This window comes from Urocampus carinirostris, chromosome 6 (genome assembly GCF_059441175.1).
Source record: "Urocampus carinirostris isolate Australia breed hairy pipefish chromosome 6, RoL_Ucar_1.0, whole genome shotgun sequence".
NCBI classification, from domain to species: Eukaryota; Metazoa; Chordata; class Actinopteri; order Syngnathiformes; family Syngnathidae; genus Urocampus; species Urocampus carinirostris.
In genome coordinates, this window is record NC_142354.1 from 22,555,229 (window position 1) to 23,083,074 (window position 527,846).

Genomic DNA, 527,846 nt, shown 5'->3' on the forward strand with positions numbered 1-527,846 from the left:
TGACACACAATCTCGTACAGGACCAAGGAAAATGTGCACGCACCTTTAATATTCTCCCTTTTGCTTTAGTTTATCGCCATCTAAAGGTTAGTGTTAGAAATTACAATGACATTTGATACTTTCAACTATTTCCCTCTCCTTACCTTTCCTGAAGATTCATGACTAAACACAGAATGTTATTGATTTGCACTTAATGGAATCAGCCTGTGATGAACAGTTTCGACGGGGGTCTCCAACCTGGGGCCCCATAAAAACAGTTGCCCGTGGATTTGTTCGGAATAGAGCTCACTAGTGCTGGGTCGTTGACATTTTTAGGTAAAATGATTTCATATTGGTTGACTTTTCTGTTTAGCCCTATTTTTAAAAATGAACCTGTTAATAGCATAGAAATAACACAGTAACAACATGATAACTTGCTATTTTATAAATTCCAATATATAAATTCCAATTTGTGGACAAAAGAAATCTATTCAAATATTGATACTTAATTTTAAGCAATATTAAAATCTATTCATGTACTAAACATGTGTATTTATTCATCTTGGTATTAATTTATTTTTAGAATGTATCACCATGTTTTATTTCAATAAAGGCCATGGCTGATTGGCAGCCGTCCACAAAACACTCTTTTTCTTAGATAACTGTTCATTTTGTGATATTCAGTTAACCCAAGTGATACCACATCACAGTGAATGTGTAAAAAAGTGATGAAAACTTATGGTGATGAGCTAAAGCATTTTGAAACCAGGGTACTCCAGTTAAAATCATTTAAAATTAACGAAATAGTATTTACTAAGTACTACCTATGTTTAATACATGTTCCTTTGATTAAACGTCCTTATAAATAAATATACATTTTAAAGTAAAAATGAGGTTTTATTAACTTTTGGTGTGACGTATTTTTCCTTGCCCTCATGTAGGTTTTAGATCAGGGGATAGGGTAATAATAGTCTGTGGTTTGCAATAATCTGTGGTCTGTGCAGCCCTTTTAGACTCTTTGTGATTAAGGGCGTCACAAATAAACATGACATGACTAGGATGAACAAAAAAATATGCAGTTTTTAGCTAGCTATCTAGCTACCCTTTTAGCTTCATATCTATCTATCTATCTATCTATCTATCTATCTATCTATCTATCTATCTATCTATCTATCTATCTATCTATCTATCTATCTATCTATCTATCTATCTATCTATCTATCTATCTATCTATCTATCTATCTATCTATCTATCTATCTATCTATCTATCTATCTATCTATCGATCTATCTATCGATCTATCTAGCTATCTATCTCTAATGTATATGTACACACACACTATACTGAAATAAGCATTTGGGCTGACATTGGTACAATAGTGGTTCAACTAAAACTCATAACAATAAGGAAAAACCTGACTGAAATCGTACTGCTGTGATTTCCTTCAACAATTACTAAAATTTGGGTCCTAATAACGTCAACAGGCATATTTTCCCCTAAGGACGACGCAGTGCAAATGAAGCATTTCATTCAGGATGTGTTGATTAATCACTTGTGGTTCATTAGCTTGCACCTTCATTTCCCGGCGGGACAACATCTCGCCTCGGCAAAGCCTAACGAGGAATGACACAAACAGCTTCACCTTTCTACTGTGACCCCAACCTTACGGAGAAATCATTATTTCGGAGGACAACCACTTTATTTCAATCCGATGATAAACAGCCGAAATGAAACTGCAGAATCCTTTGGTACGCGACTTCGTCTTTTAGTGGGTTTTGGGTTGAGGACAATCTGGCGTGGATGGACGTCAACATGGAGGAGGACATGGAGCTTGTGGGAATGGGACTTCGGGTCTCGGTGTCCCCCCTCCAAATAGTCATGTACATTTTCTTGGTGCTGCTGGGCATCCTGGGGAACGCCACTGTGATCGCGGTGATAGGCAAGAGCGTGTTTTTGGAACGCGGACGGGGACATAACTCGGACATCATCATCATCAACATGGCCTTGTCCAATTTGTTGGTGTCAGTCATGAGGAACACGCTGTTGGTTATCTCAGACGTTGGGCTGGAGGTATGAGATCACCTTTCTATTTATAGCAGTGATTCTCAATTATTTTTTATCATGCCTCTCTAGGAAGAAGAAAACATCTCAGTATCAGCTCCTCTCCCATGGTGTAGGTGTTATTTTACATTGAGCATTCTGGTCCCTGACTTAATATGATGATGATATGAGGGCAACAATGCATGCTGGTTTACTGCCGCAGCACTCACAAAGAATGTTGGTTCATCAGCAAGATTGGCGTGTACTGTATTTAAGTAGCATCCCAATTGATTTGGCTTCATACTGTCTGCTGCCAACATTTTTAACCACAGCAAGCACATCGTGCTTCCCCATCTTGGCTTTTGGGAGATATCCATTTTTCTCCTTTCTCTTACTTTTAGAAAATAACTTGTGGGGACGGACTAATAAATTAAAGAGAAAGAGAAAGAGAAAGAGAAAGAGAAAGAGAAAGAGAAAGAGAAAGAGAAAGAGAAAGAGAAAGAGAAAGAGAAAGAGAAAGAGAAAGAGAAAGAGAAATAGAAAGAGAAAGAGAAAGAGAAAGAGAAAGAGAAAGAGAAACAGAAAGAGAAAGAGTAAGAGTAAGAGTAAGAGTAAGAGTAAGAGTAAGAGTAAGAGTAAGAGTAAGAGTAAGAGTAAGAGTAAGAGTAAGAGTAAGAGAAAGAGAAAGAGAAAGAGAAAGAGAAAGAGTAAGAGTAAGAGTAAGAGTAAGAGTAAGAGTAAGAGTAAGAGTAAGAGTAAGAGTAAGAGTAAGAGTAAGGGAAAGGGAAAGGGAAAGGGAAAGGGAAAGGGAAAGGGAATGGGAAAGGGAAAGGGAAAGGGAAAGAGAAAGAGAAAGAGAAAGAGAAAGAGAAAGAGAAAGAGAAAGAGAAAGAGAAAGAGACAGGGTAAGGGTAAGGGTAAGGGTAAGGGTAAGGGTAAGGGTAAGGGTAAGGGAAAGGGAAAGAGAAAGATAGAGGAAGAAGAAGAGAAAGAGAGAGAATGAAAGAGAAAGATGAGAAAAAACAAGAGGGAGGGAGAGAGTGAAAAAAAAGAGATAGGGGCAGAGGGAGAGAAAAAAGAAAAAGAAAAAGAGAAAGATAGATAGAAAGTGAAACAGAAAGAGAGATAGAAAAAAGAGAGAGAAATAGGGAAAATCGGGAGCAAAAGAGAGGGATAGGGAGAGAAAGAAAAACAGGGAAAGAGACAGAGAAAGAGAGAGATAGACTGAAAGAGAAAGAGAGAAAGAAAGGGAAAGAGAAAAAGAGGAAGAAGAAGGGAAAATCAAGAGTGAAAGAGAGGGATAGAGAGAGAGGAAAATAGAGAAAGAGAAAGAGAGCGATAGAATGAATGAGAAAAAGATACAGCAAAGGAGAGGTAGTGATGGACTGAGAGAAAGAAAAGGAAAGAAAAAAAGAGAGAGACAGTGAGAAAGAGAGACAGAAAAAAGCAAAAGAAAGTGAGAGAGAAAGAGAAAGATCGGGAGAGGGAGAAAGAGAGAGCAAAATAGGAAAAGAGAAAGAGAGAGTGAGAAAGAAAGACAGCTAGAATTGCTTTGCGACACCTGGCATCGAGATCCAGTGGACATATTCAAAACTGCATCTTACTTTTCTCTTGCACTTCTTTTACCGTTGTCTTGTGGGCCAGATTAAAGGAGTTGGTGGGCCATACCTTTCATACCCCTGCCCTAAACATAACAAAAACATGTTCTCCGAGTTCAAAAGCGCCCCTCTTGACAGAGCCCCACTATTTGAGAATCACTGATATAAAGTAAGCGCAAGCATTTTGGATCGATGTAAGTGTGCGATTTTTACAGCTGTATTCGTCAAAGGAGTGGTGCCAGTTTCTGATGGGCGTGTGGGTTTGGCTCCGCTCGGTCAACGTGTGGTCGACGCTCTTCCTCAGCGCGTTCCACCTCCAGACTTTAAGGAGGGTCGCGCCCACCACCGGCACCTTACGTACCGCCCGAGGGGCACCGAGCTTCCTCCTTATAAGTCTGGCTTTCATCTGGTTTCTTAACTTTTTATATTCCATTCCAGCGTATATCTTCTCCACCAGTGGAAATGTCAACACGACAGAGGTGAGTCCTCGGGGTATTGCACGAAACCGAGATAAGGGATTAAGTCGGGATATTTTTATCATTTTTGGGTAGATTTAGCCACATGTCAGTTGCACAAAACCAAGATAAGGGATTAAGCCGAGATAATGTATGTTGATTATTTCTGGGTAGATTTAGCCAAACCAAGTTAAATGGTTGCTATTTTTTCCCTTTAATTTCTTTGTTATTGTATGTGTTTGTCTTGCTGTCGGTCACCGCTCATGAGGAATATGACCAAGGTAGATAGATAGATAGATAGATAGATAGATAGATAGATAGATAGATAGATAGATAGATAGATAGATAGATAGATAGATAGATAGATAGATAGATAGATAGATAGATAGATAGATAGATAGATAGATAGATAGATAGATAGATAGATAGATAGATAGATAGATAGATAGATAGATAGATAGATAGATAGATAGATAGATAGATAGATAGATAGATAGATAGATAGATAGATAGATAGATAGATAGATAGATAGATAGATAGATAGATAGATAGATAGATAGATAGATAGATAGATAGATATAGCCACGTGTCAGTTGCATGAAAGCGGGTGAAATTTTGCTCGGTTCAGATGCTATTGGGAAGTGACATCAACAGACATGAATCTCAAGGGGGGGCATATTGAATGCATGGGGGGCACAACTCTGCGTACCCCAAAAATGTTTGCATTTTTTTTCGCTTTGTGATTGGTCAACACGCATTTTTCCATCGATACAGTGTTGACCTTACATTTGTCAAGTATTTAAAAGGTAAAATGTTGTGGTACTTCATTTTTTTTAATTCGTAAAGATTCTAATTCATTTTTCCATTATTTATTGCATCTTTCTCACTTTGTTTTTTTGCAAGACGCTAATGCTCGTGAGCAGCACAACGCGGCCTCTGCTGGGCTGCGTGTGGAACTTTCCTTATTCCTTCAGCGGCTTGTCGTACGCTACCACCTCCATGGTGATTCACGAAACCCTTCCCATCATCTTAATGGTCTTCACCAACGTGGGTTCGCTATACACACTCTACACGCACGGGAGACCTTCGGCAAAAGATGCGCCCGTCATCAAAAGGGTCCCGGCTGAGAGACGAGCTGCCAAGGTGACTTTTTTTCATAGAATTAATTCCTAAACATTTATGAAAAACAATGTAGGATTTCTATTTCTATAAGGGGTATTTTTATTACCAGGTATTCAGAAAAAATACGGTGTAAATATATTGCCAGACTGCCAGGTGGTAATCTGGCTACCTCAGGAGGACACAGGGACCTCAGCTTGAAAACCGCTATCTTAAAATCTGCATTCTGACGTTTATTTGTATTCTCCAGGTTATTTTGGCGCTTATCATGCTCTTCATCGTGTCGTGGGGCACCAGCATCATCTCCGTCAACTACTTCAATTACAACCGCGGCTCCTCGGCCGAGTTCTTGCTGGTCATCGCTCGTTTCGCCAACATCATCTTCATCGCCTTGTCACCAATGGTTCTCGCGGTGGGGCATCGCCGACTCCGCTCTTTTATTAAATCCATCCTCTCCCACTAATAGGTGGCTGGAAAAGCACAAAGACTCTGCATTCATTGAACACTTTGACAGCCCGCCATATGCGATACAAAAATAATTGAAAACTGCTGTATTGTGGAAGCTTACTGTGATTATCATGGTCATTGGTGGCAGCACAGAACCCTAGTGGTTAACACATTTGGTGGCCGACAACAGTTGGTTTGTTCGGGTCCAAAAAATCCAGATCGACTCGACCCGGGCCCGCTGGTGTTAAAGCCCGACTCAGCCCGAGCCTGACCTATTACTTGATTTGAAGGACTGAGCATGAAACAATCTCAAATTTACATATTTTATATGTGAGGACTCGGGAGGAGGAGAGATGATTTTGTCCGACTCCACCCCCGACGCACACCTGCTACTCTGGGTACGACAATCAGGCTACCGAACGCTTGCGCAGCACTGGGCGGGAGAGGGACGAATACGTTGCGTGGATCCACAAACAAATAAAACAAAGAACGATGACGAATTTCAGGTCGGGCTCAGGCCGGGCTCGGGTTCAAGATCAGGCTCTGGAAACAGTGCATTTTTTATTCACGTTCTCCTTACCTTATTATATCTTTTTGTACTACTGGCTTTTTTTTCTCTCTTACTCAGTCACTCACTGTTGCCCTCTCATTCCAATTAATAATTGGACATACATATTCTTTATAATGCAGTCTCTGTGTTATCATAGTTTACATCAGGCGTCTCAAACTCACTTGAGTTTGGGGCCAACGTAACTAGGGTCCAGGTGAGGTTGAGCCAAATGAGGTTTTCCACAAAACAGACCTCATAAAAAAAATCCAATGTTCTTAAATAGCTTATAAAAATCCATACCAAGTAAGAGCTATAAATAAAAACACAACAAAAATGACAACTAAGCTAACTAAAACTAGACTAAAAAAAACTATAAATCAAGATACACTCCCATCCAATCAGATAGATAAAACAATATTTTCTATGGCTCTGTCAGTAATTTTCAACAGGCACAAAGATAAATTTGCGCTATGTCAAAATGCCCGCGGAAGAAGTTGGTATTATTCAGGCACCATCGGTAGCCTATTTTGGCAAAAGTGGGCTATATTTACCTCAAAGAAAAACATAAAAATTCAAGTTTCTATCATTCACTCCACTGAAAAAAATTCAAGAATATAATTGGGTTGAAATACAATATTACAGTCAGTGCAGCTGTGCAAATATCTATTTACAAAAAAACAACAATTTATTGAAATAATACGTACAATACAAAAATGAATAAAGATCATCTTAGGGGCCATAGAAAACCTTCTCGCGGGCCACATCTGGCCCCTGATCCTTGACTTTGACATGTGTATTAAACCAATAGAGCAGGGGTCAGAGTGTTAAGTCTTTGGACCATGTGGGGGAAGCAGGAACCAGAGGCAGGGGTGATCAAGAAGAGGGACACCTGCTTCTCTGGGTACGACAATCCGGCTACTGAGGAGGTACAAAGTGGCAAACAAAAAAGAATTCACAAAACAATGGAATGCCAAAACAAAACCTGACAAAGTCCACACCAGAAACAAAGACCTAAACTGAAAATTAAAAATGCAAGGAAAACAGTAACAAACATACAAGTTGGCACTAAACCACTAACAAAATGTCCAAACATGAAACCAGAAATATATTTTTAACACAAAATTTAACAAAACCGCTAAACCCGCAGAAAAAAGCTGATTCTTCAGCCCATCTCATTTCACTGTGTGCGGTTGAGGATTTAAACAAATCTACAAATTGTCAGAGCATGTGTCCCATATCAGCAAATATCCCACTTAAAATCTGTCTCCCCCCGAGTGTTGAGGCTTAATTTGACTGTCATTTTTGTCATAGAAAGTGGTTTCAAAACAAGGTGTGAGCAGAGTTCTTTTATAAAAATGTCACGAAAAACTGTAAATAATTAGCTAATTAGGTATTTACCTTCGGCGCAGAGGGTGCTAGAAGAGAGAGGAGTGGGCTATATGTGGACCGATCCGCCGATGTTGACTGCTCACCCAATAAAATTGCTCTGGGTGCTTGGCTGGCGGTTTAGGGTGTTTACAGTTTCTTTTGTGGGTTTTCATCATACAGTGTATCAACAAAATATATATTTTTAATGTGGTTCTATATACAGGATCACATCGGGACGAAAGGCCAAAATAGGGTCTGTTGGTGAAACACCGTAATTGTTTATCAAACGGTGTTTGCTTTGCACATACATAGATTGGAAAGATTAAGAAAACATTAGCAATGCTCTGGTTTTATCTCCCAGTCAGATATACTTATGAAAAAAGCCATCTTTTGTTTGTGAGCCATACGTTCCCGATCCCTGCAATAGTGGACTGTGCAGCTATTTGTGTTTCAGTTCATGTAAAATAATACTTTAAATGTTCATACGAGCATGGTTGCTTTAACCCTCCCTACCACAGATGTGTTTCCTTTCTTTCGGAACAACGACAGTTTGTTTTTCCTTCTTCCTTTGACCCTGAGCATTTTTATCCCCACCATCTTTCTTTTTGGTTCTCTGCTGTTTAAAAACTTTCGACCAACCCAGTATCATGCTCACTATCCTCCTCCTCAACTTGCTGTGACCCAGGGCGACGACCATGGGACAAAACCCCACAAACAACGAGGCAGAGAAATGCGCGACAGTAAGCAAACCTTCGGCGTGGTGGCCCCGGTCGTGGTTGTAGTACGTCACCGCGGCGACCTGCAGCACCCAACAAACGACAAACAGCGAAACCATCAACATGATAACGTGAGCCGCTTTGCGCTCGCCGGCCACGTGTTTGTCCAACTCGCCGCCAGTTCCCCCTGCAGTCACAGCCCTAATGTGCTTGGCCAGAGAATGCAACGTGGCTAAATTAGTGCACACCATTAACACCAAAGGAAGAACCTCGTTGAAAGCCAGTGAAGCCGACGCAAACGCCGCCCCCTGTCTGTTGGAGGGGAACTCCCATATGCAGCCCAACAGAGGCCGAGTGGTGCAGCTGATCACCATCAGTTCTACGGTGGCGTTGCCATGGACGTGGGTGCTGTAGACCAACGCCGGCGTGGAGAAAGCCAGGTTTGCCCCCCATACCAACCCTAGGACGATCCACACCCGCCGCCTCTCCCGCCGCAGGGCCAGGGGTCCGAAGGTCACCTGTTGTCGCCTCAAGGTGGTGCAGTGGAAGACGCTCAGTGCCAAAGTCACCCAGCAGCCTACGGCCCGCCACCACACCCACAGCAGCATGAAGATCCGACACCAACCCGGGGACAAGCTCACGTCCAAACCCAAATCTGAGACAAAGATGGGCACGGTGCGGAAAAGGGAGGTGAGAAGGTTAGCCAGCGAGAGATGCACCAATATAGTGTCCGACGGCGGAAGCCTCCGTGATGGACTCTCAGAAGCTGCCTGGACAACCTGCGGAGGAAAAATGCCTGGCATTTAGCAGAATTCAACCCATAATTATCTTTAGATATATAAAGTCAAATTCTGATTAAAAAGTGTGTACATTTGGTCTTGGCATTGGGGACCTAGCGCATTTCTTCAATACTATGACATTTTTATATGTACTTTAAAACATACACTATTTTTGGGGACACACAATGACAACTTGATATTGGTGGAGACACGTACCCTCGGTCCATGCCGAGATTTCTCTTTTCCCCACAGCGTATTTCATTGGAAGAAATGTTACTTATTTTAAAGGGGCACTTTGTATTATTTCACTAATATATGCCGCTGTATTGTGTAGTGCAACAGAAAACGACTGCCAAAGAGCACAGGGAAAAAATACAAACTATAGAGACTTAAAGCGACCGAACTGCACCAGTCGACCACTCCGTTTTTTTTAAGGTTTCGTGTACCCGTAGCAGCAAAATTTCTCCCATAAATGTAATAAATATTATCTTTTGATAGTGTTTTGCTTATTATTAATATTGATTTAACGTATTATAATTTTGATACAGGACTTTGTTACCACTAGGAATTGTTAAATATCAAACAAATGCCCTAATAATAATATTTTTATTGTTATCATATATATATATATATATATATATATATAAATGAGAGACAAAGAAAAACAAATTTGACTAGTCCTGATAAATCTATAGAAAATGTAACCATATAATTGAACATAAAAGAAGAAGCTTTGTTTTCCTCACCACAAAGATGACCAGTAAGTTCCCCAGTATGCCACAAAAAACAAGCATCCCAAACAGGATAGCCTCGACGGTGAGCACGGCCGACATGGCCTCACGTGCACGGTGACATCATTTGCTCGGCCAAGAGCGCAAATGCCTTCTAGTGTCCATAAAACGAAGCAGATGATCATCTTTATCTTTTATACGTGCACACAAAGCTCCAATCTTGCCGACTAGCCTCAAGGTTCATTTGGTTTGATGCGCAGACATTTTCCATCGATTTCCTCGCATCGGCAAACAAGTGTTGGATCTTAAAGCTCTCTTTTCTGCAAATCATCTCAATCGTAATGTAGTAACATTACACTGAATTTCAAGACCTTTACAGACTCATTTCAGGTTTTTTTCCATGACAATTCATATCCAATCTATATGAAACTGAAGCCCCAGGTTAGCCATGTTTGTGTCAGCAGTTTCCTTTTATGCGTCAACAATTTTTCCTCCTTATCCCTGGGGGCTAATTTTCTTGCTCGTATACCCCAAGGGGTCACATATCGGTTGCAAAAGCAGAATATAGACACACGAGGCCTCTGCATGAGTGTATCTTCACACTGCATGCATGTTGAGTTCTTTCTGTCTTTCTTCCTTTCTTTCTCCCTACCCATCTCCTTCTCTCTCTCTTCTCTCTCCATAGACTGGTTCTTTGTTAAAAACAGAAAGGTCAGTTTTCCAAACTTTTTAGAGCCAAGGTACAATCATTTTCATTGAAAGAATCTTGGGGCACACAGTCGTACGGAAATGTATTAGAATACATTCCTAGCACCAGTCTTGATTTGTGTTTTAGAATTTTGTCCAAATTGATTGAATAAAGTTGCTTTTATCATCTGTGGTCACTGTGGCTCGGGACGTAATACAGGTGATCAATTTTGGTGAATAAATCAGGTGTAATATGAGTTTTCCATATAATCAGTTCTTCAAGGTTTAAAATTCTTTTTTTTTTTTTTTTTTTTTTTCAAAAACCAAAAAACAAAATAATACTTTAAAATTGTGGAAATATTGTAAGATACCAACGATCAATACTTTTATTATATTGCATGCTGAAAATAAACTTAGGCAGCAATGATAATGATGATGACGGTGAAAATAGTGCTGTTGATACTGATGATGATGATGATGATGATGATGACGTAGTGATTGTGTATCCGTAGAAGATAAAAGACTGAATAGAGGGTGGGACCAAATAAGTTCTACTTTTTGTATAGCTCTAAATATAAAAAAGAAATCTAGTTTATCATGATTCATAATGATTTTTACTTATCATAACACTGAAAATGGTCTGCATTCATATAGCGCTTTTCAAGTCACTAAAGACCTCCCAACGCGCTTTACAATGTACTTCACACTCACCCATTCACACACACTCAAGTACCGATGGCCGCGTCAGCCATGCATGGCAACTCCCTGCTTATCGAGGGCATTAGGGATTCAGTGTCTTGACCAAGGAAACTTGAACATATAACCGAAGCAGCCGAGAATCGAACTTGCGACTTTGTGATCCCAAGACGTCCTTTTACCTCCTCAGCTACTGAAGAAGAATAAATTAAATTCCATCCATCCATCCATTTTCTGCACTGCTTATCTTCACTAGGATTGCGGGGTGCTTGAGCCCCTCCCAGCCATCTCCAGGCAGTGGGTAAGGGATATTATTATTATTATTATTATTATTATTATTATTATTACTGTTGTTGTTGTTATTATTTTTATCATCATCATCATTATCAATTCTTACCCCACTGTCTTGTAACATGAACCTATGTAAATGTGTATATTCTTGAGGTGTTTGTTGTATGTAATTACACAGGGAATTTAAATCAAGTCAAGTCACATTTATTTGTATAGCCCATAATCACAAAATGTTTAAAAAGAATGCACGGATTACAATTACACCATTCACTGAACTTAAACCGACATGCAGGCATGCAAAAACTCAAAAACCTCAACATGAGCAAAATAAGAAACCTTGAGAAGGGGCCACACATGTGGTAATCCCCTCCAAGATGACCATACAAAACACATATGCTTCTTCCTATTCCTTTTCGAACATGTTACGTCAACGCTGTTTTTTTTTTTTTTGACTGGTTGTTTTTTTTCTGGTGTTTGAAACAAAGTTTCATTCATTCAATTTATGTCGCATAAGGCCTTATATTTATTACAAACAGCGTATAGGACTTCTGGACTCCGAATGCACCACGTGTTCCGGATGGACCCTTTTTTGTATTTTTTTTCTTTCAACTCTTGCGTGGGCTTGTGACTCACACTCTGATGGCCACTAGAATTCTTGCACACGCACGCTTGCACCGTGCAGCGCGATTCCCCTCGCGTGCACCCGCCCACGGCAGACATCGGAGCTGCACGTCAGAAGCGACAAGGAGACAACGAGCAACGATGGCAAAACCTCCGGCGCTGTGACCCTGGAAGTAGGTGACGATCGTAACCGGTGAAATAGTCAATGATGCAGTTGATTTGTAGTTTTGGACTCTAGTGCTTCTCCTATTTCTATGGTTATGTGTTTTTGTTGCAGATGCTTCCCTACTCCACGCGGATGATGATCCAATTCTTGTCCGTCTGATCAGAAGAGATGAGCAAACAGCAGCGGCAGTCGCTGCTCGCGTTTGCGGCGTTACTGCTCTGCACAGCAGAGCACCGGACTCAAAGCAGCAGCTCGTCATCTGCATCATCAGCACCCCCATCAGAGGTGACAGGCAGCGAGGCTTCTGGGATGCAGCGCAAGGGGCTCAAACACCATGGCAACAGCAGCAGTCAGGAAAGCGAGCCATGGCAGAAACGCCCCAATGCTTCTGCCTTGGCCTCGGTCAAGTGGATCCCGCCGGGAGGGGCGTCGCCACTTTGCGCCTACCAAGTCACGGAAGGGGGCATCGGGGGGCCGCTCTGCTTCCGACAAGTTCTAGTCGGCTATGAATGCAGCGAGGACAACTGCAGGTCAGTTGTGTCTTCAGGGAGCCTTGTTGCGAATATTCTCATCAATGCCAGCGTGCTACTACAGTGGAGTCAAAGGGGCGAGGTGATCACAGGGGGGTCACCAGGCCGGACCGGAGATCCCGAGACGAGTTCTCAGAGCGGGAGCAACCCAAACAGCTATTTTGGTGGCCGGCGCCATAAACGGGGAGGTTATGAGTTGAGCTGCTGGTGGAACGGCAGCTACACGCAGTTCGAATGCCCCGGGGTCCGACTGGGGTCCGGGTGCAGGGACTTCCTGCTGAGCGAGCTTCACGAGAACATACCCTACCGCGTCTGCCTGCGCTCTCTGGGCCAGAAAACCGATGACAGAGACTGCGTGGAGTTCAACATTCCGCCGTCTGGGATGCAGGATATCGTTATCGCCATGACAACCGTCGGGGGTGCCATCTGCGTGATGTTGGTCATCATCTGTTTGTTGGTGGCATATATCACTGAAAACATCATGAGCCCGGCCACGCAGCACACACACTCCTACCGAGCTCACTCGTGCCGCTGAAGTAGCTCTCCAGCTAACTGTCATGCAGTGTGACCTTTGCTTAAGTCAAAGGGGTCTTCTCTGTAACACAGACTTGTTTAATATCTAACCACATACATGCCAATATTTTGACATTAAAAAGCAGTTGATTTAAGAGCAAAAGGAGGTACAAAGTACATAAAAGAAGTGGTCACAAAATAATGAAATGTCCAATCAAAACATGACCTGATATGATGCATTTGCAGCTTCCATCCTCTCTTCTGTTACGATGTCCGGTTTGGTTTTTGGTTTGGACTCTTTGATAGTTGTTATTAAGGCCTTGGTTTTCTTGTTTTTTTTCCTGTTGTTTTGTTACTAAATGCCATCCTTTGTTAAGCCCACCGGCCTCCATTCCGGCCTCCCTGCATTTAGGTCCACCTCAGCAAATGTGACAACTTTTGCTTGTTTAAAACTGGAAGTGGCAAACATTTACCAAAACACAAATGTAATGCGTTTGTTGGAGGGGTCTGTTCACACTCAAAGACATAATCCCTCTCCAAAATAAAGCACCCGTACATGAAAAAACTAGTCTCGAGTCAAGAGTAGCTTTTTTGTTTGAATTTGAAAAAATGTAGGTGTTTTTTAAGGGCGAAAAGCGGTAGTCTAACCTGTAAAGCGGTTTTGTTGGCAGGTATGCTGACAGTATATTCACAGCCCAGCTGAAGGGCGACATTAAACATGTTTGTACTTTTTCTAGGATAATGATAACAATTATAATAGCAATATAAGTAAGGATAACATTAATGAAAATAATGAGAGTAAATTTGCTGCGTAATCATGTGGAACATTTGGGTGTACTTGTAACATCACACAAAAATTCCATACATTAGTTTTCGGAACCGCTTATTCTCACTAGCTTGGCAGACGTGCTGGGTCCATCCTATCCATGATTTTGGAATGTGGGAAAAATCCAGAGGAGTCACAGGGAAAACATGCAACCTCCACACAGGGATGCCGTTAGCTGGAATTGTGCTGCTGAATTGTGAGGCGGACATGTAAATAGCAACACACCATGGTCGCTATCATAACGTTTAATGCAAAACGTCTCGTTAAAACAAAAAAAATTAACCAACCCAAGTGAAAAGCTTGTTTCTTTTATGTTGTTTCTGTGTCTTGTTCTTGAGATAGGAACTGGTACCGAACCATCCACGACTCGTACCGGTCTGCGGCCTGGTGGTTTGGGACCCCAGCTTTAAGTGATACCAAGCATCGTAGCAACATTTCAACCTCCACTGACAAGGACTAAAAATAACTTACCGGTACTCATGGTATTGCAGTTCAAGTTGAATTAGAATGGGTGATTCTTTTTGATACTATGTGTCGAGCTTAAAACTTGAGATCGTATTGGGATGAAGACAAGAACACACTTTGAGTCTGAGATTAGGTTTTTGATAGCCCTTCCATCTGAGACGCGTGTTTCCAAGATCTGCTCAGGAACGAATCACACACCCCCAGAGGATAGAGACTCATTTATTGAAAACACAGGCATAAAACAACACATCTGATTGGTTTAAGCGAGATCATATGAATACATAAAACCGATCTGATTGGTTTGGACAGAAATCGCATGTTTAAATGAAGAGTATAATGCTGGTCGCTAGATGGCTTGCGAGCATAATAAATGAGCAGTACGGAAAGGGAAACTTTGTAACACAAAAGGCACAAAGCGTCACTGTAAAGTCAAAAGGGGTAGAAATGGGAGACAAGCTCTTCTCCAGACTTTCCGGCACTAAAGCGAAGGCCATCTTGATGAATAGTTAGTAGGCCCCAAGAGGATACAATTGTTGCAAGAACACAAACAGCACCTGCATACAATATTTGGCTTCGTTGAGGTTCTTTTGAGGATAAAATCATACAAAGGCACATTCAAACTATAATCAAACTATAATCACACTATGTTCATCCTTCAATATGAAATAAACTGAAGCAATGCTTTAAGTCAGTATTTTCCAAACTTTCTCTGGAAAAACTACTTCAAAAGATGTTAAAAGCACTGCAACGTTCTTTCCAAAAGTCAATTCTTGAAAGTTGGAAGAAGAATTATTTACAAGACATTGTAAAGATGACTTTTCAGTGATTACTATAGTGCCACTTTAGACGAGGTAAACTCAACATTGACCACTTTTGGAATACATTTGGTCCACGTTGAATGGGTTCAACACAACATAATTCTAGACATCTATTTTGGGACTGAAACTTTGCAAACTGACCACAGATTTAGTTTAAAATTCAACGTCCGAAAGGATGAATATTATTCATAGATGAGTTTCACACCAGGACAGATATAATGAGAATTTCCAAAATGTACTCACATCACATTGATAGCAATTATAGAGGAATGATAATGTTTAACACATACACACACACACAAAAGTGCTTGGATTTACTAATGCCATTTGCAAGTCTGTTGTGACATATTGCTTACAGCAAGTTTTTTTTTTTTCGTGCTAGCAAGGCTAATAGCTTAAACAAAAAAAAACACTTAAAGTAGGGCTATTGGTGTTGAATTTTATTCCTGATATTGTCTTATATTAATATCTTCAACTGTGTTGGTTTTGTATAGCAATCTCTGTTAGCTTGCTAGTTGTTAGCTTATCATGTATATCATATATAACACTTTCTGGAGTATGTTCCGCTCTTCTTATGAACAGCTACAATACATACATGATCTTGTTTTCTCTAGGTGCAAATCCATTTTTATTGTGTATATTCAACTTTTATACAGTAGTGAAGAAACAGAAAAGAGCCAAAGAAAACGCTAGATAAATATGGACAATGGCTTCAGAGTCATTCTGTTTTAAGGATTTAGATTGAATTCCGTTTTGCAAAACCAAAGAGCATTCAACTTTACACAGACTACACGATTCATTATTCTGTACACACTATCAATTGGTCTTTCAGTGATGAATTGTTCGTCTCTTTGTGTGCTGTATTATGTAGCAATATAATAAAATGTCGTGCTTTGAGTGTATCCCATTAGCTGATGTTTAATCATGGTGAGTCACAAACAACTGTCCTAATAAGTTGTGTCCTACTTGCAAAAAAATAATAGTAATTCTGGAGTGACTTGAGTATCTATACCTTATTTCTCTCATACATTTAGTAAAGGGCAATACAACCTCTATATACTGTACCAAACAACATTTTTCAAAATATCTTTGTTTCCTGCATTCAGTCAATAAAGCATCATGACATTATTTATATAATTTTCTGCTTTTCTTTTTTAATTCGCATGAGTGAAACGGCCATTTGGTCGACTTCACACTTAAAAGGCGACACGAAAGGGGAAGACCGCATGCAGCTGATGAAATTATAAAAACACTTTCAGATATGATTCATTGGGAGTGAGTGTTTCCAATAGTTTTCCACAGCGCTCATTTTGATTAAGCGGGCAATTAATGAGCAATTTTTGTGGGGTTTGTGTGTTCTGCTATTGGTTATCTAGATTTGTTTTTACCATATTCTCTTCACTTGTTTCCATTGGATTTGTGCTTATTTCAGAAATAGGTGGGAAGCTGTGTTTCTCGTGTTACTTTTGGGTGTTAGTCCATGGTGGCCTATTATTCTAAACAATAAACAATGTACACGAATGGGGCATTGAGCATCAAGGTTCTATATTAACCTGAAATTTTCCAGTTTAAGCAACATTGGACGTAACCACTTACACACCTAAATCTACAACCTCAGAACTCAGGAGTTCATTTTCACACTCTTCATGTTTTAAGAACTTGTAGCATATTTGTTAAGTTGTGAATTTCTCAAGAGAATTCCAGGATAATCCAAGATGTGCCCCTATGTTTATTCATATAATTGTTTTTAAATACTTGCATCTTCCCCACTAAACTGTGGAAATTTGGAGGCCTGCCTCACTGAGATAAAAAGATGGATGTCACTTAATGTCTTGCTCCTTAACTCTGAAAAGACCAAAATGTACATTTTCGGTCCATCTAAATGCCGTGACTTGTTTTCAAAAACTGCTCTGAACATTGACAGATGTAATATCACCCAGAGTGACTCAGTCAAAAATTTGGGTGTCACGTTTGACCCCAATCTGTCCTTTCAAACACATGCTAAAAATAATACTAGAACAGCTTTTCTCCATCTTGGTAATGTTGCTGAAATTCACCCTATGCTGTCTCAGTCCGATGCGGGGATTATAATTCATTGTTCATTCATTGTTGTTCGGTTGTTATCTCCCGTCTTGATTACTGTAATGCACTACTCTCCGGTCTCCCAAAGTCCAAACTCAAGAGCCTGCAGCTGGTACAAAATGCTGCAGCGAGGCTTTTAACTAAGACAAGAACGTTTGATCACATTACCTCGATTCTAGCTAAGCTGCATTGGCTCCCTGTTAGCTTAAGATGTCATTTTAGGGTTCTGTTAGTATTACACAAAATCATGCATGGGCTTGCTCCCTCATATCTTTCAGATTTAATTTCACCCTATGTTCCGGTCTAGAGCCTTCGCTCTGAAAATGCTGCTCTACTAGTGATCCAAAGAGCCAAGAAGAGAATCGCAGCTTCAAGAGCGTTCTCCATCCAGGCCCCGGGGATGTGGAATGATTTGCCTCCTGAGATTCAGCTTATGAATGACATATATTTCCTGTTGACAATATCTGTGTATTATTTGTTATTACAATATCCATTGCAGCCTAGTCATCCTGGAAGGGGGATTACCTCATCTGCGGTCTCTTCTCAAGATTTCTTCATTTTCCACATGTTGAGGTTTTTGAGTTTTTCCTTGCCCTCATGTAGGTTTTAGATCAGGGGATGGTGTAATAATAGTCTGTAGTTTGCAATTATCTGTGGTCTGTGCAGCCCTTTGGGACTCCTTGTGATTAAGGGCATCACAAATAAACATGACTTGACTTGACATCCACGTAGGTCATGTTAAAGGGACCCTGTGTAACTTTAGCGCCTCCCAGTGGTAGAAAAAAAATGTCGTAATCGTATCATATAAACGTGCATTTTTCTAAATACTCTGGTGGAGGAATTAACATGAGCCTCACCTAGAGGGAGCTGACATAATTGCACTACTTTGCATGGCACTATTGTTACGATGCACTATTTTCTATTGCACTCTTATCACAAAAGGGAATTGCACTTACAACTTAGGCCAGTCTCTGATATTTCTCTCTTCAGTCTTTATTACACGTTTATCTCGTTCATCCTGCAGTGCAATGTCTAATCTGGTTGCAAACAGAGTTTACTACGTTGTTATCAATAATAATAAAAACTATTGTATTCTGTTTTATCTTGCTGCTACGGGTGCCCAAAAAACAAAAACCTTGAAAAGGGCTGGGCAAAAAAATGGGAGGAAAATAGTGTGGTTTGGTCACTTTGAGTCTCTGTTGTTTTTATTAGATAGATAGATAGATAGATACTTTATTCATCCCCGAAGGGATTCTTTGTCCACATGTTGGCTTGGAGAGGGATGGGTGCCACCAGGTTGTATTTGCCAAAGACCCACCACAGGAAATCGTGCACTTAGGACCCATGTGTTAAGGGAACCGACCGTGTGTTAAGGGAACCGACCGACCAACCAAGCTTATCAGCATTGGTTTTTGGTTGTACTACACAATACAGTGACATTTAATTGTGCAATTATACACACTGTCCCTTCAACATTCTCACCAACACTACTGCTTTGCGCGTGAATCTATTGCTTTTCGCTGATTATTTCATAATGTCTACTGCTTTTTTAAATGTAAAAAAAAAAAAAAAAAATCTTGACTTGGAACGAGTATTTCTAGTCTACAACGTCTTTGTTTTGAAGTGAGACTAAGGCTGAGTCCCATTCTTCGCACTTTCACTCGCTATGTGCCCTAGTCACTCGGTTTGCGCGTTCACGTGAAAATGGGGTGTGTCCCGATACTCTCAAGACCGAGGCAGAAGTGCCCTCAAACCATGTCGTAGCCACTTCAAGACCGAGGGGGCTCTCGACCTCACTTGGCGGCGAAGTGACTACCCAGAAGGCTTTGCGAATTCTCAATATCAACAAACATGCCCGGAAAGGAACCGCACAAATGTAAGTAGTTTTCCACAACCACGCATGTATTTGCAACAAAATGTATTGAGATATCTTAGTTAGACGTAAATGCAATAGAAAATCGTATTTTCGCGTTAAAACACGAACATTGCAAAATCGCTACTTTACGAAGTGCACTAATCTACCAAGGGAGCTGGCAAAAAAAAATCTTCACGCTACAAACTTTAAAGTAGGATAACTGGGCAGAAAATCACGGTTCAGCCCATCCCTGTTTTTATCTTAAACGAGTCGTCCTTTTACATCTACTGTACATGGCCAGTCGCTAAAGGAGCATAGTCAGAATACCGTTCTGGACATAAGCGCTTGTTTACTGCACACAATTTCGGGTGTCGTGTTTTATTTACAATATGATTCTTTCATGTGAGATCAGAATGCATTAGTTTTCATCATGCATTATGAGTAATGTCTCCGAATTTCACGTGGAAATACAGTTGAAACAAACTACTATCACATAGTCCACTGCCTTCTCTGTAAACACATATTAAGTAAACTAATTACCTTCTCAAAATGTTGTCCAAATGTGGAGACAATTCTAAAGCATATGTGATGCTGGCCAATAGAAGGCTCATACAGCCATAAGAATAACATGTCAATTTTGTGTATCTATTCACTATCAAATAATTATCCAGAACACATCCTATAATTTCCTGTCTCACATCAACTTGCTGAGCATCCTATACTCAGTTGTTTTTGTACAATACATCAGCATTAAGTAATTCTTGTTTTTTCCACCCAACCTAAAGGCCACTGTAGAACGTCCCGTGGAAGAGCTGGTCACCATCACAGCTACCACGCCATCCACACCACCGGGCACGTCGTTGGCACCTTCTAATCCGGCGCCAAAGCCCAAATCACCCAGAAAAAAAAGGAAGCACGATACACTCCTTGACTTTTTGAAAGCGGAGTCTGCCGGAGTGAGGAAAAGGCTCGAAGAAACTGTGGCCAAAACTGAGCGGTTCCCGTCCTTTTTGGGAAGCTCGTGGACAAATTTCCAGAACAGTGACATCTCTGCAATGTTTCCCTTTGTTTTATAAAAGGATAATATTGTTTTTTTTATTAAGAACTCAATGAAGTTCCAGTTTGTGTTTTCCAGCTTCATGGAAGTATTGGTATATTTTTGTTAAAATTTGTGACACATTATTTACTATTATGTATTTTGGCCCAATGTGAGTTTGTTTTTCTGAAAGTAAACTATTATTTAAGCTGGAGTGATTTGTAGTTGTTTTCTGTCCAACAGTCACATAGTTCACACACAGTATCTCACATCATTATGAAATAAACCACCAAGGTGTTACTCAAAATGAAGATGTTTATTGAATAGTAATGCAGAAAAGCACATAATGCAAATGTGGGTCTGACTTAAAGAGCCTAAATATGGCTTTTGGGCAATTTATTCCATATTAACTGTGGACAATTCTTTGTACGGTGGACCTGGGAACCCTGAAGACCCGTGACACCACACGGTAGGACAGAGCGTGGGCCAGCCAGTACACGTAGATCAGGACCTCCAGCCACGGCCCTGTTCCCTCTTTAGCAGCTCATGCAGGGCCCACATAACCTTCTTGCTCAACCTTAAGTCCTGAATGAGTTCTGACTCCACATCCAACCATAAGCACAGGATGGGAACATTCCTGTCCAACCTGTCCACGCTTATGGGACAGCCACTCTGGAACACAATAGATAACAATTTAGACATAAAAGTGGGCATAGAAAAGAAAAAGACCGCTTTAACTGTGATGTAAGCATCATGAAAAAATGTTGAAATGACCTTTTTTATATCCAATGACAACTCTTTTGAATTAAATTCCTTATGAACTAAGGTTTTTGGGTCGTACAGGGAAGTTTGGTGACGATATTATGTCAGCTTAAGGGTCAGGTGGACTGTTCTTGTGTTTGTTTACTTTTCGTCATGTCACACATTCAAAACCCCTACTATATGTCATAAAATGGCATTAAGATACTAATAAGTAGATTGCCATTTATGTCTACACAAACATAGGGTATTATGTGAACGTGCATTGTATGTTAACTCTTACTGTATTTGACCGAACGGGTCATTTTTTTTAATGAGTGTACGTACCTTGTAAAGATGAATCAGCACTACATAGCGCCAAAGCTGTCTTCAGTATAGCACATTTCTCCTCCGTTGATTGGAGACACGGAAAAGATGATGAGCTTTCAGGCAATCGGTAATAACACAGCTGTAGCGGGCATTTTTAACGTTGCACGAACTCTCCAACTGACACACTACGTTGAGACTCGAGTTGTTTACATGTGACGTAGGCCTATACGTCACTAAGGTCTACAGCCAATTAATATTACCGCCATCTCCTGGACAGGGGTGGAACCTTGCAAGTCTTGTCCAAACCTTTTCCACTTTGCACTCCACTCGATGAGGGCACTCCTCTATCGAGGGACCTCACTGGAGGGTTCTCGGGGCCGAGTGAGAGAAATGGGATTGGGCCTATGTCTGTGTGCATGAATTAACCGCTCTAACTATTGTATTTGATTTCCGTTTTTTTGTAAATGCTTGCCACATCTGGTTTTAAACAAGCACATGTTGTTGTTGTTTTTTAATGTCCTGGAGACAGTTTGTGTTTTGCGGGTAAAAAAAAGAGTGTGCAAAAAAATATATCGCTTTTTACTGTCAAAAGGTAGGCATTTATGCATTAATCCAGTGATTATCAACTGGTCTGACTTGAGGATCCACTATCTGACTCAAATTACAAACCATTAAACACACCTTCCCCCAATTTAATTTTGAAAACGAATAGTGAGGTTCATATTTTTTTTTAACAAAACAAAGATGAGGCTTTGGGTTTGAGAGTAAATGAGCGTGATTGGTTAAACGTCTCCGAAATTAGATGTTTGCGTAATATGTGTGGAGTGACACGACTGGACAGGTTTAGGAATGAGGAAGTAAGGAGAATAACTGGTGTGGTGAGAGAGCTTGCTGGGACGGTTGATGAAAGTTTTCTGAGATGGTTTGGACAAGTGGAAAGAATGGATGAAAGGCGTTTGACTAAAAGAGTTTGGAGTGCTGAAATGATGGGAAATAGAAAATAGAATGAGAGGAATGCCTTGATATGGTTGGACAGGGAAAAACAAGTTCTGGATATGAGGTCGGTTAACTTAATGGGTGCAGGAGTGTGTGCTAAGAATAGATGTAAATGGCGAGGGATAGTTAAGATTGACTGATATTGGCGCAGTTCAAACTGGCCAACCTGGGCTCCCGGGTGGCCTGTTGGTGCTGAGGTTGGATTGAACCATATGACGCGGAGGGGGTAAACCAGTGTATGCTGTCGGGCCCACTTGCTGACAAAGGGTCGTATGGCACAGCAACTCACCCCTTGTTATGCTGTGGGCCTAATGTAAGGTGTCAGGCTGGGAAGAGCGAAGTTGAATTAATTTTTGCTGAATGTGAGAGTGTTCTTAACTCTAGCCGCCTCCCACTAGGGAGATATGGCTTAGACAGACAGACAGACAGACAGACAGACAGAGAGAGAGAGAGAGAGAGAGAGAGAGAGAGAGAGAGAGAGAGAGAGAGAGAGAGAGAGAGAGAGAGAGAGAGAGAGAGAGAGAGAGAGAGAGAGAGATAGACAGACAGACAGACAGACAGACAGACAGACAGACAGACAGACAGACAGACAGCCAGACAGACAGACAGACAGACAGACAGACAGACAGACAGACCAATAGCTAACAAGTAATAATATTCCCTCTAATGCTCTGTTGGCTACATATTTAATAAAATAGAAATAAAACCTTTTTTTTCAAGATGATAAAATGTTATCCGCTGTATTTGCTTTTGCCTTGATCACCAAGTGTAATTGACCCACTATTTTTTCCTAAACATTGTCTTTCCAAAACAAAGGTCTGCGACCCACTTTTGTGTCACGGCCCACATGTTGAGAAACTCCACTTTAATCGACAATTGTTGAATCAGGAAAAATACTTTTTTTCTTTGTCAATTTAAAACTAAAAATATACTTCGAAGTCGGGTGTGAATCTTACTGTTTTTCTCAAGAAGAGTTTTTTTAAGTACAGTTAATAAACGAAAACAGCACTGTCATTCGCTGACGTCACAAAAGCTTTAATCCCGTGGCCCCGCCTTGAAATTACGTCACTAAAATAAGTTATTTTTCAGGCACGGGGTTCCGCCATTTTAACTTCCTGCTTTTAAAGGAAAGCGTTGCCTCGGACTGTAGTCATAACGCGTCGTTATCTAGCTTACCGAAAGCGGGTCGTTTTTTTGTTTTATTTTCTAAGAGGGGCACAAACAAACGAGTGGGTTTTGAAGAATTTTGTAGGTTTAGCTTCAACCGGGAGTCGAAATGCCGAGCCACCCGCTGAGAGTAGCGGTTGTGTGCTCGAGCAACCAGAACCGCAGTATGGAAGCGCACAATATCCTCAGGTAATCAAAGGCCACCGGGGGAAGAAGATGACGACGACCACGACGTGACTACAACATGAACGAAAATTTTCCTTATTTTGCGTCGTTTTTGTCAAATACGACGCCACATTTGCCGGGCCTCAGCAGTCCCAACAATGGACTTTGTGCATCGTCACGTCGGGTGTTGAGCTCACCGTTTAAACCTTATTTCTTGATTCAGTTTTGAGTTTGGCGTTAGGTGAACATCCATTCTTTAGTTTAATATTTTTCGTTTTTAAGGAAACGGACGTATTTTTGGACTTTTCCTCCCAATTTTCTATCAAATCTTTCTAACATTGCGCCCTCTAGGTGAAAGATTTCCGGAAAGATGAAACTGCAGCATTTCGATGACGTCAATGCTCACTGCTGCCCCCTTAGGTGGTTTTAGTTACAGCACTGGCGAATATTTTAAGATACATAAAGGGACAGTGTGTATTATTAGCGCCTTTTAGTGGTTAAAAAAATATCCACTCGTTCAAAGAAAAAGATGATATTGATTTGAGAATCGTAGATTGATAAATATTTATTTTGCACAACAGTAACCTAACCAACTGGGAGCTGACAATTGTAAGCCATCTGCTACGGATACCCCAAAAACCTGTCCTCTCCATTATTCCCTACCTTTTTCCATCCGTTGTTGTCTTTCCTTTTTTTCTCACTTATTTTTCTTTTTCCCTTTGTCTTTTATGTTTCTCCACTTTTCCGTTATCTTTTTTTTATTCCATAGCCTTTTACTTCTCTTCCATCATTTTTTATTTTTGTCCTTTTCATGATTTTCTGACGTGTTTTCCTTTCCGTTTCCCCCTTTATTGGTTTGTTTCCAAGCGTTTTTTTTTGCTTTATGCTACCTTTTCCTTTTTTTATGCTTGTTCTTTTTACGTTTCCATTTTTCTTTTTGAAACCCTTTATATTCTCATTTTCCATCCCTTTTTGCAGTTCCCCCCTTTTTTTTATCATTTCACCTTTTATATTTTTCCTTTTTTTTCTTAGCAAAATGCTTGTCACTGAGTGTAGTTTATAATCCATCCATTATCTCCACCGCTTATCCTCAGTAGGGTCGTGGGGGTGCTGGAGCCCATTAGCTTGTATCTTTGTCCTTTTTATCCCTTGTCCAATTATCACTACCCAATACAGTGACATCTAGTGGTCAAATATCCCTTTTTTAAGATTTCAGAATATATTTTGATTTAATGTATTAGGTCTGTGCCTTATTCTCTCTGCCCCCTTCGTATCAAATCATTAAAGTTATAACTTATGTACTCTTAAGACGTGGTACAGGCGTTCATTTGGTGTCCATTTACTAATATTTTCCCCCAAATAGTTAAAACGTCAGGTTGTAATATATTACTTTCTATAAAAAATGTATATTGAATGTTTAGCATGACTTTTTTTGAATCCTCTCTTTGTCTTTTAACCCTGGTTTTGTTCTTTTTGAGGGCCACTTTTGTACCTTTTGGGACAACTTACTCAAACACGTGAATAAAAAACAAATTTCGTTTATTCTATTGTTTGAATCAATCTAGGTAAAGTCCTAACTTTTGAGTAAAATATAAGTTAGGGGGTTTCTTTTCAAATAGACCTCAATCACAAACTCAAAAGGTCTGCACAGATTTAGTTCAATCAATGATCCTGACTAACTTGTTGTGCATTTGTTCGCTTAAGGTTATGTTAACACAAATAAGTACGCTTGGAGGATATACATTCTATCAGTGTGTGGAATTGCTTACTAATAACTAGCTTTTGGGTAATATGACTTCTTTTGAGGAAGGGTGGCCTGGCTGTCATCTCATTAAATGTTTTTTTTCTTTTTTTTCCGTCTTGTTTGTGTTCTCTGCAGTAAACGCGGATTTGAGGTGCGCTCCTTCGGGACGGGTACTCACGTAAAGCTGCCCGGTCCTGCCCCAGACAAACCAAATGTGTACGACTTCAAAACCACATATGAACAGATGTACAGCGACTTAGTGCGCAAGGACAAGGAACTGTATCCCCGTCACACGTTCACACACTTTCAATCGAAACACGGGATAAGTATTTCAGTATTTCATATGTCGTGATGTGTTTCCCCGACAACAGGAGTTTGGGACACAGCTGCATTATGGGTAAATGGAATGCCAGAAAACCATGTTGTTGTTTTTTTCTGTCACTGCACTTAGCTAGTTGTGTTGAGTAAATGAGAATTTGTTCAAAGGAAATAGGTGAAGCTTTTTTTGGGGTTGGAACGAGGAATCTGATGTATTTTGCTTCGTTGGTCTAATTTGATGTTAAAGTTACCGATTTTAAACAATTTGTATACTGTATCTACATGTTAAATCCATTTCTTTTTAGGCGTGGCAAAAAATAGATAATTTTGACATTAAATAAGACCTTTTATTCGCGTTAAAACAAATAGTATTGAGATGTCTTGCTTAAAAGGCAAATTTCGCAACAGGAATTGCAAAATTGTTAAAAAATATATGTATTGGCTAGGGATTAGTATGTGAGTGTCTTGTCGCTAACAAATCATGGTTTTATTGATACAATCCCAACAACACAAAAAAATGAGACATTGTCAATTCAAAACTTGTTTTTTTTTCTTCCTACGATTAAAAGTAGTGTTAGAGTTTTGTATTTCAAGGAGCCACATCATTATTGACATCTGCTGGACCACAGCGAACTATTTATTTGTACATAGTTGCTATTTTACTTGTAAGCACAGGATTCTTTATTGTGGTGTATGCAATTAAAGCACCAAAAGAAAGAAGCCCCGTTATGAAGGGGGGGGGGGGGGGGGTGTGCTCCACTAGGCACACACCTTTATGTATTGTTTTGCACTAAATTCATCCTCTCATTTAGGAGTCCATTTAATCGTCACTAGATTTGATCAGATGGTATTTTTAATTTGCTCACGAGCAATGGATGTTCACTGTATTTTTAAAATTGTCACATTTACAGCATGATTTTAGAATGAGCGTAACATTAAGTGTCACATTTCTTAGATCAACTCAAACCTTTGAAGTGTTTCATAAAATGATCCATTGGGATGGACCATTATTGAAGTAGCTAAAATTATGCAACCTTCAGTGAGACCTATAGTTGGGTGCTTTAGGCTCAGTGGCCATGTACTCAATAGTATTTAAATTGACACATGAAATGATGCATCCATTTTCTGCCTTAGATTTGGCATTTGTTGAAATCGAAGCCAACTTAAAATCCCTTGCCAATGCAGTGTAAATGTAGGTCATATTTTGAAATTGACTCTGAGAAATCCATACATGATGCAACGCCGTTTGTCATCAGTATGTTTCACTGCATTGTTAGCTACTTAAAATGTTGAGTTTTGGAAGCGAAACAGTTTGCTGAATTAAAAAGAACTCTAATGGGTTAAATGGATGAAAAGCCGAAAGTCTCCTAAGGGGAGGCGGGTTTTTAAACGTTGACGTCATTTTCACGACATGCATGTGTCCATCCTCAACACCAGAGGGTGCTGCTGCTCGAACGCCCGCATTGAAATACAATGTCATAAAAGTGCCAAGCAGAGCCGGTTGAGCTGAATTCCTTGACCTAAGCTACTCCTCAGATACACACAGAACGGAATCCTTCACATGCTGGACCGAAACAAGCGAATCAAAGCCAAACCTGAGCGCTTCCAGAGCTGCAAAGAAAAGTTTGACTTGGTCATCACCTGTGAGGAGCGCGTCTATGATCAAGTGCTGGAGGGTGAGTGAGGATGACCTTTATATGTGTGTGTTCTTGTTTTCCTTTACACTTTGCGCTTGCTTTTTCAAGATCTCAACTCCAGGGAGCAGGAGACCATGCAGCCGGTGCACGTGATCAACGTGGACATTCAGGACAACCACGAGGAAGCCACGCTGGGCGCCTTCCTCATCTGCGAGCTGTGTCAATGTGTGAGTGTCTGCTAGGTGGAGGCGTCACTCTGAAGAGCACTTTTGCTTTGGGATGACTCGTACTCACCACTTCTGCACCGGAGCACTTTTTACCTGTTATACTTGAAGCCCATTCCTGCCTCGCATCACACGATGCATTAAATTCAGGATTTTGTATTGTTTTGTGCTGATCATGCTCACTTTTGATCATAAGAATCAGCATTTTCTACGTCATTATAACCAAGAATATTTGGGTCAAAGCTTATGGTGGTGCAATAAACCTGTTGTCATTATTAAGCACAACTGAGCTGAGTTTTTGATAAAGAACTTCTATTGAGTCTCTTGCCAAACGGAGGATTCTGCAAATGCAACTATGTGGTATCTTTTTTTTCATTTATTACAGTTGCCAAAATGCTTGGCCTTAAAAGGAGATTGTAGCTGCAAGTGGAAGCAGGGAGCACCCAAATGTAGACCGTCCCTTTTGCATACAGTGCCCCGATAGATAACGGGTGGGGCTCTATTTCTCCGCCTCAGTCTTATTTTACTCGTTACACCAATAGAAAGGTGCATCACTCATAGTGCCTCATTTATACAGTTACAACATAGACAGCAAGGTCAACAGTCTCAATAAACCATAGGGGCACCACTTCTGTGGTGTGTCTTGGGCTTATATAGCCTGGCGGCGCCTATCCCTTCTTAGGCCGTTATTTGGGGGGAGGTAGGGTTTTGCTTCCCCAATTGGAACTGATAGTACTGGTTTTCATGATTACAGTATTTCAAAACAAAATAACATACTATTCTATCTACCCTGGTCATATCCCTCGATACTAGTTTTTAAATTTGGTAAGTAACATGGGGAAGGTGATTCTTTCACAGAAAAGTTTCAGCTGGACACCTAATTGGTTTGTTAAGCCTTTTAATTCCAATCTCAATTTGGATCTTTGGTGCCTTTCCAGGGATTCCTCCATATAGTAGCGGGAGGTCATGAATTTCGACTGAACCTGAATTGTTTAGACCGGGGGTGGGCAATCCTTCTGAGTGGCAGGCCACATTGGATTAAAAAATTTGGCCAGTGGGCCAGGAAGAAAATACCTTTTTTTATTTGTATATGCTAATTAGATCCGATCTGCTGCCTCAGTGGACATGTTTAAGTCTAAGCTTAAAACTCACTTCTACTCTATAGCATACGAATAACCTAAACTTCTTATATGCTATAACTTGTGAAGCCCTTTGAGACTATTTGTGATTAAGGGCTATACAAATAAAAATGACTTGACTTAATCGTCTTAGTTGATATCTCGCTAATACATGAGGAACTAGAATGGCTGTGCGCCATTAAAGCATCACCAGCGTTGAGACGCAAAACCATTTTTAGGTGGCGTTTACTTTGTTCTCGTAGAGTAGAATGTCTTTCTGGGAAAGTCAACAAAACCAAAAATGACACTTTCACACCCAGGGTAACCTACCTGACTGCCTGTGAAAGATGCAGGTCATATGTGAATTACCTTTTTTGAGGTGGACAGACACACAAACGTATCTACTTAGATCTCAAATGGAAACATCACCACCTTTGCTTCGTTCATGGGTGATAATTAAATGAAAGTAGTATATTTCGTCCCACTTTTTGAGCACTTAATTTTCTATTGAAAAACTCAATGTTTGTGTTTTTTTGCACGAAGTTTAAATATTTTAAATAAAATCCATAATATCAAGCTCAGAAAAATTGAGACAGTTATTTGACTATTGATTTTAAACACAGTGAACCTAAATGCTTTATAAAAATCCTATTTCTTATTGGGAGGTAAGTAAAATAAAGGGAAACTGATGAGAAACCAAGTGTTTGTATTTCAATATAATGTGTTTTATACATTGTCATTGGGTGCGCCAGATCAAAAATTCCTTACAGGCTGTTTGTGGCCCGCAGGCCATAGTTTGCCCACCCTGGGTTTAGACTGTTTTTAGTTTTAAATACCCTCCGCCCAAAACAATTTCTGTAGTTTGTCACCACAGCTGACCGAAGTCTTGAATCAAAATGAGGCTTTATTTGGAAAAACATTTCATATTTTGCCTTTTTTCTCTGAAATATTACCATTACCTACAACTCTTATGGGATTATTGTAAAGGGGGAGGGGCTTTTAATCTAAATGTCACATTTTTGGAATACATGTAGTCTTAGCCACTTTTACCAAACATTTTTAAAAATAAAATAATCTGGCAATTTATTTTCACAGGTTCTGTTCAAATATGTTAATTTTCACATTGGTGCAAATATACATTTTTAAGAAGTGAATTATAATTCAAAAGTCTTGTGTTTTATTTTAATTAGATTTATTTATTTTTTTCACAACCTTCCAATGATTTTATTTTCACTTTTTGTGCGCAAATAATGTTAAATGAATCATTTAAAAGCTCTTATCGATGAGGTTTTTTTTTTTAAATATTGCACACCTGAAAAGATTGTATAGTATTCCAGTTTATATTGACTATTATATCTCACTGTTGATTTTTGTTTTGACTATTTGCATTGTTTACATCATTGTCTCTCAGCTAAAATGTGGCTGCTGGGGTCTCCAACATGGTGTCCGCGGGTACCCAGGTGTCCCCTAAGGAATGCCGAGGTTCCCGCGGACCTAGCCAGTGCTGCGTCATTGTGATTTTCTAGTGAAATTTTTTTTTTTTTTTTGTGGTTGTTTGAGTCAACTTAACCTTACTTCCTACTTCCCTTCTTCTCTTTCTTTTGTTCTTTCTTTTTTTCTTTCTTTTCCTTTCTCGCTCTTCCTCTTTCTCCATTTTCTCTCACTTTCACTTGTCTTTCCCTCTATCATTTCTTTTGTTTTTCTTCTTTCTATATTAATAACCTGGTAATAACATTAAAAGATGAGTTATTTTAGAAATGTATATTAAACTGGATGCAACACGGCAGCTGAGTGGTTAGCCCATCTGCGGTACAGTTCTGAGGTCATGGGTTCAAATCCAGCTACCAGCGTTCCTGTGCGGAGTTTGCATTTTTTCCCTGTGCTTGCGTGGGTTTCCTCCAGGCACTTTGGTTTCCTCCCACATTCCAAAAACATGTCTGTCTCTGTGTGTCCTGCGATTGGCTGGCAAGTTCATGGTGTCCACTGCCCGCAGATAGGTGGGATGGGCTCCGGTACCCCCGCGACCCTACTGAGGATAAGTGGTGCAGATGATGAATGGATAACAAAGTGGATGCTCTTTGCTGTAATAAGTTGAAAAAAAGTAGCTCACGGCTTGTAAAGGGTTGGAGACCCCTGATGTACACTGAATGTTTTGATTCAGTACTTTTGAGTGATATACAAATACAATTTCGATCATGACCGTGATACTTGGAGCTGCTTCACATTTGATCACAGAAGCCATTGCCCCACTCAAAGCCTTTTTTACTATTTTCTTGCACAGATCCAGCACACGGACGACATGGAGAACGAAATCGACGAGCTTTTGCAGGAGTTTGAGGACAAGAGTAGCAGGGCTTTCCTCCACACCGTCTGTTTCTATTGACAGCCTGGGAAAAAAAGCGCAGGCGGGACCCTGAACAAGTGACAGTCGAAAGAAAAACCTTCCCAATTGCGTCCGGCTCCTGCAAAAGACCAAATGCAGCCGCTCCCTTTTGCCTTTTCAAATTTCAAGCCAAGGTCGGGCAGGTCTCATCAGGGAGTCCCGCAACCTCCGGATTCAACCTACTTAACATCCGTTGCGCCCCTTCCAAATCATCCTTTTGTTTTCTCCAATTCCTTTTTCAAATCGCGTCGGATTTTAATTTGAGGCCCGGAACTCTGTCGATGTGCTTTATTGAGCCGGGAATGAACTGAAGAGAAAGCTTTTGTTTCGTTTTAGATTAGTGGAAAAGTCGAGGCGGTTAAAAACCCAAGCTCGCTCCTTGATGAAAGGTCTTTCAGGGTGTACTTTTTGTTTATGTTTAAGTATGATGCTTTGTCAGCTCAGTGCCTGATTTGTACATAAAAATATACTAAAAAGAATCTAAGAACCATTTATGAGTCATTCTGTTTTTATTTTGAACTCACTGCCACTCTCAACTAAATCTTTGACTTCTAATAACCGTCAATGGCAGTCTAGCTGAAGTGGATTTTTACACCTATAGCAGTCAAGCAGTTTTCCTAGAATCTTTGAGGTCTACAGGTATAGCATTTAATGGCAACCCAACTTGAATGCATCTTTCATGATTATAGATATCAAAGGCAGCCTAGCTAAAATTCATCTTTGACGTTTGTAGCTGTCCATGGCAGCCTAACTAAAAAGGATATTTGACACCTATAGTAGTCAAAGGCAGCTTTCCTGGAAAGTTTTAGGTTATAGAGGTATAGCCTTCATTGGCATCCTAACTGGAATGCATCTTTCATTGTTAGAGATATCAAAGGCAACTTAGCTAGAATAAAGCTTTGATGTTTGTAGCTGTCCATGGTGGCCTAACTAAAAAATATATTTGACATCTATAACAGTCAAAGGCAGCTTTGCTAGAAAGTTTTAGGCCTAGAAGTATAGCCTTCATTGGCATCCTCACTGGAATGCATCTTTCATTGTTATAGATATCAAAGGCAACCTAGCTAGAATAAAGCTTTGTAGCTGTCCATGGCAGCCTAACTAAAATTGATTTTTGACACCTATAGCAGTCAAAGGGAGTTTTCCTAGAATTTTTTTAGGTCTAGAGATATAGCTTTCATTAGCTGCCTAATAAGAATGTATCTTTCATGATCATAGATATCAAAAGCAGCCTAGTTAAAATCCATTTTGGACGTTTGTAGCTGTCCATGGCGGCCTAACTAAAAAGGATATTTGACACCTATAGCAGTCAAAGGCAGCTTTCCTAGGATCTTTGAGGTCTACAAGTATAGCATTTAATGGCAGCTCAACTTGAATGCATCTTTCATGATTATAGACATCAAAGGCAGCCTAGCTAAAATAAATCTTTGACATTTGTTGCTGTCCAGCCTAGCTAAAATGGATATTTGACACCTATAGCAGTCAAAGGGAGTTTTCCTATAATGTTTTTAGGTCTAGAGATATAGCTTTCATTAGCTGCCTAATAAGAATGTATCTTTCATGATTATAGATATCAAAGGCAGCCTAGCTAAAATAAATCTTTGACATTTGTAGCTGTCCAGCCTAGCTAAAATGGATTTTTGACACCTTTAGCAGTCAAAGGCAGCTTTCCTAGATATTTTTAGGTCTAGAGATATAGCCTTCATAGGCAGCCTAACTAGAATGCATCATTAATGGTTATAGATATCAAAGGCAACCTAGCTAGAATAAAGCTTCTTCTTTTTAGCTGTCCATGGCAGCCTACCTAAAATGGATATGTGACAGCTATAGCCGCCATGGGCAGTATTCCTAAAATCTCTAAGGTCTACAGGTATAGCCTTCAATGTCAACCTAACTGGAATACATAATTCAAGATATCAAAGGCAACCTAGGTCGAATAAATCTTTGATGTTGGTAGCCATCCATGGCAACCTAGCTAAAATGGATATGAAGCCCATTGGCAGCTTTGCTACAATTTATCTTTTAGGTCTATAATTGTCAATGGTAGACTAGCTAGATAAAATCTTAACCGTCCAAGAGTCTATGGCAGCCTAGCTAAAATGGGTGCTTGACGTTTTTATCCGTCTATGGAATCAAAAGAGTTAATTATTTTGTGTCTTTTAGGGCATGGAAGTAGTTTCTTGAGGTAGCACTTTGCATGGAGGAAATTCATTGTGCTCAATCGAGCTCTGCGATAATTCTATTCAGCCATTACCACGGGGTGGGAAAACTTGTGCAATTGTTGGGTTCAAGAAGGGGTCTGAGCCCGGAGAGCCACAAAATATTTCTCATTTGCATTTATTAATAAATCTACTTCCAGATATGTGTTATATATTTTTATATATTTGCCTTTAAATAAATAATTTTTATCAAATTGGTTTTGAAAATGGTTGAGTTAAAGCAAAAATAATACATTTCTTGATTTGAAGCACTAAATCTGATATTTAGTTATGTCATTTTCAAGTGTTTCTTTCGTATTTTCGAGATACTATTTTTGTAGTACTACTGTACTTGTATATTTGGAGTATTTTGTAGTATTTCCATTCTAGCATTTTTGTAGCATTACTCTAGTATTAGTTCTGTAGTATTTTTGTATTCTCATATTACTGTAGTATTTATTTTTCAACAGTAAAGTAACATGTTAGTTACCTTTTTGAAGCAGTACATTCAATGTTTAATATGGTAGTAATTGTGTAGTATTTCTGTTGTGTTTTTAGCATTACTGTCGCTGTATTTTTGTAATATTTCTGTAGTATTTTTTATTACTGCTGTAATATTCCTGTTTTTTATGTTTTTTTTTTATTTTAAAATTAAACCAAAGTCATATTAAGCCGTTTCAAGCACTAAATTTGGTTTTTGGTTTTGTAGCAATTGTGTAGTATTTCTGCAGTCGTATTACGGTTGTATTTTTGTAAGATTCCGCTTGTATTTTTTTCTTTTACAAACTAAAATGTCCATGTTTTTTAAGCACTAAATTTGAAAATTATGTCAGTAATTTTGTACTAAACACAAAGGGACATTGGGGGAAAACTGGCACCCAAATCATTTTAAACTTACTAATTTTGATGTATTTTTATATATATATACAGACAGACAGACAGACAGACAGACAGACAGACAGACAGACAGACAGGCAGGCAGGCAGGCAGGCAGGCAGGCAGGCAGGCAGGCAGGCAGGCAGGCAGGCACACACATACATACATACATACAATGCATACATACATACATACATACATACATACATACATACATACATACAATGCGTTTGTGTGTCATAGTTTTACCATTTTCGTTTGGTTGGCCAGATTAAGAAGGCTGACTGGCCTAATGTGACCCACGAGCCGTATTTATCCCCGGTCCTACACGGTCCTGTATTTACGTGTGTCATTTGAAAAAGACCAAAATCTTTGCAGTAGTAATCCGACCATTTTATAAGGCAATGGCGCACTATGGTGCTGGTCGAGTTAGTTTTAGCGATGTCGTTCAAGAACGAAACGGCTTTATGCGCCGACTCTCTCACTCTTTTTCAGTATTGAAGTCGCTTGTAACTGGTCAATGGAGTGGCGTCATCTCTGTTGTTTGCATGGTACAAACGCTGCCCTACTTAAGTTAAATTTGTTCGTAAGTTGCTTTAGTAAATGGTAAATAGTCTGCATTTATAGCGCTTTTCAAGTCAATGAAGACCTCCCTAAGCGCTTTACAATGTGCTTCACACTTACCCATCCCTCACACACACACACACACACACACACACACACACAAATGTCAGCCATGCAAGGCGCCTATCGGCTTATTTTAGTATTTTATTTTGTATGTTTATACAAAAGTCAATTCCATTGAAGTTGGGAAAAAGTTTAAAATGTCAGTAAAATTAGAATAGAATGACTTGCAAACCTTTTCTAACCCATATTTAAATGAATACACCACAAAGACAAGATTATCCATGTTCAAACTCATAAACTTTATTTCCATGAGCAAATAATGATAAACTTAGAATTTTATAATTGCAACAAGTGCCAAAGTAGTTGGGAAAGGGGCTTCTTCACCATTGTGTTACATCACCTTTCCTTTTAATAACACTCAATAAACGTTTAGGAAGTGAGGAGACTAGTTGTTGAATCGTTGATAGTGGAATCCTTTCCCATTCTTGCTTTATGTACAGCTTCAGCTGTTCAACAGTCCGGGGTCTCCTTTGTCTTATTCTGCGCTTTATAATGCGCCACACATTTTCAATGGGAGACAGGTCAGGACTGCAGGCAGGCCAGTCAAGCACCCGCACCCTCTTACTACGAAGCCACGCTGTCGTGAGACGTGCAGTGTGTGGCTTGGCATTATCCTGCTGGAAGAAGCAAGGGCGCCCATGGTAAAGATTCTGTTTGGATGGCAACATACTTTGTTCCAAAACCTGAATGTACTTTTCTGCATTAATGGTGCCTTCACAGATGTGCAGGTTACCCATTCCTTGGCCACTCATGCACCCCCATACCATCACAGATGCTGGCTTTTGCACTTTGCGTGCATAACAGTCTGGGTGGTTCTGTTCTTCTTTGGACCGGAGGACACGACGTCCACAATTTCCAAACACAATTTGGAAAACTGACTCATCAGACCACAGAACACTTTTCCACTTTGTATCAGTCCATTTTAGATGGGCTCGGGCCCAGAGAACCCTGCGGCGTTTCTGGATGTTGTTGATGAATGGCTTACGCTTTGCAACATAAAGTTTTAACCCACACTTACGGATATAGCGTCGAACTGTATTGACTGACAGTGGTTTTCCAAAGTGTTCCTGAGCCCATGTGGTGATGTCCTTTACACATTGATGTCGGTTCTTAATGCAGTACCGCTTGAGGGCTCGGAGGTCACGGGCATTCAATAATGGTTTACGGCCATGCCGTTTACGCACAGTGATTTCTCCAGATTCCCTGAACCTTTTCACAATATTATGGACTGTAGATGATGATATCCCTAAATTCCTTGCAATTGTACTTTGAGGAATGTTGTTTTTAAACTGTTCAACAATTTGCTCACGCAGTTGTTCACAAAGAGGTGAACCTCGCCCCATCCTTGCATGTGAATGACTTAGCTTGTTCGGGTCTCCCTTTTTTATACCCAGTAACAACTCTCACCTGTTGCTAATTCATCTGTTCACCTGCAAATAGTTGGTTGATTTCCATTCATCCACTTTCTGAGTAGTTATTGACACCTGTCCCAACTATTTTGGCACGTGTTGCTGTCATCAAATTACAGAGTTGATGATTTTCTCCCAAAACAATAAAGTTTATGAGTGAAGACAATAAATATGTTGTCTTTGCTGTGCATTCATTTAAATATGGGTTGAAAAGAATTTGCAATTTACTTGGATCAATTTTTATTTGCAATTAACACACTTTCCCAACTTCATTGGAATTGAGTTTTGTAGTTTATGCAGGTGTGTTTAAGGCTTTTATAAGTAGCCTGTATTGTTTTGTACTAAAAAATGAATAGTTCATAAAATAATATGCTCTATAAAGATAAAGTTGAGTTTAACTTACTTTTGTAAGATGCGCTTCAAGAGGTCCTCCTCCGTGGTAAAATGTGGCCAAAAAGTGTTCCGACCATTTTTCCAACCTCACCAAGCTTTGTTATTCCACTTTCATTTCAAACGAAACACCTCACCTCTTCTTTACACTTTACACCAACCACATTGAATGAATGCACAAGATATTAAATAATGAAAATGTCAAAGTTTTTAGCGCGCTGGAGATACAGTATAGAATGTTTACACCCGAACTAGGAAGAGGAAGCTGGATTTCTTCTTCGGGGTGGATACTGGGTGACCTCTCAGCACCACCATTTGCCAGTAGCGGCGTAAAGAAGCACTACAGCACTGTCGTGTACATAGAGAAAGGTGGACACAATACAAAATCTAACTTATAGCAATGTCCGGATATTTTTCGACATCCCGAGAAAATTTTTTGTATTTACAATTTTACATTAATCGAATGGTCGTAAGTAGGGGGGAGCGTCTGTATAAAAAGTTTGAAAGTTTAAATCAGGTAAAAGTTCATTGTACAGTGGAACCTCGGTTCTCGACCATAATCCGTTCCAGAACCCTGTTCGAGAACCGATTTGTTCAATCACCGAAATCAATTTTCCCATTAAAAATAATGTTAATCGTTTTAATCCGTTCCAACACCCTGAATGTTTAACGTAACCATGAAGCTAACCCAGGCTTATCGTACGTTCACATAATCTTCCGTATGAAAGATTACGCTAACATGAACATGTAAAAATAAAATAATCAGGTTGCTTACAAGTCATTTAGCACCCAAGTCTCTAAAACAAGTGGCTAGCGCTTCATTGGAAAGGGGGGTCCATTCCAACACCCTGAATTTTGGGCTCAGTTCCAACACCCTGAATGTTCGACATAATCATAAAGCTAACCCAGGCTAATCGTAATCTTCCGTACAAAAGATTACGCTAACACGAACGTGTAAAAAAAAAAAAAAAAAAAAAAAAAGATAAAAAGAATTATGAATAGGATTTCTTACCTTTGTGGTGGTCAGCAGAATGCGCATGCTGTATTCCCTAGCAAGATCGGAAACTCGCAAACCTCTTTCATATTCAGCTATTACGTCTTTCTTAAAGGCAATAGTTGTACTAACAACTTTCCTTTTTTCACCTGTCCTGCTTGCACCGACCTTCTTCGGAGGCATAGTTAGGGGCTAAAACACTCCGTTCACCGATATTAATAGCGAAAGCAAAAAGAGGCAAGCGCGCACGTGATAACAGTTGGTCACGAGAAGTGGGGGCAATCTACACCCGTACGCCGCTCAGCATCGCACTCTAGCGTACGCATTGCCGGCGTTCGAACTCCGATTTTTTGACTGAACAGCGAAGCAAGAATTTCTCGAAATTTTTGGTCGAACTCCGATTTGTTCGAACCGAGAGGCGTTCGAAAACTAAGGTTCCACTGTATATTGAAACAGCAAAGGCCATTATAATAATAACAGAATACATTTTCAAATGAACTAAATCCCTGCATAATATTTCATTATTATGAATAATATTTCAATAAGAGACAATTCTCAGAGTCGGAATTCCCATCAGTAGTAAGGTTACACATCCATTTCAGTTAGAACTTTTTAATTCCATCCATCTTACTGAAGGCGCATTCGTCTTTTGTCATTTGAAAGTGCTACAAGTAACCAATAGCAAGCAACATCAGGCATGTCATCGCATTAGTGATGTTCCTGCTTCTTGAGCACGTCGCCTTCACCGTCAGCATTCGGGAAGTTATTCTAGTGTACTGTACATAATAAGTACATCGATCATTTCTTATAAAAACAAATCAGGGTAATCATTCTTGACTCCATCGTGCACTTTTCCATTATGTTGCTAAAGACAAATAGGTGAGTTTCCTTTCACAAGACACAAAGTCCAAGATCTTTCCAAATGGCGTGAAGGCAAAACAAATCTTCGATAGCTCTCTGAAACGCGATTCAAACCGGAGTTCCATCTTTTGGAGGAAAACCAGTTTCTGTCCTCCCCAGAGGTAAACTGTCCCCCATCCACTTCATTTTGCGGAGAAGGGGAGCACCGAGCTGCTGGGCTCGGGGCGCTCCGTCAGGTGGCAAATTGAAGCCCATTTTCCCCGCGGTGCTACTGGTGGAGCCCCCTGCAGGCGGGGGGGTGAGGGTCTTGGTCTGGGCTTCTTCTTCCAAACGAAGCCAATCCATTTTCTGCCGGTGCTGCTTGACGGCGTCGTCCACGCGGGCGTCGATCATCGCCTCGGTCAGAACGCCGTCTTCCGAGGAATACGCCGCCGCCTGCCGGGGTGAGCGAGCGTTACGACTGAAAGTACAGGTTTTTCCGGGTATTTTTTATCTGTCGATTTTGGACCAACCTGCCAGGCCACTCCCAACTTGGAGATCTCTCGACCGGACATGCCTTCCGCCCGTTTGGCGATCTCGGAGCATTTTTTACCGTAATCAAACTGTGCCAGTTTCATTCTCCTGCAAGAGACAGATTTAGAACCATTTTTGGAATTATTATTTTCACTAAATGCCATATGAATAAACATGCAGGATAAAACGCATGACAGAAATGCATTTTTTTCACATATGTATGCATTTTGTCATTTGTCATGTGTTTTGTTGCGTTTCATTGTGTATTTTGTCATTTATCTCGTAGTGATTTTTGCTTTTTCGTATTTTTTTTCACGGATTTAGTTGTGAAATAAATATTTTTTTGTTGTTGCGAATTTATGCGTACATTTTGTCAGGTTTTTTGGGTCACTTCTCATTTATTTTGTTTTGTGTAGTTCACCGGGAATTTTGTCGTTTATTTACTCGTGAATTTTGTCATTTATATTGTATTTTCTCATTTGTGGTGTATTTTCGCATCTCTTTGTCACTTTATTTAATTCTGGATTTCATATTTCGTTGTTAATTTTGCCGTGAATTTTGTCGTTTGTTGTGTATTCCGTTGCGTATTATGTCATTTGTGCTGTGGAATGCTCTTCCCCCTGAGATTTGACCTCAGTGGAAATGTTAAAATCTGAACTTAAAACACACTTTTATTCTATAGCTTATGAATGACCTATATTTCACGTTGACAAGATCTGTGTATTATTTGTTATTACAACATCCATTCCAGCCTGGTCATCCTGGAAAGGGGATTACCTCATGTGCGATTCCCTTCTCAAGGTTTCTTCATTTTCCTCATGTTGAGGCTTTTGAGTTTTTCCTTGCCCTCATGTAGGTTTTAGATCAGGGGATGCTGTAGTAATAGTCTGTGGTTTACAGTGATCTGTGCAGCCCTTTGAGACTCTGATTAAGGGCTATACAACTAAACATGACTTGACGTGTATTTTGTTATTTGTCATTAATTTCATAGTGAATTTCTTAGTAAATTTTGTCCTTTCTTTGGTCTGTTCTCATTTTGTTGAATATTTCGTCATGAAATAACTAAATTCATTTGTCGTGCATTTTGTCATTTCTCTGTCACTTCTCATTTATTTTGTTGCGTATTTCGTCGTAAATTTTGTTATTCATCGTGTATTTCTTTGTCTATTTCCTTGCGTGTTGTCAATTATTTGTGTATTTCGTCGTCAATTTCGCTGTTGAACTTTGTCATTTATTTTGTCGTCAATTTCCTTGTGTATTTTGTCATTTTTTGTTGTAGTGAATTTCGTAATTTATTTGGTCACTTCTCATTTATTTTCTTGTGTATTTCATTGTGAATTTTGTTACGTATTTTGTCATTTCTCATTTATTATCTCATGTATTTTGACGTGTATTTTTTCGTTTATTTTGTCAAAACAAAATGTTATTTAAATGAGGGGGGCAGTTACAACAAATATGTTATAAACCAATGGGTGAAAAGCTAAACGAGTAGTAGCGGCCTCCTCATTTGAAACACGTTTTGTCATGGCAAAATACACAACAAAATAAAAACTGAGATTAATATATTATATTATTATATTATATTATATCATAGTCTATATCAATACGTTACATTGGGTATTTATGCATTATATTCCTTTACTTTGTTATTGTTTTGTTTTCAACACGGGGATGCTGCTGGAAGTGTCAATTTCCCTACAGGGGTGAATAAAGTATATCTATCTATCTAAATAAATAAACTAAAATATTGCATTGATGTTAAATATTTCGGTATAACGTGATTTCGGACTAGTGGCCATGGGAGTACGGTGCCCGCCCAGAGACTGGAGGTCGCTGGTCCGAGCGTCTGCAGAGTCATACCAAAGACAACAATGGTACCATGTTGCCTCCCTGCTTGGGGCTCGGCATTAGGGGGTTTGGTCACCTAAGGACTCCCAATGGTTGGGTTGAGCGAGGGGGCTGGGAATCCCCTCCTTTGTATCAATCTCCCAGAAAGAGTCAAGAATGCAAGTGTGTTGTTGACTCTAGCCACCTCCCACTAGGGGGATATGGCTCCGGTATATACATACATACATACATACATACACACATACTACAATGCATGGCGTGATTTATGTATGTTTTTGTTTATGCAGAAGGCTTAAATATTAAGGTATTCGTTTCTACATTCGACAGGACTGCTCCTTCAAAGATCTCCCCTTTACTCGGGTTTCCTCATGTTAAAGCATTTGCTTCTTACCACCCCTTTTCGAACATATTATGTAACGTTATTCTGTTGTTGAGTTATTGTCTTTGTTTTGTTGTTGAGTTTTTGTTTTGGTTCTGTTTTTATTTTGATGTTCGAATAAAGTTTTCATTCATTCCAGAAATTACTCGATACTCACTGTCTCCCCCCAGTGGCAGGCTCCAGCACGTATCTGTCAAAATATAAGCGCACCAGTCTCTCTCTCTCCTCCAGGCCCGGAAGAGCAAAATTGACGATTTCGTCTATGCGGTCGTTGATGGCCCAGTCAAACTGCTCAGGCTGGTTACTGGCCAGCACCAGCATGAATCTGGATGCCAGGTAGAGAGAAAGAAACAAAAAAAAGCACAATTATAAAGGCTATAAAAAAAGAGAGACATTTTCCAGGGTTTACCTGTTGCTCTGCTCTCCGGTGCGATACAAGAATGCATTCAGAGTGGCTCGAAGGTCTTCGCTGATTTTCTCCTGTAAGTCAGCAAAAACGATTCGTTGGTTGTTTCCTCAATTGGTTTTAAGAGTACTAGAATAGACTAGAATAGATTTGAGTGGCCTTAATTTTCATTATACAATAGCACACGGGTGCAAAACATGCGGCCTGCTGGCTGGCCAAGTGTTTGAATACGGCCTGCAAAACAACACCAATACATTTTCATTTTCATTTCATTAACTTTAGTTGTTTTAATAGGTCAAATTAAATATACATTTTTAAAGTGCTGTGTATCTTCAAAGGGACACTGTGTAATTTAAAAATGTACCACAAATGCCTCAGTTTTCCTAATACAGCACTTGAACACAAAATGGTTTTACTCACATGTATTGATGTACATTAAAAGTACCGGTAATATGCTAAGAAAAATGATTATTCCGTTTTCAATATTGGACAGCAACAACAGATTGCATAGTACGTTATTTTGACTGTCATGCTATACTTTTGTTCGTTGTTTTGACTATTATGCATTGTTTACATGATGGTCACTATCAGCCTATCATGTTGCTGTTCTTTGATTTCCACACCCTTAGGAGTGGATTTGCTTTTGCAACATTAAATTAATTTAAAATAAAATTAAATGGTTCGGTTAGGGCTTTTAGAACGGGTTGGAATTTTTTATATGAGGTTTGGGCTCTGTCCTGTTCTCTTTGCAAGTTCAAAATCCATTGATATATTTTCCCACTAATTTTGAGGGTCTACTTAACTTATCAATGACATTTCAAACTCACTGTAGATCTTTTCCGTAGGAAGGCGTCAGCCTCGTCGACAAACAGCAGGAGGCTGGAAGATAACAAAAAAACATTAATCAAAATAACTAAATGAAAGAATACAAATAACTGTTACCATGGATACCAAACTCCAGTTTGGCTCTGGATACAGACATTCTGTTTTCAGGATGGTCGGATCGGTAAAAGAATGCCAACATAAAATTGTTAGCTTACCGTAGCTTTTCAGTGTTACGCTTCATCATTCAGCCTACATTAGTCGCCTAACCTACATGTTTTAATCATGGATGACAGGGGATCTTTTCTAAACATAACACATTTATTCACAAAAAATGGAGAAAAAAAAAAAGATTTTCATTTTTGGCATTGAATGGGTGAACTGCTTTAATTAAACAGTGGAGCGAATACAGTTTTACACTTGAACAGACTCACCACACATTACAAACTCAAGTGGAAGCATTTAGAAATATGCTACAACTGTGACCTTAATTGTCGCACCAGTTTAAAATAAATACAAAATAAAAAGTTTTAGCAGTGCACAGACACAAGGTTAGACTCCATTAGATCAAACTTCTAAAGCTGAGAGTACATCCTTTACTGCCTTCTGGCGGCCAAGGGAGCATTTGGTTTGTATTTATTTTAAAAATCTATTTTTGTAGAGTAGAGGTGGGTAAACTGCGGCACCAGAGCCACATATATAAATATATAATAGTACATAAAGTACTACTGACAAAAAATATTTTATGGTGCTCACTTTGCCCCAAATGTCCCACTGTGTGTCTACAACAGGAATACTACTACAGAAATACTACAAAACCAAATATCTAATTAATTGCTTTACAACAGAGGTTTCGTGTATTATATTGCATTCACTCTAAAAAAAAATACTATAGAAATACTACAAAAATACTACTACACGAATACTAAACTATAGAAATGCTACTACTTCGCGCTTCAGTTATCGCTGGTTCACTTATTCTATGGAAAAAAATAATATCTATTAAAAAAATATTTTAAAAAAAGATAAAAAATAAAATAGAATAAAAAAAAAATCAACGACCAACACGCCCTGCACCGTTGCGGGCAGCAAAGATTCAAGCCGATTGGACATTCAATTAAGACTGCGCAAGAGGGAGGAGCGGCTGGCAGAGACAGTCAAGATGCATGCAGACCGGCCGGCACCTCTTGAATCGGAATCTTTGATGCCGATTGGTCAATTCATATCTTGGCGTCTTTCATACTGTATTGTGCCCGGACACCTGCACTGCCTTTTATCTGCATCTCAAAGCGGTTGAGTCCTGCTCCTCCGTCATGCCGAAGACTTTGTTTTCTTTGCTACCCAGTGATAATGTGTTAAACATTCTACACATAAGTCTCACCGAAGTATGAATTCATATGAACTATGGAACACAAACTGCAACTTATAGTCCAGAAAATACAGTAGTCGCCCACCCCTGATCGAGAGACGGACTTCTTTTTTGGAAATCTATCACGCGCCGGATTAGGTTGAACGAAACGTGTAACACAGCATGTTTTCATTCTGGCATGTTCTGTATCTTACCCACGCCTGCTGGTGTTAGCCCAGTCGAAAACTTTATGCATGGCCGTCACTCCATCCCGCCCCATAGGCGCCACGTCACCACCGGTCATGATTGCGTAATCCATCCCAGAATGCACCGCCAGTTTCTGCTCGAAAAGCGACAAAAGCCTCAAGTTTTTTTTCCAATTTGAAAAGTTGTCAACGTCGCACGCTTACCTTTGCAAAGAGTGTTTTGCCGGTGCCGGGCGGTCCGTACATGAGGATGTTCCTGTAGAGGCCGTTATTCTGCCTGGTGTTCCTCGTTGCGATGGCGATATCTCGCACGCGCTCTTCCAAAGTGGGCTGCAAGTTACGGAAAATTAAAACAAGATGAAAGCTATGGAGGACTGACCCTGCAATATGTATAAATACAAAGAAATATATGCTGTATAAATGAATCACATAATAGCATGCTGTTTATTCATTTACAACAAAATGTTTTTCATAGGAGTGGGTGGGTCAAACTGGCTGAGATTTATGCTTATTGACTGATTAGTCATGAATGGATTGACTATAAGAGAAAAGCTCGGCCAGCTCAACCTATACCTCATTTGAATATCATCTTGATGTGAACAAATAGATACCAATAAATGACTAAATAAATGGCAAAGTTATTGATAAAATATATTTGCTCGGAAAATGATAGTGATCCCAAGAGCCAAGAAGAAACCCGCAGGTTCGAGAGCGTTCTCTATTTGGGCCCCGGTGCTGTGGAATGCTCTGCCCTCTGAGATTTGATCTGCAACCCCGGTGGAACTGTTTAAATCTAGGCTTAAAACACACTTCTATTCTGTCGCTTATAAATGATGTTGACCTCAGGAATACATCAACTAGACATTCTGTTATTACCTATATTTCATGTTGATGATGTCTGTGTATTGTCTGGACAGCCCTTTGAGACATCTTGTGATTATGGGCTATACAAATAGACACGACTTGGCAAAATAGATAATCAAAATAATACCTGAATAAAAAATTCACCAAATATGGTACACGACAAAATAAATGCCTGAATAAATGACAAAATAAATTATAAAACGCACAACAAAATAAATGACAAAATAAACACCAATAACTGACAAAATAGACGGCAAAATAATACATAAATAAATGACAAAATAAATTATAAAACGCACAACAAAATAAATACAGAAAAAAATGTAAAAGACTAACAGACAAAATAAGGGACAAATACACGATATAATACCCTTTAAAATAAACTACAAAATAAAGGACAAACCAAATACCAAAAGGAATGGAATAATACTTGACAAAACACATAAACAAATAAAATAAATGACCAATACCGAAATAAATCATAAAAAAAAGACAAAATACACAAATATAGGCGACAAAATACTCAACTGACAAAATCAACCACAAATGCATTAATGAATATTTAGTATATGTCAATCATTTGCATATTATGTGATTTATTTATGTGTTTCAATCGATTAAATGGCATATTGTTACTGCAAGTATCCAGCAGATGGCACTAATGCACCATAAACAACCATGGAGCAATCAACATTGTCAATATGAAAATAAAAAACGTTTCATTTTTTTCTGATTTTTGCAATTTTCCCTGAAAATACACATTTTGCCATTATTTGATGTGATGAACTAGGAAGATTTGGAGTATTCTTTCAGTAAGGGGGTAAACCAACGAATTATTTTTTTCCGCCGCTACAAAGCTGTTATCGTTACTGACAAGTCAAAAGCGGTGCATTACTATGGCTGCAGAATGCTAATGTGTCCCTCTTGGCACACCAGACGCCAATTTCAGCGGTGCAGTTTTTCGCTCTACTCCGGGTTGTTAACGTCACGTCTTTTCGGATCATGTCACCGTTCAAAATAAAGACTATCATATAGTTAGGTATCGATTATGAATACAGTATTTACTGATGTGCCGAAAGAAAAGGCGGGACATTTTTCGCAAAAGGCGGGACATTTTTCACGAACGAAACGTCTCTTTGAGAGGTCTCTTTGAAGTGAACAAATGAAGCCGTATGCCCTCCAATAAAAGCTGGTTCCCTCCAAGACGCCTTTTTTCACTTATGATTGGTCAATTGCCATTTTTGGGGCATTTTGTGTTGTCTACTTTAAATTTGAAAGACCTAAAGGTTGAAATTGTTTTGTATTTTATCTTTTTACGTTGTAGATTTAAAAAAAAAAAAAAAAAAAATCATTATATTTCCTGTGTTTTTCAGTGGTAATGTGTTCATATCAAAATATGTTTATTATTTTTTACTTTTTTTTAAATCTATCCTTTCTTTTTGTTATTGTATTTTTCCTTCAGTTTCTTTGTCAATTTTTGTCTTTTTTTTTATTTATTTCCCCCTCTTTTTAAGTTACATAATAATTGGTAACATAGGGATCAAAGCAAAAAAAAAAAAGAAAAACCCCAAAGAACCGTTTGGGACCCTTAAGGTTTAGTGAGCAGAGCCGAAAGAGCCGGTTCTATGAAAATAGTCGGAATTCCTACCTCTACAAGTAAACGCGGTGTTTCAAATTGGCTCCCGAACTTTTTAATTCTTTGACATACAACAACTTCTTTAAGAGTAATGGAACTAGTTACTTTCCCTAGTAACTTGTTATTTTTACTACAGAGTAATTCAGTTACTATATCAGTTACTTTTTGGAAGAAGTAGTGAGTAACTATACATAATTACGTTTTAAGAGTAACGTGCCCAACACTGATCATTGGTATGTATGATACATCCATTTCTCCATTTGACAAGATTGGTCCTCCATAGAAAACGTTGCGAAAGTCATCTTTTTGTGACCGTATGCATCTTACATTGAGCACGACTCCTTCGAGGGCATCCTGAGGCTTGCTCTTCAGCCTTTTGACCGTCTAAAAATGAAACCACAAGCTGGTCAGAGACGCGGAAAGCAATCGGGCACGTTAAATTCGAAAGCCGGCTCCACCTTGATAGGATGCTTTACGGCTTCGGCCACAGTGAAGCGCGACGTTTCTCGCACCAGGGACGGCTTCCCCAGCCGGGCCTCGATATAACGGCCCGCCACCCCGGTAGCGTTGCGGGCAGAATACACACCCACGGCCAAGAGGGTCAACCCGGCAACCTGCGAGGGACGAATCGGGCGACTTGAGCGACGCGGGGCGTTTAAGGTTCTGCCAATTGACTCACCGTGGCCGTGACTTTGTCCCAGTCGGACACGAAGGCTCGGAATCCTTCTCCGAACACAGCACCTGCAGTCCTAAAATGCACAATGTCGACATTACCTCGACTACCAGGCGCACCTAAATTGGCCAGAAACTGAAGTCTTTATTATGCCTTTATCCTGGAGTGCCACGTCTAATCTTGTTATAAGCAATGGTTACTATGGTGTTATCAATGAAAAAGACAGTTCTAAAACAGATTACAGGCATTACTTTTAAGTTATTAATTTAAGGCGAAAAGGAGACTACCTTAAATTAATATTTGGTTTCAGTAAATAACTACTCAAGAAATTCATACATCCTCCAGTCTAATATTTGACACACTGAAAAAATATTAACAAATATACAAAAGATCATTATCCTCATAATCCTTTATTACTAATATTCAAATTATTAGTACATTTAAAAAACAAACAAAACAAAAAAAAAACACTACCGGCCTGAAAATGAAAAAATAAAACCAACTGAACGCAGTTACCGTATTTTCATGACTATAAGGCGCACCTAAAAGCCTTTTTTTTTTTTTCAAAAGCTGACCATGCGCCTTATAATACAGTGCGCCTTATATATGGATCAATATTGAGTCGCAAGGTCTCGCAACTAAGGCAAACAGCCGCCGACTAGATTTTATCCCGTAGGCGAAGTTGTCCGCGGTGTATGCTGGGATATATATACCGGCGTTTCATTTCCTAAGCAATGTGTCAATCATCATTTGAATCGGTGACTATTGGCTATTGTTATTTGGAGGTAAAGGAGGCGGGTCCTTTTTAGCATTTACAGGCTCGCATAGGCTCAAGCGGGGCAAAACAAGGCCTGCAATTGGCCGAAAAAGATGAATGTGAATCACGTTAGGTTGCTCTACGGCATGGAGAAAACATTTTTTACTAGTCTGTATTTGTGAACAGGAATTATGGGGCTTAACAGACAGCTAGCAACAAGCAACGTTCACTGATGCAGATGCTTTTCGACAGATTTTTGTCGGCATTATTGTGTGTTTTGGAGTGTGAAAATATTTCACACAGTTGGAGTTACTACACTACCGGATGTAAGAGGACCATGGTTGAGTATTATTACTGAACGTGATGGCTGCAAGACGACTTTGGTGAGCCATTTTCCCGGTATCTTGTTTGACCCTGATCTTTATGTTCCTGTTACGAGTCTATTTTTATATTCAATTCAAAGTGTTTATTGTCATATGTACAGTTGAGAACCACGTTTCCCTGCACAATTCTTACTTTGCTGTCCACTCAGTTGTCAGCGAAAAAAAAAAAAAAAAAACTAAGAAATGGTTAGCATTTCTTGAATCCCAAGAGTTGAACCTTCCTATTGATATGTGGAATGATGCATTTGAGTGATTGGTGACATCGTACAGACATCGTGTCCGTACATATCTGAGACACGTATTTGCTTTTTTGTGAGCCGTCGGAATGTTAAGGGGTTAATAAGTTTGACTGAACTATCTGACTGTTTTGTTGACATTCCCACAGTAGCGCCTTATAGTCCGGTGCGTCTTATGTATGGAAAATATAGGACAGACTATTTAGGGGGGCTGCTCCTTATAGTTGTGAAAATACTGTAATTAAAACGAAAAATTAAGAGGAATTAACACTGTTCTGTTAAATGAGTAAGTTCAATGCAATTTATTGTTTATTTAGAAAGATTTTTCCCCACTTTAGTCGTAATATAAATCAGTCATCCTAGCTAATATTTGACACAGAATTTAAAACTACATCAGCTAATTTGCAACACTGAAATAGAAGAGTATGACATTTAGTTGTGATATTTATTGAATGAGATTTAGACATTGTCGCATCCCTGCAAGAGCGTGTCAAAAATGAAAGGTACGAAACCAACAACGGTTCTATGACTGCCGGAGAATCTTGTCACCCGGAATCAAACTTGGGGTGACCCTGCAATGTATACACCTTCCCAGGCCTGAAAAGCGACAAATTTGCTATGCATTTCTTGAACTGCGTAGGGAAATTCACATGCTCCTTAAAGCACTGCCTCAGGGGTTTAGTAGCGAGGGAATAGAACCGGCATCTTACTTGATAGACTCGAGCACCGTCTGCCGATGTTCAGCGGCCTTCAGGCGGATTTGCTCGCGGATGATGTCGGCGTTCTCCCGCTCCACACGAGCTCGCGCTTTGGTCTCGGCCTCGATACGCAGCATCTCGTTCTTGTGCCTCAGCTCCATCTCGTGCTCGATAGTCGCTATAGAAGGGTCAGAAACATCAGCTTTTTCTAATTAAAGGTTCGTATACCTTCTTCATAGCCAAATTCAAGTGCCTTTTAAGGACTTTCAAAGCCAATTTTTCAATTTCTCCTGTACCATTACAGTAGAAATCCGGTGTGAATTATGTATTTAGAAGAGCCACAAATATATCTGTGATTTTTCCTCTAGCATTAGCATTAATCAAGATGTATGATTCAGCTCTTGGGTAAATCGCATAGATGTGAATCTGAACAAAACGTGCATAAATATTTTGGAGACAAACCCCTCCCCATATAAGTGTTGGGTAAAAATGTAATATGCAGCTTACATTTTCAGTTGCGGGAAGTTCTTGCCATTGCAATTCACCACTGGGAAACGCTACCATAACTTTTTGCATAGCCCAAAATAAATGTTCATAATTGATACGCAACCCTTGCACTAATACACATTTCATTGTGCCCTTCTTGGGTGTAGCATACACCAATCCTCTTGGGCAAAACCCATTGTGCGTGATGACGCCTCATAGAATAATGCCATACAAACTAATGTCAGCAGCCGTTAATCAGAAGGGAAAAAATGCAATGGCAAAGCCAAGCAAACTTGTTGTAAAACATGGTAATGATTTAAAGCATTTATAAGCACTTCACCCAAAATTCAAGCACTCTTCAATCTTTTAAAATATTAACCGTGCTAATAATCCGGTTTTGGTTTTTGAAGAATACCAAAGCACACACCTTTCCTCATTGCTTCCTGTTTCTGTACAGACTCTTCCTGCTTGCGGAGGTTTTCTTCATTTAACATTTGCTGAATGGAAAAAAAACAAACTGAGGACGTTTTTCATTCTATATATGTCAAATTAAAGCAGGACAGTTCACCTGTTGCCTGAGTTGGTCTTCATAGCGCTGTCGGGCTAGCTTGTCCTGGTACTGAGCCCTCTGCAGAAGACAGGAGGAAAATGTTTGAAAAAGTTGGGGTGAGGAAATAACCCAGAAACAAAACTCACCGCTTGATGCTGCTTGGATTCCTCATTCAGCGTTTTCCTCCTCTCTTCACCCTGGATTTTTATCTGATCGCCTTTCAGCTGCTCCACAGCCGCTTCATACTCCTGAAGTGAATACCAAGAGTCAAGTCATGATCACTGATGCTTGTCTTTTTTAGGATGTACCTTAATTTTGCTCTGATGCTCCATCTGGGTGCTCTGCTCCTGCATACGAGCCAAATCTAGAGCTTCCTTGGCATGTCCTACAAATGGCAAAATACAGATTAGCGGTCGTCAGTCTTGGAATTAACAAGTTACAGAGAAGGCATTAGCGCAATTATTTTTCTCGGTAACTATTACTGTAACTTGCATGATATGTTTTACTTATTAAATGCAGATTAAATGTACTCCTGCATCCCTCACATTGTCACGTACAACCCTCAATACGGCCGGCGCCAACATAAACTGTACAAAGTACAACTAAATACATTTATGGCAGTGCCTTCTCAAGCACCAGGTATGAGAACGCGGAATTTCACCTCATAGAGATAATCTCCCTACCGTATATACTCGCAAAGCTGGATCACTATATAACTATAAAATAAAACAGGGTGGGGATTAGCTTGTATGCACATTTTTGGTTGTGTGTTATCTGTAGCGAATGTGAAGCAGTCGGTGGAGGGGGGTGCGGTTTGTATGGGACAAACAAACTTAAGGAAAATCAATGGAGCAACCTGAGCACAGAATTTACAGTCAAAGTGTGCGCAACAGAGGAGATCTTTGAGTGGTTTGAAGCCCAGAGACAGAATGGATATGGAGTGTCTCGGCTAAGTATTTGTTTACAAGCTCTCAAGCAAAGAAATGAAAAAGGTTTGTGTAAACACTTCATTCTATTTGTTTTATTATATGCTAAAAATAAATCAGTTTTAGGGGGTAGGCTTATTTGCAAGTTTATGTGGTGATTTGCAATTGTTAATTTCAAAGTAAGGCGCTACTTTTTGGAGTCAGTAACCGGAGTGGGGATTATTAGTTACTTTTTAAACAAGGAAACATTTCTTGGCCTGAAAAGGGTTGGGCGCCACCAGGCTGCACTTGCCTAAGACACAACATAATAAATGGTGCCCTTACCAACTTATTGGTTAAGGGATCCAATCAACCAACAAACAAATAACTAAATAACGATATTTTTTCGATTTCACTGGTGGTGGTAGTTGATGTTTGGGAGAGCATTTGAAGTCTTTTGAGACTCAGTTAAATAAATTGACAAGAATGTTTTACTAAAAGTAGCAGTTCGTATATCAACCTAGTGACCTTTGAACCGTGCATGAGTTTAAAAGCCGATGGGATGAACCAACATTCAACTTGGTTGCTATAACGACGCAATTAACTGGAAAGTACCAATATTAAGACCCCCAAAAGTGTAACTGCCACCCCTCCTCATTTTCTTTCTGTCATACTTACGGGACTTATCGAGATCCTTGGCCGCCTGTGCAGCCCTTTCCAACCCGGTGGGATCGAAGTTACTCCATTTGTCCTTGGGTTTATCTCCCCCGCCACTGGAGCCTCCGGCCGGTGGCGGCGGGGGTGAAGGCGGAACCGGCAAACCTGGAGGAGGCTCCGGTTGTCCCTTATTCAGGCCGAAGAGCCACGACATTTTCGGGAGTGGATAAAGTTGAATTTAGGAGGAGAGAGGAAGCTTCCGATGCTCTGTCACTGTGCTTCCTCCACGCGCGTGCGACTCTATGGTGATTTGCGCATGCGTAGCGGAGGAGACCGGTTATGCTGAGTACAGACGATGTAGATTGGCTATGATTGAGTGTTCTTTCTTTTCATTGGCGGATAAATCCACTGAGGTCAGAAATGTAACCCCGCCCAAACAGGAGACGGAAAGCACAAAGGGGAAAATTTGTAATACTGGCTGTAATGTCGGCTTATTACATCAGGTTGAGTGGTTGTGAATGTCAAACATTTGACTTTGCCGGAAGTCATTGGATCCCATGTGATCTTGTCAGTTGATTTACTTGAGCTTTGAACGCACGAACAGTTGTTCTTTTTAATCAATCAAATCAAAATGTATTTGTATAGCAAATTTGTTGGCAGTAAATTCTGTAAAGAGCATCTATCACACAGGTTGGTTGGTTAGTTGTTTGGTTGTTGGTTCCCTCAACCACTACGGTCGTAAGGGCACAATTTCCTCAGATGTGTCTTGGGCAAGTACAGCCTGGTGGCGCCCATCCCTAACCAAGGCCAACATCTTTTTCCACCTGGTCTTCAACCAACGACCGCGATTGTGCTAACAACTGCACTACGGAACTAAGAAAACAAAATCTCCTTTTCCCGCACACAACCCAGAATGCCAACTACACAGACACACAATGATTCAAATGAAACAAAATGAATAATGAGAAAAAAAAAATAATTAGACAAATACAATTATGACGAGGCACAGACTTACCAGGGAGGAAAGAGACCCAATGTCAAACTACTGTACAATCAAATACAGTAGCACTACTGATAACCATTTTTTCCATCCATTTTCTGCACTTATTATCCTCACTAGGGTTGCGGAGGGTGCCGGAACCCATCCTTGCTTCGGGCATTGGGCAGGGGACACCCTCAACTGGTTGACAACCAGTCGCAGGGCACAAAGACAAATCACTCCCTCAATCACTACTAGAGACAAGGAAAGTCTGCATTAACTGGAATTGAACCCTAGACCTCTGCACAGTGGGGCTTCACGCCAACCACCCATCCACTCAAAACTAGAGCGACTGCAGCTGATATCCAATTGTTATGTTTTAGTAATTAAAAAAGAACTCAGTGACCATGTTTATAAATAGTATTTGATCCCCCGAAAATTGGACCTGAAAAACTGAAATGCCACCTTATCTTTTCATAAGATTGACAAAAGTCGCTGTATTACATAGTGCAACCAAAAACGAACGCTAAAAAGCACAATAAAGAATACGAATTACGGAGAGTAGAAGTGTCCAAAGTGCACCATTTTTTCTCTTTTTTCTTTACCCGGCCTTTCTCAAAGTTTGGGATCTTTGGTTACCGGAGTAGCAAGATAGCAGACAATTATGTCAGCTCCTCCATAGGTTAGGCTCATGTTATATACAATAAAACCAAATTTTAAACTTAAGGGCGCAGTTTTGGCATGGACGAAGGGACCATGGAACAATATTAAGAAACAGTTGTTTTGTCCACACAAATATTATATGATCGCTTTGAAAAATGCACTATGTCTTTTTTTTATTCTTTTATTTATTTATTTTCTTTTTTGTATTTTATTTTTTTTGGTATGTTTTGGGAGGTTGCTTCCTTACGAATATTGAGTATATTGTATAATTAAGAGGATTGAACAGCATAAGTTTCTATTATCTATCTTTTCTTTGCTTTTTCTATGGTGTTGTAAAAGGATAGTGGGATGTTTGGGCGCGTTCTAAGGGATGGGCAGGGCACCTGTATGATGCGGCAGGGGTAAACCAGTGAAAGCTGTCGGGCCCTGCTCTTGAACAATAGTGACATGGCCGCTTTCTTGTGTCCCGTTTCATCTGGAGGGACGAAAGCATGACCAACTTAGGTGCCAGGGTGCCTAACTTGTTTGGGTGTTTGGGCATTTGGGTTGGCCATGGTTTAAAAAAATGTGTGTTTTTTGCTATTTTTTCCCTTTTTTTTTTGTTACTGTGTTTGTCTTGCAGTCAGTCACCCCTCTTGAGGGATATGACCAAGGTAGATAGATATTTTCTTTGCAATGGGGAGAAAAACAAAACCATGTTTGCCTGTTATGATGATTTTGTCAATCAAAAAGAAACCCCAAATGAATAAAATAATAATAATAAATGTGCTAAGTCTCCACCAATATCAAGGAATCGTTGTTTTATTCGCTAATATATTGTATTTATTTATTCAGCCAGTATAAACCATAAACATGATATATACAGGAAAACATTTGACACGCGAACCTCTCGACGCGACGGCTTCGATCGACGCCAGATTTTTTAGACCCAACTGCTGTGTTGGGAGTCATTAGGTGACCAAACCCCCCAATTCCAACCCTTACTGCAGAGCGCCAAGGAGGGAGGCAATGAGTACCAATGTTGTAAGTCTTAGGTATGACTCAGCCGAGGCTTGAACCAGTGACCTCCCAGTCAACTATTCATAGATCCATCACGTTTTTTTAACTTAATGAGAGGTGGGGCTTATTATTAGTAGTAGTACATATGCCAGTAAAATCCAATAAAATACAGAAAATTTACAGGATATCAAAATGTTTAATAATAACTCAACATTCAAAAGGACAATCGAATGAGAAATATGTACAAACAGGAGAAAATTATGACCACGGTTTTCTTAGGAAAGCTGCAAAGGAACACAATTTTTTTTTTTAAAACATATCCTGGTATGTATCCACTTTTCATCTCTAAAGAATAGAAACCAGTATCACAACGGCTACTGTTGCACAACAACCCGGGAGAAGATACCAGGAGGTTCTTTGCCATCACCAAGGGCTGCTATGAAACCTTCTTGCTGCCGGGTCCTTGCTAGCTTAGCGAGGGCGAGGAATGAGCGAGGTTCCGTGATGGCCAAGTCGCTGAGAACCCGTCGGTTGAGCTGAACGCTGCTCTGTGGATACCAAAAACAGACCTCACATCAGAAGTGTGAAAGCTAAGAAGATGCAGTCGATTCACATTTATGTGTATAGCCCTTAATCACAAGATGTCTCAAAGGACTGCACAGTCTACAATAACATCATCCCTTGATCTGAAACCAACATGCGGGCAAGGAAAAACTCAAAACCTTAGCACTAGGAAAATAAGAAACTTTGAGAAGGGGCCTCAGAAGTGGTAATCCCTCTTCCAGGTTTACCAGGGTGCAAAAGATTTTGCATTGGGTAGTAGTACACAAAACATAGTGAACATCAATATCCATCCATTCATCCACTTATCCTTAGTAAGGTCGCGGGGGTGCTGGAGCCCATCCCAGCTATCTTTGGACAGTGGGCAGGGGATACCCTGAACTGGTTGCCAGCCAGTTGCGGGGAACACAGAGAGACAACTCACTCGCTCATGCAGGGAAAAATGTGTTTTGATGATAGTTATTTTTACAGTGACAGTGGATTGATGTAATGCCTTTCTGTCAGCCGAATAATATTGAAAACTAGGGATGGCAAGTACTGATACCAGGAGCAGGACATCAGTACTTGTAATGGTTGTCAATACCAGTATACTAGTGGCCAATCAGCAACCAGAAATTAATGGAATGGTAAATTGTCAATAAACAAATGCACTCAGGAAAATTATAATTTCGGGATTTTGAGAAATCAAATACATACTCACACGCGATGAATTTAGAACTAATAAAACACTGAAATCAAGGGGTTTGCTTATAAAAGCAGATTTGGTTGTGTGTCAACTGCAGAAAACTGTAGCGGGAGGACAAACCAATGGGAAACCCATGTGGCAAACGCAAAACGTTTAAGAGCGTTCTCCATTCGGCCCCCGGTGCTGTGGAATGCTCGTACCCCTGAAATTAGATCTGCAACATCTGTGGAACTGTTTAAATCTAAGCTTAAAACACATATATTATATATTATATTCGACAGCTTATGAATGACCTATATTTCATGTTGACAATGTCTGTGTATTCTTTGTTGACCCCCTTGCAAAATCCATTGCAGTCTGGTCCTCTTGGAATGGTGATAACCTGAAATGCAGTCCCTTCCTCCAGGTTTCTTTTTTTGCTCGTTCTGAGGTTTTGAGTTTTCCCTTGCCCCCATGTCGGTTTTAGATCAGGGGATGGTGTAATGATAATTTGTAGTCTGTCACGGTATGTACAACCCTTTGAGACTTCTTGTGATAAAGGGCTTTACAAAAAAATGACTTCACATGAAAGCTATGATCAATAAACCCGTGTAATGACGAACCTTTGTCAGGTTGCACATGACCACAGGATATTTCATGCCGTGCTCCCGGGAAGCTGCAGCAATGCGTGAGATCCAAAGCTGAGCAAGGTCAAAAGAGCGAAAAGGAATTTAGCAAAAGACGACTACAACAAAAAAATAATAATGTCTAGGACAATCTCACGGTTCTTATGTTGCGTTTCTTTAGCCTCCGTCCTTTGGTAGCGTAGACGAAAGCCCTCCTGACAGCTCGTACTGCCAGACTGTAACAGCGGTTCTTCCTCCCTCTAAAATGCTTTAAACAAAAAAAAAATATTAAATGATGATCTTCTCATTTTGGAGACATCTTTGAGTCATTGATTTCTCCAAACAAGGATGACCACACTAAAGAGACTCATTGATTTAGCATATTGCTATCTTACCCGGGCATGCTTGAGAAGCTCTTGAACCTTCCAGTATCTGTCGGGTCCGCGGTTTCTAATCCAACTAGACAACGTTAGAAATACCATTTTTAGAATTCCAAGTCTTATGGACAAAATGAGGCCAGGCTGCTGTGCGTGACCTTAGTAAATCCACACGAGCCGCATTCGCATGTACAACTACGAAGATGCGCTTGATTTTCTCACCGAGATATCGTTAAAGGGACAGTGTGTATTATTCAGCGCCTCTTAGTGCTGAAATAATGACATCCGTTAGAAAAAAATAACATCGTTTGAATTTTGAGCAAAAGTACTTGAATTATCATACAAACTTGTATTTTTGAATAATACTTATGGGTCGAGAAATTTGTATTCAAATTTGCTCTATATATTTGGTAGCTTTTTTATCAGCTGGAACAGTTGTTTTTTCAGTTTAAAATAACAAACTTTAACCGAGATTTTTGTGCAGATCCATTTGGTGAGTGATGTTCCTGCAAATTATTGGAATACGTGTATTCTGACTAATTAAACCGTCAGTGGACCATTCTATATGGGTTAGACCTCCCTAGTCTTGTTGTGGTTATTGAGTGCCAAGTCAAGTAACATTTAATTGTATAGCCCTTCATCACAAGATGTCTCAAAGGACTGCACAGGCCACAATTACACCATCCCCTGATCTAAAACCGACACGTGGGCAAGGAAAAAGTCAAAAACCTTAACATGAGCAAAATAAGAATCCTTGACAAGGGGCCAATCAAGTGATAATCCCCCTTCCAGGATGACCAAGCTGCGATAGATGTTGCATTGGGTAACAATACACAAAACGTTGTGAACATCAATAAAATAAGTTATGTGTAAAATTGCCCATAAAGTCCACAAAAGAAAGGACGCAGCCTCCCATCTTAGATGGCTGGTCAATGCTAATGATGACATGCTCCAGGTCCAGGTGCTGGTCTGCTGACTCATCCCGATACGTCCTTCTCCCTCATTTTCACCACCAACCAGGCAGCCGGAATGGACAGGAAAAGAAAAGTATAAGTTCGGCATCAATTCTTTAAAGGGTGTCTTAAGTCTACATCTAAAAACTTCCACTGAGGTTGCAGATCTTATCTACGGAGGTAGAGCATTCCACAGAACCAGGGCCCAAATGGAGAACAATCTCGAGCATGCAGATTTCTTCTTGGCTCTTAGAGTCACAAGTAGACCAGTAATTTCCGAGTGGAGGCTCCGTGCAGGGCAATATCAAGCGATAAGAGGGTGCAAGTCCATGCAAACATTTCTATGTTGGTAAGAGAACCTTAAAGTCACATCTTAAGCAGACCATGAGCCAGTGCTAGTTAGCTAACATAGGAGTTATATGGTCACATTTTCTTGTATTGGTCAAAATTCTTTCCGTCACAATTTGAAACAGCTGCAAACTTTTGATGCTAGACATCGGGAGACCAGAGAGCAATACATTGCAGAAGTCAAGCCGAGAAGTAATTAACGCATGAATGAACCTCGGAATCTGATTTCCACAGTATTGGGCAATTGTTCCCAATATTACGAAGGTGGAAGAAAGCTGTTCAAATAATATTTTCTCATGTTATTGAAATGACAGATTACAATCAAATATAACACCAAGCTTTTTGACCGAATCACTTCGAGTGAGATTATACTATTAGTGAAGTTCAAGCAGTGTTTGAGAACAAGTCATGATAATGAGCTGGACCAACAATCAACATCTTATTTTTTGGTGGGGTTAAGATGCAAAAAGAATAAGCATTATCCATCTTTGTGTCTCATTCAGGTAGGTCTCTAAATTTAATGGTGCATTTGTCTCCATAATATATATAAAATTAAATACAATATTATAATGCAGATAATATCACCAATCGGAGGAATATAAATACTAAAAAGAAGGGTGCCATGTACAGAGCCCTGTGGAACACCACAGGTGACGTCAAAATGTTCACATGTCAGATTGCCGTATTGAACGCGTTGCATCCTGTCTGAGCGGTAGGACCTAAATAAACTACAAGAGTACGATTCTTGAGATACTAATCAAGTTTTCCAGACGATCAAGTAATATGAATAGAAAGCAGCAATGAGATCCACCTACAGAGACTACGGACACTCACAAAGACCAAAACACACCATTTTACTTTTCTTTTTGAGGTTTTTGGGGTACCCTTAGCAGCAAAATGGCGTACGAATATGTCAGCTCCCTTTATACGACTCTCATGTATTGTGAAATAAATTGTAATTTCTTGACCTTGGAGGATTTCAGTAGATGTACATTTATGTGATACCTCATTTATTTTTCGCTCAATATTTAAATATTTTTTTTAAGTTTTTTTTTTTACCACTACGAGGAGCTACACTTTCCCTTTATGGGAACATTTTTGTCCTGATATAAATATTCTTGTAAATATCATTTGATTTTGCAAGGGGAAAGTTTTAGGTGCAAATGGCATCGATAAATAATATCGGTATCAAGACAACTCTTGTATCAGTGTTGGTATAGGTCTGAGGTAATTATTTATTCATGTAATCAATTATCAATAATAAACTAAATGTTATACAAATGTGTAGAGAAATAAGTAAAAATAAATTCGGATGGATAAGATATTTAGACTCATTTTTTAAACCTTTTAGGGTCTTTGGAAAGAAGCGCAGGCGTTCCAAACCGGGACACGCCGTTGAACCGAGCGCTCCCACGTCTCGTAACCCCGGAGCGATGCATTGTGGGACAATGAGGAGGTAAAGGAAGGTTAGAGAACCAAAATCGACATGTCCGTAGCTACCTTAACGTCCTTGAGCCGTTGTGCTAAGTTGGCGATCCGCTCCTCAACTGGTGTAGCGGTATGTTCTTTAATAACTGCCTTCGTCATTTTTTTCTCCGACATTTTGTTTGCAGTTGTATAACTCACTTTAACAACAGAGAGGGGACACCGCCAATGTTGATTACATACTATGCTGGCTAGTGATTACTAGCTACTGGCTAACTATTATGAACATCTCATTATACTTAATTTTTTTTAAATCGTGCTGGTTTGTTTGCTTAACGATACTAAACAATCACAGCATTGTTTGATTACCGTTATGCACCGATCATTCACTAATGAGGTACAACAACATAAGCAGGGGGAAAAAACTACATTTTCTTGATTTTTTTTTTGGTTTGAACAAATTTATTGACACTAATAACAGAAAACAATCATGACAATCTCAACAGCAATTAAGCACATTCACAATATTATATTCCAATATGACGTTTTTAACAGCAAATGTACTAGCATTTATACTTGTTGGTAAATGAGATTTAGATTTTTAACGTTCCTGTATACCAGGGGTGTCAAACTCATTTTAACTTAGGGGCCCCACGATAGAACATTCTGTCGGGGGCCGGACTAGTAGATTAAAGAGAAAGAAAAATAGATAAAGAAATAAGAGAGGGAGGGAAAAGGAGAGCGGGCAGGACAAAGAAAGAGTGAGAGAGCGTGAGAAACAAAAGAGATAAAAAGAGAAGTCATGAGAGAGGGGGAAAGAAAGGGAGAGGAAGAAAGAAATCCGAAAAGAAATAGAAAGACAGGAGGAGAGAAAAGAGAAAAGAAAGCGCGAATGGTAGGAAAAGAGAAAAGGAAAAAAAGTTGGAGCAAAAGAAGTTAAAAAGACAGAGAGAGAAAGACAAAGAGCAACAAAGGAAGAGAGAGACAGAGAGAGAGAAAGAGAAATAAATACAAGTACAATGCTTTTGTAAGAGGCACCTGGCTTTGGCAACATCAAATTGACATATTTCAACCTGCAACTTGTTATTCTCTTGCGCCTCTCTGGTTGTTGTCTCGCGGGCCGGATTCAATCACTTAGCGAGCCTGATCCGGCCCGCAGGCTGCCTGTTTGACACCTGTGCTGTATACCCATCCATTATCTGCACCGCTTATCCTCAGTAGGGTCTCGGGTGTGCTGGAGCCTATCCCAGCTATCTTCGGGCAGTGGGCAGGGGACACCCTCAACTGGTCGCCTAAAATCCCAATCCAAGATGTACCCAAAGTAAATTGAATGTTGTTTTTAAACTATTTAAAGAATGTGGATCGTTTTGGTCTATTTTTGAAGGTAATAGTTTTGTTCCAAACTGTAACAATTACTGAAAGCGCTACTAAACATTGAGTAATCTGAGGCGGAACACATATAAATAAACAAACGGTTGTTATTTTCACCTGAAATTCTTTTTGCAATTAAATACCTGCAGATAAGTGTAGCATGGGTGTCTCCGCTGTAAAATAGGTGAGACAATAGCTTTTGAAGCCTTACCTGTTACCTTTGGTAACAATCTAAACAGCTAAACATTGTATTTTACACATTTTTCTTAGACTGGCGTTTCTAAAAGTGGCCAGTTAGAGATGACCAATTTACGACACTTTTACAGTTGCAAAATAGTATTTCACTTTAGCCAATTTCTTTAGATAGATAGATAGATACTTTGTTCATCCCCGAAGGGAAATTCACATTTCCAGCAGCATCCCTGAGCTGAGAACAATCGAAAATAACACGGGAGCTGCTGGAGTGGCTGCCATTCGTGACGGCGCCGGAAGAAAAGATTCAATTTGAATCATGTACAAACAAACAAACAATTGAATCATGTACAAACAAACAAACAAACAAAATATTCATAATAAAATGGGGGGAAAATAATTTCTGATACTGATATAACCAGGTAAAACTAATTTTAAGTTACCTGTCCAAATGAATGTTGTGCCATCTCACCTTTCCCACTCTCTCTCCTCTCACCTTTCCCACTCTCTCTCCTGCAGTTGACTTGCTGCTGCTCGCTCCTAGGCATTGTGAAAGAAAATGGTTGACTTCTCCTTCCAGAAGTCAAATCAATGATTGTGCACACTCGCGCGAAATAAGGGTGCGCAAGAATTAATCATAAATTGCTTTGCGCACGATTAATTTCGACTGTGATTTGAATACAAATCGAAAAATTGCATACATTTATGTTAGAAATTTCATTGGCTTATCTATGTGTCAATCGTCATTCGAATTGGTTACTACTGGCTGAAGATATTTGGACTTACTGGAGGCAGTCTCCCTTTAATCAAACAGGCTTGTACAGTCAAATGCAGGCTGTAGACCGCTGATACAAGCCTGCTATTGGCCGAGAGTAGTATAAAAAAGAAAGGTCAGAGGCTAACTACTATATTGGAAATAATTTTACGAGTCTGTCTATTTTTAAAGGGGAGTTTTGAAATGAAGCGAACGAATTACAGGAAGGAACTTTGAACGAAGCCGACGTTCTTTTAGACGGAATTTTTTTAATCTGTCGGCATTATCGTGTGTTTTGTAGTAAATATTTTACACTCTTGAATTGTCCTGGATGTAACAAAGCCATTTTTGCTTAAATTTAACGAATTTGATAGCGGCCCGGGGACGTAATTGGTGAGTTACGCCGGCTTTATAGTTTTCGGGTATCTTGTTTCAGACTGATGGGCCTTATGTTTGTGATGAGTATATTTTGAAATGGTGAGATTTTAAGCTTTAAAATGACTGAAGAATGACTTTTCTCAATTACTGGTGACATCATACAAACACATAATTTGTTTATCAAAAGCAACGTTAAGGGGTTAAGGACTATAAAAATGTTTTCCTGTTAGGTTTGGAAACGCGTGTCTCTAACATATTCCACCTGCTTTTTTTGGTTACATGATGTTTGTTTGTTTTTTCTTAATTCAATTTATGCCATGGCAGGCAGTGCGTTGTGCGCAGACAGCAGCTGCTCCAGCAGTACAGCCCCGGATTAAGAAGTTTCAGGTGTACAGATGGGACCCAGACACTCCAGGAGACAAACCTCGCATGCAGACTTTCGAAATCGATCTGAACACGTACGTAGGTGACCTAAATTCCGGCCGGCGACAGCTGCAGAGCATAAAGTACAGTAGAATATCCAAACTTGTTAATCGGCCTCTAGATCAGGGATTGCGAAGGTATGGCTCTTTTCATGTGTACAACTGGCTCGGAGATTTATCAAGAGCCGTAGTGATCTTTCTGTGGCTCCTAATTTTAGCGTATGCGATGCCGAAACAACACAGTAATCTGTATGTTTGGTCCAAAATACATATGGCAAAGTTTTAACTGCAGTTTACACAAACTGACCACGTTTTGGCTTTATGTCTCTGAGGAATCCTTTATATAGGACGTCATTAAACAATGTGTGTTCACTGATGAGACACTTTATGCTGAAAACCCATAGAACAAACAGTTGAAAACGCCAGCCAAGCACTCAGAACAATTAGACTGCACAAACGGTAGGACTGAGCGGATCGCTTCACACATAGCACAACACACGCTTTAATACATCTGTAGCCTTCTTGTTTGCAATATTTTATGACATTTTTACAAAAGAATTCTGCCCACACCTTGTTTTGAAACTTTTATTCATCTCATCTCATTAGCCGTACCGCTTATCCTCATTAGGGTCGCGGGAGGGCTGGAGCCCATCCCAGCCATCTCCGGGCAGTGGGCAGGGGACACCCTGAACTGGTTGCCAGCCAATCGCAGGGCACACAGGGACAGACAACTCATTCGCTCATTCACACCTAGGGACAATTTGGACCGGCCAATTCACCGGCAATGCATGTTTTTGGAATGTGGGAGGAAACCGGAGTGGCCGGAGGAAACCCACGCAAGCACGGGGAGAACATACAAACTCCGCACAGGAAGTCTGGAGCTGGATTTGAACCCACGACAGGTTCCCATGACATGAACTGTGCCGCACAAGCGCTAACCACTGCGCCGCCGTGCTGTATTGACAAAAATTAAATTTGACGATATTAAGTAACTGTGGGAGAGATACAATTTTTAAGTGGTATGCTTATTAATATGGGAAGCAGTCTGGCATTATTATGATTATTATATAGATTTTCTCCAATCAACAGTGAAATAAAATTTGTTTGTCCGGAGAGCAGGTTTGATTTTTTTTTGTTGAATTTTGTCTTGAAATTTTTGGTGTGGGTCTCAACAAATCAAAATGTTTTACTTTCATGGCTCTTCGAGTTGGAAGTTTCTCTACCCCTGCTCAAGATTACTGATCACTGACCTTTGTGGAAGCTAAGAATTCCTTTTTGTCACTGATAAGTGCGAAAAGGTACTAGTTTCATATGTACAGTATTTCCAAAATGGCAAAGTTATCATGTTATTATTGTGTTGTTACTATGTTATTGCTTGGTGGTAGTCAGTAGAGTGGGATCATTATAGGCCCATTAACCAAAAAGACATCAAGCCAGTAAGAAATAAAATTTCCTTGAAAATCACAATGAGCTACTTACAGAAGTAGTCCACAGGCTATTCGGGTGTTTTAAGGGCACTACCTGGTGCCCGCACGCACCATAATGGAGACCTCTGCTCTAGATTATCTCAAGTTTTCTCTTTGTCAGTTTTGTGTGACACAGAAAAAAAAAAAAAATTGCTAATTTTATTTACTCCTACTTGCAGATGTGGCCCGATGGTACTTGACGCTCTGATCAAGATCAAAAACGAAATGGATCCCACCTTAACTTTCCGTCGCTCCTGCAGAGAAGGTGTGTTCTTAATCAGTGGTCTGCAAACACTGGGCCACGGACTGGTACCGGGCCGTTGGTCGTTTGGTGTGGGACCGTACTTAAAGAAAAAAAAACATTATTTATTGCTTGTACCGTGTTTATTTATGTACACATGTTTTGTTTTTCTCATTCCAAAAAAACCCTTAAAGTTTGAGTTTGCGTTATACAGACGCTGCCCTACTTACGAACGAGATAGGTTCCGGACGATCGTTTGTTAGTTGAATTTGTCCGTAAGTTGCTTCAGTGCTATATTTTGTATGTTTAAAGTTTATATAAGTATGTTTAGGGCTTGTATAAGTAACCTGTTTTTTTTTTTACCAAAAATAAACATTTCATAAAATAATATGCTCTATAAAGTTAAGTTTAACTTACTTTTGGAAGATGAACTTCAAGTTCGGGGATTTTCTCTTTCGTGGTAAAAAGTGGCCGAAAAAAAGCGATCCAACCATTTTCTCAACCGCATCAAGCTTTCTTATTCCACTTTCATTTGAAAAGAAACGGCTATTCTCTTCTTTACACTTAACACCAACCACAGTGAATGGGTGGACAAAATATTAAATAATAAAAATGTCAAAGTTTTTAGCGCGCTGGAGATACAGTGTATAATTTTTACACACGAAATAGGAAGAGGAAGCCGGATTTCTTCTTCAGGGTGAATTCTAGGTGACCTCTCACAGCGCCACTCGCCAGTAGCGACAGAAAGAAGCACTACAGTACTGTCTTCTACTCGGGAAAGGGTGCACAGAATACAAAATTTAACTTACAGCAATGTCCGGATATTTTTCTACATTTTACGTAAATTGAATGGTCAGAATTAGGGGATCGTCTGTACCAAGGTTTTACAGTAGTGTATCTCCGTAACTTAGCAATAATTCATCATTCGCTCAATATTGCTGACCTCATCTGCTCAGCATTGGGTGCAGCGGGAATCGAACCCGGTGAGAGCGCTAAATCCTAATCACTAGGTCATTACACAGTCAGTAAACATTTTGTGATGATGAGATTAAATCTAATTCCTTTTCCTATGTCATCTAGATCCCTGGTCGCCAAGTGGTTACTTGTGGTTATTATTATTGTTACTTGTCTTATTGTGTTGTTATTGTTGTTATTACTGATGATATTGTTGGGCCGAGCCGTGAGAACATGGTCATATGTTAAACTGGTCCGTGCTGTTATAAATGACATAGAAAGAGTGCCTGATTTTTTTTTCTCTGTGAAACAAAATGAAGTGAGGTGTCACTCGTGGTTTTGTGATTTCAGGTATTTGTGGCTCATGTGCAATGAACATCAACGGCGGGAACACACTGGCCTGCCTTAACAAGATCGATACGAACCTCAGCAAAGCGGCAAAGATATACCCTCTCCCCCATATGTATGTGGTCAAGGACTTAGTGCCTGTGAGTATCTTGAGTGTATTAATACTAACTTGAGAGAAGAGTAACATGCTGCACTTAAAAGAAAAATATCTCAAGTCACGTGTATTTGCAAAGTCTGTTTCGAAGCTTGTGAAGAAACAGAAAAAAACAAAAACATTTTGTTGAATATACGACGGAGTACAATATTTTTCCCTTTTCTTGGCAGGACATGAGCAACTTCTATGCACAGTACAAGTCTATTGAGCCTTACCTGAAGAAGAAAGATGAGTCCCAGGAGGGGAAGGAGCAGTACCTGCAGACGGTGGAGGACAGGCAAAAACTGGCACGTAGCAACTCTCGTTTCCGCTTTTACATTGGCTATCTGTAATGCAAGCGTCATGATGCTAAGAGAAAAGCTCACTCCCCTTTCTTCTGGCACAGGACGGGCTCTACGAGTGCATCCTCTGTGCCTGCTGCAGCACCAGCTGCCCAAGCTACTGGTGGAACGGAGACAAATACCTCGGGCCTGCCGTGCTCATGCAGGTATATAGTGCAATATCTTAAAATTAAGCGAGTCTTTATTGTCATTGATAACAACATAGTGTACATTGTTTAGAGCAGGGGTCTCCTACCTTTTCAATCACAAATATCACCCATTTTTAAAATAACTAACCTGGTAATAATATAGTAACAGAATAGCTATAACTTGATAAATTATTGGAGGTAGGGTTAAATGGACACAATAAACCACTAAAAATTATTTTACTAGAAAATCACAATGACCTAACAATGGTGAGCTATTTTTAGAACAGGTCTGCGGGCCCCTTGGTCCTCCTTTGGGGGTATTGCGTTGGAGCCCACTCTGGGATAAACACATAATAAAGACTTAAAAAGAGAAAATTTGTGGTAAATGTAGTTCTCAAAGCAATCTTTTGACCCGTATCAAGCTTGGGCACAAATAATGATGTGGCGGGACACATTTGGCCCCAGGCCATCAGTTTGACACATGCCTTAAGGTATTTACACTTGCAACTAAGGCGGATTTTGGTGTCAAGTGCCCTCTAGTGGTGGTTTAACACGAGAAAGTACGTATTTGAAAGTGGAATAATACATTTCTGCAGTTGTAAGGAAAACATTGATAAATTGTAATGGTACAGCAATCCCTCAGTAAACAAAAAGTGAAAATCCAAGTAGCATTGCACCTTCACAAAAGCCCCCAGGGTCAAACTTACCTCAGAATAGTGTCCTTACTGACTGAGAGTATACGACTGTCACAAAATAACAACTACAGATCTACAAATAAAAATAGAGAAAACAGAAATGCAGTTGAATGAAAGCTCTGTTATTATACAAAAGTAAAATGAAATTGGTTGGCTTCTTTCAGAGTAAGAAAGCAATTTAGAGAGCAGCTGGCTGGCTTCACGCTAGCATCGGGTCTTCTCGAATTGAGCCAAGTATTCACGATGATAAAAATACAAATTTTGCGAGTATATCGGTTTACTATGAGTTGTAGCTCCAGGTCATCCTTTTCTTAGCTACAGGATCTGCCGTTGATGAGATACAGGCTCTGCAGGGGTAGCTTGTGGGGGTTGTTAGATACAGTAGCTTAGCCGTGGCAGTAGGCTGGACCTACAGCCTCGCTATTGCCTTCTTCCCTGACGCCGCCTCAGTCTCTACCCGGACCCGATAACAATCCACAAATCACCCACTGGTGATCGCCATTTCTTTGCGCTCTACTGCTTTTCCTCAGAGTCTGATTTAATTGATGAAATACTTTTCAACGTAACGTGATGCAAAAAGCTATCCAGCGGCCCTGCAGTTTTTTGGGAGGTGGAGGGGTAGACACATTGACTTGTGAGCCCACCCCATTGTTTGACCGACAGCATACACCTGCCTCTCATAGTCACACACACCGACAGTCAAGCACACCCAACACACAAAACCCTCGCTAATCTGCCCCCATGCTAGCATTTGCTGTGCGCTGTCTGTAGGATACAAAGGACAATATGTTTATTAATGACCATAAAGACATCCGTGAAGCAATCAACTGAAGCATGAAGTAGCGAAGGGTCCCCGTACCACTACTTTAAAAATCTGTCACTTTCATGCCGGCATCACCGGGGGTTGATTTTGCGTGCTAGAATATTCAGCCTCATTGATGTGTCGTCTCCCCGTCGTCCCGCAGGCCTATCGTTGGATGATCGACTCGCGGGATGACTTCACAGAAGAGCGTCTGTCTAAGCTGCAGGATCCATTCTCTCTTTACCGCTGCCACACTATCATGAATTGCACCAAGACGTGCCCAAAGGTAAAGGGGGCGGCCACGGATCGGCGTCCGGCTAAGGACTTGCGCCACACTAAACCGTTTTCCCTTTGCAGGGGCTAAACCCAGGGAAAGCAATAGCGGAGATCAAGAAGATGATGGCCACCTATAAAGAGAAGAAAGCGGCTGCTATTTGAACAGCCAGCTGTTCTCTGTACAAGATATCATTAAATTATGCCTGGTCTATTCCAAAATGTGCTTTCTGTCAAATGGACACTTTTTTTGCAGACATGCATAAGACTTGCCTGATGAACAATATGTGTGCTTTAATAAATTGCTCATGTAAAAAATAAGCTTTCTTCGTGTGCATAATTGCATTTTGTTTTATATGACTGCAGAGACAATGTGGATTTGAAGGCTTTGTTTTGGCTTTGTCACTAATAACAACCATAGTCGAGACAAGTCATGTTTACTTGTGACGCCCTTAATCACAAAGAGTCTCAAAGGGCTTCACAGACCACAGATTATTGCAAACCACATACTATTATGACACCATCCCCTGATCTAAAACCTACATGAGAGCAGGGAAAAAACTCAAAACCTCAACATGAGGAAAATGAAGAAATCTTGAGAAGGGACCGCACATGAGGTAATGCCCCTTCCAGGATGACCAAACTGAAAGAAATGAGGGAGCAACACCATCTATCATTTTGGGGGGTGCTTGGGTTAAATTTTGGGGGTGCTCAGCTTGTCAGTCACACATAATTTTTTGTAAAAAGTAATCATCTCTAGAAAAATTTAAATTTTGGGGGGTAAAATGAGCACTTTTATCGACCAAAAAAATACAGTTTGTGCTTAGTTATAAAGATGAGAATAATTTCCATTTTTTAAAAAAGGAGGTTTCTGACATCCTCCCTATAGTGAACATTGTTTACGACCAAACTCTACCTGACACTCCAGGATAAACAGATACAGTAATAAAGATTTATAAGAACGCAAAAATATTATAAGGTAGTGCTTGGAGATAGGGTAGCACGGCGACGCAGTGGTTAGCGCCAGTGCGGCACAGTTCTGAGGTCATGAGATCGAACCTCCTTCGTGAAGTTTGCATGTTCTTCTCATGCTTGCGTGGGTTTCCTCCGGGCACTCCGGTTTCCTCTCACATTCCAAAAACATGCATGTCAGGTTAATTGGCCAGTCCAAATTATCCCTAGGTGTGAATGAGCTGAGTTGTCTGTTTCTGCCCTGCGACTGGCTGGCCACCAGTTCAGGGTGTCCCCTGCCCACCGCTTGAAGATAGCTGGGATGGGCTCCAGCACCCCCGCGACCTTACTGAAGATAAGCAGTGCAGGTAATGGATGGATTGATGCTTGGAGATAGGCCTAAGTTAAAAGTGCATTGTAATGTCGGTCGGTTGATCGATCGGTTTGATTGGTTGGTTGATTAATTGATTAACATTTTTATGTTTCTTTCACTGGCCATCATATACAAGTTAACAATAAGTTGAAAATCAACAGCTTTGATAAACAATTGACATAACAGAGGGAATAAAAAGATAGGAAAAAGGCAGAGCTTATCTTAGTCCTGTCCCCCTTGACAACCGTAACACTTTTCACATTATTCTAATCATGTAATCAGGATTTTATAACAAGGCATTTTGGGTAACATATATCAACAACATATATGTTAAATCTAGCTCAGCATAATCATGTGGAATATATCGATTTCATGTTCGGCTTGACATTTTACCCTCATTTGTTTCAATATGGTATTTGTTTAATTTCCACCAGAAGAGCCAAAAGTCCACCTTGATCCGATAAAACCTGTATAGATATGGTATGTGCCTTTTGGGCAAGGTCTTTCACTACTTTCTGCTCTCCTAATAGAATAGATCATATCAATTCCACAGAATGCCCAACTAAGATATTACATTTTGGTGTCAGGCGAACTTTGAAAGTATGTGGGTCACAGCACAGATGCAACATAACAGTGATAAGACGTTGTCTGGGTTCAACTATAACATCTTGTGTGTGTTTGGTCAGGTTTAACATTGATAAAGTACACTCAGTAATATAACAGAGAGTAGAAGGCTTTTTTCCTTGTTAGGATTTACGGTTTGCAAATGTACGGCCTTTGATTCCTGGGTGGGTGAGCTGCTTTTGGAGCATCCAGATGCGGCGCCTGCAGGCCCTCATGCCTGCGTGCGTGCTCGAGAGGCCGGACGGGGAGGAGACTTGACCTGCGGGTGGGTCGGCCCAATGTGGCCCTGCAAAACTACCCCATACAAAACTACTATAAGTCCCCCCAGCACACACGGGGCGCATGAAGGCGGAGGACAGTCGCAGCTCTTTGATTGCAAGTTTTTGTAAGTCTTGTCCATTCTCATTTGCATGCATTAAAAAGATGTCAGGAATTTGACTTGTCTGATGTTAAAAAATAATGAATCAATTGATTGTTTTGTTTGATGCCCTTTGTGTTTGCATTCTTCGTTTTGCATGGATGGATGAGTGGCTCTGTTTTCATTGCTGGAGTGCATTATCACACTGAAGAGATTGGGGAGGGGGGTATTGCCGGACGAGGGGTCGATGAGGGCATGGGGGCGAGAGGAGGAGAAAGGGGGGATTTGTTAACTGTAAATAAAGAAATGAATCATTTCAAGTCAAAACCTTTTCTTGGGAATCGAGTTCATACGTGTGTATTTCTCTGTGTGTGGGGTGGGGGTTCAGGGGTGTATTAAGGGGAAACAAGGGGGGTTAATAGCTCCCAGATGTGTGCTGTAAAGCCATAAGGACTAGTGATGTGTCGTTCGTGAACGAAACGGCCTATGAGCCGACTCCTTTAAGTGATCGGGTCCCTATGGAGATGCTTTTTCTCCCCTTAAAGGCGCACGTGATTGGTAAATATCCATTTTGCAAGGATTCTGTGTTGTTGACTTTGTTGGCCTGGAGAGGGATGGGCGACACCAGGCTGTACTTACCCAAAACACACTACAGGAAATGGTGCCCCTACGACCCAAATGGTTGAGGGATCCATCCAACCAACCAACCATAAAATATAGATGTGATTTATTATTTGTTTTTGCAGATCTGTAAATATTTTAATTTAGATTTCCTGTGTTTTTAGGTGTTTCGCAACTAGCTTTTTTTTAATATATAAAAAAGTGTAAGGCTTACTGTTGTACGTAAAGGTTCATTCGTTGCTGCACTAAAAATTTGACATATTTTTGTGTAATGTTTTTCAGGGATTCCGTGTTGTATCACTTCAAAGTTGCTTAGTTTAAATGAGTTAAATGTTCACTGTAGGGTTAAAAATAATGCTATTATTACTTAGTCGTACATATAATACATTTTTAAAACTAATTATATTATATATTATGTTTCATTATAGTAGATTTGTGTATCAATCGATCGATCAATCAACAATGATTTTTATGTTACTTTTTGGACAACTCAAAGTACTGTTTAAAAGTATTTAATGTTACAATAGGAAAAATAATGAAAAAAGGGAGTTTAAGATAAAACAAGGAGTTCTATTATTGACTTTTTATTTATAACAAACTGATTACATTATGTTTAAAGCTTAGTTAAAGAAATTGAATATTTTCAAGAGAAATAAGCATTTTTTTGTCAATGATAACAATTACATAATATTTGGGGACTATATCAACTAAGGTCACTTAATGTGTGCGTTAGAAAGTAGTGGGGTGTATAAATACAAGATGGGGCACTCTATTCGGGCCCTTCCTGGTCACCCTGGAAGGGGGATTACCTTATGTGCGGTCCCTTCTCAAGATTTCCTTATTTTCTTCATGCTGAGGTTATTTTTTCGTTTTTTTATTCATTGGAAAACATTCAGGGTCATTATCTTCCCACAGAAAATATGTCATTTTCTATCATCAAGCATTTTTGAAAACATGTCAGGGAGCCACTAGGGAGCGCCAAAGAGCCAAATGGGGCTTCATAGCCGCTTGTTGCCACCCCCCTGGGTTAGAGGAACAACAACAAAATCGGAAAATCTGTTTGGGAGCCTAAAGAGCTGTTTTTTTAGAGTGAGTCGAGCTCAAGAAGCCAGTTCTCTTAAAGATGGCCGGATTTCCCATAACTAATATGCACTTTGATGCCAATGTGATGCACTTTTGGAATAGAAAACAAAAGTTGGTTATTGACGTTTGATTACTGGCACTTTTTATTAAGAATTCCGAAAAAGGGAGAAAAAGCCCAAATGTGAGGGGATGGCATACAGCAGAGTCAGGAAATTGTAGGAGGATCATGAACTTTTTTTTCCATCAAGTACAAAAACAGCATCATTAGAAGGAGGAGGAGGCAATTTGGAGGTCATTTCAATGACGTCTTTCACGTGTGCATTACTTCCATTTTTAGCCCCCCCTCCAAAAGAAGACTATTTGTTTAGAGGAAGAAAATGAAAGGGGGGAGGCGACAGAAGGGAAATGAGGGATGTGGTCGCAGACCGTAGAGAGGGGGGGGTACCGAGAGAGTGTGTGCCGGGGGTCCGCCGGCTGTTTCTTTTCCAGGAATGCAGCCCCAGACTGTCTGCTGCAGGGGAGGAAAGTGGGAAAACACAGCAATTGTTCTAAGGAAAGGGAGACTTTCCACATTCTTCCTGTCACCCACCCCTTCATTTCTTTTGTTGGGGCCCTGAGAGGGGGTGCATGGGGGTGCTGTTCGTGAGGGTTGAGAGGTTACAGAGGACAAGAAAGCGTGATTCCGCTTGTGCTGATCAATTTCATTTGGTGATTTTCTCAACAGGGAGCGTCTGACTACCTCCCACAGCCACCATGAGAGCCCTTCTCTTCATCTGCATGCCAGGTATCAGCCCCTTGTCAATGAAAAAGTCAAAACGCCTCCAGGAAGAGGCAGATAAACTAAATGGCACGCAAAGAAAGCACTAGGTCGTTAATTAAATTTAAAAAGCTCTGAGTGGTTCTCTCTTAACCAGTGTTTTCCAAACGTTTTGGAGCCAATGTTTGAAAAGAAATACCCCAAACCAAGTGAATAGTTTTTTTTTGCATTGTTGGGTACGTATATTTTTCATGATGACAGGTGAGGCAATGCCTCATTTGCCTCCTCTAACTGCTTGTCTCTGGTAAAGAGAGAATTTTGTCCATTAACACCCAGGTATCACCTGTAAATACGTAGCTTGATGCAAAATTTCCTTTTTTTAATTAATCGTCATAGAAAATTACAGTCACTTTAGGTGACGGCGATTTTAGAAAGTAAAGGAGGTGTATAAAAATAAGATGGGGCACTGTTACTAGATTTAGAATAGATAGAATACACTGTACAAGATTTCTTGAAAAATGCAATATCCATCAGACCAGACCTACTTTTAGTGTAAGTTACAATGCTATAAGAGCAATTATCGTAGTTTACGGACTATAAGGTGCATCTAAAACCCCTGAATTTGCCTGGAATTTGTTCCTGCGCCCTATAACCAAGTGCGCCTAATATACTGGAAATACGGTATGTTAAATTGAAAATGCATAATTTCAGTAAAATGCTACAACATACAGTAACTGTTTATGAAGGTATCCAGTCATTTAAGTAGTTAGACCAGGGGTCGGCAACCTACGACACATTTGCCAGCAGTGGCACGCGAGGGGTTAACCAGTGGCACGCGAGCGCACGGCAAAGTAATAATTATTTTTTTTTAAAATGCGCATTTTACCTGAAATTTAGACATTTTCATTGCGCGCTGTGTTGTTTAGCGGCTTTACGGCTGCGCCCCTCCACCCCCCCATGTGTCTCCGCGGTGCCTCGCAGAGGAAGAAAGATCCGTGTTTTAACCCTCGCACAGAAACACCGGCGCGTGATAAATAACAACTCCGCCAGCGAAAAAATCTCGTTCTTTTCAGCCAGCCTAGACAGATGACTGAGGCTTTGAGCAAAATATGACGTGCTGTTTGTGCATTAAGCCTCGAGAGCATTGTACCTTGGACGTCAAGTGTTAAACGTCATCACGAGACGAAACATGAACATGAATTCAAGGACGAGTCTGGCAAGGCCGAGACATTAAAACGCGTTGTGTCCAGGTACGGCCAACAAACACAGACCCCGAAAACATATGTCACTGCTAAAAACACCACCACTGAAGCAAGCTATCACATTGCTCACTGCATGGCAAAGCACGGAACATCATTTACTGATGGCGAATATATTAAAGGTGTGTGTGTGTGTGTTTCAAGTTTTGTTTGATTGTAGTTGATTGTTGATGAAGTCATGGATGTCTACAGGCCTTTCCACATGTTGCTCACATTCATTTTTTAGTTTGTTGATGAACAAGAATAGTGGAAGATAAAATTGGTCAGTTGTACAATTTCAATGTATCCATGCGGACTGGGGTAAAATGACAGCTCTGTTGGATATAAATAAATTCTTGTGCGAGTCATTAATCTTGGTGTGGCACACTGATTTACAAGGACATTTAAAAGTGGCACTCCACACCAAAAAGGTTGCTGACCCCTGAGTTAGACTGACCTTATGTAATCTGGTTTATGTTATATGAAACGTTTCTCTTTGATGTAGTTTTATTTAAACAATCCCTAGATTTTATGTTAGTTTTGATTTTAGAATAGTAAGTATAGTCCGGTAAACCCTATAAATGAAAATATTTCGCGAAAAATTATTAAAGTGTGCCTTTGTCATGATTACTGATTCGGGACACCTGCGGCTGCCCCGGTGGCGCCAACAGCCCTGGTCGCTGATTGGCTCCTTGCCACTTTTTAAACCCCCCGGCTCCCTGTTACCGGCGTCAGATCGTTGCGAGCTGTTGTGTTTCACTCAGTGAGTGTTCCCGTCTGACTCCGGCCCTGTTAAAACCTGTTTCCTGCCTGCTTCCCGTTTTTCGACCCATTTCTGAACCTGACTACCCCTGATTTGCCTGCCGCCTGCCTACGACCACTATTACGAACTTGACATCGCCTCTGATCTCCAGCCCTGGTCAAACGACTTGCCATTCCCGCCTGTCTTCTTCCGACACGGAAGTGTCAATCCCGCCTTGCTCGCTCCCGCTCTCCGCCAGTCCTCGGATCAAGCAATCAAGCACGCCTTACTCTCACTCTCTTTCAATAAAATCTGAGAAACGCATGCAATTGAGTCCTGTGTCCGTTCTGGTCTGTGACAGCCTTTTAATCCGCTGCATTTTATAGTACACAAAATACCGTAAGTCTTTGATCTTTCGTAGTTATTTCATCATTATTTGCATTGATTTATTTGATCCTAATGTTTTTTCAGATTTTTTATGTTTTTTTTTCTCTTTATGACTCCTCCAACAGTTGTGCTACTTGCCCAGGGTCAGTACCAGGAACAATTTCCTTTTCTAGGTGAGTTCCTAAATTTATATTGTAGTGAAACAATACATGTACTGTAGCTGACTTCAACATTGTTTTTTTTTCTTTGTAGAGGATTATGGCCCTGATTATTTTCCAGGTAACGGATATTTTCTCACAACTTTGAACTTTGAGCATAATCAAATAGGCTAGTTTGGGGATATCCTGTAAATATTGTCGAAATGTAAAGAGTTTTTTCTTTTCAGAAACTTCTGAAAATCCTGATTCTGCTGCCGGATCCTTCCAGCAGCAGGTTCAAATCGATCCTGTTGTACGTCCACAAAAACCAGGTATTCTCTGTTTAAGCTTTGAAGTTCCATCTGGAGAATGAGCTTTTTGGATTGAATGATTTTCTTAAATTTCAGAAACCGATTTGGAGACAGAGCCCACAGAGCCCGGTCCTCTTGGTAAGACAGCCGAGCCGCTGACTTCCTGGAGAGAATTTTATTTGACTTTTTTTATGGTGAATGCTGGGCCTGATTCAATTCCCAGATTGCCGGGAGGAGCAATATCCCTGCACAAGACTCTATTCCGTGCATAAACCCTGCAAGCAATGTCTTAACAGTCTTTGCTTTTACAGGTAAGTAAGCACATGGAAACGCTTATAAGCGATGATATGGGCTCGACACTCCCCTTAGAAGACACTGTGTCATGATTTATTTTGGAATTGTCAGTCAAAAGGCTCACCTAAATTCAGTCACCTTTAAGGATTTTAGTCTGGTTATAATCTAAGGGACCATGTGTAATACGTAGCACCTCCTAGTGGTCTAAACAACTTCACCCATTGAAAAAAAAACATCCATATGAATAATAAGCACAAATATATGAAGTATCATACAAACGTGCCCTTTTTGGATACTGTGTGGCATTTTTATCTTGTATTTATAGTTGAATAGTTTCAGAATTTCTGAGTGCCGTTTGTAGTTACATAAGATTAGAGGTAAGATCGGGCCTAGAAGATTCTAGCCCGACCCGACCCGCGAGCATATAATCCCGAACCTGCCCAAACCCGATTGATTAACTTGATTTGAGGGACCCGGCCTGAAGTAAACCAGAAGCTGTTACTTCAGCCGAAGTGTGTGCTTCTGTGCTTCTATCGTCGAACTGCAGTGCCGAAGTGTGTTACTCGAGTGAAAGTACTGATACTTCAGAAAAGTATTACTCAAGTAGAAGCAAAAAGCAGTCATACAAATAATTAGTTCAGTAAAAGTATGTGCACACTGTGCAGATCCTCAAAAAAAAACACAACAAAAATGACGAGAGAGAGAGAGAAGCCCGACCTGGCCCGACATTTAAGGCCGAAATTCGTGCCTGGGCCCAAGATTTTACTTCAACCTTTAGATTACCCAGGGTAGAGGTAAGATCTTGGGTCCGGGCCCAAACCAACTCGAATTGGGGCCGGGTTCTAGCTTAAAATAGCAATCATTAAGTCAGGCCGGTCTGGCTTTTCTCTTGCCATTTTTCTTTTTTTTCCCCTTTAAGGAGGATCTCCACACCATGCACATACTTTTACTCAAGTAATTATTTAGATAAAGAAATGCTGACCAAACTATCAGTTGAACTCAAAATCACTAAATCCAAAGAAATATTCAAACTCGGTGTTGGAGTAAAAGGAACGCGGCTTCCTTCTTCCACCTCTCTCACGTCCAACGTCATTTCTGCTTCTTGCCAATAGCCTACAAGCTTTACAAACTTTCTTTCTGCTTTTTGGCCAAATTTTTTACTATTTGCATCTTGTAATCTGAATAATTTAATTTTCTTTTTAGTGCATACTTGATTTGAAAGTTCATACGAAACGCACAGTTTGGTTTTGAGTAGGCACAGCTAGAGTAAAGCTTCATGTTTACTTTGGCGACTGATTAAAGCTCCGGGTTTATTTCGAGCTCATTCATCAAATCAAGTTAATCTGTCGGGTTCGGGCAGGTTCGGGTTATATACCCGCGACTCTGGTCGGATCGAGCTGAATTTATTAGGCCTGATCTTACCTCTAACCCAGAGTAAGACACGAAAGATCCACTGTAATAACAATAAATAATAACAATCAGGTTCATACTTATAAAAGAGCTACACATTTACGATTCGTTGACTGGACGATGAATTACTAAATCAATCACAAGCAAGCACACATTGGTTGATAAACACACAACTGAATTTGTTCAAATTAAAATCAATACACAAACATTTCAACAAGATGGAAATTGGAATGAGATGTTTTTTTCCAGAGTGTTTGAAAAGTGGTGGATATATTGTGGAAAGTGAAGCTGGCTCATGAAAGAAATGCGCAAAGATTGTCTATGGCGTGCTTGAAGCATTGGATCCTAGCACCAAATCGGCAGTTATGATTTTGTTTGGTTTCTACAAATCGAGAGTGAGCGACATACCGGTCGTTTGGGTCTGCTGGAGATCGCTCTCTCAGGGAGAGAGATGGAATCACTTAGGCGGGCTTTTGTCGAGAGAGCGAGGGGCGTGAGAGAAGATTCGTCCTTGGGATGTTTATTTCGTATGTGGCATGAGCGTAGCACTCGTTGGTTGCTTTGAAAACTGTTCTTCTGACTTAAGTGACACCTGGAACTGTGTCATTTGAACCTGCCACTTGGTCTTAAGGAGAGGTACTTGAAGCTTTATCAATAACTAAGTTCTCACCTGAAGAGCCTGGCATTCAAACTCAATCTTGAATTAACACACAAAGAATAATAACCGTTTTTGGATGACAAGCCAACGCTTTGGCGATTTTAATCTTTATTATAAATGTATCTCGGTACAGATTGTCGATTTCCTGGAAGTGAAACTTTGTTGTTCGAATGTACACTTGTGGACGACTGTCCATCAGGGGCGGAGGGTTGCTGTCATGCACATTCAACCTGTTACCTAGTGTTCCTTTTTTGATGTTTACTATGTTTGTGTACTGGGACCCAATGCTAAATTGACTCCACCCCGGTCATTCTGGAAGGGGGATTACCACTTGTGAGATCCCTTCCCATGGTTTCTTTTTTCCTCACGCTGAGGTTTTGAGTTTTTCCTTGCCCGCATATTGGTTTAAGATCAGGCCATGGTGTCATTGTAATCCTGTGCAGTCCTTTGAGACATTTTTGTAATTAAGGGCTATACAAATAAATGTGACTTGACTTGACTTGATTTGAGAGACAGGTGTGGTTCTGTCCATCATGGTGGCGTAGTGAGACAGGCGTAAATCTTTCTATCAGGAGGCCCAGATCAGATTTAGATTTAATTTATTGGTCCTCTTGGGGAAAACAACAGGCATTACATTAAAAAAAAACGTAGGAAAATGAAGGAAGACTGATTGGTCAGCGGGCCAGTTGTTTAAAAGGTTGATGGCAGAGGGGATCAGGCTTTTCCCGAGGCGGGCTGTCCTAGACTGGCTTCATCCCCAAGGCTGTTCAGCACCTGTATGGCTGGAATGGGGTCGGTGGTGTTGTATTCGTAGCAAGGTTATCACCCTACAACTCACAGGTCAAGAAATCTGTATTTTTTTTACTGTCTCATCTCGAGGGAGCTGACATGACTGTACCCCATCTTGCTAATATGGGTAGCCTAAGAAACAAAAACCTTGCGTAGGGCTAGCTGAAAAAAATAAGAAAAATGTTGCAATTTGTTCACTTTGCGTCTCTGTAGTTTGTAGTATCCGTTTTCGGTTGCACTATACATGACAGCTACATCTATCGGTCAAATATTACACAGCGTCCCTTTAAATCCAAAGAAACCGAAACTACTTAGTCATGTAATCATGAGACTATTGATCCCCTTTGACTTTTCTTTGTTGTTTTGCAGCCTGAGGCGCGTTTACGTTGTCAACAGGGAAATTTGCATGAGGACCGTTTGTGCACACGAGGAGCTCCTCAGAGGTCAGTTCATTCACTACATTACAAACCTGAAATTTGTGTACTTATTTGGAAGTTGCTCGTCTTTAGCTGACCTGTGCCGGGACCAGTTCTCGCGCTGCGGCGTGGCGGCCGTCGGCGGCCATTGCGGGTCGGTGGGGGCGAGCTGCGGGAAGAGCTGTGGTGGAGGCTGCTAATGGATTCCCTAAAATCCACCTCCTCCCCGTGCCTTTGAGGAACCATCCACAATTCTTCACTTTCTCCTCCCCTACGCAGTGTTTCCCAACTTGTACTAAACAACTTTCACAGCAAAAGACCAAACTAAAATCACATAGCAGGTAAATACTACGGATACTCGCAGATTCAAGCATTTACAGTGTTTTTAGACGTATAAATTTTAAAAAAGAAGGATTTTGGCACCATTTTGTGGTAGGTAAAAGCAGTTAGAGTAGCGTCTTGAGAACTTTCATTTGCACAATGATTATGCTTGTATCGCGATGCACTCTTTGATCAAAACATGGGTCATACAATTAAAAGCACTCGAATGGGTCTTGAACACATTTAAACACACTCTAAAATGTTTAATACGAGAGAGCCAGAGGAGATCAAATGTAAAAACAATCCATGTTTGAAGGAACAGCGTGCATTATTTAGCACCACCTAGTGGTAAAGAAAACGGAATTCTTTTTTTTTTTTTTTTTCAAATTTAAATACCAAAAAAGAAAATACATGACCTATTATATAAATGTGCATTGTTTAAAAAAATCTTCACGTCTAGATATTTGAATCGGCATATCATTGTCCGCCATCTTGCTGCTACACGTACCAAAAAGAAGAAAAACCAGCAGAAGGGTGTGGGTCACTTTGTTTCTCCGTAGTTTGTATACTTCTTTGCACTTTGCTGCTAAGGGTATCCGAAATGAAAATATATCTCGCGAAAGGCTGTAAAATAAATTTGAAGAAAAATGGTGCAAATTTTTTAGTTTAAGTTTCCATAATTTGTACTCCTATGCTTTTGAGCACTCATTTTTGGTTTAGATCATTTTTTCTCACAGTTCCATTTGACTTAGTACACTTATTTTACAAATAAAATATTCTGCTATGAAATTACATAATTTTTTTTAACATGTGCGTAAATATTATAACGTAAAAATTCAGATTTCTCATTCCATAACCTGCCAACATGGGTCATTGTTTGTTCTTCTGTGGTGACGACTAGGCATTTTTCAAGACACCTTAATGGAGCAATAGTGCTACTAATTGATACTGCCCTCGTACTGCTAGGCAAGTAATGTGATGTGATGGTGGCTCGATGTCATTGATGTTCCTGCTGCTGTTTTGCATTGGTAGACACTACAGAGGTACCATATTTCTTGGACTGTAAGGTGCATCTAAAAAACTAATATTGCAAGAAATTTCAAAAGTACACATTATAATCTCGTGCGCTTTATATTCCAGAAAATACGGTATCTTTAGCTGAAGTAGTGATAGACAAATGAAGCTTCTTGAGGAATTTGTGCTTGTTTTTGACTTCTAGATGGCACATTCGGTTTAAAGATTTAATAGAAATGTGAAGAATTTCCATTGAACTGACTTTTATGGTTCAACTAAGAACAGTATACAGAAGTAACCAAGTATTGCAAGTGCTTCATGAAGCTTTATGAGGAATTTGTGTTTGTTTTGGACTTCTACATCACACGTTTGGTTTAAAGATTTAATAGAAATGTTAAGTTTCCATTGAACTGATTCTTATGGTTAAACTAAGAACAGTCTACAGAAGTAACCACGTGTTACAAGTGCTTCATGAAGCTTCTTTTCTCCTATCACTAATCTTGAGGTACTACTGAACAACAGGAAGTTCACTGCCTGCTTAAAAAGTTACATCATAACCGTATTCGCTAAATAAATAATAATTGAATTACAGTATTACGATTTTCCTACAGGTTGGGAATCACTGCCTTTCTTTTTTCTCTCGCACAAAATGTTTACCTTATCTCCCCGATCACCCCTCGCCCCATGTATGAACCTGTGTGTATGGATCCATATACTCCAAAGAAGCTTGATGATTGTACAAATCACTGGTGCTATAAACTTCACACTGGTGCTGTAATAGAGATGTGACTAGCTGCGGGTACATCTCAGTCTGGTTCGCATACCGTACCCTATTAATCACATGCATTTGTACGTTTTTTTATACGGTGCTTAAAAAAAAAGTCATTTAGTCAAAGCAGTCAGTGGAGAAGAAGACCTCAGCTTTTTGAGCAGCGTTCAAAAATGCTTTGAGAAAGCTTCTTCAAAAGTGTTTTGTAAAACTGTCATGGTTAAAAAATAATAAAATGTTTTTTTGTCCCAACAGAATTTGCAATTTGACTCTTTTTTGGGGGGTTTATTAAATGTTATAAACAGACTCTACATCAGGCAGGGTTCCTACAGCTTAAGGCCTGTTCAATTCAAGACTTTTATAACGCCTTTAAAAAGGAAATTCAAGACCAAGTCAACAAAAAACAAAAGAATTGGAAGAAACAAACAAAAGACAGAACATGAGTGGCACGGCGGCTGGGTGGTTAGCATGCAGACCCACAGTGCAGAGGTTCAGGTTTCAAGTCCAGCTACTGTAGCCCATGTGGAGTTTGCATGTTCTCCACGTGTCTGCGTGGGCACTCGTTTCCTCCCACATTCAAAAAAAACATGCATGTCAGGTTGATTGGCAGGTCCAAATTGTCCCTAGGTGTGAATGAGTAAGTTGTCCCCTGTGTCCCTGCCAGAAGACGGCTCGCTGGGCTCCAGCACTCCCGCTGCCCTACTGAGGATAAGCGGTGCAGATAATGGATGGATGGATATAAGACAGAACATGAATTTGAGGCAATTTCAAACAAATGTTTATTAATACTTTTTAAATCACATTTTGGTCCAGTTGAAAACGTTCCATTTAAAAAACATAGCACTCTTCAAAATTTTAGACATAGAAAACAATAAATAAAAAGGATGGTTACAGTACATCATGGATCCTTAGTCAGAACAAATTCCAAAGAACTCTTTTGCGACATGAAAGCATTACATAAAGGATTTTTATCGCGATGCATGAAAAACGACTTTATTAAATCTATGGAGTTAAAAACTTTCAAAAATTGGATTTAAGGCCTTGTTTTTAAAAGAATGAATTAAATGCCTTTTAGGACTTTTCAAGGATCCGTGAGAACCCTGATTAGGGGTCTCAAATTCAATTTACTGAGGTTGGGCCAAATAGGTTTTTAACAAAAATAGCTCAAATATAAACATTACCTTTTTAAAAATATCTTTAAAAAATCTAAACAAAATATGATCCAAACATTAAAAAAAAAAACATTAAGAATAATATGAAAATACATCAATCAATTAGTAATCAATGAGTCAATAATTCATGTAGGCTGCACTTATATTAAAGGGACAATGGCATTAAGCGTCCCTTAGTGGGTAAAAAAAAAAAAAAAAGTTAAAGAAAAAACTAGACTGATTAAAACAAAACACACAAACTCATATAACACAGGGGTCTCAAACTTGAGGCCCAGGGGGCCAATTGCAGCCCGCAGGAGGATAGTTTGAAAGGACCATGTGTATTATTCAGGGCTTTTTAATTATAGAAAAAATTATTATAAAATATCATAAAATATATGTTTGTTTGAAAAAATAAAGAAAATACAAGAATTATGATATGTATGTGCATTTTTGAAAATACTTGAGAAATGCTTATTTCTGTGACGTAACACGAACCTCACCTAGCATCTTGCTGCTACGGGCACCAAGAAAAAAACCCCGAAAGAAAAAGCTGGGCGAAAAAATGAGAAAAAAATGTTGCTTTTTGCTCATTTTGCAATTTCATAGTTTTTATTTTTCTTTGCACTTTTAAAAACTCGTTTTCTGTTGCAAGACACAATACAGTGACAGTGGTCAAATAATACTTTCATTCAACTGCAGTGGCCTCACACCATTGCGCTGCAGGCCATATTTGGCCCGCGGGCTGTGAGTTTGAGAACCCTGCTGTACAATGTTTAACGTGAAGTTCCCTAAACTTAACATGAAGACAGAAAATCTCTCTTTTTGTTAGCAAACGGGGTTTGCAAAATAAATGAAATGAATGTTGTTATCATGAGTAAAGTTAACATTAGAAAAAGGAACATTATGAAAGGTTTGGCAAAAACACTTGCAGCATTTACAATAAGCTCACAACACTGAGTTCTGACAAATAAAAAATATTACGAATAAAAAAATATTGTTTTCAAGTAATGCTAAAGCACTTGCCTCTTAGGTATAGTACTAAAATAGGCTATTCCTATATTAATGTAACATTTTCACTTCTGTTTTTAGTACAATAGTAGGAATGTGCAAGATAGTAGCTTATACATCATATGAAATAATTTTTTATTAGCTGGCTTAAAAGAGGGGGCCGACCAGGGAACCTGACTGTTCAATTAAAACAAGCATTGCGATTTCTGCCAAATGTTTTGAATATTAAAGTGAAAAACTTAAATGAAGAGCGGGTCACAAGCGCAGGTAACGATGACTCCCTTTGATAGCCAAATGCCTCGTCGTCTAATTAGTGATGTGCATAAAGGGATGAACGAGATTCCCACTGTCCTTAAGGGGTAAGATTGCGGCAGAATTAGCGGGGAAATGTCCAAGAAAAGTAACACATTGTGCAGGGATTAAGATATTTGGAAACATTTAGGAAACATTCTAGAAACAAAACTCTGTTTCCACTGTACTGTAAAAGACTGGACATCAACAACAGCGGCGTTTTGTGACAATACTGATACTAGATTCTAAATCACTGGGAAATAGTTACTAGTAAAAAAATTGTAGATGCCGACACAAGTTACTAACTTAGGAGAGGCACGTGATAACTATTGGGCTGACAGTAATTGGACTGATCACAGCCAAATATGACATCACAGTTTTTGGCCCGATCAGAAAATGATATTCGAGTATTAGTCACATGCTGCCACACTAAAATATTCAATCAGCCAACACTCCTTGTTGGGAAGATTCCAATCATTTATGATTATAATGATTTTAGTAGTAGTAGTAGTAGTAGCAATACTTGATCTCCTTTCTATCACTTAGTTATGTGTGCAAGGGATGGGAGAGTTAAAGATTAGTCGCATGGCTCAGCATGTGTACATGCTGTTGTGATTGTACGGCCTTCTGAATTTGAGTCAGTACAGTACATGAAGTTTTGTTTAAAGTATGTTTTTGTCGCACCCCTGCGTATATTTTAATGCCAATTCAATTAATATTGAAGGCTGCGGTAGTTATTTAAGATTGACAGCTTCTGACACAGTCCGTAATCGAGTGTCTCAATCGAGGCACACTGTCTTACTTTTCTGTACTAGAAAATTCCCCTCAGATTTCTTTTTAACATGTAAGAAATAGATGTGAATGAGTTCCTTTTTATGGCTGCTTGCGCCTGTGGCTTGAAATCCGGCGTGGCTTGTACAAAACAAAGTAGAGTGCCTTCCTTAAATTTGCGAATGCGGCTTTTAATCAGGTGCGCCGTGTAGTCCAGAATTTATGGTGCACTTCGTTTTGATGGTTTGCTCATATCGATAATGCAATAGTGCAAATGTCTTTAATAATATGGCCGGGTAGTGGCATTTTCCCTGACGTGGACGCTGCTTTTTGCAGTTTCTTGCTAACTGGCGGTGGAGAGGAACGAGGACGGGAGCGGAGGCTGTCGTCGTTTCATCTCCTGCTGTAATTGCTCTTTCAAAGTACACACCTAGGTCCAAAAAACAAACAAAAACAAGTGAATTTCAGTGATTACAGTTTGCAGTTAAATACAAATTTCAACAAAACGGCTAAACCCGTTCTCCAGTCAAAACCTTATTCTTCAGCGCATTTTATTTCACCTTCTGTCGTTTGATGATTTGATAAAATCAATGAAATAATAATCCCAGAGCCTGGTCCCATATCAATATACATATACCACTTAAAATGTTTCTCCCTCCACCAGTTACTTGTGTTTAGGCTCATTTGACCTTCATTTTTGAAACAGGGTGTGGGCAAAGTCCTTTTCTAAAAATGTCCAGAAATTCCGCAAACAAGGATCCTGACAGATTTACCTTTGGCGTGGACAACGCAGGGCGAGAGACAGGAGGGAGTGCTTGCACTCTGTACATAGCTTCACCCATCCCTGCCGCTCACCCAATCAAATTGCTCTAAGTGCACTGCTGGCATTTTGGCATATTTGCAGTTAGTTCTGTGGATTTTCATCGCAAGGTGTCTCAATGGTTATAATGGAAAGTACCCTAAACAAGTTTTTTCAGCTTCGCGTGCACTTCATAGGCTTCCTCACGCAAATTTAAAACGACATGGAGAAAATTTGTATGGTATCAATATCGTCTCCAAACCATACGTATTCATGAAAAAAGCCATAGTTTCCCGACCACTGCTTTACACAGAAAGACAACTGCCACCAGATGGTGCTGTATTCGAGTCAGATCCGGAGGCTCCTTCTGGTATTGGTAACCATGGCAGCGAATGCTCATGCTCAATTATGTTTCACGTGGGGGAGCAAAACCCTACTTTAAAAAACAGCTTGGGGAGAAATGGGCGCCGCCAGGCAGTACTTGACCAAGACACTGTGGTTTAAAGTCAGAATAAACATTGACCTACCAAAAAAAAAACCTTAAATACTGAGTTTTGCAGAACCGGAACACAACTTTCCATCCATCCATCCATTATCTGCACTGCTTATCCTCAGTAAGGTTGCGGGGGTGCTGGAGCCCATCCCAGCTATCTTCAGGCAGTGGGCAGGGGACACCCTGAACTGGTTGCCAGCCAATCGCAGGGCACAGAGGGAAAAACAACTCACTCAGTCACACCTAGAGACAATTAACCTGACATTCATATTTTTTGGAATGTGGGAGGGAACCCACACAAGCACGGGGAGAAAACATGCAAACTCCGCACAGGAAGGCTGGTAGCTGGATTTGATCCCATGACCTCAGAACTGTACCGTGGACGCGCTAACCACTCAGCTGCTGAGCCGCATCCAGTCTGATATACATTTGCCACCCGGAACACACCTACATATTTTCAATTAGAATTCCAGGTCTTGACATCTTTACCTGTTCCTCGAGACCTTTGACCCGTTGGCGGTGCGTCCGCTCCCTGGAGCCCAAAGTCCGCTCCAGGTCCCTGAAACTGGCCCTCAGCCTCTCGGCCTCTTGTTGGATCTCGTCACGCTGCCTGACCAAACTCTCGCATATGCTTTGGGAATGCTCCATCTCCGCCATCTGCGTCTAATCATGAAACACGGAGAGAGAAAACAAACAAGATGCTGGCGTTAAAAGCGCAATGCGGTCCGATTTTTATCCGTGTCGAAAGCTATAAACTGAAAATTGGGACGGATGACATCATGCTTAATGATGGCTCTTGTGAGATTTTTTGTTTAACAAAAACAGGAAAACTAAACAATCTGTCACAATACAACCATTGTTAAACGTCCACAGCATTTAGCGGACATCGGTTTTTAGTTTGACCTAGAACAGGGTTCCTCCAGCTGAAGGCAAGTTCAATTCAAGACTTTTTAATGGCTTTTGAAATCAAATTTAAGACCAAGTTGACAAAAAAACAGAATTGATACAAACAAAACAAAAGCAAAAGTTAAAAAGATGTTTACATTATTTCATGGATCCTCAGCCAAAACTGGAAGATAACTCGTAGTTCCAAAGAACTGTTCTACTACAGTACATTCATGAACGGGGTTGGATAGGGTTACTTTAACTGGATTACTTTCAATTACTTTTGGATTACTCCAATACCAAATATGCTAATAAAAGAAGAAACTAAATATGAATAAAATTACTAAAGGCTTGGGGAGTAACGGAATACATGGAACGGCAAAAATGATGTTGGCAAGCTGTTTGGATTTATTTTCGTTTTGTTTCTGTCGCATTTTAAGTTAGTTTTGCCGGAGATCAGAGATCAAAGCCAGGAGAGAAAGCTTACCACGTGTTGTGAGTCATCATTTTATTCATATTTAGTTTCTTTTGTCTTTAATTAGCATATTTGGTATTGGAGTAATCCAAAAGTAATTGAAAGTAATCCAGTTAAAGTAACCCTACCCAACCCTGTTCATGAAGCAATGATGTTTTGGTCCAGTGTAAAATTTTAAAAAACATAACACTGTATCTATCTTCACTATATTCGCTATATTCATTATAATCATGACCAATTGTGTAGCATTGTAGCATCAGAAAAACACATGCTTGGAAAAAAAACCATGTTTACTTCCTGGTTGTGCACAGTTGATAAGTATGACTAAATCTTTGTGTTCACATATTCAAGACTTTTGAAAATTTGATTTAAGACATATTAATGCTAATTAGCATAGCTTTCTATCCCTCTAACATTTAACAATTTCACTTTGTAATCCCCTCCTAAGAACGTATTCATGTAGTAGCCCAAGGTCTTCTAATAAACATTCAATTTGCAGAAATGTCATAAATTAGTCACTAAATTATACTAGTGGCACTTTTTGTCCTTTTTTTCATCTAAAGCACGTGGTTGTTCTCTCATGGTGTTGCTTTGCAGATTAAATGCAATGTTAAATGGAGGCGTATTCAATGTAATCACCACTGGAATTGCATGAAGAATGTGTTTGTCACCTGCAGCATGAGAATCTGCTGCTGGGCTTCGTGCAGCTCCTGTTCCGTTGTGTTGAGGGAGCGATCCAAACGGCTCCTCTCGGCAGAAAGGCGCATGCTGCTCTCTTCGCTCTTCAGTTTCTGACGCTCCACCTGAAGAGGGATGCGTTTGATAATTTCATTGAAACATTTCAAAATTGTAATCTTGTTTCTCTTCTTTATTGCACTACTGCGTTGAAAATGATTTCAGGACACTATCCTTACTCAAGATGATATTTTGTCGCCATCTTGTGGAAGGTATGGGGAAAACAACAATGTGGCGTAAAAATGTTAAGAAGTCCAACTTTGTTGGCGATAGGTAGCATCTTCCTCTGCTCTTTGGCGATCTTCGTGAGTGCAGTGTTTTATAGAAATGATAGCTTTTTGAGACACTTATAAAATATTTGCGCATGTGGTAGGTTTGTCAAGCTGTCTGTGTACAACTTAGACCGCAACGTTCTTGTTGCACAGGCAGACACAGGCAGAAAAGGGGTGGGGTGACCGTTTAGCCGATCAGAACGCAGAATACAATGCACAATGAACATCCACGAAGCAGCGTAACCGCAAAAAGTAAACTGAGTTAAAGCGAGAGATTGTTTACAAAAAATAAATATTTTCAGACAAAATGAATTGCATGAAACAACTCCCTAAAGTTTTATTTTTATTTTTTTACATTTGTCTCAATTCTCTGGCCTCTAGAGAACAGTAAAACTTTAGTAGGCCAGGAAAACCAAGGAGTAGCTCCATAAGAAGCATATCAAGGTTCTCGCATGGCCCAGCCAGTCTCCAGACCTGAACCCAATCGAAAATCTTTTGAGGGAGCTCAAACTCCGTGTTTTTTAGCGACAGCCCTGAAACCCGACTGATCTAGAGAAGATCTGTGTGGAGCAGTGGGCCGAGATCCCTACTGCAGTCTGTGCAAACCTGGAGTAAAACTACAGGAAACGTTTCACCTCTGTAACAGCAAACAAAGGCTACTGTACCAAATATAGTACATATAGTTAACCTAAATCTTAACGGCTGCTAATCTGACTTTTTGCACTACTGGCAGTTCTTTATAGCTTGCCACTCCTTGCACATTTGCTCTCTGCACTATTGTACTTACAGCGTTATGTTACAGTGTTAATGTTACTGTTTACCTGACTTGTTAACCTGAATGCCCATTTTGCACATCTGGTTAGCTACTCCTCTAGCACTATCGGCACTATGGTATGGTAAAATACTATACGTAGCCATAATACAATACAACTTTTACTTATATCTGTACATTCGAGGAAACTGTGCGGGTCAGATGTATCGACATTTCGTTCTGTATACACGTGTACTAGAATGACAATAAAGTAGATCTGAATCTGAAATATCAACATTCATTTTCTCAGGTGTTAAAATACTTATTTGCAGCTATATCACACAAATAAATCGTTTAAAAATCATGCATTGTGATTTCTGGATTTTTCTTTTTCGTTTATCTCTCTCACAGTTGACACGCACCTACAATGAAAATTTCAAACCCCTCCATGATTTCTAAGTGGGAGAAATAGCGAAATATCTGGGTGTTCAAATACTTATTTTCTCCACTGCATATCAGACATGTATTATTTTGGCTGTGTTATAGACTTGTTTTTGAATCAACAGCTAATACCTTATCAAGTGTATTCCTCAGGGCGTTTTTGTCCTTCTCCAGCCTGACAGCCTGCCTCTCGGCATCTTTCTTCTCAGTCTCCAGCATGGCCACAGCCTTCTGCAGACTTCGGAGACGTTCCTCAAGCGTGGCCCGTTCAGTCTGAGCAGCCTGGACGTTGCGCTGCGCCTCGGCCAGGCTGGCCGAACGCTGCCGCAGAGCCTGGAGCCCGATGAGACAACACAAGCATGTTGGTTAAAATCGGAGGAAAAAAAACAATTCCACTGGATTGTGATCAGGACCTCCTGGCTCTTGATGAACTCGGCTTGCAGTTCTTCTCGTTGGAGCTCGCTCTGGTGCTGCTCGCTCTGCAGGCTGAGCATGCGTTCGTTGAGAGCGGCCAGGTTCCGTCTGGCTTCGCTTAAGGAGGATCGGGATTCGTCCATTCTCTCCTGGTGGACGCAACAGTACTTTAGCTATGCCATTTCCACCTGCTGGCTATTTTCAAGTATTAAAAATCATGGTCAACCTCTGTCCACAAAGAGAAGTGTATTAGACCAGGCATGTCAAACATACAGTCGTGGGCCGGTATGTCAAAGAAAGAAGCGAGTCTCTAGGTCACTTAAATCGAAAGTTATGATTTTTAAAATAAATGCAAACCACATGCTCTCTCTGGCCCGTAGAGGGCAAAAAAACAGGCCCAGGTTAGTAGTTTGATCTGATGTAGTCTTATAGCCCAATCACTGCTAAGGCTTTTATTTCCTTTTGACTCATTTCAAACCAGTACAACAATTAAGGTAAAACATATATTTTTTCATAGCTCCCACTTGAGTTTGTATACCGTACGAGTTGGTTCATGTGTAAAACGCCATTGATCCAACTGTAAACAAGTTAACGTTTTTAATGCCAAACATGAACATCATTTTCCTATTATTTGTGAATAAATTTGCTGTTTAGAAAAGATTTGTTGTCATCTATGATCATAATATGTAAATGCTACTAAAGTAGGCTCAATGATAAAGCATTATATATTTATGAATATTTGTGTCTATGTGTAAGTATGCATATAGGATTGTATGCGTGTAAATGCATGTTTGTAGCCCGTGGATGTGTATGTATGTCAGTGTATGTATGCACGTGTGTATATTTATGTATGTATATGTATGTGTATATACATATATATTTATTTTTGTTTTGAAAAAGGGATGAGAGCTAATAAGCTACGCTTTTGCTCAATCCTTTCTGAATATGTATGTTGTTTTCTCTTCCTTAGTTTTCTGGTTTATGTAGCTTCCTTATTGGTTTTTCTATTTTACATGTTTTTGTTTTGAGAAATTGTTTGACAATAATCAGGAAGCCTTGCACTACTTGTAATGCATATTCAGAATAAATAAAAACAACCACAATAGTACCGTAAGCCAAACATTTAAGTCTTCATTCTTTCACTGATCTGGCCCACCTGAGAATAGAAAGTCTGTATTCGGCCCCACAGCCAAACTTAGTTTGACATCATTGCATTAGATTCCCTTGTACTGTATACAAAAAACAGAGTGACATGTTTTCCCCTAACTAGTAGGCAAGGACTATCCAAACCAGGGGTTGGGAACGTAGGGCTCGCGAGCCAGGTGTGGCTCTCTTCATGAGCAAACGTGGCTTGGAGATAAAATTTACATTTTTAACGAATTTAGGCCAATAATGCGACTCTGTGTTTCTACCACTAGAGTCAGGAGGGTTGTAGAGCATTTTTACTGTTAAGGCTGTTAAGAATAAATGTCATTTGGGTATTTTTAGTCCGTCTAACCAATGAGATGTATAAGAATACACACGTGAGGGTGACATGCGCCTTCTACCATTTCCTGGATTTTTCTTCAAGCATATAGTATTGCAAGTTTTGGAAAAATCTCATGGCATGACAAATGTTTGTAGATTTTAAAGATGATAAAGAGTCGCATCTATAAAGCCGAAAGGAGGATGAATAATGACCACTTGGTTCCAACATATCTTTGATTGGAGTATTTTGTGTCATTTTTATGAAACAGTTCTGCTCGCACCTCGTTACTCATAGTAGCAAGATGGCAGACGATCATTTCAGCTTTAATGCATTATTATTTTGGATGTTTTATTAAATCATCAAGGGTCACAATATGGAAATGTTACTTTTGTGTGGTGATCAGGTTTTAGGGCTGTAATTAATTTTGTCTTAAAACATATGGCGTGGCCGTCACTGGAAAAAAAAGAAAGAAATATTTCGCTTTCATGGCTCTTTGAGTCAAAAAAGTTTCCAACCTCTGATGTAATGAATGACATGTTAAACCGTCATTCCTAGTGAACAGTACCATCCATCCATTATCTGCACCGCTTATCTTTACTAGGTTTGCGGGGGTGCCGCAGCCAATCCCAGCTATCTACTGGCAGTGGGCAGGGGACACTCTGAACTGGTTGCCAGCCAGTCGCAAGGCACACAAAAACAGAGAATTTGGACCTGCCAATCAACCGAACATGCATGTTTTTGGAATGTGGGAGGAAACTGAAGTGCCCAGAGGAAGCCCGCACAGGCATGGGGAGAACATGCAAACTCCACAGGAGGAAGCCTGGACTTGAATTATATTACTATATTCCGTAAGTAGCTGGAATTGAACCCTGGACCTCTAAATCGTGGGGCTGACACATTAACCACTCAACTGCTGTGCCGCCCTAAGTCAAATCTCATTATCAGATTTCTGTCAATTGTTATGTCTCTTTAGCCAGACTTGATGAAAGCTTACCATTGAGCTATAAGGCCCGTAATTGAGTTGAGGATAGATAGGCTGTTGTGTATCACACCCACCTGGAGGTGTTGTTTCTCCTGCTCCGTCATACTCAAAGCTTTCTGCAGGGCAGTCAGACGACTCTGAGCGCTGCCGTGAGCGGACGCCAACTCCTGCAGACTCTGATTGAGGGAAGAGTTCTTCTCTCGCAGCACGGCTTCGTTCTCCTCGGCTTTGAGCAGAGCTTGACTCAGTCGATCGGAGTCTGTTTGAAGCTGGGACACTCGGCTTTCTGCGTCTGCTACCTGTCGACACAAAGTTACGATGAAGCCTGAGTCAATGAGCATTGCTGTCATGTAGCTACTTTTTCATTTGTGGAGCTCGGTGATCTACATGGCCTTCAGGAATGTTGCTTATGGCGATCCTGAACGGTTCCATCAGCTTCAGTAATTGGAGTGATGGGAACTTGCATTGGTGCTTTTTTTTCCTGAACTGTTTTTGCATCTCTAATGCAATTTTGTACTGCTAATAGCATTTTAAAATAATTTTCCTTTCTTCAAAGTCAAGTCTAGCTGTCATCACTGAGTTCAATAGGTTCAGTCTATAAAGCAAGGGTCCCCAAACTTTTTCATGAGGGCCACATAACTTTTTCCTTCTCTTACGATTGTCTGGGATCAGTTTACAACGGAAAAAGTGTGTTTTGCAGGAGTGCCTATTCAACAACCAAAACAACTTCAAGTACCGTATATACTCGTATATAAGCGACCCCCTAAAACTGCTTTAAAACCACCACATAGAGAAATTCAGACCCAAAATATCAATAAAAACCTGTACTTAAACAACAATAATTATTTAGTTATGTAGATAATCAAGATTAAAACAATTGTAAAAAGCTAAAAGTTGAAAAGTCTTCAACACGCGTGCACTTTTCTTTATTTCGGAAAAATTTCCATCTTCCACTCGATCATTGTTGTAACTGTTTTCCACTTTTCCTTCCCCTTAATCACGACCTTTCTTGGGACCCATTATTATGGGCAGAAGAACGAACAAAATCACAATAAAATGAGATGTGACCCCTCCTAAACACAATTGGGACAGGAAGAAGAGATCAAACAGGGCATTTTAGCTATCTACTGTTAAGAGGTTCAATTACCCTCCTTTTTTACCTTCTTGACATTATCTTGCCAAGGCAAAGGCCCGGGACCAACTAAAAATGGGTCTGTTACCCACCTGTTGAGAAACACTGGTATAGATGACTTGCGAATAGGCAGTAGATATTTTTTAATGATCACACTATTTTTAGTCATGGTACCAAGTCAGGCCAAGTCATGCTTATTTGTGTAGCCCTTAAACACAAGAAGTCTCAAAGTGACAAATTTTAATTTCAATGTGCGTTAAGAAAGTTACATTGACAATAGATTATATTTTTCTATTCTGAGCATTGTAAGTGACAGATGTATCGTGTCTGGTATTGTGAATAAATATAGTGTGTTAAAGAGATAATACCCAGTACCTTTTCATATGTCATCTATCTCACTGGAAATCCAGTGATAAAAGTTTACCCATCTTAAAGCTGCGACCCAGGTTCAAATCCCGTTACAACCAAAAACTCACACCCAGACTTTGCGTTCTTCTTCAGGTAAAAAAAAAACAACTTTCTGCTATTGTTCATGGGGTCGGACCAAATGTGGAGGCCCGCGGGCTGTAGTTTAGGGACCACTGCTATAAAGAAAGAAAAAATAATGGAGTTATCAGCCGCTAAAATGTGAATACTTTTTTGGGACACCCTGTATTTTGCTTATATGATTGCTGAATTGTCAATACAGTGAGTCTTGAAGCTTGTGCGTGCGGGTTACTGGATTTATATACACAAAGTATGCGGAGTTGAAAAAAAAAGAGGGAGTTGATTATAAGTGAACTGCGAAGTAGTGAGAAACATGAGTTCAGAAAAAAAACAAAAAACTTTTAGAATCAAAATGTGGGTTAACTGCTAATTGGTTTTGACCTTTTTCAGCAAAGCGTCATGACGATCATGCGAGGCCTGGCTCTCAGCCTCTCGATCTCCGAAGCTCAGTCTGAGTCTCTGCAGCTCTCCTTCCAGACTCCGCCGTCCCACTTCAACACGGGTGGCACGAGCTTCCGAAGCCTCTAGCGCCTCCCGAAGGCGCCTCCTCTCAGCTTCGAGACGTACTTCTGCTGCTCGCTGCTTATCCAGTTGCGCCTGTACAGGTGGATGGAGTCACATTTTGTATTCATTGTTGAGAAGGACTGCAAAGGTTAGTTGACGTTGTGGACATAAAAATCCATAATAGAAATAGTCGACAACGAGTGAGGCATCTCTACATGTTAATAGAGGGTTTGTAAACCTTTTTCAGGCCAAATTCAAGCACTTTTCAAACACTTTCAAGGTTAATGTTAATTTTTCCAGTACCTTCAAAGGGAGAAATCTAACACCGATCAAAAGAAGGTTTTTACTATTTTGTTAGCTTTGAATATAAAAATAAAGATGCTATCCTGCTGCTAAAACAGACTTTGTGCTATTTTGAGCTGTTCCCATCTATGATCTACTATCTTGTTGTGTTAATAGGCTGCTCTAAACTGACATGAATTCTGTCTTTCTGCGTCAACAAAGCAAGTGCAACTTGCCTACGTCACACTTGTTTACAAACACGGAAAATTAATCTATAGGTGTTGGGTAATAATGGAGTTCAATACGGAAGACAAAAAAAATAAAAATAAAATACTGTATGTGTAAAATGCTGAAAAATGAGCCCAATTTGGACTCATTTTAATGATATTGATTGCTCTGAAGCAGAGCGCATTCAATCTTTTAATCTTAGAGACTGCTGATCTTTTGTCTTTTGTATCACTGATTTTAATGTATACTTTTTGCACGTTTTTCAGAGATCTGTGTCTAAAATGGTTGAAAACACAATTTTCAATCTGATTTTTTTTTTGATTATATCATTTATTTATAGCATTGAAGACTCAATATTTTACAATTTTATTTGATTGCTTAGCATTTTGAGATATTTTGTGTTGTTGTTCGACACTAAATCTGTTCAGTGTATAAAAAGCGAATACGTGATGTTGGTATTTTCCTCCAAAATTTGAAGATCTGTGAATATTTTTGATTATATTACATGTGTTTTTCAGGGATCCTCTGCAAAACATATGGAATTTCTAATTACTAAATAATTGGTTGCATTGTGTTTTATTATTAATGATATTGTATCACAAAAAAAGTAAAATTATAAAAACAAATCCGAGGAGCTTCTTGGAGGCAAAAGGGACGCCTCTTCTCAGTGAGCCGAGCCAAAAGAGCCGCTTCTCGAAAAAGAGCCGGAACTCTCATGCCTAGTCTGATAAACCTGTCCCCTTGGATGCGATAGTAAGGGGCAGTAATGCTTCACATAATAACTCGATTATGAGTACTGGAGCCACCATGTGCGTCATTTTTTAACACTTTTACAATTTTTCCTCTTTTAAAAGAATGGTCTATCAAGTCAGACAGCCATAAAATATGGCAACGGCCACAATTTCAAGCATGTTCAAGCACTTCACCCAAGATTCAAGCATTTTCCTGAACTTGAAAACACAACATTAAAATTCAAGCCTTTTCAAAATTTCTAGCACCCGCACAAACCCCGTTTATAATTTCTGTTGAGAGTCGCTTGTGGTCTCGAGCGGTAACACACAGAAGTGACAGCGTCAACATCAAGTAAGCGTATCAAAACTTCAAAGTTTAGGAGTATTTTAGCCTGGATACAGCAATTAAAATGACTACTGCAGACTTTGCGTATCATGGCAGTACCTCGGGAATGGCACGAAAATATATGTTTCTTTTTAGTTATGTTCCAGATGTTTGACGTCTCAGTGCTTTTTAAATATTTTTTCAATAAGCTTCAATGATGAATGCTAATTGTATCACTGTAAAAGCATGGCTGGGAAAAAACAAGCAGTGAACGAAAGACATTCCAAAAGGTTTTTTTTACAATGCAGGAACCTGTTTAGTATTGCAGTTACCTGGCATCACAAGCAAACAGAAGGACAGCACGGCATGAGGCGACGCAAGCGGCAAAGGCCCATCTGCTATTATTATTTGTTCCTCAAATATTTTTCACATGATGTGATTATCCGTTGACAATTGTTGTGTCAGGGTTCTTACAGCTTAAGTCAAGTTAAATTCTTAAGAATTTTTTAAATGCCTTTTGAAACTGAATTTAAGACCACGTCGACAAAAAAAAAACCCCACTATTGGTACAAACAAACAGAAAAAAACAAATATTTCTTACAGACGCTCTCCTACTGACGAACATTCGACTTACAATAAACGGTAGATCCGAATATTTTTTCGGGATATTGAAAAATATCCGGACACTGCTGTAAATTAGATTTTGTATTGTGTGCACCTTTTTCAGAGTGCAAGACATTATTGTGGTGCTTCTTTCTGCCACTACTGGCGTGTGGTGGCGCTGTGAGAAGTCACCCAGCATCCACCCTGAATCATAAATCTGGTTTCTACATCCTAATTCGTGTGTAAACACACTGCACTGTATCACTAGCGCGCTAAGAACTTTGATGTTCTTATTGTTTAATATCTCGTGCATCCATTCAATATGGTTGGTGTAAAGTGTAAAGAGGCGAGCCGTTTCTTTTGGAATGAAAGTGGAAGAAGAAAGCTTGATGCGGTTGAGAAAATGTTCGGAACGCTTTTTTTCGGCCACTTTTTTCACAGAGGAGGACCTCTTGAAGCGCATCTCCCAAAAGTAAATTAAACTCAATTTTATTTATAGAGAAAATTATTTTATGAAATGTTTATTTTTTAGTACAAAACAATACAGGCCACTTATACAAGCCTTACACATACTTATACAAACCTTAAACATACAAAATATAGCACTGAAGCAACTTACAAACAAATTCAACTTACGAACGATCGTAAGTTCGGCAGCGTCTGTACTCTGTGCCTCGCACACGATAGCTGGCACAGCTTTGAGCCATGGCGAAAAATGTTTGTTGAACAGCCAATTTTCATTAAATGTCATCTTTCCCATGGTCCAAAGTAGACGTGTCTGTCCAAAGTTGCGATGTGTATTCTGGGTAGAACTAAGACATGCGTCTGTTGTGAAAGGCCTGACTCAAACCACATCACCGTTTGATAGTTCTGTTATTGTCATTAAGCCATGTTGCCACGAAAAGTAAATTGGTGAATTATTATAAAAGACAATTGATAAATGTATGTAAATGTTTTTAGTTCAAACATGTATAAATCTTATTAATGCGTTCACATTTGCAAATTTGAAAAATTGGATTTAAAAACTTTTTAATGACAAGTAAGGCCTTATATTTAGGACAAATTCAATGCCTTTTAAGACTTTCCAAGAATCCGCAGCAACTCATTGTGTGTGTTCGTACCTGAGTGTGCTTCTTCTCAGCTTCACACGCTTGCAGCACTCGCTCCAGCTCCTTCACCCGATCAGCGAGAGCCCTCCTCTCTCTGTCCCCTCTCCTGGTCGCCTCCTCCTGCTGATGGAGTTGAAGCTGAACGTGCGTCAGACGCTCATCCAGGCCTCGCTTGCCTACGAAGGAGAAAGGATGAAAAAAAAATGCAAGGAGGGTCCATGCAAAAACACGAACCTTCTTGGTAGTCTTGTAAGTTCTTCTGCAGTTGAACGAGACGACTCTGGGCTAAGTCTCGGTCCCCTTTGAGCTCGTTCGCTTCTCGTTGAAGGGTCGCCAACTGACTAAGGGCGTCGTCCTTACACAGACAAAGACAACATTATGAGCACTGAACTATCTTGCCAAATTGTCACATGCATGTTTTTTTAAATACCATAAATTCCGGACTACAGAGGGCACCTGATCAAAAGCCACATGCTCAAATTTAAGAAAGAAAATGAATTTCATTATACGAGTCACACCAGATTTAAAGCCGCAGGCTTAAACTGCCATAAAAAATAAGTCATTCACATCAAAGGTGAGATTGGGCTTTAAAATTTAGCCCAACCTATCCCGAGTCACGGGTATATAAACCCGAACCAGCCCAAACATAATAAATTAACTTCATTTGATGAACCAAGCCCGAAATATTTGCCACTAAAGTAAACACGAAGCTTTACTTTGGACATGCGTACTTCAGCGCCAAAGTGTGCGTTTCAGATGAACTACGCAGCTTGGGGTTCACTTGCAGCCGAGTCCCTCATATTAGATGTGCACTGCAAGTGCAGTGCCAAAATGCTTGGTTCAGCGCCAAAGTGCGCATTTCAGTGACGTGCTTCGGACCAAAGGGAAAATAAACGAAATTACACCGGAAAAAAAATCATATTCTGAAGATTACAAGCTGCAAATAGTGAAATATTTGGCCAAAAAGCGGTAAGAAATATTGTAAAGCTTGTAAGCTATTGGCAAGAAGCGGAAATTACGTCTGACGTGAGGGAGGCGGAGGAAGGAAGACGGGCGTCTTTTACCCCAACAATATTTTGATAAATATTATGCTGTAATATTAATTATTATACGATTATTCAACTATTCTTTTCAATAGTCGATGACTAGTCTACTATTAAAATAGTTGTTAGTTCCAGCCCTACATTCAAGATGGAAAATCCTAAGACGAGCACATATTTACTACTGCAGCGAAAGAAAACGGGAATGAGGGCTGCGTTGCATAAAATGTGAGCCCTAAAAAACAGCACCCGGGCAACCTTACTATGGAGAATAGTGCCAGATTGCAACACAGGCGTGTCTTTTTCTGCTTTTGTCATCAATGGTTGTCGCAAATATAGACCCAATTCCCTTCTTATCGCCCCTCGAGGACTAAAGGAAATTTCAGCGACTTAACATTGACGTTGATGATACGGAAAGAGAAGCACTGCTGTTTAATTTGGATGTATGAATTGAAGACTTGATTTTTGGTTGAAATGTTGTGAGTATGTTGTAAATATTCAATAAAATATTGTCACGCCTCCCGTTTTCTTCCTGTCATGTATTATATGAAAAATGCTGACAAAAACATGGCCAAATTTCTCTCTAAGGGCGTCAGAACTGTTTTTAGATCTCACCGTGGTGATTTGTATTTAGAGCGCATGCATTGTGAAAAAGAGGAACTGTCCGTTTTCCTCGGTGCCACCACAAAAACAAAAAGAATAAGCCCCATCCTACTTAAAGCTAGTGTTGAAAATGCAACGGCTCGTAGTCCGGAATTTACGGTAATATAAACATGTCATGAAAGGGCTTTATGTCTGCCCTCTAATAGTAGCAGAAAATGCTTATTATTTTGTTTTCTTTACCCGCTCTCTGTGTGCTTCACGAAGTTCTAACAAAAAGTCTTTTAGGCCACTACGAAGAGTTTCCGGGTCCAGTTCTTGCTGGGGGAGTGGGAGAGGTGTCCCGCCCCTCTCAGGAGAAACTGCCCTGGAGCCCAGAGTATTGTCAGGGGTGCTTGTGTGAAATTCTATAAGAAAGAAAGGAATGGCTGAAATTAAAAACAAAATAATGTTTTGATGAAAATGACCATATTTTAATTTTTTTTTTTTTTTAGCTTACAGTAGTAGTGAGGAATTTGCTACTGCTGTGGTGCCTAGGAATATTGTACCAATTTGAGGGTCCCCATCTAATTTTTTCCCAGGTTATAAGATTTTGGGTGGTAAAAGAACCTGTAACCAAACACAAACTATCCACCACATTACTAAACAGTGCAAAACAAAATCCGTACTTTCAGAACCAAAACCTACTATCAGTAGTTTAAAGGGACAGTGTGTATAACATGACCAATAGATTTGGCTAAATCACAAAAGGTGTGTTCTTTTTCTGTATGTGGTCATAATGAATTTGTTATTTTTAAAACTCGTCCATTATAATATTATTTTAAAATTTTAGAAAATAAATTATAATATTCCTTTATTCATATAAAATATGTTTTCATATTTTGATTAATAATAGTTATTATTGATTAAAAATGTGTTTTAAAATATATAATAATATATTAATAATAATAATATATTAATTCAAATAATAATAATAATATCCATCCATCCATCAATTATCTGCACCGCTTATCCTCAGTACGGTTGCAGGGGTGCCGGAAGCTATCCCAGCTATCTTTGAGCAGTGCGCAGGGGACACCCTGAACTGGTTGCCAGCCAGTCGCAGGGCACACAGACACAGACAACTCACTCGCTCATTTACACCTACCGACAATTTGGACCGGCAGATTAACCTGACATGCATGTTTTTGGAATGTGGGAAGAAACTTACACAAAGCACCGGGAGAACATGCAAACTCCACAAAGGAAGGTTCGATCTCATGACCTAAGAAATGTGCTGCACACGCACTAACCACTGCGACCCAGTGCTGCCCTATTTAGCTTATTTTAAATACGATTTGTTTATGTTTCTATAAAAACTAAATAAAAATACATTAAAACTTGAAAAACAGGTTAAAAATATAGTAACAGTATTAACTATTACCCAAAGTGAATTATTTGTACCTGAGCCATAGTGACCACAAATGATAAGAAAAACTTTGTACTGATTAAAAATGTGGTATCACGAAGTCCGGCTCATATTTGAAGAATAGGATGACGTTTTACACCCAAAAACAAAACGGGGAACAGGTGATGAAGGTGCTGTCTCTGGGTCAGCTCAGGAGACTTCTGCTTTTGAAACCATGAACTAGTACTATTTGTTTCATGTTGGGGAGGAAATCCCAACCCTTCCAAAAAAAAACATCCAGGAGAGGGCTGCACTTGCCCAAGACACACCACAGGAAGTGGAGGTCTGACAACTGTGGCGATGAAAGGATCAGTGAACTGTGATAATTTGGGTTGAAAAAATAACAATATAGAACTGGACACGGGTATTCATTTTTAAACATTTTTGATGGATGGTTGCCACAAAATTAAAAAAAAAAAAGAAGAAGAAAAAAGAAATCACAAATGAGCATAACGCAGAGACTTATTTTTACCTTTAGGGGGCGACAGAGAGGAGCGTAGCGGTGATATGCTCTGATGCCGGGACATAGTCCCGGGTGAGGCGGAACTGCTCCCGGGACTCCTTCCTCGGACGCCTCTCCCACCAGCGCTGATACCAAGCGTTCTGGTCAGGGCTGACTGGAGGCCGTTCAGACGGAACTCCAGGTCCCTCCTGGAGGCCTCGGCCCGAGTCAGCTCCGCTTCGGTAGCCGCTAGGCGGCCTTGCGCCTCGCTCAGCTGCAGGCTGCAGGATCCGGCCGAGTCCTGGGCCGCCTGCGCACGCAGCGCCAGGTTCTTGGCTTCGTCCTGCAGTTTTTTCTCGCAGACTCGGGACTCTTGGAGCTGAGAGGTCAGCTCCCTTTCGGAGAGTCGCCAGCCGGACTCTGACTCGGCCAGGCGTTTTTGAAATAGTGCGAGCTGAAAAAAAACAAAGACAAATGGAGCCTTTTTATTCTTGGCTGAGGAGATACAGTGAAGAAAATACGTATTGGAGGGGTCTGAAATAGTTAAAAAATCATGCATTGTGATTTCTGGATTTTTCTTTTTAGTTTATCGCTCTCACAGTGGACATGAACCTACATTTCTAAGTGGGAGGAATAGCAAAATAGCAGGGTGTTCAAATACTTATTTTCGTCACTGTATAAGGTGTTTTTGTATACTCATCTACTTTCCTAGGTATATTTACAAAAAACTAAATTCAATGCCAAACTATAGTTATTGTATCTGGATGTATCCCTTGACCACTAGGGTCACAGGGACACCATTTCCTGTATAGTGTCTTGGGCAAGTGCAGCTCGGTAGTGCGATTCCTTCTCCAGGCCAACAATACAGACACTCCCCTACTTACGACCATTCGACGTACGCAAAACGGTAGATACGAACAATTTTTTGGGGATGTCAAAAATACCTGGACATTGCTGTAAGTTACATTTTGTACTGTGTGCACCTTTTTCCGAGTACAGCACAGTATTGTAGTGCTTCTTTCTGCCGCGTGGCGCTGTGAGAGGTTACCCAGCATCCACCCCCAAGAAGAAATCCGCTTCCTCTTCCTAGTTCCTGTGTTGTTAACATACTGTACTGTATCTCCAGTGTGCTAAGAACTTTGACATTTTTATTGTTTAATATCTCGTGCATCCATTCAATATGGTTGGTGTGAAGTGTAAAGAAGAGGCGAGCCGTTTTCTTTGAAATAAAGGTGGAATAAAAAAGCTTGATGTGGTTGAGAAAAGGTTGGATTGCTTTTTTTCTTCCACTTTTGCCGTGGAGGAGGAAGTCGCCTAACTCTTGAAGCTCATCTTCCAAAAGTAAGTTAAACTTAACTTTATTTATTTTTATAGATCATATTATTTTATGAAATATTTTTTTTAGAACAAAACAATACAGGTCACTTTTACAAGTCCTAAACATACTTGCATAAACTTTAAACATCTGGCACTGAAGCAACTTACGAACAAATTCAACTTACGAACAATCGTTCGTAAGTAGGGCAGCATCTGTATAGGCTGTTGTGATTGAACAAGCTTCGGAATTTTAATCCGTACAGTACATCGAGTTTTGTTTTGAGAATGTTTTTGTTGCACTTCTGCTTACATGTAAATGCAAATTTAATTAATATTGACTGCAACGCTATTTGATTGAGATAGACAGCTGCGGAGAGTCTTGGTGGCACAATGTGTTACTTTGCTTTACTAGACATTTCCCCGCTGATTTTGCCAAGATCGTGATCTCACTTCATAGAGACAGAGGGAATCTTGTTTATCCATTCATGCATGTCACTAATTAGATGAGAAATTTGTCCACTGACGCATCATATTGTAAGGCGCAGTGTTTCAAATAAAGATAAAACAAATTACCGGCTTGTAGTCCGCAATTTCTGGTACATATCCTCACCTCTCTTTTCAAGGAGTCTTGAATAGCCTCGGCCTCAGTCAATTTGTGCTTGAGGGTAAAAAGCTCCTTCCCTCTGTCTTCTTCACGTTGTTCCTCCAATGACAAGCGTGTCTGCAGTTCTGTTAGCTCCTTACTTTTATGGTCCTTCTCACCATCCAAGATCTTCAGCTAGAACCCACCAACAGAGTTTTAATAGGTTTCTGCCAACAGTTTTTGGGTTCGTTTTAGTGAGAATTTATATTTAAGCTTGAAATTTTGGAAACCATGGAATGAAAAGCTTAAAGGTTGGCCTCACCTGCCTACGAAGCTCCTGCAGCTCTCGTCGCGCCTCCAGCCGGGAGCGTTCAACCTCCCTGAGACAGCTGCGCAGCTCCGTCACTTCTTTCTGAGAGGAGGAAAAATTCTCCTGCAGCACGATCAGCCTCTGTTCCTTCTCCTCACACTGCCGCTTGACGCTAAGCGACGCAAACTCACGTTGAGGACGATGTCCCGAACGTCCGTTTCGGTCAAGCACCACCCTCACCTGATCCTCTCAGTCTCGGCTCCTCGCAGGCTTTCCCTCAGCAGGCAGTTGGACTGGACGAAGGCGTCCCTCTCCTTAGAGAGGTCGTTTAGGCTCCGGCGCAGTTCGCCGGCTTCCCTTCGGTGATTTTCCGCCTCGTCCTGCGCTTGGTGGAGATGACGCTCGGCTTCCGACACAGCCCGTCTCAGCTCGTCTCGACTCTCCTCGCTGACCGTCAAGGAAGCTCTGCACTTTTCTAGCTGGGGCAAGAATGCGTCGCTTGAAATCGAACAGTATTTACAGTATTTGCCGTCTTATTTTCCATTTTTTTTCCCAAAATTAAAACTATTTGGAGTCGCGGGCCCCATTGGATTAATAAAATTGGCCTAGGGGCCAATCCTGGAGAGGGATCAAATTTATCAATCTATGCAGACATCTATGTGCTATATTTATTCATATTTACAAACCTTAAATATGCATTCCATACAAAATATAGCACTGAAGCAACTTACGATCAAATTCAACTTACGAACGATAATCCGTTCGTAAGTAGGGCATCGTCTGTACTACTTTTTTACTTTCGATTATTTAGTTGCCATCATGGACTGTATGGCAAACTGAGTTTATCTTCTTTTAGCACAGGGGCTGGGGACCTTTTCGACCCAAAGACCTTTTTGACCCGAAAAGCCATAACAGCAAAATATTCAGATTTTTGAAAGAGCCACACCATATAATTTAAGACAAAAATCAGCAAAAAAAATCAGCAAAATCACCAAACCCGCTCTCCAGACAAATGCTAATTTTTCATCTAATTTTATTTCTCTGTGTGACGTTTAATAATATTTATGAAATTATTATAATGACAGAGCCTGTGTCCCATATCAACAAATGTACAGCATTAAACTGGTCTCCCTCCCAGGTACTTGAATGAATGAATGAAAACTTTTATTTCGAACATAAAAATAAAAACAGGACAAAAACAATGAGTCAACAACAGATCACGAGGCTTACGATCATTGAGGCTCATTTGGATTTCATCTTTTTAAAAAATAATTGATTTCTAACCAGGGTGATAGCAGAGTTCTTTTGTAAATATGTCACAAAAACTGCAAACGGAAAGTTAATGAATGGATTTCTCTTCAGCGCATTGGGCGCATGTGAGAAAAAGGAGAAGTGTGCTGTTGCATAGCTCCAACCACCCCTACCGCTCACCCAATCAAATCGTTCTGTGTGCTTGGTTAGCATTAGTGGGTAATTACAGTTTTTGTATGGGTTTTAATCATAAAGTGTCTCAACAGTGAACATACATTATTTCATGAGCTTCCATGTAACAGATTCTTTAGCGATGTACAGCCAAAACGAGGTCTGTTGGTGTGACACCTTGACCGTAAACTGAGAGTACAACAGGGCCCTTTATATACTGGACCGAACGGTCTGCTTTAATAGATTAGTTTTGTCTATGCGCGCACCAAATTTGACCATGAACTTAACAGATTTGAAACTCTACACAAGCAGTATTTTATCACCGAGCCATATGTACTCATGAAAGGAGCCATATATGACTTAAGCCATAGGCTACTGACCCCTGGTTTAGCCGGTCAAAAGTCAAACATTGTTGGCGATAGAAAGCATCTTCCTCTGCCTTTTCAGTTCATTTGTCTAACCAGTGTGTTTCGTTGATATGATATTGTTTTTAGAGAAACTTGAACTTGAAAAATATCTGCGAGTATGTAGCTTAGGTTTATCAAGCTACGTGTACAAAAAGTCCATTCAGCAAGGGATTACTGTATTTTTAGTGGAGCCATATTCCATTTTTGACCTGTCTGAGACTTTATGCTCACGCAAAATACCTCTTTGACAGCATCATCAGCACAGGACTGGAAGTTGAAAAGTGTCTCCCGCAAATTTTGAAGATCTCTTTCGTGACGAGCAGAAGAGTCCTCAAGCTCAGACTTAACTGCCTGTAGCTCACTGGTTAGAGAGCTGATTTGTGCCTGCAGAATAAAGATGGTTATAAATCGCTGACATAGGATTTTAAATAAATAATAATTTTTTTTTTCAGCTACACTTCATTGTTTTACCTGTTCCTGCTCTTTGCAAAGAGCTGCCTCTCTGGCTTTGCGTTCGGCCTCGAGGATTAAGGCTGACAAGTCGGCCTGGAGATTCAACACTTTGTCACTTAATGCCGCTTTCTCAGCCTCCTTCAGTGACAGAGCCTGGAAAGATGAAAATAATATTGAATATAACTTCCTTAATTAACCTCTTTGAAATGGACCAACAGCCATTAATATATTTGCCACTCAAAAACACGAGAAAATGTGCATAAATTCTGTACTAAAAACACCTATGGATAAAAATAATAATAACATTAACCGTAACCCTACTAGAAAAATTCCTACCCTGTCTATTCTTAGAAAACCGTCGATAATCATATTGCTGATTATAATTGCAGAGCACAGTTTGCCCAGGGAGCCCAGCGGTGGCGGTAGCGAGGGTGCCAATATTAAACCACCAGTAATATGCATGACCAATGTTCCCTCTAATTTTCCACAGGTCTGAGCGTTCACACAAAGTCGGTGAGCAACGCTTGAAACAACAGTGAGCCACCATAATCCCAAGTGTGGCAAGATAATTATCAAACATGTGCAAAACTTGACATCAAGTTACAGTTTTCTGAGTTTCCGGCAATGCAAAATAATTTTCCTCTTTTGAATGAATTGACTCGTGTACTATTGCAAAGGTTGTACGGCCTACAAACGTCGTTTGTTCTTATAATTCTTTCACAAGATATCCATTTCTTTTTATTTCCTGATATATTTTGTCACATAATATTAACATTTTTGGGGGCTTATTTAGTCGGTTGTAAGATACAGAACTGTACTTAAAGTACAATGTTGGCAACAAGATTCACTTGATATAATTGGAAATTATTTGAATGCAACACAAACTTTTTCTTCTTTTTTCTGTGTGTTTTCAACTTTTTTTAAAAATTCCTTTAAAAAAAATCTCATTGTGTTTATTTTTTCCGAGCTGTTACTTTTTTCTTTTTGTTCTCTATTTACTTTTTTCCTACATTTCTTTTTCTTTTTTTCTGGCTTTTTCCTTCTTTTTTCTCTTTTTGTTTCTTTTTTTCTCAGCTTTTCACTACTTTTTTCATTTTGGTATTTTTTTCTTTTTTGTTCTATTCCCCCCTTCTTTTAAGTCATTTTGTGCATAATTTTACTTAATATTTGGTAATGTTGGGATTAAAGAAACAAAAACAACCTGAAGAGCCATTTAGGACCCGAAAGAGCCAGTTCCTTTTAGTGAGCCGAGCCGAAGAAGCCGGTTCTCGACATACTCTACTAACTTTACTCAACTTCATTCGACTTCAAAATACCGCATTTGGGACACAACGTCAGGGGAACCAGTGTATTTTTACCTTCATGCACTGTAACTTTGACTTAAGTCGCTTCTTAATAAGTAATTTTGAGCCCTCATTTTTGTGCGCCGGCTAGATTTTCTTGTGCGCTGAGAATGTGCGAGCAGTGCGCAATTGCGCACGCGCGCAGCTTAGAGGGAACATTGCACATGACATATGAGAAGGCATCGGCGCTCACCTTATTATCACACTATTGCTACTCACGGATCCAGGACCACTGATTTGCATAGTGCGTTATGATAATGCTTCTTCAACTGTGCGTAAATGGCATCCCGGTTTCATTTGTATACGTATGTAAAAAACAATGTATAGACCAGCAAAAGTAACTAACCCCCGACTCTCCGAATATTCCCATTGAAAACCCTTGCAATCGTCAATGTGTGTCCGAGCATGACTCTAACCTGCTGTTTTTCAGTTTCAGCCTGCAGGAGACTCTGATCTCGATCATGCAGCAGAGTCCTCAGATCTCTCTGCAGCTCTTCCTTCTCCCTCTGACCTTTGCTTCGCTCTTCCTCAAGTTCTTGCCTCAGCTTCATCAGTGTGTCGTCATGAGCCGCTGCGAGGCTCTGCCTCAGCGCTTCCTGCGGACGGCAACAGGCACAAGGAAATTTTAAAGATTCAGATGTCTCGCATTGGATTGTTAAAATGTACCTTAAATTCCAGACTACAAGCTGCTACTTATTTGCTACCTTTTAAATTGAGGAATACGGCAAGCTGCTCTTTTCCATAACCAATGCGCTCTAGCTAGAATACACAGCGGTGACATCTAGAAACAGTGATGTCGCCAATTGAGAGAAATTAGTCCATGTTTTTGCGAGAATTTTTCATATAATACATAACAGGAGCAAGCCGGGAGATTTCACAGTACTGTATTGAAAATGTACAATGTATTCAGAATATTTATACTTTATCATCCACAAATCAAGCCCTCAATTTATACATCTAAACAGCAGTGGAAATTATCCATCAAAAACTCTATTATTATCCTTCCAGTTTATAATGTCAGGTTGCTGAAGTTTCCTTCAATCCTCAAGGAACGGTTACAAGGGAATGCGATTACCGTGGCTACTACTAACGACAAAAACACAAAACGACACATCTGTGTTGCAATCTGGCACTATTCTCCACTGTATGGTTGCCCTGGCGCTGTTGTTGAGAAATATAGGGCTCACATTTTACGAGACACAGCTCTCTTTCGTGTTTTCTTTCGCCACAGTTGTAAATACGTGCTCATCTTTTAATTTCAATCTTGAATGGTCAGATTATTTAAATACATGTGACATAAACAACCGACGCAGCTGAAAAAAAAAAGTAGTTGGCGCCAGGTGTGCGCATGGCTAGTAATGTAGAAATGGATGTGAATTAGCATATTTATTCATGTATAAAGCGTATTTCTATTTGTCTAAAAAATAACTTACAAGTGTGGCTGCGTGTTATGCTCGAGGTTTTACTGTAGTGTACAGAATTACTGTAGTTGTGCAATGATTGATCAGTGGGAAAATATCGCTGACTACAATTGTAAAACATTGGATGCAACGGGAATCGAACACAGTGAGAGCATCAAACCCTAACCACTAGACCAGAGGTCTCACATGTGGTGCTCACAGGAATCCTTATCCTTAGAGGGCATAAGGATAGCTGAGGTGCCATGGACCTGTTCTGAAAATAGCTCACCAGTGCAGTGTCATTGTGATTTTCTAGTAAATTGATTTATTTAGTGGTGACAGTGTCCATTTAACCCTATTTCCAATAATTAACCTGGTAATAACATAGTAACAACATAGAAAATATGATAAGCAGCTGTTTTAGAAATACATATCAAATGGGGTGCCCTTTGTGCTGATTGGTAACAAAATCCAGCTCTCGGCTTGAAAAAAGTTAGAGACCCCTGCATACGCCACCAGTGATATAGATGACATACAAAAAGGCAATACATTATTTTTACTCACAGTACTAGAGATAATTGTTAAAGAATGGAGAAAGACATCCTGAAACATATACCGCATTATATTATGGCCGCATAGGTAAGATCTTGGGCCCAGGCCTAAGGCCGGGCTTAAAATATCAATCAAAAGTCGGAGCATGCAGTTACTTTTACTCTTCTGTGTAGGGGTAAAAGACACATGACTTCCTCCTTCCACCTCCCTCACATCCGACGTCATTTCTGCTTCTTGCTAATAGCTTACAAGCTTTCTATCTGCTTTTTGGCCGAGTCTTTCACGACTTGCATCTTGTAATCTTCAGAATTAGATTTTCTTTTTAGTGCCATTTTGTTCAGTTTCACTCTCGTTTGCTGCACATCACCGAGATGCGCACTTGGGCCCCAAACCGTTCATTTAGGTGCTGCACTTGCAGTGCACACTTGATTTGAGGGACTCGGCCCCAAGTAAACCCCAAGCTGCGCAGTTCGGCCGAAACGCACAGTTCGGCAGTGCAGTACGCACAGTCGGAGTAAAGCTTCGGGTTTATTTCGGGCTTGCTTATCGAATCAAGTTAATCTGTCGTGTTCGGATTTATATACCTGCGACTCGGGTCGGTTCGGGCTGAATTTTTTTAGGCCTGAGCTTACCTCTACCACATTATAGACAAAATAATACAGAATTTAATTTTTACAGCTTTTCAAGCATGCGTATTTTAAATCCAGTGCGGCTCTTTCAAAGACAAAATTGATTTCTGTTCTTAAATGTGAGCATACAGCACACTGTAGTCCAGAATTGACAGAAAATGCTATATTTCCATTGGATACTAGGCAGGGTAGAAGCTCACCTTTTCTGCAACAAGTTTCTCCACCTCCTCGTGATGTTCGCTGGTGGCCTTGCGCAAAGCTTGCTGGGCTTCCATTTGCGATGCATTTAGCGTCTGAGTTAAAACGTGTTTTTCTCTTTCAGCTTGGGCCCGTGTGCTCTCTACTTCAGAACGGGCGAAACGAAGCTCGGCTGGAAGGATGAAAAATGATAGGATAAATATATACCGAAGAAGATTAATACTGTATGTCAAGTTTATTTGGGTATTAATACTCCCACCACCTGACCTCAACCCCAACTCCTGCCTTTCTGAAATAAAATCATGTTTCAATAAAACTGAACTAATCCGCTTTGGCACCAAAACCCCCCTCTTTAAGTTGACTCCTTATCATTTTCTGTTGACAATTCCACAGTATTTCCCTCTGCTCTGGCCAAGAATCTGGGTGTCATCCTAGACAGTACGCTCTCCTTTAGCTCTGACACAAATGACATCTCCCAGTCAGCTTACTATTACCTGCACTCCATCAAACGTCTTCACCCCTCCATGACCCCCTACACCACTGCCATCCTTATCCATAGCCTTGTCACTTCACGCCTTGACTCTCTACGGTCTACCTCAAAAGTCACTCCATAAACTTCAGCTGGTCCATAACTCTGCAGCACGCATCATCATAAAACCCCCTTTGCCATCATCATAAAACCCCCTTTGCCATCACATCACCCCTGTCCTTCAGAATCTCAACTGGCTCCCAATCAACAATGTAATCAACTACAAAATATTGCCCTACACCTACATGGCCATTCATAACCTTGCCCCTCCCTACTTCTCCGTCCTCCTTCACATTGCCACGCCATCCCACACCCTCATATCATCCTCCTCCCACCATCTCACTATACCCGTGCCCGTCTCAGCTCCATGGGTAGCAGAGCTTTCAGTCGCTCTGCCCCCTAGCTTTGGAACTCATTGCCACCTGACCTCGAGGATTCCGCCACCCTGTTTACCTTCAAATCCGGACTCAAAACTCACCTCTTCAGACTTGCTTTTTCTTGATCACGTGCCTCACATACTACCCCCTTTTAACTCTAATGTGTTTTTATTTGCTAAGTATCACTTGCTTGTTTTATTCTCGTTTTATTGCTGTTTGGTACTCTGTGTACAGCGACCTTGGGTGTCCTGAAAGGCGTTTTGAAGTAGAAAGTATTATTATCAATATCACGTTATAGGAGTCACTATAAATACAAACACAAGTTTGAAATGTCATTTATTTGTTTTCTAATTTCCCGTTGTGGGGTACAGTGCTGTTTTCTTGTTTTGAATTTGAATAGACAAAAAAGGATTACAGATAGACACTTATAATCTTCAGCTTCAGCTTACTTCTTTGGAAACAGGTTTACGTATTGTATAATTGAATTGTACAGCAGTTTTTGTGCAAATGGTTTGTTATTTCTTTTTGTTAATTAATGATTAAAGTTGTTTCATCTTGTATTGTTCCCAAAAATAAAGACACAATCAAACAGCATTTAAAATGCATAATATCTTAAACTTTTATATAATAAAAGCAGCATATGTATCAATAGGACCAACTTTTCTTTACATTTGAGCAGTCATGGCACCCTCTATTGGCTAGTTAATTAATAGAGTTGAATTTTATATCACTATGTTTTGGCCACCTCTGTGTTAAGACCTACGTTAATTGCAACGCTAATACAATATGATGAATATATTTTTCGGATAATACTCACAGAATACACAACAGAGAAAATTTCAAAATGATCTTAGTAAACAGTTGTTAGCCCAAAAGCCTTTTGTTCCTAATCATAGAGCCACAGCCATCAAGACCGATACCAGTAAAGATAGCCCCACAAGTACCAATACCTGGGAATATGGCTTGTTATCAGTTGGATGCCAATATTTTACAATCCCTAATTTAAACACCTAAAACAAAATATTGTATCGTATGTAACGGTTTCTTTTTTGTTAGTTCATTATCCAAATCATCACTCAATTGAGTTATTTGAATTTTTTTTAATCTTTCAACGTCAAATGCATCTGCGGTTTAATGTGGGGAATAATAATGTGATTTAAATGGCAGCTGATACTCGCATTGGCACCGTGCGAGTACTGATACCTTAAAGCAGGGGTCGGGAACCTATGGCTCGCGAGCCATATATGGCTCTTTCAACGAGTATCTGTGGCTCAGAGACAGATTTGATTGCATGCAAAATTTCTCCATCTTGTCCAAAACTTGATTGGTCTATCCTATTAAGTTACACGCAAAGCCAAACCGAAGCTTACTGGTTAACGATTACTTCGCAGTATATATATGGCACGTTTTTCACTACAATTTACAGTCAAGGTGTCACACAAAAAATGGGGAAAAAAAAAACTCGTTTTAGCTGTACAACGCTAAAGAATCCTTTATATAAAAGTTCACTATGTAATCTGTGTTCAGTGTTCAGATACCTTATGATGAATCCACAGAACTGTAAATACGCCAAAACACCGGAAGATAACTTAGTCATTTGATTGGGTGAGTGGGAGGGATGGGTGGAGCTATGCAAAAAGTACAAGCACTCCTTCCCATCTCTCGCCAAAGGTAAGCACATAAGGCTCCCTATTCTCAGAATGTTGTGACGTTTTTACAAAATAAATGCTTGCATCTGGTTTTGAAACCAATATTTATATTAAAAAAGGGGTCAAAAGGAGTTTAACCGATCTTGAGTCATTGCAAGAAAGAGACAAGTTTAAAGTGGTATGTTTGTTGATTTTGGGACAGGGGCTCTGGCATTATTCTCTTTTCATAATTTTTATCAAATCATCAAAAATAAATGTGCTGAAGACTAAGCTTTTGTCTGGGGCGCGGGTTTAGCAATTTAGTAAATTTGTCTCATAATATATGGTGTGGCTCTTTCCCAAAATAAAATTAATATTTTTTGCTTTTATGGCTCTTTGAGTCAAAAAGGTTCCCGACCCCTGCCTTAAAGTAAGGCTGGTATCGGTGCTTGCCCATCTCTAATCAAAATTTAACGATGAAAAACGTATTAGAACCTGAGCCCATCATCAAAAATCGAATGGATCTGCCATATTAATGCAATCACCTGTGGTTGTATCACTGCGCACTCGAAGGTTTCGGTTGTCCGTTTCAAGCTGTTCCCTGCGAGACTCCGCCTGAGCAAGTTGATGTTGCGTCTCAAACAGGGCCGTCTCCAGAGATTCGCGTTCGGATCTGCGTGCAGTAATATTTTCATTTTAAGGCAAGGCGAAGACGTAAAATGATGGAGGACCAAAGAATGTATAATTACCTACAATATATGCCATATCGATAAATAAACGCATGAGTAAATCACGTAATGCCTATTTAGAGACGATCCCCTACTTACAACCATTCGACTTACGATAAACGGTAGATACGAACATTTTTTTCGGGATGTTGAAAAATATCCGGACATTGCTGTAAGTTAGATTTTCTATTGTGTGCACCTTTTTCGGAGAACAGGACATTACTGTAGTGCTTCGTTCTGCCGCTACCGGCATATGGTGGCGCTGTGAGAGGTCACCCAGCATTGACCCCGAAGAAGAAATCTGGCTTCTACTTCCTAGTTCATGTACAAACATTCTATAATGTATCTCCAGCGTGCTAAGAACTTTGACATTTTTCTTGTTTAATATCTTGCGCATCCATTCAGTATGGTTGGTGTAAAGTGTAAAGAAGAGGCGAGCTGTTTTTTTTTTTTTTTAAATGAAAGTGGAATAAGAAAGCTTGAAAGCTTGATGCGGTTGAGAAAATGGTCGGATCGCTTTTTTTCGGCCACTTTCTACCACGGAGAAGGGGGTCGCCTAACTCTTGAAGCTCATCTTCCAAAAGTAAATTAAACTTTGCTTTATTTACCTTTATAGAGCATAGTATTTTTTGAAATGTGTATTTTTTAGTACAAAACAATACAGGTTACTTATACAAGCCCTAAACATACTTATATAAACCTTAAACATACAAATTATAGCACTGAAGCAATTAACGAACACAATCAACTTACGATCGTCCTGAACCTATCTTGTTTGTAAGTTAGGCAGCACGTGTAGTTAATGTTGTGAATTTTGTTGTGTATGTTGCCTCATATTCTCTCGTATGTCTCATCATGCATCTTGTCATGTTTTGTGTGTTTTGTTGTGTATTGTGGTGTGTATTTTGACGTGTATTATGTTTCTCAAATGAAGAGGCAGCCCTAAGCTTTTGACCTATTGGTTGATAAAAAGCTCAGCCCGTTTGACCACCCACCCCCAAATTTTGTCGTGACAAAATACACAAAAAAATATACAATCCAATACAAAACAAAATACATAACGCATGACTCTATACATACAAAGATACTGTAAATAAAGGACAAAATAAATGACAAAATACAGAACAAAAATACAAATAATACAAAAATTCTGAAAAGACAAAATAAACAATTAAATGAATTGATATGCATTTAAATAATATATTTAAAGGGTTCCTACAGCTTTTTCAAGACGTCTTCAATGCCTCTTGTATCAAATTTAAGACCAAGTCAACAAAAAAAACACAGACAATTGAAACAAATAAACCAAAAATTACCACATAGAGGCAATTAAAAAACATTTTTTTTTTAATTTTTAAATCACATTTTGGTCCATTTGAAAACTTTCCCTCCAAAAACATAACTCTCTCCAAAGTTTTAGACATAGAAAACCATAAATAAGAAGGATGTTTACAGTACATCATTGATCCTCAAAACTGGCAGATAAATACTAATTCCATGGAACTCCTTTGCTGCGTTCATGAAGCATTTGTCATGAATCGTGAAAAAATTACTTTTTTACTAAATCTTTTTAGTTCAAACAAATGTAAATTGTATGTGTTCAAACATTCTACAGAGGCACCATAGAGAGTATCCTGACCAGCTGTATCTCTGTGTGGTGTGGAGGCTGCAGCGCTACCGACTGGGGTAGTGTGAGGAGGGTAACGAGGACAGCAGAGAAAATAATCGGGACTACACTTCCCTCCATTCAGGACATTGGCCAGAAGCGCTGCCTATCCCATGCTAGGAACATTATCGGGGACCCCTCTCACCCCCATCATGGACTGTTCACTCTACTAGCCTCTGGGAAGAGGTACTGCAGTGTGCGGTGCAGGACCACCAGGTTCCGCAGTAGTCTAGTCCCCCTGGCCATTAGACTGTTAAATGGTCAATCTAACATATAGTTAACCTAAATCTAAACGGCTGCTAATCTGACTTTTTGCACTACTGGCAGTTTTTTTTTATAGCTTGCCACTCCTTGCACATTGCTCTCTGCACTATTGTAATTACAGCGTTATTGTTACAGTGTTAATGTTACTGTGTACCTGACTTGTTAACCTGAATGCCCATTTTGCACATCTGTTTAGCTACTCCTCTTGCACTATCGGCACTATGGTAAAATACTATACGTAGCCATAATACAATACAACTTTTACTTATATCTGTACATTCGAGGAAACTGTGCGGGTCAGATGTATCGACATTTCGTTCTGTATACACGTGTACTAGAATGACAATAAAGTAGATCAGAATCTGAATCTGAATCTGAATTTAGGACTTTTGAAAGTGGGATTTAAGACATATTAATGCCTATTGGGGCCTTATTTTTTAGAATAAGAATTAAATGTTTTTTAAGATATTTCAAGGATTCACATGAAACCCTGATTTAGGTCCAACGTGATTATTTAGTAGGATCGGTCCTCCATAGAAAAAGACCCGTTGACTGTCGACACAAACCTGAAGTTGGACAGCTCTTCCGAGAGCGCGCTGTTCTCCCTCTCGGATGCCGTCAGCTGGACGAGAAGAGCGGCTTTGTCTCGGGCTAGTTCTGCACGACCACGCCCGACTTCCTCCAAGGCCACTTCATTCCGCTGACCTTCTCCTCTGGCCAGACTTAATTCAGAACCCAAAGAGGTCACCTCGTTACAGAGCTGACAAAAAAGGACAAGATAAAAAGATGGTTGTCACCTTTTTTTTTTTACACTAGAAAAAAAATTGAGATGTGGATTGTTCTCTCTGAACCTGGACAAATGTTGTATACCACTGAGAGAGTCCGTAAAAAATGTAGGTGTCCTAATAATCGGTCCATCCATTATCTGCACCGCTTATCCTCGGTAGGGTCGCGGGGGTGCTGGAGCCCATCCCAGGCATCTTCGGGCAGTGGGCAGAGGACACCCTGAACTGGTTGCCAGCCAGTCGCAGGGCACACAGAGACAGACAACTCACTCGCTCATTCATACCTAGGGACAATTTGAACCGGCCTATTAACCTGAGATGCATTTTTTTGGAATGTGGGAGGAAACCGGAGTGCCCGGAGGAAACCCACGCAAGCACGCGGACAACATGCAAACTCTGCACAGGAAGGCTGGTAGCTGGATTTGAACCCATGACCTAAGAACTCTGCCGCGGACACACTAACCACTTGTTTGTTACTTCTCGTCTTGATTATTCTAAGGGCAGGGGTCTCCAAAGTGGTGCCCCCTGAGGACAGCTGAGGTGCCCACAGACCTGTTCTGAAAATAGCTCACCAAAGCTGGGTCATTGTGATTTTCTTTCATGAACTAGAACAGGATCAGGACCCAAACGCGTGACGTATCTCACACCAGCCTTTTATTTTACGGAAAATGGGGAGTCATGCACGTTAGGCAGCAGTCTGGCGTGAAATGATTGGAAGCCAGAGGCCGACGAGATCAATACCAATTGCCCGAGTAGATATCTTTTTTTCTCTCACTTCTTTCTTTCTCTTTTTCTTTATTCTCTTTCTCTCAGTCTTTTTTTCCTCTATTCCTTCTACATCCAATAATTAATCTATATTGTATTCTTTTTGCTTTATTATTGTATTGTTCTCAGCTCAGGGATGCTGCTGGAAATGTGAATTTCCCTCCGGGGATGAATAAAGTATCTATCTATCTATCTATCTATCTATCTATCTATCTATCTATCTATCTATCTAATCTGGTAACAACCTAGTAAGCAGTCCAAGATAAGTTGATATTTCAGAAAATCAAACCAAACTAGTTGCCCTGTTCGCTAATAAGTAGCAAAAAGTAGCTTTGAACATGAAAAAAATTGGAGACCCCTACTGTGATGTATAGCTGACTGGTCTCCTGATGTCCAGTATCAAAAGTTAGCAGCTGGTTCGGAATGCAGCAGCAAGGCTTTTGACCAGGACAAGAAAGTATGATCATAAGACCCAGATTTTAGCCAATTTGCACTGGCTCCCTGTCTATTTAAGATGCAAATTTAATGTTCTGTAGTAACCTACAAAGGTTTGCATGGTCTCGCCCCCTCTTATCGTTCTGATTTAATCGTGCCCTATGTTTCTGGTTGTAGCCTCTGCTCAGAAAATGCAGATCTGTGATATTTTGTGATATTGAAGCACACCTGGCGCTAACCGCACCCTTTGCGCCGAGTATCAAACTTATTTGATCTTTTTGGCGCTCAGTCACCAAATTCTTCAAGTGTGTAGGTAGCGAGAAAAACTGCAATTTGACGCATGCTCTCTCAATACGAAACCTATCTTGGACCGGAGTTTCCTTTATCCTCAAGGAAGTGAATAATCTGTTGAAGAAATGAAAATTCCGACTGATTTTAATGAACTGGATTGTTTGGCTCAGCTAAAAAAAGAGCTGTCTCCTGAACGGCTTTTCAGGTTGTTTTTCTTGTTTAATCATTTTTTAAGCAAATGTTATATATTATTATTAATGACTTAAAAGGCGAAATAAAGCAATATTAACACTCAAATGGCAAAACTGAAAAAAACAAGCATAAATTAAAATATTTATGAATCTACAAGGAAAAATGATAAAATAGAAAACAATTTTAACCTTTTGTATACTCAACAAATTTAAAGCCAACACCACAGAATCCCTGATTTTTTGGACCAATCACAAGTGAAAAAAGACTTGAAGGGAACCGGCTCTTCATTAGTGGGTAGCCAGCACCAAGAGCCAACTCATAGAGCCATTTCAGTCGCAAATGAAAGGAGTATGTTGACATCAGCACTGTCAAATGTCACATTTTTCGCGACCGAGCCCTCATTTGCATTTTCTTTCGGCGCCCTGTAAATACCGTATTCCTAATCGCTATCTAACTATATGTCAGTCGCTATTTTGAATGGTAACATGATCCGAAAAAACGCAACGTAAACAACTTGGGGAGATAGAGAGGAAAACTGCGCCGTTGAAATCCGCGTGAGGTGTGTGGTGGCTAAAAGGCGTCGACGTCATATTCCGCACGCGGTGGGCGCTAGGTGTGCGCGGGGCTTAAGAGCCAAGAAGAACACGCAGGCGAAAGAACCCTGGTGGGCTCCCGGTGTTGTGGAATGCTCTGCCCTCAGAGATAAGATTTGCAACCTCATTGAAAGTTTTTAAATCGAGACTTAAGACACACTTATATTTAATAGCTTCTATTTGATGTTGACCTTATATTATAGTTTTCTTTGTCCTTTCATGCTGTCTGGCTGGTGGCTAAACGGGGGAGAACGACACACCGGCATCAGACAGCGGACTAGCACCTGGACCTGAGGCATCAGCATTGCCCGGCTAACTGATATGGGAAACTGCGCTGTTCGGGCCTTAGATGTGTTGCAAAATTATGTTTACTGTTGATGTTGACTGCGTTTTGTATATTGGTACCCATGCAACAGCCATTGAAGCCTTGTCCTCCTACCTCAAGAGTAACCATTTCTCAAAGTTTCTTAATTTTCCCCATGCTGATGTTTTTGGGTTTTCCTTCCCTTCATGCTTGTTTCAGATCAGGAGATGTTGTAACTGACCTGTGCAGTTCTTTGGGACTTTTTGTGATTAATACAAATAAATGTGACCCGACTAACAGACGCCACCTTGATAATTGACAGTTTATCACTATGACAGATTGCAGATAGCAATTGTACCTGTGTGACTTTCTCCTGCAGCTTAAGTCTATCAGCTCTGAGACTCTGAAGCTCTGCCTCCATTCCCACACGGGACAGCTCGGTATCCTGCAGGGACTGGCGCAGAGTGATGCGGACGGAGTCGAGTTCCATTCGGTCCTGCTCCAACCGGACCAACTCATCTCTGATGGTCAGCTTCTCCTGCTCGGCCTCGCGCTTCTGAGCGTGCAGCAGGGACTTCTCGTCTTCAAGCTAATTACAGAGTAGATCATTAACACTTGGGAATCGGATACAAGAAAAATAAAAAATGGTGTTATATATTGAGGTGTCAATTAAACAAATTATTGAAGAAGCTTTACAGAATTTGGAACTCTTTGACTCGCTTCCGCCATCTCCTGGATTGTGTCATCATTGCAGCCTCTGTCAGCTCGTTCATGATGCGTGTGGGAGTACGTGCATTTCTAAGACGCACTTTAATAAGCTCTTCTTTTTCTTATCTTACTTGGAGTTTGGGTTGGCATTTAAACGCAACTTGAAAATGGCCTCTTACAACTTTCAACGTTTTCATACTCTAGTAAAAAATGGGAAAAAATAAAGGTGAGGACGAGCGTGACGTCACTCTCCAGCCCTCCCCCACCCTCCATTCCTTATACCCAATGTGTTCCGCCCCGAACAGCAAGATAATAGCACATAGACGTGGTGGATATTAAAGCATAAGGGCTCGCGAACTCAGTTGGACATTGTTAATACACACTAGATAGAGAAAATATTGAACTTTCAACTTTTTAGGACAACTCAAACGACGCAGCCCTCCTTCAAGGTTTTTAAGAACAATGAACAGCGGGGAAAATGCAATTAATGACAACTGTTTTTGACAGTACAATCTACCTGAAGAATGTAAGTGTTAAGGTCGGTTTTATCTTGGGACAGCGCCTCATTCATGTTGCTCATTTTGGCCAAAGAATCCCTGAGCGCCGCTTCCTCAGACTGGAGCTTATTGACCAGCAGAGAGAGTTCTGCGTTGCTGCTCTCAGCCTGGAAGAAAGAAACAATAGCATCAGAATCGGGGTCACAACATTTCCGCAAAACGACCCATCGTGCACATACCCGGGCGAGCGCTTCAGAAAGTTGGCCTCGTTCCTTTTCGAGCAGCTGCCTGGCAACTTCCGCTTGCTGGAGAGTTTCTCTCACAGAAGAAAGCTCGCCGCGCTGGGCCGACGTTCGGCTTTCACTTAGGTCTAACTGCTTCTGACTGAAAGTATGACATTCACAAAAAAGAGAAGACTGTGAATGGATTATGACCAATGTTGGGAATAACGCTGTCATAAATAACGCCGCTACCTAACAGCATTAGTTTTTCAGTGATGGGGTCCTCTAACTCATTACATTTTCCGCCGTAACAACGGCATTACCGTTACTGACGGTCAAAAGTGGTGCGTTACTTTGGCTGCAGAATGCCAACGCTGCTGTGGTTGGATAGCAATTCCGAATACAGACACTGCCCTACTTACGAACGAGATTGTTTGTAAGTTGAATTTGTTTTTTTAAGTTGCTTCAGTGCTATATTTTGTATGTTTAAGTTTTATATAAGTATGTTTAAGGATTGTCTAAGTAACCTGTGTTATTAAAAATAAACGTTTAATAAAATAGTATGCTCTATAAAGATAAATAAAGTTACGTTTAACTTACGTTTGGAAGATGCGCTTCAAGAGGTCCTCTACCGTGGTAAAAAGTGGCCCGAATAAAAGCGTTCCGACCATTTTCTCAACCGCATCAAGCTTTCTTATTGCATTTTCATTTCAAAAGAAACAGCTTGCCATTTATTTACACCTACCATATTGAATGGATGTACGAGATATCAAACAATAAAAACGTCAAAGTTCTTTGCGCTCTGGCAATACAGTATAGAATGTTTACACACAAACTAGGAAGTAGAAGCCGGATTTCTTCTTTGGGGTGGATCCTGGGTGACCTCTGACAGCGCCACATGCCAGTAGCGGCGGAAATAAGCACTACAGTAATGTCCTGATATGTCCAGTAATATGTCCAGTAATGTCCAGTAATACTCTGAAAAAGGTGCACAAAATACAAAATCCAACCTACAGCAATGTCCCGATATTTTTTGACATCTCGAAAATGTTTTTCGTATCTACCGTTTTACATAAGTCGAATGCTCCTAAGTAGGGGAGCGTCTATACAGTATTTACTAATGCACCAATAGAAATGGTAAATGAGGACTGAGTTGCAACCTAATCATGCTGTTCGCGAACAGAACAGCCTTATGAGCTGCCTCTTGGAAGTGGGAGCCGGCTACCCACCAATTGAGAGCCAGTTCCTATCAAGACGCTATTTTTCTCTTGTGATTGGTCAAAATGTTTTTTTCAGTGTTTTTGTGCTGTGTACTTTGAATTTGTTAAGTTTTTCTTTGAAGATTTATAAATATTTTAAATTTGTTTCCTGAGTTTTTCCTGTATTTTCCCCTTCTTAAGACACTCATAATAATACATAATGAATTCAGGGTAATATATGGATTAAACAGCAACAACCTGAAGGGCCAGTTGGGACCCAAAAGACCTGGCTCTTTTAGTAAGTCATGCTAAAAAGCCAGTTCTCCAAAAAGAGCCGGAATTCTCATCTCTACAACGCAGCATTCGAGTTAGATTGAATTTATTAAACTCAATTTACGTTGTTTACTGCTGTTATTCATTTTATTATCTTGTCTACTATTTTTTGTTGCACTTCAAGTGTAGGAAAAATCTGTTTCCGGTGAGGTAGAATAAACCTTTCAAGGATCGATAACACAACTACCTATCTGTTTCTCTCTATTCAACTGACTTGAATACTGCACAGAAAATGTCTAATTATTTGACATTGGCTCAACAGTTTCCCCACTTATTATTGATCTGTGCATTGTCTGTTAATGGCTTTGCATCTATTGCAACCAGGTCTTCCTGGAAGGGGGATTACCTCATGTGTGGGCCTTTTACAAGGTTTCTTAAATTTCCTCATGTTGAAGTTTTTGATTTGCCCTCATGTAGGTCTTGGGATATTGTGATCTGTAGTCTGTATAGCCATTTGAGACCTCTTGTGATTAAGGGCTATAAAAATTAACATGACTTAACTTGACATACAACAACTTTTTTTTAAGTGATGGAAAAAGTTACTTTCCCTGGTGATTAGTTATTTTACTATAGAGTAACTCAGTTACTTATTTAAAGAAGTAGTGAGTAACTACAACTAATTACTTTTTTAAAGTAACGTGCCCAACACTGGTTATCACGCTATTTGCCAACCCCTACACTGCATGTAGGTCTCTAAAAAAAGACTTATGCATTAGATAAGAGAGCAAATGAAGAATGAACCAGACCCCTGAGTGACTTGTCAGTCAGTGAATGTGTGCCAACTAGCTACAACTTTGTGGGATTAGCGCGAGTGCAGGTGACGTTGACTCACTTCGGATTAGCCTACTTACATCCTGTGAACTTCAGCCTTGGCCCGGTCCCTTTCCTGAAAAGCAGCCTCCTTGTCCTCCCTCTGGTGGTCTTTCTCCCTCTGTGTGGACGCCAGCAGCAGCTGCAGCTTGTCACAGTCTATCTGCAGAGTCTGAGTGTTGCTCTGAGCTGCCTTTGCACTTTTCTCCCATTTCTCTTTTTCACTGCATTGGTGAGAAAACATTGCAATCTTTAATGTAAAGAAAAATGAAATACCTGACAGTAGAGGTAAGACCAAACCTGAATAATTCAGCCCGACCCGACCCGAGTCGCGGGTATATAAACCCGAACCCGCCCGATTAACTTGATTTGATAAACAAGCCCGAAATAAATCCGAAGCTTTAATTTGCCGCCAAAGTAAACATACTCCGGCCGTGCCTACTTCAGCTCTGAACTGTACGTTTCGGATGAACTGCGCATCTTGGGGTTTGCTTGGAGCCAAGTCCCTCAAATCAAGTGTGCACTGCAAGTGCAGCGCCGAAATGAACGGTTTTGCGCTGAAGTGGGCATCTTGGCGACATGCAGCGAACAAGAGTGAAACATTACAAAATGGCACCGAAAACAAAATCGAATCCTGTAGATTACAAGCTGCAAATAGTAAAAGATTTGTCCAAAAAGGACAACGCTTTTAAAGCTCGTTAGCTATTGGCAAGAAGCAGAAATGACGTCTGACGTGAGGGAGGTGGAAGAAGGAAGCCCCGCGTCTTTTACCCCAACACAGAAGAAGAAAATTTCTTTGGCTTTAATGATTTGGAGTTAAACTGATGGTTTGGTGACCATTTATTTACCTAAATAATGACTTGAGTAAAAGTAAGTGCATGCTGCGTAGATCCTCCACAAAAAAAGAAGAAAAAAAGAAAATTGGCATAAGAGAGAGAAGCCGAAATTTTGACCCGAGTTCGGACCTTTACAAACGTATACCTGGCTAACGTGTCCCTCTCTTGTCGGAGGCGGTCCTTTTCCCGCTGCCCGACGTCTTTGTCCCTCTGGACAGCGTCTCGCTCCCTCTGCAGAGTTAGATTTCGTTGATCCGATTCTCTTCTGGCCGAGTCGGCCTCGGCTAGCTGCTTTCGTAATTGCTGAATGGAGGACTGGGAAGACAGCAAGCGCCCTCGGGTATCCTGTCAACAAAAGTGTGATTTAAAGCTATCTAGAGGTTTGGAATTTTTGAAAGATAATTTGGTAACTTTTCTTGGATATAACACAGCACAAAAATTGTGTGCGTCTGAGTAATTGACAGGCAAAACTCTATCAAAAATGTACATAAAGGATGTGTAAAGTCATGCTTTTGTAACTAGGCGCACCTATACATGACATTTTTTTGCATTTGTAATCCTTCCACTATCCTAACAATGATTTCTATAAAAGTAAGGGCAATTTAATTGCAAAATAACATTTCATTGCAAGAATACTGAACTGATGCATGAAGCATGCATGAACTTTGCAAGAACTTTTTGTTTCCGGTGACGTAATAACATGATTTTAGTCACCATAGCAATCACATTCCTGCCGATGTGCACAAAACTTCACCCTCTCTTCCCCTGACAACGACGAAGCAACTTCATTTTTTTTTTTTGCAAAAAAGGTGTGTCCTTGTCCATACATTCTCTTTTCTCACTACACTGCTACTCGGGGTCCACCTACACACTCAATTGCTGGATACAGGTAGAAAAATTAGGAAGTGGGGGATTCCTTGATGTGTGGACAAAAATCTGATGAAAGCCACTCCTGATATTCAGAAATAAATCTTTCCCAGTGGCTTGATACTTCCTGATAACCTTTGCCAAAAATTTTAGTTTTTAAAAGGAAAAAAAAACATGTGATTACATTTTGGCACTAAGGAACAATGCTTCTGAACAAATGTTTTTATATGTTTTCGGCACTGAATTAATTAAATGTAGAGGGAAAAAGTAGCATGGTATGGTATACATGTGTGCCCAATGTTTTAGCCAGAGTGTCACCTGCAGCTGTAGTGTCTTATGCACAACCGCTGAGCGTAGTGCAGAGAGGGCAGCCTCCGAAGGAGCCGACAGCTTGTTCAACCTAGAGGGCGACGACGACCCGCGTGGAGGACCTGCAGGGGACGCGCTGTGGATGAAAGCCAGCAGAGGGGCAGAAGAGTTGTCCTGATCTGCTTCTGATGATTCTGCATCTGTCAACACCGTCTGCAAACAAAAATACAATAGCTTGAGCTTGGAGAAAATTATGAAAATGATAATATGCCAGATTTACCTGAGCGATGTCACGCAGCGTTTCCAACAGCGTCTCAGTATGTGCTTTCATCAGTTGCAGGTCACTCCCGTCATTACTGCTTTGCTCCTGGAGACAAAATATTTAAAGAAATATATAAATACAGATGTATGAGAACAATAATACTTGTATCCAGATAAAGTACCATATTTTCCTGACTATAAGGCATACCCCCAAACTCCCGATCGGCCAGATATCTGAAAGAGCACCTTATACTCCAGTGCGCATTACATCCGGGAAAATGCGGTGAATACAATTGAAAATGCTTAGTTCCAATTATGACACAAAGACACCTTCCTACTGCGCGCTTTGATTATCACAGGTTCACTGCCTCGTGGATTTTCATCGTGCATTCTGATTGGCGCAACAGATGCGGATGTTCTCTATCGCCAACAAAGTTCGACCACCCCGAAATCCTTATTTTAACAAATATTTTTAATTAAAAAAAAACAGAAGTTGAAGCTATTTTTAATTAAAAATTAAGTATATTTAAATAAATAATAAACTATTTAGATAGTCTGCAATTTGCCATTACAGATTATTTTATAACACTAATCTTATTATAAATTATAATATACAGATATTTCTCCTTTGAAATAATGTTTAATGAAAATACTTGTAATAAGTAAGATTTGCGAAACTATCAGTCAATTTCACAAGATAAACAAAATTTTTGCAGTACACGCCCAAAACCTTATTGCGATGCGGAAATGGATTAACTTTTTAATCAGATATAAGCATCTGTAGTACTATAGTGATTATTGACCTACATCAAGCATCCTGGACAGAAGAACGATTTCTCTCTCTTTCTCTTCAAATTTCCCCTTCATCCTTTCCCCCTCCCGCACCGAATCGGACAACCTGTTGATTCATTCACAAAAACAAAAAAATCAGGTCATTGAATCATCGAAATAAGCGTTTCGCTTTTGCAGCCTCTGACCTGAGGTTGAGTTCGCTTCTCTCCGCATCCGTTCTGGCCTGAAGATTCATCATCTCGGACACTTTATCCCTCAGTTGCTGCTCCAGCTGGACCCTTAGAGCCTTCTCGCGCTCCAGGGCCAATGCAGAGCCCCCTTCTCTGGTGTTCAGTGTGACGCAAAGACCCGTGCAGGACAACTGAGCAGAGTGTGATGCCTGAGCCAGCTCATTGCGCATGTCCGATAGGTCTCTGTGAGGTATTGATAAGTCTTTATTTTAGTAGACACTTTAAACAAGGAGAGAAGACATCAATGCATTTTGAATTTGCAAGGAGAACAGGGGAGGACTGTAAAAGAAACCCTCATAATGCCGAATTCCAAATCTTTTCCAAAAGCCCTCCCTTGAGCTATTCTTTTTAAACAATTTTCTAGGATACCGCTCTAAAGGCTGTGGAAATCAAAGAACAGCAACATCATTGGTTGATAGTGAGAATGATATATTTATTCAATTATTCATTCATTATCTGCACCGCTTATCCTCAGTAGGGTCACGGGGTGCTGGAACCCATCCCAGCTATCTTCGGGCAGTGGGCATTGGACACCCTAAACTGGTTGCCAACCAGACGCAGAGTACACAGAGACAGACAAGCACTCACCCATTCACTCCTAGGGACAATCCGAACCAGCCAATTAACCTGACATGTATGTTTTTGGAATGTGCGAGGAAACCTACGCAAGCACGGGGAGAACATGCAAATTTCACACAGGAAGGTTCGATTTCATGACCTCAGAACTGTGCTGCATACGCACTAACCACTGTGCTGCCATGCTGCCAACAACGATCCAAATAGCACATAATAGTTAAAATAACAAACAAAGGGAGGTATAATAGTCAAAACTATCAACTGGAATCCTATGCAATCTCCTTTGCAGGTGTCCATTACTGAAAACAGAATAGATTTACCAGGTATTTACATCTGTAATCAATGAGTTAGTATTTCAATCCATCGAGTGAGGAATTTGAAAACATATGACATCGAGTATTCATTGTCTTGTATGCTTTTTGTCAATATTTTGTCATTGTTTGAACTGCCAAACATTGAAAAGTATATTTAGAAATGGATGGACAATTTTCATACTGGAACATTTTCTTAGTAGCATTTAAAAGTGCTATTTTCATTTGAAAGTGTTTCTTAGACAATGTTAACACTTTGCTATGACTAGAACACTGAACCCGGCTATAACACTATTAACAGTGTGGCCCCTCTATGCGCATCCCTAATTTTTGATTAAAATCAGGATAAAAAAAATTCCCAGCTCAAACTAATCATTGTTAATGATAAACGTTTTTTTTAATTAAGTGCGCCCATGATTAAAATAATTTATTTACAGCAAAAACTATGAACAACAGACCAACATAACATTTAAAATGTATATGTTAAATGTCCTTCGTGGTCACATTCCTCATCAGATACACAGAAGACTTGTTTCCCTCGTCGTGCTTTTTTGCCTTTATATCTTTTAGGACGACTTTCTGTTTTCTCCATACGGCAACATTCATGTCTGGTACTGCGTATAAAAATACTGTGATGAGATAAAATCGAATGCCTTTTCGTCTGTCATCTATTTCACTTGGTAGCCTAGTGTTTAGGATTTTGCGGGCTGATCCCATCCACTCATGGTTCAAAGATGTTAGGTGATAGACCTTACAAAATCACACTCTGCTACGTGTGATGGGAACAAGTTATTCATAGACTGATCAATAGTATGTCCTCCGACTTAGATCTATTCATCAACATACCTTTCGGTGGCGTTCTTCAGTTCACATACGTGCCGACGGAAACCGACCACCTGACGCCACAGAGCTAGCAGCCGGCTGTGCTCGCTGCTAAAGTAACTATGGAAAGACTGAGGGGAGAAACGAAAATATTTACAAAATGGAACAAAAACGACCAAATAAACATGCTTGGAAAGAGCATCCTGGCGGCACCTCTTCCTCTCTCCTCCAGTCGGATTCCTTCTGTTCCAGTTCTTCTCGGGCTTTGGTCCAGTCTACGGTGAGTCTGCGGATGTCCTGACTGAGAGCTTCATTGGCCAAAGCGGCTTGCTCAAGCTGCTCCCTCAGCATGGCGTTCACCGCCGACAGACTGCTGCTCCTGAAAATAAAAAATGCTCAACATTGGTTAAAAATGGAAAAGAACACCTTAGGGTTTGTGTTTTGAATACCAACCGTTGCTGTTCTTCTTCAAGACGGATTAAAGCGTCCTCCAGGTTGCTGCTGGATTCGTCCGGAGAGCGACCATTAGAAGTCTCGCTGGAGTCCTGATCGGGAAAACATGGTTTTGATTTTGCTTTCACCCGCATTACTGATGATTTTTATTTGTTATTAATATTGGACGCCTGCAAAGAAGATTGCATAGGTTGCCAGGTCGTAACTTTGACTATCACGTCTCACAGTTCTTTATTTTGACTATTATACACCGTTTGTATCTCGAAAGTCAAAATCGGCTAATCGTATTGCTGTTCTTTCCCTTCAAAAGCCTTTAGAGCGGATCTTCTTTAGCAAAAACAAACAGACTCAGAGACAGTTTCTTCCCCACAGCCATTACCACCCTAAACAGACACCGCACAAAAAAACTGAAAACTGTTGCAAAAAACTACCTCACACGATTGTAAAATGGTACTCACGTACATGCTGTCTGCACTATATTTGTTCACTGCTCAAAACAGACACCGCACAAAAAAACTGAAAACTTGTGCCAACACTACCTCATACGAATATAATGGTACTAATGTCTATGTTCTTGCACATGTCGACTGCACTACGTTTACTGCTCACCTTGCACAATGTCTAACCATTTCCTTTTTTCTGCACTATGTTGTCTATGTTTGCACCAATGCATATGCTGACTATTTTTTGCACTATGATGACTTTGCACCAAATGCAATATTGCACAACCCTTACGATACCAACGGTATCACGACAACACTGTAACATCCCACATGCCGACATTTCTTGTGTAAATACCATGTAAATTATAACTATAGCCTTATCCCCCTTGTTTTATAACCTTATCTTCTCTGTTCCTTTATCTTCTTGGCTCATACCTCACTGTGAATGTGTAAAACTGGAGTGTCATGCCCAATTTCGTTGTCACAATATGTTAACCCATTTTGTAACAATGACAATAGAGGTATATTCTATTCTATTCTATCTTGGAAAATTTATAAAAATAAAGTAGTCAGGAGAGGACCGTTAGAACGGATTTAAAAATTTTGCATTTTGAGGGTTTTTCTGTGCAGTCTTCTGCGGATCCGACTGTAAGTTCAAAATCCATTGATGTCTTCTCTCCTTTACTATAAATATATCAACAATGGAATTTTGTGTATATTTAACCCTAATTACCATCATCTAATAGAATACAAAAATATTTTTTGTACATTTTGTATAATATGCTTTATTTTGATTACATTAGGGTTGATATGAGGTGCTATAACTAATTGACTATCAAAATAATTTTTCTAGAAGTGGTTAATTGTCTTTGTAGGGACAGTGTGTATTATTCAGGGACTCCTAGTGGTAAAAAAATGATCTTATTTTATTAAACAAATATATTGATTTAAATAATAAGTAAAAATACATGAGGGATCATTTAAACATGCAATTTGTAAAATACTTCAAGGTCGAGAAATGTGTATTTATTTTACACAACACCTTAGGGGAGTTTGACAGGGTTGGTCGCCAATTTGCTGTTAAGGGTACCCAAAACGTTCCGTCAGTTGCAATGCAATATCAATATGATATTTTATTGTTTCGAGATATGATACGTGAATGTATGCCACAATCAGCAATATTTATACATTTTTGTTTTCTTTAGAAACCATTACAGAAAACTGAAACTCAACATACCTCAAGTGCAAATAATATACAATATGCTTAAAAAGCAGCCCCTTGTGTTGAGATGAACATATAATTTTTATTTTTATTTATTTATTTTTTTTCTCTGTATTTCTGCAGCTTTCCTTTGTGGTGTTTGTAATGATGCGATGTTAAGAAGAAAAAAAGTCATACTTTTATAAAAACAGTGATGCTACAACTTCATAACGAGATCCGATACACTTATTTGCATTGATTAAGGTGCTTAGAGGCTCATAAAATGCGCAGCATGATGAATCGATAAGGTATTTAGTGGCTAAGGCATTTAATAATCCGTTTTAATCAATGTTATCGCTTAGTTGTTGCAGCCCTGTTTGATTTAATATTTATTTGCCTGTCCCCTAAAAAATGAACAGAGGTTTATTTATGGTTATATTGTCTCAACAAACCGAGCACTGTGCCTAATTGGTTTTATTTACTTTTTGTAGGAATCCACAGCACATCACATGAGATATCTATTTTTCAATGTACCCATTTTCTTTTGTTTATTATCATTTGCTACATAATCAAATCAAATTCATGCCAAATTTAAAAAAAATGTATAATTACTCGATTTTTCGACTTAAAAGGTTTCAATTGTCCGTGACTAGTAGAATATTCAAATCATCAGTAGCTGCAGCCCGAGTGTACAGTCCTTTCCTGATCACTGCCAATACGTACTTACACTCAGTCTGGGTTTCTCAAACTCGGATGACTTCTGCTGCAACATCTGCTCCAGATCTCCACACCTCTTCTTGTATTGAAGCACCTGAATTTGCATCGCATTAATCAGTAACGCTTGCATAAACACAGCACATTGAGAAGGTGCAGCTTCTAGATACAAACCTTGGCCTGCAACTTCTGCACGAGCTGTGCTTGCCTCTGCTGCCCTTCCTGGTATGCAGTGAGTTTTCTCTTGTAGGTGGCCTGTTCTTCGTCCAGCCGCCGGCGCAAATCCACATTCTGCTGAGCCAGGCTGCGAGAGTCTGGGGAGTCGTGGTCGCTGTCCCCTGAATCGAAACGGAGTGTCTGCTCCAGCTGTGCACAGAGAGGGAGAAATGAGAAACAAATACATCTGTACAAAATCAAGCACAAATTGACTCATGTAATCGGTCTCAATACCGAATTCATACCAATCAGGACTCAACAATCCCAAACTTTCTTTAAAGACACAGACACATAAATATTGAGATTGTATTTGTTGCCCCCTGGGAGCACCAAAGTAGCCCGTGGGCTGCTTCTGAAAATACCTCACCAGTGATGGATCATTGAGATTATCTACTAAATTTGATTTCTAACAGACATGATGTGTTAGTGGTTGACTTAAGTTCTAATATTTCCAACCTGGTAATAACATAGTAACTACACAATAACTTGTCATTTCAGAAATGTACAGGGAGTTCCAAAAGTCTCTGGCACAATTTGACATTGAATATCTCTGAAGCTATTAAAGGTAAGTTGGAAAACAAGGATTGGTGGTATTCCTACCAGACAATTCTGCCTGATGTGGCCCCTCCAGCGCCCTCAGAATGTTTGGGCCCAACTGGGTCATCAGCTGGAGACCAACGGTCACTGATATTTCGCTCCTTTAAGCCCAGGACAGCTATCAATGGCGGAGCAATGACTAGAAATTCTCCCTGCCAACCCCGCTGATGCCCTATGTGTTGCTTAAAGGCCCCTAGCTCCAATCTGTCATGATTGCTGATTGAGGGCACCTGTGACTGCCCAATTGGCGCCAACAGCCCTGAGCGCTGATTGGTTCAGAGACTCTTTTTAAACCCCCGGCTTCTAAGAGGAAGCCGTCAGACCGTTTGCGAACCTATGCTCCCAGCTAGGCAAGCTCATACCTTCAGACATTCTCCTGCCCTGTTTTCTCCTGCGTGATACCTGTTGCCGACCTGTTTCTGGGCCAGTTTCTGCCCTGATCTGCCATACCGACTACCGACCTGTTTTGCCCTGTTGCCTGCCTGATACCTGTTGCCGACCTCTTTTCTGAACTCGATACCGCCATTGCTCTCCCGTCCCGGCTAGTGACCAGTATCCGTGTTGCCTACGATTATCCTGGCTCGACGCGGAAGTGCCACTTCCGCGCTCCAGCCACCTGCTACCCGTGTCCGTCTATCATCGGATCGTGGACGCAAGCAATGCTCTCTCTCTTTATCAATAAAACTGAGTAAATGAACGCTACTGGGTCCTGTCTCTGTTTCTGGCTTGTGACACTATCCTTCCCCTGCAGCCTCAGCCAAAACCTGCCTCTTTCTGCCTCTTCCACCAGCTCCTTTGTGGCTCTTCTGGTAAATTCACAAAACATGTAAACTTAATTTTTACATGAAATGTACAAAAATGTTTAATGTCACACATCAAGCAGATAGTCAAATTCTTGCCAAAATCCTAGCATTGCATTGTCAATGGTTCCAACTGCTTGTTATTCGTGCTTTCAACTCATCCATGTCTTTTGGAATAGGGGTCATATAGACCAATCCTTTCACAAATCTCCCAAAAAAGAAACCGCATGGTGTGAGATCTGGGTGGCCAGGACATGAGGTAATGTTCACTCTACTAAGACCGTCCAACACATTCGTCTGGAAGTGTTGTGTTCAGAAACTGTACAACCCTAAGGATCCAGTGTGATGGTGCCCCATCCTACTGGAAAATTAAGTCAACAGACTCTGTCGCACTTACTATATGCATGTCGAGGTACGTCTCACCATTGACTGCTGTAGCAAATATGAATGGTCCATAGACAGCACAAACACCACAAAACATGGTTACCTATGGGTAATCTGACTGATGTTTAAAAAGTTCATACGGGTTCTGGGTACACCAATTGTAAGTGTACTACTGCTTTTTAACTTTACCATTTATGTGCAAAATGGCCTCACTGCTAAAAATAAGCCGATTGTCATTTTATATTGCATTGCAATACAAGTCAAAACGAGATGGTTTATCAGTGTCCTTAAACTGTTGGACTTACTGTAGCTTGTAAGGCGTCACGTGCTGTCGTCTTCTTAAGACAGAGATATAGAATTGTGGTAGAACATTGAAGTTCCCTACTGGCTCTTCTGATCGATTTACGTTGTCTCAGCTGGAAAACAATTGCAACTTGTCCAATCACATTCTCTGAGGTTGAGAGGCATCTCGTTCCTTTAGCTGGGCATAAGCGCCCCTCCGTTGTGAATTATTCAAGCCATCACACTATGGACTTCCTCTCTATGTGGAGCCTTTCGGAATTCTCAGCATAATGCAAAATGAACAACAGTCCATGCAAATTCAAGCAAACAAAACGCCTTTTCTGGTTGAGTGAACACCATTACTGTGTCGAAAAGGAAAAAGAAAAAATCAATAGCCCAAAAAAAACCTTATTATGATTTTGCTTTAAATTGGCACAATTTTCTTCATCTTTCTACCATTCATTCAGGGACTTCAAATGTGCCCAAGACCTTTGGAACATGGTAGCCCTTCATGCCAATCAGTAACACAATCAAAAATGTCACAGAATCATGCCCACCCGCTCACCTCGAAATCAATGTAAGTAAAACCAAAAAGTATAGTTACACTCCTGTTACTAATGTACCAAAGCATTGTTCAACCCATCCTCCTGCACTGCATCCATGTGTTTATTTACTATTCTCTATGTTATGAACCAGACCAAACTCACAAATATCACATACAAAGCAGCAAAAATCAGCGTCCTACCCACACCCGACCACTCAGACTTAAATAACAGGTCCTTCATCCGGCTGACAAACACAATAGTCCATGATATCACTCACCCATTACAGCAATACAGTATTTCATCCAGCTACTGTCAGGGCGCAGATACAGAACAATAAATACAATTTAGAACGGCATGCCTAGGGAAAAGCCTGATTCCCTCTGCTATTACCTTTCTAAACAACAGGCCCTGCTGACCCATCGAATCAGTCTGCCCTTGTCGTCCCACTATCGTATAGGTTTGTCATTCTGCTTTTTTTTCAATATGATGTCTTTTGTTTTTGCCAGTACAGTCAGTGGAAGTGAATATCCTTAAGGAGACCAAATAGTTTAATCAAAACCTTATTGTAAAACAGACACTGTACGGTAGTGGATATTGGTATCAGCCCATCACCTGTAAAGATCATTTATGATAGGGTTGGTATAAGAAAAACCATACCAATACCTGGTATCAGAACTTGCCAATCCCTTACATACACTTCCCATCAAAGCAAATTTAGCATTGTGACCCGTGCAATCATATTTTAGCAATGATTAAGGGAATGCTCTCATTGTTGATATTTAACTCAAAGCTCGCCGCTGAGCCCCTTCTACCAAGAGACCCTCATGGAAACGACTTCGAGCCCCCTGTTGACTGTTGTCCATGGCAACAGATGTCATAGCAACCGTGCACTTCACTTCATTCCGCGTGCCATCACCTGGGAGACCACTAAATCTCAGACAAAGAAAGACCACCACCCAAAAAAAAAACCTGAACAATGCCCTGCAGAGAATGTTATTTTCACACATTAAAGATAGGGAGTCGCTGATTGACATCATTACCCTCTCGCTGATGGCGCTGTACTTGATGGCTAGCTCGTCGCGGTCTGCTCTGCTGTGTGCCAGAAGGTCCTCGAGCTTGGCCAGCTCGTCCTGGAGGACCCGGTTTTCCTCTTGGAGGGACATGACGGACGACATGGCCCCTGGAGCTGCAAAGACCAGAACAAAAATATTAATATTGAGACATTCAATAGCACGAGGGTCAGCAACAAGCAGCTCTGGAGTTGCATGCGGCGCTTTGGTACTCCCTTATGTCTCCCTGGCGCTTTAAAAAAAATGTTTGATCGAAAGTCCTAACAAAACAGCTCCATGTGTCAGGACCAGAACGGACACAGGACCCAATTGCGTTATGTTTCTCACATGTTTTATTACAGGAAAGAGGAAGGGCTGCGCCCACGATCCGGCGTTCGCTAGGCACGGGAAGAAAGTCGCTCTCGTACTTGGATTATGATCTGAACACGGAAGTGGATCTTCCGTGGTGAGCGATGGCGGTGTCAAGGATGGAAAAACAGTTCGATGGCCGACACAGGAGAGCAAAAACGTGGTCGGGATTAAAAATGTGTCGTAAGTCGGGACGGGGGGAGCAGACATGGTCAAGATCAAAACGGGTCGTAGCCGGAGACAGACGGGAGCAAAAACGGGACAGGTGGGAGTCAGGGTGGAAAAAGGCTTGCCTAGTATACACTGAGGTTCGCAGACGGACTGACAAAAGGGGACATATAGGATTGCGTTTAAATAGGGAAAGGGAGCCAATCATAGTCTGCAGCAGTTGGCGCCAAAGGAGCGGGCACAGGTGATTCACATCAGTAATCATGACACTATGGCTAGCTCTTAGAAGTGAGCAACGGGAGAAAAGCTCTGATTAAAATATTCAAATAGTCCTACATATCTTTACTTTTTTTAACACAAAATAAGACGGAACAAAATTAGTATATTACAAGGAAATCAATCAATCTTGAATAAAAAGATAAATAACAGTAATGCAGGAGATATAAACAACTGAATCAACCACATATATTTGCTGAATAGAAAAAATTGTATTCTGTTCAATTGCCCTTTAACTTTAAACATTCTAAACACGAATGAAACAGGGAACATGAACTGATTTGAACATAACTTTTCTTGCTTACTCCTTGCTGCTAGAAAATAACGACCAAAATAAAACTAAAAACGTCAGAAAAATAATCCAAAAACGAACTTTACAATGAAAATACACCATGAAATGACCCCTGCAAAAAACGACTGATAAACGACCCAAAAAGGCCCGAAAATTGACTCGAAAAAAAAACCTAAAATGTAAACATTTGATGAATGTACTAAAAAGTATGAAAAATAATTGAAAAAGCACTGAAAGGTATGGAAAAAATACAAAAGATAAAGTAAAGTGTAAAGAAAAAGTACAGAAATAGAACTGAATAGTATGAAAGAAGTACTGAAAAGCGTGAAAAAGTGCAGATAGGGAGACAGTACACATCACTCAAGTATGAAAATAAACACAAAAACAACTAATTGCCAAAAAGCAACGAATACATTGACTGAAAAATGACACAACAAACCTGAGAACAAAAATTGACAGAAAAACGAAAAAAAAAATGACCGAAACTCGACCCAAAAAATAAGACCAAGACCACTTTGAAAAAAAAAAACAATTATCTTAAGGCAAGGGCCACAAACTATCCTCATGCACGTTAAAGACCCCTTCTCAAGAGTATTTAGTATCAATTTATGCATTGCCATTAACAGGAATAATCACTTACAGTCTTCGTTGAGGTTCTTGGTGACAATCTCCCGAACTCTCGCCGGCAAACACGTTGGGGGATCATCCGGCGAAGGACCCCGGACAGTCAGCTTCTTCTCCTCTGATAAAACGCTCTCCTCCAGCCTCTGAAGACCAAAAAGGGACATTTGGATATAAAACCGAGAGACGAGCTGCAGACGCTCAGTGCACATTGTGCGACGTAGCTCGGGGCAACGCAAACAACATAAGAAAATGATGATGGCGGTGGAATTTGTATTGCAGCTGCCAATAAATGACATGCAATCACATCCGAAGACGTTTGCTGGTTAGTGTGTATCAGTGTAAGATTCAGGTGGTGCTCACCTGTATTACAGATTCCAGTTTGTTGGGGTCGCCAACTCTGTTTTCTGCTACACTCGTGTCAGCAGACATGATAAAGAATGAGCTGTGATAGTTACAAATAATGATTGGAATCCAGTGTTTAGTTAAGCCGCGTCCATAGTGTCGGTGGACGAGTATGCATCCAGCTTGCCTCTTGCGCGAAGATTGAGGGCAGCAGGATTAGCCGGTTTAAAGGCACACAGCCCTCCACCTTCACCCGCCCACTTCCCTTTCGTCAGCAAAGCAAGGACGAGCCCATACGCCCACCACAAGAGGGTCAATAAATTGGAAATAACTTCAGAGGTTTGGGGGTTGCTGAGCACCCAGAGTCTCTGGCTGATGGTAAAACTTTGTTTTCATCTCAGCTCAAGTAATTTAGGATCATTCAACACTGTTCAGAAGAGTTACTTTCCATTCGTGAACGTCAAATGACACTTTGTGGTTAGCAGAAACAATATTACTACACCATGAATCTCTGCACTAGTGTTAGCATACATTGTCAGTGACATGTGTAAAATTCAGCACGCCCCAACAAAGACCACCTACTGCCTGAAGACTGTTTTGCATACAATTTGACATTTTCAATCCTGTGTTAACTTTGCCACCACAACTTTCTTATGTGCACCACTATTCAAAAGTTAAAAAGAACATGCTCTGGACCAGGGGTCTCCAACCGTTTTAAGCTGAGAGCTACTTTTTCTCACTAGCAAGTGCAAAGGGCACCCAGTTTGATGTGCATTTTTAAAATAACAATCATCCTCCCTCACAGCCACTCTCTCCCCATTGCCCGCTCCACCTAGAGCCTGACTCCCCCTTTTTTTTTTTAACAAATGGACACATACCCACTGCCTCCAGGAAACAACATCACTTTATCAATTTAACACTTAACAAGCTAACCTTGCTCGTTGCACAATCATGTACATTTGCTTTACAACTCGGAACTTTTTATCAGACCCCAAAAGCTTAATTTCAATTCTCTATTATGCTGCAGAATTGACACTATAGCTGACTTTGACTAAATTTACTGCAAGGGGGAAGGAACAAAGAAAGATGCTGAAATAATTGTTTGTGTTGTTAATTTGGTAAATAAAACGAAGTTGTTTTCACAAATTATCCTTGATTTTGTTGTTTTGTTGAGCAAGCGTGTGGATAAGAGAGTACTCGGTTGGTTTGGACACATGGAGAGGATGGATGAGGAGCGAATGTTGAAGAGGATCTACGGAGCAGAAGTCAATGGAAGGAGACCAAGAGAAAGGCCGCAATTGACGTGGATGGATGGTGTTACGAGTGCACTGGAGGAAGAGGACTAAATGTAGTGGAAGCTAGAGCTCTTGTTGGTGATAGGAATGAGTGGAGAGGTGTAGTGAAAGGATAGTGGTATGTTTGGACGCGTTCTAAGGGATGGGCAGGACACCCGTATGATGCGGCAGGGGTAAACCAGTGAAAGCTGTCGGGCCCTGTTGTTGAACAAAAGAGTGTGTTGTGTCACCCTGACCCGAGTGACATGGCCGCTTTCTTGTGTCCCGTTTCATCTGGAGGGACGAAAGCATGACCGACTTGAGTGCCGAGGTGCTTAACTTTTTTGGGTGTTTGGGCATTTGGGTTGGCCATGGTCCAAAAATGTTTGCGTGTGTTTTTCGCTATTTTTCCCCTTTTTTAAATTTTCTTTATTTTTGTATGTTTTTGTCCTGCTGTCGATCACCCCTCTTGAGGGATATGACCAGGGTAGATAGATGAAAATTTTGTTGTACAAAGTGTGTCTTGCCCCTGCCACCCCAGCGGGGATAAGCGGTGCAGAGAATGGGTGGGTGGGTTTATGTATGTATGGATGGATGGATGATTTGTCTTGCTGTGAGTAATAACGTGCCTTGTTACATTTTTAAGGTTTAATATCTTTTAAAAGGGGGCAGCACGGCAGCGCAGTGTTTAGCGCTTGTGCAGCACAGTTCATGTCATGGGAACCTGTCGTGGGTTCAAATCCAGCTCCGGACATCCTGTGTGGAGTTTGTATGTTCTCCCCGTGCTTGCGTGGGTTTCCTCCGGGCATTTCGGTTTCCTCCCACGTTCCAAAAACATGCATTTCAGGTGAATTGGTCGGTCCAAATTGTCCCTAGGTGTGAATGAGCGAATTAGTTGTCTGTCCCTGTGTGCCCTGCGATTGGCTGGCAACCAGTTCAGGGTGTTCCCTGCCCACTGCCCGGAGATGGCTGGGATGGGCTCCAGCCCCCCCGCGACCCTAATGAGGATAAGCGGTACGGCTAATGAGATGAGATATCTTTTAAAAGGGGTGATGGAAATAAACAGTACGGGGAGCAATGGCTAAGATTGACAGGTATGCTCTCACATACCTGTCAACCTGTACATTTTTGCCGTACAAAGTACGTTTATTATGGATTTTAAAAGGTGTACGACGTACAAGAAAATCTGTACGGAAAAACGCAAATTTGTCAATAATGGGTACCATCCAGTATACACCGACTATCACGAAACGGCAAATCAATCAAGTCAAATGAGTTCGCCGCGGTAGCCTCTATCTCGGTTTGTTTTTTTCCGTTGCAAACGAAGCGAGCGTTTGATGCTACTGTGCGCATGCGTCTGCTGCTGTAGTGCCTAATTTCGACTCCTCTGCAAAATCCTCCCCCCCTCGCACGAATGTGCATTCTGCTGCGTTTCCAACAATAGCAATCGTATTATATATAATAAGCTTATTAAAACAATAAAACATTATTTTGTTGTTGTTCTGTTTTTATTTTAATGTTTGAAATAAAGGATTCATTCATTCATTCAAATTTAAAATACAAGCATCAATGGTTGATATTGTGGTTTGATTTACAAAATAGAAATGCCTACTAAGTTTTCCCTCCCAAAAATATCTTTATTCACAAATTTGAATTAGTTATGGTGATAACAATTGTTCCTGATTTTTTTGATTTTTTTTCTTATTTTATTCTTTATTTTATGATTAAGAATATGCATAGAATGATATAACGAAACACATGTACAATATAACATGTTAAACTACATAAATAAACACGTTTGAAAGAAAATATGATGTAAGCTTATTTTGTAAGGCAAATTACGAGTTTGTAAGGGTATGGAGCCGTGGAGGTTGTCAAGGTATGCTCTCAAATTAGGAAACATGATCGTTTAAGCTTTAAAACACGTGGAACAATTATGTATTTTACATTTCCTGTGTGCCTTGACGTTTTTAATGAAAAAAAGGCCTTTGCTCAAGAAAAAGGGGTTAGATACTAAAAAAATACATATTTTAGTCCATCTCTATCGTCGGTGACGTTTTGTCAACGTTATCATTATGGATTCACAAATATCAAGCAGCGTTCAATTTATTTCATTTGCAGGGGTTAACTAGCTAGTTCCATAACATGCATTATGAACAAAATTTGAATGAAAGTTCCTCGTTATTGTCAAATTGCTACTTCCCATAAAAAGAAACTTGCAACAAAATAAAACATGACGTGTTGCTTGCATCAGTCTTAAACATCAAAATAATTCCTGGGACGTCTCGTATAAATTATTGTGAGACTATTAAATGATTAACTTAAATTGAACTTGTTCTCCGGTGATGCTAACGAAGGGACAGTTGCATTGACGCGAGACTGGCAGCTAACAAAAGCGGCGTGCAAGCGCGCTGCTGTTGCTCGGGAATGCGCATGTGCAAGTTGCAGAAGTTGCCACCGTCCTCACCTAGTTCAACAATTGAACAGTTGTCCTCCTTCGGGAAATGTTGAAGGTGGACGGCAACGAATCACATCCAGGCGGCCAACGCGACATCCGTGGTTGCGTTGCAGCCCCGATCGTCTGCTTCCGAAATGAACCCTTACGCTTCTTTTTCCGGGGAGGGACTTTTTCGCATTACACGCGTAAAGTCATGAGATATTTCAGGAAAAAAACAAAAACAAAGGGGTAACAATAATTATTACACTAGCAGTACAACGTTAGCTGGCTGAATACTTGTTTAAAAACTTCCATTCGATGCTTTACAATATCTGCTAAGAGTGCAAACTTTGTCCACAGAAAATCAATGAAATGCTCCTCTCTTGCCCGATAATGCGCATGTGCGGGATGCAGGCAGTCGCCTTTAAAAAATAATCTACAATCAAGCTTTTATTTAAAGAAATCATTTTAAATGTTGCGTTTTAATTTGTATTCCTTTACATGCAGCATGGTGAAAAAAGCAAATGGCACTACTTGGATAAAACGAATTAATATGACATACGGTTGTCTCATCTCATTAGCTGCACCGCTTATCCTCAGTAGGGTCGCGGGGGTGCTGGAGCCCATCCCAGCAATCATCGGGCAGTGGGCAGGGGACACCCTGAACTGGTTGCCAGCCAATCGCAGGGCACACAGGGACAGACAAGTCGCTCGTTCATTCACACCTAGGGACAATTTGGACCGGCCAATCCACCTGAAATGCATGTCTTTGAAATGTGGGAGGAAAGCGGAGTGCCCGGAGGAAACCCACGCAAACACGGGGAGAACATACAAACTCCGCACAGGAAGTCCGGTAGCTGGATTTGAACCCACACAGGAGGTTCCCGAGACCTTAGAACTGTGCCGCACACGCGCTAACCACTGCGCCGCCTTGCTGCCCACCTACGGTTGTAAAAGTAAAAAAAAAAAAACATTTTATTAAAGGGACTGTGTGTATTATTTGATCGCTAGATGACGTTATAAGACAATGTATTTTGCACCATGCTGCGCAGCAGCTCAAAATATTTCAGCAGGTCACACCTCCACGCTAGATGCCAGCTCTTTTCTGAAAGAATGGAACCGGGACCTCTCACTGTGCGCAGGCAGGACAACGGTATCAGAAGAATATTACTGAACAATCCCAAAAAGAGGAACGCTCTGTCTCCGTCCATGCTGGAGTCTCCTCGAGAGGACATCCTGGCCGAAAATCTGAGAGTCATAATCCTTTCAGCTGAAGGTCCTGTGTTTTCTTGCGGGCACGACTTGAAGAAGCTAACGTCAGCCCAGGGCCGAGAGTATCACACACGTGAGTTTCACACATGGCCAGCTGCGATGTGGCTGTGGCGTCCGAAAAATCTACTTTTGGAACCCTAGATGTCAACATGGGGCTCTTCTGCTCCACACTGGCTGTAGCTATCGGTCGAGCCGTGCTCAGGAAGGTTGCCATGGAAATGCTCTTCACGGGCACTCACATCTCATCCCTGGACGCTTTATTGCACGGTCTGCTTAGTAAAGTAGTTCCAGAAGAGCAACTACTGGAAGCAGAAATATCAGCTATCGCACAGCGTGTGTGTCAAGCCAGCTAACATGTGGTGGCCCTCAGCAAGGCCACCTTCCAAAGACAAATATCTCAAGGTCGAGATGCAGCGTACGCCACAGCCTCCAAGGTGATGGTGGATAACCTTGCTCTACCAGCCGGCCAAGAGGGAATACAAGCCTTCATTGAGAAACGCAAGCCAGTGTGGAGCCATCAAGCTGGAATCGTTTGTGACTGATAAATGCTACTTTGTTCTGGTTAGATTCCTCAAACAATCCAGAATCTCTGTTCGTGCCTTAAAGAGATGAATTGTGAAGACAATGGACTTCTAATGTTCTGAAGTTGCCTAATGGCAGGTTTATTGTAAGGCTATAATGGCAATGTATTACTAATGTAAATAAAGTGTTTACAATTGAAGACATGATGAGTAATCACTTAAGAGTACAGTGCGTCATTTGAGGTGTCCTTAAAACGTTGAAAGTAGAATATTTTCTCGATTAAGAATGTGTTAAAGATACCCAACTGAGTTCAAAGAGCCACCTGCATATCTGATTGTATCTTTCTTCAAGCAAAGCTGTTTGGGCGGAACACATTGAGTAGGAGGATTGGAGAGGTCAGAGATGAGGTGGAGAGTTTATTCCTGCTCATCCCCACGTTTTTCTTCTATTGGTTAGAGCCTGGGTCATCAACGCGTGGCTCAGAAGTAAATTGAAAAAAGAAAAGAGGAAGGAAATATATTTTTCTTTAAATCTGTGGTCTGTGCAGCCCTTTGAGACTCCTTGTGATAAAGGGCTATACAAATAAACATGACTTGACTTGACTGGTTCAGAACTAAATGCATTGTAAAGTCCCTTTGTAAAGATGCTCTTGAAGTTGATGCTTCGGCCGAGTAAAAGAGTGGCATTTAGAGGTATTCACAATGAACTTTTTTTCCGAAAAGACACAGAACGTGTAGTTTTTCTCCTAGGGGCGATTTAAGGTCCAGAGCTTTGGTAAATCCGAAGCACCCAGAGTGCCTGGATGTTTTTTCCCTTTCATTTCACTTATTTAGGATCTGTGTTGGGCACGTTACTTTCAAAAAGTAATTAGTTATAGTTAATCACTACTTCTTCCAAAAAATACACTGTCCTTAATTTTTTTTTAAAAAACCCCAGTGAAATCCAGTATATTTTTTATTTACAGAGAGGTTTACAATTTATACATGTTTTCCGAAAGGCACTTCAAACACAGTGCAACTTTAAATGAGATTTCATTTTTGGTAAAAGGCACACAGACGAGGGCACACAAACTCAGGGCGAACGACAGACAAACATGAAAACGTGAAGTTGTAATAGCTCTTTAGCTAAATGTGAAAAGGTGAAACAATTCATAAAAATAGCAACGTATCCATAAATGAGCTCAGAAATGCAGGAACTTCTAAAAATAATCCCGTTAATAAACACAAATTCTACCCGTCCCAAAAAAATAATACTAAAAATGTTCCCACGACCTGAAAAATGGCATTGACCGGATGTTTATAACTGATGCATTTAAATTGATTATCAAAAAACGCCATGTGATTGTCACTAACAAAATCCCGGCGATTGAGGCTAAAACAACCATCGCAAACTTTGGAGGTTTCCCAACTCTTTAAAACAAACAAAAAACGGAATCCCTGCTACATAGGGGAGTAAAAAGGGAAGATCGTAAGTACAAAAACATTTGTAATGACCCTCAAGGGGTGAGTGCTTTGACATTATTGGACCAGTTTGCCCTGTGTTCCATTTCTTTTCCTTCACAATCTTCCCTTCCACGGAATGTCCACAATCAGAGTGTCTGTGCATTTGTCCCACTCAACTGAACTGCACCCAGCCTGAGTTTGTAGAATCTTTACTCGAGCTGTTAACAAGAAGCACATAAGAAGGTGATGGTGAAAAACAAGGAAAATCGAAATACAATTGAGCGAACAAATGGTAAATTTAATAAGGGAACTATCCCTGATCTCTGCAAAACTTTGTACTGATAAAAAATTACCAATTGGCTTATAAAATACAGTGGCTTGCAAAACTATTTGCCCCCCCCCCTCGAACTTGACCATTTGCCACATTTCAGACTTAAAACTAATTTCTTGTGAAGCATCAACAATAAGTGGGATATAATCACGAAGTGGAACACACTATTACATATTTCAAACTTTTTTTAACAAATAAAAAAATTAAAAAGTGGGTGTGCAACATTATTCAGCACCATTGAGTTAATACTGTATAGCGCCACCTTTTGCTGCGATTACAGCTGCAAGTCGCTTGGGGTATGTCTCTATCAGTTTTGCACATCGAGAAACTGATCATTTTGCCCATTCCTCCTTGCAAAATAGCTCGAGCTCAGTGAGGTTGCATGGAAAGCGTTTGTTAACAGCAGTTTTCAGTTCTTTCCACAGATTCTAGATTGGATTGAGGTCTGGACTTTGACTTGGCAATTCTAACACCTTGATAATTGTAGCTTTTGCTTTATGTTTTGGATTATTGCCTTGTTGGAAGACAAATCTCCGTCCCAGTCTCAGTTCTTTTGCGGACTCCATCAGGTTTTCTCCTAGAATGGTCCTGTATTTGGCTCCATCCATCTGTCATCAATTTTAACCATCTTCCCTGTGCCTGCTGAAGAAAAGCAGGCCCAAACCATGATGCGTCCACCACCATGTTTGACTGTGGGGATGGTGTGTTGAGGGTGATGAGCTGTGCTGCTTTTACGCCAAACATAACGTCTTGCATTGTTGCCCAAAATTTCGATTTTGGTCTCATATGATCAGAGCACTTTCTTCCACATGTTTGGTGTCTCTCCCAGGTGGCTAGTGGCAAACTTTAAACGACACTTATTTGGATATCTTTAAGAAACGGCTTCCTTCTTGCGACTCTTCGATAAAAGGCCAGATTTGTGCAATATACGATTGATTGTTATCCTATGGACAGATTCTCCCACCTCAGCTGTAGACCTCTGCAGTTCATGCAGATGATCATGGGTCTCTTGGCTGCATCTCTGATCAGTTTTCTCCTTATATGAGCTGAAAGTTTAGGGGGACGGCCCGATCTTGGTAGATTTGCAGTGGTCTGATACTCCTTTCATTTCAATATTATTTCTTGCACAGTGCTCCTTGGGATGTCTAAAGCTTGGGAAATCTTTTTGTATCCAAATCCAGCTTTAAACTTCTCCACAACAGTATCTCGGACCTGCCTGGTGTGTTCCTCGTGCTTTATGATGATCTCCGCGCTTTAAACAGACCTCTGTGACTATCACAGTGCAGGTGCATTTATACAGAGACTTGATTACACACAGGTGGATTCCATTTATCATCGTAAGTCATTTAGATCAACATTGAATCATTCAGAGATCCTCACTGAACTTCTGGACAGAGTTTGCTGCACTGAAATTAAAGGGGCATGATAATTTTGCACACCAATTTTTTCGTTTATTTGTTCAAGAAGTTTAAAATATCCAATAAAGTGTGTTCCACTTCATGATTATGTCCCACTTATTGTTGAAGCTTCACAAGAAATAACAGTTTTATATCTAGATGTTTTAAGTCTGAAATGTGGCAAAAGGTCACAAAGTTCAAGGGGGCCAAATAGTTTCGCAGGCCACTGTATATACCTTTTTTTCTCATGTAACAGATTTTCAATCATTCATTTAAGTTGTAGAACTTACTTAGAGCCTGCAGATGTGAAATCCCCCCACAAGTCAGCGTTGGGTTGAGTTACAGGAACAGGAGACCCAAAGTCTAAAAGAGGGACTAAAATAAAGGCACATTAAATATGAGTGCTGAAATTGGCACATACACATAAAATAATGGTTGCACCATATTGTATTTACATGTATGAGTAAACAACAACCCCTTTTAAATATACGTGGTACTACTTAGATCAAGTGTTGGAAACCTTTTTGACTCAAAAAAAAAAAAACCATTGATAGCAAAATATTCAGTTTTTTTTTTGGGGGGGGGGGGGGAGGCTCATCATATATTTTGGGGCGGCAGTAGCTTAGGAGGTAAAGCGCTCGGCTCGGGATCAAGAGGTCGCAGGTTCGATTCCCGGCTCCTCCGTGTTGCATGTCAAAGTGTCCTTGGGCAAGACACTGAATCCCTAATGCCCCCGATAAGCAGGTAGTTGCCTTGCATGGTTGACGCTGCCAGAAGTATGTGAATGGGTAAGTGTGAAGCACATTGTAAAACACCATTTAAATGCATTTACATTTAACCATTTAAGAAGAAATTCAACAAAACTGCCAAACCAGCTCTCCAGACAAACCCTCGTTCTACAGCGCATTTTATTTCACCTTGTGACGCTTGATAAAATCATAATGCCTCCGCCCCATATTAAAAAAATACCCAAATTAAAATTTCTCTCTATTTCGCAGTTACTTAAGATCTCTGAAGTTCATTTTAAGTTTATTTCGTCATGAATAAGTCACTAATACATAACCAAAGACTTAAAACGAGAAGGTAACAGAAGTATTATACACGTCATGGGTCTAAACTTGGGAATGGAGTATTTATTTGTCCTTTATTCTGTTTTACGAATGTGACTTTTTGACATCTTTGAAATCTACAAGCACTCATTTTAAAAGTCTTGAAGCACGTGGTTTATTTGTCTTTTTTTAAAAAACTTTGATAATAACGGAGGTGTGTTTAGATCAAACAAAAAGAGAGAGAGAGAGAGAGTCAGTCATAGAAAAATACAGCTCCAGTTGCTTTCCAGTGGTGTCTGGCTTTTGGTGACATTAGGTGGACTTTTTAAAAACTGCAGGGAATTTTTCTCTTGTGCTTCTCTCAGTGTTGTCTCGCCGACCGGGTTAAAGCCCTAGACGGGCCGCATGTTTGACACCCTTGGGCTGAGAGAATCATCAATACAAATCATAAAAACCTTTCTTTTTACCAATTTCAAGGTAGAAAAGCACTACAGCACTCCGAGCGCTAGAGGCAAAAATGCGGTGTAGTACTCCCAGCCTAAATATGTTAAGATTTGTGAAGTTAAATTTATCTCCAGTGGTCAAAGGGAAAATCGTAAGTTTCCTACCCCTGCCAGAGCTAATGACATTTTCAGAGAAGAAATATAATCACCAGTATTTGTTTGTGGCTGTGCAGGTGAGACTGTATGCTGGCTGCCAGGAGGCGGTATAATGCCGGCTGCCTTGACGCCTGGAGGTGGTGGGAGCAGCCCCCCAGCCACAGGGCGTGGTTTCACACCAGACGTGTCCTTCTTCTTGATGTTCTATCACAGTAAAATTGCCAATTTTCCAAATGTCATTATCCTGCAGTAAAAAATAGAACCATAGTGCTTGAGGAATATGCTCACCCCAATGCTGATCTTGATGGTTTCCCCCTCCTTGAAGCTGAGGTCGAGTTTCGGTGCGGCGTTCTGGGTCGCCTCCATTTTTGCCAGCTCACCTTCTTGCTTAACCCACCTTTTGAAATATGAAATATTTACTAGGGCTGTCTCGAACGACTATTTTAATAGTCGACTAGTCTCCAAGTATTGAAACAATTATTCGAATAGTCAGACAATTGTTTTTAATCCTATAGGTACATTGTGTAATATTTGACCCCCAGATGGGACTGCATTGTCTAATGCTAACGAAAACAAGTCCCAAATGAACACAGCGTAGCAGGAAGATGGCGGACAGGCATTTCGGCGACTCCTAGGTATGGATTGAGCTATGTAAAAGAAATAGAAATTTTTCGACCTAGGATTATTTATAGAAATAAACATCAGTTCATGTATTTTTGCCTGTTATTCAAATCAATGTATTTTTACTGAATGGTTGTTTATTTGGACCACTGGGAGGCACTAAGTATTGTACACTGTCCCTTTAAATTTAGCATGAAGATGATTCAATTAGGGCTGTACGGCAGCGCAGTGGTTAGCGCGTGTGCGGCCCAGTTCTGAGGTCATGAGATCGAACCTCCTGTGTGGAGTTTGCATTTTCTCCCCATGCTTGTGTGGGTTCCAAAAACATGCATGTCAAGTTAAATGGCCGGTCCAAATTGTCCCTAGGTGTAAATGAGCGAGCGCGTTGTCTGTCTCTGTGTGCCCTGTGACTGGCAGGCAAAAAGTTGAGGGTGTCCCCTGCCCACTGCCCGAAGAGAGCTGGGATGGGCTCCAGCAACCCCGCGACCCTACTGAGGACATGCGGTGAATATAAAGGATGGATGGATGGATGATTTAATTATGAAGCAAATGATAATTAACACACAACAATGGGTACAATGACATTAATGGATCTTTTTGAACGTACTGGGGATTCTTTCAAAGATTAAATGTCGAGACATAATACATACGTAAATAAAGCTCTGTTGATCTTTTTAGGAACAGGCATATAATGCATTAAAAAAACAGTTAACATTTTTACCCCTGTAAATCTAATCAGGCTCATTAGCAGCAGTACAACAGTAAATAAAACAAATATTATATGCATTTTGTAAACTACATTCAGCAGTCAACAGCAAAGTCTGTAACAAAAGAACTTTACGATTCTCAACAGTTTGAAATCAAACCGTTTTAACAACTGACATTTGTCGTTATCGTTTTAACAAATGACGTTTGTTCTTAGGACATTTAATTTCAAATAAGTTTGTCAGGCATAGTCTGGCATAACAATCAAGCTCTATTTTATAGTAAAATATACGCATATAAAATATACAATGGATGTCATCAAAACCTTAATGGCTGACATGTTACTTGAATCTTACCGAGGCGAGTCAGACTCAGTTTTGTTCAACTGTCTGACTCATTTTTTTAATGCTCTTGCATTACCATGTTACTTCCAAGATAAATCTGTTTTGCAAACTTTGTGCATGAAAATGTGTCCGACGAGAGAAATCAACATTGGCATTCATTGTCGACTATTTCTATAATCGGTTTTGGTTAAGCCCTGGCACATTTAGTTGAATAATGTCCTATCTCCAGTTTTACAACTGTGAATGTTGCATAATAAAAAATGGGTGTGTCAAAATCTTAAGAAACATAATTTGAGAAGTCTTAAAGGGAGGATATCTTCCTCTTCTTAGCCAAAGCGGCCATGACTCAATATTGTCATGAAAAGGCTTGTAAAAAGCAGATCCATATATTTTGTTTAAATGTATTTGATTACTTAGTTTGTAACTGGATAATTTATCCTTTAATTCTCATGGTTTCACAAGGCTGTTTCTATTACAAAATGCCCCTTCTAGCAAAAAAAGATATTGTGTGCATTTTGGCTACATTTTGAATTTTGAAGTATGCGACTGAGTCAACTTTGCGCACCTTGAAATACACATTTCACACAACGAAGTGTTTGCTTAACTTACTTAAAATGATCTTGCAAAGCAACATTGAAATCAAAGGAGTCTCCCCGATCAGCAAATCCCAGACCAATGAAAGCATGGCGGCCTACAAAATAAATTATTAAAATGAACAACGGAATGCTTGAACAAAATGTGTAGCAGTACAACAAAGTGACAATCCTTTTTAAAAAAAACATAGATGTCTTACCATTCCCATCCTCTATCCGGATCACAAAGTACCTACTGGAGTCTGTGACGGCTTCAACGACGCTGCCCGGATACTGTTCAACAGGAGCTTGGGCAAAAAGCTCTCCTGCAAACATAAACAAATTGCAGTAAACACTCAAGTATTTAAACATTTTTCACGATTGAAACTGATTCGGACATGTACACATGTTTGCCATTTTCCAATCACCTGTGTTTTTATCCTCCAAATTGATGTAGGCCATCTTTCCTTTTGCGGTGATTTTCATTCTCCCGCTCCATGCAGGTTCATCCAACTTCCAGTCGGCAGCACTGAAAATGAAGGGGGAAAATGAAATGCTCAATGAAAACCTGGAGATAAATCTAGGTGCCATATACATGATTCGCTACGTCAGTGGTCACCAACCTTTTCTGTAGCACAGCCCAAATAAATGTCTGACAAAATTTTCATGGCCTGGACCATTTTAAAATTAATAATATACACTGGCTTGCAAAACTATTTGGCCCCCTTGAACTTTGTGACCTTTTGCCACATTTCAGACTTCAAACATCAAGATGGTTGGGCTGCTTCCAGATGTGGGCTTTCATATTTAAGCATCTATCTGAACAAATTCTGCCATTACTTGTTGCCAGAGTCAGAACTCCCTGAGGCCTTTACCATCTGTTCTGCAGGCCTTGAGGCATAAAATAAGTGACGATAACGATGTGGATTTAGTCAATCAGATTGCAAGTTAGCGTGTGAGGGCCTGCTAGTCAACAGTTTTACAAACTATGATTTGCTAGGGCAGGGGTGGCCCACCTAGTCATCGAGAGCTGCATGTCCTGCGTGTTTTGGAGGTTTCTGTTCTCCAACTCAGGTGATGGAAATTTTCAGGTTGTTAGAAAGCTGCGTAGGAGCTTGATAATGATCCAGGTGATTGGAATCAACTTTATTAGAGTAGATGAACTTCAAAAACATGTAGGACATGCAGCTCTCGAAGACCGTGTTGGCCACCCCTGGGCTAAGAGGTGTTACGGGAAGTATCACTATGAAACTGCGAAGAAAAAAATCCCCGTATCGACTGCTTCTTTCGAATGGACATTTGCAGCCTCAAGTCAAAATAAAAACCTATGCCAGAAATACAACAGGACAGGCTCAACTTCTAGCATTAGCCTCGATGGCGATAGAAAACAACTTCATGATGGAACCGAAATGCACAGATAATCTGTATGACAGGGTAAGTGACATTTCCTTTAAGAAAGAAAGGAAGATGGATTTTGTGCACAAATAAAAAATATCTGTCAGTAAATGTGGCCATATTCCTAAATAATATTGCAATTTTACAAGGTTATTATCCATGCTTTTTGTCAGCTGTAACTGCAGTAAATATTTTAGAGATATTAAATACCAATTAAGGTTTGGATAGATTCAGACGGACTAAGGGCTTAGATGTGAAATGCTGTGAAAGCCACTGTTAAGAAATCAAACTGAACAGTTCACCACGGTTCACAGATCTCTTAACCAACAGGGATGTAGGGGAACTACATCCTCTGGTGTGTCTTGGGCAAGTACCACCTGGCGGGTGTTTTATTTGGGGTGGGGGTTTGCTCCCCCACATAAAACAGACTGGTTTCCATGGTCACCGGTAGCAAGAGAATCCTCCGGATCTGACTCAAGATACAGAAACGTCATCATCTGGTCGCCATTGTATTTTAGTGTAAAGTGTCATCTTGCTCTTCAGAGGTAAGATGGACCTTTGGCATTGACAGGCAACGGCATGTAATACAGAACTTTTACAACAAGATTCAAAAAATAATACTTTAAAACTTAATTCTCTAGCAATTGGAAGCCAGCAAAACAATTTAATATTGTTTTCTCCAGCATGTTCTGAGTTCACATTCGTTCTTTTGAGATCACGTTTTAATCCATAGAAAAAAGATTTGACAAAAGCATTGGAAAAATTCTGAAATGTCCATGTCTGGGTGAAGTCCTGAACATATTCGATGAAATATTCAAAATGCAAATTAATTGATTGCACTAAACAACAAAAAAACTGATACTCATTGTAACCTAACCCAAATCAATGATGACTGATTTTGTGGGAAAAATAAATCTTAAGTGACTGTTTACACGACTACGACAATAGCGCATGAATTTAAATGTTATTAAGGCGTGTGGGTTTTATATTTATTTAGATTTTGAGAGGCGAAGACGTCACAAAAAGAAAATCTAATTGTTGACGTGAGGAAGATGTCCGATAATGGGCGCACTTGCTATATTTTAAGCTAGCGATTTGACAGTTCCGGGGGTCTCGTGATTCGAACTTTGTCTTCTTACCGGTAGCCACGGTTGGACGCCCGCGGGGGAATCCGGTAAACGTGAACCTCGGGCTTCACACACAGCATCGATTCATAAATGTTGTTTTCTGCCATTTCGTCAACTGTCACTTAGTAAAACTTCCGACTTTTTGCTGCACACCTCAGCGGCTTTCGTTCAGAGCGGACAAAACTTTGAGTTGTTGATCTGCGTGTTTGCCACAGCGCCCCCAGTGTTCAGGAGAATAAATGCACACGTCGGCCTGTAAAGAAAAATCTAGTACAGTATTCTTTTCAGGGGTTGGGTTCCAAAAACTTCCTGCAACAGTCTAAACCCGCGAAGTAGAAAGCTTAATTTAAAACTCAAGGACACAATTTTCAGGCTCATGTATTTGTCTAATCAATAGAATAGAATAGAATAGAATATGCCTTTATTGTCATTGTACAACATGGGATATGCTGTGACAACGAAATTGGACGGCTCCAAACAAAGAACAAATAAACAATAAACATACTGTACTTGTTTAAACTTTGTTTATCTTCTGTACTGTCAAATTATATTTTTTAAAATAACTGCTGTTTCATACACAACTCTATAGATTAAGGACGCAATCCACTTTAATGACACTGGCTGGCAACCAGTTCAGGGTGTCTCCTGCCCACTGACCGAAGAAAGCTGGGATAGGCTTCAGCACCCCTGTAAACAGATAATGGATGGATGGATGGATAATTTGCTGCCATCATTCTGACGTCAGGAAAAACTGCATTCTCCTTCCAGTTCTGTCCCATCGAAATCATATATTTTTCCATCATCAAACATTTTTGAAAAGGCGCCAGGGAGCCACAAATGAGTGCCAAAGACCTGCATCTGGCTCCAGAGCACCAAGTTTAGCGGGTCGAGAGGTAGATGAAAAATGGTGCGGTTTGGTCACTCTGAGTCTCCGTGGTTTGTACTTTTAATTGTGCTTATTCACTCTCATTTTCAGTTGCACGATACAACAAAACAACATCTAGTGGTCAAATTAAACACAAAAGGCAAGATGTGAAGGAAAGAATGAAGAATAGAAAAGAAAAGAAAGAGAAAGGGGAACAGGGAAAAAGAAAAGTAAGAAAATAAAGGGAAAAAAGAGAAAACAAGGAAAAACAGAAAAAAAGCAAAAAAAAGAAGAAAAATACAGGTTTTTTTTTTGGTGGGTCCCCCATTACATCAAGATGGCGGACAATTATGTAAACTAAATAGTGCAAATTATACCTATAGCGATACTACAGAAGTTCTCCAATGGAAATATCAAAAAAATACTACAAAAATAAAACTACTGAACTACAAAAATACTGCAAAAGTACTACAGCTTTACAACAAACATTCTTACATGGAATTACTACAGAATACAACAGAGAGTACAAAAATACTCAAAAAATACTACAGTAATACTCCAAAAATACTATAATCATAAAACTACTGTAAAAATACAAAAATACTACTAAAATACTACAGATATACAAAAAAAAATCTACTTTCAAAATACAACAAAAGTACTACAGAAATACTAAAAAAATACTACTATGGAAATATTACATAAAAAATACTTCAGAAATACAACAAGAATAGTACAAAAATAAAACTTCAGATACACTACAAAAAACTACAGAACTATAATAAAAATCCAACATCAGAAATCCCTAAAGTAAATAACAAATTAAGTGCTTAAAACAGGGACCTAATATACTATTTTGTTCTAATTGTGGTCGTTTCAAAACCAGTATTATATGTCACATGCGCCCACCGACTCCAAATAGTTGCCCACCCCTGGAGTAGAATATGGAATGAGTTCTAGTAGGAATGCAAATGATCAAGTACTAGTGGGCCCCAAATCTAATTCTGCTTTGGGCCCCCATGAAGGCTTGGGCTGGTCATGACGCCCCTTTAAATGCAGCCCTAGTGGGATGTGGATTAATTCATTAGTGATTTATTTATTCTTGATCTTTTTATTTTAGATCTTGAGTAGTGTTTCAAAAAAAAAAAAAACATTTTCATCAGAGGTTTTCTTGCGGAACCACAAATTTAGCTCCAACCTCAGCCAGCCCTACATCTGACAGCCCCCCAGTAAATTGAGTTTTAGACCCCTGGTCTAGTAACAGACAAGACATAAACTCCAAAATTATGCACGAAAAAATGAAAATTTTCTAATCTCTAAACTTCTGCATAACCTCCACCTCTTTGCCTTTAATGAAATGGCCGCCGCCTGACTGTACAAAAGCATTAAAGACAATGTCACGGTTGCCTTGGCACCCAATTGGCCCCGCCCATGTGGCGCCAGCTGCGGCTCATTGACAGATTGGCTTTCCGGCTATTTAAGCTCAGTGCTCTCATTTTTTCCTCTGTCAGTCCGTCAATGAACCTCTGCCCCGCAAGACGTGGGTTTTGACTCGGTCCTGTTTCCTTTTGGTATTCCCTGTCCGGTATCGTTTCAGTTTATTTTTGTCCTGTTTAATATCGGTTTCCAGTTTCGTTCCAGTCTATTTTTGACCTGTTTATTATTCTCTCCAGCTTTCGTTCCCGTCTAGTTTGTCCTGTTTATTTTCGATATCCTGTTTACCGGTAATTATTTATCCTGTCAGTCCCGTCTTGTCCGGTATTGACCTCATCTGTCCGATATCAAATCTGGCAATTGGTATTGATCTCGTCTGCTTCTGGCTTCCTATCATTTCACGCCAGACTGCTGGCTAACGTGCACGACTCGCTATTTCGTTCTCGGAAATAAACACATAAAAATGCAAGACAGTTACGTATCCATGGGTTTATTAAAGGGATGTTTTTCCATCAGGATTCTTAACATGACATCAAATAAATCTTACGCTACTGACGCTGTGAGAGAACAGAGCATCATGAGATCAAAACTCAAAAAGTGAAAGTTCATTCTGTTGAATGGCTTCCTCTTTGTAGCAATGGCAGAATTGGATCTTCTAGAAGGGGTGTCAAACTCCTCTTGGCCACTTCATGGAAAAAGCATTCTCACAGGATCCGGAATAGTAGAATTAAAAGAAAGACAAAGAGAGAAGGGTAGAACAAGATATAAAAAAAGAAAGAGAAAGAAAAAGGGGCTGAAAAAGAGAGGAAAGACATAAAATAGAGTGGAGAGAAAGAGAGATGGAGAAAAAGAAGAAAGGGGGTAATAAAGTGAAAATAATAGAAAATAAAAAGATGAAAGAGAAAGAAGGCTAAAACAAGAAAAAAAGGGAGACAGCTAAGGAGAAAGGAAACACAAATATGAAGAGAAAGAGGAAAAGAAAAAAGAGAAAAGGGAGAAAGTACAAGAGAGTGAGAAAGGAAATAAAGGGAGGGAAAGAGAGGAGAGAGAATGAGGGAGAAAAAAAGAGGGTAAATGAGAAAAATACATATAAAGAGAAAGGAATGGGGGAAAGAGAGAATGAAATGGAAAGAGACAGACAAAAAAGGAGAGCCATAGAGAAAAACAAGAGGAAGAAAAAGAGAATGAAATGGAAAAAGAAAAAAACAAGAGAAAGAGCATGAAATTGTGAGAGAAAGAGAAACAACAAAGAGACAAGTAGAGTAAATGAGAAAGGGAGAGAGAAGTGAGAAAAAGAGAAAAGAAATAAAGAGCAGGAGAAACTGAAGAGAGCAAAAGAATACAGCTACAGTTGCTTTGTGAGTGGCAACTGGCTTTGGCGACATCCAGTGGACATATTTAAAACTGTAGTTTTTTTTCCCTTGCGCTTCACTACGCGTTGTATTGAGTGTCAGATTAAAACCCTTGACGGGCCAAACCCTGCCTTCGGCCTCATGTTTGACACGCCTTTCTTACAAAAATCCATCAGGAGTCTCCATGTTTGTACCTTGCTCAGAAAGGATTTGAATGCAATTGTCAATGTGGCAACGATACAGGTGTAGATTTGGAGAATGAATATGCTACCCTGAGTTTTGCGATAGCAATAGAGACTTAGTAGCATATGTATACGACCTTTCCCCAGTTTCAAGGTGACTGCTACTTGCCACTCAGAAAAAAGCAAAAACCATGCATATTGAAAGAGGCTGTTCCATTCAGAAGTGTTGCAAAGAAAAAAAAACAGTCAAAATAGAAACTCAAGTACATTTTTTTGGGAACCTAAATGAGTTCTAAGCGAGGTAATAAGCTGAAAGCAGAGTGTTATATTTGTAATGTCCATAACGGGAAATAGGAACTCTACAAAATTAACTTTTGACAAAGTGAATATCGTTCTAACATTACAGCATTATTTTTCATCTTCTTGAAAACTTGTCAGATTTACGTTCATTTTATCTTAATGGATATTCGAACGGTTAAAACTATCAAATATAGCTTTTTATCTAGGAGTGACAAGTACAATTTTGGAACACTCCTGAAGACTTTGGTAACCAATTGTTATTTTCTGAACCTATTCCACATTTTCTTGTGCAATGGGCATCGGATGAAAAAGAGCATTTAGGATTTAAGGCATAAGTGGGTCCCATATTTAAAAAGAATGTGTTAAATGGCTAGCTGTTAGGAACATTTTCATGATTTGCAAAAACATAAAATGACATTTGGCTATACCACCAAAATTCATATATAAAATATCTGGTGTGAAATCACATGATGGTGGACAAATCATCCTGTATACGGTTGCCTAGACAACCCCTTTGACTGCCAATTATTCTTATGGCGAAGTCTGATGATTTGCTGAATTCCCTGACTGATTGGCCGCAGTTCCAACAAACAAAATGCACTTCCATTTTCCAAACACTTCATAAAGTCATAAAGATGTACTTGTTTAAACTCTATGAAAGGTGTATCGTAGTTTCCGGTTTAAAAGGCGCACCCAAAACCTCCAATTGGCCAGAAATTTGAACGTGTGCGCCTCATATGCTGGCAAAATTGGAAATATTAATCAGTAACATTGAATGCAACTGTAATCGAACCCGGATCACAATGGCAGAATCAGCTAATTCTATCCACTACACTACTAGGGATATAGACAACACATGAAGAGGTATTAGGGCTCATCCCATTATCACACTATTTTAGTCACAGCTCAAACTAAACATTGAAGGTGACAAATTTTTAAATACGGTCAGCCATTTGCTTTACATCTTTTAGGCCGACCAAATTACTTCACACAATGCCTCTCGCCTCATTTTGTTCCGAACGACCAATTTACTTCCCACAATGCCTTTTTTTCAGTTTTGAATCTTGTGCGCTTCGTAAAGACTTTGTAGGTTGGATATACAGTACTGCATTTCAGTAGTACTACAGACCGGATTAATATCTGACAATATTCCCATGGCCCGGCCCAATACTAGAGTCAATAATTTGGTACCGTGACAAAATAAAGTGTGATGATGAGATAAAACCTCATATCTGTGTCAATAGTATCCCAAGTGGATAAGGATCAAATATGGGTTTGAAATATGCTTGGCCTGGACGGATCTATTGACAATAACAAAGATGTTATATAATGAAATTGTGAATATGTTTGATTTTCGAGAAGGTTTGTTCAAACCTCACTTTGTGTTTGCTGTTAAAAACGTAATATTGGAATATAATATTGTGAATGTGCTTAATTGCTGTTGAGATTGTCATGATTGTTTTCTGTTTTTAGTGTCAATAAATTTGTTCAAACCAAAAAAAAAGCTAGGTCCTTAGCTTGGCCTTAGCAAGGCTTTAATGCTAGAACCTTAGCTTAGCCTTAGCTTGGCCTTTGATTTTTGCATTCCGGAGATGGAATAAGAGCTTGCTCTGTCCACTCCACGCATCGGCCCGGTATTGCAGTACCTCCGGGAACGGTGCATTTGCAATGATCGCAGCAAGGCTATAGGGCTAGGACCTTAGCTTGGCCTTTTGGCTGAGAGTAAATGTCCCGGCTCCTAGGCTTTGTAGCGTATTAAGAACTGACCGATAATGGATAATGAATAACGAAGAAAGATCAATAACCCTTAAAACCCCCCCTGTTGCATCCAATGTTATGCAATTTTGGTCAGTGATATGTTCTGACTAAACAATTAATGCACAATAACGGCAACTTCTATGTTTGTTGGAACCTAAATCTATTTTGTAGTTTTAATTCCACGTGTCTTTTAATCCAATACACCTTATGTTTGAAAGAAAAGACACAAAATACCATATTTGGAGGGTGCGCCCGATAGTCCAGTGCGCCTAATAGTGCGTAAAATATAGTAATTTTGAATGGAATTCCTTGATAAAGCACAACACTGTAATATCTCTGCCCCCCTATCAAAATAAAATAAAAAGGGAAACTGATTTTATTATTGCTTAAAAATGTAACCTTCATTTGTTTTAGCCATGTGAGCATTGGGGGGAGGGGTGTTAGTGGGGGGCTACGCCTTTTAGACCCTTCTGTGTTGAAATTAAAATTAGATAGAATAAAGCAGTGGTCGGCAACATTTTCTGTACCACGGACCTGTTTAATGTCTGACAGTATTCTCGCGGCTGGCCCACTAGTAACTTTAGTAAAAATAACAGTACAATAACATTAACCATTAGCCTAAATCCACTGTATTATCACTGCACCTGAAGGGATCTAAACAACAAGGGAAAAAATGCAGTAGATTTTATCTCATCATCACACCATTTTGACTCATGGCACCACGTCGTCGTGCCTTTTTGTATTCTTGATAAGTCAATTAATGTTTTGGCAGAACTCATTCCCATTATACTCCATTACAACCTTGTAAAACAACAATTGACCAACCATGCGAACCTTCAATATAAACAAATGGCGAGACAATGTGGAACGCTGAGTAAAAATATTGTGATGTGGAGATAAAATCTAATGCCTTTTCCGGTGTCATCTGCAGCATTTCATCACCGCTATCCAGGTTTGATCCCTGCTGGGTCCAATGCCGAGCAAACGTGGTTGGTGGTTTATGTGAAACTGATCAATCATTGCTCAAATGTGATAATATCATAATGTAGCACACGAGATTTACCAAAGCACAAGCAAGCTTTGAGTTTATTTTTGGGTAAAAAAAAATGTCGAGATCAGGAACCTAAGGCTCGTGGGCCATATATGGCTCTTTTCATGAGGTTCATGGCCCGATGGTTGCCGACCACTGATATAAAGGAAATGAAAACCTTGACTTTCTGTCCAGTGCCCGATACTACAGTTAACGCAAATACTCGACCGCCTGAACCCGACTGACCGGCGGGCCCGCGGCCACGACCTTCTAAACGGGCCAGCTCAGACGGGCTGACTTACTTCGTTCACCCTGAAGGGACAGACACCCGGGAGGGAAAGACGCCTCCCGTCCTGGCACCTGCCTGCGAACGAGTAAGAGTCGAAGGGCACCTCATGGTATAGCAAAGTATCACAGTGTTTAGGGATGTTAGGCCAAAGTCCCTTTATAGCGTAAAACAGGCGAGGACGCGGCTCGACTTATAGTTCCACATGGGGGAAAGGCAAGGCAGATGGCAGGGACCTTCCTATTAAGTTGGGTCGAGGAGAGGATGGGCGAGTTTGTTGGTTGTCTTCGTTTTGTCGAATGTTCACGCACCACTCTGCTCTTGATATCGCACACTGCGCTTGAGAAGACGTTTGGCCTAACGAGTTTATCTGCCGAGTCGGAAACCTGGGGTGCCGTCAGGCCCGGTGGGCTGGCGGATGACATGATTGTTGGGGCGAACCGTTTCTGGAGGTTGCGCAGATGTACGACTTGACCTACAGAAAAAAAAAATAAGCATAAATAATTTTGACAATAACCAAAATGTCTCCCCATGTTCCTCTACGGAGCCTCTGCTCGGAAAATGCTGGTCTACTTCTGACTCCAAGAGCCAAAAAGAAATCTGCAGGCTTGAGAGCGTTCTCCATCCACGCCTCTCCTTTTTAGCGGCCTGGTTGGTGGTGAAATTAAGGAGAGAGAAGTATTGGGATGAGTCAGCAGACCCACACAATGACCTGAAAGATGTCATCATCTGCACTGACCAGCAGGCTGAGATGGGAATCTGCGTTATTGCTGTCATGGACTTTTTGGACAATTTTACATATTACTTATGTTGGTTTTTTTTATGTTCACTATGTTTTATGTACTTCTACCCAATAGAACATCTATTGCAGCCTGGAATGGTGTGGGCCCTTCTCAAGGTTTATTTTCCCTCAGGTTGAGGGTTTGAGTTTTTCCTTGACCGCATGTAGGTTTCAGATCAGGGGATGGTGTAATAATAGTCTGTAGTTTGAAATAATCTGTGGCCTGTGGAGTCCTTTGAGACATTTTGCGACAGAGACGATTGGAATTGAAACCGAAATTGGCAAGACGAGATTGGTCTTATTTTTGCCCATATAGTCAAGTCATGTTTATTTGTATAGCCCTTAATCACAGTGTCAAAGGGCTGCACAGATCAAAGACTATATCAAACTATTATTACAGACTATTAAGACATAATCCCCTCAATTGGTACTCAGTTTATAGAATTGGTAATAGTCGAAAAACAGAGATAACGTTTAAATTGATAGGTATGCGATCTCCGTGACTCGTTCTGGCAACCACCACTCTTCCCCCACAACACGCCCACACAATTGTTACACTGCTTATAATAAACTGGCATTTTATTTCGTTAGGATCATCTTATCAGTCTTTTTATGGTATTTTTTTATGTTTAGTTATTATTTTAATTTGTTTTTAGTGGTCAGTAAGATGTGTTTTATAGCTATGTAAGGCTCACGTGGATGATTTAGGGAGTACAGGAACGAATTAATTGTTTTTCAGTTATTTCTTAAGGGGAACATTTGTTCAAGATACAGGAAATTCTGGATACGATCTTGATACTACAACAAATCAAGCTTCTATAAAGTATTGCATTTTGATTAAAGCTCTTACCTGTCTTGGCCTGGATTGTCCTGAGGCGTTTCATCTGAAGAAGCACTACCCAGAATCCTTCTTCGAGCCTCAGCGTACTCAGCCTCACGCTGTGCCAAAGACTTCATGTGCTGGGAAGGTCGAGACGAAGACGCGGGATTTCCCGCAGTACCGTTGTTTGATGGACGCTTTAAAATTCGGATTTGTGGGGGTGGTGCTGCAGGAAGAGATTCATCTTGGATTACAATCGCAGTTCTCACAGGTGAACTTGAATTCAACTTCCTGCACAGATAAAAATATTTGCAAAAACAGTTTAAACATCATTTTCTAAAAAACGAATATCTACATTTTCGACTTGGTTACTGTGATTACTTTGCCTGCTGGGTTATTTTCAGCTTTGCCTCAAGTCTTCTCTCTATTTCCTGAAAATATAGAGCACAGTGTTGGGGTGAGATATTTCTATGTCTCTTTGTGTGTTTGAATCGGGTTAAGAAAACGCTGGAACAGAGCAGTTTTGCTGACTTTTTTTGTTTTAAGTACAATAAAACTAAATGACAGAACATATTCTGGGCCTTGTCTTATACAAAACAAATGGTTTGTGTGTGGTAGAGGCAATTAAAAATATGATGACCAGTGTTAAGCTTAAGAGAGAAAGAAAGAGAGAAAGAGAGAAATGGCTTTTGGAAAGAATGAAACTAAGGGAAATCCAAATACATGTATTAATTATAACTGAAGGAATAACGTGATGATTTAATTAGTCAAACAGATATAACTGTAAAACTCAAACATTAATGACAATTTAACCATAGTCTTACAACATTCCCTTTTTCCACGACTGGTACATTTACTAAATAATTGGTATTAGAAAAACAAATCTTGTAATTGTCCTCCCGGTATTGAATTGAGGAGTGTAATAAAAATCATACATGAACGGACCACCTGCACAAAACCTTTGTGTGTTTAAAAGTTCAGTATTGTGCAATTGTCTTAAGATACATATTGCAAACAGGTACCATTTTGGCAGTGTGGTGTTTCTTTGGATAGGCTAAATAAGTTATAAAAAATAAAAATGGAAAAACAAATTATTAGAAAGCAACACTCGAGGGACTTTGAATGTTCATATTGCTGAGGATTCGGACAAGCAGAAATTTGCTTTTTGCAGAGAACATACCTGTCAAATTAAGACATTCTCGCTGTATTTCATTCGTTTTCCTATCAGTCCAAATTGTGTACGCTGTATAACAATCTTCTTGCAGGAATTATCATCATTATTATCATCATTATTATTACTATTTGGCTGGACCGATATCGTCTTGAAGGAAGATGTTGAAAGAATTGTTTGAGTAGTTGGTTTGGTAAATAAAATACACTTAATAACACGAGTTATTTTATTTTTACTCTACATAGTCTGGCTTGCTGTGAGTAAATAGGCACGGAGTTGTGTGGATAATGAGTATTATCGCTCCAAATTTGACATTATTATTATGGGGGGCAATTGTATTCGGGGTTTGGTAAGAAGGTTGACTCTATAGTAGTTGTAATGATGTTCCAATAACTACTAATCCAAAGTAAAAATAGAAAGGGGGAAACGAAAACACGCATACAGCAATTTAGGGACAAGGAAGCATCCATCTTGGATTTCCGTCTCAACGGGAACCACGGAAGTGACGTCATTCACAGCTCCCGCGGCAAATAGATATTAGCAACTTAACAAACATGATCAAATCATTCGAAAAAAAACTAGGAACTTGTTTGAACGAGTAAAACCATAGTAATCAACAACTGCCAATCCTCTTACACTAACGGACTAATGTTACCATGACTAATTATAGCCACGCGATCATGACGTTCTATTAATGCACTCTCGCCTATATACAGCGTCTATTTATACATACATTCGAATAGTACCACCGTGCATAGGCCGCACACAAATAAACGGGGACAAAAATCCCACATATGCTTGAAAATTACATTTCCTGATGACTCAGATAGTCCGTAGACAGTGGGGCCTGTTCAGAAGTCACAGACTGGTTAGTTATGATGCGCGTATTTTACTATAACATAACTCATCCCGACGATACCTAAACTCATAGATCACTCCAAAGTGATCAAGTAAATGCGTGCGTGGCAAAGGGAGATTTCTTACCCCACTGTCTGCCGCTTCCTCCCAGTTATCTGCAACCTCTTCATCCTCCATTTTAGCAGCCTACAACCGCCCAGTTTTGGCTCCTCCACACCAGCTAACAGCCTCCCATCTCGCTGCGACGATCAACCGTGCAGTATATTCGGCGAGATTTATATCTGTGCTATGAATAGTTTAATAGCAATGCCCAGTCTCTTATTTTTTCCGGAGGGCAATGTTCACCAGAAGGCAACCCTTCCTGGTTGCGGTGGTGCCTCGGCTCTCCCTTCGGTCTGGCGTCACGTCCACTGGGCATTAGAGATATTTGAGTGCCTCTCTCAGTTAAACCTTCTCAGTGTAACCTCTAAGCGACATTTCAAAGATTCGCTTTTTTTAAAATTTTCTGTTTTTGTTTTTGTTTTTCAAACTAAGGGGCGGAGTGTTCACGTAGTCAATATAAATTAAAAACAAAAAACATAAACAAAAAAACAAGATTGGCTTGTAATTGTTCTTTGAAAATGGCTTACGGGAAAAAAACACAGCTCCATATATGGGGTTAGCTGAGAGACTTTGTATATAAATATTACAATTTCGATGTAAATGTACTCAAAAGTACTTTTTAAAAAACATAATAGCGAGATAAACTACGGGTTTGAACGCAGCATCGCAGTAATCGAAACGGCAGTCGGTCGTACTCGCACGCTGTCTAGTCTTTTTTATAATCCTGGTCTTAGTTACATACCTGTCAATCTCCAGGGCTCCATGCCCTTACAAACTCTCGTATTTTCCCTTACAAAATAATTAAAAAAAAAAACCTTACACCATATTTTTTTTCAAACGAATTTATTTATGTAGTTAAACATGTTATATTGTTCATGTGCTTCGTTATATCATTCTGTACATATTCTTAATAATAAAAAAATTAAAAATCAGGTCGTTTTAGGTCGTGATTCAAGTCGTAGGGGCGCCACGGAATCCAGGACACTAGCCAGGGTAGCATTAAACTCATTCCTGAGTGAGTCAATAGAGCTTTTATGTGAAGAAAACAATTCAACTACTCCTGAAAGAAGATCAGGGAGCTCAGAAAGTATTCCAGTGCAAACTTGACTTGAAATACATGTATGATTTACAACCTCTATGTAAGTGTTTAGTTCTACGCTTAGACACACTTATGAGTGACGTTTGTTAATCGTCTCGATTTCTGTAATACAGTGGGACCTGGGTTATCGCAGTTAATGGGGACCAAAACCACCCGCGATAAGTGGAAAACCACAAAGTAGCGGCACACCTTAAAAAAAAAAAAAAAAAAATATATATATATATATATATATATATTTTTTTTAAATTATTTTATTTTATTATTATTATTTTTTTTAGATCTGCGAAGCTCTAAACCCGCTAACATGGAACCACGAAGTAGCGACGCCCCTTCAAAAATGCTTAAAAAAAAATATATATTTTTTTAATTTTATTTATTTTTTAAAATTATTTTATTTTATTATTATTTTTTTTTTAGGCCCGCGAAGCTCTGAATCAGCAAACGTCAAAGCGCAAAGTAGCGAGGTCCCACTGTACATTGCTCTCTGGTCTCCTGATGTCTCGCATCAAAATATGGCATCAGGTGCAAAATGCTGCAGTGAGGCTTTTGACTAGGATAAGAGATTTTGATCATGTAATCCGGAATTTAAGTCAAGTCATGTTTATGTGTGTTGCCCTTAATCACAAGGAGTCTCAAATGGCTGCACAGACCACAGATTGTTGCAAAACAATTGACTATTATTACACCATCCCCTGATCTAAAACCTATGTGAGGCCAAGGAAAAACTCAAAAACCTCAACATGAGGAAAATGAAGAAACCTTGAGAAGGGACCGAACATGAGGTAATCCCCCTTCCAGAATGACCAGGCTGCAATGGATGTTGCATTAACAAACAATAATATTAAAAATTAAATATAAAATAATTAATGTATACTATAAACATAGAATGAAATAAAAAGGATGACCGGGTTGCAAAGGATGTAGCATTAAAAAAACAATACATAGATATTGTCAACTTTAAATATAGGTCATTAAATAAGCTATAGAACAGAAGTGTGTTTTAAGCCTAACTTTAAACAGTTCCACTGAGGTTGCAGATTGAATCTCAGTGGGAAGAGCATTCCACAGCACGGGGGCTCTAATGGAGAACTCTCTTGAACCTGCGGACCTGTACTGGCTCGCTGTCAGTCTAAGATGTGATTTTAAGTTTCTGGTGGTAACATACAAAATTTTGCATTGACTTGCCCGTCATTTTTCTGTTATAATTGACCAGTATGTTCCTGCTTGGAGCCTTTGCTCAGAAAATGCCGATCTACTAGCTTCAAGAGCGTTTTACATCCAGGTGCTGTGGCTATTGTTCCATAGCAGAGGTCTCCAACGTGGTGCCAGCGGGCACTAGGGTGGTTTAGAGTTCCCACGGACCTATTCTGAAAATAGCTCACCAGTGTTGGGAGATTGTGATTTCCTTGTAAAAATATATTTTTAGATGTAGATAGACTGAGTCTATTTATCCGTACTTCCAATAATTAACCTTGTAACGACATAGTAACAGTATAGTAATAACATGACTAGTTATTTCAGAAATGCATATAAATCTGGGTACCCTTTACGCTAATTAGCAACAAACCATAGCTCTTTGCTTGAAAAATGTTGGAGACCCCAATTCTTCAGTTTATGAGTTTTGTTGACCTCTACTGTTGTCCTTGAGGGAAAATGATGAGCCTGTGTGTTGCATGGTGCATGCATACTGGGCCATTGTACCAAGACTTGGACCTAATATGCACGCCATCATCTAGAACAGTGGTTCTTAACCTGGGTTCGATGGTGGTTAAATGAGTCAGTTTCAGGGGTTCGACTGAACCTCTGCCGCGGAGGTCAAGACACACCAAATCATTATGTCTATATGCGATAATATGCCCCAATTGGCCATTAATGACTGGAGATGATCACGTGACATTGCTTGGGCTATTCGTGGTGTGTAAAATACTCGTGTGATTGTTACTGTATTAAATACTTCCTTTATATTTCAATCCATAATATGTCGGGCAAAAACATAGATAAGAATGTTTAATATGATTTGCATGCTTGCATTCTCATACCTGTCAACCTGTACGGTTTTGCCGTACATAGTACGTTTTTTATGCATTTCAAGACGAGTACGACGTACATGGAAATCTGTACGGAAAAATGTGAATTTGTCAATCGCATGCGTCTGCCGCCTGGGGATTTCCCATCATGCATCATTCCGGAAAAATATATATATAGTGTACGATTATTTTGTATTTTCTACGGGAAAATAAGACAGTTTGTATGGGCATGGAGCCGTGGAGGTTGACAGGTATGCATTCTTAATCTAACATACATTGGGGAACTTCAATAAGTTCGTGGTAAACTTGCAGGTTTACACAATTCACATTTGCAGGATTTGCAATGTTAGTTAGAAGCCTGTTATTCTCAGGTCTCGACTTGTAAAGCCAGCTAGGTTAAAGATGGCGTATCTGATACTGTCGTGATTACCTAACTGGAGCCACCTGAGGTAATCAGCTGGTGTGCTGGAACGCGATTTCCTGATTGGTGGAAGCTTTCTACATAAGCTGTCAGCGTCCAGAGATGGACGTTCGAGTGCACTCCTCGTTTCCCTGAGTGAGCCTCCAACATTCAAGGTACCACGATCCCTTTGTGTATTCCAAGTCTGATTCTCGTTGCCTGACCCTTGTCTGTTAAAAGTTTACGATCTACTCTTCCGTCCCGGCCACCGACTTACCTGCTACGTTACTCGTCACGCGTTTTCACCACGGAGTTGCCATATCGTCCAAAGAGGCTTTCTGCTACCAAGAGACGACGTCCCAAGCCTGCTCCACCGAACCTTGTCCAAATAAATCCTTTAACTGACGCTATTGGATCCGAGTGCTTGTTCTGGTCCCTGACAGAACACTCGAACCAAAAAATGGATCCAGCGTCATTTTTTCCCACCTCCGAGAAATGCGGAAATGCCGAGCAGGAATCCGCGCTACAGCGCCTACTACATACCGAAGGCGCGGTACAACAGATCGCCCATGACGTATCCACACTGGTCCGGCAAGTACAACGTCACCAACAATTTTTTGAGCAACAGTGCGAAGCTTCCCCGGCAACACGACCACAAGATCCGGTTCCGCCTCTTTCTGATCAGGTCGGCAGTGTTGAACCACGAGTAGGTTCGCCAGAGAGATTCAGTGGAGAGCCCGCCCAGATCCGCCCCTTTCTCATAAATTGCCGATTAAATTTTGATCTACAACCGCGAGCCTTTGTGAACGAAAAGACGAAGGTGGCCTATGTAATAAATCATTTGACTGGCAGAGCCCGCCTTTGGGGAACGGCAGAATACGAACGAGGGGCGACAGCATGCACCTCTTTTAGTTTGCTAAGCCAGGAAATGATTAAAGTATTTGATTCTGGTTCCTCATCAGTCGATGCTGCTCGTTCCATCTTGAACATCCGCCAGGGGAGACGCTCCATTGCCGACTATGCCATTGACTTCCGCACTCTAGCAGCCCAGAGTCACTGGAACGAAGAGGCGCTGGTCGACGCCTACCTCCATAGCTTGTCCGGTTATCTCAAAGACGAATTGGTATCCCACGCTCCTCCGGTAACTCTTGACAACGCTATCGAACTGACCGCCCGGATCGACCGTAGGGTCCAGGCAAGACGCCGAGAGAGAGAAGATCCCAGCCAATCCATCACCAGGCAAAGTCAAGACATGAGTAGGATACCGAACCCCCCAACCACTTCTACCGCACCTCATGAGATGATGGAGGTGGACCGCACCTTTCTCTCCGTCGAAGAGCGCCAGCGAAGGCGTTCCGAACGGTTATGTTTTTACTGCGGCGGCCAGGGACATAGGGTGGTCAATTGCCCGTTAAAAGCCAACGCTCGTCGGATATAGGGGACGTCCGATTGAGCTCGGCTTTAGTATCGTCCCCCAAGACTGATAGACCTGTTCTCCGGGCAAATCTCATTATTTCCGGTTCATCTCAGCCCTTCCATGCCCTGATCGATTCTGGCGCCGAAACAAATATCCTGGATTTGTCACTCGCACACAAGATGGGGATACCTGTTAAAACCCTTCCTAACCCGGTATCAGCTCGGGCTTTGGATGGTCACCTATTAGGCACCGTATCCCAAATAACTGAACCCATAGAACTACAGTTGTCTGGAAATCACAGAGAGAAGATCCGATTTCATTTACTTCACTCCCCTAACCAACCCCTTGTTCTGGGTCATCCTTGGTTGGTGCAACACAACCCCCATTTCGACTGGCGCACTGGGTCGATACTTGAATGGGGCATGGACTGTCACCAAACCTGTCTGCGAGCCGCTCCTTACCCAAATCATCCTGTTTCCACGAGGGCCCCACCCAATCTGTCCAAGGTCCCAGCCTGTTACCACCACCTACGGGAGGTCTTCAGTAAAGCTAAGGCCTCTTCCTTGCCCCCTCATAGACCTTATGACTGCGCGATTGATCTCCTGCCTGGGTCCGCTCCTCCTCGGGGCCGCCTCTACTCCCTGTCCATTCCCGAGAGGAAGGCCATGGAGGAGTACATTTCCGATGCCTTGGCGGCTGGTATCATTCGACCCTCCTCTTCTCCTGCAGGGGCGGGGTTCTTTTTTGTGGGAAAGAAGGACGGGTCACTCCGGCCCTGTATAGATTATCGGGGCCTTAATGAAATCACGGTTAAAAATCGCTATCCCTTGCCTCTGCTTGCCTCTGCATTTGAGCTTCTACAGGGGGCCACGATCTTCACTAAACTTGATCTGCGCAACGCCTACCACTTAGTCCGTATCCGGGAGGGTGATGAGTGGAAGACAGCATTCAACACACCCACCGGTCACTACGAGTACCTGGTAATGCCGTTCGGATTAACCAATGCTCCAGCCGTTTTCCAATCCTTGATAAATGACATTTTACGAGATGTGCTTAATCGTTTTGTTTTTGTGTATCTGGACGATATCTTAATTTTCTCAAAGTCCCTCGATGAACACCGAAAACATGTCCAGCTGGTTCTCCGTCGTCTCCTAGAGAACTCTTTATTTGTCAAAGCAGAGAAGTGCGAGTTTCACGCCAAGACAGTCTCGTTCCTGGGCTACATCGTGGCGGAGGGGACCCTTCAGATGGATCCTGCGAAGGTATCAGCAGTCACCTCTTGGCCTGTCCCTGAGTCTCGGAAAAAACTCCAACAATTCCTTGGTTTTGCCAATTTCTACCGGAGGTTCATCAGGAACTACAGTTCGGTGGCAGCTCCTCTCACGCTTCTTACCAGCCCTAAAGAGCCATTTCGGTGGTCTTCCGAGGCTAATGCAGCTTTCAACCGTCTAAAAACTCATTTCTCTACGGCCCCCATACTCCAGGTGCCTGACCCTGCGCGCCAACTGGTGGTGGAGGTGGACGCCTCAGATGTGGGAGTGGGTGCTGTCCTATCCCAGCGGTCTGACAAGGACCAGAAGATGCACCCGTGCGCCTTCTTTTCCCGGCGGTTGTCCCCGGCCGAACGCAACTACGACGTGGGGGATCGTGAATTGTTGGCCGTCAAGCTAGCCCTGGAGGAATGGCGACATTGGTTGGAGGGGGTAACGGTGCCGTTCATAGTTTGGACTGACCACAAGAACTTAGAATATATTAGATCGGCCAAGCGGCTCAACCCTCGCCAGTCACGTTGGGCCCTGTTTTTCACCCGCTTTAACTTTACTCTGTCCTACAGACCCGGATCTCGTAATGTGAAGCCCGACGCGCTCTCCCGGCAATTCCAGAATTCCAATGAAACACCTCAGGATCCCGCAACGGTCCTTCCAGCTTCCCGTATGGTGGCAGCAGTTTCCTGGGATATCGAGTCCCGAGTCAGAGAGGCGTTACCCGATCAGGCGGGCCCCAGCTCCTGTCCCGAGGGTCGACTATTCGTCTCCGAACCCTTACGGTCCGAGGTCCTCCAATGGGGGCACAATTCTCACTTTTCTTGCCATCCGGGGTCGGCTCGGACTCACAGTTTCTTGTCCCGACGCTTCTGGTGGCCTACCATGGCCAAGGACGTTAGGGAATATGTCTCCGCCTGTCAAGTGTGCGCCCAGAACAAAGCATCCCACCAACGTCCGGCCGGTCTGTTACATCCACTTCCGGTTCCCCGCCGCCCATGGTCCCACATCTCCTTGGACTTTGTGACGGGGTTGCCAGTATCCGAGGGGATGACGACTGTACTAACTATCGTGGACCGGTTCAGTAAGATGGTCCATTTCGTGGCACTACCAAAGCTCCCCTCCGCCAAGGAAACTGCATTGATAGTCCAGCAACATGTGTTCCGCCTCCATGGCATCCCTCTGGACATTGTTTCTGACCGGGGTCCCCAATTCTCATCCGTGTTTTGGAAGGAGTTCTGTCGTCTGTTGGGTGCCTCAGTCAGCCTCTCATCGGGGTTCCACCCTCAATCCAATGGTCAGTCTGAGCGAGTGAACCAAGATTTGGAAACGGCACTTCGCTGTATGGTCTCTAGTGAACCGTTGTCTTGGGCTCGGCAATTGGCATGGGTGGAGTATGCTCACAATTCCTTGGTTAGCTCCTCCACTGGAATGTCCCCCTTCCAGTGCGTATATGGGTACCAACCCCCTATGTTCCCTAGTCAAGAAGAGGAAGTAAACTGCCCGTCAGCTACGGCGAACGCACGCCGTTGTCGGCGAACTTGGGCTCGTGCTCGGGCCACACTCCTTCGGGCAAGCAAGGCTCATTCCGTCGGGGCTAATCGACGGAGGAGTCCTGCTCCGAATTACCAGGTGGGCCAGAAGGTGTGGCTTGCATCAGCTGATCTTCCACTGAAGGCTGAGTCGAGGAAACTGGCTCCTCGGTATCTTGGTCCGTTTCCTATAGTAAGAATTATCAACTCCTCAGCAGTCCGTCTCCGTCTACCAAGATCTATGAGAGTGCACCCCACGTTTCATGTCTCCCGAATCAAACCCGTCAGCCAGAGCCCGTTGGCACCCATTCCACCTCCTCCCCCGGCTCCACGCTCCTTGGACGGGGAGCCTATCTATACAGTGCGCCGCCTGCTCCGCTCCCGACGCAGGGGTCGGGGCTTCCAGTACTTGGTTGATTGGGAGGGATATGGTCCGGAGGAGAGATCATGGATTCCCAGCAGGCAGATCCTGGACCGATCTCTTGTGGCAGAATTCCATCGACTGCATCCTGACCAACCAGCGCCACGCCGTGGTCGTCGTCGTAGGTCCGGCACTGCTACCCTTCCACCGGCGGACCCACCCGCTACCGCCCCTTCAGATGCGGACGAAGGGGTGTCTATTCACTCGGAAGAATTCTGAGGTACTGTGCTGTTTGTTCTCAGTTTACCTGTGGATATTTTTTTTTTGTTTGTTTTGTGCGCTGCAAACGGATTTATTATCCGTCCCCGGGGATCGCTGGTGTGATGGTGACCTTCTGGGGTTCATCGGACGACCTCTGGGCCTTCCATTTTGGATTATTGGTGATGTATTTTGGATTATTCGTAACTGGCCTGTGACTTTTGTTCCTTGGATTACCGGTGTTTCCATGTGACGTGTTTGGATTATCTTTTTTTCCCTGGGGGACTTCTGGAGCCGTCCCTTGAGGGGGGGGTTCTGTCGTGATTACCTAACTGGAGCCACCTGAGGTAATCAGCTGGTGTGCTGGAACGCGATTTCCTGATTGGTGGAAGCTTTCTACATAAGCTGTCAGCGTCCAGAGATGGACGTTCGAGTGCACTCCTCGTTTCCCTGAGTGAGCCTCCAACATTCAAGGTACCACGATCCCTTTGTGTATTCCAAGTCTGATTCTCGTTGCCTGACCCTTGTCTGTTAAAAGTTTACGATCTACTCTTCCGTCCCGGCCACCGACTTACCTGCTACGTTACTCGTCACGCGTTTTCACCACGGAGTTGCCATATCGTCCAAAGAGGCTTTCTGCTACCAAGAGACGACGTCCCAAGCCTGCTCCACCGAACCTTGTCCAAATAAATCCTTTAACTGACGCTATTGGATCCGAGTGCTTGTTCTGGTCCCTGACAGATACTTGGAACAGCGGCCAAAGGTTAATCACCCCAAATTCCTCTTTCAAATAGCACCATCAGTGAAAGACTAGCGTACCTAATGAAGAAAGATCGTGGATTCTGATCTTATTCTTCATGTGTTCGTTGAATTTCGGGTGAGGAAAATGTTGGTAAAATTAAGAGGTTGGAGATGTACTGCTTCCTCGAGAATTTTTAATTGTCAGAATATATTCTGGATTCCACTGCGTACAAGTCTTCAATCGGACAATTTTAGAAATAGTCTGTCTATGACATTTTGAAGCAAGATTTTATACCTTTTTGAGGCATTGTATAGGTCAACAGGAAACTGCAACGTCAGTTTTCTGCTTGTCACCGTTTGCACATTTTTGTGTAATCGGCTAATTTTCAAAGTTTGTTTCCTGTTCGCACATTGGTCTCGTGGTTTCTTGACATCAGACTGAACATTGTTTTATTTTTCGCTTAAAGTTCCTGACATGAGTTTTAAATTGTAGTTTGCATTGAAAATATACATTGATGTTGACTGTATATTGTCTTTTGATTCCCTTGCAGAATCCATTGCAGCCTGGTCATCCTGGAAAAGGGGATTACCTCCCGACGCCTTCTCAAAGTTTCTTCATTTTCCTCATGCTGAAGTTTTTCCTTGTCCTCATGTAGGTTTCAGATCAGGGCTTGTTGTAAGTGTGATCTGTGAAGCCCTTTGAGACTTTTTGGTATTAACGGTGTTAGGAAATATATATTAAAATGTACCGTTTACCAAATTGTTCAAATTAGGTATCTGACTCCATTAACCAAAAACAACCTACATTCACCTTAAAATGCGCGCTTGTTTCTTGATGGAAAAGATGGCATTTCCACACGGGGGCAGATTTAATTTCTTGAAAATTTTAACAAAGTGAACTCCATCGAATATGGCCGAATTAGTGTCTCTCGAGTCTCTGTCAAGCCTCCTCTCTCGATCTTCCGCTTTTCTCCTTGGCCCACGTTTTTCCGCAAGCTGGTGTGCCGGCTCCTCCCACGGGCCTGCCAGCATAGCCCCCACTTGGGCCCTACTATCTCGGAGAGGAGCGTTGCGACGTCTGGAATTAACCAAAACAACACAGAGAGTTTCCACGTCATCGGGGCGTTGCATCGCCTGCCGTCCCCCGTCAGAGTCCTGTTATCAAAATTCCCCAGCCAAAACATTCCGCATTTGGAACAGCATGACCTGAAGCCCACTCAGTGAAAATCTTCATTGCACTCAATAAATGTAACTTGGATTCAATCGTATAAAATCCCTTATAGTCAAATGTATAAAATCCTTCAACGGCTATATAGATGAATACAGTATGTCATGACTTGACTGGAGATCAATATTGGTCAAACTAAGTTTATGGTGCAGTGTATATTTATTTATTGTTATAATTAATTGTTTGCAGGGCCTCTCCAAAATACAAAATCGAAGAATTTAGTCAAAGGTTGCTCCCCCCGCCCAGTGAACACTAGCTCGCCCCCCAGAACTCCCCCGGGGCTTCGAGGCGCAGGACCCACCCAGCCAGTGGAGCCGACTGGCGGCTGCTGCCCCTTCCTGCTGAGCTGTGGCTTAGTCGACGGAAGATGGCCAGCGTCCGAAGGCTGCTCGGGACACGGTGGAGCTGATGCCCGGAGACGATCGGACCTTTAACATAAAGTCACTGAGAAGAACGTCTTAAACAGAGGTAATGTCGAAAGGATTGAAAGTGACGGCGTCATTGACAAGTAGCCTGCTACTCTATTCCGCTAACGTTAGCTTAGAATAGATTATCAGTGCTACACAAGGAAGTCAAAACCAGCCTCCCGTTACTTTTGTCGCCGGGAATGTTGAAAGATCGGAACATCACGCCATGATGCAATTTGAAGGTTTTTTCTACTCATTTGTTTGATATGTCTGAGTTGAAATCGCTTCCATTGCCTTTTCTATTAGACCAATTTCGGCGTTAGCAGTGATGCTAATGTCAGGTTAGCCAGCGGTGCTAGCTTTCGGAGTTACGGGCGTTCTCATACATTCTCCAAAATATTGCTTTTAACGCCTTCACAGCTTATTTAATACCGCATTATGTGGTAAAAGCAAAGGTCACTGCAATATCCCTATTATGTTATGTGGACAAGGTACTGTGTTGCTAACAACATATTGGGGTGAATGTGTGGGGAGTGGGGAGGAAACCACCCGTCTCAAAGGGTTTAGGGTTCTTTTGATCCAAGAGACTTTAAATGTAGTTGATAAAAAGTTTTGGGCGTGTTACTGAAAATTACTTAGCTACAGTTACTTTTTACCTCCTCAAAAGGTGATTCAGTTGCCACCCAGATTACTAGCATCAAAAAGTACCGTGTTGCTACAAAGCAGTGGTTTCCAACATTTTCGAAGCTCTCACTACTTTTTGTCACAGATTGACACGAAGGGCTACCAGTTTGAAATTAATCTCTAAAAAAACTAAAGTCATTATTGTGTTACTATTCTATTACCAGGTTCTAATTATTAGATTAGAATCGGTGGCACAGTTCTGAGGTCATGGGTTGAAAACCAGCTACCAGCTTTCCCCTTGTGGAGTTTGCATGTTCTTCCCATGCTTGCGTGGGTTTCTTCTGGGCACTCCGGTTTCCTCCCACATTCCGAAAACATGCATGTCAGGTTAATTGGCCGGTCCAAATAGACCTAGGTGTGAATGAGCGAATGAAATGTCTGTCTCTGTGTGCCCTGCGACTGGCTGGCAATCAGTTCAGGGTGTCCCCTGCCCACTGCCCGAAGTCTGCTGAGATGGGCTCCAGCCCCCCCGCAGATAATGGATGGATGGTTAAAATGATCCTGTCAATCACTAAAACACCAATCAAAGACATTGATCATGTCATTGATTTCTCTTGTCAGTTAGAAATCAAATATCCCAGAAAATAACTATGACCGATCACTGGTGAGTGATTTTCAGAACCAGTCCGCAGGCTACTCAGTTGCCATTAGGGGTCTGTTTACCTGGTGTCTTCAGACTCCACATTGGAGACCCCTGCTATAAAGTGAGGTCATTCCCCTCGTTAAAAGTTAACGTATATACTCGCTTAGAAGCCGACCCCCTAAACTGTTTTAAAATATCCACAAACTGAAGGAAAATGCGAATACCAACCTGTGGAAGCTTCTAACCCTTCAAATTTCATGGCTTGTGCAATCTTGAGAGCTTGCAAACGAACACTTAGCCAAGACCATTCATATCCATTTTTTCTTTGGGCTTCAAACCACTCAAAGATCATCTCTATTTCTGGGTACTGTCGTTCACTCGTTGTTTTCTCCAGGCATGGTGTATTTCAAAAATAATCTCATAAATAAAAAGACCAAACTTCAGCACACATAATCAAGTGCTCCTTATAGTCTGGAAAATATGCTTCCTTTATCTGAAGTCGTGATGGACTAATGAAGCTTGATAAGGAATTTGTGTCGTCTTGTGACTTGTAGATGGCACTTTCTGTTTTAAGATACAGAGTAAATGTACACAATTTCCATTGAAGTATGTCATTTTACAAGACGCTGAACCCCTACTTCCCCCAACAAGCAGGTAGTTGCCTTGCATGGCTGACGTTGTTATCAGTTGAGTGTGTGCGTGAATGGATAAGAGTGAAGCACATTGTAAAGTGCTTTGGGAGCTCTTCAGGGACTTAGCCCTTTTTTAGTTAAACAAAGAGTATCATCCAGGGGAGTGGTGGGCAATCTTTTTGAGTTGCACGATGCATTGCTTTTCAAGATTTGCATGGGGTCCAGGCCGTAGGATGAAAAATGGCTGATTGATGTATTTAATTTGTTTTGTATATGCAGATAGTCTTAAATCCAATACCTTAGCGCAATACTTGAGGATTAAATATAACATTGCTTGTGTAATCTTGAGAGCTTGCAAACGAACACTTATTCAAGACTCATTGTTCTTGTATAAGCCAACGGGCCCTCCCCTTGCGCTACCATTCTCTACTGGTGACACACAACCAAATATGGGCATGTAAGCCTACTTTCTGATTTTAGTATTGATTTTATGGTTGTAAATTCGGCTTTTATACGAGTAAATACAGTAGGGAGAGTATTTACATGAAAAATTCAGCCCCTTCTGCTCTGTGCTTGAGATGGCGCCACCGTAACTGTATTCAGTTGGATTTTGTAAGTAAATACAAACACCCATCAGGGCTTTCTTATTCCAGGCCTGATAAATGCTCTGCATATATAACGTATGGGAAGAAAGTAGTAATGCAACGAGTATTAAGGACAGTGGTGTAACAAAGTTTTATGCACAGCGCCCGACAGTACTCGATACTGATCGTGTGATCGAAACTGACTAATAGTGTTCCATGATCGCTTCCCTTTGTTACGCGTTAGTCCCAACACTATTGATAACCTGTACAATTAAAGCTCATCTAAAGTACGGTCCATAAATGATCTACACTGAACCTACTTCACATTCTATTTCATCTTAATGTCTTCAAAACAAAAATATTTGTTTTAACTGCCACAATTGGTTGACGATCAGCTTTATTTTTTGATTATTTACTTTTTGTCCTAACCTCAAGTCTGGAACGAATTAATGTCAGCAGATGCTGGATTTCACCCCAGATCATAGCCAATCTGTCTCTCAGTAAAATGCATGCAAAATTGGTTCATATCAGATGATTGACATGGCTGTTACAAAAACATTCCATTTCTATGTTAAGGGGGGCGCAATTGGACCTCCACTACACTAGGGGACAGTTGTGCATTCATTAGCAGAGGGTTTTGTTTACATTTAGCATCTGCGCTTAGCGCATAGCAGAGAGTGTCAGTCTGAAATGTTGACACTAATTGTGGCAGACCTTCAAGTGTCTACATGAAAAAAATATTTAACCCGGTGGAGATGGGCAAAGAGAGACGGAGTATAGTCAAACAAAATCTCCTGCTTTGGGAGGTCTTCATTGACTTGAAAAGCTCTATATAAATGCAGACCATTTACCATCCTGAAACTAAGACGATGCTCATGACCACAGATATGCAGACAAGACCGCCATGCTTGATATATTAAAGCTGTTGCCAGCAGACAGCATGAAGTCAAATAAATTAAGCTGTCACTTGGACATTACACGCCAATCAAGTTGATAAGACTCTTGAAAATACACCAGCTGAAACGTGCCCGAAGAGCGGAGATTTGTCATGTTATTTTGTTTTCAATATTATGTGATTACTTAAGAAAAAGATCGACTGATCAAAGCAGCACAAAAAAAGCTAAATCTCGTTCTTTTCTGAAGCACTGACGCATAGGACCAATGTATTGGCAGTGAGACTTATGTTTTGTTATGATTTGAGTCGAGTCAAGTCATGTTTATTTGTGACGCCCTTAATCAAAAAGAGTCTCAAAGGGCTGCACAGATCAAAGACTATTGCAAACTAGACTATTATGACACATCCCCTCATCTAAAACCTACATGAGGGCAAATAATACACATAGTATCAACATAAAATATAGGTTATTCATATGCTATAGAGTAGAAGTGTGGTTTAATCTTAGATTTAAACATTTCCACTGAGGTTGCAGATGCAATCTCAGCGGGAAGAGCATTCCACAGCACCAGGGCCCGGATGGAGAACGCTCTCGAACCCGCGGATCTCTTCTTGGCTCTTGGGATCACTAGTAGACCAGCGTTTTCAGAGCGAAGGTTCCGGACCGGAACATGGGGGGAAATTAAATCTGAATGATATGAGGGAGCAAGTCCATGCATGATTTTGTACAATACCAACAGAACCTTAAAATCACATCTTAAGCTAACAGGGAGCCAATGCAGGTTAGCTAAAATCAGGGTAATGTGATCAAGCTTTCTTGTCTTAGTTAAAAGCCTCGCTGCAGCATTTTGTACCAGCTGAAGGCCTTTGATTTTGGACTTCGGGAGACCGGAGAGTAGTGGATTGCAGCAATCGAGACGAGAAGTAACAAACGCGTGAATTATAATCTCTGCATCTGACTGAGACAGTATAGGATGAATTTTAGCAATGTTGCGAAGATGGAAGAAAGCTGTTCTAGTATTCTTCACGTGTGTTTGAAGGGACAGGTCGGGGTCAAATGTGACACCTAAATTTTTGACTGAGTCACTCTGGGTTATATTACATTTGTCAATGTTCAGAGCAGTTTTTGAGAACAAGTTACGGCATTTAGATGGACCAATAACTAACATTTCGGTCTTTTCAGAGTTAAGGCGCAAGAAGTTGAGTGACATCCATTCTTTTATCTCAGTGAGGCAGGCCTCCAAATTTCCACAGTTTAGTGTGGCAGATTCCTCCATCGGAAAATATAGTTGAGTGTCATCTGCGTAGTAATGGAAACTGATATTATACTTGCGAATAATATCACCTAATGGAAGCATGTAAATGCTGAAAAGAAGGGGGCCAAATTTGGTAAACAGTAATGCCAAGCCCTAACCTACGTCGATCAAAGCAGATAGGCGCGGTAGAAACAAAATTATAGGCTCTTTGAAATCAGCACTTTGAAATTATAAGCTCTTTGAAATCAGTTGGCCATTGTTAACACATACTTAATAGAGAAAAAAATTATACTTTTCAGGTTTTTAAGTACCCCTTAAACGACGCACCCCACCTACAATTAATTCCTAGAAGTTCATTGTTAAACATTATCAATGGACAGTGTGCCTCTGGATTTTTTTTGGGGGGGGGATGAAAAATGTGTGCCTGGAAACACAATTGTAACACAATTGTAAATGTTTTAATATCTAAATAACACTGTTGTCAATATCTTAATATCTTCAGATCTACTTTTACTATGCATACTAAATGCCCTCTGTATACATTTATCACATTTGCAGCATAGCCATCATCTCATCTCCCTTCTCCCAACAGACCAGAATGTCCCAAATGACCAACCATGATGACAGATGCTTTGTTGCCATGGACACAGAGGACGCCTCTTCCATCCCCACTGGAATAATTGAGGGCCCTGAAGCGAAGATGTGGTCCTATCAGGAAGATGGAAACACGGACACTTGTGCCAAAGACGGAGGCAGAACCATGATGGAGCTGCCAGAAGAAGTCCTTGAATACATTTTGTCTTTTCTTTCACCTTATCAGGAGCACAAAACAGCTGCGCTTGTATGCAAGCAGTGGTATCGCCTCATTAAAGGTAAGTATTTTTTTAAAATAACACCTGGAGGGCTAATAAGGGTTTATGATAACCCCTGTCGAAAATAATTTTATTTTTATTTTTCTTACATAGGTGTTGCTTATCAGTGCTATCATGGTTTCTTGAGAGCGGTCCAGGAGGGAAACATTCAGTGGGAAAGTCGGACATACCCGTATCCAGGAACGCCAATAACTCAGCGCTTTTCACACAGTCAGTACACTTCCAAGATGATTGAACAGTAGATGGAACCTACTGTTTTTTTGGGGGACTAAAAGACGCACCTAAAAACCCCAAATTGGCCAGAAATTTGAAAGTACGCCTTATAACCTGTTGCGCCTTTACATACAGCAGAAAATGGTGGATCAGATTGAAAATGCAGTTGAGCAATGATTGACCAATCAAAAATCATCGGTGACCCGGGTAAAAAAAAAAAGGTAGCTGATATAATTGTCCACCATTTGGTTGCTGCGGGTACCTTAAAAAAAGGCTGAGCCAAAAGTAACGTAAAGTGGTGCGGTTTGGTGACTTTCACTTTGTAATCTTCCTTGTTTTCTGGAGCACTTGTTTTTGGTTGCACTTCAGAATACAGCATCATCTAGTGGTCAAATATTACAAAGTGTTCTTTTAATATCCTCTATTCTTCCAGGTGCATGTTACTATGACTCCAACCAGTCCATGTATGTGTTTGGTGGCTGCACCCAGAGTAGCTGCAACGCCGCCTTTAACGATCTATGGAGACTGGACCTCAACAGCAAAGAGTGGATTCGACCTCTAGCTTCAGGTCTGCAACTTCAGATACACACATTAAAAAAATCATTTATTCATGTATTCATTTTAGGCAGTATCATTCTTTGCGTACACATGTAAATATCAGTTCATTGTGTAACATAAAGCCTGACAGGGAGTGGGAAAATGTATTGTATCCCCCCCTTTTCTCATTTATACAAAACCTAAAGTAAATTAAATTAAAATTTCCTGTCACTTTTGTTGAATTGATATTCCGAGCAAGTGCAAAACAAGTTGAACAGCTCATATGCAACTCATAGACAATACTTTGTAACACAAAGAAAATATTCGTAACTGTGTTCCTATAGGTAAAAGACCAATAATATTACATAGTAATATTTAAAGATGTACTCATCAGAGAAGCATCACTATCAGTCTGAAACAAGATAACGGAAAAAAAATCTATAATGCTGTCTTCCACTTCTTCTCTGATCAAAAATCCCTTCATTACATCAAGGACATTCCATAGGATCCAACCGTGTAAAATATTTACTCCAATAGACGTGATAGTGTCGACAGATAAATCTGAATCTGCCTTAAACATTTCTGCTTTATAGACGTTGCTTCCTGGAATTTGTTCGTTTTACCACATTGTTTTCGTTTACAAATAAACAGACTTATAAAATTATCCCCAAAATGATAGCCCTCCCGTCTCAATGGACACCTTTTCCATGATGAGGGTCTGTGCATGCTAGTTTTATTCATGCACAAACATAAAGGTACATTAAACTTGGGTCTTCCTCAACACTTATATTCCACCTGTTTCACTCTTACTTTTTTTGCTTGTGTGCCCCTGGTGACTGTTTGAAAAAAAAAAAGAAAGCATAAATAAGCCACATCATTGCATAAGCCGCAGGGTTGAAAGCTTAGGGAAAAAGTCGCTGCTTCTAGTCCGAATGTTACGGTACCGAAAATGAGGGCAAAGTCAAGAAAGGAACGCACGCAGGTAAACTTACCCTTTGAGGATCAACTCGCACAAAACAGAAGTCCCCCAGTGACACAGTAAGCAAAGTTCAAATGACTCCAAGCTGAAATGAGCACTATGCATTCACTGATTACCACAATTTTTGTCTGTTTTGCAACATGCTTCTTGTAGTTCTCCGGTGACGTTATAGCGCTAGAGCATTTGAGGTCAAACTGTCTACATTGAAAACTAATTTCTCGAGATCCATGGCGCGTAGAATATTTTGGTACATAGTTGCATGATTGTGGGGAGGAACACTACCCTTTTTTTGCCTAATTAAAAAAAGAAAGGGTCTTTTATAATTCCTTTAACACGTTGTTCAAATTCTAGGCATTTTAAATTCTCTGTGTCCTCTCAAATTATTAGTCCTTTATTAAATTTTAAACATTTTCTGCACATTTATGGGCAAGACCATTACTAAAAATGTGTTGTCACCTGCAAACAGAATGAGCCTAAGTACTTGAGACACAGCAAAATTCTTGTTTATGTACACAATAAAAAGTTTTGGTCCCAACACAGATCCCTGTGGAACCCCATATGAAATATCACGATTATTTGAGCTGTGTACTGTCCCATGCAAACGTATTGTTCCCTGCTGGTTAGGTAACTTTGTAATCAATTTCCAGCTTTTCCTTGAGTTCAATATTTTTCTAACTGACCAATATAAATTGAGTGATTGATTATGTCTAATGACTTCTCAAGATCCACAAAAATACCAACTGCATACTTTTTCTGATCGAGTGCATTTGTAATTTCCTCCTGCCTCAATTATTGCCATTGAAGTGTTTCTTTGTCATTAGAATTCATGTTGATCTACATTTATTAGATGTTTTTCAGGGAACCTTTCCAGTCTTGAATGAAAAACATTTTCTAAAAGTTGGGAAAATTGGGGCAGCAGAGAACGTAGTCTGTAGTTTGTAAAACTGTGGTTGTCATTACTTTTCTATAGTGGTATTACTTTTGCAATTTTCATTTTTGTCGGAAAACTACAAGATTGAAATGATAAGCTACAGATGTAAGTTAAAGGCATTGCAACATTTGAAATAACCTGTTTGACTACTAACATTTTATTGTCAGTTTACATTTTTGTACAATATTGGCTACTTCTTTCATCTGTAGCTTGTAGAAACATTGATATTGGATTTGGTTTCATGTTTATGACAGATATTAGCAGTTAGTGGTAGAAAAGAGCACATGACAAATTCCTTCCATCCATTTGCGTCTGGTCACAGGGGCAGCAGCCTCAGCGGGGAGACCACCCTATCCCAAGCCACTCATATCTGACGGGATCCCGGGGTGTTGTTGGGCCAGCCTAGAGACATAGTCTCTTAGGCTTGTCCTGGTTCGTCCCCGGGGCATCCTGCCAGTGTGACATCCCCGGAACATCTCCCGGTGGAGCCCTTGCCACCTCAACTGGCTCCTCTCAATGCGGAGGAGCAACAGCTCTAGACCGATTACCTCCCCGATGACCGAGCTTCTCATCTTATTTCTAAGGGAGAGCCCAGCCATCCTGTGGAGAAAACTCATTTTAGCCACTTGTATCTGGGATTTTGTTCATTCAGTCATGACCTGCAGTTCCTGACCATATGTGAGGGTAGGAACATCGATCGAAGGATAGAGAGCTTTGCCTTTTGGCTCAGCTCCTTCTTCACCACAACTGACCTGTAAAGGGCCAGCATGATGGCAGTCGTTGCACCGATCAGTGTGTCGATCTCCTTTTTTATCTTACCCTCACTCGTGAACAAGACCCCGTGATACTTGAACTTCTCCACCTGAGGCAGGATCTGATTCCCAACCCGAACGGAGCCACCCTGATCTTCATCCTGGTAGCTTCTCACTCTGCTGCGAACTGCACCAGTGAGAGCTCAAGATCACTGCTTGAGGAAACCGTGCACCATATAATTTGCAAAAAGCAGAGATGGAATGCTAAGGCTTCCAAACGGGACCTCTTCCCCACCAAGGCTGCGCCTAGAGATTATATCCATAAAAGTTATGAACAGAATCGATGACAAAGGGCAGCCTTGGCGTAGTCCAACTCCCATTGGAAACAAATTCGACTTACTGTCGGTAATGCGGACCCTACTCTGGCACTGGGCATACAGGGACCGCACAGCCCTGATAAGTCTGTGCGGTACCTGTTTGTCATGGGTGACCCTACCAGTGGCTTGAAGCCCCTAAAACTCACAAACTCCTCCATAGCAATAAGGTAGCAGCTCATGGAGGGGATGACCAAGATACTGTTCTCCATTACTAAACAAATTATCTCACAGGATGAGGTCAGGAACATTGTGCATTTGCTCTGCATGGTCAAAACAAAACGAGTTGATACATTTAATTTTTCTTACAGCGATTGAATTACATGATAGCTGAGGCTGTTTTCCGTGACACAAATGTTGCTCTTATAACTATAAAAGCGGAAATTAATAACTTGTGATGTTTTTTTTTTCCCTTAATACATTGCGCGTGAACTGTATGTGATAAACATGATTGAATGCTGTCTTGTGTCCAGGCTCCTATCCATCTCCTAAAGCTGGTGCAACTCTTGTGATGCATAAAGATCTGTTGGTGCTGTTTGGAGGCTGGACTAGGCCAAGTCCTTACCCATTGCACCAACCAGAGAGATTTTTTGATGAAATCCACACCTACTCCCCTTCAAAGAATTGGTCAGGGGGAAATAATTGACTGTTAAAAGTGATAGTCATCTGCTCATTTAGTTATATGTATGATGTTTTTGTGTTGTAGGTGGAACTGCATTGTGACAACGCAAGGACCGCCGCCTATGGCAGGCCACTCTTCATCTGTTATTGGAAATGTCATGGTGGTGTTTGGGGGCTCATTAGGAGCAAGACAAATGTACGATTATCGTCCTGTATTCATTCATCCAATGTATACATAGCTCTTTGCTCATTGTACGGCTATGAACTTCTTTTCTCATCAGGAGTAATGACGTTTGGGTTTTGGATCTGGAACAGTGGTCCTGGTCTAAACCAGCCATATCTGGCCCGTGCCCACACCCGAGAGGTGGCCAGTCACAGGTAGGACAACCTCAAATTCAAGTCATTTAAAAAATGATTTGAAGGGACAGCGTTTCTTATTTGGCAACGTCAGGTGGTACAAAAAAACCTACATCAAAAAAATAAAACTCAAACTATTGATTAGAATAATATGCGAAAATACATGAACTATCACATGCAATATTTTAGATACTTAAGAAATCATTTATATTACATAACTTAAGCATCACCTAAAGGGAGCTTACATGATAGTCCACTATCTTGCTGCTATAAGAGGGTTGGGCAAATGTTTTGATTGGTGGGCCACTTTGAATTAAAAAAATAACAAAAAGGCCGGGAGGAAAAAAAATTGCTTTTATTTCTTTGTATCTAAAGATACAGTATTGAATCAGATACCTTAGCAATAAGTTAGGTAAATCCAATTTTTCTTGTCATTGCTGCCATTCCAAAAAGACGTATCTCTGTTTTTTGGCTTTTTATTGTTTTCTTTTTTTGCTAATTACATTTAGGCAAAAAAAAAAAAGTTTTAACATTTTTGGGGAGATAAGTCGTTTTAGAAATTGCAGCAACAATATCCATTTATGAATGAACAAAAATATAAAACGAGTAAATGCTATATTTATTTTTGTCTATAAATTAACAATTTAATCGCAATTTAAGGGAAATAAAACATAAATGTCCCCTTTTAAGGCCTTAATTTAATAGCTTGCATTTTTTACTTATATCTGTACATTCAAGGAAACTGTTCGGGTCAGATGTATCGACATTTCGTTCTGTATACACGTGTACTAGAATGACAATAAAGTAAATCTGAATCTGAAAACTCAATACGGCTAGCTCAGAAGTTATTTTAAAATTTAAATTGACTAGAGTCTCGCCAAATAAGCACATTTCCATTTGTATTGTATTTTTAATTACTTTACCATTTGTTACAAATTGTCATTGTATTTTTAACCTGTTTGTTGGATGAGCCAGAAAAAAAAAAAAAGCCTGACAGGCCGCATGTGACCAGGAATCCATAAGTTGCCCACCCCTGTGCTACCCAAAAATCTCAAAAAGGTTGGGTCAAAATGGTGTGTCTTGGTCACTTTGAGTGATTCTTCCTTGTGCTTTTTAGCACTCTGTTTCGGTTGCACTACACTCGGGATCTCCAAATTTTTTCAAGCCGAGAGCTTCGTTTTGTTACGAATTGGCACAACCAGTTTGATAATCATTTTTAAAATAACTTCTAATAATATTATATGTTGTTACTATGTTATTACCAGGTTGGTTGTTGAAAATAGGGTTAAATAGACTAAGTCAACCACTTAAAAAATAATCATCTTACTCGAAAATTGCAATGACTCGGCACTGGTCTCCAAGCACTTCATCCATCCTTAGGTGGCGTTAAATAGTGTATTTTTGGAAATAAAACTGACACGAAATAACAAAAGTAGGATATGGATTATAGTTTCAAAATAAAACTGGTCATGGGTCACGACAAACAAAAAAAACTATATTTTTCAAAGATGTAATATTTTTATAATCAAAGTGCTGTCAAAAATAAAGGCAGCAAATGACTAAAGTGCTACAATAGGGATATACTGTAACTAGAACTGAGTTGTTTTAAAAAGTGGAGCAAGAGTAATCAAACATAAACATTTTCACAATTAAATGCAGGAAATAGTCCAACTTGAGTTAATTTATCACAAGAAAAATACTAAAGTAGAAAGCAAAGTGGTGCTATAAAGGAACTAACCATTAAAAAAAAAAGTCTGAATTCAAGTGTTCCATAATAAAAGCCCCCACCTTAAACGCTAAATCAAGGGTTTCCGACCTCTTTCAGGCACTAATTTCAGGTACTAATTAGCGCAAAAGGCACCCTGTTTGCTATTACTACTTACTGGTTAACTATTGGAAGTATGGTTAAACAGACTCGGTCAACCACTAGAGAAATCATTTTACTAGAAAAGAACATTGACCCAGCACTGGTGAGCTATTTTGAGAACAGGTCCATGGGCAATTCAGCTGTCCTTAGGGGGCACCGCGTTGGGGAACCCCGCACTAAATACGGCGACATCTAGTGGTCAAATAATAAACACTGTCCCTATAAACAAGTGTGCTCTTTGTTTTATTGACCTAATGGTTTTCTGACAGATTGTGATTGATGATCACACACTGATGATCTTGGGAGGATGCGGAGGCCCAAATGCTGTAAGTGTAGCAGCATGACGGTTTTGTATGTCATGTATGTCATTATTTCTATTATGTTATAACCACAACAAATACAGACAGTTCCCTACTTACAAACGAGATACGTTCCGGACTATTGTTTGTAAGTTAAATTTTTTCCCAAGTTGCTCCAGTGCTATATTTTGTATGAAATATATGTTTAAGGTTTAATAAGTATGTTTAAGACGTGTATAAGTAACCTGTATTGTTTCGTATAAAAAAATAAATAAACATTTCATAAAATAATATGCTCTAAATAAAGTAAACTTTTACTTACTTTTGAAAGCTTAGCTTCAAGAGTTAGGCTTTCTCCTCCGTGGTAGAATGTGGCCGAAAAAAAACGATCCAACAATTTTCTCAACCGCATCAAGCTTTCTTATTACACTTTCATTTTAAAAGAAACGGCTTGCCTCTTCTTTACACTTTACACCAACCATATTGAATGGATGCATGAGATATTAAACAATAAAAATGTCAAAGTTCTTGGAGATACAGTATAGCATGTTTTCACACGAAATAGGAAGAAGAAGACGGATTTCTTCTTCGGGGTGAATTCTAGGTAACTTCTCAGCGCCACCACCCGCCAGTAGCGGCGGAAAGAAGCACTAGAGTTCTGTCCTGTACTCCGAAAAGGGTGCATGATACAAAATCTAACTTTCAGCAATTTACAAGTATTTTTCGACATGCCGACATTTTTTTCGCATCTAGCGTTTTTCGTAACTCGAATGTTCGTAAGTAGGGTAGCATCTGTACAAGGGAAACAATCATTCTTTTTGGAATACTATATTTCACTTACGAAAGGATAGCTGTCGGGTTACATTGTTGTTGTGGGATTGACGTCCGTTCACTACTTTTTATGTTTTAGCTCCTCAAGGATGCCTGGCTTCTTCATATAGATGTCCCCACATGGAGGTGGCAGCAGCTGCAGGTGGAAAACGAGGACCATGGTGCCCCAGAACTTTGGTGCCACCCAGCTTGCAAAGTAATTCTTCCTCATCAGTCATATTCACAAAGTATATCCTTGCTATATCACATCAGTTTACACAGCGGCCTTACGGTAAAAAAAAGTCATTTAATGCCATAAAGGGCGTAAATGGCAGGCCCGTTTTAATTGACTTGGCAAGTTATGAGATAAATGTTTATTAATTTTTTTAAAGGTTGTCATTTGTGACAATGAATCAAATATAAGCTTTTTAATTGCTGGATGTGCATCGGCTTTTTGGGGGTCCAGCTTTTCCAACACACAGTATTTGTAACTTGTTTTTCCACTAAACAAGAACAATAATTTGTCATAAATTTAAGTATTAATATTTGTATTTTACTATATTTGTAACTTAGGTTGATTGTTAAATATTCATTTATTTTACTATTTTGCTTTTATTGTTTTTTTGTTAAATCAGAGGGGAAAAATAGTGTGATTCAACAGATTTTTTTATTTTATTAATAATCTTCCAAAGCCCTTACCTTTTCTGTAAAATTTGCCTAAAATCCCAATCCAAGAAATGTCCAAATTAAATTGAATGCTGTCCTTAAACGGTTTTGAGAATGTTTTTTGGTCTCTTCTGAAAGTTAACTCTCTGAAGTTTTGTCCCAAACTTAATTAATCACCGCAAGTGCTTCTAACATTGAGTAATCAGAGTTGGAGTACACCATTGTCTGAAATAACGTCTGCCTGGAGGCCCGGACAACTTACACAACGTCTCTGCCCGGGTGGCCGACAACGTTTTCAAGGGGAAAAAAAATATTTTGCTTTTTTTTTTTTAATAGACATTATGGAATAGTAGCTTGTTATAAACGTAAACCGAAATTTCGTTTCGATTGGCAATTTAATCACATGGCTTTTAGCAGACGTCGCAACACAAACATTGCATGAATGAAGATGAGTAAATACAGGTACATACTGATGGCAGATGGAAAACAGCGATGTCATATACATGCAACGAATGTTATAAGTAGATTTATAATGAACTTAATTTTAAAGTGTTGTTCTGTCATATATTCTGATTATTAATCCTTAATACTTTTTTTAAAAATTGCGATTAATTGTCTTATTGTGTTTCAAGTTGTGAAAAATGGGGCAGGCAACTTTATGGCTGGTGTCCGGTAACTCTTTCTCATGAGTTTCAGACACTTGAGTACACAAAAAAAATCAATTAAGTTTGATTTGATTTGAAGCCAGTTGGGCATTGTTGACACATAATAGAGAGAATATCTAAATTTCTACTTTTTTCAGGACCCCTCGAAGGATCCACCTCAACTTTAAACATTTTGTTGTTTGACTCTCCCACCAGGTGGGCCAGTGTGTGGTGGTCTTCTCACAGGCTCCTTCCGGGCGCGCACCGCTCAGCCCAAGTCTTAACTCTCGGCCCTCCCCCATAAGTGCCATACCCACGCCCCTAGGATCGGAACCCCCTACCTTGCGTTCCCAGTCCCCCGTGCGCAGCGGCGCGGCCGGCGTCGTGTTGGGCGCCGTGGAAGAAGCTCCGTGCGTCAACGGCCGTTGGGGAACGCTGCGCCCCCGACCTTCACCCCGAGGGAGAGACTGCAGCCCGTCTTCGCTGCAGTCGTCCCCTTTGCAATGTCCCGACAGCCCCCCTTTGCATCCGCCGCTCCTAAACGGTGCCTCCCCTTCGCCGCGGAACAGTCCGGCACAGGCCGCATCGCCTCCACTTCGCGCTCATCTGCCGGTCTCAGACTCCAACTGGGAGGCCGCACAGCATCCGGACGTGCCCAGCACTAACGGCCTGCACACACCTCCTTCGGGGTCACCGCCCACACCACCCGGCGCCGTCTCCCCCGCTGCCTTACGGAGAGGCTTGGAGGCGGTCAAAAACACACCTTCCTCATCGTTACCGTCTTCACTATCTGCGCCTTCCCTTCAAACGCAGGCCGGAACAAGTGGCGCGGGAGGGTCCGGACCACCTGGAACTCCGCCGTCATCCTCCTCCTCCAGTCCGCCACAAGCCTCCGGTGCCGAGGGGCACGCCCTACCTCCGATCGCACGGCGCCTCGGTCATCACCCGCCCCAAAGCCTCAACGTAGGTAAACCGCTGTATCAGTCCGTCTGTATCAATTGCAAGCCCATGCAGATGTACGTGTTGGATGTGTCCCGTGCCAAAACAGCCGGCACGGTGGCTTGGAGGGTTTACGGAAACGGAACGCCGGCTGCGGTCACGGGGCCGCCGGAGACCAGCCTGCACACTGTGGTGCAGGGCAGGGGGGAGCTTATTATTTTCGGAGGCCTCATGGACAAGAAACAGAATGTGAAGTATTACCCTAAAACTAACGCTTTGTACTTCGTCCGAGCAAAGAGGTAATATTGGAGCTCGAGGCGAGGCTCGGTCAATCACTACACAAGGGAACTGTCTTAAAAGGCCTTTTTTTCCCGGGGAATCTGTCCACGTTCCGCGTCACCATTGCCTCCTGCCCGACTTCTGCTAAATTGGATCATCTTAGCCACGCTTTGAGTAGAAACAAGACTTTGGAGAAGTGTCATTTTCGACCCTACATAGCTTCTCAACGGAGGATGCTATAGACAAAAGACAATTCTTGATTTTGGTATCACTCTTTAAGCCTGCAATGTTTACATTGAAAACTGTGTTTATGCGTGTGTGTACATATGTGTATGCCCGTGTTTTTGCGCGGTGGTGGTTAAAAGTGAGAGATGTGGCACTATACTATACACAAAGAACTATAAAGTCCTCCATTGCTCCTGTTTTTGTCTGTTTCACAGCTATTTGCTATTTCATTCACTACCAGTTCCTTTTTTTTCAGGTCATTCTTGTATTTTAAATGTTGGAGCAGTTTGTGTAAATCATCATTAGGAGTTTAAAAATTCAGTTTGTTGTGACCAACAGATTCCATTAAGGTAAGGGTGAGATTGTGTGCATTATTTTTATTCATATTTTTGTCACTTATATTCTAAATTGCTTACTGTTAGATTTTGTTATTCAGAATTTTTGAAATGATACCCCTAAACATCAAAGTCAAATTTTGCCATAATCCTAAATTGAAAAAACATACTTTGTGTTTTAGTGAACTTAAAGCAATCATTAATGTATAATTCCTCATTTTCAGAAGAAGAAAGGGGTTCTTGGGTTCTTCAGGGATAAGTATAGTGTAGTAAAAATGGATATAATAGTCACTACTATCAATCCATTATCTGCACCGCTTATCCTCAGTAGTTGCGAGGTTGCTGGAGCACATCCCAGCTATCTTGGGGCAGTGGGCAGGGGACACCCTGAACTGGTTGCTAGTCAGTGGCAGGGCACATAGAGACAGACAACTTACTCGCTAATTCACACCTAAGGACAATTTGGACCGGCTGATTAACCTGAGATGCATGTGTTTGGAATGTGGGAGGAAACCGGAGTGCCCGAATGAAACCCACGCAAGCACGGGGAAAACATCCAAACTCCACACAGGAGGGTTCGACCTCAGAACTGTGCCGCACAAGCGCTAACCACTGCACTGCCGTCCTGCCCTTAGTCACTATTACTGTATGTATTTTACAGTATAACATCACTTAAATTAAAGGCTGTGGAAATCGATAATAGATGAAAGAAGCTGAACTACAACACATTACCTCAGAATTGAAATATAATTTAAAACAGTGTACTGATATATATATATTGTTTCACCCAGGAAAAAATGCTATGATCCAATTTTTGATTGTACTTTATTATTTAATTCATCTTAAAATACAATTACTTAACGGACTGTCTCCGAAAACTAGAATATTGTGATAATTTTCTATAATCCTTTTTTAAGTCATACATTCTTAATTCATTCCATTGCAGAAATATTGCTATTAATCTTTTGTTATTGCAAATAATGGCAAAAAGTCAAATACCCTAACCTAGAATAATGGAATATTATGAGAAGAATTCCATCAGGCTGTGAGCCATCATCGGCAATATTGAAATAATGGGAGGCTTGCAATATTTCAATTGATTTGTAATGAATTCAGACTATTTAAAATTGCTTATTATACTAGCATGACCGAAAAAAATTTTTACGATATTCTAATTTTCCGAGACAGTATTATTGGGGATACTTGGGTCACACTATACTGTAATGCACATGTTTTCTTTTGAAAGTCCGCCCTCTAGAGGCTACGCGATGAGAGTACCGGTAGTTCTTTTTTCCTTTTGTCATTGTAACCCGATTTTATTGTTACATGGTTTATTTTAAAAGCTGAATTTCCTCACATTTCGGGATTGCGACCCCCTTACTCGATTATTTACACCATTTCATTTGGATTTGACCTTCGGTCAGCACCATTGGTGTCCCCATTTAAGCAAGACCCCAACCCCCTTATAACTTGGAGAGATGGGTCGTTTCTGAACGAAGAGGCTTCATGAGTCGTGTCCCTTCGAAACTCACTCTTTATCTCCCTTTCCAGCTTTCTTGCTCTGTATATCTTTACCCTTCTCTTTTTTTTCTCTTCCTCACCCTCTCTTTCTCCACATCCCTCCATTTTTCACAATTCCTCTTAATGGCGTTTTTACTGTAGCATTTTATCTTTTTTTCCCAGTCTTTCTCTTCTCCCTATCTTTTTTTCCTCGCTCTTTTTCTCTTTCAATTTTTCTCTTACTCTTTCACTCTTATTTTTCTCTAGATTTATCTCACTATATTTCGTTCTTTTTCTTCATCTTCTCCTAACTCTCCGAGGTAATACATTTTCTAAAGTAATTGAATTGGTGGTTAATGTTCCATCATTATCGGTAGTATATAATTTAAAACAAAAAATAGAAGAACCACTTGCGAGCCGAGAGAGTCGGCTCTTTGAACGGAGCCGAAAAAGCCGGTTCTCTAAAAAAAAGCCGGAATTCGCTTCGTAACGGACCATCGCTAACCTTTTACCCACAGAACTCGGACTGTAGAGAGCATCCGAGACATTTGATTGGTGGAGATGAGCAAGCGGGTGAGGTGGCGGACTGGCACGGGTTCCTATTGGCTGAGACAAGGGAGATGGGCGGAGTCACCGACAATGAACGCGCTCGTAATATGTTTACATTGCGAGAGTTGCGGAATGAAGTTCCAAAATTCGCCCAAGTGAGACTTAGCAAAGGGACTCGATGAATCAGGTGCGTTTCATTCATTCATACGTTTCTTTTCTAATCTTCAGCAAATAATGTCTTTTTGCACATTGCAGACTCTCAAAACCTATATAAAGTAGAAAGTTTACTATTCAAACATATATTTATGTTTAATATGCAGCACTGAAAGATTTGTCAATTACTTACATATTTGCTACTCTGAATCCGGGGCGATTCTAGGTTCAGAGCTTTGGGAGTGCTGAGCACCCAGATCAGGGGTGGCCAAACTACGACCCACTAAACAAAAATGGACAAAATAAACATTTAACAATACATATAGTACCACTAGAAAAATTGTGTGTGTGTGTGTGTGCAACAACAATCCTACATAACTAGATATCAAATTAAATGCCTAAAAACAGGGTCCAACATATTATTCGGTCTTATTCTCATTATAAAAAAGACTAGAAATACTACAAAAATGCATCCACAATAATGTTAAAAAATACTGGAAAAGTATGGAAATACTTCAAAAAATACCACTACAGTAACATTGTAATACAAAATACTGCTTCATAAATATTTCGACAGAATCAAAGCAAAAATACTGCTACATAAATATTATGACAGTAATACTATAAAAATACTACAGAAATACTGCAAAAATACCACAAAGCTAAATATCAAATTCAGTGCTTGAAAACAGGGTCTGACATATTTTTTATGTCTTCATTCTTATTGAGAAAAAAAATCTACAAAAATACTACTACAGTAGTACTATGGTAAAAACTATGATTACATAAATACATCAGAAATACTACCAAAATGAATCTACAGTAATATTAAAATACAGAAGCAATACTACAAAGATATTGGTATGGAAATACTTCTAAATACTTCTACAGTAATACTACAAAAATACCACTACAGTAACACTATAAGACAAGACATATTACAAAAATGGGTGGTTGGGTGGGTGGATGTTTGGTCCAGTGGATCTCTTAACCACTAGGGTCACAGGGGCACCATTTCCCGTGGTGTGTCTTAGGTAAATACAGCCTGGTGGCGCCAATCCCTTTACAGGCCAACAAATATTCCCACCCGGACTCGAATCGGAGACCTTTCACGTGTAAGGCGATTGTGCTAACCACTACATCGGCATTCCGACAGAAATACTATAAAATACAACTACAGTAATACTACTGATATACAAATATACTTCAGAAATACTACTGTGCAAATACTACAAAATAAAAGTACAGTAATACTATAATAATACTAAAGCGATAGTACAAAAGTACCACAAAACTAAATATCAAATTCAGTGCTTAAAAACAGGGTCTTAAATATTATTTTCCTGGTGCAGCTCAGTTTAACAGTTATTGGCGCGATTGCTTTGGGGTATTAGTGCCCCCCAGGTAATCATAGTTTGTGAAACCGGTGATGTTTTCCAATGTCCACTAGCAGGCGCACAGATGCCTACTCGGAACCTGATTGGCTAAACAGGCATCTTTCCTAAATACTGTTGTTAATTGTCTCACTGCCATTAGAAGACTTTGCGAAGGCCTCCGGGTAGATTTCTGAGCATAGCAACAACTAACAGCTGAAATGTGATTGGTTAAATCCTTAAAGGGATACCCAATTTTAAAACATACAAATGTGAGATAATAGTACATGTTTTTGCATATTACCTATCTATCGATCTATCTATCTAGTATTTTGGAATTATTTTAGATATAACACATTTTAAAGACAGTGTCTCGTCTTTAACTTCCTGAGCTCTGACATCATGTGAAAAACACCAGCACCTAGCAAACCAGTGGTAGTGACTTGGTTTACATTTTACTATTCGTAAAGGTTTGAGTGTTTAAAGCCAAGTTTTGGTAGTTATTGCGGAGAATACCTAGGCGTCGCAGGTGGTTGCAGCAATGGCACAACAAATGACAAAGTGGAAAAAATAACACACAGGAAGCTAATAGGGGTTAGCCAATTTTAGCAGCCTGGACATGGCAGGCTATCCGGCTGCTAAAAATGGCTAACCAGTACTGATTGGCGGAAAAATGGGATCCTGGCCGACCAAAAACCTGCAGTGAGCAGCCAGGATAACCGTGAGCCAACAACAACAAAAAAAACGATTACTTTAACAAACACGAACTCAGCCCTAAATATACCAAATGATTACAGCAGGCTGGAAAAAAGCATTTAGCACAGCAGGCTAACCAGCTGACCAACTGCACGCTAAAGGGGGAGTTCTCTGCATAATAGTGTATTTATTGCAAGACACGCGGCGAAAAACACAAAAGCAAAAGTCACAATCACATACCCAAAAGGAGGCGATGGCAAAAAAGGAACGCATGCTGTGCACGACAGAAGGTAAACCTACTGCGTGCAGCTTTAGATGATCAAAGCATGCAACTCTGACTAAACAGTCAGAAGTCCCCTAGCGAAAATGAAATGAAATGATCTGCATTTATATAGCGCTTTTTAAGTCAATGACTTCCCAAAGCGCTTTACAATGTGCTCCACATTTCCCAATAGCGGCCTTGTATTGCAGCCATGTAAGACGCTAACCTGCTTATTGGGGGTATTAGGGGTTCAGTGTCTTACCCAAGGACACTTTGACATGTAACACGGACGAGCCGGGATTCGAATTGGGATCCCTTGATCCCAAGACGAGCGTTCTACCTCCTGAGCTACTGCCGCCCCTGAAACAGTAAGCAAAGTTCCAATTACTCCACGCGAAAATGAGCGCTGATTACTACAATCGCCGTCAACAGGGCTCGCCATTGTTTTTATTCCTTGTTGTCTTCTGGTGACTTGTCAGCTCTAGGGGATATGAAGTCAAACTATGTACTTTGATTATTAATTCCTTGAGATCCATGGCGCATGGAATATATTGGAACATATCGGCATGATTATGGGGAGGAACACTACCTGTTCTGTGCCTGATTTTAAAAAAAGGTCTTTTGTAATCTCTTAAAATATTAATGAACCAAAGATAATCAACATCACATGATTCAGGTATGTTTGGGGCAGCAGAGAAGGCCTTGCAAGCTCCAGAAGGTTAACCACGACCTGATTTATGCCACCTCTATGAGGACAACTGAAACTCCATGTTTTGAGTTTGACATTCAAAGCAATGCATTCTCTTGTTGCAGACGATGCCTCCCTCGTTAGAAGACGGTGTTTGCACAACAGAGTAGCATGTGACATGTCAAACATGTAACAGAAGCTTGATAACTATTCACCCGCTGCCGTGTTCCAGCCCAGGACTCTTATCTCAAAGTCCAAAGTGTAATTCTCTCCTTGAAGACATGACAAAGAAGTATCCCACTAAAAACTGAGTATCCTTTCCACATGATGCCGTCCACTGTGTTGGCTGTTCCTCACGCCATGTTGGCCCCCTCGCCACCTCCGAGTCTGGACTTTGTCCTGGGGGCCTCCGCCTGCTGCGCCGCTTGCATCTTCACCAACCCTCTAGAAGTGGTCAAGACTCGCCTGCAGCTTCAGGGGGAGTTATGTGCGAGGGGCACCTACCAGAGGCACTACCGTGGGGTCCTGCAGGCCCTTTGGGTGGTGGGCCGCACCGACGGGCTTCGGGGCCTTCAGAAAGGTCTTTCCGTGGGCTTGATCTACCAAGGCGTGATGAACGGCGTCAGGTTGGGTTGTTATTCCTACTGCGAAGCTTCGGGGTTCACCAAGCATCATGGGGGAAGCGTTCTGTCCGGGGCAGGGGCCGGGGCCCTCGGGGCATTCGTCGCTTCTCCTGCCTACCTGGTGAGTAAATGACAATTTCGTTCCCTTTTTGGAGGATGTTGATGTCTCATGTGGAGGTCCGATACCGCCATATGTAGAAATAAATGCAGGGTATACATATATACCATAAAAATTAATGAATACAGACATAACTTATGTAACACCTAAATATATGAAATTAATGTAATTTATTCTTATCTCATCTCATCTTATTGGCTGCACCGCTTATCCTCAGAAGGGGGTGCTGGAGCCCATCCCAGCAATCATCAGGCAGTGGGCAGGGGACACCCTGAACTGGTTGCCAGCCAATCGCAGGGCACACAGTGACAGACAACTCGCTCGCTCATTCACACCTAGGGACAATTTGGACCGGCCAATCCACCTGAAATGCATGTCTTTGGAATGTGGGAGGAAACCGGAGTGCCCGGAGGAAACCCACTCAAGCACGGGGAGAACATGCAAACTCCGCACAGGAAGTCTGGTCGCTGGATTTGAACCGGAGGTTCCCAAGACCTTTTATTCTTATATTTATGCATTTTTTATTTTTTTATTTTGTAGTGCATTTTGTCATGGATTTGGTCGTGTAGTTGGTCGTGTATTCTGTCATTTTGTATTTTTGTCACATATTTTGTCTCGTATTTGGTCTCATATTTGGTCACATATTTGGTTGCGTATTTGTCGCATATTTTGTTGCATAGTTTGTCATGGATTTGGTTACCTTTTTGGCCATGTATTTGCTCGCATATTTGAATGTGATTTTGGTCACGTATTTGGTCGCGTATTATGTCTATTTTAGTGCAGATTTGGTCACGTCTTTGCCCTGTATTTGGTTGTGTATTTCGTCATTTTGGTGCATTTCTGTCTCGTATTTTGTCGCATATTTGGTCTCATATTTGTCACAATTTTGGTCACAGATTTTGTCACATATTTGGTCGTTTATTTCGTCATGTATTTGGTCGCATACTTGAACGTGTTTTTGGTCACGTATATGGTCGCGTATTACGTCTATTTCAGTGCAGATTTGGTGTATTCTTCGATCTACCAATAGATGTAAAGCTCCGTGGGGTGCACCCCTACTCATTTGAGTAACATTTTGGTGTAACAAAATATAACGCAATACATGACAAAATAAATTAATGACAATGCATAAAGGATGGATGGATGAGGAGCAAATGTTGAAGAGGATCTACAGAGCAGAAGTCAATATAAGGAGACCAAGAGGAAAGCCGCGATTGACGTGGATGGATGGTGTTATGAGTGCACTGCAGGAAAGTGGTCTAAATAAAATGGAAGCTAGAGCTCTTATTGGTGATAGGAATGTGTGAAGAGGTGTTGTGAAAGGATAGTGGGATTGTGGACGCGTTCTTAAGGATGAGCTGGGCACCCGTATGATGCGGCAGGGGTAAACCAGTGAAAACTGTCGGGCCCTGCTGTTGAACAGAAGAGTGTGTTGTGTCACCCTGACCCGAGTGACACGGCCGCTTTCTTGTGTCCCGTTTCATCTGGAGGGACGAAAGTATGACCATCTTAGGTGCCGAGGTGCTTAACTTTGGGTTGGCCGTGGTCCCAAAAAATTTTGTGTGTGTTTTTTGCTATTTTTTACCTTCTATTTTCTTTGTTATTGTATGTGTTTGTCTTGCTGTCAGTCACCCCTCTTCAGGGATTTGACCAAGGTAGATAGATAGAATAAATATATAAATGCATTTATGATATTAATTTCTTGAAGTATTACGTGATTTATTTATATCTTCATGTATTTATATGGCATATATTTGCAGGTATTAATGGATTTCTACATTTCTTTCTACAAATGGCAGGAAAGGTTTCTCATAGTCTTTCATTACTTCTCCGGGGTAGGAACGTGACACCAGGGTGTAAGTGAATCCCAACCTGAGAAGCTTACACACTCGGACACTAATGCTGGACAGGTACAACATTGTACCAAAAATGGGTGGTCAATAAATCATTTTAAACAAAACTCTACTGACCGATTTCATTAAAAAGCCGAGTTCATTTCTTTCTAAACCCGTCTTGCCTTTTTGGAGCACCACACTTCTTTTTCAGATCATTTTCTCAGGGAAACAGAGTGAGAAATAATATCAAGGATTGTTACATAGCAATCTTAAGTGAATTCTTTTTTCTGTTTTTGATAGTTAAAAATACTTTAATCAAGACACTCGGATTTATAGAGTTTTCTCTTTACTAGTCTACAGAAGAAACTTGAACACCACACAAACAAAGAGAATGAAATGAAAAAGAAAGATAGGGTTTGGTATTTTGGCTTTTGGTACTATTAATATGTAAGGCGGGCAGCACGGCGACGCAGTGGTTAGCGCGTGTGCAGCACAGTTCTGAGGTCATGGGATCAAATCTAGCTACCAGCCTTCCTGTGTGGAGTTTGCATGTTCTCCACGTGCTTGCGTGGGTTTCCTCCGGGCACTCCGGTTTCCTCCCACATTCCAAAAAAACATGCATTACCAGGTTTATTGGCCGGTCCAAATTGTCCCTAGGTGTGAATGAGCGAGCGAATTGTCTGTCCCTGTGTGCCCCGGCGACTGACTGGCAACCAGTTCAGGGTGTCCCCTGCCTACTGCCCTAAGATAGCTGAGATGGGCTCCAACACCCCCGCGACCCTACTGAGGATAAGCGGTGCAGATAATGGATGGATGGAATATCTAAGGCAATTACTTCAAAACATATTAAATTATTTTAATATGTTAATTATTTTGTAGTCCATCAAAATGCCTCGGTACACAAACAAATAATGAATTTGAGGTGTCAAAACACTCAACTTATTTTGAGCACCAGGAATTCTTTCATAGCATGTCAAAAACGACATATCATTTGCCCCTGCACCCAAATAGTTTGTTTTGAAATATTTTCTTGGTTTAACTCACGGGACCCGAAAGGTATCCTGTTGGAAGAGTTTTTTGAGACGGATAGCGGAGTAGAAGAGGCCGACCGCCTGTCACCAGGCCAGACCGCATGCAACTGCCTTCTAGAGTTCAAAGACAAGCCTGTAATTAAGTAACCCTGGAAAAATGACCAAATCATTATTTTTACCAAAGGATTAGTTTTCCTATTTTACAGGAAAAATGTTAAAAATATTGCCTTTAACAAAATTGTTGCTTATTTAAAGTGTGTATTATTTGACTACTAGTTGTCATCGATTGGTGTTGTGCAAACGAAAACGAGTGCTCAAAACCACAAGGAAGAATGTAAACTATGAAGACTCCGTGACAACAACACATCATTAAACTTGTAATTTATTTTTGCCGGGCCTTTTTGAGGTTTTTGGATTCCCGTAGCAACAAGAGGGCAAAACAATTAATTCACGTGAGGTTCAAGTTATGTTAAAATAAATGCTAATTTTTGATCTATAAGTATTTTAAAAATGCACGTATTTATGATAGTTTTTGTATTAATGCTTATATTTTAAATCAAGTATCATTAATTATTATTATTATTATTATTATTCAAATCAATATTGTTTTTTTTTTCAAATGAATTAACTTTCTTTAGCACTCAGAGGCACCAAACAATACGCACGGTTCCTTTTTAAAACTGTAATATCAGAAGTACTTTCAAAACGATTTTTCTAATTATTGTAACAAATTAAAACTCAGCAAAAAAAATAGAGAAAAAGAAGAAAAAATGAAAACAAATCAATATTGCTTTTTTTTAATGAATATTTTTTACCAGTATGAGGCGCTAACTAAAACACAATATCCTTTTCACACTGATAGAGAATTAAGGTTGCTGAGAGCAAAAGCTTACTTGTAATCAAGATATTGTTCTTTTTTCTTCTTCAATTCAATTAGTATAAATATTGGCACCCCCCCTCCACCACCGAATGCATGCATTTAATTTTTTTTCCAGGCAATTAGAATAAAAAATAACACGAGGTTTTCTAGAAAAACAACTACAAATGCAACCAAGGTTGACTATGGAAGAGAAATCCAGGAATTACTGAGAATGTTGTCACTGTTCTGGTCATCAAGCATTCTGCACTGTTATGGAAAGGAAAGCTCTGCGCGTTATGTACGGTACTTTATATATATAACCTGCGTATCGCTTCACTCACCTAGATTACATTTCGACTTTAGTAGAGCAGATATGAGCACAATTTCACCCAGATATATGTATGTGCAGTGGAATTCCCTCCGCTTCACAAATTTTGCAATTTCTTCAGGCCTGCACTTTTTTTAACTGCTCAATAAAACAAGAAACAATGACACAGAAAAGGTAGATCTCAATTACAGTGCCTAGCAAAGGTATTGCCCCCCGACCCTCCAAAGCTTCAAACTTAAAGACTAAAAAACGGAAAATATTTTTGAAGAACCAGCAACTTGCGAGACACAATCGTCAAGTGGAACCAAATTATCGGAGCATCTTATATTATATCTACAAGGAAACTTGAGAAGTAGGTGTTGAGAAAATATTGCCCCCCTGTTCTCATAGCTCGGCCAACCGATTCCAGAAGGTCTCTATTGACTTCTAAGAGATCCGACGCCGACCTAAATGGCTAGCAATGACAAACAGCGTGCACCTGTGTGTCTCAAAGGTCTGTGAAAGGTGTCACTTGAGAACAGGCAGTGTTATGAAGACTAAAGAAGACACTAAGAAAGTCCAGGATAAAGTTTTGGAAAAGTTCAAAGCAGGAATGGGATACAAAAAGATTTCACAACATTTAGACATTTTCCAGAGCACAGTGTGAGCAATGATATTAAAATGTAGAGAGCACAAAATTACTGCAAACCTACCATATCCTGGCCGTACCGCTAAACCAGAGGTTTCCAATGTGGTGCCTGTGGGCTACTTTTGGACAGCTTTGCAGTCCTTTTAGATATTTTGTAATTAAGAGCTGTACAAATATATGTCACTTGACTTGAGTAGAGAAGCAACCAAAAGGACAGTGACCTGCTGGCACACAAAGCTGATATGGGACAATCTGTGCATAAGAGAACCATTAGCGGTACTCCGCATGAATCTGACAGTTATGTTAAAGTGGCAAGGGGGAAGCCCTCTCTGAAAGAATACCATGAAAAGGCCAGTTTGACCTTTGCAAGAAACCACATGGGGGACAAAAATAACATGTGGAAACAAGGTGCGCTAGTCAGATGAGACCAAAATGGAACAATTTGGGTTGAATGCAAAGCCTTACGTTTGGCACAAGGGTAACACTGCACATTACCTGAAAAACACTATTCCCACCGTCAAACATGGTGGTGGCACCATCATGTCCTAGGTCAGGGGTGTCAAAGTCAAATGGACGGAGGGCCAAATAAAACATTTGGCTACAAGCCGAGGGCCGGACTGTCCAATCTTTACTGAAACCAAGATTTAACCTACTGAAAACACAACAAATATATTACAATATGATTGTATAAATAAAGCAATATTTTCTTATGACTCTGTCAGTCATTTTTAATTTCAGCAGGCACAAAATACAAATGTCCTTTATATAAAAAACTCATAACATATCTCATAACAACAACTCATAACCATTTTCTATCATTCAATCATCTGAAATTATTAAAAAGAAATATTGCCTCGAAATACAATAAAATAAAGTGCAAAAATCTCTTGTTACTTAAAACCAATAGCAATCAACACACTGGACCTCATCTGTCCTGCTCAAATGTACATTGACTTTCCTTTCTGGGCTTTCTCTGGGTTAGTGTGAAAAAAAGGAATTACTGATTAACAAATAATAACAATCAAAAGTCATTTTCTCTGCTAAATAGGAGACAATTTTATCAAAAGACTGTTGTCCACATCAAGATCTATTTTCCATGAAAAGCCGAAAAACAAGAAACACTCCCAGGACAGAGTCGACAAACAAAAACAACATAGTCAACATAGACGATAAAGCTTTAAAATTCCCGAGGGGAACAACAAAAAACAAGACCTTCTTTATGTGCATATTTAACTTTTAAACTTGAACGGAGTAAAAACTTCAAATGTGTAATTGCACAGGAAACATTACTGTATTATTACTGTATTTACATATATTTATATACAGTACTGTATTACTACAACTCTACATTACTTGTTTGAGGCTGACGCTGATACTTTTCCAGCTACCTCCGTGAACATGTACTCCAACTTCCACCTTGTTTGAAAGCCCCGGTTTTCAGTGTCCACCTTCCGTTTAGCCATTGTTGATGGGTATATGTGGGCTAATTTTTGCTGTTATGCTAATGACTGCTGCTGATCGACTGCTGAATAAATCAAACCGCCTCCTGCTTTGCTCCCGCTCGGCGCGTCCCCGTTGCATTGTGGGAAATGTAGTATTCATGCGTACTGCGGGCTGCTGGCTTGCAGCGGCCTGCGGGCCGGATCTAATAATATATTGATATCGTCACACGGGCCAGGTAAAACCCTCTCGCGGGCCTAATGTGGCCCGCGGGCCTTGACTCTGACATATGTGTCCTAGGTTGTTTTTCAGCAGGGACTTGGAGGATATTTATAGTTGATGGGAAGATAGGTGAAGCAAAATACAGGACAATTCTGGCAGAAAATCTATTGGAATCTGCAAGAGACCTGGTATTGGGGCGCAGGTTCAACTTCCAAGAGGACAACCACTCTAAATTGAAAACAAAATCTACAATGGAATGGTTTAAAACTAACAATATAAAAAGAGCAGACGTCAATCCTATCCGAAGGATGCTTTTACCATCAAACCTTAAAGAACTTGAGCTGTTTTGTAAGGAAAAATGGGCAATATTTCTGTTTCAAGAGACATATCCAAAACGACTTGTGGCTGTGATCGCAGCGAATAGGTAGTAAAGAGTATTAACCTGAAGGAGGGCAATATTTTTGCTCTTCCTACTCTTCAACGTTTTATTAGCACAATATAAATTGTTGAATACATTCGGTCCAAAGGTCTTAGGGGGGGTCAATACTTTTGCAAGGCACTGCATCTCTCCAGAGTTGCTGAAGACGTGCAAAAGACAACTATTTCTCAGTTTAGTTTAAAACCATTTTCATTTTCTGTTTCCTTCATAGGTGAAGACACATCTGCAGGCTCAAACAGTCGAAGCTATTGCTGTGGGACACCAGCATAACCATGTGGTACGTTTAATTTTGCTGGGTTTCGATTGCCCATCGTTTTATCTTCTAAAATATCAGAAGTATTAAAAAGTACTGTAAACAAAAAATATATATATTACACTTATCCACTAGAATCATCCAAGGATCATAAAAAACAAACCAATTGCTTTTATTTCTATCATAAAAACACAGTATCTCCTTGTATTTTTCATTGTACAATGTTTGACTCTATACCTCAATGAATTATGGGTAGGAACAAATTACTGTAACCTATAGCCTTGTACTGTTAAGTACCGTAAAATGTACTCCATCATTGTTCTGGCATGTGCATAATGTTACGTTTCTGGTAAATCCTGTTAGATGTCGGAAGTTAGAACGTTTCAGAAAATAGGGAGAAGAGGGACAAGTAAAATAATATATAGGGCATGTTTATTTATAGGGGCAGTGTGTATAATTTAGCGGCTCCTAGTGGTAAAAAGGACGTCATCTGCTTAAAAAAACAACAACCCATCATCACCATCGCAAAATAAGCAAAATTATACAAGCTATTATGTAAACAAGCTTTCCTAAAAATACTCACCTTTCGAGAAAATTGCATTGATTTTTACATAGATGGAACCAACATCATTGTCACGACCGGTACAAGCTGGGGACCCAAATGTGTAACGTTTCACACAATGCTTTACTAAGGGATTGGGGAAGTCAGGGCGAGAGGAAAAAGAGAGCAATCTGGTGCTCGCTGGGATAGAGGAGCAGGAAGCCCTCGCAAACGAAACATGGTCGGTGATCAGAACAAGTCGGGCAGCCGGGACGGGAGAGGGAGCTTGGTCGGAGATCGGAACAAGTCGGGCAGCTGGGATGGGAGACAGGGCGTATCAGAGATCGGAGCAAGTCAGGTAGCCAGGACGAGCGGGAAGCCAGGGCTCGGGGATCGATACAGGACACAGAATCAAGATACGGGTAGCTGGGACAGGAGAAAAGGAGCATGGATCGGGGGTTGATACCGAAAACGGAATCAGGATAAGGGTAGCCGGGACAGGAGAACAGAGCTTGGATCAGGAATTGATACAGGAAACTGAATCAGGATACCTTGGGCAAGGCACTGAATCCCTAATGCCCCCAATGAGCAGGTAGGCGCCTTGCATGGCTGACTCCCTATTGGTGTTCAGTGTGTGTGTGTGAATGGGTAAGCCTTGGGAGGTCTTCATTGACTTGAAAAGCGCTATATAAATGCAGACCATTTACCATTTAACCCGGAAACGGGCAGCTGGGACAGGAGAATGGAGCTTGGATCGGGGATCAATACAGGAAACAGGTCGGGATCTTAAGAAGTCTTGAATTGAACTTGCCTTAATCTGTAGGAACTCTCTATAGTATAAATATAAAAATTAGCCCAAGTCACTTTAGGAAACATCTAGCCATGCTCTAAGCGTGTCAGCCTAACTCTACCTGTGGTATAGATACTTCAGGAGTTCTGCAAAGGGTAGAACTCCTTTAACAGTCCCCTTAAAGTTTTATCGTTTGACTTTCTCTGTCCTACCAGGGAGTCTCTAACGCCTTTGTTACCATCTATAAAAGAGAAGGATTAATTGGCTTGTGGAGGGGTGTGAACGGGGCTGTGCCTCGCGTCATGGTAGGCTCAGCTGCTCAGCTGGCAACCTTCACCTCAGCCAAAGAGCGGGTGCTACATTCTCAGGTACGGCCGTTGCCGCTATAAACAGCTACAATTTTGCAGGGACCCGCCAACCTTTTCCCCTTTTTTTCCTTTGCAGTGGTTCACTCCTGGTGCCAACTGGCTTGTGGCTCTTATTGCAGCTAGCGTCAGTGGAGTTGCCGTAGCAATCGCCATGACGCCCTTCGATGTGATTAGCACGCGGCTCTATAACCAGCCAGTGGATAAGTTTCACAGGGTGGGTTCAAGTTTGGTGTTTGCACATAAGAGATTATGTTAAGTGTTAATGTTTGCACTCACATTTTGTATGTAGGCTTATACTTGAAACTCCATCCACCCCATAGGGGGGATGAAAACACCCTCTCATTTTAAATGCACTACACTCATTTGAACTTCTCGTTCCTGGGGGAACTAGATGGGGTAAATGAACCCCTCCTACCCCTCGTTTTTAATGGCATTACACACACTAGGGCACCCATGATGGGATAGTTGACTTTACGGTACAGGGTAGGGCTCGTCAGCCAGGGACCTGGTGAGCCTTGGAACAGGGTTAGTTTGTTGGCGTGGCTACTGGATCTCTTCTTGTCAGGCTTGTGGGGATTGGGGGTTGCAGTCTCCCCAGGAACTCCTTCTCCACTCTGTCTCCTTACCTCCTTCCTCGTAAGGGAAAACACCTCCCACCTCCCGTGGGGTATTCCTGGGTGCCTCTACAGGGCTGAGGTGATGCGTCTGACATGGTCTTATTTACCAGCTTAATTTCCTTCACCAGATGTAGCTTCACGGAGGCCAGTGCCTATCTTCCAAAGAAAACTAAAGGAGGAATGAAAATGAAATTAGCATCTGCAGATTGCTAGCCACAGATACCAGTATCATCTGAAAAATCTTAGATGGGATTATTCTCCTTAATCATGGTGAGCGATGGTAAAGATGATCATGCAAAAAACCCCCACATCATTATAAAAAAAGGTGTAGGGCCTAACATGGCAGTATCCCCTCCCATCACCCCACGCAACCAACTCCCCGAGGCCCCGGTAGCACTTGTGCACACCGACCCCACCCCTTGCAGAAACACCGACCCCAGGGCCTGAAGCAACGCCATTAGAACGACCAGACACCCCCAGCCCTGGGACGTGGCACAGGGCCAGTCGACCTCCCCACGAGCCCCAACCACTCGAAGATCTCTTTCTCCATTTCTGAGTACTATCCAAGAGGTTATTTTTTTTCTCCAGGCATGGTGCATTGCTAAAATAATTTTCCGAATAAAAAGTCCAAAACTCAGCACACCTTTACTGCTAATTCTGTGCTCACAGTTGTCCCATTGATTAACCTTTGGTTTGTTGTTCCTGTAAAAGCCACGCCCCATCCCCAGGCACTACTTACCACTCACTACTGGTGGCACACAGCCAAATAAGCGCATATTAGATGACCTCTAATTTGAGTATTTATTTTATAGTTGTAATTTTGATTTGGATGCAGGTATATACAGTAGGGAGAATATCTCCGTTATGAAAAATTTGACCAGCTCGGTGGCCTAGGGGGTATGGCGCCCGCCCCGAGACTGGGAGGTTGAGGTTCAAGCCTCGGCCAAGTCATACCTAAGGCTTAAACATTGGTACCCGTTGCCTCCCTGCTTGGCGTTCAGCATTAGGGGTTGGGGGGTTTGGTCACCTAATGACTCCCAACACCTCAGTTGGGTTGAGTGAGGGGGCTGGGAATCCCCTCCTCTGAATCAATCTCCCAAAAACAGTCAGAAAGGACTCTAGCCACCTCCCACTAGGGGGATATGGCTGTGGTATATATAATGAAAAATTTAACGACCTCGTACTCTCTGCTTGAGATAGCACCGCCATGAATCTATTCCGTTGTACATCACTTTGTAGGTAGATGTAAACACAACCACCCTTTTTTTTATTGTTGTTGACAGAGTATAGTTCACAATGTGAACGGAGCAGGACAGTTCAGCCATCAGAGGGCACTTTATTTCATGATCTGGTTTTAATCAGTTGCGAGAAACGCACCATGTTGTATTAACAGTTGAATTACAAAATGTATTTAATAAATATGAAGTATATGTCCTGCTCCTTTTACATAAAAGCATCAAAAAGTCAATGCAACAAGAGCAACACTCCTAGATGGCTTGACTGTTGGCTTATTGTTGTTTGGGACTGATGTGTGCGCCAAATCAGAATGAATTCTTTGTCTCACTATCGCCCTCTGCTATGAGGCAAGAAAATTGCATGCTTCACTCTGCATCTGCAGACACACTACGCGTAATAAGCGACACTAATAATAAGTGAAACAGTGATACAAATTCTATCAATAATATTGCGTCACAATTCAGCAATTTTGAAAAAGAAAATCCTAAAATGGTGCAGTTAAATAAGAAAGAACTTTAACACTGACTAAAGGTATCCGTCACTAGTTAAAAAGAGATAACTTTTAATATTCTGTTTCCTTTTTTTCTCTCAGGGACGCCTGTACAACAGTTTTTCAGACTGTATAGTGAAGGTGTTTCGATCCGAAGGCCTGCTCGGACTGTACAAAGGCATGGGCCCCGTGTTTCTGCGCTTGGCCCCGCACACTGTTCTCAGTATGTTATTCTGGGACCTGATGAGGCAACACGCTGTGAAAAACAGGAGGGCCCAAGGGCAAGGCTGAAATCACTTTCAAAACAATGAACTACTCCAATGTAAACAGTTGGGCGGTTGGTAAGAAGGATTAACTTAAGAATGACTTAACTAACAATGAACAGGTGCCATTTGGCCCCGAAGCTGCTTTTAAATCTTTGAAGTCTGATATTGTGTTTTGTTGTCATTGTATAGGGTAAAAAGTGAGTAATAACATATGTAGCATTGGTATCTTTTGTCTGTAAATGACATAAGAGTGTGTATAATGACCTAAAAACTAATGGGAAGTAAGTTTAGAACTGTGATTATGAACAAATCCACCATTGTGTAAAGACGGATACACTGCTTTCTAGTCATGACCTTATACATTGGCCCCTCTACATACAAGCTTCTCTACTTACAAGAAACAAGATGTCTTTTGGGCATAAACCTTGCGTGACTTACGAAGGAAAATCCAAGTTACGAGAATTTTCAGACGCTACCACAGCGCTGGTTGTCAAACTGGTCTGACTTGAGGACCCACTGTTATACCGTAATGAAAACCTGCAACCCTAACATAAAATGTTTCCATTTCAAATATGTATAAAATTGAAAGATTTTGCAGTTTAAAGCAGAGATTGTATAATATGTTCACTTATTTTCCAGAACAAAAGGACCAGCAAAACCAAAGTACCGTATATACAGTAGTCCCTCGGTTTTCGCGGTTAATGGGGACCAAGACCACCCGCGAAAACTGAAAATCCGCGAAGTAGCGGCGCCCCTTCAAAAATGCTTAAAAAAACATATACAGGTATACAGTATACCCCCCCTGTATACAGTACACCATTTAGAATACGGGTAGAGAGAGAGAGAGTGAAATTCATGTGATAACAAAAAAATACAAAACTAAAATATGTTGTATGTACACGGAATATGACTGCGGCGAAACCACTACGAACCATTCAGTATGATTGTATTAACCGCTCTCAACCACATGCAGCTATTTCGCTTTATTTTGCTTGTTAACACTACCGGTCACATATTGAAAATAAAAACAGTGAAAATGTGATATTTGAGAAGCGTTTTGGGAAACAACAGTTAAAAAAATGGTCTGTGTTCATTTTAATGAAAGTGAAAGAGCTACCTTCTGACAATAACAACATACTTTAGCTAGCGGCATCGAACGGCTTTTACAACAAATACACGAAACCACACACAATTAGCCGTGTTTAGGTAGTACAAACAACCGCTCGCTTTTGGTATAATAAAGTCAAACTTGAGATGAAATGTGACAAGAGAATATACTTACGTCGCGTCGCCCAGTTCCCTCCTTGATAAACTGAGCGCCACATAAGAAAGGGGTGAGGTGGGAGGAGTTGAAGGGAGCGGTGAGCGAAGCGGCAATGACTAAGCATTGTGTCAGGGCCTCCACCTCCCCTTCACAATAAGAGTGTCCACACCGTGTCCTCAGTTGACATAAGCTTGCGCTCAATGGCGTCAAGTCAATAAATGCTTTTATTGAGAGGGTAAGGTATATTTTTTTAGACCCGCGAAGCTCTGAACCCGCAAAAGTGTAACCGCGAACTAGCGAGGTTCCACTGTACTTGCATATGTCAACAACCGGAACAGGAGGAGAACCCCAATGCGTGACGTTTCTCACACAAGCTTTTATTTTACGGCAATGGGGCAGTCATGTACATTAACCCAAACGGCAGTGATTCGGCGATGGTTGGTGGAAGACGTAAGGCAGCAGTATGGCGTGGAAGGACAGGAAGCCAGAGGGATACCAATTGCCAATAAGCCTACATCGGATAAAAGCAACCCCTTAATACTGCTTTAAATTAGCCACATGCTAAAAGAAGTTCAAAATACTGAAAAAAAAAACTGTGTCCCCAAACATCAATAATTATTCATTCGTTTAGTCAATAAAGATTACTATACTGGTAAAAATGTTAAAATATAACATTTTGAAACTATTTACTGTACCCTCCAGCAGCGCTTCAAAGGCCAGCACTCATACACCATTGTTGTGTTTTGCAATCGTTTCCTCTTTAACGATATCATTGCTGCCACTGTCTTCCACTTCTCGTTCCCCTTATCACTGACTTTTTGGGACTCATTATTATGGGAAGAAAAAGGAAATAGAACCAACAAAATCACAATTAAATGAGATGTGGTCCCACTCAAATGCACCAATTGACTTAAACAAGAAGAAGAGATTAAGCAGAGTATTCTTAAAGAGTGCAATCCACACTTCGATTTTTGCCTCTTGCACAAACTGGACTGTGATGAGTGTTGAAAAAAGAAAGAATGAAACATCTAAAGTGTGGACGGGGACTTCAGTCTGGAATGACTACTTTAGAGTGCCTCGTTGTCACGGTGAAGAATAGCCCTAATATTTACATGGGTCAGACTTGTAAGTATGTATCTTACTTTGCACTGCAAACTATTTAAAAAAAAACAATGAAAATATATCCCAATCAATAGTTAATTTTGCTCATTTTTAGTATATTTTTTTATTTTACTATATTGTAGAATAAATGTTCTTGTAAAGTAAGAAAAGATATGTATATATTGTTCTGATGACTATCTTTCACGGGAATTTTTAAGTAAAATAAGAACTGCTGTCAGAGTTGTTCCACAGAGGAGAATATTTATTCCTCATGCCATGAGGCTCTTTAACTCTACCCGGGGGAGTAAAAGCCCACATTAAACCCCACCCCTACATTTGCATATGACCCTATTTTTATTACAGTGTGTATTTTCCGTAGCACTATTTAAATACTCCATAGCAAAACGTCATACTTTTGTATTCTATATCTTTATTCTATTATTTTATTTTTCAACACAAGGATGCTGCTGGAAGTGTGAATTTCCCTACGGGGATGAATAAAGTATCTATCTATCTATCTAAAACTTATCCCTAAAATGAGAAAATAAATCATTATTTTCTTCACCAAAATAAATCTAAAAAAAAATTAGAACGAGCAATGTCATTTAAGACTATTTTGTTCTCTAGAATGATTATCTATGGTGCCATTGGCTGTTAATTTGGCTCATTTTAAGTATTATGTTTTATTTTACTGTATTTAACAACTGTTTTTCTAGCAAGATAAGAAAATATATGTACACATTGTTGCTGTGCAGTTTGATAATTTTCTAGTAAAAATAAGAAAATGAACGCTTAAAATGAGCAAACATTTCCGATGTGGCATATGGCGAATTAGTTTGGTCATTTTTTTAAATTTTGTTTTTTTTTTCCACAAAACTTTCATAAACCAATTGGGCGCCGTGGCAACCGTGACACAAGTTAGCTATGCCATTAAGAAGAACAATGCCCTTTTTTAACTTTCTTTTTCACGAAGTAATTTTGTTGTTTTACAAAGAAAAAGTTGAAAATATTGTAAAATATTTAAATATACAGTACTTGCCAATGGGGCAAGAAATCTTGTATTTTTTATGTGTACATACAGAGACTGCCCTGCTTACGGACGACATTGGTTCTGGACGATCGTTACAAAGTTGAATTCGTTTTTAAGTTTCTTCAGTGTTATATTTTGTATGTTTGATGTTTATATAAGTATGTTCAAGGCTTGTATAAGTAACCTGTATTGTTTTGTACTAAAAAATAAACATTTCATAAAATAATATGCTCTATAAAGATAAATAATCAGAGTTTAGCTTAATCTTGGGAGATACGCTTCAAAAGGTCCTCCTCCGTGGTAGAGAGTGGCCGAAAAAACAGCGATCCAACCATATTCTCAACCACATCAAGCCTCCTTATTCCACTTTAATTTCAAAAGAAACGACTCGCCTCTTCTTTACACCATACACCAATTATATTGATTGGATGCACAAGATATTAAACAATTAAAATGTCGAAGTTCTTAGCGCGCTGGAGATGCAGTGTACAATTTTGCACACGAACTAGGAAAAGGAAGCGGATTTCTTCTTCTGGGTGGTAGCTGGGTGACCTCTCACAGCGCCACCACAGGCTGGTAGCGGTGGTAAGAAGCACTACAGCCATGTCCTGTACTCGGAAAAAGGTGCACACAATACAAAATTTAACTTACGGCAATATTTTACGACATCCCGAAAAAATGTTCGTATCTACCGTTTTAAGTCGAATGGTCGTAAGTAGGGGAGCGTCTGTATAACATTTTGACTTTTGAATGGGGCACAGTTTTAGCTGCAATCAGCAGACCTTCGCTTTCGGAAAATCACTCCAATTTTTCATTATTTTTGCCAATTTTACAAGGATATGGCATTCATCTTTAATTTGCAAGGAAGTCAGTTTAAGTCTAAAATGGATTGCGCCATGACTTAAATTTCCCTTTTTATGCAATTAAGTTGATTTATCTATTTTAAACTAGGGCTGCAACTAACAAATGATTTCAGAAATTTTTCGATAAATCGATGAATCGGATTTCTAATTTCCCTCATTTTTATTCAAATATTGAAGTTTTAGAGGGATAGACGAGTGCAAAAAAATATTCTATGATATAAAACAATAAAAAGAATTACAAGTGTGTGTCAATTAACCTGATAATAAAAAAATTACATAAAAATGTATACAATACACCTGCAAATATGTAAGATACAATAAAGAAAAAGCAATACATTTCAATTTTTGTAGATTTTTTTATCCACCAAAACAATTGTCAAAAATGTAAACAAACCCACTTTTCTAAATGTCAACAAACTTGTTTTGGGGGGGTTACATTTTGGAATATGATAAACATTGCCAATATGCAAATGATATATTTTCAAGAATTTGCCCCTTTGTAGAGTTTAACATGTCAATATTATTTTTCTTTTTTCAATATTTATTTTGTACTTATTTTCTGATTGCTTTTCTCTGTATATCCGTCTGTTTCCTTGAAAATTGTTAACTTTGTTTCATGATGAAACAGTCAAACACTACAAAGTTGAAACTTTCAGGTCAATTTTGTTTGTAAATGATCCAATGTTCAAAATGTAGTACAGTATATAAAATTCTTTAACATAGCTTTTTTATAAAAACTGTCTCGGCGCTCTCTGCTGGACTAAATCGGTACTACGATTCCTAGCGTCACCACAAGATGGTGTGCACTCTAATTTGCATCGATTCAACCTTCTTGGTGGCAAAAAAAATCACGTGATAAAACGAATCGAAGATCTAATTAGTTGCCAGTGCTTTTATTCATCAATTTTAATCGATTTTGTCGATTCGTCTTTGCAGAACTATTTTAAACACATTAAATTAAAAATTGTTCTGCTCAAAATCACCCCAAAACGTTTTTTAACACAGAGGTCCAATTTTTAAGGTTTTGAACTGATAAGTTTATAGTTTCGTAGACCCTCCAAATTAGGAGAGAAGACGTCAATGGAATTTATACTTGCAATGAGAACAGGAGAGGACTGTACAAAAAAACCCTCAAAATGCGAAATTTTAATCTGTTCAACCCACGGGTTGCATGCGGCCCTTTGGATGATGTATGTTAAAAAATCGAGTCTCTAGGTCATTTATATCAAAACCTTTTTTATTTATTTAAATGCAAACCAAATGCTCTCTTGCCGCTAGAGGGCAATGTTGAGTTTGTATAGCGTGGTGATTTGCTTAAGGTGTTAAACCCTTTTCACTCAATTGTCAAATAAACCAGTTAACACACCCAATGCCAAACATGAGAATATTTTCTACGCATCGTTTGTGAATATATGTGTTGTTAATAGAATTATAATATGTAGGATAGGTTAGCAATGCAGGCTGAATGATAAAGCATACTGGAAAATAAAGCAAACATTTTGGAGTTGAGCTTCTTAATCATCCGTGCCCACCTGAGAACATAGTCTGGATCCGGCCCCCGAGCCAAACTGAGTTTGACATGCCTGATCTATTGCATCCTATGCAATCTCCTTTGCAGGTGTCAAGTCAAGTCATGTTTTTTTGTGACACCCTTAATCACAAGGCGTCTTAAAGAGCTGCACAGACCACAGATTATTGCAAACTACAGACTATTATGACACCATCCCCTGATCTAAAACCTACATGAGGGCAACGAAAAACTCAAAACCTCAACACGAGGTAAATGAAACCTTGAGAAGGGACCGCATATGAGGTAATCCCTCTTCCAGGATGACCAGGCTGCAATGGATGTTCTTATAACAATTGATACACAGATATTGTCAACTGGAAATATCGGTCATTCATAGGCTATAGAATAGAAGTGAGTTTACAGAGTCTGGAATCCAATACCTCTACAATATTTGAAGAAAAAAGACCTATCCAATCTTTCTCAATAAATGTATTTGCAGAGTTCTACATGTTATATTTGATTTGATATTAGTTTAGAAAAAAGGCAATATCATCAAAATGATTTTAATATGTGCAGAATATAAATAAATTAAAAAAATATTACGATGTGTCCCTTTTTTAAAGCAATACGTTTGATAAAATGCGTTGAAAAAAAACCTCAAAATAAAATGGGACTACTTTTTTTGCAGTAAACTCAGTTAATATCTTGGTAAATATAATAAATACACAATTAAAAAAAATAGTATATCAAAATATTTCATGATTTAGACCTACAAGAAAAGAGACTGGGGAATGTAATTGCCTAAATAATGTGTCCAATATTAAAAACAGAAACGGGAAGAATAAACTTATCATGCACGGATTTTTGGGGGGAAATGTATGAGTAACTTCTTCCATCCATCCATTCATTATCTGCGCCGCTTATCCTCAGTAGGGTCGCGGGGGTGCTGGAGCACATCCCAGCTATGTTCGGGCAGTGGGCAGGGGACACCCTCAACTGGTTGCCAGCCAGTCGCAGGGCACACAGAGACAGACTAATTTGGACCTGACATGCATGTTTTGCATTTTGGAATGTGAGAGGAAACCGGAGTGCCCGGAGGAAACCCACACAAGCACGGGGAGAACATGCAAACTCCGCACAGGAAATTTCGATCTCATGACCTCAAAACTGTGGAGTGGACGCGCTAACCACTCAACCACCTTGCTGCGCAGTACCTTCTTGTTTAATACTAATCACCGTGTGATGCATCATGTCTGTGCACATTGCAGATTAAACATCGTATGACACAGTTTGAGTCCTCGTGATTCCTCTTCAGGGGTTTTTATACGCCGGGATTTTCAGCCTCTTTCATCAAGCACTGATTACATCGACAATCGCAGTCAAATCACTTTTGACCTTTGGAACTCGACCGGTCGTCGTTTTCACAATGCAGATATTCGCTTAATCTTTAGTGGGAGGCTCGGAAGCCTGGCTTTACGGGAATGTGCCGTAAACAGGCGTGGGGTTTCAGACTTATCTCCATGTAATACAAGGCGAAAATGTTTTTCCCCTTTTCTTGGATCCTCGAGGTCCTTCCACTTGAATCCAATCCAATTGACTGCTTTTTTCAAGGTGAGTTAGTCTGTAGGTAAATTATATCCTTCAATGTTTTGAGTCAAGTGTGTAAAAACTCATATTGGTGTGTGTTTTAAGGCGTTGTAGCTGCATGTGGAATATCAGTGCTGTGCAGTCTGATGAGAGTGTATTATTTCACTCAAATATGCAGGTGAGATTTTTGCTAGACTGAATCTACGTTAAAGTCCAAATGTGAGCTTTCATCTACCCACAGTACTATTTATTTTCTTTACTGGGCGGCGAGGCAGGAGAAAAGGAGTTTCTTAACTTCGCTTCCTTGTTTTCCACCAATCACTGGCCTGAATGGAAACCGAAACAAAATAGGAAAACAGGGCAATTTCAATCACTCTCAGGACTCCCAGTGTACATGATATGCAACTTTTGTGCTAATATTTAGCTACATTGACTGTAATCAATTCATGAAGCCGCTAGAGAGAAAGAGTCTAAAAACTTTTGGATTAGAATTGTCTCTATTGTCATTGATTTCAACGTTGAAAAACATTAGATTAGACATGGCACTCCAAGGTAAAACATGGAATAATGAGACTTAGAAGAGAAAAAGGACAAAAGACTATCGGGATGAATAGGCAACAATTAATCATACAACATAGTGCTTAGAAAAACTGGCCTAAGGTATAACAATAATATTCATAATAATACAACGAAGAATATGGAATTGTACTAGTAAAATGAAAATATGTGCAATAACATACAGCAGCCACATTTTTTTAAAAAGCAATATTATTCACAAGGTATATGTAATTACATATACATTTTTACAGTTTTGTGCAACAACAAAAGGAGTCAAGCCATATCAAGTCATGTTTATTTGGATAGCCCTGAATTTCAAGGAGTCTCAAAGGGCTGCACAAACGACAGATTATTGCAAACTACAGACTGTTATGACACCGTCCCCTGATCTAACACCTACACGAGGGCAAGGAAAACTCAAAAACGTCAACATGAGGAAAATGAAGAAACCTTAAGAAGGGACCGCGCATGTGGTAATCCCCCTTCCAGGATGACCAGACTCCAAAGGATGTTGCAAAGACAAATGATACACAGATATTTTAAACATGAAATATAGGTCATTCATAAGCTATAGAATAAAAGTGTGTTTTAAGCCAAGGAGGAAAAAAATAAAATTGTGGCAAGAAATGTTTTCATAGTGTGTTCGTTTAGGGTTGTGATAGCCCTGGAGAAGAAACTGTCTTCGAGCCTGTTTGTTCTTGCTTTGAGTGAACTGTAGCTCCTAACAGAGGAAAACAGGTCAAAGAGGTCTTATAATATTAATGTTAAAATAGGGGAAAGTCAATAAAGGCTGTATGCTAGAATAAAAAAAATTTGATTTGTTGGCACATGAACTTTTCCAATGTATTTTCCGGACTAAAAACCGCTCCGGATTAAAAGACTCACCAGCCCAAAAATGCAAAGCATATTTGTTAGTCGCACTGGAGTACAAGTCGCTCCCCCGGCCAGGCTATGAAAAAAACTGTGACTTATAGTCCAAAAAATATATTGTTTCTCGTATTTTACAGAATGGGGGGAAAGAAATAAAACCGGAACGATTTGGAAATTGAACCTAGTGGTGGATCACTCTATATTTTGACCCGAATTAAGTTTATTTTTACAATCCATACCAATCTTTGTCAATTTTCTCAGTGATTCTAAAACCGAGAGTGAAGAGAAAACACCGTCCTCTCAAATCCAGCTCCAAACCAATTGGCGGTCATCAGTCAAATTCTGGGTCTTGACCGGCCTCCTGTCTTTGGTTGGACCGCGAGTTTCTTCTCTGATCGTTCTGGAATTTTCCTTAAGAGCCGTCTCTGCTTGGATATCAGCGCGACTTGTGAGTGAATACAAAAAGAAACACGCTTTCCTCATGTGGCCTGGATTTGAACTTATTTTTCTCATCAGGATGCTGGTGGTAGAGGCCTGGGACTGATCCTCATCCAGAGCCACTTTTCCCTCGGTTGCGGCATCTCCTGTTCTTTAGACTTTCTCCATCAGGGAGCGCCGCACAGTTCCTTAAGCTTGTTCCTGGCTGCCGCCTTCAGTTGGGCTCTAGCGAGTTATTGCGGTTCTATGTGGAATCACGTGGGACGACTTTACCCGTTGCACAGCACTGAGCGATACTGTGGGAGATGCATCACTCTTTTGACCTCAGGACACACCCTGCTGGCTTTTGTGCAGAGCTCTGTCATCTTGGTCTTCGCCGTGGCGGGGTTGGCCTCCTTCGCCACGGTTTACGACCACTTCCTGTCCCAGAAGGATTCGCTCAAGTTTTGGACTCCCCTCACGCTTTGTTACACAATGCTGGTGTTCTATAACCAAGGTAGGAATCTACAAAAAAGATTAAATCTTAGAATTACAAATGTCTTCATAGTATTCCAGGATAAACACATCATAAAGACTTAAAAGTGAAAGAATGTCAGAATAAACTGGAACAAATATTTACAAGGTAACTGAGGAACTGAAGCAGGGGTGCTCAAAATAAGGATGGTATTTGACAACAAAACCAGGAACAAAATAAACAAACAAGAAGTCACAAAACAAATAACATGTCCAAACAAGAAACAAAACCCTGCCAATATCCAAACCAGAAACAAAAACCAAAATGCTAATGCAAGGAACAAAGTAACAAACAAATCAGGGGGAAAATAGAAGATAACATATATGTCAGTTACCTTAATGAGGCTCATGTTATATCAAATAAATTCAAAATTTCTTGCCTATGAGTATTTAAACAATAGCACATTTCTATTATGGTTAATGTATTTTTACTTTTTGTCCAAATCACTATTGTTTATCTTAATGAATTATATTTATTGAACGCCTAGGACATGCTAAATAATACACATTGTCCCTGTAACGACTTTAACCCACTAAATATTTTTCAGGGACCTGAAGCATTATACAAAAGAATACACTTGATAAATGGATAAATAAAAACAAACAAACAAAAATAAACAATAATTAATAATTAAAAATATTTAGTCAGACAAAAATATACACTCGCTTTTAATAAATGTGTTCAAGCAACTGTACTACTTGCAACTATAAAGGTATTTTTTCAATATACAGTAATCCCTCGCTGTAACGTGATTTACTTTTCACAGCTTGGCTACTTCACTGAATAGCGTCGTGCAACGGCACAGTAGTGAATTGTCAAAATAGGTAAATTAAAACTGTACAGTACTATTATTTGTTGAACAAATGCTTGAGCCTGTAAAAGGGGGTTTGTATTTTGGTTTCGGTGTTTAATCGAGGATTTAATTTTTTAATAATCATAAAATGTAAAAATAATAATAAAAATGTATAAAAAAATACAGTTTATACTTTACAGATTTTACCATTTGGTGGTTCTTTTTGTAATTTAATCGAGGGATTAAAAACAAGGGATCACTGTACTGTAAATGCTTTTATTTAAGTACATTTACAAACTAACCTTTTCCACTCTTAAAAGAGTTGGGTCAAAAAATAATCCAAATTGAGAGTGGAAAAATCCACTACTCAGGTTATTACTCTTTTTGTTAAAAATAAACATCCCAATAACTGCTTTATTTTATGTAAACGAACTCTGGAGATATGATTCTTTATTTTAAATACCATCTCGTTTAAGAGTGTGAACAATCTTTCAAAATACTAGTTTATTCAGAACAAATTGATTCAAGTACTGCATCTGTTTATATCTAACCCCATTTTGATATACGGTCTTTTGGGAGTGTTTAATGTCTAAATCCCCAAATGAAACAAGCAAGAAATAAACAGAATAGAATAAAATTGTAGTGAACATTGTTTGGAAGGAGTTTGGGTATGACACTCCCGGCTAAACACGTAATAATGACTTACATTAAAAAAATAATATAATAAAATGTCAGCATCAATAGGCAAAAATATTTACTTAAAGCCCAAGTTACAATAATAAAATAGTGCATCGTGACAATAGTGCAATCAAAACTGGTGTAATAACACTAGCAGCAACAAAAATTCCCAAGTAAGCTGGAAGATATATATATTTTTAGTTTTGCACACTTGTTTAGGGTGGTGATAGCCCTGGGGAAAGAAATGATTTGCGTATATTTGGTCAAGAGATGTTTATTTGTGATGCCCTTAATCACAAGTCTCGAAGGGCTTAACAGACCACCGTAAACAGACTATTATTACACCATCCCCTGATCTAGAACCTACATGAGGGCAAGGAAAAGCTCAAAAACCTCAACCTGAGTAGAATGAAACCTTGAGAAGCGGCCGCACGAGAGGTAATCCCCCTTCCAGGATGACCATGCTGCAATGTATGTTGCAAAAACAAACGATAAAATTCAAGATAAAATCTAAAATAATGTAAGTAATTAAAATAATGAATGAAATAAAAAGGATGATCGAGTATGTAATCGATTCAGCATTAATAACGACAGTAAATTGTATTTGCGGCTCTCGAAGAAAATCGTTCAGCTTGACATAAAAGATAAACACATTTAATACATGACGTGAATGTCTGAATTTGTGTTTGCTTTGATTCTTCTCAGAGGATCAAAAGCGCCAGTTAGGGGCCGAGACCCTATTGCACACGGCGGTGTTGCGTTTGGGGGCCCTCCTGGTGCTGATGCTAACCATGGGGAATTGGTCCGACGTCCTCCACGTCCTCGTCGGTTTCATCGGGGAAGCCGTCTGCCTCTTCTTCTCTCGAGATCTCTTACGCCTTGCCTTAAAGGTCTGTAAAAGAACAACCTACAGTATCCATCCATTACTTTGACTTTAACATGGCGCATATGCGCTGCTATGTTTTGAATAAAAGCATCAAAAGATTATTATGAAAGAAATGAATAATAAATAATGCAAATGAGAATGGATTCAACGGGACATACTAGTAGTAGCACTTTGGTCCGTTAGTTTTACTGTACATATTTGCAGGTGTAAAGCATACATTTTTATGTATTTTTGTTTATTGTTAAACTATTTGACAAACAATTAGATTTTTTTCATAGTTTTACATGATAGAATATTCATTTGTTTCCAAATTTTGAATAGCTGGAAGCTGAAAATGTCTTTTTTTACAAATCAGACTCATTGATAAATCGAAAAAAAATAATCGACCGATTTATCGATTATTAAAATAATCGTTGGGTGCAGCCTTAATGAATACCTAGCCCTACTATTATCAATAATATTCTTTAGGGGGGGATAAGCCTCCCTGTAGTCCCTTTCCTTACTTGGTTGGTCTGTGCCTATTCATATATTTATATTGTCAGGACCAGAACAGAGACAGGACCCACTTGGGTATGTTTCTCGCAGTTTTATTGGGAAGAAGGGAAAGGATTGCACACACGATCCGGTGAGCGCTGGTCACGGGGAGCAGGTCGCTCTGAACGCGGAAGTGGCACATCTGTGCCGAGCGATGGAAAAACAGGTCAGTAGTCGGGACAGGAGAGCAAAAAAGCGTGGTGGAGATCAGGAACGAGTCGAAAGCCAGGAGAGGAGAGTAGACGTGGTCAAGATCAAAAAAAGGGTCGAATCCGGCTAACAGACGTGAGCCAAAACAGGAGTGAGTCAGGGTCGAAAATCTTGCCTAGAGTTAACTGAGGTTTGCTGACGGACTGACAACAGGTGCCAGATAGACGAGGGTTTAAATAGTGACAGGGAGTCCGAGGCAGTTGCACCAAAGGAGAGGGGAACAGGTGCCCCGCATAAGTAATCATGACATATATTTTATTTATATTAGTATTCATTTCTTTTTTATTGCATTCAAACCATTGATTGTGTATGTGTATATGGTGTTTCGAGTTGTTAGGTGGGAGTGAATGTGTTTGTACAGCAAAGTAAGTAGATATGTATTGCCTGAGAAGTGTTCCACAAATACATTTGATGTCATTTGTTTTTATTTAAAGTTGAAAAAATATACTGCTAATATGGACATGTCATTCTATTATAGGAGGAAGAGGACACCAACACGACCAAATATGGACAAAACTCCAGTTCCGGAAAAATGGAACATACGAGTAACACAACATCGAAAAGCAGCTCAACACATAAATGATTTTCTAATGTTTACTTTATAATAAAAGATTTTGTGACCTATTGATTGTTTCGAACATAAATGTTTTCATTTTTTACCAGAGAAAAGTCCCCTTACCATTGATACTCAGGCTGGTTGTTTTGTAAAATGATGCTCAAGAAAACCATCCATACTTTGGTTTTAGTGTGTAAATTATATTCTGTCAATGAGTGGGGGGCCCTGCATTTCACATCTAGTCCTTCAGCTCCAGTCTGAATTAGAGACGTGGCGTTGCCAACCGTAGTCCGCAACGCCGGCTCCCCGAGCGACACATAAAGCCTGTCTCTTGAAATGAAATCTAAGTCAAAGAAGACTGTATAAACAGAGACCAAGATGAACAATGACAGGTGGACATTAACAAAAAGAAGTCAGCAAGTGAGAAGCTCAGACCCACCCGATTGTAATGATTGATATTTTAGGCCCAACTGAAGTTTGTATCTGGTCAGGCTTGGTCTCTTGGATTGCAGGTTCGATTCTCAGCTCCCCTGAGTTGAATGTGGAAGTGTTGAACCCCTAATGCCCATGATAGGCAGCTAGGCGCCTCGCATGGCTGCCCCTGGCTATGGGTTTTTGAGTGTGTGTGTGAATGGGTAAGAGTAAAGCACATTGTAAAGCGCTTAGAGAGGTCTTCAGTGACTTGAAAAGCGCTATATAAACACAGACCGTTTACCATTTCTTACCTCTGAAAGTGTCAGACAAAACCTTTTCCGCTTGCGAAAGGCTTGCTCATTTCAGAGTTGTCCAAGTTTTTGCTACTAAATCAACACAACAATATATTTCCGTGTGCAGCTCGGTCTTTTTAAGTTTAATGGCTTTTGGTGCTATTGGTTTGGCAGATTACCGCTCCCTAGCCAGCCATAGTTTGTAAAAACGGTGATGTTTCCCAAGGCTTGCAAGCAGGTGCTTAGAAAACCAACTCGGAATCTGATTGACTAAATCAACACCTTTAACACGGATGTTACAGTACAAGGTCTTCAAGATTGATTGTGAAGGCCTCTGGGTAGATTTCTGAACCTAGCAACAACTAATGTCTGAAATGGGATTGGTTCATTTCTTAAATATGAACACACACATCTGGACACGGCGCAACCAGGGAAAAGCAATGAAAGGAAGCTGACAGACAAGTTGGGATTGTTTAATAAGTATTCATGGACAAAATATAAAAAAGAATTTCCCCTATGTTCCAGTCCAGAGCCTTTGCTCTGAAAACGCTGGTCTACTCGTGATCCCAAGAGCTAAGAAGAGATTCGCAGGTTAGAGAGCATTCTCAATTCGGGTCATGGTGCTGTAGAATGCTCTCCCCACTGAGATTCGATCTGCAACCTTAGTGGAACTGTTTAAATCTATGATTAAAACACACTTATATTCTGTAGCTTATGAATGACCTATATTTCATATTGACAATAGCTGTGTATTATCTGTTATTGCAACATCCATTGCAACCTAGTCATCCTGGAAGGGGGATTACCTCATGTCCGTCTTCTTCTCAAGGTTTCTTCATTTTCCTTATGTTGAGGTCTTTGAGTTTCTCCTTGCCCTCGTGCAGGTTTTAGATCACAGGACAGTGTAATGATAGTCTGTGTCTTGCAATAGTCTGTGGTGTGTGGAGCACTTTAAGACTCCTTGTGATTAAGGGCTATACAAACAAACATGACTTGACTTGACATAACATTATTCAGATATAGGCCGGCGAAGAAGGCCTTGCAGGCCCTGACGGCCCACCACTGTGTAGGAAGAGTAGAAGGAAGTACAAAATAAGTGATGCAAATAAATAGTTGAATTTTGCCAGGAATCCTTAGGAGTGCCAAATGACAGACTTTGCTTCTCGGCAATGGAAACTTTATCAAGATTTTATGACACTAGCGATCATAAAAACATGTTTCGTGTAGATTGTGCAAGCCTGGCCTGGCTTTCTCATTGCAGTACCAGTATCTAAGATAAGCAGTTCTTACGTAGTAAGTTTACCTTTTGCGGTCATAGCGGAAGTGATGTTGCGATCTGGAGAGAGAAAAGGCAGAGTGTAGATGAACAAAAGTACAGGTGGGTAAGCAAGGAGTGGCTTTTCTGACGATAAAATTGCTTTCTGCATAGTTAAGTCCGACAAAGAAGATCCGAGTGACGCAGTATTGGTGAGAAGTAGACGAATACTTCAGGTAAGTGGCCTTTACTGTAATTTTTTCAAAATACATTATATAAATCAAGTTAATACCAAAAGTGAAAATATAGGGAAATAACAACAACGATTCTTTGAATTATTATTGTTTTACTGTATTGTGGAATCTTTCTTAAGTGCAAATGGAAACTCCATTCAAACAGCAGTTAAAGGGACAGTGTGTATTATTTAGTGCTTCCCAGTGTTAAACCAATCTCTATTTATTTAAAAAAACAATATTGATTCGAATAATAAGCAAAAGTACACAAACTATTATCTAAACTTGCATTTTTATATACACTTAGGTCAAGAAAATTTCATTTATTTTAAATAACATAATGAAGCTGACACGATTGTCCCTTATCTTGCTGCTACAGGTTCTGCAAAAAACCTTGTAAAAGGCTGGGCAAAAATACTGGTAGAAAAATTATGCGATTTGGTCACTTTGAGTCTCCATAGTTTCTTCCTTGTGCTTCGTAGCACTCATCATCGGTTGAACTACTCAATACAGCGAAATCAAGTGGTCAAATATTACACAGTGTCCTTTTAGGCAATATTCATCTTTATTCGAAACGTACTTTATATTTATACATAATTCAAAATCACGCTTGTTTGTGGACAGGCTAACCAGCTAGCATGTGCTAAAAATGTTTAAAATATTTTGTCATGATTACCGATGTGAATCACCTGTGCCTGCTCATTTGGCGCCAACTGCCGCGAGTTCTGATTGGCTCCCTGTCAGTATTTGAACCGAGTCCTGTCAATCGCCTGTTGTCAGTCCGTCTACGAATCTCCGTGTATACAAGGCAAGCCTTTTTTCGACACTGACCCCCGCCTGTCCCATTTTTGCTCCTGTTTGTCTCCGGCTACAACCCGTTTTGATACCGATCGCATCTGCTCTCCCGTCCCGGCTTACGACCCCTTTTTGTTCCCGACTACGTCTACTCTCCCGTTCTGGGCTATGACTCGTTTCCGACTCCGACCACGTCTTGCTTTCCCATTCCCGGCTACCAACTAGTTTTCCGCCCCTGACACCACCATCGTTCGCTACGGAAGATCCACTTCCTTGTTCGGATCACAATCCGAGTTCGAGAGCGAACACCGGATCATGGGCGCAGCCCTTGCTCTCTCTTTCAGTAAAACTTGTGGAAGACATTTTCACTTAAACTAAAAAATGTAATAAAATAAAAACAACAATATGTAAAGTAAGCAAAATTGTCTGCCCCAAAAAGAATCAGAGAAGGGGTTGTAGCTGTGGCTTTTCTTTATGTGACAAAAGAAAATAAATAAGGCTATAACTACTTTAAAAAAAGGACAAACGCCAGCTAGCATGAAAAGCTAAAGGGTCTTATTAGCTATGTACATCCTTCTAACATTATTCTTAAGTGCCTTTCAGAGTTCATTTCCACTTTTGCCTAGTACATGTACTCGTATATAGAACAGAAAATCATTGCAGAAGAAAGGAGTCACTCTGAACCACGTATTTTCTCCACAGCATGGCCTCGAAAGATTCAAGCAAAAAAGTGTCTTCTATCTCCATTACCCTGACAACTCCTCAGCAAAATAAGGCCAAGCCGCCCGTTGGCAAAAAAAAGGGCTGGGTGCATGCTGGGCCTTCCCCCAAAAAGTCTGTAAGCCAAGAGTTTTCACCTACGCCCTTGAACCCTGGGAAACGTTCATCCATCCATTCTGGAATATCGGAGGAAAATGACAACTGGGATGTTACAGGTATTTACAAAGAAGTTTTGTTTTATATACTTTTTTTTTTTTTAGAAATGGGTGAATATTAACACAAGGGGTCAGCGTCACGTTGATACAATGTGTTATTTTAAATGGATATTGTGTATAGTTGTTTGAATAATAAACAAAATGTTGATTTGAACAATAATGTTATGTTTGGCTGGAAAGGATCCTAATGCGGACACACTTGTCAGATTTACAGTCTTTGATGAGGATAAGGGAAGTAACAAAAGGACCGCATCGGCTCCACCCCGTGGGGTATGTTGCTGGAGGTTGGTGGAAAGTGACAACAGATGTGGGGGTTCCAGTCAGAATGCGAGCTCCCGCTTTTGCTCTCATTGGTAGTTGTCCGACCGGATGTTTTGAACAGTCATGTCGTTCAGATTCTCCGACTATGTTCCCATCACCAACGTGTCGTGGATTGAGTCATTTAGCCCTCTACAAAACGTGCATTGTAGCACATGCTCTCTGCTGCTGGAATATTGAATTCTACTGCGTAGTCAGCTGGGGGCGTGTCTTCCTTAGCGTATAAAGAAGAGCTTGTCTCCAGTACACCCGGCGTGATCGGGCCAATGGAAGACTTGCTAAAACTGTGACTGGAGCCGGAGTCCGCGTGCGCCTGCTGAGGCCATTCTGTCCTGATTGTTCAGTTAGATTTGAGTAGAGAGGATCTTTTTTTTCTGTTCTCTTTTTCTTTGCTTTTTCTTTCTTTGTTTCTTTTTTTCCTTTCTTTGCAAAGCGCTGGGCAAACAAATGCTGCAGTTTGGACCCTTTGAGTCTCCACAGTTTATATTCTTCCTTGTGGTTTTTATCACTTGTTTTCAGTAGCACAACTCAATACAGAACCATCTATTAGTCAAATATTCCATATTAAGGTCTCTATTTCGACAGGAATTATTGAAAGCATTTTCATGATGTTACGGTTACGATATATGGGTATTAGGCTTGTCCGTACGTAAGATTTAGCATTAGAAAGTACAGTGGTACCTCGGTTAACGACCCACGTATCTTACGAATGTTTTCAGTCTCCTAAATTTGCGGCTGTCCGAAAGGGGAGAGACAAATGGCTTCCGCTTATAATCGTAACAAAGTAAAAATATTATCGCAAAATATGAAAGTGGGGGTCAAGTTGCAGATTTGGCGAGGGAATACGGGCGAAGAATATCCACAATTTACACCGTCTTAAGACAAAAAGAGACCCTTGTGGCGACGGGTATCACTGTTTCATTAAGCCAGAGGATGGCAATAAATGAAGAAATGCTTGTTACGATTTAGATACAAGCTGCTGCGTTAATTGCACTTTGACCATGACAATAAACCAGAGCTGTTGGCGGGCAGAAATTAAGGAAGATTCGCCTGCTGGAAAAAACTGCAGGCTGTTATCACAAAAAGACGTTCCAAAAAAGCCAAAATGGGACGGTCAATAGGGATGATTGATAAAAACTGTCTGAAATATTTTTAAAACAACAAAGAACTAGACAAAAACTACCAAACCGACACTGTGTGTGGAAGAGTGCTAATTGGATAAAATATAACTGACTTTCGCATTTTAGAATTTTCATTTGTTCGTTGTTCTTGTTGTTTTGTAAACTGTTCTTGGCTATTAAAGCCTTGTACTATACAGTACGACATCTTTTCTTGTTTTATTGCAAGGTGGTATATTTACCAACATTGACTGAACATTAAGTCAAGTCAAGTCATGTTTATTTGTGACGCCCTTAATCACAAAGAGTCTCAAAGGGCTCCACAGACCACAGATGATTGGAAACCACATACTATTATGACACCATTCCCTGATCTAAAACCTACATGAGGGCAAGGAAACAACAAAAACCTCCACATGAGGAAAATGAAGAAACCTTAAGAAGTGTCCGCACATAAAGTAATCCCACTTCCAGGATTACCAGGGTGCAACGCATGTTGCGATATCAAATAATACACAGATGTTGTCAACAGGAAATAAAGGGGATTCATAAGCTATAGAATAGTAGTGTGTTTTAAGCCTAGATTTACACAGTTCCACTGAAGTTGCAGATCGAGTCTCAGGGGGCAGAGCATTCCACAGCACCGAGGCCCGGATGGAGAACGCTCTCGAACCTGCGGATCTCTTCTTGGCTCTTGGGATCACTAGTAGACCAGCGTTTTCAGAGCGAAGGCTCCGGACCCGAACATAGGGGGAAATTAAATCTGAAAGATATGAGTGAGCAAGTCCATGCATTACCAACAGAACCTTAAAATCACATCTTAAGCTAACAGGGAGTCGATGCAGGTTAGCTAAACTCGGGGTAATGTGATCAAACATTTTTGTCTTAATTAAAAGCCTCGCTGCAGCATTTTGTACCAGCTGAAGGCTCTTGATTTTGGACTTGTGGAGACCGGAGAGTAGTGTATTACGGTAATCGAGACGGTACGTAACAAACGCATGAATTATAATCCCCGCATCCGACTGAGACAGCATAGGGCGAATTTTAGCAATGTTGCGAAGATGGAAAAAAGCTGTTCTAGAAAGATTCTTAACGTGTGTTTGAAAGGAAAGATTGGGGTCAAATGTGACACCTAAATTTTGGACTGTGTCACTCTGGGTGATATTACATTTGTCAATGTTCAGAGCAATTTTTGAGAACAACTCACGGCATTTAGATGGACCGAAAATTGACAATTCCGTCTTTTCAGAGTTGAGGCACAAGACATTAAATGACATCCATCTTTTTATCTCAGTGAGTCAGGCCTTCAAATTTCCAAAGTTTAGTGTGGCAGATCCTTCCATCGGAAGATATAGTTGATATAGTTTATCTGCGTAGCAATGGATACTGATATTATACTTGCGAATAATATCACCTAATGGAAGTACAGTGCATCCGGAAAGTATTTACAGCACTTCACTTTTTCCACATTTTGTTATAATACAGCCTCATTCCAAATTGTATTAATTTAATCTCTTATCTCAAAATTCTACACAAAATACTCCATTATGACAATGTGAAAAAGATTTATTTTTTTTTAACTTTTTTTGAATTACAGGGCAGTTACAGTTGATTTAACGGGGGTTTGGTTACATTAGATGACTTTAGAACGGAATAATCTTGTTTTAATTCATTTCAATGGGAAAACTGTTTCATTATACAATGTCATTGCTGGAACCAATTACATTTGTAAAGTGAGGTACCACTGTATATCCGATTGATTAATTTATTGTTTTTCAGGTTCAATAGATGTATTCTCACCACCTCCACTTCCTCCTCCTTCTGTGCAACATTCCTTCCCACCAGCTCCATTGCCCTCACCACCAGCACCTCCACCTGCCCAGGAACCCGTCTCAACCCTTCCAAATTGTCCCCAATCTCCACCTTCACACAAAGAGGTAAACGTTTCAGCGTATGTTTGATGGGCTTACCTTTCCCTTTGCAAATAAAGAACATTCCTCCGAAACAAGCGTGTCTAGATTCGATGGGATATGGCCTGTGCCATCAATAGTACGATGACGTGGCGCTTGTTCAAATATGAGAACCTCTTTCAACATGTTGCAACACTGTCCTGAGTTTTATAATAAATGTAATATCAAGTACTTGTACTCTGTGAAAGGTTCAGTTACAAAACAAGAGAAACTAACCAATTTCAAACCTTATTGTTTCACATATTTTTCTGAATGTAAAAATCCTTAAACAAATGATGGATTTTCACCTAATCATGTTCCATAACTGATAATTATGTTCATTTTAAATATTGCTTTTCTTATTTTACTCAAGTTTGAAATATTGTACTACTAATTGTTTAACAGCGGATTATTATTTTACTAAAAAATGAGATTAAAATATAATAAATGAGGATACAAAATAAATATAGGTAGAATGAAAAGATTATGAAATGAACATATTGAATAAAATAAACCTGCTAACATAAATATATTTATTTACCATATGTAGGAATTTTTCCAGCTTTAATTTTGAAAATCGTTACGAATTTGCCTCTAGGCGTTGCTGGTGCTCCACCATAAATCTTTATTTTCTCTGAAGGATGCTAGAATATCCTAAACTGATAAAGATGTTTATTATGTTATTACTTTAGGTTCTTTGACTTCTGATATGAATTACTAATCCAAAGAAAATTGATTCAATGAACCAGGCCAATTGAAATGGGACACACAGTTTATTAACAGAGAGTTAATCATAAGAAAAGAAAAAGGGGAGCGGGAGGCGCCGGAGGTTATAGGAGTTTTCGACCGCTGTCTTGAAGTAACAAGCACAAAAAGAAAGTTTCCGCTATAATGTTAGTCGATTTGGGGAGATTCCCTTGTACAGGGGCGGCAGTAACTCCTGAGGTAGAGCGATCGTTTTAGGATGAAGGGATCCCAGTTCGAATCCCGGCTTGTCCGTGTTACATGCCGAAGTGTCCTTGGGTAAGACACTGAACCCCCAATACCCCCAATAAGCAGGTTAGCGCCTTACATGGCTGCACAGATCACGGCCGCTATTGGGAAATGTGAAGCACAATGTAAAGCGCTTTGGGAAGTCATTGACTTGAAAAGCGCTATATAAATGCAGATCATTTCATTTCATTTCATACAGAAAGAAACGCTCATTCCGAAGAACCAGCAAACATGGTGTTAAATCTGAAACCGTCCTCTTACTTGTTGTTGGGGAGAGATTTGGTCTCGTGCTCAGTATGGTCTCAGTGTGTGACCTACGTGTTGAACTCAAGGACGCAGGGCAGGCCCGCATGGCAGCTTGGTGCGGCTGCCATGCGTGCAGTAGAATAGCAGACGAGTTATTGATCAGCTTCTCTTTTTATATGGACCAGGGACGCTTGACCAGATCATACCTCTATGGACGTAGTCTTAGATATCTAATACACTCAGTACCATATCATGCCTCTATGGGCGTGGTCTTATATACCTGATACACTCAGAATTGGGTGACGTTGTTTGAAATTGTTAAACTTGTTAGAAAGTCAAGGAAGTGAGAAATTTGCGTAATGTTCTATACCTGAGAATGCCCCTACAATCGACAATTTTGTACGATGAGAATATAATTTTATCAATACATTGAAGTTTCTGCAGAGTATTTTAGAAAAAAAACATACAATTTGCAATATTAAATATTGTGGGTTGTTAGTTTCATTTTTATAATAAATACGCAATGTATGTGCTTTGTTTAAAGGCGATCAAACCAGCACCATCTAGTGGGACAAATAGTATTCAAGAGGAGAATCATACCCCGAGCAGAGGTGAAACATTTCTCTCTCTCCCTCTCTCTCTCTCTCTCTCTCTCTCTCTCTCTCTTTTTTTCTCTCTCTCTCTCTCTCTCTCTCTTTTTTTTCTCTCTCTCTCTCTCTCTCTCTCTCTCTCTCTCTCTCTCTCTCTCTCTCTCTCTCTCTCTCTCTCTCTCTCTCTCTCTCTCTCTCTCTCTCTCTCTGTGTGAGAGAAATATGTAACATTGTATTAATTTTGCATGCATTGCAGGATTGTGCGGTCTCTGCCAAAAGCCCGTGCCTTTTTTTGGACAGTTTATAACCGCCATGGAGAAGGTTTACCATAGCAACTGCTTCAGATGCAGGACTTGCGGTTGCCCTCTTTCCGGAAAATCGTTCTACAAAAAAGAGGAAGAGCCCGAATGTGAAGCATGTTTTGAGGTATAGATGCTAAAACACAATGGTGGGCAATGTATTTCACACCTAGGCTTTCAGTAGGCTGAATCAATCCAACCCTCAATAACTATTTTACGGCTATAAAACATTTACTACAGCTATGACACATATAAATAAGAAAAGCAACAATAATAACCTAAATTGCAATATTGTTGAGAAATATAGTAAAGTCAAGTCAATTCATGTTTATTTGTATAGCCCTTAATCACAAGGAGTCTTAAAGGGCACCATCCCCTGATCTCCAACCTACATGAGGGCAAGGAAAAACTCAAAAACCTCTACATTAGAAAACTGAAGAACCTTGAGAAGGGATCAGGCTGAACCTGATGTGGCATTAACAAACTATACACATATATTGTCAGTACGAAATATAAGTCATTCATAAGCTATAGAATAGAAGTGTGTTTTAAGCCTAGATTGAAACAGCTCCACTGAGGATGCAGATGCAATCTCAGGGGGCAGAGCATTCCACAACATCAGAGCCTGAATGGAGAATGCTCTCAAACCTGCGGCTCTCTTCTTGGCTCTTGGAATCACTAGTAGACCAGCATTTTCAGAGCGAAGGCTGCGGACCGGAACATAGGGGGAAATTAAATCTGAAAGATATGAGGGAGCAAGTCCAGGCATGATTTTGTATAACAGCAACAGAAACTTAAAATCATATTTTAAGCTAACAGGGAGCCGATGCAAGTTTAGCTAAAATCGGGGTAATGTGGTCAAACTTTGTTGTCTCAGTTAAAAGGCTCGCTGCGGCATTTTGTACCAGCTGCAGGCTCTTGATTTTGGACTAGGGGAGAGCATAGGGCGAATTTTCACAATTTACTCACCAAATGCACTTTTTATTTCAATGACTTTGCCATACAGATTGTCTCTGCGTCTCAGTTCCATCAAAAAGTTCTTTTCCATCGCCGTCAAAGCTCATGCTGAAAGTCGAGCCTGTAGGATTTTTTTTCACTTCTTCGTTGGCATACTTCCGTTATCTCCCCCTAGTCAATCATAGTTTGTAAAACTGCTAGTGTTGCTAGTGCCTTTTAGAATGCCCAGGCACCACCTACTTGATATCTGATTGGCTAAACCAACAGCTATATCGACACTGATGATATGACTCAGGGCCTGCAGAAGTGATTGTGAAGGCCTCTGATCAGATTTCTGAGCCTGGCAAAGTGTAATGGCTGAAATGTGATAACGACAATTTCAATATTAAAAATGGCAGATTGTTCATTTCTACAATGAATACACAGTATGTGCTTTGTTTTAAGGCGATCAAACCAGCACCATCTTGTGGGACAAGTGGGATTCAAGAGGAGAATCATAGCCCAAGCAGAGGTGCTTCATTTTTCTCTTGTCTGCTTTGATATCTGAGGCATTAATGATGCATGTATCATGTCATATCTTACTTTTTTTGCACAAAACGCAGGATTGTGCGGTCTCTGCCAGAAGCCCGTGCTTTTTTCGGAACATTCTACAAACGCCATGGAGAAGGTTTACCATAGAAACTGCTTCAAATGCAGGACTTGCGGTTGCCCTCTTTCCGGAAAATTATTCTACAAAAAAGAGGAAGAGCCCGAATGTGAAGCATGCTTTGAGGTATGGATTAGGGTTGGGCGATACTGGGAATTTTTGTATCCATCCATCCAAATAGACACACGGTAGTATCGATCGATACTGATTTGATACTTCTACTTTTTGCTAATTATTGAATAATCGCTCAGTTAGTTTATAATTACGATAAGCACTGCGTAAATATTTAGGTACTAAAATGATTTCTTTTTTTAATGAAATAACTAGAATTTAATCTTTATCAGTAACAAATAGAAATATTTCTATAAGCACTGTTTCAGATCAAAAGCCAACAGAGTCAAAAAAGTGTATGACAAAGTCAACTAAAGAACTAAAATACCTTCCATTGCAGAACATTTTCAAAATAAAGTCAGAAAATGTCTTTTATTGGCTCTGTTGCCCTAATGTTCATGGATTTACAGGGTTTGTTTTCGACAACAGTGAGATATTTAACATTTTTGGGTACAGCTCGTCGCTCCTTGCATGATGGGCTTTCTTCATGTGTTTATGTCAATTTCTGGAGTTGGCACAGTAGTAGACTACTTTACCAAACAAATAAGACCTGGCAGTCATTTTCTATAGTTGAAAAAAGTCCTCACGGCATTTGTGGCTCCCGTAAACCAGCTTGGTGGACATAGGGTTTGCCCCCCGCTCTGAGACTGGGAGGTCCCAGGTTCGAGCCTTGGCCAAGTCATACCTAAGACTTACATCATTGGTAGCCATTGCCTCCTAGCTTGGCGCTTGGGATTAGGGGTTGGAATTGTGGGGTTTGGTCACCTAATTACTAATTTTAAAAAATCGTCAGATAAGAATTACGCTTCCTGTTTGCACCTTTCATTTTTGGCTACTGATGGGGGTGGTAGCATATATTTGGCCCTCTACTCTGCCTGCAGGCTGGATGCAGCGCAGCAGCGGGCCAGGTAGTGAGAGTTGCTAAAAGTTTCATAAGGCATGAACTTAAAATATGTTCGACGGCGCTGCGTGAGAGGGAGAAGGGCTGCACTATCTACGCTTTAAGGAAATTTTTGGAGGAGTGAACTATCCATTCCAGTACAATAATATCGATCCGATCCAAGTACTTGCTTAAATATCCTTTCTTAAACTTTGCAAATAGGCCTCAAGTGTCATTCCAATTACATTCTCCTGGTTGAAGTCCGGAGAACTCCAACTTCCCACTATTCTGGAAAGCACCCTCAGTATCAATAATATCAACATTTGGATCGATCCGCCCACCATTAGTATGGATGCTGAAACATCATCAAAGTGGCTTGGGGCTCAGCTAAGGACCAATTACGGCTTTCTAAAGCAGAGCTAGGATTGGTCCTTACCTCAGGCCTGACCTACTGTGACGTCATCGTCACTCTAAAGGTTTTTTTTTTTTTTTTTTTTTTTTTATAGTCCACATTTTCATTTATTTAGCCGAATCAAAGAGTTGAACACACCGGATCTTTCTTCCTTGCCAATTACAATCGTGTGTAGAAAAAGAGCGACGGGGGCTCCCGGGTTGCCCACTTTTATAACACATGGCGATGAAATGTTCACGCCCCATGACCAAGCCTCTGGCTGATTGGTCCGCGCCGTCGTCGATGCAAATTTCCCAATAGTCCTTTGAAGTTTGGGAGAAGGGTGACTCTAAAGGTGGGCAAACTACGGCCCGTGGGCCACGAGGAGCTCGTGAGGCTATTGAATCCATCCCGCCAAATGTGAAAAATATAATAATAATATTTATTAAATGTTAAAGAAGAAAAAAGTACTACGAATGAAAATGTAATTATTTGGTGTCTCTCTTGTCCCCAGTGTCCCCAACATTCAAATAAATGGCTTCATTGTATTTCAGCAAAATTTTCGAATTTCTTTGTATTCAGATGTAGTCTTTTTAGAAGAAACCAGCACATTAAAGACATTTTCAGTCCGGTTATAGAATCTACCACAGTACAGAGAGAGCCCTTTTAATATTTTAAATGATATCGGCCAAAATATGAATGAATGAATGAAAGGGAGTTTGAAGAAGTATCTGCAATATGTTTTTTAAGGAAAAAGAAAGGAATGTTATTTATATTTTTCTTTACTCGCTATTTTTTAATCAAGCGGCAGAAGACCTATATGATCTATTAAGATTATTCATGTATTAATTAGAGAAATTCAACAGGGAAAAACACACTTGCTGATATTGGATTGTGGACTGTATTGGTGAATCTATCTATCTATCTATCTCTCTCGCTCTCTCTCTCTCTCTCTCTCTCTCTCTCTCTCTCTCTCTCTCTCTCTCTCTCTCTCTCTCTCTCTCTCTCTCTCTCTATCTATCTATCTCTCTATCTATCTATCTATCTATCTATCTATCTATCTATCTATCTATCTATCTACCTACCCTGGTCATATCCCTCGAGAGGGGTGACTGACAGCAGCAAGACAAACGCACACAAAAACTAAGAAATAAAAGAAAAATTTTCCAAAAACACAAAAATATTGACCATGGCCAACCCAATTGCCCAAACGCCCAAACAAGTTAGGCACCTCGGCACCCAAGTTGGTCATGCTTTCGTCCCTCCAGATGAAACGGGACACAAGAAACGGGTCAGGGTGACACAACACACTCTTCTGTTCAACAGCAGCCCAAAGCCCAACAGCTTTCACTGGTTTACCCCTGCCGTATCATACAGGTGTCCTTCCCATCCCTTAGATTTCACACTGTATTTCTCTTTGTTTCTCTCATTCTCATTTTCTTTAACTCTCTCTCTCTTTCTCTCATTTTCCTTCTTTCTCTTTCGCTCACACTTTCTCTATGTTTTCTTCTCTCTTTCCTCTTCTCTCTCTCCATTTTCTCTTCCTTTCCCAGCCTCTCATTCTTTCTTTATTTCTGTTTCTGTTTCTGTTTCTCTTCTCGCTTTTTCTTTTCTCACACTCTTTCTTTTTTCTTCCTTTCTCTCTCTATTTTACTCTCTATTTCTCTGCCTCCCACTTCTCCTTCTTTCTCCTCTCTCTTTTTAACTATCTTTCTATTTCTTTCTCTTTCTTATTCTCTCTCTCATTCTCTTTTTCCAACTCACTCTTATTTTCTCTTTCTTTTTTTCCTCTCCTTCTCTTTTTCGTTACCTTTCTTTCTTTCTTTCTTTCATTTTCTCTTTATCTCATTTTTCCTCTTTCTCTCGCTCTCTCTCTCCCCCTCACTCTTTCTCTCTCTTTTCTTCTTCTCTCTATTTCCTGGTCCCTCCATTTTCTCTTTCTTTCCCTGTCGCTGCTTGTCTTTCTTTCTCTGTTTTGCTCTCTACTTCTCTTCTTTCTTTCTCTTTTTCTCACACTCTTTCTTTCTTTCTCTCTCCCTCTTTCTCTTCTTTCTTTCTCTTTTTCTCTCATACTTCGACTCGTTCTCTCTGTCACCCCCCCTCTCTGTCTCTCTCGTTCTCTGTCTCGTTTTCTCTCTCTTTCTCTTTTTCCAACTCACTCTTTCTTTCTCTCTCTCGCGCTCTCTCGTTCTCTCTCTTTCTTTCGCTCATTCTCTTTAATCTCATGTTCCTGCCCCTGTGAGAACGTTTTTTCTACCATGTCGCCCCCACGAGCTAAATTTAGTTTGACGTATCTGGGGTAAAAACCCGAAACAAACCAAAAATGTTAACCTTTTTGTCTTCGACCTTGCAGAAAACCATGGAAGAATGCTGGGCATGCGGTAAAAAAGTAAAAAAGAACGTACTTCGAATCCGTCAGCGAGCGTATCATCCCGACTGCTTAACCTGTGTAATGTGTAAGCAGCCTGTCCAAAATTGTATCTTCGAAGACAATGGAGACGTCTACTGCGTTCTAGACCACCAAAGGTGAGACAATAATAGCTAAATGTTTAATATGCTAGGTCCAGAATGTATGCCACTTTTGAGACTATGGTCTCTTCCAGTGTTTTTCAACTAGTGCGCAGTCAGGCCTTGAAAATTGCTCAATAATATTTTGGCGAAAAAAGCTACAGGTAACTGTAACATTCACCTCTATCAGTAGGTGGCAGCAGATGACTATTTTTTTTCCTTTTTAATTATCTACTCGCGAGTTAGAACGGGAAATGTATTCAATAGCTTATTTAAACTGCAAAAAATGATAAAAACATAAAAATGAAGTCAACATCAAGCACATTAGTTTCCTGATTTGATTCGTGTTCGGGTGTAATCCCCCACTCACCCTAAAATCTGATCTAGATTAAACAATGTTGTTCCACTGGCACATCATTTTCACCCTAAGCCGACTAACACCCTAAACCAGGGGTGTCAAACTCATTTTAACTCGGGGGCCACACGATAGAACAAACATTCTGTCGGGGGCCGGACTATTAGGTTAAAGAGAAAGAAAAAGAGAGATAAAGAAATAAGATAAAGAGGGAGGGAAAAGGAGAAAGGGTGGGACAAAGAAAGAAAAAGAGAGAGGGAGAGAGCGTGAGAAACCAAAGATAAAAAGTCGTGACAGAGGGGGAAAAGAAAGGGAGAGGAAGAAAGAAATCCAAAGAGAAATAGAAAGACAGAAGGAGAGAAAAGAAAGCTCAAAGTGTATGAAGAGAGAAAGAGAAAAGAGAGAAAAGGAAAAAGGGAAGTTAGAGCAAAAGAGGTTAAAAGACACACAGAGAGGAAGAGACAAAGAGCAACAAAGGAAGAGAAAAGGAGAGACACAGAGAGTGAAAGAGACAGAGTGGGAGAAAAGAGGTGGAAAAGAAAGAAAGAGGGATAAATACAAGTACAGTGTTTTTGTTAGAGGCACCTGCCTTTGGCAACATCAAGTTGACATATTTCAACCTGCAGCTTGTTTTTCTCTTGCGCTTCTCTGAGTGTTGTCTCGCGGGCCGGATTCAATCCCTTAGCGGGCCTGATCTGGCCGCGGGCCGCCTGTTTGGCACCTGTGCCCTAAACCCTAATGTCTAACCCATGCTAGGATTACCTAGCACTAACCCTAACTCTCTAACCCCTAACCCTCTAACCCTTACCTTAAACCAGGGGTCTCCAAACTGGTGCCCACAGGCACCAGGTGCCCCCTGAGGACAGCTGATTTGCCGGATTTGTTGTGAAAATATCCCACTCGTCCTGGGTCATTGTGATTTTCTAGTAAAATTATTTGGATTTTTATTAGCTGACTGAGTGAAATTAACCATACTTCCTAATGATCTCTCGTCCTCTCTTTATATCTTTTCTCTCTTTAATTCTTTCTTTCTTTTGCCTTTTGTCTTCCTCTCTTTCTCTTGCTCTTGTTCTCTTTCTCTGTCTCTCCGTCATTCTGTCTCTCTCTCTCTCTCTCTCTCTCTATCTATCTCTCTTTCTCCCTGTCTTTCTCTTGTGATTTTCCAGTCATATTATTTTTTTTATTAGCTGACTGAGTGAAATTAACCATACTTCTAATGATCTCTCTTCTTCTCTTTTGTATGTTTTTCTCTCTTTATTTCTTCCTTTCTTTCTTTCGCCTTATGTCTTCCTCTCTTTCCCTTGCTCTTGTTCTCTTTCTCTGTCTCTCCCTCTTTCTCCCTGTCTTTCTCTTTCTCTCTCATTCTCTCTCCATCTATTTCCCTCTTTCCTTGTCCCTTTCTTTTTCTCTCCTCGTCCCTTTCTTTTTCTGTCCTTGTCCCTTTCTCTGTCTCTTCTTTCTTTCTTTCTTTCTCTCTTTCTTTCTTTCTCTCTTCCTTTCTGTCTCTTCCTCCTCTTATTTCTTGTCTCTCTCTCTTTCTCTTTCTCCCTCACTTAATTTCTCTCTTGTTTTCTCTCCATTTATTTATGCCTTCCCCTCTCTCTCTCTTTCTTTCTATCTTTTGTTTTTCTCTCCATCTCCATATTCTGTCTTTCTTTCACTCTTTTTCTTCCTTTCTACCTCTGTCTTTCTCTCTTTCTCTTTCTATTCACTCTCTCTTTTTCTTTCTCTTTCTTTCTGTCTATTTTCTTTATTTCTTTTTTCTACTTGCAATAATTTACCTGGTAATAACATAGTAATAACATAGTAAGTATTACAAGATAAGTTATGATTTTCTTTTCTGGGTGCCCTTTGCACTAATAAGTTGCAAAAAGTAACTCTCTGGTTGAAAACAGTTGGAGACCCCTGCCCTAACACTTTTCGATTTTTTTAATGAAAGAAAATCTGCCTTTGCTTCAAAAAAGGTTGAAAAACACTGGTCTGTTCCTGTTGAACGTTTCCTTCTCCTTTTTTTCCTTTTAAGGAAATTCGCCAAGACTTGCCATGCTTGCAACAAACTCATCGTAGGAAGCAACGGAAGTTATCCAAGATACATCACAGCTAATGGAGACCACTTTCACACAGAGTGCTACAAATGTGAGGTACTCACATCATCAGACTCGAAATTCCTAAAAAAAAAATAAAAACAATTGTGGAACCAAATAGTTTGTTTTCCTCCCTGTTTAGGTTTGCCACTTCGAGTTTTCTCTGGACAACAATAAGGATAGCTGCTATCCTTTGAATGGGAAAAGGCTCTGCTTCAATTGCTGTCAAAAACTTTCAAAAACATGAGATTTGGGTCGGTGTGCAGAAGAACGAATGCTGTGCTTTTAGGAGTAAAAGAAACGGAATCTGTTAATTGCATTGCAATCGACAAACGTTGTCGAATACGTGTGCCGATGATCCAAATTCTTTAATGACAACGTAAACTATCAAGTCATGTTTATTTGTGACACCCTCATACCTGTCAAGCTCCAGGGCTCCGTGCCCGTACAAACGGTCCTATTTTCCCTTACAAAATACAAAATAATCTTACACCATGTTTTTTTTCAAACGTGTTCATTTATGTAGTTTGACATGTTATATTGTACATGTGTTTCGTTATATCATATATATTGTTGATTAACATGTTTTTGTGAGATTCTGAGTTGCTCGACATGAATGAGGTTTATTATAAAAAAAGTTCAAAAATGAAGTAGCTTGGACGTTCACTGTAGAAGGAAAAAATAAATGCAGATATAATTAAGTAGAATAACACATTTTCTTATAAAAATTAATAAATCATTTTCTGCATTAAATTATTGTTGGTAATATACTAATTAAAGGGATAACCACAAACCTGTCTTTTTTTCATTTTCTCATTTTATACTTCCTTTTTTTCTTAACTTCTTTATACAACATAATAATTCGTAATATAATGTTTCAAAGCAAGTGAGCCGTTTGAGAGCCGGCTCTCTTTAATAGGTTGAGCCGAAAAAGCCGCTTCTCTAAAAAGAGACGGACTTCCTTTCACTACATCAAACCGCTCGCTTTGTTTGCAACGAAAAAAAACGATACAGAGATAGAGGCTTCCGCGGCGAACTCGTTTGACTTGATTGATTTGCCGTTTTGTGATAGTCGGATGGTACCCATAATTGACAAATTTGCGTTTTTCCGTGCAGATTTTCTCGTACATCGTACACGTCTTAAAATGCATAATAAACGTACATTGTACAGCAAAAATGTACAGTACGCACCCTTAATCCCAAGGAGTCTCAAAGAGCTGCTCAGACCACAAACTATTGCAAACTACGGACTATTATGACACCATCCCCTGATCTAAAACCTATATGAGGGCAAGGAAAAACTCAAAAGCCTCAACATGAGGAAAATGAAGAAACCTTGAGAAGGGACCGCACATGAGGTAATCCCCTTCCCACGAGGCTGCAATGGATGTTGCAATAGCAAATAATACACAAATATTATCAACAGGAAATATAGTCAACAACAGCGGGGCCCGAATGGAGAACGATCTCGAATCTGCGGTTCTCTTCTTGACTCTTGGGATCACTAGTAGACCACAATACCAACATCAAATTTATAATGCAGTTATTTAATGTTCTTCAGAGTCTGATTCATTCTCAGATACTCCAAAGATTTGTTTTCCTTGCCATTGTTAAGCAGTGGACCCAAATGCGTAACGTTTCACACCATACTTTATTAAGGGATCGGGGAAGTCAGGGACAGGGGAAAGACAGCGATCTGGTGCTCTGGTGGAACAGGAAGCCCCCGCGGCCGATGAAAGATGGCAAGGCGTACAGGCGGGGCCAAAAAGCCGAGTGTCATTGTGGACAGGACAAGTCGGGTAGCCGGGACAGGACAACGAAGCGTGATCGTGGCTTGGAACAATTCGGGTAACCGGGACAGGAGAATGAAGCTTGATCGTGGATCTGAACAAGTCGGGTAACCGGGACGGTAGAACGAGGTGTGATCGCGGATCGGAAGAAGTCGGGTAGCAGGGACGAAAGAACGAAGCGTGATCGGAACAAGTCGGGTAGCCGGGACGGGAGAAGGAAGCTTGATCGTCGATCAGAACAAGTCGGGTGGGTACGGTGGGTATGGACTCCCAAATTGAACTTGGCCAATGCCAGTTGTAGCGATTCTGCTGATCGAGGGAAGGTGGACTCTATCGAAACGACTAAGGAAAATGACTGACGAGTAGATCGAAGCGCAGACTGGGGTCACTAAGATCATGCTACACCTCAGAGATGCCATTTTGCCCAAGAGACAGCCAAACTCGAAAACGCCTTGATCAAGCTGACAACATCTGAGATGCGAGGATGCAACGGAACTGGGGGCTGAGCACAAGCTCTCACTGTCACATGCCAGAAACGGAGACAAGACCAAAAAGCGTTCGTTTACTCAGTTTTATTGGTAAAGAGGGAGAGCAGTGCTTGCTTCCATGATCCGAGGATCGACGGACACAGGCAGCAGGTGGCGGTAATGCGGAAGTGGCACTTCCGTGTCGAGCGAGGATAATCGTAGATTGAATGGATACTGATCACTAGCCGGGACGGGAAAGCAAGGGCGGTATCGAGTTCGGAAAAGAGGTCGGCAACAGGTATCAGGCGGGAAACAGGGCAAAACAGATCAGTGGTCGGGATGGCAGATCAGGGCAGAAACCGGTCCAGAAACGGGTCGGAAACAGGTATCAGGCAGAATAAAACAGGGCAGGAAAATGTCAGACGGAATGAGCTCGCCTACCTTCGAGCATAGGTTTGCAACGATCTGACGGCTTCCTCTTGAAAGCCGGGGGTTTAAAAGGAGTCTCTTAGCCAATCAGCACTCAGGGCTGTTGGCGCCAATTGGGCAGTCACAGGTGCTCTGAATCGGCAATCATGACACTCACTTGGTCTTGTGAATCCCTTGTAACTCACTCTTGGTACACGTCCAATCCAGTTTCAACATTTTCACCCAGACATGTCCTTTTGTTTTAGATTTGACACGTTATATTGTTAATAGAGAGTAGATTAAAGGATAGGAAAAGAAAGCATTCTTAGAAATTGTAAAACTGTGTATATATAGTGATTCAAACAAGGTGATCATTTTTAGATGGATTAACAAATGATTGTTGTAACAATATAAGACATAATCATTTGTGTTTTTGATATAAGAAGCATCCAAAGTTATTTTGGGTCTCTCATAAGCCTTTGGCTTCTACTTGTCATCCCTTTTTCGTTTGTAATCTTCCTTGTGCTTTGTAGCGCTCGTTTTCGGTTGTACTACACAATAAAATGACATATTGCGGTCAAAATTACAACGCGTCCCTCTAAGTGTTGTATTTCAAACGTCGCAACGTTATTTTCATGTTTATTTTCCAGTGTTGCCTCTGTGATGCTTGAGGAAAACTGGAAAAAATAAATATATTTTTTCTTTTAAAATACAATTGTATTTGCAAGATTTCTTTCATATGTTAATGAATATTTTAAATGTTTTTCCCAAGTTTTACTAAATTTTATGTTCCTTCTTTAACACAGGGGAATTATGTTGTTGTTTTCTTTCTTGTTATGATTTGTATGAACAATAATGTTTCTTAATAAACTGATTTGCATTAAAAACGTGTATTGACGATGACTTTGACAAATATTCTATTGGATGCGGCCTGCTCCTCTGATCGGATATAGAGAAAAAAGTGAAAAATGAGCTTCATGTCCTCAAAGCCAGGCGCCAATTACAAAGCAACTGTGGCTGTTTTTGTTGATCTCTGTCTCTTATTCTCTCTTTCTTTCTTTCTTTCTTTCTTTCTTTCTTTCTTTCTTTCTCTCCTCTCTCCCTACTTTTCTTCTTTCTTTCTGTCAGGACCAGAACGGAGACAGGATCCACTTGCGTTACGTTTCTCACAGTTTTATTGGAAGAAAAGGAAAAGGTTGCCCCCACGATCCAGTGATCGCTGAGCGCGGGAAGCAGGTCGCTCTGAACGCGGAAGTGGGACTTCCATGGCGAGCGATGGCAATGTCGGGAACAGAAAAACGGGTCAGTAGCCGGGAAAGGAGAACAAAAACGTGGTTGGGGTCGTAAGCCAGGGAAGGAAGGTAGACGTGGTTGAGGACAAAAAAGGTCGAAAGCCGGGACAGGAGAGTAGACGTGATCAGGATCAAAAACGGGTCAAAGCTGGGGGACAGACAGCAGCAAAAAACAGATTTGAGTCAGGGTCAAAAAAGCTTGCCTAGTGTAAACTGAGGTTCGCAGACGGACTGACAACAGGTAACAGAAAAGAATGGGTTTAAATAGTGACAGGGAGCCAATCAGAGTCCGAGGCAGTTGGCACCAAAGGAGCGGGCACAGGTGCATCACATCGGTAATCATGACACTAACTCTCTCTCTCTTTTTTCTCCCATTCTCCCTCTCTTTCTCTCTCCATTTCTCTCTCTCTTTTGTTCTTTTCTCTTTCTCTCATTTTTTTCTCTCTCAGTTTCCCTTCTGGTTTACGTCTCTCTTATTCTCCTCTCTCTATCAATCATTCAGTCTCTTTCTAAATTTTTCTTTCCTTGTCTCTCTCTCTTTCATCCCCTATTCCTCTTTATCACTCTTTTTTATCTCTCCATCTCTCCTTTTTATCTCCTTTTCTTTCACTCCCTCTCTTTTTCTCTTTCCTTTTATTCTTTCTTTGATTCTCTCATTTTATCTTTTCAGCTCTCTTTCTCTTTCCCCTTTCTCTCTCTCTCTCTTGTACTCTTTTCTCTTTCTCTCCATACTTTTTCTCTCTCTATTTCTCCCTTTCTTGTTCTCTTCTTTTTATGTTGAAAATAAAAATGACTTGACCCTCTGTTTTTTCCCTTCTCTCCTTCCCTCTCTCTTTCTCTTCTGTCTTTCTATCTTTTTCTCGTCTTTATTTTCGTCTCAATTGGTTTATCCTGTTCTCTTTTCTCTTTCTCTATTCTTTCATGCTTTCTTAATTTCCTTCTGTATTTCTCTTTCTCACTCTCCTTTTCACACTTTTCCCCACTCTATTTTATTCTCTCTTTCTTTTTCCTTGCTCTCGTTCTTTTTTCATCTTTCTCCCCTTTTGTTCTGTCTTTTCTTCTCACCTTGTCTCTATTACACTTGCTTTCTCTCTCTGTTGTTCTCTTTTCTCTTTCTCTCCATCTTGTTTCTCTCTCTCTCTTTGTTTCTCTCTTGTTCTCTTCTCTCTTTCTAACAGCCCTTCTGACTCTTTCTCTCCTTTTCTTCTCTCCTTCCCTCACTCTCCCCATGCTTTTCTTTGTCTCTCTGTTTCTCTTTTTTCCATCTTTATCCGTGTCCAAATTTCTTTCCCCTGTTCTCTTCTTTCTCCCTCTTCTCTTTCTTTTATTCTCTCCTCCTTACTTTTTCTTGCTTTCTTGATTTCCTTCTGTACTGTATCTCTCTTTCTTTCCCATTTTTCACCACGAAGTAAATGTTAAAAAAAATATCTCCACGCAGATAAAACGTGCGCGTGATTTGGTGAGGGTGCTGCAGGGGGCGGGTGTTGTCCTATTCAAGTCAACCCCGCCACTGATAAGTCAACAAGTTGTCCGCGTCCCTCCCATAGGACGCGCGCATCTCGTGCACGCGCAGCTCGCCACCCCCCACCCCCTGAAGCGCGCTCTCGTGGCCGACTGGAGGACGCACCGCGGCTAAAAGCTACAAGAGCGGCGGGGTTAGCTAGCTAGGAGGCCCGGCGTCTCCTCGGCACAAATACGCTGTCGCTCATTTTGTTCCGGCGGACCTTCTGGCATCTCAAACCCGCCCGTTCATATGTGTGTGACGGGGCAAAACACAGCGCAAGATGGTTCGGGAAACCAGACACCTGTGGGTGGGAAATTTACCCGAACACGTTCGAGAGGAGAAAATCGTGGAGCATTTTAAAAGGTGGGTTACGCAAGAGGAGATTCTGTGCTGGCGGAGCAGCGCGCCATATACAACACTGCTTAGCCCATGGCCGATGCTAACGATGCTAATGCTAGCGGGTGCAAAGTTGGGAGTGGGGGGCTTTTTTTTCCTCCTAAACTCATTTCGGTTTTAACTACACACATCGCGGTTTAAAAGGCAAAATCGTGTGGAGCTAACACACCCGAGCGTCGCCATTGCCGATAGTGACTGATTTTACTAACTTTTTCCCTAAATCCGAAAAGCAAGCTAGCTACCGCACACAGCCAACCATTTTGTGGCAAGTCGCTACCTTTTTAGTCCTCTTTACAAAAGACTCAATGACTCACCGTTAAATACTGCTTTCTCCTAAACTTTCAATGCGTAACATGTTTTTGTGTGTATTTCGGTTGTGTTGCTGATATCGTTTTCTTGGTTAGGTTTTAGTCACTTACGCCTTAAAACACGTCTACCCGATTTTGCGATGAAATGAGCGAACCAACCGGGTGGGCCTATTTTCAAAATTTGGAGCTTTTATTCGATTTCAGCAATAACGTTCATGCTAAATTCCGTGTATCCACTCTGCTAAAACGAGAGCTGGGTTTTCTATTTTTTGCTCGAAAGGTTGGAAAAGGTTAGCGTCACACGTCGTTATCGTGTGGGCAAAAGGGCCGCTCGAGGAACTCTGCAACACCCGTGCTTATGAGAAAACAAACCACAGCAGCTCCCTTAACGAATTTAGACCTCAATTTACACATTTTTTCCATAGTTCGACAGCTGTATAAGCTTCAAATCGCTCCCCTTAATAAGTGCAATTGAGTTAATCGATAATACACCTTTTTACTCACAGCAGCACAGACTGTGAAATAAATTCAAAGATAACTTGTGAAAACGAGTTTATTTCATTTACCAAATAAACACAAAGAATCCTTACAGCATCTTTCTTAGTTCTTTTCACATTTTCTGTGAGTTCAGCGTTGTTTAATATACGCAGCAGTGCAGGATTCCACAAACTGTTCTGCAGATGGTTTTACCATACCTGTCAACCTCCACGGCTCCATGCCCATACAAACTGTCGTATTTTCCCGTACAAAAGAATCGTACACCATATTTTTTTCCGGAATGATGCATGATGGGAAATCCCCAGGCGGCAGACGCATGCGCACAGTTGCATCAAACCGCTCGCTTCGTTTTCAACGGAAAAAACGATACCGAGATAGAGGCTAGCGCGGCAAACTCGTTAGACTTGATTGATTTGCCTTTTCGTGATAGTCGGCGTTTACTGGATGGTACCCATAATTGACAAATTTGCGTTTTCCGTACAGATTGTCTTGTACGTCGTACACGTCTTAAAATACATAAAAAACGTACTTTTTGCGTCAAAACCGTACAGGTTGACGGGTATGTTTTACTATGCAATAGAAACCGTCACAATTTATTTTTTGCAACAAAGATGTCAAAATATCAGATCCCTTTGGCTTTCATTCCTGTATATTGTTAACCTCATGCGAAAATGGTATTGGCAGCAATTGGTCTTCTAGAACAAGGCTAAAAACTGTTGAATTACAAAATAAGACTAAGAGCAAGTATTATTTTTTTGAAACACCAGGTATTTTGCATTGATAACACCTAGTTTTTCGAAACAATAAAAAACTTGCGAATAATTAATTAAAATATTTTACTGTGTGATGATGGCCTTACTGTTTACGGATTTCCCATGCGACCAACATCTGATAAATTTGTAGGAAACATTACTAGAAAAATACTTAATTTAAAAAAAAAATGGTCAACGCCATTATCACATGCCAACAATTATATTATAGAATGTAGAATGTTGTTAATACCAAGATTGAAAAGTTAATGAATATACAAATAACTGAGACAGTCTTCTTACCTTCCACGCATAAAGCAACACATTTAAAAAAAAAAGTTCAGTAGCTGATCTGTATAGTACTTTACTCATCATTAGAGTGAGAAAGGCAGATCAATCCACACATTTAATAAATCCTTTATTTTGCACAACATTTGATAGTGTATATTGGGAATCTATGATGACATCATTGTGTGCTACCAGTGACCAAGACGATCCAGATTAGAGCTGAAATGGGCAAGGCAAAATCGGTACCACAAAAAAAACGATTATTTTTAATATTTCTATTTTCTCGTACAAATGTATTTATATGGAATACACTATTTTAAAATGATATAAATTTATAAATTTCAGGGGAAACCTGGAAGTTGACAAATAAGTACATGATTGACTAATGCTTTGTTTTACCTGTCCATTTTACAAATGTTTGGGTGACCCATATTTCTTATTTTAGATTAATAAATCCAGTTCGATTTAATCCATATTTTCAGGTATGGACGTGTGGAGAGTGTTAAAGTGCTGCGGAAGCGGGGGTCAGAAGGCGGTGTTGCAGCCTTTGTGGATTTTGTGGATATCAAAAGTGCTCAGAAGGCTCACAATGCCGTCAACAAAATGGGAGACCGGGACCTTCGGACAGACTACAATGAACCTGGGTCTGTCCCAAGTGCTGTTCGGGGCCTCGATGACAGCTCCCCTTCAAGCAGTCGAGACGTTACTGGTTTCTCTAGGGGAACAGTTGCACCGGTGTTTGCCCCACCGGTGTCCCTTCACACCAGAGAGGGACGTTATGAACGAAGGATAGATGGGTAAGTGGACATGGTCGCCAATCTGCGGAAATCTCGGTATGAGATAGGTGTAACGCCAAATCACATAGATCAGTTTGTTCTAAAGGGATGAATGCCTCGGGTAATTTAGGGATCTTTTCCACTCATCATAATTGACTTGCCATGCCCATGGGATTAAGTAAATTAACCACACGCATTATGATTTCTCAAGGTTGCATTAATACAAGGTCTGTTTGTGGATATTACACCCAGAAGGAATATACTGGCGAGTTCTGGATTTATGTTGTTGGAAATTACCCCTTTCTAGGAGCTTTTGGATTTTTTTCAAGCCATTCTTGTGGATGTGGATCTAAGTTTTTATTTTTTGAATGAAGACCCTAAACTGGAAGTAAATCCCTTCCGTGGTGGATTTATGGGTATTTGGTGTTCTATCAACCCCCTTCTCTGGACTACCTACATCTGGTTATCCTTTTGTCTACTTGGGCAACTGCTGATAGCTGGATTACTTTTTTGCCACACCCATTTTTACATCTGTGGATACATCTTTCTCTAAATCTGGAACAAAATCGATAAATGAGCCAAGGCCTAAAGATTTAGCTGCTTTTTAAGCCTATTTCATGAAACAAAGTAGCTCAACTTCCTACACGATGGGAAAGTTGCACCAAGAAGACTCCAAGAAACAGGGGATCTGTCTACCACCAAAAAGGTCCATGGAACTATTCCTGTAGATGCCAGAAGACTGCACCATTGGACATACTCCCCGGATGTATGCAATGGATGTACTCTGTTGAATTCTGTATTTTGGATTGGTGTAGCTGCCATTCAATTGGATTACTAAAGTCTGGATGTAGCTGTGTAAGGTCCCCTGGTGTGCAAAGAAACAAAATCCGAAGCCAAGTTTTTCAAAGAAATGTCACAACAAACTTCAAGCCAGCTCAAGCACATCGGATACCTCCATGAAGTGTGGAACTAATTATGCCATACCCAACAACTGGAATCTTACGGGTGGAGTATAAATGTGAACAGTCTGTTCCATTTTCCATATTATGTTACTATGACATAACCGAAGGAATACTTTTTTCTTTTATCTATAGTGGGATTTTTGATAGCACATTCGCTTAACACTCGAAAGATTCCAGGTTCGAGACCAGGTGGAAACATTAATTGGCCTTGAGAGGAATGGGCGCCACCAGGATGTACTTGCCCAAGGAACACCACAGGAAATGGTGCCCCTACGACCCTGTTGGTTAAGGGATACAAGCACTTTTTTCCCTAGACGGTCTATTTGGATGTTCTGTCATGGGGACACAGACTCTACTATATAATCAAGAGGTTAATTGTTTTAGGAGATTTATTTTCCTGCGTTTTCGCACAGCTCTACATGCTTAGCAATCCATTAATTCTGTGGTGGTTTTTGTTTTCCATTTTTTTCCTTCCCTCATCCCGTGAAGGAAATTCCATTGCCTAACAGTGGATTATCTGCCAGCCTCATGCTCCACAGTAAACGAAGAATACTTGCAGTCTGATCGGAGACGGCCTTTTTTGGCACATTAGAAAGGTTTTTTTCCTGGTTTTTTTTTCTCCTTTTTTCATTCCGGCTCACATTTCGACCATCTAGAATATATATGGAGTTGTTACAGTAACTTCTATTCGAAAAGGTTGGTATTTCTGTCCTTTTCTTATTCATATTTCATTGTGTATGTCAAACATTTCATCACTTTAACATTTTTTTTTATACCTAGTCAAGTAACTTTAGCAAAGTGAATTCAAAATATTAAACATTTTAATATGTACTGGTAGATTAAGTCGCAGCATAAGCACTTTAAGTAAGATGAAATCTATTCTTACTGGCTAAGGCTTTCTGAAGTGAAGAATGTTCTCCCCTGCATGCATCTGTTTTTTTTTTTTTTTATGGTTTCGTGTTCTTAATGCATTTTAAAGCAGACTACCAGTTTGGCTACTGTTGCCCTGTGACTGACGGGCAACTTGTCCATGGTTAACCCCTTTTTTCACGTAAATGTTGCTGGAAAAGTCTCCTGAGGCCACAAACTAAACTATTTTGTAAGCATCCATATTCATTGTATCCAATTCCTGTTCTTTTTTGGGGATCACTGAATTTCAAAAACAAATTGTAAAAGAAGAAACGTGCTTAAGAAACTGATAAGTTAAATTCAAAGTTGTTATGGCACCTAAAACTTGACATATTTGTCAATACTTAGCTCGTAATTTTAGGTGGCAGTCTAACAGGTTATTAAACAGGAATTAATTATTTTAATAAAACATCTGGCCTGAAAATATAGAATATTTGACATTCTTATCCTCATTAATGAATTCTGGGGGAGACTACAGCCTACCCTGCTGACTTTTCAATTGTTTACACAAGGGATGTCATACTAAGGCTAGGCTCACACTGCAGTGCATAGTGATCAATTTGGATGTTTTTTGGGGGTGAAATTTGATGTTTTTGTGAGATCCTCCTTGATCTGCTACCTTATCGTGGTGGAGGAGTTTCTGTGTCCCAATGATCCTAGGAGCTATGTTATCGGGGGCTTTAAGCCCCTGGTAGGGTCACCCATGGCAAACAGGTCCTAGGTGAGTGGCCAGACAAAACGCAGATCAGAAGACCCCTAATGATGAGACAAAACTTTGGTCCTCGATTTCCCTCGCCCGGACGCGGGTTACCGGGGCCCCCTTCTGGAGCCAGGCCTGGAGGTGGGGTCCGCTGGCGAGCGCCTGGTGACCGGACCCTTACCCACGGGGGCCGGCCGGGCACAGCCCGAAGGGACGACGTGGGACCCTCTTCCCATGGGCTCACCACCTGTAGGAGGGGCCAAAGGGGTCGGGTGCGCAGAGAGCTGGGTAGCAGCCAAGGGAGGGGTCCTTGGCGCGACGATCCCCAGCTACAGAAACTGGCTTTTGGGACATGGAACGTTACCTCTCTGGCAGGGAAGGAGCCCGAGTTGGTGCGTGAGGTTGAGAAATTCCTAGTCGGACTCACCTCTACGCACGGCTTGGGCTCTGGTACCAGTCCTCTCGAGAGGGGTTGGACTCTCTTCTACTCTGGAGTTGCCCGTGGTGAGAGGCGCAGAGCCGGTGTGGGCATATTAATTGCTCCACGGCTCGGCGCCTGTACGTTGGGGTTCACCCCGGTAGACGAGAGGGTAGCCTCCCTCCGCCTTCGGGTGGGGGGACGGGTCCTGACTGTTGTTTGTGCTTATGCACCAAATAGCAGTTCGGAGTACCCACCCTTCTTGGGGTCCTTAGAGGGTGTGCTTGAGAGCGCGCCCCCTGGGGACTCCCTCGTACTGCTGGGAGACTTCAACGCTCACGTGGGCAATGACAGTGAGACCTGGAGGGGCGTGATTGGGAAGAACGGCCCCCCTGACCTGAACCCGAGTGGTGTTTCGTTATTGGACTTCTGTGCTCGTCACGGTCTGTCCATAATGAACACCATGTTCAGACATAAGGGTGTCCATATGTGCACTTGGCACCAGGACACCCTAGGCCAGACCTGGGCACTCCGGTCCTGGAGGGCCATACGTCCTGCCAGATTTTGAAGTTTGCTCTTCTTTAACTCAGGTGATACAAATTATAACCTCGTTAGCAAGCTAGCAAGTGCTCGTTAACGATACTGGTAATTGGAATCACCTGTATTGGATCAGAGAAACCTCAAAAATCATGCAGAACATACGGCCCTCCAGGACCGGAGTGCCCAGGTCTGCCCTAGGCCGTAGTTCGATGATCGACTTTGTCATCGTTTCGTCGGACCTGCGGCCGCATGTTCTGGACACTCGGGTGAAGAGAGGGGCGGAGCTGTCAACTGATCACCACCTGGTGGTGAGTTGGCTTCGATGGTGGGGGAAGATGCCGGCCCGACCCGGCAGACCCAAGCGTGTTGTGAGGGTCTGTTGGGAACGGCTGGCAGAATCTCCTGTCAGAAGAAGTTTCAATTCACACCTCCGGCAGAACTTCGCCCATGTCCCGAGGGAGGCGGGGGACATTGAGTCCGAGTGGACCATGTTCCGCGCCTCCATTGTCGAGGCAGCTGATTGGAGCTGTGGCCGTAAGGTAGTCGGTGCCTGCCGCGGCGGCAACCCTCAGACCCGTTGGTGGTCACCGGCGGTGAGGGATGCCGTCAAGCTGAAGAAGGAGTCTTATCGGGCCTTCCTGGCCTGTGGGACTCTGGAAGCAGCTGGCAGGTATCGGCTGGCCAAGCGGAATGCGGTTTTGGCGGTTGCCAAGGCAAAAACTCGGGCATGGGAGGAGTTTGGCGAGGCCATGGAAGCCGACTTCCGAACAGCTTCGAGGAAATTCTCGTCCACCATCCGACGTCTTAGGGGGGGAAGCGGTGTGCCATCGACACTGTGTATAGTGCCGATGGGGCGCTGCTGACCTCGACCCGGGACGTTGTGAATCGGTGGGCGGAGTACTTCGAAAACCTCCTCAATCCCACCGGCACGTCTTCCTCTGGGGAAGCAGAGCCTGAGAACTCTGGGTTGGGCTCTCGTATCACTGGGGTTGAAGTCACCGAGGTTGTCAAAAAACTCCTCGGTGGCAGGGCCCCGGGGGTCGATGAGATCCGCCCGGACTTCATTAAGGGTTGGGCTCCGCCAGGGCTGCCCTTTGTCACCGATTCTGTTCATAACTTTTATGGACAGAATTTCTAGGCGCAGCCTTGGCGGGGATGGAGTCCGGTTTGGGGGCCTCAGCATTGCGTCACTGCTTTTTGCAGATGACGTGGTGCTGTTGGCTTCCTCAGGCCGTGATCTTCAGCTCTCGCTGGAGCGATTCGCAGCAGAGTGTGAAGCGGCCGGGATGGGGATCAGCACCTCCAAGTCCGAGGCCATGGTTCTAAGTCGGAAAAGGGTGGTATGCTCCCTCCGGGTCGGGGAGGAGGTCTTGCCCCAAGTGGAGGAGTTCAAGTATCTTGGGGTCTTGTTCACGAGTGAGGGTAGGATGGAACGGGAGATCGACAGACGGGTCGGTGCAGCGTCTGCCGTCATTCGGACCCTGTACCGGTCTGTCGTGGTGAAGAGGGAGCTGAGCCAAAAGGCAAAGCTCTCGATCTACCGGTCGATCTACGTTCCTACCCTCACCTATGGTCATGAACTTTGGGTCATGACCGAAAGAACTCGATCCCGGATACAAGTGGCTGAAATGAGTTTCCTCCGCAGGGTGGCTGGGTTCTCCCTTAGAGATAAGGTGAGAAGCTCAGTCATCCGGGAGGGACTCGGTGTAGAGCCACTTCTCCTCCGCGTTGAGAGGAGCCAGTTGAGGTGGCTCGGGCATCTAATAAGGATGCCTCCTGGACGCCTCCCTCGGGAGGTGTTCCGGGCATGTCCCACCGGCAAGAGGCCCCGGGGGCGGCCCAGGACACGTTGGAGAGACTATGTCTCTCGGCTGGCTTGGGAACGCCTCGGGGTCCCGTCGGATGAGCTGGAGGAGGTGGCTGGGGATAGGGACGTCTGGGCTTCCCTTTTAACGCTGCTGCCCCCGCGACCCGACCTCGGATAAGCGGAAGACAATGGATGGATGGATGGATGTGAGATCGTTCACATTTCCACCTAAATGCGACTAAAAAGTGACGTCACATGCAATGTGCTGATGTTTGCGGAAGTATTCACGGATGGTGAAATTGTATTATTCTCCCCTCAACCATAGTTGTACCTCTGCTTACAAATTTAATATGTTCGGGGAGTAGTTTTCTAATATGAAACATTTGTAAGTAGAGATGCCTTTTCAATGTAACTGTACAGTGGGACCTCGGTTATCGCGGTTAATGGGGACCAAAACCACCCGTGATAAGTGGAAATCCGCAAAGTAGTGGCGCACCTTTAAAAAAAAATATATATTTTTTTAAAAAAATTATTTTATTCTATAATTTTTTTAGGCCTGCGAAGCTCTGAACCCGCAAACGTGGAACCACGAAGTAGCGACGCCCCTTCAAAAATGCTCAAAAATTTTATTTTTGAAATTTTTTTGTTTATTTTATTTTTATTTTTTTAGGCCCGTGGACCTCTGAATCCGCGAACGCCGAAGCGCGAAGTAGCGGGGTCCCACTGTATTCCGTTCCCAGCTCGGCAGAAGTAATGTTTTCAAATAAATCATTAAAGAGCATCAACATGAAATGTGCATTAAGATTATATCACAGCACATAATGTATTCAAAATATCTAGAATAAAATAATATTAATTTACCTGTTTACTGGTCCTCAGCTGTGATTTTTGCCTCGCTTTTCTTAAAAAAAAAAGGTCTAATGACGTCTGCTTTTGACAACTGCATCATCATAATGAGTGATAGCCTGACCTGTCTACACTTATCCTGGGTGATTTCCTTCCACAAATTCAAAGACTTTGTGGATCTTTGCAAAAATGTTTTAAATTTGAGCTAACTAAATGAATGTTGTGTCGTCCTCCTTTGTCGTCTCTGAACTCCTCCTAATAGATTGGTATGTGTTTTCATACCTTTCTATTATCTCTTGCTCTGTTTCAATGGCCAGTAAAAGTTTCCTTCTCTTATAGTCTCCTTGTCCACTTTTCTGCATGTTCTTTCGTGGTGTCCATTGTGAATAATAGTTCTTCGTAGCGGTACCATACAGTAGACTGTATACAGAGCGGGAAGGGGACACGAAAAGTATGCCAGGATTCCCGCATACGTAATGGGTTGCCAGATAAAACTCTGGGAGCGGCGAATCGCAGCACGTACTGTACTGTATTTTTTTTTTACTTTGGATCCTGAAAGGCCTTGGTAACTAGAAGCAATTTTTTCCCGTCCAGTTACTTTGTAACCTGAAACTTTTGTATGTATATGCATTTGTAGGTAGAGGTACCACTATATTAATTAAATCCCAACCTTGCTTTCTTCCCCCAAACCCCCCCCCCCCCCCATTAATTGCGCTCTAAGTGGTGTGATTTTAATGTAATTATTGTTAACTACCACTAGAGGATACTATCGCTTTCTCAACGAGCATCACTGTTGTTAACCGCAGTGATGTCGAGCAACATGTTGCGAATCCGGATCCATGCAATGCAATGTTGGCAATATCAACTCGTGTTCATATTCCATGAATGAGTAAATTAATGACACTCTGTGTTTTCGTTCGTTGCTCTGCTTCCCCCCCTGGTTGAAGGCAGAAAAGTGACCTCTCCCGCCTATCGATAACGTGCAGGTCGCATGAATGCGTTTCAACCGTTCACACAAGTCACATTCCAAAAGATCGTATTGTGGAACGCAAATGAACGTGGCATGAGTGTAGTGCGAAAAAAGCTGCTAAACAGACTTTAACAGATTGGATATAGGTTGCGTCTGTGCAAAAATTTTTGATTTCCCTGCAGTGTTTACCTAGCCTAAGTTTGGCTCCGGGGCTGGACCCAGACTTTCCGCTCTGACAGGCTGGATCAGTAAAGGATGTAAACTTAAATGTTAGCTTACTGTAATTTTTCAGTATTATGTTTTATCATTCAGCCTACTTTAGTCGCCTACCCTACATATTATAATCATGGATGACATGGAATCTTTTCTAAGCATAACCCATCTATTTACAAACAGTAGGAAAAAATTACTTTAATGATTGGCATTTATTGAGTGTAGTTTTACACCTGAACCAGGTAACCACGCTATACAAACTCGAGTCGGATCTTTAATTTTTGTCTTAATATTTATACTCGTTTAAAATGTATTAAAAAATAAATAAAATCTTAAGCAGTGCTTGGGCCATAGGATTAGAGTACTTCAGATCAAACTACTAAGCTGGCCCTGCTAAAGCTGAGAGTGGATGTACTGGCCTCTAGCAGCCAGAGCGAGCATTTCAAAACGTATTACCTTTGATTAGAAATGACCGAAAGACTCTCTTCTATTCATGACATACTCAGAAATTTGTAGGGCTGGGTCCGGCCTATCGGACTAATGATTGAGATGCCTGTTTTACACATTACGCACCATAAAAATGCATTTACACCTAAGGGCAGTTTAACAGACACAAGTTTTTGGAATGAATGTGGGAAAGCCAAAAGCAAGCACGGAGAACATTCAGACTTGATACTGGGAGGCCAAAGTAGGAACTGAGCCTTCTTAACCTCCGATTGAATTGGTTAAACTCTCCTTTTGCCATAGTATTGATGTCCTCCCTAAAGCATAACTACGGATTTTTGATGATAAAAATAGATTTCTGCAATTTAGAAAAGTATTTTTAGCTGTGTCAATCTGCAACTTAGAATGCATAGATACATTTCAATGATCTTATGGGCATTTTTCTCTTCTGTCCTTTTTTAATTTCACAGTAGCTCAGAAACCCGTGAACGTACGTTTGACCACAGCTCATATGGACATCATGACCGCAGTGGATCATTTGACAGACAGCGGCACTACAATGCAGACTATTACAGGGAGCGGTCTTTGTTTGCTGCTGCCGGTGCTGGAAACAGTGCGATCAGTGCGACCTTTGATGCATCGGACCCTCATTTTGACTCGAGAATTAGAGACACATTCTCACTTGCGACTGCCACACGTCGCGACCTCTACAGAGATGACCGAGGAAGACGTGTCGATAGAACTTACCACCGCCGGAGCCGATCATCGCATTCTTCACAGTCTCGACACCCTTCCCCCCAGCGGACAACCGGACAGACTTCCAAAACTGCTCATTCCCCTAAACGAACCACTCTCTCCCCCGGAAGAGGCCCACGATCTCAATCCCGCAGCAGATCTTCAAGCTCTGATTCTGTCAGTAGCACCAGCAGCACGGGCAGTGGCAGGTGTGGCAGCTTCTTTTGTTTGTTGCACCCATACTAGCTCCCCACCTAACAATTTCATAATCAATAAATTTGATTTCTTTGTTGTTTCTAATTCCCTCCTCTTTATCCAATTAATCAAGTTTTGGACTGATAGAAAAATAGAGCACAAAACAACAAAATATTCTGTAGTATAAATCAATAAGTTACAAGTGTTTGTCAATTCAGTTGTCAATAAACAAAAATACATAGAAATGTATGCTATTCGCCAGCAAAAATGTAAGATACTCTTTTCCTACCACCTTATCTTAAGATAATTTTATATTTGGACCGATCATACAAGGCAAAGAAAGAGCAATACATACCAATTTATGTGTAGAATATTTTTTTCCTCAAAAAAAATGTAAAGAAACAAACTTTACAATTTTGTCAACAGATTTTTTGGGGGGTTAAACTTTGGAATATGATAAACATTCCCAATATGATATACGCTCGAGTTGTAGAGTTGTCGCCTTGGGTAAAGTTAAACGCGCCATTATTATTTTTCTTTTTAGTTTTTTTATTTGATGTACTTATGTTCAGATTTTCTCTCTGTATATCTGGATCACTGTTTATTAATTTGATGCAGGACTAATGCGTTACTAAAAATCCCAGCGTCACAACGGAAAGGTGTGCACTCTTATTTGCTTTCATTTAACGTACTCATTGGCTCATAAATCACTTGATGCATCTAATCGATTATCTAATTAGTTTCCAACGCTTTTAATCATTGATAAAATCAATTTTATCGATTACTTGTTGCAGTCCTAAACACTGTACCTTTTTAATTGCAGTGACTCCAACAGCAGCTCAAGTGATGGATCCAGGGCACGCTCTGTTCAGTCGTCAGCTGCACATGTACCACCTCAGTCAGCAATGCTGCTTGATTCAGACGAACCACGGAGAAGTTTTGGGATTAAAGTGCAAAATTTACCTGTACGGTCGACAGGTGAGCTCGGCCCCTTTATCAAATAAGAATGGGCTTATAAAACAAGGTATTTCCAAATTTTTAAACATGGAAAATGTGAGGAATTAGTACCGAGGCATGTAAACTTGCCGCACGCAGTTTTAGTAGGTCAAAGCACTCAACTCAGAAAAAACAGTCACGAAGTCGCCAGCGACAGGGTTAGCAAAGCTCCAATTACTGTAAGCAGAAATATGCAGCATGCACTCGCTGTTCACTACTATAGCCATCTGTTTCAGAGCTGCCTCACTTGCTGTGTTAATGGGATTCGCCGTGTTGTTGTCCTTCAAATTTCTTGAGTCCCCCAAAACGTGTAGTATTTTGCAACAGATTTGTGGAACTGTGAGGAGGAACTCTCAAAACCCATCTGTTTTGGGAAACCTTTGTTGTCAAAACCTTTTGGGATTTCCAGTAGAAATCACATTGACTAATGTGAGGAAACTGGCCTGAAGTACCAGCCAACATGACTAGTATGACACCATCTACTGATTTTGTGTTTGTCTGAATTTTGGCCGTAAGTTTTTTTCGTTTGTTTTTTACATAAGACTTTCTACTTTTCTTGCAATAAAACAACCAATCAAAAAATGGAATACTACAGTTTCCTGGGCTTTGTGAACAAAACTGCATAGACACTGTCATATGCTCAGAGATTGAATTGTTAAGTCTTGTAATGATGTGTTTAAATAATCATTATTCTGTAGACTTACAAAGTTTCCCCCCTGCAGACACAAGCCTAAAAGACGGACTGTTCCATGAGTTCAAGAAACATGGTAAAGTGACCTCCGTGCAGATACATGGAGCCTCAGAAGATCGCTATGGGTTGGTATTCTTCAGACAGCAAGAGGATCAAGAGAAGGCCCTTAGTGTCCCAAAAGGAAAACTTTTCTTTGGCATGCTGATTGAAGTTACAGCCTGGAATGGTCCTGGTAAGTGATGGTTCCTAAAGCGATATACAGTATGTCTCAAAAGTGAGTACACTCCTAACATTTTTCCAGAGATTTCATTTATACTGTTTAATAGAACTATACTAAAGAAATATCACTTAATGATGAACTCTGTGTAAAGCTTGTATAGCTGTGTAAATTTAATAAATATGAATTATTAAAAACTTTCAATAGTTATTATATACAAGTTTACAAAAAGTTGTAAAAACAACAGCTTTGATTAACAACTGACGGAACGGAATGAAAAACAGTGCAGACAGAAAAAAAGCCAGAGCTTGATAGGTCAACAATGGCCATGGATTACTGGGGGGGGGTCTCCTGATCTGATGAGAGAATGATTAATTAATTTGGCTTGGGCGATGTGAAGCATGTATGGCAGCAACCAGGTGAGGAACACAAAGTTGTTTGTGTCGTGCCTATAGTCAAGATTGGAGGTGGGAATGTCATGGGTCAGGGCTGCATGAGTAAAACAGGAGTTGGGGAGTTACATTTCATTGAGGGAGACATGAACTCAAGCATGTACAGTGAAGAACTGGGGCAGAGAATGATCCTCTCCCTCCGGAAATTGGGTTGTAGGGCAGGGTTCCAGCATGACATGACACCATACACGCCTCTAAGATGATTGCGGCTTTTCTGAACGGGCTAAGGGGAAAGGTGATGGACTAACCACCCATGTCACGTGTCAACATCTTGGGGCATCCTCAAGCGGTAAGTGGAGAAGCACAAGCTCCTAAATTTTGGAATAGCATTCCAGTGACAATTTGTTCAGCTCTGGTGAAATCCATGGCCAAGATGATTAAAGTAGTTCTGCTAAATCATGGCCGCATAAGATATTGACACTTCAGGAACTTTAACTCCATTGTGTATTCACTATTGTTACCAGGGGTTTAGCTACTAATGGCTATACTTTGATTCTTTTTTTGAAGGGAGAAACAAATTTACAATGATATATAAGCTTTACACAGATTTATTTTCATTGTTTCAATTCGATATTTATTTAGTGTTAAAAGTTGTAAGGAAAAGCTGCAGAAATGTGAGTGGTGTACTCACTTTTGTGACATACTGTACGTTTCTAATATTTTTTTATTGCTGTCTCTTGAGATTGTATATTAATAAGTATATTATGCAAACACAAACTATCCTTGATAAGGTGCCGAAGCCACTGAGGACAAAAGAGCCTAGCAAAACATGTCTCAAAATCCTGACTGTTAAAATAAAACTGTTGTCAACGGCTAGTCAATCATTATTTCAGACCAGGACTCCCATACATAATTGATCATAATGCTCCCCAAAGTGAATTGCTAATGCTTCACATATCTAATTTTATTATTAGAAATCCACAAAATGAAAATAAAAAGTCTCAAGTAAATCCAATAAAAGAAACAAAATACTGTATGAATGATTTAGACAAGTGTTTTTGTTATTGTAAATTTCATAGTTTTTTTTTTTGTTTCCTTTTGTGAAGTTTATGCATTTTATCATTATCTATTTGGGTTTTGTATTAAATATATTATTGAAATCCGACTGCTATTCACCTGAAGTGAGTCAACAATTCATAAAAATAAAAAGGGAATATGAATAATGAATTAATAATGGTGGAAATAGGAATACTGAAGTCCCCAAATTACAATTAGTATACTTATACTTTACAGCTGCAAATCGTACGATTTCTATACATTTCATGACTCTAGTTTGTATGACAATAGAGATTAGTTGCTTAACTCATTTGTGTGCAAGATAGTAAATATGGCTGGCCATTAGTCACTTATTCTACTTGGGTCAACAGTTGTCATTGAATTAAATTGAATTGTCTTTTTATTTGTCATTGATAACAACGTAAGGGCACGTTGTATGCAACAAGATTAGACGTGTCACTCCTGGTTAAACACGTAATAAAGACTCAAAAGAGAACACAAGATGTAAGACTCACAAAATATTTACAATACTTATTCTGGTTGCATTTGTGGAATTTTAAGTGACTGAGCACCTTTCTGTTTTTGCCTAGACTTATTTGTTCCCCCAAAGTGCACTCTGTTCTGTCAGTTAATTATGATATTTTCCTCTAACCACACATGTATCCATACTATATTTTTCAGAAACTGAAAGTGAGAATGAGTTCAGGCCCTTAGATGGGAGGATCGACGAATTCCACCCAAAAGCCACTAGAACGCTATTCATTGGGAACCTTGAGAAGACAACCAGCCAAGAGCAACTTTTTGAAATTTTTCAACGCTTCGGAGAAATTGTCGTAAGCTTATTTAAGTATACTAAATGTTTGTTCTTAGTGTTTTTCATAGACTTATAAACATGTTTTCTGTGTGTTTGTTTTCTCTAAAAAGGACATTGATATCAAGAAAATAAACGGAGTTCCTCAGTATGCATTTGTACAGTATTCTGATATTGCAAGTGTTTGCAAAGCCATCAAAAAGATGGATGGGGAGTATCTTGGTAGTAATAGACTAAAGGTAATGCAAAACAAATTTGTTATTTATGGAGAGTTTTTTTCAGGCAAATACTTACTTTCGCTCTCTTTTGCTCTTCTTTTTTTTTGTTAGCTCGGTTTTGGGAAAAGTATGCCCACAGCATGTGTTTGGCTTGATGGGCTGACAACCAACATCACAGAGCACTACCTCACACGGCATTTCTGTCGCTACGGACATGTTGTCAAGGTTAGTTTTTTTCAGATAAAATTTAAATTGCTCATTTGCATTGTTCTTTGACCTCTCAAGGTAACAAAGTTTATCCATGGCTTCAAGCTTTCAGGGCCAATGTGGACCCTGCCCCATCCCTCCTGATTACGCTCACTAGATAGTGATTACACTATGACTTGCTAAGACTTTGACCTTTTTTTTAAAAAAGAGAATGTATTTTTGGGATTTGCATTTGACTGTTCAGCAGTTTTGAACATTCTTTTTGTGGCTTAGTTATTTGTGCTCTTTTTCTTAGGTTTTGTTTGACAGATTGAAAGGAATGGCCCTCATTTTCTACAACAACACAGATTTTGCTCAGACAGCTGTACGAGAGACCAAAGGCTGGAAGATTAGTGGCAGCAAAATTAAGGTGACTTAATTTCTTGACTTTGGCCATTTTATTAAAGGTTTGAAGTCTCAATATGTGTAATCTTTTTTGCAACAGGTGGATTTTGCAAGCCAAGAGAGCCAGCTAGCATTCCTCAGATCTATGCAGACATCTGGTCAAGACATTAGAGAGCATTATGAAATTCCTCCTGAACGACGGTAAATCATCCTCATTTTTATTATGTGATTCATTTCAATTCAGCTATTTGCAAGGATTTAGAGTACCGTATTTTCCACACTATAAGGTGCACCTAAAAGTCTTAATTTTTTTCAAAAGCTGACCATGCGCCTTATAATGCAGTGCGCCTTATATATGGCTCAATATCAAAATTCGCAAGGTCTCGCAACTTACGCAACAGCCGCCGACTCGATTTTCCCCCGAATGTGGAGTAGTCCGCGGTGTATGCTGGGATTTATATACCAGCGTTTCATTGGCTGACCAATGTGTCATCTTTTGAATCGATCGCTATTGGCTAAAGTTATTCGGAGCTTCGGATTGGCTAGAGGGCCAAAACAAACCCTGCAATTGGCCGAAAAAGATGTGTCAATCATCCGTTAAATCGATCTCTATTGGCTGAAGTTATTCAGAGCCTCGGATACGCTAGAGGGCCAAAACAAACCCTGCAATTGGCCGAAAAAGATGACTGAATAGCAAGCTTGCTAAACAACGCCATAAAGAAACATGTTTCATTAGTCTGTATCTGTAGATATTTTACTCTCCTGGATTTACTACACTCACGGTTGTAAGAAGACCATGATTGCGTATCATTATTGAACGTGAGAACTTAGGTGAGTTATGCGGCTTTATATTTTCCCGGTATCTTGTTTTAGAACGATCTTGATGTTGCTGTGATGAGTTGAGTGAATTAAACTCAATTCCAAGTGTTTATTGTCATATGCACAATAAAGTTGCAAGCGAAAAAGAAAATAGAAACTAAGCAATGGTTGCCATTTCTTGAATTCCAAGACTTTAACCTTTTAAATGATATTTGAAATGACGCATTTAAGTGACATCGTACGAACACCGCATCCGCACGTGTCTACGACACGTATTTGCTTCTTTGCAAGCTTTGGGAATGTTAAGGGGGTAATCAGTTTGACTGAATCATCTGACTGTTTTGTGGACGTTCCCATTGTAGCGCCTTATAATCCGGTGCGCCTTATCTATGGAAGATATAGGACCAAAAACTATTTTTTCGGGGTGTGCCCTATAGTGCGGAAAATACGGTAGATGTTTTTGGAAATGTATCCAAATGTTTCATGTCTAAAGAAGAAAGCATTTGGTCAACTCTGTTGTCTGTTTCCCTTCTGTTCTATATTCATGCAACAGGGAAGAGCGAAGGACCCTTTACCACGATTTTACAGCCGAAAGAGCATACTATGAAACCATACGCACACCGGGACTTTACACAGAGGATGCCCGAAGAGAATATGCGGCCCGCAATAGGGAACGTTTCCCTGAATTGGAACATTTTCAAGGTGATCATTATGACCCACGTTACCATGAAGATCCCCGGGATTACAGAGACTACAGAGATCCTTTTGAGCAAGACATTAGAAAATACACGTATATTCAAAGAGAACGAGAACGCTTTGAAGCTGACAGAAGCAGATGGAGTCCATCTCATCATCGTCGGCCTATAACCCCAGCAGTGTCACCATCATCTTCAGACCGAGCTCCTAGAGAATCTGAGCGACGGGTTTATAGCCAATCCTCTGAAAGGAGTGGTAGTGTAAGCTCGCTCTCTCCACCGCATTTTGAAAAATCTGAAAAGACTTTGCTAGAATATGCTTCAAAGACTGAAAAGAATGAAAAAAACAGTCAACAAGATAAGGTGGTGGGAGCTGAAAAAACCAAGCGGCCAAAACGGAAAGAGAAAGGTGAAAAAACAGAGAGAGTCAAATCAAGGGTATTAAAGGGTCAGTGTCCCCCTAATACTCTACCAGAAATGGAGATTGACACTTCTTTAGAAGCAGGCATTGGAAAAGGAAAGGTAACTGACCAAGATACCCAAGACAGGCAGAAATATAAGATGGATGACTCTATATCTGGAAGTCAGCCTTCTGTTGCTCATCATGAATCAGAGAAAAGTGAAAGGTCTGAAACAGCTCAAGCTGACAATTCTGATATTGACGGAAAAAATCGCCTCAAAAAGCATACAAAATCTGAAACTGGAAATGACGGAAGGGACCCGATAGTGGATTCGGATCGGCTTGCCATAAGAAAAAGGCGTTTTGCTGACTCTGGTGGAAAGACATTGCATCAAAAGCGAAGTAGGCTTGATGAAGAAGATTGTAATCAATCACAAGATCCTAATTCGAATACACTATATGGAAAAGAGAAAGACTCTGATAGGCATAAAGACACCCAACGTAAAGATTCAAGATCTAAAAGTGGAAATTCAAAGGATATTCAAGAGGACGTTAAAGGGCAGAGAGAGAAATCTGAGGGATCATTGGACCTGCCTGAGCCAAAACGACTCCAAGCCCATTCTACATCTCGGAGATATTCACATGATGGAAATGGAGACCAATCTTCTTCGAGAGAACAGGAGCACACCACAATTTTAAAATCTAGTATTCAGGTGCCTGATCTTGCCAAAAGAGGCAAGATCAAAGATGAACACGTTGACATTGACCTGTCCCAGAGCTACCGCAAGCAAATGGAACAAAATAGACGTTTACGTCAGCAGCAACATAGAGAGTCAGACAAACCCGGAAAACGAGACAAATCAGGAAGTCCACTAGTAAATGAAAGTGAAGATCTGGAACACCGCAGTCTTGTACATGAAGTTGGTAAACCGCCTGAAGATGTCACAGATAATTTCCCTTCCCACAAACAAAAGAAGCTTGACCAATTTGACACTGAAGGAATTAAAAGAGAGCGTGTCTACAGAAGCTTCAGGCAAAAAAGTGAAGATCCAGAATGGAACAACATTTCATCTCCAGGACACCAGTTTTCCCAACATACAGAGGAGGACTTTAATCATTCTCAGAAAGATCTTGCTAGAAGTGAAAAGAACGACGCTGATCTGGAGCTCCTTGTCAAACGAACACATAGCACTCATGTAAATAAATCAAACGCGCATAATTCAGAAGACGAGCAACAAAAACGATGGGAGAGCAGAATTAAGCAGAACATGTTACCTGACGTAAATCTTTCTAGAAATCTAAACAGAAATGTTCACAACCGCAAGCGTTTGGAATATAGTGTTTGGCATGATACAGAGCCAGGGGAGCTGAGATCAGACTCTGAAGAAGATCGAGAAGCCAAACCCCATTCTCCTGTGGCCTCTACCTCAAAGCCTTTTTCAGAGAGGGCAAGGAGTGACAGATTTTCAGATCCAAAAACCGCACATCTGGAAAGAAACAAGTTCTACTCCTTTGCACTTGACCAGACGATCACACCAGATACAAAGGCTCTACTTGAGCGAGCAAAATCCCTCTCATCTACTAGAGAAGATAACTGGTCCTTCTTGGATTATGATTCTCACTTTGCAAATTTCCGCAACAGAAAAGATACTGAAAAGATTGAATCAACACCACGCCCTACACCATCATGGTATATGAAAAAGAAAAAGATCAGAAGTGGATCAGAAGACAAACTCGATGACAGAAAAGAGGAGCCCAAGCCAGAGGAACAAGAGCGAAGAGAGTTGTTTGCATCCCGTTTCCTTCACAGCCCTGTTTTTGAATTGGACTCCAAACGACTTCAGCATTTGGAACAAAAATATGCCGAAGCCGAGAATGTTCAAAATCAAATAAATCATCATGGAAGTATAGATGGCGAACTTGACCCCGGTCCAGTGGTTCTTTTCCATAGTCGTTTTTTGGAATTCACAAGATTGCAACAACAGAAGAACAAAAACGAACTGCGTGAAACGGAACAAGAGTTAATTATCGGTAAAGCTGAAGATCCACAAATGTTACAATCACCTGAAATCAAAGACTCTATCACTGAGCCAGAAATAAAACCCATCAGTCCTGCTGAGTCGATTTCTGAACCTAGGATAACCTCCCCCATCTCACAGATGGTTCTAAAAGACCCACCTGCTATAGAGCAAACATCTCAATTGCCCCCTGATACATCTCCGACAAACATCGTCATGAAACAGGAAAAGGAATTTGAACACGTCCCGGTGCATTATTTGCCAACTGAGAACACCACTTATTCTGAAGATGCATTGGTCAAAAGCGAAACCAATTACTCAGATATAAATTATAAAGTTTCTCCGGCTGAAATTAGAATGGATGTTGCAGAAGATGTAAAACGTGCGGTTGAAGAGGATTGTAGCTTCAATTTACAAGAGTGTGATACTAAGTCTGAACCAGAAGTTCATTTGGTAGCAGCACAGAGTGAAGTCTCTCAAGACCCATGTTGTACAGTACTGAAACATGAAGACTGTATACTAAAGGCAGACACATACTGTGCAGTTTCAGAGCCAGAGGAAGAGAAAACTCCTAAGGAGTCTGCTCATGTTAACACAGAGGAAAGTTCTACCAAAAAGGAGATTAAAATGAAAGAAGTGAAAAGTAAAAAGAGTAAACCACCCCCAAATGATATTGCTTTGACTGTTGTGCCTGCATCAACTCCTGAAAAACCAGTAACGCGAAAGAGTGAGCGCATTGACAAAGAGAAACTAAAACGTGGTTCTTCTCCAAGAGCAGAACATAAGTCTACAGGAAAGTCTCCTGTTCACGGCTTGGACATCGATGTTACAGAGCAGAGCATTTCATCAGGCAGAGCAAGACGTCGAAATGTGAAATCTGTGTATGCAACCCCACTTGAAGAAGTGCCATGTCGTACTGCCAAGGATAATCATGAGTCTCCGCGTTCAGCAAGAAAACGTGGCACAGATAAAGATCATACACAGCAGCAGATGAATGAGCAAGATTCACCTGCCCCCACTCTAATAGTTAAACGGGGCCGTCCTCCTAAGAATCGTAAGCACGGTGAGGAAGCTTCAGTGGTTAAAATGGACAAACTAAAACCGGACAATAAAGAGGCAGATCAAATTGAACCAGAGAACTGTGAAAAAGTTCCTAAAACTTTGAAAGGAAAATCCTCTCCTAGTGCCACAAAACTTTCGATTGGTCAGTTGTCTACAGCTCATCAGTGTGAAGAAACAAAGAAGGAGAAATCAGAGTTGACTGACGGTAACAATCGCAAAATTGATTTCCCTATTGAGACTACGTTGGATTTGCTTAATGTATCTAAAGAAGCCCAATCACTTCAGGCTGACCAAAAGAAAGAAGAAAAAGACAAAATCAAAAGTGAAATGGTCAGAGACTGCGATCCACCATTTCAAAAAATGCATGAAGATAAATTAAAGCTCAAAGATGAGTATGCTCCGGTGTTAGATGAAAAGACCCCCCTAGAAAAAGATAAGCCTGTTAAAGGAAAGCTCAAGTCACCAAGGCACCCCAAATCTCCTGTTCTCAAGAACCTAAAAATCAGGCTAAATGTGAAAGAAGTGAAAGATCATGTGTCGAAGTGTACCAGCAAAGGTGTTAACACAGAAGACAGTGAATTGTCTTCTTTAGAAAAGAAAGACGATCTGGAAAAGACTAAGGATTTAATTTCACAGGAGATGGAATTGGAACAGGCTGTGGAGAACATTGCCAAACTCACCAATCCGGCTTTTCCAAGTGAACCTGAAACCCCGACTGGCCCAATCACAGACTTGAAAAGTTTTTCAGATGAAGAAAAAACTAATCCAGCCAGTGAAACAGAACTTATTGCTGCTATCGACTCCATTACTGCTGAGGACGTGCCAGTCGCGGTATCCCAAGCAACATCAATAAGTGTTGATGTAACTTCAGAACCAGAGCTGCAAGACCCAGTTCAGACCCCCAAAGGAGAAAAACCTGAAATAGATAGTGTTACTATCCAAGATGAGCCTCTCCTACAAACTACACCCAAAAAAGTCAAGGGAAGACCCAAGAATTCAAAAGGTCCCAAAGGCCAAAAGCAAGCACGGAAAGATTCAAAAGAACCTCCGACAAGTGACGAAATTGCAACACCTCTCGTTCAGAACACAACAAATTCAAATATAAAGCTTGTCCCAGAAGTTGTTCCACCTTCAGCTACTGCTGCTGTAATCACACCCACTGTGTGGAAGCCAGAACCTGAGCCTTCTACCAAGCCACTTGATGTGAAGGAGTCAGAATCACCGACTGAAAAGCATGTTCAATGTATAAAACCTTTGTTCCCTCAATCTAAAAGTCCTGCTGTGCCGACGCCGCAATCACCCTCGCCATCACCAATGGCATGCAGACCAAATATAAAACCCACTCAAAACAATAGAGTGCCTGTGTCTCCACCAGATTGGCTGCGCCAGCCTGTCGATACAGGGATTCCTTCGGTACCAGGATTGCCAGCAGCATCCAAGGAAAACCAACCTTCCCCTGACTCTGAAAATACAGAAAGTGATCGTGGCTCAAGTGATCTGCGGCAGATTCTTTTGAAACACAAAACTATGTCTATGGCAGGGAGCAGTTATGCACCAACTAATCTACACACTGTCCCAGAACAGATCCAGACTCCGCGTAATGCCACATTAACAGTTGTCCCAAATAAATCACCACTCCCCGATTGCAGGATGCCGTCACAGTCCATTCGAACACCAGCTGCTCAAGCGTCTCCTGAGACAAAGTCTGTGATATCTGTCATAGCATCAACTGCATTGCACTCCTCTGTAATTAGTCGTGTATGCATCCCCCCTGAGCATGAAGACAAAGTGAGGCAAAGTGTGGACATGGCTCTACCTAAACACAACTATAGGCCCAGCAAAGATGACATTGGACCCTATCATGGACCAAATATTGGTGACGAAGGGGGAAGTTCTACACGCTTTATTGTTGAAAGTTCCAGTCTTGGGACAGGACCTTGCTCAGGTCTCCGAGTAAACACATCTGAAGGAGTAGTGGTACTCAGCCACTCAGGACAAAAAACGGAGGGTCCCCAACGCATAAGTGCCAAAATAAGTCAAATTCCACAGGCAACAGCAGGTGACATGGAATCTCAGCAGCTGGTATCTATGCCCCAAATTAAACAAGAAATGTACAGTCATTCACCATCAGGCCTTCAAAAAGGCTCTTTCCAGACAGACCATGGGCATTCTGGTAAGATCCATTGTTCTTCTAAGCAAGAAGGCACAGGTTTAGACAAAATGGAGACCTCTTACCACTCTGCGCCGCAAGGAGTTGTAAAGCGTCTTGCGCAGGGAGTCGGCAATCAAAGTATAAGCTCAATGTACTTGCAGGAGTACATGCCTTCAAAACATCAGAAAAAAGTGGACAGTGGAGATTCACATAACCTAGACGGTTCTAAGGCACAATGGGCGTCTGCCATAAGTCCGGCAATAAGTCCACATTTGCCTTCCCCTCCTGGAAATCACGTTAGCTACGTTACCAGCAGCGGTGACAGAACGTCTTCGCATCTTGGAGGTATCAAACAGGAACCACGATCCCCACGCAAATCAAGCCATCCTCACTCTCCATTTACTAAAGTGCCCTCCCCCATTGGGTCTTCATCACCTAAGGGCATACCTGTCATGTTACCCACTGGGCTGCCTGCCATGCAACCGTTTATCACGGGCGTGCATCATCCAGAGCAGTCTGTCATCATGCCGCCTCACAGCATGCCTGGAGGCCTGGGCCGAATGTCTCCGCACCCTGCCACCCAGTCAATCCCGGTAGGACACCTCGTCCAAGGAGACGTCCGGGTCAATACCCCTCCACTTTCCGTGATGAGCTATGGGATGCATAGTGAGTCACTTTCGTCGCCCTGGCCCGGTCCCATGCAGCAACGACCCACTTCACCCCAAACGGTGGCCAGGGACAAGGTACTCAAGGTGAACCCGGGAGCTTTGAGGAGCCATGAAGTCGAGCAAGACGATTCCAGACGTTTCCACCAGCAAGTACGACAGCCTACGGCACAGATCAAACCGGACACCATGCAGCCCGATCCCCGTGCCGGATTCCGAAGCGGCGTGCCGATGGAAGCGTATATGGCGCAGAGAGAGATGCGCACGCTCCTTCACCAAGGGGAGCGCTCCTCCACGGACCCTCATTCCGGGCATCTTCAAGATACTCACCCTCCAACTTCTGCACCTTCCAGTCTGCCTATGTCCTTGTCTCCACGGGCACACATTCTGCCTAAGTGCATCTCTGAGAAAGACCTAGGAAAGCCGTTGGAAGCTAAAAGGCCACACTCCCCTCTTCCTAAAGACGGCTTAATAGGGATCCGACAGCCAGGACCTACAATCTCATCTCCTCAGAGAGCTTCGCTCATACAACCTGGACTAAGCGGCGCTTTCCCGGAGTATTCTCAAATGTATTCAAACCCGTCAAGAGGCGTCCATTCCCAGATGCCAGACACGACGCATATTGTTTCTGACGGAAAGATGACACACCCTGTCAATATGGTGCAATTGCTCACGGTAAGACTCAGCCCTTTGCAGATCTCCACTTTACAGCCCTAGGTTTTTTTTTGTTTTAATCCTATTCTTGTCTTGAAACTTTTATAGAAATATCCGATCGTTTGGCAAGGGCTACTTGCCCTAAAAAACGACACGGCAGCAGTCCAGTTGCATTTCGTGTGTGGCAACAAGGCTTTGGCTCATCGATCGCTGCCACTCCAGGAAGGTGGCGCCTTCCTGCGAATTGTCCAGAGGATGCGCCTCGAGACGTCACAGCTAGAGAGCGTAGCCAGGAGAATGACTGTGAGTTTTCATTATTGGCTAAAGAATCCTGTCAAGTTCCCTCCATTTGATCACATTTTTGTTTTGCTACAGGGAGAGTGCGACTTCTGCCTCCTGCTTGCTTTGCCTTGTGGACGAGATCAAGATGACGTTCTGAACCAGACGCAAGCCCTGAAGTCGGCCTTTATAAATTACTTGCAGGCGAAATTGGCGGCTGGCATTATTAATATCCCAAATCCAGGTTCCAATCAGGTAGGCCTTTTTGTGATTTGTTCAGTTGTTTGAGCAGATGTAGCACCTATACTGTTAGGCAAAGGGAAGTAAACCTACTAGACTCGTTCTAGGTTTATTGAGTGGTAAAATTTAAATACACAACAGTCAAAATTATATGAACAAAAGCCGGCAATTGATGGAACAATAGACAACATTCAACATAAATTATAGTGAAACTACACTCATTAGGGTTTGTGTTCGATGAGAAATTCTAAATGCGGTAAATAATGGTTCACCCACCCAGTTTTATTTTTATTTCAGTTGAATGAACGGTCATCTACTCTAATTTCGGCTGGAAACGTATTATTAGTCGCAAAATTTACTTTTATGCGCACACGGGTGTTGGAATCAACCTAAGTGTGTTTTTGTGTCAGGCGCACAATAAATTGACTTCAAATTTCAATGACAATTCAAATGAATGACAAGAAAGCTCATCAAGTAAGGAAAGAAAACTCAATTTGGTGTTCTCCAATTCAGGGAATCTGAAATCCATGGGTATGTGCCATGATTCGAAATGTTAGGCAGCTCACAGTCAAGCGCCGAGGAATAATCCGATTCCTACCGTCACCTTGATGTAAAGCTCCATAATAAATTAAATCCCTGTTGGATTCCTGGTCTGAGTAGCTCGCAACTCTGCTCACTGGGATTTCCGATTTTCCTAAAGATGGAGTGAAGAAAAAAACCTGGCCAGAATTCGTTTAGTTCTGTTTTTTTCCCGTCCATTTTGAATCCCACTGTCACCGGGTGCAGTCAAAATGAAGAAAAGGACAGAATTGTCTTTTAAAGCAATATCTTGCTAACGATTGCGATGCTAATCGTCGACGCTGACGTTCCTATTTCTGCCTTAGCGAGCAACGGCTAAAGACATGCTAATGACACTCGCCATGTTTCTTTATTTACAAAACTTAATCGAACAGGGATTTACAATTCGTTTTTCGCTACTCAAAAATGTTGGTTTGGTTTGATAATTGTACGATCAAATAGTTCCCTTTCAAATGTTATTAAGCAGACTTTTGTAGTCGGCTAACTCTTCCGCCTGTCTCTTTTCCAGCCGGCTTACGTGCTGCAGATTTTCCCACCGTGTGAATTTTCCGAGAGCCACTTATCCCAACTGGCTCCTGACCTTCTCAACAGGATCTCCACTATCTCTCCTCACCTCATGATTGTCATCACCTCTGTGTGACCTTGGCTGCCAGGAACTCATAAACTTGAGGAATACTTTTTTTTCCCCCAGACTTTCAACCTCAAATTTTGTCATCCTACAACTGGTCTTTTTGTCCCTGTCAACAAGAAAGAACCTCAGGGATGGACCAAACCAGATTCAAGTCTTCTTTTTTTTGTGGACAATTTCTGCTGTATTTCTATTTATTTGAGTCGAGAGTTTTGACTTTTCTGTGAAGCAAATTTCAAATTCTTGATGAGCAAGTTTAATCAACGAGGATGGCCTTTTCAATTTTTTTTTCCCCCTCCCGTAAGAAGAACTTGGATTCAAGACATTTCTTGATGTAATTTTTAATCTGTACAGACTGCCTGGACTGTGTTTTTCTTTAAGAGGACAACAATAAAAGCGAGACCTTGCAGAGGACCACAGATTTGAACTCACCAGCTTGGTTCCTTCCCCTTCCACTACTGAAACGGTTTACACCTCCACTCGCAAACCATCAAGAAACAGTTATCCTTTGGAACTATGGAACCTTGTAAATATTTTAAATATTTAAAACTTTGACAAGGAACTCGGAAACCCCGGCAGAGACTTGAACTCTGGGATTTTACCAGAACACGTTATGGGAAGAGATGGGTATTCTTGAGTTCATTGTTTTTCCTTGGGTGTAAATACTTGTAACACAAGAAGGTTAGCAAACTTCCCTGTGGAGTCTGCTGATGGCACTTCATATTTTGTAACTCAAATAAAAAAGATCTAAAGAAATCAAGAATATTTACATTTTGCTTAGTTGTTAGATGAGTATTGTCATTGGCCATATACTTTGTGTAAAACGTACATTTTTACTTTAAAAGTTCGAGTTTGCACGCTAAACACATGGTTTTACCGTGGTACTCAAACCCAGGTAGTGCACGCAGAACTCTTAACCACTGGATCACCAGTGATATAGGGGTCATACAGCTAGGCATTGGGTATTCATCTCATTTACACTTTTTAGTCATGGTACCAGAGAAGAAGATTAAAATACCAAGATTTTACTGTAGAACTCAAACCCAGGTCGCAGCAGCGAGAGTGCAGAACTCCTAACCACACCAGTGATTTAGACGGCATTGGGGTTTTATCTCATTCACAATACTTAGTCACGGTACCAGAGAAGAACATTAAAATACCAGGTTTTACTGCAGGACTCTGATCCGTGTGGTTGCAGGGAGAGCGTCAAACTCTTAACCAGTGGATTGCCAGTGATTTTGATCTCACACTATTTAGTCACTGTACTAGAGAAGGTTACAATACCAGATTTCACTGCAGAACTTGAACCTGCGTTGCACCAGTTGAGTGCCGAACTCTTAACCACTGGTTCACCAGTGATATAGATGTTTTTCAAAAAGGCATTGGGTTTTTATCTCATTTCTATTTAGTCACAGTACCAGAGAAGAACGTTAATACCAAGCTTACTGCAGAACTCCGAACCCAGGTGGCGGCAGTGAGTGCTGAATTCTTACCCACTGGATCACCAGTGATATTGATGTCATAGAAAAAGGCGTTGGGGTTTTATCTCATTCATACTATTTAGTCACAGTACCAGAGAAGAACCTTACTTTCATTGTGCATTTCACATGTTACAATGAGAATGCATTTGTCATAATGCTTAGAACAAGGGTGTCAAAACATGCGGCCCATTGGCAGGATCAGGTCTGCCAACAGCTTTAATCTGACCTGCGATATAATGGTGAGAAGCGCAAGAGAAAAAAAAATGAGCATCATCTTTAAATATTCTTTTGCCTCTTTCTATCTCTTTATCTATTTTCTGTCCCTAATTTTCTACATCTTTTGCTGTTTTTTTCTATACCTATTTCTCTTGCTCTCGCCGTCCCCCTCTTTCTTTATTGCTTGCTCTTTTGCTTACACCCCCCGAATTGTTCTCATCTGTCCCTCTTTTCCTCTGCCTCTTTTTTATCTTTCCCTAAACTGAGTTTGACCCCCCCCTGGTTTAGAATAAAATGGAGAAATAGAATTTGTCATTGTAATATGTGAAATGCACAATGTAAACATTGTTCTCTGGTACTGTGACCATAAATACTGTGATGAGAGAAAATTCAGTTGGAATCTACCACTAGAATTCGGTGTTCCCATCCCTGCAGACCGGGTTCAATTCCCATTGTATTCAACCCCAAAAGTTAAAGCAGAGTAAAGGTGAAACCAAATGTTATCCCATTTTCTGGTGAGAACAGGATTGGGTGCATGTTATACACTAAATCAATAATCCCAAATCTACTTGAAACAGTTCAATGAAACACTCATTTTTCTAAGGAAAATATTTTTATTGTCGCACAGTAGAGAATACATAGTTTATTAGGAGGAATAAACATGGTTCTAAAAATGAAGGGAGAAGAGCCTTTGCGCAGGTTAATGTTTTAAATCCATGCTAGAACCAAACAATGCCACCAGCTGTTCTTCGTACTGGGAAATGTTCCTCTTCATGATTTCCTTACAAGGGCCCAACAAACGCTCAAAAGCCCGGATGTCGATTACTGCAACAAACAAAATTTTGCATTTGAAAATGAATACAGTACTAGATCCTGATACAATACTATTGGAAATATAGGATAGGTTCTTCATCATTTGTCTTTTGAACCACAAGGAATTGAACAGTTTGATTCTTAAGGTGCAAGAAAATATCTGAAAATTGGATAAGATTATTTAAAATATATATACTGATTTAAAGTGTATTGCTAGTCATACAAGTAATCCTTACGATTACTACCGTACTTATTAAAAATAAATTGCATTGTTTTTAAAGATTGTTTTTATTTAACAGAAAAACAAGTGACCGTATTTTCACCACTAATTAAAGTATTTAATTTTGTTCCAAAACGTGTTGATGTAAGGCAGACGTAGTAGAGGACACCATGAGAATGTTAAAAGGAAAAGTGTTTGGCATTGATTGTACAGTATTTGGAAGAAAAAGTTACCCAATTCCATGATTATAAGGCGTGCATAAAAGTATTCGATTTAGTTCCAAAATGTTGGCGTAAGGCAGACGTAGTAAAGGACACCATGAGAATGTCAAAGGGGAAAGTGTTGGGCGTTGATGGTATTTGAAAGAACAAGTTACCGTATATTCACAATTATAAAGCGCACATAAAAGTACTACATTTTGTTCCAAAGTGTGTGTGTGTGTTGATGCAAGGTGGACAAAGTAGAGGACACCATGAGAACGTTAAAGGGTGAAGCGTTGCTCGTATTTGGACGAAACCGTTTACTGTATTTAAACAATTATAAGGTGCACATAAAAGTGTTTGATTTCGTTCCAAAATGTTCTTGTTGAAAGGCAGCCGTAGTAGAGGACACCATGAGAACGTTAAAGGGTGAAGCGTTGATTGTATTTGGGAGAACAAGTTACCGTATTTTCACAATTATAAAGCGCACATAAATTATTCGATTTTTGTTCCAAAATGTTCAAAGAGACATTGTTTTATTTTCCATTTCTTACTTCTATCAGGCCTGGGCGGAACAAACCCCTGAAAATGTGAAAAAAGAGTATTTGAGCGTGTACAAGCTATGCCATGCACTTGCACGCAAATAATGTGTTACTCTGATGCCATCTTCTGGCTTAAAGTCTTGATTGCAGTTTTCAGATTGCGCGTTCAACCTTTAATAATGCACATTTCTAAAATGGGTTATGTATTTTTTCTTTTTTCTTTTTTCTTAAAATGGATATTGTTTTTTTTTTTAAATGAATTTAGTTGTTTTTACCATCAGGAGGCGATAAATAGTACGCAATGTCCCTTTAAATACAGGCAATAGCACACGTGACAAGACTAAGTACGGTTCTCCTTGTGGTCAAACATGAAAATACGCAACAATCGATTCTTTAAATGAGCAAAATGAATTGGCTACAAGGCAACACTTTTTACAGAGTACAAATTATTTTAAATAAATTAAGGTTAATTTTGCCTTAAAATTGGACGATTAAAAAAAAAAAATCAGTTTTCAACTTCATAACTGGAAAATATTATGAGTAGCAGCATACCGCGTTTTTCCCCTTGAAAGCCAAACAACAAAAACCAGATACTCGCCCCCCCTGAAAATGCTTGAACTTTAATGTTAAGGATTGGAAAGTGCTTGGATTTTGGGTGAAGTGCTTGAAAATGCTTGATATTGTTGCCATGTTTCACAACAGATCTTCTTAAAACTGTTGTGAATCTGGTGGCTTTGCCAATGCATTCCTTCCCTCGTGATTAACGGAAGCTGGCATTAGTCTGTATGACATTGTTCGATGAAGTGTTATTGCCCCCTACGGGTTGCTTCCAAGAGGTCATGTGCATGCTTCACCCAAACAGGGCCCTATGTAATGTGGATCGGTGCAAAGATTAAATATCATGGATATTTATTAAGAGCGATGCAAAAAAATGAATGTAACGTTTCCCTGGGGTAAATTAATGAGAAGAACTTCCTGCAACTAAAAATGTAAGCTACATATTACTGTCAATTTCACCCAACACCTATATACGGAGAGATTTGTCTGAAAAGTATTTACAAATTTGTTCAGATCCACAACAATATTTACAATTTACTCAAGATCCAAAACCTCATAATAGCTTAATAAATGCACACGAAAGATTAAAAATCACGTACAAAAATTGCAGATATATTTGTTTGTTTGCAAAATACACAATTTTCTTTCATTTAAGGGTACTAGAGGTGTCGGCACGGTGGTTATTATGTCCGTGGTACAGTTCTGAGGTCATGGGATCAAATCAAGCTACCAGCCTTCTTGTGCGGAGTTTGCATGTTCTCCCTGTGCTTGTGTGGGCTTCCTCTGGGCTCCTTCAAAATTCCCAAAACATGCACTTCAAGTTAATTGGTGTGACCAAATTGTCCCTAGGTGTGATTGAGCGAGGTAGTTGTCTGCAACTGGCTGGCAACCGGTTCAGGGTGTCCCCTGCCCGCTGCCTGAAGATAGCTGGGATGGGCTCCAGCACCCCCGTGACCATACTGAGGATAAGTGACGCAGATAATGGATGGATGGTACTAGAGGAATTGGAAAATTGGCTTTGAAAGTCCTTACAGTGCTTGAATTTGGCCTTGAAAGTGCAAGAATCAAGAAGAAATCCTGACTGGAGACTAGAAATTGAGTCTACAGCTGATTTATTTTGACCAAGTCTTTGTACGTGAATAAATCGCTCCTAAGATTGCGTTAGATTTCGGTTTTAGATAAAGGTTTGCCACTTCCCGTTTTAAACAAGTGCAGGTTTTTGTTTTTAGATATTCTAAAGATGGATAGTGTTCTGCGCGTAGAAATAGTAACATCTACTGGTTTTTAATGTCAAAATGTCTCGTGTGTAGCAGGTAACAATTACCTAAACATTTGGTTTCTCCGAGCGCATAAACAGACGCTGCGCGGGGTTTGTTGGTGACAAGCGCCAGTTCTCCAAAATATTGTCCCAGGGAGCAACGGGCCACTTCCACTTCGTCCTGAGGGCCTGCTTTTGTCTGGAATCGGACACAAAAACGGAGGAGGATCGTACGAATCGGCGACGGAAGCTCGGTCAGCCTTACTTTGCTTTTGATCATGATCCTCGCTTGTCCCGATTCGACGATGTAGAAACAGTCTGCAGTGTCTCCCTGTGGCATCAAAACCTTCAATTCCTCGAAAACTTGAGAAATATCGCCGATCGTATCACTTACCTGCGCTATAATACGCTCTCCGTCTTTGAAGCATCGTGCGCCGAGAACATCCACTATCTTCATCCTTTCTGAAAGCTGGCAAGCACATGAGCATACCTGTCAACTTCTAAACATTTGCCCTTATACATTATTTGATAATTTCGAATAGTGGTACACTATATTTTTGTTTAACAGGAAAAAAAAAACAAGTTTTTTGTTAGACCGATCTCGTTTTGCCTAATTCAGCTCTAATTCGGATCGTCTCGGTCTCTGGAAGCATACAATAACCAGTACTGTATCTGAAATGACGTTTGTACAACTTACAAAATGTCTCCGTCCGGTGGCCAAAAACTTTTTCAATAATTTTTTTTTTTTTTTTTAATGTTTTTTTTTGTTTGTTTTTTTTTTCAAATCAAACGTTTGCTTTATTCCAATTTCGAAATATTTGTTCGGTTTGGAAATTTCGGAATTTCGGTTCGTTTGCCAATTTGCATACTCTGCAGCCGATCAGAACCCGCGTCAAATAACTTTGTGCTTCCGGACTTTCCCGTGCGTTATAAGGTCATTCATTTGCATGTCATTTTCAAAAGTAGACGCACAGAGAATACAGGAAAAATGGAGAAGTGGTTAGGGATCTAGCCAAAACCTCCGCCCAAGAAGAAAGATTCAAAAGAAGCTATCAAAATTGATGACGCTACAAAACGTACAGGTACATTAAAAGCATCGTGGAAAGAGGAGTTCACGTGGCTTTTAGCAAACGACGCAACACAAACATTGCACGAATGAAGATTAATAAATACAGGTACATACTAATGGCAGATGGAAAACAGCGATGTCATATACATGCAATGAATCTTATAAGGAGATTTATAATAAACTTAGTTTTAAAGTGCTGTTCTGTTATATATTCTGGTTATCAATCCTTAATACTTCTTTTTTAAAAATTGTGATTAATTGTCTTATTGTGTTTCAAGTTATGAAAAATGGGGCAGGCAACTTTATGGCTGGGCAGGCAACTTTTCAGAGTTGTCTGCCCTTGGTGTCCAGTAACTCTTCCTCATGAATTTCAGACACCGCATAACGGCATTGAATATCAAAACCATCTTTAACACAGTCAGGTATGTTACCACGGATGTAAAAACTGCCCAAAAAAGCTGACTTGGCATTTTTGGTTTTGCTGACTAAGTAGTTCCCCCAAAAAGACATTTCACTTGTAGGCCAGAAAGTGTTTGGCCATGATATAAATCTTTTACAAGCAATCAGGTAGTTCACTCTAGAAGTGAAAATGCCCCCAAAGATGACTCAGCACGATTGGTTTTGCTGAATCAGCAGTTTCTCTAGAAAGACATCCACATCTTCCAGGCCAGAACAACATTCAATTTCAATACAATTTCTTGTAGACAGTTAGAGGGGTTGACCTGTAAGCAAAACAAATACCCCCAAAAATTCGACTCAGCGCTTTTTGGTTTTGCTGAATCAGCAGTTTCTCAAGAAAGACATTCACATCTTCCAGGCCAGAACAACATTCAAATTCAATACAATGTTTTGTAGACAGTTAGAAGGGTTGACCTGTATGCAAAAGAAATTCTCCAAAAAAGTCGACTAGGCACTTTTGGTTTTGCTGAATCAGCAGTTTCTTCAGAAAGACATTCCCATCTTCCAGGCCAGAACAACAATTTTAATGTCTTGAAGACAGTTAGAAGGGTTGAAATGTATGCAAAGAAAAAAACCTGAAAAAGTCGACTCAGCACATTTGGTTTAGCTGACTCTGCATTTTCTTAAGTCTCCATCTGGATTCAGTCTTGCTCTTTAGGTTTTTCATTCTTATGTGCCAATGACTCTGCCAAAAAAGGGAAATGCCACCCAAAGAGTTTTGCGTCTTAACGCGGGTGATGCGCCATCATTCTAGATTGATAAATGAAATAAACCTGTTAACACAAATGATCTGTTCTTATTCTGCATAGTCTGTCTCGCTCTGAGTAAATAGGTAGCACGTTGTGTTTGTAAGGTTTATTATCACTTAATAAGGGAATAGCAATCATTAATAAGGCCAGCAATTGGCTTTCAGTTTGAGACAAATCGTGTAAACATTTACACTTATAATACATTGAAATGAATGCTGAAAAACCTGAGACCGCTCAAGTGCATAGCAGTTTTACTTCAAAAACAAAATACAACTGTATATTCAGGTTATTAAAAACCCTCATCAACATCATTTTTATTGATGTTGTTCCTCTCCTGCATAGTGACATTGATCTCGAAAAGTTGAGAGAGGAGTAGGAAGTCCTGCAAATGTCTGATAAATCAGATCAATGTGACATGGAAACAGATTTATATTGGGAGGTCTTGAAAGCCAAAACCAATATTGGGACACAAAGGCTGCACAGACTGTTTGCTGTTTTACTATGCCTGCCTCACAGCAGTGCAGAAATTTCACTTGTTAGAAAGATAAACACTGAGTACAGAAAAAGCATGCTAGAGGACACTCTAGTTTCTTATTTGCAGGTGAAAATAAATTATGATGGGGCATGCTATCAACTAAACGCGGGACAACGCTGAAGGAAGTGCGAGAGAAAAACGAGCTGCAGGTTGAATTATTTCCTCTTGATATTGCCAAAGCCAGGTGCCTCTCTTAAACGCTGTACTTATATTTCTTTACCCCCCCTCTTTCTTTTTCTTCCTCCCTTTTCTCTCACCCGCTATCCCTCTCTCTTTCACTCTCTCTCTCTCTCTCTCTCTCTCTCTTTTTCTCTTTCATTGTCTCTTTCTCTGTGTCATTTTACCTTCTTTAGCTCTCTTCCTTTTTTACTTTTCTCTCTCTTGCTCTCTCCTTCTCTCTATCCCCCCTTCTCTCCGTCTCTCTTTCTCTCTATTTATCTTTGGATTTCTTTCTCCCCTTCACTCTGTCTCTCTTTCTCTTTATTTCTCTTTGGATTTCTTTCTCTCCTTCTCTCCATCTCTCTCTCTGTTTCTCTTTGGATTTTGTTCTCCCCTACTCTCCAGCTCTTTCTCTCTATTTGTCTTTGGATTTCTCTCTCTCTTTCTCTCTCCGTCTCTCTATTTCTCTTTGGAGTTATCTCTAACACTCTCTCTCTAACTCTCTCTTCCTCCCTCCCTATTTCTCTTTTTATCACTTATTTCTCCCATTCTCTCCCGCTCTCTTTGTTGTTGTCTTTGTGCCACCCTCTCTCTTTTTCTTTTCTTCGTTTTCTCTAATTTCTTTCTCTCTCTTTTTCTTTGTCTCTAATCTACTAGTCCAGCCCCTGAGAGAATTGTTGTTCTATCGTGTGGCCCCCAAGAACATATTTGATTATTGCAAGAAATATGTTGTAACCTGTTAAAAGTATTTGTTTACATGTGAAATTTTGTTATTAAAATTGCGCAACGAAATATTACAGTAAGGAAAAATTGAGCCATTAATAAGGTCACAGTGTCTCGCAGGTTGACAGTTATGTTGATATGAGCAGGGCGTTGCAGCCCTTTTGCAATTTCATCTCAATATGATTTTAGAATTATGACACCATCGCGGCACCATGGCAGGGCAGTGGTTAGCGCGTCCGCGGCACAGTTCTGAGGTCATGGGATCAAACTTCCCCGTGTGAAGTTTGTATGTTCTCCCCGTGCCTGAGTGGGTACTCTGGTTTCCTCCCACATTCTAAAAACATGCATGTAAGGGTTAACTGGCTGGTCCAAATTGTCCCTAGGAATTGTTGGGGATTAAATTATCAAAATGTACTGTTTACCAAATTGTTCAAATTAGTTATCTGACTCCATTAACCAACACAACCTACACTCACCCAACAATTTATGCGCACTCATTTCTTGAGGGAAAAGATGAACAAGAAAGCCGACATTTTCACACGGGGGCAGATTTAATTTCATTAACAATTTAACTAATTGTACTCCATCGAAAACGGCCGAATTAGTGTCGTTGGAGTCTCTGGGAAACCCTCTTCTGAAGTCCTTTAGCTCTCTCCCATTCACCATTTTCTCCCCACATAATGACGTGCCGACTCCTCCCATGGGCGTGCCAAGGAAGCCCCCCCCCTGGTCGTTGCGATGTCTGGAATACTCAAAACAACACCGAGCGTTTCTACGTCATCAAGGCCTTTCTGCGTCTGGATGTGCTGATTATCTTATTAGCCTTACGTCCCGTTCCCACCGTTCCTGTAAACAACATATTCCACCAGGGTGCCCTGACTTTGAACTACAGCCCAGTCAGTGAATATCTTTTGCATTAAATGTAATTTGTAGTCAATCGTATAAAATCCTTTATAGTCAAATGTATAAAATCTTTCAGTTTGAATCAGCGAGTGAGTGGTCTGTCTATATGTGTGCCCTGCGACTGGCTGGCAACCAGTTCTGAGTGTCCACTGCTCGAAGATAGCTGGGATGGTATCTAGCACCCCCGCGACCCTACTGACGATAACCGGTGCCGCTGATGGAAGCATGGACACTATCACTCAGAAACAGCTTGTTTTTCATGTACTGACCTCCAGGGACTTTAAAAGAGGAACACATTCCACAAAGGCCTCATAAGTCCTCCTCTTCTTGGCGTTGTTTTTCACGATGAGCCTATGGAAGGTGGCTCGATCCTGCAAGAGCGCAAAATTGGGACCCCGTTTATGTTTTGCAAACCTTAGCACGGCTTTTGGTGGCCTACCAGGCCCCACAAGGATCCTTCCTGAGTGGCAACGATGGTAGCGGCTCGCGGCGTGTTGTACATGAGAGCCAGCTCGCCGAAACTTCCCTTGTTGTCGTATTTGCCCACGCAAATGCTCGTGCCGTCTTTTTCCACCATGATTTCGTAAACGCCCCTGAGGAAAGAAACGTTATCTGAAGCAGGGTTCTCAAACTCCAAAGAAAAACTGAAATTACCCCCGAAATAAGTGCCTGGAACATGAGCCCAAAAAAATTGAAAGGAGCCCCCCAAAAAAGTCATTTTTTAAAATGAACTGAAAAGTATGTGAAAGTATCAAAAATTTGTAAAAAAAAGTACACATCACACAAAAAGAAAATGAAGGGAGGAAAAACAGCAAAAAATAACCAAAATAATAAAACTAAAAGGATAATATACCAGAAAATGACTGGAAGAACGTCTTAAGTGAGTAACTAAGAAAGTGAGGAGGTCCTTTTAACTTTGCGCTCAGTTTTCTGTTTCGGGTCAGAGAAATGATTTTTGGGGCACGTGTTTTTTCATTTCCTCAAAAACATTTCTCTTCCTTTGTTTTTCTTTAGTCTGTATACTGGTAACATACTTTCTTTAGGCCAAATCTAAGAGTGAGACGGTAACTGCCAGAAGTCGATTGCAAGAATCAGAAACATTTCATCGCCTCTCGTTTGATCTCGTCACCAAACGAGGAAATTCTGTTCCCAGCGCGCCCATGGTACTCCGAGATCGCTACCTGCAATCTTCTCCCCAGAAAAAGGGATTATTTTTTCTTCTTGAGACTAACTGTTCTCGGTTTGTGGTCGGCTTTTTCCTACATTTTTCCAGACCCATTTCTGCAGACCGGTTCTACTTCCTGATCCAGAAGCGAGCTGAAACATCTTAATTGGTTAGTTGATCAGATTAAGAAATCATGTGATCCAGGAAATATCAGTCTGGTTTGAATACCTGCGCCATTTTACCAACTGTTTCCCCAAAAGCTTCCCTAAAACCAGTTTAGGCAACCTTTTTTCCTTGTCCCTTTCCATATCCCAAGTGTGCCTATCTTCCACTCTCTCAATCTTATTACCGTAAATTCCAAACTATTGTCACAAGCTTTCAACCTTGACACCGAGGCAATGATATGGCTAACTGATGCAGTTTTTCCAATGGCCGCCAGGAGGCCCGAGCAGTAACTTTAACAATGAGAGAGGTGGAATATGTAAGTTAAATGTAACTTTGCGCTATGTGCATGAATAAAACTAGCATGAACAGACCCTCATCATGGAAAAGGTGTCGATCGGAAGGGGAGGGCTAACTACCATATTGGGAATCATTGTACAAGTCTGTTTATATGTACTGTAAATGGAAGGCGAAATGAACGGATTACAAGAAGCAACATCCCATGAGGCAGAATATTTAAAGCGGATTTCTATTTATCTGTATGCATTATCATGTGTTTTGGGGTAAATATTTTACACGGTTGGATCTTATGGACTGATGTAATGAAGCCATTTTTGCGGACCTTCAAAGAAGTTGAATACGGCCAGGGGACATATTAGGAGGTATGTAGGTCCAATGTTTGTTTTATTGGTTAGCACTCTGGACTCTAAATCCAGTGATCTGAGATCAACTCTCAGTGGGACCATGCTTCTTTTGGCTTTTAGCCAGAGAATAAACCAATGTTCCTATTTATCTGCTATGCAATAAAAAGCAGTACACCCAGCATAAGTACATAGGTCCCATGGTGTAATGGTTAGCACTCTGGACTCTGAATCCAGTGATCTGAGTTCAACTCTCAGTGGGACCATGCTTCCTTTGGCTTTTAGCCAGAGAATAAACCAATGTTCCTATTTATCTGCTATGCAATGAAAAGCAGTACACCCAAAATATTAATTCAGGTCCCATGGTGTAATGGTTAGCACTCTAGACTCTGAATCCAGTGATCTGAGTTCAACTCTCAGTGGGACCAGGCTTTCTTTGGCTTTTAGCCTTAGAATAAACCAATGTTCCTATTTATCTGCTATGCAATAAAAAGCAGTACACCCAGCATAAGTACATAGGTCCCATGGTGTAATGGTTAGCACTCTGGACTCTGAATCCAGTGATCTGAGTTCAACTCTCAGTGGGACCATGCTTCCTTTGGCTTTTAGCCAGAGAATAAACCAATGTTCCTATTTATCTGCTATGCAATGAAAAGCAGTACACCCAAAATATTAATTCAGGTCCCATGGTGTAATGGTTAGCACTCTAGACTCTGAATCCAGTGATCTGAGTTCAACTCTCAGTGGGACCAGGCTTTCTTTGGCTTTTAGCCTTAGAATAAACCAATGTTCCTATTTATCTGCTATGCAATAAAAAGCAGTACACCCTGCATAAGTACATAGGTCCCATGGTGTAATGGTTAGCACTCTGGACTCTGAATCCAGTGATCTGAGTTCAACTCTCAGTGGGACCATGCTTCCTTTGGCTTTTAGCCAGAGAATAAACCAATGTTCCTATTTATCTGCTATGCAATGAAAAGCAGTACACCCAAAATATTAATTCAGGTCCCATGGTGTAATGGTTAGCACTCTAGACTCTGAATCCAGTGATCTGAGTTCAACTCTCAGTGGGACCAGGCTTTCTTTGGCTTTTAGCCTTAGAATAAACCAATGTTCCTATTTATCTGCTATGCAATAAAAAGCAGTACACCCAGCATAAGTACATAGGTCCCATGGTGTAATGGTTAGCACTCTGGACTCTGAATCCAGTGATCTGAGTTCAACTCTCAGTGGGACCATGCTCCTTCTGGCTTTTAGCCAGAGAATAAATTAGTGTTCCTATTTATCTGCTATGCAATGAAGAGCAGTAAACCCAGCATAATAACATAGGTCCTGTGGTGTAATGGTTACCGCTCTGAATCCAGTGATCTGAGTTCAACTCTCAGTGGGACCATGCTTCTTTTGGCTTTTAGCCAGAGAATAAACCAATGTTCCTATTTGTCTGCTATGCAATAAAAAGCAGTACACCCAGCATAATTACATAGGTCCCATGGTGTAATGGTTAGCACTCTGGACTCTGAATCCAGTGATCTGAGTTCAACTCTCAGTGGGACCATGCTTCTTTTGGCTTTTAGCCAGAGAATAAACCAATGTTCCTATTTATCTGCTGTGCAATGAAAAGCAGTACACCCAACATATTAATTCAGGTCCTATGGTGTAATGGTTAGCACTCTGGACTTTGAATCCAGTGATCTGAGTTCAACTCTCAGTGGGACCATGCTTCTTTTGGCTTTTAGCCAGAGAATAAACCAATGTTCCTATTTATCTGCTATACAATAAAAAGCAGTACACCCAGCATAAGTACATAGGTCCCATGGTGTAATGGTTAGCACTCTGGACTCTGAATCCAGTGATCTGAGTTCAACTCTCAGTGGGACCACGCTCCTTCTGGCTTTTAGCCAGAGAATAAACCAGTGTTCCTATTTATCTGCTATGCAATGAAGAGCAGTAAACCCAGCATAATAAAATAGGATCTGTGGTGTAATGGTTACCGCTCTGAATCCAGTGATCTGAGTTCAACTCTCAGTGGGACCATGCTTCTTTTGGCTTTTAGCCAGAGAATAAACCAATGTTCCTATTTATCTGCTATGCAATGAAAAGCAGTACACCCAAAATATTAATTCAGGTCCCATGGTGTAATGGTTAGCACTCTGGACTCTGAATCCAGTGATCTGAGTTCAACTCTCAGTGGGACCATGCTTCTTTTGGCTTTTAGCCAGAGAATAAACCAATGTTCCTATTTATCTGCTATGCAATAAAAAGCAGTACACCCAGCATAAGTACATAGGTCCCATGGTGTAATGGTTAGCACTCTGGACTCTGAATCCAGTGATCTGAGTTCAACTCTCAGTGGGACCATGCTCCTTCTGGCTTTTAGCCAGAGAATAAATTAGTGTTCCTATTTATCTGCTATGCAATGAAGAGCAGTGGACCCAGCATAACAACATAGGTCCTGTGGTGTAATGGTTACCGCTCTGAATCCAGTGATCTGAGTTCAACTCTCAGTGGGACCATGCTTCTTTTTGCTTTTAGCCAGAGAATAAACCAATGTTCCTATTTATCTGCTATGCAATGAAAAGCAGTACACCCAACATATTAATTCAGGTCCCATGGTGTAATGGTTAGCACTCTGGACTCTGAAACCAGTGATCTGAGTTCAACTCTCAGTGGGACCATGCTTCTTTTGGCTTTTAGACTTAGAATAAACCAATGTTCCTATTTATCTGCTATGCAATAAAAAGCAGTACACCCAGCATAATATATTATTATATTATTATATATTATAATTACATAGGTCCCATGGTGTAATGGTTAGCACTCTGGACTCTGAATCCAGTGATCTGAGTTCAACTCTCAGTGGGACCATGCTCCTTCTGGCTTTTAGCCAGAGAATAAACCAGTGTTCCTATTTATCTGCTATGCAATGAAGAGCAGTAAACCCAGCATAATAAAATAGGATCTGTGGTGTAATGGTTACCGCTCTGAATCCAGTGATCTGAGTTCAACTCTCAGTGGGACCATGCTTCTTTTGGCTTTTAGCCAGAGAATAAACCAATGTTCCTATTTATCTGCTATGCAATAAAAAGCAGTACACCCAGCATAATTACATAGGTCCCATGGTGTAATGGTTAGCACTCTGGACTCTGAATCCAGTGATCTGAGTTCAACTCTCAGTGGGACCATGCTTCTTTTGGCTTTTAGCCAGAGAATAAACCAATGTTCCTATTTATCTGCTGTGCAATGAAAAGCAGTACACCCAACATATTAATTCAGGTCCTATGGTGTAATGGTTAGCACTCTGGACTTTGAATCCAGTGATCTGAGTTCAACTCTCAGTGGGACCAGGCTTTTTTTGGCTTTTAGCCTTAGAATAAACCAATGTTCCTATTTATCTGCTATGCAATAAAAAGCAGTACACCCAGTATTATTACATAGGTGCCATGGTGTAATGGTTAGCACTCTGGACTCTGAATCCAGTGATCTGAGTTCAACTCTCAGTGGGACCATGCTCCTTCTGGCTTTTAGCCAGAGAATAAACCAGTGTTCCTATTTATCTGCTATGCAATGAAGAGCAGTAAACCCAGCATAATAAAATAGGATCTGTGGTGTAATGGTTACCGCTCTGAATCCAGTGATCTGAGTTCAACTCTCAGTGGGACCATGCTTCTTTTGGCTTTTAGCCAGAGAATAAACCAATGTTCCTATTTATCTGCTATGCAATAAAAAGCAGTACACCCAGCATAATTACATAGGTCCCATGGTGTAATGGTTAGCACTCTGGACTCTGAATCCAGTGATCTGAGTTCAACTCTCAGTGGGACCATGCTTCTTTTGGCTTTTAGCCAGAGAATAAACCAATGTTCCTATTTATCTGCTGTGCAATGAAAAGCAGTACACCCAACATATTAATTCAGGTCCTATGGTGTAATGGTTAGCACTCTGGACTTTGAATCCAGTGATCTGAGTTCAACTCTCAGTGGGACCAGGCTTTTTTTGGCTTTTAGCCTTAGAATAAACCAATGTTCCTATTTATCTGCTATGCAATAAAAAGCAGTACACCCAGTATAAGTACATAGGTCCCATGGTGTAATGGTTAGCACTCTGGACTCTGAATCCAGTGATCTGAGTTCAACTCTCAGTGGGACCATGCTCCTTCTGGCTTTTAGCCAGAGAATAAACCAGTGTTCCTATTTATCTGCTATGCAATGAAGAGCAGTAAACCCAGCATAATTACATAGGTCCTATGGTGTTTGGTCACAGCTCTGAATCCAGTGATCTGAGTTCAACTCTCAGTGGGACCATGCTTCTTTTGGCTTTTAGCCACAGAATAATCCAATGTTCCTATTTATCTGCTATGCGATGAAAAGCAGTAAATCCAGTTTTTTTACATGGGTGCCATGGTGTAATAATTAGCACTCTGGACTCTGAATCCAGTGATCTGAGTTCAACTCTCAGTGGGACCATGCTCCTTTTGGCTTTTAGCCAGAGAATAAACCAATGTTCCTATTTATCTGCTATGCAATGAAAAGCAGTAAACCCAGTATTATTACATAGGTGCCATGGTGTAATGGTTACCGCTCTGAATCCAGTAATCTAAGTTCAACTCTCAGTGGGACCATGCATCTTTTGGCTTTTAGCCAGAGAATAAACCAATGTTCCCATTTATCTGCTATACAATGAAAAGCAGTACACCCAATATAACTTTATAGGTCCCATGGTGTAATGATTGGCGCTATGAACTCTGATTCCAGTGGTCTGAGTTCAAGTCTCAGTGGGACCATGCTTCTTTTGGCTTTTAGCCAGAGAATAAACCAATGTTCCTATTTATCTGCTATGCAATGAAAAGCAGTACACCCAACATAATAATTCAGGTCCCATGACGTAATGGTTAGCACTCTGGACTCTGAATCCAGTGATCTGAGTTCAACTCTCAGTGGGACCAGGGTTCTTTTGGCTATTAGCCTTAGAATAAACCAATGTTCCTATTTATCTGCTATGCAATAAAAAGCAGTACACCCAGCATAGTAACATAGGTCCCATGGTGTAATGGTTAGCACTCTGTACTCTGAATCCAGTGATCTGAGTTCTACTCTCAGTGGAACCATGCAACTTTTGGCTTTTAGCCAGAGAATAAACCAATGTTCCTATTTATCTGCTATGCAATGAAAAGCAGTAAACCCAGTATTATTACATAGGTGCCATGGTGTAATGGTTACCGCTCTGAATCCAGTGATCTGAGTTCAACTCTCAGTGGGACCATGCTTCTTTTGGCTTTTAGCCAGAGAATAAACCAATGTTCCTATTTATCTGCTATGCAATGAAAAGCAGTACACCCAGAAAACTTATGTAGGGCTCATGACGTAATGGTTAGCACTCTGGACTCTGAATCCAGTAATCTAAGTTCAACTCTCAGTGGGACCATGCATCTTTTGGCTTTTAGCCAGAGAATAAACCAATGTTCCCATTTATCTGCTATGCAATGAAAAGCAGTTCACCCAATATAACTTTATAGGTCCCATGGTGTAATGATTGGCGCTCTGAACTCTGAATCCAGTGATCTGAGTTCAAGTCTCAGTGGGACTATGCTTCTTTTGGCTTTTAGCCAAAGAATATACCAATATTCATATTTATCTGCTATGCAACGAAAAGCAGTACACCCAATGTAGCTGTGTAGGTCCCATGGTGTAATGGTTAGCACTCTGGACTTTGAAGCCAGTGATCTGAGTTCAACTCTCAGTGGGACCATGCTCCTTTTAGCCAGAGATTAAACCAATGTTCCTATTTATCTGCTATGCAATGAAAAGCAGTAAACCCAGTATTATTACATAGGTGCCATGGTGTAATGGTTACCGCTCTGAATCCAGTGATCTGACTTCAACTCTCAGTGGGACCATGCTTCTTTTGGCTTTTAGCCAGAGAATAAACCAATGTTCCTATTTATCTGCTATGCAATGAAAAGCAGTACACCCAACATAATAATTCAGGTCCCATGACGTAATGGTTAGCACTCTGGACTCTGAATCCAGTAATCTAAGTTCAACTCTCAGTGGGACCATGCATCTTTTGGCTTTTAGCCAGAGAATAAACCAATGTTCCCATTTATCTGCTATGCAATGAAAAGCAGTACACCCAATATAACTTTATAGGTCCCATGGTGTAATGATTGGCGCTATGAACTCTGAATCCAGTGATCTGAGTTCAAGTCTCAGTGGTACTATGCTTCTTTTGGCTTTTAGCCAAAGAATATACCAATATTCATATTTATCTGCTATGCAACAAAAAGCAGTACACCCAATGTAGCTGTGTAGGTCCCATGGTGTAATGGTTAGCACTCTGGACTTTGAATCCAGTGATCTGAGATCAACTCTCAGTGGGACCATGCTTCTTTTGGCTTTTAGCCAGAGAATAAACCAATGTTCCTATTTATCTGCTATGCAATGAAAAGCAGTACACCCAAAACAATAATTCAGGTCCAATGGTGTAATGGTTAGCACTCTGGACTCTGAATCCAATGATCTGAGTTCAACTCTCAGTGGGACCAGGCTTCTTTTGGCTTTTAGCCAGAGAATAAACCAATGTTCCTATTTATCTGCTATGCAATGAAAAGCAGTAAACCCAGTATTATTACATAGGTGCCATGGTGTAATGGTTAGCACTCTGGGCTCTGAATCCAGTGATCTGATTTCGACTCTCAGTGGGACCATGCTTCTTTTAGCCAGAGAATAAACCAATGTTCCTAATTATCTGCTATGCAATGAAAATCAGTACACCCAAAAAATTTATGTAGCGCCCATGGTGTAATGGTTAGCACTCTGTACATTGAATCCAGTGATCTGAGTTCAACTCTCAGTGGAACAAGGCTTCTCTTGGCTTTTAGCCAGAGAATAAACCAATGTTCCTAATTATCTGCTATGCAATGAAAAGCAGTACACCCAGATAATTTATGTAGGGCTCATGACGTAATGGTTAGCACTCTGGACATTGAATCCAGTGATCCGAGTTCAACTCTCAGTGGAACCAGGCTTCTCTTGGCTTTTAGCCTTAGAATAAACCAATGTTCCTAATTATCTGCTATGCAATGAAAAGCAGTACACCCAGTGTAATCTTGAAGTCCCATGGTGTAATGGTTAGCATTCTGGACTCTGAATCCAGTGATCTGAGTTCAACTCTTAGTGGAACCATGCCTCTTTTGGCTTTTAGCCAGAGAATAAACCAATATCCTTATTTATCTGCTATGCAATGAGAAGCAGTAGTCCAAATCAGATATATTGGTTCCATGGTGTAAGGGTTAGCATTGTGGACTTTGAATCTAGTGATCTGCATCCAACTGTCAGTGGGGCCAGGTTCAATTTAGCATTTGGCATTCAGCTCCAGGAAACGCAAATGTTCCTATTTATCTCCTATGCAATGAAAAGCAGTACTCCAACTATGCGTCGTAGGGTCCATGGTAGCACTCTGGACTTTGAATCCAGTGATCTGAGTTCAACTCTCAGAGGCACCATGGCTATGCAAAGAAAATGAGTACTCCAAAACTGTTTACGTTGGTCCCATGGTGTAATGGTTAGTGCTATTTAGTTGCTAGGTATCTTGTTTCAGATGTTTCTCTGATGGGTACATTTTGAAACAGTCTTCATATCCTGAATCCCAAGAGTTTAAGCTTTGAATGATATGTGGCATGACGTATTTCAGTGACATAGTACAGACAAGTATTTGTCGACTCATGGGTAGACACCACATCCCCCCCCGTGAACACCCCTGGTTGATATTAATCTACTGACCGACCTGCCTCAGAAGAGATAGTCTGCATCCCACCCCAGGGCCAAACGGAGTTGGACATCCCTGGTTTATATGATAGTCCACATATTTCTGACTACTAGGAGGTGCTAAGTAATACTCACTGTCAATTTAATCATAGTTCTCACCTTTCTACAACATAGAAATTATCTCCATCATCTCCTTGGTCAATGATGTGCTCCTGAGGTTTGACCTGAACCTCAAACATTCCATCCAGAACCTCACCAAACTGCTCCTACAGGACGTGACAAACATTTGCAAAATGATTTAGATTTTCACAGATTATGTTTTTAGAAACCTTATGTGGATTTTGAAGGGATTAGACTACGGTCTACATTCATTGTATTGTACCAGTAATTTGGGAATTCAAGCTATGTTTAGCAAAGGTTACTATATTATCATCATTTGCTTCTAGAAAAAAAAAATCACAAGAATAATACTCAAAATGAGCAAACATATTCTACCAGTGGAACAGAAACAAACGAAAAAGAAAGAACGGATGCGCTTTGTGTGTCATTTTACAGGCGTGTGTACCTGCTCAAGCGTCTTGAAAATTAAGATATCCTTGCAGGCCTCCTGCAGCCGGCGTCGTTGCTCGTCCGTTTTGGGGTGCACGACCCGAGGCTCGGCGTCCTCATCTTCGTCCTCGTCGGGGTTGTACGCCTCGGCGCAAACTACAAAAAAAAGAAAAAGAAAAGGTTTAAAACTAAAAAAATAACAGTTGTGTTTGGGGAAAGGCAAAGGGAGACCGTGGAAATTTCATGGAACAGGGTTCGTACACCTTTTTCATAGCCAAATTCAAGCACTCTCAAGGCGAATTTTTTCAAGTACCTTCAAAGGAAAAAAAAATCCAGGGCTGAATCTTGCTGCTAGTACATACTTGTGCTATATTGCACTGTTCCTATCTATTATCTATAATCTTTTTTGTGTCAATGGGCTCGGGCTGCTATAAACTGACATGAATTCTGCCATTCTGCTTCAAGGCAATCACGCTTGGTACAATGGAGTTCGATACAAAATAAACAAAAAAGCAAAATCTGTGTTTAAAAAGCTGAAAAATGAGCAAAGTTTTGATTCATTTTAATGATATCGATGGCTCCGAAGCAGAGCGCTTTCTATTTATTTTTATATTTTGTACCTGTTTTTCAGAAAATATATCTAAATTGATTAAAATAGTATTCTAAATAGTTATTTTGGGGGGATTTTATTATCTATCTATAGTCATTAAGTTATTTTGGATTGACACTCGATTGTTTAGCACTTTAAAGGATTTTGTGATGTTGATCAGACTGTAAATTTTGCTCAGTGTGTAAAAAGCTAATCATGTTTTGTATTTTACAATTGTTTTGGGGATTTATTTTATATTTTAATGAAAAAGAGCCAGAATTCCGATGACTAGTTGGATAAACCTGACCTTTTGGATACAACAGTAGGGGGCAGTAACACTTCTCAAGACAACTCAATGAAGAGGAATGGAGACACAGTCAGTGTTATTTTTACGCACTTTAAACATATATATATATATATATATATATTATTAATAATTTCAAGCATTTTCAAGCTCCTCACCCAAAATGCAAGCATTGTCCTAAACTTAAAAATCATTAAAATTGAAGCCTTTTCAAGGATTTCTAGCACCTGTACGAACCCTGATAGAAATGGCCTGATTTCAACTTTGACCTCAGAAGTGAGGGACTGAATGAAAAATGATAAGAATCCAGACCTGAAACCCTGCGGTTGGATTTAGCAATGGTGCATTCTGCAGAGATATAATTACACATTTAATTTGTAATACAAGAACCCGAACTACAAAATCAATAGTACTCACTAGCAGGCTTTTCCTCCTCTATATCTTCATCATCCTGGACACTTTCACCACAGTTGGCTGCAAACCTTACCCCTTTTCCAAGCTTCTTTACCGGCTGATTGTTTTTCTGGTTCTCCAGAATTTGCGTAAAGTACCGTACGGCGAATTCCACCAAATCCGGCGGCCTGTTGCGAAGAACCTGCACCGTGTACCCATGGAGCAGCTCTTTTAGACCCGTCGGAATTTCAGAATTGCTCATTGTCAAGTTTCCGTGCGTTGCGGTTGCTGAATTCAAAGCTCGTCTTTGCCCGTCCGGTCGACGCGCTCCTCCCTGCTCCATCTGTCACATTCACTTTATTGATTTAATTATTGAACACAGCCTGTAGGAAAATATTGACCTAAACTTATCCTTGTTAATCAACGGTGGTCCAGTGGACACATCATACCGAAAAACAAAAGAAGTGCACAAAAATCACATTCAAGTTTTTTTAATTCATACATTTCCCCACAGCATCATTCAAGTCCTTTTTTAGAAGCCATGTGTGCAACTAAGACACCAGTATTGCTGAGATGTGAAGACCCAACACAAAAACAAATGTACCTTTTCCCTGATATGTTCACATAAGGCAGAGACATAAGGCACAAAAAGTCCAGATCACTTTCATCACTGCCTCTTAAAAAGAAAAGAAAAAAATCTAAATGGACATTTAAAAACAGGAGTGAGAATATCTGAGCACTGTAATTCCTCATATAGTGGAGTAGTAGTTCATTCGACTGCAAAGAGTACTTTCTTTATGATAATCTCTATTTAAGACCAGGGGTGTCAAACTTATTTTGACTCTGGGGGCCACGCGATAGAACATTTTCTCGGGGACTGGACTTGTAGATTAGAGAGAAGGAAAAACAGAGAGAAAGAAATAAGAGAAAGAGATGGAGAGAAAAACAGGGTGGAACAAAGAAAGAGAGAAAGAGATAGAGAGAATAGGGAGAGAGAGAAAGTGAGAGAATGTAAGAAACAAATAGAAAGATAAATAACGAGAGATGGGGGAAGAAAGAGAGAGAAAGAAGTCCAAAGAAAAATAAAAAGAGAGTAAGAGAGGAGAGAAAGAGGATGGGAAAGCAAGAAAGAAAGAGAAAAGGAGAAAAAAGAGAAAAGGAAGAGAGCAAAAGAAGGCAAAAAGAGAGAAAGAGACAAAGAGGAACAAAGAAAGAGAAAAAGAGAGAGACAGAGAGAGAGAAAGTAATACAAGTCGAGTGTCTTTGTGAGAGGCACCTGGCTTTGGCAACATCAAGTGGAGATATTTCAACCTGCAGCTCGTTTTTCTCTAGCGCTTCTCCGAGCGTTGTCTCGCGGGCCGGATTCGATCCCTTAGCCTGTTTGACACCCCTGCTTCAGACCGTGTTTACACTGTTTTATGTGCGTCCTCTAGTTTAAACGCGGCCAGAAAAATCCACTTGTCTTTTTCTGTTAAAGGAAATCGGGTCAACACTTCCACACAATCCAAAACATTCTTTACAAGTCATTATTATTTAATCTTAAATAAGTCATATTTGATTAAAATAATCTATATCCATGTGTTAAAACACATGTACTTATATGTCACGTGATACTGAAGCATAAAGGGACACGGTAATATTTGACCACATTATGTGTCTGTATTGCGTAGTGCAACTGAATACGAGTGCTACAAAGCACAAGGCAGAGAACAAAACTAAGGGGACTCAAAGTGACCAAACTGCATCAATTTTCTTCTCATTATGGTGTCCAAACTCTCACAACAGCAATCATCTCAGCTCCCTTTAAGTGAACTTCGTGTTATGTAAAATAAATACACATTTCCTGACCTACTAACAATAAAAAAACACTCATTTAAATGAGAGTTCATGAATTATTGATTATATATATTTTTTAATGATTAAAGCTTTTTTACCACTAGGAGGCGCTACATAATACACAATCTCCCTTTAAAACTAAATAATGATTCTGATTAAAGAAAGCTTGACAAAAAAGGAGGCAAACATGAGAGCAGTACACTAACTTCCTTGACAGCAAGAAAAGTTCATGATTAAAATTTTCAGGAGTACTTTCAGGACTATAAGCTGCTACATTTTTGAGGCGCATTGAACCCTGAAACTTACATAAAGCTGCGGAAAAAGTATAGACGAGTTTCACTATTTAAAAACAACGGTGACATCATAAGAGACCATTTAAGCCTAATGCGGAAGCAAATGTTTTGCAAAAAATTAAAAAAGTGTTTCACACTGTAGTCTGCTGCAGTCAATCTATAACTATGCAATTTAAAATCTCGAAATACGCTATTTTTTTTAGCCTCTCACTACTTTTATACCTCCGTGTCTTAAACGTGCTATTCGTTTTCCCAAAAGGAAAAAAAATGTTCACAATCGGTGACCACTATTTGAGGAAATACGATTTGCTCCAAATCCCGAAAGCACAAGTTTCCACATGAAACAGAGTAAAGAAGTGGAAATTTGTCCAAATGATAAAGTACTAGTGTGTGTACTGCTTAAAAGTGTTCCCGTCACATGTTGGGTGCCAGCCAGTTCAGGAACTTCATTGCCAGTTCAAATCCCAAGAAGCAAGCCTGAGGAGACAATTGGAAGAAAAAATTAAAAAACAATCTTGCGTACGCTTCCAATGCTAAGCCACAGACGTATGTCGTTTTTGCAAAAAAAAAAAAAAGCTTTGAATTTATTTGAATTAATATTGAAATGTGTTACTCAATATACAGACGCTGCCCTATTTACGAACGAGATAGGTTCCGGACGATCGTTTGAAGTTGAATGTGTTCGTTATTTGCTTCGGTGCTATATTTTGTATGTTCAAGGTTTATACAAGTATGTTTAAGGCTTGTATAAATAACCTGTATTGTTTTGTACTAAAAAATAAACTTTTGAAAAAATAATACGCTCTATAAAGGTAAATGAAGTAAGGTTTAACTTACTTTTGGAATAAGCGCTTCAAGAGGTCCTCCTCCACATGTTAGAGAGTGGCCGAAAAAAAGCGATCCAGCCATTTTCTCAACCGCATCAAGCTTTCTTATTCCACTTTCATTTCAAAAGAAACGGCTCGCCTCTTCTTTACACCAACCATAATGAATGGATGCACGAGATATTAAACGACAAAAGTCTCAAAGTTCTTAGCGCTGGAGATACAGTATAGAATTATTACACATGAACAAGGAAGAAGAAGTGGATTTCTTCTTTGGGGTGGATGCTGGGTGACCTCTCACAGCGCCACACGACGTTGGCAGCAGAAATAAGCACTACAGTACTTTCCTTTACTCGGAAAAAGATGCACACAATACAAAATCTAACTTAAAGCAATGTCCGGATATTTTTCGACGTCCCGTTAAAAAATGTTCGTATCTACAGTTTTGTCGAATGGTCGTAAGTAGGGGAGCGTCTGTATAGTCATTATGGTATCAGTTTTCAGCTGCAACGTTTTCATCATTTCAGTCATGTATCTCTCTTTCAGTTATTTAGTCGTAGTTAATGAAGCTTATGATTATCCATATATTTGAATGTAGTCATACTTATTTACCGTAATTCCCAGACTACAAGTCACACCTAAAACCCCCAAATTGATGACCAGATATTTTAACGCGCGCCTTAAGTACTGGAAAATACAGTGGATAAAATTGGAAATGCATAGTTACGAATAAAAATACTGCAAACGGTAATTATCCTGCCTTTGAGAAACCTACGGAAGGCTTTTCGAGTGCCCTCTTGAGGTAAAAATGTGCATTGTCTGTTGCTAAAACTGTTTTAGTTGTGAAACCAGATGTCATCATGTTAATTTATGTGTCCCCTGCCCACTGCCCGATGATTGCTGGGATGGGCTCCAGCACCCCCGCGACCCTACTGAGGATAAGCGGTGCAGCTGATGAGATGAGATGAGAAATAAATTATTTCAATTCAAATGTATTTTTCATGCAACACCAGCTTTTACTGGAGTTTTACTTCCATGCACCTTATAGTCCATCGCACCTTATACCTGAAAAAAGATCACAAAATCCCATTTCGGTGTAGTGCGGAAAACACGGTACTTCTTGTTTTATTAACTTGACAACTCAATGTAGCCATATAGCCGTGATATAATCTCTACATTGTTCTAAGTGATGGTCTGATTTACTGTTGGAAAGGAGACCTTGAGTCCTAACACAACGACCTACAGGATTCAGTCTGGACAAGGGACTGGTGTAAAAGTGAGATTTGGGGAATTTTCCACTGAATTATGTTTCATTTTTGTCACAGCCCACCATGATCAACCCCTCTGATATATAAATGAATGTCAGTTGTTTTAAAAGCGTGGTTGTCAAACCATTACCGCCCTGAATATTCATTTTTCCTTTAGTTTTATTGTAATAAAAAAACTGCTTGTTTTGCTTTATTTTAACCGTTGCGTCGCACAAACCGGAAAAAGCAAGGAAAGGAAAACTTCCTCTTTCACATGCCAAGTAAGGATATAAATAAATTAACAAAATATGTTCTTGAGTCTTGATCCAATCAACATGTACTGCACATGAATGAAAAATATATTTAAAATGTGAGCGTTTTGAGTGCAAAAGCTGAAATAAACATCTAAAATATGCAGAGGTCTTTAAGGCACAACCTAACATTTTGAAAACTATAATAAATACAGAGTTAAAAATTAAAGTCATACTCACAGCGTTTGCAGGAAAAGCTCGAAGCATGACAGCACTGAAACCTTTATACAAGGAACCGATGCCCTCCTCTCGGATAAGCTCTCGCAGAACATCCCGGAATCCATTGGGATACTTTCCTTCAGGAGCTAACGGGATTGACAGAAGTTCAAAATGCATGTGTTTTTAGATCTTAGCAGAACGATTGTGCTAATTTCATTGACATCTACTACTAAACAGCAGTCAATGTCAGTAATTCAAACTTTGTTTGCCAAACAGTATATAATCTACTCCACGATGTTACCGTGTATGAACTATATGCTGACATTAACCAAAAATTTACACTCAGACATGTTTTCATTTCCTACATTTACATTTCTCTGGAGTCCATTTTTATATGCCGTTTTTAGAAAGTTACATTGCAATTGTCTACTTCACAAACATATTAAAACAAATGGGAACATGACCATTTTAATTTGAGCTATGTTGCTATATGTAAATCTACGGTGTGCTAAAGAATGCTAACGTGAGCTAAAATGCCTGCTAGTTCATAAATCCTTTTTTCCCCACTTGCTAAGAATTTTGCAAGCAGTCCTCTATTTGCTTTAGTGATAGACGTTAAAGCGTACTTAGCTTGCTAAATAAACTATGTTGCTAAATCGAAGTCCACCATGTGCTAGTGAAATGCTAATGTAAGCCAAAAATACCCGCTAGCTCACACATTTGTTTTTAAGGTTTTCAATATATTTTGCAAGCACTTTTGTAATTTTCAGAAAATTAGCAAATCAACTGCGCTAACTTCTCATAACACCTTATATATATATATATATATATATATATATACACACATAAGAACACACTTATTCTCACTAATATAAATTATATACCACTAATATAAATTATGTTTGATAAACAGTACATAGTCAGGTAGCGGACTGCGTACTACAGCTCAATGCAAGTCCATTTAAGCTAGCTAGCTTACAGATTTTGTTGCTCTCCCTCATTACAATTTGTTTTTTTCCAGTCCCATAAGTCAAAATATTCTGGTTGACATTGTTTTTGTGGAAGAAAATATTAGTCAGCAACATTTTAACGATGTCGAAAGAAAACTGACATAAGGGTTCCTCAGATCGATCACAATTCATCAGCAAAGCTGACAAACATTGTAAATCAAACTTAAGAATGGATATGGAAAATTTTCCGATTTTTTTTTTTTTTTTTTTTTTTTTTAATGGTAGCATTTTAAGCAGAGGTCTCTATCGTGGTGCTCCAGAGTGCCTCCTAAGGGCAGTTGAGGTCCCTGCGTACCTGGTTTGAAAATAGTCCGGGAGTGCTGGGTCATTGTGATTTTCTAGTAACATTTTTTTTGAGTGGTTGACAGTGTCTTTATAACCCCACTTCTGATAATGAGCTGGGTAATTACATAGTAACAACATAGTAATAACAAGTCAAGTTTTTTTAGAAATGCATGTCAAACTGGGTCCCCTTTGCGCCAATTAGAAACAAAAAGTAGCTCTCAGCTTGAAAAAGGTTGGAAACCCCTGATTTAAAGAAAACTTTAAATTTGACCACTAAATATTGCTGTAATGTGTATAGCAGAGATCTTCAACATTTTTTCAAACCATGAGCTAATTTTTGTTACAATTTTGGTGGTGAGCTTACCTGTCTGGAAACGGGACTTGAGCACGTCAGGGGGAATGGCCACGGCCCAGTTAAATATTCCTGCCATCCCTCCGGCAAAGAGCACGCTGGGAACGCTGAGCTCGTCATGACTGGATGACAGAGAGTTTACGTAAACATTTTTTTTTAAGTACGAAAGGAGTCCAAAGATCGACCTGTCGATTTCTCACCTCTTCCCTGCCGGCGTGAGGAGATTCTTTAACCACTCGTAGGACATGAAGTACATACCGCTTGCGGGGACATCTGAAAGTCAGCACATACAACAGATTGTCAAACTCTGACAGTGACGTGCAGTCAGGGGAGTCAAGTAACCTGTGCCTCACTTGTCACCATGAAAATATACAAAGACTACACGAGCAAGACAGGAATGTGAGGTTAATAGAATAGATTTTAAAACACAGTCATTTGGGAAGGTAGATTTTGTAAGGTTCAGCCTGAACCTCGGGCCCGGTTCTTTTATCTTAAATGCTCGCTGTACAGTGTAAACTCTACTTACGAATGTCTTTACATACGAAAGTTTCAGGTTACGAAATACCTCAAGGGGAAAATATTGCCTCTAGATAAATAGGTGTTTCAGGATGTGAAGCATAAAATAAAGTACAGTACAGGCTGCCATTCGCCGCTCCCAGATTTCTACCTGGCAAACCGGTGCGTATGTGTGAATCCCAGCATGCTCTTCATGTCCCCCTTCCCACACTGTAAACAGTCTACTGTATGGTACTGTATGGTATGCTACGACTGAGCTTCCAATGTGAGATCTAATAGTCTTTACTCGTTCAAAATGGATAATGTGTGCAAGAGTGCATTTATATAATAATCAAAAACTCGCAATATCAAACAGTGGCATGCAGTGAGGGGAGTTAATAGACTTTGCCTCACCTGTCATCATGGAAATACAAAATATATTAAATATTTTTTCAATCTTAATTCTTTCTCATTTAACTTTAATTTTTGGATTTTTCTTTTCAAAATCGCTGAATTTTCCCATTATATTATTAATATAATAATTAGTATGCAACGTATTAGTGTGCTGAACGTTTGCAGATGCAGAGTGAGGCATGCAATTATCTTGCCTCATAGCAGGATGTGATTGTGAGACCAAGAATACTGATTTGACACACACCTCACCTTAAAATAATACAATTAGAGATAGTATTAGCAAGCTAACAGCAAGTCATCCAGTATTTTTTTCTCGTTGCATGGACTTTCTTAAAAAAATGGAGGATTATCCATCTATTGACGCTTTTATACATAAGGAGCAGTGTGTATTACTGTTGTGAGCGTCAACATAAGCAGTGAGGCACGCAATTTCCTTGCTTCATGGCAGAGGGCAATAGTGAGACCTAAGATTTGGCGCACACCTTAGCCTCAAAAAATAAAATAAATGAAAATATTAGCAAGCTATCAGCAAGTCAACCATCCATTTTTTTCCCTCGATGCATGGACTTTGTTCCCATCAAGGAGGCTTTACCAATCTATTGATGCTTTATTAAAAAAGGCGGCACATACACTTTTATTCTGTCGCAATCAGATGCTGGGATTATAATCCATGCGTTTATTACTTTTCGACATGATTACTGTAATGTATTGCTCTCTGGTCTTTCGATGTTTAGCATCAAAAGTCTTCAGAATGCGACAGCAAGACTCTTGACTAAGAAAAAAAGGTTTGAACATATCACTCCTATATTAGCTAACTTGCACTGGTTCCTAGTCCGCCTAAGATGTGACTTTAAGGTTTTCTTGCCAACATAGAAAAGTTTGCATTGACTTGCACCATGTTATCTCTCTGATTTGATTTCCCCTACGTTCCTGCACGGAGCTTGCACCCAAAGATAATCTGCTCTACTTGTGATTCCAAGAGCCAAGAAGAAATCTGCAGGCTCAAGAGCGTTCTCCATCTAAGCCCTGGTGCTGTGGAATTCTCTGCCTCCAGAGTTAAGATCTGCAACCTGAGTGGAAGTTTTTTCAATCTAGACTTAAGACACACTTCTGTTTTACAGCTTGTGATTGATGCCGACCTCATACTTTTCTTTTCCTGTCCTTTGCTGCTACCTGGCTTGTGGTAAAATGAGGGAGAAGGACGTACTGAGATGAGTCAACCGACAAGCATCTCAACCTGAAGCATGTCAACGTCTGCATCGACCAGCCAACAGAGATGGGAAGCTGCGTCGTTGCTGTCATGGACTAGTTGGACAATTTTTACAGGCTCGAGGTGTTGTTGCTGTCATGGACTTTCGTGATATTTTTAACATATTACCCACGTTTAACTTATTGATGTTCACTATGTTTTGTGTATTGTTACCCAATGCAAAAGCTATTGCAGCCTGGTCCCTTTAGAAGGGGTATTACCACCTGTGAGGTTTCTTAGTTTCCTCATGTTGAGGTTTCTAGTTATTCATTGCACGCATGTTGGTTTAAGATCAGGGGATGGAGTAATTGTGGTTTGTGCAGTCCTTTAAGACATTTTGTGATGAAGAGCTATACAACTAAACATGATTTGACTTGGTTTATAGGTTAGGTTAAGACAACACGTTTTTCTATGCTAAGGTCTATAAATTGTTAATCAAATGATGAGTAAAATGTATGCTAATTTATTTGTAAATCTAAATGTGCCTCACCAGCCATGATCCTAACCGCACATAAATGAACCCTAATTAACAGTTTAAGACCAGTGGCACAAAACAAAACAACAAAAAACAAAGAAACACCTCTCATGAGAGTCAGAGCGGTGCCTTTGTAAATTCCTCTGATTCCGGACTCCCTATAGAGTTGTTTGACGCAGTCCATCGGCCCGGCATACTTTACAGTCCCCGAGGAAGCCTGGATCTACAAACACATAAATAGCAACATCTATTAATTGATGCTGTTCATAATATTCAATTCATAATAAACTCACAGTTTTATTACTACTTCTATGATTCACTGTATTATTTTGAAAACCTAATGATTTTTTTCCTACTCAGAATTTCTGTTAAATAATCTCTCATTTTTAGATTAGTATATGTTTGCATTCAAACCAAATTTGTAACCATAGAATACAATACTGAAATCAGTGGGTCAGCTTGTACATCTATGAAACAAATTGAACAGAGGGTGTAAGACAGGCATAGCCACCCAAATGGCTCGCTCCATCTCTTCTTACTGTTCAGTCATTCTGCGCCATATTGATTGTATTTGAGAGGGACTTGATCCCATTCTATTGTGATTAAGTGCTTTTCATGCCTTTTTTTGCCGATAATACTACGTCCCAAGAAAGTTAATGACAAGAAAAAGTGGAAGACTGTGAAAACGACAATTGAGTTACTACTGTTGTATTTTTAATACATATCGTCAAATTTCATGTTTATTTCATTTAGTTGTGTTTGTGTCAAAAACAATTTGACAAAACAGTCAAATAAAGAATTTCTCCTTTAATTTTTTGCACGATACGACTGTTTTTGGTAAAATAAAATGTGGAAAAAAATCTTTAAAATTTGAGACGATATGAAAAATATCAGATAGGCTGACACGACAGTTCAAAGATTTGGGGTCACCCGGACAATTTCGTGCTTTCAATGAAATACAACATTTTATTTATATCTGTACATTCAGGGAAACTGTGCGGGTCAGATGTATCGACATTTCGTTCTGTATACACGTGTACTAGAATGACAATAAAGTAGATCTGAATCTGAATGAGTACCTTCTATTAAGCAAATGACTTGTTTTTTTCTGTTATTTTGCCCTTATTAATCTCTTCCTTTCGTTGGCCAGTTTCAGATATGGCTTTTTTTTGCCACTCTGCCATGAAGGCCAGCATCTCGAAATCACCGCTTCGCTTTAAATGGTGACACTGGTGTTTTACGTTTACTATACAACCGGGTTGTTAGTTGAGGACCTGTAAAGCATTTATTTCACAAACTAGAAGAGGATATTTCTAGGGAACTCTGAACCATTGAATAGTAGTGTATGTCACATTTTTTCCTTTCGAATTGCCGAGGTATCGGACGGAGATTGTGTCAGCAGATACAAAAACATCAAAATCTATCAGTTTTTTCTTCTTGATCCTGAAATTTTTCAACCAAACGCAACATTCACTAAAAAATGTTGCCCTCCCCAAATTTAGAGGCTGTCACTCTTCATTCGCTCTGGTAGCAATTAACAGAAAGATGCTGGTTAGGCTTACCTGAAGTAGACACTTAATCCGTTCGCCAGGAGTCATGATGGCTGTAGTGAAGATCCCGGACAACATGCCAGCTGCAAAAAGTTGTGGATACCTAGAGGAGGGAGGCAAAATTATGACTATCATTGCTGGAAACAACCAACAACCAAAGTAGATCAGCAACTTACGTGAGGATATCGTCGGGTGTTTTCTGTTGCAATTTTTTGCCCAAACCGAAACCAAAGAAGCAGACGGCAAACATTGGCGTTACTCCAATAATGGGGGCAGCCATACCTTTGTAGAGCCCCTTGACTCCCTAAAAAGAGTTGAGTAGGTTTTGTATCAGAACCTCCATATATCTATATATTTTCAGTGATTGGAAAACGTGTTGCATGACTAATTACCTCTTTAGCTAAAGTTTTTTTAAAGCAATCAATGGTCCCTGCATAGATGAGGCTTTCTCCTGGTTTGGGCTTTGGTTGAGTCTGTAGACGCACCTGAGGAAACAATTTTGCAGCAAAATAATCATCTCATAGGAGTAGCTTGACAAAGAAAAATGGGCTTGTATTTAAACGACAGGAAATGCAAGCTTTGTTGGGATGCTGAGTATTTGACACCAAGGCTTTGGTAGCTACAAAACTACCATTTTGTTATAAAATATGCATTGGATTTAAAAATATATTGAACAAGGGTTTTGTTATTGATTTTGCATACATGACAACTGCATGTTAGGCAGTGATGTTCAGTTAGGAGGGGTGAGTGAGGCACAACCTTAGCTGTCATTATGGAAATATTAAAAATTAAAATATATAAAATTCTTATACTTAAGTTTTTTGTCATTTAATTTCACAATTTGGATTTTCTTCTTCAAAATCGCTTAATCTTCACATTAAATTTTGAATATACGGATTCTCAAATGTTCTGTTAAGGCCATCGTAACTCACGCTTTTGGTTCACATACAATCCCATTTAAGAAATTTTATCAAAAAATGCCTATTTATCTCTGGTTTTACACAGTAAAGAGAGCTATGGAAAATTTAAAATAAAACCCCAGAAACTGAAACATCTATATTAAAAAAAATGTGATAATTTCTAAATGGAAATCTCTTTTTTTCTGTACAGTTGACTTGCCTATTTTGTAAGTGATATTTAACGCAACATGATTGAAAAGAAAAAAATAATAACGACAAATACAAATACAATATTATTAATGGAATTAGTATATTACATATTAATTAGCTTGGTGTATGCAGATGCAGAAGCATGGCAGAGGGCGATAGTGATTAGAAGGATCTGATTTGACACACACCTTAGCCCCAAATAATAGAATTCGTAATAGTAAAAGCAATCCAACAGCAAGTCAAGCCACCCAGTATTTTTTACTTGTTGATTAACTTTTTTTACAACTGATAATTAGCAATCTTTTGACTCTAATTTAAAAAATCAGGATCTAATATATTACTGTACTGCACGCCTGCAGCTGTGGAGTGAGGCATGCAATTCTCTTGCCTCATGGCAGAGGGCGATAGTTAGATCAATAATTCTGATTTGCAGTACACCTTAAACAATATAATCAGTATTTACAGGCTAACCGAAGTCCAGCAAATCAATAATCCTATCTCGTATTGAAACTTTAATTCAAAAGAAGAAAATAGAAATTGTTTGTAAAGAAAGGTAAGAAATTAGAAAATGTTTCTATTTTACAGTTTCTGCATTACCCTCCTTATCTGTCATTCATATAATGAATAAGACATAGGTTTATTTATTTTTAATATTTGACTGTGCCTCACGTCACTGGCGTGGGTCAAAGTACACACCGATCACTTTCTTAGCATTTAAAACGCCGTTTTGAGTTTTGCAGCCGAGTTTGAGATGGAAACGCAGTACAAATGTTGCGATTCATGCACACTCGATTTACCTTTATAGTATCGAGGGGGTGACCGGCAAAGACGAGGCAGACTCCGCCGAAACCTCCAGCGAAGAAGTTCTTCCCGGGGCTGATCGGCTGCGGCTGTTTTGACATTTTGACTTTTCCTTTCAGGAGAAAAACACGAAATATTATTGGAATTTGAGGTTGTGTGTACATATAAAGAAGAAAAAGAGCTCACCTGTTCGGCCTCTTACAGCTACGGAAGGACTTATTGCAAGTGAGTAGCTATCTAACCGCTGGACCTTTCACCCACATATAGACCCGGACGCATTTGAGTGCAACACAACGCGAGTGCGGTACGTTACCTTTTTGTTTCCGGCTATTTACTTGAGCGCTCACTTTGTAGGCTTTTAAATATTTACACACACATGCAATTTAACCTTTTTTTTTATTTATATTTTTTTTTTTCAAATAAAGAAATGTAAACATTTTATATAAATTGTATCACTCATCAAACATTTTACTGCACTAAATATTAGAGATAACTATTTATTGTTGTACCTGTTTTGAAAATATTTTCGACATACAGTATATTTATTACCCCGCGACCCTAATGAGGATAAGCGGTACAGCTAATGAGATGAGATGAGGTATATGTATTAATTAATTTCTATTAAGTGTTTTGCAAACTTTAAGGAACCAAGGCTCCTTTTTATATTTAAAAAATCCCAAGGCACAAAATTTATCAAAATTGTTTAAAACTTTTTCCAAATACCCGTTTGCTTTTTTTATTTGTATTTTTTGTGGTTTTTTTTTGTGACCTTTAAATTTCTTTGAAAGTTTAACAGTTTTTTTGTATGTGGTCGCCGTGGGTAGTAATACAGGTAAATTATTTAAGTTTATAATTTTGCTGTTAATTGGGATTTTGCTATATTTCTAAAATTTTTTACGATTTTCCCTAAAAGAAACAACAAATAAAACTAAAAATGTCATTAGAACAATTATTTTTAACTATGTTCTAATTTGTTTATTTTTTTAGTAAAATAATAAATAAAATCAGCAAAGAATGTGCAAGATTTTTTACTTTATTTTATATGTTTTGTATTCTTTTGCAGTGTAATCTTAAAACAGCTTCATCAAATAAGCTAATTTATTAAATATAATGTACGACCTCATGAGCGGATAACTTATCTACAATAAAAAGTAAGTATCTATTGCCACCTATTGACATGGATGACTGCTAATTACTCCGATGATCATTGGAAAAAAAAAATATATGAAACAATTGCCAATATTGGGCAATTTCCTGAGGCACACTAGTTAAAACAGTGATTTAGAATTATGATTTGTTTTTGAGCTTGTAGAATACTGTAGTTAAAACCGTGTTGATTAAAAAACACATTTATTCAACCACTTTTGTTTCAAACAAATATTTAAAAGAAGATTTCACATATTCTTGTGCCTTGTGATGGTGAATTTTGACCAAGTGTAAAATACAATCATCCTAAAACACAAAATAATTTAAACACATTTATCAATTTTTGACTGCAATAATGAGTTAGAGAGGTTTTCGACCCAAACTGCTGAAATGTATGTCCAATCATCAATTTAAATATATTAATCAACACAAGAATCTCAGGAAACTACACATTTAAAAATAACTTTATTAGTTTCTTTTAGCATGTTATTCCAGCTGAGGAGGGGGAGATGCTCATCTCTCACGAGCTGTACACAAAACACAACTTACGAATGGATTTTGAATCACAATACAAAAAATATATACTATTTCAGGGTTATGGTTCCCTTTTTAACAGATATGTCAAAGAAACAATGTCACAGACATACATAAAGCACATGTCGAATGAGAAGATGCCACCAATAAAACAAAGCAAATAAACAAATGACTTTTGTTTTTGTTAAATTATCAGATATTCATAAAATGAAATTCAGTAGATGCTCAGTGTAAAACAGCAGCGTTTAGTGCGTTAACTGCAGAACATCTGCCAAACTACAGTACAAAGCTCTATTACAGCTCAAATGTGAATATTATATGATTAAGATGTAAAGTCACCGATCTTGACTAGTTGGAGAAAAACTCATTTGTCAAGCAGTCAACCGGTTTCTCCTGTTTTCATTTCCATGCTACGAAGTGGTGATGAAACACCTCAGGGGTGGGAGGGTTTAAATATGTTAAGTCAGTTTTAATACGATATACTCTTTTAGTGAAGAAAATACTGCTCTGAGCACAAACACGATTGTTACATGGCACTATTGTGATTCATTACGTGCATATCGGTTTGAATACCTTTGACGCGTTTTCTGTTTCGGGGAAAATAATACTTTCACCCAGGCTCTTTATTGCTTATGACTTATTTTGGCTGATATTTCAGTTTATCGAGCTAGCTGTTTTTGTGCAACTCTATCGTTTTCATCATCTAAAAAAACACACCATTCTCAAATATAGGATTAGCAGGACATTCCATGCATGCTGCAGCAGTGGACATCAAGTCCAAGGAAAAACTGGCCTTTATAGTAAATCGCGGCTGGGCAAACATTTTGAGTCGCGGGCCACATTGGGTTCAGGATTATGCAACATTGATTGGCCTAGGAGGGGAAAAAAGACTGCAATCCGATAGCTTGGCAATACTAAAGGAAAAATGTATCTATTTTTTTCCTGAATAAATATACTTGGAGACACGTATGTATATAGCGATTGCTATTTGCTCAAAAACAGACAATTCCATGAAATTGATTTTGAAACACTCCTGATTAAAGCAAAGGTATATAATGTGCCCCTTTTATTGATAAATGTGTTAATATGTTCTGAATAATTCAAAATAAAAAAAGACTAGTTCATATTCTTTTTCTTGAAATTCAACTGATATCTTGCTAGATGAAATACGTGATTAAAAAGATATGTGAAGCCCTACGTTAAGGGAGACTGGGGACAAGAGTAGCACCAAGAATGAAAATATTTCTTTACCATATTGTCACACTAAAGACATATTTACCTAAGTAATATCTTAGGAAATTTAAGAAATTCCTATCTCAAGAGAAGAATGGTCCAAGTCAAAATTATGAGTAAGGCCAGGGATTGGCAACCAAAAATATTGATAGAGCCAAAGTGGACCAAAAAAAGACAAAATAGCCGGAAGAATTAAAATCTTTCTATAAGCCTTATAAGAAAGGCAACACATACTGTGCATGTATGTGTATGTATGTATACTGTATGTATCTATAATAATTGGAAAACATTATAGAACCCACATAATTTTCCATGATCAAACATTTTTGAAAAAGCGCCAAAGAACTGCATGCGGCTCTACTCTTACTCCCCAATGAGGCAAAAATGCTGTTTCTTTTCTTATCTGCAATGTGATTGGTAGTCTAACTTGGGAACTTGTGCAAATTGTGCAGCTTTCTATGGTGAGCAAATACGGGCAAAAATCTCAACTTGGCCTCAAATAATGAGTTATTTACTTTTGTTATTATTATATTTTTAAAATTTTTTGGGGGGTCCGGATGGAAAAAGGCTTATTGTGGCCCGCGAGCCGTAGTCTGCCCACCCCTGCAGTAAATGATTGCGTTGCTCGCCATTCAAGACATCAATTTTCCCTACCGCATCTCCCTGTAGCATCAAACAGTTTGTGATATGCGTGATCCTTATAAGGACAGGGGAAACAAATCACAATCCTCTTTTCCTGACAGCATCCTGATTGATACCGCTAAAGTGAGTTAGTTTAGAGTTTCACTGATGTGCGGAAACTCCTTGTAAATCTGCTGCACGATTAGCTTATCCATCTGTTTGGCCGTAGCGCTGCTTTCATCCTCCCCTGGGTCTTCCTCCTCCCTGAGAATCCGTTGCAGCGTCCCATGTAGGTCGGAAAGTCTGTGCCGGTGCTCCAGGTAGTCGGTGGACCGCATGATGGAGTGCATGAGAGAGAGGTACTCCATGCGCAGCTTTAGGTTAGAAATATAAAGGAATTAGGAGAGTAAGCAGGATATATTGACAGAGAAAAATAATCTAATAGAGGGGTCAGCAACCACCAGACCGCGGACCAGTACTGAGACGTGAGCACTCAATACAGGTCATATAATCTTCTAACAAACCATATCATCGTAATTTGATTTATAGTGATTAGTTTGGTACCAGGCCGCATAAAAAGGAATAAAAGTTGCCTTATATTAGAAAGAAAGTTGCCTTACTTTTTGCTTATACCGCATATTATTATTATTATTATTATTATTATATAATGCACATCTTTTACCCACAAAAGAGTTTGGGTGTGTTTAATTCACAAGTTTTTATGGTAGTGTATTTAAACACTGTTTGATCAGTTGTAAAATGTGGCTGACCAAATTTGCAAATCATTGCATGAAACGGGACTCGAACCAGGATTGCTATGGTGAGAGTGCCAAATCCTAACCACTAGGCATGTGGATGACAAAGGAAAATCTATTATCTATTTCCTGCACTGCTTGTCCTCTCTCAGGTCGCAGGGGGGACACCCTGAACAGGATGCCAGCCAGTCGCGGGGCACACGGAGACAGACAACCATTCACACGCTCATTCGGGGACAATTAGGACAGGCTAATTAACCTGAAATGCAGGTTTTTGGAATGTGGGAGGAAACCAGAGTGCCTGGAGGAAACATACGCAAGCACGGAGAGAACATGAAAACTCCGCATGGGTAGGCCACTGGAATTGATCCCTGGACCCCCGCACCGTGAGGCTCCACGCTAACCACCCAGCTGCCGCGCCTCTCTTATATAAGATTCCGTTTGATTTTATCCAATCATCACGGTACCATGTTGTTGTTAGATGGGACCATGATTAAAATAATTTATTGACAATGTAAATGTTAGGTGTTGGGATGTAAGTGACTCATGTGGGGGAGGCAGGAACTGAATGCAGGGGTGCTCAAAAGTAGGGATTGCATTTAATGACAAAAGGAGGTACAAAGTGACAAACAAACATGGGTTCGCAAAACAATGAAATGTTCATACAAAACCAAACCTGACAAAGTCCAAATCAGAACCAAAAACGGAAACTGCAATAAGCAAAGTGAATAAGAAACCAGAAACAAACCTGGCGTGATGGTGGAAATGAAACAAAAATGACCCAACCTAGATTATATATATAGAACATATTATATATCATATATCATATGTAATATATATCATATATAATATATATGATATATATATTATATAAAAGGCTAAAATGTTTAGGAAGAGATGTGTAGAGATTGGACACACTTTTGCCCAGTTCCAAACCCAGTTGGGGCCTTTTGGTGGAAAGGAGGCTTACTAGACCCTAAGAGTAAACTATGTACAGAAGCTGCCCTATTTACAAAACGAGAGCGCTCGATAAGAGAATTCCATTTTTTCAAATTGTATAAAATTAGTATTTCTGACATATTCAATGCAATCATATATAGTCACAAACTTCAAGCAAGCAATTTGATGCCTGTATTGTTGTTAATAACAATGTAATGAAACTTTGTTTGCAAAAGATTAGAAATAGCACTCTAAGGTAAATGCGTAATAAAGACTTTTGAAAGCAAAGTATGATAAAGTACTGTCAGGATAAATAGGCAAACGTATTTACAACATAGTGCTTGGAGACTGGTTTAAGTTATACAGACGCTGCCCTACTTACTAACGAGATCCGACTTACTAACGAGATTCCGGAGGATCGTTCGCAAGTTGAATTTTTTCGTAAGTTGCTTCAGTACTATATTTTGTATTTTTAAGGTTTATATAAGTATGTTTAAGGCTTGTATATGTAACCTGCGTCGTTTTGTACTAAAAAAATAATAATTTCATCAAATAATTTGCTCTATAAAGATAAATAAAGTTGAATTTAACTTACTTTTGGAAGATGAACTTCAAGTTAGGGGACTTCCTCCTTCGTGGTAAAAAGTGGCCGAAAAAAAACGATCCAACCATTTTCTCAACAGCATCAAGCTTTCTTATTCCACTTCACTTTACACCAACCATATTGAATGAAGCCATGAGATATTAAACAATAAAAATGTCAAAGTTCTTAGCGCGCTGGAGATACAGTATAGAATGTTTACACATGAACTAGGAAGAGTAAGCCGGATTTCTTCTTCGGGGTGGATGCTGGGTGAGCTTTCACAGCGGCACATGCCAGTAGCGACGGGAAAAAAAGCACTACAGCACTGTCTACTCGGATAAAGGTGCACACAATACAAAATCTAACTTACACCAATGTCCGGATATATTTTAACATCCCGAAAAAAAATGTTCGTATCTACCGTTTTTCGTAAGTCGAATGGTTGTAAATAGGGGAGCGTCTGTAGACTATACCAAAACAAAATTGGCAATGCATTCATTTAATGTTCATCAAAGTTTGATTCGTTATCAGATCCACCAAAGAGTTGTTTCCCTTGCAGTGCTGATATTTCTAAACAACATGAATTCAAATGATTTCAAAAGGCACTAAAGACGTTGAATGAATGCAAATTTGAATGAGCTTTACGAAATTTGGAAGATCAGTACTCTCTACTGCAATCTCCTGGTTTGAGTCATCATTGCAGCCTCGGTCAGCTCAGTCATGATGCGCGTGCATGTACGTGCATTTCTAACACACGCTCAAAGAAACTTTTTTCATCTTTTCTGGGGTTTGGGTTGGCCTTCAAGTCAAATCCGGTCTTTTCTTACCCTCACCGTTTTCATGCTACTTCGACAAATATAAATTTGAAAAAAACCTGCAGGGACGAGAATGACGTCAGTCTCCAGGTCCCCCCATTTCTCAAACCTAATGTGTTCTGCCTTGAACAGCTTTGCTAAGAGTAAGATAAAAGCAGATCAGCGCAGTGGATAAATAAAGCATTAGGGCTCTTTAAACTCAGTTGGACATTGTTAACAAAATATTTAACTTTAATCTATTTAACGAAACCTCAAACGATGCACTCCACCTCTAAATAGACAATATACTGTAATTTTTTTAAAAATACAAATGGCAGAGGGGCAGGAGCTCTAGCACCATCTAGTGTCTATCAGTGCGCATGGACGTGGCTTTTAAACCTGATTACCATCTCTGATGTCCCCACAGGATTAGGAAGCCCCTTGCCTGAAGATGGCGGAGAATTATCTCAGCTCTCTTTAGTAATGTAAATTTCGTAACCTATGAGATTTCTAAAAAAAATGCATGTTTATATGAAATTTCAGTCGATAGTTTTTTATTTTTTTAAATGAGTTTGGGGTTTTTTCCCCTAGGCCTGGGGTGTCAAACTCAATTGCACAGGGGGCCAAAACTCATACCACACCTTCGGTCGCAGGCCGAACAGGATAAAGATTTATTGTACAAAAAATGCGACAATTTTTTTAACAGATATTTGAATTAAAAAAAAAGACAAAAATGTGCATGTCAAGTTAATTGGCCGGTTCAAATTGTCCCTAGGTGTGAATGAGCAAGTGAATTGTCTGCAATGGTTGGCAACCAGTACAGGGTGTCTCCTGCCCGAAAATGGCTGGGATGGGATGGGCTCCAGCACTCCCGTGACCCTACTGAGGATAAGCGGTGCAGATAATGGATGGATGGACTTTGGTCTCCATGAATATATCTCCTGTCAAAACTATTCCAATTAAAAATGGGAAAAAAATGGAAATATAAATAAAATTTGTGCTTTTCACTCTAGGATTTGGTTTGGTAAAAAACATCAGCTGGATCTCCATATTCTTCTTTAACTCTTCGAATTTCTGTATCTTCTGCTCTGCTCTGTTTACCAACATTGCCGATAAACCTACGTTCAACCTCCCATCAATTTTGAAAGGCTCGGTTTTCAGAATGAACTTTTTCCTTGGTCATTGTGGGGTGTACTATCCGCCTAATCCTCAGCAACAGAAACATAACCCTGCTTTTCTCCGTTTAGCCTTGCGTTACATTGTGATAGATAGAAGTTCTTTCCTGGGCGTCAAATCTACGCTTCCTGACACTAAAGACTCACTATTTATACATCTCCTGGTCTTGTTTTCCAACTAACTGACGCGTTGTTTGTCAGTGGATAGTTTTAAAAGTGGCTGCGCTCGTCAGGCTACAGCTAACTGGATTGATGCGGGAAATGTTCCGAGAAGTCTTGCGGTGGCAAGGCAGCTAAAGCGCTGCATGATGGGATCTGTAGTTTGAGAGTTATCAGCTAGGATATTGTAGTACAAGTATATAAATGGATTTCACGGGCCTGATATAATTATATGACGGGCCAGATGTAGCCCGCGAGCTGCGAGTTTGACACCTATGCCCTAGGCGGTGCTAGATAAAACACACAGTTCCCTTAAACCTTTCAAGTGTCACCTTGTCTCCGGGCGAAAGGTCGGAGATCTGTCGCACAGCGATGTCAATCATCACCATCATGTCGGTTCGATAAAAGATGTCTGCCGTCTCCCGGCTGGAGAAGACATCCTGCAGGAACTTGAGGACAGCGTGCGGCGCTGGCGGCATGTGCTTGAACATGCACACCGGGTCGTCTGCGAGGGGAGGGAACGTTCAGTGAGGGATGGGCGGAGCAGGTTGACGGCAGAAAAAGACAAAAAAAAAAATCAAGCACCTCCTCGGTTGAGGAGCAGCAGAACTTTTTCAGTCAGGATTTTGACGTTCTTCTTCCTCAAAAGCCGCATGATGACGTTGTTGCTCGGAGCTGAAAGACAAAAATGTGAGATGTGTCCTTGTAGACCAGGGTGTCAAACCAATTTTAGCCCAGTGGAAAATACACTCTTATGAGGGCTGGACGAGTGAATGAATGGCATTGAAAGTGTGCCTTAGTTGGAGGGCTGAGGATCTTCTAAAGCCTCACAAATTATGTTTCAGGTGTGATAATAAAATGATTATTGAGGGTTTCTATTCTCTTATAGTGTTTATCAACTGAGCATTTGTATAAAAAATAGCAAAGAATTTCGCTATAGTTAAAGGTACAGTGTGTATTATGTAGCATCTCCTAGTGATTAATAAAAACCTTTCATTTAAAAATAAAACAATATTAAGTGAATGTTTTAAAATGAATATAGGTGAAGAAACTTGCATTTATTTTACATATAGTTAGCGTCATATGGAGGGAGCTGACATTTTTGTCAGTCATCTTGCTGCTATGGAATGCAAAAAAAAAAAAAACAAGCTGTCTTTTTTTCTTTTCTTTTCCCTCTTTTCTCTTGTAGCTTTTATTCCCCTTTTCTTTATTCCCCCTCTTTTCTTTCCCTATTTCCCTTTATTCTTTGTTTTCTTCCTTTTTTAAAAATCTTTTTTCGCTCCTTTTCCTATTTTGCCTTTTTTTTCTTACTTTGCAAGAGGCCAGGCAAAAAAAAAAAGACCAATAAAGGAGTTTGGTCACATTGAGCCTCTATAATTTGCAATCTTCTTGTTTTTGCTTGCATTACACAATAAATTGACATCTACTGATCAAAATTCCCTACTGTCTCTTTAAATAGCTCATAGGAACTCCTGCAAACTGGAAAGTGACAAAACAGCACACAAACACTCATTTAAGTGCAAACAATTTAAATGATTGATTTAATAAGTCTCTTTTCTGCTTTTTATTTCCATGACTCTTTTTTTAAAATGGGTGTTTCCTTAAATGTTCTCTGGTTGAAAATGGTAGTTAGCAAAAACTGCTGCAGTGGACACTTTGCTTTACGAGTGGCACCCAGCTTTGGCGACATTGAGTGGACATATTTTCCTCTCAGCGTTGTCTCGCGGGTTAGGATTAAATCTGTCTGGCCCGAGGTTTGTATGTTTGACACCCCTGATGTCGGCGCTCACATGTGTGGTGCAGGTTGAAGGCCAGCAGGAGGTTGAGGAAAAGATCTGGCAGTTGCTCAGTAGGGTCCGAGGGATGTCCGTCCTCTACCACGTCCAGGAGGAACTGAACAAATTCGCCGTTCAAGTGGTCTGAGGAGGGAGAGAAAGACATTGGCGTCAATATGAAGACAAATACGTGATTTAGAGTCCTTTGGGATATACAAGAACATAGGTTCGGTATTAATATTGGTGGGTACAAAACAATGATTTCTTGATATTGGTGGGAAATTGTCCCCTCCGTCGGTACCAAATCTATGCCATTGGGACATGCCTTTATGACTGTGCTTTTAGGATTACCACAAATATTTGCTAGAGGGGGTTGCCTGTAGTACAATGACAGTGAAAACTGGGGCACAATCTAACATGATTATTGGGATTACCCATGGGGAATATGATGAAGTATAGAGTATATATTTAAACTATGTCATTTGAAAAAAGTAAAAAATAAAAGTGGAAAAAAATTCCATGAACAATTTTGGCCATAAATATGATAAGATTAAATTTGAGAACCAGAATTCAAACCCCCATAATAAGGGTGGGAACGTTGTAATGAAAATTCTAATGTGAAACCCTGACCCAGAAAAACCCAAGACATATGTTCTGAGTGTAATTCTCTCATTTGTATTACTAAAATGTTGACCCAAATTAGAAAACCATATTTTGAATTATAACTATAGTTTACAATGCTATTTTCAATCTTAATCCAAGATTAAAATCATAATTTCAAAGCCAAGCCAACATTAAAGCCTTGATTTGAAACCCTAAACACAATTTATACAAATTAAAATCCCTATTAGGGCCCGGTCACACGGCCGTTCGCGTCTGTATCGCGGGTAAAATTTTGCGATTTTTTTTTTGCCCGTGGTTGCCCGCGATGGAAAATGCGCAAAATTGGCCAACCCGCTGTTCATCGGTGGTATGCCCGCAAAACAGACGCCGGCGACTGTTCTGCTTCCTCATCGCGTCATTTCCACGTCATTTCCGCGTGTGGACCACGGGTATAAAAGCTGCCGAGCCGGTGTTGTGCCGAGAAATGCATCCCTGCCGAGATTTGCATCCCCTGGCTACTATAACCACTTTGACCTGGTTTTATCTCACTTTTATATCACTTTTCAGGAATGTAATAGTGGACATATAACCAAAACCACTTTGTCTTGCATTTGTTGGGAATGTAATGCAACTTAAACCGTTCCATCTTTGTATTTGTTGTGAATGTAATCGAACGGTAATGCACACCGTATATAAATCACTTTTGAGCAGGTAACATGTTTATTTTGCCCTTTTCTATTCAAATCGCTCGTATTGAAACTGTTATGCACTCTACCATAAAGCTTATTTCAGCATAATAAGCTTTATGGTAGAGTGCATAACAGTTCTCAAAAGTGATTTATATACGGTGTGCATTACCGTTCGATTACATTCACAACAAATACAAAGACAGAATGGTTTAAATTGTATACATTCCCAACAAATGCAAGTCGAAGTGGTTTTGGTTATATCTTCGCCATCACATTCTCGAAAAATGATATAAAAGTGAGATAAAACGAAGTAAAAGTGGTTATAGTAGCGAGGGGATGCAAATCTCGGCAGGGATGCATTTCTCGGCACAACACCAGGCTGTAGAAATCATAACCGCTCAAGACACAGTCCCGTGAAAATCAAGATTTCAAGCTATGGCACCGAAGAAGACAATATGTTATTATTGTAATAGTTTTTCATTTTTATTTTATTATCTTGTTATGAAATGAAAAGAAATGTCAAGAAATAAAAATGGATTAAGACGAGGTCACTACGGTGACGGGGATCCATGTTCACCCCTTGACGTCTCGAGCACAACTGGCGTGTGCTCGGCAAATCGCGCTGAACATACGCGGAGAAAGGCGTTTGACCGTCACACGCGTTACACACGCTAATTCACGTGATAACACCGCGATACAGGCGCAGAACAAACGTGCTATGACCGTGCTCCACCCACGATTACCCGCTAAAATTTTGCGTCCTACCCGCGTGTAACCACGCCCTGGCCGCGGCCGTAGCACGTCGTTCCGTGTCTGTACCGCGTTATTACCTCGTGTGTACCACGTGTGCCGCCCGCGGTTACCCGTGGTCTAAAGTTTTGAGCAGCGCAAAACTTTTTCGCGCGGCCAACCGCGTGTGAATTTCTGACCGCATGTAAAGCAGGGCTGTATCTCGTCTCTATGGCGATCTCAAAGCGTCCAACAGCGTCTGCTTCACGGGCAGAAATTTCTGGCCGTGATTCAGCCTCGATACGCCCGTGAAAGGCTGTGTGACCGGGCCCTTACATATATAAAACACCAATTTAGAACTCTGACCTCAATTTAAATACAGAGTTTACTAGCACCATGACAGCAATCTGGGTTCATACATCTTTTCATGGTAAAATTCCTGCCATTTTTTCCATTCTTCCCAGTACCTTCAAAGAAAGAACTAAAGCGCCGATCAAAATATTTTTTTTTTTCTGGGGTTGACTTTAACCAAAATTAAGTCGTCATCTCGCTGCTAGCACATACTTTGTGCAATTTTGAGCTGTTCCTATCAATGATCTAAGATCTTTTTGAGTCAATATATGCTGCTATAAACTGACATGAATCGGACACAATGCTTTAACAATGCGCACGCAGCTTCAATACATCACACTTGTTTAAAAACAGCCCTGCCACTGGCTGGCAACCAGTTGAGGGTGTCCCCTGCCCACTGCCCGAAGATAGCTGGAATGGGCTCCAGCACCCCCCGCGACCCTACTGATGATAAGCGGTGCAGATAATGGATGGATGGATGGATGTTTTAAAACACATGAGATTGATTGCTCTGAAGCAGAGTGCATTCAATCTTTCAAACTTAAGGACTGCTGATCTGTTGCTTTTTGTTTCACCTTTTTTTATTTATATTTTTGGCGTGTTTTTCCAGAGAATCTGTGTTTAAATTGGTTTAAATATAACTGTAAATACTGTAGTTACTTGTTTTGCATTGATTTATATTTGTTCAGTGTGTAAAAATCCCAAATTGTTTTGTATTTTTCTCACCCAAAATGAAGCATTTCTTCATGATGCATGAAAAATGACATTTTTAAGACTTTCGGAACTTGAATTTAAGAAATGTTAATGCCAATCAACGCATTATTCTTAGAATAATGAATTCAATGTCTTTTAACACTTTTCAAGGATATGTGGGAACTCTGGTAGGGAGCATTAACACTTCACATGACAGCTCAATGATAAGAACTGGAGCCACCATCTGCGTCATTTTTACACTTTTTTTTTTTTTCATTTAAGAGCGTGGTCTACAATAGAAATAATTTCAAGTTTTTTCAAGCACTTCACCCAAAGTTAAAGCATTTTCCTGACCTTGAAAACACAACATCAAAATTCAAGTATTATCGAGGATTTCAAACATCTGTATGAACCCTGATCAATTCAATAATCCTCATTTGACACAGGTATTTAAACAGGTAGATACTCTACTTTGAAAGTAAAGCAGTTAAGTGATTTGATACCCGTGTTAGCGGTTTTCTGTAAATGCAGCATTAAACTCGTGAAAGCAAGAAAAGGTTGGTTTCAAATTTAGTCAAAACGCCAACCCAAACCCCAAAAATAGAAAAAAGAGGTTATTCGAGCGCATCTAAAAAATGCACGTGCTTGCCCGCACCACACGAGCAGCTCTACAGAAGCTGCGACGAGGATTAAAGCCAGAAGATGGTGTCAGCAAGAGAAAAATGTTCTAATCCTGGACTGCACCATTAAACCCCCCTTCTCACAAAGAACCCTTACCATAGTGATGGTACGGCACCTGCTCACCCATTGAGAAAATCATCGTGAGCACTAAGGCTGTGTAACACATCTTCTGGTGCTCTAGCAATGACAAACGATAACACACAATAGTAAGTACAGAAGTGTGGTGGATAATAATAATAACAATGACAATACCTTGCATGTCCGTCTGCAAGTCCCTGGCGAGTTCCATGGGGAGGATGGAGTTGAGCAAAGTGGAGATGAGCGAAGCGTCCAGGCTGCACATGGCGCCAAACACTTTGAGAAGAAGCAAGCGCAATGACACACGTAGTTCCTGTAGAGTCATGACAGCCACAGCCAAATTATAAGTTCTGTGCACCGTTACCGTGACGACCAGCCAAGTTGATCCATAACACAAAGATTCTCACCATCTGGTAATAGGACACCAGCGAGAGCACGTTCTCGTAGTCGCTGGACTTGCACATCCTCTTACAAACCTCGGGATCTGCATCAGTCTAAAAAATAATAATCATTGATATGACACCTAGCTAAACCATCAAAGAAGGACCATGGCCACAGTGGAGGTGTAACTGTAGCTTCTATTCCTTCTCCGAATGGTGGAAACGGCCAAGTACTATAAAATGTATTGAGTCCCTGTGCAAAAAACTTCATGACAATAAAACACATAAACGTAATCTGTCAAAACTATCACAAGATGTAGTTGTTTATACATTATTTGAAAACTTTTAGAAACACACGGCATTGCCTTGTTAATCCTTTAACATGGATGGAGACGGATTAAAACATGCCCTGTCAGCCTGTGAGTAACTACTGAAGACGACTAGATCAAAGAGCAGGGAGTGACAGGGAAAACCTGGAAGTAGTATTACCTAGAAGTAAATTATTTCACTATATTTTTTAACTTACACACAGTAACTTATTTTTCCAACAAAAACAGTTGTCATAAGGACAACACAATAACAATAGTTAATACAGTTATACCGCTACAAACGGCAATAATTAATTCCCGGATCATGCCCCTATCTCGAATTTCTTTTATCTCGAGTATATGTTCCTGATACGAAACAACTGAAAACCAATCCGTTCCTGCGGCTTCAAAAACATTTGAATTAACCCTAAATAGCATCTACCACCACACCTTTATACAATCCTCGCTTCACATCCATTCGCAGATCCCTACTGAAACAATCCGTTCAGCACACCCATTGCCTTGCACCCTTCACCCACCCTCTTCTTCACATCCTCCTCAAAATCACCACTTGCTGCTACATACGAACCCGAACACGTAAAACCATCTACCTCCTGCGGCAAAATCTCTAATCCACCTACCTCACCAACAACTCATCTTACCAGTATCTTGAGGAGTTCCTCAAGGTAACACGCAATGAGGGCGTGGTCTTCGTGGAGCGCCCAACTGCGCTGCTGGGAGTCGTCCCTGTGGCGAGCCAGGTCGCCAAAAATCACCTCCAGGCGCTGCTCGTCGTGACATAGCTGACCTCGAGGCAAGGCGGCTCCCAAATCCTGTGGGGATGTCACAGGTGGTAGTCAGGAGACAAAGCCACGTCCACGTACACTGAAGGACACTAGATGGCGCGAGAGTTCCTTTTACTCTTTTGGAAATTGAATAACGTTTTTTTTTTTACCACTAGGAGGCTTTAAATAATACACACTGTCCCTTTGGAGCCTCTCCAAAAAGTCATTACATCCTCTTGTAATGGGCTTTGCTTATCTTCTGATCTTCTTAGATGTTGTTCTCTTACATCAGACACATACAAACTGAAGTATCTAAAAGCATTTCAATAATTAATAAAGCCAAATTCATTTTAAACTATAATGTATTACATTTATTATATTGTTCTCTAGTTCTGCCATACTTAACATATTGTGCAGAAGTCTGGGGCAATAATTATAAAAGTTCACTACAGCTCCTTTTATCCTCCAAAAACGTGCAATTAGAACCATACACAGGGTAGGATATCAATTAGAACCATACACAGGGTAGGATATCGAGATCATACTAATATTTTATTCCTGCAGTCCAAATTATTAAAATTAGATGATTTAGTAAAATTTTTCACTGCACAACTGCTATTTAAGGTCAACAAAAACATAGTGCCGGAAAACATCCATAAATTATTCATTCGGAAAGAAGGAAATTATAACTTAAGGGGCTGTAGTGAATTCATGATCCCAAATGTGAGAACCACCAGGAGAAGTATGTGTGTGTCTGCGTATGGAGTCAAACTTTGGAACAATTTACAAGACGAGATCAAATAATGTCCAACTATTCACTTGTTCAAATTCAAATACAAAAAACATTCCTAGCGGAATACGGAGATAAAGAAAATTGGGTATGAGTGATACGAGAGATTGGGAATAGTGCGTCTAGAAATAGGATTAACTTTGTGTCATTGTTGCTGTTGTTATATCATAAGTGTTATCATTGATAGTTTTACAATTGTTGTTATATAATTGGTGTGTTTAATAGGGAAGATGAAGGGGTAGGGAATATAAGCATTTGCTTCTGACTACCCCTTTTCGAAGATATTATTGTTGAGTTATTGTTTTTGTTCTGTTTTTATTTTAATGTTCGAATAAAGTTTTCATTCATTCTTGGAACCACAGGTGACAGATATTTAATCCTTAGCAGAGGTCAAACGTCTCAAGTATCATGCAGGAAACAAGCGGCCGCTTCAATAAACACCGCTCACTTGCACTTCCCAAAGCTAAAAGGAGCTCCAGCTGAAACTCTAAACGCTTTTTTTAAGCACGTGGGGCCCGGTGACGCAAAGAAAACAACTCTGACCTTGCTCTCCACCAGCGACAGGAGAACCTGCTCCAGGGCGGAGGAGGAACGAGGCAAGCTGGCCTGCAGGTGGCCCACCACCACTCCGACGGCCACGCGCGACAACTCGTAACTCAAGCCGGTGTTTTTCCGCACCAGCTCGATCAGTTCGGCCCCGATGGTGGAGGGCACCGCTTCCGAGGGGCTTCCGGGTCGGCTATCCGCCAGGGAGGGCGGGGCCACGGGCCACTCTGTGTCGGGATGCTCCTCTTTGGGGAAAGTAGGGGAAGGGGAGCTTTTGGGGGGTTGCGGGGCCGGGCTCTTCTTGGCCGGTTCCGGGTAAGCAAGGGACTCCGAAGGCGCCGGGGCGGGTTTTATGCGGGAGGGTACTGGGGGAGGCGGCGTGCTGGAGACGCTTGGCAAGCTAATGTCGGAGGAAGTGGCTGACTCTAAAGAAGTGCTGCTGATTGTGAGGGAGGGGACGGGGGACGGCAGGAGGGAAGACAATCTGGAAGGGGCTTCCGGCTCTACAAAAAATGAGTGAGGCAATTTAGACAAATGAAAACTACCTTGGAGTGAAATGTTTATAGGGTTTCCCGAGGATCTTTCCATTCAAATTTAAGACTTTTTAAGACCTTTTAAGGACTACATCCAATGAAATTTAAGACCACACCTATCTCACAGCTAATCACACACAACGGTCCATACTTTTGTTAGTTTGCATCTGCATTACTTTCCATTGGTTGCTGAAGAAAAGCAACCCCAGAGCATGACGCTGCCACCACCATGTTTGACAGTGGGGGGTTGCCTTCAGAGTAAGGCTCAGTGTTACTTTTATATCATAAGATTTCATTTAAGTCTTATCTGACCAGAGCAACTTGTTCCACATGTTATTTGTCTCCAATAAGCCTCCTTGCAAACACTAAATGGGTATTCTAGTAGTGTCACGCCTACTTCTAATGACGTATTTCAGCTAGGCCTGCCTTAGTTGTTCTAAAATGTTCACAGATGACAAATTCACACCCATGCTTACCTGTACGGCGAATGTTGCGTTGTTTCTCAGGTGGGGGAGGCGTTATTGGAGCTGCGCGGCGAGGCTGTGGCGGCACCTTCACGCACAGAAGAGAGTAAATTAACCCTGAGGCAAAAAACATGAGGCTGAAAGCAGAAATTCCAATTTTATCCACTAGTCCACCAACTAGGGATGTGTTGCTTGAAGTGATCAACAGGAGCCGGTTTCTCACTATAAAGGAGCTGGATCCCGTCGAGACGCTTTTTTTTTCTCCTGTGATTGGTCATTATGCATTTTTCTTTAGGGATTCTATTTCGTTAACTCTCTATTTGTTTAGTGGGTGGAAACATACGGTGGCCCATGGAGGAATTGGTGCCACCAGGCTGTACTTGTCCAAGACGCACCACAGGAAATGGTGCACCTACCACCCTAGTGGTAAAGGGCTAACCCATTGTATATACAATTTTTCCTTGGCCTTTTCTTGTAGTTTAGTTTCTCTTTTTCTTATTTTCTTTTCTTTCTTTGTTTTTTTTCTCAGTTATTTACTTGGGTTTTTTTTTCTTCTTTTGTTTCGTTTTTACTATTTGTTCTTTCACTGCTTTTTGCTTTTCTTTTTTTTTCCCACTAGCTTTCTCATTTTTCTTCTTTTTTCCAAGCTTTTTTCATTCTTGTTCTTTTTCCCTTTTTTCATAGCTTTGTTACTTCTTTTTTTTTCCTTTATCTTTTTGCTTGCATTTCTTTTTTCCTTAAATTTCTTCTTCATTTGTTTCATTTTCCCCTAGCGTGTTACCTCTTTTTACTTGCTTTTTTCTGATGTTTCTTTTTCCAAATTTTCAATTTTTTTTGCTTGTTTTTTTCTTCTTGTCTTCCTATCTTTTTTTTCTCCCTAGATTTTTTAACCTTTTCCTTGCCTCTTCCTTCTTTTCCCTCCCTTTACTTTTTCTTCTTCGTTTGTTTCTTTTTCTTGCTTTTTTCCCTTTTTTTCTTCTTTTTAACTCTTTTTCATTTTATTCTTCCTTTATTTTTTTCATTTATTGTTCCCTCTTTTTGAAGCCATTCCGTGCACAATGCTACATAATAATATGTTTATATGGATTAAAGCAACAAAAACAGTCAGAGCCGTTTGGGAGTCGAAAGAGACGGCTCTTTTAAACGAGCCAGGCCGAATAAGCCGGTTCTCTATAAAGAGCCGTAATTTCCATCACCATCTCTGACTTATTAGAAGAAACTTTTGTAACAAAAGTACCGGGTCACCTGATAAAATCCGGGCTCTCCTTGCATGTTGTCCATGCTTGCCGACAGAGGGACGCCTGCGGGTCGTCCGTAGTCTCGGTCGAGGCCGTTGGGTATCGGCGTACCTTGAATGAGAGAGATTTCGCTGTTGGATGTGGGCAGGCCTTGAGAGTTTCCCGAGATGCTCCGCCGTGCCAGGGTTTCCTTTCTGTGATGGATCAACTTTCTGGAACGGAAGAGGCAAACTCATTGGAATGCCAACGAAATCTCACGGTGGGAAAGTTGCTGACTCTATTATGCAATCTCATTTTGCAAACTCGAGTTATGTAACCAATTTGGAAGGGTGAATCGAGCACAGTTTAATGCATGGGTGTCAAACTCGTTTTAGCTCGGGGGCCACGTGGTGGAGAAAATGTTCTCGTGGGAGCGGGACTAGTGAATTGACGGCTTGAAAAGTGTGACTTAGCTGGAGGGTAGGGGGTCTTTTCGAAGGCTTACGATCGAATCATGATTCAGGGATGTAAGTGGGGCTGCAACAACTAATCGATACAATCGGTTACAATCAAATCCTAAATGTTTGCAACTAATGCGATCATCAATTAGTTATATCATGTGATTTATTAGCCACTAAGTACGTTACATCAATGCAAATGAGAGGTCACACAATTCTGTTGTAGTAGTCCAGCAGAGGGCGCCAAGGCCTTTTTTATGAAAATGTTGCTATTGTTTTTTATTGAACATCGCATCATTACAAACAAAATTGGCATGAAAGTTTCAACTATGTATTGTCAAACTGTTTCATCATGAAACCAAGTTAAGTATTTTCAATGGAACAGAAAGTAGAGGAAAAAAAAATCATAAAATGATTAAATAGGTCCAGACTTTGGCTTGACCATTTTTAGGTCTTTAGTAAATAAAGGGCATCATGGCGGCGCAGTGGTTAGCGCATGTGCGGCACAGTTCTGAGGTCATAAGATCAAACTTTCCTGTGTGGAGTTTGCATGTTCTCCTCGTGCTTGCGTGGGTTTCCTCCCTCATTCCAAAAACATGCATGTCTGGTTAATTGGCCGGTCCAAATTGTCCCTAGGTGTGAATGAGCGAGCGAGTTGTCTGTCGCTGTGTGCCCTGCGATTGGCTGGCAACAAGTTCAGGGTGTCCCCTGCCCAATGCTCAAAGATAGCTGGGATGGGCTCCAGCACCCTCGCAACCCCACTGAGGATAAGCGGTGCAGATAAGGGATGGATGGATGAGTAAATAAAGTAAAGTAAAACAAAAGGAGTGGAGAGGTAATGTGAAAGGATAGTGGGATTGTAGACTCGTTCTAAAGGATGGGCTAGGCACCCTTATGATGCGACAGGGGTAAACCAGTGAAATCTGTCGGGCCCTGCCTGAACAAAAGAGTGTGTTGTGTCACCCTGGCCCGAGTGACGTGACCGCTTCCCTGTGTTCCTGTAGGGACGAAAAGCATGACCAACTTAGGTGCCAAGGTGCCCAAATTGTTTGGGTGTTTGGGCATTTGGGTTGGCCGTGGTCCAAAAATGTTTGTGTGTGTTTTTTTTTTTACTATTTTACGCTTTATTTTCTTTGATTTTGGATGATTGTCTTGCTGTCGGTCACCCCTCTTGAGGGATATGACCAAGGATAGATAGAAAACAAAAGTAATAATACTCTGTTTAATTCTACACAAGGGGCATATTCTTAAGCATATTGTAAATCATTTTAATATTGTGAATGTTGAACAAATTCAAAGATTTAAAAAAATAAAAAATATATATTTGCAAACAGTTTTAAAAGGTTAGCCGTGTGGCCCCAGTCGCCGCTCTGTTTGTTTGGCATCTTGCTGCTACGTTGTGCTCATTTGGCACTGGTTTTCGTTGGCATTAGACAATACAGTGCCATCTAGAGGTCAAATATGACACAACATACCTTAAAGCACATGTGTCAAACAGGCTGCCCGTGGGCCGAATCAGGCCCGCCGAGGATTTTAATCCGGCCCGCTACACAACACTGAGCAAAGCGTAAGAGAAAAATGAGCTGTAGTTTAAATAGCAAAGCATCTGTAGTAGTTTTTCTCTCCCTCTTTTTTTTCTCTCTCTCTCATTTTTCTAATATTTTTTCTTTCTCTTTCTCTTTCTTGCTTTCACTTTTTTCTCTTTCCTTCTCACACTGTCTCTTTCCCTTGTTATCTTCTCTCTCTCTCGCTTTGATTTTTTTCTCCATTGTTTTCTTTCTCTGTCTTGCTCTCTTTGTTTTTCTCTTTCTCTCTCTCTAATTTTCTCTTTCCTTCTCACACTCTCTTTCTCATTTTTTTTCTATTTCTCTCTCTCTTTTGCTCTTCCCTTATTTTTTTCTCACTTTGTCTCACTCTTCCTCACTCTCTTGTTCTCTCTTTTTCTTACTCTATCTTTTTCTCCTTTCTTGTTCTTTTGATCTTTCTTTCATTTTCTTTTTCAGTCTCTTTTTACTCTTTTTTTCTCTATGTGTTTCTCTCTCCTTTTTTCTCACTTTCTGTCAATCGCGTTCTCTCTCTCTATTTCTCCCACTTTTTCTCCATGTTTCTGTCTCGCTCACCTTCTCTGTCTCTTACGCTGTCTCCCATGTTCTCTCTCTCTCTCTCTTTATCTTTCTCTCTTCTTTCCCCCTCTCCTTTTCTCTTTCCTTTTCTCTCTCTCTTTTTCTTAAACCTACTAGTCCGGCACCCGTGAGATTTTTCTTTTAAGTATGTGGCCCCCCGCTCAATTGAGTTTGACACCCCTGCCTTAAAGTATCACTAGAATATCTCATTGACTCACTGGAGAACATCCCTCTGTTCCAAATTGTATTTGCCTCCATTCTTTAACGCGATATTGTGGATGCCTTCAATGGCTCGGTCGATAGACTGCAGCACTTCATCCTGCTCCGGAGCCTGGTGGAAAGACAGACAAAGAAAAAAAGGACAAAAATAATAAGAATTAAATATTTACTCATGCTTGCATAAAACTTTAAACGCAGCATGGCAAATGTCTCGCCTATGGCTGTGTACTGTGTATCGTAGGGAAAGAAGAAGAAACTGGGTCGGTTATCTAACGACAACGAAAAAAGAAAGCTGCCTTTCGGTCTGTGTCACACATGCTCTGCAGGAATCTAAATTGGAGTTCATGGAAGCTCTGCAGCAAATGTGGAAGAAGCATTCATTCCTGAGTGCGGGTCACATGCTAGGACTAGTTTACTGATGAGTGCATCCCTGGGAAGAACGTGCTTGTGGGAAGGGCCGAGTGTATAGAAAACACGCAGTTTGGAGGGAGCAACCAAGTTACTTGAGATCTACAGGATGATTAAATATTAGGGTTCGTACACCTTTTTCATGGCCAAATCCAAGCACTTTCAAGGCCAAATTTTCCAATTCTTCCATTACCTTCGGAGGAAGAAATCCAGATAAAAGAACGTTTTTTTGGTTGACTTTGATGACCAAAATAAAGTCGCTATCTTGCTGCTAGCACATGCTATCAGTTTATTATTTGTTATCGCAACATCCGTTGCAGCCTGGTCATTCCGTTGCAGTCACTTCAAGATTTCTTCATTTTCCTAATGCTGAGCTTTTTGAGTTTTTCCTTGCCCTCATGTAGGTTTTAGATCAGGGGATGGTGTAATAATAGTCTGTGGTTTGCAACAATATGTGGTCTGTGTAGGCCTTTGAGAATCCTTGTGATCAACGGTTATACAAATAAACATGACTTGACTATATTGCGCTGTTTATATCTATGTTCTTTTTGTGTCGATGGGCTGCTGTAAACTGAGATGAATTCTTCCATTCTGGCTCAACAAGGCATGTGCATCTTTCCTACGTCACACTTGTTTACAAACACGGAAAAGGCTCTACAGTGGGACCTCGGTTATCGCGGTTAATGGGGACCAAACCACCGCGAAGTAGCAGTGCACCTTCAAAAAAAAAAAGTTTTCACGAGCTAAGAGTCGTACAGCTGGGCGATTTTACGTCCGCCCGGAATGATCGGAGACAAATTCACGACAGGGTTTACCGCGGGTGCCGTTCGGTCGCTCCCGCGAGCGAGCCCCTAACCCGCGGTGCAGGTACTTTTGGGCGTGATACTCACGACACCGCGACAAGCCGAGCGGGTCGGGCGCTACACGGCCCTCGATGGCTCCGGCCGACGGCCGCGGGGGAAAGGGGTAGCTGGGGGGACCTGTGGGGTTAAGGGGGGGCGGTGAAGCGGAAACCGCGCGCCGGGAAACGAGAACGGCGCGCCGTGCTAGGGTCGTCGGCCGAGGGGGAGTCCCGCAAAAAGTGAAACTCTGCAAAGTAGCGATGCCCATTCAAAAAAAAAAAAAAAGAATTAAAAAAAAAAATCATTATTATTATTTTTTTAAACCATTACAGACCGCGAAGCTCTGAAGCCGCAAACATCGAACCGCGAAGTAGCGAGGTCCCACTGTATAGGTGTTGGAGTTCAATACGGAAGACAGAAAGAGAAGAAAAGAGCTGTATGTTAAAAATCAGAAAAATAAGCCAAATTTGGATTCATTTTAACAATATTGATTGCTACCAAGCAAGGTGCAATCAATCTTTCCATCTTAGAGACGGCTAATCTTTTGCTTATTTTGATTTATATTTTTGTGCGTTTTTCAGAAAATCTGTGTCTTAATTGGTTGAAATAGAATTGTAAAAAGTTTAAGTTTTTGCATTCTATTATTATTTCTTTAGCAGTGAAGAGTTATTTTTTTTAATTTATATTTGATTGTTTTGTATTTTCAGGGATTTTGTGTTGTTGTTTGACTTAACATCTGTTCAGTGTGCAAAAATATTTAAAAAAATTGTATTTTACAATTTTTTTTGTAGATCTGTGAATATTTTAATTTATATTTTCATGTGTCAGGGAACCCCTGCAAAACATATGAAATTATTAAATAATTTGGTGTATAATGTTTTATTACAAGGGCAGCATGGCACGCAGTGGTTAGCGTGTGAACGGTACAGTTCTGAGGTCATGAGATCGAACCTTCCTGTGTGGAGTTTGCATGTTCTCCCCGTGCTTGCGTGGTTTCCTCCCACATTCCAAGAAACATGCAGTTCAGGTTAATTGGCCTGTCCAAATTGTCCCTAGGTGTGAATGAGCAAGTGACTTGTCTGTCTGTGCCCTGCGACTGGCTAACAACCAGTTAAGGGGGTCCCCAGCCCAATGCCCAAAGATAGCTGGGATGGGCTCTAGCACCCCCGCGACCCTACTGAGAATATTCGGTGCAGATGATGGATGGGTTTTATTACAACTAGTTCAGGGTGACCCCTGCCCAATGCCCGAAGATGGCTGGGATGGGCTCCTGCACCCCCACGACCTTACTGTGGATAAGCGGTGCAGATGGATGGATGAATGTTTTATTATTAGTGATAATATAATCACCTAAAAAAATCTGAGGAACTGTTTGGGAGCCAAAAGAGCCTCAGCGAGGAGAGCCGAACCTCTTGAAAAGGAGCCGGAATTCCTAGTCTGACTAGTCTGATAAACCTGTCCTCTTGGATGGAACAGTAGGCAGGGTTCCAACAGCTTTGGCAAAGTTAATTTTAAGACTTTTATAAATGCCTTTAGAAATTGAATTCAAGACGAAATCAACACAAAAAAAACAACAAAACACAATTGGGGGAGAAAAAAAAAAAAAAAAAAAAAAAAAAAAACACCACATGAATTAGAGGCAATTTTTAACAAATATTTATTCTAATTTGTTTTTTAAAATCACATTTTGGTCCAGTAGAAAACATTCCATCTGAAAAACATAGCACTCTTCAAAGTTTTAGTCATGGAAAACGATAAAAAAGATGTTTACAGTACATTATAGGTATTTAGTCAAAACTGTCAGATAACTATTAATTCCAAAGAACTCTTCTGCCACATTCATAAAGCATTTTTTTAATGATGCATAACATTACTTTTTTACTAAATCGTTTTAGTTCAAATTTTATAGGAATCTTATGTGACAATTTAATTCCAATCAAACCTTATTTTTAGAATAACAAATTCAACGCCTTTTAAGACTTTTCAAAGATCTGTGGAAACCCTAGTAGGGGGCAGTAAAGCTTCACATTCCAGCTTGATGATGAGTACGGGAGCCACCATCTGCATCATTTTTACACACTTTTTAAATGTATTTATTTTTCATTTGACATGTTTTCACAAACAGTACTACATCTAAATACGTTGTTGGTGCTATCCTGAAACAGTACACATTATCTCTTTTGTGTGTCTAGTAATAGCATGCCTCAGGACCACTATGAGTTTAGATGACACCGGGACGACAATGGGCTGTAGAAAGGTTGAGTGATTTGGAAGGATAGAGTGATAGTAATCAGGGGATGGTATAATAATAGTCTCATCTCATCTCATCTCATTAGCCGTACCGCTTATCCTCAGTAGGGTCGCGGGGGGGCTGGAGCCCATCCCAGCAATCATCGGGCAGTGGGCAGGGGACACCCTGAACTGGTTGCCAGCCAATCGCAGGGCACACAGGGACAGACAACTCATTCGCTCATTCACACCTAGGGACAATTTGGACCGGCCAATTCACCTGAAATGCATGTCTTTGGAATGTGGGAGGAAATAAATAATAGTCTGTAGTTTAAAATAGTCTGTGGTATGTGCAGCCTTTTGAAACTCCTTGTGATTAAGGGCGTCACAAATAAACTTGACTTGACGTATATTGCCTAACCATTTGGGTATGGCTATGGGAACATCCCTTCTGCGTTGCCCATGTGCGTATGTTTGTGTTTCTGCCCTGAGTCTGTGAATTTAACCGGAATACATCAACTAGCGCTGGACGCCCGCCAAAGCTTGAAGTAATTTTCATGACCTATCATTTCGTGAGCTATCGGGGACAATTAAAGGGTCGATGATTATACCCTCAGACCCCTTGTCCACGGCAGAATGTAATAATTCTGAACTTTAAAGAGGTACATCGTTTCGGATGCTTGCTTCTAATTTTGCCTCATTTTGATCTCCAATAAGCAGGTCGGCGCCTTGCATGGCTGCATGGCCACTATTGGTGTGTGTGTGTGTGTGTGTGTATGGGTAAGTGTTAAGCACACTGTAAAGTGCTTTGGGAGGTCTTCAGTGTCTTGAAAAGCGCTATATAAATGCAGACCATTTACCATTAAAAAGCGTGGTCTGCAATAGAAATATTTCAAGCATTTTCAAGCACTACACCCAAAGTTCAAGCATTTTCCTGACCTTGAAAACACAACGTTACAATTCAGGCATTTTCAAGCATTTAAATCACCTGTACGAACCCTTATATATGCATTTAAGTACCGTATTTATACGTGTATAATGCACATTTTTCTAACCTACAACAAGAAATCAAAGCTTGGTTGCGCGTTATACACAAGGTTTTACCGGATAACAATAATAGTAACAGGATTTAAACCCAGGTTGCAACGGTGAATGCGCCGAACTCTAAATACTGGACCACCACCGATATAGTTGACAAATCAAAAGGCATTGGCTTTTACCTCATTATCATACTACTTTTGGTCACGGTACCAGAGACAAACGTTAATTTTATTATGCATTTTACATGTTGCAATGACAAAAAAAGAATATAATTTGTCTATCATTGTAATATTTGAAACACACAACTAAATTAACATTGTTCTCTGGTACTGTGAATAAAATTAGTGTGACAATCAAATATAATCTACTGCCTTTTCACTGGTCATCTATAATACTTGTGGGCCAGTGGTTCAAATTCAGTGCTCTCACCGCTGCAAGCAGTGTTCGATTCCTGTTGTTTGAGCTGAGAATATCCATCCATCCATTATCTGCACTGCTTATCGTCAGTAGGGTCACAGGGGTCCTGGACCCCATCCCAGCCATCTCCGGGTAGTGGGCAGGAGACACCCTGAACTGGTTGCCAGCCAGTCGCAGGGCACATGGGGACAGACAATTTGCTCGCTCATTCACACCTAGGGACAATTTGGACCGGCCAATTAACCTGACATGCATGTTTTTGGAATGTGGGAGGAAACCGGAGTGCCCGGAGGAAACCCACGCAAGCACGGGGAGAACATGCAAACTCCGCACAGGAAGGTTCGTAGCTGGATTTGAACCCATAACCTCTGACCACTGCGCCGCCGTGCTGCCCAGCTGAGAATATGTGAAACTAAATTTTATACTGATTTCAGTAAAAAAAAAAAAATGGGTGCATGTTATACTCGAGTGTGCAAATACGAAAATTTTAATTTTCAAAAAAACTAAAAAGCATGCATCTTTTCGTAATGTGGGAGAAAAAAATACAAACAGCAGGATAATGATCAATTGGATAATCTATTATCCTTCGTTCCCAAGTAGTATTACATCCGTTATTTGTTATTTGTATTGTGTCTTATTTATTGCATGTTTGATTGAGGGGAAGAGGAAGTAGTTTCATCTGTGCTGTATAATGTGCATATAGCCATACCTGTCAACCTGTACGTTCTTGCCGTACAAAGTACGTTTATTATGCATTTTAAGACGTGTACGACGCACAAGAAAATATGTACGGAAAAAGGCAAATTTGTCAATGATGGGTACCATCCGGTATACACAGACTATCACGAAACGGCAAATAAATCAAGTCAAACGAGTTCGCCACAGTAGCCTCTATCTCGGTATCGGTTTTTTTCGTTGCAAACTAAGCGAGCGGTTTGATGCTACTGTGCGCATGCGTCTGCCGTCTGGGGATTTCCCATCATGCATCATTCTGGAAAAAAAATGGTGTACGATTATTTTGTATTTTGTAAGGGAAAATACGACAGTTTGTACGGGCATGGAGTCGTGGCGGTTGACAGGTATGATATAGCAAACTTGACAATAGAGTTACAGCTGTGTTCAGTTGAAAAATCTTGACTAGAAGACTAGAGTTTTAGATTTTTGGCTGCTTTAATTCGAAACAAGACAAGTCTTTGTGTGTAAATAAACTTCTCCATAGATTGCATTAGATTTCTGTTTTTGTCAAATTTTGCCACTTCTGGTTCTAAACAAACACATGTAGCTGTTTATTTTTTTTTTATATTCTGAGATGGATCGTGTATCGTGTGTAGAGCTATAGTGCACGATCAAAGGTACCGCTTTTTAATTTTCAGAAGGTTGGCAAGCATGCAAAATACAGTGACATCTAGCGGGGAAATAATACGCACTGTAGTAAATTCAAAATCCCTAAGGTGAGAACAACCAGGAAAGGTATGTGTGTGTCTGTATGTGGGGTCAAACTTTGGAATAATTAACAAGATGAGATCAAACAATGTCCAACTATTCATGTGTTCAAATTTAAATACAAAAAAAAACATTACTGGCGAAATACAGGGATGAAGAAAATGGGATATGAGTGAGATTGGAAATGCCGCGTTTAAAACTATGGTTAACTTTGTTGTTATTGTTGCTATTATTATATAATAACTGTTATTATAAATATTGTTTTTATTTTTATTGTTGTTATTATCATTGGTGCCGCAGTGATGTTTGGTAACTAGTGGCATTATGTAGAGGGATGGGTATTACAAAGATTAGTGTATAAAATAAATGATTATTGTAATTATTATAATTATTGATATCTGACCTATGTAATAAGTATATCCATGAGATTTTGTTATATTAGACACAAGAGGAGAAGAGGATTTGTATAATGTATTTAATAGGGAAGATAAAGGGGCAGGGAAAATAAGCATCTGCTTCTGACTACCCATTTTCGAACATGTTATGTAACATTATGTTGTTGTTGACTCGTTGTTTTTGTCCTGTTTTTATTTTAATGTTCGAAATAAAGATTTCATCCATTCATTCATTCATTCACTGTCCCTTTAAAATTTCGCCGCTTTATTTCCATAATGCAAATGTTCGTTATCGGGCATTTCCACAACCGAAACTGCATTAATAATGATAAACTAAAACAAGAATCATAGCAAAAACAAGTATTATTCAACGCACATGAATGACACTTTAACTGCACCAAAAAAAAAAAAACCTCGAAAGTAATCCCGACGCATCACAGCCGCTCCCATGAACCATCACCGGGACTGATTTCTCTCGAATATTTGACGTACCGTCATTTTTTCGATGTAGGAAGAGGGAATGTAACCGGTTTCCCCCGTGTTGCTGCGAGAGCCCAGCCACCAATGTTTGTTGCTCCTCTCCAGGATTAAGAAGCTTTCTCCGGCCGCGAAATGCAGCGAGTTGGGCTCCGCCGAACGGAAGGCGTAGAGAGACCGGTACATGTTGCTGGAAAGCACTTGGAAGCCACAAAATGGAAGCCGAACAGTAATGGAAATCCCAAGTGGGATGACGACGAATCAATGTGAGAGAATAAATGACTTTTAAGTGTGTTTTTAGAGAGCCCGCGAAGGAGGCATGGCTCCAGTCTGTACTCTATTTACAATGCAGCTCAGCTCTGATCACCTGACCTGTTTGTGGTACCATGTATTGCCGCTAGGGGCGCGCTTGTGAACAGACGCACCTCTAGGATTGTTAATCGAAACCCGATCACTCGTCTTTTTGATGGTTTTATGTGTGGACCTGAATGATAATACAACAAACACTTTATACACAGGGTTGGGTAGGGCTGCTTTAACGTGATTACTTTCAATTACTTTTGGATTACTCCAATACCAAATACATGTATGCTAAAAAAAGACAAAATAAACTAAATATGACTAAAATGACTAAATTTTGTGCAGGCTTGGAGAGTAACAGAATACATGGAACGGCAAAAAAGATGTTGGCAAGCTGTTTGGATTTATTTTCATTTTGTTTTTGTCGCATTTAATGTTTGTTTTGCCGGAGATCAAAGAGATCAAAGCCAGGAGAGAAAGCTTACCACGTGTTGTGAGTCATAATTTTATTCGCATTTATTTCTTTTGTCTTTTATTAGCATATTTGGTATTGGAGTAATCCAAAAGTAATTGAAAGTAATCAAGTTAAAGTAACCCTACCCAACCCTGTTTATACATCAGGGGTCTCCAACGTTTTTCAAGCCGAGAGCTACTTTTTGTTACCATTTAATGCAAAAGGGACCCAGTTTGATTTGAATTTCTGGATTAGCAATTTAGCTAGATTACTTGCTAAACAGCTAAAATGTAGTTTCATAGTTAGCTAAAAAAAACTAAAAGGAAGCTAGATAGATCATTGAAAGAGTAGAAAGCCAACTAAATAGTCAGATAGAAAGCTTTGAAAAAGCTAAATATCCGGCTAGAAATTAGGCCATACTTTAGCTTGATAACTAGCCAAAAATAGATAAAACTCTAGCTAGTGAAGGATTTTATACATTGTACTATAAAAGATTGTATACGATTAAATACAAGTTACATTTATCGAGTGCAATGAAGATTTTCACAGAGTAGGCTGAAGTTCAATGACAGGTCAAGCCGATCCGAATGGGGAATGTTTTGTTTAGTTCTGTTGATAACAGGACTCTGACGCAGGACGGCAGGCATTGTTTGGAGAATTTGTTTTGATAAACGCTCTGCTGTTATGAGTTTTTCAGACATCGGGACGCTCTTCTCCGAGATGGTGGACCCCATGTGGGGGCTTTCCTGGCACGCCCGTGGGAGGAGCCAGCACACCGGCTTGCAGAAAAAAGGTGGGCCGAGAGAATGAAGCAGGAGATTGAGAGAGGAGGCTTGACAGAGACTCGAGCGACACTAATTCGGCTAATTCGATGGAGTTCACTTAGTTAAATTGTTTAAGAAATTAAATCTGCTCCCGTGTAGAAATGCCGGTCTCTTGTCCATCTGTTCCTTCAAGAAACGAGCGCGCATTCTTAGGTGAATGTAGGTTGTGTTTGGTTAATGGAGTCAGATAACTAATTCGAACAATTTGGTAAACGGTACATTTTGTTAAATTAATTCCTAACACTAGATAGAATGCAAAAAATGTAAAAAGCTAGGTAGTGAAGGCGAAAGGACATTCCAATGTCTCACCGCATGTTCTTCTCCAAGACCAGACAGAGTATTTAGACTTTGAAAAGTTAAGCTGGAGAGAAGCAAGGTTATGAGGGAATTTATAACAAAATTTCAAAATAAAAACAAAACAGTACTCTGGGCCTGTCTGATCAGGAGACAGTCCTCACAGTTAAAAGGGCACCAAAAATTGTTGACCACAGTTTTTATAGAAGAGAAGGGTGTGGATTTGCAATATGGAACATGAAATTTCAACAGGCAAAGAAAGGAACTCTCATCTTATTTGAGAGCCCTTTGTTTAAACTCGTCGTAGCCGTATTTTGACGGTTGTACGATAAGATAAGGGCGGAAGACCATTGCTAGGAAAGTACTGATATGAAAGGATACAGAAAGTAAAAGCTTCATTCAAATATGAGGATGAACATAAGTTAATTTATAAAAAAATAAACGAGTCATGTTATTATTGAAGTAATACTGTGATAATTAAATAATAAACTTGATATAGCTGGAAAACTCATTTTATGGTGACAACATAATCAGTGACCAATTTTAATAATCTAACATTAGATAGCTTGCTAAGTAGCTAAAAATGAAGCAAGATGGCTAGCTACAAAGTTATAAACGTTTTTTGTAGTATTTCTGTACTAATTTTGTAGTACATTATTTCTACAGTGGCACTTATATAGTATTTCTGTAGCATTTTTGGAGTATGATTGTTGATGTGTTTTTGAAGTATTTCTATAGTATTTTTGTAGTACTGTTTTTGTATTTCTGCATCTTCTTGTATTACCGAAGCAGTTTTTTGTAGTATTTCTGTAGTATTTTTTTCATTTTAGAATGAAGGCAAAATAATACATCCAGTCTCTTTTTAAATCACCAATTTTGATATTACATTTTGCAGTAATTTCGGAGTATTTGTGCAGTAGTATGTCTGTAGTCGACAAAGACATATTTTTATTAGTGATACTTTATTTACTATTTCATATGTTATCATTATACTTTACGTAGGCCGCAGTCTGCTCAATTCTGATATAAATGAAGATGATCGCAAAAACTTAACGATTCGATCGATTTGTTTTGCCTCACACAATACCGGAAAAGAAGTGTGGTGTCACACTGATTTCCGTCCCCCCGATGCTGTCAACATGGCCGGTTTAGTTTGTGCCAAAATCCTCCTTCAGAGAGCATCACCAAGGGTAATCTTTCCCTGTAGAACAACTTTCCTCAGGTAGGGATACGTTTTGTTTGGTTTTCAAATGGATGTAAGAAGATTTTTTAAATAACTTCAAACGAGGAATTAAATTATACTGGATATTTTTGTCTGTCCTCTGTGGGAACTTTTCTCCTTGTTATGAAACTCAATAATTATCCGTATAAACACATTTTACTTCAAGCGACTATGAGGTGTTATAAGAGACATTACCTTTACATTTATTCAAGTTTTCATTTTATGTATATTATCGATAAATGTTTGGCTATATTTCATAACTATTTTTTGTTTGACAATATCGTTGTGTTAAAGCGACAGTGTGTATTATTTAGTGCCTCCTAGTGGTAGAAAACTAATTTCATTAAAAACTATTGATTCGAATTTTAAGCAAAAATACGTGAACTATCATACAAACAGGCATTTTTAAAAATACTCAAACTAAGACAAATAAGCGTTTATTTGACATACCATGAGCCTCACCTAAAGGGAGCTGAATTAATTGTCTGCCATCTTGCTTCTACAGGTACCTAAAACTTCAGAAAAAATTTAGTAGCGAAAATGTTGCGTTTTTGGTAACTTTGAGTTTCCGTAGTTCTGTATTCCTTGTGCATTTTACCATAGATAGATAGATAGATAGATAGATACTTTGTTCATCCCCGAAGGGAAATTCACATTTGTTTTTCAATCTTTTTGTAGCCAAAGCATATTTCTTTGATTGAAAAAAAATTCCGCGCACCATCACCAGTCGGTGCTGTTGCATCTTCCGTAAAATTAAAATGAAAGATAGCTATTGCTAGACCGCACAGGCACGCACAATGGATCATTTCTTTTGGCACAGTAGGACAATCAACATTGCACTATACCATACAGCATGGGTTGTGAACATTTTGGACTCAAAAAGCCTTAAAAGCTAATTTTGTTTTGCTTTTGAGGGAAGAGAGCCACACCATATTTGAGACAAATTCCAACAAAACCGCCAAAGCCGCTCTCCAGACAATAGTTAATTATTTCGCACATTTTATTTCACTTTGTGACTTTTGATGTTTTGATAAAATCTATGAAATAGGCTAAGAATGCCTGAGCCTGTGTCTCATAAAAATATACAGCTTAAAATGTGTCTCCCTCCCGCAGTTACTTAAGAGTGTTAAGGCACATTTTAACTTGTAATTTTTGTCCTAAATAATGGTTCCATGGTGAGAGCAAAGTACTTTTGTAAAAATGTCACACAATTCTGCAAAATGAGGATACAGAAGTATTTAACTTCGGCACACACAGCACTGGGAGGGAGACAGAAGGAAGTGCTTGTGCTCTGTGCATAGCCCCGACCATCCCTACCGCTCACCCAATCAAATTGCTATTGGTGCCCTGCTGGCGTTTTGTGGTGTTTACAATTTGTTGAGTGGGTTTTGATCATAAAGTGTCTCAACAGTGAAATTATATTATTCAATGAGCTTCTATATAAAGGATTTTTCAGCAATGTACAGCCAAAACTGGGTCTATTAGTGTGACACCTTGACTGTAAACTGTAGTTACAAATGTGCTGTAGATATACTGGACCATATTCAGTGTTGTTTCAGCTTCTCTTGTACTACTACAAGTTTGCTTTCTTTATTAATGAAACAGCATGAGGACAATTTGCATGGTCTCAATTTTGTACCCAAGCCAGATGTACTCATGAAAATAGCCATATATGGCCCGCGAGCCATAGGTTCCCAACCCTGCCGTACAGTGACATGTAGTAGTTACATGATACACAGTGTTCGTTTAAAGTCAAATATTATTCAGGTATATGGTGTTAAATGCCAACACTTAAACCAGGAGTGTCAAACAGTCGGCCCGCGGGCCGGACCAGGCCCGCTAAGGGATTGAATCCGGCCCACGAGACAACGCTGAAGGAAGTGCAAGAGAAAAACGGGCTGCAGGTTGAAATATGTACACTTGATGTTGCCAAAGCCAGGTGCCTCACACAAACGCTGTACTAGTATCTCACACTCACTCTCTCTCTTTCACTCTCTTGCTCTCTTTCACTCTCTTGCTCTCTTTCACTCTCTCACTTTCTTTCACTCTCTTCCTCCCCTTTTCTCTCTTTCACTCTCTTCACTTTTTCTCTCTTTCTCTTTGATTACTTTCTTTCTCTCTTTCTTTACCCCTCTCTCACTATTTCTCTTTTTTATCTCTTTTGTTTCTCACATTCTCTTTCTCCCTTCCTGTCTTTCTTTGTCCCACCCTCTCTCTTTTTTTGTCCCTCTCTTTCTCCTATTTCTTTCTCTCTCTTTTTCTTTCTCTCTAATCTACTTGTCCGGCCCCCGAGAGAATGTTTGTTCAATCGTGTGGCCTCTGAGGTAAAATGAGTTTGACACCCCTGACTTAAACTACTATTACTATAGTAAGACAAATTTCTTACTATAAATATAATTGTTGGTTGTTCGTTCGGTTGGTTGGTTACATGCCGAACCACCAGGGTCATAGGGGCACTATTTCCTGTGGTGTGTCTTGGGCAAGAACACCCTGGTGGGGCCCATCTAGCTGTAAATCTGTCCGTTGACAAATTCTGTGTGCTGTATTCAGTTTTTAAAAGCCCTTACCTTTTTGATTTTTTTCTTTGGCTTTGTCGACTCGAAACAGAAGTAATTATATTTTATGTCCAAATTTCACTTTACAAGATAAACTGCTGTTTATTTGAAAACTGGCAGATAGCCTTCGATTTTACAACTATACTAGAACAGGGGTCTCCAACCTTTTTGAAGCTAAGCGCTACTTTTGATTTACAGATTAGCTCGAAGGGCTACCAGTTTGATACAGTTTTCCTAAAAAAAAAAACTTGTTATTACTTTGTTGTTACTATCCTATTACCAGGTTGTATTTATTATGGTATGCTTGAAATAGGCTCAGTCAACCACTAAAGTACCTGCCTTGAGTAAGAGAACTGAGTGATTAACATACATATATCCACATATATCTAATTTTATTATTAACTGCATTATTTTATTGGACTATTATCACGATGCACTTTGTTTGCCCTTGTACTTTCAATACACTTACCACCTACGCCAATCTTCAAGCTTTACCTTGTAAATATTTTGGCCTATTTATCCTGAAATTATTTTCTTATTATGTGATTATCTTCGAGTGCCATGTGTAATCTTGCTGCAAACAATGTTCACTACAATATTATCAATGACAATCAAGATAATTTTACTTCTAATATATAATTTATAAGCTGGAAACATATGTTGGCCTGGAAAGGGATGAGCGCCACCCGGCTATCCTTGCCCAAGACACACCACAGGAAATGGTGTCCTTACGGCCCTGGTGGTTAAGGGAGCCAACCAACCAGTCTTTAAAGACACTGATCATGCCAATGATTTCTCACGCTGGTTAGAAATCAAATTTCCTTCTGACTGACAGAGATACGTAGCACAAATATACACCATGGAGTTTGTGATCATTCATATCATGAGAAATCCGAAAGTTATTTTGATTATCTTTGAATTTTTATATTGATATATTTAAAAACATTATTCTATTTGATTAATGACACGAGTTTATGAGTCTCTGGCAGGACCAATTCCACCCTGGCGGCCTGCCCAAATCTTCCTATGTATGGAAAACACTGTGTCAACTAATACAATGTCGCAACTTTTCCTGCAGTCCCTTTTTGTCGCGGGGTCACCGTTTGAGCGCCAGTGATGACGAGATGTATCAGCGTACAACCGTTTCGGTGATGAAGAAGGAGCCAGGAAGCGGCATCTTGATACTCAGCTACAGCTCACAAGGGTTCAACATTGATGGCAATCGAGTGTTTGGGCCATGCGCAGTGCTCCCTCCTTCTATTCTACAGTGGAAGGTGCAAATAATATATCATTATGCCGCTCTTGTGTATTTTGTTACTGATATCTTATTTTACAGGTTGGAAATCATCAAGATATCACAGAAGAAAGCGTGTCACTTTTCCATATGATTGTACCACAAATAGGTAACAATTCAAATCCATCACTATACAGTTTCTCCTCTTAAACTGTGGATCATGTTGTGTGATATTTTACATTTATAGAGATTCTCGTTTTGGGAACGGGCGCAAGACTCGAACGCATCAACCCAACAGTTCGAGCTCTTCTTCGGAGCAAAGGCATCGCTTTAGAAGTTCAAGACACGGTAAAGTTCGCCAAATCCACCGATTTGATCAGTCATTATGCTTTAGAACCATTTTAGGATGTAAATTTGAAATACAGCACTTCTTATAAGATTGTATAGCTTCGATTTCTTTTGCTTTTTTTGTTTTTTCAGCCAAACGCATGCGCAACGTTCAACTTCCTAATAAGCGAAAACAGGACAGCCGCTGCTGGTCTTATCCCTCCGTCCATGAGCACAGCTTTGGAGTTGAAGCAGGAGTAGCTGGACTCGTGTCATGAAAAGTTAAAAAGTCTGTCCGGAAAACTGCGTGAGTATGTAGGACCTAAACTTAAAAAAAAAAAAAAGAAAATCCGGTACAGACGCTCCCCTACTTACGACCATTCGACTTACGTGAAACGGTAGATACGAACATTTTTTTTCGGGATGTCGAAAAATATCCGGACATTGGTGTAAGTTCGATTTTGTATTGTGTGCACCTTTTTCCGAGTACAGGACAGTACTGTAGTGCTTCTTCCCGCCGCTACCGGAGTGTGGCGCTGTGAGAGGTCACCCAGGATCCACCCCGAAGATGAAAAATACGCTTTCTCTTCCTAGTTCGTGTGTAAACATTCTATACTGTATCTTCAGCGCGCCAAGAACTATGACATTTGTACTGTTTTATATCTCGTTCATCCATTCAATATGGTTAGTGTAAAGCGTAAAGAAATGACAAGCTGTTTCTTTTGAAATTAAACTGGAATAAGAAAGCTCGATGCGGTTGAGAAAATGGTTGGATCGCTTTTTTTTCAGCCACTTTCTAACACTGAGGAGGAAGTCGTCTGACTTTTGAAGCGCATCTTTCAAAAGTAAGTTAAAATCAACTTTTATCTTTATAGAGCATATTCTTTTACGAAATATTTAATTTTTAGTACTAAACAATACAGGTTACTTATACAAGCCTTAAACATACAAAATGTAGCGCTGAAGCAAATTACAAACAAATTCAACTTACGAACGATCGTCTGGAAACTATCCTTTTCGTAAGTATGGCAGTGTCTGTATATCTTTATTTTGATTATCACTTTTAGTTATATTGCATTTAGGTATTTTTTGTCCTACATACTTGAATGCTCGACAAGATTTACATAGACAAACTCCCTACTCAGCGAGACCATTTTTATTTATTTCAACTTTAATGTTGCTGCTTAGAAAACTCACTTTAAAAGAGTTGATAAAAACACCACTCATGGCATTATGTTTCATTTTTGCTTGTATATAATAAACTATGTTAAGTGTTCAAATGTGAAATGTTTCTCTAATGTTTGTGTGGGAGTGATGGTCTTTATTGTAGCACTCAGGGCCGATTTTCAAATCGTATTCATGCATTTCCTCATTTTCCAGAACAAATACTCAGGCCACGAACTACCAAAACAGCCAGACTCAGTACCCCAAACTTGTACTTAGGTACCCCTTTATATTTGTTATTTTTGTGTGTATGTGTTGTAAATGTGAGGGCAAATTTCTTGTCTGGCTTTATATAATTGGTTGATAAATCAGATTCCAGCCATTTTGCCGATCTGGTTCGCTTAAGAAATCTTGGGGGGGGGGGGGGGGGGGGGGGGGGGGCAGTAGCTCAGGAGGTAAAGCTCTCATCTTGGGATCAAGATTTCGCAGGTTTGATTTCCAGCTCCTCCGCGATATGTCGAAGTATCTTCTGTGACTTGAGGAGCGCTATATTAATGCAGACAATTTACATCTTTACCAACCTTGCCAAAGCAACGTTAGGTGATTTGATAAAATCTCTAGATTCAGATTCAGATCTACTTTATTGTCATTCTAGTACACGTGTATACAGAACGAAATGTCGATACATCTGACCCGCACAGTTTCCTTGAATGTACAGATATAAATAATTAAAAAAAAAAAAAAAATCTTTGAAATAATAATAATAATATACCACTTAAAATGTGTCTCCCTACCACAGTTACTTAGGAGTGTTGAGGCTCCTTTTGACTGTCATTTTGTCCTAAAAAATGGTTTTAAAACAAGGTGCGAGCAAACTTATTTTGTAAAAATGTCCCAAAATATTAAAAACAATAATACCCAGCCGGAGGGTATAAAATCCCGAACCGCTTAGCGCTTCCAAGTGTTCAATGTTGAAATTAAGCTTTGAGCAAGCTGCGATTAGCATTGTATGTTTGCCATCATCTTTTATACTGTTTCCTGATAAGTGTAAGACATGCCCTGAGCTGGCTACAGCAAGCCTGAAGGGTCAGAAATAGAATATATACATGGGCAAACCATTAGGTGTTTAAATGACATTGTGACAATGAAAGAAACTTTATTTCAAAGATAAGGACAAAACAAGTAAAAAAAACAATGTTACGTAACATGTCCGAAAAAGAGTAGGAAGAAGCATAATTTCTCATAATCTTTCAAGTTTTACAGTATTTGTGTTTTTTCTAAGAAAATAACAAAAATAATACTCAAATACTAATTACTCAAAATATGCAAAAATGATCTGCCGCGAATGTATTGGCGAATACTACAGTTACTCGGCTGCTCAACGGAAGAAAACCAAGATACTGAACAATGGCATGTTTTTTGCAAAGGTAAAATCGGGAAATTTCCTGCAGCACACTATACAAGGACTCACGGCACATCGGTTTAAAAAAACACTGCCCCTAAGAATGTTTTTTCCTAGATATTACATAATTGAGAAATACCAATGTGTTATGTTTGTTACCTTACACCTCTGAATAAAACACACAAAGAAATATAAGTGACGTTCATGTTTGCTCATGAGGAGATGTTTCACAGTCTAAGCCTGATTCACATCTGACCAGAACTGCAACAGCTTCGCTATTTTATTCTGAACAATTGAGTCACAGGGTTGATGGGGGAGGAGAGTTTAACATAGCAAGAGGACACCATCGTACAACAAACATCAACAGACCGGAAAAAAATAAACATGACAATGCAGCAGCTTCTCTTGTCAGGCGAATGGTTGAGTGGTTCAAAAGGTGATAAAACTCTTTGAAGCAAGGAAAACATTTGACTGTAGGAACCTCGTAAAATTAAGAAAATTCTAATTGCAATTCTAATTCAAACATTGTACTAAATAGATAATAAATGTGTTTATTAATATCCCATCACAATGTTATACTATTAACTTTATTATTTTTGAAGGAGGGGGAAAAGCCCAGTGAATAGGTACAACCTCAGTCATTTGTTCTGACTGCCCATGCTAGGCTCCTTAGTCACCCTGCAGAGAGCCACAGTGTGTGTGAAGAACGTGACTATTCAATGTCTTTGTCACACATAAGCTGCAGCAGAATCTAATGATCCTCTCCATTCCTCTCATGTCATCGCCAGTCTTTGTGTAAAACAAGAAATGTCACTTAACTGTCACCCTCATTTGAGATCTATTTTAAGAGGGGTTTTGCATGGAGTTATGTGAGACAGGGACTATTAAACTTACATTGTTAATGTTCAAAACGCATACATGCCGACCTTTTGCGATTAAAGAGGGGTATGTGTTAACGCTTTAAGGGAAATTATAGTTTGAATCGGCCTTTGAATGATTTTATCTCCAAAAGTGCCTCAATGAAGCTTAATATTATATCCAGGTGCTGTTTGTATTCTTTCAACAATTGTATCCTCATGGAGTCTGTTAACTATTAATCAAGATGGCCTTCACTTTGGTGCTGGGAAGTGCCAGGAAGCCTGCTCAAGAGTTTTCCTCTCTATATTCCTTTCTTTTCTTTTCCTTGCTGCTCATTTATTATGCTCACACGCCATCTGGGCACCATCATTATTCACTTTATTTAAACATGTGTTTTCTGTCTTAACAGATCAGATTATTTTCTTGTATTCATGTGACCTCGCTTAAGCCAATCAGATGTGTAGTTCTATGATTTTGCTTTCCAATAAATGAGCCTCTAGCCATAGGCGGCGCTTGATTCCTTCCTGAGCCGATCATGGAAGCACGCGCCTCCGATGGAAGAGCTATCAAAAACCGAAATCTCCGACTCAGAGTGTGTTCGTTTTTTCAAGTTTTAACCTTGACAAATGCGCACTCTATTCTTACATAATCCATCTCCAGATTATTAAGAAAACATACAAGCTTGTTTGAAACCAGAAGAGGCAAACTTTTACCAAAACAGAAATCTAACGCAATCCTTGGCGCGGTTTACATATATACACAGACTCATGCTGACCTCAAGAGGAAGCTGTCACGGTTGCCCATGGCGCCCAATGGGTTCCGCCCGTTGGGCGCCAGCTGCGGCTCATTGACTGATATCCTTCCCTCCTATTTAAGCTCAGGGCTCTCACTTACCTCTACACCCGCAAGACGTGGGTTTTGACTCTGTCCGGTTTCCTGCTTGTGTTTCCTGTCCGGTATCCTTCCCGTTTTGTCCTGTTTAATATCTATCTCCAATATCGTTCCTGGCTATTTTGTTCTGTTTGATATCGATCTCCAGTGTCTGGTAGCGTTCCCGTCTAGTTTGTCCTGTTTAATTTCGATCTCCAGTGTCTGGTATCGTTTCCGTCTATCTCGTCCTGCTTGTTATCGGACTCCAGTCTCCAGTGCCTGATATCAATCCTGTCTGTCCCGTCCTGTCCAGTATCGACCCCATCTGTCCGATATCCGCTCGTGCAATTGGTATTGATCTCGTCGGCCTCTGGCTTCCTGTCATTTCACGCCGGACTGCTGCCTTACGCCTTCCGCCCAACGATTGCCGAATCACTGGCATTTTGGGTTAACGTGCATGACTGCCCCATTTCCCGTAAAATAAAGCTTGTGTGAGAAATGTCACGCATCTGGGTCTTCCTCCTGTTCCGGTTCTTGACAGAAGCAGCCATGGACTAAAATACTAGTCTCGAGTCAAGTTTTTTTTTTTTTATTGTTCAAATTCTGAAAAGAACAGTAGATTTTTAGAAAAGTTGGTAGACGTATTTATGGGGATCAAAGTTGAGCCGAACGTATAAAATGGTACTGTGGGTGAGTATGATAACGTTCAAGTATTTGGTCAAATGTATTAATTCCAATGACAGCCAAAGGATTTATAGTATTCAAAAGCAAACCAGTGAGTAGTTTATAAGAATAATTAACCTTGTTGAGAATCATAAATTATCATCATTTGGGATTTATAGGCTTTAAACCCTTTCCTCACTATGCAGTGTGCTTACAAGTAGTATACATTTAGGTTGTGTCCATTTTCAAGCACATTGTTGTAAGTTGTCTTTTTCTCTTTTTCCGTGTGCACGAAAAGGTAGATCTTCGGATAAAGTCTGAAAAAGGAACGGTTCCTTCAAAGGTTTTATTACATAATATTCTGGACATAGATGATCTTCAGGCCATTTACGAACGAGAAGACTGAGGTGGTCAAAAGGGACAACCCATTAATTGATCGTAATTCATTACAAAGTGAAACGATCATTAAAGGGGCTCCAGCTCCAGACTTCCTGTGCGGAGTTTGTATGTTCTCCCCGTGCTTGCGTGGGTTTCCTCCGGGCACTCCGGTTTCCTCCCACATTCCGAAAACATGCATTTCAGGTGAATTGGCTGGTCCAAATTGTCCCTAGGTGTGAATGAGCGAGTGAGTTGTCTGTCCCCGTGTGCCCTGCGATTGGCTGGCAACCAGTTCAGGGTGTCCCCTGCCCACTGCCCGATGATTGCTGGGATGGGCTCCAACACCCCCGTGACCCTACTGAGGATAAGCGGTGTAGCTAATGAGATGAGACGATCATTAAAGGGGTTCCACAATTGAAAAGAGCAGTGTTTTCCAACCCCTTTTGAACTAAGGTACACTTTTATTTATAAAAAATGTTCAGAGGCACACGTCCGTGGAAAATGTTTGAAAATGAAGTCATGTCAGATATTTCAATGTACTAACTCATAAGCTGATAATTAATCTATAAAAAGAAGAAAATATGACTTAAAATAAAAAAGTATGATGTGCTTTATGTTTTTAAATTTTTACAGTGTAATCTTGAACCGCTTTGTCAAACAAATTAAGTGATTAAATGTACTGTGCTACCTCATAGCAGATAATTAGTATATAAAAAGTATATACAAATCTACTGACACCTACTGATATGGATGAATATTACGGTTCCTCGCCTCAAGATGGCAAAAATACTGAATTATGGCCTGATTTTTTGGAAAGATAAAATTTGGGCAAATTCCAGCGGCACACGAGACAAGGTCACACAGCACACTAGTGTGCCCCGGCACACTGGTTGAAAAACACTGGAATAGAGCACTATTCTACTGACGATAGCCTTGTCATCCTTGGAGGAATCAATTGTATTTAGTCTAACAGGGATGAGTTGAAGAAAAACAAAAAAACAGAGAGAAATTAACACTTAGTAACAAAAATATTTTGTTTTTTTACACTGTCAGATCATTTTAAGTATTGTTTTTTTTTTTTTTTTTAGAAAAACAAGACTGGGATTACATAATAAAACTTGTACAACTGATAAAATACATTGTAGAATTCAAAGTTACAGCATAATTATTCACCAAAATCAATAATCTGTATTACCTCTTAAGCCACTGCGACCACAAAAGATGGGTTCAAATCCAGCTCCAGACTTCCTGTGTGGAGTTTGTATGTTCTCCCCGTGCTTGCGTGGGTTTCCTCCGGGCACTCCGGTTTCCTCCCACATTCCAAAAACATGCATATCAGGTGAATCGGCCGGTCCAAATTGTCCCTAGGTGTGAATGGGCGAGTGAGTTGTCTGTCCCCGTGTGCCCTGCGATTGGCTGGCAACCAGTTCAGGGTGTCCCCTGCCCACTGCCCGGAGATGGCTGGGATGGGCTCCAGTACCCTCGCGACCCTACTGAGGATAAGCGGTGCAGCTAATGAGATGAGATGAGACATTTTTCGATGGACTGTGTGCCTCGGGATTTTTTTCATAAAAAATGTGTTCCTTCCTTCGAAAAATGTTGAAAAATAAATGATCTTGGTAAGGAAACAGGATACAGTAATTGCGGATTTAACAAGACTGGGTAAGTCAAATGAACCAAACCAAAATTAAGAGGAACTAATATGTGGGGTTCTTGGGCACAAAGTTTTTCAAACGAGTCATTTATTAAGAATGTGTTTAAAAGAAATTGTGGTTTTTTTTTAAAGTGAGACTTAAAAATGAGTCCACTTTTAATTAAATTAAGCTGATCCGCTAGATGGCGGTAACGAGTTTAGTTGCCGGTTTCAACCCCTGTTCATAACAAACGGGGAGAAGCAACAATCGAATGACGTCATTGACAGTTGAAGTTCTTTCACTCCGTTTTTGATTTTGTGGTCGATTATTTTCACTTTTCCCACGAGAACAAAAATGTCGTCGGCGACAAAAGTAAGTTGTTCAAACACAAACTCATTAATTTTACTTACTGTTATACTCTGCAAACCGTCAATGCCTTTATTAGTTTGCCCGTGTCATTTGAATTTTTCTGCCAACATGCTAGCTACCCACCTAATGACGTATCAGACTGACGAAATCAGTTTTGATAAACTTTCTGTGGAATTTCGATTGCTTCTGACTAAGTATCATCAGAATGGGGCTTCACGTGCATGATTTTAAAAACATTAACGTTTGTCATTAAGAAAGAACAGTTAAATCTAATAATGTACTGATTTATTTCCCTTTTTAATAGATTGAAAAGTAAAGGCCGTCTTGTACACATGCGTAATTCGACAAAAAAAACAAAAAAAATAAACTACCGTATAATGTACAGTCCATTCATTTTGTTTTGTTTAATTATGTTATTGTATAGAAATTTGGGCAAATGCATTAAAAAAACAATATAGAATCGCTTATTCGATTGCAGTAAAAAATAAAAATTAGGATTGGGCAAAATGCTTGGTGTAAAAAAAAACATACAAACAGACTGACCATAAAGTCCAACCTGTTTGTGAAACTTTAACCCCTATTATTAGTATACAAAACAAGTAAGCATCAACTCTCAACACATGTTCAACAGTTGTTTCTCTACAGAGCAGACACTCATTATCTCAGGGTAATCCACAACTTAACCAGGTCCCATATTCTTGCACAACATTGAGAAGCCATTGTGACTCCCGAAAATGCATTCGTCTATAGAACGATTTACCTAATGACCTCAAAAAATTCCCTAATTTAAATCAATTTAAGAAATCCCATTCGATGAATATACGAAAAAAGATTAATATTTCAAAAGTTTCTTTTGGTATTATATGTTAAAGGAGTCACAAGCAATTCTATTATACATTTGAAATGTAATTTCTTTGTTTTCTATTTTTTGTTTGTGAGATAAGGTTCTGTTTTTTTTTGTTTTGATTTTGAATAGGTCTTTCTTGCAGAGAAAAAAATGGAATCAGGGTGGGCAGTTAAAAGCTTCAGCCTTCTCCCTTTGGGACATTGGAATACAAATAATAATAATAATAATAATAATAATTTCCTTTGTATTGTCATTCTTTGTAACAATGTACATAGAACGAAATGTCGATACACCTGACCCGTTGTAGCGAGTCGGTGCAGCCGCAGCCAGAGGGCGCCGCCATTATACCAATTAGGTATGTCTCGGTCGAGGCGCGAACCAGCGACCTCCCAGTCTCAAAGCGGGCACACTACCATCTAGGCTACTGAGCTGGTAAAGAAAACAGTAAAGAGTTTAAGTTTCTCAAAGTGATTATTTGCTGAAGACATAACAAAGCCACAATGTAGACATTAATTTAATTTCATCTGCAGTGTTTTTTGTGGGTCCTTTTTGAATGGCGTTGCTATACTTTGTTTCAGATTTCAGGCAAAGACTCACACAAACGTGTAAGTGATAAAACCAACCCGGGATTCCTGCAACGATTAAGTGACACTGCAGGTGGAACGCTTGTTGGCATTGGACTTTTTTTCCTCTCTATTTACATTCTTTTTACCAATGAGGTGAGAATCACAAAAACACGCTGTTTGTTTTTGCTTAAAAGCTTTAAGTCCCAGATGATGACGCTAATGATGTACCTGAGCCTTTACTCTAAATCACCGCATGTTTTTTGTTGCAAGCAATAGAGTTTGTTGCTCCCTTCAGGGACGAGCTGTGCAGACGGCATCCTCTCTGGATGAAGGCCTCGCTCAAGTGGTGTCGTTGGATGCTTATGCTAGCCTCGACCGCCAGTATGACAGCAGATTGGTTCATCTGTCTGCACCTTTGCAGACTTCTAAGGTACAATCACCATTAATATTACTACATCTTCTTAGTCAAAGTATCTCAAAGGGGAGGACGGTGATTCACCATTTGTGGTGTATGCAGGCAGAAAATGGATTCGGAAAGCTGAGTTTCAAATATACTTACATATAATTATATACTGTCTTTCCTAAATGTAAGCAGTGATTAAGTATGAAATGCATTTGTTATAGTACCTTACAATCATTTGTACAATTTTAAAGATGTCAGATCTGAAATTGATATTGGATATTTCTCAATACTCGGTGACGCAGAGTAATACAGCCCTTCCCTACTTACAATCATTCGACTTACAAAAAACGGTAGATACAAACATTTCTTTCGGGATGTCCAAAAATATCCGGACATTGCTGTAAGTTAGATTTTGTATTGTGTGCACCTTTTTCCGAGTACAGGACAGTACTGTAGTGCTTCTTTCGGCCACTACCGGCATGTGGTGGCGCTGAGAGAAGTCACCCAGCATCCACCTCTAAGAAGAAATCCACTTCCTCTTCCTAGTTTGTGTGTAAACATTCTATACTGTATCTCCAGCGTTCTAATATCTTTGCCATTTTTATTGTTTAATATCTCGTGCATCCATTCAATATGGTTGGTGTAAAATGTAAAGAAGAGGCGAGCCGTTTCTTTTGAAATGAAAGTGGATTAAGAAAGCTTGATGCTCTTGAGAAAATGGTTGGAACGCTGTTTTTCGGCCACTTTTTACCACGTAGGAGGACCTCTTGAAAAGTAACTTACACTTAACTTGATTATTTTAGAGCATATTATTTTATGACATGCTTATTTTTTAGTACAAAACAATACAGATTACTTATACAAACATGAAACATACAAAATATATCACTGAAGCAACTTACGGACAAATTCAACTTTTTAACGATTGTGGTTCATAAGCAGGGCAGCATCCTTACCCACTATCCTTTTGAGCAGAACATTGAGATTCCACTCCAGCAACATCTGTATTTCTCAAATTCAATATTATGGTTGGTATTTTAGAGATCATTCTTGATGAACGAGAATGTTCGAAATTCAAGCTATATTGTGCAAAGTTTGGATTTCAGAAAAAAATAAATCCGATCATAAACACCATGCATCATTTTTGCTGATATTAGATTTGATTATGTCAAAATCAAGTCGTCCTCTAGGCTGCAGTGTCTGTATTGCACCGGAAGTTGTGTCAAGATACCTCTAATAATTATTTTCTTTAGATAAATGAAAAAAGATATCTTTAAAAGAACATGATCATAGTGCTCTATATTAGTCATGATGATATTTTGAAAGCTTGACCTGTTTTATGCGTAATTTGTGAAGGGAATAAGATAATTGCCAAAAAGTTTGCTTGTATAGATATAATAAGTGCTGTGAAATTCTAGATTTAGTCAAAGTTTCAATATAACACATTCCAGCACTGTAATGAGTACTTATTTTTTTTTAAGTATTAAAAGCAAGCATTTGCAGATTTCAATTACTGTGTGCGATGACATCTTATTAAGTGAATTAGATTTGGTTGTGTGTGTGTGTGATTTGGTTATGTACTGAAGTTTTTTTTGGCAGATTTATTTTCTATTTTTATGTATTTACAGTCTTTGCATGACCCAAACTACAATGTAGAAGTGCAGGCTGTCAAATTAAAGAGGGAAGTGGAGATGTATCAGTGGGTGGAGTACCAGGAGAGCAAGTAAGTTTTTTTTCAGCTTAGTGAGGCCTCAATAGTTTTTTTTCTTCGATATAAAGTAGTCGTTTGGGTTTTTCTTGTTCATTACAGAGACTACCAAGAGGACGGCAGAACAAAAACGGAGACAACGTACTCGTACAGTAAGTTGTATGCATGCACAGTAAAATAAAGCTACATCAATTTCCCCTATATTTGGATAATTAACTGCTAATTGATCAGCTGTCTATTACTGCGCTTTTATCTCGTGTTTCGAAAGAAGTAATCGTAGTATATGAGTGCCGATTGCAGTTACCTCCGAATTCCAAAAGAGAACGCCAAATGTTCCCTATGAAAATGACCATCAGTCTCATAATTTTTAAGGAGCTACACTTCTATTTACTAATTCGTTCAAACACACATACACACATAGATTGATTAACTGTTTGAAAACCACACAACTACATGTATTCAAACCAAAGTCAATGATCAAACATTTCAACAGGATGAGAATTTGGAATGTGATGGATTAGCTGAAGTGTTGGAAAAAGTGGCAGGTGTATTGTGAAAAGTGAAATAGCTAATGAAAGAAACAGGCAGAGGCGTTCTATGGCGTGTTTGAAGCAGCAGCAAATTTGTAGTTATGCTTTTCTATGTGGTTGCGCATAAGCACGCTTTCAGAGAAAGCAAGAGAGAGACACAGAGAGAGAGAGACACAAGTGAGAGTTATATATAGAGAGAGAGAGAGAGATGCAGAGAGAGAGAGAGAGACGCAGAGAGAGAGAGAGACGCGTGAGGACGAGGACTTGTCTTTGAGACGTTTTTCAGTTGTGCATTTGGCGTGAAAGTGGACAGTTGAGGTCCCGGAAAAGTGCAAAGCAGTGCAAGCTGTTCCGTCTTAAGTCTACCCTGTGACGTCAACGACCCCCCGAAGCGCATCGTTCAATCCTGCACATCAACTTGCTCTCAAGGCGATTTACTTGAGGCTTTCTTTATTAACTCATTCAGTGCCATAACTTATAAAACATTTTCAGAAGCAGTGTCCATGAGTGCCAAAACATAAAAATACTTTTTGTTGTCGTTTTATTTTTAAAAAAAACTATTCTAAGGCTTTAGCGCTGCTATTTAATAAGTAGCAAGCCTCTGGGAGTGATTTCGCTATATAAATCACCACTAGATGGCAGGAATGGTGTTGATCAACTCTTTGCACACACATTGAGGAGCCCCCACTTCTTTGTGTTGCTTTGTTTCCTCTATTCAGTGATTGAGAATGTGTGAGTGGCCCCGAGTATCCGAAATTGTGTGAACATGTCACAGGAAACATTGGGCACTGAAAAGTTTTTGAAAAGTTCATGCATGAGTTCAGTGTTCTTACAATCAAATGTTATTTCTCAAGCAAAGTGCCCCTTGTACTTATGGAAAGCATTGTTTAGATATTGGAGGTATATATTAGTGCATAGCAAGGGCATCACTCTACACTCAAAGATCACGGATCCCTTAACAGCATAGGTCGTCAGGGCACCAACGAGGACAGAACTCTGGACAGCCTTCTCCACTGTTGACGGTCCCTGGCCTGTTCTGGGGTAGCGGCAAAGTTGGCACCAGTCCATTCCTTCATGTTGTCAGCTCAGTTCTTTTTCTGTCTTTCTCTCCTTCTGTGCCCCTGGACTGTGCCCTGGAGAATTATCTTGGTCAGTCCTTATGATCTTGTGACGTGACCATAACACTGTCTCCGTCCGGGCACAGTTGACAACAGTTCCTTGTAGGGTCCAATGTGCCCTTTGATGATGTTGAGCACCATTTCGTTTGTCACATGGGCTAAGTAGCTGATGCCTGTAGCATCACATCTCCATGGCCTGGATTTTCTTTTCCAGTTTTGCTGTAAGAGTCCATTTCTCGCAAGCGTAAATAAAGATTGAGGTAACCAACGCTTGGATGAGTCTGATGTTTGATTTTACTGCTATGTTTTTGTCCCTCTAGATTGGTTTGAGTCTGGCAAGCACGGCTGTGGTTGGAATTATCCTGGCCATGATTTTTAGTTCTGACCCCTCTTCTGATATGACAGCTAAAATTTGGTGACAGGTTCTAGCTCTCTTTGGTTGATGTTTAAGTTTGTGGTGATACCTTGGTGATTGGTGGTCATTACACTCTACTCTACACTCTAATATAATAAAAAAGAAATCACTGTACTCGGCACTCTATTTCCTTTCCTTAGACACAGAGTGGAAATCAGAGCTTATCAACAGTCGCCATTTTGACAAAGAGATTGGTCACCAAAACCCAAGGTTTCTTCTTTTATTCTTCATTTAAAAAAACAACAGGAAAAACATCCTAAGAGAAATCTTTGCATTGTAGTGCCATGGCGGTGGAAAGCGTGACAGTCATTGCGCCTCAAGTCCATGTTGGCCCTTTCGTCCTATCCAATGGTAACAGCCCAGAACCAAATATTGCACCTTTGCATGATCGGGTGACTCCGAAACATTTGTTCCTCCTCTCAGGACTGGTGGAACAGATCAATAAGTTCCAAACTCTGAGCCTGAAGGATTTCACGCCGTCCGACTCTGAGACTTTTCTCAGCATCAGTGACGATTATTTCTATCACACGCCGAAGCCCAAAAGGCCCGAGGTGAGCGCCTTGGCGTCGACATACGAGACTTTGTTAACAATTTTCAAATTTCATCATTTGTCTATTTGGAAAGGTTGGAGACGTCAGAGTGAGATTCTCATTCGCGGGACTCGCTGGTGAGACGGTGAGTTTTGATGGCACTCAAAGGTAAATGCGTATTGAAGACTTTTGAAAGCAAAGTAAGATAAAGTACTGTCAGTATAAATAGGCAAATGTATTTACAATGTAGTGCTTGGAGACTGGCTTGAGTTATACAGACGCTGCCCTACTTACGAACAAGATAAGTTCCGGACGATCGTTCGTAAGTTGAATTTGTTCATAGGTTGCTTCAGTGCTATATTTTGTATGTTTGTGGTTTTTATGTTTAAGGCTTGTATACGTAACCTGTATTGTTTGTACTAAAACATAAAAATTTCATAAAATAATATGCTTGATAAAGATAAATAAAGTTTAGTTTAACTTACTTTTGCAAGATGCGCTTGAAGAGGTCCTCCTCCGTGGTAAAAAGTGGCCGAAAAAAAGCGTTCCGACCGTTTTCTCAACCACATCAGGCTTGCGTATTCCACTTTAGTTTCAAAAGAAACGACTCGCCTCTTCTTTACACCATACACCAACCATATTGAATGGATGCACGAGATATTAAACAATAAAAATATCAAAGTTCTTAGCGCCCTGGCGATACAGTATAGAATGTTTACCCATGAACTAGGAAAATGAAGCTGGATTTCTTCTTCGGGGTGGATGCTGGGTGACCTCTCACACCACCACATGGCGGAAAGAAGCACTACAGTTATGTCCTGTACCTGGAAAAGGGTGCACACAATACAAAATCTAACTCACAGAATGTCCAGATATTTTTTGACATCCCAAATTAAATATTCGTATCTATCGTTTTTCGTAAGTCGAATTGTCGTAAGTAGGGGAGCGTCTGTAATAATAGTGCAATGAAAGAAAATAGTGCACTATGACTAAAGTGCAATGAAAAGTAGTACAATAACATTTTTCAGCATATAGAACAAGGATAGGTGAGTACCAATACCAGGTTTTGGTTTCTGTGCCAATCAATATTTTAAAGTCAATGATCACTACCATTATCGGCTGCCTTATAGTGGTCATTCAAAGTCAGGAACTAGAAAGAAGACAATCCAATTAAATTAAAAAAGTGTTTTATTTTATCCGTTTATTCTAAGATAATATCATTGTATTAACTAGTTGTTTGGTGTGTGGCATCAGTAGCAATAATTACTCGAGTTGAGTATCAATTTGAAAAAATGTAATACAGAACCTCTCTAACAGAGATATTAGCAAATGCTAATTCGCAACTGCGATCTCCAGTTGGGGGTCCTTGAAAACAGTGCAGCACATTAAAAAATGTAAAATAGAAATTGAATAGAAATACCTATTTAATATATAACAAAAAATCTTGAAATTTACAATAATAACAGTAAGATTGACAATACTGAATAATATTTTTGATCATTTAATAAAATCTCAGCGTTCAACTAAAATATAAAGTATTCAACATTTTAAAAAGGTAAATGCATAAATAAAAAATAGTATGCAAATATAACAATATACTATTCAAAATCGAGTTAAATCTATTCATATTGCCATTTTTTTACATAAAAATAAAACTAAACTATTCCTTGGTAAGGCACAAAAATCATGTGATTAAAAACAAATTTATTTTTCCATATCTATATTACCATCTTCCAAGATTATAACATAGGGCCTTGCATTTAAATGTTTCTGTATTAGATACGCTCTCCCTAGTAGCATTCTTTTAATTTGTGTGTGAAATGAAAAAAAAAAAATTCAGGTCAGTGTTGTGGCCAAGCAAAATGGAGAGCGCCTGTCACCCTTCAAAACCAAGTCAGGGGACGTTCTGGAGATCTTGTACCTGGAGGATCTTACAGCAGAGGTTTGTTCAGATTTTTTTTCGGTAAAAGATTGGACATCCTAAAACTTTGATGTAATCGAACAGGAGGTGTTTTCAAGGGAGCAGCGTCATAACAGCATGAGGACGTGGGGACTGAGAGCGGCGGGATGGGCCCTCATGTTTCTGTCCATTCAGCTGGCTATGCGAATCATCTACACACTGGGTACAAATTTTTATAATGGGCTTTATTACCGTAAATTCTGGACTAAAAGCCGCTCCTTTTTTCTACATTTTAAACACTGCGGCTTACAATACATATCCAGGGCGGGGTACCCTAGACCAGCGCATAGGAGCTGGCTTAGAACTAGTGCGAACCAAGGAATCTGACTGTTTGATCAAAACAAAGCATTGCGAAATCCTGCGAAGGATGATGACGGGTTGTGATTTTTGCCCAGTGCTCTGAATGTCAAAGTGGAGACATTTATTGAAGTGGGGTTGAACGGCGGGAGTAACTATGTACAGAGAAGTAACTTATTGTGTCGCGATAAAAACACTTATTTACAGACTATGTCCACAGCTGTCAATCTTAATCAACTCGCGCAGCAGTCTATATGAACTAAATTGGAATTAACATACGCAAGAATGCATCAAAAACATTCTCAAAAACAACTTGAATGGATTGTACTGACTTAAATTTAGGAGCCCGTACAATCACAGCAGCCTTTACAAATGCTATGCCATGCCGGTGATCTTAAAGGGATTCCCAAATTCTAAAACGTATCAAATTTGAGAAAATAGTTCATGATTTTTGTATATCTCTCTCTATACATATACCGTATTTTCCGCACTATATGGCGCACCGTGTTATAAGGCGCACCTTCAATGAATGATATATTTTAAAACTTTTGCCATACATAAGACGCACCCCATTATAAGGCGCTATAAGTGCATGCTGGTTTAAGATCAGGTAATTGTGCAATTTTGTAATTGTAATCCTGTGCAGTCCTTCGAGACATTTTTGGGATTAAGGGCTATTTACGGTAAATAAATGTGACGACTTGACTACAGTAGAGAATGCAGTTACGTTATGCAACCTCTAGATGTTGCCACGCTAAAGGGAATGTCAACAAAACATTCAAAAAGGTCAAACTTTATAAACAAACAAGATTTCCACAACTCCATTCACTCCCAAAATAAATAAACAGCCGTTTTATTATTTTCTCTGAGGTAAAGCATTTTCGTGACACATCTTTAACATCTTTGAACAACATCAAGGCATATAGTTTACTTTTCCTCCATTTAGTCAACACGCAAAGAAAAAAACGTCTGATTCTGTTATTTTAAATGAAACGTATTGCAATCGCAATAAAGTGACACTCGTAATGTGCAAAAACAACAAGTGCAAAACAATAACAATAAAGCAATAACATAATAACTGTAAAATGTAAAACGTAAACACACAAAAGAAAAACAGAGATCACTCTATAAGCTCCTCATCGACGAATCCTTCTTCTGCTGTGTTCGAATTGACCATATCTCAGTGAATGGGCCATCCAACACGTCCGGTGTTTTTGTCCTGTGCCAGCGCTGTTGCCTTCATACGTATAGTTATCGTACTGACACTTCTGCTTGCCGCTCTTTGTTGAACAACCCACTGTTCAAGTGTCTCCTCTAACTCTGGCCATCTTGCTTTATTGCCACGGAAACTTTGTTGAGTTTTCCTTACTTGGCGGAGCTTATCTTCATCCTTTCTCCACTTCCGTACCATCGATTCATTTAAGTTTACTCTCTCGCTGCCGCTCTATTGCCGTGTTGTGCTGCGTGACTGATCGCCTTGAGTTTAAACTCGGCGTTGTACGCGTGTCTCTTAACTGGAGCCATTTTTTATACAAATGCACGTATGAAAGAGAATCGTTGTTTAATATTTCCCAGTATGCACAGCGCGAAAAATGGAGTCGGCGGCTGTTTCTCGTAGTTGCAAGACCTTGCGAATTTAATATTGAGCCATATATAAGGCGCACTGTGTTATAAGGCGCATGGTCAGCTTTTGAAAAAAATTAGGACTTTTAGGTGCGCCTTAAAGTGCGGAAAATACGGTATATAGCTCATTGATATATTCCAATTATTTTCCGAAATAATGCATTTTGAAGACAGTCTGTCTCGTCTTTGACTTCCTGAGCTGTGATGTCATGTGAAGAACACCAGCACCCTAGCAATCCAGTCACCCTATTGGTTTATATGTTAACTAGTCGAAAAGGTTTTGAGTGTTTAAAGCCAAGTTTTGGTGGTTTTAGTGAAAAGAATGCCTAGGCGGTGTGTCACAGCCGGGTCAGCAATGGTACAACAAATGGCGAGCAGCCAAAATGGGGGGAACTGGCAAAAATAACACACGCACAGAGCTAACAGGGGGTGAACCAAAACAAAGGACTAACCCATACCGATAGGCGGAAAAAAAGGAGGCTGGCTGAAAACATGATGAGCCACGATAACCGCAAGACACAGCAGCAACAAACACGAAACAAGCCAGGAGAAAAAAAACAATCACAGAAGGCAAGCCTGCTAGCATATTGCTAGCGGGGCTAACCTAGACCAAAACAAAACTGGTAGCCTTCGGATGCCCGCAAGCTCATTGGGAGATAACTGGACAATATTATATTATTTGCAAGACAAGCTGCGAAAAACACGAGAGAAGGTACAATCAAATACCTAAAATGAGGCGTTGCTTTGAGAAGGCTTATGTTGCAATGCTGAATAACCAATGAATAAAAATGTCTTTCATACTGACACCTGCTGGCCAAGTCAGCAAACAAGTGTCCTAATTGCTGCACAACGTGTTACTTTTCTTTACTAGACATTTCCCCGCTATTTTTTTTTTTAAATTTAAGAAATTGATGTGAATAAGTTCATGTTTGTTTGAGCCTGCTACTTGAAATCCGGTGCAGCTTGTATAAAAACTTGAGTATCTTCCTAAAATGCGGGTTTTAATCTGGTGTAGTCTGGAATTTACGGTCATTCCCAACGATTTTACCGTCATTCCCAATGATGTATTGCTGATGACTCTCCCAACAGTGGACTGGGTTCCTATCCTGAGAGATCTGGTTTCTATGGGGCTGAGGATCTTCGCCTTGTGCGTGGCCTCATCGCTGTCCCTCCTCACAATCGCCGCCGGATGGTTCTTCAACAGACCTTTGCTGTCACTGGCTTTGGGAGCTACGGCTCTTCTTCCAGTTTTCATCGCACGGTCTCGCATCCCGGCCAAAAAGAACCTGTGACGAAGTCTGTTTGATGCTTGCCAGAAAGACATGGATCTTGAAGAGACCTAAAAAATGGCACTCCATTACAATAAAAAGATCAAAACAGCTATTTAGCGATAAAGACGATATTTGCGAAATGATAACGCTCCCCTACTTACGACCATTCGACTAATGAAAAAGATTTTTTTCGGGATGTCGAAAAATATCTGGACATTGCTGTAGGTTAGATTTTGTGTTGTGCACCTTTTCCCGACAGGACAGTAATGTAGTGCTTCTTTCCAACGCTGTGTGGCGGAGTGAGAGGTCACTCATCATCCACCCCGTAGAAGAAATCCTCTTCCGAGTTCATGTGTAAACATTCTACACTGTATCTCCAGCACGCTAAGAACTTTGACATTTATTTGTTTAATATCTCGTGCATCCATTCATTATGGTAGGTGTGAAGTGTAAAGAAGAGGCGAGCCGTTTCTCTTGAAATGATAGTGGAATAAGAAAGCTTGATGCGGTTGAGAAAGCAGTTGCATTGCTTTTTTTTAATGCACTTTCTACCACAGAGGAGGAAGTTGCCTAGCTCTTGAAGCTCATCTTCCAAAAGTAAGTTAAACTCAACTTTTTATCATAGAGCATATTATTTTATGAAATGTTTATTTTTTTTATTCTAAAACAACACAGGTTACTTATACACGCCTTAAACAACCTTGAATAGCTTGAACATAAAAAATATAGCGCTGAAGCAACTAACGAACAAATTCAACTTGTAAGTAGGGCAGCGTCTGTATACCGTTGCACTGCTATTGCTAATGTCCGCTGTTCAGTGGGAGCTTTTTTTTTTTAAAAAAGGAATTGTTTTATTCTAGGTGTTAATTTTTATGCATCACTTCGGGGGTCAAAAGAGACTTCAGGTCATGTACAATCTCTTCATTTTTTTCATATCTTTGTTGTGTTGGGTTCTACTTGAAAACTATTAAATCAATCTCAGCCAGTAAAATTGTTCGAAATGAAAAAAAATTGCTTCGTCTTTTGGATAAACTGATTTCAGCCTCGACCTGCAGAAGCACAACAGCTCGGAACGTTTCTATTGTTAGAACTTCACTTAGACCAGTCATTATTTACCTTCTCAGTGCATATCTTGTAAATGTGCAAACGCCAAAGTCACATTTTATTTTTTTCAGGCAGAATCTATATTTTGTAGCCATTTCACGAAAGTAACATGACTACGTTTTATTTAGAAACCGATTGTGCAAAAGACAAGACTCCAGTTTTTGGGTTTGTTTGTAGTTATTATTTCTTGGAGAATGCTGGAAATCTGGGACATCCACGGATGCATAGCTTCTGAAGATTTTCTTTAAAAATAGTCAATAGATTTCCCCAGTCCAACAATAATGCCCCCATTCCTCACCCCTACCCAAATATTAGAATTGGAGGTTAAGTTTTAAGATTGAGGTTTGAAATAGGCGCCACTTAATATACGTGGTTTTCCTCTTGTGGTGGGCATAAGAAAAAATATGTATTTAGTATTTATCCCAATAATCCTCCAGTTCTAAAATGCATCTACTTATGCGCCAGAACACATAGTCTGTATCGTTTCCTGGTTGTGTACATATATATTAACAATTTTGTATATTAAACACTTTTGCTATTTAAGTATTGCAAAAACACCAAACCAATGAGTAAAAACAGTGAGATAAAATGTCTTTAAATGTTATTTTGAAGACTAGTGATCCAGTGGTTAAGGAGTTGGCGTTATCACCACCGCGATCCAGATTTGAATCCTCTTGCATACAATGTATTGCGATTTATGTCAGCAACATTTCAGGAATTATCGTTGCACTCATATAATATATACATATATAATTTTCTTGTGGTATACAACACACATTTATTGGGGTATAAGGCACATTTCTATTACTCAAAATTATATATATACATTATATATATATATATATATATATATAGTAGTGGTCAAAAGTATACATTCACTTGTGAAGAACATAATGTCATGGCTCCCTTGAGTTTCCAATTATTTCTACAACTCAGATTTTTCTATGATGGACTGATTGGAACAGATAGTTCTTTGTCTTTTATGACTTTATTATGGGTTAACGGATCAAATTTGCTGGGTCAAAAATAGACATACAGCAGCACTAATATTTGGTAACATGTCCTTTGGCCATTTTCACTTTAATTCGGCACTTTTGGTAGCTATCCGCAAGCTGCTGGTTGAATCTTTGACCACTCCTCTTCACGGAATTGGTGCTGTTCAGTTCAATTTGATGGCTTTCTGACATTGATTTGCTTCTTCAGTATTGTCCACGAGTTCTCAATGGGGTTGACGTCAGGACATTCTAAAACCCAATTCTAGCCTGATTTAGCTATTCCATGACCACTTTTGATGTGTGTTTGGGGTCATTGTCCTGTTGGAACATCTTGAAAAATGTCTTCATTATCCCATTTTCTCTCTGTAATGCACCAGATCCAATGGCAGCATAACAGCCCACCAGCATAATACTACCACCACCATGCTTGACGGTAGGCATGGTGTAATTGGGGTTAAAGGCCTCACCTTTTCTCCTTCCAAACACATTGCTGGGCATTGAGGCCAAATAGCTCGATTTTTAATTCGTCTGACCACAGAGCCTTCCTCCATGTGATCAGCGGCAAACTTCAGTTGAGCCGCTTATGGAGCAAGGACTTCCTTCTTGCATGGCGCCCTCTCAGTCCGTGGAGATGCAAAACATGCTTGACTGTGGACACTGACACATGTGTTCCAGCAGCTTCTAATTCTTGACAAAGCTGCATTTTGGTGATTCTTGGTTGAATCTTCACCCTCTTGACCTATTTTCTTTTAGCATCTGGTGATAGCTTGCGTTTTCTTCCTGATCGTGGCAGTGACAAAACATTTCCATGCATTTTATACTTTCAAACAATAGTTTGCACTGTTGCTTTTGGGACCTGCACCTGCTTTGAAATGGCTCCAAGTGACTTTCCTGACTTATTCAAGTCAATGATTCGCTTTTTCAGATCCATGCTGAGCTCCTTTGACTTTCCCATTTTAGCGTTTGTGGGAGTTTGCATCCAACGGGCCTTATTTAAATGGCCTCAGAGAAGTCACCAGCTGTAGTCACTCATAATAACTCACAAAAAGTAAAGAGACCATGCTATAAAGCTCATTTCACTGACACAACTTACTAAGTCACCAAAATTGCTAATTTGTGTTGCTGTATGTATAACTGTCTGTATTTTGACCCAGCAGATCTGATCACTTTTTCTGTTAACCCATGATAAAATCATAAAAAAAAAAAAACTCATGAATGTTTTTTGTGACAAAGAACTATTTGTTCCAATCACTCTATCAGAGTTGTAGAAATAACTGGAAACTCAAGAAAGCCATGACATTATGTTCTTGACAAAGGCATGTAAAATATTGACCACAACTGTAATATATCGTTAGTGCATAAAACGTGCAATGGTTTTACACAAATACGGTAGCTTCTACTGTAGTTTTAACTCTGTGCACCTTATAGTCCACCCTTATATATGACAAAATTAATACGAGAAAAGGCTATTTTTGGGAGGTGCGCCTCATAGTTTGGAAAATACAGTATATACACTTTTAAAACCCTTATGTCAGCACAATATAAAATCTAAATTCTTGCTAAGAATCTTGCATAACAAACCTACCCATACCATACCTAAATTAATTCTCAAACTAGAAACTCTTCCAAAGTTAGAAATCAGAAACGGATTTTTGCTCGTGGTCTAGTGGTTAGATTCCCGTTACATTCAGTGTTACCCAATAGTGGTCATTGCACCGCTAAATACCATTATACACAAATGAACGTGGTAGCTCTTACTGTAGTTCTACATTCATGTCATATATAATAAACGATTATTATCTTGGCGGTGCGCCTTATACTGCGGAAAATACAGTATTTTGCCTTCGAGCGGTATTCCCAATCACTGTCCAAAAGCATGATTCTTACAAAGTAATTTATTACACAAAACACTAAGTTTCCATTTGTGTGTTAACAAAATTGCGTTTCCAGTCTTATGTGGTGCACGCCGGCACAAAGCGCACTAAGATTGGTCAATGGGACACACGGCAGAAACGTGGAATTTGCGTTAGCTTGAAGTCACAGTGATCAAGGTACTTTTACCCTAAATGGCTGCGGAAACATTCGTCGGTCAGCAGGAAGGGCTTCAGCACTTGACCCGTGTTAGCACGTTGGCTGACTTCTTATGAAACTACATGCCAATACTGAAGCTTTCATTGCGGCCGATGACTGAACTTTAGTACAAAAACGGGGTTCCAATACTGACGATCTACTTCAGTTAAAGACAAACAAGTAAAAGCGTTGCATCTTTTGTAAAAACTGGTGATAACAGTCCTTTTTTTTGTGGTTGTTTTTTTTCTTTCTTCCTTTTTAAGGGTTAGGTTTCCCTATGCTGCTTCTATCCCAAACCGGGGAAGAGAATTACAGGAGGGTGCATCGACTTTTATTCTTTCCCCGCCTGGCCTGTAGCGCCGCCCTGGTGGCCATCTCAAAGACTTCCCTCACGCCATCTTTTGTTTTGGCCGAGCACTCCATGTATCCGAAGGCACTGATCCTATTGGCCATGTCGCGGCCGTCTTCTTGCCTCACCGGTTCCTGGGGAGAAGTACGGAATTCAATTTTTGAGATGAATTCATTCTCAGACCTTGCTCAGCGATTAGTTCGACATTGTCCACAAATACAGATAAAAAAAAATAAATAAATAAAAAAAAATCGCCGGACACATTTTTTTCAAAAAAGTGAGACATCCTTCGTGATCATAAACGACAGAGTCGCTCATGCGTAATTCTTCGTTCAGACGACGCTTGTTTTCAGCCAATCAGAACGCAGACAACAGCCCGAGGCTGCTGATTTAGGTCTTCCATCTTTGGATCACCTCCACGCGCTCGTACTGTGTTTTGTATCAAAACGGTTGGACCATGTGTCTGGGATACCTGTATTGTATATCAGATGTATCCAAAACAATTGGTAAGGGTGAGTGAGGTTTGTCCCTTTTCCTCAGCCCAAAAGTGATTTGGAGAAATGTTTGAGATGGATAAAGGCATCCGGGCGCCCTCACGATCAACTCAACGTCATTTGTTCTACAGTGAGTGTTTTATTTGGATCACGCTGCTGTGGGGTCGATTAGTTGTCAGTGAGAGAATATGGCCGTAGACTTTGTCTGATTCGACGTCAGTCACTTCATCGTTGGAGATCGGTGTACGTAGTGGATCCCAGTATTTAATGTGTATAAACAATAATGTTTAATTTGTTTCAAATTAACAGATAACTTTATTGCACGTGTTTTGTGGTAATGAGATAAATACCCACAGTAACCAAAGCGGTCTCCATTTACTGGCGAAAAGTTTGTCAGTAACTGCGCCCTCATTAGCATACAAGGGTAAAAAGACAAGAGAAGGTGGCTTTCTGTAATTTAAGTAAATTTTGTCAATTATGGGATATCCAATTTATGAACCTGGTGATGTGATTTCCATATGTTTCTCGCCAGAGACTCGAAATCACACCACTCCTTTTCATAGATTTACTGGATCACTCGTTGTATATCCTCAATATACAATTATCTCTCACAAATCTCAGTCTATTTTCTATGTGAAGTTAGTACGGGGCTGACGACTTCCTCATAGATCGCCAACATTATGCATCCACTCTCACAAGGTTATTAGTGTCTTTGGACACCTTGATGCCATGAATATAACTACATAGTAGTTGAGACCCTTTTCTACTATCTTTTGAAATAAGTTTGCATAATAGGGAAGCCATTTTACGGCCATGCTATCAGGAATATCGACTAAAGAGTTGCTCGCTGTTGTTTCAGCCGTCGTATTTGATCCACTTGAGATACGTGGATACCGTAACTATGGTGGGTGTGGCTTAGAGCTCTCTGTCGGGTCTATGAATTGGGATATGAGTTGTAACATACAGTAATGACCGAGTCAACGTCAAGGATGGGTACCAAAACTTCTAAACTTTAGGAGAATTTTAGCCTGGATATGGCAAATAAGATGACCTTGTGTATCATGGCAGTAGCTCTGTTATGCACCACCATTTAAAATTAAAGCATGTCAAACCGTTAAATGAAACTGAATCTGACTCGCCTCGGTAAGATTCAAGTTTCAAGGCCTATGCGATTTAGATGACACGCATTGTACATTTTAAATGCATATATACCTCAAAATTACCCCCCATAAACTGCAGCTGGTCCATAACTCTGCCGCCCGCATTATCCCAAAAAGCCCTCGTGCCATCACATCCCCTGTCCTTCAGCAACTTTACTGGCTCCACCTCCTTCACATTGCCATGCCATCCCGCACTCTCAGATCTTCATCCCTCCGTCTCATTGTACCTACTGCTCGTGTCAGCTCCATGGGCAGCACAGCATTTAGCAGCTCTGCCCCCCAGCTCTGGGACTCATTTCCACCTGACATCCAGTATTCCGCCACTCTGTCCACCTTCAAATCAGACTAAAAAACACACTTCTACAGACTTGCCTATTCGTTATTATATACCCCCCCTTAAAAAACAAACAAACTGATTTTGATTATATTTATTACTTGCTTGTTTTATTGTTGTTTGATATTCTGTGTACAGTGACCTTGGGGGTCCTGTAATGCGCTTTGAAATAAAATGTATTCTTCTTATTGTTATTATTATTATATTTGTGGAGGTCACAGTATACACATGTGCTATTCCCCTCCCACTAGAAAGTACCTGCTTCATTTTGGCGAGCTCCCTGCGCGTGTGCTCATCGTTGCGAAGGTCCTTTTTGTTGCCAACCAAAATTATAGGAACATTAGGGCAGAAGTGTTTCACCTCTGGAGTCCATTTCTCGGGGATGTTCTCTGAAAAGGACAACAAAAATAGCACAATCCAGTTAGCAACTTTAAACCAAACGAGGTCATTGTGGTGCGGGTAGCCTACCGAGACTGTCGGGGCTGTCGATAGAGAAGCACATGAGAATGACGTCCGTGTCGGGATACGAGAGCGGGCGCAGTCGATCGTAATCCTCTTGACCTGCTGTGTCCCACAGTGCCAACTCCACCTGCCATAAGAAGCACAATTCAACGATGAAACACAAAAATATTGTAAACAGTCGCAGTGCTTGTTTCGTTTTTTTTTTTTTTTATATTGTGGACCTGCATTAGATGCCAGGGTTAATTCGACAACTATGTCTCACTGTTGTTCGTTATTTCGATTATTGTGCACCGCGGGTCCGCACCCAACAACTACTTTAATCGTGGAATAGTCACTGACCATCACACGATTCGTCAAATAATCGGATAATTATTATTTTTGTCTTAATTAGCATGAAGTTGATTTAATTGTGTGGCAAATAAAGATAAACACAAGAAAAATGGGTACAATGAAAAATACATTTTTTATTTGCACAAAATTTATATACAAATGCCCCATCTAAAACGAGTTAAGCAAAGTGCTCTTTCAGTAGAAGCATACATACTTAAAAAACGCTCTGTCCATTTTTTAGGGATAGGCAAATAAATAATACAATTAAATCAAAAAACATTATTCCTGTAAACCAAGAACGGGTTCGTTAGCAGCAGAACAGTAAATCTAACAAATACTATGTCACTGCATTTTGTGACGTACATTGAGTGGTCAACTGCAAAGTCTGTAACAATATTACTTAACAATACTCAACAATTTAAAATCAGTTTTAACAACTGACGTTTGTTTTTTTTCAACGTTATAACAAGTGAGGTTTGTTCTTTTAAATCCAGGCGCAGTCCGAAAACGCTTAAGCTCCCCTTTGTAGCGAAATATACTCGGATAAAATGTACGGGGCATGTCATCAAGACCGTGTTAGCTTGAATTTTACCAAGGCGGGTCAGACTCTTTTTGTTCAACTCTCTGACATGATTTAAATGTTCATGCGTCACAGAGGTACTGCCATGGTACGCAAGATTTGCTATGCCAACTTTGCAAGTAGCCTTTTTACTTTGGGTATCCGGGCTAAAATGCTCTCTTAAAAGTTTTGGAACACGCATTTGATGTCGATGCCGTCATTTCTGTATGTTACTGCTCAAGACAGAAAAGCTATTGCCCATGAGTGACTCTTAGCAGCGATTATATTAATGTAGAGATACCTCACTCAATAGTCAATTATCGAGTTCATTGTCGACTATTTATATTATCGATTTTGGTTTAATGTCCACTAGTAGTTGCAGCCCTATTGCTCAATAATGTTCTTTTTTTTAAATTTCCATACCCTATAGGGCGTATATTCTTTTGTGACGTAGAAGATTTTAAAAAAGGCAAGTGCTCAGAGGAAGACCTTTACAACAGGTTGGAATTTTCCTATCTTAAGGAATGACGTACATTCCTCTCCTCTTGTCATTGAAAGATCAAAAATGAATTGATTTATCAGCGATAAAAGTAAAGCGCTCCACACCTGTTTGCTGTCAACCTCGATGTCCGCCACATAGTTCTCAAAAACGGTGGGCACGTAGACCTCAGGGAACTGGTCCTTGCTGAACACAATTAGCAGGCAGGTCTTGCCACAGGCGCCGTCTCCAACTATGACCAGTTTTTTCCTGATTGCCGCCATAGCTGCAGATGAGAGGAACAGGACGTGTGAAACGACAAACAAAACGAATCAAATATGCTGTTCGAATTCTTAATGATCTGCATTTATATAGCGCTTTTCAAGTCAAGACTTCCCAAAGCCCTTTACAGTGTGCTTCACATTTCCCAATAGCAGCCGTGCAGCCATGTACGGTGCTAACCTGCTTATTGGGGGTATTAGGGGTTCAGTGTCTTACCCAAGGACACTTTGACATGTAACACGGAGGAGCCGGGAATCGAACCTGCGATCTCTTGATCCCAAGACGAGCTCTCTACCTCCTGAGCCACTGCAGCCCCAACAGGAAAGCGTTGCCTACCGTCAATTCTGGACTACAGAGCGCACCTGATTAAAAGCCGCATGCACAAATTTACGCAAGAAACTCAACTTTGATTTTCTTCTGTTTAAGTAAACAGCCAGAAAAATGATAACAAAAAAATCAGAAAAGTAACAATTTTTGTGCCACGATTAAATCACTCATTTGCTGAGTGTGTCTGCAACTAGCGCAGCACTCAATGTTAATTAACCCTGCATTAACATAAAGACGCTCTCCTACTTCCGACCATTCGACTTTCGAAAAACGGTAGATGTGAGCATTTTTTCGGGATGTCGAAAATTATCCGGACATTAGATTTTGTATTGTATTATCAGGACATGACTGTAGTGCTTCTTTCTGCCACTACAGACGTGTGGCGCTGTGAGAGGACCCAGCATCCACCCCGTAGAAGAAATTTGCTTCCTCTTTAGAGTTTGTGTGGAAACATCCTATACTGTATCTCCAGCGCGCTTAGAACTTTGACATTTCTATTATTTAATTTCTCGTGCATCCATTCAATACGGTTTGTGTTAAAGTTAAAGAAGAGGCGAGCCCTTTAGTTTGAAATGAAACTGGAATAAGAAAGCTTGATGCCGTTGAGAAACTGGTTGGATCTCTTTTTCTGTCCACTCTCTAACACGGAGGATAACCTCTTGAGGCCCATCTTCCAAAAGTAAGTTGAACTTAACTTTACTTATCTTAATAGAGCATATTATTTTAAGAAATGTTTATTTTTTAGCAGAAAACAATACAGGTTACTTATACAAGCCTTAAACATACTTATATAAACCTTAAACATACAAAATATAGCACTGAGGCAACTCACAAACAAAATCAACTCACGAACGATCGTCCGGAATCTTGTTCGTAAGTAGGGCAGCGTCTGTATTCAAAGACCATTGATACAAGTTTCAAAATGTTTTTTGTTCAACCAAGTATAAATCTCATGAATGTGTTCACATTTTTAAGACTTTCATTAATTGGATTGAAGACATTTTAATGACAAGTAAGGCATTATTTTTGGGATAATGAATCCAATGCCTTTTAAGACTAAGGATCTGCGGCCACCCTGTGTTAACGCGTGAAGCTTTTTATTTCGAAAAATATGACAAAATCCTTTCATCATCCTCAGGGCAGAGATGGATGAGATTTCGTGCCCCGCCATAGTGGCTGAAATCGTGTGATCACAACACTGAAAGCACTGGGCGCCGAGTTCGTGCAAAGTTCATGCATTGTTCTTCCATGAGCTCAGTGTTCTTGCAATAAAATGTTATAGGGTTCAAGTATCCTTTGGATATGTCTAATGCCTATATAACCACAGGACTAAGATTTTTGTAGGCTTTCAAAAGTTGGTCAAAATGACCCACCCACACTTCCCATTGAGAGAAACGTCTGGCCGTGAATGTGTTAAAAATGAACGTTTACATGATAGTTCGTGTCTTTGTGCTTGTCATTTTAATCTATGCTGTAATACAGGAATGAACAAAGTTATCTAACCACTAGGCGGCGCTAGACAATACTCACTGCCTCTTCAAGTGTACTTAGCCTCTTTTAGTAAACAATAACACGAAAGTGACAGTCATTTATTTGCCTTACTTATCACTTAAAACAAACGGAATATTCCTTCTTTTCAGAAACTAAATTCACAGATAAAAACACTTTTAGCTTCATAAAAGAACGAAAAAACAAGTCAGCGTTGAACTGACATTTTGAACTGAGAACGGGCCAAAGGAGGAAGTACTGTACTTGTTATGTTTACTTAAGGAACGACGCCAGCGGCGAGACAAACAAGCTTAAAATTTACGGCCTTTATGTTTAACTCTGCATTGAAAATAGAGAAATATTGTTGGAGTATTATTCTTTCAAATATCGACCCCCAAAAACGTTGCGACCCCAAAGTTGTTTTGAAGCAAAAGGGCAGCTAGCTAGTTGGCTAGCTAACTAGTTCGCCCCCCGCTTAGCTTAGCGTATCGGAAGTCAATGGGACTTAATGGACCCGTTAGCTTTTCGGTTAACATTAGCCGAGTAGCGGGGCAGAAAACGAAGCTTTACGCGAAACCGTCGAGCGGAGACGCCGTGAAATGATTACGGAAAAGGCAGAGACGAGTTATTTTTCAAGTTGGGAAGATCTTACCTCGTGATTGTTTTCAAATGATGCCCAAGTTCTGCTTTTTTTAGACGGCCTCGGTCGTTCGGAGTACCGCTGGAGGAGGATGACGAGAGGGGAAGTGAAGTGGAGGGAGGGAGGGAGGGAGGGGTGGGGAGGGGGAGAGCACGCGGCAGGATGCTTTCACAACATACATTCTCAACTTGTCACAATAGAAGTGAATCGGGGGTGGGCAAACTTTTTGAGTTTTGTAGGATTTCTGTTGTAGTATTTCTATAATATAGTATTTCTGCAGTAGTATTTATGTAGTATTACTGTTGTAGTATATTTGTAGTGTTTCTGTAGTAATACAATATGTGTTAGTATCTTTTTTTCCTGGTCTTTCTGTTGTAGTATTTCTGTATTACAGTATTATTTCTAAAGTATTTCCATAGTAGTATTTTTGTATGATTTCCGTGGTAGTATTTTGTAGTGCGACTGTAGTTGTATTTTGTAGTATTTCTGTTATGTGTTTAGTATTTCTCTAGTAACATCCCTGTATTATAGTATTTCTGCTGCAGTATTTTTGTAGTGGCCGTTCAGTAGTATTTCCGTTGAAGTATTTCCGTATTATAATAATACTGTAGTAGTGTTTTGGTACCATTTTGTAGTATTACTCTATAGTCTAGATGTATTATTTTTGTGGTAGTAATTTGTAGTGTTTCTGTAGTATACTACTACAACAGTATTAGTATATTTTTCTTTTTATACTAAAAGCAAAACAATATCAATATAATACAGTATTGGGTACCTATTTAAGGAACTAAAATTTAGATTTAGTTTTATAGTATTTCTGCAGTACCCTTTTAATATCTATGCACTAGTATTTACGAAGTATTACTGTAGTGGTAACTTTGTAGTGTTTCTGTCGTAATTTGTGTTTAGTATTTCTGTAGCAGTTTTGTTTTTCTGTATTATAGTACTTCTGCCGTTGTATTATTGTAGTTGCCATTTAGTAGTATTTCCGTAGAAGTATTTCTGCATTATAATACTGTAGTAGTATTTTTGAAACATTTTGTAGTATTACTCCAGAGTCTAGAGTTTGTGGTAGTAATTTATGGCATTTCTGTAGTATTATACTACAACAGTAGTAGTATGTTTTTCTTTTTATACTGAAAGCAAAATAATATACTGTATTAGGTACCTGTTTAAGGAACTAAAATTGAGATTTAGTTTTATAGTATTTCTGCACTAGTCTTTATGTAGTATTACTGTAGTAGTATATTTGTAGTGTTTCTGTTGTAATTTGTATTTTAGTATTTCTGCAGTAGTATTTTGGCAGTAGCCTTTTTCTGGTATTTCTGTTGTAGTATTTCTGTATAAAAGTAATCCTGTAGTATTATTTCCGCAGTATTTCCGATGTAGTATTTTGTAGTACAACTGTAGATGTAATTTGTAGTAGCTCTGTTGTAATGTTTTTAGTATTTCTGTATTATAGTATTTCTGCAGTAGTATTTTTGTAGTAGCCATTTAGTAGTATTTCTGTTGAAGTATTTCTGTATTATAGTAATACTTTCATAGCATTTTGAAAAATATTTTGTAGTATTAAAAACTACTGAAAACTATATACCTTTTTAATATTGCTGCAATAGTATTTGTGCAGTATTCGGTAGCTGTATTCCTGTAATATACTATAACTTATATTATGTCTGTAGTAGCATTTTTGTAGTATTCCTTTACTAGTATTTCTGTATTATAGTACATATATTTAATACAGACAATTCAAATTTTACTGCCATAACTTTTACCAACAAGGAAATTTCAAAGTGACCCAGCAAAGGCGACATGAATCTAGTAAAATTCTTCACCAGATGCATACAGCCATGTGCCAATATTGTTCAAAAACTAGAGAGCAACAGAGTGGCATCACCACATTTAGGGAGATACAAGCAACAACAATTTAATTCACCAGTAAACCTTCCCGCAGTAAACAAAAGCATCACGCTGAAGGGAAAGTAATGCACGATCCATAAAACGATGTGACAATTTTATTGTACATAAAATCAGGAACACACAGAACAGCACTCTGCTCTTGGAAAGCTAACCAAAGCAGATTCCAAGATTTGCATGAATTTTGTAGTCGAAAAATATTTGTATATACAGTACACTCGTTTTGAAAAATATACAGTGCATGCCAAAAATGAAGCTTTACAATAGAGAATTTTCCCAAAAGTTTAAAATCGCGTGTCATGAGCTGCTTTAAAAGTAAAAAAAAAACTTGAATTTTGCTACACACTGGTTAGGATGCACAAGGCCGTCCCTGTAAGTCATTAACTAATCTTTCGCCCATGCAGGACTTTGACTCATCCCTGTAGCGCTTTTGAATATATAAAACCGCAGAGATGCTGAGCACGAGAAGCAAGTTAAAAATCAAAATCTAGTAACAAGATCTTTTACTAATATGACTTAATAGTACCGTAGTTTTCCAGACAATAAGGCACACCTAAAAACCCAATTTGGCCAGAAATTTAAAAGTGAGCCTCATAGCCCAGTGCGCCTTATGTACTGTATAGTACGGCCAATAAGATTGGAAAAGCACACATTAATTATTGGTATAAAGTACTGTGCATGGTTTTACGGTTATACTGTGTTTGAGCAGGGAATTTTCTAAAAATTGATCAAGTTCGATAAATATTGCTGACCTCAATTGTAAAACATCGCATGCAACAGGATTTGAATCAGAGTTGGGGTGGTAGGGGTACCAACCCATTACAACTAGACTACCAGTGGTACAATTGAGATACGACAAAGCATTAGACATTATCACACGATTTCTAATCATGGTTCAAAGTACACTGATTTGCATAGTGCATTCTGATAGTTCAAACAGTTTCACCATTTCTTCACCAATGAATATTAGAGAATGCATAAAACCAAGTCAACAAAATACTATTAAAGCTCTTTTACGTCTACATAGATATTAAACCCAGAAGTTATTGACGCACAGGGGAAGAAGTGGAGAAACTGTTCAACCAACCAGAACGCACTATGCAATCAGTCATGTGGCCACCATGATTAAAATAGTGTAGTGCCTTTCTGTATTTGATCTGTACTACCGGTTGGTCTAGTGGTAATGTATGTCAGCCGTCTTTCTGCCATTTCTCAGATTTGAATTTCCCATTGCATACAATGTTGGGCGATTCGGGTTAGATGCATATATTAATGAATTACATTGATATGTACCTGGACACAAGAAAGCTGTTACTGTAGTCTCCTTGTGAAAAAGTAACATGACAAAATACTTTTTTGGGGGGTGCGCCATTTAGTGCGGAAAATATGGGACATCTTCGCTTACAGGTCGGTTGTTGCAACCAGGCTGGATCTTATTGGCCTTGCAGGGTCTGGACGAGATTCAAGCCTGACCCTGGTGGCAAAATCCAGCCCTCTTGGCCTTGGTTGGTGTGCAGCAGGCAGTAGAGCTGCTTCAAATGTGTCACTATGTTGTCTTTGATATCTGGGATGGAGATCTGGAGGCGCACGCTCCCGCTGTCGAAAGAGCGTGTGCTGTCTCCAGAGAACATCTCCGTGATCATGCGGGCCACCACCGGGATGATCTGCGAAAAAATAATATACTGAAGTTACAAATATTAAGCCTGCAAGGATTAGTCGACGTTGTTGATAAAAAATAATATTAGAAATAGTTAAAAATAAATTCTGTTGCTGACTATTTTCGCCAGACAATTTCTTTCAACAGAGTGAGGCATCTCTACATGAATATAATTTAGACTGAGAGTCACTCATGCGCAAGAGCGTCTCAATCGAAAGCTGTAAGACGCAGAATTGACGGCGTCAATATCAAGTACGCGTACCAAAACTTCTGAAGCAGGGGTCTCCCACCTTTTTCAGGCTAAGGGTTACATTGTGTTACTAATTAGCACAAGGGGCACCTGTTCTAAAACAGTAACTTAGCTAGATGGGTTGCTAAATAGCTAAAAAAGGTAGATTGATAGTTAGCTAGAAAGGTAAACAGGTAGAAAATAATAAGGAGCCAAATAGCTAGCTAAAAAAGTACAAAGCCAACAAATAGCTTGATAAAAAGTTAAAAAAAAAAACAAGCAAGACAGCTAGGTAGAAAGGAGGCCCAAAGTTTGTTTGATAACCAGCAAGAAAGTTAAAATGTTAGCTGATAGCATGCAAAAATATAAAGTTAGCTAGATAGCTAAAAATGTAGGAGGATGGCTTTATAGCACCTATAAATTAAAATTTAGCCTGTTGTTTTTCCCGTAAAATAAATAAATAGAAAGGAATAAATAAATGTGTTTAATACATGAATTGATTCTCATTCTATTCTCCTGATTGTTTGAAAATAATTATAATAATAATAATTATCAATACTTGAAAATATGTTTTTTGTCCATGAAGCCCATGAACCAAAAAATTATTAATTTGAATTTCTAAGAAAATAACTTATATTATTACTATGTTGTTACCAAAATTAGGGTTAAATCGTCTCAGTCAACAAATTAAAATCACAATAGCCCAGTACTGGCGAGATATTTTCAGATCAGGTCCGCGGGGACCTCATCGGTCTTTGGTGGGCACCCTGGTGCCTGCAGGCACCACGTTTGAGAACCCAGTCTTAAAATTTGGGAGCATTTTAGCCTCGAGACTACCTGCAAAGCAGACCTTGCGTATCATGGCAGTAGCTCGGTTAATCAAAGAACATAATAGACCGATTCCTCAACTATTGAAATAATGCGGCCCTTGAGTACTTGACTAATCGTTTCAATAGTCTGTGACGGGTCCACTGATAAAGTAGTCCTAAGTTGAAGCCCTCGTTGCCTTTAGAAAATGGTTCAATTCTCACCTGAACCATGATCAGTTTCCTTTCTGTTGGCCTCCCATCCGGCCACTCCTCCCCAAAACACAGGCTGATTTCAAATTGCGGAGGACTCTGGGTCTGTCCCCGCTGGTGGGCGATCACGCCTACAAACATCCAAATGAATAACTAACATCCCACAACTCAATTAGAAAAGATCAGACCGCGGTAAAACTCACCACTAAGAAAAGACTCCAAGCTAAACAGCTTTACTTTCGTCTGCCGCTCGATAGGATTGGGCGCGGCGGCGTTGGGGGCGCAGGGGCCCGACCAGTACACTTTGCACTGGCACAGACGCACTGCGTAAATATCGTGGCCGCTCACCTCCAGGATCAGACCCCGGTCCATCACGTCCAGCAAGCGGTTGGTGAAGTGCCTCTGCTTGTCGTTCGTGATGTTCTCCGTGGTGGGGAAGCGCAACTGCTCCAGGCTGACGGGCCCAAACAGCTCTTCCTGGTTGACCATAGGACCCAGGTCGCCATAGAAGAGCCTGCAGCCTTGCGGGTTGCTGACGGTAATGGTGGGACACATCTCACGCCCTCGGTACAGGAACTGCACCTCCAGGTCGGTCACTGAGAAAATTGACAGTTAAAGCAAAAAAACTTAAGGACCTATTGGTGATTAGGGATGCAGCAAAATAAATATTCTGGGTTATTTCTTCTTTTTGTTTTCCCTTCATCTTGGCAATATTATCATGGGGTTTTTTGGGTGCTATAACTTTGTATTTAAATTTCCGACCTTTAAGGTTCAAGGTGTAGGTGGGATACTGGTGGAAAGGAAGGAAGGAAATGAAGGGTCGATCGAATCCTAGGTGTTCTGTTAGTCAGTCTCAGGGGTGCAGTGGAGCCTATGCTGTTGAGGTCAAGACACACAGGCTCATATCTATATGCAATTACAAGCTTTGCTTGGCCATCATTGGCTGCAGATGATCACGTGACATTGCTCAATTGGCCAATCATTGCTGCGCGGAATTTAGCGCATTCAAGAGTGATCTAACATGGGAATGTCATCGTAGTAGGTCGCGTAAATACTTTCTTCATATTTCAATGCATACTAAAAAAGAAAGTGGTCAAACAAATATGTACAATATGCACGCGTAAAATTGGGTCCGGGCTTAAAAAGGAACAGACTTTCCTGTGAAAATTACATGAGAGTAGCACTTGCTAAAGTGAAGCGACGCATACCTGAACTGGGCTCTCAAAGGCAACAACAGAAGTCACACCGATTTGCAGTTCTGTAATTTATTGCGAGTTCATGCACTTTGTTGGTCTTGTTCTGCATGATTCATTTTGTACGCTAGTAAAAAAATACATCTCGTAAAGTAGGGATCTGTGAAGGGGCAGCATGGCAGCTCAGTTCTGCGGTCAAGGAATCAGACCTTCCTGTGTGGAGTTTGCATGTTCTCCCCGTGCTTGCGTGGGTTTCCTCCAGGCACTCCCGGTTTTCTCCCACATTCCAAAAAAAACCATGCATGTCAGGTTAATTGACCGGTCTAAATTGTCCTTAGGTGTGAATGAGTGAGTTGTCTGTCCCTGTGTGCCCTGCGACTGGCTGGCAACCAGTTCAGGGCGTCCCCTGCCCACTGCCTCAAGGTAGCCGGATGGGCTCCAGCACCCCCGCGACCCTACTGAAGATAAGCGGTTCAGATAATGGATGAATGGATCGGTTAAGGCACATAAACTGGTGGGGTTCGGTAGTGCCAACACAATACCTGAATGGTATACTTGTTGTTTGGACACATTTCAATGTCACTTTTAGCTGGTATTAGTTTAAAAAAAATAAAGAAATGCCCTGATAAATATATTCTATGTGTCAGAAATGAACACCAAAGTTAAAAACAATTAGACCCCCCAAAAATAAAAATAAAATAACTTACACTAAAATACATTTGTAAGTTGATATATTAAACAAATGGGCAGCACGGCAGCGCAGTGGTTAGCGCGTGTGTGGCACAGTTCTGAGGTCATGGGATCAAACCCCGTTCTCCCCGTGATTCCATGTGTTTCTTCCGGGCACTCCAGTTTCCTCCCACATTCCCAAAAACATGCATGTCAGTTGAATTGGCCGATCCAAACTGTCCCTAGGTGTGAATGAGCGAGTGAATTGTCTGTCTCTGTGTGCCCTGCGACCCTACTGAGGATAATCAGTGCAGATAATGGATGGATAGATTAAAAACAAATGTCAAAATACGATTTTAAAACATTCATTTAAAAAAAGTACAATAGAAAATGAGAAATAAATAACTAGTATATTACTAGCTGCTGTTTTGGTTTATCTTGCAGTTATATTGTTATGTAACAAAACAAGCCATTTAAGTGCTAAAAAAACACCAGGACAAAAAAGGCCAACTGATGTGAGTTCTAAAAATGCGAATAACACAAGCAAGTTCAATGTACTTTAAATGTGGCTGGCAATCAAAAGTAAGCTTTTTATTCTGCACTGAAGTCGATCTTTCTTGTTCTCCCTTTTTAAGTACATATTTGAGGCCACTTAGCTTTTGTGAAGACAGGAAAACGGGAGAGGGAGAAAGAGAAGTAACCGCCTGCAGAAAAGGGACTTCTTCAACCGGGATTTGAACCAGTTTACACAAGAATATTCGAATAACATAAATTAAGATTAATTCTCAACTTTCTTTGCAAATAGATAGTGTTTTTTAACGTAACAACAACCTAAAAAAATGTTGGTGCAGAAAATCGAATCCCTCCCTAGTTGAGTGTTTCAGTGCAAACATACTAGGAAGTGAGCTAATCCACATCTCCGGCGATGCAAACAAGGTGTCGGTGAGAGTCGGGGCCTGCATCGTAGGGTCGGCCAGCGCAGCAGCGACGGGCATCTCAGCCAAGGGTGGGGGTTGCATCTCCACATCCACTGGCTCCTGTTTAGGCCAAATTTTGATGGGTTCCTCTTTCGGCCACACTTTAGTCGTTTGGGGACAACTTGCAGACGAAGCCATGGAGGACTCTGAGCCCATTGGGGACCACAATATGAGAGGAGAAGGACTTGTGCCTAGTAGGAGAAATGAGCTTATCGTAACATCAACATATTTTACAGACTTAGGTGCACCTTTAAACAACATATTAGCCAGAAATGTGAAAGTGTGCATAAGAACCACAAATAACATTGTGAAAGACAAATTTAGAAAGTCCATCAACAAAATACTATACAAGCTCTTTTATGTACGTATACATATTAAACTGAGAGCGTATTCAAGCACAGGTAAAAAAATAATCAAAGTGCACTCTGCAAATTAGTGTGTCTGGCACCACAAGCAAATATAGTGTGAAAATTAGATAACATATAATGCCTTCTACATGTTATCCGAATCACTGATGATCTAGTGGTAGTGTCAGTGCACTCACCACCACAATCCCCATTCAATTCCTGTTGCAAACAATGTTTTGGGATTTTAAACAGTGATATTTATGTACTGATTAATCATTGCACTATCATACAGTATGTTGTAAGTGTATAGAGAGCCCAACGGTTATACACAAATAAACATAGCAGCTCTTAGTCTCAAATTTTCGCGCCCTATGTCACACTAGTAAAATAAACTCAAAATTCAGTAATCCTGTACACAAAAACATTTTAGGTTTTATTTGTCAGTTAAACATTTAAAAATGTAGTAAAATGAGAAAAGTGATACCTTAAAAGAGAATACTATCTGTTTTATAAGGTACATTTAAAAATATTGAAATATTGTATTATAATTTTGATTCCACCAAAATTTTAAGTTCAAAGTATATTACTAAACAATATATTCACGTTAAGGATTATTTTTTTTCGGAAATATTTAGCACTGTCCGCAAGCTCCAAAATCCAGCTCATGTCAGAAGAGCGGAATGACGCTTTACAGCAAAAAACATTTGCGACCAGATGATGAAAGCGCTGTAGCTAAGTCCGATCAGGAGACTTCTCTCACTACTGGTAACCAATGAAACCAGTACTTTCTGTTTCAAGTAGGAGGACAAGCCCCAACCAAAAATGCTGCCTGGAGAAGGAAGGGTACCGCCAGGTTGTACTTGCTCAAGACACACAACAGGTAGTGATGCCCCCACGACCCATGTGGTTAAGGGATCTGTGAACTGTGAATAATCCGGTGTGCCTTTTATATGAAAAATATACGACAACAGACTATTTTTTGAGGGTGTGCCTTATAATCCAGTGCGCTTATAGTGTGCAAAACAGGGTAATTATTTCCTTGACTATTGAGTAAAAAAAGAAACAAAAGTAACCTTAAGTCCTCACCATTGGATGGGTATGGAGGAAGAGATTCTGGTGTGTCTGGGATATCTTCCTCCGCGCCGTCTTCCTCGCCTGGAGTCCAAGAACCAGCATCTGAAGAACCTGGAGTTTCATCAACAAATGGTTGTCTAAGGTAGAGTTTTTTACAGGAATGGAAAATGATATGCTCTTTTAAAAGGCTGCTAATTATCAAAGGAACCAGCCTGTTAATGGACCACGGTTTGGTTGCTGTTGAGGGCATTTAGAGAAAAATGTGGGTAACTTGTATGGTAAGCATTCGGCGAAATGTAGTTGAAGAGATGGATTCAAAATAAGATCCTCAAAATGATCTGACCTATTAACCATTTTCTATGTGTTTTTTTTTCATTCGACTGTAAAAATCCAAATACTGTTCCAGTTAGAGGTAAGATCTTTAGCCACAGCTCGAGCCCGGCCGAAAATGGCAATCGTTATGTCCGGACGGGCTTCATTATCACTGACTTTATTTTTATCATGCACCCGTCACCGTTCTTTTCTGTCTCTCTGCCTCTCTCAAAGTTTTGCGCAAGATGCCTAAGGACTCTGCTGCTGTGGTTTATGGCCCAATTTTCAAAATAATATAAAATATATCTTGTCTTGTTTGAATTAGATTTAGTTACAAAAGACAGGCTTTACATGGTTATCATAAATCAACTCTCCTCCCACTGAGACCTCACACATAAAATATAAAATTTAAGCTTTGCTCCAAACTCAGTCCCGCATATCGGGCCGAAGATGAGTCGAGCATTATTGGCGCGACCATGGGTCGGGTCGGACTTTTTGGGCCTGTTCTTTCCTCTAGTTCCAATAGACAATTTCCTAAGACACACTTAAAACATTTCATTTAATTTCTCTAGTGCAGTGGCTAGCACATTCGCCTAACACGTGAAAGGGTGGAAACATTTTTTGGCCTGGTGAGGGATGGGTGCTACCAGGCTGTACTTGCCCAAGAAACACTACAGTAAATGGCGCCCCTATGAACCTAGTGGTTAAGGGATCCAGACACCCACCAACCTAGCCCTCTAAAACAGAACACTAGTTCAAATTTACTGTATATTACTAAAAAAAAAAACAACAACACAGAACTTATATACCAATTAGGGGCATAATGCGTTGGAAAAATGAAAAAAAAAAGGAAAAATGTGAATCATTATGTACCGGAGAAGAGTCGCTGTAGTCAGGGTAAATTCTGCCTCACAAAAATGAAAATTGTGTAACCATTAACAAGTCCTTTTAAGATGTTTGATTAATCATTTGTAAAACACTCTCGTGAGCTGAACTAAAATTTATATTCTGGAAAAATCCTGAAATTGTAAATCTATTTCGATTCATTTGGAGAATTTGTAATCAAGAAGGTATTTCGTGAGTTATCAAATCACAGATTGATTCAATATTTATTGTGTCCATTATTTTACCTGGATTACTTAAGGGTTGCAGGATGTCACAAACATCGTATATTTTTAAGGGGTTCATGGGGACCTCTTTGGTTCCGTCGTAGACAAGGTTGAATTCCCGGCTTTTGTTCAAGGCACACCGGAGTTGGGCTTTCCACTTGGCAGGATCGGGTTCGTCCGTCCCTTCCTGGAATTTCCCCGTCTCCACAGCCCACGCCTGGAGGAAAATATCAATGTATCAAAATATTGATACTACATGACTAACACAAACACATTTTTCACAACGTTTGGAATTTCTGAAAAGAGATGAGGTAAAATGATGAACATCACTAAATAATATGATAAAGATCCCAAGAGTCAAGAAGAGAACCGCAAGTTCGCAAGAGTTTGGGCCCCAGTGTTGTGGAATGCTCTCTACCCTGAGATTTGATCTGCAACCTCAGTGGAACTGTTTAAATCTAATCTTAAAACACATTTCTATTCTATAGCTTATGAATGACCTATACTTCATGTTGACAATATCTGTTTACTATTTGTTATTGGAAAATCTGTTGCAGCCTGATCATCCAAGAAGGGGGATTACCTCATGCGCGGTCCCTTCTCAAGTTTTCTTCATTTTCCTCATGTTGAGGTTTGAGTTTTTCTTTGCCCTCATGTAGGTTTGAGATCAGGGGATGGTGTAATAATAGTAGTTTGCAATAATCTGTGGTCCGTGCAGCCCTATGAGACTGTAGTTGGCAATAATCTGTGTTCCGTGCAGCCCTTTGAGACTCCTTGTATTTTTGAATTGCCCAGCTCTTGTGTTACTTGGGTATAACATGCAAAACAAAAATACAGGGTTTAATGACACAACCTGAGCATTTTACAGGTTTATTAGATAAGGATGTTTATCTAATTATCTATCTATCTATCTACGTTGGTCATATCCCTCAAGAGGTGTGACCGACAGCAAGACAAAAACATATACAAAAACAAAGGAAAGAAAAAAAGGAAAAAAATAGCAAAAAACACAAAAAAATGACCATGGCCAACCCAAATGCCCCAACAAGTTAATCACCTCATCACCCAAGTCGGTCATGCTTTCGTCCCTCCATATGAAACGGGACACAAGAAAGCGGCCATGTCACTCTGGTCAGGGTGACACAACACTCTTCTGTTCAACAGCAGGGCCCGACAGCTTTCACTGGTTTACCCCTGCCGTATCATACAGGTGGCCCTGTCCATCCCATAGAACGCGTCCAAACATCCCACTATCCTTTCACAACACCTCTCCACTCATTCCTATCACAAACAAGAGCTCTAGCTTCCACTACATTCATACCTCTTTCCTGCAGTGCACTCATAATACTATCCATCCACGTCAATCGCGGCCTTCCTCTTGGTCTCCTTCCATTTACTTTTACTCTGTAGATCCTCTTCAACATTCGCTCCTCATCCATCCTCTCCATGTGTCCAAACCAACAGAGTACTCTCTTATCAACACGCATGCTCAGTTCCACGACTACTCCAGTTCTGTCCCTCACAATTTCATTTCTCAATCTATCCAATCTTGTCACTCCTAACATTGTCCTCAAACACTTCATCCCAAAAATATTCAATTTCCTTCTTAAATCTGCGTTCAGGCTCCAAGTCTCTGCACCATACAACACAGTCGGCACAATCACACTCTCATACAGTCCCCTCTTAACATCCATACTCATACTTTTGTTGCTTATCTCTCTCCTCAGAGCACCCAAAACCTTGCTTACTCGAAATTAATATTTATTTTACGTAAAATAAGGTTCTCCAAAATGGAGCTGACATTGTCCTCTGCACTTTTATTGCTAAGGGTAAAACAAAGACTTGACAGGATGCTTAGCAAAGAAAATTAGAAGAAAAATGATGCAGTTTCATCACTTTGAGTCACCATAGGTTGGATTCTTCCTATGTAGCAATAGGATTCGGTTGCAATTCAGCAACTTTTAGTTGTTAATAGACTGATAGACCAGATTTGCTGGGAATTCTACAGTGTCCCTTTATACCAGGAGTCGACAAACATTTTTAAGGCCAGTGTTATGATACACATTTCTAGAAATAACAAGTAATGTTTTTACTATTATAGGGAACTATTGGAGCCCAATCCGAAATTCGGGCTCAGGCTTAAGATCCTAAAATGTCAACCAATACGTTTAGGTCAGGCCGGGCACAGGTTATCTCTGGCTGCCTTTTTTTGAAATAAATAAAATAAAATTATCCACCAGGCATTGTTTTTCTTTGTCTCTCTGTCTCTCCCTTAAAGTGCCACACTAGACTCTGAGGGACATACAGTACTATTATTGTGGTTACTCTCAACCAAAAAAAAGTCAATGTTGAAAAAGTGTTGGTTAATGTAACTTATGCTTATGTTGAAATTAGATTTCATTACAAAAGAAATGTTGTAAATTTGTTATCATAAATGACCTCTCCTCTCGAGCCCTCACAAAAGAAATATGAAATTTCACATTTGCTTTGGGCTCGGTCCTGCAAATTAAGTTAATTGCTTGGGCCCGGGGTGGGTCTGGCTTTAATACCTGTGTGAATTTCTTAGGCCCGATATTATCTCTAATAACTATTTTGTTACCATGTAATTACCAGGTTGTCATTATAAGAATTTTATTCAACAACTAAAACATCATGTCAGTTAGAATTTAGATAAACTGGAAAATCGCATTGACCCACCACTGGTGAGCTATTTTCAGAACCTGTACGCAGGCTACTCAGGTGATCTTCGGGGGCTATCTGGTGCCCAAGACCCCTACTTCAAACTAAGCAGGATCCAAACAATTTTTGATTTAATCCTTATAGTTTATCCTGGCATGGAACATTAGCATTATTTTTGGGTTATTTGTTGTGTTAATACATGGCTTTGTTTACATACAGAATAATTTACGGGTTTGTTTAAATAGGCTCCCTGTTGATTAAAAGATCTGTACAAAGTTAAACTTTGTTATTCTCTGTTGCTATCTCCCAGCTTGTGTCATCATTGCACTCCAGTCAGCTCATTAACGATGCATCCATCAATTATCTGCACCTCTTATCCTCACTAGGGTTGCGGGGGGCCCATCCCAGCTATCTTCGGGCAGTGGGCAGGTGGAACCTTGAAATGTTTGCCAGCCAGTCGCAGGGCACACAGACGGACAACTCACTCGCTCATTCACACCTAGGGACAATTTGGAGTCACCAATTTATCTGCCACGCATGTTTTTGGAATATGGGAGGAAATCCAAGTACCTGACGGAAAGAGACGCAGGCACTGGGAGAACATGCAAACTCCGCACTAGGAAGCTGGAATGATGCAGGTGCAAGTAATTTCTTAGAAGCGTTTGAATACACTATTCATTTTTTTCATCTTTCTTGGGATTTGACATTTTGACTCTGCTTGAAGCAAGCATTTTCTTACTTTAATGCACCACTGACAAATAGAATTTTTAGAGGGGAAAAAATCCTACAGGGACATGCATGATGTCACTCTCTAGCACTGCCCTGGGCCCCCATTCCTCGAAGAAATATAGCATAAACACTCTTTGGACTATATATATTTAACGTGACCTCAAACGATGCCCCCTACTTTTAAAGACAGACCATTCTTTCACCAAATGGATGGCACCAGACACGCAAAGCCCTTATTTTCTCAACCGTGTAACACAATTCTTCACCTTGAATATGGTATCCTCGTCCTCGTGCTGAGGCGTGTGTCTAGTGGCGTGCTTCCACGGGATCCTGAAGCGCATGGCATCCCGGTCGATCCACTCCAGGCCGGGATATCTTCCGCTGTCCACCTGGGCCACCAGCCACGGCTTCAGGCGGACACGTCGCGGCGTCACCGACATGGCGGCCGGCTGAGGAGGAAACAAAACAGCTGCCAAGGTGACGGTAGGACAGGTGAAATGAAAAACTTCTTCTTATCCCAATTCAGTTCAAGTAACGTTTTTTAGATTTTAACGCGTGAAAATCGTTTCGCCCAAATGAAATTAAACAACGACATCTACCTGTGCGAAACCGGAAGTCGCTGTTGCCTTTTTCCAATCGGCCCCTGGCCCCTCACCTCTACAAGCGTTTCCCCCCCTAACTGATACAAACTAATCCTTCCTTATCAGCAGTTATTTTTGTCGATAAAATGAAAAAGTAAAGATAAGGACAAGCGCCAAATGTGTCCGGTTGAGTGAATTCTTTGGGTCTGGTGTTTTTCCCCTCCCCAACTTTGCTTGGCTTCACCCCGCCCACTTCCCTCAACCGAAACTCAGGTAGGCCAGTGACGTCATGCCGATGACACACCTTTTCCGTAACACTGTACATACATGACGGTTCACTCTTTCCTCGGGAAAATTACAATATTATAATAAAGTCATGTATGTAGAACTAAAATGTACCGTATGTTCTGGACTATTGACTCTATGCGCACACGTGACCTTACCACGTAACGACACCATGACGGATGGCAGTGAACCGTTGTCCTGCCGAATCATCCTACCTAGTGGAGACGTCCTGCTGTAGGCTAATCTGACAGCGAGTTGTGTCTTCTTTCTTATCAAGTACAACTAGCAACACTGACACCCATAATTACTGCAAACATAATTTTTACCCTTGACATATAACAAGAGGTGGCATGCGTACATTTAGTGCGTGATTACCGTAGTCTACAAACATCATGCTAAAAAGCCACCACAGAAAAATATGCCAGGCTGAAAGCATAAAACAGTATTTTGAAGCAGTCAAGGAGTCAATAAAGACTAAATAGAAACGAAAATCGGAACAACTACAAAAAAACTATACTATTCAACACCATTGGCAATGACTAGTCAAACGAATATTGTGCAGCTGTCGGATTAGGATATCATTAGCAGGGCTAGCTATCGACCCACACAGTTTTCTTCCTGACATGTTCACAGATTTAAACGAATCCTCTCGTTTGCCTTACGGAAGTCCACGCGATCTGTACCATTCCTCCATTATCTGTACCACTTATCCCCAGGAGGGTCGCGGGGCTGCTGGAGCCCATCCCAGCTATCTCCGGGCAGAGGGCAGGGGACACGCTCAACTGGTTGCCAGCTAGTTGCAGGGCACGATCTGTACCACTGTATACACCAGTCAGTGCTGATCTAAACGCTTTTGAAATTCTGGATGCCTACCAGTTATTGGTGCTGTGCTGAAAAATCCACCCCCAACGTTAAATGTTTCCCTCACGCAAGCCGTCAAATATTCCAGGACTTGCAGCGAACGTTTTTTACAAGGTACGTTTGATGTATTTCCGAGGAATTTAATGTCAAGTAGGTACGAGTCACATCAAAAACACTCAATATTATAGGTTAGCCCGTGCTAACTTGCTACGTTAGCGTCCTACCCTTGCCATTCCTTACCACATAAACGAACTGCTTTTACTGCCATCAATCAGCGATTCAAAACAGTAATCTTCCAAATATCACATGAAATGATCTGCATTTGAAATGATCTGCATTTATATAGCGCTTTTCAAGTCAATGACTTCCCAAAGCGCTTTACATTGTGCTTCACATTTCCCAATAGCGGCCGTGATCTGTGCAGCCATGTAAGGCGCTAACCTGCTTATTGGGGGTATTGGGGGGTTTAGTGTCTTACCCAAGGACACTTCGACAAGTAACACGGACAAGCCGGGATTCGAACTGGGATCCCTTAATCCTAAAACGATCGCTCTACCTCCTGAGCTACTGCCGCCCCACATGTATTGAAAACTGTTGTGTGCTCTGCCATGAAGCTTATTCCGGTGAGATGAACTGTAAATTCATCAAACGATACAAAGGGAAACGGATGTTCTGAAGTAATGTTTTCAACATGCTCAAAAGTGATTTCCATACAAGGTGCCCTTACCCCTTGCTTTACTGTTCTATTAAATTTCCCCAAAATGTAGATAACAAGTCGTTTTAGTTACATTTATTCGAGGGGGACAACTCACGCTGTGCATTTGTCGGCAAAACGAAGCACAGAAACATGTACGAGCTATGGAGAACTGATAAGCATCCAGACTTTTATAAGCTTTAAGATCAGCACGGGTGTATGGGGATACTCCCTTTACATTATAGTGGTGCAGATGGAGTGGACTGAAGTCAGGCAGACTGGACGATTTGTTTAGATGTGTGAATATGTCAGGAGGAAGACTGTATCGCTGGGTAGCTAGCGTTGCTGATACTATCCTCCGTTTCCCTAAATAGCACTTTTTGTGCTTTCCGAGAAGGTGTGCCACCTCATACAACAGCTGCACAATATTCATTTGACTAGCCATTGCCAATCGTGTTAAATATTATAGCTGTTTTCGTGGTTCTTGCCTACTGTTTACTGGCCTCGTTCACTGTTTACTAGGGGTTAACTACCGTCCGTCATGGTGTTGTCATGTGGTTAGGTCACATGTGTGCAAAGGGTCAATACTGATGCTAAAAGTAAACAAAAGAGAAGCGCAGAACTTTGACGGCAGCTCAGACGCTCATTGCAAATCCTCTTAAGGTGTTGCTTTGGACAATAATTGTCCACAAGTATGAAATGTATCGTGAATACTCGAATGAAGATTTTTTTAAGGTAACGTTTCATACAAAATGACTTCTTTGAGTTCTTGTTAGTCTTCGCTTAGAATGTATCTGTATAGTTGGCAAGCTAAAGGGTCTTTTTTGCACAGTACAGGATTTCATTTTCAGTTTTACGATGACCTTATATAGAGGAGGGCATTGTCCGAATAAACAGCAAACTAGGAAAATAGGTCTGGTTATTTAGGATACTTCAGAGTGAGGACACAGTAACCATTTAAAACCAAATGTATTTATTTTTTATGCAACCGTAGCTCTTACTGTGGTTTTACTTCCATGCACCAGCGCGGCTTGTATAAATCAAATACATAGACAAAACACTATTTTTGAGGGAGCTCCATGTCATAATACAGAAAAAAAATACGGTCAAAATGTTAATGGTCAAAAAGTACTACTGATTAAGATGTTGTTTTAAATAACATTTTATTACTAAAGTAGTACTAGGGACCGCACAGGACCGTAGTACTACAACCGACACTGCTTTCTGGTGGCTTCCCGGGTTCCTGCGGATCCTTAAAAAGTCTTCAAATGCATTTAATTCATTCTTCTAAAATTAAGGCCTTTTTTGACATTAAAATGTCTTAAATCCAATTTTCCAAAGTCTTAAATCGAGCCTGGTCATCCTGGAAGTGGGATGACCTCATGTACGGTCCCTTCTCAAGGTTTCTTTATTTTCCTAATGCTGAGGTTTTTGAGTTTTTCCTTGCCCTCATGTAGCTTGTAGATCAGGGGATGGTGTAATAATAGTCTATCGTTTGCAATAGTATGTGCAGCTCTTTGAGACTCCTTGTGATTAAGGACATCACAAATAGACATGATTTGACTTGGCTATTTCCACTCCTGTCCCTAGTGTCCCTTCCTGTGGCCAACATTCAATAAGCTGGGAAATATTTTCTGTACACACTACTTTTAAATGCCTTTTCAAAGATATTTATCAAATTTCATGCAAATAGAAATATGAGCTAGCCCTTTTGCATACTGAATATTTCAATTCAATCAAGATTTTGATGAAATGGTCTATTGATAAATAGATATAAGATGAGATATATTTTGCAAATGTAAATGGTCTGGATTTATATAGCCCTTTTCATGTCAATGAAGACCTCCCAGAGCGCTTTAAAATGTGCTTCACACTTACCCATTCACACACACACACCTATAGGCAACTACCTGCTTATTGGGGCGTTAGGGGTTCAGTGTCTTGCCCAAGAACACTTCGATAGTAAACACGGAGGAGCCGGGAATCGAACCCGCTTGATCCCAAGATGAGCACTGTACCTCCTGAGCTACTGCCGCCCCACACTGTGTATGTCTGCATGCATATTATCTTTTTTCCTCATGTATTGCCAAGGTATCGGATTCGGGACTGTATCGGTATATACTTAAAATCCCAACAATTTATGTTTTTTTTCCTTATAACCCAATAAGGCCTGCAACTGAAAAATCCCCCCCGCCTCCTGCTGTAATCCATTATCATTCAGATTTAAATGATAAAATCGTGCAATCATGCAGATAATTTGTAACTAATCAATTTTTAAAAATTGAATAGCAAAAACAAGGGACTTTATGACAATATTCAAATTTTCTGACACAGTCTTGTTTATATTTGTTTATTTACTGCAAAAGTTAAGAAATAATGTATTTTTATCTTTTTTTATATTATACTTTAACTATTTTATATTTTGTTTTTATTTGTTATTGTTTGTTAATGCAACATCTTTTGCAGCCCGGTCATCCTGGAAGGGGGATTATCTCATGTGCGGTCCCTTCTCAAGGATTCTTCATTTTCCTCATGTTGAGGTTTTTGAGTTTTTCCTTGCCCTCATGTAGGTTTTAGATCAGGGGATGGTGTAATAATGGTCTGTTGTTTGCAATAATCTGTGGTCTGTGCAGCCCTTTGAGACTCCCTGTGATTAAGGGCGTCACAAAGAAACATGACTTGACTTACCCCCAAACAATTTTTACAAACACTTAATATAAAAATCCACGTTTTTAAATACAACCAAACTTGTTCTCAAATATTTTAAGAGTAGATGAAACAAAAATCAATCTTTGGTGGCCTTAATACCAATAGACCTCATTTACAATTGACATTATTTTGATATCTGTTACATTAAATTATTTGCTCCCCAATATCTATCCACAGGGAAATGTTCCACTTGGTTAAACTAATATTAGACTTTTTAAAGAATTTTACTTCCTTGGTGTCTGAAATCCTTTAAAATGCTTAATTTAAATGATGTATTTTCAAGGATTAAAAAGTGCCTGAATTTGGGATGAAATGCTTGAAAGTGCTTGACATTGTTGCCATGTTTCTATACAAGTCTGCTTAAAAATGACACTTACTCTGCTCTTTGGTGGCTCCGCTCAGCCATCGCATTTCTTCGCTGGAGATTAACTGCAACTGGGATTAGTTTGCACAGCATTGGTCCATGAAGCGTCATTGCCACCTACGGGTCACGCCCAAGAGGGCAGGTGCATGCCACAATTAAACAGGGCACTATAAAATCTGTATTAGTGCAAGCATTACATATCAATTATTAACATTTATTATGGGCCATACAAAAAAATCAAGGAGTTTCCCAGTGGTAAATTGTAATGAGATAAAATTCCTGCAACTGAAAATATTAAATACATATTACTGTCATTTTTATCCAATATTGGGACAAGTCAAGTCATTTTTATTTGTATAGCCCTTGATCACTAAGAGTCTCAAAGGGCTGCACAGGTTATTGCAAACCACAAACTATTATTACAGACTATTATTACAGCATCCCCTGGTCTAAAACCTACATGACAGCAAGGAAAAACGCAAAAACCTCAACATGAGGAAAATGAAGAAACCTTGAGAAGGGACCGCACATGTGGTAATCCCCCTTCCAGGATGACCAGCCTGCAATGGATGTTGCAATAACAAATAATACACAGATATTGTCAACAAAAAATATTGGTTATTCATATGCTATAGAGTTGAAGTGTGCTTTAAGCTTAGATTTAAACATTTCCACTGAGGTTGCAGATCGGATCAAAGGGGGAAGAGCATTCCACAACACCGGTTCCCGGATGGAGAACGCTTTCGAACCTGTGGGACTCTTCTTGGGTCTTGGGATCACTCAAAAACTTCTGTGAACATTGACAAATGTCATATCACCCAGAGTGACTCAGTAAAAAACTTAGGTGTCATATTTGACCCCAATCTGTCCTTTCAAACACACGTGAAGAATATGACTATAACAGCTTTCTTCCATCTACACAATGTTGCTAAAATTCGTCCTATGCTGTCTCAGTCGGATGCGGAGATTATAATTCACGCGTTTGTTACCTCTGTTGTTACTGTAATGCACTACTCTCCGGTCTTCGAAGTCCAAAATCAAGATACTTCAGCTGGTACAAAATGCTGCAGCGAGGCTTTTACTGAGACAAGAAAGTTTGATCACATTACTCCTATTTTAGCTAACCTGCATTGGTTCCCTGTTGGCTTAAGATGTGATTTTAAGGTTCTGTTGGTAGTGTACAAAGTCATGCATGGACTTGCTCCCTCGTGTCTTTCAGATTTAATTTCCCCCTCTGTTCCGGTCCGGAGAGATTTGTCTCAAAAACAAATATATTATAGATTCACTTAAGATCTAAAAAATCATACGTCTTGATTATTTCACACGCAGGTTTAAAAATGTCATATGTAATTCACAGATATAGTTGTGGTCGTGCAAAATACATAATTTGTTTCAGATTTATCTTTAATGGTACTGGAGAACTTGGAAAATTTGGCTTTAAAAGTCTTTGAAAAATGCTTTAATTTCTATGAACCCTGTATCTTAAGAAATCCCCCACCCCATTTCTCATACCTACTTAAATATTAGAACCATAAACTAAATTGTCGTTTTACAAGATGGTTGAAACAAGAGGGTCCCATTAATGTCAATAAACAAAGCAGCGGATAATAAAAAGAAAGACAGGACACACCCTGAAACTGTAAAGTTTGATACACAAACTACTGCGTACTCATAGATCAAGTGTTGATCTCCCCCATTTTTATGGAGTTTCAGCGTTATCTCAATATGTAAATGAAATCCACGACTCACCACCCTGATTAACTTCAAGATAGGAATTCACTGGGAACAAGAAACCTGCACAATCAAATAGTCATTTTTCATCAAAGAGCAGCTTAGAAACTCTTGATTTTGGCCTTTTTCTTTCTCCCCATAGCAGCATTGCAGTTGGTAGACCCCAATCACCAGGGCCGTAGCCCCGCAAACGCACATAACATAGGGCAGGGGTGTCAAACTCATTTTAACTCGGTGGCCACACGAACAAACATTCTCTCGGGGGCTGGGCTAGTGGATTAGAGAGATAGAAAAAATGAGAGAAAGAAATAAGCGAAAGAGGGAGAGAAAAGTATAGAGGGTGGGAGAAAGACAGAGAGGGAGGAAGAGAGAGACAGAGAGAAAAAGAGAGAGAGAAAGCAGGAGAATTTTTTTTTAAATAAAAAGAGAAATAGATAGAGAGGGGGAAAGAGAAAGAAAGAAATCCAATATGAAATAGAGAGAAAGAGAGAAAGAGAGGAGAAAACAAGAAAGAGAGAGAAAGAGAAAAGAGAGAGAAAAGAAAAAGGAAGAGAGAGGAAAATAAGGTAAAAAGACACAGAAACAGACACAAAGGAACCAAGAAAAAGGAGAAACAGAGAGAGTGAAAGAGAGAGAGATCAAGAGTGAGAGAAAAGGGAGGAAAAGAGAGAGAGAAAGAAAGACAAGTACAGCATTTGTAACATAAAGCCAGGTGCCTCTCACAAAAACACTGTAGTTGTAGTTCATTCTCGCTCTGTCTCTCTCTCTTCCTCCCTTTTTCTCTCACTCTCTACGTTTCTCTCCTTCACTCCTGTCTCCTTTTTTCTCTTTCTTTGTTCCTAATTGTCTGTGTTATTACCACCTTTTGCTCTGCCTACCTTTTTTCCCATTTTCTCTCTCTCTCTCTCTCTCTCTCTCTCTCTCTCTCTCTCTCTCTCTCTCTCTCTCTCTCTCTCTTTCTTGTTTTCCTGTCTATCTTTCTACCTTTCTGTCATTCTCTCCTCTCTTATCTCCTTCTTTCCAGAGTTAAAATGAGTTTGACACCCCTGGTGTAAAGTGTAAATCATTTTCGCTAATAGTGTTAAACCATACCTGTCAACCTCCAGGGCTCCATGCCCTTACAAAATGTGGTATTTTCCCTTACAAAATACAAAATAATCTTACACCATATTTTTTTTTCAAACGTGTTTAATTATATAATTTAACAGGTTATACTGTACATGTGTTTCGTTATATCATATATATTGTTAATTAACATTTTGTTGAGAGATACTGAGTTGCTCGACATGAATGAGGTTTATTATAAAAAAGTTCAAAAATGAAGTAGCTTGGACGTTCACTGGAGAAGGAAAAAATACATACAAATATAATGAAGTAGAATAATACATTTTCTTATTCAAATTATGAATTCATTTTTGCATTAAATTATTGTTGGTAATATACTGATTAAAGGGATAACCACAAACCTGTATTTTTTCCTTTTACACTTAACTTCCTTATACAACATAATAATTCGTAATATAGAGTGCTTCGAGGTCCTAAGATTACCCACAATGCATTACTGGCGGCCATTTTGGAAGTCCACAAAGCTTTTCACTTCATTGTTATTGTTCAGCGAACCAGTTCGATTCTACATTGTAATGCCGAATACGTGCGTTATTGTTGGCTGTTGTAGCCGAGGGGAAAAGGGTGGGAAGGGCTTCTTTAGACTTCCGAAGTGTGTTTACGATCAGGGGATTGAAGCTCAGGAGAAAAGTGAACGGCGAAGACGAATGTGGCTGGCAGCTATCAACCGGTCGAATTTGCCAAAGCTTGACTGTGTTCGTGTTTGTTCTGACCACTTTCTAATTATAATAATAATAATTTCCTTTGTATTGTCATTCTTTGTAACAATGTACACAGAACGAAATGTCGATACACCTGACCCGTTGTAGCGAGTCGATGCAGCCGCAGCCAACAGAGGGCGCCGCCATTTTACCAATTAGGTATGACTTGGCCGAGGCGCGAACCAGCAACCTCCCAGTCTCAAAGCGGGCACACTACCATTCTGACAGGTAAATTGAATTATTTATGATGTAGAAATAAATTTTAAAAAGGTTATGGGACATGTGTACTTCATGACAACAGCTCGACGACCCCAAACTACTTTTATAACATATGTGACGTATTTCGCCGAAAACGACATTTAAAAAACGAACAAAACTCCGTTTCTCATTCGTACACTATTTTGGTGGAGAAATTCAACGCGGTTTCAGGGAAAGAGAGTCTCCTTTCCTCAGTCAACTCGCGTCAATAGAGGATTTAAAGCCCCCGAAAGCTAAGCTAACTTAGCCACCGGTGCGCCGTTCGGAGAAGCGTTGCCTTTCCCGGGTTGTTCAACATAGAACAAAAGGGAAGCAACATGAGAACAACATTCCCCTAAACCTGCAACACAGTTGCAATGGGCACACAGAATCGATGATGACTTGTCAACAATGATCCATGGTTGTAAACTTGGCTGAGACAAACTCTGAGAATGTAGAACTTTCCCTTTCACAGTCTTGTTTTCATCACCTTCGCTTGTGTGCACAGACACATCCCGAACCCAACCAGACACAAATCTGCAATAGGCTTCCATACTTTTGTAATTTTGAAAATCCTTCAGTTCACAAAAGGGACTTGGGTGGAAAATAAGATAGTTAACAAGTTCGATGTAAGTCACACACGGCAACAACAAATCGGGATCAGACTTCCAGTCCTTGTTTTTAATTTTGTAGGGATCCAATTTTCCACCGTGCTTGCTTGTCTAAACTCTCCACGTAGTTTTCCATAGTGTTGATGGACAAATTCCGTACACAAACGAAGCTAGTTGAGTAAATAAATAGACAAACTGAGTAAATATTTGCTCCTCTCGCTATCACCGCTTGTAATCGACAGACTTCCAAGATGGCGGCACGAAGCCGTGTTACTATTTTTAGCACAAAGCGTGGAGCCCTTTATAATGCATCAAAGCAAATGAGCCGTTTGAGAGCCGGCTCTCTTTAATGAGTTGAGCCGAAAAAGCCGGTTCTCTAAAAAGAGACGGACTTACTTTCACTACATCAAACCGCTCGCTTTGTTTGCAACGAAAAAAAACGATACCAAGATAGAGGCTTCTGCGGCGAACTCGTTTGACTTGATTGATTTGCTGTTTCGTGATAGTCAGTGTATACCGGATGGTACCCATCATTGAAAAATATTCCGTACAGATTTTCTCGTACGTCGTTCACGTCTTAGAATGCATAATTAACGTACGGCAAAAACGTACAGGGTGACAAGTATGTTAAAGGATACAAAAGCAGCATAAACCAAATTTCCCGAGAAAAGGGGTGAATCTGCTTTGGGTCGCAACTTTTCTTCAGTCTCATGGTGCTCCCCTCCCCTCCCAGTGGTATTTTCGATTATGCCTCATTCGCAATTTAGTAAACACCTGTGCGAACATGGCCTTGAAACGACAACAAGAGCGGAGGAAGGAAAAAAAACGATGAAATGAGATGAAGTTCACGCGTCTCTTGCCGGTAGTCCATTTTAAAATAAAAAGCTCATTATTGTACCGTAATTCCACACCCATTTGGCGCTGTGTTTTAAAGGGCGCACTCTTTGTTCGAAGTATTTTTCGTCGGCTCATATATCACAATGGCCAATTCGTTGCGACCGCCTTTAATACCAAAACAAGTGTGCGTATTTAAAAAAGAAAGAAGCACCGGGAACAAAACTGAGTTTGATTTGTGGTTTAATCAAGTATTCATCACAAAGTAAAACTCCAGAATACAACAAAATTGTTAAAAAATAAAAAGACCAAACAGTTCGGTCATCAAATTTTCTTAAACAAAGCCCTCAACCTCAGCTAGTGGATGATATAGTGTTGGGCGGGAAAGTGTCACTAGGTGGCGTGCTTTCACTGTCAGTGTCAGACTGTCGGTGAAGTTTTGGATTGATAAAGTGAGTACGAATTCATATATTGATGTAAAATATTATTTTAACAACACTAAATTACTAACACAAATCTCATACAACGCATGTTGAAACTATATTTTACAAAGACGACAAATTAACACGTCCTCAACTCCCATTCATCCATGGCTGATGTTGGATTCCTAACTACTGTTGGGAATTAAATATTAAAACTGTACCGTTTACCAAATTGTTTGAATTAGTTATCTGACTCCATTAACCAAACGTCACGAATGGCAGCCACTCCAGCAGCTCCCGTGTTATTTTCGATTGTTCTCAGCTCAGGGATGCTGCTGGAAATGTGAATTTCCCTTCGGGGATGAACAAAGTATCTATCTATCTATCTATCTATCTATCTATCTATCTATCTATCTAACCTTACTTCACCTAACAATGCATGCTCGTTTCTTTGTGAAAAGACAGACAAGAGACCGGCATTTCCACACGAGGGCAGATTTAATTTCTTAAATCAACTAAGTGAACTCCATTGAATCAGTAGAATTAGCCGAATTACTGTCGCTCGAGTCTTTGTCGAGCCTTTTCTCTCGTTCTCTCTCGATCTTCTTCCGACCCACGTCTCTCCGCCAGCTGGTGTGCCGGCTCCTCCCATGAGCGGGCCAGGAAAGCCCCCTCGCCTCGATGTCTGAAATGGTAAAAACATCCCGAGCGTTTCCACGTCATCAGGGCTTTGTTCTCCAAACATCGCCTGCCGTTCCCCGTCATCAGGGCCCCTCTCGGTCGTCGGATGTGTTGATTATCTTATCAGCCCTTGTACCAGTTCCTGTTGTTTCTGTAAACATCATTCTTCTCAAGGTTGCAATGACCTGCCCCACAGCTCAGCCAGTGAATATATTTTGCATTAAATGTAATTTGTATTTGATCGTACAAAATCCCTTATAGTCAAATAGATAAAATCCTTCATCTAAAAATGTGCCAAACGTTTACCAAAATGTGCGAATTAGTTATCTGCCTCTATTAACCAAACACGACCTACATTCACCCAACAATCATGCGTGCTCGTTTTTTGAGAGAGAAGAAAAGAAAATGATCAAGCAGTCTGCAACTCCGCACGGGGGCGGGTTTATTCACAACAGCAGATGTAAGTGTGCCCTCCAGAGATGACTACTCCACCCCGATTTTTCCAGGATGATTTATACATTTCAACAAACATATCAAAAGACATCCCACCCTTCTCTAATTTGCTATGTGTGTCTGCAACTAGCTTTAGCTTTCTCTTATTGGGCATCTTCTCCCCGCATAATGTCTGCCGACTCCTCCCATGGGCGTGCCAAGGAAGCCCCCCGGGCTTCACCGTCTCGTCAAAGAGCGTCCCGATATCTTGGATACTCAAAACAACACCGAGCGTTTCTACATCATCGGGGCCTTTCCGCGTCAACAGCGTCTGGATGTGCTGATTATCTTATCAGCCTTACGTCCCGTTCCCGCTGTTCCTGTAAACAACATTTTCCACCAGGGTGCCCTGACCTCGCACCACAGCCCAGTCAGTGAATATCTTTTGCATTAAATGTAATTTGTATTCAATCGTATACAATCCTTTATAGTCCAATGTATAAAATCCTTCACTAGCGCGACACGCTCAATAACCAAGTGGATGCAAGCCATCAGTCCCATTGCAGTTTTTGTCGTAATTTTATCCTTTGGTCTCCATTTCTCCTTGAATCTTCTTCACAATGTGAGAGATGTCCAAACTCTGCGTGAGCATATTCAGCAGCATTTCGTCTTCTTGGACCCCGCTGATGAACTCCTCATAGGACAGTTCGCCTTGGTTTTGAAAAAGGAAACCGTAAAAACGATGCTTTGGGATTTAGTGGCCAAATTACAATGACGGCACTTACCGTCTCCGTTGATGTCGATCTTGTCAAAAACCATGTTGGTGAACTCTTCTGTTTTGACGTCGTCATGAATTCCGTGGATTGCGTCAATAGACTAGAATGAAGAACAACCACAGTTGGTGTACTGTAGCGATGAGTCGCTCGCTCGGTCTCTCTTTCTCTCTTTCTGTGCCTCTTTCTCTTTTGCTACCCCACTCCCTTTCTCTCTATTTCTTTCTCTAACCATTCCAATCTCATTCGTTCTGTGTCTTTCTTTCTCTTGCTTGCTCTTTCTCCCACTCTGTCTCTCGCTTGTCTCTCCCCCTCTTTCCATCTCACCCACTTCCTCTCGTTCTATTTCTCTCTCATCTTTTCAATCTTCTTTCTCTGTCCTTCTGTCTCTTGTTAAGCTCTGTCTCTGTCTCACTTCCCTACTCTCTTTCTATCTGGGTCTCTCTCCCTTTAAAACTCTTTCTCTATTTTTCTTTCTTTAGCTGTCTTGTTCTTTTTTCACCCTTACTTTTTTCGCTATCTTTCTCAGTTTCTTTATATCTTGATCACTTTTTTCTCTCTTTCCATTGCCCTTTCTCTTCTATTGTCTCTCTTTCTCTCACTCTTTCAATCTTTCTTTTATTTTCTCCCTCTCTTTCTCTCTTTCTCACACTCTTTCAATCCCCCTCTCTCTCTTTCTCTTTCTCTATTTCCTTATCTCTTTCTCTCTTCTTTTTCTCTCTTTATATCTTGATCTAGTTTTCCCTCTTTGTATTGCTCTTTCACTTCTATTGTCTCTCCTTCTTTCACTCTTTCAATCTTTCTGTGATTTTGTCTCTCTCTCTCTTTCTCTAACCCTTTCAATCTCTTTTTCTCTCTCCTTTTCTCTATCCTTCTCTGTTTCTTTATCTCTTTGTCTTGTTTTCCCTATATCCTAATCTCCCTTTTCTCTTTCTATTGCTCTTTCACTTCTATTGTCTCTCCTCTCTTTCAATCTTTCTGTCTTTTTCTCTCTCTCTTTCTCTCACTCTATCAATCTCTCTTTCACTTTCTCTCTCTCTTTCTCTAGCTTTCTCTGTTTCTTTTTCTCTTTCTCTTCTTTTCTCTCTTTCTTTATATCTTAATTTCAACTTTCTCTCTTTCTATTGCTCTTTCACTTCTATTGTCTCTTTCTCTCACTCTTTCAATCTTTCTGTCGTTTTCTCTCTCTATCCCTCTCTTTTTATCTCTTTCTCTGTTTCCTTATGTGTTTCTCTATTCTTTTCTATCTTTCTCTCTTACTGTCTTTCAGCCTCTCTTTCTCTATCTTCCCATATTGTTATCTTTTCTTTTTTGATATTTTTCTTTATTTCCTTTTATCTACCTTTCTTTCCCTCTCTCATACTCTCTTCCTCTCTCTCGTCCCCTCTCTTACCCTATTGCTCTCTCTCCTTCTCTCTCTTTTCTCTCGCTTTTTATTACTTTCTTTTTTTCTCTCCCCCTCTTTCTAACTCCCTATTTTCTCTTTCTCTTGGTCTTTCTGTCACTCTTTCTTTCTTACACGCTCTCATTTACTCTTTCTTTCGTTCCCTCACTCTATCTCGGTTTCTCTCTGTCTCTCTTTCCATTTTTTCATTATTTCTTCTCGTCTTTACCTCTCTGTTTTCCCTTTCTCTATCTCTCTTGCTCTTTCTGTCTCTTCTTTTGTCTTTCTCACTATTGCTCTCTCTTTCGTTCTCTCTTTTAACTCCCCCTTCCTCTCCTTTCTCTTACTCTTCCTGTCACTCTTACACGCTCTCATTCACTTTTTCTCTATTCTCTCTCTTTCTCTTTCTATAGTTCTCTCTCTCGTTCTCTAAGTTTTAACTCCTCTTTTCTACCTCTCCCTTTTTCTCTCGCTTTCGCTCTTTCTATCGCTCTCTATTCTTCTCTCTTTGTCTCGCTCTCTTTTCTCCCTCTCCCTATTACTTACGAGTCACTCACTCACTCAAAGTCGCTATAGACTTGTTAATATGAGTGGTGACACCCCTGTGTTGATAGTTCAAATTAGGTTAAAAAAGGTTTACTGTATATTCAAAGGCTAAAATAATAGAGTAGCATAATACATCTTCAATACCAACTAATTTGGTGCATTATGTTTCAATATTATTTGTAAAATATCATCAGGGTTGGGTAGGGTTACTTTAACTGGATTACTTTCAATTACTTTTGGATTACTCTAATACCAAATATGCGAATAAAAGACAAAAGAAACTAAATATGAATAAAATGACTACATTTTGTGCAGGCTTGGGGAGTAACGGAATACATGGAACGGCAAAAATGATGCTGGCAAGCTGTTTGGATTTATTTTCATTTTGTTTCTGTCGCATTTTATGTTAGTTTTGCGGGAGATCAAAGAGATCAAAGCCAGGAGAGAAAGCTTACCACGTGTTGTGAGTCATCATTTTTTTCATATTTAGTTTCTTCTGTCTTTTATTAGCATATTTGGTATTGGAGTAATTGAAAGTAATCCAGTTAAAGTAACCCTACCCAACCCTGAATATCATTTAAAAACACAAACATCTGAAGAACCGTTAGGAAGACGAAAGAGCCTGTTTTCTAAAAAGAACCATCACTGGTGGACTGTTCTAAACTACTAAAATCTTTCTTTAATCCACCGATAGATGTCGCTAAAACCTCAGGTTCTGAATTTGTACACTGCTTTTGAGGTTACAATTGTGATACCGTGGTTCTGAATTTTTATACCATCTAAGAGCTTGCTCTGTCCACTCGACGTATCGGCCCGTTTTTACCACCGGGAACAGTGCATTCGCACTGATCGCTGCTTGGTTCTGTGGCTAGGACCTTGACTCGGCCTCTTGGCTGAGAGCAAGTGTCTCTGCCCCTTGGCTTTGTAGCGTATTATGATTTGACTGATAACAGATAATGGATAATTGATAATGAATATAGAACAATAAACCTTACAAAAACCCCCCGCTAAAGCCTCAGCTATTTGTTAAAACAAAATTCACGTTCCTAGATGTCTTTCCCACAGCTTGATTCAGAACCAATAGGTTAGTAGGTGGGAGCAGGGCCGGTGTTATGCCGAGAAAGGCATCCCTGCCGAGATTTGCATCCCCTCGCTGCTATAACCACGTTTACCTCGTTTTCTCTCACTTTTATATCACTTTTCGGGAATGTAATGGCGAACATATAACCAAAACCACTTCGTCTCGCATTTGTTGGGAATGTAATACAACTTAAACCATTCCGTCTTTGTATCTGTTGTGAATGTAATCGAACAGTTATGCACACCGTATACAAATCAGTCTTGAGCAGGTAACATGTTTATTTTGCCTTTTTATATTCAAATCGCTCGTATTGAAACTGTTATGCACTCTACCAAAAAGCTTATTTCAGCATAACAAGCTTTACGGTAGAGTGCATAACAGTTCTCAAAAGTGATTTATACACGGTGTGCATCACCGTTCGGTTACATTCACAACAAATACAAAGACGGAACAGTTTAAGTTGTATTACATTCCCAACAAATGCAACACAAAGTGGTTTTGGTTATATGTTCGCCATTACATTCCCGAAAAGTGAGATAAAAGTGAGATAAAACCAGGTAAACGTGGTTATAGTAGCGAGGGGATGCAAATCCCGGCAGGGATGCATTTCTCTGCATAACACCGGCTCTGGGTGGGAGCCACTTAAAAACATAAAGTATGCAGCACGTACCTAGTTTGAGATCATAAGAGTACCTTAAAGATGAGAAGCAGCTCGTCGCGGTCAATGCAACCACTCCCGTCGACATCGTAGAGTTTGAAGTACCAGCGCAGCTTCTTTTGCACCGCTCCCTTCAGAACCAAGCTCAAAGCAGCTACGTATTCCATAAAATCAATGAAGCCGTCCTAGGAACGTAAACAAAAACGTGCGCGATTTCATGTTGGGGCATTCTGCTGTGGATTGATGGATAATGAGAAAACCCGCAAATGACCCCAAAGATCTCAACTAGTGTTGTGTACCGATTATACAATAATTGCTTTTAGGGTACAATAGCCCCTGGGTGTACTTGAAGCCATTCCCAGAGGGCACTCGAGATTTTGAACCCATTAAAAAGAAATAGTATCATAATAAAATATTCGATAAACAAGTAATTTTTACAATGCACTGGTTTTCATTGGAGTATTAATATAACTTCAAGCCTTTAAGACTTTAAGCACTGCGTCATTTGCCCATTTATCTTGTATCTTATTTTTCTCTTTAAAGTCTTTATGACATTTTTACCCTGGAGTGCCATGTTTAATCTTGTTGGTTATCACCACATTGATATTGATGACAATTAAGACTGTTCTCTTTTATTTCTGGCGACATTTTTTTTTTACAAATTTTGTTTCTTTTCTATTCTTTTCTCTTCTTGTCCTTTTATTCAATTTATTTTCTTCTCTTTTCCTTTTATTCAATTTATTTTCTTCTCTTTTCCTTTTATTCCTTTTTTTCTTTTCTTCTCTTTTCCTTTTATTCATTTTTTTCTTTTCTTCTCTTTTCCTTTTATTCAATTTATTTTCTTTTATTTTATTTTCCTTTTTATTCAATTTATTATCTTTTCCTTTTATTCAATTTATTTTCTTTTCCTTTTATTCAATTTATTTTATTTTATTTTTCTTTTTATTCAATTTATTATCTTTTCCTTTTATTCAATTTATTTTGTTTTCCTTTTATTCAATTTATTTTCCTTTCTTTTCTTTTTTTCTATTCCATTGGATTCCATTTTATTATTTTTTTCTATTTTATTGGATTCCATTTTATTACATCTTATTTTATTCTATCTTATTTTATTCTTTACTATTTTATTCTATTTATAATTTTTAAAATTTTGATTATAATTTATTTTATTTTATTTTACTAGGGCTGTGTCAATTTTATAAACACCCACCGTATCCAAAACAAATCGGTCCGAAATAATATATTACATACTACGTAGCATCACCAAACAATCATTTCAAAACTATTGTTGAGAAAAGGAAAATCATTAATTTTTATTATTTTTTTCCAACTATGATTGCCAACACATACCTGAATTGAACTACACTGTCTTCATTTTCATTGATATCAACGTTGTGAAACCTTGTATGCAATGAGATTAGACATGGCTCTCCAGGGTAAATATCTAATCAAGACTTTAAAGAGAAAAAAGATAAATGGCTATCGGGATAAACGCCAGCAAACAAATGATGATAATAATTGTACAATTAATAACAATAAGTATTATTGACAATAAAGGCACAGATATATTTATTTGAATGTCTCAAATGTAGTGTGTAGTTATCTATCCTTGTATCTGGCTAGACTTATCTATCTAGAGCTATCTATTTATGTATAGATCTAGAGCGCAATAGTCAAACGTTCCTCGGAGGCCAGATCAGGCCCGCCAAGGATTTTAATTCAGCCCGCGAGACAACACCCAAAGGAGCACAAGAGACAAATCAGCTGCAGTTTGAAATATGTCCTCTTAATGTTGACAAAGCCACTCGCTTGCCACTCACAAAGAAACCCGAGCGATATTAGATTCTCTCTCGCTTTCGTTTTCTCTCCCTCTCTCGCTTTCTTTTTCTCTCACTCTCTCTTCTATTTTTACCTCTTTCTCTATCTTTCTTTCTTTCTCATCTCTGTCTTTCTTTCTTTCTTTCTCATGTCTGTCTTTTTCTGTCTTTCTTTTGAGCCCTCTTTTCTCTCTCTTTCTCTATCTCTTCCTCTCCTTTTCTCTTTTTTCTCGTTCTCTCCTCTCTTACTATCTCACTTTTTTCTCTTCTTTCTCTACATCACTGTCTCTCATTTTCCTCTCTTTCTTTCTTCTTTTTCTTACTAGGTCTCTCCTGTTCTTTCTCTCTCTTTCTCCCTCACTTGCTCTCCTTATCTTTCCCTCTTGTTCTCTCTTCTTGCCCCCTCACTCTCTTGTTTGATCTTTTGTTCTTTATCTCCCTTGTTCCTTATCTTGCTCTATTTATCTCTTTCTCTCTCTTGTCCTCTCTCTCTCTCTTGTCCTCTCTCTCTCTCTCTCTCTCTATCTCTATCTCTATCTCTATCTCTATATCCATCCCAGCCCCGTGAGAATTGTTTTCTACCATGTGGCCCCCGAGCTCAACTGAGTTTGACACTGCTGTTCTAGACGTATCTATCCAGACCTATCTAAATCTATGTGGATGTACAGTATCCATCTTGAGGAATCTATTCAGACGCATCTATGTAGATGTATCTGTCCAACCTTTTAGACGTATCTATCAAGAATAGAAATATTCTTGAGTTAACTGAGCGGGATACAGTAATTAACTCTTGAACCGTCAGTCAAGGAAACCTAAATGTTATATACTCATTGAGATGCTCAGGTTAGCGAAGAAAATAGAATCAAAACTATAACTGAACACTCACATGTTAGAGAGCCAATCAACAACAACCGATAATACGAAAAAATCTCTCGTTTTGAGCAATAACCGGTCTTACGTCATTCAAATCAAATGTCGTAAACAGAGCCTTGACATATGCGTCCGATGAAGGAGACAGGTTCCTCAGACTGAAAAACTTTTTGAACTCGTAGAAGGAAAGAAGTCCAGAAGGACACTCGGTCATGAATTTCCGATACCATTGATGACTCTCGCAGGCTTGCAGTTCCTCCACTGTGGAGTCGTTGTTTCCCATCATCCGAAGCCCTCAGGGAAATTCACAAAAAGAAAAACCCGAAATCTTGACAGGCAAGGCTCCCAAGCACCTAGTCATGGCTGCCTAGAGAGTTTTCAAAACATTGGCTGTATTTGTCTAAGGGTTAACCATTCATCCTTCAGAGCATCTATGGAAAGCTCTCAACTGGTAATCTAATTTGCTTGCCCACAAGTCTTAACTATTTCGAGCACTCGTACGGCCACAGAGAACTGCTTATATGGGGATGTATTTAAGCACGTTTGTGGTCTTAATACTAAACCGGGGGTCGGCAACCTGCAGTTCAGGAGCTGCATGCGGCTCTTTAGCTCTGCCAAGTGGCTCCCTGGTGCTTTTCCGAAAATGTTTACAAGTTGAAAAAGTAAGGGAAGCGAATGTATTTTCTTTTGAATATGATTTTCCAAGGGGTGGCAGGGCAGATGAGTGGTTAGTGCGTCTGTGGCACAGTTCTGAAGTCATGGGTTCAAAACCAGTTAACGGCCTTCCTGTGCGGAGTTTGCATGTTCTCCCAGTGTTTGCTTGGATTTCCCCCGGGCACGCTGGTTTCCTACCACATTCCCAAAAATCATGTCAGGTTAATTGGGCGGTCCAAATTGTCCCTAGGTGTGAATGAGCGAGCGAATTGCCTGTCTCTGTGTGCCCTGCGACTGGCTGCAACCAGTTCGGGGTGTCCCCGGCCCACTCCCCGAAGATGGCTGGGATGGGCTCCAGCACCCCCGCGACCCTACTGAGGATAAGCGGTGCAAATAATGGATGGATTCATAAGGAGGACAAACATGACACAAACACTTTTAACATTTCCCAATAATGTAAAAAATCGATCGCTCTCTTACTGGTATCTGGTTATAAAAAGATGGAATCCAGGTTGTCGCCTCCATCACAGCAAAGTCATACAGAGAAACCCCTTGCTATTTCGCGCTTGGGTTTACTGCTTCGCAGATTTTGAATTGAAATGCTTTTTTCGTAATTTATATCAACGTATCATGCGTTGTGTTTTGCAATTTTGGCTAACCTGCATTGGCTCCCTGTTAGCCTAAGATGTGATTTCAAGGTTCTCTTATTATTATACAAAATCATACATGGACTTTCCCCCTCATATCTTTCATATCTGATTTCCCCCTATGTCTCGGCCCGAAGCCTTCGTTCTGAGAGCGCCGGTCTTCTGGTGATCCCAAGAGCCAAGAAGTGTTCCGCAGGTTCGAGAGGGTTCTCCATCCGGGCACCGGTGTTGTGGAATGCTCTTTCCCTGAGATCCGATCTGCAACCTCAGTGGAAATGTTTAAATCTAAGCTTAAAACTCACTTCTACTCTAAAGCATATGAATAACCTAAACTGTTTATGTGTAATAACCTGTGAAGCCCTTTGAGACTCTCTGTGATTAAGGGCTATACAAATAAAAATGACTTGACTTGAGAAGACTGCAGACAGCAAATGCTAGCATGGGGGCAGGTTAGCAAGGGCTTTGTGTGTTAGTTGGGTGTGACTGTGAGCGCAACTGTGATAGGCAGGTGTATGCTGTCAGTTAAACAGCTGAGGTCGGCGAGCGCACAAGTCAATGTGTTCACCCCTCCAAAACAAACCATGGAGCGTGGCTACAGCTGAGCTAGTATTTTAGCGGGCCGTTACATTGAAAATAAATTCATCAATTAAATCGGACCCTGTGGAAAGTCAGAGGAGCGCAAAGAAAAGGTGATCACCAGCGGGTGCTCTGTGGTTTATTATCGGGTTGGGGAAGCGACTGAGGCGGTATCAGGAGAGAAATCAGGCCTACTGCTACGGCTAGGCTAACAACTATTTTGGGCCACCCCTGCCGAATGTATCTCACCAACACCAGATCCATTACCCATGAAACAGAGGACCCGGAGCTACAACTCTTGGGAAGACGCTACAAATGGGACGGTTGTAGTTTAACATTCACAGAGACCTGGCTCAATCTGGGTAGCCCTGATGCTAGTGAGTAGCTGGCCAGTTGCTGTCTAATTTCTTTCTCGCACTAAAATGAGGAAGCCCTCAAATTTTCTTGAACTTTTGTATAATGACAATAATGACCATTTATTCAACTGAAATTCTGTTTTCTTTTTTTTTTGTAGATGTATAGTTGTAATTTCGTTACAGTCGTATATTTGACCCTTGGGGGCTTTTATGAAGAATACACAAAGTAGGATTCTCATTTTTCACAGGGAGTTCTGGTCCTGAGGAGTTTATCTGTATGAGATTTCAATTAGTTTAATTTTGCAACTATGAGACAAGAGGGAAGATCAGTTGGTACAAGTTGGCGTGAGGGGAGTGACGGTCTTGGCTGCTGTATTTTCACAGGTATCGGGTGGTGAAAATAGGGGATGCAGGTTGTTGTCTCGAACGAAGCATAGTCCTACTTTATGATCTAAAGTCGTGGCTCTCAAGCTCTAACCCTGCCTTGAGAACTTAGCTGCAATGCAAAACTCTGGCGCAACTCCCCTCTGCTTGTTTTCCACTTTTTCTACTGTCCCTTGTGTTAGAAAAGCTCTGCCTTTTAAAGGGAGAGTCCCACAAGACAGGCAGGTGTCTTTTTTAAACAAACTGGAGGTGTGTGATCGGCTATGGAAGCCAAAGGTATAAAGAGAAAAATAAATTTACAGAAATCTAACTAAAGCTGTATTAATGTGATTTTATTGACTTTACGATTAAAAAGGTTGTTATTTTATTTGTATTACTGCAACTGTTCTATGCCATTCTTTCTGTTGCCCAGTTAATGTTTTGAACGTTCCATTTTGTTTTGTTTCTTTAAATCCTCTAAATAAAAATGACATCAAAAAAGGGATTTCTTTATTCTGTTTGTTCAATTTTACCATAGCAATAAAGCATTCTGTATTTAGTTAATGTTACGAAGTTAAACTTGAGGCGATATCCTATAACAGAGTAGTCACGTGGTGCAAAGTTATTTTATTTATATATATATATATATATATATATATATATATATATATATATATATATATAAATTAATTTTTTGAGGGGAATAGGCGGCACGGCAGCTGGGTGGTTCGTGTGCATCCTCACGGTGCAGAGGTTCAGGGTTCAAGTCCAGCTACCGCAACCTCCCCATGTGGAGTTTGCATGTCCTCCCTCTGCCTGCGTGGATTTCCTCCGGGCACTTCGGTTTCCCCCCACATTCCAAAAACATGCATGTTAGGTTGATTGGCCGGTTGACTGGCTGGCAACCAGTTCAGGGTGTTCCCTGCCCACTGCCCGAAGACAGCTGGGATGAGCTCCAGCACCCCCGTGACCCTACTGAGGATAAGCGGTGCAAAAAATGGATGGATGATGGATCCATATTTTAACATTTTGGTTTTCTGACCCCTGTACTAAACCATGAAAAAAACGTTTTAGATATTATCTTAAAAAGCAAATCTTAATTTTGTTTCAGGTTTGATGCTTGTCAGATGAGTATATACCTTCAAAAGTACTTCTTATAATGACTGGCAGTGTAGACGGGATTCTCTTTGGACTACGGAGGCTAATCATTAAGCAAATACAATAATGCCAAATATCCTTTCTTCATATTTCAGGTGGCATAATGAATTGCTTTGGAGGAACTGGATCAACCAGTCCTGGTTGTTACTGCTGATTTAAGGTGTAAGCGAATACTTATGTGCAGCTTTGAAGGCTAAAAATGGTAAGGAAACCTTTATTGATATAGTTTAGAAATTGATTTTCTATTACATGATCACAATAGCTTTTGTTTTTAATTTCCTTCATTAAAAAAAAAAACTACATCCTGGAGTGCATCGTCTATCTTACTGGTTCTCATTGACATCAGGACCCGCCATTCTACCCCAATGATAAGTTGTGACCCTAGTAAAAGTATCGTTTCCACTTCTCAAATTTGTCCAACAAAAGAATTGTTCAGTTTAAAGCAGAGGTAGTAGGTTGTATTCACCTTTTTACCCCCAATAAACAAAATGACCAGCAAAACCAAATTGACTTCAAGTACAGTATATATTCGCACACAAGCCTAGATAACATATAATCAGCCCCCTAAAACGTATTTAAAATAAAGGCATTCTAAAAGAAATTAAAATATTATTAAAGTGTGTACCTAAACATCAAGAATTGTTTAATATTGTAGTTCATAAAAATTAATATACTGGCTTGAAATATAACATTTGAGCAATTTACTGTACTTTTTAGCAGTGCATCGATGGGAGACACTCATACCATCCTTTCCTTCAACTCAATTCCTGTTATCACTGATTTCCACTTTTGCTTCGCCTTATCACTAACCTTTTTGAGAATCCTTAGTATAAGCAGAAAGGAGAAATAAAGCCAACAAAATCACAATAAGATTAGATCAGATTCAGAATCACCTTTATTACCATTGAGTTGCTACAAAAAAAAATAAAGTTGCACTCCAGTTGGCAAAATGTAAGAATTTGAAATATAATACATCGAAAAATATTCACCTCTAATCTGGAGTATTCGCATCTAAATAAAAACTAAAATAAATAAAAACTATGTAATCCTTCTCAAACGTTTCGATTGAACAGGTAGAAGAGATCGAGCAGGGCATTATCGCTAAGGAGTGTAATATTTTGCCAAAGAAAAGGCGGGTACGGGTAAGCGACCCACATTTGGGCTCCGACCCACCAGTTGAGAAACACCGGTCGATCTCATTGTAAACGATGTTCACTCCATTGTTATTAAATGAAAATTCTGATTTTAACAATAATACAGTATATATATCCAGTATTGAGGAATAAATTATGCCTTGCGACTGGCTGGCAACAAGTTCAGGGTGTCCCCTGCCCACTGCCTAAAGATAGCTGGGATGGGCTCCAGAACCCCGCGACCCTACTGATCATAAGCCGTGTAGATAAAGGATGGATGGAGAATAAATTAGAATTCCCACAGTGCTTGAACCAGATCTTTTAAAGAGTAAACAGAAGGGTTAACGGCATGTTTTAATCCGGTCTGCTATGTGCTCTTTAAGGTAGCATGTCTTTTTCAATAAGGTTAATGTAGGTGGTCAGCTCACGCGGGTCCTTAGGAGGATTCTTGATCCTCTTTAGACTAATCATCATCTATACACTCACCACATTACGGCAGTGACGTGGTCAACTGGTAAACTAGGCCACATGGCAGAAGTGGTTAGACCCATGTCCTGGTTAGCCCCAAAATTGAACATCTTGAAACAGAAATATTTGCCCATTCTTACTTAAAAACGGCTCAAGGGTCATCATCGTTTGCTTGGCCATTCTAACCATTCCTCTGTAGATTCTGCTTTTTCTTAGCGCCCTGGTCCTGTTGGAAAGTGAACCTGTGTCCTAAAATCGTTGGGAAAATGGGCTCACTAGCACTTCACCGTTCCTGCTAAGACAAATGCTTTTTTGGGTTGGACTTAGAAGACCTGCACGTGACCTTGCACACTCCAACAGATTTTCTGCCAGAATGTTTGGTTTATCTATCTTCCCATCCACTCCTACCATCTTGCCAGTCCCTGCTGAAGAAAAGCAATCCCGGAGCATGATGCCACCACTACCATGTTTGACAGTGGGGATGGTGTTTTCAACGGGATGTGCAGTATTACCCTTGTGCCAAATGTAATTCTTTGCATTCATCTCAAAAACTTCAATTTTGGTATCATTTGACCAGAGCGCCTCGTTCAAAATGCTATCTGTGTCTCCCATGTGACTTCTTGCAAAGGGAAACCAGGCATTTTTTTGGTATTCTCTCAGAAATGGCTTTCTTCCAACTACTCTTCCAAAAAGGGCAGATTTAATCAAAAAACGATGAATAGATGTCTCATGTATAGATTGTCCCCCCTGTGTATGCCTGCAGCAGGTCATCCAATGCAATTATGGGCTTCTTGGTTGCGTCTCTGATTATTTTTCCCCCTGTTTGGCCCAAAGTTTAGAGGGAAGGCCAGGTCATGGTAGGCTTTGTTATTTTATGCTCTCTCGATTTTAATATAATCGCTTGTACAGTGCTCTGTACTGTTGCAATCTAGTTATCCGCAGTTAATATTTCTTCCATGTGTTTCAATTTATGTTGAAAATTAAGAATGGATTGTCCCAAATTGATAAATAGTGATCCCTCACTACGTTTGTCACCATGATGAATTTCTTTGGTTTGCATTGTTAGGAAGTCATCTTTGAAACCTAGGACGACGATCCCGACATCCTTGACCTGGAACTCGCGGTCTCTGAATGGTGTCTGCAGAGGTGCAATGTCTTTGGTCTGCGGAACTCCGACAGATTTGTGGTCTCCTAGTTCTACTCCAATCACCTCGCTTGTTTTTTGAACATTATGGTTTTTGTCGACGCCGCGTTGGCTACCTCCCATTTTTTCATTTTTTGACATCTGGTCATCAACAACTGATTCACTGTTATCTACGGTCTTTTTCAAATAAACTTGGTCATTCAAATAGTAGAAAAACTTCTGAGAGTCTGTCCTCGACTGTGGATTTTTCACGTTTTCTGTATCGATCGGTGATCCGAAGTTGCGCCCATCTGAAATGAGGAAGCTCTGCTTCTCGCTTAAGCTCTCGTCTTTCCGACGTTCAACACTGAACTCTTCGTTTTTTGCCTCCATCTTTGCGTGCCAACATTCAAGATGAGAGAACCTTTCCTGAAAATGTCTGTTGAGCTGGGGCAAAAACACCTGGTTTTCGTGAAGTTCCTTAACAGGTGTCCTCAGATCATCATTGTCCGGTTCAAATTTTACACCTGGGGATTCACACATAGCCAATGTCTGCTTAAAATTTTTTTTTTGTTCCAAGACGGGGTCATGGTTCGCTTGGGACGTATTTATTTGCATTCCGGTCTCATTCATTTTTGTCTTCAAATTCAACCAATTTTCCCTGACTTGCTCCTCGTTAGCCCTTTCTGTGAGGAATTTGTTGTCAGTCTGCCTGCCTTCTAGCTGGCTTAGAAGATGTTCTATTGTTTGTTTTGATCTAATGAGAATAGAGTTCAGCTCTTCCACTTCTTTTTTTTGCTTCGCCAACAACTCATCCTTACCACAGACGACCAATTGAACCTTTTCAAGTTGGTTCCGATGATCTTTCACCACCATCTTGAGTTGGGCGATCTGTTCTGATTGTTGGTCACAGAGGGACTTAAGTTCTCTATGTGCACTCTTGACAACATCATACTGTTCTGATAAAGACCTTTCCTTCTCCCGAAGTTCGCACAGTTCGTCCTCCAAACTTTTGTTCTCGGCTCGGGCATCCTCCAGGCGAGACTCTGCGTGATGAACCCTCTTTAGTAGTTCATCCTGGTCTTGCAGTTGACACCGTACCGTCTGTAGTTTTGTTCTCATACGGCACATATCTGCTTGATCTTTGTCCCTCTGGGTCTCAACATGAGTCAAGTTAGATGTTAGGGTCTCGAGCATTTCATTCACGTGAGTTTCATTTTCTGTGAGGAGTTTCACCCGCGCCTGAAGATTTTCGTTTTGTTTCTCCATCACAGCGCCCCACTTTTTAAGCTGAGACACTTGATGATTAAGGGAGTCATTATGTTTCATTAGATTATCTTCATTTTCTTGAAGGCATTTTATTTGCGCTCTCAGGTGTGTCTCTATCTTCCCACTCAAGGATTCATGATGAGCCAGTTTTTCACAGAGGAGCACATTTTTGTGTGTGAACGAAGCGTTGTTTTCTTCAAGGACTTGAACTTGTTTCTTTAACTTTTCGTTGCTGGTCTCTATTGTCATGCTCCAAATTTCTAAACATGTCAGCTTACGGTCATTCACCTTAGTCAGCGTTACCTTCTTTTTTGTTTTTCTTCTCGGGTCGTCGTCTTCCTCCTCCAGCTTGAAGATCTGGGAATTGAGTTGAGTCAACTCTCCATTGAGGAAATTGCACTGCTCAGTTGGTGAGATCTCATTTTTTGGAATGTCCTCAAGTTGGGCCCTCAAGTCTTTTTTCTCCATTTCCATCCTGGCACTTAGACATTCTAGTAGAGACAGCTTCTCATCCAGGAGTTTTTTCCCCTCACTTAATGTGGACTTTATTTCCAGATCATTGAAATAGTCCGCGAAAAAGTAGGTTTGTACTTGTTGGTCTTTTATACTACCCATAATTCTTGCTGATTCATTTCCGTTATTGACGATCAGAGTTGGACTGCACTGTGCCCTATAACTTTGGGTTTTGTTGCATGATTAAAGAAAAATAAACGTAACATAATAAATATAAATATAGTTTTATTTGCATGTATATGCAACTCAATGAAGTCATGCATAGGCTCATAACTTTCCCCTTTATGATATAATAGAAGATGCTAGATAAAAGGACTTTGGGGTATTATGTCATTAAAGCCTTGATGAGTGCACTGGATAAAATGTTGCTTATACCAACTCTGATACAGAGGACATTTTAAGACAAAAACAAATATGAGAAATTAAAATACATAATAAATAAATATTTAAAATATATATTTTAAAATATCAATATTTTTTATTTTGGTCTTTTCCATAAATTGATATTGAGACTTGCAGAAATTATACTTCTTTGGCTATACTTGATTGGGAAGTATAACACTTAGAATTTAGAAACTATAAATGTAAGGATAGCAACACATCACAATACAATAAATTGTACAATATTATCCCAAGACCATGATAAATGTCACATATTGTATAAAGAAAATGTTCCTTATACTGTACTAAAGAACGCTAAAAACACACACACGCACACACAAATATTTTGATCTTTACATAATACCAAAAATTAAGTTAAGAAGTAGGATTTGTTCATTTGTGATGAACAAGTACGGTATTTTTGACAGATTTCAAAAAATATTTACTGGTATGACAAATCCAGCTACCAGCCTTCCTGTGTGGAGTTTGCATGTTCTCACCGTGCTTGCGTGTGTTTCCTCCGGGCACTCCGGTTTTCTCCCAGATTCCAAAAACATGCATGTCAGGTTAATTTGCCGGTCCAAATTGTCCCTAGGTTTGAATGAGCCAGTGAGTTGTCTCTCTCTGTGTGCCCTGCCACTGGCTGGCAACCAGTTCAAGGTGTCCCTTGCTCACTGCCCGATGATAGCTGTGATGGGCTCCAGCTCCCCCGCGACCCTACTGAGGATAAACGGTGCAGGCAACGGATGGATGGATGGATGGATAATGATGACTGAATATTTGAGAACTGCCGCAGGATCCAAAACATTCCTAATCAAACTCAATTGTCAAAGGATAGGGAACTAACAATATTATCACAATACAATAACTATTATGATGTGACTCCACAATAGCATTGTGACTAGCCTAGAAGAATTTTCGATAAAAACAAATCATCAAACTACTGTAAAATAACCAAATATTTGAAAAAAAAAAAACCACGCATGGAATGCGGCATCATGGTCTGTTCATTCACAAGGTTGTTCACCATTATTGATGCGGGAGAAAAGTTGTTGATGGATACGATGCAAAATAATGGTAAATGGTCTGGATTTATATACCGCTTTTAAAGTCATTCAAGATCTCCCAAAGTGCTTTACAATGTGCTTCACACTAGTGAAGAAACAAAAACAGCAAAGACCAGAGAATAGTAAAGATCATTAATAACCAGTAAACAAGAGATTACTGAAATCCTTGAGCTTCAAGTCCAAAATTTAGGAATGGGCGATGCTAATTGGTGTCAAAAAGAACCTCTCAGCTTCAAAAAGGTTGAAGCCCCCTGTCTCAAAGTGTTTACATTTTAATGCCGTGGTGAAAATTAGAAAAAAAAAAGCCAATCTTATTGCAATGCATACAATGCCATACATTTCTGAGTATGTCAAAAAAGAGGCGAGTCTCTAGGTCGTTCCTATAAATAATAATAATAATAATAATAATTTCCTTTGTATTGTCATTCTTTGTAACAATGTACACAGAACGAAATGTCGATACACCTGACCCGTTGTAGCGAGTCGATGCAGCCGCAGCCAGAGGGCGCCGCCATTATACCAATTAGGTATGTCTTGGTCGAGGCGCGAACCAGCGACCTCCCAGTCTCAAAGCGGGCACACTACCATCTAGGCTACTGAGGAATGATTTTTAAAATAAATGCAAACCGAATGCTCTCTCGGGCTGCTAGAGGGCAGTGTTGAGACTGGTTAGGATGGTGAGTTGGTCGAGGTGTAAAACTCCATTCATTCAATTAATGGATAAAATAAAACACTTACCTTGACCTTATGTAGGTTTTAGATCAGGGCATGGTGTAGTCTGTAGTTTGCAATAATCTGTGGCCTGTGCAGCCCTTTGAGACTCCTTGCGATTAAGGGGCGTCACAAATAAACGTGACTTGACAATTAGGAGTTTCGATACTGTAAATGGTCTGTATTTAGATAGCGCTTTTCAATTCACTGAAGACCTCCGGAAGTGCTTTACAATGTGCTTCACACAAAAATATTTGCTGGGAAGGTTTATAATGATTTATGGGAGTCCTAACAGACACAGCGGCATAAAAGTCAAATTAAATTGCACCTTTAAATGAGCCACTAGAGGGTAATAAACTGCCAGAAATGGAACCAACATTTAAATAGATGTTCTGCTTTAAGGCTTGTGACATGATATATAGTGCACATTTTTATAATATGACATCACAACTTTGTCATTATTGTCAGATACAGATTGGTTGTTTTTATTTTCCAGCGGGTCCCATTTCCGGATCAAGTTTTTCTCTGCCTGTGATTTTGTCTCCCCCCTTTTTCTTGTTCATTTGTCCTGGTAACCTTGTTATCCTGCCACAATTATTTCTTTTATTGCAACATTAGTAATGATGTTTGAATAAGCAATGTTTGTAATCTGTAAATTGGGTCACGTTGTTGGAGTGTGATGTTGTGTGTTTGTGTCAATAAAGTTTGTTAAACCCAGATGTTATCTCTAAGGATAATCTAAGCCTGGTTGTTAGCCTGGTATAGAACAGGCCGGCTTTAGAGAATACAGTGCCTTGTGAAAATAATAGCTCACCAAGATTTTTTGGGGACATACCACATTTCAGGCTTCAAAATCAATTTCTTTCTAAGAATTAGCAACATGTGAAACACAATCGAGAAAACTAACCACGTTTATCCAACACTTTATATTGTACTAACAAATGAAAAATTGAAAAGCAAGTGTTGCAAAACTATTCGCCCTCTTTTGCTAAACATTGTATCCCTTGGGATGTTAGCCTCGTAGTAAGCCTGGTATGGTGGAGGCTGGCTATGAAGAATGACTCAATTGAACTAAGCTTAATTTGATTTTTGGCAAATTTTAGCCAAAATAACAAATATATCCCGGCCAATATCCCCAGAGGGTGATTTAAAGGGACAGTGTGTAATATATAGTACCTCCTAATAGTACAAAAATATTTTATTCAGTAAAAAATATTTGAACATAGGCACAAATACATAAACTATCATACCAATATTATTTTTATATACACATTATAGGTTGAGAAATTTCTTTTACATCGTGGAATCCCTTTCTAGAAGTCGCCGCCATGTTTGTCTGGCATCTTGTTGGTATGTGTGCTCTTGGCACTGGTTTTTGGTCCTATCAGACAACACGGTGCTGTCTAGTGGTCAAATATTACTCACTGAGGCTTTAAGCGCAAAGTGGAATACTACACTGCCAATTAGGCACACACTAGCCTTTAATAACAGGACATAACAAAATTTTAGTGTGGCAATTTCAATATCATAATATTGATTTTATTGTTTTCTCCTTGCTAAAAAACACTTAAACTTACTTTTTCACCAGATAAAATGTGAGGAATATTTTAACACATCTTTATTACAAAACACAGTGGCTGCAAACAATTTTAAGGCAGATAAAATGCCTCTTTATAAGAGCCTAAAAATTCTTGTCAGGTTATTAACAAATAGATTGACAAGACACAAGTAAACAAGCTAGACCTTGTCATATGCGACCCTAAAACCCAGACACCTTCAAATTTATGTAACAAGTCATATATGACTCAAATGGCAATTTTCCACAGACAAGGAATCATTATAATACAATAACCTAGCATCTGCGAAATAGATCAATTATGTTTGATAGGTCAGTGGAAAATATGGTAATAAACAAAACTTGAAAAAAGACTAGGCCCACAAAGGAAAATATTAGACAATATTTTACAAGTTTTCTAAAATGCACAAACCTAGATGTTTTGGACCGATTGTGAAGACTACTCGTTGCGGACTTCAGGTGGCCCTCATCTGGACCTGATTTGTTTGCGAGTTCCTCGTTGGCAGCTTTGCTGAGTTCAAGCAGCCTTTGGAGATGGCAATTTTTCTCTTTCAATTTCAGAAGGAGTCTCTTGTTCTCCTCCGTGATTTCATTCTGCTTTTTCAGCTCGTCATCTTTACCGTCGAGGCGAAATGTAGCTTTCTCGTACTGTAGTTTGATGTCCTTTAACGCTGCCTTCAGATCTGTAATTGTTTGGTAGTCCTTTTCTTCAACCTCCCGCAGTTTGTTGCTTAACTTTTCCTTTTCGGCCGAGTCTTTCTTCATTTGAGATTCCGCAATATCGATCTTCCGTCGTAAGTCGCTTTGATCGTGCAATTGAGCCCGGATCGTCTGGGTTTCCTTCCTCAGACGGTCATGCTCCAATTTATATTGTTCCAGCTCAGCAATGAGGGTCTTGGTTCTCTCCTTTATTAGTTTTTCGTTTTCTTTAAGGTCTTCAGTTTGCACTCTTAAATCACCATTTTCTGTTTCGAGGTCCGCCAACTTCTCACTGAGCAGCTGGTTCTGTTCGGCCAGCCTATCCTGGTTTTGTTGAAGATCTCCACCCGGGGCTCCCAAGTCCCCGTTGCTTCCCCAAGTTGTGAGATGAGCCAGCTTTTCGTTGAGGTGACGGTTCAGCTCGGTCAATTTGGCTTCGTTTTGCTGAAAAGTTTTAAGTTGCATCTTCAGTTCTTCGTTTTCTGTTTCCATCTTCAGACTGGGGGAGTCACACAAAGCCAGAAGTTTTTTGGGCTTAACCAAGCAGTTTTTCGGATGGTCTCTTGTTTGCATGTCAACATCTTTTATTTCCATCTTCAAAGCCAGTTGATTTTTGTTTCTTGCCTGTTCTTCAGCTGTGGTGTCCAAGAGGTTTCCGCAATTATTTGTTAGTATTTCATCCATCTGCTTGAGTTCAAGCTGTCTCTGAAGTTCTTGTATTTGTTGCTTACAACTATCAACAAAGGAATCCAGCTCTTCTTTAACTTCATTTAGATAAACAATTTTCCTATTCTGTTTTTCTAACTCGTCGTCTTTGCTATAGATTAAAAATTGAGCTTCCTCAAGTTGGAGTTTATGGTCATGCAATGCCGCCTTGACTGCAGCAACCTGCTGACTCTGTTGATCTTGAATGAATTTATTCTTCTCTAGTTCCACCCGTACCTCATCATTTTGTTTTTTCATGAAGTTGGCCTCTTCTTCGACCTCGCAAAGTTTGCTGCTTAGCCGATCCTTCTCTGCCATCCCCTTTTCCATGAGGGATTCGGCATCGTCTATCCTCCGTAGAAGGTCCTCCTGTTCTTGTAAAAGAGACTCGGACGTCTGTAGCGCCGTCCTCAAACGGTAAATTTCAGTTTGATCTTTCTCTCTCTGAAATTCAAACTGGGACAAATCCGCCATGAGCGTCTCGATCTTCTCGCGCAAGCTGTCCTCGGTTTCTTTCAAGGCCTTGACTCGCGTTCGCAGGTTTTCGTTTTGTTTATCCATCCTCAAGTTCCCACTTTCCATCTGAGACACTTCATCCTTGAGAGACTCATTCTGCTTGATCAAAGTATCCTCGTTTTCTCTGAATTGTTTGACTTGCACCCTCAGGTCACAGTTCAATGTTTCCATCTTTGCTTTCTGAGACTGGAGCACAGCCAACTGATCATTGAGGGACTTTAAGTTATCACGTGCCTGGCTGTTGTTTTCTCTAAGGTCTTTAACTTTGCCCCTCAAGTCACTATTTAAAGTCTCCAATTTAGCATTCTGAGATTGAACTTGGGCTAACTTGTCTTTCAAGTATCTGACTTCCTCATCAAGACAGTTTTTGCTTTCTTGGAGTCCCCTAACTTGTGCCCGTAAGTCTTCTATTGCCGCCTGGCTGGCCATATTGTCTTGGAAGCTTTCCATAGTCAAACTACCTGTTTGAATCTGACGTTTCTCGTTTTCTTGATGGGATTTAACTTGTGCCCTAAGGTCAATGTTCTCTCTCTCTAGCGTTTTCATCTTCAAACTCAGTGATTGAAGCTCAGCCACCTCACCCTTTAGGGAAGCATTCTGTCTGATCAGTGAGTCCTCAATTTCCGTGGGAATTTTCATTTTCGTTTTTAGCTGAGCAATCTGATCTTTGAGGGACAGAATCTGCTCCTCCTGATTGTTGATATCAAGACTGGTCGGGTCTGCAAGCGATCTTAAGTCTTTGTTTTCTTCCTCCAGCTGTGTAATATGTGCCCTCATGTTTTCGTTGCTTGTTTCTATCTCCATGCAACGACATTCAAGCTGCGCCATCCCAAACAGCACCTCCCTAAAATCCAAGTTCTCAGTGCGAGGTCCATACTGTACCCAATATTTGAAGACCTTGTTTGGGTCTATAAGAAGACCTTCTTTTGGTTGAGGATTAAGCAACGAAAAGTCTTCTTCGCCCATGTCCCTCAGCAAATGTGCAAATTGAAGACGACCCAATGTTTGGGACCTCAAATCATGTTTTGCCACTTCCATCTTGATTTTCCCCTCATCATTGGCACGCCTACTTGCATCAAGCAACATGGCTCCTTTGGTTTCCAGATCTTCAACAGGTTCCTTGTAATGTCCACGGCTCAGCAGAGACCTGTTTATCCGGGACATTCTTCAACCCGTAAATACAAAATGGAGATTTTGGATTATCCTCTCATGCTTTGGGTGGCTCAGAACCGGTGCAGGTAAAATGGAAAACATCCCTACTGAACATAACCGGCCCGCCAAGCAGATGATTGGATCCTTAGGTTTTCAAAATGCCACTCGGTGGGCTTAATTTACCCCAAACACAACTTTCTTTTGACTTTTTGAATATCACATTATGTTGATTGGTCAGAAAAATAGAAATAAATAAATAAATCATTTTCAGATTTATGACAAAATAAGACACAGAAATTCACTGTAAATGAGATACATTTTGCAGGTGAATGCATGGTTACAATTATTACATCAAAATGACATTACTGGCTTGTAAAAATAGTGATGAAATCATTTCACATTCATAAGCTTTAATTTAAGGACGACACGTCGATGACTGCTGTTATGACATCATCACAGTTCCTTGGGGTAAGCAGAGAACTCTGCATTTGGGCTCGTGGTTGTGGAACTAAACTAAGTCCTGGCCGTGTTGAGATTGTCATGATTGTTTTCTGTTATTAGTGTCAATAAATTTGTTCAAACCAAAAAATAATATTGTGAATGTGCTTGATTGCTGTTGAGATTGACAAGATTGTTTTCTGTTATTAGTGTCAATGAATTTGTTCAAACCATTAATTGCTGTTAAAAATGTAAAAATTGTTAAAATGTTATATTGTCAGATATAACGAAATTGTGAATATGCTTAATTGCTGCTAAAATTATCGAGAAAAATTGTTCAAACCTCACATTGTTTATTTGCTGTTAATAGTGTCAATAAAATTGTTCAAACCCAAAAAAAGTATTGTCAGATATAACGAAATTGTGAATATGCTTAATTGCTGTTAAAATTGTCGAGAAAAATTGTCCAAACCTCACATTGTTTATTTGCTGTTAAAAGTGTCAATAAAATTGTTCAAACCAAAAAACAAATTGTTACTTCTGCATTGCAGGAAGGTTAGGGTCCCAATCACTAAGATATTCATTAATCCATATTTTTAAGCGCTTACTTTTACTATCTTTACCCCCAACAATCTTCAACGGTCTTTATGCAAAGAGCTGAGTAAATTCTGAAGTACTGTCGTCACTATTTGTAACATGTAGGCCTTTGTTTCTACATTCCAAAATGGGAACCTAACTCGTTGTAGTACCGCAGCTTCATTAACTGTAAATGTGGATATCATGTGATCATGTTAATTTTTTAATTTCAATGCAGATCTTGCTTTGGATGTCACTGTATGGTCACAAAACATTTCTTGACTGGAGCAAGATGATGGATCGATAGATGAACGGGCAGACGGGCGGATAAATTATAGATATAATGGGTGGTATTCATTTTACTTCAGTTACTCTGATGTGCCACATCCAAGATGGTGGAATCTATTTTGTCTACCAAGATGTGAAAGAATAAATTGTGTATTCAGTATGAAAGTATAATCGGCTTTGCCGTCGCAGACAATTCATCAAACATTGTTCTGAAGGTCGGTGGCATTTTGACTGACTCGTCCACCTCACAGTTCAGAGGTCCTGGGTTGAGTACCACCTACTGGCCTCCCTGTGTAGAGTTTGCATGTTCTCCCCATGAAAACATCAGGGTGACCTGAAAGGTATTACCAAACACTCAAGTAGTGTCACTCACACAACTATGCAAATATGTTGTAAAATATTCGACACGCCGGGGGACTTGAGAAATTTGTTTTCCTATCTGACTTGAGCTGGGATGTAATTGAAGGAAAACAACACTTTCAAAAAGGCGAATCCGGTTAACACAACTTGTGAGGGAAGCTCCAAACCAAACAGCAATTATAGTGAAGAGCGATTCCATACCATTTCTGTTTGAGGCTTTTGGTTTGTGTTTATCGCCGTGTGTGTATTGGTTGGTATAGTTTTGTCTGGCTAACTCACCGTTTGCATGAGAGCTGCCGAGGGCTTTCCTGTTTTGTTTATTCCTGGTTTACACTTGGTAAATAATTGTAATATACTGTTAAAATACACCATATATAGATTCATGCAAAAACCATGCCCTATTTCCTCAAATTTTATGTTTTTAAGAATTTGGAAATACCTTTAGAACAATTATCAAACCTGTACCGCCAAATCAAATGTTTGGGTGGCCTACTAGCACATTGGTCCTGTCAGGAAGCAACCGCGTCGACAATCATAAAATGACATCAATGTACCATATTTAATCAAAGACCGAGATTAGTGACGGAATGTCGGCAAGGAGAGCAGAGCAGGTTGGGGCCTCACCTGTAGTTGGGAATGTAATTTGAGCATATGAGGCGGAGTTAACGGCATATCTTTCTACGCCTTACCCTCCTCACGTTTGAGCGCACCGTACTTGTCCCATGCACGGCTGAATTGCGACGCATCCTGTGAAAATGTGCTACTTGTGATCGTCGCGTCTATTAGAGCCTCAAGATGAAAAGGGGAACCCTGGCCTTTTTGGGTCGGAAGGACCAGTCGCTATATGACACTAGTATCAAAGCAAGGGAAATGGGTGAGTACTTTGCGAGCGCAGCAGGTGGAGGAAAAAAATATGCTAAGTATTTCCCAGTGAAGGAAATGCAAGCGACCTTTGTACTTGGTGCATGACAGTCAACAGATGAGCAACGAACAAAACACTCAAACATGTGCAGGGAAATTTGCCTAGTAAACTTACAAATAACTTAAAGGTAGCACAGAGTCTAATTAGAGAGAACTAAGGTGTTGAAAACACAATTTTTGTTCGTTTTTAAAATTGAATAGCATACCTTTTCAGCTTCAGTAGATTGTTCTCCTTATTAATGATTGCAATTCCACGTATTAGGCGATAATACATGTAAAACTCACTTTGTTTCTGAGACTGGACCCAGACTTGCCATTGCGTTGGGGGGGATTGCGGTCTTTGGGGGGATTGCGGTCTTTGGGGGGCTTGCAGCCAGGATCCGAGCACCGATCCCCGGGGTGTGCGTTATTCTAAGGTGGGTCAGCTCGGTAAAAGAATGTAAACTCAAAATGTTTAGCTTTTTATCAATATACTTGATTATTCAACCAACATTAGTAACTTCCCCACTTATAATCAGCGATCTTTTCTAAACATAACACATTTATTCATGAAATGTGTTCTTGTTTGGCATTGAATGCAATAACTGGTTTATTTTAACAATTAAATGAATGCATTTTTACACCTAAACCAACTCACAACACTATACAAAGTCAACACTACCCTATAGCGGTCGGAGAGAGATTTTGGTTCACTTTTTTTTTTCTTATTTATTAACACTTCTTTGTAAAAATGTATAGAACTGCGAAAATGAACTGTTCTGAATATGGTTACTCTTGCCTACTACTTGTTACTGGAAAAAAACACCAAAAACTACATCCCCAATAAGGGACCCAAAACGACTGAAAATTACAAAAAACAAACAGACCTTACAACAAAAATCAACCATACTATGACTGAAAAATGAATGAAACAAACGAAAAAAATGACTGAAAAATGACGAATAAATTATGAACACCAAAATAAAACCTAAAATGTAAACATTTTTAATAATGCTGAAAAATAACTGAAAAGTTATTTTTAAAAAATAAAAAAAAGCTCGTAAGGTGTCAAAAAGTACTTATACAGAACTAAATAGTATGAGATAGTACCTAAAAGCATGAACAAGCGCAGAAAGATATGTAGAAGTACCGAAAAGTTGTTTCAAGAAAGTACATTTTGATCGAAAGTATAAAAATGAACGAAAACCGGCTAAAAAAATTACCAAACAAACCCCTTCAGACAACCAACAGACGAACAATGAAAAAACGTTCAAAAATGTCTGGAGAACCATGTCTAGTAAACTTACAAGTAATTTAATGGTAGCACAGTGTGTACTTACAGAGAACTGAGCTGTAGAAAGTTCAAATCTTGTTTCCTTTCTTATTTATTTAGTAGGCGATTGTACATTATAAAAACACATGGTCCATCTTGTATGTGTTTTTCAGATGACAGAATTATTAACCTGATTATCATTTTTTTTAATCAAAAAACATAATAAGAAGACAAAACATGTCATTATTTATAGGCACCCAAGGAGCAACTGAGGACTGGTTCTGAAACTAAGTAAACATTGGTTGTTGAGATTTTCTCGAGAACTTGATTTCTAAATAGCATAAGAAATCATTGTCATGACCATTAAAATCTGGTAATGACATAAGAGTAACAGAGTAATAAAATAAATTTCTATTTCAGAGATGCATTTCAAACTAGTAACCCTTCACGCAAATCAGCAACAAAAAAGTAGCTCTCAGCTTCACAAAGGTTGGTGACCACTGGTCTAACAAAAGTATAGCATCTGTAGTGTAAACATTGGTTTAAAAAAATCTTAAGGCAATCGATAAGAAATATATTGCTTTTCTTGCTGTTGCAACTAATGCTTAATGGCACTTGTCTGGGGGCCATTAACACTCTCCTAAAATAATTGTTATCACCAAGTTGGAACCACATAGGAAAGGCCCTACCTTAAAGGACAATGCTCAATTTTGATTTACAGTAATTTCAGGTGTTGTGATGGTTCAGAACATAACTTTTTTTACATGTTCAAATATTTAGTCATTTAGCAATATGTATGAGAAATTCTTATGTTTGTATTATTGTAATGTACAAGCATGCTTGGATACAAATAGTTGCTTACGGTCCTAATATAAACAACACACTTGCAATAATTCTAGCCAGATGTTGGCTTCTTTGACTTATTGTATAGTCAAATCTTTTATTTTGTCTCCCTGCCCTTCAGTACGTTATATTCCTTTTTGATTATTTGTAAACAGATCTCCCAAACACCCTCTTTGTATGATTTTCAAAATACAGTCACGTCCAGAATTTTTCGATTTTTCTGTGCTTCACGGGTCAAAATGTGGCATTTAGATTTGTGATTCTAAAACGTGAAATGTCATTTTCATACAGATTTTGGAAGGAGGCCATTATGCAATCATACCGGTCAACCTCAGCCAATGGCTCCGCTTATTAATGTTCGGCCAAAAACACCCCTCCTCCTCCCGAGTCCTCATAGATTAAATATGAAAATTCGGATTTGCTATGGGTTCAGTCCCTCAAATGTAGGTAATTTGTCGGCTTAGGGCTGGTTCGGGCTTTAATACAGCGGGCCCGTGTTGGGTGGGGCTGGATTTTTTAGGCCAGGTCTGAGCTGTAGCTGTACGGATTGTAGCATTATCGCTAATTCATTCCATGCTGATTCCCATGTTCAGTTTGACATTTTCAGCTGTTGCTTGAGGATATTTTGTCACGTGCAGTCAGACAATAAAGTCGGCTCGGCAATGTGCGTCTTAAAACGTTACTACATTGGCTGTGTTGTGTCTCGTCTTTCACCGACCTTCATGAGAAATGTGTTAAGTCAAAGCTTTGACGACCTTTAGGTTAAGTACTTTTGTGCAACATCACATTGCTCCACTTTGCGTCACTTGCTTGTTTGACAGTTTCAAAAGAAAAAAATGAAAACAGCTCAAGAATGCAAAGTTGAGATGATTATGTACCCTTTCTGTCACAGCTGCTTTATTGCTCCTTCCCGGTTTTGCAACATGCTGCATTTTCAAGCCAAGCTCCTCCCTAGTTTTAAGTGTTTCTTATGTTTGTGACATCCTGAATCCTTGACTCAAGATTTTTGAACATCCCTAAAACTATTTAAAACGTAACCTCCTAATTCAGGGGTCTCAAACTCAGTTTATCCGGGGGCCAATGGAAACGTGGTCCAGCTGAAGCTCGGCTGAATCAGGTTTTCCACAAGAACAGCTCTGATAAAACCATTCAAATGCCCTAAAATATCATGATGTTTTCACACTAAATCAGATAACAAAATATAATAAACATATTAAAAATTGATGTAGGAATTAATCAATTGGGAATAAGTAAAAACAACAATAATACAGGAGGTAAAAAGGATGAAGAGGCCACATATAGTTGCTGACTAGAAAAAATAATTTATTTATTCCGTACAATTGCCTGTATCAACAGTTCTTTAACCTTTTAAACATGAACGGAACAGTGAACATGAATTGTTCTAAACATGGCTTTTTCTTGCCTACTTCTTTTTGCCAAAAAAATGACAAAAAACGACCACAAAATATACCCAAACGACTCAAAAAACAACCAAAAAAAGTCGAAAAAAAAGCAATCAAAATTTGTTGAAAAGTATCAAAACAACTGAAAAATTATTGAAAAGTATGAACAAGGTTGAAAAACTTCGTGATAAGTGTCAAGTCATGTTTATCTGTATAGCCCTTAAACACAAGGAGTCTCAAAGGGTCGCACAGACCACAGATTATTGCAAACCACAGACTATTATTACACCATGTCCTGATCTAAAACCTATATGAGGGCAGGGAAAAACTCAAAACCTCAACATGAGGACAATGAAGAAACCTTGAGAAGGCACTGCACATGAGGTAATCCCCCTTCCAGGATGTCCAGGCTGCAACAAATATTGCAATAACAAATAATACACAGATATTGTCAACATGAAATATATTCATAAGAATAGAATAGACTAGACTATAAGTGTGTTTTAAGCTTAGATTTAAATATTTCCACTGAGGTTGCAGATCGAATCTCAGGGGGCAGAGCATTAGACAGCACCTCGAACCTGCAAATCTCTTCTTGGCTCTTTCAGAGCGAAGACCGGAACATAGAGGGAAATTAAATCTGAAAGATATGAGGGCGCAGGTCCACGCATGATCTGGTATACTACTAACAGAGCCTTGAAATCACTTCTTAAGCTAACAAAAAGCCAATGCAGGTTAGCTAAAATCAGGGTTATGTGATTAACCTTTCTTGTTTTAATGTGAAAGTGTGTGGAAAAGTACTTTACTGTAACAGAACTAAATAGTATTAAAAGCACTGAAATCATGAAAAGCATGAACCAAAAAAAAATTCAACCTGCAACTGAACAACCCAAAAATACTCAAAAACGAACCTAATAATGAAAGTCGACCCAACCACTACCCAAAAAACACAGAAAATCGAAACCACATTTTAAAAAAATCATTTTTTTAAGATCCCAATTTTAATTAGTATAAAGCTATAAACCATTTTTTGTTGCTGTTTTTGTCCAGATAACGTAGAGCTTGTGCTGAACCCACCAACGTCCCCAGAGTCCGGGACTGCCAGCGTGCGTGCCAGACCCACCGTCAAGCATTACTCGGTGAGCATGTCATTGAACCTGCTTTGTGGACACTCTTATTATTTTCCTTGCATCCATTGCTGGCCTTTGTTCTGCATCAATTGCATGTCACATAACGAGCTTGACAAACAAATTAAGACTGTAATAACATTGATTTCTAATTCTAACCTTTTGCGAAATTCAAAACAGAGTGATCTGTTTCAAATGGACTCATTCAGCAAAACATATAATATAAAATGATATCCATTGTTGTAAATAAGTGTTCAGTGGAGCCTGAAGCTCCTAATTTGTCTACCACAGGAGTGTCAAAGTCAAACAGATAGAGGGCAAAATCCAATGTTGAACATTTTTAAAACGACGCATATAGTTTAGTGCAGGGGTCTCTCACCTTTTTCAAGCTGAGATATTTTTTCTTATAAATTCGTGCAAAGAGCTATCAGTTTTATGTAAATATCTAAAGTACTCACATATCATGTTATTACCGGATTAATTAGGATTAGATAGACGGCACGGCAGCTGTGTGGTTGGTGCGTCTGTAGCACAGTTGTGAGGTCAAATCCAGCTACCAGCCTTCCCTTTTACAGGGTTTGCATGTTCTCTCCGTGCTTGCGTGGGTTTCCAAAAACATGCATGTCAGGTTATTTGGCCGGTTCAGATCGTCTCTAGGTGTGAATGAGCGTGTGAATTGTCTGTCTTTGTGTGCTCTATGACTGGCTGGCAACCAGTTCAGGGTCTCCCCTCCCCACTGCCCAAAGATGGCTGGCATGAGCTCCAGCACCCCTGCGACCCTACTGAGGATAAGCGTTGCAGTTAATGGATGGATAGCATTAGTCAACCACACAAAAAAACATTTTACGAAAAAAAAATCACTATGACCCAGTGCTGGTGAGCTATTTTCAGAACCGGTCCACCTGCTACTCAGCTGTCCTTAGGGGAGCTACCTGGTGCCCGCCGACACATTGAAGACCCCCTGGTCCAGTGAGCCTAATTGAAACTACTGAAAACCTTACGAATATATTCCAATATGGTCAGACGAATAAAGCAATGTTATTTTATGGCTCTGTCGGTAATCTTCACTTTCCAACGGACACAAAAGATACATTTATTTTGTATAAATATCCCCATAACATGAAAATTAAGTGATAGAAGCTGGTTTTATTCGGGCACCATCGGTAGCCTATAGTTTCTATTTTAGAAAAAGTGGGCTGAACTTACCTTAAAGATAAAAATAAACCTAATTGCATTTTTGTTATCATACACTTGGCTGAAAGTCTCATCTCATCTCATCTCATCAGCCGTACCGCTTATCCTCATTAGGGTCGCGGGGGGGGCTGGAGCCCATCCCAGCCATCTCCGGGCAGTGGGCAGGGGACACCCTGAACTGGTTGCCAGCCAATCGCAGGGCACACAGGGACAGACAACTCATTCGCTCATTCACACCTGGGGACAATTTGGACCGGCCAATTCACCTGAAATGCATGTTTTTGGAACGTGGGAGGAAACCGGAGTGCCCGGAGGAAACCCACGCAAGCACGGGGAGAACATACAAACTCCGCACAGGAAGTCTGGAGCTGGATTTGAACCCACGACAGGTTCCCATGACATGAACTGTGCCGCACAAGCGCTAACCACTGCGCCGCCCTGCTGCCCTTGGCTGAAAGTATTTTCAAAAATATAATTGGATTGCATAAAACAAAACCCCCGATTCTTGGTGTATATTACATCATACAAGACAATCTGTTGACATTATAAAACAATACATGTTATTGCACACTCTGTTTGACTTGCAAAACACATTCTGTCTCCTGAATATCAAAAAACAAACAAAGCACATGTGCTTGTTCAAAACCAGATGTGGCGAACTTTCACCAAAAGGGAAAACGACTGCGATCGTGGAGCAGTTTGTTTACGCACAAACGTTCAAACTGCAGAGCTTAATCCTCAATCCTGATTGTTCAAATTTCCAACTAAATGCTACCAGTATGCGATCTCCTGTGGCTTCTATGCGTCTCCTGTGTGAAAGCCACCAGAGTGGGAAAGGTGAGATGGCACAACATTCATTTGGACAGGTAACTTAAAATTAGTTTTACCTGGTTATATCAGTATCAGAAATTATTTTCCCCCCATTTTATTAACACTCCACTTATTGAAACATGAATATTTTGTTTGTTTGTACATGATTCAATTGTTTGTTTGTTTGTACATGATTCAAATTGAATCTTTTCTTCCGGCGCCGTCACGAATGGCAGCCACTCCAGCAGCTCCCGTGTTATTTTCGATTGTTCTCGATTGTTCTCAGCTCAGGGATGCTGCTGGAAATGTGAATTTCCCTTCGGGGATGAACAAAGTATCTATCTATCTATCTATCTATCTATTCCCCGCGTGCGCAGTAGAAGACATGCTCTCAGTGTTTACGGAAGTACTCACGGATTTGAACAGCGTAGCGTATGTAGTAAATTTTAAATATATTGTGCTACCGGGGGCTGGACAAAGTTTTCCCCTCAAATGTTAATAAATCCAAAAATTCGCTTTCCCTCCATTTAATGCTCTCAGTGTTTTTGTCCGCCGTGGTTGTGGATTTGTATGCTTCCTCCCATTGCTTGATGACGTGCAGGTTGCATGACTGCTCTTTCACACAGAAGTCACATTCCAATGGATCAGACATGTACTGGATTCGGACCACATATGAAAGTGGCCTGGGTCTGGTGTGAAAAAATCTGATTTTTGCCATTCAGACGGACTTTAATAGATCGCATACAGGTTGTGCCTGTGCAAAAAATCAAATTTCCCCTAGAGCTTAATTCTCAATTTCATTTTTTTGGGGTGAAATTCAATGTTTTTGTGAGATGGTTGACATTTCCAACTGACTTCTATGCGACTTCAGCTCCTTTGTGAACGCCACAACTGCAATGCTCTCTTGGTTGCAGAAGTACTCATGAATGTTAACAGCAATCCGAAATATCAATTAAATCTAAATTTCATTCCCCTAGAGAACCTCGCCCCTCCATTGAATGTTGTCGATGTGGTGTGATTTAACTGTAGGTACTGTTAACTACCACGAGAGCAGGGATCTCCAACGTGGTGCCCCTGAGCACCAGAGTGCCCCCTAAGGACATTTGAGGCTCCCACAGTCCAGTTTTGAAAATAGCTCACCAGTGCTGGGTGATTGTGGTTTTCTAGTAAAAATTATTTTTTATTGGTTGACTGAATCTATTCAACCTTGTTTTTTAAATAATTAACTTGGTAATAACAAAGTAATAAAATGATAAATTGTTATTTTACAAAATCTAATAAATAAATACCTGTTCATGGGCTTCATGGACAAGAAAAATCTGTTAAAGTATTGATAATCATTTCTAAGCAATTAATGAAAGAATAGAATAAAACTATATTCATGTATTAAACAAATGCATTTACTCGTCTTTTTATTTATTTATTTTACAGGAAATACAACAATCTAGATTACAAATCATAGGTTTTATAAAGCAAATGAGCAAAGAATTTGCAGATTTTCTTAGCTAGCTATCTGGCTACCTTTTTAGGTTCGTAGCTAGCTACCTTTCTACAATTTGAGCTTTTTAGCAAGCTATATAGCTAGCATTTTAAATTTGTTGCATGCTAGCTAGCGAACATTCAAAGAAGTAGCTCTCAGCTTGGAAAAGGTTGAAGACCCCCTGCACTATAGGATTACTATCGTTTTCTCAATGAGCGCCACTGTTGTTTACAGCGATGATGTTGAGCAACAAGTTGTGAATCCAGTTGTATGCAATGCAATTTTGGCTGAATTCATGAATTAATGAATGTTCGCGTTTTCGCCCACCGTGGTTGTTTATTTCTCTTCTTTCTCCCGCCTGCTTGAAGACAGAATAATGACATTTGCCGCCTATCGGTAACGTGCAGGTCGAATGAATGCGCCTTAACCGTTCAGGCGGAAGTCGTACTCCAAAAGATCAGATATGTATCGGGTTTAGGTCCGCATATGCAAGTGGTCTGGGTCTGGTGTGAAAAATCGGATATCTTCCGTTCGGTCAGACTATAACAGAGCAGATAAAGGTCGCGTCTGTGCAAAAAAAAAATCTGATTTTCCTGCAGTCTGAACCTACCCGCAGTCTCGCTTCAAGATACAGCAGCTGTTGACTAAAATACTAATCTCAAGTCAAGATATTTTTTGTTGTTTAAATTAGGGGAGAAAAGTAGTCGTTTAACGTATAAAACGCCAGTGTTGGTGAGTGTCATACAATAGTGAATCAAGATCTGGTTCTCAGGGGGCGTAGAATACCTTGTCTTGGGCTAGATTTGGCCTATGGGTCTTGACTTTGACACAAGAACTTTACCACGATTCGTCGCTTGACACACATGACCCCATGCTTTTCTCTTGTCAAGTCATGTTTATGGTCCTTAATCACAAGGAGTACCAAAGGGCTGCACAGACCACAGATTATTGCAAACTGCAGACTATTATTATACCATCCCCTGATCTAAAACCTACATGAGGGCAAGGAAAAACTCAAAAACCTCAACATGAGTAAAATGAAGAAACCTTGAGAAGGGACTGCACATGAGATAATCCCCCTTCCAGGATGACCAGGCTGCATGGTCAATGTATTTTATTTTGTGTTCTAGTTTAACCTAACTTAATGCCCAAGTTTGGTTGCATTGCCATGATTCCTTGCCGTTTTTATGCAAAAATGATAAATGTATAAAATAATGTACATGTTTGTGTGGCTGTAATCCACACATGACTCGGTTTATGTTTTCTTTTCAGGATTATATAAAACTGCCCAACGTTTGCTAATGTTATTATTTTTGTAATTTTTGCTTTACATTTTTTTAGTAAAGTATAATCACATTGATCTGAATTTATATAGCATGAATAGAAGACATTTTTCTCATTTCAAGAAAAAAAAACCCCATTGCATTAGAAAATAATATTTGAGCATCCGTCCAGCCATCCATTAGCTGCGCCGCTTATCCTCAGTAGGGTCGCGGGGGTGCTGGAGCCCATCCCAGCTATCTCCGGGCAGTGGGCAGGGGACACCCTGAACTGGTTGCCAGCCAGTCGCAGGGCACACAGGGACTGACAATTCACTCGCTTATTCACACTTAGGGACAATTTGGACCGGCCAATTAACCTGACATGCATGTTTTTGGATTGTGGGAGAAAACCGGAGTGCCCGGAGGAAACCCACGCAAGCACAGGGAGAACATGCAAACTCCGCTCAGGAAGGCTGGTAGCTGGATTTGAACCCATGACCTCAGAACTGTACCGCACACGCGCTAACCACTGCCCCACCGTGCTGCCCAATATTTGAGCATATTTTTAGTAATTTAAAAAATAAGATCTTTCCCAGTATCAAGTACTTTATTTTTACAATACATATCTGATAAATGAGATCAGGAACAAAATAACAAGTTAAAATGTAGTTCATTATAATTCAAATACATTTTTCTCATTTACTAAAAAAAACAAGTTAAAATATAGTAAAATAAGATATGTTATGCTCTTAATTTGCAAAAATATCTGCTAATAGAGCAAGATATTTGATTTTTTTGCTGTGTTACTTGTGGCTGAGTTTAAACACGCTGTAAAAATCATGGTTATTACATAGCACAATTTAGACCAGTTGCAAACGAGCAAAGTTAAAAATATCTCTTGTGGTATTGTATGTGGTTATGGGATTGTTCCTCTTGTTCCGCAGGATTCTCTACCCTGAAGCTCTTAAAAAAATATTATTGCATACTTGCCAACACTAACGCTTTACACATTAGACAACCTCTTATCTCCCCTTAAAACACCTACTTTATTTTTTAAAAAATCTATCTCTTCTCACATTTTTACAACTAAAGAAATCTTAACATGAGACTAGTATTTTAGTCTAAGGCTGCTTGATTTTAAAGCCAGACTAATCTTTGTACGTGTAAAAATGCTCGCATTAGATTTCCATTTTGGTAAAAGTTTGCTACTTTTGGTTTTAAACAAGCACATGCTGTTGTTTAAAAAAAATATATATTCTGGAGATGGATTGTTTTTTGCACGTAAAAGAGTGCGATAACACCTACTGCTTTTTTAAAAAAAATTGTCACATATGTCATTGTGTTATGTTCCTAAAAATCCAAACCTTGTTCCACTAATTTTACAATAAAAAAACTACTGTTTAAAGGTTTAAAGGTATGTAATAATGCGCTAATATTGCAAAACCTAGTTACAATGGTATCAAGATTTTTTGAGAGACATACAAAACACATCATGGTACAAGCCGTCTTTGGTTGCTTTCCAAAAACGAAATGCCTCATAACACATGACTAAAAACTCAGGTTCACACACCCTGGTGTATGGGTGCGGCGAGTGCTTGCGTCTGAGGCATTTGAGATGTGGCACACCCACAGGCAGCAGGCAGGAAGCTCTTGTGGCTTCAGAAAAATCAAAGCAGGGAGACTAAACAGGTAAAACGGAAGCGCAGCTCTTGTCTTGTACCTGCGGTGTTTTTTTGCTTTTTATCAATGGTCTGTAAAATCAAGTGTTGTACTGTATTTTTCTGTACTAAATAGTGCACTGGATTGTAAGGCATACTCCCAAAAATTGGCTTTTGAGATTTCTGAAATGTACAAGGCGCACCACACTATAAGGAATATTGAATTAAAACTACAGTAAGGGTCCAGGTTGCAGAGTTAACACAAAAGTACTGTATTTACGCATTGAATAATCAGTCAGAATATATCACTGATCACAATTGCATTTCACCCTAATGCATACCTGTCAACCTGTACGGTTTTGCCGCACAAAGTACGTTTTTTTTATGCATTTTAAGACGATTAGACGTACATGGAAATCTGTACGGAAAAAGGCAAATTTGTCAATGACGGGTACCATCTGGTACACACCGACTATCATGAAATGGCAAATCAATCAAGTCAAAGGAGTTCGCCGCAGAAGCCTCTATCTCGGTATCGTTTTTTTTTCGTTGCAAACGAAGTGAGCGGTTTGATGCTACTGCGCGCGTGCGTCTGCCGCCTGGGGATTTCCCATCATGCATCATTCCGAAAAAAAGATATAGTTTGTACGGGCATGGAGCCGTGGAGGTTGTCAGGTATGCTAATGACAAGCTGCGACCCAAATCAAGAATAAAATTCCACGTCTCAAACGTATCTGATGAAAGGATTGTCCAGTTTAAAGCAGATATAGTATAATATATTCACATTTAAAAAAAACATAAACAAACAACCAGCAAATCCAAAATTACTTCAAGTACCGGATATACCCACATACGAGCCTTTATCACATATATGCGACCGCCTAAAATTGCTTTAAAAACGCCATACTAATAAGTATTGAATCCAGCGAAGTATCGTTAAAACGTTTAACGCAACGAATGGATATTATTTAAAAAGTGAGTACCTAAACATTGATCGTTTTTCAATTACGCAATATAAAAGATTACTATACGGGTAAAAAGCTGAAAATATAATGTTTTTAAACCATTTACTGTACCTTCTTGCAATGCTTCAATGACGTACACTCGTACACCATTTTTATGTTTCACAATTGTTTCCTTCATTGAGTCTACCGTTGTCGACACTGTTTTCCACTTTTCCTTCCCCTTATCACTAATTTCTTGGGACTCAATATCATGGGCAGAAGGAGATCTAACCAACAAAATCACAATAAAATGACATGTGGTCCCTCTCAGACGCACCGATTGACTAAACAGGTAGAAGAGATAGAGTAGGGCATTATTGCCATCTACTGTAAAGGAGTGTAATTGACCATGCGTTTTTTTCTTCTTAGCATTATTTTGCCAAGGAAAAGGCCCGTGAACAGATAAAAACAGGTCCGCGTTCACTTTTTGGTCCTGACCCACCAATTGAGAAACTTTTCACTAGACCTTGGGATTAGGGGTGGGCAGATCAATCCAAATATCATGATTATCTGTACTAAGCAAGTACTTGGATCGGATCGATAATATTGTCCTGTGATTGATACCTGACGTTTCCAACAATTATCTCAAAGCAGCGCTTCTCTTTGTAGATAGCACAGCCCTTCCCTCACTCGGCCACTCTCTATGTTATACCTGATTGCTGTCTGACAGGCACATTTTTAGTACCCTTCCCTACTTGGCCTGCTTCTGCATCCTGCCTGTCAGGCAGAAGACACAACCAAATCTGTGCACAACACTAACAGAAGCTAAAATGACAGGCAAACGGGAAGCGCAGCACGGGATGGACTTTTTTTTCAACTACAGAAAGGACAAGGTTAGGTGTAATTTGTGTGGTACAGTGGTCTGCTACTGTGGAAACACCACAAATTTACAAAAACACATGAAAACAGCTCACCTTACTGAAAACCTTATCTTCTTTGTTCCTTTATCTTCTTTGTTTTCTTGTATCCTCACTGTTAAATGTGAACTTGAGTGCCACGTCCAATTTCGTTGTCACAATATGTTCAACCCATTTTGTAACAATGACAATAAAGGTATATTGTATTCTTTTCAATTCTATTCTAACAATGAGCTGCAGCTAAAAGTATAAACCTGTTGCCGTTCCTGAACAAAAACCTAAAAATCTGTTGTCACAATGGCAACAGTGCCAATAAGAGACAATTGATACTTTATTATCATTATTGACTTTATTCAAAATATATGAAATTTTGAAAAAAAATATGAATAAGATTTGTCCCTCTTTTCTGCCTTACAGGCAGGATGCAGCAGCAGGCCAGGTTGTGCTATCTGTGTAGAATATCTGCATTTTGAGGAAATTGGTGGAAGAGTAAAGTATTGATTCCAGGACAATACATCATTCGGAATGAAGTACTTGCTAACATAGATATTTGGATCGTTCCGCCCACCCCTACCCTCGACCCGGATTCAATTCCCATTGCATCCAATTTTATGCAATTGTGAACAACCATCCATGCCTCTACTGGCCTGTTGGTTAGGATTTGGTGCTCTCACCTCTGTCTAGTTCGATCCCCAGTACCACCATTTTTAGGTAAATGTGGTCGGTGGTCACATTTATTGACTACTCAACAATTGCACAACTATGATAACACTTTTCCAATTTGGTCCGCATATCAGGCACACCGGATTATAAAGCGCACGTTTAAATTTCTGTCCGATTTGGGGTTTTTGGGTCCAGAAAATATGGTATTTACTCCAAGCTTTGTTTCTGTCTTGATCACAAATGATCTTTATGTCATCAGTTGGACTTATCTATAAATGTGTGCCCTTATTTTTTTCGCTCAGAAAGAAAGTGAAAAGACTGCTAACCATTACAGATCCTGTATTGTAGCAACCGCGTTTTTGTTTATTATGAGTAGCGTCTGAGCTACGATGAGAGCAGCAAATCTTTTCCAGTCAGGCATAAACAATCAGGTTTCTAAGTGACTGGGTGCTATTAAGTCTTGCAGGTGACTCAAGGAAATGTGGTGAGCAATAAAAGGCAGGGCTTTTTCCTCCTCTGATTCACAAAGCATGGCACGCGAGCGAAGCATGCAAGGAATCTTGATAGAAAATTATACAAAAATGATCATTTAAAGATTTAAGTGTTAGTTACAACAACCTTGTCAATTTGTATATGTTCTATGTCAGGGATCGACAACTCAAAATGTTGAGTCATATTGGACCCCCAAAAATGTCTAGAGCCGTGAAAAATTACCGGTAAAAGTCTTATATTTTTTAAGTTTTGGTGGTGATGGACGTGGGGAAGGCAAGAAATCGGAGGCAGGGATGCTCAAAATGAGAGGTGGTGTTTAATAACAAAAGGAGGTACAAAGTGAAAAACAAACACGAGTTCATAGAACAACAAAATGTTCAAACAAAACAAAACCAGAAACAAAATCCAAAACGAGAAATTGAAAATGCAATTAATAAAGTAACAAACTAATAGGTGGGCACTAAACCACTAACAGAATGTCCAAACAAGAAATCAGAAACAAAAGAAAAAAAATTGACATGACACGACAACTTGTGCTTTTCAAAATGTCCTTGTAAAGAGGGGAGGATAAATAGTAACGGTGTTTGGCTATTGGACACACATGTGCCAAGTTCCAAACATGCTAAGCGGCCCCCGATGGAAGGAGGTGCAGCAGACCCTAAGCCTTATAGGTAGTGAAACGCTGATATATCTATATTCATTGTAAAACGTTAAGAATGTTTGTGTTCTGCTTGTCCTCCTACAAAATCGATATATTTTTCTACTCTCAAACATTTTTAAAAAAAGCACTAGGGAGACACTAGGGAGTGTCAAAGAGTCGCATGCGGCTCCAGAGCTACTATTTGCCGACCTCTGTTCTAGGTTTACAATTAACACACTGGCGATTACCAATTATTTTCTAGTTTTTGGAATTTTATAAAAGAATAGAGTTATATTCCTGAACTCATAAGAATTATATTCATATTATTTTGTCTGGTGAAAGAAAAAAATGTTTTTTGAATCTTAGCTTCCGTGTACAGGTAACGATTGAACGCATTTTGTAGGTTTTGGACAAAAATGGTAAATACTAAACTCTTAAATGGCTACACCTTGTGCTCGAGACTTCTGAAATTAAATAAGTTAGAGAAATAAATCCAAGCTACCAGAAATATGGCGCCTTTGAACTAAGCAAAACTGCATTAACATCAATTCTATTTCCTTCAAACATTTAATTTCTGGTTTAAATTACTATAAGACTAAGATTTAAAAGTCTTCTTGAACATTTCCTTTTTGCCATGCAGCCATCAATGCTGGGATTGAAAATGATGCTGGAAAATTAAACACAGTACAGGAGTGTAAGATGAAACAGTATTAACCCTATCATCTGTTTTCAATTTGAACCAAATCGTTCCACTACGACTGGCAAAAGTATTGCCCCCGCCCCAAGAACTTTTTGTCATATTGCCACATTTCAGGTTTTAAAACTAAAAAACTAAATCAACAACGTATGGGACACAATCGTCAAGTGGAACCAGATGAGTTCAAAATGTTATATTTTATTTCCTACAAAATAACTGAAAAGTCAGTGTCGCATAAATAATGACCCCTGTTCTCTCACCTTAGCCAACTGACTCCAGAAGTCAAGACTTTTGAATGATCCAATGTCAACCTAACTGAATAACAATGACAGAGTGCACCTGTGTATGAGTAAGTCTCAATTTAAATGCGCCTGCTCCGTGAGGGTCTCAAAAGTCTGTGTAAGGATACACCGGAGAACAGACAGAATTTTGAAAGACAAAGAACAATCCAGTAAGGTCTGGGATAAGTTTGTTGAAAGGTTAAAAGAAGGAATAGGAAGGAGAAGATTTTGAAACATTTACACGAGGAAAAAACATCAAAATGGAGAGAGCATACAACCACTGCAAACCTACCAAGACCTGGCCGTCCCTCAAAACTTTTAGCCCAAACAGAAATAAAATTAATCAGAGCAGACACCAAAAGGCTTATGATCACATTGGATGATCTGCAGGCATACACAGCTAAGGTGGGGCAATCAGTGTATAAGACGTCTATTAGTTGTACTCTGCATAAATCTGTAATTTATGGAAGAGTGACAGGGCTCGTTTGGCATTTGCAGGAAACCAGATGGGAGAGACAAATAACATGTGGTCCAAGGTGCTCTGGTCAGAATAGATCAAAATTGAACTTTCTGGGCTGAATGCAAAGTGTTACGTTTGGCATGAGAGTAAAATTGCACATTACCCTGAAAACACCATCCCGACTGTCAAACATAGTGGTTGTAGCATCATGCTTGAAAGTTGCTTTTCTTCAGGGAAGTTTGATTGCGTTGGGTGGATGGATGGGGCCAAATACAGGGCCATTCCTTCAGAAAATCTGTTGGATTCGCGAGAGACCTGAGAATGGGAGGTAATGCAGGTTCAAAACTTTTGCAAGGCATGGTATGTTGAGCTACATAATTTTAATGGGTGTTACTTTAACTGGTTGTAACAAAAAAAAAAAAAAAAATAAAAAAAAAAAATCAGACCGAATCAAATCTTGCCACTTAAATATATATCCAAAATATATCAAAATATGGAGCAGCACGGCGGCGCAGTGGTTAGCGCATGTGCGGCACAGTTCATGTCATGGGAACCTCCTACGTGGGTTCAAATCCAATTCCAGACTTCCTGTGCAGAGTTTGTATGTTCTCCCCGTGCTTGCGTGGGTTTCCTCCGGGCACTCCGGTTTCCTCCCACATTCCGAAAATATGCATTTCAGGTGAATTGGCCGGTCCAAATTGTCCCTAGGTGTGAATGAGCGAGTGAGTTGTCTGTCCACTGCGATTGGCTGGCAACCAGTTCAGGGTGTCCCCTGCCCACTGCCCGATGATTGCTGGGATGGGCTCCAGCACCCCCGCGACCCTACTGAGGATAAGTGGTTGCAGCTAATGAGATGAGATGAGATATCAAAATATGTTGCTCCAGCACCCCCGCGACCCTACTGAGGATAAGCGGTGCAGCTAATGAGATGAGATGATATGTTTATTTTTTATTTTTATCGAAGAGATCTATCTTAGAAGTTGAAGGCACATATACAGAACCAAATCGAATGATTCCTCTTTCCAGTCAAACGGTCCTTGAATCGTTTCACACCCCACACATTGAAAACCGTATTAAATCTTGTGTGTCTTAAAGAAGATTTTAAAGGGTACGGTAAGTGTAAAAAATTGATCTATTCAATGACTTTAGCTTCTCCTCCTCCATCATAGACATCTGACAGTTTTCAAGGGTTTGCTGTTCCAACACCAAAAGTCCCAGTCCTACCTACTACGATGGGTCCTAAGATCAATGGTGCAGGTCAGTGCTTTTTGCCCGTGTACCCTGCATAGATGTTCAACAGTATTTTCCTTCATACTCCAAAATTTGAATACTTCGACTCTCTTTGTGGTCACTCACTGATATAATGCTATTATTCCTTATAGGCTGCAGTGTAGTTATGTTTGGTTAGTGTGCTGCTTAGGCACCTCTTCTAAAGTGCTGTCAATTGTTGTTGAAATGGGAGTGTTCCTGGAATTTTTTGTCCACTTGCATGACCTTTCCAAACTAAAGAGCTTTCAACAATGGTTTGCAGTGGTGCGGGCTAGCCTTTGTTTGTCATTCAAAACACTTAATATCAACTGATCTAAAGGAAGTGGAAACTTTAAAGCAGTGGAGGACAAACCTGGTGTCCCGCTAAACCGTCCTACCCTGTAGTGATGTCCTACTTTGGGTTCACCCAACAACAGCAGTTTTGTTTTCTTTATCATCAAGTAAAAAAAGCAACACTGAATTGAAAGAACTTTTATTGATGATAAATGACAAAGGTTGGGATGCATACGTACACATTATGATAACTACAGTCAACACACACCATGCTAAAAAGGTATTACAGAAAAACACGCCAGGCATAAAAACTATGTCAGCAAAAGGGTAAAAAAAGACTATGTAAAAATACAGATTCAGATTCAGATCAGATTCAGATCTACTTTATTGTCATTCTAGTACACGTGTATACAGAACGAAATGTCGATACATCTGACCCGCACAGTTTCCTTGAATGTACAGATATAAATAAAATGTTGTATTGAGTTGGAGTATTGAGTACTAATAATATACTAAATAATTATGGCTATGTATAGTATTTTACATTAGTGCAAAGAGTGCAAGAGGAGCAGCTAACCAGATGTGCAAAATGGGCAGTCAGGTAAACAAGTCAGGTAAACAGTAACAATAACACTTTAGTACAATAGTGCAGAGGAGAACAGATGTGCAAGGGGTGGCTAGCTATAAAGAACTGCCAGGAGTGCAAAAAAGTCAAACAAAACCAACAGATGTACAGATTAGCAGCAGTTTAGCTTTACTATGTGTTTTATTGACCATTTAACAGTCTATTTAAATCGGAAGTACTCACTGCTTTCAAAGGAAAAACACTCTATTAGGTTGTACGTGTTCATGCGCACTCGGCATTGGCGGGACGTCGCGAGGGGTAGGAAGAAATTTCTGGTCCTCGGAGGCTGTATGTCCTGCACAATTTTGGAGTTTTTCCTCTCCAAAACAGGTCATTTAAATTATTAGGATCATTAACAGGCTCCTGCAAACTCGCTATGTAGCTGATAATTTGTATTTGAGTCAAAAAAGAGTCTAAAAAATATGCAGTACATGTGGCACTCGAAGACTGAGTTCCCTACCTCTGCTTTGAAGCGCTAATCCTCAATCTATTGGTCTGTTACTTTGTACTTAAGTAGTCTAGATGTCTTACAATATTAAGGTTATGGGTCTGATCTTCCAAAAACATCTTTAACTTTTCTTATCCTTGATAATAATTCTTAAAAACTGTTTCACAACCTTTTTTCTAAACTTTTCTTTTCATAGTCAACGGTGACCAGTTTTCCTATGGCTCAACGGAAGATGAAATATTTGTTCCACCTCCTCCCTCCATGGCTCCTCCCCCTCCTCCACAAACATTCATACTACCTCCACCAGACTTCATGGGTTACCTCAGCAGATTGGAGATGACCACCCTACAATCTCCCACCACTGTTGCTCCAAAGCCATCCCTCAAACAGGAGAAAAGCCATCGCGTAATAAAACCCCCACCAATGGCCCCACCCAAGCCTCCGTCTACAGGTCCTGGTAGTCCCGCATCTTCCACTCCTATTTCAAAACTTTCTCCCACTAAAGTTCTGAAACATCCGGACTATGCACCGCCACCTCCACCTGATAAAGCGCAGCAGAAGAATACAAAAACTCCACCGCCTAAGCCTGTAAGACTGTCATCGATGCCCAACCTTGACTCTCCACCACAGTTCACTGCACCGCTTCCCCCTGTGAAGACCGCCACGCAATCAACCTTCAATCCCCAAAACACAGCAAAACTTAACCAAGTTTCTAACACCTCCATCCTCAGGAGCTTTGTGGAGACAGAGACAAAACCCAGGCAGAAGTTAGTTCTGGAGGATTCCACTTCCACTGGAGCACTGCCAACGTTGGTCCCGGTGACTGAGAACGTCCCTAAGGAGACACCAGCCAAGCCCACTCGCAAAGATCCAGTGCATCACAGAGAGAATTTACAAAGTACACATCTTAATGATAAATCCCCAACGATGTTGATTCCTAATGATGTTCTGTATCAGAATATACAAAATATTCCATCCTTTCAATCAACCGTACCTGAGGTAACCCCAATGTCTCATAAAATAATACCGTCAACAAAGAATGAACCTGTCAAACCATTCAGGGTGCCTTACCAAATACCAAGAAAGCTTCAGTCTCGATTGACTTCTGGGGACATGCGAGATAGTCCTATTCCAAAATCAGATGATAAGTTCAGTCATTCACTAGATAATAAACAACAACACTTGAAGAATGGTGACGGAGGTGCTGCTCAAGAGGCTCCTGCAGCTTCTCCATTATACCTTCTTATGGCAGCTAAGGAAAGGGATCGAAGTAGAGGCTTTCAGTCTCATGAAATCGGGAATATAAAGAGTAATCAACGCAGAGGGAGCTTTCAAGATAATTCTATCCCTAAATCTGTTCCTACTATGTCAAGAGCCATTTCAAGCTCGTCTCTCTATCATCAGGATAGAGCACAATTCAGTCAAATTCCTGTTAATTCTGAGCAGAATTGGGATACAAAATCTGCGACCATTGCACGGATAAGCAATGGACCAACGGCCAGTTTGACAGACCCAACTTTATCGACAAAGACAAGACATTCACTTGTCGAAAGGAATAACTCAAATGAATCTCGGGGGACTAGGGAATACATAAATATTCCTTTACTTCCTCCACCTCCTGAATTTGATGATTCTGATGGAATTATTGGGTCTCCTCCTTCTACTTCTCCACCTGACCCCCCTTTGAAAAAGGTATCACGGTCAAATATAAACGCTCTTCCATCAAAATACACATCTCCTAATGTCAAAGTCCAAACAAACCCACCGTTTCAAAATAATTCCAAGGTCAACCCCACCCAGGAGTCAACAACTCAGTTGTCCATACAACAACCAAATATAAACTCTCCCCCAACTGCACACATCCCACCCACAAAGGTACCCAAACCCGCAAAACATCCATCTCCCAATGTTGCTGTCCAGCCAAAGGTGCAGTTCCAGACGAATCCCAAAATCAACCCCCAAAAGCAACCAACAACTCTCTCGTCGAGTCAGGCCACACTTGTGAGCATCTTACAAAAAAAGATGCTAGAGATGGATCACAAGATTTCCCCTATGAATGAGGCAGACTACGACCCTGACGATTGGGGTGTCCCGGTCTCTGAGGATGTCAAAGTCCCTGTCATCCCGAAGGCTGTTGCGCAGGCTAAGAATGTTTCTGCAGGGATCAACCCCAAAATATCGAACCAAACGCAGGAGTTGAAAACACAATATCGTGACAATACGAGGTAAGATTTCCAGTGTCATCTACTCAATGACATTTCCGGAAATATCCCACTCTCATGGTGAATATGTTCTCCTTTCCAGTAACGGAGAACAGTCCAGCCATCAGTACGGTATGACATATCGAATTCGACCTGGAACCAAGCAACCCATTACCCTCCTTCGAAACGGATCGTCATGAGTAAACTGGATCGGCATGAGATCTATTACATAGATGATCTATTTTACATAAACTTAGAATGCACAAGGACTGATTCACATTATGTGGTTCGAAAAGGACTGACAAGATAATGTTTGACACGGAGTTTAGCCGCTAATTGGAACACTACTATGGTTTTTCAAGTCATAGTTTCACCACAATAAACATCCATTATCGGATGTGGAACAAACACAGCAAATGTGTTGCGCTAACCGCTAACACTACAAAGAAATAGCATTTATAAACTTACTTTATCATTAGAGCAACTGCTAACATGATGTGAGTGTAGCTCTTCCAGGGTACAGTGACTATCATATCACTTCTGATTTTTACAAGGGAGTTTACCATAATTTTACCCTTTTACCATCTGGAGCATAAGCAAGTCTGAGATCAACTTGAAACTAGGTCCTTTGTCTTTGTTGACTGCTTTACTCTGTTATCAATTTTTCCAATCTCTTAAGGGATCCTGGGATTAAAAATAGTTGAACTCATGCCTGGTTCACACTGACTATGGAACGGATCTACTGTGTTGGCCATACGGCATCAGTGCAGCATCAACACGTCTTTGAGTTTGTTGCTTAAGCGGTATGGGTCTGGAAATCTCCCCCCATGATACCCCAAGATCAAAGTGGTTAATGCGCTAACAACCACGGAGGTGGATGTTAGCTAGTTATTAGTCAACTGTTACAATTTTTGGATATTAATGGAAGGATTTTGACTTTTCTACCATGGTAAGTAAATGATATATTTTAAAGTTATAGAATGTTAAAATTTCACCACTAGAGGTCGCTGTATCATAGAAAGCGACCTCTAGGAATTGGGTTTGTGCATTCGAATAAGTTGCAGTAGGTAAGGCCAAAGTATAACGACGGGAGTTGAAAGCTGGTATAAACGATTTTGATAGCAGTAACATGCGGTGTCTACTGAGGCACATTCAGATGTACAAATAAATTAACCTACATATTATTCAGCATTTGATTGGAAGAGTAAGAAAGCATCATTTAAACTGTAGCATCAAAATAAATGTTTTATTGTGTTACCTTAGCTTATGAATAAAGTCTATGTGCTGCTTCTTTTGAATAAAAACATCAGTAGATAGGTACAGTAATCTTATCTGAACCGCTTCTCCTCAGCAGGGTCGCGGGGGTGCTGGAGCCCATCCCAGCTATCTTTGGGGAGTAGGCAGGGGACACCCTGAACTGGTTGCCAGCCAGTCGCAGGGCACACAGAGACAGACAACTCACTCGCCCATTCACACCTAGGAACAATTTGAACCGGCCAATTAACCTGAGATGCATGTTTTGGGGAATTTGGGAGGAAACCCACGCAAAGGCGGGGAGAACATACAAACAAACTCCAGACAGGAGGTTCGATCTCAGAACTGTGCCGCACACACGCAAACCACTACTCCGCCGTGCTGCCCCAGTAATCTTTCACTATGAAAAAAAAAGGTCCAAGCAAGAATTACTGGGGGGCTTGACCTTCTGTTGGCCTGCTAATTCCCTCTGTTTGTATCCCTTGACCACTATGATCATAGGAGAACATACAAACTCCACACAGGAGGTTCGATCTCATGATCTCAGAAGTGTGCCGCACACACGCAAACCACTACTCCGCCGTGCTGCCCCAGTAATCTTCCATTATGAAAAAAAAAGGTCCAAGCAAGAATTACTGGGGGGCTTGACCTTCTGTTGGCCTGCTAATTCCCTCTGTTTGTATCCCTTGACCACTATGATCATAGGAGCAAACCATTTCCTGTGTTGTGTCTTTGGCAAGTACAGCCTGGTGGCGCCGACACCTCTTTCTAATTCTGTTGTTTAAGGATGAGGTGTCCGCCCAATCAGAATCCTTGGTCTCACTATCGCTGTCTGTCATGAGGCTAGAGAAATGCGTGCCTCACTCTGCAACAGCAGATGCTCAGCACAGGTATACGTTACATACTATTTTTTTTTTAAATCAAGAAAAAAACGCATACACATTTTCATACAAAAATTGCAATGCAACATTGTATAATATCAAAGCGAATACAAGAATAAGTAAATAAATATATTAAAACGTAAATGAATAAACATGCCATGGAGTAAACACAAGTTAAGATATTATTTGATTTAATGGCCTTTTGGTTGGGGAAGAGCTTATTGGATCAAATCCATCCATCCATCCATTATCTGTACCGCTTATCCTTAGTAGGGTCGCAGAGGTGCTGGAGCCCAACCCAGCTATCTTCGAGCAGTGGCCAGGGGACACCCTGAACTAGTTGCTAGCCAGTTGCAGGGCACACAGAGACAGACAATTCACTCGCCCATTCTCGGGGCAATATGGATCGGCCAATTAACCTAACATGCATGTTTTTGGAATGTGGGAGGAAACCGGAGTGCCCGGAGGAAACCCACTCAAGCACGGGCAGAACATGCAAACTCTGCACAGGAGATTCGATCCCATGACCTCAGAACTGTGCCGCAGACGCACTAACTACTCATGCGCCGAATGTGATAAAAGGAATATTCCTGCCTGTGAATTTGTACGTGTGAATGTAAAATTTAAAGGTTTCTTTTGGCTTTGATTTAAATTTCCCAGTGTCATATATTCCAATCATAATATATTTACTAATATTCCAACCCATAGTCAAGCTTATCAGCAATTAAATCACAAAATTCAGACCAGAATTTCTTCGAGGCGCCATAACAAAATAAATGTGTTACAGTTTCAGGGTCAGCAGAACAAAATGTCAATATCTTACGTTATATATTAATCTTGTAGACGTTGGTCTGTAGAGGGATGGGCGCCAGCAGGCTATACTGGCCCAATACATTCCACAGGAAATGGTGACCCTACTACCTGAGTGGTTAGTGGATCAAACCAATGAACCAGGCATGGTCAGATAACGTAAACGGGGAAATGAGTTAGAGTTGAGTTTAGTGTGTTTTCAATAAATGGGATTCCGACTTTGTCACCCTCCAATAATGTTCGGTGTGTATTTCTCTTTTACGAGGAGTGATCCGAAACATTCAGCGATTTTGAAAAAGAAAATACAAATATTGTCACTTGAATGAGGAAAAAACATTAAGACTGGATAAATATAACCATCGGATTTATTCGTAATTTTATATTTCCATGATAACAGGTGAGGCACGGCCTAACCTGCCTCCCCCCACTGCATGCCAATAAATCAATCGTTTTTTAAGTATTTGAATATACCTTACGTTTTTGTATATTACACATCAGCGGCCGGCAAATTATGGCTCGTAGGCCATATCCGGCCTTCCAAACGAAAATGTAAAACAAGCACTTAATGAAAATGTTTTTTTGTTTTGTAGCACTCGTCTCTAAAATTGGATTTGTCTTTTGAAACGGAGGTTTGTAAATTGGACAGGCCTACATTGATTTTTATTTCATGTATCGCCGAGGTATCCGATTCGCGACTGTCCCGGCCCTTTTTTCTAAATTTTGTACCAAATTCGGCCTGCCACTCAAAACGTTTGCACGTCCCTGCTTTAGATAGTGTTGTTTACTAGTATTTCATTTACTGTACTTCAACCTAGACTCATGTCAAGCTTGCTAGCTTCCCAAAGTTGTATTTTGAAATACATTATTACATTAATCTCACATTTTGGGTTGTAATTTCTTCTTGATGATCCACATGCAGCGTCTAAAGGGAATTAAAACCATGCGAAAACCTCTGCATTGACAGATAGACTCAAATCTTTTCTACTGCTTGCAACATCCAGGCGGATACAGTCTGGCATTCATTCCCCAGTCAGTGAAATATATATGAATATCCATCCATCCATGACCTGCACCACTTATCCTCAGTAGGGTCGCGGGGGAGCTGGAGCCCTTCTCAGCTATCTTCGGGCAGTGGGCAGGGGACACCCTGAACTGGTTGCCAACCAGTCGCAGGGCACACAGTGATAGACAACTCACTCGCTCATTCACACCTAGGGACAATTTAGACCGGTCAATTAACCTGACATGCATGTTTTTTTGGAATGTGGGAGGAAACTAGAGTGCCCGGAGTAAACCTACGCAAGCACGGGGAGAACATGCAAACTCCACACAGGAAGGTTCGATCTCATGACCCCAGAACTGTGCCGCACACGCGCTAACCACTGCACCGCCGTGCTGCCCTATATATGAATATAAACCCTTTATTTCACTCAATGTCAACCGCTCAGCTTACTTTTTACTCAAACAGCACTTATTGGCCGTAAGGTCAGATAAAACGGGGGAGCCTATTCATATTTTGTATCACCAAAACCACAGATTAGAATTTAGAATCGAATTTTGTGAACCTTAAAGCAACATATTTTCTAGTGTCGACAAGCGTTAAAGATTAACTCTCAAGAGCGAGCGTTTAAAACAAACACAGTGTCAGGTATGCTCTGCTAATTTTAGAAAGGTGCAATTTGAGCGAATAAATCACATCTCATCTCATTAGCTACAACGCTTATCCTCAGTAGGGTCGCGGAGGTGCTGGAGCCCATCCCAGCAATCATCGGGCAGTGGGCAGGGGACACCCTGAACTGGTTGCCAGCCAATCGCAGGGCACACGGGGACAGACAACTAACTTGCTCATTCACACCTAGGGACAATTTGGACCGGCCAATTCACCTGAAATGCATGTTTTTGGAGTGTGGGAGGAAACTGGAGTGCCCGGAGGAAACCCACGCAAGCACGGGGAGAACATACAAACTCCGCACAGGAAGTCTGGAGCTGGATTTGAACCCACGCAGGAGGTTCCCAAGACATGAACTGTGCCGCACATGCGCTAACCACTGCGCCGCCGTGCTGCCCAATAAATCACATTTTAAACTGTATTGTAACCAAAATCCTGCTCGGTAATTCCCTTTTTTCCCTTAGCCATTCGATTTATGATTTGAATCATTATTTTATGGTGAATTTTGTCAAAATCTCAAATTTAAATTTGAACATTGTATAGTAAAATCAAGCCGTTGCCATTCGATGAACTTTACTGTTACTCTCACACGTAGTAATGTATTTGCAATCAGATTGTAATGCCATTTGGATGGATATCAATGAAGGTTATATTTTTATAGTGTTGTCAAAAATAATCGAAAGAAATGTGCTTTTGTTGATTTGTAGCAACATTACATTTGTACATATATTTATATGTTATGCTCCTTCTATGATTGACATTTATCACCTAAGCAAATATAATTACGTCTCATCTCATCTCATCTCATTAGCCGTACCGCTTATCCTCAGTAGGGTCGCGGGGGGCTAGAGCCCATCCCAGCAATCATCGGGCAGTGGGCAGGGGACACCCTGAACTGGTTGCCAGCCAATCGCAGGGCACACAGGGACAGACAACTCATTCGCTCATTCACACCTAGGGACAATTTGGACCGGCCAATTCACCTGAAATGTATGTTTTTGGAATGTGGGAGGAAACCGGAGTGCCCGGAGGAAACCCACGCAAGCACGGGGAGAACATACAAACTCCGCACAGAAAGTCTGGAGCTGGATTTGAACCCACGACAGGTTCCCATGACATGAACTGTGCCGCACAAGCGCTAACCACTGCGCCGCCGTGCTGCCCCAATATAATTACGTGTATAGAAAAATACTCCTCCTGGTAATAAATTCTAATTGAGTTGAAATCTCTATGCGTTTTGGATTTTCTGTGTGTGCCACTTACCGGTTTCACGGCCGCTTCAATATAGGTCTTAAAGGGACACTGTGTAATATTTGACCACTAGATGGCTTAAAATCTACTGAGACTCAAAGTGATCAAACCTCACTATTTTCCTTCTTATTTTCACAATGTTTCACAAGGGTTTTGGGGTATTTTGCAACAAGATGGCAGACAATTACGTCAGCTCCCTCTGTGAGGTTCATGATACATGAAATAAATACAAAGTTCTAGACCAACGAGTTTTGAAAAAAATGCTGTTGGTATGATAGTTGATGTATTTTTGATTATTATTCAAATACTTTTTAAAATGTCTTTTTCTTCTTCTAGCAGGCGCTAAATAATACACAATGACCCAGGGGTGTCAGTCAAATGAACAGAGGGCCAAATGAAAAAAAACCCCAACCTTGATCGATTGATTAGAATAAATAGGCTGCTAAATGCTAGTAGCTAATACTTTGCTTGTCACATCTCGCGAACCCCTTAAGCAATGCTAAACAATACTAAAGCTTACAGCTAACTGCTAAAGCCAAATATGTGCTTGGTTCAGGACAGCCAAAAAACAAAGAAAAATACTGTGCATTTTCAATTTTCCAATTTTTAATTTGAGCAACAATACTAAGCACTAATGTAATCGAGCTAATGACCGCATTTTTGATATTAGCTGCATAAGCAAACATAGTCGTGGTATTCGCAAGTGGCCCCTAAAGCGATGACAAGCAAAACATTTTCCCACTTCTTAAAGTAATGAAATTTGAGGTGTGTTATTTTCCTGTTTTCATTTTTTTTTTTTAAATTGGCTTACTTTGATGCTGGAAGCTACCTCAGTGATGCTACCAGCTCTTATTCAGATGCCATCAGTAGCCGAAAGTCCGTTTTAATAAAAATGGGATAAATTGACTGCATAGAAATAACAATTTTCTTTTGTTTTTGTAGAATTGACTTGAAAGACAAAGCCTCAAACAAAACTTTCAAGTATAGAGCAGTGTTTTTCAACCCTTTTTGAACCAAGGTACATTTTTATTTATAAAAAAGTTCCGAGGTACACTGTCCGTCGAAAATGTTTGAAAATGAAGTTGTCAAACATTTCACTGTACTATCTTATAAGCAGATAATTAGTGTATGAAAAGAAAATACTTAAAAGAAAAAATAATGATGTGCTCTGTTTTTATCTGCTTTGTCAAACAAATTAAGTTATTAAATGTAGTGTGCTACCTCATGAGCAGATAATTAGTATATAAAAAGTATATAAAAATCTACTGCCACCTACTGATATGGATGACTATTACAGTTCCTTATCTGAATAAAGCAAAAATACAGAATAATGGCCTGATTTTTTGGAAAGATAAAATTGGGCTAATTCCAGGGACACACTAGACAAGGTCTAACGGCACACTGGTTGAAAAACACTGCTATAGAGAATAGAATACATGCAAGAATTCCTAGAAAATTATAACGTATCAGGGGCCTTTAAAAGCCTTCTCTATGATGTACTGTATGTGCTTTCAAGTAACAAACAGCACTGTGATAAGAGAAATATCCAAGTGAAAATATGTATTTCAGGTTACAACACATTAAAAAAAAAATCAGATTCTTTAAAATAGAAACTACATGAGAGGAGTGACACTGAAATCAATTTATTTGGCATTCATCTTACAATCAAAAAAATGACTACAGAATAGAAAGTTGACCCAGGTTGCACAGCGAGTTTTAAGATCTACTAGGAGCGCCCCCTGTTGGCTCCACCGTGTGGTGTAGTACTAGATGATCCCAGCCCACACTGGTGAGCTTATTCGAGCCTCCTTGAAGCCAACACACGCCTTTGACAAAATCTTGGTGGCGTCGGTCTCGGTAACTACGAAAAAAGATTTGTGACATATAAAACTTTTGTACATTGTCTCAAAAGTGCGAGACATTCGTGGCACCGCTCACATTTCTTGAAGTTCCGAATTTAGAACGGCGAGCGAGCAATCGTCACTTATAGATGCCAGCAAAGATGCGCTGCGACGAAAGATAAATTACTCGTGAAAAAAGGAAATTTCAGAGGTTTGTCTGGACATACCTTTGTGTGGAAAAGGCCAACCCATTGACTCTGCGATTGTGGACACTCTCCACCTGAGCTGGCTCAGTAGCTACAAAGTCTTTTATGCTCACTCTGCCGAGCTCGTCGCCTGAGATGCAAAAAATATGTTACACGGCGGAATAATAATGTCAGAAAATTCAGTCAAAGAGCTGGAGTTCATACCAAAAGCGATTGTGCTTCTGTTCTCAGGGTGCCAGGACACAGTGGTGGGCAAACAGTTGGAACCCTCTAAATCGATGGGATTTGAGAAAATGCATACGTAAATCCATGTCTCTGTCTTGTAACACATAATGTACAACAAATTATAGCGAGTGTTACCTATTCTCATGGCAGGTTTGTTTGCTTTGCGTGTGTCCCAAACCAGCACGCGTCCATCCTGACGAGTGAAAAAAGACAAACCCGCTTAAAAGGGATTAAATATTTTGTAATTACGAAACAATAGGTCGGAGTGGATGGACAGCATTTTACCTGACCGCAGGAGATGAAAAGAGAATCTTCTTTAGGACTGCATGCAACGCAAGTGACTGGTTGTGTGTGTGCTTGATGATAAAAATACAAAAGATTGAAAATGATTAAGCAGTTAGATCTTTTTTCGCAGGGAGACTTCTGCTCAGAATTGAAAGTACCGCTCTACAGCGAATTGCATTTGTAGTGTGGTTATTCACAACTTAGATTAATGTGAACAAATAAGATCCTTCCATCCATCCATTAATCCATTAGCAGGGCACACAGGGACAGACAATTCGCTCGCTCATTCAGACCTAGGGACAATTTGGACCGGTCAATTAACCTGACATGCATGTTTTTGGAATGTGGAAGGAAACCGGAGTGCCCGGAGGAAACCCACGCAAGCACGGGGAGAATATGAAACTCCACACAGGAGGTTCGATCCCATGACCTCAGAACTGTGCCGCACACGTGCTAACCACAGCGCCGCCGTGCTGCCCGGATTTAAGACATTTTAATGCCAATTTAAAAGGATCCAAACCAACCCAACGCCAATGAAGGCCTTATTTTTAGAATAATGAATTCAGTGGCTTAAGGCTTTTCCAGGAACCTTGTAAATATATATATATATATATACATATATATATTTACATATAATAACACAACACAAGAGCATTTTAGGGGAATAAAAAGACTACTTGCAAAGTTTGCAAAGCAGACTTGCGTATCATGGCAGTACCACAGTGATGCACACACATTAAAAGAGACATTTTCCAGTTGACCACTGAATGTCCTTCACAAAATGCACATATTGTTTAAAATCAGATTATTTGACGAGTTATTTCAATACTCGGCGACTCATCGACTATTAAAATAGTTGTTAATTACAGGCCTGGTTGTATTCCGCCTTAACATTGTCCTTACCGCTGTATGATGTGACAACTGTCTGCTGGCTCAGGTCCCACACTTTAATTCTGCAGCCAAAAAAGAAGAAACACTCTCAATTTGTTTTTGGGTATGTTATAGACGGCTTTCTTACTTGCAGTCCATGCTCCCAGTGATGACGTTTTTTGCTCCAGCGCCAGGGCTCACGCTGGTGACGATATGATCATGCTCGTGCTTGGTGAAGCGGTTGACCAGGAGGCGCTCGTCCTCGGACAGCTCCCACAGTTCCAGGGCTCCTGTCAAAAGGAAAACATTTCATAGGTTAGCTCACGAGTCAAACTCATGGCTCAAAGGACAAATATGGCCCGCCAAATCATTTTATGTGGCCTGTGAGACAATGCTGAGAGAAGCACAAGAGAAAAATGAGTTGCATTGTGTCAAACAATGACTTACAGTTTTAAAGATGTCAACTGGATGTTGCCGAAGCCAAGAGACAAATACTTTTTTGGGACAAATGCACAGTTGGGAAACTATAATAGATAAAATCTTGGTGGTTACTTCCCTGAATCATAATTTAATCGTGAGGCTCTGAAAAGACCCCTCCAGCCAAGCCACACTTTTTATGGCATGAATTTACTAGTATGGACCCCGAGAGATTGCGTTTCTTACTATGTGGCGGCCTCAGTGCTGAAATAAGATTGACACCCCTGTGTTAGCTCATAATTCTCAAAGAAAAGAACGAGTAGAAACTATAATAAAGATTCGGTATTGTGGAACCTGAATCCGATGCCACGACGACACCCTTTTGTGAGAGCCATTTGACGTCACTGACGCCGGTCTCGGTCTGCACGCCAGCTTTGCAGAAGCCCTCGTTGGGGGCCTGCTCGGGGTTGCTGTAGATCCAAATGGAGCCCTGCCAATTCCTGCCAGTCAGGCTGGAAGAACCAAGGAGCAAGGTTCCATCTGGGAGACAATACAGTGGAAGGAAAAGTGATGCATTAATAACTGCAGTGTTTAATCTTAGTGTAAATTGGGGCACCGTTCTTGCCAAGCACAGTCCAGTCTGGCATAATGCTCAAGCTCTCTTTTATAGCAAAATCTTCACATATAGAAGATCCATGTCATCAAAACCATATTGGCTTGAGTTTTAGCTTGAATCTTATCGAGGCGAGTCAGACTCCGTTTCATTCAACTGTCCGACTGTTCTCTTTAAATGATCATGAATCACCAATGTACTACCATGATACACAAGGTCTGTTTTGCATACTTTACAGGTCTATTTTTTGCCATATCCAGGCTAAAATGCTCCCATAACCTAAGAAGCTTCGGTAAACATACTTGATTTTGACACCGCCATTTAGGGCTGCAGGATTTTGGAGAAAAAAAACTAATAGCGATTTTTCAGACTTGATTACAATTTCGATGCTAGGAAAAAAATGCATTTCTGTGATTGTTTGAACTTGAAGTGACACTCAAACACACCTCAAGATGATATCCTTAGAGACTGAGAGTATACCACTGTAACAAAATAACAACATCAGATCTACAAATAAAAAGAGAATTGCAGTTGGATAAATGGTATTTATTGTCATCATACAAAAAGACAATGAAATTAGAGGGCTACTACTTTGAGTGTAAGAAAACAATTTAGAGAGAGGCTGGCAAGCTACACGCTAGCATCTGGTAACCGCGACTTCTGCAAGGTCTTTGTGATGATTAAAGTACAGTTACAAATGTAGCAGGTTTCCACAAGTAGCAGTGTTCTCGTTTGCCCGCGTCCCTGCGTCCTAGACGCATCATTTTTGCTGGGGACGCATTGTATCAAATCAACGTGCGTCCCCGGGACGCAACTTTTTTGACACAAAATTGTCATTATTACCCGATACTTTTTTTTAACAAAGATTTACCGCACTCAACTTTTCGTCAGGCAGATACGCCACTGTTGTTTTGGTCTCGCGGTTTGAGTTTTCGTCTGCACGCCGATCTCAGAAAACAAGATTACGTCATTGTTGTGGTGGAAGTCCGTCTCTTTTTAGAGAACCGGCTCTCAAACGGCTGACTTGCTTTGATGCATTATATTACGAATTATGATGTTGTATAAATAAGTTAAAAAAAAAAAAGAAGTATAAAAGGTGAAAATGAAAAAAAATACAGGTTTGTGGTTATCCCTTTAATCAGTATATTACCACCAATAATTTAATGCAGAAAATTAATTCATAATTTGAATAAGAAAATGTATTATTCTACTTAATTATATTTACATGTATTTTTTCCTTCTACGGTGAATGTCCAAGCTACTTCATTTTGAACTTTTTTTTATAATGAACCTCATTCATGTCGAGCAACTCAGTGTCTCACAACAAAATGTTCATTAACAATTTATGATATAAGGAAACATGTACAATATAACATGTTAAACTACATAAACACGTTTGAAAACAAATATGCAGGGATCAGAATGGAGATTTTCATTTTCAGCTGAAATAGGCAGGGTCCAGGAATAAAGCAGGGCGGAGCCAACCCCAACAATGCGGCCAATTTTTCTAACGGCCGCCAGGGTGCGCCAGAGCAATAAAGGAAAGAGTGAGACAGTCGGATTTTGAATTTGTTTGCTACGCAAGAGAAAAAGTGAAAAAGTCGGAATGCCTTTGGGGTTCAAAAACAGCGGAAATCCGCGGATCCGCGGAAAATTCTGATCCCTGAATATGGTGTAAGATTTTTTTGCATTTTGTAAGGGAAAATACGACAGTTTGTAAGGGCATGGAGCCATGGAGGTTAACAGGTATGAGTATGCCTCCGAAAAAACAGTATTAGGTGAAAATCAACACAAAATTGGTCATTTCTTCAGTGTCAGTAATAAGTCGAAACATAATGCAGAAAGTGATAACAACGGCAATAATTCCGGCAGGAAAAAACGGCAGATAAATTCTAGTGTGCTGAAGCCAACGATTTGATGAAAGAAAATAAACAATAGAATATAGATTAATATAATTATTTCAGCAATATTATTTTGCATAATGTACAATATTGTTGTGAACTGAAAACTCTTTGAGTGATAACTGATTTGTATTACCAATAAACTGTGATGATTAAAACTGAATGAATACATAGATTTATATTATATATCTGACGCCGATTTACAATTCCAACCTCGATAACACTAAATTTTGGGGACCCATAGATTTTTGAGCATGCGAGTCTCCGGGACCCATCACTTTTTAGAGGTAAAATGAACACTGAAGTAGTGACTCCCAAGTCGTCCATTCCATAGGTAATGGATCTGGCATTGGTAACTAGCCACATTTGGCAGTGGTAATTTAAGAGTTGTTAGCCTATCTGTTGGCTTTCCTTTCTGACGCCGCCTCAGTCAATTCCCGGACACAATAAAAATCCAGGCAGCACACACTGCTGGTGAGCAGCTATTCTTTGTGCTCTTCTGACTTTCTTCAGAGTCCAATTTAATCAATTAATTAAATGTAACGAGCTGTCACATTTGTTTTGATGGCCAGTTGTGCTCCAGGCTGTTTGACTGACAGCTTACATCAGCCTATCAAAGTCGTGCACACGTGTCTTGCAAACTTTGCCTCGCCTTCATTGGCTGTAGCTTCTGATTGGCTGGCGCCATTAAACCATGAAATAGGGACAATTTGGACCGGCCAATCAACCTGACATGCATGTTTTTGGAATGTGGGAGGAAACCGGAGTGCCCGGAGGAAACCCACGCAGGCCCGCGGGAACATACAAACTCCGCACAGGAAGTCTGGAGCTGGATTTGAACCCACGCAGGAGGTTCCCATGACATGAACTGTGCCGCACATGCGCTAACCACTGCGCCGCCGTGCTGCCTTTTTTAAATAAGTGAACATTTTCTTGCCGCTAGGGAGCGCTTGATAATACACAATGTCCCTTTAACATACAAAAAAGACGAAGAAAATTGTTCTTCCCCTAAAAAACCATTTTCGCTTATTTTAAGTATTATTTTGTTATATTTCTTTGAATATGTGTTCAAATCAAGTTACACATTATAAACAGGTTGAAATATATGAAAATCCCCAAATACAGCAAAATTATGAACCAAATAAATAACCTGAATTACGTCTTGAATCACGTGACCACATAGGAGAAGAAAACACTTGATTCTCACTTTTTAGAAACCACAATTTAAGCTTAAATAAAAATAAAACATTTGACAGACGATATGCCTCAAGAATTGAGGGTTAAAAGCTGGTAAAATGACGCTGTGTGTTTAACATAAATACATTATAGGCTAGTTTATTAAGAATTTTAGAATCATTGGAAGACACTGATCAAGCCAATTAAAAATCACATTTCCTCCAAAATCACAATGACCATTCGTTTAGTGAGCTATTTTCAAAATGGGTCTGCTGCTTTGAGTTTTAATCATTACAATTTTTTTACGCCAAAAATAACCTTGTTTAACATTCCGAGCCAATTTCTATTCATTTTAGCATCGCCAGGACTTACCTGCTCTGTACTGCGCCGCACAAAGATGCTTCTCCATGCACGCTGGAGCATTAGGAGGTATATTCCAGGGATTCTCCTTAATCATTTTCCTTTTTTTATTTTTTTTTTAGGTTTGTTTCTTTTTTCCCCAAATAATATCAGGTGAAGTTTACACAGGGACGAGGTTTTCCTCAACAACTTATTTGAGAACGCAATGTGGAGAAACAATGACTAAAGATCAAACATAGTCACAAGTAACTATTTTTGCCGGAGCATGCGGCTAATACGGTGCTAAAATAAGACTGATTTTGCAAAAATAATTATGCGCAATAGTGGTTATTCTGAATGGATGCAAGAAGAACAAGCACGCGGCTGCTTTTCTTATTTGGTGGTTAAACTTCCGCTTTTGCCTATGTGGGAGATTTTGCGACACTGCCGTCCTCAGGACAACTACTATATTACAGCTAGCTAAAGCGTAAACATGTCTAGAGTGAAATCTATTACTTAATATCTGTGATAATCGACATTGGTTTAAAGTATTCTGGAAGGATATTCTGAGTGGATTATATTACTCTAAAACATAAAAAGGCAGAATTAACTTTTTTATGATCAATCTTATTTAGATCTAGACTAGGGGCCTCAAACTCAATTGAGTTTGGTGCCACTGAAGCTATGTAAATAAATAAAATAAAAAAATTAAAAAAAAAAAATATATATATATATATATATATATATATATATATATATATATATATATATATATGTAATATATATATGTAACGGGTGTAATAATAACTTTTGTTTTATTGAAATTCCTGCTGAAATATGTGTATAGTTTTGGGTAAATGTCCTGCAATGCTGAGTCCAACAGTGCCATCTGCTGGTATGGGGTGGGGTTTGGTTTTGGCTTCTAACATGTGACCAGGAGGCGGGGTTTGTTGTTAGTCTTACTAGAGAGAACTACAAAGGTAAGACATATCTTTTGGTGCTCCACAAAAGAAGTTAATTTTAAACATTATAACCCCAGCTGACAAATCTCTCACCATGCATAGTAATGTGATTGATATTGTCAAGCTGTTTAGGTTTATTTTTGTTTTGTTTCTGTTTTACTAAATATTAATTCCCCTTGTAGAGATCAAAGAGATCAAACCCAGCAGAAAAAGCTAATGTTGTGACTCATCCATTTGCAGAAACTGTAATAATAAAAACCTCATCATCCAGTCCAGCGTGAATGTGGATCTTTGGTGGGACACGTACACTGCGGTTACATTGGTGCCGTGACCCGTGACTTCTATCAAACTCTCCGAACCGAGGACTGTCCTACCTGCCACATCGTTTCATGAAGCCATCAGCTCACAGTATTTAATAATAATAATAATAATTTCCTTTGTATTGTCATTCTTTGTAACAATGTACACAGAACGAAATGTCAATACACCTGACCCGTTGTAGCGAGTCGATGCAGCCGCAGCCAACAGAGGGCGCCGCCATTATACCAATTAGGTATGTCTATTTAAAATTGACAGTGACGTGTTACGCAGGCTCCTGATTTATTTTGTGATTTTGACTCATTTACATCTTTGAAACATGTTTAATCAGAGCACGAGTGACATTTCTGAGGGTGTAGCTGATCAGATGACAAATATTATTCAGGAGATAGGACATAAATTGGCTGATAGCATTTTTTCACGTATACAGTCACACAATAGAGTAGCTCCTAGCGCTGCTGCCACACAAGATGTAGCAAACACATTGAGTAAGCCTAGTTATGTGTCAGATGTAACACAGGTTCAGGTGGTTACACAGAGAAAAGTTAAAGAACCACCATCATTTATTGGGGATGGCTCATACTGTAATATCTATATAGACTGTAATATCTATATTCATTGGAAACCATTAAGAATGTTTGCGTCACGTTTGTCCTAGAGAAACCATCTCATCTCATTAGCTGCACCGCTTATCCTCAGTAGGGTCGCGGGGTGAGTAGGGATAATAATATATAATTTTCCATTATTAAACATTTTTTTAAAAGTACCAGAAAAGCAAATAGGCAGTGTCAAAAAGTCATATGCTCCTCCAGAGCTCTATGTTGTCGACCTCTGTGTTAACATAAAATTGCAGTGGAATATTTATGGTGTATAGGCATTTTGTCCAAAAAGCATTAAAAAATAACAATGGAGGTATGTGTTTCCGTAATGCAGTGGTCAGCACATTCGCCTAACAAGTGACAAGGTGGTTACATATCCATCCATAATCTGCACCGCTTATCCTCAGTAGGGTTGCGGGGGTGCTGAGCCCATCCCAGCTATCTTCGGGCAGTGGGCAGGGGACACCCTGAACTGGTTGCCAGACAGTCGCAGGGCACACAGGGACAGACAATTTGCTCGCTTATTCACACCTTGGGACAATTTAGATCGACCAATTAAGGTGACATGCATGTTTTTGGAATGTGGGAGGAAACCGGAGTGCCCGGAGGAAACCCACGCAAGCACGGGGGCAACATGCAAACTCCACATAGGAGGTTCGATCTCAGAACTGTGCCGCAGACGCGCTAACCACTGCGCCGCATTGCCTCCCAGTGATTGAGAAAAATCTTTAAGTGACAGCTTAATTTATTTGGCTTCATGCTGTCCACTGCCAAAATTATTAACATAGCAAGCACACTGGTCTTTGCTCATCTCCCCCTATGGTCGTAGTAATGGTTCGTAAAACTTCCTCGTCTTGGTTTTCGAAAGGAGACCTTTGTTTTCTCTTTACCCTGTCTCTTAACATCTCTCTGCATCTGTTAAATATTTTTTTCATGGGGTCACTTGAGGGTCTGCAACAATTTGTGTCCACACTTAATACTCAATGCTTACACTCGTGAAGGCTAATTGTAAACAAAACACTTTAAATGAGAACACCACTGCGGCCTAGTCTATTGGAAGTGCACTTGCACTTTATTCTGGGAAAGTTAAAAAAAAGTTTCCCTGAATTCCCAACTCTATTCAAACTCGTATTGCTACTACAGCTGTTTTGGCTCAACAATGTGCATCCATCCTGTGCTGATCCAGTGTTTATGTAGGCTGGAAAGGGGTTTATAAGTTCATAGATATCATTTCCTCATGTTGAGGTTTTGAGATTTCCCTTGCCCTCCTGTAGGTTTCAGATTTTTTTGTGATTAAAGGTTATATAAATAAACACGACTTGACTGATAGCAGACAGCTGGTGGAAGAAGTTTGAAGAACAATCACAGGGAGTAAAACTAAATTACCCATGAAGTTAATCAATGATAATAAGTCAAAATAACGTGATTCAGTCTTTAATTTTTCAGTTAAAAAAAAAAGACATCCAAATACTGTCGCACTTTTCATCAATGACAGCGCAATTCCGGAAAGTCGGGAAAAACTTTTGTTTTGAAGGCACAAACCGGCGGATAATCCTTCCTCATCAGCGCGGGCTCGACACTGCTGTCTGCGTATGTAAAATCGATGAGCGATTGGCTACCTTCACAGTCAAGATTCTGGGGGTCTTTTAACGCGAAAGGTAAAAAAGCCGAACATGTCAAGCGGTCAAAGTAAAATAATATTCTTTTTTTTCACACAAAAATAGAGGTCCTCGGTGTACTTCACGGTAGCTATGCGACGCTGACTATCACAGCGAGTCCCTTTTTTCTTTGCTGTTATGACCATTTTTGGTGAAGGCTAACCGTTGAGTGTTTTGCTAACGTTAGCGGTGTTGTGCGTGCCGCAGCTCAGGTGTGCGGACGGACGGTAGACCTTGTACGAGTACCCGGGCCTGAAGGAGTGGGGGGACGTATAGTGGGGGCGCTATACGTGCAAGGAGGGGGGATGATGCCCGTCTTTTCCCTGCAGGTGTCATTTGAGGCAAAGAAAAAGACAAACAAGACTTGACAGCTGCTATTAACAACTGCTGAGTTGATATTGAACATTAACTGCGTTCCTTCGTTTGCGTATGTATATTTTTCAGTGTTGGGCGCGTTACTGATACTAAAAAGTAATAAGTTACAGTTCCTGGTTACGGCATTTAAAAAGTAATGCGGTTACCTCCCAGGTTACTGACACTCAAAAGTAGCGCGTTACTCTGAAAGTAACTGCCAACTTACCTCCTAAAAAAAGCTTCAATCAAGTCATGTTTATATGAATAGCCCTCAATCACAAAGAGTCTCAAAGGGCTGCACAGATCAAAGACTATAGCAAACTACAGACTTTTATGACATCATTCCATGATATTTTTAACATAAAATATAGATTATTCATATGCTATCGAATAGAAGTGTGTTTTAAGCCTAGATTTAAACATTTCCACTGAGGTTGCAGAATCGAATCTCAGGGGGAAGAGCATTCCACAGCACCGGGACCCGAATGGAGAACGCTCTCGAACCGGCGGATCTCTTATTGGCTCTTGGGATCACTAGTAGACGAGACACTTAGCCAAGACACTCCATATCCATTTTGTCTTCAATTCACACGAAAATGTCCCTGTTCATTTATGGATACTCAAGGCATTGTGTATTGAATAAAATGAATTCACAAATAAAAAGGCCAATATTCAGCACACTTTTACCGTATATTGTGTGCATATGTTTGCCCCATTGATTTTACTGTTCCTGTTCAAACCATACCCCTTCCTCACATGCTGCCTACCATTCACTACTTACTGACCCCAATTCCAGTATTCTATTTTATAGTAGTAAATAAGGCCTAGATGCGGGTATATACGGTAGAGAGAATATTTGAATATCAGTACGGAGAACTTCAGCGCCATATTATTTGTAATTGCATTCTGTTGTACTTTGAAGGTACGTAAATATAATCAACACCCAAACTTTCTATGTGGTTGGCATTGTGCTGGCGTTAAGGGTTATATGATACATTGGTTGGCCAAGGAGAAGTAAAGACTGATCAGAGAAAGATGTAAAATCTTATTAATAACGCATTACAGTACTTGTTCCAGAGAACAGTAATTGCATTCCAGGAAAACATTCTGTTGTAGTGTGTTACTCCCAACACTGATTTTTACCTAATTATATTCTTTGAAAAGCAGATCCTTTTGCCTGAAGACAAGTAGCATATTGTTGATCACTGACTTGTCACTTTTCACAACAGTTGTCAAATTTGTGAATTGAATAACGGGTGTGAGGAGGTCCAAATATGTGTATTTTATTTAGAATTATAATTGGCCTTATTGTCATTGATATCAACATTGGGAACTTGTTCACAACAAGTAGACGCAAAACTCCTGAATAAACATGAAATAAATACTAGCGGGCAAGTAGTTTCACTGGCAATGCAATAAACACAGCTCTTCATACAGCGTTGAGCCATCTTAACTGTTAGAGCTATGTCAGGATGCTCTTCCTGGACTTCATCTTTGTATTCAATACCATAATCCCGGGGATCCTGGTAGAGAAACTCTCCCACCTGGGGCTCTCCTCCATCTGCTGCTGGATTATGGATTTCCTCTCCAGAGGCCCGGAGGGTTTGAAATTTGGCGGCTACGTCTCTTCCACCCTAATGCTGCAAACCAGATCCCCCCCAATGACGTGTGCTTAGCCTGCCACTGTTTACCCTGTATTCCTAAGACCATGAACACCATGAACAGGTTTGTTGACGATACCACTTTGGTTGGACTCATTTCTGATGGGGATGAGGCATCAAATAAAAAATTGGGCTTCTGAATTTTAGTCAGTACAGTACAGACGCTGCCCTACTTACGAACGAGATCCAGATTCCAGACGATAGTTCGTAAATTGAAATTGTTCCTAAGTTGCTTCAGTGCTATATTTTGAATGTTTAAGGATTATATAAGTATGTTTAAGGCTTGAATAGGTAACCTGTATTTTATGTTCTAAAAAAATAAACATTTCATAAAATAATATGCTCTATAACAGGGGCGGTGAACACGCGGCTCTAGAGCCACATGCGGCTCTTGGCCATTAAGAATGCGGCTCTTTGCCTCATCATATTTTCTATATACTGTGGCTGTTTGCCTCGTTTCATGTTTAGTTTTTTTCCCCTCTTAATACATAGTTGAATCCATAACAAGTAATATTTTGAAATTAATTTGGCAGATTTGTTGTTTTTATGCTGCTCCAGACACATAACCGACTGCCAATCATCTGCGTAAGTTACGTCTAATGTCAGGAAATTAAGTAAACATTTCATGAGTGTGCAGACTGTTAGGTCAAAATGGCAAAATGCAAAGCGAAAAGGAAATATGATGATGAACACAGGGCATTTCAGGAAGAATGGGAAGATGCTTACTTTTTTGTTGAACGGAAGGGCAAATCACTGTTGTCAAAGATATTAGCGCGCTGGAGATACAGTATAGAATGTTTACACACGAACTAGGAAGAGGAAGCAGATTTCTTCTTCGGGGGGGATGCTGGGTGACCTCTCGGTAGTGGTGGAATGAAGCACGACAGTACTGTCCTGTACTCGGAAAAAGGTGCTCACAATACAAAATCAAACCTACAGCAATGTCTGGATATTTTTCGCCATCCCAATAATTTTTTTCATATCTACCATTTTTCGTAAGTCGAACGGTCGTAAGTATGGGAGCCTCTGTACATTGACTTCTGTTTTGAGAATGTTTTTGTCGTACTTGTGCGTATATCCCAATGCCAATTTAACTAATAGGGATTACTGTGCTAGTTGAATGAGATTGACAGCTGCGGACAAAGTCCACAAATGAGTATCTAAATCATGGCGCAATGTGTTTTTTTTCTGTACTAGACATTTCTCAACTGATTCTGCCAAAATCATGATCTTTCTCAAGAGGGACAGTTCTCATTCATCCATTCATGCGCGTCACTAAGTTTCACCTGTCATTTACCCACACTTCATTGAATTTATTCACTTTGGTACTCAGAGTACTGAGCAGAAATCTCCAAATGCTTTGTTTATCAAACTGTTGGATTTCCCCGGTCCACACTAGTTCCAGTTGTTTGGTGCCAGCTGAGCCAAACTGCTTAGTTCCTCGGGAAAGGGCCGGGCGTGCGTCCGAATTCTTTGCCGACACCATCCTCCCCGCAAAAAAAACAACTGAAAGGATAAGTCGCATTGTGCTGTAAGCTGCAGTGTTTAAAATGTAGAACTAAAGTAGCAAGCTGTAGCCTGGAATTTACGCTAATCTCAAAACGTTTCTCTTACTTTGGTTTGCCATCATTTTATTTCCAAATATACAACTTATTCAAGGTGAGAGACTCAGTTCTGGTGAGGTGTTAAGATTGTTTAATTGACATGGGGAATTTTGTCAACATGGGAAAAGTATCATTGGCTGTTTCTTCAGGCAATCGCCATGGCCTTGAAAAGGAGAAGGGCGACATCCCCCTCCAGCAGTGTAAGCGGAGGAGATTTTGAAGATAGCCAGCTCTCCTCTTTGGTGTCGTCAAGCGGGCGGAAGAGAAAAAGAACTTCCAATATTCCAACTGTGGACCCTGTAATTTTTACTATTCCTTCTTTTTTACAATTGAAATGATGCAATCAGAGCTCATATCGGTATAAATGATTATGAATTCCTTTGTCTTTCAGATTGCTGTGTGCCATGAACTGTACAACACAGTTAGAGACTACAAAGACGACCGAGGCAGGATGTTGTGCGAGCTGTTTATCAGAGCCCCAAAACGAAGGTGAGGGCAAGCTTTTGTTTTCACGTAAGTGAATGAAGATACTTCAGTTTTGTGTACTCTGCATTTCAAGAAACCAGCCAGACTATTACCACGTTGTGTCTCAGCCTATTGACATGATGAAGATCCAACAGAAATTAAAGATGGAGGAGTACGATGACGTCGACCAGCTCACCAGTGACTTTCAGCTTCTGTTTCACAATGCTAAAATGTATTATAAGGTAAATAATGCTTTATTATTAATATTGTTCTTATCTCTTAAACCAGGGTTGTCAAACTAATACTAGCCACGTAGTTATAAAACAAGGGGAAACTTATGCAGACTGGAAAATAACAAAAATAAATAAATAAATAAACAAAAAACAAAGACTAATTAAACTAGGGCGGCACGGCAGCTCGGTGGTTAGCACGTTCGCGGAATATTTCTGAGGTCATGGATTCAAAACCAGCTACCAGCCTTCCTGTGCGGGGTTTGCATGTTCTCCCCGTGCTTACGTGGGTATCCTAGGGCACTCCGGTTACCTCCCACATCCCAAAAACATGCATGTCAGGTCCAAATTGTCCTTAGGTGTGAATAAGCGAGTGAGTTATCTGTCTCTGTGTGCCCTGCGACTGGCTGTCAACCAGTTCAGGGTGTCCCCTGCCCACTGCCCGAAGATGGTTGGGATGGCCTCCAGCACCCCCACCACCCTACTGGGCATAATCGATGCAGATAATGGCCAATAATGGATCTAATGATTTAAAAGTCTCTCATCTCATTAGCCGTACCGCTTATCCTCAGTAGGGTCGCGGGGGGGCTGGAGCCCATCCCAGCAATCATCGGGCAGTGGGCAGGGGACACCCTGAACTGGTTGCCAGCCAATCGCAGGGCACACAGGGACAGACAACTCATTCGCTCATTCACACCTAGGGACAATTTGGACCGGCCAATTCACCTGAAATGCATGTCTTTGGAATGTGGGAGGAAACCGGAGTGCCCGGAGGAAACCCACGCAAGCACGGGGAGAACATACAAACTCCGCACAGAAAGTCTGGAGCTGGATTTGAACCCACGACAGGTTCCCATGACATGAACTGTGCCGCACAAGCGCTAACCACTGCGCCGCCGTGCTGCCCTGATTTAAAAGTATTTCTGATTTTTATTTTCATTTGTTTTTGTTTTTATTTGTGAAAATATTTTCTTAAATATGGAAACCCAGCTGTTATATTTCATATCTAATTTAGAAAGGAACTAAAGCTTCTTTAAACTTCTGCAAAAACACCCAAGTGCTGTCTTTTTCAGTTTTTTAAATTTTTTTGTGTAAGTGATTTCGTAGTGCAGTGGTTAGCACATTCCCCTAGCATGTGAAAGGTCCCCTGTTCAAGACCAGGTTGAAACATGTGTTGGCCAGGAGAGAGATGGGCGTCACCAGGCTGTACTTGCCCAAAACACACCATAGGAAATGGTGATTCAGGGATCCAACCAACCAACCATTTTTTATTACTTTAAAAAGTACAGCCATTACCCATATTCACACACATGTTGAGGATGCCTGGTTTGTCAAAAATAAATCATCATGTAAGTGCTTATTATTCTAACAACAAGCATTCAAGTTTTAACTTGAGAAGACCCTAAAAATAAGGATAGATCACATGAATGGATTTGGATTTTGCAAGGAGGACAGGGAGAGAAGCCTTCAGAGTAGAAAGCCCAACCAGTTCTGAAGGCCCTCACCTGAGCCCTTTCTTTTTATTATATATCCGAGGTTACATAGGCAGATCCACCTTAAAGGGTGTGGTTATCAAAGGAGAGAAACCTGATTGACCGATAGCGACTATGACGTAATAGTCAAAATAATGCACAACAGTGCGCAAAAATTGACAAAATAATGAACTGGCATCCAATGAAATCTTCTTTTCAGATGTCCAGTATTAAAACAGGATAAACTTATCACTAATGCTACTCACTGCTTTAGCATTAGCGACATGCACACTCTCCATTTTTGGGGGTAAAGCAAAAACCGTGCGCCCCCAAAAGTATTGACTGCATTAGCAACATTATTAATATGATTGGAAGACAACACTAAAAATAAAAGAAGACTTTTCCGTAACCAATAATGAGGGCTTCATCAATTAGTTGACATTGTCGACAAAAATCATCTACTTACTGTTGCCATACACGTTTTTTCCAACAGAGTGAGGAATTTTACATGGTTATCATCTCTGCTGAAAGTCGCTCATGCGCAAGAGCGTTTCTGTCTTGAGCGGTAACATACAGAAATGACGGCGTCAACATTAGATACCCGGATCATTTTAGCCTTAGTATGGCGAATCAAAAGACTACTTGCATAGTCTGCAAAGCAGTCTTCGCGAATCATAGAAGTACCACGATAATGCACTAACATTTAAAGAGAACAGTCAGACAGTTCAACAAAATTGAGTCTGACTCGCCTCTGTAAGATTCAAGTAACATTCAAGCCAATACGGTTTTGATGAAATGCACTGTACTTTTTAATACATGTATATTTCTCTATAAAAGAAAGCAGGAAAAAAGGTCATTAATTATTAATTCTCTGTCCCTAAATTATGGGTGTAGGTTTATTTATGGTTTTATGTCTTTACTGAACTGAAGCTTTCCCAGGTCTGAGCAATCACACAAAGTCTGTAAGCCTCGCTTGGAATAATGTTGAGCAACTTCCATCCTGTGTGCGTCAACTAAATCATGAGCAAACATGTCCAAAACCTGAGATCAAATCAAGTTGGCTTTTGTTTATTTATTTTATTTTAATGAATTAGCTAATATATTGGAAAGGTCGCACGGCCTACACACGCCAGTGGTTTTTTCAACAACTATTACATGAAATTTCCGTTTAAAAAAAAAAAGTATCTTTTGTGACATCATTCTAACATTTTGTGGATCTACACATTACAGATTTGTATTTAATCACACTTTTTTAGTGGAAGTAGAATGTTGGCAAAAAGATTGACTGTTACATTCAAAAGTGGGAAAATAGAGACAGCTTAAAGGGAACATTGATGAGCACTGTTCCGACTTGTTTTTAGACAGGGGATTTTTTTTGTACGAATCGGCAGTAGGTTGAATACAGGATGTATTTTTAATTGTACCCATATTTCTTGTGTTTATTTTCATTTGCTTCATTAATCAAGTTCATGCTAAATTAAAGAAAAAAATTAAATTATCCGATTATTCGACTAAATTTTTTCAATAGTCGGTGACTACTCAACTATTAGAAAAGTTGATATCTGAGCCCCATTTTCCTCCTCCCAGGTTGTCTCACTCTTGTTCTCACTCTTGATCAGTCTGACAGTGCGGAATTCCGGGCAGCCTGCAAATTGTGGGACCTTTACCAACATACCAAGAATGAATTTGTTCAACCCGGGGATGAGGACGAGGAAGAAGAGGCCAGTTACGATGCACAAGATGTTCCGAGCGGGTCTACTGAGGACGAGGTGTGTCGAACAGATGTGATTGAAAGACAGTTATTTGTGTCTATTACGAAGGAGGATATATCATTTTGGGACCGAAAATATGAAAACCATTTTGATATCGACATTTGATTGTTATACAGAGTGCTGCGGCCTGCTTGAGAGATGTCCTTGAGCATCTCCTCGACGCTGTGGTGACATGTGCCGAGCCCTCGGGTCGCCTGGTCAGCGATATCTTTCAGAGGCTGCCCTCTAAAGCGGTAGAAAACCAGCGATCATAACTTAAGGGGGTGGGCAAAAGTTTGGATTCGGGGGACCGCATTACGTTAAATATTTTTGCACAGGAGCCAGGCCATGAGAAAAAAAAATGACTGATGTATTTCATTTTTTGTATATACCAATATATATACATACATCTTGAATCCAATACATAAGTAATATATGAGGCAAAACTGATAACAAAAGCCTATCCAATGTTTCTCCTTTCTTTTTCCATGCTTGAGTTTTATTTGATTGTATATTTGTACCATTTTAAAACACAATACTAATATATATATATATATATATATATATATATATATATATATATGAAATTTAGAGAATAACAAATCGAACAATTTTAAAATACCATCTTCACTTAACAGTTTAAGGACATTTTGTTGTAATTCCACTTGGTTTCGCAAATAACTTTTCTGCTTCTTCTTTGGTCCCACACAGCTGCAACCAACAGCCAATGTCTCGATTTCAGAAGTATTTTTCATTTCATGAAATTTGATAAATATTGACAAATCAAATTGGTAACTAAATAAAAACATAGTACAAGTACAGAAAAATATACCTAGTTATTTGTATTTTGGCCAATATAAAATTATAGTTTTTTTTAAATGATGGTGTTAAAAAGTAACACAAAAAATAAGAATGGGACCAACATAACAACACATTTTTATTAGTTATAGTTCTTTAAACATAAGTATGTTTGCATTATATTGTTTTCGTTTTGGTAAGCCGGATTAAAATGCCCCCAGACTTCAGTTTGCCCACCCCTCACTTAATCTTACATGAACAATTGAAATTTAAATTCTTCTGTTTTGTTTAGCAATATCCAGATTATTATGCCATCATCAAGGAGCCCATCGATCTCAAACTCATTGCACAAAAGATTGAGGTAGAAGGAATGTTTTTCTTTTATTGCAACCAGTATTGATGGTTTCATGAATTTTGTTGAAGATGGGCCACTACAAGAGTGTGACTGCCTTGGCTAAAGATATGGATTTAATGGTCAAAAATGCCAAAACTTACAATGAGCCTGGATCACAGGTCTTCAAGGTGAGTCTCTAGCGGGTTAAGGGCTGCAACTAATGACTATTTTATCAGTCGACTAGTCATCGACTGTTGCAACGATTAGTCGGACACCAAGAACAGGCCCATTAGCAGCAGTAAAACGGTAAATAAAACTGATATTATGTGCTGTTTGTCATGTACATTCAGTGGTCAACTTCAAAGTCTGTAATAAAAGTACTTTAACGATTCTCAACAGTTAATTATCAATCGGTTTTAACAAATGCTGTTTGTCATTTTTAACGTTTTAACTACTGACGTTTGTTTTTCAGACTGCATGCATTTAGATTCAAATATGTTTGTCAGGCACAGTCTGACATAATGCTCTCTTTTATAGCCAAATATACGCGTGTAAAATGTACAATTCATGTCATCAAAACCGTATTTGCTTGTATGTTACTTGAATCTGATCAAGGCGATTCAGACTTTGTTTCGTTCAACTATCTGACGTTCTTTCTCTTCAAATGTTCATGTGTCACAGAAGTACTGCCATGATATGCAAGGTCTGCTTTGCAAACTATACAAGTTGTCTTATTATTTTTTGTATTCAGGCTAAAATGTTCCCAAACTTGAGAAGTTTTAGTCCGCGTAATTGATGTAGGCGGCACAAGACATGTTGTGGCTCATGAGCGGCTCTCAGCAGAGAGTTTAGTCATGGGTTCATTCTGTTGGAAAATGGTCAACAATGGAATTCATTGTCAACTGTTTCTTTTACCATTTTTTGTTGACAACGTTGAACAATTGTTGCAGCCCTAACTACAATAATGCATTATTGGAAGACAATATTTTTCAATTGATATAATCTAATTTTTGTTTAGGATGCAAATACCATTAAAAAGATTTTTGCCCAAAAGAAGTCCGAGATTGACCAAGGAGATCCAAACAAGTCCAGCATTCGTTTCAGGTACTATTCTAAAACATACTCAAGTGTAATATGTAAATAAAAACAATATTTTGTGTTCAATTTTGTACTTTTATCTGCAGGAATAGAAAGTATGCTCAAGGTGATCGTCTATCAGCGATCAGCATGGCTCTGCAGTATGACAGTGATGAAGACGGAATACTTTCAGGTACATGTTGGTGTCATTTAAAAGCAAATATTCAATAATAAAATACGTTTTGTTTTTTTTTTCAAATGATTTAATTTTGTTTGTTTCCTCTTGCAAACTAGGGGCTGTCCACTACGATGAGGGAGAATCTGAGGCTGAGAGTTTGACCACCAACCTCAACATGACTAACCCGATCTTTCAGCTATATGAAGCCATACGCGGAGCTAGGAACAGCCAAGGCCTCCTGATTTCCGAACCATTCCTAGAGCTGCCTTCAAGGAAGGATTTCCCTGACTACTACCATCAGATTACCAAGCCCTTGTGCCTCCAACAGATCAAGTATGAAAACAGCTTTAAACAATTCTTATAATCGTTTTCATTAAGTTTCACAACACATTTATTTAAAAGTGTCGGTACTTTTGTGTACTGTGAAACCCTTTGGCATTCGATGCAATCACTTTGCAGTAGAGTAATTGTGTGTCCTCCTTCCCAAATGTGAGAGCCCTTAAATTCCCCACAGGAGCAAAATGAAGAGCAATGAATATGACAGCATTCAGCACCTGGACTCTGATCTCACGCTGATGTTTGAGAACGCCAAACGTTACAATGTTCCCCACTCTTCTATTTATAAGCGGGCACTCAAACTCCAGCAAATCCAGCAGGTCAGTGTCAGGTTGTAATTATATCCCGTTAGGTTTATTTGAAGTCAAACGTCTTTTGTATTCCGCCCAGATAAAGCGGAAAGAGCTCTTACAGAGAGATGATGACGACGGAGACAGCATGCTCTCCTGCGCCACTTCTGACACCAGCAGCACAAAGAAAAAAAGGTATTCTTTGTGGTTACTTATAGTATGCACTGTTGGGCATGTTACTGAAAAAAACATTCATTTAGTTACTAATTCATTTAAAAAGTAATTCTGTCTCCCCCGACACCCAAAAGTACAGCATTAGTCTAAACCAGGGGTGGCGAACAAGTTTGAGACAAAGAGCCGAATTTTTTAACTTTGAGAGTCAAAGAGCCACACCACGCACTGACCTGCCATCACAGACGGACACACACAAACACACACAATCAAAAGCATATTTCCCATAAGACACTTCTCTCCTTACAATACAACAAGTATTGTTCTTGTGTTGATTTCAAGGAAAGTGTCCACCCTCAATACACACACACACAAAAAAAAACTAAACATGAAACAAGGCAAAGAGCCACAGTATATAGAAAATATGATGAGGCAAAGAGCCGCATTCTTACTAGCCAAGAGCTGCATGCGGCCCTAGAGCCACGTGTTCTGGTCTAAACCGTTTTTACTTTCATTTAAGCTGACCCGAAGGATCCTGTGGCTTTGCGACATGTGAAGCATGTCTTTTGTAATGATATTTGTGTTTAAAAAAGACTATATAAACCGAGACAAAGAAGAACAATGACGGGTGAATAATTAAAAATAAAGTCGGGGAAAGAGAAGCTCGGCCCGACTTCAACATACCTCCCCGGCAGGAATTTGGGATTGTGTTGGGCCTGTGCTTAAGAACTTGAAAATAACAAGTGATACCTTTTCCCGCTTGGATAAGTTGTCTAACCTTTCGCTATTAAATCAACACTATATTTTCTAGTACAAATATGTCTCTTCAAGATGAACGGCTTTTGGCGCTATTGCTTTAGTGGCTTATCGACCCCTAGCCAATCATAGTTTTTTAAACCAGTGACATTTCTCAAAGCTCTCTAGAGAGCTCTCAGACGCAACCTCTGAATCCAATCGGCTAAACCAGGAGTTGGCAACCCGAAATGTTGAAAGAGCCATATTAGACCAAAAAACGGAACAAATTTTTGGGGGGTCACAAAAAAATATAGAAGCCTCAGAATGAACTCAACTCATGCTGAATGTATGTACAGTATATTAGCTATATTAGCCTACTATCAAAATGACAAATTGAATGCAGAGCATCCTTTGGAGAATGATGCACCATGTGACGGACCCTGTTGTTGGATACTTCCTCAAGTTTAACTTCATTACAATATTATTGAATTACAGTGTGTTTAATTGTGTTGATAAAATTAAAGAAACGCAATAAAGCAATTCATTTCTGATGTACTTTTTATTCTGAGGATTCGAAAAAGAACAAAATGAAACATGCATTGCGTTTCCCTTATTTAGGCAACAAAAACTGTGCAATAAAACGCAGCATGCATTTATAAAAAATAACACAACACCCTTTTGAAAAGGAAAAGAAAATTCAATTACTACAGTTCCAGTTTGATTCCTCTGCAAACATCACTAAGTCAGTGCATGGATAAAACATAACGGCATCCTCATCTGTCTTTTGGTACCAAACCAACTCACCCATCATTGGGCCCGAGCAACAAAACACAAACAATATCTCTAAGTGTCATACAAAATACATACTTACAAAAATCAGAAATCAATTGATAAAACAGCTACTTTGTTACTAAAAGCTGCCCCTGACAAGATTGTGTTTTTACCCGATTGATGTGATTTCTGTGTTGAAATTAGGAGTGTAGCGTTAATTTGTGATGCTGCCCATTTAAGAGGGGTGAAGCTTGCGCTCTGCTGGGCTTTTTCATGAGAAACGCCGCAGGAAAAGACAAATAGCACAGGAGAGAAGCAGCGAAGTAGTTGAAATGTAATATATATTCTGCACAATTTTACAGCATTAGAAAACGTTAAAAATGTTTGTGTCGCGTTTCTTCTACTTCTTAAACCATTTTAAACCAAAAATATATATCCCTAACCAGCGCCAGAAAACCACTCTGCATCGCTAAAGAGGCGCCTGCTGCCAACGCCCTGGGCTAAATCAACATATTTCTTGAAGGGTAATGTTATGGGACACGGCCTTTAGGATTTTTTATGAAGGCCTGAGGGTAGATTTTGGATTCCTTAAATATGCTTAAAAATGAAAGCACACATCTGGAAGCAGTGCAACCAGGTGTGAAGCTATGAAGCTCACAGATTATTTGAAATTATTCAATAAGTATTGATGGACAAAATTAGCATCACGATTCCGATATTTTTTCGGCCAGCGGAGAAGGCCCTCACGGGCCACCACTGTTAAATAAACTCCCACCTTCACTAATTGTTGCATTGTAAGCAAGGAAAGGACAGTTAGCGATCAGAAGACTTTGAATTTCATTATTGGCTTTTAATAAATAGTGAAGTTGTGCACCATGTAATAACAACAGTTGATTTACATAACACGTTGCAGTTTTCGAGGAAAGTAATTGCGTTCCTTTGTAATCCGTTATACCCAACACTGTTTGCAAGAACATCACACTTCTTTGTCACCCTCCTTTTTAAGCCACAAGAAGAACACCAAGAAAAATCGAATGAAAGCCCTCTTTGCATCTGTGACGGATGCTCGGGAGGTGGGCACCGGCAGGCGACTGTGCGACCTTTTTATGGTGAAGCCCTCCAAAAAGGACTACCCCGATTACTACAAGGTCATCCTGGAGCCCATGGACTTGAGGACCATCGAGCACAACATCCGCTCAGACAAGTACCCCAGCGAAGATGCCATGGTGGAGGACATGAAGCTGATGTTCCGCAACGCTAGACATTACAACGAAGAAGGCTCACAAGTTACGAGCATTGACTTGGACGTGTTCTCTTAATGCTTTGTCGATCATTCAAACCTGAATTGTTTTGTTTGGTTTTGCAGGTCTTTAATGATGCTGATGTACTTGAGAAAATAATGATCGACAGACGCAGGGATCTTGGACCAGTGACCGATGAAGATGACGTGATGTCGTCCAAAATCAAAATAAGTAGGTTACTTCAAACTTTAAACGTACTTTGTAAGTCCAACAACCTGTTGTCAGGTGATTTCCAGAACCATCTCTGTGTGATACAAAATTCAACAAGATAGATGTTGAGCATTGAGATGTGAGCCAGTTTCCATACTTAGTCAAGTACAAAATCAAATGTTGCCACCTATTCAAAACACTGCAATGTTGGAAGACAGCTGTTTGTTTACAGTACGAGAAATGTTGCTTTCACTGTGTAAAGCACTGTAGGAATTTCTGATCTTGTGTGAACCAAGTGGCCTTCGGTACCTTTTGAATGTAGTTCATTTGAAGTGAGGTAGCGCAGTGGTCAGCAACCATCAGTCTGCGGTCTGGTACTGGGACGCGTGTTGTTCGGTAGCATACACTTTTGCTAATACCATATTTATAGCGCTATTTTTCCAGCCAAAATAAAACTCAATGTTTGGGTTCCCCTTATACGTCAGGTTTTACGGTAGTATACTACTATATTTGAGCAATGATTGATCAGTCGACAAATGCTGCTGACCACATTTTCTCAACTTTGGATGCAATGGGAATCAAACCTGGATTGCGTCGGTGTGAGCACCGAATCCGAACCACTAGACCACTAAGGATGTAGAGGATATAAAAAAATACATAGATATGATCTCATCGTCACACTGTATTTGCCTTCGGTACCACGTTGTATGTAGTGACTTAAAATCGGATGCCTTTACCATTTGGTCAGCTACTGTACATACCTAGTGGTTTAGTGGTTACACAATGGATTTAGGCGTATTAATATTATAATTGTTGTAATCGTTTACATTACTATTGTTATTACTGGTTTGGGCCACCAGAAGATTGTCATACATAAAACCGGTCTGTGGTACAGAAAAGGTTGCGGACCCCTGACAAAGCGCACTAATGAATTGGTTTTTGGGCAAGTCATATGTTGTCTTTTTTTCCAGGAAAGACAAACATAACTCTGAAGAAATCCAAGTACCTGACGCCCTTACAACAAAAACTTAACGAGTTGTATGAGTCCGTCAAGAACTACACTGATAAGCGTGGGCGTCGCCTAAGCACTATTTTCCTGCGTCTTCCATCCCGCGCCGAGTTGCCTGATTATTACATTGCTATTAAGAAACCAGTGGACATGGAGAAAATCAAGAGCCACATGCTGGCCAATAAATACCAGGATGTGGACGGTCTGGTGGAAGATCTGGTGCTCATGTTCAACAATGCATGCACGTACAACGAGCCCGAATCTTTGATTTACCGGGATGCCCTGGTGCTGCACCGAGTGCTGTTGGAAACGAGGCACAGCCTGGATGGAGGGGAAGACACCTACGTCCCAGATGTGTCCCGCCTAATTCAGGAGCTCATTCGCAGCCTCCTTGTGTCTGTGCTTGGCCACCAAGACGACGAAGGTCGCTGCTACAGCGATTCTCTGGCTGAGATCCCCGCAGCGGACCCCTCAAATCCAAAAAAGCGCCTACTTAATCTTGAGGTCATCAGAAAGAATGTGGAAGAAGGACATTACAAGAGGCTGGATGTGTTTCAGGACCAAATGTTTGAAGTTTTGGAAAAAGCCAGACATCTCAATAGGTGAGACGTCGTTGCCCAGTTTAGACATACACAACTGTTCAAAAATTTGAGGTCACCCAGACAATTTTGTGTTTTCAAAGTCACACTTTTATTTATCAAATGAGTTGTGCAAAGCCTGTGTTCTTTTGCCTATAATAATCTCTTCCTTTTGTTGGCAAATCTCAGATATGGATTTCTTTCCCTTGAAGGCCAGCATCTCGGAGGTACCTCTTCGAAGTAGACACTCGTGTCTTGCTGGTACTATTTAACTAAGCTGCTCCTTGAGGACCTGCAAGGCGTCTATTTCTTAGACTGGAGACTATAGTATACTCCTTCTTCTCTGGTTAGAGCCTGTTTGTGCTGTTGTCTAAGGGAGTAGTACACACCGTTGTAGGAGATTTACATTCTTTTGTCAATTTCTCATATACAATAGCCTTCATTTTTTTAGAACAAGAATAGACTGTTGAGTTTGACATGAAGATATTCTCTTTCTGGCCACTCTGAAAGTTAAATAACACCCACAACTGTGTTGGTCCAGATACTTGACTAGCGAAATGGAAGTTGAGTTTATAATTTCTCAAACCAGTCAAACTGTTTTTAGCAGTGCCAACATAATTGCACAAGGGTTTTCTCATTAGCCCTCGAACGCAATTAGCAAACACAATGTACTATTAGAACACTTGAGTGCTGGTTGCTGGAAAATGGGTCTCTACACACCGATATAGAGTTTTCTTTTCTTCTGTTTCTTTTTCAATTGACAAAACAGAGGGCTGAAAGGAAAACACTGAGCTTATCTAAGGTCCTGTCCCTTAACAATCAAAACACTTTTCACATTAATCATGACATGTAATCAGATTTGTATAACAAGGTGTTCTATGTAACACAAATCACATCTTATCATACTATAGAAAAAATAAATCTAATTAGGCATAATCATGTAGATTTCAGTAGTTGGATATATTTTCTTTCTTTTTTCTGTCCTTCATCTTTTCTTTCATTTCAGTGATTCTTTTATTCTTTGGCCTTGACATCCGCCCCTTATTTTTGATCATGTCTCAATTTGGTATTTATTTCTACGAGAAGAGCCAAAAGTTGGTCTTAATCCGATTACACCAGTCTAGCTGGTCTGTCAGTCAGTAGTTTCCATTTTGACGTTGGGGACATTGAACTTGTCGTTAAATGTGTTGTAGCGGTCATTTTTCAGCTTTTTCAAGGCGTTTTCGAGCGTGATTGTCTGTTCGGCGAGTCTGTTAGCCATGATGGCATCACGGCGTTGAAGTAAGACTTAAGTTGCCCCAGTCTGATCTCTGAGCAATTGGTAAGACATTTTCTTCAGCCTTTTCAACAAACTCCACATAAAACTGCCAGCAAAAGAACCTCCGGTGAGCATGAAGAACAGCAAGTAAACGTGCTCAACGTTCATGATTTTTAGTTTTGATAGACAGTATTTTCCAATTATTCCTCTAATCCTGTATGTCCCCTTTGGGCAAGTTTTTTTTGTTATTTTCAGCTCTTCTGGTAGAATATATCTTATCAATTAAACTAAATGCCTAGTTTAAAAATTCCATTTTGGCAACAGTGATCTTGTCCTGGGAGAAAATCAGGCAAACAGAAGTGAGTCTGTGAGTATTGTCTGAGCTCTGTACAACACTCAGAACAGATATAACTTGATTTACTAATCAATTTTTTTTATACCTTGCATATGTCATAAATATATAATATAAAAAGTTTTTGTTCCAGGACGGATCCCTGGGGAGTACCACACTTAATTGTGCATTTGACATATGACCATCCCAGGAAACAATGTTTCTGTTATCTAGGTAGCTTTGTAGCCAGTTTAATGCAGCGTCTCGTATTTCAAAATTCCTCTGCTTATTAAGTAATATTGTGTCAAAAGATAAAGATCTAAAGAGCATATTTTGACCAATTGCCTCATTGATAACTTCCAGCGTCTCAGCAAGAGCCAGGGCATTAGAGTGTTTTTTCCTGTATTGACAGTCATCAAGCAGACTTTATTTTTAAATGAAGTGGTCTAGTCTGATAGTAGAGAGTTTTTCCAGGACTTTTGAAAGTTGTGGGAGCAGAGAAATAGTCTCTGGTTGCCAGTATCATGAATATCTCCTCTTTTTTGGGTCAAGAAGACTTCAACCGTTATCGTGCCTTTGGGGAAAATTCCCTTTTGGAACGAACGACAAGTTAGGGATTCATTTGGTTCATGATATGTTTAATTTCTAATTCCGTTGTTGGTTTAGAAAAAAGGAACTAGGGTGTGTGTTTATCATGTTTGCGTGAAGGCCACACTGAGTATCTTTTATTTCTTTTTACAAGTTAGGTTCCACATTCACACAGTAGTCATCAAATTTATCAGCAGTATAATTTTCATTAGAAATGATCTGATCGGTTTCTTTTAATATACTTAGTGGTTTTGCCAGGAGTGTTCCTGTTTGTAATTGTTTGATTTTGATGTCCCATAATTTTTTGGTGTTATTTTGATTTCATTTATTTTTTTCTGTGTAAAACCGTTTTTTTTAATTATTGCATTTTTTTAATGATGATTCTGTCCTTTCTTTTATGAAACAATTGTATGCATCATTTTTAAAGCATTTTTAAAGTTTTATCTATCTATGGTTTATGATTTTCTTGTTTTGTTTTTTTGTAAATTGTGTAGTGATTTGATTTTATCGATTACATTATCATATGCCAACTTTGCATCATTTGTAGCATTGTTTTGACTCCAGTTTGCTATACACACACACACACATATTTATATATATATATATATATATATATATATATATAAAACTTTGCATTTAAAACCCAACATTTGCAACTACAATAGTCGTTAAAATTCAGCGCGGCGGCGTGGTGGTTAGCGCGTGTGCGGCACAGTTCTGAGGTCATCGGTTCAAATCCAGCTACCAACCTTCCTGTGCGGAATTTGCAGGTTCTCCCCGCGCTTGCGTGGGTTTCCTCCGGGCACTCCGGTTTCCTCCCACATTCCAAAAACATGCATGTCAGGTTAATTGGCCGGTCCAAATTGTCCCTAGGTGTGAATGAGCAAGCGAATTGTCTGTCCCTCTGTGCCCTGCGACTGGCTGGCAACCAGTTCAGGGTGCCCACTGCCCGAAGATGGCTGGGATGGGCTCCAGCACCCCCGCGACCCTACTGAGGATAAGTGGTACAGATAATGGATGGATAGTCATTAAAATGTATGAGGTGTTTTTTTCTGAATGGTTTCATGTTATCTTCAATGATAGAAAAACAGTGTTTTTCCTTAAAAAATGAGAGCATGTCAAAGCTACCCCAAACTTTTAAATGTTAGAGAAGCGTTGTTGGATGGAAGTGAGATTATTTGCGGATCGCTTGTCTTTGCAGGACAGACTCAGAAATTTTCGAAGACGCCATAGAGCTACAACAGTTCTTTATCCGGATCCGGGATGAGCTCTGTAAGAACGGGGAGATTTTGATGTCTCCTGCCTTGAGCTACACGGCCAAGCATCTGCATAACAATGTTGATAAAGAGAAGAAACGGAAGCTCCCTAAAGAAATCGAGGAAGACAAAATCAAGAGGGAAGAGGAGAAAATAGGTATTTGACCTTATTCTTATTTTATAGTTCCTCTATAGCAGGGGGGTCCAAACTTGATAAAGCGGGCGAGATTTAGTAAGGTAAAAATGTATGAGGGCTGACTATTCAGCCTGCCATTCTGTCAATAGTCTAATAAATTCACCCACAGTGAAAAGGTTGCATTGCTTGGCAATCAGCGTCGCAACCTCTTAGTTCGCCTCTGTAGCATTTTCATTTGACTCTTAGGGTCTCGTCAAAAAACTGCTGTACTTTTAAAACAGCTTCCAGTTGCTTCACCTTTTCACAGAGTTCGTTTCCAGGAAGCGTTTTGTAGTCAGCAGGTTTCGTCTGACAGTGCCTCTTGATATTAAATTCTTTGAAAACAGCCAAAGTCTATTGGTAAATTAGGCAGACGCAGTCCTTTCGGGTTTTCGAAGAAAAAACACTCCAACATAACTTGTTCTGGAAGCGGCAGCCCTCACCGTCATCTTTCCTTTTTCTATTTACAGTCGCCATGTTGGAAATGGGGTGGGCAAAAATTCTCACATAAAGCCAAAAGCAAGGTGGCTAGGGGGCTACTGCCATCATCTGGTGAAATGGTGATTGTTTTTTTTGCCCCCGGGCCGGACTTTGGGCATGCCCACCCTACAGCAATCAGATTTTGGGGTATGTTTTATATAAAATGACCAACTTTCTTGGAAGGTGGCGAGGGGATATACAGTATAAATATATGCTGTATATTTTTTGTGTGCAATACAAAAACGTAACATCCGACTTACAAAAGTAACATTTGACATTTTTTCCTTTTAACGTGTATATAGTCAGCCGTTGTTAAGACAGCATCTTGTGAATTTCCAGAAGCTGAAAAGAGGGAGGAGTCGGTCGATGGCTCCTGGCAGTCGAGTGCTCAGCGCACGTACAGTCAAGACTGCAGCTTTAAAGACAGCATGTATTGCGTGGGAGATTACGTATATGTGGAGCCCGCCGAGCCCAACCTGCAGCCTCACATCATCTACATCGAACGCCTGTGGCAAGACCAAACCGGTCGGTCCCTCTTAATTTTAAAGCGAATTTCTGCATGGAAAGCTGTTTAATAATTTACATGCGAGACCCCCGTCTTGCATGCTGTTCCCGGCCTCACAAAAGCATCCAATGAGGATGGAGGGGTTGCTGGAGAGTGATGTCATGCTTGTCTTGGTTTGCTTGTTTTGTTTTTTTGTCTGTTTAGTATGAAATGGTGAAAAGTGAGAAAAAGCCAGCTAACCAAAAAAATTAAGAAAAACGTTTATTCGAGCGCTTCTAAGAGGTGCACGTACTTGCACTAGCACCATGAACAAATTGACTGAGGATGCAATTATGACTTAGGGAAGGAGATGGGGAAGAGAGTAAAAAAGTTCTGAATGCCATACTGTTCCTTTAATTGAACATACCTACAAAACTTTTTACAGCATACTGTTTTGTTTTATTAAATTTTAATGAGGCAAAGCAATGCAAAAACGCTTCCGCAGTATTGTAACCTGAACTCTGCTTCCCCATGCCAAACCCCACAGAGTGTATGCCGATTCTCTTTTCTAAATTTCTCAAACCAGCCATAGCTGGCCTTGAAATCCATTTGGGTTGCACCCAAGGATGACTCTCCTTTGTTGACACTGCCTCAAGTTGTAGGTCCTTGTAGATAGAGAGCGACTTCTGCTCTCCCTGGCTGTATATCTGCTAGCTCCTAATCGCGTACCCACAATAAAAATAAGTCTCTCCATCTTATCATAAAAACCAGTCATGCCCCTGGTCAGTTCTATAGCCTTGACGACATCTTTCTGTTTCAATAGCGAACAAATAGCATATGTTGACCCATTGTACTGCTTCGCGAGGTCACTCACACAAACAGCATGCTCATGTTTTTCAATTATTTCCTGCTTCGTTTTTTGGGAAACACCATTTCCTTTTCTGTAACTCATTGCTAGGGTCACAAAAAGCCACAAAAAGGAGATGCAAACTTGGCGTGGGAAATAACCAAGCGCACTGCATCAGATGTCTGATGCCAGGAAGCGCGTGCGCTAACTGGGACTAACTAATCCCGGTGGTGAGCGGTCTCGAGCGGTGACCAGTCCCTGGTAGTTGCCTGTGGGAATTTTCATTTTCTTGGATTTTCCGTCGTATGTCGCAAGATGATTGCTCCAAAAGAATCTGGTATATTGAAATTATCGTGCTCATATATAGAGGTATGACTGTAAATAATTTCAGGTGAGAAATGGCTATACGGTTGCTGGTTCTACCGGCCGAATGAGACTTTCCACGTCGCCACAAGAAAGTTCTTGGAGAAAGAAGTATTCAAGAGTGATTATTACAACAAAGCGCGAATCAGCAAGATTATAGGAAAATGTGTGGTCATGTTTGTCAAAGTAAGCACTCACACACAAGCGTCTCACTTGAGCTTTAACCGCATGAGGATGTTGACTTTTATTGTGTCATTTTAGGAGTACTTCAAACTTTACCCCGAAGGTTTCAAAACTGAAGATGTTCACGTCTGCGAGTCCCGCTACTCTGCCAAGTCCAAGTCCTTCAAAAAGATCAAATTGTGGACCATGCCTTTAACTACAGTTCGCTTCCTCCCGAGAGAAGTGCCCTTGCCTGTTGTACGTGTGGCATCTATATTTGCCCCGAAAGAAGAACAAGAGGAGAAAGTGATAGAAATTGTAGATGAAACCAAAGAGACAGAATGTCGCAGCCCAGACAAGGTAGATCACTTTTTCGATGGTGATGGATAAAATCCCCCTGCAACTTTCAGTGCTATGGTTCCATGAGTCCACTACTGAATGTTCTCATTGACCTTGGGCATTTTAATAAATGCAAACCAAATTAGTCACTCATGAACCTGTGACCCAGGAATGTGTATGAATTCCAGTCACACCACAAGTTAATTTCCTTTGGAATCTTGTTGCTTGAACACAAGGATTCTGAATGACAAGATGCTCTGGCGGTCGTGCGGGACTCATAGAACCGCATTTTCATTCCTAACTTTCGTTCTGATGTGCAGGAGAGGGAGGATGTTCTTTTGGAGGTGACTAACGGTGAAGCAAGCTGCAAGTACTACGAACAACTCTGCTATAACAAGCTGTGGCTCAAAATGGGGGATTGCGTTTACATCGGCTCTCATGGACTAGTGCGCAACCGAGTGGGCAGGTGTGGTAGTGTCATTTTTATGCGTTAAGTGTTTCCTGTGCCAGAAGGTCAAAACTGATTGGGCAAAATTCCACAGCAAGGGCGTAATTTTAGCATGGACAGAGGGGATGTGTTAGACCCAATATCAAGCAAGCATTCTTTTTTTCCCATCCATATTATGTGATCACTGACTCGCTTCTTCCCCACAAATGCCAAGACCAATCCCTCAAACTGCTGTTAACTGAATTGAAAGTAACTGTAGACATATATCTTTTCAATGAACATGTTTCGATAAGATATTTTCCTAATGGTAATATTTTCTCTCACTTCTGCTCTCCTTTATAGCAGAATTATTATTTTTGTGTTGAGTCAAAATGAAGCTGAATAAACACTGCAAAAAAAATAAACATCTTAGCCCATTGATATACATTTTTGCTGATTTTGCTGTGCTTTTGCTTAGCAAGATTATTATTTTTTTCGTTAAATGAAAAATAAATTCTCAAAACGACTATGTTGAATGGCAGAAAGTTGGGCTTAAAAAAGTTGTACGGAAATTGGAACTTTTAAACTCTTTGCCCTCACCTCCTGTTCTAAAGTCATGATTGCGGCCCTTAGTAAGCTTTTTCATGATGCACATGCAAGTACGTGCATTTCATAGACTTGCTCGAATAAACTCTCGAAACTATCTATTTTCATCTTTCTTGGGGCTTTGGATTGGCGTTAGTTCTATACTTGAAATAGGCTTCTTATTTTTCTATTTTCATTCTACACTGACAAATAAAAAGAACCTGTGTTCCGCGGCCTGAACAGCTTTGGTAAAAGTAAGATAAAAGCAGATAAGCGTGGTGGAAAAAAATATATAAGGGCTCTTTAAACTCAGTTGGGTATTGTTAACGCATAAAATTCTACTTCCAACTTTTTAAGGACACCTCAAACAAGCTCTGTAGTTCCACTTTATGTGATCTTAGTAATAAATAAATAAGAAAATTAGCAAAAATATTTTCTATCTGCTATATTGAATAAAATTGCTTTTTTTGAAGTATTATGTTCATAAAAATATGCTTTAATAATACTACAACCAGAAGGAATGTTTATACAATAAAAGTGAGAATTTCTGTTTTGATTGTTTCATATTTGTGTTGTTTTGATTTTGAACAAATGGAATAGGGCTTGGCACTTAAAGGCTTCTGCTTCAGCCTACTCCCTCTGGGCACAAGTTTATGAATCGCATTATTTTATTTCACATTTGTGTTTTTTCATTTTTATTTTTTTGGTGCAAATATTGTCCTGTTTCCTTTTGTCAATTACTGGTTAAAGTTGAGGGTAGCATGGCGGCGCAGTGGTTAGTGCGTGTGCGGCACAGTTTTGAGGTCATGAGATCGAACCTCCTGTGTGGAGTTTGCATGTTATCCCCGTGCTTGCGTGGGTTTCCCCTGGGCACTCCGGTTTCTTCCCACATTTCAAAAACATGCAAAACATTTTTAGGTGTGAATGAGCGAGCGAATTGTCTGTCCCTGTTTGCCCTGCGGCTGGCTGGCAAGCAGTTGAGGGTGTCCCCTGCCCACTTCCAGAGGATGGCTGGGATGGGCTCCAGCACCCCCGCGACCCTACTGAGGATAAGCGGTGCAGATAATAGATGGATGATTAAAGTTGTTTTTTGTGCTGTGCCTAAATAAAAAGTCACAAACAAACAATTTTACTTGGGAAATAATCTAAAAGTGTACTAAAATATGTAAAAATATAATTCAATTGAGCAAAGGTTTTTGAATATAGGGATGTACAGTCCTGTGTTTTGATACAGTCACGATTTAGTACATTTCGTGCATAATTTAGGGTAAAGATTTAGAGGTAACTGTCCCAGCGATGTGTTTTAACTTTGAAAAAAAAAAAAAAAAGATCAATTTTTGTTATTTTTTTCTGGCGGTGTATGGACTATACCAGAAAAACTATCGTAATTAACCTTTTGTTAACTATTGTCTATTTTTCCACACCAATTTATCTTTGTTTTGCTAGGATTGAGAAAATGTGGACGCGAGATGGAGCCGGCTACTTTTTCGGCCCTATCTTCATCCACCCGGAGGAAACGGTGCACGAGCCCACCAAAATGTTCTACAAGAAGGAAGTTTTTCTGAGCAACCTTGAAGAAGCCTGTCCCATGGCCTGCATCATAGGCAACTTTCAGCCTTCATTTATTATTTATTTAAATATCAAAATTGTGTGTTTGAATGCCAATTTCTTGTCTCGCAGGGAAATGCGCGGTGTTATCTTTAAAAGAGTATCTATCTTGTCGGCCAACTGAAGTGCCTGAGGAAAATATCCTGCTCTGCGAGAGTCGCTACATTGAAAGTGAAAAGCAGATGAAGCGCTTTAAAGGACTGAAACGATTTTCGTTGTCTGGAAAGGTAGTTGAAGATGAACTCTACTATTTCAGGTATGATGCGGATTCGAAACTTGTGGCATTTTACTTTTCTATTTTAAGAGTAAAGTTATAATTTTACTGGAAAAACATGAAAAACTTACCCTTAAGGGCAGGGGTGTCAAACTCATATTAACTCTGGAGGGGGGGTAAGGTTGGCACATGATAGAACGTGTGTCTAGGGCATTATTATTATTAACAGTATTATGATTATTATAAAAATGCACATAAAATGTGCATGTACAATTCACGCAATTCAATTTTTAAAGTGTAAATATTTTCAACAGGAAGCTCATAGTTCCTCAAAAGGAGCCGTCACCATTACTTGACAAGAAAATCGAGGAACTGGAGGCCAAGTTTGCCGATATGACAGACGAGGAGCTGGAGGAGCTCGGGGATGATGACGGCGAACTGGATCATTCTCTGTCTCGCATCCATTCGTCCCTGTGCGGTGACATGGACATCCTGGCATACACTCCACCGCAGGTCAGCTTTGTTGTAGCATAATTACTGCAAATACCCGACGACAAGCCCCTATTTTTTTCCCACATTTTAAACACTGTGGCTTTTGACACGCACCGGGCCTTTCTCTCGCATCCTGCGGTGGTGCTCCCTCCATACCCGCCGGGTTGCCTTAGTCGACCAGGGGAATCAGACTGTAATTAAAACAAAGTATTAGAAATTCTGCCAAGCGCCTTGAATGTCAAAGTGAAGAAAATCAATGAAGTGCGGGTAAACAGTGAGAATAAGTACAACACCCTTCAGTAGCCAAATACCTAGTCATCTAATTAAGGTGCTCATGAATGGATGAACGAGATTTCCACTGTCCCATTGGATTAAGATCGCAGGCTTGGCACGGGCATGAAAATCTATACCTTTTGACAAAACTCTTTTTTTAAGTCAAAAAGGGTGACCTCCATGAATTGTGTAGATCCGAGGAGAAAATCATTTTTTTCTGGGGGATGGTGGTTTTCTCACATTTCGCTGGGAGTGAATCGGGCGTTTAGCTGGTGTGTTTGAAGTAAAATCAATGTAGTTGTCTTTTGGTACGTGCAACTGTTGCATTAAAAGCTAGGATCACCGTCCGCGGAAGATACAGCACAGAATGAATCAAATCAAACTCCTGCGTTTCTAGCCAATCGGGGGGAAATAGTCAACTGCAGCCCATGCTGTCAATCTCAATCAACTAGCTTATTAGTCAATATTAATTGGCATTAACATATACACATGAGTGCGACAAAATCATTGATACTTACATGCTTGGAATTTTTCTTACAATTAGTGTCAGCTGATTTAATATTTTAGCGTCACAGCGGGTGAGTGTATTTTTTTTCAGTGTAAGAAATTAAGCCCAATTGATATATTTCTATGGCTTTTTTTGCCGTGGCTCAAAAGCTATATTTCGGCCTCAAATTTGCGCATTCCATTTTTAATCAGGTGCGCTCTGTAGTCTAGAATTTACGGTAGCTCATTCATGATCAGCTAAGATATGAAAAAAATACAACTTTGACGTTAAAAAACTGGTCACTGGCATTGAATGAATTAAGAATATCAAAGAAGGAATAGTTGGTGTTATTTTTTTCCTCTATGCACAGTCAAACAAATCTCTAAAGGGTCTTTCCAAGAAGGAAGGCTCAAAGAGAAAGATCAACATGAGCGGCTACATCCTGTTCAGCAGCGAAATGCGGGCTGTCATCAAAGCTCGACACCCGGACTACTCCTTCGGAGAACTGAGCCGCCTCGTCGGCACTGAGTGGAGGAATCTGGAAGGCTCTCGGAAAGCAGAGTATGAAGGTGAAGTGGACTGTTTTGGACCAGGGCGTCAAATATGCAGCTCGCGGGCCAGATCAGGCCCGCCAAGGGTTTTAATCCGGTCCGTGAGAGAATGCTGAGAGAAGGGCAAGAGAGAAACGAGCTGCAGTTTTAAACAAGTCCACTGGGTGTCGCCTTAGTCAGGCGCCATTCACACAGACTACAAAGATGTATTTTTTGTCTCTTTTTCTCATTCTCTTTTTTCTCTGTCTCTCTCTCTCTTTCTTTCCTAATCTCTTGTTCTCTTTTTGTTTTTCTCTCTTCTCTCTTTCTTCTATCTCTTTGTCTCCTCTCTTTGTTGCCCTCTCTCATTTTCTCCATTCCCTCTGTCTCTCTCCTCTTTCTCTTAATTTCTTTTTTCTCTTTCTCTCTTTGTTTTTCAGTTATCTCTTTCTCTATCTGTCTTTCTCCCCTCCTTTCTCTTTCTTTTTTTGCTATCTCTCTGTCTTTGTCCCTTTCTTCTGCCCTTAATTTCTTTCTCTTTCTCTCTCTCTCTATTTCACACTCTCTTTGTCTCTCTCTTTTTCTCACTATTTTTCTCTCACTCTCTTTATCTCTCTATTTTTCGCTTCTCTCTTCTCTCTTTTTTTGTCCTTGTTCTCTTTCTTTCTTTATTTCTCTTTCTTGCTCTTTATCTGTCCTTTTTTCTTTTTCTCTTTCTGTCTTTCTCTTTTTTTCTTCTCAATTTCTCTTTCTCTTACTATTTTTCTCTCTCCCTACCTATGTCTCTTTTTTTCTCCTTCTCTCTCTTTCTTGCTCTTTAATCCTCTACTATTTTTTTCTACCATGTGGCCCCCAAGCTAAAATAATTTAGACACCCCTGGTTTAGAAACTTGTCCTACAATTGGTCAAGTTATATTTTCTCTGGAACCCTTGCAGAGCGGGCAGCTAAAGTGGCCGAGCAGCAGGAGCGTGACAGGACTCACTACATGACGTCCCCCAGAGCAGGTACCCCGTTAGGGGCTCTGATAGGAGTGGTGCCTGCTCCCACCCCCATGGGGATGCTAAATCCAACCTTGACGCCTGTGTCAGGTAACCCCTCAGAGATGCTTTGCTAGTATAACGTGAAGGGCTGGAATAACAATCTTCCCTGCTTGATTCGCTCACATCTTTTTACATCAGCATGTTTATGATGTACTCTGTAGTTTCCTTATACTGAGACAATGAAAATAGCAAGTGTTGCTTTTTAACGAAGGGGTTTGCCCTATTTTATATTTGAGCATGGTTTAAGCGTAATGTCCCTCAAAACACAAACAGCACATTGCGTAGAAGGAAGCCAATAAAGGCTGAATAAAAGGGGTCCTCAGATTGATTCTTGAAGGACCCCAAATATCATGGTCATTTAATTGGAAAGAATGCAAAACGCTCAATCGTCAAAGCGCTGTACATGCTCTTTAATCCATATTTTCATTGTTCCACCAGATATGACCAATTCATCTGTTATTCATTGTTGCAAATTCCTTCATTTAGAGGAAAACATTTTGGTTAAAAATGGACCAATCTGTTTCTGGTATCAGTTTCTTCAGGGGCACTCTGTAATATTTGTCCACGAGATGGACAAGGAAGAATACAAGCTACAGAGACTAAAAGTGACCAAACGGCACATTTTTCCTTTAATTTTTTTTTTGCCAGGCATTTCACAATGTTGTGTTTTTTTTGTAGTATCCTTAGCAGCAAGATGGCGGACAATAAAGTCAGCTAACTTTAGGTGAGCCTCGTGTAGTCCAATGTAAAATAAAAATAGATCTACGATTATTTAAAATAAATACCGATTTATTTTAGCACAAGTAGGTGGTAAACAAAAAAACCCTCAATTTTTAACTTAAAAAATATTGTGGTTTTATTTTATATCGATCCATTCTTTGTGTGGAATAACATGTGCTGCATGCTTGAAGTGATGCATGAACAATCAATGCATGTTGTTGTGTTTTATTTTACTACTCTTCATTCTTAAAAAAAACTATGATCCATGCATGTTTCTCAGAGATTATGCTGCAAGGAATGTTTAGTATGATTGACCGTCTGCTGCATGTCCCGGGGAAGCATTTGCACTCCCAGCATCCTCTACTCTTTATGCCTGGCTTCCCTGGAACGCCGTATTTTGGTAAGAGTCCTGTCATTGCCTTCCTGCCGTGCTTCCTGTCTTCCCGTATGATTTCCTGGAGGGGCTACCTGTACCAATAGGCTGTGACCATTAGTTACCAAAAATGTACTTAAAAGCACATTATATGTTGTTGACTTCATTCTTGCCATTATACATTACTGATTGCCATGTTGTTTATTTTGTGAGTCATTGTCTTTGCATTGAATGTCTCAGGCATCAACGGTATAGGGGGTGAAGCTGGAGCAGGAGGCATGAATGGATCTCAGGTATGATGAAATGAAAACAAACTCTCAGAGCTTTCAAATTAAAATAATGATTTTGCACGTTTTAGACTGAAATCTATCTTCATAAGGATGGTTGCAAATCTACATGCATGTACATTTACATTGCATTTTTTACAGTTACAATACAAGCACAAACGCTGTTCCTTACAAACACACACGGAAAAACATTTAATTACTGTAAACTCTGGACTAAAAGCCGCTACTTTTTTGCTACATTTTAAACACTGCTGCTTTAAATACATTGCGGCTTATTATTTTTCTTTTTCTTATTTTGTGGCCCCACTGAAAAAAACGACAAGCTGCTCTTTTCCACAATCGTATGCACTCTAAATACAAAACACTGCAGTGATGACTGGAAACATTTATGATGCCCTTAGAGAGAAATGAGTTGATGTTTTTGGCAACATTATTTATACAATACATTACAGAAGCAAAACGGGAGGTTTGATGGTACTTTATTTAGTGTTGACTACATACTCACAATATTTCTTTTTTTCACCCACAAATCAAGTCCTTAATTTATACAACTGAATTGAGCAGCCATGGAAGTCGTATACCAAAAACGCTTCTGTTCTCTTTTCGTATATCTGGAGTCATTGTCCGGTCTCAGGAGTTTCCTTTAATCCTCGGAGAACAATGTCAAGCGAATGCAATTTGGTCGGTCACCGTGACAACCACCAACGACGATAGCACAAAAAAACACATCTGATATGCAATATGGCACTATTTTCTACAGTTTGGTTGCCCTGGTGCTGTTGTCCAAAAATATCAAACCCATGTTTTATGTGTCGCAGCCCTCATTCCTGTTATATTTTAGCGCTGTCGTAAATATGTGCTTGTTTTTGTAATCACCATGCAGAATGGTCACATGATCCAATAACACGTCACGTAAACAGAATGGAGGAGAACTGAAAACGATGCAGCTGAAACGACATCAGGTCTGATCGGCACATCATTGGCAATCTAAACTCAAATACATCAATGACAAGTTACCCACACGGTTGGGGAACTTGTGTGCGCTTAAAATGTAAGAAATAAACTTTTATGAGTTCATTTTATGGATGTTGAAGCCTGCAGTCTAAAATCAATTGAAGTTTATATATAGTCAAAATCAAGTTTCGTTCTTAAATTTTAGCATGCGGCTATTTATCAGGTGCACTCTGTTGACCGGATTTTATGATAAAGAGAAGAAAAGAAAAACATGAGGACACATGCAGGATGTATTTACTATACTCCTATTGATGCACATTTACAAACGGCATCACATGAACACTTGAGGTAGTAACCATAGAGAACAAATTCTCTCTGCCCTCGTTCTCATTTTGTATTAATTGCGAAACTGTTTCTGGGAAACAGGCGCCACCAACATGCCAAGGCCATATGGGTCAGGCTGCCCTTCAGCAGCCCTCCACCCCTATGTTTGTGTCACCTCCGGCCAAATCTCAGAGACTCCTTCATTCTGACGCTTACCTCAGTTACATCGAGGGTCTAACGGCTGAATCGTCTACAGTGAGCAAGTGGGACCAAACTCTTACAGGTTCATTTATCTTTTTTTCTTTCTACATCAAATATCGTATTTTCACACACAAAAACCCCAATTTGGCCAGAAATTCGAAAGTGTGCCTAATAGCAAAATACTGATGATTAAAATTGAAAGTGCATACTGTATTTTTGGTGTGCATTGTTACATGAGATTTTACGGTATACTACCATTATAGTGCAACGATTGATCATTCGTAAAATGTTGTTGTATGCAACGGAAACCTTACCCAGGTCGCGGATGTAAGGCCATCAAAAAAAAACTACCAGACCACCAGTAATACAGAAAACATACAAAAAGGCATTAATCTTCTCTCATTATCACACTATTTTACTCATGGTGCCAGACTGAAGACAACCAAGTAGTCCTGATAGATATAAAAAACGTTAAGTCTGATTCGCAATCAGATAAACCAAAGAGTTGTGCTTCTCGTTGCACTGTTTTGTGTTTATTTATATCTTTCAGGATGACTATCTGTTTTCTCCATTCTCTAGCATTCATTTCTGACACCGCAAGTACAAGTAGTGTGAATCAGAGATAAAATTGAATGCCTTTCCCCCTGTCATCTGTACCACTGGTGGTTAATTGGTTTGTTTTTGGTGCCCTTAACCGCCATGACCTGGGCTCAATTCCTGCTGCATGCAATGTTTTGTTATGAATTGTTGCACCAATATATACTGTAAGTATATCAATGCTCCATGGTTATTCTCAATACAGTAGCTCTTGCTGTAGTTTTAATTCAATGCGCCTTCTAGTTCAGTGCGCCTTATTTATGAATAAACTGACTAGTTTAGGGGAGTGCGCCTTATAATCCGGTGTGCCACAAGGTGCAGAAAATTTGCTATACTGTATTGATGTAAATGTGATTACATGAAAGTTTATATTTCCCTTTTAGTTAAGAAGCAAGATGTCCGCCTGACAAAAGAGCAGGAAAGTAGACTTCCATCCAACTGGCTGAAGAGTAAAGGGGCCCACAAGACAATGGCCGACGCTCTTTGGCGACTGCGCGATCTGATGCTGAAAGATACGCTTAACATTCGCTACACACACAATCTGTAGCAAAGCAAATAATCTGAGCCTCTGTTCCCCAGACTTGTGAAACAGAGATGGGGTTATGCTCACTAAAAGTGCAGATTTTGGGTTGTTAAGATCAAAAATGTTTTCATGTTCACATTGTTTGCTTTTCGAAGCAATTTTTTGTTATAGTTGTACTGTTCCAAGTGCAATATTGTTAAAACAATCATTCTGTGGTGAATGTATTTGTGCTTTAATGATTGTAAAGCATTATCTTTGTCTGTTTTCAGTTTGTGATTGTTCCCCTTAAAATGTATTAAATCGAATGTTGCCTGTTTGGGATGTGAGGACAGCTTTTTGGAGAATTAAATATAAAGTTTTTGTGAAAATAATCTGCTACAAAAGAGTTCACACAAAATAAATATATGCACATACATTAATATACCAGAAAAAGGACTACATCTAAATACAACATAAAATTATTGACTTATGTGATTGGTTCTAATTTTTGAAACACGGAAGAAATCAACACTGTCTACAGAAAGGCTGTCAACATGAAATATAGGTAATTCATAAACTATGTATAATAGGTGTGTTTAAGCCTAGATTTAAACAGTTTTTGAGGTTGCAGATCGAATCTCAGAGGGCAGAGGATTCCATTGCACCAGAGCCCAAACGAAGAACACTCTCGAACCTGCAGATTTCTTCTTGGCTCTTGGGATCTCAAGTAGACTAGTATTTTCTGAGCATAAACTTCGAGCATAAATATAGCAGGAAATTAAATCTAATAGATATTATGGGGCAAGTTCATGCATACATATGTATAATACTAAAAGAACTTTTAAATTGCATTATAAGCTGACAAGGTAGACCATGCAGGTCAGCTAAAATTGGGGTAATGTGATGAAACTTTCTTGTCTTAGTTAAAAGCCTCGCTGCAGCGTTTTGTAGCAACTGCAGGCTCTTGATTTTGGACTTGGGGAGACCGAAGAGTAGTGCATTACAGTACAGACGCTGCCCTACTTACGATAGAGATAAGTCCCGGACGATCGTTTGCAAGTTGAATTTCTTGTAAGTTGCTTCAGTGCTATATTTTGTATGGAATGTTTGTTTAAGGTTTAAGTATGCTTGAGGCTTGTACAAGTAACGTGTATTGTTTTGAAACTGAAAAATAAACGTTTAATAAAATAATATGCTCTATAGCGTGACAAAGCAGGCTGAATGATAAAGCATAGTACTGAAAAACAAAGCTACACAGTAGGCGTTGACATTCTGTGGAGCCCTTTAAGACACCTTGTGATTAAGGGCTATACAAATAAACATGAGTTGACTATAAAGATAAATAAAGTTAAGTTTAACTTACTTTTGGAAGAGTTAGGCGACTTCCTTCTCCGTGGTAAAAAGTGGACGAAAAAAGTGATACAACCATTTTCTCAACCGCATCAAGCTTTCTTGTTCGACTTTCATTTCAAAAGAACGGCTCGCCTCTTCTTTACGCTTTACACCAACATTATCGAATGGGTGCACAAGATATTAGCCTCGATCTCATCATCCTACTATTTTTGTACAACGTTGTAATTGAGCATTATGGGAAAGAGTTCAGCCAAAGCAACTAAATCCCTAGTAGTCCAGTAATTACAAAATGGATTTAATCTGAGTGTCTGTGCAAATGGGTAAGTGTGAAGTACATTGTAAAGTGCTTAGGGAGGTCTTTAGTGACTTAAAAAGTACGATATAAATGCAGATCATTTGCCATTTAAGCACCCTCAAAACGTACTGGTTATACCCATGTTTCATATAATGTATTGCACTTATCAAAAGTGGGAGTAATACTAGAAAAGTACAAGTTTCTGCATTTCTTTTCTTGGGTTCGATTAAAAAAAAAAAAGTTTTTCCCATAATTTCCCCAGACTCAGAAGGGGCGTCGCTCACTTTTGCAGTATGGCGTTTGCGCATGCGTGTGACCGCGCTGTTCCTTTTCCTGCAGACGTTTGAAAGCTGGCACGGTAGAACGTGCAGTGTGTGTTTCACTCACGGTGTGTTACTGCTGCGATTTAACAGTCACACTTACGGTAAGAACGCGTGTTTTCCCACCCGTAAGTGACAGAAAATGATCAATTACACTCTGTCGTCATCAACTTCTTCATGGCAACAACAGGCGTGTCGCTTTTCGAATGAGCTAACTTTATCCCCTTGTTAGCAAGATAGCGCTGAGGTTAGCCGGGGTTCTATTTACAGGTGCCGAAACTCCATACTCTTGAGATTTCTCTCCTCGTGTCTCATGGGAACCCTAACAATTACAAAATCAAATCCAACTTCATTTAAAATTTGAAATGTTGACACAACTCTGACGAAAATAGGTCACTATTTCAGACAAGCTAACATTTAGACGCTCTACTGATCTGGAGTCAGCCGTGCTAGCTGAATGCAGGAGCATGTTGCTAAGTTAGCTGCTAGTTTGCTAACGTCAGGGCAAGCCTAATGTTGAATGAATAGCGGGGAAGGAGATCACTTTTAAGAGGCAACTTTAAATTTATTATTTGTACATTTAAGTTATTGTCGTTTTTCGAAAAATTTGAACTGCGATGTTGGAGCGGGTCAACAACGCCTTTACGCCCAACATAAATTTGATATTCCTTTGGACGTCAGTGGTTTCCATTCTTACACGTACTTCATAATATACAGAACTGTCTCAGAATTTTTTTATGAGTAATTTGATCATTTTCTGCATTAAAAACACATTTTGCATACAGTTATTATTTTAAGTCATATTAGGATATACACTCAGATATCCATCCATTATCTGCACCGCTTATCCTCAGTAGGGTCGCAGGGGTGCTGGAGCCCATCCCAGCTATCTTCAGGCAGTGGGCAGGGGACACCCTGAACTGGTTGCCAGCCAGTCACAGACCACACAGGGACAGACACAACTCACTCGCTCATTCACACTTAGGGACAATTCGGACCGGCCAATTAACCTAAAATGCATGTTTTTGGAATGTGGGAGAAAAACCCGGAGTACCCGGAGAAAACCCACACAAGCACGGGGAAAACATGCCAACGCCACACAGGAGGTTTGATCTCATGACCTCAGAACTGTGGCACACGCGCGCTAACCACTGCCAACTCAAATATCCTATCTAAAGAAATCTCACAATGTCTTGAAAAAATGTTCTAGTAAATCCATCATCCTATCACCAATATTCAAACAATCATTGGCATTTTTGCCTTTTAGTTGTGCTACAGAAAATGAACCATATCAGGATACTCAAGCGTTTTAAGACAGTCCTGTGTGGTTAGTTTTAGGAAAATATTCAATAATAGGCTTAAAATATAGTAAATATTGTAAAAGTATACTTGTAGGCTACTAAACTAACACTCAATAAAAAAAAGGCTTGCAATATTTCAGTGGATTTGAAATGAACCGAGAATTTATAACTTTTTTGTTTTTAACTGCATTATATAAAATCAAAAGCTGTACATTTTCAAACGATTCTGTTGGATCTTTTTTTTTTTAGAAATTATTACATCCGAGTTATCATACTTGTTAGTTTAGTCCATATAGTTGTCTTCATTTTTATTACACTGCAAATGGTTAAATGATTGGGTAAAAATATACAAAATCATAGTATTCTAGTCGGCCTTTCAACTAATCAGCAATATTAAAATAATAAGGGCTTGCTATATTTAATTGCATTTGCAAATAATGTATGCTGCTTGATGTTTTTAATTGTGTTACATAAAATAAACAACTAAGTTATTACATTTCACTGACAGTCCTGGAAAAAAAAAATTACCTGACATCAAACTTACAAGTTAAAGGTGCATTGTGTAGTATGTTGCCTCTAGATGGCACTGTATTGTCTAATGCGTACAAAAAGCAAGACCAAAGGAGCCCAGTTTAGCAGCAAGATGCCAGACAAACATGACAGTGACTACTAGGTATGGGTTCTGCTATGAAAGAGAAATACAAATTTCTTATTGAACATTTGTGAAATTGTTTTATAAATATTCATATGTGCACACCCGGAGACACTGCATCAATCAAATTGGTAATCCAGTCCCTGCTGAAGCATATGTTGGTTAACAGTCTACAGCAGATTACTATTTTTTCCCTTTTTATATACAAATAAACTGCCTGTGAGTTGGTACAGTAAATACATATATTCATTATGATATTTGGTTATGAATGTTAACACTGGTCTGTATGGTATGGTTGTCTCCCTTTAGCTTACACTACAAAAAAGATTAAATATAGTAAAATTAGTAAAATAGCACATTCAAATTATTTTTTATTTTATGACTTACTAAATGATTAAAAAAAAAAATACGTACATGATGCAGACTTATATAATGGCTTCAGTATTTTTATACAGTTAATAATTTATTTATTTTTCTTTTTAAATATTATATTCCTTATTCAAAACAGGGTCTTTTTTTATGAAAATAAGTTAAATAATGCCTAAAATGAGGAAAATGTTATTCCAACACAACAGGACAGTTTTTTTTGTTTGTATAGTGTTCGCACATTCGCCTAATATGCGAAAGGTCCCTGATTTGAGACCGGGTGGAAACATTCCGTATATTGGCCTGGAGAAGGCTGTACTTGACTTTGACATACCCAAGGAAATGGTGCCCCTACAACCCCAATAGTTAAAGGATCCAACCACCATACACACATCACTGTAGGTTATTAAAGTAAACTTTGATTCTAAAAATAAAATGACCTTTTTATACTTTAAAATGAATATCCTTCTATTTAAGGTACATACACATGCAGAATTACTTGTAAATTATTTTTATACCAATTTGTCTTTATATGTTAGTATAATAAACACATAAAGACACATTCATAATAGAATATATACTATAATAGAATAGTTTTATTTTCATTGATAACAACGCAATGAACAATATTTGCAAAGAGATTAGACAAGGCCCTTCAACATAAACAAGATAAAGACCACAAGAGAAAAATTACATGAAAAAAGATTTTAGGGTAAATGGGCAAAAATATTTACAAGGCGAATGGTTGTATAACCCATAGAGTCCCATCACGTACCCCCATTTAAGAACCACTGAAATAGACGACCCAAGATTTTCAATGTTTGTGTAAAACAACTAATGCGGCCCACTTTCAAGTCAACTGTTAAGGCTTGTCGAACGGGAAAATTGTAAGATTTGTGGAGCAGAATATTTTAAGCAACAAAACCTGTTAAAAAGAAACACATTTATTATTTCATTTAACTAATTGAATGCAAACTTTGTCAGTGGCACGTTTTTAGGCAAAATGTAAATATTTAGGGCTAGTCTGGAGCCCATCCTTGTTTTAACTTTATGACAATATATCGTGGTCTTCCAGTGTCTCAATTGTGATCTTCCCCTTTTCAATAGCAACTATGGAACTCAATGATGCCAACCTACAAACCCTCACAGAGTTCCTTCGAAAAACCTTGAATCCTGACCCAACAGTTCGGCGTCCAGGTAATTCACATACTGGTAACGAAAACACAAATTTAACACAGGCATGTTAAGACGTTATCGGGTTTTTACTCTCAATGGGCATATTATAACACTGGTTTTTGCCTTTTCTCCTCGTAACAGCTGAAAAATTTCTTGAATCGGTCGAGGGAAACCAGAACTACCCGCTACTCCTCCTTACTTTGCTGGAAAAATCCCAAGACAATGTCATCCGCGTCTGTGCTGCTGTTACGTTCAAAAACTACGTCAAAAGGAACTGGCGCGTTGTGAGTTTGGACAACCACATCGAGTATGTTGTCAATGATACCGCAGCGTCAGTTGTAAAAGTTTTGAATATGTTTCTCTGAAGGTCGAAGATGAGCCAAACAAAATTTCAGAACAAGACAGAACAACAGTCAAAGCAAACATCGTTAACTTGATGCTAAGTAGTCCGGAACAGATTCAAAAGCAGGTAAGCAGCATCTGTTATATTGGGTTCCATTTTTCTGTTGTTTTAAGAAAGCTTTGTGGATTCTTCTTTTTTCAGTTGAGTGACGCTATAAGCATCATCGGCCGGGAAGACTTCCCTCAGAAGTGGCCTGACCTTCTTACTGAGATGGTGACTCGATTCAGGAGCGGAGATTTCCATATTATCAACGGCGTGCTCCGCACTGCACATTCGCTATTTAAGAGGTAGGCGTCCTTTTTTAAGATGCATGCAGGATGCTTGTTTCCCTCATTTTTCGCTGGGGTTGCATTCCAAAAATTTTGTGCGATAGTCAGAGCCCATAAAGTAGAAACATTTATTTATTTATTTAATAGATATCGGTAACATTTATGCGACTGAAACAACAATAGATCTACAAGTAAAAAAACACAGAATTACAGTAAAATGAATGAATAAATGGTCTTCATTGTCATTTTACAATAGAACAACAAAATTGTAGGGCTTCTATCAGTTTAGGAAAGTGTGGTTGAGAGCAGCTGGCTAGCTGCACACTAGCAGTAAGGGTTCTCAAGCTTAGCAGGTCTCTGTGATGATAAAAATACCAAAGTCACGAATTTAGCAGTTTCCCTCAAGTTGTTGCTACAGGTAATCCGTTTATGGATAATGGATCTGCCTTTGAGACACAGGCTTGGTAGGGGTGGCTTGTGGGATTTGTTAGCTGCAGCAGAAGGTTGGACCAGCAGCCCCGCTTTTGCTTGACGCAACCTTGATCTCTTCCCTTACCCGATAACAATACATAGCGCAGCCGGTGCTGATCAGCTTTTCGGTGAGCTCTTCTGACTTTTCTCAGAGTCCCATCTAATTGACGAATTTCTCTTCGATGTAACAAGCCGCTGAATTACTGGCTGTTTTTTTGCTTTGCAGTTTTGGGTGGACGCATTGATTACGTAGTAAAACGAAATACAGCGAGGAATTACTGTAATCCCGCAATCACTGCTAGTGAGGTGTCTTTTGAATGTGTTTTATAAAAGGAATATTCATTTTTTAATGTCTTCTTGTTCTAGTTTAAACTTTTGCCTTACTTTTTATCATTCCCAGGTATCGTCATGAATTTAAATCAAACGAGCTTTGGTTGGAGATCAAACTGGTTCTTGACACGTTTGCTTTACCTCTGACGGAGTTATTCAAGGTTTTTCTTTGGTCGTCCTGCAGCATTTTCTGACTTATTATTGTGTATGTGTTCCAACTATGTTTCTTGTTTGGAGTAGGCTACTATTGAGTTGTGTCAGACTCATGCGACGGATGTGAACGCCTTGAAAGTCCTCTTCTCTTCACTCACGCTCATCTCAAAGCTTTTCTACAGTCTAAACTTTCAGGTTTGTTCTGCTTATTTGAATTATTATTTAAAAAATCCTATTAGATTTATGTTTCTCATTAGGATCTTCCAGAGTTTTTCGAAGATAACATGGAAACCTGGATGACCAATTTCCACGCGCTTCTAACTTTGGATAATAAACTTTTACAAACGCAGGTAAGTGTGCTAAATTTGTGGTCTGGTAAAATCCACATCATCATTCCCACAAAGGAGATAAATGTTTGTGTGGTTTTGTTTTTTAGGATGAGGAGGAGGCAGGTCTCCTTGAGCTTCTCAAGTCGCAGATTTGTGATAACGCTGCACTTTATGCTCAGAAGTATGATGAGGAGTTCCAGCCATATCTTCCTCGTTTTGTCACTGCCATCTGGAATCTTCTAGTTTCTACCGGCCAGGAAGTGAAATACGACTTGGTATGGTTATAGGGTTAAATATGGCACGCAGTTGATGTTTGCTGAATGCTGGATTTTAAACATGTTTGGTTTTGTTGTAGCTTGTAAGTAACGCTATCCAGTTTTTGGCATCGGTGTGTGAGCGGCCACACTACAAAAATCTATTTGAGGATCAGAATACACTCACTAGCATTTGTGAGAAAGTCATCGTTCCCAACATGGAATTCAGAAGTAAGGGATTTTTTTTTTAAATTTAATTTTCCCCCCTGTCATGTGGCTTGAATTTGCTTGAATTTTTCAATATTTTGTTAGGTGCTGATGAGGAAGCTTTTGAAGATAACTCTGAAGAATATATCCGCAGGGACCTTGAAGGCTCTGGTAAGGAAAACTTAATCACATTTATCAATTTAACCATTTAAATTAAACATATTAAAGAACATATTAACAAGTGGGGATGTCAGATATAACCTTTTTGAATGGACACCAGTTTTTTTTTCCTTAATGCTAGTGTCCTACTTCTCCAGGTTAATATATTGTGCAGATTTCTTCAGGCCTTTATATGTGCAGAATGCTTTTGTATACTTTGTGCTACACACCTCAAAAAACTTAACACGTTGTCAGAAAATTATGATTATATGGAGCATATATTTTTGGATATAAAGTCATTTTCCAGAGTAGTAAATTTCTCATGAGATACACCAAAGAGCAGTTTCACTCGTTCATTTTTGCGTTTATTCATATCTTTCAGGACAACTTTGTTTTCTGCATTCTCTAACATTCGTTTCTTGCACCTTGAGAAAAAATGGAGTGATAATGAGATAAAATCCAGTGCCTTCTTAGTATGTCACCTGCATCAATGGTTGTCCAGTGATAAGATTTCGGCACTCTCACTGCCGCGACTTGGGTCTTATTACCGATGCTAGAATGTTTTAGGGTCTTGGTCAGTGCCATTTTTTTGACTGATCCATCATTACACCTATACACAAATAAATATGGTACCTCTGACTAGTATTAAAACCAGGTATTTTATATATTAAATATAAAAAATACTATTTTGTGGGGGGTCCGCCTCATAATGGCCTTTATAGTGCTGTAGTATAAACAATAATTATTGAAATGTAAAAAATAATCTCCCAACATTTTCCTCATTATAAGAAATATTTGTCATTTTTCTAGTAAAACAGGTTAAAATTATTGTAAGAAAAAAATAATTATTTTATTCTGCCGACAGGGTAAGAACATTTCTGCATTATACACACAATATTACCTGTGTCTAAATTGTTTTTTAACAGCATTGTACAGTTCTGGAAAACAAGTCTCCAAAGAGTAGTGTTGGCCCTGAAAAGTATCAAAGCAAATAATTATAGCGCAACCCTAATGAAAAACAACATTATTAATTTAAAAAAATAAAAAATTCCGTATCGATTTCACCTTTGTACAACTCGTTTTTTTCCCATCCTCAGATATTGACACTCGACGTCGGGCAGCCTGTGACTTGGTGAGAGGCCTGTGTAAGTTTTTCGAGGGCCCCGTCACGGCCATCTTCTCCGGATACGTCAACTCCATGCTGGCAGAGTACGCAAAGAACCCCGGGGCCAACTGGAAGCACAAAGATGCCGCCATCTATCTAGTCACATCACTGGCATCAAAAGCTCAGACGCAGAAGGTATCATAATGGTTTTATACATGTGTATTCATAATTGAATTCATACAGTTGCACCAATTATTCTGATTTCCTCCTAGCACGGGATAACTCAGGCCAACGAATTGGTGAATTTGACAGAGTTCTTTGTGAATCATATTTTAACTGACTTAAAATCTGCCAATGGTAATATCTCAATAAAATTCATTATTTTTTACCTATAAATGTGCTGTTTTTTTACATTCATAGGCAATGTCTTGTTAATGTAATTGCAGTGAATGAATTCCCAGTATTGAAGGCGGATGCTATAAAGTATGTGATGATTTTCAGAAGCCAGGTACGCTGAGACTTTGCTTTCTCCTTGAGGCGCACATCCTGCTGTTGACTAACTTTGCTGTGCTTCCCTTATAGCTTCCTAAGGAGCACTTACTGCAAGCTGTTCCTCTTTTGATAGCTCACCTGCAGGCAGAGAGTACTGTGGAGCACACATATTCTGCACACGCTTTGGAGAGGCTGTTTACTATGAGGGGGCCAAACAATACAACGCTGTGAGTGTTGAGCTGTTCACCGGAAATGGCATCGCCTTTTTTAGACTAGATTTTCACCTTTTAAATTTTCCTCTAGGATTACTGCTTCTGAGCTGGCACCATATACTGATATGCTCCTCACTAACTTGTTCAAAGCAATGGCGATTCCTGGTTCATCAGAAAATGAATACATTATGAAAGGTGGGCTAAACTTAAATGTCTAATTACGCTTAGACCGTACACTGCACATTTGTTTGACTGATGCCGGTATTTTTTTTTCAGCTATTATGCGCAGCTTCTCTCTCCTTCAAGAAGCAATTGTTCCCTACATCCCCACTTTAATTGATCAGCTTACACAAAAGCTCCTTTTAGTCAGCAAGGTAACCCTCACTGAAGATTTTATTTTGTGATAAGTGCATGTTTGCGTTTGGAATCCGCTAACGCAGTTGAATGTGTCACTCTCAGAACCCCAGCAAGCCCCACTTTAACCACTACCTGTTTGAGTCGCTCTGCCTTTCTGTCCGGATCACCTGCAAGGCCAACCCTGCCACAGTCGGCAGCTTCGAGGAAGCTCTATTCCCTGTTTTCACTGAGATCCTCCAGAACGACGTCCAGGGTGTGTTCCCTTCAACAATTAACATTTTAGCAGAATTATGGTTTATTATGGCTCATTTTCATGTCCATGCAGAATTTCTGCCGTATGTATTCCAAGTGATGTCACTCCTGTTGGAAATGCACACCAACTCGATTCCTTCCTCCTACATGGCTTTATTCCCTCACCTGCTGCAGCCTGTGTTGTGGGAGCGCACGGGCAACATCCCACCTCTGGTGCGCCTGCTTCAGGCGTACATGGAGAAGGGGGGAGCCACTATTGCTGCATCTGCCGCTGATAAAATAGTAAGTGGTGGCTGTATTATTGTACTTGATTACAATCGTTACCATTTATAGCCCCCGAAATGCATTAGTATTAAAATCACATAATTTCCTTGCGCACAGAACAAATTAACACTACTAAATTGTGTCCACACATTAAGTCCGGAACAAGAGTCCTGCTTCACTTTTTATTTATCATTAAGCTGTTAAAGTGTTCTTATGTTTGGTTTATGATTGTATATGGAGGTATTAACTATAACTGGGGTAAATGCTGTACAATTTATTTTTTTCCCTCTAGCCTGGACTGCTTGGTGTTTTCCAAAAGCTTATTGCCTCCAAAGCCAATGACCACCAAGGATTTTACCTTCTCAATAGCATTATCGAACACATGCCCGTGTAAGTCCACACTTTCCTCAGTCTCGTCCAATTTTTGAAGCGCAGATTGATGGGTCGTGACACTCTATTCTTGTTGTTTTTCCAGAGAATCCCTCACTCAGTACAGGAAACAAATATTCATTTTACTCTTCCAGAGACTTCAAAGTTCTAAAACCACCAAGTTTATCAAGAGTGAGTGCAGGTTTTTTTCCCCCCTTATTAATCTTTAAAAGTGCGAGCTTATTAATAGTTTTATGTCATGGTTGCAGGTTTCTTGGTATTTGTCAACCTTTATTGTGTCAAGTATGGAGCTATTGCACTACAAGAGATTTTTGACAGCATCCAGCCTAAGTAAGTTAAATATGATCAAGTACTGATTAATAAAATTCAGTTTGGGTCGCCATTTGAACACTACGGCTAATATTGTATGATTTATTTGTTTTAATCGCTCTTTGGGGAGAATTTTTACAACTAATTAGATGGGCTATTAAATGCCAAGGCTCTATTTCTTGTAAAAGTAGACATTTTGTTGAGGTCAAAATATTGCGATTTCATTTGATCATTTAACAGACTGATGATCTTCACAAGGTGTCTTAGATGTGCTGGAGTCTTGCTCTCAGTATGTAGTATGTGGGATACACAAGTTGTATGTAATGTTTCTTCAATCAGGCTGTAGTCTTTTATGTCTCAATTTGGTAAAATACTGTATAAATTCTTGTATAAAACTTTTTTTTGCCTTAAGATGAACTCAGTTAGGGTGTGCATTAAACCAGGTGTCGCGGCGGTAAGCGTTCAGAATCCTAACCACCAGTGATCTTGATGACTATGAAAGACATTAGTTCATCATTATCAAACTATTATTAGTCTCAATGTCAGAGACCAAATTTAGAGGAGAAAAAGAATGTAAGATATAAAAGACTGAGGAAACAACTCTTTGGTTTATCTGATAAACACAAATAAATGTGGTATGTTTTTTTTCAAACATTATCTAAAGTGTTGAAAATACTTTGCTGTCTTTGAAGATGCAATTTCAATGAGGTATCAAGATCCTATTGTAAATGTGTTTAATCCTCTACAGAATGTTTGGCATGGTGTTGGAAAAAATAGTAATTCCAGAAGTTCAGAAAGTTTCCGGAACAGTTGAGAAAAAGATCTGCGCTGTTGGTATCACAAAGGTCCTCACTGAATGCCCTGCCATGATGGACACAGAATACACAAAGCTTTGGTAAATCCAATTTGGATTATTTATATTAAAGTATGTTAAAAAAATGCTATCCAAAAAATGTTACTGAAATCCACAGCGTAATTGAGTATGTGTTTTCCAGGACGCCACTGCTACAGGCTCTCATCGGCCTTTTTGAGTTGCCCGAAGACGACAGCATCCCGGACGACGAGCATTTCATCGACATTGAGGACACACCCGGTTACCAGACCGCTTTCTCCCAGCTTGCCTTCGCCGGAAAGAAGGAGCACGACCCTATCGGTGATGCTGTCAACAATCCGAAAATATTGTTGGCTCATTCCCTACATAAGCTTTCTACAGCTTGTCCAGGAAGGGTAAGCTTTGTTTTTTTTCTTCATCTTTTGGGGTATTTTTAGTTTGTACTGTGTTTACCATACATAAGATTCTGCCAGGTGACCAGGGTTTATTTGTGCCCGCCGGGGTCTTCTGAACTTGTATTAAAATATATATATATATATATATATATATATATATATATATATATCATATACCTTTCCATTTATATAGTAGAAATAACTTCAGATTCTTAATTACCGTAAATTCCGGACTATAGAGCGCACCTGATTATAAGCTGCACCCACCACATTTTAAGAGGAAAATTGCTTTTGTACTTACACAAGCCGCACCTGTATACAAGCCGCATGCGCCCACACTAAAACATGTAACACAATCACATAATTAACCCAAACCCTGCTTTTAGTCCCGCGATTTTAACTGAGGGGGGGGGATTTTGTAAGGGTTATTGTTCTATATTCTTTATCAATTATGCATTATCGGTCAAATCATAATACACTACAAAGCCACGGGCCGAGACACTTGTTCTCAGCCAAGAGGCCGAGTCAAGGTCCTAGCCACAGAGCCATGCAGTGATCAGTGCGAAAGCACCGTTCCCGGAGGTACTGCAATACCGGGCCGATGCGTTGAGTGGACAGAGCAAGCTCTTATTCCATCTCCGAATTGCAAAAATGCTCTAGGTATCATGCCGACACATTTAGAATCTGGCGACAATAAGAATAGCACCAGGCCACTTCATGATCATGGACATAAAGTACACAGTTCAAAAACCACAGCCGGCAAAATGAACGGAAAATGATACCGGTACTTAGGATTTGATGCAGACCTGCAGAGTCCGGGTCCTGATAAAAGTAATCCAAGGAAAAAAAGTGTATATTTTTAAAGGTAAGGGTGGGAAAAATATATATCCACTATTGTCTGCCGTGTCCACAAACACTCACCTCTACCAGTCCCCACTTCCCGTCATCCCCCGCGTCTAATACGCCCCTTCTTTTTAATTGGTCAGTGCAAGACTTATCAGAATAATTGTCCAAAATAAATACAAATAAATACATTACAAAAATGTACAGTTGCAAATACATATTAAACATGGTTTCACATATTTACAAAGAAAGACGGTATACCGAGAGTTTTCAAAGCTTTAATAATAATATTATAACTTTCATCACAAACCGCGCCTGTGAAGGGTAGCAAAACGCTACTAACACGCTCGCAATACAGTTAACGGGTCTGTTAAGAAAAACATACCGTACATGTAGAAATCACGGTAAACCGTTCTCATCTCCGTCCCTATATCTGTCGTCATCAAAGTTGTCCTCCTTTAGTATGGGAAAGAGACTTTGCCATATAGACGTCATCCCACGCTCCCTTATTCAAAAACACGCTCGCAAGGTAAAGTTTGCGTGCAGTGGCTGTTTCCTTCTTTATCGGACTGCTCGATTGCGTTTAGCTTGTAAGCTGCGTCATGTGCCTTGAACTCGAGCGCCGCTGGCGGCTGTTAGAAAAATGACATAAATTGGCCGCATGACTGAATAAGCCGCAGGGTTGAACATTTGGGAAAATAGTAGCAGCTCATAGTCCGGAATTTACGGTATATAATTGAAGGCCAACTCCACTGTTTGCATTACTGTTGCATATCTGTCAGAATGAATCTTGGCCAGTCAGTCCATCCCCGTTTAGTTTTTACAGTGTTTGTCTAACCCTAAATCCACCAAGCTGGTCTAGACCCGCCGCTTTACATCAAACACAGTCCGACTTTTATGTGCAACTTATGGTCATGAAAATACAGTACATACGGCTCCCTAGCCAAATGTGGCTCTTTTCATGAGTACATTTGGATCAGAGATAAGATACTGCATGTGCAGTTTTCCTCTGTTGGATTTCAATTCTAATGAGCACAATCTCAAGTTTGGCGCGTGCACAGCCAAATCAACGCTGATAATGCAATCGGTTTGGTCTTAATATATAAAGGTTACAGTCTCAACTACAGGTTACAATTAAGTTGTCGCACCAACAGATTCTGTTTTGGATTCCATCGCTAAGGAGTCCTTTTATATTGAGCTCATCAAACCATGTACGTTACTTTTGAGACACTTTATGCTAAAAAATGTCTTAAAACATATGGTTACGTCTCTCTCCCCAAAAAATATTTTGCTATTATAGCACATTAGGTCAAAAAGGTTCCTGACCTAGACTGTCCACCCACCGGGGCCTCAAAATTCTATGAGAAACAGACACATGGAACTTATTTTCTTGATTCTATTCACAACTTCTAAGCTTAAAATATATTTAATGAGTAATCTTTTTTTTTTGGTGTTTAGGTTCCATCAATGCTGAGTAGCAGTTTGAACGCCGAGGCTCTTCGCTTCCTGCAGACTTATTTACAGGGTGCCAATGTACAGCTGGTCTGAATAACTCATTTCAGTTCAAAAGGATGACACTTTCCAATAAACGCCATTACCATCGTACAGTGGAATTCCCTTGGAGGTAATGAATCATTTATGACTTTGGGGTTTTCTGAGACTGATTTTTTTAAAAAAAAAAACTTTTAAAATATCATGACCAAATGCTAGCCTAAAACTTTTTTTTTTTTTTTGTGCTTGTGGAGTTTGTCCCGAGCCAAGGAGCAGGAAAGGAAAAACCTAAAAGTTCCATCGGTTCTTTTTCCTGCTAGCTAGCAAAACAGAACATCAAATTTAGAGACCGTCATCAAGGATTTTTCTTTTTGTATGGTTGAATTTTGTTGCATATATCTTGTAGCTTTATTCATGTCTAGTCTGTTTTTCATGTGAATAAAAAGATGCACTTGTATAGATTTATCGTCGTGGCCTTTGTGTCTGAGCATCACAGTCTAAAATGCAAATTGTTTTACATCCGATCATTTTTCCTTTAGGCAATTGTGTTTACAGTTGGGATCTCAAACTCCCCCTCTGGGTGGTAGTGTAAGACTCCCACATTATTGTAAAAGTTGACCATAAATCGCCATCTTTCTTCCATTTTATTTTCTCCCCAGCCTTTTACCAGGTTTTTTTTGGTACCCATAAGAGAAAGATGTCTTGTTCCTCTTGGTAATGTTATACACACTGTTCCTTTAAGTGCAGCCCTAAACAGGGTTTGTACGGATGCTTTGAAATCCTTGCAAATACATGAATTTTGATGTTGAGTTTTCAAGGTCAGAAAAAAATGCTTGACTTTTGCATGAAGTGCTTGAAAATGTTTGAAATTGTTGTGAGGCCATGATCATTGGCTGTCTGACTAGAGCCCATAAAATCATAAAGAATATTTTTTTTTAAAGTGTGTGGAAATGATGACGATACACCTGCTCTGGTGGCTTGTCATTATGGCGTTGTCATGTGAAGCGTCACCGCCCCTTACTGGTCGCACCCAAGAGGACAGCTCTAGTTCAAAAACCGGCTGTTTTGGCTCTGCTCACTGAGAATAGCTGGCTCTTTTGGTTTCCAAACTGCTTTTTGTATTTTTAATGCTATATTATTATTGTTTGTTTATTGTTGTATTTGCAGTTCTTTTTTACCCAATTTAGTCTTAAATCTTCTGAAAAACATTCAAGTAATATAAATTAAAATAATTAAAACAAAAAGCAAAGAATCAGCTTTTTCTAAGATCGAAAGTTTAAATGCACTCTGCTTCGGAGCAATTAACACAATTAAAATGAGCCCAAATTTGGCTTTTTTTCCTGCTTTTTATACATAAGGCACTTTCTGTCTTCTGTATTAATCTCAATTATTTCCCAACACCGATGGAGCCCTTTCTGCGTTTGGCTACCTCGTACTGGTTTACAATCTGCGCAAGCATTTTCAACGTTATTTTGATTGACGATGGATTTCTCAAGATGAAAGTACTGGAACTTTTGAATATAGGCATTAAAATGCATGAATTTCTCCATCAAAAAGGTGTACCAACCCTGCCCAGTGGAATGATGGTCAGAATTTTTTTAATGTTAAAATCCGATTCGGGGCTAACATCACCCAGACCCGAGCTCTGGCGGCCTCCAAGTCAATTAAGACCCCTGATTTCGAGCCAGAAATTCTGGCTTTTCTTAATTAGGCATCCCAAAAACGTGACCACATCATTGCTGTTTATTGATACCAAGTCCTGAGATGTTTTGTAAAAATAGAATGCTTTTATCTTGACGCATAATATTAAATACTGCCAAAGTTTTGAAGTCTCAAGAAGATTTCACATGGCCGTTACATGTCCTCTGTTCATTGTTCTTGATGAAGGGCAACATACATTTGTCTCCGCCCATGAAGCGATATGTAGCAAGGTTTGCATCCCAGGGTAACAAACTAGAGAGCAGAGAGCACACAACACAAAATGTCATCAATACAGCTGTGGAGTAGATGATGTGAGGGGGGGGCATGAACTGCACTTACGCTCGTGTCAAAAACGGGATATACATAAGGCGAGGGATGCAGATCATTTGCTGTTCCGCCAAAATAGCTGCCATGGACTGTTGAACGGTGTACAGAGGCTCCAATGGTGGGATTATACTGCGGAACTCCTTCCTGAAATATTTTTATGAAACATTGCGATCATCGAATTACTCTTTGGTAGCTACAGAAGGATCTAGTGTTCGAAATGCACCTTATTTTGCAGCCGGCAAACATCCCCGTGTCCACGATGTAAGGGCAGACGAGAGTGGTTTTAATTCCATCCAGCTCTTCAACCTGCAGCTCGTGGGTCAGCGACTCGTGGAAACCGACTGCCCCAAATTTGCTTGCACAATAATCCTGCAGTAAAAGTTTCAATACAAAACCGTCTATGTTACTTAAAAATGTAATTATAGCCTAACCCAGTGCACACCAACATAGTGCCCGTGGGCACCAGATTTCTCTCAGTTCTCTCTGTTCTGAAGATAGCTCACCACTGCTGCATTGCCATTTTCTAGTAAAATGATTTATTTTACTGGATGACTGAATCTATTTAACATTACTTCCAATAGTTAATCTGGTCATAACATTGTACAAAAAGTTATTTTAGAATTGCATATAAAACTGCGCTAATAAGTAACAAACTAACCCTAAATCATTGGCTAATTTACAAACATTGTTCAAAACTGGAGGAATTTTGTTGTAAATGCCCAAAACTGCCATAGAAAAACAATGACAATTTTATTTAATTTCTAAATCTTTCAATATTGGTCTATATGCTTAAAACTCCTCACTTTCCTCTTATTTTTTAACCTCCTCCCAAAATTGTGCAGTTTTTAAAATAATCTTTAAAATTGGTTATATTGTACCAAACAACTGATGTTCTGTTTTAATGTTACTCTTGCAAAGGAAATTTCATAGGATGCCAGTTCGTTATTTTGACTCATTGCGCACTGTTGTTTGTTGCTTTGACTATTACATGATTGTCACTATCATGTTACCGTTCTTTGATACCTACACCCTTAAGGGGGTGGTCTGCTTTTCTTAACTTTTAATAAAAAGACATTTCTTAGCGGAGGAGCCTTGTAACAGCGATTGGAACTCGCTAATCCGAGGCTTCTCTCCTTGGTCTCCTTGCAGGATCAAAATCCATTGATGTCTTCTCTATTTTGAGTGTCTACTAAAGTTTAAACTTGACAATCCTAAACTTCTGTTTCAAACCACCCCGAATTTGTGTTTGTCTTAAATTTGATAACTTATGATAACAACCTCACAATTGGATTATCACATTGTTTTTACATTCAAACTGGGTGCTTTTGTTTAAAAAAAAATTTTGGTTTATCGCAACCTAATGAAGTTGAAAGGAACTAGCTCATGATTTTATGTGATGGATACAGTGCAGTATTTTAACTAGCTATGGTGCTCTTAATTGTTTTTTCTTTAAATAACACTCTACTTCAAGGAGAGCTGTCATTCACAAAAACAGGCCTTACTAAAAACTACAGACGCTTGAATTCCTTACTCCTGCTTGAAATGTAAATAAGGTACAATGATAAATGATAGAAAATGATATAATGAAATCGTGAATATGTTTGATTGCTGTTAAAAGTGTCAATAAAAATTGTTCAAACTCAAATATATTTACCTCCACACATGCAGTGCTGAAGAGGCCTAGGGCACTTGCAACGGTTACTATGTGGCCATGGTTCTTTTCCTTCATCCCAGGCAGGAAGGCTTTGGTCATCTGAGTTTAAAAAAAAAGTTATGTCAGCCTTTGATTGTGACTGGACTGTAAATAGTTAATTTTCAGGTTTCTTATAAGTGCTTGAAATCCTTAAAAATGCTTGAATTTGAATGTGTTTTAAAGGATTGAAATGCATTTTGAGTGAAGTGCTTGTAAATGCTTGAAATTGTCGCCATGTATCTTAACAAGTCTGCTAAAAATGATTGACACTGCTCTCTGGTGGCTTTGCTTTGAAATTGCATTTATTCTTCCCTTGTGATAAACAGCAGCTGGCATTAGTTTTAATGGCGTCGTCTTAAAAGGCGTCATCACCCCATACAGGTTGCGCCACAGAGGCCAGTGCAAGGATTAGGTATCAATGATAGATATTCAATATTGATCATGCAAAAAAATTGAAGTGGTTGTTATGAGAACTTCCTGCAACTGAAAATGTAATCTACATATTACTTATTTTTACCCGACACCAATATGAGCTTTTTTGCCCCCCCCCCAGAACAATTATATTTGATTTACTCAAGATCTAAAATTCCTATTAATTGACATATGCACACGTGTATGTAGATTGAAGATATAATTGTCGCTCTGCAAAATACGTGATTACCACCAGATAGTTTCTTTTAATGGTACTGGAGAAATTTTAAAATTGGCTTTGAAGGCCCTTAAAAAGTTCTTTCATTTGGCCATGAAAAATGTGTACAAAACCCTGTGTTTACGCAAGTGTAGAGGCTGTTAAATCCACAATGTGAATATTTCAAGCTATTATAAGGAGCTTTTCATATTTTAGCACAAGACCATTTTATAAGAGGATCAACAATAGAATGGCGTGCTTTGACCGATTGTTTTTCGCTACTGTATGCTAAAGGTTGGACATTGTATCTGTGGTCATTGATGCACAAAAGTTTTCTTCGCGTTGCTGTGCAGGAAGTTGGCGCCTATACACATAAGCCGTAATGGCCTCACGGGACTATGATGGAGTGGCTGCTCCCTTCACACTCGGGTGCACAAATACCCAACCAATTTGCGTTGCATAACTTGTGTAAGGCGAGTTGATTGTGGATGTTATTTAACAACAGGCACACTTTTCAGGTATCAGTATTATACTTGGGCATTTTGGGACGGGCCTTGTGCTAAAAAACATCTGAAACACTTTTTAAACTACAGTAGGTTGAAGAAAGTATTAAGCATGGATGGGCAAGTACTGCCAAAACAGTTTTCTTAAAGCACAGTGTGTAATATCTGACCACTAGATGGTACTGTTGTCTAATGCGAACAAAAAAAACAGTGCAGCAGCAAGAGGCCTTGCAAACAGCGGTGACTATTGGGTGGGATTCAACTATGTAAAAGACATTTTTTTGCAAAAATTAACATCGGTAAGATGGTTCACGTATTTTAGCCTTGTATTCAAATATATATAATATATCTCTATGTCTATCTCATTTCTATCTATATCACTACAACTATATCTCCATCCAGATCTCTATCTCTACATCTTCATCTATCTATATCTATATATAAAATATACATACACAGTAGATATATAAAATTTGCTGAAAGATTTTGTACCTTTAGGAGGCACTAAACATTACAGCCTGTCTCTTTAAAGAGACATTTTAATATTTGACCATCAGATGTTGCTGTATTGTTGTGCACCTATGTCAAAGTCAAGGCTCAGGGGCCCGATGTGGCCCGCAAAAAGGTTTTTCCTACAGCCCCTGATATGAAAGTGTTACATTATTGTATCAAACGCCAAGAATCTTTTCACTGTATGTTACTTTTCGTCATAGGTTTTTGTTGTTTTTAGCGCTTTTTGTATTTCAATCACATTCTATTAAAAATCAGTTATTGATACGAAAATACGGTTTTCTTCTTAGGCCACCTTTGCTAAAATAGAAACTTCTAATATCTTCTCAAATAGAAAATTGGAAAACCAATGTGACTAACACAGCATTAGCAACTAGCTTTGCTAAACCATCTAACGTCACAGATGTCAGTAGCTGCATTAGTATATAGAATTAACAAATAGGATTGCCTTGCTTAATTTATACGTTGGGAAACTAAGAAGTTATTTAAATAAGTCTCCCCACACCCCCTTTTTTTAATCATTATTATTTGGCCCTCCGTCCATTTGTCTTTGACAACCAAAAACCCTGCTACAAAGCACAAGGAAAAAACAAACTACGGAGACTCAAGGTGACCAAACTGCACCTTTCACAAGAGTTTTGGGTTTTGGAGGTACCTGTTACATCAAATGGCACTTATGTCTGCACCCTCTAGGTAAAGCTCATATTATGTTTAATGAAGTTTTTGGCGAACGACAATTTGTATTTCCTTGTTGATGTTAGCGCCTCGAATGAATAAAATTGATTTTTTTTTTAAAAAAAGGACTACATTTGATCCTCAGTTTGGTAGTATTATCGCAGTTGTACGTTTTTTTTTAGTATTTCTGTACTATTTCTTTAGATTTTTAGTTTTATTTTCGTAGTATTTTCTCAGTGGTATTTTTTTAGTATTTCCTTTGTACTATTGTAACATTTCCGTGTTTTTTGCAGTATTTCTGTGGTTTTGTAGTATTTCCATAGTATTTTGTAGCTATTTTGGCAGTATTTCCATTGTTGTATTTCTGTTGTAATATATCTCAAGAAGTTTTTACAATAAAAGCAAAATAATATATTAGGCCACTGTTTTAAGCTCTAAATTTGAAAATGTAGTTATTTTGTAGTATCTTTGTTGTAGACACAGTCAACACGGACAAAGTTGGCACTAAGACATTTTTATACTAGTAGTACTTTATTTTCTATTCTGTATATAGTCATTACATTTTTAGCATTTATTTTTAAAGAGCCAGAGAGACTGATGCATTGCTTCGGCAGCATGACGAAGCTGCGAGACACAAATTATCCTCAGCAAGATGAACGCAGAGCAGGTGTCACACTACAGTACTGTATGAAATATGCGATGATATGAATTGGCACCATAGCTCTCAAGTCAAGTTGTCTTTTTCTTGTTTTTTTTTTATAAATGGCAAATTTGCTTGAATGTCATCTGTCCAAAACATTCCTCAATGGTTTGGGATTTATTCTTTGTTTTTTTTTTTGTTTTTTGTTTTTTTTAATACAGTGGAACCTCGGTTTTCGAACGCCTCTCAGTTCGAACAAATCTGAGCCCCACCAAAAATTTAGAGAAATTCTTGCTTCGCTGTTCGGTCCAAAAATCGGAGTTTGAACGCCTGTAATGCGTGAGTGTGTACGCTAGGGTGCGATGCTGAGCGGCGTACGGGTGGAGATCGCTCTTTTTGTGACAGACTCTTATCGCGTGCGGACGTGCTTCGTTTTGCTTTCGCTTTTAATATAGGTGTACGAAGTGTTTTAGCCCCTTATTATGCCTCTGGAGAAAGTCAGTGCAAGCAGCAAAGTTGCTACAGGTGAAAAAAAAAAGTAGTACGTACAACTATTGCATTTAAGAAAAAAAAAAAAAGCAAAATATGAAGGTGGTGTGCAAGTATCTGATCTTGCCTCCGCCTTCTGCTAACCACCACAAAGGTAAGACATCCTATTCATAATTCTTTTCTTTATCCTTTTTTATTTTTACACGTTCATGTTAGCGTAATCTTTTGTACTGAAGATTACGATAACGCAAATGTACAATTAGCCTGGGTTAGCTTTATGTTTACGTTGAACATTCAAGGTAGACATTCAGGGTGTTGGAACGGAGCCCCCTTTCCAATGAACTGCTCACCACTTGTTGTGGAGACCCGGGTGCTAAATGACTTGTAAACGACCTGATTTTTTAATTTTTACACGTTCATGTTAGCGTAATCTTTCGTACGGAAGATTACGATAACGCGAACGTACGATTAGCCCTGGGTTAGCTTTATGTTTACGTTAAACATTCAAGGTAAACATTCAGGGTGTTGGAACGGATTAAAACGATTTACATTATTTTTAATGGGGAAAATGGTTTCGGTGATCAAACAAATCGGTTTTCGAACAGGGTTCTGGAACCGATTATGGCCGAGAACCGAGGTTCCACTGTATGACATGTTTTTAATTCAATATCTGTTTTTCCGTCCAAGGAGTTATTGTGGAATTATTTCCTTTACTGAAGTGCGAAGTAGTGAAGGGGTCTCTGTAATAGTCAACAAATACAGCTTTGGGAGTGGCGGTAAGCTATGGCGCCATCCAGTGGACATATTTATATAGTCATACGGTAAATTTTCCTTTTGTGTCTTAGCTTTGTTTTACGGGGTGATTTAAATGGTCTGTAGGCCCTAGTTTTCACTCTTCTAACAGTGTTAAAGTATTTAAAGTAAGTCATTTGATTTAATACTCGTCGTTTTCGCGTCACACCTCACCCAGAACAACGCGTGGCAGTTGACGAGCAGGGTGCGTTCCAAAAGTTCATCGGGGCACTCCAGCAACCTCCGTCCGGCCACCACGCCAGCGTTATTCACCAGCATGGACACTTCCCCGACTTCGCTCCTCACCCGCCCGGCCGCTTCGTAGATGCTCTCCCGCCTGGAAAGATCCACCGTGTAGGCGGTCACTTTGACGCCGAGCTCTCGGGCCAGCTGGGCGGTGCGCTCGTTGGCGGTCGCGTTGCAGTCCCACAGAACCAAGCGCGCTCCTTCCTTGGCGAACTCCAGAGCGAAGAGGCGGCCCAGGGCGCCCCCGGCCCCGGTGATGAGGCACAATTCCCCGTCGATGCTCTTCAGTCTCGGCCGCAGGAAAGTCTGCACTATAGCGGCTAGGATAGCGTAGGTGAGATCGATGAGCATCAGGAGAAGGTCCACGATGATGATCATGATGCTTCTAAATGAGAACTTGTCGTGCGGTTCGCTGCGGTGCGGAGCAACATTTTATATAACCGGATTAGGATTTGCAGTTGCACGCCTGGCGGCGCCCATAGAACAAGCTTTTTTTTGTCTGCTGTCAGAAAATGAATGACAAACCCGTGAGCGTTCATAACTCCTCTCGGACGCAACATATTATTGTTTTGGTTTTTAAACACACAGCAGTAATTTACGGTAGGGGCGATTTAAGCTTCAGAGCTTTGTGGGTAATATGGTTTTTTTTTCATTTAAAAGTGATGTGACGTGTAAAATTAAATTATGATCACATTTTTTAAAATCAAAACATTTTTCTAAAGGCTTTTTATAATAATGAGGCTGTTTGTTTTATGTATTATTAATTGATTGAATGATTTATTGATTGAATTATGGCACTTTTGGGCTACCATAATACACTGGAGCCTCCACAGACTCCGCCACTGTGCCGGAGGTGTCACTAGGGGAGCAGGGGTGAGGGCGGTGCTAGGATTTAACTGGACTGAGGTACAGGTAAAGTCGGCGGCACGGCAGCGCAGTGGTTAGCGCGTGTGCGACACAATTCTGAGGTCATGAGATCAAAGCTTCCTGTGTGGAGTTTGCATGTTCTCCCCATGCTTGCGTGGGTTTCCTCCCACATCCCAAAAAACATGCATGTCAGGTTAATTGGCTAGTCCAAATTGGTCCTAGGTGTGAATGAGCGAGTGGTTGTATGTGTCTGTGTGCCCTGTGACTGACTGGCAACCAGTTAAGGGTGTCCCCTGCCCACCGCCCGAAGATAGCTGGGTTGGGTTCCAGCACCCCCGCAACCCTACTGAGGATGAGCGTTGCAGATAATGGATGGATGCTTCTAAAGGTGTTTCATTATAAAAAGGCTTTTTGTTATTGAATGTTCCTTTTATTGATTAAATTATGGCACTCTTGGGTCTCCATAATACACTAGAGCCTCCACAGACTCCGCCGCTATGCCGCTGGTGTCACCAGGGGAGCGGGGGCGAGAACGGTGCTAGGATTTGAATGGACTGAACTACAGGTAAAGTCTTGGGTTCGGGCCCGGGCCCAAGATCTTACCTCTAGTTTAAAATGTCATTGGGTCAAACCGGCCGGGCTTCTCAATCTTACAGTTTTTTTTTTCTTCTTTTTTTTAATTCCCTTTCATGGAAGATCTGCACAGCATGTACTTACTTTTACTCAACTAATTATTTCGATAAAGAAAATGCTTACCAAACTATCAGTTTGACTCAAAATAACTGAATCCAAAGAAATATTCCCCCTCGGTGTTGGGGTACAAGATGCGCGGGTTCCTTTTTCCACCTCCCTCACGTCAGATGTCATTTCTGCTTCTTGTAAATAGCATACAAGCTTTACAAACTTTCTTTCTGCTTTTTGGCCAAATTTTTCACTATTTGCATCTTGTAATCTGCATAATTTCATTTTCTTTTCAGTGCCATTTTGTTCAGTTTCACTTTCATTCGCTGCACGCCGCCGAGACGCGTTCTTCGTCGCCAAACCGTTCATTTAGGGGCTGAACTTGCATTGGACACTTGATCTGAGGGACTCGGCCCTAAGTAACTCCCAAGCTGCATCGTTCAGCAGAAATGCAGTTCTGCTTGGAAGAACAAACGGCCAGAGTAAAGCTTCATGTTTACTTTGGCGTCAAATTAAACCTTCAGGTTTATTTCAGGCTCGGTTATGAATACAAGTTAATCTATCGGGTTCGGGCAGGTTCGGGTTTATATACCCGCGACTCGCGCCGCGCAAAACTTTTTAGGCACGACTTTACCTCTAGACAGAAACATTTCAGGGCAGTGGCGTTGTTCACATTTCTTTTCAACTTTTTTTTTTATATTTTAGCTTGCATTTTTCGTCATATTTGAGCCTATCTTGTCCTTTATGAAGGAAAAGAGAGTTTTAAAAATGCTATAAATTTTGGGGGTGCTTGGGTTTAATTCTGGGATGCTTGAGTACCCCTAGCTCAGGAGGTAGAGCGCTCGTCTTGGGATCAAGAGATCGCAGGTTTGAATCCCGGCTCCTCCGTGTTACACGTCGAAGTGTACTTGGGTAAGACACTGAACCCCTAATGCCCCCAATAAGCAGGTTGGCGCCTTGCATCGCTGCACGGCCGCTACTGGTGTGTGAGCATGTGTGTGTGAATGGGTAAATGTGAAGCACATTGTAAAGCGCTTTGGGAAGTCTTCATTGACTTGAAAAGCGCTATATAAATGCAGATCATTTCATTTCATTACGCCCATGCCATACGGCAGGGGTGTCAAACTTATTTTAGCTTGAGGGCCACATGGTAGAAAAAACAGTTTTACAGGGGCCGGACTAGTGAATGAATGTCATAAAAACTGTGCCTTAACTGGAGGGCTGGGGTCTTTTTGGAGGCTCACAATTGAATTATGACTCGGGGATTTGATATTTAATAATTTAAAATTAATTTTGAATGTCTACATACGAAAGTTTCGGGTTACAAAGTACCTGAACAGGAAAATATTGCCTCCAGTTACAAAGGCGTTGCAGGATACAAAGTTAAAAATACAGTTCAGTTGGTTGGTTGGATACCCTTAACCACTAGGGTTGTAGGGGAACATTTTATGTTGTGTGTCTTGGGCAAGTGCAGCCTGGTCGCGCCCATCTTTCTCCAGGCAAACATTTGATTCCCGCTGGTCTCGAACCAGGGACCTTACGTGTTTTAGGGGAATGTGCTAACCACTGCACTCAAAAAACACAGAGTATGTTTCATAACGTTGATATCAATGACAATAAAGACAATTCGAGTCAATTATCAACTGTACACTTGTAAAAGACAAAACAAATAAAACCCAATTGGATTTATTCCCACTCAGTGGTGGGCCGTCAGGACCTTCAAGGCCTTCTCTGCTGGTTTAAAAGGTATCTGAATCATCTGATGTTAATTATATTTTGTCCATAAATACTTATAAAACAAAATTCCAAACCGTCAGCTTACTCTCATTGCTCCTCCCCGCTTGCACTGCTTCCAGATGTTTTCTTTCAAATTTATATGTTTAACCAAAGTTCTGTATCACTCTTCGAGAAAGCTGTTGGTTTATCCAATCGCATTCCAAGCTGGCTTTTAGAAACGTGACCAGCTTCACAAACTATGACCGTCTAGGAGGGCGGGAATCCACCAAAGCAATCGCGCCAACAGCCGTTAAACAAGGAAATTTATTGTTGTGTACTCCAAAGCGAGTAAGTCTTTCGCAAGCTTGAAAAGGTTTAATCCGCCATTTTCAGCCTAGAGGTAAGATTTTAAAACCAAGCCTGACCCGATCTGAATTTCGGGCTGAGTCTGTACGTTGGAGATGGGCAAAGCTGCTCTCTCGCTGACTTTTAAAAGAAAATATTATTCACCCATCATTATTCTTTGTCTCTGTTCATTCCTTGTTTAACTTTGATTTCATTACAAAAGACAGGCTAAAGCCCTTGACTGAAAAGGCTGGGCAGAAAAATGATACAAAAACTGGTGCTGCTAGGTCACTTTGACTTTTTGTAGTTTGTATTCTTCCTCTTGCATTTTCACGCTCCTTTTTAGATGCACTACACAATATAGCAACATCGAGTCCTCAAATAATACACACTGTGCCTTTAAGATGACTCAACAACCCTTGCACAAACTTTTTTGTTGTTGTTGGTATTCATAACAGGCGCGTTTATAAGAAAAATGTGAAATATTTGGGATTTATGTACGCGCGCTAAGACGTTTATCATCTTAACATTTTAGTCTGGGAAAGATAATCTGCTTTACGTCACATTTCATAACTACAGTGAGAGTTATGATAAACACGGAATATATACAATACTCACTTGCGAAACATTCTTAAATCAGCAGCGTAAAGACTTAGTAGTTCTTAATCTATTCCAGAGATATAACCTCAAAAACATATTTTCAGACAGGTACACCCAACCAAAAATGAAGGATGTTTAAGAATTATTTTCTACCACACAATAACTAATTATTATTCAGTTTTAGAGGGACACTGTTTAATATTTGACTAGTGAGTTGTGCTAAGAAGCACAAGAAAGAACACAAACTACAGACGCATGGGTGACCAAACTGCACCATTTTTCTTCTTATCCTGCCTTGTACAAGCTTCATGGTTTGCGGGTGGGGGTACCTGTAGAAGCAAGATGGCAGACAATCATGTCCAGAAAAGAGAGAAAAAAAGTCAAGAAAAATGGGGCGGGGGGAAGCAAAATGGAAAATAAAGGTGGGAAAAAAAGCGAGGGGATGAGGAAAAGAAAAACAAAGAAAAAGGAAAAGGAAAATGGAAAGAGGGATAAAAGAAAGAAAAAAGAACCAGCCAGTAAAATGAAGAAAAGGGGAAAGCAAAAGGGCAGAAGGGGGACAAAAGAAAAAAGGAAAAGGGAAAAATGAAAATTCAAAGCTAGAAAAAAGGAGGGTAAGGAAAAGTAAGTACCTGTAGCTTTAAGATGGCAGCCAATTATGTCAGCTCCCTCTATAGGTGAGCCTAATGTTATGCAAATAAAATAAACATTCCTCAACCTACCTATTTAAACAAATGTGCGTTTATATTACAGTAGATGTATTTTCGCTCATTATTCTAATCGTTTTTTTATATATATAAATTAAGTTTTTCTAACTCTAGGAGGCGCTAAATAAAACAGACTGACCCTTTAAGGAAATTCTCAAGTTGTGCACTATGTTAGTTTCTTTGAAAAATCTGGCTCATTATTAAAAGTTCAACATCCAAAAATTATATTTCTTATTTTATTCCAAACTGTGTACTTAGAGATTTATGTACATTTTCCTCCAGTTAATAGTAATAGTGTATCGTTAAGGGTGTATCGTTCCAATATTATGTTGTACATGGAGGTCAATTGATATGTCCCCTTTAAGAGTGCATTCTCCTTAATGACCATCAGAGGGTAGTGTCGTTAAGCATCTCCACGCAGAAGCGTTAGACTTTCCTTTAAAAATATTTCTTATATGCATTTCATGTGATAACTGCTTTGGGCACATGGTATTTGTTTAAATTAAGAATTATTTTATTTTTATCATCCTTTATTACTTGTCATTCATCGGCAGTTCGGGGATAATTTCCTCAAAATGTGTTCATGATCATACAATTTGAGGCTACTTCTTTGAATAGTTTTACAAGTTAAAAACAGGGCAGTACATGCAGTACAAACAAACACACACACACACATATATATACATATAAATACATATATATATTTAAATTTATTTATTTATTTATATATCTGTACTCTTCACTTTTACTTTATTTTAATTCATTGATTTTATTATGTTTTATCTGTGGTTTTAATGCATTTTAAAAAACACATTTTAAATTTTCAATGTCTTTTATTGTGTTTTTTTAACCTGTCAGCCATTTCCGTAAAGCACTTTGAATTGCCACGTGCATGAATTGTGCTATACAAATATACTTGCCTTGCCTTGCCTATATACACACACACACACACATATATATATATATATATATATATATATATATATATATATATATATATATATATATATATATATATATATATATATATATATATCAATAGCCGTACCGCTTATCCTCATTAGGGTCGCAGGGGGCTGGAGCCCATCCCAGCCATCTCCAGGCAGTGGGCAGGGGACACCCTGAACTGGTTGCCAGCCAATCGCAGGGCACACAGGGACAGACAACTGATTCGCTCATTCACACCTAGGGACAATTTGGACCGGCCAATTCACCTGAAATGCATGTTTTTGGAATGTGGGAGGAAACCGGAGTGCCCGGATGAAACCCACGCAAGCATGGGGAGAACAAGCAAACTCCGCACAGGAAGGTTGGTAGCTGGATTTGAACCCACCGCTCATCCTCAGTAGGGCCGCGGGGTTGCTGGAGCCCATCACAGCAAGCAGTGGGCAGGGGACAGCCTGAACTGGTTGCTAGCCAATCGCAGGGACAGACAACTCGCTCGTTCATTCACACCAAGCGACAATTTGGCCCGCCCAATCCACCTGAAATGTATGTCTTTGGAATGTGGGAGGAAACCGGAGTGCCCGGAGGAAACCCACGCAAGCACAGGGAGAACATACAAACTCCGCCCAGTCAGTCCTTTGAACCCACACAGGAGGTTCTCAAGACCTTAGAACTGTGCCGCACACATATATACACACACACACACACATATATATATATATATATATATATATATATATATATATATATATATATATATATATATATATATATATATATACATACACACATATATATAGGTCCTGGACGATCGTTCGTAAGTTGAATTTGTTCGTAAGTTGCTTCAGTGCTATATTTTGTATGTTTATGGTTTGTATAAGTATGTTTAATACTTTTATAAGTAACTTGTATTGTTTTGTACTAAAAAATAAAAATTTCATTAAAAATATGCTCTATAAAGATAAGTAAAGTTGAGTTTAATTTACTTTTGGAAGATGAGCTTCAAGAGCTAGGCAACTTCCTCCTCTGTGGTAGAAAGTGCATTAAAAAAGCAATGCAAGTATTTTCTCAACCACATCAAGCTTTCTTATTGCACTTTCATTTCAAAAGAAACGGCTCGCCTCTTCTTTACACTTTACACCAACCATATTGAATGGATGCACGAGATATCAAACGATAAAAATGTCAAACTTCTTAGCGTGTTGGCGATATAGTATAGATAGTTTACCCACGAACTAGGAAGACGAAGCGGATTTCTTCTTTGGGGTGGATGCTGGGTGAGCTCTCACAGCGCCACACGCCTGTAGCCGCGGAAAGAAGCACTACATTAATGTCCTGTACTTGGAAAAAGGTGCACAATACAAAATCTAACTTACAGCATCCATCCATCCATCCATTATCCGGAGCGCTTATCCTCAGTAGGGTCACGGGGGTGCTGGAGCCCATCCCAGTTATCTTCGGGCAGTGGGCAGGGGACACCCTGAACTGCCAGCCAGTCGTAGGGCACAGAGACAGACAACTCACTCGCTCATTTACACCAAGGGCCAATTTGGACCGGCCAATCAACCTGACATGCATGTTTTTGGAATGTGGGAGGAAACCGGAGTGCCCGGAGGAAACCCACGCAAGCATGGGGAGAACAAGCAAACTCCGCACAGGAAGGTTGGTAGCTGGATTTGAACCCATGACCTCAGAACTGTGCCGCACACGCGCTAACCACCGCGCCGCCGTGCTGCCCTAACTTACAGCAATGTCCAAGTATTTTCTGACATCCTGAAAAAAATGTTTGTATGTACCGTTTTAAGTAAGTCGAATGGTCGTAAGTAGGGGAGCGTCTGTATATATACACATATATCTATACATATACATGTACATGTACATTCATACACGCACTACACACTTTAATAAAATAAGAAAAACAAACAAGGGGGTTAGAGGGCAGCTCAGTGTTAGTGATCATCAATGTCAAACTGCAAGGTATCTATGTATGATAGAAAGGGTTGCTGGATCTCGTAGAATGCCTGTCAAAAACTTTTAAGAAAAAATCTGATTTTTTTCAAGCTTCAGGTTTTGCAGTATTTCACTAATCCATTTGTTGTGTGTCGGAGGCGATGTATGCGTCCATTGAAGGAGGATGAGTTTTCTTGCAAGAAGGGTGGAGAAGGAAATGACGGTCTGTGCTTGTCTGGATTGACGCATTGGTGACGGGGTTACGAAAGGGGCGATGAGTGGGTCCAGGTCTAGAAGCTGAGAACTTAACTCAATGTTTGAAAAATGAAAAACCAAAAGTCATGGAGTTTAGGACAAGGCCAAAACATATGTATGTGACCGGCCGGTTACATCTGTTGAGTCCGGCCAGTCCGGGAAAATCTTTGCTAGTTTTGCATTGGTGAAATGGCTTCTGTGCAGGATCTTACATTGGAGGAATTGATATCTTGCGCAAATAGATGAAGAATGTACATTGTCGAGTATTTGGTCCAATTGTTTATCAGAAATCGTGATTTTGAGATCCTGGCCCCAGACAGACCTTAAAGAATTCAGGGATGTCGGGTTGAGTTTCGAAATAGAAATATAAAGTTTGGAGATTAGGGGTTTTTGTGTTGTGTCTAGTGACAGTAGGGAGTCCATCAGAGTCTTTGGGGGGCGGTTTGGAAAGTGAGGAAATCGGTTTCGGATAAAATGCAGAATCTGAAAGTAATGAAATAGATGAGTAGCAGGAAGTCCGATTTTTTTCTGAGAGGAATGGAATGGATTATCTAGTCATGTTTATTTGTGTAGCCCTTAATCACAAGGAGTACCAAAGGGCTGCACAGGCCACAGATTACTGCAAACCACGGACTACTATGACACTATCCCCTGATCTAAAACCTACATGAGGGCAAATAATACACAGATATTGTCAACATATAATATAGATTATTCTTATGCTATAGAATAGAAGTGTGTTTTAAGCTTAGATTTAAACATTTCCACTGAGTTTGCAGATCAAATCTCAGGGGGAAGAGCATTCCACAACACCAAGGCCCGAATGGAGAACGCTCTCGAACCTGCGGATCTCTTCTTGGCTCTTGGGATCACTAGTATACCAGCATTTTCAATATTTTTTTTTCCAGTATTAAAATTTGCTAATAAAATTAAGAATTAAAAATACTTTGAAATACTGCTGTTCTTTGATTTTTCTGCACTCTTTAGGGCTGATCTTCTATTTGTAACCTAAAGATTTAATGAAAAGTAAAATCTCCATGAAGGGAATTTAGAATAGGTTGGAATTTCTTACCTGAGGTTTGGGATCCTATGTGTTAAATTATCAACACAATTTATCATTTCACATGTCATTCCCATACGAAACCACAAGAGGGTACTCCTGGCCTGTGCTGGTAATTTCAACATTGCCATTATTTCGTATAAAAACAACCGAAAAGGGCCGAACAAAAATGGCACTGAAAATAAATTTATATTCAGTCGATCATAAGATGAAAACATTGAAATTGGTAGCCAAAATGGTAATCAAGGAGCGGAAGGAAATTTTGGAATGAGCAAGAAACAGAGGTGACATAAGAGACATAGAAGAGGAAGCAGCTCATCGTCTAAACTCCTGAGTTTGGGGAGTTGTTTAAAGTGTCAAGGAGGATGCATAGTTCATTTGATTTAATGATTTGGAGTGAAACTGATAGTTTAGATAGTTTAGTAAGGATGTCATCCATGCTAGAGTTATCTGAATGACTCTTGATATTTTACATTGGTAATTACATTACCAGGCATGTAAGTCAGGACCCACTTTTTTAATTGATCATTTTTATCAGTTCAACTATTAGTATTTCACTGTAATACACTTGACTTTTTATTTCATGTTTTTATATTTGGCACTGCAGTTGTTTTTTTTATTTGTCCAATTGAGTGTTTACTTATTTGGGGGGCCACACGGGTAGGGTCTGTGTCAATGGCTGAAAATCCTGAGGCCATCTGTGTGGATAAGGGTCTGTCAGGTCCCCTTCCTCACATGGTTATGCTGTGCCTTGCTATAATCATATTTTATTTCTATTACTACTTATTTTGTTTTTATTGTATTTTAACCATTGTGTGCGTCTGTGTATTTGGTGTTTCAGGTTGTTGGGTGGGGATAAAGGTTGAGAGTTTATTGTCTTATTGGACGCTAAATGTGTTTATACAGCACTTTGAGTGGAAATTTATTACCTGAAATACGAATAAATTTGATTTGTTCTGGATTTAGTTGTTGCGACTTATAATCCGGCGCGACTTAAAGTCTGAAGAATACAGTAGTTTAAGCAAGTTAAGAGCAATTCAAGTGCAACTATCTAGAATTTTTGGCACGTTGCTTGGCCTTTATCTGGACATTTTCATTCGCTCAATTGAAAATAAAAAATGTAACCCTGGAGAACCCAAGAACCCTTTTCTTTCTTGGAAAATGATGAAATATATTAACCGAAACTAACGCTTTCTTCGAGGACAATGGAAAAAAAATACACAAGATCAAGATCGTCTCAAGGGCCGTCAAAAACCATCTTGAGGGTGGCATCCGGACTGCAGGCCACACCTTTGACATTATGTATTTAAAATTGAAATCTATATAACCTAATTTGAAATCCATTTAAACCACTTCATAAATCCTTATTTGTGTGAGTGTGTATGTGGCTTATAGGCTCTGAAACGGCTGAACTGATTTTCGTGAAAATTTACACAGTTGTACTTTAGGCCTCTGGAAGTGTTTTTAAGCTAGGTTTCGTGTCAAAGCACACCCAATAAATCATCAGATCTGCTTTTGTTTACATGCGGCACTCCCTAACAATTCACGGCAATACCCAGCCCGGCAATCATTTCGCTTATGTGTTTTAAACCATTATTCCCTGCGCAAAGTGTTGCATTGAGTTGCAGTTGTAAAGTTTTCTCCACAGAACTTGACGTAGGCCTCCGTACATTGATGTCGGCGTAACAGTGGCTCCCTGGACTGCAGGACCGTTCACTCGCACGCCAGTCGCGATATTTATAGAAGCGTCCCGGCAAAGGATGTCTCGAGCCGGAGGCGATTTGGGCATCGTCACTGCACACAAAAGAGCCGAGCGGTGTCATGAAAAAAATAGAGTGCGCTCGTGCCGTACACGTTATTGGGCGATACTTCACGGTGACAGTACGCAGGCCGCTTATTTCGTTCCCCGAAAGAGCAGGACAAGTGCGAGCCGTGATTCATAGAAGACGCCATTGCACTCGTCACGGATGTCAGCCATAATGGGGTTGACACTTCCTCCCGCTTCCGTCTTGTTTTTGTTCCACCTTCGGTGCTTCGGTGCAGAAAGGTATGGGTTTAGTGTTTGTGGTCACTAGGCACGAGTATAGGTTTGACCTATGAATTGGTGGTGACAGGGTTTCTTTTAAATGATAGCATACTACGGGTGGGGAGATAACAAGTATTCCTCAATATTGGTGGGGATCAGCCCCTCTGTCCATGTCAAAAGCACGGCCTTGGAAAACTGGCACATAAATGTAATAACTAAATGCTGAAGTCACAATGACAATTGCAATCTGCCAACCCCCCAATTATCCATTTTCTTCAGTATTGGGCAGAGATGTGTATAGTAGCCAAAACTTTTACTCAAGTAAAAGCACTGTTACTTCAAAATAATATCCATCCATCCATTATCTGCACCGCTTATCCTCGGTAGGGCCGCGGGGGTGCTGGAGCCCATCCCAGCTATCTTCGGGCTGTGGGCAGGGGACACCCTGAATTGGTTGCCAGCCAGTCGCAGGGTACACAGAGACAGACAACTCACTCGCTCATTCACACCTAGGGACAATTTGGAACGGGCAATTAACCTGAATTGAACTGCATGATTTTGGAATGTGGGAGGAAACTGGAGTTCCCGGAGTAAGCCCACGCAAGCACGGGGAGAACATGCAAACTTAACACAGGAAGGTTTGATCTCATGACCTCAGAACTGTGCCGCAGACTCGCTAACCACAGCACCGCCGTGCTGCCCAAGACAAAATCAGTCAAGCAAGAAAAAAAGTTTTATTTATAATTTCATTATTTTTAATAATTGTTATATGGCATATACAATTTCAAAAGATGAAAAATTGTATAAAATATGAGGAAAATGTATAAGTCAAATCAGGGGTCTTCAACGTGGTGTCCATGGGCACCAGGGTTCCCCCCAAGGACAGCTGAGGTGCCCGCATTTATATTCTGAAAATAGCTCACAAGTCCTGGGTCATTGTAAATTTATAGTAAAATGATCTGGTTAACTCAGTATATTTTCCCTTACTTAAAATAATTAACTTAGAAGTAACATAGTAACAATAACCTTACACCCCCCACTTTTTTAAATTAACTTTGTTTTATTTTTGTATTTATTGTTTTTTTTAATTCCTGTTTTACTGATGTTTTATATTCTGTGTACAGTGACCTTGGGTGCCCCAAAAGGCAATTTAACATAAAATGTATCATTAGTAGTAGTATAGTAATAACAGGGCGGCACAGCAAGTGGGTGGTTAGCATGTCAGCCCCGCAGCCCGGAGGCTCAGGGTTCCATTCCAGCTACTTTTTTTTGCATGTTCTCCGTATGTCTGCTTGGGTGTTCTCCAGGAACTCTGGTTTCCTCCAGCATTCTAAAAAGGTAGGCGCAAATTGTCCCTCAGTAAGAATGAGCATGTGAATGGTTGGCTGTCCCTGTGTGCCTTGCGACTGGCTGGCAACCAGTTCAGGGTGTCCCCTGCCCACTGCCTGAGGATAGCTGGGATGGGCTACAGCACCCCCCGCGGCCCTACTGAGGATAAGCGGTGCAGAAGATGGATGGATGGTAGTAACATAAGTTGTTATTTTATAAATGTATATTAAACTGCGGGCCCTTTGTGCTAATTATTAACAAAAAGCTTAAACTTATTCTACCACCGAAGCTAGGTTTCGGATGAAGTTGGGGCAAACTGAATTTTCCAAAAAAGAGTTTGGACAAAGACTATGATAGTTCTTTATGGGCTGCGGTGTAGCAACATTTGGTTACTGTGTTGCTAAGGCACCTCTTTGAAATAGCTGTTGATTGTTGTTGATAACAATGGATCCATCCATCCATTATCTGCACTGCTTATCCTCAGTAGGGTCACGGGGGTGCTGGAGCCCATCCCAGCCATCTTCGAGCATTGGGCAGGGGACACCCTGAACTGGTTGCCAGCCAGTCGCAGGGCGCACAGGGACACACAATTCGCTCGCTCATTCACACCTAGGGACAATTTGGACCGGCCAATTAAGTTATACAATATAAAATGTTCAATTTGGTTCCTTTTAGCAATTGTTGCTTCCCACAAAATATTTTGAGTTTTTATTTAAGTTTGAAGCCTGAAACATGGCAATACGTCAAAAAATTATGGGGGGGCAATACTTTTGCAAGACACTGACAATTCATATATTTTTCAGTGACATGTGACATCGTCACTGCAAATGAGTCACATGCTGGAGTCAAAAGTTAGCCATCCGATCGCCATGGAAACAGTGACTGTCCACTTTACTGCCTTCGCGAGCAGCCATTTCCGATCGGAGACGATTTCATTTTACAGCAGAAATATTCAAATGTGCTTCAAGTACATTCGTTGGGAATTGTGTATAAGAAATATGATGTTACATTTTTCTTATGCTTAGTTCAATACCACCCTGACTAGTGTGCTGGATTCAATAGCGCCCATAAAACTAAAATCACGTCCTAAAAGACGCACACCTTGGTTTACTGAGGAAACTAGAACCCTTAAAAAAGAATGCAGGAAATGGGAGAGAAAATGGCGCGCTACCAAGCTTGAGGTTTTCCATCAAACCTGGTGTGACAGCTTGTTAAAGTATAAAGCGGCCCTTGCCTCTGCAAAATCGGCCTACCTTTCGAAGGTGATTGCGTCTCAAAAGAACAACCCCAAAGCCCTTTTTGACACTGTAGCATCGCTTACAAGGCAACAGCCTATCGCAGACAGTTCGACACACTCTGCTCAGGACTTAATGGTCTTCTTCACTAAGAAGATTCAATGCATACAGGAAGAAATTGCAAAAGATATTGTTAGTACCACACGTATTAAAGGACTGAAATTTACAGATGCACGACAGGGTGGCTGCCCTGGGAAAATGGCCGGTTTTAGTGAACTGTCACTTGATGATCTCAAACAAGTGGTGAATGCGGCCAAACCGACAACTTGCCAGTTCGACCCGCTCCCAGGTTCACTTATTAAAAGTCTTTTTAGCGTCCTTGGGCCTTCAGTTCTAAATATTATAAATACATCACTCTCCTCAGGTGTAGTTCCAGCAGCTTTTAAGTCCGCCGTTATTAAACCCACACTGAAACGACCCAACCTTGATCCAGAAATATTAAGTAATTACAGACCTGTGTCAAACCTACCTTTCCTCTCTAAAGTACTCGAAAGAGTAGTGGCACAGCAGCTGAATGCTTTCATATCGGAGAATAACCTTTTTGAATCCATGCAATCAGGATTCAGGGCTAACCACTCTACTGAGACAGCTCTGATCAAGGTAACAAATGATCTCCTAATGTCAATGGATTCTGGCGCTTCATCACTTTTGCTGCTGCTGGATCTTAGTGCTGCTTTTGACACAGTGCGCCACAATATCCTACTAGAACGGTTGGAAAAATGGATTGGTCTCTCAGGAGCTGTCCTCTCGTGGTTCAAATCCTACCTCTCAGATAGGACACACTGTGTTAAATATGGTGAAACGACATCTGAGCCCTTTAATGTTACCTGCGGTGTTCCGCAGGGTTCAGTGCTCGGCCCCCTACTTTTCAACATTTACATGCTTCCGTTAGGTGATATTATTCGCAAGTACAATATCAGCTTCCATTGCTATGCAGACGACACTCAACTATATCTTCCGTTGGAGGAATCTTCCACACTAAACTGTGGAAATTTGGAGGCCTGTCTCACTGAGATAAAAGAGTGGATGTCACTCAACTTCTTGCGTCTTAACTCTGAAAAGACTGAAATGTTAGTCATTGGTCCTTCTAAATGCCGGGACTTATTCTCAAAAACTGCTGTGAACATTGACAAATGTCACATCACACAGAGTGACTCAGTTAAAAATTTAGGTGTCATATTTGACCCTGAACTATCCTTTGAGATGCATGTAAAACAAATTACTAGAACTGCCTTCTTCCATCTTCGCAACATTGCTAAAATCCGTTCAATACTGTCTCAGTCTGATGCGGAAACATTAATTCATGCATTTGTTACCTCCCGTCTCGATTACTGCAATGCACTACTCTCCGGTCTCCCGAAGTCCAGAATCAAGTCTCTTCAGCTAGTACAAAATGCCGCAGCGAGGCTCTTAACCAGGACAAAAAAGTACGATCACATAACACCGATTTTGGCTAACCTGCATTGGCTCCCAGTTAGCCAAAGATGTGACTTCAAAGTTCTCTTAGTATTGTACAAAATCATACATGGACTTGCTCCCTCTTATCTTTCAGATCTGATCTGCCACTATGTCCCGGGCCGAAGCCTACGATCTGAGAGTGCTGGTCTTCTGATGATCCCGAGAGCAAAGAAGTCTTCTGCTGGTTCGAGAGCGTTCTCCATCCGGGCACCGGTGCTGTGGAATGCTCTTCCCCCTGAGATTCGATCTGCAACCTCAGTGGAAATGTTTAAATCTAAACTTAAAACTCACTT

The 527,846-nt window shown here is 40.1% G+C and overlaps 30 protein-coding genes, 4 long non-coding RNA genes, 21 other non-coding genes and 3 pseudogenes across 60 annotated transcripts; 40 read left to right on the forward strand and 18 right to left on the reverse strand.

The window, feature by feature from the left end:
* The first annotated feature begins 1,779 nt into the window (after positions 1-1,779).
* Positions 1,780-5,655, forward strand: LOC148364228 (olfactory receptor class A-like protein 4). Its single transcript, XM_088338319.1, has 4 exons — positions 1,780-2,049; positions 3,833-4,096; positions 4,977-5,216; positions 5,443-5,655. Exons 1-4 carry the CDS (start codon positions 1,780-1,782, stop codon positions 5,653-5,655), a joined length of 987 nt encoding a protein of 328 aa, XP_088194445.1.
* Positions 5,656-8,056: 2,401 nt separating this feature from the next.
* ora4 (olfactory receptor class A related 4) lies at positions 8,057-9,885 on the reverse strand. Its single transcript, XM_088337343.1, has 2 exons — positions 9,799-9,885; positions 8,057-9,052 (listed from the first exon to the last, which is right to left on the reverse strand). The coding sequence occupies exons 1-2, from the start codon at positions 9,883-9,885 to the stop codon at positions 8,057-8,059; spliced, it is 1,083 nt and encodes a 360-aa protein (XP_088193469.1).
* Positions 9,886-12,086: 2,201 nt separating this feature from the next.
* On the forward strand, positions 12,087-13,855 carry fndc10 (fibronectin type III domain containing 10). Its single transcript, XM_088338320.1, has 2 exons — positions 12,087-12,251; positions 12,356-13,855. The coding sequence occupies exon 2, from the start codon at positions 12,413-12,415 to the stop codon at positions 13,307-13,309; it is 897 nt and encodes a 298-aa protein (XP_088194446.1). The 5' UTR covers positions 12,087-12,251; positions 12,356-12,412; the 3' UTR covers positions 13,310-13,855.
* Positions 13,856-20,666: 6,811 nt separating this feature from the next.
* LOC148364231 (uncharacterized) lies at positions 20,667-21,843 on the reverse strand. Its single transcript, XR_015850732.1, has 2 exons — positions 21,456-21,843; positions 20,667-21,041 (listed from the first exon to the last, which is right to left on the reverse strand). It is a non-coding gene; the product is annotated as an uncharacterized LOC148364231 (long non-coding RNA).
* A 1,662-nt stretch (positions 21,844-23,505) lies between these two features.
* On the forward strand, positions 23,506-31,679 carry ssu72 (SSU72 homolog, RNA polymerase II CTD phosphatase). The gene is made up of 5 exons (XM_088338321.1): positions 23,506-23,789; positions 25,645-25,788; positions 27,364-27,503; positions 27,573-27,691; positions 31,088-31,679. Exons 1-5 carry the CDS (start codon positions 23,710-23,712, stop codon positions 31,187-31,189), a joined length of 585 nt encoding a protein of 194 aa, XP_088194447.1. The 5' UTR covers positions 23,506-23,709; the 3' UTR covers positions 31,190-31,679.
* A 6,660-nt stretch (positions 31,680-38,339) lies between these two features.
* atad3 (ATPase family AAA domain containing 3) lies at positions 38,340-52,307 on the reverse strand. Its single transcript, XM_088337167.1, has 16 exons — positions 51,993-52,307; positions 50,718-50,794; positions 50,556-50,657; positions 50,428-50,487; positions 50,287-50,356; positions 49,386-49,551; positions 47,306-47,375; positions 47,085-47,240; positions 46,954-47,010; positions 44,331-44,456; positions 44,136-44,260; positions 42,578-42,629; positions 41,754-41,824; positions 41,502-41,669; positions 39,117-39,225; positions 38,340-39,039 (listed from the first exon to the last, which is right to left on the reverse strand). Exons 1-16 carry the CDS (start codon positions 52,183-52,185, stop codon positions 38,713-38,715), a joined length of 1,929 nt encoding a protein of 642 aa, XP_088193293.1. The 5' UTR covers positions 52,186-52,307; the 3' UTR covers positions 38,340-38,712.
* Positions 52,308-54,788: 2,481 nt separating this feature from the next.
* Positions 54,789-57,053, reverse strand: mrpl20 (mitochondrial ribosomal protein L20). Its single transcript, XM_088337168.1, has 4 exons — positions 56,859-57,053; positions 56,621-56,731; positions 56,461-56,538; positions 54,789-55,160 (listed from the first exon to the last, which is right to left on the reverse strand). The coding sequence occupies exons 1-4, from the start codon at positions 56,943-56,945 to the stop codon at positions 54,987-54,989; spliced, it is 450 nt and encodes a 149-aa protein (XP_088193294.1). The 5' UTR covers positions 56,946-57,053; the 3' UTR covers positions 54,789-54,986.
* A 2,485-nt stretch (positions 57,054-59,538) lies between these two features.
* Positions 59,539-68,403, forward strand: sdhb (succinate dehydrogenase complex, subunit B, iron sulfur (Ip)). Its single transcript, XM_088337169.1, has 8 exons — positions 59,539-59,699; positions 62,586-62,719; positions 64,329-64,414; positions 65,696-65,832; positions 66,017-66,133; positions 66,232-66,333; positions 67,976-68,098; positions 68,170-68,403. The coding sequence occupies exons 1-8, from the start codon at positions 59,628-59,630 to the stop codon at positions 68,248-68,250; spliced, it is 852 nt and encodes a 283-aa protein (XP_088193295.1). The 5' UTR covers positions 59,539-59,627; the 3' UTR covers positions 68,251-68,403.
* A 1,920-nt stretch (positions 68,404-70,323) lies between these two features.
* mfap2 (microfibril associated protein 2) lies at positions 70,324-81,595 on the forward strand. The gene is made up of 9 exons (XM_088337170.1): positions 70,324-70,418; positions 72,820-72,879; positions 75,345-75,392; positions 75,472-75,498; positions 75,605-75,688; positions 75,764-75,805; positions 75,891-75,978; positions 79,188-79,261; positions 79,328-81,595. The coding sequence occupies exons 2-9, from the start codon at positions 72,849-72,851 to the stop codon at positions 79,432-79,434; spliced, it is 501 nt and encodes a 166-aa protein (XP_088193296.1). The 5' UTR covers positions 70,324-70,418; positions 72,820-72,848; the 3' UTR covers positions 79,435-81,595.
* Positions 81,596-84,649: 3,054 nt separating this feature from the next.
* On the reverse strand, positions 84,650-136,086 carry crocc (ciliary rootlet coiled-coil, rootletin). The gene is made up of 37 exons (XM_088338323.1): positions 135,923-136,086; positions 135,579-135,705; positions 133,825-133,970; positions 130,135-130,326; positions 129,974-130,057; positions 127,603-127,694; positions 127,363-127,528; positions 127,174-127,280; positions 125,396-125,623; positions 125,226-125,316; positions 124,438-124,524; positions 124,167-124,370; positions 123,127-123,326; positions 122,187-122,369; positions 119,822-119,966; positions 119,603-119,749; positions 118,736-118,966; positions 115,579-115,772; positions 112,900-113,027; positions 109,823-109,992; positions 107,458-107,637; positions 105,717-105,851; positions 105,486-105,629; positions 103,657-103,895; positions 103,429-103,588; positions 103,134-103,301; positions 101,237-101,660; positions 99,561-99,724; positions 97,912-98,032; positions 97,690-97,853; positions 94,277-94,492; positions 92,352-92,576; positions 89,827-89,976; positions 89,546-89,746; positions 87,886-88,017; positions 86,344-86,517; positions 84,650-84,992 (listed from the first exon to the last, which is right to left on the reverse strand). Exons 1-37 carry the CDS (start codon positions 135,989-135,991, stop codon positions 84,906-84,908), a joined length of 6,075 nt encoding a protein of 2,024 aa, XP_088194449.1. The 5' UTR covers positions 135,992-136,086; the 3' UTR covers positions 84,650-84,905.
* Positions 136,087-139,040: 2,954 nt separating this feature from the next.
* LOC148364238 (enoyl-CoA hydratase domain-containing protein 3, mitochondrial pseudogene) lies at positions 139,041-141,429 on the forward strand (annotated as a pseudogene).
* A 921-nt stretch (positions 141,430-142,350) lies between these two features.
* On the reverse strand, positions 142,351-151,196 carry necap2 (NECAP endocytosis associated 2). The gene is made up of 8 exons (XM_088337171.1): positions 151,004-151,196; positions 148,898-148,998; positions 148,691-148,795; positions 148,507-148,588; positions 146,516-146,624; positions 146,281-146,431; positions 144,870-144,954; positions 142,351-143,069 (listed from the first exon to the last, which is right to left on the reverse strand). The coding sequence occupies exons 1-8, from the start codon at positions 151,096-151,098 to the stop codon at positions 143,024-143,026; spliced, it is 774 nt and encodes a 257-aa protein (XP_088193297.1). The 5' UTR covers positions 151,099-151,196; the 3' UTR covers positions 142,351-143,023.
* A 5,441-nt stretch (positions 151,197-156,637) lies between these two features.
* On the forward strand, positions 156,638-156,792 carry LOC148364240 (U2 spliceosomal RNA; annotated as a pseudogene).
* Positions 156,793-156,949: 157 nt separating this feature from the next.
* Positions 156,950-162,248, reverse strand: LOC148364241 (SUZ RNA-binding domain-containing-like). Its single transcript, XM_088338324.1, has 4 exons — positions 161,955-162,248; positions 160,181-160,230; positions 159,830-160,090; positions 156,950-158,673 (listed from the first exon to the last, which is right to left on the reverse strand). Exons 1-4 carry the CDS (start codon positions 162,003-162,005, stop codon positions 158,565-158,567), a joined length of 471 nt encoding a protein of 156 aa, XP_088194450.1. The 5' UTR covers positions 162,006-162,248; the 3' UTR covers positions 156,950-158,564.
* Positions 162,249-172,535: 10,287 nt separating this feature from the next.
* On the forward strand, positions 172,536-188,858 carry fbxo42 (F-box protein 42). 2 transcript variants are annotated; one of them, XM_088338325.1, is made up of 10 exons: positions 172,536-172,723; positions 177,889-178,168; positions 178,262-178,378; positions 178,815-178,949; positions 182,428-182,581; positions 182,661-182,771; positions 182,857-182,953; positions 185,069-185,125; positions 186,009-186,125; positions 187,435-188,858. In XM_088338325.1, the coding sequence occupies exons 2-10, from the start codon at positions 177,895-177,897 to the stop codon at positions 188,458-188,460; spliced, it is 2,088 nt and encodes a 695-aa protein (XP_088194451.1). In that variant the 5' UTR covers positions 172,536-172,723; positions 177,889-177,894; the 3' UTR covers positions 188,461-188,858. The 2 variants fall into 2 exon arrangements, with proteins under 2 accessions (XP_088194451.1, XP_088194452.1); XM_088338326.1 differs by lacking the exon at positions 172,536-172,723 and adding an exon at positions 172,752-172,904.
* Positions 188,859-188,916: 58 nt separating this feature from the next.
* On the forward strand, positions 188,917-206,633 carry slc25a34 (solute carrier family 25 member 34). Its single transcript, XM_088338327.1, has 7 exons — positions 188,917-189,011; positions 191,015-191,232; positions 194,343-194,961; positions 201,952-202,017; positions 203,540-203,692; positions 203,769-203,906; positions 206,138-206,633. Exons 3-7 carry the CDS (start codon positions 194,542-194,544, stop codon positions 206,324-206,326), a joined length of 966 nt encoding a protein of 321 aa, XP_088194453.1. The 5' UTR covers positions 188,917-189,011; positions 191,015-191,232; positions 194,343-194,541; the 3' UTR covers positions 206,327-206,633.
* Positions 190,847-204,408, reverse strand: LOC148364244 (uncharacterized). Its single transcript, XR_015850733.1, has 3 exons — positions 204,319-204,408; positions 191,392-191,481; positions 190,847-191,311 (listed from the first exon to the last, which is right to left on the reverse strand). It is a non-coding gene; the product is annotated as an uncharacterized LOC148364244 (long non-coding RNA).
* A 6,835-nt stretch (positions 206,634-213,468) lies between the features above and the next one.
* Positions 213,469-219,762, forward strand: LOC148364245 (transmembrane protein 82-like). Its single transcript, XM_088337172.1, has 6 exons — positions 213,469-213,680; positions 213,762-213,834; positions 215,346-215,532; positions 215,601-216,018; positions 218,213-218,397; positions 219,616-219,762. The coding sequence occupies exons 1-6, from the start codon at positions 213,608-213,610 to the stop codon at positions 219,718-219,720; spliced, it is 1,041 nt and encodes a 346-aa protein (XP_088193298.1). The 5' UTR covers positions 213,469-213,607; the 3' UTR covers positions 219,721-219,762.
* Positions 219,763-221,772: 2,010 nt separating this feature from the next.
* On the forward strand, positions 221,773-240,487 carry fblim1 (filamin binding LIM protein 1). The gene is made up of 10 exons (XM_088337344.1): positions 221,773-221,891; positions 223,386-223,618; positions 226,834-226,991; positions 228,787-228,853; positions 229,089-229,258; positions 230,533-230,599; positions 230,691-230,860; positions 234,470-234,642; positions 237,003-237,120; positions 237,206-240,487. The coding sequence occupies exons 2-10, from the start codon at positions 223,387-223,389 to the stop codon at positions 237,308-237,310; spliced, it is 1,260 nt and encodes a 419-aa protein (XP_088193470.1). The 5' UTR covers positions 221,773-221,891; position 223,386; the 3' UTR covers positions 237,311-240,487.
* A 2,137-nt stretch (positions 240,488-242,624) lies between these two features.
* LOC148364247 (msx2-interacting protein) lies at positions 242,625-270,204 on the forward strand. Its single transcript, XM_088338328.1, has 14 exons — positions 242,625-242,887; positions 245,246-245,560; positions 253,819-254,292; positions 255,102-255,256; positions 255,997-256,197; positions 258,312-258,463; positions 258,555-258,680; positions 258,771-258,884; positions 259,162-259,275; positions 259,351-259,451; positions 260,623-267,736; positions 267,824-268,018; positions 268,091-268,249; positions 269,322-270,204. The coding sequence occupies exons 1-14, from the start codon at positions 242,805-242,807 to the stop codon at positions 269,451-269,453; spliced, it is 9,435 nt and encodes a 3,144-aa protein (XP_088194454.1). The 5' UTR covers positions 242,625-242,804; the 3' UTR covers positions 269,454-270,204.
* Positions 270,205-271,747: 1,543 nt separating this feature from the next.
* On the reverse strand, positions 271,748-303,617 carry slc25a20 (solute carrier family 25 member 20). 2 transcript variants are annotated; one of them, XM_088338330.1, is made up of 18 exons: positions 303,489-303,617; positions 303,299-303,414; positions 301,785-301,877; positions 301,569-301,696; positions 301,405-301,495; positions 299,948-300,065; positions 297,410-297,482; positions 291,273-291,275; positions 290,917-291,149; positions 290,812-290,847; positions 289,623-289,762; positions 289,217-289,323; positions 279,766-279,919; positions 279,596-279,697; positions 275,124-275,198; positions 274,995-275,060; positions 274,796-274,928; positions 271,748-271,963 (listed from the first exon to the last, which is right to left on the reverse strand). In XM_088338330.1, exons 2-18 carry the CDS (start codon positions 303,401-303,403, stop codon positions 271,839-271,841), a joined length of 1,782 nt encoding a protein of 593 aa, XP_088194456.1. In that variant the 5' UTR covers positions 303,404-303,414; positions 303,489-303,617; the 3' UTR covers positions 271,748-271,838. The 2 variants fall into 2 exon arrangements, with proteins under 2 accessions (XP_088194456.1, XP_088194455.1); XM_088338329.1 differs by lacking the exons at positions 271,748-271,963; positions 274,796-274,928; positions 274,995-275,060; ... (6 more) ...; positions 290,917-291,149; positions 291,273-291,275 and adding exons at positions 291,368-293,498; positions 295,584-295,708; positions 297,222-297,331.
* On the forward strand, positions 281,489-281,560 carry trnaq-cug (transfer RNA glutamine (anticodon CUG)). Its single transcript has one exon. It is a non-coding gene; the product is annotated as a tRNA-Gln (tRNA).
* On the forward strand, positions 281,651-281,722 carry trnaq-cug (transfer RNA glutamine (anticodon CUG)). The gene has a single exon. It is a non-coding gene; the product is annotated as a tRNA-Gln (tRNA).
* trnaq-cug (transfer RNA glutamine (anticodon CUG)) lies at positions 281,813-281,884 on the forward strand. The gene has a single exon. It is a non-coding gene; the product is annotated as a tRNA-Gln (tRNA).
* trnaq-cug (transfer RNA glutamine (anticodon CUG)) lies at positions 281,975-282,046 on the forward strand. The gene has a single exon. It is a non-coding gene; the product is annotated as a tRNA-Gln (tRNA).
* Positions 282,137-282,208, forward strand: trnaq-cug (transfer RNA glutamine (anticodon CUG)). The gene has a single exon. It is a non-coding gene; the product is annotated as a tRNA-Gln (tRNA).
* On the forward strand, positions 282,299-282,370 carry trnaq-cug (transfer RNA glutamine (anticodon CUG)). Its single transcript has one exon. It is a non-coding gene; the product is annotated as a tRNA-Gln (tRNA).
* On the forward strand, positions 282,461-282,532 carry trnaq-cug (transfer RNA glutamine (anticodon CUG)). Its single transcript has one exon. It is a non-coding gene; the product is annotated as a tRNA-Gln (tRNA).
* On the forward strand, positions 282,778-282,849 carry trnaq-cug (transfer RNA glutamine (anticodon CUG)). The gene has a single exon. It is a non-coding gene; the product is annotated as a tRNA-Gln (tRNA).
* trnaq-uug (transfer RNA glutamine (anticodon UUG)) lies at positions 282,940-283,011 on the forward strand. The gene has a single exon. It is a non-coding gene; the product is annotated as a tRNA-Gln (tRNA).
* Positions 283,102-283,173, forward strand: trnaq-cug (transfer RNA glutamine (anticodon CUG)). Its single transcript has one exon. It is a non-coding gene; the product is annotated as a tRNA-Gln (tRNA).
* Positions 283,419-283,490, forward strand: trnaq-cug (transfer RNA glutamine (anticodon CUG)). The gene has a single exon. It is a non-coding gene; the product is annotated as a tRNA-Gln (tRNA).
* On the forward strand, positions 283,581-283,652 carry trnaq-cug (transfer RNA glutamine (anticodon CUG)). Its single transcript has one exon. It is a non-coding gene; the product is annotated as a tRNA-Gln (tRNA).
* trnaq-cug (transfer RNA glutamine (anticodon CUG)) lies at positions 284,088-284,159 on the forward strand. Its single transcript has one exon. It is a non-coding gene; the product is annotated as a tRNA-Gln (tRNA).
* Positions 284,405-284,476, forward strand: trnaq-cug (transfer RNA glutamine (anticodon CUG)). Its single transcript has one exon. It is a non-coding gene; the product is annotated as a tRNA-Gln (tRNA).
* Positions 284,567-284,638, forward strand: trnaq-uug (transfer RNA glutamine (anticodon UUG)). Its single transcript has one exon. It is a non-coding gene; the product is annotated as a tRNA-Gln (tRNA).
* trnaq-cug (transfer RNA glutamine (anticodon CUG)) lies at positions 284,729-284,800 on the forward strand. The gene has a single exon. It is a non-coding gene; the product is annotated as a tRNA-Gln (tRNA).
* trnaq-cug (transfer RNA glutamine (anticodon CUG)) lies at positions 285,046-285,117 on the forward strand. The gene has a single exon. It is a non-coding gene; the product is annotated as a tRNA-Gln (tRNA).
* trnaq-uug (transfer RNA glutamine (anticodon UUG)) lies at positions 285,208-285,279 on the forward strand. The gene has a single exon. It is a non-coding gene; the product is annotated as a tRNA-Gln (tRNA).
* Positions 285,370-285,441, forward strand: trnaq-cug (transfer RNA glutamine (anticodon CUG)). The gene has a single exon. It is a non-coding gene; the product is annotated as a tRNA-Gln (tRNA).
* On the forward strand, positions 286,968-287,039 carry trnaq-uug (transfer RNA glutamine (anticodon UUG)). Its single transcript has one exon. It is a non-coding gene; the product is annotated as a tRNA-Gln (tRNA).
* Positions 287,602-287,673, forward strand: trnaq-uug (transfer RNA glutamine (anticodon UUG)). The gene has a single exon. It is a non-coding gene; the product is annotated as a tRNA-Gln (tRNA).
* A 1,279-nt stretch (positions 303,618-304,896) lies between the features above and the next one.
* On the reverse strand, positions 304,897-332,295 carry nckipsd (NCK interacting protein with SH3 domain). The gene is made up of 13 exons (XM_088338331.1): positions 331,931-332,295; positions 324,663-324,775; positions 321,892-322,096; positions 320,659-320,734; positions 319,647-320,152; positions 318,191-318,361; positions 317,248-317,334; positions 317,015-317,153; positions 316,859-316,939; positions 313,032-313,160; positions 311,827-311,916; positions 311,574-311,746; positions 304,897-307,210 (listed from the first exon to the last, which is right to left on the reverse strand). Exons 1-13 carry the CDS (start codon positions 332,099-332,101, stop codon positions 306,986-306,988), a joined length of 2,166 nt encoding a protein of 721 aa, XP_088194457.1. The 5' UTR covers positions 332,102-332,295; the 3' UTR covers positions 304,897-306,985.
* Positions 332,296-334,898: 2,603 nt separating this feature from the next.
* On the forward strand, positions 334,899-340,412 carry ndufaf3 (NADH:ubiquinone oxidoreductase complex assembly factor). Its single transcript, XM_088337173.1, has 5 exons — positions 334,899-335,009; positions 338,643-338,838; positions 338,901-338,967; positions 339,046-339,146; positions 339,279-340,412. Exons 1-5 carry the CDS (start codon positions 334,927-334,929, stop codon positions 339,384-339,386), a joined length of 555 nt encoding a protein of 184 aa, XP_088193299.1. The 5' UTR covers positions 334,899-334,926; the 3' UTR covers positions 339,387-340,412.
* Positions 340,413-346,326: 5,914 nt separating this feature from the next.
* tmem43 (transmembrane protein 43) lies at positions 346,327-359,073 on the forward strand. Its single transcript, XM_088338332.1, has 12 exons — positions 346,327-346,466; positions 347,889-348,029; positions 348,172-348,306; positions 349,908-350,002; positions 350,090-350,139; positions 352,191-352,260; positions 352,331-352,401; positions 352,474-352,601; positions 352,675-352,725; positions 354,421-354,522; positions 354,586-354,703; positions 357,550-359,073. The coding sequence occupies exons 1-12, from the start codon at positions 346,449-346,451 to the stop codon at positions 357,750-357,752; spliced, it is 1,182 nt and encodes a 393-aa protein (XP_088194458.1). The 5' UTR covers positions 346,327-346,448; the 3' UTR covers positions 357,753-359,073.
* Positions 359,074-361,707: 2,634 nt separating this feature from the next.
* LOC148364273 (transforming protein RhoA) lies at positions 361,708-368,932 on the reverse strand. Its single transcript, XM_088338334.1, has 5 exons — positions 368,816-368,932; positions 366,195-366,352; positions 364,706-364,826; positions 364,496-364,626; positions 361,708-362,383 (listed from the first exon to the last, which is right to left on the reverse strand). The coding sequence occupies exons 2-5, from the start codon at positions 366,348-366,350 to the stop codon at positions 362,210-362,212; spliced, it is 582 nt and encodes a 193-aa protein (XP_088194460.1). The 5' UTR covers positions 366,351-366,352; positions 368,816-368,932; the 3' UTR covers positions 361,708-362,209.
* Positions 368,933-370,783: 1,851 nt separating this feature from the next.
* On the reverse strand, positions 370,784-383,515 carry irf6 (interferon regulatory factor 6). The gene is made up of 8 exons (XM_088338336.1): positions 383,311-383,515; positions 382,978-383,160; positions 379,325-379,520; positions 377,895-377,993; positions 376,380-376,652; positions 373,826-374,218; positions 373,635-373,753; positions 370,784-372,381 (listed from the first exon to the last, which is right to left on the reverse strand). The coding sequence occupies exons 2-8, from the start codon at positions 383,149-383,151 to the stop codon at positions 372,151-372,153; spliced, it is 1,485 nt and encodes a 494-aa protein (XP_088194462.1). The 5' UTR covers positions 383,152-383,160; positions 383,311-383,515; the 3' UTR covers positions 370,784-372,150.
* Positions 383,516-385,742: 2,227 nt separating this feature from the next.
* LOC148364275 (uncharacterized) lies at positions 385,743-404,832 on the forward strand. Of its 2 annotated transcripts, none has more exons than XR_015850735.1 (3): positions 385,743-385,867; positions 391,839-391,990; positions 403,547-404,832. It is a non-coding gene; the product is annotated as an uncharacterized LOC148364275 (long non-coding RNA). The 2 variants fall into 2 exon arrangements; XR_015850734.1 differs by lacking the exon at positions 403,547-404,832 and adding an exon at positions 395,202-395,358.
* LOC148364276 (guanylyl cyclase-activating protein 1-like) lies at positions 394,962-402,469 on the reverse strand. The gene is made up of 4 exons (XM_088338337.1): positions 402,197-402,469; positions 399,457-399,606; positions 395,765-395,855; positions 394,962-395,690 (listed from the first exon to the last, which is right to left on the reverse strand). The coding sequence occupies exons 1-4, from the start codon at positions 402,392-402,394 to the stop codon at positions 395,560-395,562; spliced, it is 570 nt and encodes a 189-aa protein (XP_088194463.1). The 5' UTR covers positions 402,395-402,469; the 3' UTR covers positions 394,962-395,559.
* A 2,742-nt stretch (positions 404,833-407,574) lies between the features above and the next one.
* Positions 407,575-410,680, reverse strand: LOC148364277 (uncharacterized). Its single transcript, XM_088338335.1, has one exon. It carries the CDS (start codon positions 410,468-410,470, stop codon positions 408,392-408,394), a length of 2,079 nt encoding a protein of 692 aa, XP_088194461.1. The 5' UTR covers positions 410,471-410,680; the 3' UTR covers positions 407,575-408,391.
* A 3,364-nt stretch (positions 410,681-414,044) lies between these two features.
* On the reverse strand, positions 414,045-417,517 carry LOC148364278 (uncharacterized). The gene has a single exon (XM_088338338.1). It carries the CDS (start codon positions 417,185-417,187, stop codon positions 414,380-414,382), a length of 2,808 nt encoding a protein of 935 aa, XP_088194464.1. The 5' UTR covers positions 417,188-417,517; the 3' UTR covers positions 414,045-414,379.
* A 2,032-nt stretch (positions 417,518-419,549) lies between these two features.
* Positions 419,550-444,199, forward strand: LOC148364279 (uncharacterized). The gene is made up of 5 exons (XM_088338339.1): positions 419,550-419,711; positions 424,307-424,395; positions 437,051-437,138; positions 438,693-440,721; positions 440,801-444,199. Exons 1-5 carry the CDS (start codon positions 419,633-419,635, stop codon positions 440,895-440,897), a joined length of 2,382 nt encoding a protein of 793 aa, XP_088194465.1. The 5' UTR covers positions 419,550-419,632; the 3' UTR covers positions 440,898-444,199.
* Positions 444,200-448,189: 3,990 nt separating this feature from the next.
* wdr77 (WD repeat domain 77) lies at positions 448,190-454,878 on the reverse strand. Its single transcript, XM_088337174.1, has 10 exons — positions 454,469-454,878; positions 450,761-450,946; positions 450,138-450,279; positions 450,023-450,072; positions 449,120-449,190; positions 448,970-449,027; positions 448,814-448,879; positions 448,631-448,739; positions 448,501-448,569; positions 448,190-448,423 (listed from the first exon to the last, which is right to left on the reverse strand). The coding sequence occupies exons 1-10, from the start codon at positions 454,551-454,553 to the stop codon at positions 448,279-448,281; spliced, it is 981 nt and encodes a 326-aa protein (XP_088193300.1). The 5' UTR covers positions 454,554-454,878; the 3' UTR covers positions 448,190-448,278.
* Positions 454,879-457,864: 2,986 nt separating this feature from the next.
* LOC148364281 (protein polybromo-1-like) lies at positions 457,865-489,527 on the forward strand. 3 transcript variants are annotated; one of them, XM_088338340.1, is made up of 30 exons: positions 457,865-457,972; positions 461,741-461,890; positions 461,983-462,080; positions 462,151-462,298; positions 465,378-465,527; positions 465,647-465,763; positions 466,600-466,668; positions 466,731-466,829; positions 467,660-467,745; positions 467,826-467,911; positions 468,013-468,229; positions 468,411-468,552; positions 468,623-468,717; positions 471,206-471,485; positions 471,566-471,671; positions 472,622-473,261; positions 476,616-476,827; positions 477,665-477,850; positions 479,048-479,205; positions 479,281-479,541; positions 479,841-479,986; positions 481,979-482,136; positions 482,213-482,396; positions 482,669-482,867; positions 483,977-484,175; positions 485,073-485,225; positions 486,178-486,297; positions 486,511-486,563; positions 487,938-488,118; positions 489,017-489,527. In XM_088338340.1, the coding sequence occupies exons 2-30, from the start codon at positions 461,750-461,752 to the stop codon at positions 489,178-489,180; spliced, it is 4,848 nt and encodes a 1,615-aa protein (XP_088194466.1). In that variant the 5' UTR covers positions 457,865-457,972; positions 461,741-461,749; the 3' UTR covers positions 489,181-489,527. The 3 variants fall into 3 exon arrangements, with proteins under 3 accessions (XP_088194466.1, XP_088194467.1, XP_088194468.1); XM_088338341.1 differs by lacking the exon at positions 486,178-486,297; XM_088338342.1 differs by lacking the exon at positions 486,178-486,297 and having other exon boundaries at positions 485,073-485,141.
* Positions 486,570-487,798, forward strand: LOC148364282 (uncharacterized). Its single transcript, XR_015850736.1, has 2 exons — positions 486,570-487,608; positions 487,735-487,798. It is a non-coding gene; the product is annotated as an uncharacterized LOC148364282 (long non-coding RNA).
* Positions 489,528-491,068: 1,541 nt separating the features above from the next.
* On the forward strand, positions 491,069-504,576 carry cse1l (CSE1 chromosome segregation 1-like (yeast)). The gene is made up of 25 exons (XM_088338344.1): positions 491,069-491,207; positions 494,530-494,619; positions 494,740-494,882; positions 494,966-495,067; positions 495,143-495,288; positions 496,142-496,232; positions 496,312-496,419; positions 496,482-496,574; positions 496,661-496,828; positions 496,909-497,038; positions 497,120-497,185; positions 498,271-498,473; positions 498,551-498,635; positions 498,725-498,786; positions 498,861-498,997; positions 499,074-499,177; positions 499,259-499,356; positions 499,442-499,592; positions 499,665-499,873; positions 500,148-500,245; positions 500,331-500,416; positions 500,494-500,575; positions 501,303-501,449; positions 501,550-501,781; positions 504,083-504,576. The coding sequence occupies exons 1-25, from the start codon at positions 491,090-491,092 to the stop codon at positions 504,170-504,172; spliced, it is 3,039 nt and encodes a 1,012-aa protein (XP_088194470.1). The 5' UTR covers positions 491,069-491,089; the 3' UTR covers positions 504,173-504,576.
* On the reverse strand, positions 502,349-502,434 carry LOC148364284 (U2 spliceosomal RNA; annotated as a pseudogene).
* Positions 504,577-505,843: 1,267 nt separating the features above from the next.
* On the reverse strand, positions 505,844-512,841 carry LOC148364285 (retinol dehydrogenase 10-like). The gene is made up of 5 exons (XM_088338345.1): positions 512,248-512,841; positions 507,798-507,896; positions 506,367-506,512; positions 506,156-506,287; positions 505,844-506,068 (listed from the first exon to the last, which is right to left on the reverse strand). Exons 1-5 carry the CDS (start codon positions 512,695-512,697, stop codon positions 505,948-505,950), a joined length of 948 nt encoding a protein of 315 aa, XP_088194471.1. The 5' UTR covers positions 512,698-512,841; the 3' UTR covers positions 505,844-505,947.
* Between the last annotated feature and the right edge of the window lie 15,005 nt (positions 512,842-527,846).

What these genes read in the sequence shown, in the direction of transcription:
- LOC148364278 (XM_088338338.1), bottom strand. Translation starts at nt 417,187, where the DNA reads ATGTCCCGGATAAACAGGTCTCTGCTGAGCCGTGGACATTACAAGGAA.
- LOC148364285 (XM_088338345.1), bottom strand. Translation starts at nt 512,697, where the DNA reads ATGATCATCATCGTGGACCTTCTCCTGATGCTCATCGATCTCACCTAC. An exon ending in ACTGCCACGCGTTGTTCTGG is followed by an intron (nt 507,897 to 512,247) that starts GTGAGGTGTGAC and finishes TTTTAAACTCAG; the next exon opens with ATGACCAAAGCCTTCCTGCC. An exon ending in ATCCCGTTTTTGACACGAGC is followed by an intron (nt 506,069 to 506,155) that starts GTAAGTGCAGTT and finishes TCTGCTCTCTAG; the next exon opens with TTTGTTACCCTGGGATGCAA.
- slc25a20 (XM_088338330.1), bottom strand. Translation starts at nt 303,403, where the DNA reads ATGTCAAAACAGCCGCAGCCGATCAGCCCCGGGAAGAACTTCTTCGCT. An exon ending in ACCCCCTCGATACTATAAAG is followed by an intron (nt 301,878 to 303,298) that starts GTAAATCGAGTG and finishes TTGTTTCCTCAG; the next exon opens with GTGCGTCTACAGACTCAACC. An exon ending in GGATTAAGTGTCTACTTCAG is followed by an intron (nt 300,066 to 301,404) that starts GTAAGCCTAACC and finishes ATGTGTTTGTAG; the next exon opens with ATCCAGGCTTCCTCGGGGAC.
- mfap2 (XM_088337170.1), top strand. Translation starts at nt 72,849, where the DNA reads ATGAGAGCCCTTCTCTTCATCTGCATGCCAG. An exon ending in GGAACAATTTCCTTTTCTAG is followed by an intron (nt 75,393 to 75,471) that starts GTGAGTTCCTAA and finishes TTTTCTTTGTAG; the next exon opens with AGGATTATGGCCCTGATTAT. An exon ending in TGTACGTCCACAAAAACCAG is followed by an intron (nt 75,689 to 75,763) that starts GTATTCTCTGTT and finishes CTTAAATTTCAG; the next exon opens with AAACCGATTTGGAGACAGAG.
- cse1l (XM_088338344.1), top strand. Translation starts at nt 491,090, where the DNA reads ATGCGTGTGACCGCGCTGTTCCTTTTCCTGCAGACGTTTGAAAGCTGG. An exon ending in CAAAAGCTCAGACGCAGAAG is followed by an intron (nt 498,474 to 498,550) that starts GTATCATAATGG and finishes ATTTCCTCCTAG; the next exon opens with CACGGGATAACTCAGGCCAA. An exon ending in CATCTGCCGCTGATAAAATA is followed by an intron (nt 499,874 to 500,147) that starts GTAAGTGGTGGC and finishes TTTTCCCTCTAG; the next exon opens with CCTGGACTGCTTGGTGTTTT.
- LOC148364241 (XM_088338324.1), bottom strand. Translation starts at nt 162,005, where the DNA reads ATGGAGGATGAAGAGGTTGCAGATAACTGGGAGGAAGCGGCAGACAGT. An exon ending in AGGAAGCGGCAGACAGTGGG is followed by an intron (nt 160,231 to 161,954) that starts GTAAGAAATCTC and finishes CTATATTTTCAG; the next exon opens with GAAATAGAGAGAAGACTTGA. An exon ending in AAAATAACCCAGCAGGCAAA is followed by an intron (nt 160,091 to 160,180) that starts GTAATCACAGTA and finishes TTATCTGTGCAG; the next exon opens with GAAGTTGAATTCAAGTTCAC.
- ora4 (XM_088337343.1), bottom strand. Translation starts at nt 9,885, where the DNA reads ATGTCGGCCGTGCTCACCGTCGAGGCTATCCTGTTTGGGATGCTTGTT. An exon ending in ACTTACTGGTCATCTTTGTG is followed by an intron (nt 9,053 to 9,798) that starts GTGAGGAAAACA and finishes TTTCCTCCGCAG; the next exon opens with GTTGTCCAGGCAGCTTCTGA.
- ssu72 (XM_088338321.1), top strand. Translation starts at nt 23,710, where the DNA reads ATGCCGAGCCACCCGCTGAGAGTAGCGGTTGTGTGCTCGAGCAACCAG. An exon ending in GTGCGCAAGGACAAGGAACT is followed by an intron (nt 25,789 to 27,363) that starts GTATCCCCGTCA and finishes GCTACTCCTCAG; the next exon opens with ATACACACAGAACGGAATCC. An exon ending in CTATGATCAAGTGCTGGAGG is followed by an intron (nt 27,504 to 27,572) that starts GTGAGTGAGGAT and finishes TGCTTTTTCAAG; the next exon opens with ATCTCAACTCCAGGGAGCAG.
- fblim1 (XM_088337344.1), top strand. Translation starts at nt 223,387, where the DNA reads ATGGCCTCGAAAGATTCAAGCAAAAAAGTGTCTTCTATCTCCATTACC. An exon ending in CTCCACCTTCACACAAAGAG is followed by an intron (nt 226,992 to 228,786) that starts GTAAACGTTTCA and finishes CTTTGTTTAAAG; the next exon opens with GCGATCAAACCAGCACCATC. An exon ending in GAATCATAGCCCAAGCAGAG is followed by an intron (nt 230,600 to 230,690) that starts GTGCTTCATTTT and finishes CACAAAACGCAG; the next exon opens with GATTGTGCGGTCTCTGCCAG.
- mrpl20 (XM_088337168.1), bottom strand. Translation starts at nt 56,945, where the DNA reads ATGGTATTTCTAACGTTGTCTAGTTGGATTAGAAACCGCGGACCCGAC. An exon ending in AGCTTCTCAAGCATGCCCGG is followed by an intron (nt 56,732 to 56,858) that starts GTAAGATAGCAA and finishes TTTTGTTTAAAG; the next exon opens with CATTTTAGAGGGAGGAAGAA. An exon ending in TCATGTGCAACCTGACAAAG is followed by an intron (nt 55,161 to 56,460) that starts GTTCGTCATTAC and finishes TGGTATCCACAG; the next exon opens with AGCAGCGTTCAGCTCAACCG.
- LOC148364247 (XM_088338328.1), top strand. Translation starts at nt 242,805, where the DNA reads ATGGTTCGGGAAACCAGACACCTGTGGGTGGGAAATTTACCCGAACAC. An exon ending in AGCAGCACGGGCAGTGGCAG is followed by an intron (nt 254,293 to 255,101) that starts GTGTGGCAGCTT and finishes TTTTAATTGCAG; the next exon opens with TGACTCCAACAGCAGCTCAA. An exon ending in AACGCTTCGGAGAAATTGTC is followed by an intron (nt 258,464 to 258,554) that starts GTAAGCTTATTT and finishes TTCTCTAAAAAG; the next exon opens with GACATTGATATCAAGAAAAT.
- wdr77 (XM_088337174.1), bottom strand. Translation starts at nt 454,553, where the DNA reads ATGATTAAGGAGAATCCCTGGAATATACCTCCTAATGCTCCAGCGTGC. An exon ending in AGTTGTCACATCATACAGCG is followed by an intron (nt 449,191 to 450,022) that starts GTAAGGACAATG and finishes TTTATCATCAAG; the next exon opens with CACACACACAACCAGTCACT. An exon ending in CAGAAGCACAATCGCTTTTG is followed by an intron (nt 448,740 to 448,813) that starts GTATGAACTCCA and finishes TTTGCATCTCAG; the next exon opens with GCGACGAGCTCGGCAGAGTG.
- ndufaf3 (XM_088337173.1), top strand. Translation starts at nt 334,927, where the DNA reads ATGGCCGGTTTAGTTTGTGCCAAAATCCTCCTTCAGAGAGCATCACCA. An exon ending in TGTAGAACAACTTTCCTCAG is followed by an intron (nt 335,010 to 338,642) that starts GTAGGGATACGT and finishes CTTTTCCTGCAG; the next exon opens with TCCCTTTTTGTCGCGGGGTC. An exon ending in TATGATTGTACCACAAATAG is followed by an intron (nt 338,968 to 339,045) that starts GTAACAATTCAA and finishes TTACATTTATAG; the next exon opens with AGATTCTCGTTTTGGGAACG.
- LOC148364277 (XM_088338335.1), bottom strand. Translation starts at nt 410,470, where the DNA reads ATGGGTAGTATAAAAGACCAACAAGTACAAACCTACTTTTTCGCGGAC.
- nckipsd (XM_088338331.1), bottom strand. Translation starts at nt 332,101, where the DNA reads ATGTACCGGTCTCTCTACGCCTTCCGTTCGGCGGAGCCCAACTCGCTG. An exon ending in ACGCAACATTCGCCGTACAG is followed by an intron (nt 320,153 to 320,658) that starts GTAAGCATGGGT and finishes CATTTTTTGTAG; the next exon opens with AGCCGGAAGCCCCTTCCAGA. An exon ending in CTTGCAGACGGACATGCAAG is followed by an intron (nt 316,940 to 317,014) that starts GTATTGTCATTG and finishes TGTCATTGCTAG; the next exon opens with AGCACCAGAAGATGTGTTAC.
- necap2 (XM_088337171.1), bottom strand. Translation starts at nt 151,098, where the DNA reads ATGGCAGAAAACAACATTTATGAATCGATGCTGTGTGTGAAGCCCGAG. An exon ending in GCGTCCAACCGTGGCTACCG is followed by an intron (nt 148,999 to 151,003) that starts GTAAGAAGACAA and finishes CTTCATTTTCAG; the next exon opens with TGCTGCCGACTGGAAGTTGG. An exon ending in TTTGGAGGATAAAAACACAG is followed by an intron (nt 148,796 to 148,897) that starts GTGATTGGAAAA and finishes TTATGTTTGCAG; the next exon opens with GAGAGCTTTTTGCCCAAGCT.
- LOC148364281 (XM_088338340.1), top strand. Translation starts at nt 461,750, where the DNA reads ATGGCCTTGAAAAGGAGAAGGGCGACATCCCCCTCCAGCAGTGTAAGC. An exon ending in CTGGATCACAGGTCTTCAAG is followed by an intron (nt 466,830 to 467,659) that starts GTGAGTCTCTAG and finishes ATTTTTGTTTAG; the next exon opens with GATGCAAATACCATTAAAAA. An exon ending in TGAAGACGGAATACTTTCAG is followed by an intron (nt 467,912 to 468,012) that starts GTACATGTTGGT and finishes CTTGCAAACTAG; the next exon opens with GGGCTGTCCACTACGATGAG.
- LOC148364228 (XM_088338319.1), top strand. Translation starts at nt 1,780, where the DNA reads ATGGACGTCAACATGGAGGAGGACATGGAGCTTGTGGGAATGGGACTT. An exon ending in TCTCAGACGTTGGGCTGGAG is followed by an intron (nt 2,050 to 3,832) that starts GTATGAGATCAC and finishes CGATTTTTACAG; the next exon opens with CTGTATTCGTCAAAGGAGTG. An exon ending in GAAATGTCAACACGACAGAG is followed by an intron (nt 4,097 to 4,976) that starts GTGAGTCCTCGG and finishes TTTTTTTGCAAG; the next exon opens with ACGCTAATGCTCGTGAGCAG.
- sdhb (XM_088337169.1), top strand. Translation starts at nt 59,628, where the DNA reads ATGTCCGTAGCTACCTTAACGTCCTTGAGCCGTTGTGCTAAGTTGGCG. An exon ending in TGGTCAAGGACTTAGTGCCT is followed by an intron (nt 65,833 to 66,016) that starts GTGAGTATCTTG and finishes TTTTCTTGGCAG; the next exon opens with GACATGAGCAACTTCTATGC. An exon ending in TGGAGGACAGGCAAAAACTG is followed by an intron (nt 66,134 to 66,231) that starts GCACGTAGCAAC and finishes CTTCTGGCACAG; the next exon opens with GACGGGCTCTACGAGTGCAT.
- irf6 (XM_088338336.1), bottom strand. Translation starts at nt 383,151, where the DNA reads ATGTCGGTGACGCCGCGACGTGTCCGCCTGAAGCCGTGGCTGGTGGCC. An exon ending in GTGGATTAGCTCACTTCCTA is followed by an intron (nt 374,219 to 376,379) that starts GTATGTTTGCAC and finishes CAATTTTCTCAG; the next exon opens with TGACCGACCTGGAGGTGCAG. An exon ending in CTTGGAGTCTTTTCTTAGTG is followed by an intron (nt 373,754 to 373,825) that starts GTGAGTTTTACC and finishes GGATGTTTGTAG; the next exon opens with GCGTGATCGCCCACCAGCGG.
- crocc (XM_088338323.1), bottom strand. Translation starts at nt 135,991, where the DNA reads ATGTCTGCTGACACGAGTGTAGCAGAAAACAGAGTTGGCGACCCCAAC. An exon ending in CAAGAACCTCAACGAAGACT is followed by an intron (nt 133,971 to 135,578) that starts GTAAGTGATTAT and finishes TGGTCTTTGCAG; the next exon opens with CTCCAGGGGCCATGTCGTCC. An exon ending in CGCTGCGTGACATCGCTCAG is followed by an intron (nt 124,371 to 124,437) that starts GTAAATCTGGCA and finishes TTTTGTTTGCAG; the next exon opens with ACGGTGTTGACAGATGCAGA.
- atad3 (XM_088337167.1), bottom strand. Translation starts at nt 52,185, where the DNA reads ATGTCGTGGCTCTTCGGCCTGAATAAGGGACAACCGGAGCCTCCTCCA. An exon ending in AGCATCAGAGCAAAATTAAG is followed by an intron (nt 50,658 to 50,717) that starts GTACATCCTAAA and finishes TATTCACTTCAG; the next exon opens with GAGTATGAAGCGGCTGTGGA. An exon ending in ACCGGAGAGCAGAGCAACAG is followed by an intron (nt 41,670 to 41,753) that starts GTAAACCCTGGA and finishes CCTGGCATCCAG; the next exon opens with ATTCATGCTGGTGCTGGCCA.
- LOC148364276 (XM_088338337.1), bottom strand. Translation starts at nt 402,394, where the DNA reads ATGATGGGAAACAACGACTCCACAGTGGAGGAACTGCAAGCCTGCGAG. An exon ending in CGACATTTGATTTGAATGAC is followed by an intron (nt 399,607 to 402,196) that starts GTAAGACCGGTT and finishes TTACGTTCCTAG; the next exon opens with GACGGCTTCATTGATTTTAT. An exon ending in AGCTGCTTCTCATCTTTAAG is followed by an intron (nt 395,856 to 399,456) that starts GTACTCTTATGA and finishes TCTTCATTCTAG; the next exon opens with TCTATTGACGCAATCCACGG.
- slc25a34 (XM_088338327.1), top strand. Translation starts at nt 194,542, where the DNA reads ATGATGCCGTCCACTGTGTTGGCTGTTCCTCACGCCATGTTGGCCCCC. An exon ending in AGCGGGTGCTACATTCTCAG is followed by an intron (nt 203,693 to 203,768) that starts GTACGGCCGTTG and finishes TTTCCTTTGCAG; the next exon opens with TGGTTCACTCCTGGTGCCAA. An exon ending in CAGTGGATAAGTTTCACAGG is followed by an intron (nt 203,907 to 206,137) that starts GTGGGTTCAAGT and finishes TTTTTCTCTCAG; the next exon opens with GGACGCCTGTACAACAGTTT.
- LOC148364279 (XM_088338339.1), top strand. Translation starts at nt 419,633, where the DNA reads ATGAAAAGGGGAACCCTGGCCTTTTTGGGTCGGAAGGACCAGTCGCTA. An exon ending in TATCAAAGCAAGGGAAATGG is followed by an intron (nt 419,712 to 424,306) that starts GTGAGTACTTTG and finishes GTTTTTGTCCAG; the next exon opens with ATAACGTAGAGCTTGTGCTG. An exon ending in TCCTAAGATCAATGGTGCAG is followed by an intron (nt 437,139 to 438,692) that starts GTCAGTGCTTTT and finishes TTCTTTTCATAG; the next exon opens with TCAACGGTGACCAGTTTTCC.
- fndc10 (XM_088338320.1), top strand. Translation starts at nt 12,413, where the DNA reads ATGAGCAAACAGCAGCGGCAGTCGCTGCTCGCGTTTGCGGCGTTACTG.
- LOC148364273 (XM_088338334.1), bottom strand. Translation starts at nt 366,350, where the DNA reads ATGGCGGCAATCAGGAAAAAACTGGTCATAGTTGGAGACGGCGCCTGT. An exon ending in CGACAGCCCCGACAGTCTCG is followed by an intron (nt 364,627 to 364,705) that starts GTAGGCTACCCG and finishes TGTCCTTTTCAG; the next exon opens with AGAACATCCCCGAGAAATGG. An exon ending in AGCTCGCCAAAATGAAGCAG is followed by an intron (nt 362,384 to 364,495) that starts GTACTTTCTAGT and finishes ACTTCTCCCCAG; the next exon opens with GAACCGGTGAGGCAAGAAGA.
- LOC148364245 (XM_088337172.1), top strand. Translation starts at nt 213,608, where the DNA reads ATGTTTTTCCCCTTTTCTTGGATCCTCGAGGTCCTTCCACTTGAATCC. An exon ending in AATTGACTGCTTTTTTCAAG is followed by an intron (nt 213,681 to 213,761) that starts GTGAGTTAGTCT and finishes GTGTGTTTTAAG; the next exon opens with GCGTTGTAGCTGCATGTGGA. An exon ending in CTTGGATATCAGCGCGACTT is followed by an intron (nt 215,533 to 215,600) that starts GTGAGTGAATAC and finishes TTTTCTCATCAG; the next exon opens with GATGCTGGTGGTAGAGGCCT.
- fbxo42 (XM_088338325.1), top strand. Translation starts at nt 177,895, where the DNA reads ATGTCCCAAATGACCAACCATGATGACAGATGCTTTGTTGCCATGGAC. An exon ending in TCATTAGGAGCAAGACAAAT is followed by an intron (nt 182,772 to 182,856) that starts GTACGATTATCG and finishes TTTTCTCATCAG; the next exon opens with GAGTAATGACGTTTGGGTTT. An exon ending in GATGCGGAGGCCCAAATGCT is followed by an intron (nt 185,126 to 186,008) that starts GTAAGTGTAGCA and finishes TTTATGTTTTAG; the next exon opens with CTCCTCAAGGATGCCTGGCT.
- tmem43 (XM_088338332.1), top strand. An exon ending in GGAGACAACGTACTCGTACA is followed by an intron (nt 350,140 to 352,190) that starts GTAAGTTGTATG and finishes TCCTTTCCTTAG; the next exon opens with ACACAGAGTGGAAATCAGAG. An exon ending in CGAAGCCCAAAAGGCCCGAG is followed by an intron (nt 352,602 to 352,674) that starts GTGAGCGCCTTG and finishes CTATTTGGAAAG; the next exon opens with GTTGGAGACGTCAGAGTGAG.